Raw genomic sequence first — 576,716 nt, 5'->3', positions numbered from 1 at the left:
ATGGTTTTTTACAGACATATTTATTAAAATTATTTGCCTTATTTTTATTATTCCTTTTTTATTAATGTCTATATTTTGTTTACATACTTTGGTGTATAACACTTGACTACTGACTAGTACTACATAAATGTCTTTCTTTTGGACCCTAGCAAGCAGCCCTTGTTTGAAACAGCAAGCTATAAACAACCACAATACTCATTCCTGGGCTACCTGCCATGCCAGCCACCCAACCAATAGGGGTTGGGTGGACAAGTGTAACCGAGCAACCAATTGTCACCACCCCTGTGGGACCCATGCCTGACAAGTGCCTCATTACCTGTCAGCTACTTAACTGTATCAACACTGGCTATAGGCCCCCAAGTCAAGCATTTAGACAAATTTAGAACATGAGACTTGGAGACTTGGCCAGATCTCAGCTCAGAGTCAATTAACCTAGTGCAACCTATAGGCAGCCATACCCTGGCCAATAGGGGGAATTCTCTGACTGATCAGGCCACAGGAAAAAAATACAGAGAACTAACAAGGGGCAACACTATGGCAGCCTTTTAATTTCTCTAATCATTTGGGCAGACAGCTTGAACGACTGGAAGGCTACAAAGTACACAAGAGCCAACAGGGTGCATTTGCATATGAAAATAGAAAGCCAGTAATTAGTTATATTACCCAAATCCTCTGGAGCCTGAGTACAACCCATCTTCTCAGGGTTGTTGTTGTTCAGCAGGAACATCTTCCTCTTGTTCCTGCTCCTCCTGTTCCTGGTCCTGCTGTTGTTCCTGATCCTGCTGCTGTTCCTGCTCCTCCTGCTGTTTTTCCTGTTTCTCTTGCAATTCCAGGTCCTGCTGTTGTTCCTGCTCCTCCTGATGTTCCTGGTCCTACTGTTGTTCCACCTCATCCTGTTTTTGCTGTTCCTGATGGATCCCCTCTTCCAGTAGGTGGTCTTGCTTTTCTTCCTCTTGTTGACTGGCCCTAAATGGGAAAAAAAATCATTTAATGTTTGTTTTCAAAGTGTTGAGACTACAAATGCTGAACCTCAAAGAGTAGGGAGCATTTGGAAAACACCTACTGACTTGAAGTGGTGGGGCATTTAGTATATATATTTATATATAATATATATATAATTTAGTAGTTCTGGTACAAAAAACCTCCTAGCGGGTTGATCAAACCTCAGAGAGAATCCACAGAAGAAACACTGTAGTGTGATATCTGTATAGAGAGAGAAAACAATAAATAAAAACAAGTCAGCCTTAGGGATAATCCATTTTGAATTCATATTTCTTGCACCCGGTGCAGTTGACTCCATGTTAGCAAGAAAGGCTCAGTTATAACCTTTTGGTGTACCTACTGTATGTCCTTTTTGGACATGGATACAAAGTGGTTGATACAAAGATAGCTTGGTAAGCAAATCGCTGTCGAGAAATGATGGCACAGCCTGGAATGCTGCATTCTCTGTACATTTCTGTCTAACAAAAGCATAGTGTATGCCTTCTAATGCATCAATGCTTCCAAAAATATGATACCGCCATCATTTTTATATTCTTCTTTATTCTGTTTCCCCCCGCCTCTCACGTAACAAGGGACTGCACATGGTTAGAATATGATACATAGAACAGAACATGATTCACAGCTCTAATTGAATTAGTATGAAATATCTTGGCCTGCATTCTAATGCAAAACAGAACAGCTCCCTTGTATGTGGCTCTCTCCTTTGGGAAACCCTATAAATAATTTTAGTAGAATTCTTGTTATATATCCTGCCGCTAATGTTAATGCTGTGACAAAGGAAGAGGGGGCAACACTAAAAATAAAAATTACATAGAGATTCTACCAAATTTGAAAGAGGCCAATAATGCAAAATGTTATGGATTATTCTCTGTAAATCCCAAAATGGCTCCAGCCACCCTAATATAGCAATACTGGGGAGGATTATTTATAGTTTTTGTAATGAGGGTCACCTGCTAGAGCACTGGAGGATCAGCAGGTGGGTCATAGCCCTGGTTGGCCTCAGACCCTTTTCATCAGACCTTTCTAATTTCTACCAATCGGCTAATTATTACAAGAGTGGGCCCTCTCTAGTCATGTCTAGTCTAGTCATGTCTAGTCATGTTCTCTGATGGGTCCTAGGGGGCCTGGGCATGGACACACAAACTGCTTCTTGGGGGTAATGTAATAGTAAAGTAAACCTATAGCAGATATTTGCTTTTAATCAGCTATCCAGTAAATGCTACCTGCTGATCTGCTGATCTGGGTTACTAAGCCTGTTGTAACCTTTGCCTTTTTATAACACCACCCAGTGTGTATTTTGGCTCAATACAGTACAAGACATTTTGCTTATAGTGATTTTTATTATTTATGATTTTTAAATCAATATTTTTCTGCAGTTCTGGGATTGTAAAGGGCTAGTTCCACTTTTAAGTTAACTCTTATTAAGCAACTTTTCAACTGGTCTTCATTTTTAAAATTTTATAGTTTTTGAATTATTTGCCTTCTTCTTCCGACTCTTTCCAGCTTTCTTATGGGAGTCGCTGACCTCATCTAAAAAACAAATGCTCCGTAAGGCTACAAATGTATTGTTATTACTCATCTGTCTATGTAGGCCCTCTCCTATTCATATTCCAGTCTCTTATTCAAAGCAATGCATGCTGAGATTTGCAAACTGGAGAGATGCTGAATAAAATAATAAATAACTCAAAAACCAATTGCAATATCACTCTCTACATCATACCAAAAGTTAACTCAAATGTGAACAAGCCCTTTAACTATGTTGTGGCTAATCTTCAACATTTTTAGTAAAAATGTTAAAATAATAATAGTGTTTTCCATTCCTAGTTGTGTTTCAGTTTGCGGACAAACACTATATTTCTGCAGATTACCGACATAACAAAAGTACAATGGTGCCCTCTAGTGTTCACATTAAATAGCCTCTCCCCAACTATTTTTTTTTATAAAGCTCAGCGCCATTGTGAAATATAATCTAAACAAAAGTGTCACAGACTTGATCTGTATGGAATGTTGGCAGCCTGTATGAATACAATTACTGCCAGTCTGATTTATGTATTTTTGCTTTCTTTTGCTCCCCAGTCCGTCTCCTCTGCCACAAATTTAAATTGCACAAAAAACAGTTCCAGGGTAAAAATAGCAAAGAATTTAATATAAAAATACTTTTTTTGCCAATTTTCTCCATTCACATTTTGGAAATAAATACCAGGATGACAAAACAACCAAGGGAATTCCTCTCATTGGGGCAAATTTACTAAAGCGCGAAGTGACTAACGCTAGCACGAATTCGCCAGCATGACGTCATTTAGTTACTTTACCGCTTTACTAACGGGCGCTGGCGTAAATTCGCAGCGAAGTGGACTTACTCTAGCGCTACTTCACACCCTTACGCCAGGTGAAGTTGCGCTATGGCAAAGGGACGACGTATCTACGATAATTCACTAACTTGCGCATTTTACTGAACGTTACCTCTTGCGCCAGACTTTCCTTCGCCACCTCAGACCAGGCGAAGTGCAATAGAGTAGATAGGGATTGCTTCAAAAAAAAGTTGAAATGTTTCCACAAAACGCTGGCGTCTTTTCCTTTTTTAAGGGTGATAGGCTGAAAAAGATAGTAAATTTTTTGGGGGGCACCCTCCTTCCCCCCTATATTTCCTAACATATGGCACCTAAACTATACAGTGGGCACATGTGTAGGGCAAAATATCAACTCTATTTTATTTTATGAAGGTTTCCCAGGCTTGTGCAGTGTAATGTATTTGCTGCTACATATACGTCCATTGTACTTTAACTTGGCGCCGTATGCAAATTAGGCATCGCTAGCATAACTTCGCTTTGCTTGGCGAATTAACGCTAGCGCAACTTTGCTACCGTTCGCCTCCCTGAGCGCAACTTTGGATTTTAGTGAATTAGCGGCGCCCTGGCGAAGTTTGCGCTAGCGCAACTCCGCAGGTTAGTGAATTTTGCCCCATTGTTTGTTTTATTGCCTACACTGATGCAGTTAAAATATTAACCTGAGTAACCAAGTGTCCTGTGGCATTAGCAGGTTGTTTGAGAACATATGGATCAGCATGGTAGCTGGAGATACAAAACAGGGGATCCTGTCTAGTCCTGAGCTATTGAGAGGACCTTTACATATCATGGCACTGTATGAATACACAAGTAGTCAGGGAACATTTTGATCAACTTGTCTTATAACCTGTCCTACTTTACTTACCAAGGTAATATCAGGTCTGATTTGTAATAAAAGAAGATGTACATGCCCAGCGCCTCTCCACCATTGCGCCATAGGCAAGTGCCTATTCTGTGTACCCCTATTTTCAGCCCTGTTCCTCTGGACATAACCACCTTTGGTGGCAACAGAATAAATATCCAGGGGCTCCTGGGGCAGTGACAGCGAAGCTCATGTGGTGGCATGATCACTTTAAACATAAATCAAAGGGTTTAATTAAGTATGTATATAGTGTAATAAAAGCTCTACATGTTCCTTGTGTAGCAGAATGACCGCGCAATTGCGCGTGGACCCCCCAGACGGTGAAAAGTTGAGTGCCGTGTGGAGGCAAAACGATGGCTGCTTCGGGCTGCAAAATGGTCTAGATCGCCCTTGCATCCAACCCCTTCTTAAAGCTATCTAATGTATCAGCCAGTACAACTGATTTAGGGAGAGAATAACACATCTTCACAGCTCTCACTGTAAAGGACCCCTTCCGAATATTTAGGAGGAACCTCTTTTCTTCTAATCGGAATGGGTGACCTTGTGTCAGCTGGAAAGACCTACTGGTAAATAAAGCATTAGAGAGATTATTATATGATCCCCTTATATATTTATACACAGTTATCATATCTCCCCTTAAACGCCTCTTCTCCAGCGTGAACATCCCCAACTTACCCAGTCTTTCCTCATCGCTAAGATTTCCCATACCTTTTATCAGCTTAGTTGCCCTTCTCTGAACCCTCTCTAATACAACAATGTCCTGTTTGAGTGATGGAGACCAAAACTGTATGGCATATTCTAGATGGGACCTTACAAGTGCTCTATACAGTGGAAGAATGACCGCTTCCTGCCGTGACTCTATGCCCCTTTTAATACAGCTCAAGACCGTATTTGCCCTTGATGCTGCTGACTGACATTGCTTGCTACAGCCAAGTTTATCATCTACAAGGACTCCAAGGTCCTTTTTCATAATGGATTTGCCGAGTGCAGTCCCATTAAGGGTATAAGTGGCTTGGATATTTTTACATCCCAGGTGCATGACTTTACATTTATTAACATTCTGGGGCAGATTTATTAAAGTTCAAGTTATACGTCCACGAAAATTCGAGCTTTTGAGCTGTACTTTTTTTGGTCAAAGATTAAAAAAAAAAACTTGAATTATTCAAAATGTATTACACTCCGACCCTGGAAATAGCTTGAATCCGAAAATACACCATTTAAAACATGTCTAGGTCATGTAGGAGTCAATGGCTGAGGTTCCTCGAACCATTTGAAGATGTTAGCCTGTTTGATGTCTGAGTTATTTTCGGATGGTTTTTACCGAAAACTTGAATGATTCAAGCAATCCAAGTTTTTTTCGCCAAAAACTCGATTATTTTGAGTACATTCGGGGTAAAAAAAAAAATGTAACACTTGACCTTTGATAAATAACCTCAGTAGTCTATGCCCAACTCTTGCTATCTGACCCAGACTCATTATTAACCTGTAGAAGAATCACTCACTGAAGATAAGAGTTCCTCCATTGCTTGGGCATTTACTCTCTGCAATCCTAATTTTTATTCCAACCCAGCTCATATAGTAACACTGGAACATGTACTACGCCCAGTAGAAGACAGGAAGTCATCAGTAGGACCTATATATTATATATTGCACACATGAATAGTGCTACTCCTTGAAATGAGCAGATCTGCACCCCCACAGTCCTTGCCCTACACATGATGGGTTTCTTCTTTGATTTACTGTTGAACTGTTTCTTTTTTCAGAAGTTCAAGGATGCAGTGCAATGTCTGGATAAGGTGGTGCCTGAAGGTTTTAATGCTGATCCCCTGGGGAACCAAAAAAGGGCATTGCAGGAATTGGGTAACATTGATGCACAACATGCTTTTCAACTGACTTTATTTGGGGAAATTCATAAATGTGGGATGAGAAGTGGGCATGATAGTGCTCTTGCATTTCTGCCTGGAGTAAATGACTAAGAAATATGTGAGTGTCCCCAAAAATAACAAATTATATTTAAAAGTACATAAACATTTATTCTTATGTCCCAATAAATGTTTTTGTAATTTTAAATTTCATTTGATCTGTCACTCACATATTCCTTGGCAAGCATAATATGCACCCTTAGACTGGGGTGAGTTTTTTTCCTTTAATTTGATCTATTTTTGTTACTAATAATTGATATACATTCCCATAAATTGTTTGTGGCAATGTTGTACAACTTTTTCCTTTTTCTCTTCATAAAGGGCCCCTCATAACTCTCAAGAACCTAATTAATGAGGGACAGTTCACATATATCTGCCTAAAAGGGAAAAGGCTTGGTCATAAGCGGGCACGATTTGGGAAGGTATGGGGCACATGAGCCACGAATGTTGGAAGGGACAGAGATAAAATTAGAAAGTGCTCACCCAACCAAGCCCAAAGACTTATTACAAACCTTTGGGGTCATGTAATAAGGGGAGCTAAGTTCGCCCGAGTGCAACAACCTATATCAACCAATCATCAGGTAGCATTTACTGGTCACCTGTTTAAAACAAACTTAGTACTTTTATTACATACCAAGGCTTACCTCTAAAGTGACCTAATTTAAGAGGGGCAATTTACATGACTTGGCCAAAACGTAGCTCTGGGACATATGAGCTAAAAAATGTTGGAAGGCTCACAGTACAACTACAAAATTCCTTTATCCCAGTAAAAGAAAGGTAGGCCCAACAAGAGGTAGTCTCCATCACTGTATTGAGTTTACCTTGGTATGTTAGCAATTCTGTAAGAACAATAATGGTGGCCCTTTTACCCATATCATCATTCTGCTACATAAATAAATGTACACACCCACACAAATTCTTGATTGAAAAACATTTTTTTCTTATCATAAAGCAATAAACATATATCCTGCACAATATTTGCTATACAAAGACATTCTATGCACAAATAAAAAAAAAATATATATATATATTCCTAGCCTTTTAACATTAAATGCTACAGCTACTGGAAAATAACGATATTTGCTATTTATTCAATACCTCCTTTGCGCTGATACAGCACTGGCATTAGTTAAAGGGAAAGGACCTTACATTTGTTCTGTATGGGTGTGAATGATATAGATTTTATATATATATATATATATATATATATATATATATATATATATAAAAATATATATATATATAAAAATATATATATATATGTAAATATGTCAAAGCTGGCTGATCATTCCCAAAACCACAGTCAGGTTCTAGTTTCTGGCTAATTGCCCTTTATAAAGAACCCAGACAAAACACTACTGTATTCATTGTTTATCCATCTGGGTCTAAGGGAGTAGTTTGCAGCGCTGGAACCAACAAAGGCCTTAATATGTTTAAGTAACTGCTGCTTGACAAGTATATACAGGTCACCCTTATATAAACACAGCCTAAGTGAAATGACAAAAGTATGCTTTTCTGCTTAAAGGGTTCATGATACCTTTAAATATGTCCCTAGGGAAATATTAAGGGCTGAATGTATATTTATTTTTCCCTTTGTTTAAGCCTATGAATGTGTTACTGATGCAGATGGCCATTAAAGCCTTGCCTAGGTTGCCAGTGTATCTCAGGCTGCCTGGCCACATATTTCCCATGTATTTCATACAACCCTACTACAGGTATGGGATCCATTATGCAGAAAGCTCTGAATTATAGAAAGGCTCCCATAGACCCCATTCTATCCAAATAATCCAAGTGTTTTAAAATGATTTCCTTTTTCTCTGTAATAATAAAACAGTGACTTGTACTTGATCCAAAGATATAATTAATCCTTATTGGAAGCAAAACCAGCCTATTGGGTTTATTTAATGTTTACATTATTTTCTAGTAGACTTAAGGTCTGATGAGAAATTTCTAGCTGTTGCCACACCAATAAGAAAACTCAGATTCGACTTGCCCACTTGCTAAAAGCACTATTTAAAAAAAAAAAAGAAGTTCCTTTCTGGTTTGTGTTTCCCACAATAAGTTGATTCTAATACATTGACAAACCACTAAATAATAGCCTGGCTGATATGTATCAGGAAAAGAATTACTGGACCGGTTATCCAGAATGGGACCTGGGCTTTTTCCAGATAACAGATCTTTCCATTATTGGATCTTCATACCGTAAACAAAACAAAAAAAAACGAAACAAACCCTTAATAAAAAAAACCCTACCCTACATAGATCCCCCCCCCCAGGCGAAAGCTTGCCTACTTGGCAAGGAAAAGAAGAGGTAATATTGGGGACCTGGATGCTATATGTTACTCGTTAAATTCCACCCGGATTAAAATTTTGCTTTGGTTTTTCTTTCCACTTTTAATGGCTCAATAGACATCTAGTTTTTCCCCTCTGGAATATTAGTGCAAACACACAATAACAGGCCCAGCTTGTAGGAGGAGATAAAAAAAAAAAAAGAACAGCGGAAATCTCCCCAACTTCTTTGTTGGTTATCGGTATTACTGTATATATCTTGGGAAAAGTAATTATTTTCCTGATACAGATCAGCCAGGCTGTTATTTAGTGATTTGTCAATGTATTAGAATCAACTTATTGTGGGAAACACAAACAAGAAAGGAACATTTTTTTAAAAAAAAAAATTGTACCTTTAGCAAGTGGGCAAGTCGAATCTGAGTTTTCTTATAGGTGTGGCAACAGCTAGAAATTTCTTGTAACCTGCAATAACTTAGAACTGAAAGGAGAGCGCAAAAGACTGGATCTAAGCATGCTACACTTTATGTTTTTAGCTTCTGTACCAGCCCAAAGTCACTGCACCCCTTTAGCAGGGAAGATCTGTGCCTCTGAAGATGCCCCAGTAGCTCTCACCTTATTTTCTGCTGAATCCTTGCACAGAATTAATAATCAGCCCTATAGTGTCAGGTGTATAACTAATAAAGCTTAGCTTGTTGCTGAAAAGTGGAGTCTATAACAGGGCGCTGGGTGGAGGCTTTTTTTTTTTTTTTAAAGGGCTGGTTACACTTTAATTCTAAGCAGCTATTCAATTGCCCTTCATTTTTATAGTTTTTTCAAATTATTTGCTGCCTTCTTCTGACTCTTTCCAGGTTTCAAAAGGGGTTCTCTGTAAGACTACACACACACATATATATATATATATATATATATATATATATATATATATATATATATATATATATATATATATATATATATATATATATTGCAGTCTCTCATTCAAATCAATGCATGGTTGCTAGTGTCATTTCAGATTGCTGAAATTGCAAACTGGAGAGCTTTCAAACTAAATACTAGATAACTCAAAAACCATAAATAATAAAAAATTAAAACCAATCACAATTTGTTTCAGAATATCACTCTCTACATCCTACTAAAAGTTATGTTAAAGGTGAACAACCCTTTCCTCTTGATCATATTTGTTTCACACACCGCATATTAAATGGATAGAAACCTCCCAAACCAAAATAAACTCAAAAAATCCTTCTAGGTAATAAAAGTTCAATACACACACGACTTAGTCATAACATATATCCTAAAATGTATATGTATAAGCAGGTGCACACTTCCTAATCTACACTTTTGCTCTATAAACAAAATAATCCAAAATTATCTTTAAAGATTCATGGTTCCAACCAAAAACTCTTTCCTCTAGCACGGTCTGCAAGAAAACTCCAGGTCCCAAGCATTCTGGATAACAGGTCCCATACCTGTACTATAATAATAAAATTGAAACAACAGCACCATCTTTCGACCAGCCTAATAGTTGAGAGACATTTTCAGAAGAAGAGATAAGTCTTCCTATGTTGATCTGCTTAGAAAAGATTAATATTATTTTTTTTATTTTTATTATTATTATTAATAGAGAAATATCAGACGGCTCTCCTCTTAGGGCCTTCTACATTCCTGTCCCCTAGTAGTGGTGGGATCTGCTGCCAGTGAAACTATTCGTTGGGAGGCTGATAGTTACTAATGACATTTCAGGGGGCTCATATTTTGGAACACATTCTATCCTAACCTGCAACTCACTGTGGGTAACTGCATCAAATGGAACCTTTACAAGGGAGTGTATTGGTACCACCTATTTGACCTCAGCATTGGACTTTTAAGATTTTTGGAGTAATTTATTGAGCAAATAAATGTCAATATGGACCTGCAACCAACAATAAAAATAAGATTCTATTTACACTGTGTTATACAAACAAGAGACTGTAACAAAGCACCGCAGATTCTTGTCAAAAAGGGAAACACTTAGGGCATTTCCTTATTTATCATTAGGTTTCACTTTTCCTTGATCTTCCACTTTCTTTATAGCAGCTCGGATGGCCTCCTGGTCGCCCAAGAATTCGTGAGGCTTGATGGGATGTAGATTCTCATCGAGTTCAAGGAGCACAGGGACGCCGGTAGGAAGAGAAATGTTCACAATATCTGAGTCAGAGATTCCTGTAAAAAGCAGAACAGAGAAAGGAAACATGATTTTATTGGTCAAATAGAAACCCAAGAGGTTATGTCGTAACAATGGCAAAGCTTTGTCATGGTCTAGTTATCCATAGCCATTAATTCACACTGGTCTACTGAAAGTAAACATCTAAGGATGTGATGTGGCTGCTTGGGGGGACTTGGAGCCGTAGAAGGGGGGTTAAGTCTGAAGGTCATTTAGGGTGATATTTGGGGAGAATGCTTAATTGTTCTCCTAGATACAACTGAAAGTCCAGCTTGAAGGTTAAAAAGGGTGAGATTGTAATATTCTGGGGACAATAACTGTTTGACTGATACATCAATGTTTTTCTGTAACCTAGTTAATAACTAAAATACGCTCTGACCAAAGGCTGAATCTCCAAGAGGGACAACGGACTAGTTTAGAGAAGCAAAGAGCAAAAAAAAAAAAAAAGGCACAAACAACTATGCTCCTTACCCCTACCCTGTATTTGTCCCACTGCTATCAGACAGAAATCATTCCACCTTAAGTTAAGTACAGGTATGGGACTTTTTATCCAGAATGCTTGGGACCTGTGGTTTTTCTGGATAACGGATTTTTTCAAAATTTTAATCTTCATATCTTAAGTCTACTTGAAAATCATGTAAACATTAAATAAACCCAATCGGCGGGTTTTGCTTCCAATAAGGATTAATTAGATCTTAGTTGGGATCAAGTACAAGCTACTGTTTTATTATTACAAAGAAAAAGGTAATTTTTTTTAACATTTTGGATTATTTGGATAAAATTAAATCTATGGGAGAGGGCCTTCCCATAATTCGGATCTTAAATTGGTTTCAGGATAACGGGTCTCAAACCTGTTTTGTGATGTCCAGTATCAAAAAAAAGTTTATTAATATAAATATTGTATTATTTGCTTGTCAGCCTGAACAGTCTTTTTTTAATATGTGAAAGTTTTTACATTAATTGAGACATTGAAGAAGCTGGCAGACATAGGCAAGTGCTTATAGTAACCTGTCTTCACAAATGTCAGTGTATTAGATTACCAAGGATTGGGTTTCACCTTGACCTTTCCCTGTATGACCTTTTCCCCAGTGTGTGCACATGTGTATGTATGTGTATATATATATATATATATATATATATATATATATATATATATATATATATATATATATATATATATATATATATATATATATACTCATAAGGGAAAATACTCTTCGAGAACTGGGTTGGGGGAGTGGCGTCACAGTAAGAACCATAGTGCTATACATTGGGGAAATCATTTTTGCTGAGGGCCCAAGGAAGTTATGCTGAACCCCTGTACATTAATTGAGACATTGAAGAAGCTGGCAGACATAGGCAAGTGCTTATAGTAACCTGTCTTCACAAATGTCAGTGTATTAGATTACCAAGGATTGGGTTTCACCTTGACCTTTCCCTGTATGACCTTTTCCCCAGTGTGTGCACATGTGTATGTATGTGTATATATATATATATATATATATATATATATATATATATATATATATATATATATATATATATATATATATATATATATATATATATATATATATATATACTCATAAGGGAAAATACTCTTCGAGAACTGGGTTGGGGGAGTGGCGTCACAGTAAGAACCATAGTGCTATACATTGGGGAAATCATTTTTGCTGAGGGCCCAAGGAAGTTATGCTGAACCCCTGTAAAATTCTCAATTGGAAACATCAGAACATTTCAGACTACAAATTGTCCACATCATGTACAGCCAAACTGGTCAAACCCCATCAGCAAGTCTACCGGTATGTTAATGGACTGTTGGAGGTATCCCAAGCAGTAAAACTATCAATTGTTCTAAAGATTGCCATCCAACTGGTATTTTACTGTCCTAGCCAATAAAATACCAGCTAAAGCCAGTAGGCCTTATTTCGTCTTTGCTACTACAGGTATGGGATCCGTTATCTGGAAACCTGTTATTCAGAAAGCTGCAAATTATGGGAAGGGCATCTCCCATAAACTCCATTTTAATCAAATGATTCATAATTTTAGAATAATTCCCCTTTTCTCTGTAATAATAATAATACAACAGTAGCTTGTACTTGATCCAAGCAAAGATAGAATGAATCCTTATTGGAAGTGAAAACCAGCCTATTGGGCTTTAGTAATGTTTAAATTATTGTTAAGTAGACTTAACAAGTAGGCAATCCAAATTACATATCCAGAAAAGCCTAGGTCCCAAGCATTCCAGAGAACAGGCTACCATACCTACATACTGTATAACCCTTGATCTACCCTTATCCTATCACCTATAATACTGAATCAGCACCGCTAATCAAAAATTATGTTGAAGACAATTTAAGCATACACAGAACTAGGCCAGTTTAGGTTTCTGTCATGCATATCCCATGGCGTATAAGTGCTTGAGGCAGGGGGAAAATATTATTTAACTTTTTCTTTTTACATATTTTATGTAAAATATGAACCAACAAAGCATGCAGGAAAGACAAATTTACAAAAAAAAAAAAAAGCGACAGTATTACAAATAAAGTAAATATGACCCACCCACCCTGGAGCCTGGGAACTGCAAAGAACATCATCTTTATTGGCAGAATCCAGCCAGCCAATTGGATCAAGCCCTTACTAAAAGATGGCAGCCTCTCATTAAGGAAAGTAAATATTTGTTGTCTGGAATATTTTCACAAAGTGACATTTACTCTTTTTTGCTGTAGCCACAGACATAAGCGAGGTGGTTAAATATTTAAATATTTATTTTATATATATATATATATATATATATATATATATATATATATATATATATATATATATATATATATATATATATATATATATATATATATATATATATATATATATATATATATATGATATATTATCCAGAAACCCATTATCATAATCCAGATTTTTAAAATTGATTTGCTTTTTCTCTGTAATAATAAAACTGTACCTTGTACTTTATCCAAACTAAGATACAATCAATCCTTATCGGAAGCAAAATCAGCCTATTGGGTTTATTTAATTTTGATTAAATGATTTTCTAGTAGACTTAGGGTACAAAGATCCAAATTATGGAATATATATAATTTGAATATTCAAATTAAGAGGAGTATAATAGGACTGCTCCAATGAACTGGATAGGAGCCTCTGAGGAAGGGAGAATTCATAAAACGCATTAAGCCGGAAGTTTTAATATTGAATGTAAGTCTGGATACTCGTTTGTTGTAATAAAGTATTACACATAGGGGCAGATTTACTAAAGGGCAAAGTGACTAACATTAGCGAAAATTCGCCAGCGTGACGTAATTTCGTAACTTCGCTAGCCAAGGAGATAGACTCTAGCTGTAATTTGCTACCTTACGCCAGGCAAAGTTGTGCTCTGGCGAATGGATGTAAATACGCCAATTCACTAAGATGCGGATTTTACTGAACGTTACCTCTTGCGCCAGACTTGCCTTCGCCACCTCAGACCAGGCTGGATGCAATAGATAGGAGATAGAAAACTTTTCAACTATTTTTTGAGGAAGTCCTAAGACCCAAAAAAACACTAGCAACTTTTCATTTTTCCGGGTTATAGGCTGCAAAAGATCGTAAATTTTTTCTGCGGTACCTGGCTTCCCCCCTACATTTCCTAACATATGGCACATAAACTATACACTGGGCTCATGTGTAGGGCAATATAACAACTCTAGTTTATTTTATTTAGGTTTAGTATGTAGTGTAATGTATTGGCTGCAACACACAAACATAGAGTGTAGTGCTACACAATCAATCTCACCACTTTTTGTAGCGTCGGGTGCCAGCTGTGACTCTGTCTGCCCAGGTCTAGTGCAAATTCCGATACAAATTCCAGCAGCACTCCGGTATAGTGAAAGAAATGTATTTGTGCAAATGAAGCAACGTTTCGGGCATAACCAGCCCTTTATCAAGCTTGGTAAAGGGCTGGTTATGCCCGAAACGTTGCTTCATTTGCACAAATAAATTTCTTTCACTATACCGGAGTGCTGCTGGAATTTGTATCGGTATTGGCTGCAACATAAACGTCCATTTAACTTCCCATCGTATGCAAATTAAGCAACGCTAGTGCAATTTCGCTCTACTTGCCGCAGTAATGGTAGCGCTACTTCACCAGTGTTCAGCGCCCTAGGCGCAACTTCAGATTTTAGCGAATTAGAGTTGTCCTGGCGAATCTACGCCTGGCGAAGTGTTGCGATGTGAGCTGGCGAATTTTCGGAGGTTGCGTGAATTTGCCCCATAGTGTCTGTATTTTTGACCATGGCAGAGGAGAGGTGGATGTGACAAAGTGATCGCTGTACTGAGACACAACGTGAGCTTAAAAAGACTAACTTTTGTGGAACGGAACTGATCTGATAAACTTCTTAGGAGGCGCACACTCATTCTATTACTTATATTGTCTTTTGGGATTTGGAGTCCCGTTTGTGCTGCGCATCCAGTTATAGTTGCACAAGGTGTAAGCTCTGATTTCAAATATTTGAGTAGATGTCGCGTGTACAAGAGGGTTACACATGAAAAGGTCGTATTTCTGAACTGGGATCCCAAGTGGTCAGGGTGCATCTTGGCTCTGCCTGACCTGCTCCCCTTGCTCCTGTACTGCACTGCTTTTGGGGATTTTGGATGATGATTCTACTATTTTCAGTAGGGAAGGTAAGGACAGCAGGAGACTGGCATGTTACGGAGGGTAAACTGGTTACACATCAGGAGGATTTCCAAAAAACAATCCAAGAGGAAACAGTTAAACGTTTAAACATTTCTCAATTCCACTCACAATTAAAACAACCGGTCAGCACAGCTGGTCTAGTGCATGTCAGGAATGTGCCCACAGTTTTACTTTCAAATAGTCTCCCATTGCTTAGTCATCTGCCGTGGTTTTAGCAGCGATAGACAAATGAACCACCTACTAAAAGGACCAGCACAATGAAAAAAATAGTCACAATTAATTTTACAGATCTCTGTGTTTAACGGGTTTAAACGTAAAGGGGATCTATCGTGGAAATGAAAATTTAATATAAGCTTCATCTTGTAAAAAACTTTCTAACTATAGTAAATTAAAAATTCTGTACCATTTATGAAATAATCAAGTTACTTTTCATCTCTCCATCTGAACAACCTGTCTCCCTTCATTTTGTCTTCATGCAGTAGGTGGAGTCAATTTTTGATTGATTGTTAGGTCTAATACATCCTTTGGGGGGGGGGGGGGTTGCACCCTTAAAGGAAAACTATACCCCCAAAATGAATACTTAAGCAACAGATAGTTTATATCAAATTGAATGACATATTAAAGAATCTTACCAAACTGGAATATATATTTACATATATATTGCCCTTTTACATCTCTTGCCTTGAACCACCATTTCGTGACTCTATCTGTGCTGCCTGACCAGAAATACTACAACACTAACTGTAACAGGAAGAAGTGAGGAAGCAAAAGGCAGAACTCTGTCTGTTAATTGGCTCATGTGACCTTACATGTGGTTTGTATGTGTGCACAGTGAATCCTCCGATCTCAGCGGGCGGCCCTTATTTTTTAAAATGGCAATTTTCTATTTATGATTACCCAATGGCACATACTACTAAAAAAGTATATTATTATGATAATGGTTCATTTACATGAAGCAGGGTTTTACACATGAGCTGTTTTACTCAGTATCTTTTAATAGAGACCTACATTGTTTGGGGGGTATAGTTTTCCTTTAACCTAGGTGCTCACTCTCTAAAAATAACCGGCTCTGATGGAAACCCTGTTTCTCTACTTGCAGGGTGTTTGCCAACTTCTGTGTAAGGAGTTCTTACCCTAGTGGTATAGGTGGCCGGCAGGGACGCCAGCCGCATGGTGATTCCTCCTCAGGCGCCAACGTGTGTTAGGGCGCCCGCAGCGCGCACTTCCTGGATTTACATGCGTAACGTTGCCGGCGTCATGACGTCATCACGCCGTAGTGCAAAATTTAAAGGTACTTAAAGGGGCCTCGAGTTCTAGCTCATTGCCCGTTGTTAGGTCTAAACTTGTGTTAGTATCTGGGTGTGCTTAATATATCTGTTTAATTCCAGTTTTCATCCTGCCTGATTTTCCTGAGCTCTGATTATCCTGCCCCTTGCCTGCCTGACTATCCTTGAACACTGCCCGCACCGATCCCGGCCTATCTGACTTTGTCTGAACACTGCCTGCACCGATTCCGGCCTGTCTGACTGTCTGAATTCTGCCAGCACTGATCCCAGCCTGTCTGACTACGCTTTGTCTATTCCCAGTACTGTGCCTTCTGGCCAAAGACTTAACGACTGTGTCCCTTTGCTCATTCAGAACTCTTGCCTGGCTCCTCTCTTATTAAGACCTGGTGGCATCCAATTAGCGGAGGGCTGCTCCTGAAGTGAAAGGTGGCTGCTACAGGCAGAAGCAGAGCCGAGACCAGGGAGCCTAGCACCTGTCCTAGCTCCTGTTTAGGGAGCCGGTCATGACAGTCTGTTGTTTAGTTACCTTTTGTTTGTGCTGGAGTTGGTTATTTGAGTTATTCTGCTAAGAAAGGGAGCCCCCCTAAAAGACGTATTAGACCTACCTGTCAATCAAAATCGGACCCAGACCTCAGCATGAATGATTCACTGTAATCAGTGGAAACAAATGTTTCTACAACCAGGTCTAACTCTAAAGCTGCGTGTTTAAAAAAGGAAACAGATATTTGCATGGGGAAAATCAAACAAGCGTTGACATGGTATCAAGCAAAACAATTATTTGTGGTATTTGAGGTAGAACCTTGTTAGAGCAGGCTTTCTGTATCACTCTGGCAAAGATGTCTAGCCCCATCTCTAATTCCACGCTTCCTCTAGAGCAGTTCTTGTCACGTTTCTTAGGTTCAAGTTCTCCTTTGACACCTAACATTTGGCCAGGCCATAATGACAAGTACGTATGGGAGTCCAAACCCCACTTACCAACAAGATGGGTTTCTAAGAGTATTTCGGAGAGGAAATATGCATCCACCCTAAATCTGTCCCTAAGTGACATTAAAATTGGACACCCCCAAACAAGGATCTAAGCCACCATAGGACCAACAAAATGGGCTCTCCAAGAACATTAAGTAAGTATATAAGCATCCAACCTAAATCTGTCCCTAACGGACATTCAGGTTGGATCCCTCCAACCAAGTATCTGAGCCACCCTAGAAGGACCAACACGATGGGCTCTCCAAGTATATTAAGGATGGACATAGGCATCCACCTAAATCTGTCCGTAACTGACATTCAGGGTGAGCATCCAACCAAGGATCGAATCCACCCCATGGGACCATCCTCACAATTGCAGTAAAACAGCTGATATGCCAATCAAGATCCATTGATGAGATTTGGACCACTCACCTTGTAAACATTCCCCGTTGCCTTATATGACCTTGCATCGTGTCAGTAATGTTATAATGGGCCCAACGCCAACTGAATTATCCAGTCACATTGGGTTTATCACCAGGCACCCAAGCAGTTACATTCCATAATAAACAGCAGCCTTAGGGTCTGGAATACTGCCAGCTCATTCTGCGAGCAGCTGCAAGGCACACACATATTCCTTAGTTTGCTGTTATGTACCTTACAGGGAGTGACTTCAAGTATTAGCATTCCGCTTAACTTGTTTAGAAGATATGCCTGACATTGTGGAATGAGGTGGATATGTGGGGCCTGGTAGTCCTGCCCAGTACATCAGTAAATAAGATATGTAATAATAATCATCAGCCTATGGAACAATGCAACATGCAATATATGATGTTAAACTGCAGGAGGTGATAAAGGTTGAAAGCTTTGTTCTCACCAAGTGGTCTAATATTGCCCCACCTTGTACTAACTAATGGAGTTATATCACTTATACTGTAGGATACTCTACCTTCCAAGTGCTTAAGAAGTGCTCTTGTGCTGTTGCCATGTGCCGATATCAGAACACGTTTTCCGTTCCTAATTTCCGGTACGATCACTTCGTTCCAATATGGAAGAAGTCGTTCGAGTACTTGTTTTAAGCTTTCGGACTTTGGTAGTTTTTCGTTTGGAATATCGCAAGTTGTATACCTCCGGTCAGTGTGAATTTCTTGATAATAAGGGTGATTCACATTTATGGGTGGTGGGGAGACATCATAGCTTCTTCGCCAGATTTTCACTTGTTCTTCTCCATGATTCAGAGCAAGTTCTGCTCGATTAAGACCTATCAAAGCTCCGTAATGACGTTCGTTGAGTCGCCATGAACTCTGGACGGGGACCCATTCTTGGTCCAGCTCCCGCATTACCAGCCATGCTGTTTGTATGGATCGACTCAGGATGGAAGTGAAGACAAGGTCAAACTCAAACCCCAAAGATTTCAACTTCTTCCCACACTCCTCAGCTTCTCTGAGCCCATCGTGGCTCAACTTTTGGTCAACCCAACTGCAGAAGCGGTTTTCAATGTTCCAGGCACCTTCGCCGTGTCTCAGCATAACAAGTTTATATTTTGACATGTTGTTATCTGTCTCCCAGATCTTTAAGTAAGTAGAGTCTTGTTTGTTCAGGAGTCACCTGGTGGAATTAAAAGACGACAAGTGGATACATGTGGAGGCAGTCTAACAGACATCTCGAGTAGTTAAAAATGTGAAAGGATAGGTCATGAAAGTGGAAAGTTGTTCTGTTCAATAAAACATATATATCCCTTCTATAATACAGGTATGGGACCTGTTATCCAGAATGCTCAGGTCCTGGGGTTTTTCAGATAATGGACTTTTCTGTAATTTGGATCTTCATACCTTAAATCTACTAGAAAATCATTTAAGCATTAAATAAACCTAATAGGCTGGTTTTGCGTCCAATAAAGCTACTGTTTTATTATTACAGAGAAAAAGAAAATCATTTTTAAAAATGTGGATTATTTGGATAAAATGGATTCTATGGGAGACAACCTTTCCGCTATTTGGAGCTTTCTGGATAATGGGTATTCGGATAACCGATCCCATACCCTGTACATGGTTTAGCTTTAGTTACCTTTAAAGGGAAAGCATTCCACACCTAGAACTCACTCAAGTAATACAGGTATGGGACCTGTTATCCAGAATGCTTGGGCTTTTCCCGAATAAGGGGTCTCGCCGTAATTTGGATCGCAATAATTTATGTCTACGAAAAAATAATTTAAACATTAATAAACCCAATAGGCTGGTTTTTCCTCCAATTAGGATTAATTATATCTTAGTTGCGATCAAGTACAAACTACTGTTTTATTATTACAAAGAAAATCATATTCCAAATTTGAATTATTTAATTAAAATGGAGTCGATGGGAGATGGCCATTCTAAATAAAGGGATTCTGGATAACAGATCCTATATCCGTAGCTCAAAAGCATATGGTGCTATAGAATAATATATATATATATATATATATATATATATATATATATATATATATATATATCTCAATAAATGATATTGAAGTTTCTAATGCATGCTATTTATTGTAGGTAGTAATTCTCAGCCCTAGAAAGGATGTGTGGTCATGAAGAGGTCTCCTTGGTGCGCGTGCTATTGCACTCAGTGGTGAATGCTTTAGCCAAGACAAACAAAAAGGGCAAATGTTAGAGCAAATATACAGAGGAGACGGGATGTGCACATGCTGAGCTATGTATGTCCTCACCCTTTAGGGCTAGTCCACACGGGGAGATAGCGACGCGTTTGCGGTCGCGGCGACAAAGCGCCGCGACCGGCGCAGGCGACAGTTTTGTATGGGCGCCTATGTAAAAACGCCTGTGCTAACCACACGAGGCGATGCGCTTTTCAACAGTCGCCTGAAAAAGCCTGGCGAGGCATTTTCAGGCGACTGTTGAAAAGCGCATCGCCTCGTGTGGTTAGCACAGGCGTTTTTACATAGGCGCCCATACAAAACTGTCGCCTGCGCCGGTCGCGGCGACTGTCGCGGCGCTTTGTCGCCGCGACCGCAAACGCGTCGTTATCTCCCCGTGTGGACTAGCCCTTACTGTACAAGGAAGGCTTAAAGCAATAGACACAGGGCACACTAGGGTGAATTGCTGTACAACTGAGCAAGAGAATGACATATCCATAGAGGGAAAAGTCGCCATAAAAATTTTTTCACCGTTAAACAAATCAACCTCCACACAGTAGTTTTAAAGCACACTGAGCAAACTGGGATGCAATGGTACTAAGGGTCTTGTCTATGGTGAATGAGGCTACAGTTCAGGCTCCAGTGTAACCTCTCATTTCTAAGTGGACAGGAACACCAAAAAAATAAAGTGTTTTAAAGTAATTCATATATAATATACGGTTATCTTGCACTGGTAAAACTGGTGTGTTTGCTTTAATAAGCTGCTGTGTAGCCATGGGGGGAAAGGCACAGGTTACACAGCACATAACACAATGGTAGCTGTCTGTTGTGTAACTTGTGCCTTTTCTCCTTTTTTGCAGCCTAAATGGCTGCCCCCGTGGCTACACAACGGCTTATTATATAAACTATAGTCGTTTTTCTAAAGCTCTAGTTTTACGAGTGCAGAGCGACAGTACATTTTATTTTAATTAATTTGATACACTTTAATTTTTATGTGTTACTGTTCCTTTAATCACATATCCAGGCCTGTGAAGGCCAAGATAGTGCTAAAAATGAGCACAGAGTGACACTGGGCGGCCAGGAGACAGCTGTTTAAATCCCGCACCCACCCAGTCCACCTTGTAGCTCCATTCTCCCTTTCTAGTTGTGTGGAGGGTGACGGGGAAGATGTGTGTGTTAAAGGGGTTGTTCACCTTTAAATTAACCTTTAGTATGATGTAAAGAGTGATATTCTGAGACAATTTTCAGTTGATTTCCATTTTTTACTATTTGTCGATTTTGAGCTTTTTATTCAGCAGCTCTCCAGTTTGCAAATTTCAGCAGTCTGGTTGCTAGGATTCAAATTACCCTTGCAACTATGCATGAATAAGAGACTGCTTATGGAATATGAGTAGGAGAGGACCTAAGCAGAAAGACTAGTAATAAAGAGTAGCAATAACAATAAACATGTTTTTTTAGATGGTGTCGGTGACCCACATTTGAAAGCTTAAAAGAAATAGAAGATGTAGGCAAAAAAAAAAAACAACTATAAAAAAATAAATAATGAAGACCAATTGAAAAGTTGCTTAGCATTGGCCATTCTATAACATACTAAAATAAACTTAAAGGTGAACAACAACAAACAAAGTAGTAGAGGTATGGGACCTGTTATCTAGAATGCTCAGGACCTGGGGTTTTCCGGATAACGGATCTTTCCGTAATTTGGGTCTGCATACCTTAAGTCTACTAGAAATTCATTAAAACATTAAATAAACCCAGTAAGCTGGTTTTGCTTCCAATAAGGATTAATTATATCTTAGTTGGGATCAAGTACAAGCTACTGTTTTATTATTACAGAGAAAAAGGAAATCATTTTTAAAAATTTGGACTATTTGGATAAAATGGAGTCTATGGGAGCCCTTCCATAATTCTGAGCTTTCTGGATATCGAGTTTCCAGATAAAGGATCCTATACTTGTACCACAAATATGTTTGGGCTCTATGCCTTAAAGGGACTCTGGTTGTTAAGTGTCTTAAAGTGGACCCGTCACCCAAACAAAATTATTCCAAATCCTATTTTATCATGTTAGTCAAGCAAAATGAACTTTAATTACACTGTATAAATTATTTGAATATTGTTTCCATCAGTCTGGGAATTCAAAATTATAGCAACCAGGAAGGAGTCATTTTGTGGACACTGTTATTAAGGCAAGCCTTGCATCATCTCAGAATCTTGTTTGTGCACCAGGGGACAGGGACCCAATATCCATCCCCATGCACTGGTTACACAATTAAATGGTTAAGAGAGCTGGGGGAATGTGGGGAGAGCGGTGACATCTAGGAAGTGCTGAATGGAAAGTGAAAGTAATTGCTTGCCCCGCCTCTATGCCTAGGCATAGAGGCGGGGTAGGCAATATTTGATTGACAGCTGATCTTTTTAAATGAGTTTACAGCAGCTATGAATGCTTTAATAAAAAAAATAAATTAGATTTCATATTTAATTTAAAAAGGACTTTTATTATACAGATTTTCATGTCTGGGTGACAGGTCCACTTTAAACTGTAAGTATTTATTATGACTGACTTGTACTACAGGCTTCTTAGCTTCAGGGGACCAATCCCTTTAACAAAAGAAAGGAAAACAACCGGCACAGGTTAAAGTAAACATTTGGCAATGGCAGTGTATATTTATAATCTTCATAAAAAAGTGGCAAAGCCAGTGGCGTAACTATAGATGAAGGTCTGCTTCCTCTACAACGCTTGAATCCCCCTCCCTGCCGCTCGGTTTCTTCTTCCCATAACTTCTAACTGCCGCTTGTGCAGGCTTGCACAGGCGAAGGGGGGTTGCAAACAGGGGTGGGTTGCGAAAAAGGGGTGGGTTGCGGGCAGGGGTGGCTGTGCGAGCTTGGCCCTCTGAAACTTTTTCTGGCAGGGGGCCTGGCAAGTGCTTGTTACACCCCAGTAACATCCAGTAATTTTGGGTGCATCGGACTTAGCCTGTTCCTTTGCTATATATATATATATATATATATAGATAGATAGATAGATAGATAGATAGATAGATAGATAGATAGATAGATAGATAGATAGATAGATAGATAGATAGATAGATAGATAGATAGATAGATATGCTGTGAAAGGCTTTAGCACACACTTCAAAAGTTACATACCTGGGTGCAGTTCAGAAATCAAATATCCAAAGGCAGAAAAAGCTGATGCACACCAGGATTTTCTTCAAAAAGATAAAGCGTTTATTACATCAACGTTTCGGCCCTCGCATGGAGCCTTTATCTTGATAAAGGCTCCATGCGAGGGCCGAGGCAGCGCCGCGTGTGCTTTAACGGAGGTGACTTTTCATCATATCGGATGGGAAGACACGAGGAGGCAGTTCAGGGAGATTGTCGCCCAGAAGAAGAGGCGATTAGTCGCCAGGCGACAAAATCTCCCCTGAATCTCCTCATGTGAACTAACCCTAAAGGGTTTGTTCACCTTTGATGTTTTAAGCAATCTGGTAACTAGGGCCCAAATTAACCTAGCAACCATGCATTGATTTAAATAAGAGACTGGAATATGAATAGGAGAGAGAGTCTGGATAGAGGGATCAGTAATAAAAAGTAACAATAACAATACATTTGTAGCCTTACAGAACATTTGTTTTTTTTAGAAGGGGACAGCGATGCCCATTGGAAAGCTGCAAAGAATCAGAAGAAAAAGACAAATGACTATAAAACTATAAAAATAAATAATGAAAACCAATTGAAAAGTGGCTTAGAATTGGTCATTCTATAACACAATAAAAGTTACTTTAAAGGTGAACCACCCCTTTGAAAGTCCAACATTTGTCTCGCTTAGCCTGTAAGTAGTTTGCAGAAATACAAAGACGCTGTCCCTCCCCCTCTAGTCTAGCCATAGTTTTGATCACAGTGCACTTGCATGAGAACCACTACAGGTATGGGATCCGTTACCCGGTATCCAGAAAGCTCCAAACTGTACATTCTGCTTGATCCCAACTAAGATATAATTAATTCTTATTGGAGGCAACACCAGCTGTTTTGGTTTATTTAATGTTTACATGATTTTCTAGTAGACTTAAGGTATGACTATCCAAATTAGGGGAATATTTATTATCTGGAAACCCCCAGGTCCAGAGCATTCTGGATCACAGGTCCCATAACTGTAGTGTGAATAAAGACAAGTAACCTGATCTTGGTCATGAACAGTATTCATACATACAGGCCTCACACACGACATGCATGAATCCCATTTATCTCCCTCGCAAACCAACACACTTTCCCTTATCTGTATCTTACCAGCGCAGAAGTTCACATATACACAGCAATGTCATATCTGTCTGTCACACACTAGTCCTATCTCTCATAGACAGCCTGCCCTCCCTCTCTAACACACACATTTTCTTAAAGGAACATCACAAGCAAATTTAAAGTATTTATTTGCACCAAGGCTCGTACCCTTATTACCTAAACATAAAAAAACACACATATATTTTATCTAAGCACAATCAGTTCAAATGTCACATTGTTCTTCTGAGCCTTATGGTGGCCATAAACAGGCCGATAAAAGCTGCCGAGTCGGCAGCTTATTGGCCCGTGTATGGGGCCCTCCGACGGGCTTCCCTGATTGATATCTGCCCGAAAGTCGGGCAGATGTAGATTGGGCGGGACTAAAAATCCCGTCGGATCGCGCCCGCATCTGTTCATTAATGCGGTCCCGTGATCCGACCCCCGTTAGCCATCATTAGGATCCGATCGTTGGGCCCTAGGGCCCACGATTGGATCAGCCCGTTATTGCCCACCTCAAGGTGGGCATATCAGGGAGAGATCTGCTCGTTTGGCAGTGGATCACTCCGTGTATGGCCACCTTTATTCTAAACACCAGAAAATATTTTGTCTGTTACCACAGGTGTCTCTATACCATAGGTATTTGCATTTCCCAGACTTTTCAATGAAACATGGAATTAAAGGGCATCTCCGCCTGAAAATGTTATTTTGAGCATCTGTCCAATATACAACTGTACACTCATTAAACATCTTGAATGGATTTAATGTTTAATGTTACTGGATGAAGGTAAAAAATTTAATTTTTTTCTAATATAAGGAAATATAATTTTAAGCAACTTTGCAATATACATTGATTAACAATTTTCTATGGTTTCAAGTTATTTATATATATATATTTATATAAGAGAGAGAGCTATGGAAAGGTTTGTCCCTTTCTATTATCCTGGTGGCTCAGACTGTTGATACAATGTAAGACACGGCAGCTGATTAAGAGACCTGTCTTTGCTGGGGAACCAAGACTTTTGCAACATTGTTTAAAAAGTAATATCCCAACTAAGATATAATTAATTAGTCCTTATTGGAAGCAAAAACCAGCATATTGGGTTTATTTAACGTCTACATGATTTTCTATTAGGAGATCCAAATTACAGAAAGATCTGTTATCTGGAAAAACCCAGGTCCCGTCCAGAGCATTCTAGATAACAGATCCCATACCTGTATGATGATCACCCTAAACATATAGCACATAGATATACTGCATTCTCAGTCTCATCAGTTACAACATTATCCTTTTAAATCAAGACCCTATTATCTCAACATTCCGCATGGCTAATAACCCATATGCTACAGCCAGATGAATTCCAAGCAGCCGTACAGCATTATGCCCCAATGAAGCAAAATCTACCGATACAGAATTAATGAATCTGATTTTAAAAGTATGAGGTGCCGTCCCAACCTACAAAAGAGATTACAATCTAATTTTAAAGGGGTGGTTCACCTTTAAGTTAACTTTTAGGGTAGGGCCACACGGCGCGATTTCGCCGCGATTCTGCGCTGGGCGAGTTGCGAGTTGCGAGTCGCTGCGGTTTTTAAGCCGAAATAGCTTTGTTAACTTTGGCGCTGGCGTCAATGCAAATCGCGGCGAAATCGCTGCGCTAATTCACACGCGGCGATTCGTTTTCTATTGTCGCCCGAAGTTGCCTCGCTGGGCGTTTCCGGGCGACAGTAGAAAAAGAATCGCCGCGTGTGAATTAGCGCAGCGATTTCGCCGCGATTTGCATTGACGCCAGCGCCAAAGTTAGCAAAGCTATTTCGGCTTAAAAACCGCAGCGACTCGCAACTCGCAACTCGCCCAGCGCAGAATCGCGGCGAAATCGCGCCGTGTGGCCTTAGCCTTAGTATGTTATAGAATGGCCAATTCTAATCAACTTTACAATAGGTCTTCATTATTTATCTTTTACAGTTTTTTTTTTTTTTTAATTATTTGCCTTCTTCTTCTGACTCTTTCCAGCTATTAAAAATGAATGCTCTGTAATAAGGCTGCACATTTATGGTTATTGCTTCTGTTACTCATCACCTTATTCAAGCCCTCTCATATTCGTGTTCCAGTCTCTTATTCAAATCAATCCCTGGTTGCTAGGGTAATTTGGACCCTAGCAACCAGATTGCAAACTGGAGAGCTGCTGAATAAAAAATAACTAAAAAACCACAATAAATACATCATGAAAAATAAAAGCCAATTGGAAATTGTCTCAAACTATCACTCTCTACATCTTAATAAAAGTTAAACTCAAAGGTGAAAAACCCTCTTGCAGATGACACCAACACATACGCACATAGGGTAGGACTTCATGGTGCGCGAGGAGCCGACACGTCGCAATGCGACTAAACGCATGTGATGTGTCATATGTTTTAAAGAAAACAGAAGGGACGGAGAAATCGCAGGTAACAACTATATTGGTCCGACTGCAGCTGTGTTTTCATCCGACAGTCGGATCAATGTAGTGGTTACCTGCGATTTCTCCTCCACTTCCGATTTCTTTAAAACATCCGACACGTCGCATGCATTTAGTCGTATTGCGACGTGTCGGCTCCTCGTGCACCATGAAGTCCTACCCATACACACACACTAGTGTTGGTCATTACAAGCCAATTAACTACCATTGTTTTATAAAATAGCTTCATGCAAACATTGTGTGCACAGCACCCTGCACCAGACCCAAAACCCTTATTGCTGCACTGGCTAACCACTGTACCACATTGTTGCAACTATTAGAAGGGTACACCTTTAATAAACAGCTGCATTATTCTCACTGCTTATGATTTATGCACTTGATCTGGCGTAAAACCAATTCTGGCAGAGTGGCTACTGTAGGATGTTGTAACTATTTTTGGGCCTATGTCGAACCGTTTGGACTTGAAATGCCAAGGCCTAATTTGAATCTGAGCCCGGATGTTGGCCACACAGATGGGCTGGATCGAGGGGGTAGATGTCCAACTATTTGTGGAAAACAGGTGTGTGTGCGCATCACATACTCTTCCAGACAAGGGTGCTGCAGATAACCAACATTACCTTGTATGCCAAAACTTCTTGACCCAGGTCAGGAGGAGGACAGCGATTTCACATCAAGCTCCTTAATTTAAAGATGTACCATTTTAAAGAATGGTAAGTGTGCAGTTATTAAAGCTACATAGCACATACCAGTGAAACGACTGCAGCTCCACACTGGATGTGCAGTACAGATGAGTCCAATGTCACGTCTAAAGGACATTGTTTTTCAATGAAGGATGTATGTGTGGATCCTTTGGGCAGCTCATTAATGTGGTGGGGGGAATCTCTGCGTCGGGAACTGGCTGTGCTTAAATAAACAAGAAAAGCGCAGAGAGGCTTCCTGTGGCTTCTCACATAGTGGAAACGTGCCCAGATGACAGTGCTAGGAAGTGACTTGTGTCTTGCTCACTCGTCACACACTGGATGGGGTAACAGGTATCACATCACACAGCTGTCTACAACATGATAAACCTCTTAGGGCAGGCTGACTGGGGTCATCTCTTTCAGCACAATGGATGGGTAACAGGTAATAATCACACAGCAGTCTAGAACAGGGGTCCCCAGCTACCGGGCCGTGGACTGTGCCGAACTGGGCCACCTCTGGTCTTAGCTACAGTCTATAATAGTTGCAAAAACAATAAGGTCGCAGTTACCTGCAATCCCAGCTCCCTCATGCGCCATTACAAGCATCGGGGTCCCCCCACACTACCCTAGGCCCCACATCACAGCCGCAAAGCCTCCTCTGCTGCTGCCAGCTCAAGCCCCAACCCCCCACTGCCCGCGACAGCGTACCTTTTTTAGCCAGTAGGTAAATTGGAAACAGCAACTGTATGCAGGGAGCAGGTGTGCCAGGGCTAGCGAGGCCCACTGGGTTTTTTTACGGTGTCCAACCGGCAATGCCATAAAACAGCTGTGCGAAGCCCAGGAACCTTTCTACTGATCGTGACAAGGACCAAAATACTGTTTAGACAGTTTTTTTGGTAAGCTTAAAATGCACCCATGCATGCACAACCCCCCCCCCCAAGTGTTCGGAATTTTTTTTTGCTTGAGACTGGTCCGTGGTGCAAAAAAGGATGGGGACCGCTGGTCTAGAATATGATAAGCTCTAGAATATAAGCTCTATAACAGTGATCCCCAACCAGTGGCTTGTGAGCAATGTGTTGCTCTTGGATGTTGCTCACAGGTGCTTATTTTTGAATCCCAGGCTTGGAGGTAACTTTTAGTTGCATAAAAACCAGGCTTACTGCACAACAGAGCCTCCTGTAGGCTGCCAGTCCACATAGCCAATCACAGCCCTTATTTGGGGGACTTTTTTTTCATGTTTATGTTGCTCCCAAACTCTCTTTACATTTGAATGTGGCTCAGGAGTAAATATGGTTGGGGACCCCTGCTCTAAAATATGATAAGCACTAGACTATGAGAAGCTCTAGAATATGATAAACTCTAGAATATGATACGAGCAAGACTATGATAACCTCTAGAATATGATAAGAGCTAGACTATGATAAGCGCTAGAATATGATGAGAACTAGACTATGATAAGCGTTAGGCTATGATAAGAGCTAGACTATGATAAGCACTAGAATATGATAAGAGCTAGAATATGATAAGCTCTAGAATATGATAAGCTCTAGAATATGATAAACTCTAGAATATGATAAACTCTAGAATATGATAAACTCTAGAATATGATACAAGCAAGACTATGATAACCTCTAGAATATGATAAGAGCTAGACTATGATAAGCGCTAGACTATGATAAGCTCTAGAATATGATAAGCTCTAGAATATGATAAACTCTAGAATATGATACGAGCAAGACTATGATAACCTCTAGAATATGATAAGAGCTAGACTATGATAAGCGCTAGAATATGATGAGAACTAGACTATGATAAGCGCTAGACTATGATAAGCTCTAGAATATGATAAGAGCTAGACTATGATAAGCGCTAGAATATGATAAGAGCTAGACTATGATAAGCACTAGAATATGATAAGAGCTAGAATATGATAAGCTCTAGAATATGATAAGCTCTCTCAACACCCCACTAGTGACCTTACACAGCAGGGAGCCAATGGTTCTATTCGGTAGATATAAATATCTCAGGTCAGTTAGTGGGGAAGGTGCAAGGACTCACCTCTTGTGCTGCAGGGTGGGCAGTGCAGCAAGTTTGGTGCCAGGGCTGGATCAGGTTGTGCAGAGCAAGGCAGGTCCAGTCAAGTGTTTTCAGGTCTGTAGGTGGAGGGACATAGCAAAGCTGCCACTGTCTCTTCTTCTGCTGTTGTTGCTGCAGTTGCTGTGCCCAGAGTCTCTGTGCTTAAGCATTACAGGAGAAATGATCTGCACTGATCGCTGCCCTTTACAGCAGAGCAGCCTGCCCTTTCACACTGCCATAGATGCTCTGCAGAGCAGTCTGTCCTTTCAGCACAGCAGGTTTGGCATTGATGGTGTGCAGAGCAGCTGGACGATCTCCCCGGTCGCCTCTGTTTTCAGTAGAGCAGGTTTGTGTGCGGAGCTTTGGCTGATGTGCAGAGCAGACTCACGTTATGTTATGTTGCACTGGCTGTTCCGCCGAGCCGCCTCCACTCCCTCCGCCCACAGTCGCTTTTCCATCCTCCGGCTCTGGCTGTTTATTAAGTCCTGCCTCAGTGCAGCTTTGATTGTCAGTTTGTGCAGCCAATTGCAAGCGGCGTGCGTGGATCTTTAGCGTAAACAAGGCAGAAGTGCTATTTCCTCAGTGTTGCGCAGACAAATCATGGTGTTTCAGCCGTTGGATGGGACTCCAGTGCTGCTCTCTTTCACCTGCTGCTGTTTATGAGTTAATTAAAAAGATATTACTAACAGCATGTGTGGCCCTGTTATTCTCTCCACTGGTGGTTGCGACTTTTGACTTAATGTAGCTGATCAGCTTCTGCTGCCTTGTTTTATCATTCATGTATGTAAATTAAAATATATGAATTTTTGGACTGTGTAATTTGGGTTTTATGTAACAGTGATTCTGGGGTATTTAAGGCAGTAAATATTTATTTATCTAGTTACCATCTAATTGTCTATCAGGCTAAATGGGTCCTTAGCAGGACCTGCCTGTCTGTGCTGCTCCCCAGTGGTTGCTAGGCTTGATTTCCCCTGGTTACACCACTATGTTATGGCATTGGCTATTACATCATTTCAAGAATGTTTTCGTAAGAGAACCCCCCCCCCTCCAAAAAAGGTGCTGCAGTGATCAGTTTAGTTAAATTTTAGCATGTTATAGAATATACCCTTAGTTCCAGTGTCGGACTGGCCCACCGGGATACCAGGAAAACTCCCAGTGGGCCCAGGTATCTGTGGCCCCTCATGCTGATAAACATTTGGCCTATTTCATGGTCATTCCCTATTTCTATGAGAACAAAGAGGCTCAATAGATTAAAGTATGTAAAGAAAAGAGACTAGGAGAATAGAGCATCTGAGGAAGGGTCACCCGATCCGAAACATGTCGTGCATTTTCTAATAAAGTAACTATTAACTACAGAAACTGGTTCTCCACTCCAGTGCTGTCTACTATTTGTGAAAGTTTGGAAGGCCTGGCTGTGCCTTACTCTGAAGTTGAACCCACTGAATAACCCAGGATCAATTCATCCACAAAGTGTGCATATAGAAGAATTAGAGGTTGAGTGAGGAGAGGAAGAATAATAGTACTGAGAGTGGGCCTCTGGTCTAAGGGTTTTTTTGGTGGGCCCCTGGTGTCCTAATCCGACACTGCTTAGTACTGTACTTGCCCTTGCGCACAGTTACAATTACAAGGGGAGACGCTTACCCTGATGGCATTATCCAAACAAATACACATTCATACACAGTACATGAATAACCCTGGGTTACAGTGATGTGCGGGCCGGCCCGATACCTGCTCCTCTTGTGGGTCACCTGCCGGCTCTTCCCGCAGGCGACCTTAGACTGCCAACTTCCTATTTTATAGACTTGCGCCTGCCCCGCTCCTTTTGTGACGTTAAATACAGTACACAAACAAAAAAAACGTACACTCATGCTAGGGGAGAATCCCAACTAAAACTCACATTGCTGCCATGCCAAGGAATATTTCACGACATTCATTAATATTTAAAAGCTTCTGCTCCTTTGCAGAATAGAAAGGTCAACTGACACAGCTAAAGCCTGTAATGCTATTGGCACTATTATTCTAAGCAATTTTTCAATTGGTCTTCATCATTTATTTTTTTTATAGTTTTTGAATTATTTACCACCTTCTTCTGATTCTTTCAGCTTTCAAATGGGGATCACTGACCCCATCACACTCTACATCAGTGATCCCCAACCAGTAGCTCGTGAGCAACATGTTTCTCCCCAACCCCTTGGATGTTGCTCCCAGTGGCTTCAAAGCAGGTGTCAATTTTTGAATTCCAGACTTTAGGAAACTTTTGGTTACATAAAAAACAGTTGTATTGCCAAATAGAGCTTTCTGTAGGCTGCTAGTCCACATAGGGTCTACTAAATGGTCAATCATAGCCTTTCATTGGCATCCTCAGGAACTATTTTCATGTTGTGTTGCTCCCCAACCCTTCTTACATTTGAATGTGGCTCACGGGTGAAAAAGGTTGGGGATCCCTGCTCTACATCATACTAAAAGTTAACTTAAAGGTGAACAGTCTTTAAAGAACCAGATGGCAACTCCACTTGTAAATTTTAAAAAAAATAGCTTGTGGCTCCCCACCCAGTACCTGGGGCCCCGTACTGCCCTGCATTGTGTTTTGTGCAAATACCTTATACTGTAAATGACCTGCTGGTGTTTATTTGTTTCATAAACATGATGCAGCCTTACACAATCGGCCTGAAGGTGGAGTTCCAAATGTGGGACGGAAATTTAGAGGCATTTAAGAACCTGCTAGATCACCTGCCAAAATATATCTGCATCAGGTAGACAAAGCCCTAGCAATTAGACTAGAACAACACTTTCACCCCCAAGACCTTCCTGAGCGATCCCAAAATAACAGCAATAATCATGCAATATAGTGCAGTAACCCATAACAGCCAATCATACATTTGCATTTTATACACTACTAGACATTAAGCCCGTTAAATTAACGGGCGCTGAGACGGTCCGTGGGGCACATGCGCAGTAGCGCAATCCCACGGACACAGGGACTGGACGCAGAGACACTTCAACTTTATTATATAGGATAGACATTAAAGGAAAACTATACCCCCCAAACAATGTAGGTCTCTATTAAAATATACTGAGTAAAACAGCTCATGTGTAAAACCCTGGTTCATGTAAATGAACCATTATCATAATAATATACTTTTTTAGTAGTATGTGCCATTGGGTAATCATAAATAGAAAATTGCCATTTTAAAAAAAAAGGGCCGCCCCCTGAGATCGTAAGATTCACTGTGCACACATACAAACCACATGTAAGGTCACATGAGCCAATTAACAGACAGAGATCTGCCTTTTGCTTCCACACTTCTTCCTGTTACAGTTAGTGTTGTAGTATTTCTGGTCAGGTGATCTCTGAGGCAGCACAGATAGAGTCACAAAATGGTGGTTCAAGGCAAGAGATGTAAAAGGGCAATATTTATGTAAATATATATTCCAGTTTGGTAAGATTCTTTAATATGTCATTCAATTTGATATGAACTATCTGTTGCTTAAGTATTCATTTTGGGGGTATAGTTTTCCTTTAAGCCCGTTAAATTAACGGGCGCTGAGACGGTCCGTGGGGCACATGCGCAGTAGCGCAATCCCACGGACACAGGGACTGGACGCAGAGACACTTCAACTTTATTATATAGGACTAGACATTAAGCCCGTTAAATTAACGGGCGCTGAGACGGTCCGTGGGGCACATGCGCAGTAGCGCAATCCCACGGACACAGGGACTGGACGCAGAGACACTCCAACTTTATGATATAGGATGGTTGTGGGTAGTTCTCAGACCATGGTTGTCTATAAGACTGCTTAAATCTATATTTGGTCATGCATATATATAGTGCAGGTTTGATCATGTCCTTCTCAGTGACTTCTAATGTCCTTATAATTTACACTAGCAGGTATATATACCGTATAATATGTAAGCGATAGAGTTCCCTGTATAACTCAGGCTGCAGCCTTGTGCCTTTATATGGTCACAGATCCCCTCAGTGACTTCTAACAGCCTTATAATTTACAGTAGGGGGTACATTATCCCTTATACATGAGTTATACTCAGCGTTGTTCCTTTACATGGTCACAGAACCCCTCAGTGACTTCTAACAGCCTTATCATTTACAGAAGGGGCTACATTATCCCTTATAATACATGAGGCCTTTCTGTAATTCAGAGCTTTCTGGATAATGGGTTTCTGGAAACTGATCCATACCTGTAATAGCAATTGTGTTTACACAATAGGCATGACTTTCCAGTTCTTAGTGATGTCAATTGTGTCACATTGTAAGAACTAGCCATTTTGGGTACTCCATTATGTTATGTTACATACGAATCTGTTTATGGCCTTGTGCATAGTCTTGTGTTATACATTTGTCTGCAAAGTTAGTTTTCCGGGGAACTTACATTTCAAATGACACCCTGACTCAAATTTTCATGCCAGGGTTTCCATATCAAGGGTTTCCTTGGAATTGTAGTTGGTTTCTACAGGAACTGATTTTGTATGCAAAAAACTCGCTCAACTGGATGTGGGCAAGTTGGGGGGTTTATCTCGGCATCCTATCAGTTGGGAGGTGAGCTGAGGGGGCAGGTGTAGACTAGGGTTGCCACCTGTCCAGATTTCACCAGGATAACCTGGATTTTGGAAGGGCTGCCTGGATTTCTAAATTAGGAAATCCGGACAAGACATTGAAGTGAATGACATGGTGATCAGCCAATCGCTGATCCGTCATCACTCCCGCCTCTGACGTCACCCGCCTCACACGTGACCTGGCCAGCCTCCTACATCACCAGCCACCAACGTCACCCCCCGACATCACTGGCCCACCCTCTATCTCACCGGCCCGCCCCATTGCCCATTTTCACAAAAAAAAGATGCCAACCCTAATGTAGACTTGTATAATTTTGTAACTGTAAACACTGCAAATATTGTTTTAGTCTAAGTATAATAATTTATGTGTAACAATCTCTTGATTTATTATACAGTATAATCACTTTAGTATACACTTATTGGTATGGATTCTTTGTCTGCTTGGTCAAAAGAACAAAAACCCTAGTAAGAGGGGTGAGGTCTATATTTACATTATTATTAATATAATATATTAGGATCTTACATGGCGAGCCAATGAAAGGAGGTGGGGATTTGTAAGAAATAGCCATTTTGGGTATGCCATTATGTTATGTTACATATCAATTTGTTTATGGTGGTAACAACAATGTAGACTCATAGAACATTTGTAAATGTAAACACTGTAAATCTTGTTTTAGTCTAATTGTAATCATGTATGTGTAACAATCCCTTGATTTATTATACAATATAATCACTTTAGTATACACTAATTGGTGTGGATTCTTTGTCTGCTAGCTCAAAAGAACCGAAACCCTATATATAATACATTATTATTCATTTATTATCTTACAACATTACTGTAATTTTTGTTGTGAAATATAAGTATAGATAGTCCATGGTCACAGAACTCCTCATTGACTTCTAATATCCTTATAATTTACAGAAGGGGGTACATTATACCTAATAATACAAAAGTTATACTCGGAGATTCCTGTATAACTCAGCCTTGTGCCTTTATATGGTCACAGAACTCCTCACTGACTTTTAATATCCTTATAATTTACAGTAGGGAGTACATTATCCCTTATAACACATGAGTGATTGTTTTCAGCAATTCTGCATGCAATAGAAGAGTCCCAGTGGCATGACACACATCTTAATTATTATTATCATGAGTATACACACATAACCTGTAATGAAAAAATAATCAACTTGCTAATATTAAGTCTTCCAAGGGCAGAGGTGTTACTCACAGTGAAAGGCTACATATGGTGCCAGAGAATTGGGTGTGTAGGTTTTTAATGAATATCATGTCAAACCAGGACCTGTTCATTTATTTTTGCAGGGCTATTGGGGTAGGTTATGAATATTTAAATGATTATATAGTTGTATTATATATAATACGTGTTGCATAACATATGCATCATCTAAGGCTACATTGAGTAAGGTTTTGTTTAGTGCACAAGTAAAAGATGAGTAAACACAGCATAACTGATAGCAAACACATCACAATAAAAAAACGGCTTCTACTCCAAAGAAACTATTGTACATGTACAGAAGAGAAATAGCAGGTGTTCCCATTAAATTTTATATTATTGCCTGTAGGGTACATTCTAAGGGGCAGATTCACTAAAGAGTGAAGTGGCTAACTCTAGCGACTTTTCGGCAGAAATCCAATCTGCAGGGACATCACCAATTCACTAACAGGCGCAGACGAAAATTCGCTAGTGAACGGGACTGTAGCTAGCGTTCAATCGCACTCTATCGCCAGGCGACTTTTTGCTCAGGCAAATGGTCATTGATCCACAAATTCAGTAAAGTGCTGATTTTACTGAATGTTACCTCTTTCGCCAGAGTTGACTTTGCCACCTCAGACCAGGCTAACTGCTAAAATAAAGCTATATCTTCCTCAATCTTATATCAATTACATCATATACTTTTTGCCGAAAAAGCATTAAAGTTTAAAAAACGCTGACGGCCTTTCCTTTTTTAAGCGGGATTGCCTGCAAAAGTCCTAACTTGAAATCTTTTAGCTTTTTTAAAATTTCTTAACATTTTTCCCTAAACATTTGAGAACATACGGAACATCTATTTTACCCTTTTGTAATAAAAAGTGGTAAAACCAAGCATTTGCACCAACATCTCTAATAAAAACATCCACTTTAATGTACCCGCCCTATTCAAATTGACCTAAGCGTAAGATCACTAGCAAATTTTCAATAGGCACAAACGAACGGTTGCGCATCTTCGCTATTAAATGCTCGCACTCCCGAAGAAACTGTAGCGAAAAGTCGTCAGCGTTTGGCGCCCAGGATGCAACATCACATATTAGTGAATTAGCATAGCGGTAGCAAATTTGTGCCTGGCGAAGTGGTGCGAGGTGTGCGAAGTGGTCGCTGGCAACCAGATTGCTGATATTGCAACCTGGAGAACTGCTGCATAAAAAGCCATTTAAGTAAAAAAAAAATGCAAATAATAAAGAATTAAAACCAATTGCAAATTGTCTCATAACACCACCCTCTACACCATAGTAAATGTTAACTCAAACGCGAACTGCCCCTTTAATAGGGGATAAATATATAAATATAGGAAAGCCTGTGTATTTTCCCAAAAAACATGGCAACCCTAGTTCAGAGGTGGGGCACTTGTCCCACTCCCCAGAGTTTTCCCCTCAAACAGTGCAAGAAGGATTGCCCCAGATCTTGCCTCTGCATTTCAAGAATGCAGAGGCACAAACAGCCCCCATGGGCCCGATAAATAGTGACTATGGTATCATAGATATTTAATATATGTACCAATTGTGGACGGAAGGGGTATCCCTTTGTTAAAGAGTTTTCTTTTCCTGTATAGGCACAAATGAGTCGCCCGCCAAAAGATACTTAAGCATTGGTCCATGGCTGCCTTTTACCATTTAGAAAGAGGTGGCACCGCCCCAGTGTATGTATCTCTATGTTGGAGGCACAGATAAGCGAAGGCTATCTCTACACAGCGCCTTGGCTTTTATATGGCTAAAGGCCAACAAAGACTTTGTTTAGAGATAATCAAGAACTTTGGGACAGGCAGTGCAGACAGGTTTTGGGGTTAAAGAGTTTCTTTTTTTTTCTGTAGAATATTAATACAAAAAGTGAAAAAGGCAAAAGTGTGTGCCAACACAGCCACTATCTAGCCCTATTAGTAACTTGTGTTGAGGCTCTACTTTTATTGCCTGCATTGTGGGTACACAAATAATCAATTCCAACACAAAGCATCGCTATAGGCATTATGTGGGATTCACTAAATGCAAGTCAGTTGTTGGAGGTCATTGCAGCATTCCCCTGCATTTCTGAGCAATTGAGTAACTTGAATGAAAACTATTCTAACTCAAGGTGGACATATCGGGGAGAGATCCGCTCGTTTGGCGACATCGCTAAATGAGCAGGCCCTGGTGCGTGACGCACAGCCGGGCCCCGCCCCACTCTGTACGGCCGCATTTTCAGTGGCGCACGGGCTGCCAGGGGGGCCCTGAGGGGGTGCGGGCCCTGGCCCACTCGCACCCCCTGATCCCCCGGTAGTTCCACCACTGTCTGGAATTATTTAGTTTTTTTGTCCAGCAGCTCTCCAGTTTGGAATTTCAGCAGTTATCTCATTGCTATGGTCCAATATACATTAGCAAACAGGCAGTGGTTTAAATGTGAAAGTAACATATGAATAGGCAGTGGTGTAACCCGCCCCAAAAAACTTCGAAGTGGCCCAGCGCACTGCAGCTCCTGCATTCCCTCTACCTGCCCAGTCGCATCCCCCGATCACCTGGTTCCTAACATCAGAAAAGAGAGCAGGGGGGATTTTTTAAACTATAGGGGAAGCTGACCCGGGTCGGGGCCCCCACAGGGTCTGCTTCCTCTATAGTTATGCCAGTGTGAATAGGAGATGGCAGTGTCAGACTTGTATGCCAGGGGCCCACCAAAAAACTCTTCTCTGCTTCACTCATCTTTTTTTATTTGCATACCCTCCCCTCTTTACTCTCATCTGTCCTTTTCTCCAATTCTCTCCTTTGTTCTTCTACACAAATAAAGAATGGGCATGACATAGGCTTAAAAGATCAAATAGATAGGTGAGGTGGCAGGGTTAACGACACCTGGCTCCACTGGGAATTTTGCTGCTACCTCGCTGGCCTATTTTACACCAGGAGAGGCCCTGAATAGAAAGATTAAAATAAAATTATTAAACAATTAAAAAGCAATATTTTGGAGCAATAGGTTTTTGCCTACTGGGGTCAGTGGCCCCATTTGGAAGCTGGAGGAAAATAAAAGCATATAAATAAAAAAAAGTTCCTAAGAATAGGACATATAGCATGACATGCCTAATTAACTGAATGGTGAATCAACCCCGTTAAAAATAATAAAAATGGAAACTCTAGTCAATGCGCTTAAGAGTTTCTGGTGCCTGGGACCTGGCAACCAAATAGCATTTTTATTTACAGACAAAAAATAAGCAATATGGGAATGCAACTAATTTCTATTATAATCATCGCATATTTATAAACTGCCAACATACTCCGCAGTGCTATATAACAGAAAGGAATATCAAACAAATTGCATACAAATACTGACCAACAAGTGACCAATAGAATGGATCCATCTGGAACATGCTTAAAGTACTATCCATATAAAGGGAAACAATGCATTTAAGCCCGTGGGGGTTAATTATATTCACACTGATATTTTAAAGGTAAAGTGAAGAAACAAGGAGGCTTGAAGGCAAACTATTTCTAAGAAAGTTCGTGTTAGGACTTACATATCTATGTAAAAAGCCCCAGAACTTGTTCAAAGAGAAGTCTGAGAAAAACAGTTTTTTTTCTTTTTTCTTTTGCAAGGTCAACAGTAGAATCTTAAAAATGTTATGTAACACCGAAATGCCCCCCCCCCCGTTGAAAGGACTGACTTTATACAATGTGACAGTAATATCAGTGCACCTAGCAACAGGTTACAGGCAATGATACAGGGAGCAGCATGTCAATTTCTGAATTTTTATTTATATTTAAATAAAATAATAAAACTGATTGAATCAGGTGTCTGATTGCCATAACACTCTATGGGCAAGTTGTTTTGCTGTCTGCTCTTGGAATACAAATCTTGCAGGCGTGGGCCATAATAAATATTGATATTGCTCAATAATTATAATATAGATTATTCTGGCCAATCAAATCAAATGGAGAGTGGGATTGAATCTTTCAGTCTGAAGGCCTGTAAATCCTGCAGGAAACATGAATGATTCACAGATTTATATGTCCTTAAATCACCTAGGTAAGAGGGTATCACCAGAATCCTAATGCAGGTTTGAGACCTGTTATCCAGAACGTTTGGATAATCTAAGTCTACTAGAAATTCATGTAAACATTAAATAAACCCAAAAGGCTGTTTTGCCTCCAATACCGATTAATTATCTCTTCGTTTGGATCAAGTACAAGCTGCTGTTTTATTATTACAGAGAAAAAGGAAATCATTTTGAAAAAATGTGGATTATTTGGATAAGTTTAAGTCTATGGTAGATGGCCTTTCAGTAATTCTGAGCTTTCTGGATAATGGGTTTCCAGATAAGAGATCCCATGCCTAGATCCCATACCTGTACACTGGTGGAGCTTGCACAAGGTCTCCTGCCCATGCACTCTATACAATCTTGAAGTTAGTAGCACAAACTTTAAAAGGGTCATTTAAATAAACCCAGTGCAAGTTGCAGAGCAAAGTAGCTCGGGGTGCCACCCAGCCAGCAGCCCTGTCCTTACCATCTGTCCTATGGGGTTCCTTTGCAGCATGCAGTGCACTCTTTATTTCTGGTTTAATAATACAGGTATAGGATCTGTTATCCAGAAACCTGTTATCCAGAATGCTCCGAATTACAGAAAGGCCATCTCACATAGACTCCATTTTAATCAAATAATTTACTTTTTTTTTTTTAATTATTTCCTTTTTCTCTGTAAAAATTAAAACAGTGCCTTGTTCTTGATCCGAACTAAGATATGATAAATCCTTATTTGAAAAAAAACCAACCTATTGGGTTTATAAGATATTTGCATGATTTTATAGTAGACTTAAGATACGGAGATCCAAATTATCGAAAGATCCCTTATCTGGGAAACCCCAGGTTCTGAGCATTCTGGATAACAGGTCCCATGCCTGTAATTTTTGGAGCACAGAGACCTACAGCAATTTAGAGAAGGTTTTGTCCCATTTTTTGTGCCTTGCAGCTTGTCCTGCACTTAGTAACTGAACCTTTACATATTAAATGGATAAGAGGTTATGGTGTAAAAGTTACGAATGTTAAAATATTCTGTGAGTGATCTGCATACTTGTACTGTAGTAGTGTATACATGTTTTATCTTGTGGCCCCCTACTGGTTTGTAAGACTGTATAACCAGCCAGTCTTGGGATCATAACCTGCTTCAGATCACATGTCCAAATTATTATTAGTGGGATGTATGTTGCAGGTATAGTCCTCAAATAATATACATCAATGCTGTCCAACTGGCCGATGTGGCCTGCGACCTCCCCTTGTGTGGGTGACCTTTGTGTAAGATTTAAAAGGTATGAGTACTGAGATTAATTGGCCAGTGCATTGTTTAACCTCAAATTCAGACAGTAAAGTTCACACCTGTAATCCCCCTGCATTGTTCACACCTGTAACACCTCTATTGTTTACAACCTTAAAGCCCTGTACTGAAATGTTAGACCCAGACTAAAAGTGCCCACATGGTTCAAACCTCATACAAACTGCTGGAGGGTTAACAGCTTTGTGTCACTGTATTTAGCACATTATGAACATCTTAGAGAGTTCCTGACAGCTTTTTCTGACTCCTGTTGTGTGCCATACTCTGCCTGCCCTATGCTCCCTGGGTGTGCCATACTCTGCCTGCTCTATGCTCCCTGTGTGTGCCATACTTTGCCTGCCCTATGCTCCCTGTATGCCATACTTTACTACTTTACCTGCCCTATGCTCCCTGTGTGTGCCATACTGTGTCTGTCTTATGCTCCCTGTGTGTGCCATACTCTACCTGCCCTATGCTCCCTGTCTGTGCCATACACTGCCTGCCCTATATTCCTTGTGTGTGCCATATTCTGCCTGCCCTACTCTGCCTGTGTTTGCCATACTCTATCTGCCCTACTCTGCCTGTGTGTGCCTGCAGGATGTGAACCTGGTGGAGGTTTGTTAGAATTTGGAAATACAAATTACTGGTCACCAAGGTGTTTAATCATGTGCTGGGGGTCGCTGTGTTATCCACAGGGAAGGATGAGGCATATGGATTTAAGGGTATGTCTAAATATAACGGAATAAACTTGTTTTATATATGAGTGATATCCCTGCAGTGAGTACCAACCATTTGTTTTTTTTGGTGTACTACCATAATTAATGTGAACATGGTGTGGTTTAAAGTGCGTGTGGTTTAAAGTGGGTGTGGGTTAAAGTGGGTGTGGTTTATAAGACTTCCATTATCGGCCCTCCACCATGTAGAACACAAAAATTCCGACCCTCGGTACAACAGAAGTTGGACAGCACTGATATACATTTTCCCCGCCCCCTTTCAACCACTGTAGAGACAAACAAGGGTGGGTAATGGTCTGTGCCTAATAGTGGTCATGCTATTTACACCAGGTCAACTTATATGGGGTTATTTACTTAAACTCAAATTTATTTAATCATTTTATGAAACCAAGCTCAACCAAACTCACATCCACGATTTTATCTTATTTATCTATAAAATAACTCAAAAAAGTCAGGTGTGGAAAAGACTCATTTTTAAAACTTTGGATTATATGGATAAAACACAGTCTATAGGAGATGGCCTTTCCATAATTCTGAGCTTTCTGGATAACGGGTTTGGATTTTGCAACCATTAGTACTCTAGCTGTTGGATAAATGAGCCCTTATATTGCAGAATGTGTTGTTCTTTCTGGCTATTTTTTATATTGCAATCTGACTTCTCTTTCAGCAGGACGACAGTGAAGATGAAGTGGACAATTTCCTGCTTTTGAAACACAGGCAATGAATTTTACCACTGTCTGAAGTTATGGGAATGGGTCAGGGAGCGACATTCCTTCTTGGTGAGTAGGAGCTGTTAAAAAAAATGTGCTTTTAATTCAATGGAAAAAAACAGATTTAATTGCGCAGATGACCAGAAGGTAAGCCATTATTTTTCCCCTTAGTTAGCAGTCAGAGTCAGTTTGAAGCAGCCCCACTGAGCATCATTACCCTCAGGGAACTAGGAATGCAGATGAGGGGAGTTTTTTTTTGTTGCATATTTTTTTAAAGAAAAATAAAGCTTAAGCACAAACTGTTATTTATCACGCATGAAACTTATCTGCCTCTTATTAAAGGGATCTTGTCATGGGAAAACATGTTTTTTTCAAAACGCATCAGTTAATAATGCTACTCCAGCAGAATTCTGCACTGAAATCCATTTCTCAAAAGAGCAAACAGATTTTTTTATATTCAATTTTGAAATCTGACATGGGGCTAGACATTTTGTCAATTTCCCAGCTGCCCCAGGTCATGTGACTTGTGCCTGCACTTTAGGAGAGAAATGCTTTCTGGCAGGCTGCTGTTTTTCCTTCTCAATGTAACTGAATGTGTCTCAGTGGGAGTTGGGTTTTTACTATTGAGTGTTGTTCTTAGATCTACCAGGCATCTGTTATCTTGTGTTAGGGAGCTGTTATCTGGTTACCTTCCCATTGTTCTTTTGTTTGGCTGCTGGGGGGAAAAGGGAGGGGGGTGATATCACTCCAACTTGCAGTACAGCAGTAAAGAGTGATTGAAGTTTATCTAAGCACAAGTCACATGACTTGGGGCAGCTGGGAAATTCACAAAATGTCTAGCCCCATGCAGATTTCAAAACTGAATATAAAAAAATCTGTTTGCTCTTTTGAGAAATGGATTTCAGTGCAGAATTCTGCTGGAGCAGCACTATTAACTGAATCATTTTGATAAAAAAAATTTTTCCCATGACAGTATCCCTTTAACAGCAAAATGGTGCTTGCAAGAATTAACCGGTAGACAACACTGGGAGTTGGATGAGGAGTTTGTGCATCACGAAGACTGTACCGTCTGTGTAAATGAACCACAACATTTTAAGAATTAGGTCACCTGTAAACATAACTTAAGCTTTTTGAAAAGTAAACATAATTTCAAGCAACTTTGCAATATACATCAATTAAAATATATGCAGACTTTTCATGATTTTTAATGGTTTGGAACAGTTCCCTAAGCGTAGCCCCCTGCTCTTCTGCTGAGCTGGCTGACTACTTTACTGAGCTGGCTGACTACTGTTACTTTGTATCAACAGCCATCTGTCCTCAGCCTGCACAAGTGTGATTTCAATAAGGAATGGAACATCACAGTGCAATGCATTGTGGGTTATATAGTTCCTGCATGCTGTCTGTAAGCTGCGGATCAGTGTTTTTGTCCCTCCTTCCTTACCAGGATTTCAAATGATGCAGAAAGAGAAGAACTGTTAAACAGCTGGATTTCAGCATAGAAAATGGCATTTATTCATACTTTTTGAAGAAACAGGTAACTATGATGCTTATATTAGGGGTTTCTGTGTTTTGTGGGCCTCTTTATCAAATTTTGGTTTGGAAGCTGGAGTTCCCCTTTAACAAAGGAAATCTTTGCCAGTTTACTGTGGCTGCTAGGTCCGATCTGATCCGTTCTGGGCCAAATTTTGTTAGAACCTGGTCAAGCAAACAGTACCTACTGAGTGCTGCTGGTTGCCACATAGCAACTTACCCTTTTTTAGGAGTCACCCCACCCGCAGTAGCAGGTCCAACACTCGCTCCATGTCCGTCACCTAACTTAACTACTCCGTCGGAATACACAGAATCGTCAATCAAAATAAGTGATGGGAGCGAATTTCTCCCGTTTTGCCAAAAAAGTTGCGAATTTGCCCGTGAAATTTGCGAAACGGCAGAAAAATCTGCAAAACGCAAATTTTGATGGCTGCGCCAATTTGCTTAAATTTTGACACTTCGTCAAATCACGTCAATTTTGATGCTGGCAGTAAAGTCAAAAGGCGTCCGAATAGTGTTGACGCACGATCCACAGGAGAGCTAAGTAGTGCAATTCGTTTTTCATTTTATTGGAGATGCATAGCACAACATGTTTCAGACCACACCATCCTCTGGTGCAATTGCCACCCATGTGGTCTGAAACATGTTGTGCTATGCATCTCCAATAAAATGAAAAACGTATTGCACTATGTAGCTCTCCAGTGAATCTTTCATTATACAGGTATAGGATTCCTTATCCGGAAACCCGATATCCAGAAAGCTCCAAATTACGTCCCATAGACTCAAGTTTATCCAAATAACCCAAATTTTTAAAAATGATTTCCTTTCTGTAATAATAAAACAGTAGCTTGTACTTGATCCCAACTAAGATATAATTAATCCTTATTGGAAGCAAAACCAGCCTATTGGGTTTATTTAATGTTTAAATGAATTTCTAGTAGACTTAAGGCATGAAGACTCAAATTATGGAAAGATCCATTATCCGGAAAACCCCAGGTCCCGAGCATTCTGGATAACAGGTCCCATACCTGTACTATATACAGTAAATAGTACAGGTATGAGACCTGTTATCCAGAATGCTCGTGACCTGGGGGTTTCTGGTAATGGATCTTTCCATAATTTGGATCTTCATAACTTAAGTCTACTAGAAAAGCATGTAAACATGAAATAAACCCAATAGGCTGGTTTTGCTTCCAATAAAGATTCATTACATCTTAGTTGCAATCAAGTACAAGGTACTGTTTTATTATTACAGAGAAAAAGGAAATAATTGTAATAAATTTGGATTATTTTATTATAATGGAGTCTATGGGAAATGGCCGTTCTGGGTAATGGGTTTCCGGATAATGGATCCCATACCAGTTTAGATTTCCAATATCTGCATGTAAAAGGTTTTGTTTGCAAAGAAGTATCTTTCACTTCATAATTTCATTCCTAGCCAAATGTTTCAATTATCTACTGTATGCATTTCATTTGTGACCAAAAAGGGTGCCCTTTCATTCTTCAGACCAGTGATGGGCAACCTGCAGTACCTAATCTGGGGGACACAGGTAGAACATCCAAGCTATAGAGAACACCTAAGTTTAGGCAAACATTACAGCAGCTTCTGTTCCTGTGTATAAAAGTAAAGAGCAGGACTTTGCATACTAGAGGGGGACAGAGCTGGTGTCGAATTTGCCTGAAGGCCAGTGAGAGTGAGATTTGTGCAGAATGCCAGTGTGCTTTTCTAGTTACTCTCGCTGGACATGGCTATTGAAAAATGCGAAATGTCAGCATTTGCATATGATGGCCTGATTCAGCTACCGCGTTCCCCCTCGCAGCTCATACTCCTTCCACTCGAGCACCATTCAGCCTCTAACCTGACTGACATAATGTGGTCTGGGTGGGCATGAGATTTTGATGTAATTTGCTTAGTCCCCAGACATGTCAACTCACCCATATTTTTTAGGAGTCACTCTTATTTAAACCCCCACAATCATTCACCTGTAGTAACAAGCAGGGCTGTATTCTTGTCCAATGCTGCCCTAGCCACCGGACCTCTTGGCGACCATCAGCGCATGCACAAATGATGTAGGTGGTAGCAACGTCACAAAGTACTGTGCATGCTTGTGACGTCACCCTCTGTGTCCCACACACATTATACCACTACCCAACCCTTGCCGCCGGGTTTTGTAGGAGTATCCAAATATCTGACTGCAAAGGAAGAGGTTTTTTTTTTGTGCAAAAAATATATTTAATATATAGGTATCTGAGGGTTTTCTTCTCAATGCTGCTGCCCTAGGCACAGGCCTAGGGCAGCAGTCTATATGTAAATACGGCCCTGGAAACAGGTAATTTGGACCACAAACCTGTCTTACCACTTTATTGAAATGCATGAATTCATCACCCAAAGTACTCTGATATTTGTCTAGGCAGTGGAGCAGGAATCATGGTACTAGGGTGGGGCAGGTTGGTGGCAAGAAAGCATGGCCAAGATGCAACTGGATCTGTTTGTATCTTTACTTGTTGTCATCTCTCAGTCCCTAGACCTTGGTGCCTTTTCCACAAATCCTGGTCTGTAGCTCGGAATTGGAAATTAATAAACAGTTTGTACCCCAGCTCCACTTCCTGGGTGAGGGGGAGAGCAAGAAGTGGCAAAAATCAATACTGATCATCAGGGTTGGACTGGGCTGGTGGCACACCGGGTCGGACTGGTCTGGCACTTCCCGAAAAAAAGATATGTAGTCCGGCACACCATCGTTCGCACTTGCACGCCGCCCACCTGCTTTTTTGCATGTGCAGGGGGCCCCAGAAGTTTGGAACCCGGTAGGGTCCCTAATGCTTCACTGTGACCCTGCTGATCATTGAGGTTAATAATATTGGGAAGGGTCAGTTGAATGTGGCCAAACAGTTTTCCAGCTACCCCACTGATAACTCTGCATCTGACCTACTAGTCTCACCCAATTCAATGTTAGAACATGGAGGTTTTATGAAAGGCAAAGAGATTTTTGGATGGCATTTTAACATGCTTTCATCAGAATATATTTGTACTGTGCACACGCCTTGCATGTTCGGCAGTGTTTTTACAGGTGTGTGCATGTGTTTCATAATGGGGAAAGGTTTCTAGGTGCCAAAAGAGAGGCTCGTTTAACAGAAAGGATTAGCGAGAGTTCAGCAACTGCCAAGCAAACTACACACTTGCCGGGGGCATTTGGCTGCGCTACAGGATGGATGAGTCACCTCTGTGCCTCGCTGCCATGAGGAATAAATAACTTTACACAGACCATTTATAATTCGTCAGCAAGCCGATGAAAAATCTTATACTTTGTCTGTCCAGAACTGTAAATAAATTCTGGCAGGTTAGAGAATAAGGGACCATTCTGAATCTGGTACTCCTGTGAAGGGGTTGGTTTGAATAAGTTAATCAGTGCCTTAGATGAACCGTGGGTTTAAGGGAAAATATATCCTAGATAAAAGATAATGTCAATTTTATATCCCTTAAATAGACGATAAAGTAAAAGAGAGTAGCAGGGCTGCTTTATGGAAGTGGTAAGACAATATCCCCTGGCAGCACTTCATTAAGGGTGGCAAAAAAGACACCCTTGGTAACTTTAAGGTTAATGACACATACTGCATTTTCCTTACTGGTGTCTGTAACCACCTGTACTGATTCCCACTGACATGAATGGCGACCAGGTTTCAACTAGAAATGCCCAAATGTGCATTTTTGAGCCAGGATCCTCTTGTGGACAGGGATTGAGCATTGCACTCTTTATGCTTGCAATCCCACAACCCTTGCCTGTGGCTTTAGTAAGTAAAGGTAAGAACGGAGTTGTCCACTTTGGGTGGCAAAAAGGTCTAGATGTGTCTAGATACCTTTGGTGCCTCTCCTATGCTTTCCAGGGTAATCCCCTGTCTAGGGGTGTGACCTACCATCTGAAGAGATGGGTAACCTAATATCTTTGAGGGCATGTACTTATCTATCTATCTATCTATCTATCTATCTATCTATCTATCTATCAATAATGTATCTATCTAGCTATCATCTATCCATCTATGTATCTATCATCTATCTATCTATCTATCTATCTATCTATCTATCTATCTATCTATCAATTATCTATCTATCTATCTATCTATCAATCATCTATCTATCTATGTATCTATCTATCATTATCTATCTATCTATCTATCTATCTATCTATCTATCTATCTATCTATCTATTATCTATCTATCTATCTATCTATCTATCTATCTATATATCTATCTATTATCTATCTATCAATCAATCTATCTATCTATCTATCATCTATCTATCATTCGTCTATCTATCTATCTATCTATCTATCTATCTATCTATCTATCGATCAATCATCTATCTATGTTTCTATCTATCATCTATCTATCTATCTATCAATCGTCTATCTATCTATCTATCTATCTATCTATCTATCTATCTATCATCTATCTGTATCTGTCTGTATACCTTCAGTTACCTATGTCTTGCTTTTATCTATCTGTTGTTTGTCTATCTTTCTCTGTCTGTCTGTCTACCTAAGCAGGCTCCGTTACAAACTTGTACAAACATTACTAAACACACAGACGCTGTTGCAGTTACAGTGAGTTAACATAACCTGTCACTGACCGGGTTTAAATGGAATTAAGGCAGGGATTAATACATTTACAGAGTCAGCGCATAGTAACCTGTCTGGTGTAAGGAAAGAAAAATCACTACAGCTCTGGGATCACTCCAGCAGTAATTTAACCTCTGATCTACTTCATTATCTTTATTACTATTAAATCAGAGAAAGTATGGGCTATAGTGTGAGTGTGTATTATTGTGCAGTAAGGGGGGCTACTGCACTAAGGGACCCCATGAAATCAGAGATGTCAGGCAACAGAGATGTCTTATTCTGTGAGGAGAAGGTAAGTTTTATTACTGGTAGCCACTCCCTATATAGTTCTGAGTCTCCTCGATGATTGGCAGCTCCACATGTTTGCCAGCCCTGCTTCTAAACTATCTCACCCTCTTAATATAAATGATTTAGCAACTATATATATATATATATATATATATATATATATATATATATATATATATATATATATATATATATATATATATATATAGTAACTATAAATGTATGTATATCTCCCATGTAACCAGTATAGTGGACTCTTTGGACTTCATATCAGTCCCAGTGGTAGAGCCACTGAAATCCCCTCTGGGACTGATATAAAAATCCAAGTGTGTGTGTGTATGTGTGTGTGTGTGTGTATATATATATATATATATATATATATATATATATATATATATATATCTATATATATATATATATATATATATATTGTAGCATGGTTGGGAAAATCATAGATGGAAAGTATATCCCTCCCAGAATCCTCTATGAAGCAGTGCAGAGGGATGTGAAAATGAGGCTCTGAGCAGTAGTGAAGTAATTACCCTCACTTGGAGTAAAAAGGTGGGGGCTCAATTTAAGGCTGCTCTCTGCAATATCACGCAGGATATTTGTAGTGGCCTACATCAGTGCTGTCCAAGTTCTGTTGTACCGAGGGCCTGAATTTTTCTGGAGTACGTGGTGGAGGGCCAATAATGGAAGCCAGTGTTTAGCCACTCCCTGTTTTGAACCAAACCCATGTTACCACAAGAACATTTAAGACCATATTCACATTACAGGTGGTGGCAGACGGGGAAATTTGTTGCCTAATCTCCCCAAATGCCTTCCCCCGTAATGGTGGTAGCACACCAAAAACCAAATGGTTGGTACTCACAGTGGCATATCACTCATATGTGAAACAAGTTATTAAACCATATTAAAACATACATATGCCTCATCCTCCCCTGTGGATACAGCACCCCAGCACATGATTAAACACCTTGGGGACCCCCTAATAAGTATTTCCAAATGCTAACAAACCACCACCAGGTTCACCTCCCACAGGCAGAGCATGGCACACACAGACAGAGTATGACACACACAGGGAGCATAGGGCAGGCAGAGTATGACACACAGAGAGCAAAGGACAGGTAAAGTATGGCACACAGGGAGCATAGGGCAGGAGAGTATTGCACACACAGGGAGCATAGGGCAGGTAGAGTCAGGGGCGATCCAGGCCCCTCTGCCGCCTGAGGCAGCAGCAGTTGCTGCCGCCCCCCCTACCCCGGAAAATCGCTCTTAAAGTACCAGGAGCAGCATTTTTGCTGCCCCTGGTACCTAGTGGGGCGCTGCCGTCTGAGCCTCAACTCGCCTCATTGGCGAAGCACCCCATGGTAGAGTATGGCACACACAGACACCATAGGACAAGTAGAGTATGATACACATAGGCAGTATAGGCAGGTAGAGTATGGCACACACAGGGAGCATAGGGCAGGCAGAGTATGGCACATACAGGCAGCATAGGGCAGGTAGAGTTTGGCACACACAGGGAGCATAGGACACATCAGATTTTTGTGTCAGTCCCATAATATTTTAACCCATGTGACTGAAACCGACTTGCAGGATGCGTTTTGACGATCTTACACTATCAGACAAAGTCTCCTGTGGAGTTTAGCCCTAAGGGATAGGTGTGGGACCTTTCTTTGAAGCACAATGTATTTGCTGATTTGGGACCCCTTTGGCTGTAATGTATGTGTGCCTAGGTAGAACTGATGGGTATGGGCTGAATGTAATGTAATGTTGTTTATTCTGTGGATGCGGTAGTTCCACCTGTTTCCACATGGAATTCACTTGTTTCTGGAACTTATAACTGATAAGGGGAGCTTGGAGGCAGAAAATTAAGGCAAATTATTAAATGAACTAAAAAAAAAAATATTGAAAACTCATTGCATAGTTGCTAGGAATAGGGCCTTCTATAGGTAAAAGTTGAATTAAAGGAACAGTAACACCAACAAATTAAAGTGTTTTCAAGTAATTTTAATATAATGTAGTGTTATCCTGCACTGGTAAAACTGGTGTGTTTGCTTCAGAAAAACTACTATAGTTTATATAAACAAGCTGCGGTGTAGCCATAGGGGCAGCATTCAAGGCACAGGTTACATAGCAGATAACAGATACACTCTGCAGAATCCCATTGTACTCTATTACAGAGCTTATCTGTTATGTAATCTGTGCCTTGAATTGCTGCCCCATGGCTATACAGCAGCTTGTTTATATAAACTAAAGTAAAGTTTCTAACGCAAACACACCAGTTGTACCAGTGCAGGGCAACAGTACATTATATAGCGAATAAAGTACCCCCTCTTGTAAAATATAAGGATATTATAAGTTACCGAGGAGTTTCATGACCATATAAAAACACGAGGCCGAAGGCCGAGTGTTTTTATACAGGTCATGGAACTCCGAGGTAACTTCTAATATCCTCATATTTTACAACTGGGGGTACTTTATTTATTATAATACACAAATTTTAGTGAGTCATGTGACAGAAATTACATCACTACTCACCGTTTATAACTGATGACATCACTACTCACCGTTTATAAGGATATAATTTACAGGATATTCATGGCTTTTGTGTATTATATAGCGAATAAAGTACCCCTCTTGTAAAATAAAAAAATATATGTTACTGAGGAGTTCTATGACCATATAAAAGCACAAGGCTGAGGCTGTTTTTATACAGGTCTTGGAAATCCGAGGTAACTTCTAATATCCTCATATTTTGCAACTGGGGTACTTTATTTATTATAATACACAAGTTTCAGTGAGTCATGTGACATGACAGAAATTACATCACTAAGCCATGCTTATAATTGATGACATCACTAAGCACAGTTTATAATGATTTAATTTACAGGATAAACATGGCTCTTGTGTATTCAAATACATTAAAACACTTTTATTTTGTGGTGTTACTGTTCCTTTAAAGGTGAACCACCCTTTTAAGTAAGCTTTGGTATAGTGCTCTTCATGTTCTTATCAACTATCCGTTTCACAATTTAACCCGATTCTGCTGATTCACTGGCAAGCAAGGAGACGGGATCCAGTGATAAAGTACTATTACATATAATCGCTTTTTTAAGCCAGATAAACAGTAGGCAGACATAGAACATACTGTACTTTCCAATGCTATCATGGAATTCTGATAAAAAGCCCAGTATCAACTAGTGATGTACATCTTGTCCATCCCTGACTACAAACCAACCTAAAATATTATATAATAATATCTTATATATATTTATATATGTGTATATATATATATATATATATATATATATATATAAATAAATATATATATATATATATATATATATATATATATATATATATATATATATATATATATATATATATATATATATATATCTCAATTATCAGTAGACCAGCACTCCCTTTTAAAATGTAATACTTTTTATTGTCATGGTATCAAACCGACGTTTCGGTCCACATTTGGACCTTTTTCAAGGATGATATATATATATATATATTATTAGGATAATATACCCCTACTGTAATCTATAAGTTTTTTAGAAGTCCTTTAGATTTCCTTTAGTAGGGGGTATATTATTCTTTATAATCTACAGTAAAGTAACCCCTTGTTTCAGATTATTTGCTGGCTTTTAGAAGTCACAGAGGAGTTCCTTTAGTAAGGGTTACATTATCCTCAATAATCTACAGTAAAGTAACCCCATGTTTCTGTTTGTTTGTTTGTTTGTTTGTTTGTTTGTTTGTTTGTTGGGGAGAAGAATTCATACTTTGAAGTTGTATTTTTATTAGGCTGGGCATTTCTTTCAGAGGGTGCTGGAAAAAGTTGTTCAATAGGTTGGATGCCCATTTCAGAGAATTCCAGATATAATTGAGTATATTGTGTACTCCTTGTAGAGGGGCTATGGGAATTGTTGGTCAGCAGATTTGTATCTGCCTGGAATGAGGGATTCTGGGAGTTGTAGTTTGTTAGGCCATGAATACCTCATTACTTTATGGAGGGTATAGGGTATTAGAAGCCTATGACACATGGACCATGCACCCCACTGTGGCAGCCAGGCAGTGGTGTAACTATAGAAGAAGCAGACTCAGTGGGGGAGCTTCCTACAGGGTCTGCTTCCTCTATAGCAGCTCTCTTGCCTGGAAATTTGTGGGCCCCCTTGTGGATGTAGATGTGTGTCCACTTCAGAGCAAATAGGGGTGGGTAAATTGCTGCATGTGACGGGTCCCTCTGAAGTTTTTTGCAGGGTGGGGCCCGGTACCAGGTTGGTACACCACTGCAGCCAGGTACGATTGGATGGAGTTTGCAACAATTACAGTCCTACTGTTGCCTGCGTATATAATAATTCTGGTTTGAGTTTAGGGCAGTGCAAGACCAACTTCAGCATGATTTGTCATATACTATAGGTAAGCATTGGCATGACTATGGAAAACTTCCCCAAACCGATCTTGCTGCAGATTGGGTGAAAGTTGCACCTATCATTTTCAGAGTGGGGATTGACCCTCTCTCTATGTGGGACATTCACTAAGATGTGTAGTTGCGCCAGCGTCCGCATCGCCGCACTTCGCCAGGCATATTTTCGCCAGCGCTACGCAAATTCACTAAAATCCGAAGTTGCACTCAGGGGAAGCGTAAGGTTGCGAAGTTGCGCTGGCGTTAATTCGCCAAGCAAAGTGAAGTTACGCTAGCGATGCTTAATTTGCATACGGCGCCAAATTGAAGTCACAATGAAGGTATATGTAGCATCGCTACACAAGCCTGGGAAACCTTCAAAACAGCAAATAAAATTTTTATTTTGCCCTACACATGTGCCCACTGTATAGTTAAGGTGCCATGCGTTAGGAAATGTAGGGGGGAAGGAGGGTAGCCCCAAAAAAATGTCGATCTTTTTCAGCCTATCACCCATAAAAAAAGAAAATACGCCAGCGTTTTTTGGGACTTAGAATTTTTTTTAACTTTTTTGGAAGCAATCCCTATCTACTCTATTGCACTTCGCCTGGTCTTAGGTGGCGAAGGAAGTCTGGCGTAAAAGGTAGTGTTCATAAAAATGCACACTTTAGTGAATTTGCGTAGTTACGTCTGTTGTGCAAATTCGCCAGGCGTAAGGGTGAGAAGTAACACTAGTGAATTTACGCCAGCGTCCATTAGTGAATCGGCGAATTAACGAAAACGCGTTACGCTAGCGAATTAACGCTAGAGTTAGGCGCTTCGTCCTTTAGTGAATTTGCCCCTATGTAATACCTATTGTACCTAATCAAATGACATGGCATCTTCCCTCACCCCCATGTTCTAAATAAGTTGAATTCCTTGCAATGAAATTAATACAATATGCATTTTTAAAAAATAGGATTCATAGCGACTTATACATAACTTTTGCTTTCAGAGGGCATTGAGGACAGGGCTCCTTTGAGCATTACGTGAGTTCTATTAAGAGCAATTAAAGGGAAAGCCTTGCAGGCTCTAACCTAGGCACCTTCTGTACCTGATGCAGAAAAAAAAAATTCTGGAGGGGGTGCAAAATAATGCTGGAACGGTGGGAAAGAATGTTGAACTCTAGGTAAGAAACCTGGTGAATTTGCACTTTGTACTCATTTAGTAAATGTGCCTTCTAATCCACAGTGCACAGAGCTTGTGTTACATGGCAAAAAATTGCTTTACGTGCACCCTTTGTCATCCATATCTAGAGGCATACCTGCTGACTCTATCTTTGAGAACAATTTCTTAGCAGTTGTTTGGGGCCTCCTTAAGCTGCTTTTAGGATCCCGAAGGCATATACATGTCAGTAGGGTATTTAAAGAATGTTTTCTGTTACACAAATACTGTATATATGTACATCAGTAGGGCAAGTAAGACATGCTACTGACATGTACGTCAAGATGGGGGTAAAAAAACTACTACATGTAAAGGACCTGTTATGCAGAATGCTCGGGACCTGGGATTTGCAGATAACAGATCTTTTTTATACAGTAGAGTGAATCATTTGCAGTGTAAACAGTGTCATTTAGAAATAAAATCATGACAGAATCCCTTTAAATAAAATCCAATAGGCTGGTTTTGCCTCCAATAAGGAGTAATTATATCTTAGTTGGGATCAAGTACAAGGTACTGTTTTATTATTATTACAGCGAAAAAGAAAATCATTTTTAAAATTTGGATTATTTGGATAAATGGTGTCAATGGGAGATGGTCTTTCTGTAATTCAGATAGTTCTGTAATTCTGAATAAGGGGTTTCCACATAAGGGACCCCATACCTGTATAGTGTTCGAAATTGTCTGTCAGTGAAAGAGTTAAGGAGACAAATGCTGGCTTAGCAGAAAATGCAAGTGAAAGGTTTTTGAGGCTATAGGGAATCAGTAAAAGGTCTGCCCAATTTCAGGAAAGCCATGCACTAAGTTGGGCATATTTATAAGCACAAACTTGCATCTGGGCAGTAACCCATAGAAACCAATCAGTGATTAACTTTTTTCAGCCAGCTGCAGGTTGAATGGTGAAAGAAAATTTCTGATTAGTTGCCATGTGTAACTGCCCAGGTGCAAATTTGCCCAGTGTTTATAAATGACCCCATGTGACTGATACATGCAGGACCCCCTGTGGCTGATACATTAGATAAGGACAGCCACTGTACAAGGGGCTTATGTATATATGTTTGGTTGTTCCAAATAGACTTTGTTTGGTTGTTCCAAATATACTTTTCTTTTACACTGTATAATGTCATAGATTTTTTGTCCGAAATAAAGACGAGTAAATAAAACTCTCCCATAAAGATTTGTTTTTGGCTGATTAATATTCAGATACAGGTATGGGACCTGTTATCCAGAATGCTTGGTACCCAGAGTCCGTCTGGGAGGCCCAGGGCCCACCGGGCCTGCAGCCTCAGGGCCTCCGCACCAACCCCCGGGCCCCCCAGCCGCAAATACTTCTCTCCCCCCCCCACGTGTGCGTACCTTTATCCATCGCGTAAGGGACGTGACCCCGTTCAAGGAGGGATGTGAGAAGAAGGAGTCCAGGGAGCGGATCTGGGCCAGCCCAGTGTAACCCTGTTGTAACCTCATGTTGTTCTGAAATTTGGTTCTTTATACATTGTCTACTAACTTAAAGGGCATGTAAAGGCAAAAAAATAAAATCCCATTTTTACTTTATCTAATGAAAAAGAGATCTATCTCCAATATAATTTAATTAAAAAATGTGTACCGTTTTTATAAGAAACCTGACTGTATGCAGTGAAAACCTCCCTTTGTATACTGCTGTGGATAGGATTTGTCAGACGGTCCCTAACTGCTGGGCAGGGAAACAATCATACTTATGAACAGCAGAGGGAGCCCTCGCTTTACTTTCCAGTCTTTCAGAACTCCAGCAGCTTTGTTTCCCTGTAAAGCAGTGTTTTAATAATTTATGACGATCCCTAAGCAGCAGCCCAGGCCACACTGAGCATGTGCACAGTCTTGGTCTTGCAACAATGTTTAACAAAGTTACAAGATGACAGCACCCTGTGGCCAACTTTGAAAGCATAAATCATTTGTTTGATTAGGCTTGTGGTGCAGTAAGTTCATGTTTATGTTTAGTATACAAAATACAGTGGGGCTCATTTATAAACACTGGGCAAATTTGCACCTGGGCAGTAACCCATAGCAACCAATCAGTGATTAGCTTTTTTCAGTCAGCTGCAGGTTAAACACTGAAAGCAATTGTCTGATTGGTTGTCATGGGTTACTGCCCAGGAGCAAATTTGCCCAGTGTTTATAAATGAGCCCCAGTATTTCTAGCCTTATTCTATTTCAGACTTTCCTTGTCCTTTAAAAGTAACTTTTATTATGTTATAGAATGACCAATTCTAAGCAACTTTTCAATTGGTTTTCATTATTTATTTTTTATAGTTATTTGCCTTTTTCTTCTGAATCTTTGCAGCTTTCAAATGGGCGTCGCTGTCCCCTTCTAAAAATACAAATGCTCTGTAAGGCTACACATGTATTGTTATTGCTACTTTTTATTAATGATATTTCTATTCCGACTCTCTCCTATTCATATTCCAGTATCTTATTCAAATCAATGCATGGTTGCTAGGGTAATTTGGGCCCTAGTTACTAGATTGCTTAAAATGCAAATTGAAGAGCTGCTGAATGAAAAGCTAAATAACTCAAAAACCGTCAATAAAAAAAAAATGAAAACCAATTGCAAATTGTCTCAGAATATCACCCTCTACATCACTAAAAGTTATCTCAAAGGTGAACAACCCCTTTAAGCATAAAATGGAGTCTATGGGAAACAGCCTTCCTGTAATTCTGCGTTTTTTTGGGTAACGGGTTTCAGAATAATGGATCTTATTCTTGTGTTACATTTTCTGAAATCCAGCCATACACAAGCCTACTAGAAACGCTTCCTATAGTAACTTTTGAAGAAGAAAGAAAAAGGCACATTTTTCACTGTGATTTTAATTTTTTCAGAATAAAGAATATAAATCTCTGATGAGTCTCAGGCTTTCAATCTATTTATACTTCCAAGGCATCATCTCTTGGGATCATGGCACATAAGACATATTTTTTGTCGGTGGTGGTGTGAATTCATGCAAGTGACAGGCCGCCCAATCAGATTTGAGCTCTTCTCTACCGGCTGAGAATTGAGGTGCCCCTGTGCCATGAGCCTTTGACTTGGGATGTCCGGCTTGAGTTGCGTACAATATCCTATAACCCAGGTGGTTGCTCAGTTATAGGTGCTATAATTTTTGTTTGATAAAGAACATTATACATTTTTTACATATTAAAGGGACTTAAGGGCAAGGCTAGGCGTGGCATTTTTATGTTGTGTTTTTAAAAAAGCTCGGTCGGGCGCCACTGAAACAACACGCAACCATCAACCTTTTCATGCGTTTTCCAGCACATAGGTTTCTTTTCCCAACATACAATTCTCATCGTTCTCGTTCCCCATAATTCCGCTGGCTAGAAATTTGGCTAGAAATAGCTATTTAAAAATAGAAAAGCTATTGACATGCAAAATGGAGCAGTCAATACGCAACGTAATTACGTCACAGGCCTAATACGCTGTAAAAATGTATATGCGTCATTTTTCTCGTGAGAATTTGGAGGCCATATTTAAACTACGCTGCGTATTTACGGAAAGTGTGGGTTCAAACGTGCAGATCCCATAGAGTCTATCGATTTGGTAGTTTCTTGACGTAGTGTCGTTTCTGCTAAAAAACACCAATACTGGCGTCCCATGGCAGATTTCGGCTTGTAAGTGCCCTATGAGAATTGCCATAGTGTGTTTTCCATTAGTTTCAGTGGTAGTGCAGTTTATGGGTATTTATGCCCAATGGAGCTTTTTTAAAAATTGCAATGTAAAAACGCCACTTCTGGTCTTGCCAGCAATCAGATCAGTTATGGTGCTTATGTTCTCTTGTATCCATTTTTACATAACAGCCAGAATTTCTATAAAATGTTGCAACTCCTAAGGAACGCCGTCCGCATCTGTAAAATGACAAAGAAAACCCTGGTTTATCATACGAGCATATCATAAGATCATACGATCTTGTATATTACACATATAAATAGGGAAATATACATACAATTGCAATTATGCTATATTTAAAAAGTTCCCAAGGACAATCGCAGCGTGAATAAAAATTCGCAATTTATGCCTTTACATTAAATACACCAATTTATTGCCTCTCCTGTAATCAGAGCTAAGGTACATAAAAACATTTATAAATATAAACAAGCGCAGGGCAAAAATGTTCACTGTACGAAGTTTATAAATGAGCTACTGTGGTTTTCATTGTAAATGAGTATTATTTGGATTTTTTTTTTATACACTTAAAGGAACAGTAACACCAAAAGATAAAAGTATTTTAAAGTAATGTACTGTTGCTATGCATTGGTAAAAGTGCCGTAGAAAGTCAAAAGTAGTATATGTAAATAGGCTAATGTGTAGCCATGGGGGCAGCCATTCAAGCTAAAAAAGGAGAAAAGGTACAGGCTACTTAGCAGATAACAGATAAGCTCTGTAATAGAATGCAATGGGATTCTTCAGAGTGCATGTCTGATTGGCTGCCCCCATGGCTACACAGCAGCTTGTTTATATAAACTATAGCAGTGTTTCTAAAGCAAACACACCAGTTGTACCAGTAGGGTTGCCACCTTTTGCCCGAACTGATTCCGGGCAGGGGGTGGGGATGTGACATAACGTGGGCCGGGCCATAATGCGCCGGGGGCGATCATAGGGAATTCTGCCCGGTTTTCCTAATTTGGAAAACAAGGCAGGCAGTTTTGACCCGGATAGCCCTTCAAAAAACCTCGCTGTCCGGGTCAAAACCGGACAGGTGGCAATGCAATGTAGCAGTGCAGGCAAACAGTACATTACTTAAAACATTTTAATTGTTTGGTGTAACTGTTCCTTTAAAGGAAGTGATATCTATAGAATTTGTTTTATTGCAGTCCAATATGCAGGGCAAAAATGAATTGCACCCTACCATGCACCTAATATATTACCCCTCAAAACAGATCTGTACAATAATGGGCCTATTTATCATGCTGTGGAGAAAAACATTGCAAGTGATGTTGCCCATTTCAACCAATCTTTGCTCTTGTTTCCTAATAAAAGTGTTGAAATCTAATTGCTGATTTGTCATTATGGGCAACATCACCGGTAATGTTTTCCGCCAATGTTTTATACATAATGATAAATAAGCCCCTTATTCTCTTCTCTTCCAGGAAGAAACCATGTCGACTAGTCTGACTGCAAACATGAACAGATTAAATGCCAGTATGGTAGAAAAATAAATGACCAAACTGGCAGAAACATTAGCCTCTGGGTTAAAACCCTGGTATTTTGGTCAACATCTTTGGAACATCCAGACATTGTTTGTTCATTTCACTATAATGTATATTATATAGTGAATAAAGTACCCCCTCTTGTAAAATATAAGGATATTATTAGTTACCGAGGAGTTTCATGACCATATAAAAACACGAGGCCGAAGGCCGAGTGTTTTTATACAGGTCATGGAACTCCGAGGTAACTTCTAATATCCTCATATTTTACAACTGGGGGTACTTTATTTATTATAATACACACATTTTAGTGAGTCATGTGACAGAAATGGCATCACTACTCACCGTTTATAACTGATGACATCACTACTCACCGTTTATAAGGATATAATTTACAGGATATTCATGGCTTTTGTGTATTATATGTAATTATATTACAGTGTCAACCCCCAGTAGTGGCTTGTGAGTGAATACAATAATCCTTTCTTCAAACACCCTATTTCGAGTCACTCTCATAAATCGAGCTTGAAATATTCAGGCAGGCATTTTCATGACGATCATAATTTCAGTGCAGATTTGTATGTTTGTCAACACCCCAAGCATGTAACATGGCAAGTAATGAAGAAGTGCTGAAAAGCAATTATCATCTCGCCTGGAGGGCTGTTTACCTCACCCTTTAAATAAAGTCAACCTGTATTTAAGAGGCAGATGAAATAAGACATGTGGACACAGTTGTCATAAACCCTTTCATTTTTTGGATGTTGTGTAATCTAGTCAGCTTTAATGTGATGTGAAAAGTATAAAAGATGTAAGGAATAAATAAAATAAATATGTTGAGTCAGACAGTGTCGGACTGGCCCGACGGGACACCGGGAAAAAACCCGGTGGGCCCGACCCTCATGGGCCCCCTGCCGGCCCAGACCCCCTTGCCCCATATTTTGAACCCCCCCTAAAAAATTTGGGCACCGTTCACGTATGCACGCCGGGTGGCGCAGTTCGCGCATGTGCCGTTCGCGCCTTGATGCGTGTGTGCAGCGCCTCAGTAGGGGGTGGGCGGAGAGGCCGGAGGGGGGCCCTGGACAGTGGTCCCGGTGGGCCCCGGGCCCCCCAGTCCGACCTTGGAGTCAGACCTTGTAAAAAAAAGGCTTTATGGCCCTAGCCCAGTGGTGTTACTATAGAAGAAGCAGACCACGCGGTTGCAGGGGGTCCCAAACAACAGGGTCTGGTTCCTCTAGGACATCAAATAAGTATTTTATTAACTGACTCCAGGTGTATCTAGGAGAGTATTAGGCATTCTCCCTAAACTTCATCCTAAATGGCTTTCATAGTAAGCCCCCAGCCAGTGCTCCAAGCCCTCCCACTTTAAGAAACACTGTATTACATAATGTACTACAATGTGCAAAGCTGATTGTAAACTACTGGTTATTCTTTGGACAGTTCTGTTGCCTTGCATATTTACCTTAGTTTTAAGCATTGCTGGTGTCAAATTTCTTCTTTCTGCCCTCCATGCCAGACATGGCTTCAATGTTTTTACGCCAATCCGTAACTTCAACTGCCTTTTCCTGTATTGGCAAGGGAAATGAAAATACAAAAAAGTAAATTGTTATATAATGTTTTTACATGGTATTTATAGTAGGGAGAATTGTTTGCCTAAAAAACAATCCAGTTGCCTATTGTAATTGTTTTGCTCTGTCCCATGGCTCTAACTAGAGGTTGTTAAGTTAGGCAGGTACCTTGGGTGCAACAGGAGGGGGTAGCGAATATGTGGGAGGGAATACAGTTCCCATCCATTCCCGCCACACTGAGCCCTCGGCACATAGTAGTAGAGAGATGGGGAATTGCATTGATTGGTGGAAAACGAGAGGTGGGCTCATAACAGGCAGGTGGGTGGGATGCAGCAGGGGGAGGGGTTGGCTTCGGTCAGCCATGGGAGCCTGTACCCTTTGGCCTGGCTCTGCTGTGTCCATTTGTAAAGGTGGCCATACATGTAGTGATCCGCTCATTTGGCTACTTTGCCCAGTGAGTGGATTTCTTCCAGATATGTCCACCATGAGGTGGGTGATATCGGGCTGACATGATTGTGGGCCGCAGGGCTCAACAATCGGATCACAAAGAGGAGAATATGGGAGGACGGATCGAGGACCACATCAACAAGTCAATGCAGTCCTCGATCTGATGGGATTTTTAAACCTGTCTGATCAACATCTGGCGAAGCCCATCGAACTCTCCATACACTGCCTAATGAGTTTCTGGTTTAGTCTGTCAGCAACTAATATTATACCATGTATGGAGGAATATATACACTGGAATATCTGTCCTGCATCTATGACACACCCCTTCCAGTATTTCCTGCTTCACAACCGTTCATTATGTTCTAGATCTTTGCCCTCTCCTCCTTGTCTAATCTCTTATTATTACCCTCGTAGGTAATAATTTAAAATTCACTCACCTTCTCATCTTCCTTTCTTACAGATTTCAGGTTGGCTCTTAGATCTACGGAAACCTTGTGTGTTGTACCCAGGAGGGCTTTAAGCATGGCATCTGCCGATATACGCACTCTTTTCAAGTTAGGCCTCTTGAATTTGCCTTTCATGTCAAAAATCTTTTGAGTCAAACCATCAATCTAGGAAAACAGAAGAATGTTTACATTGGTGATTGATTGAATGGCTCAAACATCTGAGAATTTGCATACACAATAGTTCCTGTACAGTAGTGTTGTCCAAGTTGAGGTGCAGGACTTTTTTTTAGGCTGTAGGGCTCCACTGACATTTAATCATTACAGGGGTTGTTTACCTTCTAACACTTTTTTCAGCTCAGATTTATCTCAGCTACTCTTTATTTTCTATCTTTGAAGTGTAAATTTAAATTTTTTTGTAAATGTTCATTTTCACCTTCTTATGTCTTTCTAAAGTAGCTCTTGGAATGGGGTCACCATAAATTGATACATTAGTTGTTATATTTCAAAGATGCTACAGAGAAATGTATCAACTAATGTTGCAAGTTGAACCTGTAGCAGCTACTTTTTGTGGCTACAAAATACCCTGCCATAGACAGTACTGAGAATTGCCTCTGCTAAAACTCACATAGTGTCTTAGTAAAGCCAATTATCACTATTGTCTATTTTGTAGCCATGACTAGTTGCTGCTACTAGTAGCTCTGTGTGTCTTTGCCCTTAAACTTAGTAGGTTATAGAATGACCCATTCACTAAAAGGCAAATGCTCTATAAAAGCTACACATTTAATGTTATTGCAACTTTTTATTACTCATCTTTCTATCAAAGCCCTCTCCTATTCATTTTCCAGTCTCTTATTTGATTTAATGCATGGTTGCTAGATAAATAAACTATAAAAGAATAAAAAACCATATATTATAAAAAATGAAAACCACTTGCAAATTGTCTCAGAATATCACTCTCTACATCATACTAAAAGTTAGCTCAAAGGTGAACAACCTCTTTTTGGGAAAACTGTTGAAAGTAAAATATGGAAAGCAATTGAAAAAAGTCTTTCCGGTGAACAACATCTCTCCCTACTATACCCGATATCCCACAGCCCCAGTCTCTTCCCACAGGCTATTATCCCACTGCTACTATAGGCACCATCTCTCCCTACTATACCTGTTATCCCATAGCCACAATCCCTTCCCAGAGACTATTATCACCATTGTTACTATAGGCACCATCTCTCCCTACTATACCTGCTATCCCACAGCCACAGTCCCTTCCCAGAGACTTTTATCCCACTGCTACTTTAGGCACCATCTCTCCCTGCTATACCACAGCCACAATCTCTTCCCAGAGACTATGATCCCCGCTGTTATTATAGGCAATATCTCAATATTCTGCTCTGTATGAACCACAGTACTGAAACACCTTCAAGGCACAACAGGATCTTTTTAATTTATTGCCAGTTACTAAATGCTTCCAAATAAATGAGAATATAAAGAGGTACCTCTATGTCGTGCTTTTTTACTTTTAACTCAATGTCATAACGTTCCTCATCTACAGAATCAATTTGTTTGTGTAGTTTTGTGCACAGTTCCTAGAAGAAAATTGATATTGTCAGTAAAACAGATTCAAGGGAAGAAAATTATGAAAAACTATGAAAACAGCAATGGCTATGTGCGAGAAAAACTTGTTTCTTGTGAGAACTGTCTTGTTTTGCACAACCTCTCTTAGGGTAATGATCTGCTGGTTTTTTAGAGGCCTCTTTATAAGAGACCATGGGGAACTTCTGTACCGAAAACACTGCTTTCCCCTGACAAATGTAAGTTCAAACACCTTAAGGTGCCTGTACTTATGTATTTTAGTATAGTTGCAATTTAAGTGATTGTGCAATGGTTCAGGGCATGCAGCGGCACCACATGGACATAAGCAACAGAAATGGAAATGAAGAGGGGACAAATGGCATTTGATAAGGACTGTATCAAAATATGAGACACAGACACACAGGACACCAGAAGAAGCAATATAGAGATCTTTACTGCAAATCAAGTTGCAAGTTGCATCAAGTATCATATGAATAATGCAAATAAGTTACCTGCAGCTGCTGGAGGGAAAGCCCAGCAATTTGTAAAGATGGAACATTCGCTTCAAGAATCCTCGACTTCTCCTCATCTGCGTCTCTCTTCTCTTTTTCCAACTCTTCAGTAGCCTTTTGTAGCATAAGAGTCTACCAAAGAAAATAGTCACCAGCTTGGTTTAAATACTTATTCCTGCAATTTAGATAATTCAAGATCACCAAAACAAAAATCTGACCCCCCCCCCCCCAAATGTAATAGCTCTGGAAAAGGCAATAAACATTAGAAGAGATCCAAAACCTCAAGCCTATGAGTAAGTGCCCATTTGGCACGAAACGCGTCAGGCTACACATGTCCTAATAAAGATTTTTTACTTTTTATAATTATATTGGCTACTGCATTACTAGTATTGGATCTCTTCTAATGTATATTGTAATTCTTAAAAACGGATGGACCTTGAACTGGGGGTCTATTGAGGAGACCACAATGTGACTTTTTTTCTTTTTTGGACTTTCAAGAGCAGAGCTACACACCATTTTTATTTTTTATTTAATTTGTAACAGCTTTTAAAAAGGATCAAGTCAGTGGCTTTCAGTCTTTGTGGGTTCAAAGCTCTGCTTTGCTGTCCACCATTTTTGGCAGGGCTCCTGCAAACTCACAGCAAGTGCATTTAAATATGAAAACATTAAGGTGCATTTATAAATGTGTGCAAGCAGTCGGAGTGCAATGGCAGGATGTTTTTATCCACAATACAGCATGGGAAGTTGCCCCCAGTGTGTCAAAACAAATGCAGTTGTAACCGCAAATCAGATTCAATTTGTGACATTTTTAGGGTGGGAATTGCATCACTTCCATTGTTAAAACAGCAGTTGCATGTGTTTATTTTGGTGCAAGCCTCTTGCAGCTGTTGACACCACCCACCATGGGAACACAGCAAATTACCACCATGTTAAAAGGTGCATTGGGATATATTTTACCAGGAAAGACTGTATTGAGGCAGTGGCACTTTACATATTAGATAATTAGGGTGTGCGTGGTGACAGATACTGGCCTGCGTCCACCAACATCCTCTGTAACATTTCCCCCTGGGGAGGTCAGCAACACAAATTATGTACCTTTGTGCATTGTACAAGCTGGTGGTTTTTGTTCAGCAATATAAAATCCCATGAAATCTATTACAAAAGACTTTACAAAGGCTAAATCTTAATGGAAAAATAGTCGAATGTGTCCTTGGCTTTAGAAAGCATTAACTTTGTAACGTGGTGGTGGCATGACAATAACATGGCTTTGCTCAGCAATAGAAAACATGGCAGTTTCCCTCTCCTATGTATTAATGAATGAATACCTATGTGTCTCATATTTTATAGTTTAAAATGATGATGAAGCCCTGAGCAAATATCTGTACAGGGGGGTTGTCTCCTGTAATAAGTGCAGTAGCCAATTGATTGGTGGCTGGACTGACCACATGGACAACTATGTCAGTTGAGTATGAGCACAGCCACCCCCCTTAAACCCAGGTCAATAACAGGAGGAGAGGTTCCTGGGAAGGCAGGAGGGAAGCAGGTGGTGGTGGGGTGTCTGGGCTCTGACATATTGGTCCTGTGGACAAATGTCTTTCTCATTAACTTGTGAGTAACCTTGAAGGTCACAGAATACAAACATTCCACAGAGGAGCAACTTAAACATGTTCTCACTGATCTGTTTTTAGTCCTGGAGGTCATAGGAGGAGGTGATTCCAAGGTGGAGCAAGGGGAGGGGGACAAAGTAATTGTGGGCTTTAGGGGGTGGAAAATTACTCATTATAATATAAATCAGGGAAACCAACACCATAAAAATATTGTAGGCTTTCCTCATTCCTGTTAAGGCGAAATAAGTGTTATATTTCCCACACAATATCCTTAGAAAGGTGAGTGCCAGTATAAACAGGCCGGTGGCTCGCCATCAATAACACAGTTCCATAGCAGAAAGCAATGTGGCAAAAAGTTTATTCCTCCATATTCCACTCGAAACACGTAGATGAGAATGTATATATATATAGTTGCACAAAATTGTCTGCTGCGAGTGCTTTCTGCTTTGGAACTATATATATATATATATATATATATATATATATATATATATATATATATATATATATATATATATATATATATATATATATATATATATATATATATAAAAATGTCCAGATAGTACCTGCACTCTTTCCTTTGTTTTTCTCTGTGGGTGCTTTGGTCACAGTAATGTATGACCTTCAAAATGGACCAGCACACCAGGTTTTCAAGTGTTCGGTTTTCAAGTGTTCAAATTTCCTTTATTTCCATAACACTCGTGCATCAAGGAAATTTGAACACTTGAAAACCTGTTGTGCTGGTCCATTTTCGAAGCTTATATATATATATATAGTCAAATACAAGAGTCCTCTGCACTCAACCCATTATCAATATATTTAAGACAGCGACATTTTGTGCATACTGCTACTAAAAAATGCCTTACCCTTTAAACAAAACAGGGATTGTTTTGTTTTGTTTAAAGGGTAAGGCATTTTTTAGTAGCAGTATGCACAAAATGTCGCTGTCTTAAATATATTGATAATGGGTTGAGTGCAGAGGACTCTTGTATTTGACTATATGTATTTTGTGGTCACAGCCTCATTGCACCCCCGCCTAATGGTTTTAAAAAATAGTGGTGAGCAGTTTTTAATGACACTGCATTTAGAATAAATACAGTCGATTACTTGCGATAAAACAGCACATAGAATTTAGTGATTGGAACACAGGCTTCACAATAACCAGCAATATCTATTTACACCACTGCCTTGGGCCTATTTTGAATCCAGGCATGGATTTTACCATCATCCATTGACACTTGCCTCCCCCTGGAGTTTTCCCCTCAAGCAGTGCAAGAGCATGTCCCCATAATAGAGGTTAAGATCTGTTGATTCTGGCCATGGGGGGTAAGCCCCAAACAATTTTATCTGCATCCTGCTGAAAAGATATTTAAAACTGGGGAATGATTTGACCATAGTGTATAGGATCCGTTATCTGTAAACCGGTTATCCAGAAAGCTCTGAATTACGGAAGGCTGTCTCCCATAAACTTGATTTTATCCAAATAATACACATTTTTAAATAATTATATATTTTCTCTGTAATAATAAAACAGTAGCTTGTACTTGATCCAAACTAAGATATAATTAATCCTTATTGATGACAGAACAATCCTATTGGGATTATGGTTTTGTATGAAGATATAAGTGATTGAAAGACCCTTCATCCCTTTAACCCCAAGTCCCGAGCATTCTGGATAACAGGTCCCAGGTCCCATAACTGTATGTCTGGAACATATTGCACTTGCTCCCTAGGACTATTGAAGGTTAAAAAAACCTCCTCCCAACTGAATATAATAATTTGTGGGTGGTCATAATTTCTTTACTATATTGCATTATATATGGCTCCAAACGGGGCCAAGCATAAAGTATCCATCTTCATCTCTCTTTTATATAACAGTTTTAATAGGTCAGCTACTGGGCCTCAGTTAATGTAATATTAGAGGGGTCCACCTAGTGGTCAGTAGCTACACTTTGTTAGATACTAGTTAGGATACATATGTATATACAGAATACATGACAAGTATAGAATCCGTTATCCGGAGACCCATTATCCAGAAAGCTCCGAATTACGGAAAGTCGTCCCTCCCATAGACTCCATTTTATCTAAATAATCCAAATTTTTAAAAATGATTTCCTAACAGATAACGGATTATATACAAATGTAGCCTAACTAGAATCTAACAAAGTGTAGCTACTGACCACTAGGTGGACCTCTCTAATATTACATTAACTGAGGTTCAGTAGATGACCTATTTAAACCGTTTAAATTAGGGGCTTAAGGTAAGGAGCAGCATAAACTGTAGGTCCCCATCTGTTACTTTATTTTGCAATGTGTTGCAGCCCTCTGGCTGTTCTTCAGGAAAATCTGAAGCAATGCTGGTTGCCAGTGAGTTTCAATGAGTCACGTGAGTTCACTAAGCACCGATTTTAACCGATGACATCACTAAGCAGCATTTCTAAGGATATCTTTTACAGGTTATTCACACGTTTGGAGGCAAACTAAACATAGCATACCTTCAGAAGTAACTTTCTGGAAGCAGGGATTTTTGATTTTCTCTAGAAATAATAAAGTTAAAGTTAGATATTTGCAAATAAGTGTCTTGTTTTAGAATATGTTTGAAACGTAAAAAAAAAAGGGGGAGCTTACCTCTGAGCTTGATGTATGGATTTAAAGAAAAGGGATAAAAAAGTTAAAATCTGTATTTCTGATACTTTAAAAGATAGAACATATACTAGAAATAGTATATTAATCACTTTTAATTTACTATTAATCTGTGTATATGGTGCTGCTATGTAGTTCAGCTAATAACCTGGTTATGAGTAACTTATGCCCTACTGTATGACTACCACAGCCACGCTCCCTTCCCAGAGACTATTATCCCACTGTTACTATAGGCACCATCTCTCCCTACTATACCTGCTATCCCACAGCCACAGTCCCTTCCCAGAGACTATTATCCCATTGTTACTATAGGCACCATCTCTCCCTACTATACCAGCTATCCCACAGTCACACTACCTTCCCAGAGACTATTATCCCACTGTTACTATAGGCACCATCTCTCCCTACTATACCAGATATCCCACAGTCACAATCCCTTCCCAGAGGCTATTATCCCACTGTTACTATAGGCACCATCTCTCCGTACTATACCTGCTATCCCACAGCCACAGTCCCTTCCCAGAGACTAGTATCTCTTTACTACTATAGGCACCATCTCTCCCTACTATACCTGCTATCCTACAGTCACATTCTCTACCCAGAGATTATTATCCCACTGTTACTATAAGCACCATCTCTCCTACTATACCTGCTATCCCACAGTCACTTCCCATAGACTATTATCCCACTCCCACTGTTACTATAGGCACCATCTCTCCCTACTATACCTGCTATCCCACAGTCCCTTCCCAGAGACTATTATCCCACTGTTACTATAGGCAACATCTCTCCCTACTATACCTGCTATCCCACAGCCACACCCCCTTCCCAGAGGCCATTTTCTAATCACTACTGCTACTGTGAGGAGGTGTTTGGAGAGCTCTGTGGAGTTGTGGCTTTTTCCTAGGCCCGGCTGGGTCTGGGGGTTAGTATTGTAGACACTTCTGCTTTGTTTTTATTGCCTTTCCCCACTCCATGGGGAAGAAGGAGACTATGCCTGCAAGTTATTCAGTGAAGACCCGTTTAGGCAGTAGCAGGAGGGCTACTGATCCTAATATAGAGGTGACCGTGGAACGCACAACAAAGGGCAAGGTTTCCTGCTCCATTAAAGGAAAGAAAAAGAAAAGAAAAAGCTGTCCGAGAAGCGGCATGGAGAGTGACTCTGACTCTGTGGAACTGGAGGCTGGTGTTGGAGTGACTGCAGGGAGCTGCGGAGCTACAACAGAGGCAAGCCAGGAGGAGAGAGTGGAGTCTGATGGCTGCAAGATGGCTGCTGACAGTGAGGAGCCTAGGAGTAGTGTGGCCCTGGAGGTTGCAGAAAGTGCTCTGACCAACCAGGAGATGGCTATAGACAACATGGAGCCTGAGTGCAGTATGGCCCTGGAGGTTGCAGAAAGTGTTCTGGGTGACCTGGAAATGGCGGCTGCCAGTGAGGAACATGGAAACCGTGAGGCCCTGGACACTGAGCAGGTAATGACTGTGACCCCCCTGGGGAAAGCAGAAGTGAGTGAAGGGAATTTTCCCAAAGTGACTGAGACTGTGATACAGTATGACACTATTATTAAAGCATTGAAGGACCTGAGGAGTTTGGAAGATAAACAAAACTGTTTAAACAGAGACATTGATAATCTGATAGATGAACTGCAGTCGCTGAAAGGAGAGAGGAGAAACCAGGTTTTACGGGAGTTGACTTTCCTTGATAAGGATTTGAAGGAGACCGAGACTTACATTAAAGACATTCTGAATGTTATTGAGCCATGGAAGGAGCTTTATGGAAACCTGCAGAGGTTTAAGGAGATGCAGGAAGGCAAAGTGACTGCTGAGACTCTGCTTAAAGTTACTGAACTGCTTAATGAAACAGAGGGTTCAAAAACTGTTGCAGAATGTTGCAGTGCTACAGACATTACACAATATAATAGTGTTGAAAATAATCCTGATAACCATACTGATAATGTGTGTGCAGCTGCTGTGAGTGCTGGGGGCAGTGAGGTGCAGGTGAATGCAATAAATGCAATTAATACAATGCATGTGAGTGATGAGGCTGCTTTGGCTGAAGGGGGAGTGAGTGCAATGAATGCTGTGAGTGCTGGGGGCAGTGTGGAGCAAGTTGCAGAGAGAGGTGCAGCTGAGGTGCATGTGGTTGATGCAATGCAAGTGAGTGGGGGAGGGCAGGGAAAAAATGGTGTTTATTCTGCTGGGGAGAGCAATGTGCAAGGTGGGAGTGAGAGGGCTGCTGGAGGTAATGTTTGGGAAGGGAGGAGGTTCTTCGCACGTGAGAGGGAAGATGACTCTGATGATCAGATTGATAAGAGAATAAATGTAGTTAAAATTAAGTGGGAGAATGAGAGAGAGGATTTCCCGGGGCGCAGGTTTGTTGCCAGAAACATAATTAAACAGTTGTTGGATTTCACCCCACAAGATATTTATGCTCTAACAAGTGTCACAGATATTGAATTTGACGTCAGTTTTAAATTATCCCAAGGGTTAGAGGAATTCTGGAGGAGGTATCATCTGAAGAAAGAGGCCAAGGAGTGGGAGGGGTTTAGGGTAATACCTGTCTCCAAACCTGAAACTAAAGTAGTGACTATAATGATGAAGAATGAGACGGTACATGAGCAGGACGTCCTCATATGGCTCAGGCGCCAGTGCACTGTCTTATCCCCCCTGGTGCGACTGTTTGATGAGGAGGGTTTCTGGACGGGGGGATATAAAGTCCAAGTTAAACTGCATGTAGAGAAAAATGTTCAGAGTCATCTCCCAAATTCGTTTTTCATTGGGAAAACAAGGGGTGTCTGCTTCTATGTGGGTCAGCCCAGACTATGCTATAAATGTGGGTCCAACAGGCATTATGCCATGAAATGTAATGTACAGAAATGTGCTTTGTGTGGGGAGACTGGGCACCCGAGCAAAGAATGTGTCCAGGCAATAAAGTGTAACCTGTGCATGAAGTCAGGCCATGCTTATAGATCATGCCCCGAAGCCTGGCGCAACATTCAGCGAGCTTGTCCCAATTTGGCACAGGAGATGAGCACCCCAATGCCAGGGGAGAACCTGCCACAGACTGAGACAAGGAGGGAGGAGAGAGCAGAAGGGGTAAGAGAAACAGCTAGAGAGCCCCAAACAGAGGTGAGAGGGAAGGAGGCAGAGAAAGATGGAAGGAAGAGTGACACAGGGAAGAGTGAAAAGACAAAGGTACTGATGTCCCATGAGAAGGGGAGACGAAGGGATGAGTGGAAAGTGGTGGGCAGCAAATCAAAGAAGAAAGTTAAAGAGAATAAGTGCCCTGGTGTAATTCCCATTGAAACTGAAAATAGGTTTGTTTTGCCAGGGGGGAAATCATGGGGGGAATTGGCAGAGGAAGAAGAGGCGAGAATAGAGGAAACACCTGAGAAAAGGAAAAGTCTCCCTTCCGTTATTTCCAGTAGGAAAAAGAGTAAGAGGGAAGAGATTTCTGAATCCCAGGAGGCAGATTGGGAGTCCCTTGAGGAGGAGGAGGAGGAGGAAGGAGGGATTGTGAGCCATGAGACGGGTATAAGGATTCAGGTGAAAAGATCAGGAGGCAAAAGTTCTGACAAGTCTTTAAATAAGAAACATAAAGATGGCTCCTGATATGCATTATATGAACATAACCAGAATGTTAAATCTTGTTTATGGGCTGATGGCGGAAACATGATGCTTTGTAGGAATGTTTATTTTCCTTTTTGATGTATTATTGATTTATTGCTTACTTCTGATCTGATTGAAATGTAATTGTATTTCTTTTGTAATTGTTTAATATTTTAATAAAATTCTCTCCCTACTATACCTGCTATCCCACAGTCCCTTCCCAGAGACTATTATCCCACTGTTACTATAGGCACCATCTCTCCCTACAATACCTGTTATCCCACAGCCACACTTCCTTCCCAGAGACTATTATCCCACTGTTACTATAGGCACCATCTCTCCCTACTATATCTGCTATCCCACAGTCCCTTCCCAGAGACTATTATCCCACTGTTACTATAGGCACAATCCCTCCCTACAATACCTGCTATCCCACAGTCACACTCCCTTCCCAGAGACTATTATCCCACTGTTACTATAGACACCATCTCTCCCTACTATACCTGCTATCCCACAATCCCTTCCCAGAGACTATACATAAAATCTTTGTCTTTTTTATTTTTAACAAGCAAAGAAATAACATCCCACACATTTCAACAATAGTGCACAAAACCAACTGTACTTACTCGTCAGACATGGTTTATTCTTTAGTTTTTCTGTCAAACCTGAATGAAAAGCTACAGGTTAGCTATAGTGTTACTGAATCACCAATCTTTACTCATTACACTTATATGTATATAAATATTAGACTATTAATCCTGTATATTAAGAATCCTGATTTGCAGTTCCATTCATGTATACCAAGCACCAAACAAAATACTTATAGTGTGTATGCACATAAAGTACATTTGCTGTGTGGTGTGTGACATTGGTCACTTTTCAGAGGAATGTTCCTTGTGGCAGAACCATTGACCTCAATAAATGCTGCATATGTTCACAGCAAATGGGTGGAAACTCTGAGAGCAATGGGTTGGACATTCCTAATTGACAAACTGTCACTTAACTAAAGCCCCTAGGAACCTGTGCCATATTAATGCTGAAGCCCAGTATAAGAGCCAGAGTGGGAGACGAAGAGGACACTGGACATTCAGACAGACTAGGGCAAAAAATCTGAGTAGGAAATAAATTAGGGGGTCCAAACTACAGTGGGGTTACAGTACAACAACAATTAAAAGACTGCATGTGAGACATCGCCAATGTATAAACTATATACATCTATCTTTCATCTATCTATCTATGTACCTAGCTATGTATCTATCATCTATCTATCTATCTATCAATCTATCTATCTATCATCTATCTATCATCTATCTATTTATTATAACTCAAGGGGGGCTGTGATGCTGTTTCTTGTGTACCCTAAAATCAGTCCTGCCCAGCATTCCCTGAAAAGCACAGGGATCCTCTATCAGAGTGCTGCTGGAATAACTTACTGTAAAGGCCAATGTGGGTTTGCTTGGGCAATCCCGTGCCCAACCAGTTCTGCTGACCTCGCTATATGCCTGTCTTGTTCCCGCTACCCAATGCCACCTATACCTTAAACCCAACCTAGGGGACCCATGAAACCAGCAGTGATGTTACCATAGCCCAGAATTAACGTCACTCTATAGGTGGATCAACCAGGTCAGGATGAAGAAGTAACGTTCAACTCGGAGAGGTGGGGGAAATGACAGCCTGCAAAAACTGTCCAATGGGCATATAAATAATCTAATACATGTAGCCTAATTCATTAACAAGCACAAATAGGTGCATGAATAGTTCTTTGCACAGTGGAATATTCCATTCTGTTGGGAATTCTGTCATCTTACAAGTGACCAATAATTTTGCTCCAGATTTGCAGCAAATTTGCCCCAGGTCTATTAACCAATAGCAACCAATCAGAAAACAGTAGACCAGCAACTACCACCGACTGATAAACTGTTAATGGTTTCCAACACTGGAGCAAACTTTGCCCCGTGTTATTTAATTTCTACCACTAAAATATGCTGATACACCAGTCACAGAGCCTGTATATCTATTGTAAAAAGTCTATTAAGTTCCACAAAATAGATGTACTTGTACCTACACTGTACATGCCCCCCCCCCACCAAGAGTCTGCATGTGGCTAATCCTCAGGGAAATGTTGGTTGACCTGATTATCCAGAGCCAAGAGGATATGGAAGTACATTTATATGGCAAATGTGCTAACAGTAGAGCATGTCTGAAATACTCAACCATGTCTGGACACAAAATTCATCCCTTTTATATAAAATGATCAGATACATTTTAAGTCTCATAATAAGCCCTGAGTCCATTCATCCTTCTCAGGGTCTATACAGATACAGCTAGCGTCCATTGTTTTATCTCTCCATCATCTTTCTTTGACCCTTGTATCCCATTAATCTATTCTATAATTCTATAGTTACTAGCATCAATTCAATTTATACTTCCTTCTTTTTCATGTAACCAGACATAGAAGGAGATGACTTACCTGAAAGAGCTCTTGGTGGCTAGGAGTGCCGGCAGCTGGTGGCCAAGCTCTATTCACTTCTCCTTCCACCTCCTGACTTGTGAATGGCTCATTAAAATAGCCTTTTTCCTCGCCATTGCCTTGTTGGTTAGAAATATGACACCAGCTGCATTGTGAACTGCCCGACTTTTTTTTTTTGCATCTTCTGTCATACAAGCCCATCTTCTCCATGACTTTGATTACAAGGTGCCCTTTGTAATGGAAAGAGGCTGTTCACTTTACCACATTCATTGTACTGAAAATACCCACCATCAAGGCATGTGCTTGGAGTAAGGTTACATCTTCATTCCATAGACCCAATCGTGAAAGCATGCACAGTGCTTTCAATTCAAGGCTCACTGCCAACCAAATAGTCTTACATGACCATATTCCTCCCTAATCAGCAACTACAAATGGAATGATTCGCCCCTTTTCAGTTTATAAGAAGACCTGCCATATTCCCTCACCATAAAAGATAAGATCCTACACATATCAAAATCAATTTTAGAGAAAACATATAGCAATTCTTTATAATAAACAACCTCAGGATGCAAAATAAAAGATTTTAAACATGAGCAAAGGGTACTGCCCTTCAGTTTCACATAGGTGCTGCTTCTTTAAAATACCTTGTATGCATATCCCTCCTCCACCTTAATGTAATAGTAAAGGGTCGGTTAGGATCCATAGGGAAAAGCCTATCCCGACACAATTCGGGATAAAATAAAACATGTAAGCAAAGATAGCAGTCACAGAGGCGGCAGAATAGCGAGCAGTTAAAGGAGATGTTTTCCTTTGCGATTGGCTAATGAAATACAATTATACCAATGGATTATTTAATTTTTGATTGTGATAGACTTTGCTGTTTTCGGTTTGAGAGTGTCAGTATATAAAGTATTGAGGTCAATACTCATACCCAACCTTAGTAACATATACCTTTCCCTATACATTATAGTTTTATCCCCCCCCCCACTTGAAGAATGTCAAGGATGTTAAGGATATAATGGAATATGGTGACCTGGTCATCCTATGTGAAGCCAGCCTAATATTCAGTCACTATCAGTGGATACTTTGACCTTGAAGACTATATTATTAGGCCTTGATGAGTCCTCCCTCTCACACAAAGGGGAAATAAAGCACTGAAGAGCCTTAGTGCTGGAGTAGTGATTGTCACATACACTGTGTGGCTTGAGGATAATACAAATCAGAAAATATTTATTTAGGCCTTCTTTTTCCTGGAAACAGAGATAATTCTCCAGTACTTACCTGCTGTATATTCTAAAATTACTAGGATCAAGACAATTTTTATTTTGTATCAAAATATCAACATTTTTCCTTTTTCTCTGTAATAATAAAACAGTACCTTGTACTAGATCTAACCTAAGGTTGTGGTAAGATGTAAAATTATTTATTGGAAGCAAAGCCATTCTGTTGAGTTTATTTAATGTTTACATGATTTTCTAGTAGACTTAAGGCATGAAGATACAAATTACAGAAAAAGCCGTTACCCAGGAATCCCCAGGTCCTGAGCATTCTGGATAGCAGGTCCCATACCTGTACTATATAAACACTTACAATAAAAATGTTTCTCTGCCTCAAATAGAGGCAACCAGTGATTAGCTCAGGCTGCATTTTGCAAATCTAATAACTTAAAGCTGGTGAGCACTTGTGAGTGCATATAAAGCTAGGGCACACCGGTGTCTCAGAATTAGTGTTAAATTCGAAGCGATGTGAACAGACTTTGGCGGATTTGGTCAAAAAACCTTGAGTCTCTGCACTTTGATCCGAAATCCGCAGAAGTCTGTTCGCTATGCTTCTCATTCAACACTTCTAAATGCAGAAGAGAGAGGAGGCTATTGTCCTCAGTAGGGCTGAAATCAACCAGCGTATTTCATCTAGCTGATTTGGCCCCCCGTGTGGCCCAAACCGAAAACATTTGGATTATGCTGCTAGACAAATATCTGTCCAGATAACGAGAAGGTGGAATGCATCTACGTTTGTTAGCTATACTTCTGTCTGTATGCTTGAGCTACTTATGAAGGCAAACCATGTTAGAAAGCTAAAAATATATCTTGAGCCTCATTGATGGAAGCATGAAAATCATATTGCTGAAAGCTGGGCCGGGCTAGGCGCCAAAATAACAATTAGTTTTTTTCAAAATGGCCCAACTAAAATATATTCCAAGTATGGGGCCTGTTAATAAAGCTGTATGCTTCTCCTGAGGCATACTTTAACATTGCCATTTCTAAATTTAGCAGGCAGAACCTATTACAGAATAAAAATTATAGGTACCTATGGAGGTATGCAGTAGCGTAACTATAGAAGAAGCAGACCCTGTGGTAGTGGGGGGCTGGGACTGCTGGGGTCTGCTGTATAGAAACCCCCCCCAGGCTGTTCTCCTACCAAAAAATGTGCACACCTGCTGCATATTGGCATAAGTGGGTGGGTGCGAGCGAGCGGGGCCTGGGGACCGGATAAGGGTTGTTGTGCAAGTTGGGCCTCTCTATGTGTAGCTATGCCACGGGAAGCATATTTTGATTTACTCCAGAAATGTTCACAGTTATTATACAGGTATGGGATCTGTTATCTAGAAACCTAAATAACGGGAGATCACTTAATTTGGTCAAGCATTTAATGTTTCAGATTCCAAGAATCACTGGCGTCAAAGTTATTTAGAACTGTGAAGAGCCTATGTAAGAATATGCGAGGGGACCTTTCCTCCAATACCAGTGTAAAGAGCCAATCGAACAAGTGAGTTCAGCTCTTCCTAGGAGCTGCAAATGCCTTGCTGGTTGGTGTACTCCAAAGCAGGTACTACAGATTTAGATCATATGTTGTAACCATGGAAATTAACGGATGAATGCCATCCATCTTCACATTCTGTTGCATCTTGTATTACAAAGCACATTATTCTCTGACACCATAATGCCTAGCTATATGCACTATATTAGAGCTGCATCTTTTTGCCCTTCTGCACACACTAGAGTCCTGCACCAGGTCGGGTACTTGTGTAATACCTGCAGAATTGTTTTTTTTGGGCAGAATATCCTCAATTCCCCAGCGGTGTGGTCAGTTCATGGGTAATCCACCTTTGTACCCAATTGTACCCTCCTCCATGGTGCAGGCAAGTTTCTGTCTCTGCCCTGCTGAATCACCACCTTGGTTTCCTGGGTCGGAAGGTAAGTTACCTTTTATAGTGTCCAGGTTAGGTAATGGTTGTGGGTAGGGGGATGTGTTCGGTAGCGGGTTCAGGTCCGGTTAGGGGTCAGTGGGTCCGGGTTGGGCACGGGTCTTTCCGACTGGAACCCATGCAGTACTCTAATACAGACATCCTACAGTTACAGCCCAGTTCCATGACACAATGGTACTTTGAAAGGAGAACTAAACACTAAAAAGTTGTTTTTGTTAATTAATGAATTGGAGTTCCAGGATCTATATAAACATGGCCATGTGATTTTTCAGTGACTTCTAATATACTTATATTTTATAATACGGAGATAAATTACTCCCTTGAAGTGAATCAAGTGTATTGTGTCAGAAGATTGTGCCATTTAGTATCTTTGTACAAAGTGAGCCGTGTCATGTTTCCAAGGGACCTGCCCTGGCTTTTCTGTATTTAGACTTTATGGACTGTTATTTTAAACAGCAAATGTTCTAAGGAACAGATGGTGCAGGATTTACAAGGCAGGGTATATTGTTGTTTCAGTGCACAAGAAGATAAAAAGATTTATTCCTGAAGCACCAGCTATTCACGCTAAGATTTGCATTTGTCTGCCCGACACCTAAACCGACATAACAGCTAATCCTTAAAGCGAGAGGGAGAGAGCTTTATATTTTATAACATTTTGCTTCAGTAATTTCATTTGCCATGAGAGATTGGAGTATTAAAAAGGCGTGTGTTGTTTAAAAGGGATGTCCACCTAAAAACATTTTATAATACAAAAGAAAAACAAAACAGTATTTGGGTGAATATCCCCACAAGCTGAAGCTGGGCCAGAACCCACTATCACGCTGGCATTAGTATTCGGAGCAATCAGATTCTACAATCCACAGATTTGGTGCTCAGAAGAGGAAACCTGATTGATCACACTGGGATATTTATGGAGTTCTTGGCCAGGATGGTCCCACAAATCTTCAGTGTGGCGTTCGAACAGAAAATGGCACAGATCAAAATTTGTAGACAATACTAATCATATCTTAAATGTTCTGCCAGGTAGGGTTGCTATGGCACTAGTGTAATCTTGTCTGCTAGAGTACCTGCTACACATGGCCATTTACATAAATAAGGATTTTTGCAGATTAAAAACACACTAGGGTGCAGTAATGACCAGGGTGATCTACTAATTGATGTCAATGTTGGATAGATGGCATTCTGCACAACGGCCAGGACTTGTGCTATTGCCCATAATTACATTATTTCTAACAACTGCAACACAAAAAGGAGAGATATAGTGAATAAAGTACACCCTATTGAAAATTCATGTATATTATAAGTCACCAGGACCATATAAAAGCATGAGGCCGAAATGTTAGTGTAGACTATAAGTCTATATTAGGTTTATGTCACACAAGGATTAATGCAGTAGCTGTTATACTAGCAGGCTAGTAATGTTTTAATGTTCCCTGTGGGGCAGTTAGTCTGATATGCCCCCTTAGGAAACAATGACACATCAGCAGCTAGAAGTAGAAGCTATCTCCCCGTGTGATATATGCCTTAAATAAATACATGAAATCTGGCAATAATGTGACACAATAACTTAGCACTATTAAATCATGTAAATCAAAATAGTGCTGTTAAAAAAATATAAAGGGGATGACAGTATAGCTTTAACAAATGTTTTGAAGGGCAGCCATGCTGTCATGAACTTGGAATCTAAAAGCAGCCTTGATTTATGCAAGTTAAAGTGAGAACAATGAGTGTGCATATTCCCATGAATTAGATAAACTTCCCGGATAAATCCAAGGTGACAATCCCTGGGCAGTTTTCCCATCTGTACAGCCTGGCAGTGCCAGTGCCGAGGGTGATGACAATATTTACAGCAATATTTTGTCTGGCATGTCAGGCGGCACAGGATTTGTAAGGAAGAAGATGGACAGATGATGGAACCAATTACATCAATAAAATACAATCATACCATCTGCTGCGTTAAATATGTCAAGCTCCCTTGCAGCTTGTGAACTACAAAGCCCTGCAACCCTCAGGCAATGCAAGAAGCTGGAAATTATGGAGGATGTAGTTCACAAAAGCTGGATTGTTATGTGTTTTACCTTCTTCTGCTGCAACGTAAACAACCATATTCTTATAAAAGGCTCCCAAATTGTAGTGGATGTAGAGGTAGAATTTCTGGGGGTACCCTTTATTGGCCAAGGGTACTTTTTCTCTTAGTGCGCCCCACCATATTTTTCCTGTTTCCTAGCATTCCCTGTGCTTGCAAATATGCTGTACAGAATTCAGCTGATAAAAGAATTGGCAATGCTTAGCAGAAAGTGGATGAAGTTTGGAGCAGATTCAAGGCTAGTTGGACGATGCCCGTTTGTCTCTGGACTTGCTCTTAAAGAACCAGGCTCAGGCATTATATTAAACTGAAACACAATACAGAGTGGTATGAATTACACCAGTGACATGCTGAATGAGATGATTATTTCACTTTTACACTCTTGAGATCAGTAACTGCCCACCTGTGTTACAGTAGGGAAAAGTTAAAGGGATACTGTCATGGGAAAACATGTTTTTTTCAAAACACATCAGTTAATAGTGCTGCTCCAGCAGAATTCTGCACTGAAATCCATTTCTCAAAAGAGCAAACAGATTTTTTTATATTCAATTTTGAAATCTGACATGGGGCTAGACATATTGTCAGTTTCCCAGCTTCCCCCAGTCATGTGACTTGTGCTCTGGTAAACTTTAGTCACTCTTTACTGCTGTACTTCAAGTTGGAGTCATATCACCCCCCCCCCCAGCAGCCTAACAACAGAACAATGGGAAGGTAACCAGATAGCAGCTCCCTAACACAAGATAACAGCTCCCTTGTAGATCTAAAAACAACACTCAATAGTAAAAGCCAAGTCCCACTGAGACTGATTCAGTTACATTAAGTAGGAGAAATAACAGCCTACCAGAAAGCAGTTCCATCCTAAAGTGCAGACACAAGTCACATGATTGGGGCAGCTGGGAAACTGACAATATGTCTAGCCCCATGTCAGATTTCAAAATTGAATATAAAAAAATCTGTTTGCTCTTTTGAGAATTGGATTTCAGTGCAGAAGTCTACTGGAGTAGCACTATTAACTGATGCGTTTTGAAAAAAACATGTTTTCCCATGACAGCATCCCTTTAATACATTGTATAAGGCTATCATGGTATATTATTCCTCCAGCACCTTGGAAACAAATGGCAATGTTTCTTTTCTTTTTCAGGACCAGTGAACTTCAAGAAGAGACACCTGCTGCAGAGATTGAGGAAGATGAGATGCCTGCTGCAGGAACTGAGGAAAAGAAGACGCTGCAGAGATTAAGGAATAGTAGACACCTGCTGCAGAAGAAAAAGCAGAACAGACACCTGCAGAGAGATTGACCCTTAGAAGAAGATATCTCCTTTTGGAAATGGGAATTATTATATTAGGAAAATACAAGTATTTGTCTGTAATTTATTCTTATTTCAATAATTTCTAAGATTTTGCTTCAATTTTCAGCGCACCACCAGAAGATTCAGCAGGGAGATGTGCTGCCACCAACCTTCCACTGCTCCTTGATTCCCTGTACCTTCATGTGTGCACATTGTGTGTGAACCCACCTCTACACAAGTGTCCACATACCCCTCTATACAAGAGCTCCCCCACCTACCAACCCCTCTACACAAGCACCTCCTGATCAACCACTCCTGTACATAAGTTCCCACTTTAGCCACCGCCATATACACATGCACCCGCGCCCATCACCCCATCACCCCATCACACAAGCACCCACCCCTCTACACAAGTAATAGCACAGCAGCGCCCAGAGTCACAGCCACACAGATTAGTTCTGTAGCACTGTATGTCTGTATGTAGCACCCAAAACTGCAATGATGACAGACTGAGGTACAATCTGCAACAACAATTCACTCAATTATTGCATCTGTATATATTAGTCTCAGATCAGATGAGCTGCCATAATAGAGTGCCTCCCTTCCTGATTGCCCCCCACAGCCCCCATGTACATCCACAATCTACAATACCTGCTGTTTTCCTGTGCCAGCAGCAGCAGCCACTTAAAGCATTCAATCCAAGAAGACTCTCTGCACAAGCCACACCAGTGCCCAACAGCTCTATTACTTATCCCACTTCTCACAGATATATAACAGAGATAATAAAAGTACAGGCCAGAAGCAGGAGGGACTGGGAGCACAAACCATCATCCCAAAGAGGGCTGAGGAGGCCGGCTCTACCTTACATTATACTGGGAAGTGCACCCTCAAAAGACTGCGCCCTAGGTAGCTGCCTATTATTTCTACCCCTAGTTCTGGCCCTGTTGAATGTCATGGTGTCAGTCAGGAGTGTAACTTAAAGGGATACTGTCATTTTTCAAAATGAATCAGTTAATAGTGTTGCTCCAGCAGAATTCTGCACTGAAATCCATTTCTCAAAAGAGCAAACAGATACATGGGGCTAGACTTATTGTCAATTTCCCAGCTGCCCCAAGTCATGTGACTTGTGCTCTGATAAACTTCAATCATTCTTTACTGCTGTACTGCAAGTTGGAGTGATATCACCCCCCTCCCTTTTCCCCCCAGCAGCCAAACAAAAGAACAATGGGAAGGTAACCAGATAACAGCTCCCTAACACAAGATAACAGCTGCCTGGTAGATCTAAGAACAACACTCAATAGTAAAAAACCCATGTCTCACTGAGATCCATTCAGTTACATTGAGAAGGAAAAACAGCAGCCTGCCAGAAAGCATTTCTCTCCTAAAGTGCAGGCACAAGTCACATGACCAGGGGCAGCTGGGAAATTGACAAAATGTCTAGCCCCATGTCAGATTTCAAAATTGAATATAAAAAAATCTGTTTGCTCTTTTAAGAAATGGATTTCAGTGCAGAATTCTGCTGGAGTAGCACTATTAACTGATGCGTTTTGAAAAAAAAACATGTTTTCCAATGACAGGATCCCTTTAATAAAAAAAACTAAACAAAACAAGAAAATCCAGGAACCCCTCCTGAACAATATTGTGAGTCACCCCAGACCCCCCCCCCCCCCAGTTGGGCCCCCTGTCCCCTGCATCTGCTTCCCCCATAGTTATGCAACTTGTGTCAATGACCTTAACTGTCTATGCCCTACCTGGGGTTAACAGTTGAGCCAAAAGCCTGGAATTAGTGTAAATATATTAATATTCAAGAGACCAGCTCAAATCAGAATGTGAATACAAGACAAGCACTTTGAGTAAGTTTAAATCAATTGTTTTTTGGGTTTTACATGCAATTTGACAAAGAGAATTTTATGTGCTGTTTATTCCAGTGTTCTCAACTCCCTCTAGGTCTGTATCAGAAAAAAAAACCCCATTACTTTGCACTTAGGGAAGCAATGTCAATTTTATGGGGACATACAATACATGTCTGTTACTACACGTAACATACGGAATTTTGTGCAGTGGCATCTATCGATGCAGGGGAACCCTGAGGGTAGATTTTACCTGTGATACCTTCCGTTGCAACGCGATGAGACTAATCGCAGGCGTCACGTCGGATGCGCTGATTCTGATGCAAGTAATACAAATGTTGCACGTAGAAGCTGATTGCATCTGACACAACTGTCAGATGCGAATGCTGCATGTTGCGTCTTCATCTGACAGTCGTGTCGTGACTGATGCAATCAGCTTAATCACGTCAGAACGGAAGGTATCGCAAGTAAAATCGCCTGTGAAAGGATCGCAACTAGGCAACCAGACTGAGAAAAAAATTAAGAACCATTGTGTTTCGATTTGCATCAAAACACAAGGGCAAGTGCGTGAATTTTGACCCGTTGGGTGCTTATGCTTATCATAAGAGAGTGCCTGCACATGGGGCTGCTCTCTTTGACTTACATAAGCCTTTACAGCCTTCACTTGTCAGCCTCTGCAGGGCCATTGCTAATCGGCAAAGAACTCGGACGCTGTTTTTATCGGTGTATCAAGATGTATCAATAAAGTCAAATTTTTTTACCTAAAATCTGTAATTAAGCGATTCTTTTAAGAGGACCCTGGAGTGTGCCGCTACAATTGCTAATTGGATGCACACTGGCAAAGTACTGATGCTAACATGCCCTACTGTACCTGTTATTCCATGGTGCATTCTTCCAGGAGCTTAACTATAGAGGAAGCAGACCCTGTGGCTGCAGGGGGGCAGGAAGTATAGGGGCCCCATGAGGCACTAATTCATATACAATTTCAATAAATATTGGTATAGCAGGTCAGCCTCTAAACATTTTGGGGGCCTGAAAAATAACTTATGTGGGGTCCAGTAATATTTTTAGTATGATGCAATAAAATTTGCAATTGGTTTTCATTTTTTGTTATTTGTGGTTTTTGAGTTATTTGGCTTTTTATTCAGCAGCTCTCCAGATTGTATTTTCATCAGTCTGGCTGCTAGGGTCCAAATTACTCTAGCAACCATGCATTGATTTGAATAAAAGACTGTAACATAAATAGGAGAGGCCTGCATAGAAAGATGAGAAATAAAAGCAACATTAACAATAAATGTGTAGCCTTACAGAGCAATGGGTCAGTAACCCTCATTTGAAAGCTGGAAAGAGTGCAAATAAATAAATAAAACTGTAAAAAAATAATGAAGACCAATTGAAAAGTTGTTTAGAATCAGAGATGAAAATAGGTGGGGGTGGGCCCTGGTGCGGGCCGTGCAGCCAGGCCCCGCCCCCACCCTCTTCCGTGCGGCGCTGCAGCCACTGCAGTGGGCGCGTGACTGCTGGGGGGCCCTGCGGGGGTGCGGGCCCTGGCCCAATTGCACCCCCTGCTCCCCCCCCGGTAGTTACGCCACTGTTTAGAATAATAAAAGTTTACTTCAAGGTGAACTACCTCTTAAACTTAGCCTGCATGGAACATTTTTAGACCTTATTAGTGTTATTTTAAACTTCTAAATGTAGCCCAACTTGTAGACAGCTGCTTCTGATGCTGTGTGCAGACCCTACGCAAAACTGACCAAAGCCAACCCAGCATACATATCTGGCATACCCAAGCCTGAAAAATAGAAGGGAGGGGGGACATCATACCAGGAGCAGCGTTTCTAACGAAAAGGAACCCGCTGTGACTTTGAAGCTAATTAACAGCATTAATTGTGCCTGTAAGATTATATGCCGAGTGCTGCATTCCCACTACTAACGATTATTTAAGATTAATGTGCTAATACTACTCATCTTTTCCATAAGTACACAAGTGTTTGACCCCTTCTTACTCTCCCCATAGTTGCCAACATTAACAAAAATTTCTAGGAACACTTTCCCGAGGTGCAAATTGGTGTTCCTCACATTTCTTGATCTTTCTCTTAATAACTGCGGGCCTTCGGAGATTTAGGTTCGAAAGATACATCATGCTAAATCATGTCTTATGTTTAGTGAACAGCTCAATTTTAGTGATGAGCAAATTTATTTGCCAGCCATGGATTTGCGGTGAAATTACTCATTTTGCCATGTGCAGATTTTCTAGCGAAACTGTGGTGAAAATTCGTAGGGTAAAAATTCGCCAAGAAAAATGCCCATAAGAAAAAACACCCATTAACTTTAATGCATTTGGACAAAAAAGTCACAATAAGAAAAAACGCCCCTTGACTTTAATGCATTAGGACAAAAAAGTCGCCATAAGAAAAAGCACCCATTGACTTTAATGCATTAGGACAAAAAAGTCACCATAAGAAAAAACACCCATTGACTTTAATGCATTAGGACAAAAAATCGCCATAAGAAAAAACACCCATTGACTTTAATGCATTAGGACAAAAAAGTCGCCATTAGAAAAAACACCCTTTGACTTTAATGCATTAGGACAAAAAAGTCGCCATTAGAAAAAACGCCCATTGACTTTAATGCATTAGGACAAAAAAGTCACCATAAGAAAAAACACCCATTGACTTTAATGCATTTGGAGTGAGAAAAATTGTTACTCGTGTAAAAACTGCTGCGTGCAAAAACGCCTATTGACTTCAATGCGTTTCACAAATTTTTCCCCATTTCTTGAATTTTTTCACAGTTTCGCGATTTTTTCAGCTAAGCGAAATGGGACAGATTCGCTCAACACTACTCAATTTGGTCCATAATTCATGTGCACAAGCACACAGCAAAGAGGGAACACCGGACTTCCATTGCACAAATATTAAATGCCATAATGTGGCAGAATGTACCACACCGACCATAAGTGCTATGTTTCCTTCCCATGTGTATGTACCTATGAAAAACACACAAATGGTTTTTGAGTCTCAACTTTTCTATGATAGAAGCAAATCAGGAATTTGACCCTTAAGAACTAAATTTCTGGCAACCCTTAAAAATAAATTAAGCTTCATTCTGCCATTTTTGGGCAGTTTTAAATATCAAGGATATTTCCAAGGTTAAAATTTCCAGGGACGACTTCCGGGAGATTTTTAACTGAGCTCAGCGCAATCCTCCCAATATCTGCCTCATCCGAAGGCAGCTAAAGCGCAAAGAACAAACATCGGCACCGACACCTCAGCGTGGAAGATTCAGACCAGCTCTGACCAAGTTTTACTTCCCTGGAGTTCCCTCCTGGCTACGTGTCCGGACTGGCCCCAACCGGAGAACGGTGGCCATATTGGATCCAATAAGTCAAAGGCAAAAAGCCTGCCACGGAATTTTGACTGTGATACAACTAGGCTTCCTTAAAAGCCATACGTCAAATCCTAGCCTCCATATACATACATAACGCAGAAAAATGTACGCATGGAATCCTAGCGAACCTAGATGCAGAAAAGGCATTTGATAGAATATATCACATTCACCTCCTCAGACTACTCAAATGTCAACATTTTGGCCACCAACTATTAAAATTTGTCCATAACTTGTATATATCCCAACTGCCTTTCTCACAGTAAACAATATAAACTGAAAAAAGAATAAAAAGATTCCCAATAAGAAAAGGTACCCAACAAGGCTTTCCATTGCCCCCTCTTTTCTTTAATATCATTAGACATTAGACCCACTACTTAGGCACTTAGCTCAAAACCAAGCATTCCAAGGCTTCACCATAGGACACACACAACACAAACTAATAGCATTTGCAGACAATATCTTACTATTCATAAATAAACCTAACCATTTGCCTGTGATTATGGAAGCTATCAAAAGATATGCAACTTTTTTCAGCAATCTCAAAATTAACTATGACAAATCAGAAGCCATAAAATTAAAACACACAAAACATACAGACTGGTCAAAAGACATCCCTTTCAAAAAATCACAACCTCACATCACATACCTAGGCATTAAATGTGCAAATCGTCACAAAGACACATACAAGTTAAACATAAAACAAACCATATCCAACATCCAGCATGACAACTGGAAAGCAACAAATCTTACATTTCTGGGCAGAGCATAGCTGATTAAAATGATATACGTCCCTAAACTACTATACAAACTCCAGATGTTGCCCTACTACCTCAACATACAGATTATAACCTAATTAACAAAATATTTAGGAACTTAATTTGGAGAGCAAAACAACCTTGGTTTGCCTTGTACAAACTGCAACAATGCAGGGCAAATGGAGGTATTAACTTCCCAAATGTAATAGAATAAAACAAAGCTGCCCTGCTGAGACATGCTGGAGACTGGATCTACAACACAAACACCTATAGTAACCTAGGTATAGAACACAAGCTCATGGGGACCCCTTATTTAAATCCCTTGCTCCATCTCCCACCGAATGAGCCTTCACCCACACAAAAAATAAACCTCTTGTTTATAAATACCTATAGAGCCTGGAGAAACATATGCCACGATGGAAAACCACACAATGCCTATCTTAACACTTACCTTGGGTTGGTAATAAAACATTTCCAAATAGCCTATTAACAAATGTCTTCACCAAGTGGCAAAAAGAAGGCATTTACTGCATTAGAGACATACTCACCATTGAGATAGCCGTAATGACAGCTTCAGTTTTAGAAGCCTCTGCAAAACACCCCTTCCTCTGTGATCAACACTTTTAAGATTTACAAGCGGTCCACTATGCGAGAGATGTTCTACGTAGGATGAAAGAACAGGATACTTCTAACCCCTTAAATCATTTATGGAAAGGAGTCAACACCCCATGTCCCACCTCCTACATTCACAAACTCATTAGAGTGAACTCTACCCCCTTTGGGAAGTGGGCTAACATCATACTGACCATTACCACGCCTGATGTTGCCAAACTCCACTCAAGCCAATATCAGATTATGGCCTTACAACATCAATCCTACTTGACACCATTACTGTCAGGGGGCCTATCCGCTCCCAGCGGGAGTAGTCTGGACCAAAGCTTAGGGGTTAAAGTCAGAGTTTGTGGTACAAATAAGGATCAGGAGAAATCATAGTCAATATTCAGGCAGGAGGTCAATAGGCAGGCAGATGGTAGCAAGGTCAAGGTTCAGGCAGGGTCAGAAATTCAGGAATCAATAACAGACCAATGCACACCAAGGAATGCACAAACAAAATCCTATTATCGGGCATCGAACCCGTGACCTGGAAGTCCTTTTTTTTTTTTTAAAGTTTGAGCCGGGCGCGTGACATCATCGACGCTGGCGCCGGACCACGTGGGTCATGGGCGCCGCCATATTTGAACGGGCACTCCTGACAATTACGGAGGTTCAAAATGGACATACTGACCAACGCAATATGCCCAAGATGCTTAGAAACAGAAGCCTCTCTAGCTCACTGTATATGGCTTTGCCCAATTATCAGTAGGGATGTAGCGAACCGCCGATAATGTGTTCGCGAACGCCGTTCGCGAACACCGGCAAAAAATGCGAACAGTTCGCGAACAGTTCGCGAACTTCGAACATCCGAAAATCGTTCGATTCGAACGATCGAAGGATTTTAATCGTTCGATCGAACGATTTTCGTTCGAATCGAACGAAAATCGTTCGATTTTAGCGACCGAATGGTCGAATGGTCGAACGATTTTGACGCGAACGCCTATTGGCGAACGTCGCGCGACGTTCGCGAACTTGCGGCGGACGCGAACAGCCGATGTTCGCGCGAACAAGTTCGCCGCAGAACAGTCCGCGACATCCCTAATTATCAGTGCCTTTTGGCTGGATGTCTATGGCTATTGGCAATCACTGATCAAGCAAACATTCCCACCCAACATAGAATGGGCCATATTCAGCAAGCACAGAGGGGCACAACAAATATCAAAAGCCTCCAAAGCTTAAGCGGAAAGGTTAGCTGCAGCAGCCAGAAAAGCTATACTCCAAGAATGGCTTTCTCCCAACCCACCACCTATGACCCTTGTAAAAAATAAGCTGCACTTTTTATTCCACATGGACTGGCTAGAGGCATCCCTGAACAAAGCCGCCCAAACTAGCATTTTTTTTGACACATGGACCACCAAGTCTTCCCCTGACGTCAGACAACTTACAGTCTTCATACACTTCATCGTATGACTTGGAAAGCTTATGAGGCACCAACCCCTTGATCCTAACCACAATGATCACAACTTGATGACGTAATCGGCTGCCTTTTGAAAAAAAGGAAATTACCTCATTACTATCCTGCTTAGTAATAGCGCCAAACTTGAAAGTGTGAATGCCCATATGATTTCTTAAATGATTTCAGATTTCATTCAACCTGTACCATGTTAAATTCATTTACACATTAGACATGAAAAAACACACATTCAAGTTTTATTAAACAGAATGTCTTTATTCGATTTTGCACAAAACATTCAAGAAAAAATACATTTCCGCAAGAGAAATGTAAGAGAAAAAAGATTGCTTTGTTTGAATGGTTACACATAACCTACAGACACAATCCCTAGGGAAGCAGGGCCTCGCCCTAAAGCACTCACTTGTTCAACAGCTCTAACTCCAATGACCTTGAATAACAATAGATATAAATAGTTTATACACTACAGCTGGACCATGTGCAACCTCCATACTATGCATTACCAGGCGTCAGCACCACTCAAAAATAGCTGTGAAATGTTGATTTACTGTAGGGGAGAGGAGTAACTGGAAAAACAATGACTTTTCATTCCACAGAAACCACATAAGACAGTGTGGCAGTAGGGAATGTAATGGGTTCCTGAAATAAACCTTCAATAATTACTCCCACTTGATCAATTAGCCTTGAGGATATGGCTGACTAGCTCCCTCTGGAGGAAAATTCCTTTAAAGGAGAAGGAAAGCTACGGAGGCATTTTATTGCCAATAGATTAGCTGCAATAGTGCAAGCTAGAATGCTATATTTATTCTGTAGAATGTGTTACCATACCTGAGTAAAAAGCTCTAGAAACTCTCTCTTTGTTTAGGATAGGAGCTGCAGTATTAACATGGTGTGACATCACTTCCTGCCTGAGTCTCTCCCTGCTCTGGGCTCAGATTACAGTAGAGAAGGGAGGAGGGTGGGGAAGAGGAGCAAACTGAGCATGCTCTTGCCCAGGGCAATGAGGTTTAAGCTGAAGGCAGGAAGTCTGATACAGAAGCCCATGTGTACACAATAGAAGGAAAGAAATGCTGTGTTTCTTTTGACAGGGGACTCAGAGCAGCATTACTTTGGGGGTTTACTGGTATATTTAGATGGACCTTTCTGATAAGACTAACTTAGTTTTAACCTTTCCTTCTCCTTTAAGTCAAATATTTAAAGGGTTAGTTTATTGGTTGTGGATGGTCAATTTCTTAGCAAATTTCAGTTGGTCTTTTTATTCTGGTTCTTACTGGCCTTCAGCTGAAATGCTTGTTATTGTTACTGACCCTTGAAACTAAGAAAAATGACTGTAAAGCTTAAATGTTATTATTTGTATTCTTTATCGTTCTGCTCATCCTCGGTTAGTAAACTATACCGTTTTTTAAATGTTAATGCTAAGTTATATGTAAATATTCTTAATACAAGCATGGGATCTGTCTGGAAACCGTTATACAGAAAGCTCCAAAATATGTAATGGCATTTTCCACATAGTCCTATTTCAGCACACAATTCTTGTTTTCTTTTCTCTGTAATAAAACACCAGTACATTGTTCTTGATCCTAACTAAGTTCTGTGAAAGTGTGAATCCATATTGGTGGTATATTTATAAAATATATTAGGTATATTTTATATTAAAAATTGTATTTAGCAGAATTAATGTATGGTGATACCACTCTCAAAAAGATCCCTTATCCAGAAACCCTCAGGTTCAAGTATTTTTCTAGGGCAGAACTCCCAAGCTTTTAACTAAACCCATCTCATTATGCCCTCTGGGGGGGGGAAGGGGAGTTTCAACCTGAAACCCAGTTGGGAAAGAGTATCTATTTGATCTAATGAAAGTCAATTATAAGAGGCTGAGTGCAGTGACTACAAGCGAAGCCCAATAAGGGCTGTGTGTAGTAACATGCCAGACTACATTGTGGAAACAATGGACTGCTGGAAAAGGCAATGAAATCAGTCTGGGGGTTTCTTGCTTGTAAACAATGGGCTGGCTGCTGGGAGAGGTGGTGAAACCAGTCTGGGGGGTTTTCTGTTGGAAAACAATAGGCTGCTAGAGAGGTGGAAAAATCTGGGGGTGGGACTAGGATAACAAGGGTACTTAGAGTGGTTGTAAACAGAGAGGCATCATTACTAAAATGTGATTTTTATTCCACCCTCCCTACATTTTTTCTAGGAGTAACAAGCCAGTACAAATATTAAAACTGAGAATCTGCGGAGAGTGGCCGCAAAGCTGGTCCTATATGGTGATTGGCAGGCCCAGGAACTTTGTGGGGGCAACTATTGGGAATCCACCTGGCACTGATCCTGCTCTCCGGCCTTGTGGGTAAACCAGGCAAAGCCCATTCTAATGGCAACCACCAAGGTGCTCACTGGCACTGGTTTTGCTTTTGGGTCAAGGAATACACCTACAGGAGAAGCCCTTAAATATTTACTATGGTAACTGGTAGTTGGCCTGGCCATTTGCAACGGTGCAAAGTGTGTTATCCCATAGAGACCCCTCACCCCAAAAAATTATTCAAAATCCTATTTTTTTTTTTTAAAGCTTTTATTTTTGCATTAACAATAACAGAAATCATACAGTGGGGAGGAAAACAAAAAAGCGTGGGGGAGGGGAAGGGTGAATGGTTGAGGGGGGGTGGTGGTTGGGCCACCGATTGGACAGTCCAGGAATCATATTACGCTAGAAGAATTAGTCCATTTCTGTGTTGGTTTCTTGACACGAAGTCCATGCATCCCAAATTTTAACAAACTTCTCTGGACAACCTCTAGACATGTAGGTCAGCCGATACATGGGAAGTGCTTCGTTAACCAATTTTTTCCATAATGGTACCATAGGGGGGTCCTGGAGTTTCCACTTAAGTGCAATTATTTTCCTTGCATAAAAAAATAGTAGTCGGAACAGTTGCCGTTTAGCTTGTGGGTCTATATGACCTAGTAGAAAAATATCCGGTGACAGAACTGGAGGAAAGTCCAGGTAAGTTTGTAAATATAAGGCTAGATTCTTCCAATAAGTATTAATAACCGTACAGTACCAAAAAGCATGCATAAAGGTACCTGGCTCTAGGCCACATTTGTAACACAAATTATCTGGAATTAGTTTCATATGATACAAATGTACTGGGGTATAATACAACCTATGTATCATTTTATGTTGTATAAGCCTATCCCCCCACTAATTACCGTGGGAACAAAGGTCATTGTAATGTCATCCCAATCATCCTGTTCCAAACTAGGGATATCTTGGGCCCATTTACTATAACATTTTGCATAAGGGTTACCTCTTTGAGAATTTAACAGATTATACACATTGGACAGTCGTTTCTTCTTGTCAGGTACCTTAAGCAAAGTTTCCAAGGCTGGGGTCTCCAGTAGGGGTGCATTTGGAAATTGGGCATTCAAAGCATGTCGAACCTGAAGATACCGGTAGAACATGGTACGTGGTAACTGAAAGTCTTGGGACAATTCTGTAAATGACTTTAGTGTCTGGTTCTGATACAACTGGCCCAGATATTTGATGTTATAGGTCGCCCATAGTTGCGGATCTGGTATTGTTCGTAAGTGTGGCAGGGATGGATTCAACCACAGTGGCGTATTAGGTGATACCTGTGGGGTGGCATGTTTGTGTAAAGCCGAAGCTTTCTTCCAGGCAAGTATGCCTGTACGGAATGTAGAGCGTGGCCACCCATTCTGAGTGGTGTCACGAAATGGCAGATTGGCCAGCGACTCAAAGGAACCTGCCACAGCAGCAGCAGCAGTTATGCTGGCAGTGTCTTCAGCTAAAGGATTGAGCCACCCTGCCACATGAGTGAGTTGAGATGCTAAGTAGTATATAAAAAAGTGAGGCAGGGCTAGGCCCCAAAATCCTATTTTAGTCAAGCAAAATGAACTTTAATTACACTATATAAATTATGTGAATTTTGTTCCTTCAGTCTGGGAATTCATAATTATAGCAAGCAGGCAGGAGCCATTTTGTGCACACTGTTATTAAGACAAGCCTTGTATCATCTCAGAAACTTGTTTATGCACCAGAATGGGGGACCTGGTGTCCAACCCCATGCCCTGGCTACACAATTAAATGGAGAAGAGAACAGGGGAATGTGTGGAGAGCAGTGACATCTAGGAAGTGCTGAATGGAAAGTGAAAGTGATTGCTGGTCCCACCTCTATGCCTAAGGCATAGAGGAGGGGCAGACAATATTTGACAGCTGAGATTTTTAAAAGAGTTTACAAAGGCTATGAATGCTTTAATAAAAAATAGAAATTGGATTTCATGTTTAATTTGAAAAGGACTTTTATTGTACATAATGGGAATGCTGACCTATTTCACAATGGTGCAACGGCAATGCAGGCCTCATGTGGTGCTTGGCAGGCCCTGGAACTGTGTGCGGCAACCACTGGGAATCCACCTAGCACTGAATTTATTTATTCCTCTGTCCCTGCTGCACACTTCCTCTGTCCCTCCAGCTTTTAGACATCAGGCCGGACTGACAATCTGTGGGTTCTGGCAAATGCCAGAGGGGCTGCTGTAAGTTGCCATAGACAGGCACTATTTAGTGGGCTGGTGAGGTGCTGTTTGGGCCTCTGTGTAGCTGAAATGCCAGGGCCTATTTTGAATCTCAGTCCAGACCTGTCAGACATTATCACATTCATCCTCCTTTTCAGTTGTCACAATTCCCCCCACCATTCATGTCGCCTCATTGTGCCCTTCGAAATAAGCTTAGATGCCCTCCCAACATTTTGGAAATAAAAAGAGGAACAAAAAAAAAGCTTTTTGGCCACGCCCATTTTGAGGCCACACTCCTAATTACCATGTTCATTTTACAAAATTTGGCAGGTTATGAAAGTTTGAACATATTTCTGTGTTTTTTTCCGTTATTCAGTTATTACAGTGTTGCCAATGAAGGTGAATTGCCCTTTAAGCTGTGAGTCCAACTTCTCCCAAGGGACCTGTTATCTTGTTACAATTACTTATTTGCTTATCTAGAAATTGTTACAAAAGTTTCTTATCTTCTGCTGTGGCTGTTCTGGGCTCTCTGCCAAGAGCCAATTAATTTGTTTCTTTTTCTGGCTGTTCAGTGCAGAGAAAACGGGACTTTTCGGTACAAATGAGGGACTGTCCTTCTAAAAACGGGACAGTTGGAAGGTTATTGTACTCTGTCACTGTGGCCAGAGCATTACACACACAGGGCCCCCTCCATATAAAACACCCGAAAAAACGACAGAAACCTATAAAAAGTAATTAATACAATACAGGGTGACTTAGCACACACACACTAAAGGAAAACGTGTTGAAACTGCAGTTATTGTAGCCTATAAAGTATCTTTCAGACGTGATTGGATGAAACAGCATATGCAGCCCTCTATTTGCTGCAAGTGATTAGCCCGCCCCCTAGATAAACTCGATTGGCTGTTCTGGTTAGAACGATGCAGGGATTGGCTGGAATGACTGGTGGGCGCGATTAAATGAGGCAACGGGCTGAAACAACATTTGCAGCCCTCTATTGGCTGCCAATAAATAGCTCGCCCCTACAGAAACACGAATGGCTGTTCTAGTTGGAACTATGCAAGGATTGGCTGGTATGACTTTGTGAGCGCGATTGCATGAGGCAACGTTGAGCATAGCGAAAGGATTGTTAGCATGTGTATTGGAATGGGAAAGTAATCTGATGCTAGGTAGGGAGGGGTGGAGGCTGACCGACAGTGCAGGAAGGTACGTTATATATCCGTGTGTCGCTAAGAGGAGGGACTATGACATACGCAGCATATCCATTGTGGTCGTAGTTAAACCCAGGCCATAACTTTTGCACGACGGGTTTTTTATACCTCACAGCTTCCCCGTGCACCAGATGCATAGTGGCTCCTTCTACATTTATATAATCACGTGTCGTTTTGGTCGTGTGGCTTCCTGTCGGCGATTGCGTCTAGCCGGGCTCACTTCCTGCTGGCATAGTCACGTGGTACTGCGTTAATCCATATGCCGACGGAAGTAGAGTGATAAAAGATGCTGGAGTTGCGTGGTTCTGTTATCACGCGAGAATACCTTTCTCTAAGGGGGTGCAGCATTGGACGTAACTCTTCGAGCATCCATGAAAGGGCATCTAGCTGGTGGGTACATGCAAGGCCGCCTGTGCCCCACCCACCTTCGCGCCCAGACCCCGCCCACTCCACATCACAGTTAAAAGACCACACAGACGTCAGTGCTAAAAAAGTAACCCCCCCCCCACAAGTTATAAAAAGCTATTGATGGTAAGGGCTCCCTTGTTTAAGGTTTAAAAAAATATTGGTGCCAGGCCCCCCCCCTTATAAGTTAAAAAAAAATATTAAAAAAAACGTTGGTGGCAGGGGCCTATAGAATATTAAAATAATACATGGTGGCCAGGGGATATTGAATTGAACTCATGGCTTCAGGACTTCAACTTCGCCTCCTTTCGTGACTTTGGGTCTTTTTGCCACTTCAGGACTTCAATTTCGGCTGTTTTCGTGGCTTCGGGTCTTTTCGCCGCTTTGGGACTTCGGCTGTTCGGTATTTCTGCATTTTCCATTGTGGTCACCATTTAAGGTGTAATTTAACTCTTAAAGGGGAAGTGTACCTAAAACAGCTTTTTGCTCTAAGTAATTCTTTTCTATATGTACTTCCTATATACATAGTAAACCATAGCTATGGGTCCAATTCTTCCTAGCGACCAATCAGTGGTTTGAACGAGGGACCCAAAGAGGGATGAGGAAAAATTATACATATAAAGTAATAAAAAATGTAGCCTCATACACAGTAGCCATTGGGGGAGGAATTAATGACTCCCATTTGAAAGGTGAAAAGAGGCAGATGACAAATAACTAGAAATCAATATAACATACAGACCAATTGAAAAGATGCTAAGCTTGGTGTATAAACTCCTGAAAGTTAATATAAATGTGAACTAATCATTTAATCCAGTAATTTTTCTTTTTTGCTTCAGTACATTTATGGCTTCAGTATAGTACTGCTGAGTTTGATGGATCCAGAAGAACCTGTAAACAACCACTAGATGTCACTGAGTAACCTTACAGCAAATATGGAAAAAAAAAAACCGTGGAAGAGCATAGTCCAATGGAGGAGGTATGAAACCAGCTAATATGATGGTCTTATTGTGTTTTTTTTTTTATTGCATGCCATGAGACATCCTGTATAGCAGAGTAGGAATGTGTTCCAGATGCAGACTGAGCTTTTTATACTCTCTAGCTCTATTACAATGTACCAAATAACCAAGCAGGCTATATATCAGCTGGTTAGAGAGAGAGCACAGTGCTAAAGCATGTGGCAGATAACTTGTTGCTTAAAGGGGCAGTATCCCCCTTTTTAACATGTGTGCAAAGCTAGGACTTATGCTAAACCTACTTTTACCTATTGTTTTAAGCAGAAAAATTGATGGCTTTGTTTTTTGAGCCAAACTGGAATATTGGAGCTACTCTTTTTGGTCCTTGTCTGTTAGATAAGGCGTATACTGCCCCTCTAATGAAGTACAAAGCTGCACTGAGAGATTTTCCAGACCAAAGAGAAAATATTTGAGTAGGTGCCAAACTGAGCATGGCTTACAATACGAGCAATTGTTCTGGGTTACTCTAGTGCTTACTTGATTGTTTATTTGATCAGGTTCCTATATATATATATATATATATATATATATATATATATATATATATATATATATATATATATATATATATATATATATATATATATATATATATATATATATATATATATATATATATATATATATATACAAACATTCCAGTGCAACTTATTACATTAACACAATATATTAAAGGGATACTGTGTTATAAATCTAATTTTAACCTAGTCTTAAACTCACATTTTATATAAACTATTAGTATGTGTGTTACATCAGCCCATTCTTTCATTTTAAATTCTTATGGTTCATCAGTGTTGACCATCAGGGTAGTTGAGCTTAAAGTGTTTTATTTTGTTGATGGTTTTTGGATACTCTGTGATGAGGTAAAGGCCTGGATCATTCTTAACCTCTGGCCTAGTACACTATAGTCGAAATATGATAACAGCATTTCTAGCCATAATAATCTTTTGTTTTTAGATTTTAGTTCTCCGTGTAAGAGATGCTGTTTGGAAAATCAAAGCCGTTGACTATTTTCTTGGCCATCACCAGTCAGTGGATGATTTCACTTAAAACTTGGCAGAGGAAAGGGTAAGGCAGGATCCATGTATAAATAAACTAGTAAATAAGGCTTTCTGTGCTCATTATCACCTGCGATGAAAGTGATTATTTTACTATTGTGTGCAAGAAAGAGGAAATGGTGAGTTTATCTAACACTAACGTGATGGCATCTTCTATGGCTTCTCTGCCAAAACTGCAGATGAGCCAGATACCTCACGAAGAATAAAAGAGCGTTATGGTTTCCGAGAACTCTTTCCAGTCTCATGATTTCTTGGCCTTTTATTCCAGCGCTTACAGCTCATTACGTCTCATTAGTTTAAGTCTGTAAGGACAATTCTTTCTTGTCCGAATGATGATTTCCTTTTCTGAGGGATAAATAAGTCCCAGTGATGACCTTATTTCTCTAATAGAGTTTTCATTATAAGCTGATTGTTTCTGCGGGTGACTTTGTCATGTGACTAGAATACTCAATAGAAGCTGCTAAAAGTATGCTCTATGTAATATTTTTTTTTCCTTTACAGGGAGTTAAAAGAATGCCCCATGGCAGGCATTTGATTGTCGCTTCTTTCAGGTAAGCCATTTGTGCTTGCATCTTCTCATGGATGCTATTGCTAGAAGTCTGCATTTTGATTGGGGAAGGCTTAACCAAGGTCGGCTAAAAAAATTCGCTGAGACCCTTCAAAGGTTGATGAAACGGTAGTTGTAAATGGTAAATCTTTATTAGGACATGATAGCCTAAAGGTGGCCATACGCTGGCAGATTTTTTACTTACAACCGACCGATTCCAGAACGTTCCGATAATATCGATAACCTATCGAATGGTCGATGGTGTACAAACGATCGTCTCGACATTATCGTTCACAAAATTGATGGGATGAGTTTAAAAATTTTAGTTGTTTAGGGGTAAAATCCCTCTTTCCACATGTCTGGATTGTAGCACAAGCCAACGAACATATACGGAAGGACATGAAAAGGATTTAGGCTTTTTATCATGTAAAAGGTGTATACATTTTATTTTTATTTTTTTTTTATGTTTTCATTTACTCTTTACAATGTAGGCTAATTGGTGTAAATGCTTAATCAACATCAAAAAACTTCAAATGAATGTGTTTTTGGAACGTTATGTAGAATTGAGTGGTGGTGTGCATAATTTTGGTTTCAAAACAATGTAAATCTGTCATTTTGATCAGAGGGCACAGTTTCTTTAGAAATTTGGCCATCAGAGGGCACTGTTTATTTAGAAACTTTGAATGAAGTTAACCTTACAGTGCTGTCAGGTAGCCAAATATGTTTTGTTAATGAAGGCATCACTTCCTCATAACCTGGAATGTTTTCCCTGTAAAAACCCTGGTGACTTGGTTCCTGTGCTCCCTATCCGTTATGAGTACAGAAGGGGATCATTTTGGGGTCAGTAGGTTGACCAGCCAGGTTCTATATGTGAATGGGCACTTTAAGGGTCAGGCCACACAAGCAGATTCGGGGAGATTAGTCGCCCAGCGACAAATCTCGTCTTCTTCGGGGCGTCCATCTCCCCGAACTGCCTTCCCTCCAATGACTGAAAATCGCATTGCGGCAATTCACTGCAGAGCTTCGTTTTCCGAAGTTGCCCGAAGTTTCCTCGTGAGGCAACTTCAGGCGGCTTCGGAAAACGAAGTGCCGCGTGTGCATTTGCCACAGGCGATTTTCGTTTTTGCCGGTGGAAGGCAGTTTGGGGAGATTGACGTCCCGAAGAAGAGGAGATTTGTTGCTGGGCGACTAATCTCCCCGAATCTGCTCGTTTGGCCTGACCCTAAGGGGGACAGAGAAGCATGGAAAGGACACTTTAACTAGTGGCCAAGGAACATATTGCAGACCGTATAGGAAAAAAAAAAGAAGACTGCACCTATCTGTCTCCTTATGACATTAACTTTGTATTTACGGGTGTGATTGCTCTGTGCTGGTTTGTGGTTTACTTCCCCCTATTCATTGTTGTGTGTGTGTTTTTTTTTTTGTTTTTTCGCATCTCCTTTACCTGTATTTCAGGTTCTCTCCTTTCATCACAGCTGCTACAACAAAGAAGGCGGCATTTATTTTGCAGGAGATGACGCTGTTAGAAATCCAGGAGCATGTGACATAAGTATGGTGTCCCTCCCCAAATTGTACTGTTAATTGTGAAGCGTAATCTTTAAATGTCTATACCCTAGTTATCTATAATGGCTATGTTTTACAGTTTTTTTTTTTTTTTTTTTTTTTTTTTTTTTTTATATAAACGGTTGGCACATGGATAACCAAGGTTCCAGGGCCATGAGTATTGTGGGGGTTGTAGTGCAAAGTCTGAAATCTGTATGCGTAGCCGGCAATATTTATTTAGGTTTAACCCTAAGTGCGCTGGTCTGCTTTTTATTTTTGCTGTTTGGTGCCAACATAGATTGTTGTGAAACCTGTAAATTTAGAAATCCAGGTGCTGGTACTTTACATGACGAACAAAATAAAATTTACTGCACTGTTTAAGAGTTTTAAGTCTCTTTCTGTATGCCCCCCCTCCCCTTTACACCTGGAATGAATTTCTGACTTGCTTGTGTGTTTGGCAGCTTCACAACTGCACATCTGTTCCTGTGTTTACTTTTAGCCTGGTAAAGCCTTGCACAGAAACCCCCCACTCCAATATGTTCAATTCAGTGTCAGCACTTTCACTAGTGTGGAGTTATTTTACTTTGCATACCATAATATACAATTCTGTTATTTTCCCAATAATATTTACAATGACATTTTTATTCTCTTCCATGAATTGCTTTTCAAACATTATCAATAAAGATTTTTTTGAGTCGGTTTTAAAGAGGATATGTTGTGGCTTTTATTTTCATATAAGCTTTACATGTATCTCACATAGGGATCATTATTGTGCATGGTAATGTGCCCTAATCTATGGGTCATTATAGGGAGCCTTCTATAGATGATATATTACTCATTGCACACTGGCTCTTCATCACTTCACTCATCACATGATTGTTCGGTAGCTGCCAGTTTCATTCACTTAGCAGAAATCAAATTAGGAGACTTTACTAAATGCAGGGCTGGGTGTATTGTGCAAAAAAAAGTGTTTTGCACTTTGCGCCCTGCTCTGCATTTATGCAATTTTCTGCAGCAAAAAGTGACCCGAAACAAGGTGCAACACGCTAGCACTGCCTGTTTGATGCTTCCCTCACCCTCTTCAAGATGAGTTAGAATTAAGGCGAGTTACAGAAGAATCGGGGCAGCATCTTAAAACCACACCAGCCCTTTCTTATAAAATTGTATGTGAAAGTGTGTGTGCTCAACAGTTCTGGTGTCTACTGGCAGGTAATGGACAATTTCAACCATACTGCAGTGACTGCTGCTGGTACATGGATACAAAATCCGCTATAGCCGTACAGTTGTCATACTGACTGGCAATTGCTCCAGACCAAATATTGGGGGGTGAGGGGATGCAGAGTTCAGGTTAATCTGTAAACCAGCAGGAGCATCCTTCTCTGTGTTTGTGCATTTACACAAATGGAAACCACACTTATAGCATGCACAAGTACACAGAAAGAACATGGATTTGTTGGCTAAACCCTCCTAATGACTTATTGGTTTTTGCTTATTAAATACTTAGAACCCATGCATTAATCATTAGAGGTCCAGCCTGAGTGGGTTACACCAAATCTAGGATTAAGTTTGGCATTTGGCCAAAGTGTTCAGCTGAACTGAATCCATGTCCTTTACTTTAAAACCTGAAACCACAGGCACCCCTATAACTTCTATGGAAAGCAGTTGAGCATTACAACCTGGCCTATTTCTTCCACTATAGACTCTCAGCCTACATCTGTGGTTCCCAAATTGTGGGGCAGGGGGGATAGGAATGCCAGTTATGATTTGGGGAGAATGCCTAGTGCTCTCCTAACTGCACCTGAAAGACTAGAGGGCCAGTTTAGTAAAAACTTATTCACTGTCCTCCATATTTTTGGATCTATAGCTGAATGACAGACACTTGTATTTGAGAGGCCCTGAAGTTAGACCTCCAAGGGGGCTTGAATCAACAACCACTGGCCTACAGTCATATTGGTGGGCACTATTATGGCACTGTTGTGCTGCAGTCCTGATATTTGACATGATTAATATTGTTGCTCTAAAGCTGTCCATTCAGACGGTTACAAGCTGCCAATGAAAAATTTCCAGGTATGTATCGGGTTGGTTTAAACATACTATTGGTTTGAGGAACACAGTGGGGCGTTGATGCAGTCCTTTCCCAATGGGTCTCTATAGGCCCACTGTGTCATCCACTCTTTGGTTCCTGTCCCATGTGATCACACAGTAGGGTTAAGGTGGCCATTGACTCTTACTTTGGCCACCCACGCTTTGTGCATTGACCCACTCATTTACAGGCTTTGCCAATTTAGCAGGTCTCATTGTGTATGGCTGCTTAGTGCCAGATGCAAGAAAATTCACTGGCACACAGGTTATACTAGCAGGATAAACCTTGCTAACTTATTGCGTGTATGCATGCATGCTGCAATACACTAAATAAATTACCAAGGTTTATCCTGCTAATATCACCTGTGTGCTAGTGAATTTCTTTGGATCCGTTGGAAGTGGGTTAGCCGATTCCTCCATTGCTGTGCACCAGGGATGGATGCTTGAGAGGGCCAGGGTGTGTGAGTGCAATACTTTCCTGCATAGTGCCAGACCCACCAGAACCCCCATACAAAAAATCAGTAGTCTCCCTACAAGTATCTGATGTTGTGCATCTTGTACAGATCAATACAGCACATTTATACCCACTGTAGAGAGAGGCAACTAAAAAGTAAGCTTAAAAGAAAAGTTTCATCTGATTCAAAACAATAGTTCCAAATATCCCCTAGAGAATTTGCTCTACAGGAGCTAAAGGAACATTAGCTCGCTTCTAAGCACTAACGTTCAGACATTTAAAATCTATTCCATATGGCAGAGAGGAACTGGACATAAACTCACTTACAGATAATGGGAAGTCCTTAGGGTGGCCGTTTCCTGCATTATAAGGAGAATGAACCTTACAGCTAAGCGTTCTCAACTGCTGTAGTGTTTGTAACTACTTTCCCTCATCTGCTACTGTTTGGAAACTGCTTGAACCATAGTACAGGTATGGACCCTGTTATCCAGAATGCTTCGGATCTGGGGATTTCCGGGTAACGGCTCTTTCTGTAATTTGGATCTTCATACCTAAAGTCTACAAGAAAATCATGTAAACATTAAATAAACCTAATAGACTGGTTTTGTTTCAAATAATGATTAATTAAATCTTCGTTTAGATAAAAGTACAAGATAATGTTTTATTACTACAGAGAAAAGGGAAACATTTTTAAAAATTTGGATTATTTAGATAAAATGGAGTCTATGTGAGACCACATTTTTGTAATTCGGAAGCATTCTGGATAACAGGTTTCCGGATAACGGATCCGATACCTGTACAGCAATATAGCTCAAAAATTTTGCATAGGCCAACCACCCCAGCTGTTTTTTTGTGTGTGTGTGTGTAAAGTCAGGATTACTCTGTATTCTGCCATCAGTAAGCAAGCCAAGCAATATTTGGTGCACAAAACATGCAGATCATGGCCCAATCATGGCCCAATTTGGCCACCCGTGAGCTGGGCCAAATCAAGCCAATCAGATTGACCTCCAGGCCAACAATTGTATTATACTGCAACTATAACATAGTTTAACATAGTAAATTAGGCTGAAAAAAGACACGTCCATCAAGTTAAACCTTTTAACTCTATTATGACCTGCCTAACTGCCAGTTGATCCAGAGGAAGCAAAAAACCCCATCTGCAGCCTCTCCAATTTGCCTCAGAGACAGAAAAAATTCCTTCCTGGCTCCAAAATCGGATCAGTCCCGGGATCAACTTGTATTATGAGCTATCTTCCATAACTCTGTATTCCCTCACTTGCTACTGATTCAGGGAGAGAATTCCACATCTTCACAGCTCTCACTGAAATATTTATCCGGAACCTCCAGAACCTTTCTTCTAATTAGAATGGGTGACCTCGTGTCAGCTGGAAATACCTACTGGTAAATAAAGCATTAGAGAGATTATTATATTATCCCCTTATATATTTATATATAGTTATCATACCCCTTAAGCGCCTATTCTCCAGCGTGAATAATCCCAACTTGACCAGTCTTTCCTTATAGCTAAGATTTTCCATAACTTTTACCAGCTTAGTTGCCCTTCTCTGTACCCTCTCTAATTCAATAATATCCTTCGAGACCAAAACTGTACAGCATTTTCTAGATGGGGCCTTACCAGTGCTCTATAAAGTGGAAGAATGACCCCCTTCCTGCCTTGAATCAATGCCCCTTTTAATACAGCTCAAGACCTTATTTGCCCTTGATGCTGCTGAGTGGCATTATTTTCTATAGCCAAGTTTATTATCTACAAGGACTCCAAAGTCCTTTTTCATAATGGATTTGCCTAGTGCAGTCCCTTTAAGGGTATAAGTGGCTTGGATATTTTTACATCCCAGGTGCATGACTTTACATTTATCAATATTGAATCTCATTTGCCACTTAGCTGCCCAGATTGCCAGTTTGTCAAGATCATGTTGCAAGGATGCCACATCCTGGATGGAATTAATTGGGCTGGATAGTTTTGTGTCATCTGCAAACACTGATACATTACATACAATACCCTCCCCATAGTCATTATTAAACAAGTTAAATAAAAGTGGAGTGGACCCAATACTGAGCCCTGAGGGACCCCTCTAAGAACCTTACGCCAAGCAGAGAATGTACTAGTAACAACCACCCTCTGTACCCTATCTTGTAGCCAGTTTCCTATCCATGTGCAAACAATTTCATTAAGCCCATCAGACCCTTAGTTTAGAAAGCAGTCGTTTGAGGGGCACGGTATCAAACGCTTTGGCAAAATCCAAATAGATCACATCTACTGCCCCCCACTGTCCAGTATCTTACCTCATCATAAAAAGCAATCAAACTTTTCTGACATGATCTATCATAAGGCAAGCTGATTGCTGCTCATAATGCCATTCACCAAGGCAAAATTTTGAATGTGATTCCTTAACAAGCCTTCAAATAATTTGCCCATCACAGATGTCAAACTTACTGACCTATAATTGCCAGGCTGAGATCGTAATCCCTTTTTAAATATTGGAATGCCATCAGCTTTTCTCCAATCCATAGGTACAGGGTCGGACTGGGGGGTCCGGGGCCCACCGGGACTGGTGTCCAGGGCCCCCCTCTGGCCCCCGCTACCTACTTGTTAGGCGAATCCTTGCTTGGCGCCCAGGCGGCGCATCGCTCATGCGCAAACGGCGCGCATGCGCAAACGGAAACGGCGCGCATGCGCAAACGGCGCTGCTATGCGCCGAAATTTTTTTAATTATTTTTTTAAAAACTGTTTGGGAGAGGGGGACTGGCCCCGCGGGGCCGGGCCAGTCCGACACTGCATAGGTAACATACCAGATGAAAGTGAGAATCGCAGAAAATCAGAAATAGGGGCTGGTCTAAAACTGAACTAAGCTCTTTTAAAACCCGGGGGTGTATGCCATCAGGCCCTGGCGCCTTGTTTACATACATTTTTATTAAAGGAAAACTATACCCCCAAAATGAATACTTAAGCAACAGATAGTTTATATCAAATTGAATGACATATTAAAGAATCTTACCAAACTGGAATATATATTTACATAAATATTGCCCTTTTACATCTCTTGCCTTGAACCACCATTTCGTGACTCTATCTGTGCTGCCTCAGAGATCACCTGACCAGAAATACTACAACACTAACTGTAACGGGAAGAAGTGTGGAAGCAAAAGGCAGAACTCTGTCTGTTAATTGGCTCATGTGACCTTACATGTGGTTTGTATGTGTGCACAGTGAATCTTACGATCTCAGGGGGCGGCCCTTATTTTTTAAAATGGCAATTTTCTATTTATGATTACCCAATGGCACATACTACTAAAAAAGTATATTATTATGATAATGGTTCATTTACATGATCCAGGGTTTTACACATGAGCTGTTTTACTCAGTATATTTTAATAGAGACCTACATTGTTTGGGGGGTATAGTTTTCCTTTAAAGCTTTATGAACCATATCCGGAATCAGCCAGGGACTAGATTGAGCTGAGCCATCAGTGCAGCTATAAAGTGAGCCTGGTAACTCAGACTCCTCTATTGTATACACTGAAGAAAAGAACTGATTTAGCACGTTTGCCTTTTCTGTATCTGTTACAACCATACTGGTACCATTATTTAAAGGAGCGACACTCTCAACCCGCATCTTTTTACTATTAATATACTTAAAAAAGTTTTTTGGGTTAGTCTTAGCCTCCGCTAGTATGCACTCTTCATTTCCTTTCTTTGCCTTCCGGATTGCTGTTTTACAACATTTATTATAGTGTTTATATTCATTAAATGCAGCTTCTGTTCCAACAGAGCCTGTTCAAACAGAGACCTGTTTGGTTACAGCCACATTGGCGGCCCTCACCCAAGACCAGGAGTGCTCCTGCTATCAGGAAAGGTCAGAACCTTGTCTTAGGAGGCAGATTAAACTGAAAATAGTCTCTAATTGAAGAGATATCGGTCAGGCATTTATATCCATAACAGTAGACTCCTGATCACTTGGTTTCTGTCCAGTGATGTATGAAGAACCTGTGGACACATTCTGCCAGCCAGGGAGGGGGCTAGATTGTAAGATCCTTTCTTCCCATTAATAAGCCAGCTGCACCTCCCAGATGCTATAGACTTTGGAGAAGGGATGTTGTTTCTTTCTTGTTTTCCGATGTTACTGGGCTGGCACTTTTGTTGCTTTTATCTCCTTGATCTACACCATGTTACTGAGGGAGAGAGGAAGTTCTGCAGACAGGAGGCTCTGAGAAAACACAGAAAATCAACAACACTATAAAGGAAGATTATTTCATACTTACCGAGATCTTCCTTTCCTAGACGTACTCCATGTCATTACGTTACGGGATAGCCCCTCCTCCCTGCTCCAATTAGAAGGAACCTCCCCAAGCCTTTAAAAGGCCAACCACACCCACCTACCGGCGTCTTTGTAACAAGCTCTTAAATTACCGGAAAAGAAAGGGCGGGTGTAATGACATGGAGTACGTCTAGGAAAGGAAGATCTCGGTAAGTATGAAATAATCTTCCTTTTTCCCTAGACGTACTCCATGTCATTACGTTACGGGACATAGCAAGTTAACGTTATCCCATGGGAGGGAATATGCTTTAAGAAGAAACTGTAATAAGGAAAGGAGTATCTCTGACTAGATAGTCCACCATCATGCAAACTCCTTACTTTAACATAGAGAGTCTAGGTGAAAACCCCAGAATAAGTTCACCAGGCTAAGAATAGAGCTATAGTATAGCCTAAACTATAGAGAAAGAGAGAGAGCGCGAGAGAGAGAAGTTAGCCCACTGAGAGTGAGGAACAAGTTAGCTCACTAACCACCACTTCACCCTCCAGAAGAGAGAGAGAGAGGAAGACAGTCCTGTAAAAGGCGAATTCAGCAAGCTGAAATACTTACTCTCCTACTCACCAAAAAGCATTCATCACATGTATGCCTAATTTCAGTGCAAATTGCAAGGTACCTGTAAGAAACACTTGGTAGGAGTAAGAACCCAAAACAGACACAATATAGGAATGATCTGCTTAGGATATATCCATAAATGTATGATATCCAATGTACTCTGAGGTACCCAAGGCCAGTACCATAAATATCTTCATATCAGAATGCATGTTAGTCAGGACTGTTCTAACAGAAAACAGATCCTAAAGATCGTAGACAAGGGCACCTGAGAAAATAATTGGGATTAGAATTCCTTACCCTGTGTAAGGTCCTGTGATGAGGCAGACTCAATTAACTGTAAAGAGTTGAGCAACTACAGTACCTAAGAAAGAGCCCCTGTTGGTTGACCCAACCTAGTACTCTGAGAGGTATAACTGAATACCCCTAAGGTTACAGATCCCAATAACCACCGTGCAACTAAAGGACTAATTCCAAGATTTATGGAGGCAGATTATATGCCCTGGATAAATGTTTATAGTCACCCACAAACCTGTGTTCTCTACCCATAAGGGACCCATTTATATGTGGAATCAACTATACTACATATTTAATCGTTGAGGCTGACCCTGGAACTGGAGGGACCCTATGGATGTTCCAGTAAGTGTCAGAAGGGCCTCTGATCTACTAGAGTCATGCTGGGTAATATGTATCAGGAGTGGCACAGGAATGTGAATCCGAGAACAAACCAGTATAATAGGAGTGTTGTATCTGGAAGTTACCTGGACATTGAGCTCTGTGCGAATGTTTCAGACACAATTTTCAGCAGGTGTAAATGTAATACCCCTAGTATAGGGAACAATGTGACAGACATGGTCAAAACAGACAAAAAAATACTTCCAAACCTCCCCTTTGAAGCTAGACAAACCTGTAGGACAGATACATAAAATATCCTTAATTCATTCTCAATGAAATTAATGACTGGAAGTGGTAAGAGATTACACTCTACTGTAATGACTGCAACCGTCCCACTTAAGGGAAGACTCTGATCCTGCTCAGAAGAGCCAAGTACATTCTCGGCCGAAGCAATAGGAGAGGTAGCAACTATAGTATGTAACTGTGAGGAGGAAAGATCCAAAACTGCTGGTGTTCCAAGAGGGCACAGACATAGAGACGAAAAATAAATGAACGCTCCTAGGATGCCTCCATCTGCTGTCCAATCAGATACCTATCTGGTGTGGAAGAACAGCTGGCCCTGTATTCTAAAAAAAAAACACTAACTAGGGGATTGAGAAATTGAAGAAAAAATAAATAAATAAATAAATAAATAAATAAAATAAATGGGCCCAAAATAAGTGCCTTCTAGACACAGAGCCTTAAGTCACAAAGCCGTTTTGTTTTGTTGATAGTATAAGGTAGTATAAGCAGAATATCCCTATCCTGGGCCAGACTTGAACAGAGGTCATCCCTAAGGACTAACAAGACACTTTGAGGACTCCTATAGCCTGAAAACCCTTGGTTTGAAATATATACCTTATGCAAATTCCCAGTGGCCTGATATGTATGTGTACCCTGTCTCTATAGACACCCTGTAATGGCAGATAAAATGTCCCATCTATCCTGACATTAAGAATATCAGTAGAAATAGTATAGGAATAACACTGGGTAGTGGCTCCCCTCTCTAATTTGTAGGAGGCACCAAGGAGTCACCCTAGAAAACGGTAGAGATACATCTGGGGATCCTTCAGCCAAGCACTGTATACCTTGTTCTTCCTTAAACCTATGAATATGGAATTTCCACAGGTTGCACCCCTAGAAACTAGCCAGATGTCCTGGCTGCTATAGAGAAATTTATGGATGAAGAGTTCAAGTACTGATTGTTCCAGGAATCTGTTGCATAAAAATATAGGTTTATTGAGCCAACGTTTCTGGTTCCAAAAACCCATCCCAAGGACACAAATCATATATAGATATCTGTGCAAACATATATACACACTCATATACATGCCTTTGTATTAAAATATATGCACCTGCCTATGGCCCTCTTATAGATGCAAACATATATGTTGCTTGGTAGACCAGTTGTATTATGGAGCTTATCCATTAATTGAGCATTTGTTCTGAAGGCAGTAGAATCCCCCTGCCGGATGTGGGCCATGGTGCAAGCATATATTAAAATATGTGATAATAATATGTACCTCGGTCAGTGTCCTAAGCTCCTGGTAGAGCACCGTACCGACCCCAGAACTCGAGCTGCGTGGGTAGTAATAAACCGCACAATTGACTGGGCAAAACAATTATCTGGTCCTCCATTCGTTCAGGCAGTGATCAGTGATACAAGGCTGCTGAATCTGGAAAAATTTACATTAAATGGTCCCCAAAGGTAGTACATACCTGTGGTTATTGTTAACCCAGCAATCCTTATGACAGACAGGCTTCAGAACTCCTGTAGTGTTTATCAAGACAAAGTTAAGCTTACCTGCCATCAGAAAAAAATATTGCCTAGTGCTTAATTTATTAAGCCCTATCTTATCCCAGGAGCAATGCCCTGGAATGAAAAGACCTTCATATGTAGGTATTCCTATCGGTACTCATCTGGATTAAACCGGAATGTACCCCAGAAACAATTACAACCCCATGTAATGCATAGTTTAGGTTAGCTGCAGTCAGAGCAAACCTATATCAGACCCTCATAGCTACCCAGTCCAGTGATCTACATCTATTAGAGCTACTGGTTCAAGGTGAGCAATAATTAGAGCATATCATACTGCAGAGAATAGGAGCATACAGATATGATCACAGCAACATGTAATACATAAAATATTAGCTACTGCTTAGGGCAAGCGTAAATCTGGTCCTAGCCGTTCCCAGGCCTGTGCTTTACATACCTTAGGGCTACCTATTCCAGGTGAGCCATAGCCAGGGTATATACTGCGGAAGAAAATATAAGCACAGATTCAATCACAGTAACATGAATACATAGTTTATATTAGCTGCTGCTTAGGGCAAGCATATGTCAGGGCCTAGGAACTCAAAAGGCCTGTGCTCTACATCCATTAGGGCTACTTGTTCCATGAGAGAAATAGCCAAATCGTAAACTGCAGAAAACATGTAATACATAGTTAGGTTAGCTGCTGCTTATAGCAAGCATGTATCAGGGCCTAGCAGCAAGACAGATCTGTGCTCTACATCTCGCAGGGCTACGTGTTCTTTGTGAGCAATAGCCAGAGCATAAGCTGTATAACAAAATAGTAGCACAGGTACAATCACAGCAACCTGAAATACATAGTTAGGTTAGCTGCTGCTTCAAGCAAGCATGTCTCAGGGCCTAGCAGCCAGACCTGTGCTCTACATCCTGTAGGGCCACATTTTACATGTGAGCAATAGCCAGAGCTTAAGCTGTAGAACAAATAGGAGCAAAGGCACAATCACAAAAACATGAGGTCCATAGTTTAGATTAGCTGCTGCATAGAGCAAGCTTATATCGGGCCCTAGCATTCAGCCAGACCTTTGCTCGACCTCCATTATGGCTACCTGTTCTATGTGAGTAATAGCCAAAACATAGAATGCCGAACAAAAATAGCGCAATACATATTATGGATTATCTGATGTTTATAGCAAGTATATATCAGAGCCTAGCAGCCCCCCCAGCCCATATTATATTCAATAGGGCTACTGGTGTCCTATTTGTAAATGGCCTGCAATTATCTGGTCCTCCATTCGAATTCAGCACCCAGCCTGACAGTATACAATACTTGTCAGCATAAGAGAATGTTAGCCCAATTATCTATTTGTATAAGGGCTACTGGTTTCAGGCGGGCTACTGCTTTCAGGCAGGAAACAATCATAACCAGGCACAGTGCAGATAAGCATATGAATATATAGCATGCAAGCAGTTAGTTAGACTTTAGTACACTGCAGAACAGCATATGGACACACTCCTTACCTGCTGCTCATTATGCAAGGCTGGAAGCAGACCCCTTAATGCCACAAATTCCAGGACACTATTGTTAACAGGAAAATAGGCCTCAAAAGTTTACTGACAACAGCAGGACTTACCTGAGGGCTGCAGCTTCCTCGCTTGCTGAGTTAGAGAGTGGGCGGGGCCATCTCCACTTGCTTTAGCTGGACCTGATTATACTCAGCTGGTGTCTGCACTCAGTGGGGGGTTGATTATACTCAGCTGGTGTCTGCATAGGCAGGGAACCCAAAGCAACTGCGTAGGTTATACTGAGGCAAATTGGATAATTAGTGTTGGTGCTTCCTGCACAGGCCCAAGTTTGCTATAATATGAAGCCTATAGCGAAACTTTTTTACATTTTTTATTTTTTATTATTATTATTTTAACTACCTCCACCTTAGGAAAGTCTGTTGAGGGAGGCAGTTGGCCATGACCTGCCCCCATTAAAACAAAAATAAAACAAAGGTAACAGGGGGCAGTAAGGTTCAGGCCCCTAACTAATTCGCCTAAACTAACTGCCACCTCCCTCGCCCATCCGTAAAAATGGGGTGTAGGGGCCACATACACCACTGCCGCCGGACGCCCTCTGGGCAGGTCGGGAGGGCACACGAATGGGGGGACAAGCACCTGCCACCCAATGCTCTTGATAGCAATACGGGAAGGCAACTGAAATACAGGAAGACAAGGAGTAGCAAACATTGCACCTCAGTGCCTTACCTGATTCAAGAGCTGAAGTTCAGAAGACTCCAGGTCTGAGGTAGTGTGCTGGGGGGAAAAAAGGTCCCATGGACCAAAACCCCTGTCCCTAGGACGCCCTTGGGGCAGGCCTAATGCTTTCCTAGGCATAAAAAGAGAAAAAACAAAAATTTGCTTCTAATGATTGAGGCATTTGTTCAGAGAACAAAGCCAAGAGCATAAGAGAAGGAAAAAAAAGACGCCGGTAGGTGGGTGTGGTTGGCCTTTTAAAGGCTTGGGGAGGTTCCTTCTAATTGGAGCAGGGAGGAGGGGCTATCCCGTAACGTAATGACATGGAGTACGTCTAGGGAAAAACAGTTTACAGGCTTTTTACTTGTTTAGTTACTTGTTATTGTATTCAAGCCTTTATTCTTGTTCTTGAAGAACGTATTCAAGAGAATCGGGGAATTGAGGGAATCCGGAAGATACTTTTAACCAGCCTTGGAGAAGGAAATTGTATAATGATTGGAGGAAGTTCTGTTTATTGAAGTGGCTGGCCAAGAGGCGCAGGAACATAAACACTTTATAAAAGGTTAATGATTAGAGAAAAAAAAGCCCTAGGGTAAAGTTTGTGTCTCAAGGTGTCAACAGAAGCAGAACAATTTGTGTGCAAACTACAATTGTATGGATTGGGTGGCAAACAAATGTCTTGTTTAATATGAATGCCCCCCAAAGTAATTAGATGCTCAAAGCAACTGGTTCAACTGTTGGTTCTCTGTTCAAAAATCATGTTAATTTTTACCATTGGTTTCTAAACTATAGGGTGACCCTTGAAGGGGTCCCACCCTGAAAGCCATTTAGCAGGTGAGTGCTTATTTACTGTCTTGCAATGCTGAATTATAGCAAAGCGTCTGTTATAGTCATGTATTCATAGGGTTGGCAACCATATTTTTAATCAGAAAGTGGGGCTATAGCCAAAATTTATGTTCTCAAATTTGTTCTCAAGCTGTGCAAACCGTCTCCCACTGAAAGTTAGACTGTTTTCACTGAACTTGCCCCACTTCCTTTATAAACAGGGTAATCTGCCCAGATCTACCTTTGAACAAACAAACTCCTCACTTCTCTAAGCAGCAGCCTAAGGGAAGGTCAATATCAGGGGCTTCTTAAGGGCCTGGTAATTATTTTTATCAGCCCCTTTCATGTTCTGCAGGTCATGCTCAAGTGAAACTGGCTTCATATTCTTGTTTAGCGCCACAAATAACAGAAACTATAAATATATCTTAAATAAACAATAGGGAAACAGTATATTCAGCACTAGGACTATTCATTCAGCTCATGTGAAAAAGAGGTAAATATTATCCCTTTAACTACAGTTGCACAAATCCAAACTCAAACTGAAATCGTAGTGAAAATGTTGTTTATTCGCCTACATTCATACATACAAAATAATGTAGTATTTCGGTCCTCTCTGGCCCTTTCTTAAGCCTAATGTGCACAATTAGGTGATCAATTATAAAGAGTAAGTGGCCCTTCTGTGCATATATCTTCTGTATATAATCTCTTCTTTTTTGTGTATTTGTGGTGGGGCTAATGTTTACTTTTAGTGTAATATAGAATGGCTTCATTTATTCTTTTTTATAGTTTTTGAATTATTTGCCTTCTTCTGACACTGACCCCATATAAAACAAAAATGTGTTGTTACTGCTACTTTATTACTACTTACTACTTTATTACTTGTACCTTTTTTTCAGACCCTCTCCTTTTCATATTCCAGTTTCTTCTTCAAATCAGTGAATGGTTGCTAGGGTAATTCGGACACTAGAAACCAGATTGCTGAAATTGCAAACTGGAAAACTGCTAATAAAAAGCTAAATATCTCAAATAAAAAAACACACATAATAAAAAAAAAATTAAAACCAATTAACTTAGAATATCATACTAAAGGGCACACGGAAGGCCTACTGTGTAACCATGCCTCCCAAATAAAGGGCTCAAGTAAGGTCTACTGTGCAATCAAGCCTCCCAAATAAAGGGCACATCAAAGGCCTACAGTGCATCCAAGCCTCCCAAATAAAGGGCTCAAGTGAGGCCTACTGTGAATCCATCATACTAAAAGTTAATTTAAAGGTGCAAATCTCCTTTAATATTCCTTCCTCTATTATTTCTTCCTCTTTTGGAAGCATCCAGCATATTTAATGCAAAAAGATACTGGCTCCTCCAGAAAAGACATGCAACGTTTTCTACACAACACTCAATTTGGGACATATGCTTGCCTACATTGTACCCAGTGTAACTCATACATAAAGGCCTCATATGTGATATATCTGTTAAAATGTCTATATGGTTTGTTATTTGTGGGCGAGACCACACAACAGCTGAGACATCTCTAAGCAAAAAATCTACAAAACACTACCGCACTACCAGGGCCGCCATCAGGGGGGGACAGGGGGGACAAGCGTACCGGGCCCGGGCATGAAGGGGGGCCCGGCAGCGCTGCATTTTTTGAAGATCCGGGCCCCCCTTACGAGCGCCCGAGCCGTACGTCTTGCGTCTTGCGTGCCGAATGCGGAAGTGCCGAAAAGCCGAAGCCGATGCGCCGAAAAGACCCGAAGTCACGGAAAAACCCGAAGTCACAAAGCGCCGAAAAGACCCGAAGTCACGAAAACAGCCGAAGCCGAAGTCCTGAAGCAGCGCAAAGACCCGAAGTCACGAAAACAGCCGAAATTGAAGTCCTGAAGCGGTGAAAAGACCCGAAGTCACGAAAGGAGGCGAAGTTGAAGTACTGAAGCCATGAGTTCAATCCTACTGAACACCAGTTTGTGTTTTTTTTTTAATCCCCTGGCCACCAATGTATTATTTTAATATTCTATAGGCCCCTGCCACCAATCTTTTTTTTAAAACTTTTTTTTTGGGGCCCCAATTTTTTTTTTAACTCGTAAGGGGCCCCTTGCCACCATTGTTTTTTTTTTTTTTTTTTTTTAAAAATTAATTTTCTTTTTGGTGGCCCCAAATTTTTTTAACTTGTAAGGGGGCCCCTGCCACCAGTTTTTTTTCAAAAAAAATTTTTTTTTTCAAATTTTTTTTTGGGGCCCCAATTTGTTTTTAACTTATAAGGGGGCCCCTGCCACCAATGTTTTAAAAAAACAAAACAAAAAAAAATTAATTTTTTTTTTTGGGGCCCCAATTTTTTATAAGGGGGCCCTGACCATCAATAGCTTTTTACAACTTGTGTGTGGGGGGGTTACTTTTTTAGCGCTGATGTCTGTGTGGTCTTTTAACTGCGATGTGGAGTGGGCGGGATATGGGGTGGAGCTTGGTCGTCAGTGTGGGCGGGGCCCAGGGGGCCCCAAAAATTTTGTTGTACGGGGCCCCGTGATTTCTAATGGCGGCCCTGCGCACTACCTATTCCAGCACATTTCTCTTGGCCAAACACTTGTTAGTCAGCTTAAATTCCAAGTAATGTATACATATAACAAACAAGGAAAATTTGTGCTCACCACTAATTTTTAAAACCATATTAACAGGGGTGCAATGAGGCTGTGACCACAAAATACATATAGACAAATACAAGAGTCCTCTGCACTTAACCCATTATCAATATATTTAAGACAGAGACATTTTGTGCATACTGCTACTGAAAAATGCCTTACCCTTTAAACAACACAGGGGTTGTTTGTCCATATATTGCAATATATTTAAGCTGGCCAACTACGTCAAAGTCATCCCATATCTGGCCAGTCCTACGCTCAATTTTCATCTGATTCTATTGCTTCATTATACATTTTACAAAGGGACTAAGTTTTACCTGCAACTTACTTCAAAGTTTGCTGCTTTCAAAGTAAAACTCCCAAACTTGGCTGCGCTTTTATTAGACACCAGTGGGATCACCTGACTATAGCTGGGAAGGGTGGGAGCTCTGGGATGACTTTGACGTAGTTGGCCATCTTAAAGGGATCCTGTCATCAGAAAACATGTTTTTTTCAAAACGCATCAGTCAATAGTGCTACTCCAGCAGAATTCTGCACTGAAATCCATTTCTCAAAAGAGCAAACAGATTTTTTTATATTCAATTTTAAAATCTGACATGGGGCTAGACATTTTGTCAATTTCCCAGCTGCCCCTGGTCATGTGACATGTCAGATTTCAAAATTGAATATAAAAAAATCTGTTTGCTCTTTTGAGAAATGGATTTCAGAAAGGGCAGCCAAGTTTGGGAGTTTTACTTTGAAAGCAGGTAGAAAGTTGCAGGTAAAACTTTGTAAAAGTCCCTTTGTAAAATGTATAACGAAGCAATAGAATTCTTAATGAATCAGATTAAAATTGAGCGTAGGATTGGCCAGATATGGGATTACTTTGACGTAGTTGGCCATCTTAAATATATTGCAATATATGGACAAACAATCCCTGTTTTGTTTAAACGGTAAGGCATTATTCAGTAGCAGTATGCACAAAATGTCTCTGTCATAAATATATTGATAATGGGTTGAGTGCAGAGGAATCTTGTATTTGTCTATAAGTAATGCATACAGTTGAGGTCCCTCCCTAGAGGCCTAGAACAATGATCTCCAACCAGTGACTTGCAAACAACATGTTGCTCACCAACCCCTTGGATGTTGACAGTGTTGGACTGGCCCACAAGGATACCAGGAAAACTCCCGGTGGGCCTAGGTGTCAGTGGGCCCTCATGCTGCTAAACATTTGGCTTATTTCATTGCCATTCCCTATTTCTATAGGAACAAAGGAATAATAGATTATAGTATTTAAAGAAAAGATACTAGGAGAATAGAGGTTGGGTAAGGAAAGGGAGAATAATAGTACTGATAGTGGGCCCCTGGTCTAAGGTCTTTGAGTGGGCCCCTGGTGTCCCAGTCCGACATTGTATGTTGCTCCCAGTGGCCTCAAAGCAGGTGCTTATTTTTTAAGTCCAGGCTTGAAGGCAAGCTTTTGTTGCATAAACACCATGTGTACTGCCAAACAGTGCCTCATTTAAGCTGTCAGTCCAAACAGAGGATATCAGTAGCCAATCACAACCCATATCTGGCACCCCAGGAACTTTTTGCATGCTTATGTTGCTCTCCTTCCTTTCTACATCTGAATGTGGCTCATGGGTGAAAACGGTTGAGGACTCCTGCCATAGAAGATGCCTTTAATTGAAACATAACTACTTAGAAATCATAATATTTTCTGGTTTTATCAAATGTTTAATTATTACAGTATTCGACTGCTTTGTTATATCTCTGAGCAGCATAATTTTATTATATACATGTTTGTTTTATGGTGTCAAAGGAGGACAAGGTTGTCTGTGCTGGCTTACGTTCAACATAACTATACATTTTCCTTTGAGAAGGTCTCCAGAGTTTTATCATTTATTGTTTTGTACTTATTGTTTCCCGTATTGTGTTCAGGCTCGTAAAGCGAACTACTGAAAAACAATTCTGGATTCTTTAACATTAAACATGTAATCCTAAGAATATTCGGAAATGTCTTGTTATGCTTAAAGGCAGGCCAGCATTTATGGTCAGGCTACAAAACCCTGGACTTAGGGTCTGTGGGTTATGTCGATAGCATTCAATATCTATCTATACTATATATATATATATATAGTATATTGCTATCAATTCTCCTGATTGACCTGTCCCCAGTGAGGCTTCTTTTGGTACTAGAGTTGTGAGCAGGAACAGATGTGAGAAGACAGTGTAGGGGTAAAGAAAGATGCGGTCCTGGATTGTACAAAAAATCTAACTTGACAGATCGATATCTGGCCTGATATCGATCGGGAGGACCCGTCGGGAACCCCCACACATGGGCAGATAAGATGCCGAATCGGTCTAAAGGACCGATATCGGCAGCTTTAATCTGCCCATGTATGGCCACCTTAAGCGGCAGTGCAAATTGTGTGTGTGACAGGGTTTCCTCCCAAGACATATATCTTTACTGGTCACAATGTCCTTGGCTAATAATGGAAGAATAAAGATGATATACACATTCAAATTTAAGCTGCTGATTTTGCCCCTACAGGCCGAGTCGGCTTATAATCAAAGACTAATGGGGTCATGTAATAAAAGGCACTAAGTTTGCCCTGGGGCAGTAACCCATAGCTACCAATCAGCAGGTAGAATTTACTTGTCACCTGTTTAAATGCAAGCATCTTATTGGTTGCCATGGGTTACTGCTCCTGGGCAAACTTAGTGCCTTATATTACATGTGGGGGAAAGTATCTACTGTAGAGCAGGTCTGGACTGAGAATTAAAATAGGCCCTGGCATTTCAGGTAAACAGAGGCCCAATCAGCCCACACAGAGGCCCAAACAGCCCCCACCAGCCACCTAAATACTGACTTCCTATGGCACCTTATAGCAGCCCCTCTGGCATTTGCCAGAACCCACAGATTGCCAGTCCGGACCTGCTGTAGAGGCACCTTCAGTAGTGACATTGTCCCTGACTTATAATAGAAGACTAAAGGCCAACTGCAGGTTGTGCATACAGCTCCCTCATTTTTAAACTGCTCAAGCTGTACCTCTAAGGACACCCAGAGGTATCAAACAATCCATCTTTAGAATAATAACTTTGATTACACTTGAAAGGGTGAACCAACTAGGCACACATTCTGTACATAAAGCAGCTGGAAAAGCTATTTATCTGACAGTACAATTGCTCTCTTCATGGCCATTCGCCAAAGACTTTTCAAACATCTTAGTAGAAGCACTTATCTAATTTGGCATTAAATCAAACACTAATGTGACGCTTTAAGAGAACAGAAATCTGACTGCACCATAAAGAATGTTGGTTCAGGAAGGGGCAGAAGTGCAATGGGATTTCCCTGATTTAATATTTGTTTCTTGCTTTTTTTTATTTTATTTTTTTAAAGCCACGGTGAATAAAGTATTTAATATGTTTCTTCAAAGGATTTTCCCTTTATCTTGCACATTTTTCCATCTGCATATTTTTTTTCCTTTTTATGTTTGTGGTCTATGTTCCAAGGAGCGATAAGGACACACTGATCTTGTGATATGTGTATTTAATTGTTTCTAACGTGCTTCCAGGAGGGGGTTGCTTTAAAATTCCATCATTGATAATGCCAAATTTTTAGGTCTTAGCTTAATATCATACATTCTAAATACAAGGTTTATTATCCCGTTTTGAGAGCCATTTGAGCATAGAATAGCTGTGGTGTTTATACAAATGGCCTGTAGATGTCACTGTGCTCAAGACTTATACTGTGCATACTTTCTATGCAGCTTGTGGTGTTAGAGTAAAGCTATTGCATGAACCTGCTAATAATAGCTCACTCGCATCACTAGCAAAATTATTAGGCTTACAGATATCTGCAAAGATTATTGTCATGATCGCTTAAACCCAGAGAGGCAGTTTTTAACAAGACAGCCCATATAACTAGATGGTCTGGTTCAGAACTACATGGTAGGCCTCCCAAGTGCCCTTTATTTCGGAGGCATGGTATAAGTAGGCCTCACTTGAGCCCTTTATTTTGGAGGCTTGGATGCTCTGTAAACCTCACTTGTGCTCTTTATTTGGGAAGATTGGTTGCACAGTAGGCCTCACTGGAGCCCTTTTTTTTGGAGGGATGGTTGCACAGTAGGCCTTCAATATGCCCTGTATTTGGCAGACATGGTTGCATAATAGGCCCCACTTGAGCCCTTTATTTGGGAGGCTTGGGTGTACTGTAGGCATCACTTTTGCCCTTTGTTTGGAGGCTAGACCCCGTTTGAAGTGGCCTCATGTGTCCTTTATTTGGGAGGCTTGGATGCACTGTAGGCCTAACTTGAGTCCTTTATTTGGGAGGCATGGTTGTACAGTAGGTCTCACGTGAGCTCTTTATTTGATAGGCATGGTTGCACGGTAGGCCTTCAATGTGCCCAGTATTGGCAGGCATCGTTGCATTTCTAGGACCCTCTTGAGCCCTTTATTTGGGAGACATGGCTACACAGTAGGCCTTCCCTGTGCCCTTTGTTTTGAGGCTAGACCCCGTTTGAAGTGGCCTCATGTGTCCTTTATTTGGGAGGCTTGGATTCACAGTAGGCCTCACTTGAGCCCTTTATTTGGGAGACATGGTTACACAGTAGGCCTTCCGAGTGCCCTTTATTTGGGATGCATGGTTGCACACTTGGCTTCACTTGGGATGCTTGGGTGTACTGTAAGCATCACTTGTGCCCTTTATTTGGAGGTTAGACACAGTTTGAAGTGGCCTTGTGTGCCAGTAGCCGTTCATTTATTGGATCCCTTTATTTGGGAGGCATAGTAGGTCTGCATTTCTAGTCCAGACAAACGAATTGCTGCTGCTGCTCCTGCTACTAACCTATCTTTATAGCTCTGTGCACTTACTATTTAGACTGTGCTACAATATACGGTATCTCTGCCTACAGCGAAATGTGGGAAACTATAAATGACTTCTTATCAGCATTTTATCGTATTCCTTTTCAATGTGAGTCAGAAGGAGGGAGCTGGGGAGCCATTTCCTTTTGGCATTGAATATTCTGCCCCTCCTAGTTTATCACACAGAGCAGCTTAGCTACTTATTATATAAATAATAATGTATGATTAATTGCATGAGGTGGGCTATATAGACCAGAGGGGAATTCCTACTAAGGGAGGAATATCCATTTAACTTTCAAGCTGAATCAACTATTTAGTATACGGAGTATATATGCTAGAAGCTAGAATTATAGAGAAAATAAGCTGTATTAGCAGTGTAGTGTCTCAGAAAACTTTTCTTGAACTTTTCATAACCAATAGCAGAATGAATGCAAGCGGATCCTCCAGTGGGACCTGGCTCCCAGCTCTCCTATAATTGCATATTGATGCATTAAACACATTTCTTTCTATCACCGGACTCTTTATCCACCCTTTTGATTTGATTATAATGTGATATCGGGAAGCTAGAACTGCATTATATTTTCTAACAGCAAAATAACTGATGTGGGCCTTGCTAGACAACTTTCTCATTGGTGGTATTTGTTTGTGCCTGTAATTCACTTAAAAGGGTTGATCACCTTTAAATAAATTTGTAGTATAATAAGAGTGAAATTCCGAGATAATTTATTGTCATTTTTATTACTTGTGGTTTTTGAGTTATTTAGCTTTTTATTCAGCAGCACTCCAGATGAGTAATACTGAGTAGCAATAACAATACATTTTGTAGCCTTACTAAAAAAAAATTGAGATGGGGATCAGTGAACCCCCATTTGAAGACTGGAAAGAGTTAGAAGAGAAGGCAAATAATTTAAAAAAATGTAAATAAATAATGAAGATTATTTGAAAAGCTGCTTAGAATTGGCCATTCTATAACATACTAAAAGTTTACTTAAAGGAGAAGAAAAGTCTGTTTGCACTTGGGGGTGCCAAATGTTAGACACCCCCAAGTGAGTGTATTGACTTGCCTGAAACCCAGGGCTGGTGCTCCTATCAGCAGAAAACTGCACCGGCCCCGGGTTATACCAGTGAGCACCACGGAGCGATCCTCTTCCGTCTCCCGGGGAATTTTGAAGCCAGAAGAAGATCTCTCAGTGGTGCTCGCTAGAAAAACCCGGGCCGGTGCAGTTTTCTGTCGATAGGAGCACCAGCCCGGGGTTTCAGATAAGTCAATACAATCACTTGGGGGTGCCTAACATTTGGCAAACCCAAGTGAAAACAGACTTTCCATCTCCTTTAAAATTCCATACTTACCCCTCGGCGCAGATTATTCCAGCAGAGTTCCACGCATCCATCTTCTGCGTCCTCTGTAAGCTGACTGGGAGATCGGTATATCTGTAGTTGGAGCAGTTTGCTGGTTTGCGACAACTGCGAATGCGCGGAATTACACGGAAATTGTCGATCTCCCAGTGAGTTTACCGAGGACACAGAAGATGGTTGTGAAAAACTCCACTGGAAGAATCTGCACCAAGGGGTAAGTATGGAGTAGGGGGGGTAGTTAGCCTGGAGGGAGGGGGGTCTACCTGGGGTGGGGGGTACGGGGTTTTTTGCAAAAGGGTTTCCTTCTCCTTTAAAGGTGAATAATCATAGACAGGTCATATAGGCATTGCAGCTCTACAGGGAAGAGGTTAAATGTTGGACACAGAAGGTTATTCCAGTTAGCCTTTGGGTAGAAGGTATATTCAGCTTAGCTTTTCAACAGCAGCCCAGGGCACATTGAGCATGCACAGTTCCAATGACAATTAAAAGATGGCCTAACAAGATCCAAGATGGTGCTCTCCTGTGCACAATTTGAAGACCTGGATCATTACTATTACAGGGCTGCTGAACCTGTAGGCTGGTACACTAACTTCAGTATACAAAATACATTTCCAGCCATGTTAATTTTTAGACTTTAGTTCTACTTTAACTTGAGCAATGGTCTGGTATTAACATTGGCAGCTGAGAGTGGGGGAGGAGCAGATAATATTTAATGCATGAGAGCTGAAAGCAAGTGAAGTTTTGAAGAACGAATATATTAAGGTTTTGTAGTATCACTGTTCCGTTCAACAGGTACAAATGGAGAGGGATAAGGAAAGTGATTAGCTTGCAATTCTATGATTCTCATATGGAAACTGGAGTCAGCCATCTTGGCTTCTGTCCCAGCCCAAAGAGTTCTGAGCAATCCCATCATGCCACAATGTTATGTAATTTCTATATACAGATACAGTTGCCTGTGCAACCTGCCATGTGGTTTCTAAAGCCCCTTTTCCCAGCAATTCAGTTGCAAAATAAGAGCACATTTCTCATGTGGCATGAAATAAAAATTTCCTTAGACACAGGCTGATTTTTGTGATAATTTTAGTGATTTTTTTTTTCATTTCGTAGATGGTTCCAGATGTGTATAACTAGTTTTGAATGCCATCTTTACCCAATGTGTTTAAACCAAACACAGTGCTTGAATATTGATCAGGCAACACCAAAAAAAGGGCACATCTGACATTTTTTTTAAAGTGTGGAAAAAATTAAACACCGGAAATAACATGTTTTCTTCTGGTCATTTTTCCATATTTTGGTTCAAAAAGGGGGGGGACTTGTTTTCTTTTCAACACTGTTACTTTTTATATCAGCCACTGGCAAAAGGAACCAAGGGTTTTATAGGGTTTGCTCAGGAAATATTATGATTACATATGTAAATACACAGAAATATATTTGGAGTGATGTTTACATTTCATGCATATAAACTTTAGAGCCTCCTTGTAAAAAAAAAAAAGATTTAAAGGAGGTCTAAAGCTTAACTAAAGAAGTAGCTAGTAATGTTGTACATTATGTTTTGGGCTTCTGTACAAACCCTCCAAAGATGCCCCAGTAGCTCCTCATCTTCTTTTCTGCTGATTCACTGCATATGCTCTGTGCTGCTGTCACTAACTGAGCATAGAATATAAATGTCACAATATAAGGCTGATTAGTAATTAATTACTACATGGCAGCACAGAAACCAGTGCAATTAGCATCAGAATTTAATAATCAGCCTTGTAGCATCAGCTTATATTACACACAAACCTCATTTTGTGCAATGACCCCTAAGCAGCGCCGTTTCTGGGGAAGGAGCCACCTGAGGCGACTCCTGCAATGCCGCCCCCCGCACCGACTTACCTGTCGGCATGGGGAGGCAGGAACACGATTGTGGAGAGTGCAATTGCGCTCTCTCGCAATAGCGCAGCCGAATTTCCGGTTTAAAAACCGGAAATTCGGCTCTTAAAGGTGCAGGAGCGGCTTTTTGCCGCCCCTGGAATCCTGTCTGGCGCTGCCGCCTGAGGCGAGCGGCTCAGAGCCCACTGAGCATGTGAGTGTCGCAGACACTTTCCAAGATGGTGATCCCCTGTGACAGGTTTGAAATCCTAGATCATTGCTGCTATTGACAAGCTGAAACTTTAGGCTGTTGCAATAAGTTAATTATATAAAATATGACATTTTTAGCCATATTCATTGTTCGGTTTAGTTCTCCTTTAAATAGCTATTTGTAGCCAAGTCCAATTTTTCACATTTAAGGGGTTTGTGTAATAAAAACAATAAGTTTGCCCAGATGCAGTTACCTATAGCAACTAGCCAACAGGGAGCATTTACTGGTCCTCTTATTAATAGCAAACATCTTATTGGGTTACTGCACCTGGGAAAATGTAATGCCTTTTCTTACATACGGGGGTTAGAATGTTACAGTTCTACTGCTTGTTCTAACCCTGGAAAATATATTAAAAGATTTGAGTCCAGCAACATTTGTGTAAAGTGTCAATGAGCATGTTTAGACCCCCTTTAAGTTACTGTTGGCCTCTTTAGAGAGCATGGGGTACAAATGGGAAAGATTTAGGTCTGTGGGATAGGGGCATATATAGTTATTATTTTGGAACTGAAGCACACTGAAAAATGCAATCGTCCAGATGAACCTATCCGTAAAGCTGTCCCACCGTGCCCCCTAGTTTTCTATAGAAGCTGACGAAACATAATGACATATGGAAGAAAATCCACCAATGAGAATTCTAACGAACAAAAATGTATTTATAGATGCAATAGTATTGACCAATGAGAATGCTGTACTAAAGCTCCCAGCATGTCTTAAACTTGATAATATATTAAAATATGCTGGGATTACCCACTTTAGGGTGCCTGGGGTACAAATGGGATAGTTTAGGCCTATGGCATGTGGGGTAGATTTTGGCCATTTGACACAAAGGGGCAAATTTACTTATGGTGGAATATCGAGGGTTAATTAACCCTCGATATTCGACTGCCGAATGGAAATCCTTTGAATATCGAAGTCGAAGGATTTACCGAAAATCGAAGGATTTTAATCCATTGATCAAATGATTTTTCTTCGACCAAAAAAAGATAGTAAAGCCTATGGGGACCTACTTTGGTAGGTTTTAGGTGACGAACTAGGGGGTCGAAGTTTTTTTTTTAAAGAGACTGTACTTCGACTATCGAATGGTCGAATAGTCGAACGATTTTAGTTCGAATCTTTCGATTCGAAGGTCGAAGTAGCCCATTCGATGGTCAAAGTAGCCAAAAAAACAATCAAAATGTTTTTTTATTCTATTCCTTCACTCATGCTAAGTAAATGGGCCCCAAAGTGTATTTCAATAAGTTGCCTAAATATTTAAAATCCCTCCATGTTCCTCAAAGTTAAACGTAAAAATGTCTGCAAAATGAATAAAAAAACAGCTGCCTAAACACTCAAAACACCTGGCCTCTGTGCCATTAGCTTTAGAAGAGGTTTACAAACCCCTATAGGGGCCCCCACGTCCGCACATAAGGAAACTGTTATACTAACAATCATCATAACATATGAGATCTCGTTTGTGAAGTCGGCTGCAGCATGCAAAAAAAGTTCATTATTAGGCATTTTTTTGCACTTTGCATGCTGTGTTTGTACAACTTGCTGTCAACTTGCTGCAGCTGCAGACGTCTGCGCTCTGTTTCAGCACAGAATTAAAGAGAGATGAGTGGGGGGAAGCACAAAGGCGGCCTTCACCGACACTCTACCCGCCCCTATCTTGTGTGCCATTCTGACATGGAAGGTAGGGAGCAAAAGGATGTGCAGACCGTATTGGGGCCCAGGGCTGTGCTGTACATCCAGACACTGCTCTCTGTACAGAGCAGGGGCGTTTCTGCCATGAGGTAGAGTCCTGCGTGGAACCAATTAATAAGACCTGACCCGCAACCCGTAGCCCCCAATCACCTGGTACAGATGATTCTCCCATTAGTGCTTTTGCACTTGTGCCCCCCAGGGCACATATGGAGATATGTTACTCTATAAATGAAAAAAAAACCCCAAAAAGAACAAAGGTGAGGCCACTCTTTCATAGCAATTCCCTGTCTGATTCCATTTTTAGTGGCTTTCCAATATTAAATTGTGATATAGGGGTAAAGGGGAACTATTGCTATCATCATGTTTCTCAAGTACTTTTGATTTTACAGTGTTTAAATATTTATAAGAGATTAGCTCAGCCTAACTTTTTTTGTTTCTGGCTGCAACCAACATGGTGTGAGCCACCGACATTTTTTTCGAACTGCCTGATTCCACAAAGAGTGAGCAATTGCACTACTGATTCACAGCACAGGTTGTGTTGTTTGCAGTAGAAAAACAGTGTTAGGGCTCTTACTGACGAGTGGTTGAAGCTGCGCTCTCGCGTGTAGGCGCGGAATGCAGGTTGAGATGCAACATGCTGCATTTTTCCTGCGTTCGGCGCCTACTCGTGCCTGTGTGAGTACAGCCCCATTGGAAAAAACTTAATGCGTCTAATCCTGTGCTCCCCTGCTGCTGAACGCAGAAAAACGGAACGCAGGGGAGCGCAGCTTCAACCGCTCATCAGTAAGAGCCCTTAGGTTGAGGAAGCACAGTAATAAACCATATATATATGTCATACACATGTACAGAAGTATTAAGCAGCCACTGTTTAAATCAGTAATAGCCCCCTTGTATCTGTTAATTTTGTTTTGATGGAGTTGAGAGGGGGGCATTGTGATCTGACCTGTATAAAATGTTGCTTCAGAACCTGAAAGTCTGGGGAAAGGAGAAGGCCATAGTGTTGGCTCTAATGTTTTTTATATACTATATACAAATATGTGATATTGAAACAGGTATGTGACAGGAATGTTATCCAGAATGCTCGGGACCTGGATAACAGATCTTTCAGTATTTGGATCTTCATTTTAAATAAATAAACCCAATAGGCTGATTTTGCTTCCAATAAGGATTAATTATATCTTAGTTTGGATCAAGTACAAGGTACTGTTTTATTATTACAGAGAAAAAGGAAATCGTTATTACAAATTTGGATTATTTGGATAAAATGGCAGACGGCCTTTCTGTAATTCAGAGCTTTCTGGATAACATATCCCATACCTGTAGGTAGTTTATATACCTGCTTTTACAAGATGAAAGGCAAATAATCAATGTTTGACACTATACCCAGAAGCAATGTCTGTCTCTTCTCGGCAAACTTAATGGGGGGATTGAAAAACATCTACTTCCTGTGCAGGTCTCTGTCTCGTTATCTTTATAGACGTGTGCACTTCCTCGGCCACTGGCAGGAATTAATGTTCTTACTGATTAACATTTCCTGCTTGAAGGATGTAAATCATGTTAGTGCTTGAGGGTCGTCGCTTACGCATGTCTGACAATATGATTCATGCTGCGAACTTTTATTCTCCAGATGAAAAGCTGTGATTAGGCCTCCATTGCCTGAAGGAAGGAGATTCTACTTTATTGACTTGTTAACACAGGGATCCCCAACCTTTTGAACCCATGAGCAACATTCAGAAGTAAAAGGAGTTGGGGAGCAACACTAGCATGAAAAATGTTCCTGGAGTGCTGTGATTGCCCATTTGGTAGCCCCCATGAGGATTGTCAACCTACACTGAGACTCTGTTTGGCAGTACACATGGGTTTTATGAAACAAAAACTTGCCTCCAAGCCTGGAATTCAAAAATAAGCACCTGCTTTCAGGCCACTGGGAGCAACAACCAAGGTGTTGGAGAGCAACGTGTTGCTCACGAGCTACTGGTTGGGGATCACTGTGTTAACACTTGCTTCTTACATAAAGGGCTCTTACGGACGAGCGTTTTTACCTGCGCTCCCCTGCGTTCTGTTTTTCTGCGTTCAGCCGCAGGGGAGCCCAGGAATAGACGCATTACATTTTTTTCCAATGGTGCTGTACACACACACAGGCACGTGTAGGCGCAGAACACAGGAAAAATGCAGCATGTTGCGTCTCAACCTGCGTTCGGTGCCTACACGCGCCTGTGTGAGTACAGCCCCATTGGAAAAAATGTAATGCATCTATTCCTGCGCTCCCCTGCGGCTGAAAACAGAAAAACGGAACGCAGGGGAGCGCAGGTAAAAACGCTCATCAGTAAGAGCCCTTAAGCAGTTTCTAGCACTTTCATAGGACACTATGTCCAAGAGGTTTTGTATGACCCAACCCCCAAGATTGGCTAAGTGACCCATGTTGTGCCAATAAGGCAGAGTGAGACTCTACATTACTAGGGGTGACAAAATGCCTCAAGTGGCAACAGACCTGAAAGCACTCTTGGAACAAAAATAGCAATCTCCACTGGGGCAGGGACTGATATCAACAATGTCTTAGTATTGAATTAGTACTATGGCCAGGCCTGAAACCTATAAGACATGTGGGATTACCTACAGGGTTGCTAGGTTCAGGCCTACCATCGTCTTAAGGTGACCATACACGGGCAGATCTGCTCATTTGGAGAGGTTGCCAAACAAGTGGATCTTGCCCATATGCCCATCTTGATATGCCCATCTTGAATGGGCGTTATTGGGCTTATCAAATGGTGGGCCCTAGGGCCCAATTATTAGATCACAAGGCCAGGAATGCAGGCAGTAGGGTTGAGGACTGCATCAATAAACCAATGAGATCCTCGATCTGACAGGAATTTTAAGCCTGTCCAATCGGCACCTGTCCTATTTTTGGCCAGATAACAAACTCGGAAGCCCATTGGAGGGCCCCTTATACTGGCCAATTTTCTCGCCCTCTGTATGGCCACCTTTACCCAGCAGGCCACAGGAGGTATTAGGCCTAATATGGTACGGCATACATCCCAACTTTTGACAGCTCAACCCGCAGTCCCTCGCCCCACTGAACAGCCAGAAATTTAAGTTTCTAACTTAATTGGCTTTTGGCAGAGAGCCCAGAACAGCCACAGCTGCAGATAAGACACTTTTGTAACAATTTCAAGATAAGGAAATAAGTAATTGTAACAATATAAGATAACAGGTCCCTTTGGAGAGGTTAGTCTCACAGCTTAAGGGTAAGGCCACACTGGGAGTTTTGGGCAGATTTGGTCGCCTGGCGACTAATTGCCTCTTCTTTGTGGCAATCAATCTCCCCAAAGACCTTCCCTCACTCTGCGGCGGCTAAAATGAAAAAACGCTGGTGCTAATCACACGTGGCAGTTCGTTTTCCGAAGTCACCCGATGTTTCTTCGTGAGGCTTTTAATAAAAAGCTAAATAACTCAGAAACCAGTCAAGCAAAATTTGGGTAAAGTTCAGTTGAACAAACTTGTATAGTTGAACAGCAGCAGATGGAATTCTGGATTGTGCAATATATTTATTTCTAAATGCCTCTTTAATACAACCTGGCAGAAATGATACATGCCACAACTGTTTAGTTTTCTGGTCGTAATCCTTATAGGGATTTCACATGCCAGACATGTCAGGGTCATTTATTTTTCAGAATATAAATGAATTAAAATCAAATTGACATCAGTGACATCAGACCAAAAGTGTAGTGTAGCAATGTAGCAATTACAGTGCAAGCCATTTTCTTGTACAGATAAAGCACCTGTTATCCAGAATGCTCGGAACTTGAGGTTTTCAGGATAATGGATGTTTCCATAATTTGGATCGTCATACCTTAAGTTTACTAGAAAATCGTGCAAACATTAAATAAACCCAATAGTCTGGTTTTGCTTCCAATAAGGATTAATTATATCTTAGTTTGGATCAAGTACAAGCTACTGTTTAATTATTACATTTTTGAATTATTTGGATAAAATGGAGTCTTATGGGAGAAAGTCTTTAGGTAATTCAGAACTTTCTGGATGATGGGATTCCAGATAATGGATCCCAAACCTGTAGTAGAAAGATAAAAAGTGATAGGGCAGATAACAGGCATACCATAAAAGGGAAAATAATCCTTCTCTAAAATTCTCACAACTGCCCTCCCCAGCTCTCCATGATAGATGCCATGAATTTAATTGCAGATGAAAAAACACTCGAGAATAATCACCAGTGGGACTTCAGCCATCCTGTCATTATCCAACATTAAACATTTTTGGGCTTTTTAATATTAACTTGTAATCCAATTACTTGCATTATCCACCATATCATTAGAGGCTAAATGTGGAAGTTGTAGATCAGGGAACATCAGCTGCCTGATTAATGCAAAGTGGATCTGCCAATAAAATTGTGCATACCCAATACCTGTTATATGTTCATGTGATTGTCACCCTCCTAATGTTTGATTACTGTGTAATACTGAAAAGCAAAAACTGCCCAATAATCTCCTTGCGTTTGATAAGAGCAAATTGGCACAGATGACACTGAATAATTTACTTTCAATCATTTCCCCCCTACTTTAAAGGGGAAATATCATGAAAATTAAAATTTATTATAAAGCTTCATCATACTGAAATAAGAAACTTTCTAAATACAATCAATTAAAAAATCTGTACCGTTCATGAAATAATTAAATTTATCTTCACTGCCCCCCTCTCAGCATCTGTCTCTTATAATTCTCTTCTTAAGTCTTCATGCAGGAGTTGGTTGTCAGATTTTCAGTTAGATCCAATATATCTTATAGGGGCTCCCTTTCCGAGCAGATGAATTAGAGCTCACTCAAATAACTAACTACAGTACAAACAAAATCTAACAAAATAACTGCCTTTTGCACAAATCCTGCATGTAGAGAGACATGATGTCTAGGGATTTTAATAGAGTGAGCTGCAAAAAGGAGCCCCCCCCCTATAAGATATATTGGATTCAACTGTCATTCAAAATCAGACTCTCAACTCCTCCTGCATGAAGAGAGACTAAAGAGAGACAGATGCTGAGAGAGGGACAGTGAAGAGTAACTTGAATATTTCAGAAACAGTTCTGACTTTTTAATTGATTATATTTAGAAAAGTTCTTATTTCAGTATGCTGAATCTTATATTCAATTTTCATTTTCGTGATAGTTTCCCTTTCATCAAAATTCCCCCTTGGGAATCCTCTTGGTTCTTCTGGCTGCTTTCCCAGACTGCACAGCCCTCAGTACCTTACAATGTAGGATGCCAGCCAATCAGTATTTCAGGGAGGTGTGTAACCTTATCCCTGATCCAGGTGCAAATGGAGATGCATTGCATTGTCAAGGCAGGTGCACTGCACTATCATTGTTTAGCACTAGTAGGTGCAAGTGCATTTGGTAAGGCATTCTGAACCCATTTCTGTGCCTAGAGAAGTAGAGGAGGGCTCATATGATTTCTGGGCTGAGCAGGACAACTCATTTAATTCAGGCAGGATTCGGCTTAGATGGATGAAAAATTCAGCACACGCAGCTCTGGTAATGAGTTTCCCAGCAGCTGATTCATTGTAACTCACAGCCAATTAAATCAAGGGAGGCAACACAGATACAGGGCTGAACTTGTTATATGTTTATGTGTCTGCTCAAATAACTAATTGGTTTTGGTACAGATGCAAGTAACAGATTTGATTAAGTTGTAGGAGGTAAGTCATGGGGTAGAGTTAAAGGGGGCAAAAACATTCCACAGCAGTGTAAGCACCACCAAAATGTTTCTAAACTACAACTCCCAGAATGCTGGAACTTATTATTAAAACATAAAGCATACTGGGAACTGTCTAGCAACATCAGGAATGGATCCTCAAAGCAACACAGGCCAGATTCAATTCCATGAGACAGATGTCTCCTAATTTAATACTATTTTTTTTTCATTGGAGAAATCACCATGAAATAAGTTTTCTTATTGAAATTAATCTGGTCATTGATCTTGAACTAAGATTTCCAGGGATAGTGGACTCTGAATGCAATGGAAGAAAATCCCTCAAGACTGTATACATAATTCTTCTAGCACCAAACACCTACACAGCACTAGATTCACCCATAGCACCAAACACCTACACAGGGTTCCAAACACAAGCACAGCTCTACGTCTGCCCTACTCTGTCTGCCCTATACTCCCTGTGTGTGCCATACTCTGCCTGCCCTATGCTCTCTGTTTGTTTCATACTCTGCCTGCCCTATGCTTCTTGGGTGTGCCACACTCTGCCTTCCCTATGTTATCTGTGTGTGTCATAATCTGTCTGCCCTATGCTCCCTGTGTGTGCCATACTCTGCCTGCCCTATGCTCCCTGTGTGTGCCATACTCTGCCTGCCCTATGCTCCCTGCGTGGGTCATACTCTGCCTACCCTATACTCCCTGTGTGTGTCATACTCTGCCTGTCCTATGCTCCCTGTGTGTGTCATACTCTGCCTACCCTATACTCCCTGTGTGTGTCATACTCTGCCTGCCCAATACTCCCTGTGTGTGCCATACTCTGCCTGCCCTATGCTCCCTGTGTGTTCCATACTCTGCCTTCCCTATGTTATCTGTGTGTGCCATACTCTGCCTGCCCTATGCTCACTGTGTGTGCCATACTCTGCCTGCCCTATGCTCCCTGTGTGTGTCATATTCTACCTGCTCTATAGTCCCTGTGTATGTCATACTCTGCCTGCCCTATACTTCTTGTGTGTGTCATACTCTGCCTGCCCTATAGTCCCTGTGTGTGTCATACTCTGCCTGCCCTATGCTCAGTGTGTGTGTGCCATACTCTGCTTGCCCTATGCTCCCTGTGTGTGTCATACTCTGCCTGCCCTATGCTTCCTGTGTGTGCCATACTCTGCCTGCCCTATGCTCTCTGTGTGTGCAATACTTTGCTTGCCCTATGCTCCCTGGTAGGGGTTTGTTAGCATTTGGAAGTTGTTAGAAGTGACGAGTGATATCCCTGCAGTGATCACCAATCATTTGGTTTTTTGGCGTGCTACCACCATTAATGTGAACCTGCTCTTTAAAGTTTTAGTGGTAACATGGGTGTTAGTGTGGCAGCAAAACAGGGTGGGGTCAACCCTGGCTTCTATTATCGGCCCTCCGCCATGTAGGCCAGAAAAGTTCCAGCCCTTGGTATCACAGAAGTTGGACAGCACTGTCTTAAAGCAATAGTGCATAATTAAACAGCTCCCCCATCTGACTGTGCTGGAAATCAGCATTAATAGTGGTGAATTCTCTTGCACCTATAGTTAAGTTTTTGGTTAATAGAATTCTCATTGGATAATTTAATTGCAGCGGTTTTTGATCACCGTCTACAGAGAACCAGAGGGCGCAGTTTTGATCCCTTTTAATGTGTTGGAGAATGCTTGGAGCTGTAGTCTAGCAAAATTTAGGAGGAATATCTAAATGCCATTGAATGACTTTAACAACAGAGTGAATCATTCTGTTTTCCCAAAGAAATATCCGCTTACACTCCTCTTAATATCAAAGTACATGTATGTTATTCATAAAGTAGTCCCTGCCTTAAATCCTTCCTTTCACAGTAAGGACTAATAAAAACTAGACTTGTGCAAGCAGAAAACTGAGAAAAATCCAGAATAATAAACCCATCCCAGCTGTCCAGGCAGCCAACGTGCAGCAGAAAGTCATCTGATTTCCTTGCCTTAGATTGTAAATCTGATTCACATTTTCCTTTTCTTCTTCTTCTAATAAAGTTACTTAGCACAGGAACAAAGAGCTTGGCCGCCTCTCACTTGCAATTAGTCTCAGTGTTTTGCTTAGAAACAGGGATTCCCAGTCATAGTGATTGGCTGCATTCCAGGAAAGAATTCCTTCGAGGCATCCTCAGTGTTATACTTGGGATGGGCTTTAAAGCTACAGTGACCCTACTTGTGTTTAACCCTTTTTGTGTCAGAGCAACTGACATGTAATGCTTTGATGTGATATTGTCAAGTGCTTTGTTTTTTTTCTTATAGTAATGAAGGGGGAGGGGATAGGGTGCAAAGGGCAAAAAAAATCTGCAGCTCTGTATTCATTAGGGGCAGGTGGAGGCACATAAGCACCCTTATCCATATATATATATATATATATATATATATACAGGGCCGCCATCAGGTCCCGAAGCTGCGAAAAGACCCCAAGTCACAAAAACAGCCGAAATTGAAGTCCTGAAGCGGCGAAAAGACCCGAAGTCACGAAAACAGCCGAAATTGAAGTCCTGAAGCCACAAGTTTAATTCCTCTGAACACCAATGTTTGTTTTTTTATTTTTTTAATTCCCTGGCCACCAATGTATTATTTTAATACTCTATAGGCCCCTGCCACCAATTTTTATTAAAAAATATTCTTTGGGCCCCAGTTTTTTTTTTAACTTGTAAGGGGGGCCCTGGCACCAATGCTTATTTTTTTTTAAATATAAACTTTTATGGGGGCGCCAATATGGCGCCAATGTTTTTTTTAACTTATAGGGGGGGCTCTGGTCCCCAATAGCTTTTTATAACTTGTGTGTGGGGGGTTACCTTTTTTAGCGTCTGTGTGGTATTTGGGGGCCGGGGTGGGCGGGTCCAAGGGGACCCAACATTTTGTTGTACAGGGCCCCATGATTTCTAACGGTGGCCCTGTATATATATATACCCTTACCCACCCAGTAACTTTCCCCAATCCATCCCTTACCCATCTCCTACCCATGCCCTACTTGCCCCCTAACTGTCCCCTACCCATCCAGGGACCTTGTACTCATTACATTACAATGTCAGATTTCTAGTGAAATGTTTAAATCCCAGAAGGAGACCTGGATGTTTTCAGGAAGGCTGTGGCAGCCAGCCTGAGAATAAGAGAGTCTTACTAGCCTTAAACTGCAAGCTGAGCCAGTAAAATAGAGGACATATAGAATATAAAAAAAACAGGAAGTATATGCAGATACAATAACAGTAGAGCTGGTGCTATATAATTAAATACATGATGATGATATATTGTAGCACATTATCCACAAAAAAAAGAATTTTCCTTAAAGGGCTGCTGTGCACTAGATTTTTTCTATGCTGAACTTTGCCAGTACATCTATGCTGCCAGCGTTATGGTATATTTCAGTGCAGGCTTTAACCTAATTCTATTCCTGTAGAATTCCATTCATGTCTGGTCTTGGCCATCCCTCTCCCCCCACCCTCCAGAGAGTTCAGTACATGCCGTCAAGACCACTAGGCCCCACCACTGCTGTTGTGCTGTAAGGGGAACACTACAGAAGATTGATTGGTAAGTAATCTTTTGGCCAAGCTGAGAGCTTGAAGTGAGTAGATCAGGGATCCCCAACCTTTTGAACCCGTGAGCAACATTCAGAAGTAAAAGGAGTTTGGGAGCAACACTAGCATAAAAAATGTTCTTGTGCTGCCAAATAAGTGCAGTGATTGGCCATTTGGTTTCCCCTATGCAGATTGTCTGCAATGAGGCTCTGCTTGGCAGTGCACCTGGTTTTTATACAACCAAAACTTGCCCCCAAGCCTGGAATTTAAAAATAAGCATCTGTTTTAAGGCCACTGGGAGCAACATCCAAGGGGTTGGAGAGCAACATGTTGCTCACAAGCTACTGGTTGGGGATCACTGGAGTAGATGATCAAGCAAGACTTGAACTTCTAGCTGAGTCAGTGACACCTTTATAGAAGCTAGAGGAAACCAAATCACAAGCTAAATAGGCAAAAATAGTTACAATAGATGCAGCAGGTCCAGTGAATTCTATGGTCCCTGGTGTAAAAATGGCATTATATATGTGCATAGCATGTGATCTTTCCCTAGGTTTGGAGGCATCTAAAGTTTCTCTGTAGGTCCCACCAACTTCCAGCTACTGTACTGTCTAACCTGAGATAAAACTGAACAAATATCCAGCAAATCTAACAGCACTATCTCTTTATGATTGCTGGGGGTGGGGATCTGGAGTGGGTCAAAGCATGACCATAGGTCCTCGTCCAATAGAATTTTCTCACCTGCATAGAAATATCTGGCTGAATAGGTGGACCCCATACACACAGTTTATCTTACACCAAAGGTTCCTGATTTCCCCAGCCTCTCCAATTTCTCTGCTCGGTGTTTGGAAGAGAGGTTGGCAACTCTCCAATATACATGAGAACAAAAAATCACCAAATACTCGACAGCAGGTGAAGCGGGCGAACCCCTGCGTGTTTAATTTAAGTCTTTTGATGTAACGTTTCGGGAACGGACCCCTTCGTCAGACAACATGTCTGATGAAGGGGTCCGCCCCCAAAACGTTACATCATATCAACATATTATTAAGTATTTAAGCATACTTGGGTTCCAGAAACATCAAGGTTGGATTTCACTTTGAAGAGCTAGGGGTACAAAAGAGTACATTACGGAGAAGATTACAGCCCCTAATATCCCACTCTACGGCTTCTATTGAGGCTGGCAACTTGTGGGTTCTGGCAAATGTCATTGGGGCTGATGTAAGAAGCCATAGAGAGGGAGGCTGTTTGGGCCTCTGTTTACTGGAATCAGGGTTGGACTTGGCCGGCGGGACACCGGGAATAAACCTGGTGGGCCCGACTCTTTTGGGCCTCCCAGGCCAGACCCACTCCCTGGACTCCTTCTCCTCACCTCCCTCCCTGAACCCGGTTGCATCCCTAACGCGATTAAGGTACATACGCACGGGGGGAGGGGGGCTAGGGGTGAGAAGACTTTGCAGCTGGGGGATGGTGCAGGCCCGGTGGGCCCTAGGCCCCCCAGTCTGACTTAAAATGCCAGGGCCTATTTTGAAACACAGTCCATACTTGCTTCTATTCTTTAGCTCCCATGATGCTTTAGCCCTCACTATTACAATAAAGTATTCTGGGAGCTATAGTACATGAACAGTGGGGTGGAGCAACACTGTTAAGGAAGGTTTACATCCCCTTTAAGCCTTAAAGGAAAACTATACCCCCCAAACAATGTAGGTCTCTATTAAAAGATACTGAGTAAAACAGCTCATGTGTAAAACCCTGCTTCATGTAAATGAACCATTATCATAATAATATAATTTTTTAGTAGTATGTCCCATTGGGTAATCATAAATAGAAAATTGCCATTTTAAAAAATAAGGGCCGCCCCCTGAGATCGTAAGATTCACTGTACTCACATACAAACCACAAGTAAGGTCACATGAGCCAATTAACAGACAGAGTTCAGCCTTTTGCTTCCTCACTTCTTCCTGTTACAGTTAGTGTTGTAGTATTTCTGGTCAGGTGATCTCTGAGGCAGCACAGATAGAGTCACGAAATGGTGGTTCAAGGCAAGAGATGTAAAAGGGCAATATTTATGTAAATATATATTCTAGTTTGGTAAGATTCTTTAATATGTCATTCAATTTGATATAAACTATCTGTTGCTTAAGTATTCATTTTGGGGGTATAGTTTTCCTTTAAGTATGTAATGAGTTTTTAGTTGGTTTACCCAATACTTAAATGGGGATTGCACAACACCTTTAATTAGAATTTTGAGTGTTTGATAAAAGGAACGGTTTCTTGGGGCAAAACTAATTGCACTCTGTACAGTTGAAAATATCTGCCTGAAACGGTGTCAGAGCTATTCGTATGAAACCCAGGGTGACGTCCAAGCACAGTCAAGCACAGATAAATGTTTGGATAAAAAGGCTCTCTGTATTAATTCAGCAGTAAAACAAAAGGCACACTAGCAGCCAATCAAAGGCGTGGACTGCAGAAAAACCAGTTGTACTCGATTGTGGAAAGAGACTGTATTACTGTATTTTAGTTTCCGATACTGATGTGACTTACATAATCCCTAAGCAAACACTCTTAATATGAGTTCTACAGTTGGGTAATGTACATATACATTCTTTTCTAGCAATGCAACAGCAAAGTTTCCCTTAAAGGCAAGAATGGAGGTTGGGGTAAGGGTCACTTTTGGATTGGGACTCCACGGGCCCACCAGAGAACCTGACATTGAGGTCATTGTTTTAGTGGTCCTTCAAGGCCCCCCTAAAGAACAGGTTCATTAAGGTCACTGTTGGAGTTGGCCTCCTAAGTCCCACCAAATAACCTGACATTGAGGTCACTGTTTAATTGGTCCTTCTAGGGCTCACCAGAGAACCGTTGGACTTGGCCTCCCAAGGCACACCCTGACATTGAGGTCAATAAGGGACCTAGCCTCCTAGGGCCCACCAGAGGACCTGACATTGAGGGCTCACTCTCACAACAATTAGATTTGCTGTACTGGTACATATTGTAGGTAGACCTATGGTGGAAGTTTACAAATTACATTGGGATATCTCCCGGAGGGTAAAAATAACAGTTTTGGCAGGTTATGCCCCTAGTCTGCCTAGTTATACCACTGTTCCAACCTAGCTCTCACCATTTCACATTCAGCTTCTACAATCCATCAGATCATGCTCTGATCTTCTGTGTGTAGATGAACCGCACCTCTCACCCTTCCTATGATGTTTCCTGCCCTGGTGGTGCAGATCTCTTTCTAGACGGTCAGCACTCGTCAGTACAATGTAGAATATTTAAGAGAATTGCACAACCCATGTATGTTGCAGGTGGGCAGCTTACCCCTTTTATTTAAAGTGACCACCTGTGCATCAATTCTTGGGGGGGGGGATTACCCTCCCGATTACCCTCCCTTCGTCAGGATCTTCTCCATTCCCTGCCCCATTTTAAGAGAAAGACTTTGTTGACTTATTTGCTCCATGAAAGTCACTGAATGATGAGTTCCACAAAGCACACACTCGTGGTTGCTGTTAAAGGACAAGCTGCATATCAGCTTTTTGTTCTCCATTGGCGCCCCATTCTGCTTGCTGGCAGTGCCCACTCCCAAGGGCTTAGGTTACCAATGGAGAAGGAGGTCCCTGCTAAATTAGTAGCATGTGATTCCATAATTCCTTATGACGTCTTTGCTTTGAAGAACTGGGTGGGGGTGCTTAGAGACTGCTTACATCCCATTTTTAACATTTAGTGTATCTACATCACTGAATCATCAATGCATTTATTATTCTCAATACATTATATGTATCCATATGTGAGATATCACTTTTAACACACCGAGGAGGTGTGCCGAGCACAACACAATGCCCTGGAAGAGACAATCTGCCCATTGGGGGATGTATGTAATGTAACACCTGTGAGAACATTCATGATTCAGACTAAAGCGGAAGAATGCCATGCCTGTAAACAGCTCAATCATTTGTTTTGACTACAACGGAATTTCACACAAGCACAGGGGGAGTCCAGCAGAAAAAAAAAGACCTATTTTGTCACAGATGCTCGACACTTATTTCTCATTTCCGTTAGGTTTCCCCTATTAAAATTAACATACAGCAAGGCTGCAGAGAACCCATGGGAGGGGGTCACATGTATAATAATGAATTGCAAAATAACCACACTGCATATACATTTATTATGTGTCCGGTTTAAGGGGTGTGTTGGCACCTAAATAGTGTGATGTACAGTATAAGAGCTGAATTACCAATAGCCTCTTCTATTAGTGCATATAACATTGCTCACTATGTTCCGCTGTTAGCGAGTTTCACATAACCCATACAGTTCCCCCATTAGTTCCTCATTAGTAAACAGGACTTTGCCTACACAGTCCCTTAATTACTATGCATAACTCAGACCATACTGTTTTCCCAGTACTGGACCTGAGATACCACAGGACAAACCATTACTCCATTAGCATACCTCCCAACTGTCCTGTTTTCTGCGGCACCTTCCAGATTTTGACAGCTCAGCCCGCAGTCCCTGGTTTCTCACTGAAATTTTGTGACATTCTCTTTGATCTTCTGATACAAAGTTTCTGAAACTTCATTAAAATAAGAGGCTTTATAGCCTAGAGCACTCAGCAGAAGTGATGGGCGAACCTGTCGAAAAATTAGCACACGTCAAGGGGGCATCAAAATTATCTTGACGTGTGCTAATTTTGACACGAGTGAATTTTTTTTTATGTGCGACTCTTTTGTCCAAATGCATTAAAGTCAACGGGCGACCAAAAATTTTTGACGCGCAACAATTTTTATGCATGTGTCAATTTTGACGCGCACCAATTTTTCTTGTCACTGCAAACTTTAGTCGGCCGGCGAAATGCGAAAATTTGACGCAAATCCATGCCTTGCGAATAAATTCGTCCACCACTACTCAGCAGCTGCACTTGGATACTTGTGTAGCAAGTCTCTTGGGAGAACTGAGACTAGCAGCTGGAAGGGCGCTTCACTTTCATTTGTAAAACTGTTATAACACATAAAACATTGCACTAAATCTCCCAGAAATGTGTTCAAACTTTTATAACCTGCCAAATTTTGTAAAATGGACATGGTAATTAGGGGGCGTGGTCATACATTTTCAACAACTTTTTGTCCCTCTTTCCATTAGTTGAATGTTGAGAGTTATGCATTTGCGTGCATTACATAGGCCACACCATTACTGAGCATTACAAGGGCCACACCATTCCACCATTAGTGTGCATTACATAGGCCACACAGTTACCAATAAGTGTGCTTTACAGTACGCCACACAATTTCACCATTTGTTTGAATTACATAGCCCACAAATTGCCCAATTAATGGCTCCACGAAGTGCAGCACTAAAGACCATCCATATGCCTCCCCTCTTCACACACTGGTCATTTCTCACATAATGCCCCCCAGTAGCACCAATTAAGTACTTTGCCCCATTAGGGGTTATTATGACCAGTACCTCAAATAAGTAAATAGATGATATGATAATATACCTGTAAGAGTCAAAGGGAAGAGTCATATCCATAACCAATTGCACCCCTCCCCCCTGAAATTAAGGGTTTCCTTGTCCTATAAATTAATTCAACCCCCCGAACTAATAAAAACCCATACCCCCACCCTACATAGTCCCCCCTCCCTGCACCCCCCGCACAAGTGCCCCTAATCCTGTAATTACCCCTTGTTGCAGAGTCAGCCCAGCGGAGCTCATAGACGCCATCTTCTTCTTTTCAGTCTTCTTCACAGTTGGAGGGAGGGTGGACTATGTAGGTTAGGGGGTAGGTTTCCGGGGGGGGGTTGAATTCTCCTTTAACAAGCAGAGTATGTGAATTTGTTCTCAGATGGCCCTATTGGGGTAAAGGGGTACATTTTAAAGGGGACCCGTCACCCAAAAAAATTATTCAAAATCCTATTTTAAAAGTTCAGTCAAGCAAAATGAACTTTAATTACACTGTATAAATTATTTGAATCTTGTTTCCTTCAGTCTGGGAATTCATAATTATAGCAAGCAGGCAGGAGCCATTTTGTGGACACTGTTTTTAAGGAAAGCCTTGCATCATCTCAGATTCTTGTTTGTGCACCAGAATGGGGGACCCAATGTCCATTCCCATGCCCTGGCTACACAATTAAATGGTAAAGAGAACGGGGGAATGTGTGGAGAGCAGTGACATCTAGGAAGTGCTGAATGGAAAGTGAAAGTAATTGTCTGCCCTGCCTCTATGCCCATGGCCATCTTAGATTTTTAAATGAGCTTACAACAGCTATGAATGGTTTAATAAAAAATAGAAATTGGATTTTATGTTTAATTTGAAAAGGACTTTTATTATACAGATTTTTGTGTCTGGGTGACAGGTCCACTTTAAGATACTTTCATCTGTTACCATCACTACAGTATATCTATCTGGTATTCCCTTGCCATCATTTATTATATAGTGTCAGCAAGTCACGCAGCTCTCTTAAAGGAAAACTATACCACCAAAATTAATACTTAAGCAACGTATAGTTTATATCAAATTAAGAGGCATATTAAATGATCTTATCAAACTGGAATACATATTTTAAGTAAATATTGCCCTTTTACATCTCTTGCCTTGAACCACCATTTGGTGATGGTCTGTGTGCAGCCTCAGAGATCACCTGACCAGAAATACTACAGCTCTAACTGTAACAGGAAGAAGTGTGGAAGGAAAAGACACAACTCTGTCTGTTAATTGGCTCATGTGACATAACAACTATAGTTTGTTTGTTTGTATTGGTTTTCATTTTTTATTTGTGGTTTTTGGGTTATTTAGGTTTTTATTTGTTTCTCCAGTTTGCAATTCCAATTGACCCTAGCAACCATGCACTGATTTGAATAATAGACTGGAATATGAATAGGAGAGGCCTGAACAGAAAGATGAGAAATAAAAAGTAACAATAACAATACATTTGTAGCCTTACAGAGCATTTGTTTTTTCTGACCTTAGCTCTGCTTCTCCTCTCATCACTTTAGCCCATTCTCGTCTACAAGACTTGTCTCGGGCTTCTGCTTTTCTCTGGAACTCTCTGCTTCGATCTGTCAGACTCTCCTTCCTTCCAAACTTTCAAATGCTCCTTAAAGACCCACTTGTTCAGGGAAGCTTAATCCCTGTGTCTCAATTGTACCCTAACCCTTTAGTTTGTGAACTCTTGCGAGTAGGGCCCTCTAATCCTATTGTACTCTGTAAATCCTTGTTTGTTATTTACTGTTTGCTCCCTGTTTGTTATCTAATGTGAAGCACTGTGTTTTTGTTGGCACTAAATAAATAAATGATGATGATGAGATGGGGTCAGCACCCCCCATTTGAAAGCTGGAAAGTGTCAGAAGGCAAATAGTTTTAAATAAATAAATAAATAACAGAGACCAATTGCAAAGTTGCTTAGAATTGCCCATTCTATAAACTACTAAAATTTAACTTAACTTGAACCACCCCTTTACTAATTAAGGGTCATAGCAGTAGGGATTTGAAGGGTCTGCCCTCATGAATTTACATTTGCTATCTTAATACAGGTTCATGGTAAAAGCATCTCATTATCTTAATGATGAGTTCAAGCTGCTTTCATTGTAGCTTGGAGACAAGTCCCTGTGGAATAATTAAAACAGATCCCATTATGTTGCCTGCAGTCCGAGAATCTGCATTGAAACAATAACTGGGAAAACAATGGGATTCCTGATCTGCAGTCACATGTACTGTACATTCTCCAGTCTTAAATGAGGTTCTGAGCATCCGCTCACCTCCCTAGTATACATACAATATCACGATTTAAGGCTGATAAGAAATAAATTCCGATTTATATTACATAGAAACTATACATTTTTCATCTCAATTGATTCATATTCACATTATCAGCTTCTCTGACAAATGTGACCTCACTTTCTGCTAGGGTTGCCACCTGGCCAGTAAAAATTATGGTTGACCTCAATGTTATTAATGGGGGAAAAAGGTAAATATATAGGAAGGCCGGTATTTTTTTCCAGAAAAGGTAGCAACCCTACTTTCTGCTAATGTTCTGCTAATTTCCCACCACCTTCTCAACAGCAGTCCAGAGTGCCCAGAGTACACTGAGCATGTGTAGTGTCACTAAAACACAAAAGCTGCCTTACAGGATACAAGATGGGTAGCTCCTGTGGACAACTTTAAGCACATTGATCATTGCTGTTATCGGGCTGCTAAACCTCTGGGCTGGTACAGTACAGTATGAGATCCATTATGCGGAATCCCGTTATCCAGAAAGCTCTGAATTATGGGAAGGCCATCTCCCATAGACTCCATTTTAATCAAATCATTTACATTTTTAAAAATGATTTCCTTTTTCTCTGTAATAATAAAACAGTACCTTGTACTTGATCCAAACCAAGATATTATTAATCCTTATTGGAAGCAAAACCAGCCTATTGGGTCTATTTAAAGTTTACATGGTTTTCATATATACTTAAGGCATGGAGATCGGAAATATGGAAAGATCCCTTATCTGGAAAACCCCAGGTCCGAGCATTTTGTATAACAGGTCCCATAGAAAATGAAGCATTTTCAGCAATATTAATTATGTTCTTAGCTTGTAATAGTGGGCTGTATGAGTCAATTGGATGGAGAGGTTGTTGGGGCAAGTAAGCTGAATGATCACTGATTTACTCCTATAGGGCAGCGGCCCACAACCTTTTTTGGACTGGGGACCGGTTCAAAAAAAAAAATCTTTTTTGCAAGGACCGGGGATGGGGTCGGCGGGGTCGGGGTCGACAGGTCGGGGTCTGAGGGTCGGGGGTGGGGTCGGCAGCAAGTTTGGACGTGCCGTGTCAAATTCGGCATGTCTCGTTTTTGCGGGCTGGGTTCGGAGGCTCAGTGCAGGAGTATCCGTGGCCCGGTTCTGGGCAGCGGCCCGGTGGTTGGGGACCCCTGCTATAGGGTACCCCAACAGTATAACAATCAGTTAAAGGTTCCAGTTAGTATACAGTATTACAGGCTCGCACACTGTTAATGTAAAAATGAGCCATTATACCAGTTAAATACTGTAATCATCTATTCTGCTGTAACAGTCTCTGCTCACTGTCTTCCCTTTCAGGTATATTAGATTTCTGTCTTAATGGAGAAAATCACATTACTAGATAGGAATTAAAGATTCATCAGATGGTATCTTTCCCTCTGTCTTCCTCTGTCTCGGCCAACTGAGGATTTCGCACAGCTTTTCTTGGAGCAAGAGATGGCACCAAGTTATTGTTATACAACATTTGAGACCCCAAGCTGTTTAGAGGGGAAATTACAAAGTTCCCTTGTATATAGGATCAGACTGGGCCAGCGGGACACAGGGGAAAAAACCCGGTGGGCCCCAGCTCTCATGGCCCAGACCTGCCCCTGCCCTTGCTGTCGCCAACCAACCTCTCTGGCCCTGCCACGGCAACAGAAGGTACCCACATGTGCAAGCTAAAGGGGAGCTGGGGCTGCAGCGGGGGGTGCGGAGCGGGCTTTCCAGCAGAGGAGGGGGGGCAGTGAGACAGCAGCCTCAGTGGGTGCGGAGCGGGCTTTCCAGCAGAGATGAGGGGGCCGTGAGACAGCAGTAGGGATGTAGCGAACGTCGGAAAAAAAGTTTGCGAACATATTCGCGAACTTGCGTCAAAAATGCGAACGGTTCGCGAACGTCGCGAACCCCATAGACTTCAATGGGAAGGCGAATTTTAAAATCTAGAAAAGACATTTCTGGCCAGAAAAATGATTTTAAAGTTGTTTAAAGGGTGCAACGACCTGGACAGTGCCATGCCAGAGGGGGATCAAGGGCAAAAATGTTTCTAAAAAATCCATTGTTGACACAGCGCTGCGTTTTGTGCTGTAAAGGGCAGAAATCACACTACATTTCTAAACCTGTGTAATAAAATGCTTTAAAACGTCCGGCGTCTACATGCCAATCAAGTCGTGTAAAGGTTACAGCCTGTTCACACGCAAAGACGAAACGCGGTGCTTACTGCAACGCAAAAAGACGCAAAGAGCTTTAATGAATGATACCGTCAAGTGAGCAAATAATAGTTTTTAATTACTAGTTGCTTCTCACCTCCAGGATGTTCGTCCTGTTGGTGGCAATATTTCTGTAGTGGTGTGTTTAGCAGTCACCGTGCTTGTGCGCACGTGCACGGTCAGGCAGAGGTAATTCAATGTACAGTGAAGTGAACCAAAAAACACTGATTCTGCAGTGTGGGCCCAGTTTTGGTCTACTTTATTGATCACCTGCGGTGACCATAAAAGATGCGATTTTGCCACTGTTGCAGAACCCTGAAAAATTAGGCATGTGTACTTTCCTGAAAAATTATGGTTTTTTTGTCGCAGCCACTGAACCAGAAGTCCAGAAACAATATGCCATATAAATGCTGAAAATATTAATTTTTTTTTGTGGCAGCCACTGCAGCACAGAGGCCAGAAAAAATATGCCATGTAAATGCAAACAATATTAATTTTTTTTTGTCGCAGCCACTGCAGCACAGAGGCCAGAAAAAATATGCCATATAAATGCAAACAATATTAATTTTTTTTTGTCGCAGCCACTGCAGCACAGAGGCCAGAAAAAATATGCCATATAAATGCAAACAATATTAATTTTTTTTTGTCGCAGCCACTGCAGCACAGAGGCCAGGAAAAATATGCCATATAAATGCTAACAATATAATTTTTTTTTGTCGCAGACACTGAAGCACAGAGGCCAGAAAAAATATGCCATATAAATGCTGAAAATATTCCATTTTTTTGGTCGCAGCCACTGAAGCACAGAGGCCAGAAAAAATATGCCATATAAATGCTGAAAATATTCTGTTTTTTTTAGTCGCAGCCACTGAAGCACAGAGGCCAGAAAAAATATGCCATATAAATGCTGAAAATATTCAGTTTTTATGGTCGCAGCCACTGAAGCACAGAGGCCAGAAAAAATATGCCATATAAATGCTGAAAATATTCTGTTTTTTTTGGTCGCAGCCACTGAAGCACAGAGGCCAGAAAAAATATGCCATATAAATGCTGGAAATATTCATTTATTTTTGTCGCAGCCACTGAAGCACAGAGGCCGAAACAATATGCCATATGAATGCTGAAAATATTCATTTTTTTGTCACAGCCACTGAAGCACAGAGGCCAGAAAAAATATGCCATATAAATGCTGAAAATATTCTGTTTTTTTTGGTCGCAGCCACTGAAGCACAGAGGCCAGAAAAAATATGCCATATAAATGCTGAAAATATTCATTTATTTTTGTCGCAGCCACTGAAGCACAGAGGCCGAAACAATATGCCATATAAATGCTGAAAATATTCATTTTTTTGTCACAGCCACTGAAGCACAGAGGCCAGAAAAAATATGCCATATAAATGCTGAAAATATTCTGTTTTTTTTGGTCGCAGCCACTGAAGCACAGAGGACAGAAAAACTCAGGATTTACCTGGATTCAAATTAAACCAGTAGGGTTTGCACCCTAGTTTGTAACGGTGGTGGAGGGAGGAGGACGCTAAAGGACAGCTGTATGTGGAGTCATGAGGCGTGCAGAGAAGGACAGCTGCATGGGGAGTCAGAATCAGAAACTCAGAACAAGTCTTCCGGCGTGCAGTAACCCTCCGAGATCCACCCCTCATTCATTTTAATAAAGGTCAGGTAATCCACACTTTTGTGACCTAGGCGAGTTCTCTTCTCAGTTACAATCCCTCCTGCTGCACTGAAGGTCCTTTCTGAGAGGACACTTGAGGCGGGGCAAGACAAGAGGTTCATGGCAAATTGTGACAGCTCTGGCCACAGATCAAGCCTGCGCACCCAGTAGTCCAGGGGTTCATCGCTCCTCAGAGTGTCGATATCTGCAGTTAATGCCAGGTAGTCCGCTACCTGCAGGTCGAGGCGTTCTTTGAGGGTGGATCCAGAAGGGTTCTGCCGCTGCCTTGGACAAAAAAACATTTGCATGTCTGACGTTACAGAGTGGCCAAAGTGCTTTGTCCTTGCAGGTGCACTCGTGGCAGGATTACTGGCACCTCTGCCCCTGGAATGTTGATGAGTTCCTGAAGTGACATCACCCTTAAAAGCATTGTACAACATGTTTTGCAGGCTGGTTTGTAAATGCAGCATCCTTTCAGACTTGTGGTATGTTGGTAACATTTCTGCCACTTTATGCTTGTACCGAGGGTCTAGTAGAGTCGCGACCCAGTACAGGTCCTTCTCCTTAAGCCTCTTGATACGGGGGTCCTTCAACAGGCATGACAGCATGAAAGACCCCATTCTCACAAGGTTGGATGCAGAGGTATCCATCTCTGCTTCCTCGTTATCAAGGACTGCATCATCCACGGTCTCCTCCCCCCAGCCACGTACAAGACCAGGGGTCCCCAAAAGGTCACCACTAGCCCCCTGGGAAGCCTGCTCCTGTTGGTCCTCCTCCTCCACAAAGCCACCTTCCTCCTCTGACTCTACTTCTGACACCTCTCCCTGCGTTGCAGCAGGTGCCTGGGTTCGTTCTGGTGATTCCGACCAGAAATCGTGCGCTTCCTGCTCCTCGTCACGCTGGTCTACAGCCTCATCTGTCACTCGTCGCACGGCACGCTCCAGGAAGAAAGCAAAGGGTATTAGGTCGCTGATGGTGCCTTCGGTGCGACTGACCATATTTGTAACCTCTTCAAAAGGGCGCATGAGCCTGCAGGCATCGTGCATAAGCACCCAGTAACGGGGGAAAAAAATCCCCAGCTCTGCAGATCCAGTCCTACCACCCAGTTCAAACAGGTATTCGTTGACGGCTCTTTGTTGTTGCAGCAGACGTTCCAACATGAGGAGCGTTGAATTCCAGGGAGTCTGGCTGTCGCAAATCAAACGCCTGACTGGCATGTTGTACCGCTGCTGAATGTCAGCAAGGCGTGCCATGGCTGTATAGGAACGTCTGAAATGGGCCGACACCTTCCTGGACTGCCTGAGAACGTCCTGGAATCCTGGGTACTTTGAGACAAAACGTTGTACTATTAAATTCAGAACATGTGCCATGCAGGGCACATGTGTTAAATTGCCCAGTCTCAGTGCTGCCAACAGATTGCTTCCATTGTCACACACCACTTTTCCGATCTTCAGTTGGTGTGGGGTCAGCCACCGATCGGCCTGTGACTGCAGAGATGACAGGAGTACAGATCCGGTATGGTTTTTGCTTTCCAGGCACGTCATCCCCAAGACAGCATGACAACGGCGTACCTGGCACGTCGAATAGCCTAGGGGGAGCTGGGGGTGCACAGGTGTGGAGGAGGAGGACCCAGCAGCAGAGGACGAAGAAGAGGAAGAAGACGAGGTAGAGAGCGAAGGAGGAGTAGAGGTGGTGGCAGAACCGCGTGCAATCCGTGGCGGTGACACCAACTCCACTGTCGTTGTTGAGCCACACATTTCCTGCTTCCCAGCCATGACCAAGTTCACCCAGTGGGCAGTGTAGGTGACATACCTGCCCTGACCATGCTTGGAGGACCATGCGTCAGTAGTCATATGGACCTTTGGCCCAACACTAAGTGACAGAGATGCGGTGACTTGGCTCTGCACATGGTGGTACAGGTGTGGTATTCCCTTTTTTGAAAAAAAATTGCGGCTGGGTACCTTCCACTGCGGTGTCCCAATTGCTACAAATTTGCGGAAGGCCTCAGAGTCCACCAGCTGGTATGGTAAAAGCTGGCGGGCTAAGAGTGCAGACAAGCCAGCTGTCAGACGCCGGGCAAGGGGGTGACTCGCAGACATTGGCTTCTTACGCTCAAACATGGCCCTCACAGAAACTTGGCTGGGGGCAGATGACTGGGAATGGGAACTGGTGGTCAAGGTGGAAGGCGGAGTGGAGGGTGGTTCAGACGGGTCAAGGACAGCAGAGGTAGAGCAGTAAGATGCTGGACCAGAAGGAGGGTGGCTTTTAGTTTGCCTGTTGCCTTTGAGGTGTTGCTCCCAAAGTGCTTTGTGCTTGCCGTTCATGTGCCTTCGCATAGAAGTTGTACCTATGTGGCTGTTGGGCTTCCCAAGACTCAGTTTCTGACTGCACTCATTGCAAATTACAACGCTTTTGTCAGAGGCACACACATTAAAAAAATCCCACACTGCTGACCTTTTTGAAGCTGGCAATCTGGCGGTAACAGTAGAAGTTGGCGGCGTTGGCGGCAATGGCGGGTGCGTTGGCCGGCTGACCACAGGTGCCGATACATGTTGTTGCCCTACTGTTCCCTGCGAGCTGTCCTCCCTGCTTCTTCTAAGTCTTATTCTCCTCCTGCCTCTCTGACTCTCCGTCCCTCCATCTGAACTATCCTCCTCTTGCTCTCTTCTACTGGGCACCCACAAAACATCAATCTCCTCATCATCATTCTCCTCAGATGCATCAATTTCTTCTAACAGCTCACAGAAGGAAGCAGCAGCGGGGACCTCCTCGTCATCACTCATTATGTCCATCTCTGTTGTGTTCTCTGCCAGAATTAAATCTGGTGTAACGTCCTCATCTCCTTCATCTTCTTCTGCCAATAATGGTTGCGCATCACTCAGTTCAAGAAACTCATGTGAAAATAACTCCTCTGACTCCAGTGAAGAAGGGGCGCCGGTGGTGGAGGAAGTGTTACGTGGGGTGGCCATAGCAGTGGAGGATGAGGATGTTGTGGTAAAGTTAGAAACGGTAGAGGATGGGGTGTGCTGTGTAAGCCAGTCAACTACCTCTTCAGCATTTTGGGAGTTCAGGGTCATTGCCTTTTTAAAACTGGGCAATTTCCTAGGGCCACAGGATAGCATAGCAGCACGGCCCCTAGTGCCTCTGCGTGGCGGCCTGCCTTTGCCTGGCATTATTTTTAAAACAAAAACAACAACAACTCAGGTGGTGTTTCTGGAGACGGTATTATTATTGATATTTAGACAGAATGTGAACAAGCTCACACAGCTAAGTGGCAGTGGTTTGAAAATGAAGAACACACTGGGCAAATAATGCCTACAAGGTCAACGTATACACTACAGCAGTGGTGGATACGGAATATATTATTGCTGCTTGAAAAACGTCACTCAGGTGGTGTTTCTGGAGACGGTATTATTATTGATATTTAGACAGAATGTGAAAAAGCTCACACAGCTAAGTGGCAGTGGTTTGAAAATGAAGAACACACTGGGCAAATAATGCCTGCAAGGTCAACGTATACACTACAGCAGTGGTGTATACGGAATATATTATTGCTGCTTGAAAAACGTCACTCAGGTGGTGTTTCTGGAGACGGTATTATTATTGATATTTAGACAGAATGTGAAAAAGCTCACACAGCTAGATGGCAGTGGTTTGAAAATGAAGAACACACTGGGCAAATAATGCCTACAAGGTCAACGTATACACTACAGCAGTGGTGGATACGGAATATATTATTGCTGCTTGAAAAACGTCACTCAGGTGGTGTTTCTGGAGACGGTATTATTATTGATATTTAGACAGAATGTGAAAAAGCTCACACAGCTAAGTGGCAGTGGTTTGAAAATGAAGAACACACTGGGCAAATAATGCCTGCAAGGTCAACGTATACACTACAGCAGTGGTGGATACGGAATATATTATTGCTGCTTGAAAAACGTCACTCAGGTGGTGTTTCTGGAGACGGTATTATTATTGATATTTAGACAGAATGTGATCAAGCTCACACAGCTAGATGGCAGTGGTTTGAAAATGAAGAACACACTGGGCAAATAATGCCTACAAGGTCAACGTATACACTACAGCAGTGGTGGATATGGAATATATTATTGCTGCTTGAAAAAACGTCACTCAGGTGGTGTTTCTGGAGACGGTATTATTATTGATATTTAGACAGAATGTGAAAAAGCTCACACAGCTAAGTGGCAGTGGTTTGAAAATGAAGAACACACTGGGCAAATAATGCCTGCAAGGTCAACGTATACACTACAGCAGTGGTGGATACGGAATATATTATTGCTGCTTGAAAAACGTCACTCAGGTGGTGTTTCTGGAGACGGTATTATTATTGATATTTAGACAGAATGTGAACAAGCTCACACAGCTAGATGGCCACTGGGCAAATAATGCCTGCAAGTGCACTACTATTGGTGCACTACTATGAAGAACAGCAAACAGCACTGGACACCTTAAAGAACAGTAAGATAAGTAAAATAAAAAAAAAATTATATGTATATTAAAAAAATTTTCTCGGGTTGGTGCTGCTGAACTACTAGGAGCAGCACAGTAGCACACCAGTCCCACTCCCCAACACTGCTAGACTAATAGCACTTGGCTGTTAAAGTAGCAAAGTAAAACAACAAAAAAGAAAATAAAAGCAGTCCTTACAAGGACTATTGGATTATTACAGCAGTCAGCAGATGAGATCAGAAGAGATCAGTGCCCACAGCAGGCAGCTACATACAGAGCACTGCAGTAGAAGGTAGATTACTAGCCAGCAAAGCTACCCTAAAATGTCCCTCAAATCCCTGCAGACTTCTGTCCCTCCAATACAGAGCAGTATCAAGTAGATTACTAGCCAGCAAACTTACTATCAACTGTCCCTCAAAGAAATCAGTGAAATCAGTAACAGCTCTCTCCCTACACTAGCTCTTGCAAGCACACACAGGCAGAATGAAAAAACGCTGCAGGGCTTCAGTTTATATATGGAAGGGGAGTGGTCCAGGGGGTGTGGGGGTGGTCCAGGAGGGAGAGCTTCCTGATTGGCTGCCATGTATCTGCTGGTCTGGGGTGAGAGGTCAAAAAAAAGCGCCAGGTAAGGCGAACCCAAAATGGAGAACGTCGCGCGACGTTCGCGAACTTGCGGCGGACGCGAACAGCCGATGTTCGCGCGAACAAGTTCGCCGGCGAACAGTCCGCGACATCCCTAGACAGCAGCCTCGGTGGGCCCTGGGCCCCACCAATCCAACCCTGCTGTTATATAAGAATCCTGCCTGCTCTGTATATATCTACAGTTCATACCATTTCTTTGCATATGGGATGAAGGGTGGAAGATATGTTTCTTTACTGTAAGAGCAATGTTATGTGTTTACCGGCATTAGTTATGAGGGGGTCGGCAATGTGTTGTCCATTGCCATCCATAACCCACCCTCTGCCCATCTCAAATTCAACCTGACCCACTGTGTTGCTATCAATTATATATCCAAGTTAGGGTTGCCACCTGGCTGGTATTTTACCGGCCTGGCCGGTAAATATATTGCTTGATGCCAATGTTATTTATAGGGAAAAACCATAAATATATAGGAAAGCATGTAATTTTTGTCCAGAAAAGGTGGCAAGGTGGAAAAAGTCCAACCTGTCCATCTCTGATATCACAGGAGGGGACAGAGCCAAGGAATTTCAGTCGAAAGCTGAGATAGGGGAAGCAGTTCTGAGTACAGTTAGACTCAAGAACTGCTATGATAAATGGTTAAATTGCCTCCTGATACTGCCCAACCTGAAAGTCTTGTCGGTTTCAGGCAACACTAATACCCCCCCCCCCCGTGATTCTCTGTTCCGAATTGAATTTCCAAACAATAGTTGCCCAAGTGTGCTAGCAGGATCTAGATGATTATCTTTAAAGGCAATGGATGGGAAATTCTGAAGTCTAGCTGCCAAAAAACGGTGTGGTGGGACAAAGCTGCTCATTACCATGAAATGCCTTTGCCTTTAACAGCGTTATGTCCTCTTGCTTAGGTTTGATTACAGATTAATAATAACGGCAACATAGCATTTGTAGCGTTGGTAGGTAGGAATATTCAACTATAATATTATATCCTGATCCTTTGCCGTCCTGTTGTATCTGGTACCCAACCACTGCTCCATTCCAGGACAGACTAGTCATAGATAGATAGAATAAGGGAACGAGTGCTAAACATTGCCAACAATAATTGCCAAACATCAGTCGCCAAACATTTTGCTGAGTGTAATAATAGAAACCTAAAAGCAGCTGACATAGATAAAGTCATCCAGAATATAATAGAAGGAAACATCTGAGCATCTAAGAAAGGAAGGTAGATGGATCTTTGACTTGGGCACTAGGCAGCCATACGGATTCAATTTTGAATTTGATATCTCTTGCTATGTATTGGGACCATCTCTGTATTGGTGTTGACATATTTGATTGTACTTCTTCACTTTATGTCTTGAATTATTGATAATTGTTACAATATTCTGTAGGTTGAGCCTACATATGGGACTGAGCACTGAAGCGTGAACGTTTTGGAAACTCCTGATTGGCTCTTTTTCCTTTAAATAGGGTATGTTTGTTTAGTGTAAGTTAGCCTATGACTAAGTGTCCCCCAGTGACATGAAACGGGTAAGGCTGTTGCTTTTTTTCTCATAATGAAAAATAAAATTCACATTTTTTAAACTACAATTTTGGCTCCTGGACTTCACATTAAGGTTTGGATGGGTGCCTGCCTGTCATTAAGTTTTCGCATGGTCTACTCGCGTATGCTGAAGGTCTGGGGCATGAGCACCTGAACCCACCGTTTTACACTGTAAATTTATATTTCAGTCCAGTGAACTGAGTTTTGTACAGGTATGGGACCTATTATCCAGAATGCTCGGGACCTGGAGTTTTCCGGATAATGTATCTTTCTGTAGTTGGGATCTTCATGCCTGAAGTCTACTAGAAAATAATGTTAACATTAAATAACCCCAATAGGCTGGTTTTGCTTCCTATAAGGATTAATTATATCTTAGTTTGGATCAAGTTACTGTTTTATTATTACAGAGAAAAAGGAAATCGTTTTTCAAAATTTGATTTATTTGGATAAAATGGAGTCTATGGGGTATATTTATCAAAGAGTGAAGTTAATAGTGAAGTTCCGCCACTAGAGTGAAATGCTGCCACTCCCCATTCATTTCTATGGGATTTTTAAAGGCGTATTCATCAAAGGGTGAACTTTCACCCATTGATAAATCCGCCTTTCAAAATCCCATAGAAATGAATTGAGAGCTGCGGAATTTCACTCTAGTGGCGGAACTTCACTCTTTGATAAATTTACCCCTATGGGAGACAGCCTTTCTGTAATTTGGAGCTTTCTGGATAATGGGTTTCCAGGTAACATGTCCCATACATATACTTTGTTTGATATATACTGCTCCATGCTATGTAATGTTGAAACTTGCTGTGCTAAAACACAAGAACGTGTATTACAGATCCAGGTCCGTGGGGTGCTAGGGCACATGCTTTACCCAATAGACTACATAATAGTGATGGGCAAATAAATTCGGCTGGCGTGAACTTGCAAAAACTTTTGGACGCACGCCCGAAAAGTCGATCGCGTCAAAATCACCGCACGTCAACACTATTGGGACGCCAATTAATTTTAACGTTGGCGTCAAAATTGACGCAAGCGACCTTTCGGAAGTATGTCCAAAATTGACATGGGCGTCGATTTAGTTTCACAATTTTTTTTGAGAATTTTTTGCCGGAAATTCACAAACGGGAGAGATTCGCCCATCACTACTCCGTAATGTACATGTGCCTAGTCAGAGCTGGATTTAGGTCCAGTGCTGCCTTAGGCACCAGACCTCAGCCTGTCCCCTTCCTATTGGCAATCATCAATAGGCAGGACAGTCTGCACATGCACTGATTGCTAAAAGGGGGGTACCCCCTCCACTCAGCTTATGGATCTAGCCAAGAGAGCAGCCAGAAGGAGTTTTTTTTGGAGAGTAATTTCTGTTAGTATAGGCACACCAGGGCCACCCTTTATATACTATTTAGGCACCCAAGCAACCATAGGCACAGGACCTGGGGTGCTTATTAGTGATGTGCCGAAAATTTCGCCATGTGCAGATTCTCAGCCAACTTCTGGGTTTTGCAGCCACCGCAGAAAATTTCCGTGAAATGGTGTAAAAAATTTGCCACGTGACTCGTTTCGCTTTGCTCAACAACAACAAAAAACATGCTGTTTACTAGCACGCTGGTACGGATTTGTTACTACAGAGAAAAAAGAAAATAATTTTTAAAAAAGTGGATTATTTGGATAAAATAGAGTCTATGGGAGATGGCCTTCCAGTTATTTGGAGCTTTCCGGATAACGGATCCCATACCTGTAGAACTTTCTTTAGATTGCCAACCTTACCTCAGCCAGATACAAATAAAATTGAAATGCTCAGTGGATACTGAGCAGAGGATTTAGAACAGACAGTATTACACAGGCACAGGAATAATCTACACCCAAAATGCTGTATTCTATTAAAAAAAACACATGTGCTTGCAATCATGTTGAGTTATTTTTCAATTACTCATCCTTTCCACACACCAATGCTGTCTGAGGCTTTTCCATGTATCTGCAGCCTTTTATTATCCTTTCTGCTTTACAAAAAAAGAGAAAATATTAAACCTACTGTAAAGGCAAACTGAGCTAATGAATGTGCTGCCCAATTGAATGTTTTCCATGTATTTAGGTCAAAAGAAATGGATATGATGCATCTTTCCCCACTGATTACTCAAGAGACACTGCCTACCCGTACCCATAGTTCTGACCCTGAGTAGGAGACATCATTGCTAACACATATATCCTTGATTTTTGTAGCGTCTCCCATTTGGGTTTGGAGCTATTAGAATAATCCTTAACTGATGTACCGAGGGAACATGTTTCACCCTAATCATACCACCCATGATATATAGTGCTATATTTAGATTTGGGTTCCCCACATTACAAATGCACCTTAACTTTTATTCCCCAGGAGCACAGTAGGATACAGCTGACCAATTACAGCTTTTCCCTTACACAGCAAAAGATATACAGCAGTTTCCTGTCAGGTCCACCAAACTACTGGCCACCTCCCACAAGATGGGTATTGGCAAGTGTGCTTGGTGCCAACAGCTGCTACTGAACACTGGAACTGAAATGATGGGCTACTGATGGTAAGATTTTTGGGAAATTTTCATTAAAGCAACACCAAGAGGGCTATTTATAGCCCGAATAGTCCGAATGCCAAAAACTTGAGGTCCCTATCCTATTTGGATGTTTCTGTGGTCTGCGCTGGAATTATTCCAAAAATACAACTATTTCTGACTTTTTGGACAAAAATTTGAAAAATTCCAGTTCTGGGAGAAAGCCAGAAAAAAATCGAGAGATTTGGGAAAAATATCCAACAAAACTGTACGATTCGGATAAGTGCTTGTCCCGATCCGAATAAATCACACTTTTTTTAAAAATAATAAATACTGTACAATCGTGGATTCTAGTTTATCATAATTCAATTTTGATAAATACGGCCCCCCATGTAACTTTTCCTGTTTATAGAGGCAGGTAATGCAGTGGTAAATACAGGTAGGGGATACATTATCCAGAAACCTGTTATTCAGAAAGCTCCACATACGGGAAGGCTGTCTCCCATAAACTCCATTTTATCTAAATAATCCAAAATTCCCTTTTCTCTGTAATAATAAAACTGTAGCGTGTACTAACTAAGATTTAATTAAGCCTTATTGGGAGCAAAACCAGCCTATTGGGTTTATTTAATGTTTACATGATTTTCTAGTAGACTTAAGGTATGAAGATCTGAAAAGATCTGTTGTCCGAAAAACCTCAGGTTCCAGGCATTCTGAATAACAGATCTCATACCCGTACTGACACAAAAATATCCACCTTATTACTAGATAGTAAACAACTTGCTTTGGTGGCTGACACACAAATAAGTAGCAATCAAGCTCCTGAATCTAGAGAACACCATTTGCCCAACAACAAATGCCCGCGGTTTGTATTTTCCTGGGTGAGCTTACACTTCTACCATGTCTTGGTTCAGAATTGCCATTTCTTTTTGGGTTTCCTTTTTATATATGTTCAGTGTCTGCTGTCTCTTGCTCCCTGGCTTCTTGTTACATGTTCCTTCTGCCTTCTGATTTCTGGCTTGCCTAAAATTCCTCCTGGCTCTTGCTCCCTGGCTTGTCTAACATCCCTTCTGGATTTTATACTAGAGCTTGGCTTGCACACTTCTCTGGCTTGTATTGGTACAGTGTGTTTCTTTTCGTCTCCATTTATCTTTCCTGTAATCAGTGGCAGGGCAGACATTTCAGGGGACTTTCTTCAAATATTCTGAGTTGGCAGCACTGATTCTCAGTGTCAGTTACAAAACTCAATGACCTCCTCCATCCTTGAGCTTGTGCCCAACTACAGTTTATTTGCATTGATAGTGATGGAACCATAATAGAACTACACTGCATATGATCTGTCACCATAAGGGTAGATTATATAAACATGGATGGGTTTGAAACAGGACAGGAATATGATTGGGCATGGTTTGAACATATCAGAAACTAGCCTTAAATCTCGGTGAAACTGGTTCATGCTGTTTTAAAACTTCACCTTCCATTATTTCCAAGATTGTGCCTACCTACCCTCCCTTATGCTATATCCACCCCAGTCTTCAGCAAGCTCTACCATCCACATTTTTCAGTCCATTCTAGTTCCAAAGATGCTGGAGCTTTACATATGTACACAAGTACAGTTGGATTTTGTATATCAGTCCTAATATCTGTTGTATTACAAATTGTTCCCTTCTGGACCCTGCACATTGCAATAGTGAAAAAAGACAACACGATTCAAGTATAGCAAATCTGTAAAAGATACAAAATGGAAATGATATATAAAACTGCTATTAAAAATTTAATTGTTTATCTAAAAATTGGTTTCAGGCTGTAAACCAATTTTTAGATAAACAATTACATTTTTAAAGTCACATGACTGGGGCAGCTGGGAAACTGACAATATGTCTAGTCCCATGTCAGATTTCAAAATTGAATATAAAAAAAATCTGTTTGCTCTTTTTAGGAATGGATTTCAGTGCAGAAGTCTGCTGGAGCAGCACTATTAACTGATACAGTTTGGAAAAAACATGTTTTCCCATGACAGTATCCCTTTACGGTTTATATGATTGTCTACTAGACTTGAGTTATGAATTACGGAAAAATCTCTTATCCAGAAAAGCCCAGGTCCTGAGCATAACAGGTCCCATGTCTGTATATACCCAAGTGTGGGTAACAAGGCTGCAGTTTTAATGCCAAAGTAAAGAGCTGCACAACAGAAGCAAATACAACATACTAACAATTAGAGAAGGTATTGGATATGTGTAAGTTAGAAAAGAAAGAAAGCAAACTGTATATAACTTTATTGTGTTAATATGTACCAAATTATGTTCAACATAAGTTATATCTTGATTACCACTATAAAGAAAAGGGAGACAAAAATCTGAGTACACTCCTGTAGTTATACAATATATATATATGCTTTGAACCTATCAACAAATTGTGTACCATTGTATCATTGGTTTATATATCTGACATACTGACAAAAGCTTTAAAAAAAAAAAAAAAAAAGTCTTCATTAAAATGAATAAAATACACAGCACGGCAACTTTATTTTTTAGTTTTTGTTTTTTAGAAAAAATGTCTTCAGAACACTAAAATTCTTGGTACAATCCCTCCTCTGGAAGGACCTTTCCGCTTGTGTTTCTATTATACCATCTCTCTGTTGTTCCGGATGGCACAGCACAGCACCATACTGAAGATCATTCCAAAGATCTGCAAACACAAATGAAGTCCATCAATTATGGTCATTAAATGGACACAGTACCGAATTTGTTCACCTATATGGCACAGATCATGTTCTACGGTTCCGGGTTTGATTTGATCTGTGCCACCTAGCAGGAAAGAAACTCTGCGAGCAGTTTAAGGTTTAGGGTGCTGTGTAATACAAAAATACAGCTTAAGGGTCTGGCCACACGAGCAGATTCAGGGAGATTAGTCACCCCAGCGACAAATCTCCTCTTCTCCGGGCGACAATCTCACCAAACTGCCTTCCCCCTGCCCTCCGTCGGCTAAAATGAAAATCGCAGCCCTTCATTTTCCAAAGTTGCCCGAAGTTTCCTTGTGAGGCAACTTCGGAAAATAAAGCTCCACGTGTGCCTTCCCCCAGGCGATTTTCATTTTAGCTGGCGGAGGGCAGGGAGAAGGCAGTTCGGGGCGACTAATCTCCCCAAATCTACTCGTGTGGCCTGCCCCTTACAGGTAAACACTCTATGAAGGTTTACGGGCAGGTGATAAAATGCTCATAATGGATTCTGTATAAACTTTCGTTATAATCACGATCAGAGCAGCACCAATGCGGATTGCTCACAAGACCCCCTTGCCCCATGCAGTGCCACCACTGATCTCTAGCGACCCACCCCCTGTACTGGTGACTAACTTGAAGTTGTGCCCCATGCAGTTGTGTGCCCATGCTGTTGTGCCCCAGGCAGCAGCCTACCCCTAATTTTGGCACTGGGCTCACACTATCACATTGTGTACCATAGCCCTTAAAAACTAAATTTTTAAAATCACCCCCAATGCACCCCCAATGCAGATTTTTCATGTGCCAGAGGGGTTCCAATCGCTCCATCGCAATTGCGCTCTCAGCGCTAGAAGTGCCAAATTTCTGGTTTAATAACTGGAAATTCTGCTCTTTAAGTTGAGGGGAGGAGCACCCGTTCGCCGGATATACCTTTATAATACACAAAAGCCATGAGTATCTTGTAAATTATATCCTTATAAATGGTGAGTACTTATGTCATCAGTTATAAACGGTGAGTAGTGATGTCATGTCGGTCCCATGACTCACTGAAACTTGTGTATTATAATAAATAAAGTATCCCTTGTTGTAAAATATGAGGATATTAGAGGTTCCCTCGGAGTTCCATGACCTGAATCGGTCAGATTTACCCATCACTAATTCTCATATTTCAAAGGATAGAGAAACAGAATCCTTTATATGTCTTCATAGATTGCATTTACATTAAAGTAATAAAGAAATACAAACCATGATCACAGCAATTCCAATCCCTACTGCGCCGATGATATGGAACTTGGAGGTGAAAACTTCATCTATTACATCTGGACAGCTCTGAAAGGCACAAATAAAATAAACAATTATACACGAGATTGGCACAATATTCATGATTAGAGTCATGACCTAGAGTCCTGCACGGGTCCAGTTGGACAGACCTGTGCCTGAACTGAACCTACTGTCCCCCAACCTGACCTGGACCCGCTAACCTACTATGCTCCTTCCCCGACACTGCTGTCCAACTCTACCCGCAACCTGACCTGCAAAACCAGAAGTGGAGTCACAGTTATCTGAAAGTAACATCAATCCGGAGGCGGATCTACCAGGTCAGAAAAAAAAAATGATCTTTTAACTGGGTGGGATGAGAGCTTGCAATCAAACCAGGTACCCAAGGAGTCTTGGACTCTCTGCCTGAAACCTGAGCGATTTGCAGGTATACTATGGGTATGATGCAGAATGACAGCCAGATAGACAGGTATGTTATCTATCATTTGGAATACTTAGGTCTTGGGGTTGGTAGGCTGCACTGATTGTAGGTAAATTAAAATTAAATGAAATAAGTGCAGCCCTTCTTTTGCATTTACTAAAAGTAGACTCCATTTTTCATGCGCCTTATCCTACATGAACTTAGTATTTACTGGATAAGCAATAAAGGTAATAAACCTGATAGAGATCAAAATCATGGCGCAGAACTTGGGTCATGGTATTATATCGTAATGAACCTGCCCAATTTTCAAAGAATACGGAATGGGCCGAGACGGTTACCACCCAGGGCAAGATGGCTGTCTTTCTAAATGGTCATGGAAATAACATCAGTGATACAAAAGCGTAACCTGGAGGAGGTTCTGACTCCTCCTAAGACATTCACTTCTAATGTGAAAATTAAACTTCCAGGCCTAACAGTATGAACTTAAAAAGCGACAATGTCAGACTGGGCCTACCAGAGAAGCCGACTGATACAGCCGTATTACTGTATATATAGTTCTATCGCTGAAGCCCACTGGGAGATGCTCAGGCAGACCAGTCCAACACTGATGACAATGATGTCAGTTGCAATGAATGCTGTTACTGTTTCTTTAATAGTAACATTGTTCTAAGTGGGTGACTGTATCCTTTAAGGGGCACAAAAGGGTTAAAGAAGCGGATATCAATAGCCATACCCGCGCAGCGAGGATATTGAGTATTCCTTGTTTATTGGGGCAGATGTCCGTTAGGGTCGCATCAATTGTGCCTGTCAATCCACAGCAATTCATCTGAAAGAGGGAAAATAAGAAATTATTAATACACATGTATGCCAAATAATCATTATTTATGTATGTGCCAGAATATGAAAAACACATGATCATCTTTATTAAAACTCGCTTGCGATTTTTTTTAGTAGAGGTATGGGACAGTGGCGGTGGAAGTACCATAATATCATGAGTACAGGGGCATGGACTGGTCAAGGTGCCTGAGTGGTCCCAACCCATTTTGTCACTACAGGTATGGGACACATTATCCAGAAAGCTCCAAATTATGGATCGTCCATCTCCCATATAGACTCCATTTTATCCAAATAATCCAGATTTCTAAAAATGTTTCCTATTTCTCTGTAATAATAAAACAGTACCTGGTACTTGGTCCAAACTAAGATATAATTAATCCTTATTGGAAGCAAAATCACATGTTATTTAAACATAACATGACTTTATAGTAGCCTTAAAGGAGAAATGAACCCTAAAAATTAATATGGCTAAAAATGCCATATTTTATATAATTAACTTGTTCCACCAGCATGACGTTTCAACATCTCAATAGCAGCAATGATCCAGGACTTCAAACTTGTCACAGGGGGTCACCATCTTGGAAAGTGTCTGTGACACTCACATGCTGGGTGGGCTCTGAGCAGCTGTTGAGAAGCTAAGCTTAGGGGTTGTCGCAAAATATCCAGCAGAAAATGAGGTTAGACTGTAATATAAGATGATGCTACAGGGCTGATTATTAAATTCTGATGCTAATTGCACTGGTTTCTGTGCTGTCATGTAGTAATTATCTGTATTAATTACTAATCAGCCTTATATTGTGACATTTATATTCTATTGAGAGTCCCTAAGCTCAGTAAGTGACAGCAGCACAGAGCATGTGCAGTGAATCAGCAGAAAAGATGATGGGGAGCTACTGGGGCATCTTTGGAGAGACAGATCTTTACTGCTAAAGGGCTGTGGTTGCCTTGAGCTGGCATAGAAACTGAAAACATAATGTACAACATTTCTAACCTACTTCTTTAGTTAGACTTTAGTTCTCCTTTAAGGTAAGTTACATTATCCCGAAATACCCTGGTCCCGAGCATTCTGGATAACAGGTCCCTGTATAACCTTCCCTGACCGCCACAAATGACTGATCGCAGTTGCCACTACCAAATCATTTGTTTGGGCTACTGGTATATCGTTTTGTAGCATTTTATATCCATGTTTAGTTGTGTTTGTGATTTAAGGGAAAAAAAGAAAAAGCACACTTACAGCAAAATGGATCCCTTTCAAGGTTTCCTTTAAGGGACCATCTCTGTTTAGCATGTACTTCGCATACGTGTCCTTGTAAAATGTCTTTAGTTCATCAACGACCTACAGAGAGACAAAACACACAGTTATTGGCCTTTGTTATTTGCCTTTGCTATTTGATCTTGTTGCAACTATATCTCATGGACAGTTGGTACCACCAGAGTTCTTGTTACATCTATTCTACTTCATGAGGTCACGTGACATTGGAGGATAGAAGACAAGAATCCCATTAAGATTTTATTGGATGTTCCCTTGAGCTGAAGAGGACATAAATGGCAGAAGTCATGGAACATCAAGTGCCAATTGCTGCAGTAGGGGCAGCAAAGTTAGGCCCTGGTAGGGTACATGTGCTACTCATTTTTTAAAACACCATGATTATTGAGTGCAACCGATTGTTGTAAGCCTTTACCAGATGCCATTGCTAACTCTACACTGCCCACTAGTGATGAGTAGGTCAGAACATTTTCAACCTGAATCCGACCCTTACCCACTACTTCCCAACTTCCATCTCATGACTTAGTATGGAGGGAGGGGGAAAATAAGCCACCATGGGGGGGGGGAATAAGCCACCATGGGGGGGGGGAGCCGGCCATGATTAAAGTCTGACCTGCCACTTGTCGAAATTGACACCTAGAGTTCACTTTGTATGCCAAACCCCTTGGGTCCATTAATGAATCCGCTGCCTACCCTCCCTACCAGAATATAATGCACAATTACCTAATGCCTATTTAAGATTAGGTGGGAGATGACACTCACACCTAACGCTCCCCTACTGGGCTTTGGGCTGGGTGCAGTTTGGTAATGGAGCTAGCACACAAGCAGATTCGGGGAGATTTAGTCACCTGGCGAATAATCGCCTCTTCTGTGGGGCGACAATCTCCCCGAACTGCCTTCCCCCTGCTATAATGATAAAACGCCAGCGCCAATGCACTCTTGGTGCTTCGATTTCCGAAGTCGTCCAAAGTTGACTCACAAGTAAACTTTGGGCGACTTCGGAAATCTAAGCGGCGCGAGTGCATTGGCGCTGGCGTTTTATCATTATAGCAGCCGGAGGCAGTTCGGGGAGATTGTTGCCCCGCACATTTTGACTAAATCTACCCGAATCTGCACGTGTGCTAAAGCCCTTACACTGTCCTCTACTACTTGCAGATCTCAGAGGTGATAGAGCCCTGGTTCTAACTTACTAACTAGACAAGGCAAATATGAAAGATTTTATGCATCATGGGCCAATCATAGTGCACTTTACACCTAATTTGCTTCTAGTTCTGGTCTTCTGGAATTTTGCTGGGTGCCGCAAACAGGAATCGCTGCATGTGAAGTTGTATAGATCGACTGGTGAATCCTTAGCAGTCGGAATTATGATGGATAAAGAACAATTCATCTGGAAAGGAGGGAAAAAATAAGCAATTCTATCTTAGACTGGATCTTACCTTGTCCTTATTTGTGAATCCCCAGATGCCTGCTGCAATTTCAATAGCAAAGATAACCAGGAGGAATACAAAAAACTAGAAAAAAGAATACAGTATTACTTTCAAAGCACATTTCATTTTTTTTTAATTTAAATAATTTAGGTTTTTACTGGACCTAGCTACCCATAGCAACCAACTAGCAAGAGGCATTTACTGGTCTCCTGTTTGAAAGGAATATGGTTGCTCCAGACTTTAGCCAATGAAAAAGGAATGCGGCAAGCACTTGGGTAGTGAGAAAAGATGTGCTGTCTCAATAACTCACTCAACTCAACTCACTCAACTGCAAAAACAAACTTTTTTTTATGAGCATTGCATCTGCTGTATAATTATTATTATGATTATTATGAACAAATTACCAGTCCCAACATGCATTCTGATTCCTGAATTGCACCGCAGCATCCCAGAAAGCCAACCAACATCATGAGAGCACCGGCACCAATCAAAATGTAGACACCTACAACAGAAAGAACAACATGTAGACCTTTTAGGTTTGGGAATGATGTTCAGGTTAAAACGTTTTGTACTTACATAAATAAATCTGTCATTAACAAACTTGAACATTTAAGATTTTGCCAGCAAAAGTTTAACCCTTTGTACCTTTGGGTATTTTTTGGTTATAAACTCTACAAACAAACCAGCATACAACTTTTACTGAGCACAATGAGACTTTTGTTGAAAAAGTTATACTTCCCCCTGTAAATCATTGATCTGTTCAAAAGGAGATGAGCTTTGTATAGACAACCCCTCCCTTATTTTTTAGTTTTTCTAAAATGTACCTTTTTGAAAATCAGCTAACTGCCCTCTCATACATCAGAGTAGTAGCAGACTCTTTAAATTACTGCAACTTGATGTCATAGTTGATCTCTTAGCTCTTACTGCTCAGTGGTTGTAACTACTTGGGGAGCAAAGGGTGCAGCAGCACCCGGGCCTGTTCCCCTGGCAGGGCCCATTGTGAAGCAACCTGTGAGTTTGGCAGCTCTGTTGGGCTCTCTGTGCCAAGGTAATAACATGGGAGCCAGGTGAAATGGTTAATTTGGCTGTAAACACAGTGGCAGCAAGACTGCTCAGTACAAACCTTGACCTTATCCTAGACCAGTGATCCCCAACCAGTAGCTCATGAGCATGTGCTCTACAACCCCTTGGATGTTGCTCCCAGTGGCCTCAAAAGCAGGAGCTTCTTTTTGAATTCCAGGCTTGGAGGCAAGTTGTAGTTGCATAAAAACCAGGTGTACTGCCAAACAGAGCCTCAATATAGGTTGAAAATCCACATAGGGGCTACCAAATGGCCAATCACAGCACTTATTGGCACCCCTAGAACATTTTTCATGCTGGTTTTGCTCCCTAAACTCCTTTTACTTCTGAATGTTGCTCACAGGTTCAAAAGGTTGGGGATCCCTGTCCTAGACAGCTGCTTTAGTAGGGTCACCACACGAGCTGTCCAGTCAAAAACTACTTGTCAGGTTTTCAGCGTTCTGAAAAGCCTTCCACGTTATTGCCCTGCCCACTGATGTCACTACTGTGCCCCTAAACGTTATCCCCCTTGCTCCCTATGGTCATATTCCCCACACCACTTCTCCACTGTCTGGAGGAAAGGTGGCAACCCTATCCCTCAGTAATAATTTTTAAAGGGGATATGATATTTTGCACTTAAAAGTAGATGCAGCTGTGAATGCATTTATCACACAAAGTTGGCATTTTGTTCGAATTTAAATTACTTACCAATATAGAATTTCTCGGGATTTTGGTCAGATTCAAACAGAGCTTTGGTCTGGCTGTCGAATCGAAGCCATAATCCGATTGCCAGGACCGCTGTTCCAGCGAGCTGAGAATAAAAATAGTAAATTTAGTACACATTCATTTTACGTAGTGGCAGGCATGCTTTTGTATAGATTTGTACATTTGATGCAGTCAATAGGGAATCAAGAATGTGCACTACTGTCAATCCAACATGCCCAAAAGCTTATCCAAAGAGTACTAATCTTCCCATTGGGCCACGGGCCTTGGCATATCTAAAATGAGTTGAAGAAAGGTGGGTCCCCTCTCGCATTAAGGCTAAGGGCACACTAGGCGATAGCGCCGCGATTTGACTCGCGGCGAGTTTTCGCGGCGACTTTTAATCCGCAATCGCTGTGGAAACTTTGGCGCTGGCGTCTATGGGGAATCGCGAGCGTAAAAACACACGCGGCAATCTTTTTTCTATTGTCGCTCGAAATCGCCTCGCTAGGCGATTTCGAGCGACAATAGAAAAAAGATCGCCGCGTGTGTTTTTACGCTGGCGATTTGTCGCGATTCCCCATAGACGCCAGCGCCAAAGTTTCCACAGCGATTGCGGATTAAAAGTCACGGCGAAAAGTCGCCGCGAGTCAAATCGCGGCGCTATCGCCTAGTGTGCCCTTAGCTTAAGATTTGCCAGTGCTCCGAGAATAACCATCAACGGCTCCAATCTTCTGTCTTGAGAGACATGCTATTATTACCATTAACATGTATTTATGCAGTGCTAACTTATTACAGCGAGTGATAAAAGAGGCCAAATTGCGTCCTGTGTACCCACAACCGCACACGATCATGAAGGATCAGCCAGACTGTTAGAACACATTGGTGCATGAATGAAGAACTTATCTAGCCAGAAGCAAGGTACAATTGTCAAATAGGCTAAGATTATGCCAGCCATGCACAAAAAGATCCACTGCTTTCGGGAGGTTCCTTTGCTCAATGTAGCAGCCCATGTAGAGGGACAAATTAGGCTGATCTGATTTACTAGGACCTCCAGCAGCAACTGTATCATAACAGAGACCTAACCAGACTCAATGGGACATGATTGGCTGATTTTTTTTTTTTTTTTTTTTTTAGACTTGCTTGATACCTAGATGATCACATGTTGGAAGCAATTACTGGCCCATGTATGAAATTAGTAAACAACATACAAATATATAAAAATATGTTATCCCGTAACTTTTACTAGTCTATCTTTAATTGTACACAACAGACAGTATTGTATTGCTTTGTGCTCTTTGAGCCAACACACAAAGAGCACAAAGCAATACAATACTGTCTGTTATTGGTAACACTGAAGTCCTGAGAATGCGACAACCCCACCCTTCACATCTTGTCTATGCAAAGTGACAGAATTCCTCAGCTCAAAGAGCTTTGCACACACACTTACCCTTTAAATTCCTCAGGCTCATAAGAGTATTTATTTCAACAGTCTGTGAGCTATCAAGACACTTACAACCATTAATGGGCCTGATGTTATCTATAAGAGGTCATAGCCATTACATTAATCCATTCCCTGCGCCAGCGCCTACATAGGGAGATGCCCATTTCCATTGGTTGTCCTTTGTGCTATTTTTTTCTAAAAACACTTTCTCTGATGAATAATGAATAATATGTTTGTAATTAAAGTACAAATATTTCAGCTTCATAGAACAATAAAGGAAAAGATGATTATTTTATTACTGGAATACGAGTGAATATTTAGCTTGTAAGGCAGCAGCGTTTGGCACTTTTAGTACCATTACGACTTTTTTCACGCTGGCTGATGGGAACACAATGATAGATCCAGACATCTTGACTAGAGCATGCAAGCCGACTGGCCCTTTTATAAAAAAGGGAGGTTGTGGCGTAGTACTGAAATCAGAGTAGTCTTGCAATATCAGCTTTCTCTAAGCTACGAGGCACTGGCTTGTGAAGAAAGGGGAATATTACCATGGCTTTTTATTCTTAGGGTATTTAGCCATACATTTTGCAGCTTTTCTTCATTCCTCTTGTTCCAATCATTTGAGGCCTAAACAAATGAATAATGGAAGGTGGTCCATTTATTTATATGGCCTCTCATATGGTATCCCTTATACCTGCAGGTTGGATACCATGGAGGACTGGCTGCCTTTAAGTGGTGTTAGGGTAGACTTCAGTGCACAAGTCTTAAAACTGCGCTTCAAAAGCAATTACCCAACCTCTATTGACAGCAAACATTCTAGTCTTGTGCTTAGGTGAGGAGTGACGAGATGATTGAGAAAGGAGGGTTTGAGATATTTGGCCAGTATAGTTCAACCCTTGTCCTATCATGGGAAGATGCTGGCCGTGTGCGTATGTGTCAAATGCAGTGGAAAGTGGAAATGTGAAACCTTTCAGGACCTGTGTTCAGGAAGGTTACCGTTAGAAGGCTTTCCATTGGAGGACCTACGAATATATATACGTGATCCCCAACCAGTAGCTCATGAGCAACATGTTGCTCCCAATGCCCTTCAAGCAGGTGCTTCGTTTTGAATTCTAGGCTTAGAGACAACACTTGGTTGCATAAAAACCAGGTGTAATGCAAAAAAGAGCTTTCTGTAGGCTGCTAGTCCACATAGGGGCTACCAAATGACCAATTGTAGCCCTTATTTGGCATCCCCAGGAACTTTTTTTATGATATGTTGCTCCTCAACTCTTTTTACATTTGACTGTGGCTCATTAGTGAAAAAAGATGGGTACCCCACCATATATTGACAAACAATCCCTGTTTTGTTTAAAGGGTAAGGCATTTTTCAGTAGCAGTATGCACAAAATGTCTCTGTCTTAAATATATTGATAATGGGTTGAGTGCAGAGGAATCTTGTATTTGTCTATATGTTTTTTGTGGTCACACCCTCATTGCACCCCCGCCTAATGATTTTAAAAACTAGTGGTGAGCACAACTTTCCCCTGTTTGTTATAGTTATACAGGAGCAGTGACCAGCTCCATGTTGTAGCTCCCACCCCCTCCAACTATAGTCAGGTGATCCCACTGGTGTCTAATAAAAGGGCAGCCAAGTTTGGGAGTTTTACTTTGAAAGCAGCTAGTAAGTTGCAGGTAAAACGTATTCGTCCCTTTTATAAAATGTATAATTAAACCATAGAATTCTTAATGAATCAGATGAAAATTGAGCATAGGACTGGCCAGATATGGGATGACTTTGACGTAGTTGGCCAGCTTAAATATATTGCAATATATGGACAAACAATCCCTGTTTTGTTTAAAGGGTAAGGCATTTTTCAGTAGCAGTATGCACAAAATGTCGCTGTCTTAAATATATTGATAATGGGTTGAGTGCAGAGGAATCTTGTATTTGTCTATATGTTTTTTGTGGTCACACCCTCATTGCACCCCTGCCTAATGATTTTAAAAACTAGTGGTGAGCACAACTTTCCCCTGTTTATATATATATATATATATATATATATATATATATATATATATATATATATATATATATATATATATATATATATATATATATATATATATATATATATATATATATATATATCTGAATAGAGAGTAGTCTGTCTATTTTTGAAGAGGCTAAACCGCCCTAAATCCATGTTATTCATTGTCTATGGTAGAAAAGGAAGGACTGATAATATGATGGTCTTTCAAGGACCTTCTTCCAGCTGAATGGAAAAGTTCATATTTAACAACCAGGATATTTGCTACTGTTGCATCTCTTCATCTGGATAGATCAGGGTATGGTATAAGTACTTTATAAATACAGCATGATTTCATATTGGGAAACAGTGCTCTGCTATTTTGTTTCTTATTTTTTGCCAGATTTCAGGCATAAAAACGCCCATAGACTCCAATGTAGTGTGCGCCGAAAAAGCTGCCACAAAAATAACAGATTCACTCATCACTACTGCACAACATCTCTAGTCATACAATCCCAACAGGAGCAATATAAAAATTATTTAAATATTTGTATGTGGTTTTACAACAAAACTTGCCTATATTACAGGACTTTTTTTTTTTTTTTAAATGCCAATTTTAGGCTGAAGATGGAAGGAAGAAGTAATTTTTTTGTGGAGATCACTATTAAGGGAAGTAACTCTAAGGCCGCAGTGTTCATGTTGGTGAGATCATGCTGCTCTCGGCCAGATTTTCCATTCAGATGACTCACTGTTTTCCTGTTTGACAAACAAAGCTGTGTTTTAAAGCAGGGTCCATATTAGCAAGGGGCAGTGCAATGGCAGGGAAATCACTGCACTAACTGGTTTTATTCAAGGCAGTCAAGTTTTGTGCTACGGAATTCAGTTTCCATTGCTTTTGTCCTGGATACCTGACCTGAAGTCTTCCAGAATCTGCAGGAACACAGCACTGTAAGTGGAAACAGAACAAAACAAGTATCCCCAGAGCATTGTGTTTGGATTAGTCACAGCACAGTGAAATAACTTTTCCACAATAACTTATATTTGGCTAGGCTCTCATTCTGCACATTCAGGGGATTCACACCGGGAGTTTACAGCAGGGAGGCCCTTCAGCTGTTGTCTAAAACTACACTATTAAAGTTTGTCCCAAAAAATAAGTGGTATTAAGCCTATGACCCACATTTCCTCCATCGTGGTTGAACATTTTTTAGTAGTAGATCAATCTGGTTATGTGGGGATTTACACTGAATATTAGAAGCAGGGCCATATTTTCTATATAGGCTCCAGCCTATGATGACAGTTCAGGGGCTGGTCCACGTGTAAAGTGCCTACCCTGGGCTGGCAGACACCTACTGTTGTTAACTGCAGGGCCTTTGCTTTAAGCATTAGGCATTTTCACACAATGAACTCAAACACACTAATAAACAGCCTGTTGCAAGACCGGGCTCTGGCTACCGACAAAGGATGATAATTGTACAATACGGTAATTATTTATTTTGCAAATTCTCTCCTTCTCACACTGCTAGTGTATTATACCAAAGCCTTCAGGGCCCCCCTCCTTTGCTGTGACCACACGTACAGTGCCCAAGCTTCAACCGTAGGTCCCCTCTATCTAAACCTACATGCTCGGATCCCTTACAATGGCGCACTATCGCCTGAAGGGGCTCTATTCCACACCTAGTAAATCCTCCTTGGGACAACAGGCTATCTGTGCTTGCTAGCCCTCTCTACCTTTCACTTCTAAAGTGAACTCACTTACCATGGATATTCTCTAGCAGAAGAGGCTGGGGAGGGGAGACTGTGGTACAGCAGTACCACTCTATGGTTGTTACACAACTGGTGGTAACAGGAGGAATGGGCATTTTGAAATAAGTTTTCTCAAAGATAACAGTGGTGGTTGAAACACCCTTTAGCCTTTAAGAAAACAGGAAATTGTTTCATTACTTACCGTAATTTCTGTTTCCTGGTCACCTTCCATGGCAGCATTCACCAATGGGTTAACTCCTCCCTTCGGGCCAATGGACAGGAACCTCCCCTAGCAAGATAAAAGAGCCCGCCCCTCTCATACTCACTGTCTTAGTTGAAAAGCTTGTCCAGCAGGGTGGGACATTCCTTGGTGAATGCTGCCATGGAAGGGGACCAGGAAACAGAAATTACGGTAAGTAATGAAACAATTTCCTGTTTTCCTTGTCACCCATGGCAGCGATTCACCAATGGGAACTACCAAAGCTAACAGGGAGGGACTTCACACAAAAAATGCAGTAAACATAACACTTTTATTCAGTAACATTTACAACTGCTTGAAGAACTTTTCTCCCAAATTTTGCTTCCTGGGAGGAAAGGATATCTAATTTATAGTGCTTGATGAACGTATTAACTGACGACCATCTTGCAGCTCTGCAGATTGCTTCTGGCTATGCCCTGGCTTCCATCGCCCAGGAACTTGCTAATGCCCGAGTTGAATGGGCTTTTAACCCCAGAGGAACCTTCTTGCCTGCTGAATTGTACGCCTTCGCAATTGCTGCCACAATCCAGGAACTTATTGTCTTCTTAGACGGGGCTTTGCCCTTTCTGAATCCGCCTGGAATGACGAACAAATGTTCAGATTTCCTCCATGACTTTGTCCTCTCCAAATATATTGTGAGAGCTCTGACCAAGTCTAGCTTATGCCACTGTTTTTCCTTCTCTGTCTTTGGAGATGGACAAAAGGAAGGAAGGGATACCTCCAAATCCATGTGGAACTTCGAGATGACTTTCGGCAAAAACTTAAAGGCAGGCCTAAGCACAACTTTATCTTTAAATATAATTGTGAATGGTTCCACAGCCGATAGTGCAGCTAGCTCACCCACTCTACATGCTGATGTTATGGCCACTAACAAGATAACTTTAAGAGTAAGATTCCAATTTGAAACATCCTCCAGAGGTTCAAAAGGTGGTTTTGTCAGTATGTCTAAGACAAACGGCAAATCCCAAGGTGGTGAATATCTTCGTATGTGAGGTTTTACCCTCTTCAAGGCATTGAAGAATCTTTTTACTAGAGGATCATCTGCCCAAACTTTTCCTGTTAGTGCTGAGATGGCTGACACTTGCACTCTAAGGGTATTTATGTGCAGACCCTTCTCATATCCAGAAAAAAGAAAATCCACCACCATCGATGCTGTAGTAGAACAGGGATCCTGGCCCTCTAAAAGGAAAAATTGTACAAACTTGTCCCAAACTTTGTAGTATTGTGACGATGTAGAAGTTTTTCTTGATTTTAGTAAAAAATCGATCACCTTCTCTTTACAATTCAATCTTTTCAGCTCCTTCCTCTCAACCTCCATGCCTTCAAGGCTAGATGGTCTTCCACGTGGAACTGAAACATTCCCTGGGATAGCCAACCTTGAAACCTTGGGATTTCTTTGGGTTCTCCCAGAGCCAATCTGTGAAGCAACGGAAACCATGGTCTTCTTGGCCAATATGGTATCACTACTATCGCATTGGCTGATTCCCGGTCTATCTTTTTTAGAACCTTCCAGATGAGGGGAATTGGTGGGAATACATAAATCAACCCTCTTGACCAGTCTTGTCTCAGACCATCCACAGCCACTGCCTCCTTGCATGGGTACCTGGAAAAAAACTTCTGACATTTTCTGTTTTGAATAGTTGCCATGGCGTCCACCTCTGGAACTCCCCACGTATCTATCAAGTCTTGAAAGATGTCCTTGTGAAGACTCCACTCTCCTGGATCTACTATACTGCGACTTAAGAAGTCTGCCTTCAGATTTTCGATCCCAGGAAGATGTACTGCTGTCAGATTCTCCAACCATATTTCTGCCCACTGGAAAATAGCTTCTGCCTCCTGCAGTAACACCAAGCTTCTTGTGCCTCCTTGCTTTTGTATATAGGATACTGCTGTGGTGTTGTCTGAAAAGACTTTCACATCTTTTCCTCTTAGCTGATCTGCGAAGGCTAACAGGGCTTTTCCTACTGCCCTTAATTCTAGGATATTTGAGGATACTTGTCTCAAATCCCAAGAACCTTGCACAAACAAATCTCCCATGTGTGCCCCCCAGCCGATGCCTGACGCGTCTGTTGTAACGGCTGTCCATTCTGGTTCTCTTAGCTGGGTACCTCTTTGCAGATTGTTTGCCACACACCACCAGCTTAGGTCTTCTCTTAGATCTTCTGTTATCTCTAAGCATCTTCTTAAGTTTTCTTGAGGACATCTCACTCGTCTCAGCAAGAAGTTTTGTAGTGGTCTGGAATGCCATCTCGCCCACTTTACAACTTGGATTGTTGATGACATTAAGCCTAGAATCCTTAGACAATGTCTCACCGATACTACCTCCTGACTTCTGAAATTTTCCACTGCCAAAATTATCTTTTCTTGCTTCATGATCGGCAAGCTCACCAAATTTTCCTGTGTCTGAAATAAAGCCCCTAAAAAGATAAGGGATCTTGTAGGTATCAGATTGCTTTTTTCCATGTTCACAATCCATCCATGTTCTTGAAGAAACTCCAGGACTTTCTTTGTGTGCGATTCTGCTTCTCTCTGTGTTCTCGCTGTTACCAGGATGTCGTCTAAATAATGAAACACAGAGATTCCTATCTTCCTTAACTCGGCTATCAAGGTTACTAGAATCTTGGTGAAGACTCTTGGAGACTGTGACAGGCCAAAAGGGAGACATTTGAACTGAACGTGAACCTGCTCCACTGCAAACCTTAGATATTTTCTGTGGCCTTGGTAAATTGGAACGTGAAAATAGGCGTCCTTCAAATCTATGTTTGTGAGCCAATCCCCAATCGAAATTGCCTGGATGACTGACGCTAAAGATTCCATCTTGAAACTTCGTTTTTGTAGAAATTTGTTTAGCTCCCTCATGTCCAATACTGGCCTCATAGCTCCTGAGGCTTTCTTTACTAGAAACAGTCTTGAATAAAAACCTCTTCTCTTCTCGTGCAGAGGGACTGTTTCTATTGCGTCTGATGCCCATAGCTAATCCATGTATTCCTGGACCAGACTTTGAACTTCCTTGGATTTTCTGAAAACTGAAATTAGAAAATGATCCTTCTTCGGATTTTTTGCAAACTCTAACGAAAAACCTCTTTCTAGAGTGTCGCATACCCAGCGATCTTGAACATTTCTGACCCAGACTTGAGCAAATTGTGCCAACCTGCCACCTACTCTTATCTGAGCCAGGGTACCCTCATTGCTGCTGTGCTGAGGAGGTGGAAGAAGAGAAACCTCTGGATCTCTTAGAACTTCCTCTCGTGTTCTGACGTCCTGATCTCCATGACGACTGTCTATAGAACTCCCTTCCAGGTTTGTACTGTCTGGAAGATCTGAAAGATCTTTCTTTATCTCTGTGAAAAGGTGTTTCATATCTCACTCTCTTGTTTCTATTCTCTTGAGGTAAAAACACACTCTTCCCTCCAGAGACCTTTTTGATGATCGTATCCAACTTTTCACCAAACAGCATCTCCCCTTCAAACGGAAGCTGGCATAAATTGGTTTTTGAGGCTGCATCTGCCGACCAAGGTTTAAGCCAGAGCGCTCTCCTTGCTGCTACCGACAATGCCATGGATCTTGCCAAGAGATGAACCAGATCAACTGATGCCTCTGACATGAAGTCTACCGCTAGTTTGCAGTCAGCTAGCATCTCCAATAGTTTAGGCCTCTTCACTTTGGAAGATATTGCTTCCTCTACTTCTGCCAGCCATACCTTCAAAGCCCGGGAGACTGAAGTCAAAGCTACTGCTGGTCTGCAGGCTGCACCTGCCGCCACAAAAGATTTTTTAAGATTAAATTCAATCCTTTTTTCCATTGGTTCACGAAACACTGCAGCATCATCTACTGGCAAAGTGGTTTTCTTAGCTAATCTTACGACTGCTGCGTCCACCTTAGGTGGTGTATCCCAACACCTTGCATCTTTTTCTTCAAAAGGATACTTCTTCAGAAATTTCCCCCCTGTTTGGGGTCTTTTCTCAGTTTTCTTCCATTCTGCTGAAATGATGTCTTCTATTGAAGCATGAACTGGGAAGAATATTGACCTCTTCCTAAGAGAAGGAAATAATTTGTCAGCAGAGGATAACTTGGCTGGCTCCAAAGGAAATGTGAGTGTCTGCCGAACTGCCTTTATCAGCGGCTCTATGACTGCCAAATCAAAATTAGACTCTTCATCCATCTCGATTTCGCCTTCCTCTGAACCCAAAGGAGAATCTATCTCGGAATCTGAAAGTTCTCCCTTTGAAACCTCTGACAATGATTCTGTTTGTCTTGCATAAGCATGTCTTGCTCTTTTTTTAGATGTAGCAACTTCCTGGAAACCTTGTACTACTGCCTGTTTTATAACTGCAGCCAAAGAATCTACAAGTGCTTGATTCCCTTGGGAAGATGAGGCTCCTACATCCTCTTGAACTTGAGTTGGAGCTGTTTTTTCTGGCGTTTTATCTTTTTTCTCAGCGGCAGGAAGGCTGTTCAATGACAAAATAATATATGCATTAGCCTCCTGCAATCTCTCTCTCTCTCTTTTATTGGAGTTTTTTTTTTTTTTTTTTTTACCTTTTCCCTTTGGGGTGAGGCGGCTTGCCCGGCATTCCTGAATCCATTAACGTGCTGCTAGAAACAAAAAAGGTAGGCACCCTTAGATTGCATCTAAATGCCAGATAAATCACTTCCTTTCCTGCACATACCTGTATCTGAAGAATCAGGTTTCTGTGAAGTTCTTTGCAAATGGCTGCCAACAGGAAGCTTACTCCCTTATAAACTCAGTCAGGAGATATGTAGAAAACACTAACCACCAGGTTTCCTTGGTTATATGCCTTGAAATATACATGGCCCAGTGAATTTCGCCATCCCTGGCGTTTTCGGCGCCAAAATTAGCCAGCTTGAACTTTTTCCCCAAAAGTAAAATGGCGTCCAAAGCTTCCGCCATACAGTTAGCGCGCCATTCTGCTGCCCGACCGGAACTCCAACCGGCTCGTCACTGCGTCTCATACGCGCTGACGTCACTTCCGGGTACACGCGCGCATGGCGCTGACGTCACTTCCGGGTACACGCGCGCATGGCGCTTCCTTGTGTACTCGCGCTACCTAACCCGCACAAGCGGGAGGTAAGCCCAGGCCCTCGGTCACTCCTGCAACCTCTCAGCCTTCCCTCGCCAACCCCAGCTAAGGGGGCGCAGCGGGACTTCCAACACAGTAGGGGGAAAAAGAGAGAGAGAGAGACCCCCTGCTGCTGGGAATACTGCGTCTGCACGCTCCTTGACTCCATCAGCCCAGGACAGGATAAAAAAAGACAGTGAGTATGAGAGGGGCGGGCTCTTTTATCTTGCTAGGGGAGGTTCCTGTCCATTGGCCCGAAGGGAGGAGTTAACCCATTGGTGAATCGCTGCCATGGGTGACAAGGAAATAGGAGCTAAGGTTAATTTAATCAGAGCCAATTAAACAGCTTGTTTTCGGAATGTCGATGAGAACTGACACAAGCAGAAGTAGAATAGAACTGTGCAGAGGTGCGGTGGTTCACACTAGTGCCCAGATTTAGAGCAGCATCCCTAGAAATGGCACTAAAACAGCAAGATCCCCACACAGGGGTGCCAAACCCAACTGGAGGACCTTGTGTGGCTTTGCACAATTTGCATGGATCTGACTTATTGCAATGTGACGACTATTGAAGTACAGATCCAGGATGGCCGATGTCCCATACAAATATTCTTTTTAAATCTCAGAGAACTTTATTGTGTTAACACTGATGTACACCAAGAAGGTGGTGTATCAAGAGGTTTTGCTATTCCAAGTAAACCAAAGAGGTAAGCATAACTTTGCCTTGTGACCTTTACAACATTAAGATAGACCAGCAGCAACAAGCCCTAACCTCTATGAACAGACAGATTGCTGCACGTTCTCAATCATTCCATAGTTGATTGTATTTACATTTGGCACCATTACAAAGAAATCAGATTTTCTAGATATTAGAGTCAGACATAGCATTAAGTCACCTTTCCTGCATGGAGGGGGGGGGGACACAAACTTTTACATTTGCGTGTTAATAGTCTATGGGCTTGGAACAGTGTCCTAGACATTAGCATTTGATAGGGACATTCCCATCAGCTGACCCCCCCCCCTTTAAGGGCTAGTCCACACGGGGAGATAGCGACGCGTTTGCGGCGACAAAGCGCTGCGACAGTCGCCGCGACCGGCGCAGGCGACAGTTTTGTATGGGCGCCTATGTAAAAACGCCTGTGCTAACCACACGAGGCGATGCGCTTTTCAACAGTCGCCTGAAAATGCCTCGCCAGGCTTTTTCAGGCGACTGTTGAAAAGCGCATCGCCTCGTGTGGTTAGCACAGGCGTTTTTACATAGGCGCCCATACAAAACTGTCGCCTGCGCCGGTCGCGGCGACTGTCGCGGCGCTTTGTCGCCGCGACCGCAAACGCGTCGCTATCTCCCCGTGTGGAATAGCCCTAACAATTAACAGGTGAAATTTGAGGTCAGTTTCCAAATCTAGGCTGAGCAAGCTATTTAACACTGGGAAAACACTGTCCAGTAGTGCTGGATAATTGTCAGGACCATAGCACATGCAAGAGCATCAATTTATGCTAGTATAGCAAGGTCTGTGTATCAGATGAGAGCTGAAAGAGCCTGTGCCTATTGGTGGAGACAATGTTTCAGGGGTGAGACATTGATCAGGATAGCAGCAACTGAAAAGCGGATGATCGGCTTGTGTTTCTCCCAGGCTGAGGTCTGCTTGGTCTGGGCCTAGCCTCAGGCTTTTTGGGCGATGCCATTAGAATGTTTCACCATTGGGAAAGTGATTCAGCTGGCTGTGGGGAGACTGTTGGTTGACAACCCTGGAGGAGACCATTTTGACCACCCAATGTATAGGCTTGATAGTACCTCTATACATAGATAATCCCTGGCAGAGTTTGTGGATTATTGTAGCTGCTATAACTAAGTTTATTGCTAGTCACTCACAGACCTTGAACAGAAAAAAAGCTCAAACAGGGAAGAACCCACACACTGCATCTGACGCAGGTTGCAATGGTACAACTCATCATAAATCTAAACAATGAGTCACTGACATTTCAACATTTTTTTTAACCATACTCCATCAAAGAAAAGCCAACCAAAGTGCATATTTCTGGCTCTCACGAATACCAAGTATCTTCAGAAATAGATCTTCTGGAATGTCAGTAAGTTTCGGAAGCAGGACTGATAAGAACTAAACATATGGAGCCATTTCACAACATCACAACCAATATGTGAAATGCTACGTATGTTCATGCAAAAAAAACAAATGGAATGTATAACGGAGTGAACTGGCTACATTTAGTAATGCGGACCTGGATCCATCAAATTAAGATTTATTGGTCGATACTCCAGGGCAATTTCAATCATTGCACATATTATAACATCTGAAAACAATAATGTCACGTTCAACTTCCAAGTTCTAACGATCACAAACAAAACAAATCTGTAGTCTGCTGAGAATGGGGTTGCCACTTGTCTTGGGTTTTGACCCGGACAGCCTGTTTTTTTTGAAGGGCTGTCCAGATCAAAACTGCCTGGCAGGTTTTCCAAATTAGAAAAACTGGGCAGGATTTCCTATGATTGACGAGGCAATCAGGCATTCGCCATATTATAGACCAGCCCCGGAAGTCACGGACACGCCCTGCGGAACTTCCTTCCCCTGCATTTCCACCGGCTAGAATGAAAGTTGCCAGCGGGATGGCACTCTGAGCGCTTTGTTTTCTGAAGTCGCTTAAGTTTCCTTCTGAGGCAACTTTGGAAAATGAAGCGCTCAGAGTTCTATCCCGTTGGTGATTTGCATTCTAGCCAGCGGGAAGGCAGTTCGGGAAGATTAGTCGCCCGAAGAAGAGGACATTTGTCACTGGGCGACTAATCTCCCCCCGAATCTGAGTGTATGTCTCTGCCCTAAGACACCCCTACTTCCAAACCTTCAACCATTAACTTCATTATAACCTCTTATACGGTAAATCTTATTTAGTACAAGCTACTTTTTTTATTATTACAAAGAAAAAAGGAAATCATTTTCAAAAATGTGGAATATTTGGATAACATGGAATTTCCGTAATTCTGAGCTTTCTGGATAACGGGTTTCCAGAATGGATACCATACCTGGACTAAAACCCAGTCAGTCATCAGAAGGATCAACCTGTACAAATAGATTGCATGCAAGTATGTTGATATTGCAGAGGTTGGATGGCTTTGGCAACAAACTGACTTTTAGCCAAGTAGTCATTTCAGCTGAAATTTAGAGGGATTGCCATTTTCCTATTAATATACCAGAAACTCCACTCTGAATGATACATAAGGTGACTTTTTATATTTTTCAGGGCCCTCTATGTCACAGGGCCCCTGATTCTTCCCGGCCAGGATACTGAGAGCAGCTCGAAGGGCTGCAAGATATACATTACTGAATTAGGGAGACTACTCTTAACTAAACAGCCACAGGCCGGGGCTACACATTGCATAAGGAAGGAAGAATCAAAATGACCTTGTGAAATGCCTTTTGGGAATATAAATCAAATTATATCACACTTGGGTCAGAGGTGAATCTGTGCTGGAACTGCAGACATGTCACACCATCAGGAAACAATCTGCTGAATGCACAGATTCTCCCTGCTTATTTGGAAATCTGCCCTGAACCTTCCCCATTTGGAAAAAAACAAACATCATAATAACAGCTTATGCTTGTCATTGTAAGACACAAATACAAAGGATATATAAATATGTTGAACGAACGCAAGAGGGAATAATATCTCTGTAGTATAGACCTACAGTTTACTGTATCTGTAAACAGAGATCTCAACTCTCTGGATTTCATCGCTCTTAATTCGAACATGAAATTTGGTCTCAAAACTTCCTGGAATGAATCGTTATTTCCCTAATGACTTGGGGCAGTCAATGTCTTTCATATGTTACAGATATTTTTGATTTTTTTCTGAACTATCCCATCTGCAAGATATCCCAGATTCCTGATGCGGGGATGGGTGTGCCATATGAAAGGGGTGGGGTACAGGGGACTGGGGAACGTATACGTGTTTACACCTTTACATAGGTTTTTTTTTTTAGTTAGAGAGCAACACAAGCATGCAATAAATTCCTGGGGGTGCGAAATAAGGGCTGTGATTGGCTATTGGTAGCCTCTATGTGGACCTGCAGCCTACAGGAGACTCTGTTTGGTAGTATGCATGGTTTGCATGCAACTAAACTGTGCCTTTAACAGTGTCGGACTGGGCCGGCGGGAACTCAGGAAAGAACCAGGTGGGCCCCGGCCCAGACCCTGTCCTAGATTGGCTCCCCAAACGGAAAAAAAAGTTATGCCGCAGTATGGTTGCAGTTAGCGCATGCGCACGGTGGGCTTGACGTTTGCGCATGTGCGCGGTGGCCTGTCATGCGTGCTGTGCATCAGGCATTTGCACACGCGCACTGGATTTTGAGCATGGTGCCCCCGAGGTTCAGAACCTGGTAAACCCTGACTGCGCCAGTCCGACCCTGGCCTTTAAGCCAGGAATTCATAAAGAAAAACCTGCTTTGAGGCCACTGGGAGCAACATTTCATGAGGGCGGAGGGCAAAACGTTGCTCACAAGTGACTGGCTGGGGATCACTGCATTAATAGGTGCTGGTATGGAATATATAATACACAAGATAACACCTATGCCAATTTTGAAAATGCCCCATTGAAACAATTCTTCACTGTTGACAAATTTGCCCGGGAAACGAATCTGAGTGATTTTTGTGTTGTACATGGCATTTTCCTAGACTTACACTAAGTTGTGTGGCCTACCTTTAGGATTGCAACCTGGCCGGAATTTTACTGAATTTTACTTTTTTTTTTTTTTACTAAAAATGGTACTTGCTCCAAATGAAAGAAAAGTGAACATATTTTTTTCTAGAAAAGGCGGCAACCCTACCTAAAACCTCCTATAAATCTACATGCATATGGTCACCTTTAGCATAACTCCAATATTTGAAAAACAGAGGAAAGAAAAAAATTTTTTTTGACCACACCCATTTTATGGGCATACCACCACAATACCACATCCATTTGACAAAATTTGACAGGTTATGGAAAGTTTGAAAACATTTCCGGGGGTTTCAGGGTCAGGTTTAAATGTGTTATTACTGTTTTGCTAATGAAAGTGAATTTGCCCTTTAAATCACAGTTTCCCCAAGAGACCTGCTTACAATTGTATCTTTGCTTAATTGTAAAATGTTACAACTGAATACAAGTGCAGGCTCTCTGCCAAAAGCCAATTAAGTATTGTATCTTTTTCTGGCTTTTCGTTCAGGAGATTAAAGACAAACTTGAGACTTTTCACTAACAATCGGAGACTGCTGGTTGAGATTTTAAAATCGGGACTGTCCCGCGAAAAAACTGGACAGTTGGGAGGTATGTTTTAGGCCCTACAGCCAGGGCAGAGCAGCTGCTGGAGAACACTATTCGTAAAAAAAATTACTCTATTACTCCTGCTGATCAGGGAGCAGGAATCCGGGAATTTGTGGCTGTTGCAAGGATGTTTCTTCCACCGCCTCATGCAAGGAAAGTGGGGTGTGATGTGAGTCAGAACAACAGTAATTGCCGTCGGTGCAAGTATCTCTTGGCCGAGCACTGCCTACAACACATCCACCCTCTCTTTTAAATGGAGTCCAAAAAAAAAAAAAAAAGAGGCTGAACCTAGGGATTGCTCTTTTCCGATACATTAGAGATCTCCCACAATACTCCTGTGCCAATAGGAACACATCCATTCCACTGGATTGAACTATATCTTAGTTGGGATCAAGTACAAGCTACTGTTTTATTATACCTAAGAAAAAGGAAATCACATTTTTAAAAATGTGATTTGGATAAAATGGATTCTATGGGAGACGGCCTTCACGTAATTCAGGGCTCTGGACAACGGATTCCATACCTGTATATTATTATGTGACAGGGGTCATATGGAGATGTTGAACTTAAAGGACTGTTGTCTCATTTCAACCCAAATTAGCTATGCAACATGGAGTGAGCTGAACAGACCCTGGAGAAGGTATATTTAGCATTAGAGGCATAAAAGTACACTTTTATCCTGAAGAGGGGCTCTATATTTGTGTTTTGCCCCTAACATATTTATCTGCTTCAAGCAGTTTCCAGCCATCAAGTAACAAACATAAAAGCACTATGAGCAGGTGTTATTCCTGCGTTGTCCCTAACCACTTATGTTGTAATCTGATAGCTGGAAGGTGAAACTAAGGTAGCGATTACTGGTTAATGGCTGCGTCCTGGCTAAACCTCTCCAGCTCTAAATGAAACCAAAAGCAGATTTTTTTGTCTTTAGTTAAAGATTTACAATATGCAATAACGTGAGGCTGTCATGTGAAATGAACACAAACACTTTGTGTCAATGTAATCCATCTACACATCAACAATTCCATATCGTAAAACAAAAAAAAAAGAAAAGAATTAAGAAGCCCACAATTACCCACCCCATGTTTATCCATAACCCCAACTCACTGTTCGAAGCAAGTGATATGCCATTGAGATTGTAATGGAGAACTGGGATAGAGTCCTGCGCGGGTCCATTTTTTGGAACCCGTACCAGAAACCCGCAACTGGACCCGCAACCCACATTCTTACCCACTTGGACCCGCTACCAGACCCGACCTGCAAGTACCTTATCCGCAACCCAGACCCGCGACCCAATGACCATCAAGAACCAGGAAGTGCTGTCATTGTAAACCAGAAGTGACATCATCGGAAGTAGGCCTGATCAGAAAAAAAAGGAGTAAAACAGGAAGTGCTGCCGTTGTAAACCTGGAAGTGACATCATCGAAAGTAGACGTGATCAGAAAAAAGAAGACCCGCGGCCCAACCCGCAAACCCGCAGAATCGCGCCTATACACACAACCCGCAGGGTACTGCAGGTTTTTGCGGGTAACCCATGGGTACCTGACCCGCTTCAGGACTCTAAACTGGGACATTTGGCAAAATACACGTATTCATTGCATGGGATAGATCTGCTCATTTGATGAGGTTGCCAAATGGAATCTTTCCCTTGATATCCCCACTTAAATTAGGTGGGTTTATCGGGGCGTAATCCGATCACCCTACGACTAAATGATGGGATTATAACAGTGGGAATAGGAGCCATCAGAGCAAGAACTGCATAAACTAGCTGATGCAGTCCCTGATCCGACAGGAACATTTTTGTCCATATATCGGTCGTAGACAATTGTCTACTGAAACTCTATTGGCTGTTTCTTTGAAATGAGTAATGGGATTGTATAAATGGAAATGTGAACACATGCACTTTATCCTTGATAGGTCCCAAGTTTGGCCTGAAATGTAAATTTCCCAACCACAAAGCAAGCATTAAATTGTTTCCTAAAATAATTTTTCCAGGCCAAACCACCTCTAAGTTTTTGGAGACAAAGTGCCAGAAGCAGTGGCGGAACAAAATGTAATCGTGCCCAAGGCAATTATCTACCCCTGAGCCTCCGTCTTGGTCACCCTCACAACAACCCACTGGCAGCTCACAAAAAGACCCCGACCCTGGTCATCTGCTAGTTGATACACCACCCCGATCTCCTGAATTACAGAAAGCTGGAAAAAGAGTTTGGCAGGCAGAAGAGGCATGCGTTTAGTGCCCCATCCAAAAGAAGCATGATGCACCGCAATAGCCAGAACAGGTGAAACTTTCAACAATCAGCATCAACTTCGCCCAAACTGCTGAAATTGCCATAATTATCTTGTAAAAACCAGAGAGGAGCTGCGTTTATACAGATTTTGGATGATGAGTTTTACAATGACCGTACCCATTTGTTTTTATTAAGTGGCTCCTGTCTCTCTCGGTTGCTAATGAACAGTAGGCACACAAACAACGTAGAGGCCCCACATGGACCTTCTCTCTGAATCATGGAAAAGATTCACCACCACAGTCTCCACCCTGACAAAACCTTCAGAAAAAAAAAATATCCATACAGAAGAATATTTGCGGGATGTTGTAATGCTCCCACCTGTACACATTCCCGGCTCTTTTAATGACATTGTCCCCCTTAAGTGCTCTTAGCAGCTCTTTAGATTAATTATTACATTGGCTGTGTGTGTGAGCATATATATATATATATATATATATATATACATATATATATATATATATATATATATATATATATATATATATATATATATATATATATATATATATATATACTGCCCCTTTAACAAATATCTAAGTACATCAGCACAGTAAAAACCATGGGTATTGTGGAGAATGCCAACCCACTCACCCACCCCCCTCCAAAACCTAGAAAATCCAGTTTTGTAAGTTTCCCTTCAAGCACTGCAAGGGAGTTTTATTTTCCAGGCAAAGAGCTGATGTACATTCTGTCAAAGAACTAAAAAGGTAACAAAATCAAGATGCAGTTATGGGATCTACTATGTGAAGCGCCCTTAACCCATTCAGTACCTTTATCAGATGTTCTATGCCACTTCACAATGCAAGCAAGCGGAACTTTATATACTAAACTTTACATACTACATGCAAAAGGGGCACTATCATTTTATTACTCCATTTTTTAATTTTTTTTCAATTTCTATTTCTTAAGCCAAACAAACAGCTCGACTCCCTGGTTCTTCAGTGCAACTGTGAGGGGGACAGAAGACAATTCAATAATTTGTCCTTCCCAGGTAGGTCCTCTAAATAATGAGCTCTTCCTTAAAAACGAGACATCAGCTGTAGCTGGGTAAGAGAGGGGCTGGTGTTTATAGAACTCATTTTCTCTAGTTAATTATGGACTTAAGTCACACTGTGCTGCCATTAAATATGCCTAGAACAAAAGGCAACCCCAAACTATAGGATCTACTGCATGGTACTTTTAGGGTTAGGGCACACAGGCAGATTCAGGGAGATTAGTCGCCTGGCGACAAATCTCTTCTTCGGGCGACTAATCTCCCCAAACTACCTTCCCGCCGGCTAAAACGTAAATCACCATCGGGATGGCACTCGGCCCAATTCGTCTTCTGAAATCGCCCGAAGTTGCCTCACGAGGAAGGCACGGGAGGCAGTTCGGGGAGATTAGCCGCTTTGAAGAAGAGGAGATTTGTCGTCGGGCGATTAATCTCCCTGAATCTGCCTTTGTGCCCTGACCCTTATACTGACACTGTAGATTTGATGGAAGTTGACAAAGGATTATACAAATTCATCTGAGGTGGGCATATTATTAGTGCAGTATTATAAAATACAGAGAAAGATAAGGCTTTAATTTGGCAGAGTCCAGTATATTTTGCTTATGGGTGTGTGTATAAGCGTTTACTTCCCCTTTTAACAGCAAAAAGGAAAGGTTGTGGGAGCACTCCGTGACTAAATACTAAAATACAATGGAAGTGCTACTGATCTGGCACTTTAACAGCCCTACTGTTTACAAACAGAAAATATAATTTCTAGAAATGTTCCTGATTGTGTGCTGACCAATTGGACAGAATGTGTGTATATATATATATATATATATATATATATATATATATATATATATATATATATATATAGGCCACATATCCTGTTTAAAGGAAAACTACACCCGATTAGATAACACAAACTCATTTGCACAGGGTGCTAAAGCAAATAGCTGAGCTTTGGGCCATGCTGCGCTTCTGTATGTTTGCCGTCTTGTTGGCCAAACAATGTACAGACATTTGAGAGAGGCAGAAAAGCAGCCACACCCTGTCTGTTTACTGCCAAGTGCCAGCGCTCTCAGCTCTGTAATTATATGAGCCAAGAATAGGCAGTTTTCTGCATTTTGCCCACTCACTAACCTGAGGAATTCAGACAAAACTGAATATTTTAATAACATGCTGAACAAAAGTATTTATATTGTGTGCATTTTGGGGGGGTCCTCTCCTGTGGGCTTCACAAAATTACAACCCTTAGGCTAGGGCCACACAGGAAGATTCAGGGAGATTGGTCGCCTGGCAACAAATTGCCACGTCTTTGAGGCGACTAATCTCCCCGAATGGCTTGCTGGTATCTCGCACCCGCTAGCGCTAAAGTCGCCTGCACCCATTCACACGCGGCGATACGTTTTTCAAAATCGCTCTAAATTGCCTCGTGAGGCGACTTTAGCGCTAGCGGGTGCAAGATACCAGCAAGCCATTCGGGGAGATTAGACGCAGCGATTAGTCGCCAGGTGACTAATCTCCCTGAAATCTTCCTGTGTGGCCTAGCCCTTAGGACCCACCCGCACAGGAAGTTAATTGAAATTAAAGGAACAGTAACACCAAAAAATTAAAGTGCTTTAAAGTAATGAAAATATCATGTAGTGTTACCTTGCACTGGTATAACTGATGGTTTGCTTCAGAAACACTACTATAGTTTATATAAACAAGCGGCTGTGTAGCAATGGCGGAAATTGAAAAAAAGGCTATATGGCACAGGTTAAATAGTGGATAACAGATAACATTATGTTCTACAGAGCTTATCTGCTATCTTCTGTGTAACCTGAGCCTTCTCTCCTTTGAATAGCTGCCCCATGGCTACACATCAGCTTATTTATATCATACCTCCCAACTGTCCCTTTTTCGGAGGGACAGTCCCTCTTTTGACAGCTCAACCCACAGTCCCTCATTTGTACTGGAAAGTCCCTCTTTTCTATGCACTGAACAGCCAGTAAAAGAAACAAAGTTTCTCACTTAATTGGCTTTTAGCAGAGAGCCCAGGTAACAGGTGCAAATAAGATACTTTGTAACAATTTTGAGACACAAAAACACAGTTTAGATAAGGAGAAATACTTTCAAACTTTCATAACCTGCCAAATTTTGTAAAACAAACATGGTAATTAGGGGGTGTGGCCACAGAAAGGGGTGTGGTCAAACAATTTGCTGTGCTACGTGCGGAAAAAACATTTTTGTCCCTCTTTTTACTTCCAAAATGTTGGGAGGTATGTTTATATGAGCAATATCATTTTTGAAGAAAACACAGCTGTTTTACCAGTGCAGGGCAACACTGCATTATATTTTTATTACTTTATAACAATTAAATGTTTTGATGTTACTGTTCCTTTAATGACTTGCGGCATGGGTGGTATCAGGTGCTTTTTTTTTACTTTTTAGTGCATGACAGGTAATAGATTCTCATGTTTGCCTTATAACCCCCCCTCCAGTTGCTCGGGGTGCCAATTTGAGTTACGTAGCCCCCCCCCAGCCTTCCTACTAGATGTTGAATAAGCATGGAACCCATTTTGTTCATCTCCATTTTTCTTTTCTGTTGTGTAACCATCCTGAGCTGGTTTTCCCGTGAATAAACATATCTTCAATCAAACTGGCCTATCCAACAGTTTATGTTCAACAGGAGAGACAGCTTAATCCCAGCTTTGTGCTTCTGCAGATATCTCCAGGCAGCAGCGATAGTACGGGGTTAACTTTCCACCACTTTTCTATCACAGAGGCCTCATTATGCTTCTTTTTGCATCAAACAAACAATTGTAAATTAATCCACGGATGAAGTGGCCATTGCACCAGTTAGCGACTCTGCACAAGGAAAGCCATAAAAAGATTCCACCTTTAACCTCCCAAAGGAAGCTGTATGTACACAATCTTTAGCTCGCCACACACACAGCACTTTTGACTGCGGCTGAGCTCAGGCGGAAAATATCGGTTCTGTCAATACCCAAAGTCACCTGTAGCCTAGCACAAATGGGGAATAATGCTCTGCTTATGGCACACCCCATATTTTTTATTATAGAGCCGCACTGCTTTCATGCTTAGATACTGATCTCTGTATAAGCAACTGCCTCCCTTCATCCTTTGCACTGGGAAGCTAATTACCAACTTACTACGGGTATGGCAACCATTATATGGAAACCCATTATCCAGAAAGCTCCGAATTACGGAATGGGCGTCTCCCATAGATTCCATTTTATCCAAATAATCCAAATTTTAAAAAAATGATTTCCTTTTTTCTCTGTAATAATAAAGCAGTAGCTTGTACTTGATCCCAAACGAAGATATAATTAATTCTTATTGGAAGCAAAACCAAACTATTGGGCTTATTTAATCTTTAAAGGGTTTTCTAGTAGACTTAAGGTATGAAGATCCAAACCATGGAAAGATCTGTTATCCAGGAAAACTCCAGGTCCCAAGCATTCTGGATAACAGGACACATACCTGTATAACCAAACACAGAGGAGATTCAATATTAAGCTCCGAATTACGGAACGGGTGTCTCCCAGAGATTCCATTTTATCCAAATAATCCAAATTTAAAAAAATTATTTCCTTTTTTCTCTGTAATAATAAAGCAGTAGCTTGTACTTGATCCCAAATGAAGATATAATTAATTAGCTTAGTTTAGGAAATAGCAAAAAAATAAAAACATCGTTTTTTTTCATTATTTAAACAAACAGTAATTTCAGCACAAGCCTATTTATTCATTGTACAGGGACCGGTTATCCAGAATGCTTAGGACCTGGGGTTTTCCGGATAAGAGATCTTTTTGTAATGTGGATCTTCATACTTAAGTCTATTATAATAAATCCAATAGGCTGGTTTTGCTTCCAATAAGGATTAATTATATCTTAGTTGGTATGAAGTACAAAGCACGGTTTTATTATTACAGAGAAGAAGGAAATAATTTCTAAAAATTTGGATTATTTGGATAAAATGGAGTCTATGGGAGTCCACCTTTTTATGTAATTCAGAGCTTTCTGGATAACTGAATCCCATACCTATAAACATGTTTAACAAGGGGTATACTATCCCTTTAATGGTCTCTGTGTATGATTAAATTGGTATGTTTATTGGCAGCCTCAGCAATAATAGGGGTCAGGGTCATGTTCTGCAGATCAAACACTACTACTATTAAAGTGCAACAGAAGATTAGTAGCATGAGCAGGAACAAAAAGAAAAAAACAACCCAAATTGCTGTGTGTGTGTCAAAGTCTGTATGCAATATATACGGTATGCACTTCTGCACTAGTTGTTATACCAGTTAGAAATCAAGACCTGAACAATGGAGAACCAAGATAGATTGGGGGTTGGTATATTTTAGGGACACACCGAATCCAGAATTCGGTTCGGGATTCGGCCAGATCCTTCCGCCCGGCCGAATCCTAATGTGCATATGCAAATTCGGGACGGGGAGGGAAACCGAGTGACTTTTTGTCACAAAGCAAGGAAGTAAAGAATGTTTTTCCCTTCCCTTTGCATATGCAAATTAGGGTTCAGATTCGGTTCGGTATTCGGCCAAATCTTTTGTGAAGGATTCTGGGGTTCGGACGAATCCAAAATAGTGCATACCTAGTATATTTATGGTCATAGGTCTGCAAAGTTATCCGAACTGATACAGCAGTTTAAAGAGACCCAAATCAAACACGGCACATCATTTAGGGAGGATCTCCACAATGCGGCTGGAGCCGTCACGTCGCCATGCGACAAACGCATGCAACGTGTCGGATGTTCTAAAGATAACAGGAAGTGAAGGAGAAAATCACAGGTAAGAACTACATGACGTGTCGGATGTTCTGAAGATAACAGGAAGTGAAGGAGAAATCGCAGGTAAGGATTTCTCCATCACTTCCTGTTATCTTTTGCGTTTCGTCGCATGGCGACGTGACGGCTCCAGCAGCATCGCGGAGTTCCTCCCTACAGGGCATTCTCCAGTTGCCATTTAACAAGCAAAGATAATTTTTGGGAAGAGTGTTTCAGAGTTAGGGATAGTCAGAAGATGTTTGACACTATGCACAGCAGCAGCTAGGGTTGCCACCTTTTCTGGAAAAAAACACCGACCTTACTATACATTTATCTTTTTCCCCTACTAATAACATTGGGATCAACCATCATTTATACCGGCCAGGTGGCAACCGTAGCAGCAGCACATTACAGCCCAGCTCCTTGTCCCCCCTCATCCTTCCCATGTCACCTGCTCAGCATCTTCCACATGGGGTAATGATAATGGGACACGGGTACATGAGGCACAGAACTAGGGTCATCAGGGAAACAAAGAAGCAAGTAAATAAGCAAAGCCAACAATACATGTAGTGGTGTATCAGGCAATTATGCTGTAAAGGTTCCAGCACAGTCTCACTTGTTGACAGATTCTAAGCAACCTGGGAGCCAGCAACCAGGGATCAGAACATCAGGCTTCCATTATAGTTTAACCTATTCACTGCCACTAATTAGTTTGAGGCCCCATACACAGGCACATATAGATTAGATTAAGTTTATTGGACCATGTATGGGGACCCTCCGACAGGCTTCCCCAATTGATATCTGGCAGAGAGTCGGCCAGTTGTCGATTGGGCGGGTCTAATAATACCGTTGGATCAAGGACTGCATCTGTTTGTTGATGCGATCCTCGATCTGCCCGACTGTATTCTCCTTATTGTGATCCAATCCATGGGCCCTCTATCTGATCAGCCCGATATCGCCCTCAAGGTGGGCATATCTGGGAGAGATTGGTGACATTAAAAGGTGGCAATTGTCTTGTATGGTGGGTGGGGAGGTATAACAAAAAAAAACCTCACTAAAACAGTGATTTGCATTAAAGTTTAACCCTATCCTTGCTGTTCTTCTCATGCTATCATAGCTTGCTGTAGCAGAAGTGAAGCAAAAAAATAAATTACTTTCAATACTGGCTGATCTGGGGCGAGTGAAACAGGGCCTGTAAGCCAAATATTTACACAGGTGTTGCATGGTTTGTCTGCAAAGGGGTAACTTCAGCAGGATCATTACTCCCTGAAACCTTGCATCTGAATGGCTCAATATTCTGTTGACCTCCCCTTGAAAAAAAAAAAGCAAAAGTGCACCCATCTTGCCATACATACATGTGATTTCAGTGCATTCCAGTGGGTTATTATAAACCACTATTTATATAATGCTGGCTTATTCTGCAGCCCTACACCTATGTTTTTTTTCATGTAGGATGCCATTTAACGATGCCAGCAGACATATTATAAACACATGCAGGTCTGGGATCCGTTATCCAGAAAGCTCTGAATTACGGAAAGGCCGTCTCCCATAGACTCCATTTTATCCAAATAATTTTTCTAGTTTTTAAAAATGATTCCCTTTTTCTCTGTAATAATAAAACAGTACCTTGTATTTCATCCAAACAAAGATATAATTAATCCTTAGTGGAGACAAAATCCTATTGGGTTTAAATAGACTTAAAGAGAGATACTGACACCAGTAATTGAACTTTTTTACATCTATCATAATATTGCCTTTGAAAGCTACTTATAACTTTGGCATACAGTATTTGCATAATGCTTTTATATTACCTGTCTGATGCCCTATGTTCCTCTATGAGGGGGCTGCCATATTCGTGCAACAGGAGTCCGTTAGCATTAGAAACTCTAACTGACAGGCTGAGATGGGACAGTCAGGTTGGCAAAACAGTCAGGTTTAGCAACTTCAACTAGAGTCCTGCAGCGGGCTTTTTTGTTTTTTTTTAATTTGTACACATGACCACGTCACATAGGGGTATCTTGTGTTGTGTCCTTAACCTTAATGTAACAATAAGACTTAAGATACCTCAGTTTTTGCAGAACTGAAACTCTCAGATGGGCTACATTATGAGCTGCTGCGGTTTCTCAACACTGGAGCCCCGAACCTTGCCCTGCCCTGAAGAATTTGCTCCGGCACTAAAGGAGTTAATCACACACACAGTGTAAATACTCCCTACTCCAGTTTAACCCTCCACAAGCAGCCACCAGGCAGAGTATTCAGACAGAGAAGAGTCATATTACGGTTATGTACACACTTCTCATTTTAGCCGGTTACCTCTGATTGTTGTATGATGTATCCACTATCCTACTGTACAGCCCTAGGGAATCTGATTAGACTTTATAAATATGCATTAACAAAAATAATGGGTGGATACTAATTAAGTCAAACCAACAACAATGACTATCATACAAAACACAGGATGGATATGTAATACATGAAGGAGGCAACACATTTATTCTGCCATGCGGTCTGGGATTATTACACATTTGACACTGTATATATACTACCTTGTGTTCTGGGGGTATTATCCGTGAAACTGGCACTGTATTTATCTTGCTGCGTGTTCTAGGGGCTCTACCCATAGTAATGATACTGTATTTATACTTCATTGTGTTCTGAGGGTATTATACATGGAACTGACACTGTATTTATCCTGCTGCGTGTTCTGGAGGCATTACACATAGTACTGGAACTGTATATATACTACCTTGTGTTCTGGGGTATAATACATGGAACTGGCACTGTATCTATACTACCTTGTGTTCCGGGGGCTTTACCCATGGAACGGGAACTGTATGTAAACTACCTTGTATTATGGGGGCATTACCCACAGAACTGGCACTGTTTTTATACTGTGAAAAAGTGTTTTAATGTAATGAAAATATCATGTAGTGTTGCCCTGCACTTTGCTTCAGAAACACTACTATAGTTTATATAAACAAGCTGCTGTGTAGCAATGGCGGAAATTGAAAAAGGCTATATGGCACAGGTTAAATAGTGGATAAGAGATAACATTATGTTCTACAGAGCTTATCTGCTGTGTAACCTGAGCCTTTTCTCCTTTGAATGGCTGCCCCCATTGCAAAACAGCAGCTTATTTATATAAACAATAGTAGGGTTTCTGAAGCAAACACAGCAGTTTTACCAGTGCAGGGCAACACCGAATTATATTTTTATTACTTTAAAAAAAATACATTTGTTGATGTTACTGGTCCTTTAACCAACCATGTTTTGGCCTGATTTCCTTGATAGTACAACCTTGCACCTATACTTCTATAGAAAACTTGGGGCACAGCACCGATTTTTGTTTAAAATAAAAAAGCCTTTATATGTACTAAATAAAGGCTTTTTATTTTAATCAAAAATCGGTGCTGTGCCTTCTACAGTATATGCATGGATGGTGGCCATTGACTGCACCTGCACTGGAAAAAGTTTGTCTTTGAATGAAAAGGTGAAAACGGAGCTGACTGAATCAAGTTCACAAGTCCTATACTTCTATATACAGGTATGGGATCCATTAACCCGGAAACAAGTTATCCCTCCATCTCCCATAGACTCCATTTTAATCAAATAATTAAAAATGGTATAAAGGATTTCCTTTTTTTCTGTAGTAATAAAACAGTACCTTGTCCTTGATCCAAACGAAGATACAATTATTCACCTTTAAACTAACTTTAACTAGTATGAGACAGTGATATTCTAAGAACATTTGCAATTGGTTTTCATTTTTTATCATTTCTGTCTTTTGAGTTATTTAACTTTTTTTTATCCAGCAGCTTTCGACTTTACAATTTCAGCAATGTGGTTGCTAGGGTCCACGTTACCCTAGCAACCAGGCAGAAATCTGTAGCCTTACAGAGCATTTTTTTTTTAGATGGGTTCAGTGACTCCCATTTGAAGTCTGGAAAATCAAACACTAAAAATAAATAATGAAGACCAATTGAAAAGTTGCTTAGAATTAGCCATTCTAGGACTTAAAAGTGAACCTCCCCTTTAATACATATTGGAAGCAAAATCTAGTAGACTGAATGTATGAAGATCCAAAATACAGAAATATCCCTTACCCAGAAAACCCCCAAGTCCCGATAAACAGGTCCCATACCCGTCCCTGTACTTATAATATAATACAGAGAATATCAAGCGTTACAATGTATCACAGACAGTAGGGTTCAGGGCACAGATGTTACAATATTGTATCCCTTTCCCGAGCTCCGAACACGCCCTCAGCCCAGGCTTCTCTCTCCTCTGGCTACACCCGAGTTCCCGCAAGCACAAAAACTCACCCAGAAGATGAAGTTGAAGGCAAACAGCAGGTATTTGATGCACTTGACCCCCCCTTTGACCGGCATGGTGGTACTTTCTTGCTGGGAAGGCGAACTTTGACGAAGTTGGTGGATCGGTGGAACGGAGAGAGCTGCGCAGGGTATGTATTCTGATTTACTCCGCGAGTCCTTTACACCCACGCCCACACCTCTCGGCTAATAACGTTACACTGTGCGCCCCCTACTGGAGACTGCTGGCATCGCTTCTACCCCACCTTCTGTTTCGCTCTGGTTTATTTACCCGCTCTTTTACCTACTATTCTTTTTCTGACTCTAAAACTCCAATTACAGTGTTAAACCAATAGTTCGAAATGTAATTTATTATAACGCACTTTTTATGGTTACTTATTTAAAGGGGAACTATAACTTTCAGGGCTATGCTTGTGATGAAGAAATACAACTGTATTGTGACACTTGTGAGCAGTCAGTGCTCCTCTAGGATTACTATTAATGTAAGATCCCTTAGCAGTTGCAGTGCCTGTTTACTCTATAGTTAAAGCCACCCCATATTCAGAGCTTTCAACCCCCCTATTTTTTCAGGATTACCCTATTTTCAACAGTTTTCCCCAGTCTATTTCTGGTGATTTTCCACAATTTTGGTTGATAATTGGGCATAAATTCAATGCACACTAGCGCAGTGATGTCACGTCCTAGGGATCCCACTGCAAATAGGGTTACCACCTGGCCGTTTAAGATGATGGTTGATGCCAATGTTATTAATAGGGGGAAAAAGATAAATATATAGGAAGGCCGGTATTTTTTTCCAGGAAAGGTGGCAACCCTACCTGCAAACAATCTTTAAAGGTTTACAACGCTGACGTATTAAATTTTTTATCATTTTCAGTTCTTATTATTGTATGGTATAACTATAAAGGCCTGCCCTAGGGTCAGGGGTGCTGCGCCAAAGGAGAACTAAACCCCAAAACTAATGAAAACCCCCTACCCTCCATAATCCCCCTCCCTGTTCCCCCCTACACAGGTGTTGTAAATGCACCTAAGTCTTTAATTACCCCTCGATGCAGAGTCAGCACAGCAGAGCTCACGGGCGCAATCTTCACGCTTCAGGAGACTTCAGTAAGTAAGCAGCGTATCAGCGCAGGTGTAGGAATTATACGGTTCCGAACAACTGCGCATGCGCCGACCGCCACAGAAATTGCCGAAGGGACCCCGAAGATTTCCGAAGCGGTGAAGATGGCGCCCGTCAGCTCCACTGGGCTGAGTCTGCATCGAGGGGTAATTAAAGACTTAGGGGCATTTACAGGTATTAACACCTGTGTGGGGGAGGGGGGACTACGGAGGGTAGGGTTTTTTATTAGTTTGAGGACAGGGCCCTGTTTGGGGGTTTAGTTTTCCTTAGGCCTCTGGCATCCCAGGCCGACACTGCCTACTACCCTAGATAGTCCTCCCCCCCGCATAGTTAATTATCCCTGAATGTCCCGAATACATTGCTGACGTATCGTTGCAGAGTAAGCGCAGCCGCACTCATGGGCGCCATCTTCCAGATATTCGGTCTTCTCCGGGTCCTCTTACATCCTTTCGGCAATTCACAGCACTTTTGGTGCATGTGCAGTTACTACAAACTGCTTCAACTGCACATGCGCCAGTACCTTGCCTCCTGAAAGATGAAGACTGAAGATCTGGAATGGAATTACGCCTCTCACTAGGGGGGGGGAGGGTGTGAGCAGCACGGTGGCAAAGGGCAACAAGATGTTTGGGGCAACAGGCACCATGACCCGAATACACTAAAGATGGCCATACACATAGAGATCCGCTTGTTTGACGATTTCGCCAAACAAGTGGATCTCTCCCCGATATGCCCACCTTGGGCAATATCGGGCTGATCCAATTGTGGACCCTAGGGCCCAACGATCGGGACCGTATCAACGAACAGATGCAGTCCGGGATCCGACAGGATTTTTACCCCTGCCTGATCGACATCGACTCTCGGCCAGATACCAATGAGGGAAGCCAGCGGAGGGCCCCATACACTGGGAAATAAGCTGCCAACTTGGTCTGTCGGCTGTTTTATTGGCCTGTGTATGGCCAACTTTAGGGTTCTTACATACAAGGGTTTTCAATTGTGTTTCCAAGTGGTGTAATTTTTTTGTGCATTCCATTACATGGGAATGCAGTGGTTAAATGACGAGACTTCTCTGTGGGGAGTTAAGTAATGAGAGTGCACTGAAACACTAAACACAGATACTGTAATGCACATAGAAACCACTGTATGACCGCAATTAGAATGCTGCACTTCCCTCTTCCCGGAGCAAGGGGCTTTTGGGGTTTGTCAACCTGTTGTCATCACATGATGCTAATAACTAGTCTGTCACATGAATGGGGAACATATGATGTGCGCTGGGCCTCCATCATTTCTCTTGTTCTAGGGATCCCTTGCGGGTGACATGGCCTGTGTGCATCTTATAGGCCCTGGCGTCTATAGGGTTTTTTTGTTCTCTATCCAACATGAGACTGCCCTGCTGTGAGGTGCCGAAAAACCCCATTGTTACAGGTTTTTCAGCATTCTATCAGTATATATTGTTTCGAACAGACACTACAGTTTCGATAACCACTAGCTGTAGGGGAAGTCCAAATACCGTATATACTCGAGTATAATCTGAGTTTTTCAGCATACAAAATGTGCTGAAAAAGTCTACCTCGGCTTATACTCGGGTCAGCGGGCGGTAGCTGAGATTGCAGTCACTTGTAATCATTCCTATACCAACAGTTCACTTGGGGAGAGACTGCAAAGTTGGCCATACACAGGCCAATAAAACAGCCGACAGACCAAGTTATATGAAAGAATAACAGTGCGCCCTCTGTTGGTTATATGAAAGAATAAAAGTGACTGCAATATCACACAGCGCCATCTATTGGTTATATGAAAGAATAACAGTGCGCCCTCTGTTGGTTATATGAAAGATTAACAGTGACTGCAATATCACACAGCGCCCTCTGTTGGTTATATGAAAGAATAACAGTGCGCCCTCTGTTGGTTATATGAAAGAATAACAGTGACTGCAATATCACACAGTGCCATCTGTTGGTTATATGACTGCAATATCACACAGTGCCCTCTGTTGGTTATATGAAAGATTAACAGTGACTGCAATATCACACAGCGCCCTCTGTTGGTTATACGAAAGATTAACAGTGACTGCAATATCACACAGCGCCATCTGTTGGTTATATGAAAGAATAACAGTGACTGCAAAATCACACAGTGCCATCTGTTGGTTATATGAAAGAATAACAGTGCGCCCTCTGTTGGTTTTATGAAAGAATAACAGTGAATCCAATATCACACAGCGCCCTCTGTTGGTTATATCAAAGAATAACAGTGACTGCAATATCACACAGCGCCCTCTGTTGGTTATATGAAAGAATAACAGTGACTGCAATATCACACAGCGCCCTCTGTTGGTTATATGAAGGATTAACAGTGATGGCAATATCACACAGCGCCCTCTGTTGGTTATACAAAAGATTAACAGTGATGGCAATATCACACAGCACCCTCTGCACATGGTAGTGAGACAGTGGGACAATGCACACAGTAATCTGGCAATTCTCTGTCACCATCAACTTTGTAAAGAAGTCCGGTTGATCGCTGGGGGGGTCGCTTTGGTGGAATGTGCGCTGCTGGGAGACAGGGCTGTAGTTGTGTCTAGGCTTATACTAGAGTCAATAAGTTTTCCCAGTTTTCGTAGGTAAAATTAGGTACCTCGGCTTATACTTGGGTCGGCTTATACTCGCGTATATATGGTACCCAGTCAGGCTAATGGCAACAGGCTGGTTTTTGTGACTTGGCATAACTGCTATTCTTGTGGTTAACAGGTATCGGTTATCAGGAAACCCATTATACAGAAAGATCTGAATTACGGGAAGGCTATCTCCCATTTTAATCAAATTAAATTAAAATTTTTAAAAATTATTTCCTTTTTCTCAATAATAATAAAACAGTAGCTTGTATTTGATCCCAAATAAGATATAATTAATTCTTATTGGAGGCAACACTTTTAGGTTTAATTAATGTTAAATTTATTTTTTAGTAGACTTAAAGGAGAATTCAACCATTTAGCAAAAAAAAACCCCTACATCCCACCCCACGTAGACCCCCCTCCCTCCTCCCTAACTGCCGCCTGGGGAAATGCCCCTAACATTTTACTTACCCCTCGGCGCAGATTCAGGCATCAGAGTTCCACGCAGCAATCTAAGCTGAGGCGGAGATCGGTGAAGTGGCGCATGCACAGTTGGAGCAATTTACCGGTTTGCAACAACTGCGCCGCATGCACCAAAATGGACGGAAATTGCAGAAGCGCTGGAAGAAGAAAGGAAGACCCGGAAGATGGCTGCGGTGAACTTCGATGCCCGAATCTGCGCCGAGGGGCAAGTAAAAAGTAAGGGGCATTTTCCCGGGCAGTTAGGCTGGGAGGGAAGAGGGAAGGGCGTCTACTTGGGGTGGGGGTATGGATTTTTTTTCTAAAGGGTTGAATTCTCCTTTAAGGTATGGAGGTGCAAATTATGGAAATACCTGTTATCCCTGAAAACCTCCACATGTATGGTTTCTCTTTTGCAACAAAAGTTTTCTGTTATTATAGTATGGCGCAATCGGTTGGGAGCCGTGTGATTTTTGGGGTGAATGGATGGTCCAGCACCCCTGAAATCCTCTAGGTGAATGTCTACTCCACTGGCATCACATGCTAATCACTAGTTCTCCAATAATTTGTAATGGTGGGATCTGATTAGTCAGGTAAGTGGCATGCGGGTAAACAGATTGCAGATTGGAGCTCTGCACCTTTGAAAACCACGTGGTATGTTTAATTGTTTACCGCAATGCATTGTTGATTAGTGCTACTATACTATATGTATGGGATCCGTTAGCTGGTAACCCGTTATCCAGAAAGCTCAGAATTAGGGAAAGGCCATTTTATCCAAATAATCCAAATTTTTCTCTGTAATAATAAACATTAGCTTGTACTTGATCCCAACTAAGTTATACTTAATCCTTATTGGAAGCAAAACCCACCTATTGGGTTTATTTAATGTTTGCCGAGGTCCTGAGCATTCTGGATAACAGGTCCCATACCTGTACCAACAGTTTATTTTAAGGGAAATACCTTTAAATATAATTCCATAATTTCTCTGTTTGTATCTCCGAAGCTCTGACATATTAGTTGCTACTTTCCTGACCTCACGTCAGTAAAGAGTTCCGACCTGGCCCAAACACCTGGTTGGTGTTAAGAAGCACATTGATGGCCTTATGTCCTGTCTTGGCAATATCATCTCAAAGTGCAGCCAAATGCCAGACCTTTTGTTACTCTTTATTCAGTTACTGACAAGTTAAAAAAAATCGAGGCATGTGTGGAACATGCACAGTTGTAGTGTCTGAATGCTGGAATTTCCAAAAATTAAAAAGTAGAGCATCCTCTTATTTCGGGGGGGGGGGGGAAATAAGATATATATATATATATATATATATATATATATATATATTCTCTATATATATTCTGTGGAGCACTGGTTAACAGTGAGATGTAGAGGGTTCTAGAACCCATGTGTTGTTATTGCCTTTAGCCACATTGCCGGTAAAATCCAGGAAGGGCCTCTGTGTTGCAAGTTTTTTATTTTGGATACAAACCAGAGTGTTATTTTTTCCTAGGACCACTTATGTTGTCACTCATTGCAAAACTCAGGTTGGTGGTTACAATAAGACTTAATGAATTACATCTACAAAATAATGCAGTTAGCATAGATTTGTGTTTTTTCCCTCCATAGTTAGCTAAAGATTTATTTAACTTTCCAGGTCCCTCCATAACACATGATGAATAATCCCTACACTCTTCCTCCCTCTGCCCCACATATACATTAAGAGAAAAGCTGGTGCAGTCAGGAAGTTGGAAGCACAAAGGGAATTTTGGTTCTTCCTAGGCCCCACACTAACATTTGACCAGTGATCCCCTTATATGTCCCACCTTTGACCAGGGATCACCTTATAGGTCCAACCTTTAACCAGGGCTCCCCTTATAGGTCCAACCTTTGACCAGGGCTCCCTGTATAGGTCCGGTCCAACATTTGACCAGGGCTCCCCGAATAGGTCCAACATTTGACTAGGGCTCACCTTATAGGTCCAACCTTTGACCAGGTCTCCCCTTATAGGTCCAACCTTTGACCAGGGCTCCCCTTATAGGTCCAACCTTTGACCAGGGCTCACCTTATAGGTCCAACCTTGACCAGGGCTCCCCTTATAGGTCCAACCTTTGACCAGGGCTCCCCTTATAGGTCCAACCTTTGACTAGGGCTCCCCTTATAGGTCCAATCTTTGATCAGGGCTCACCTTATAGGTCCAACATTTGACCAGGGCTCACCTTATATGTCCAAACTTTGACCAGGACTCCCCTTATAGGTCCAACCTTTGACTAGGGCTGCACTTATAGGTCCAATCTTTGATCAGGGCTCACCTTATAGGTCCAACCTTTGACCAGGGCTCACCTTATAGGTCCAAACTTTGACCAGGGCTCACCTTATAGGACCAACCTTTGACCAGGGCTCACCTTATAGGTCCAACCTTTATTCAGGTTGACCTTTAGCTCATGAAATTGGTATACATGTTGAAAAATATTGGTGTATCAGGCAATTAGTCATAGTTTCAAGAATATCTAAGATAGCAAGTACACATTCACAACAAATCTCACCCTAAATAGCCTTTGACCTGCTCTTTCAGGTATATCTTTGAAAGAATGTCAATTTCCTAATGCACATTGTATTTGGACCCACTGCCATAGTCAATGTTCTCCCCAGCGGTCCATTTACTAAAGCACGGTAAAAATATGCACACTAAATATAGACAAATTTATTGGCGAATATGTTTTCGCCAGTTTACTAAGCTGCGGTAAATATAAATTTGTGAATTTTCTTGCGCAAGAGTACGTGTTCGCCAGTTATCGCATTTGCTGAAAATAATGCTACGTACACAGTAACCTCCGGTTTACTAAACAGCGAAATGTGTGAAAGACAACATTTACTACAGAATTTTGGCAAAATTTTACCGCCATCTATATAGTGGCGGCAAATTATTTTTTCGACAGAAAATGCTCAAGAGGACAGGAAATATCCCATAGCACCTTGTTTTACCCATCATTCTGTTCCTGTTGCCATTCCTGACAGGAGAAGAGAGAAGTGACAGGATAATCCAAGATGTTTTGGATTATTCTTTTGTCTGCTGCTTCAGCATTTTTTTCAGATGAAAGACAAATTATGGCTAGGAGGGACCAAAGGCTTTGTCAGCCTAGATTAAACTACATTTATATGATGCACACAGATTGATTGGTAAAACTTGTTTATGTTTTTTTTTATATGATTCTATTGGCAGGGGGTAAGTCTTGTGACTGGATGTATTGAAATGTGGATTTATATGATGCATACATATTTGATTGGGTGAAATCTGTTTACTGTGTCTTGATAATATCTATAAAGTTTAGCAGTTTTGACGATACATATCTGGCCATAAATCATGCCATAAAACAAGACTATTTTATATTTTATAGCCTAAATATTCCCAAACTTAATTTGTTAATTTGCAACTCACAGAAATTACCACTAACGTAAAATGAGTGCATCGCAGTTTAGTAAACTTAGTCGCTGTGAAGAATTTGGTGGAAACATATTCGCAGCTATAACTTGCGGAAACATATAGTCGAATTTACCGCGCTTTAGTAAACGGACGCCTCTGATTGAAATGAGAGGGAAGGTGGTAGAATCATTAGTGCAGAGAACACAGCAAAAACTTTATTAATAAACTGCATTATTTAATTCAGTTCAATTGGACTTTAACATGCCTTTATTGTTAGTATTTTTTCTTTATAAAAAATCCACTTCTTTTCCAATTAAAACGTGCATTTTAGTAGAAATCATATTGTTTTACAGACACCATGGCTTTACAATACAACAGCTGGAAAGGAATCTCTGTTTTCCTTTGCATTTTAAAATAACTGAAATCCAAGCAATATTACTGGCAATAAAAGTTCAGGCATCTTAGGAACTGTCTGGTACATCCATACAGTTAACGTCTGTCCCTTGTTCAAGTGCATTGTTATTGAGTTGCAGCCAGTTGGCAGATTGTGTGAGACAGTAAAAATCTATTATATCTCTCTTACAATTCCAAGAGAACTTGGGCTAAGGGAAATGCTTTTAATATGGAAAAGGAGAAGACATGAATTTGCCTTCCACTTTAACCCTACTGCTTAAAGGGGTTGTAATATTCTGAGACAATTTCCAAATAGTTTTCATTTTTTATTATTTGTGGTTTTTGAGTTATTTTGCTTTTTACTCAGCAGTTCTCCAGTTTGCAGTTTCAGCAATCTGGTTGCTAGGGTCCAAATGACCCTAACAACAAGGCATTGATTTGAATAAGAGACTGGAATATGAATAGGAGAGGAATAGAAAAATGAATTATAAAAAGTAACAATAACAATACATTTGCAGCCTTGAAGAACATTTTTGTTTATAACAATGGCATCAATGACCCCCATTTGAAAAGTTGCAAAGAGTCAGAAAATATTATAATTCAAAAACCTTAAAAAAAGAATAAATAGACCAATTGACAAGTTGCTTAGAGTTAGCATGTGCACATATAGAATTAGGACATGAACTATATTCTTTCACTCAAAACTTTGTGCATGCAGTGGATTTGTGTTGGGAACAACAGAATGGAATGCTCCATGTTTATGATACATGGATTAAACCAAGATGTTAGTAGAACCGGTTCAGGACACCTATTACCTGTTATAGCCATGAGCGGGCTTTAAAATATATTCACAGCACCTGTATTCAGCAGAGAAAACCGGTATTTCAATTTAGATAAAGATAAGAGTTAATATCACAGAGGCTGAATAATTAAACCAGTTCTTTAATTAAGTCTGGCAGAAGACTAAAGTCTGACAGTTTACTTCATATACAGATTAAATTAATGGTTCCTGACATTGTAGATGAATCCCTAAGGGGGCAGTTGCTGGAGGGGTCCTAGCCTGTAGATCAGGGTGAGATTTGGGGCAAACACGTATATTTTTACTACACTCTACTACTGAATCCTGACAATGATGTCTGGAACTTTGTTATGAGCTGAGGGGTTGGAGTTGGAGGTTGCAGGACCCCCATTATCCCATACCAAGGTTATAGATATGATAAAATTGCTGTATCATCCATTCAGCCATTGTTCCAACAAATGTAGGACAACATCCCCAAATTGCACTCTGTTTGACCTTCAAGCTAAGTTTCAGAAGTATCAAGAAGAATCAATCATCATTCCTCCCAAATCTTATCCCAATTGGGCTTTAAGATGAGGCACTTCTACTTATGCTGTAGCCCCACAGTTTGAGAACCACTTCTGAAATGAGTTTTTATTCAGTGACTAGAAGAATGTGCATTGGCTGCCCTACTCAGTGGCGTAACTATAGAGGAAGCAGGCCTCATGGTTGCATGCATGGTTGGGTAACAGGGGGGCACAGACCGTGACGGCTTCCTCTATAGCATTTAAATCTTCCCGGGGGTAGTGCTGTGGGCTGGAGCAGCTATTTATGCTTGGGGGGGGCACGATGGGACCCAAGAAGATTTTTTTGGCAAGGGGGTCTGGCATGCTCTTGGTACTCCATTGGCCCTAGTACTAGGAAAAGCTGTGCATTTTTTCTCTATAGGCCCCCATGAAGCTACCATCCTAGGCACGACTCCTCGGGCGCCTATAGAGAAAATTTAGAAAAAAATCCACTTCTCTTCCAGTTAAAAATGTGCATTTTAAAAGAAAGACGCATATTGTTTTACACCATGGCTTTACAACAGGACAGCTGGAAAGGAATCACTGTTTTCCTTTGCGTGTTAAAATAACTGAAAACCAAGCAATGTTACTGCCAATAAAAGTTCAGGTTTTTCGGATATCTTAGCAACCGTCTGGTACATCCATACAGTTAAGATCTGTCCCTTGTTCCAGTACATTGTTATTAAGTGGCAGCCAGTTGGCAGATTGTGGGAGATAGTAAAAAATCTTCCCAAATCGTATACTTACTTCTACTTTTGTAACTCCACAGTTTGAAAACCACTGGTGGAATGTGACTAGGAGCATGTGCAATGGCTCTATTACTAGGAAAATGGAGAATGGGCCCTCAGGTGACTATATAGAAAATAGAGCCCTGATTATGAGCATGCCTGTGCTCATCACGATCATGCAAGCTGGGAATGAAAGTGACACAGCAAAAGATGGTTTTCAACAACATTGGAGTACAATGCAGTTCACAGCAACTTAGTATTATTTAATGCACCTGTTTTTGAGCTTTGCAAGGGAAATAGTAATTATTTACATGTTTAACCTGCATTTCCAGTTCAGATGGTTAGATTCAATCGGTAATTGCACTGAGCCCCTTTTAATCTCTAGGTGGAAAATTACACGGTCGGTTAAATAATGATAATAACAGCTGTCTGGCAAAGGGTTGTACAAGTTTTAGTTTGCTCTGACCACCCATCTTGTAGCAAGAACAAATACAACCTATATTTTATATCATGCAGTGTTGTTTGTTACTGTTTGTATACATACTCAGTGTCATACTCATATCAGGGGCATTATATTGACTCACTGTGGGCTCTACAAAAAAAGAGATATTCATTAATTAAAACAAGAACAACAATAATGCATAAAACAAAATACATAACAATTCATGAATAAATATTCATCTGTATAGGTGTCCGTTAACCTGGAAACCCGTTATCCAGAAAGTTCCTAATTAAGGAAAGGCCGTGTCCCATAGACTCCATTATAATGAAACAATCCAAATTTTTAAAAATGTTCCTTTTTCTCTTTAATAATAAATCAGTAACTTGTACTTGGTCCCAACTAAGATATAATTAATCCTTATTGTAAGCAAAATAAGGTTGATTTAATGTTTACATGATTTTCTAGTAGACTTAATGGAGGTCATTTATCAACACTGGGCAAATTTGCCCATGGGCAGTAACCCATGGCAACCAATCAGATTGCTGAATTTATTGTTCTACTTGCAGCTGGCTTCAAAAAGCTAAGCACTGATTGGTTGCTATAGGTAACTGCCCAAGGGCAAATTTGCCCAGTGTTGATAAATGAGCCCCAATGTATGAAGATCCAAATTACAGAAAGACCCATGTCCCAAGCATTCTGGATAATAGGTCCCATACCTGTACAAATAAACAGGTATATAGCTGAATAGCCTTTGTCCCTATAATAACTACTAATCAAAACATAAAGAGCAAGTTAACAGATGTCTCCATGTCTCCTTGTTTTTAAAGGGACAATGCTGAAATGCAAACCTGAAAAAGCAGATTTGCTGCCATCTGAAAAAGGGTTAAGAAGATCAAGGATAAGGCTTCAATTGAGCGGTCTTGTTTTGTCACCTGGGCTATGCTATGGGCATTGGACAAAAAACTCAAATTTGACCCCAATTTATTGTGCCCTAGTCAGTAAGGATGAGTGCACTTCCTGGCTGCTGACGTAAAGAGTGGCAAAATGTTGTTAAATGTAGGGCAACTTTTGTGGAGAGCTTGGGGCTTGGGGAAGTCCAGTCAGGGGAACCATGGCAATTGTTGGTCCAGAAAAGAAGAAATATTCACTTTGGGGCAAAGGGCTTGCAGAAGAAAGCAGCTCAAGTTGTTACCACTCATGCTATTTAATTTAGGGACCCATTTGACTTGCTTTGGTCCCACCACCCAGGGACCATGCAAAAAGTGGACTTATATCCATGGAGCTCTCTGGGGGAAGGCCCAAGTAGAATGCGGCTTTGATTTGTGATGGCAGCCCTGGTACAAAATAGTTTTAGTTGTATTTTATAAGCCAGAGTTTATGTTTTGTTTAGCATTGTTTGGGTTTAAGGGAAATGTCATGTGGGGCTATTCTTTGTGCTTTTAGAAACCAAAACATTAGGGGTTATTTATGTCCACAGACGCAATGTGCAACTTTCACTTTTCCCAGCAATGAGTTACCTCTAAAACCTTATCTTACCCTGTGGTGCTGCAGCCCTTGCAGAACCTTGGCCTTCTTCACAACACATCCCCATTTTTCTCTATCCAACACACACCACCGCCAATTACTTACTCCCATGGTTCTCAAATCATCCTCCACCTTCTTCAACCATCGCTTTCTTGGGCGTCCCGTGAGTTGCCGTCCCTCAGGCCTTTGATGTAAACTTTCCTCCGGGCTCGCTCCTCTCCCATACGTACCAGATGGCCTGGCCAGCTGAGCCTTCTGCTCTTGATGATGGAGAATATGCAGGAGTCCCCATAGAGGTCATACAGCTCTATGTTGATGTGGACTTACCACTCTCCGTGAACTTGGATTTGACCATATATCCTCCTCAACACCTTATGCTTCCAGGTGTTTCATTAAAGCTACTTGTGTCCAAATGCGATCTTCACACTGTATATTTATGCTTTACGCTCTGAATCAAGTGCTGCCGCACCTATTGACGCAAGGGAACCCTGGAGCTACTGCCACCTCCTGACCAGGTAATAACTCCAGGGTTCCCTCAGCACCCTGTGTCAATAGACAGTGCACTTGCACCTTGGACGCAGACATCACTCACTCGCCGAACACTAGAAATGACGCCAGGCAGACTTGGAATATATTCAGTGCGCCAGATATGTGATGAAGTACATGTGGAGTTGTGTCCAGTTTGACAAATCAGGCTCAACGCAATTGCATCCAATTCAACTAATCCATTCTGTAACAGAACTACTGGGGACTGGGCCCGGGTACAGGCTATGCATCCCCCTCCAAAAGCCAAGATTGTGGTGATTCGCAAGAGTGCAAACCGCTGGCGGCCCCCGAGAGTCCTGGTGCAGTCGCATCCCCGGTAGTTCCACCACTGCCTCCATCACGCCCATAAAATTATACATTGTGGGAAAGAAACATGCTGCTTGAAATTGCACTTTGCTCACTGCATTAGGTAAGTAATTGTGCCCTTTGATGTTACAAAAACAAATGTTCTAGCCAGCCGTTACCTGCAAAAAAGGATGCAGAGCCCCATATATACATTGCCCTAAGGGGAAGATGATATGTAACTATAGTTTTTTGCACATCATTTTGTAAAGTTTACCATGTATGAGACAGTACTATGTTTGACATTAGAATGGAATGCATTTAAACACTTGTGGAATCTGAAAATTCTTCTCCTTCATTCCACACAATTAACACATGATACTGGTCTATTGTATTCGGAAGGCAGAAAGCTCCACTACTGGGTTGGATTGAAAGGGTTGATTATAGAGCAATTACAGCTCCCGTAGATGTTCCTTTTTATCAATAAATCAATCTGGCTTTTGGTTTCCTAACTTGGACGAAGTGTTTTCTTTTATTATATTTGTCCCTCTGAAATAATTAAAGTTCCCCATTTAAGGGCATCTAAAAGTACTCTTGAGCAATTTTATAGTTTACTTTCATTCTTTTCCTGTGATGACTCATCAACCAGCTGTATGTTGTTGTTTACATAAGCCGAAGACTTCTCCGATCAGAATTGTCTTGCCATTTATTTTAAAAAATGCAAGCTTGTTACAGGGTCTCAGTATGAGCACCTGTAGGGCCTTTTAGGACAATGGTCCACAAGGATGATAAATCTTCTGTTCTGCGCATCTTGTTTTAGGGTAGTGGCCGACGGGGAGATTTGTCGCCTGCAATTATTTATGCGTGGCTGCAGGTGGCAAATCTTCCAAAAATGCATCTCCATTGAGAATAACTGAAATCACCAGCGGTAAAACCAACATATCGCAAAGTTGCCTGACGATTCCTTCAGAGGGAACTTCAGGCAACTTTGTGATATGTTGGTTTTACAGCCAGTGATTTGAGTTATTTCCAATGGAGATGCATTTTCAGGATATTTGTCGCTCACAAATCTCCTTGCCGACTACTGCCCTAAAACATCAGGCACGTAGTTGTGATGAACCAAGGCAAACATTTATTTAGCAGGTTCACAGGGGCAGACTGGAGTCACCAATTAACAAGGAACAAATTATTCACATACACGTCCTAAAAAATCCCCTCGCGATTCCCCTCACAAACTCACACAGCGTGTCTCCCTGAAGTCTCCAGGGCCCCTGTCATACAGAAGTGCACAGGCAGAGTGCTGTTAGCTGTTCGAAGGGGTCCTCCTACCCAATGTGTTTTTCAATTCTGCTCTGCGGTGCCTGCATACAGTGCCCAAGCTTCAGAAGCTAGTGGGGCCGCCAGCCACAACGGTCCACTAGGCCACCATTAACCTAATCCCTACACGCTCTCTTTCCTGTCTGGTAACCTAATCCCTACACGCTCTCTTTCCTGTCTGGTACCCCAAATCTAATCTCCTCGTTGGGACACAGGCTGTCCTTGCTAGTTAGCCCTATCTAACTCTCCCTCCTCTCTTACAATCACTACCTCACTGTCTATTCATAGCAAAGGTCTGGCACCTATCTGGTCTGACAGTATTGGCTGTCTCTACTGTGGATGGTGTTAGGCCAACGTGGAAGTGCCTCAGCATGGCACCACCTTAGAGAGGCTCCTGCAGGGGAATTCACCTCCAGGCCAGCCTTATGAGTTGGTGCCCTCTGCTGGCTGCTCTGCTTATTGCCATAATAATTTACAATAATAAAACATATTTTCTCTCCTTACTAGTAGTGTTGCCACCTGTCCTGTTTTCAAACGGACAGCCCGGTTTTTTGGAGGTGTGTTCGTGAAAAGTGTCTCTCCAGATTTCCAGATTTGGAATTCCCGACAGATCTTTTAAATTAATGGATCTTTTAAATTAATGGTGTGGCAATCAACCAATCAGCAATGACCACATCAAAACCCCGCCCCCTGCATCAAAGGCATGCCCTTGGATGGTCAACCAAGCTGCCCCCTGATGTCACCAATTCCTCCTCTGATGTCACCGGGCCCACCCCTGATGTCACCAAGCCCTTCCGCTGCCCAGTCTTTTTGCTGGCAACTACTTACAAACTTATTCCCTGGTTGTGTTGTGCTCTGTATAGACAGAGTTGCAAATTCAAAGAACACTTGCATCCAGTAGCTGGCTGATAGGGCAACTCCAGCATATGGTGCAGGCAGCTCTGACAGAGCAGTCTAATCCTTCTATAGCACAGGTGTTAAGTACAGGATGAATGATGCTCAAGATAGGGAACAGGTACTCTGCACTTGTTTTGGAGCATGGAGACTTGTCAGTTCAGGGCATAGATTGTCTAAAGATTGTCTAGAGATTGTGTCTAGTTCTTGCACTTTGCACACTGCTCTGATAAATCACCCCTCCTGTGTCTATTCATCTTTGGATTGGCATGCGAAAGCTTAGCAAGAAACATGATAGTTTTATCGCATCATTTTCTGTAAACTAGATTTTGAATTACAGAAAACTTCCCTAGCAATACATGCAACACAGTATAAAAAAACATAAAAAAGGTAAAACTGGGGATGATAGAATCCTCTCAGAGTAGAACTAAACTTCCAAAATGTATATGTCTAGAAACGTCATATTTTATATACTGAACTAACTGCTATTGCACCAGCCTAAAGATTGAGCATCTATATATTAAAGATTCACAGGAGCTTGCCATCTTGGATTTTGTTAGAAGCGTCAGTGACACGCATATGCTCAGTGTGCTCTGAGCAGCTGTTGAGGACCAAAGCTTGGGGTTGTCGCAAATCATTAATCAGAAAATAATGTCTGTCATATAAGCTGATGTTTTGGGGCTGATTATTAAATTCTGATGCTAATTGCTGGTTTCTAAACTGCCATGTAGTGCGAATCTGAATTAATTACTGCCTTGTATATCTGATTTGCTTCCATTTTGGTTACCTAAATCTCCATCCTGAGCCCTTCTGCTGAAACATACATATATTTATTTTATTTAATGGGAAAATATTTTAGTTAGCTTAGCCGTCTCACACACATATAGACTTGTATAATGAATGGTGGTGCATTGTTTTGTAAGGTCACACAGAAGACACGCACAATTTGACTCTTTCACTGTTTGTTTAAAATGAGAACATATCTGATATTATATTGTTCCCCAACAGTAAACGTTTCATATTCAACTATATCCTGCATCACATCATCCTGCATGGGTTTGCCCAGAGTTCAGATATCTTGTGTTTGCCTAGAGTTCAGTCATTTCTGCTGCCAAATGTTTTACGGTATCTTCTGCTTTTATTTGTATACTGTAAGGCTCAATTAAAAATGCAAGTGCAATATTGCATCCATCCAAATTTTATTTATTCACAAAGGAACTTGCAACTAGACACACTTCTTTATATTTGTACTTGTGCCAATACTCTTGTTGTTTTTCCTTTTCTGAAAAGGTGCAAGGTACATGGCTCACAGACATAATAAGAAGAGGTGAGCAGAAATCTAGAAATTGGGATGGCAGTGGATGTGACTTATCAATTTTGCCAAAGCATTAGTTACAGTACCACACTGAAGGTTTCTGGTTATATTAGGGATAATTGACCTTGATTATGGTTGTACACAGAGAATGATAGATAAACATTTCCAGTTGCATCAGTGTTGTTAGTGAGTACCTGAAAGGGCCTGTCCTTGGTCATTTGCAGCTGCAGAAATCGAAAGTACTGTTACCCACATCAAAACCATTTTAGCCCCCATAAACATAAGGGAATAAAACATTATTCATAAACATATATTGAACTGCTTATTAGTCACTAAGTATCCAATACCTCCTGGACCAGCAGGCAGTTGTAGAGTCTGCTATTTCTATAGTTAAGCCTACGGTCCTTTGCTTTTTAATCTGTTGATAAAAGACCTTCAGGTTGACATTGTAAGTTTATATTTTTACTGATGACAATATATTGCACATAGAATTTTATAGACTAGAGGACAGGGTTACAAAACAGTAAAGTGGCCAGTTCTAATCCATGAGGCCTGTTGAGGCCATTTCTTGATAGAGTTATGTTTGTACACTTGATTCGATTTTGTTTCTGGATGACAGACAGTAGCTACTGAAGCAAATAAAATGCTGTCTTAATTAAGGCCTTTCGAAAGATGCTTTAAAATACCTACAATTGGGCTTGTATTTTGACTTGAACCCAATACAAACCCAAAAAGTCAGAATAGCATCACTTCTGGCCTGGTGTTAAAAATTACATATGGATCCCATTGTTTAGGTGCCAGCTACTGCTTTTGGTGATGCAGGCTGAATCCTGGAGCTACCACCACCTTTAAAGTGGTTGTAGAACCTGGGTTCCACCGCATGAATAGACACACTCGTGCTCAATTTGAAGTGGCTTTGAATTAATGTACTTCTAATGAATGGGACCAATTTACGGAAAGATTGCAGACATTATTAAGTGGCCCCATCTGTGATCGTACTTAATAAATCAGCCCTTATATGTGTATGTTTGTGTATGCAATTACATAGAGAGGTGCGCAGTCTACATTTGCATTTTAATGGCAAATTCCCCTTTCATTTTAATTCACTAGTGCAAGTATTATGGCTGTTTCAACCATAGTAAATATACACTTACAAGACTGAACTGCCTTCTAGGCTGTTCCTCTTAAGGGCAAATCTGAACTCTGGTCAGCTTTTCTAAAAACATATTCAGCAAAAATATAATATATGAATCCTCATTCTGCAAAGTGCCCTTTCCACTTACTAGTGAAAGGAACATACTTAATTTTAATAATTGTTAAAAATGCTCAGAGAGAATAGGAAACAAGGTTTTTTTTTCCAATAATAATAATTCCATTTACATGCCACAAGATAGCTCTAAAAGTCCATTAGAACTTCATTCCTGATGCACTGTAATACTCAGCAGGGTGCTAATTGCTCTGCATTAGCAACTTCCCTCGTCACTTAAATTAATTATGAATCTCAACCAATTCAGCTGTTCTGGGACTTTGTCGACTTACACAAACACAAAGTGAGAATAGTAGCAAGTGACGTAACTTGTGATTCAACAGGATTATAGGACAGTCAGTCGCAACTGACCCAGAGCTGACATACATGCCCAGATGGTTGAGCAGCATAGTCAAAATTGGTCAACCTGCCCTACCAAATCTAGGCATATATGGGCAGCTTAAGGCTAAATTGCTCCAAGTTGAATGTATGTATGCTGTATGGAAATAAAAGCAAATACATAAATATTCATAAAGAAGCCAGTAATTTTAGATTGAGGTAGGGCTTAATTAAAACCAAAGTGAATTAAATACATGAAGAAAAGGAATTGTATATGTCTTATTTTAAAAAGTGCATTGTGCAAAGTGCAATTTTGGACAGAATTTGTCTAGTTTTTAGTGAGGTTTCTCATTGTTTTTGCAGTTTTTTATGAGGGAAAAGCCTCTCCTGCACCAGCCACAATGGAAAAGCACTTGACCATAGTACTGGCCACGTGAAGGAGAGCAGGTAAGACACAATTCTGCTAGAGATTTTTCTAACCCCATGTGCCATCAAAATAATGTCTGTGTGTGATCCTTTAGGTGCAATTCTGCTCCACCAATGTCAATGCACTTACACACAACTTATATGGAGTCATATATAATAGGAGATTTTATGGAGGCATCAACACCAATTACAACTATATGGAAGTGCAAGAAGCGTGTCTTAACACAGGTACCATTAATGAATGCAATGACTGCAGTTGTGGTCATAAATGACATTTATAGCCTTGTGCAAAGTCAAAATAAAAGATTATCATTCACTTGGGAACTGAAATTGGGAGTTGAGACAATTCTATCCTTTTATGTCCCTTTGGCTAACTAATATATATGCAACCATGACTACCGGTTTAAATACCACGGATATGGTCATTTGTTGAGAACTGTATTCACTAGGAATTCCCTGAATCCAGCATTTGATATAGTAGTCAGCCAAATGGTAGACCTTTTTGCAGGGCTTCAGTATCAAACCCTACATGACTTTAAATCTTTGGACAACTTTGGACAATTTTTTGTTTACCACAGATGCAATGTTTTTAATTTTTAATTTGGTGAATCCCTACTATTTATATCTCATAGACAGTCTATCTTGATCTTGTTTTATCTCATCAGTGCATTCTTTTGTAACACATATATAATTACATAGTAGTTTAGGTTAATACATTATCATCAGGTTCAAACCCATCTACCGTAGATAGGCTACCGCTTCTTTCCATTGTTGTCTCCTTGTTTTCCCAGCCCTTTGGCAGGACAATAAATTGAAAGGGGGATCCTCTTGGTACATCTGGCTCTCTGTTTAATTCATGCCATTATTGCTTTAGCACTCATAGTAACATAGTAATCCAGAAGAAGACAAAAACCCCATTTTAAGACTCTCCTTTTTGCCTCAGAGGGGGAAAAAACTTCTTCCTGACTCCAAGATGGCAACTGGATCAGTCCTTGAATCAACTTGTTCTATGAGTTATCTTTCATAACCCTGTATTACCTTACTTGCTGAAAAGCCATCCAACCATTTCTTAAAATTGTCTAATGTATCAGCCAGTAGGACCAGTAAGATCCTGCTGCAAGGATGCCACATCCTGGATGGAATTAATTGGGGAGGATAGATTTGTGTCATCTGCAAACACTGAAACATTACTTACAATACGCTCCCCTAAGTCATTAATGAAAAAGATAAATAAAAGTGGACCCAATACCCAGCCCTGAGGGACCCCACTAAGAATCTTACTCCAAGTAGAGAATGTACCATTAACAACCACCCTCTGTACCCAAACCCATAGCCAGTTTCCTATTCCTGTGCAAACAACTTCATTAAACCCAACAGACCTTCTTTTAGAAAGCAGTCGTTTGTGGTGCACTGTATCAAAAGCTTTGGCAAAATCCAAATAGATCACATCTGCTGCTCCCCCTCTGTCCAGCATTTTACTTACCTTATCATAAAAAGCAATCAAATTTGTCTGACATGACCTATCCTTCATAAAGCCATGCTGATTGCTGCTCATTATGCTTTTCACTAGGACAAACCTTTGAATGTGATCCCTTAACAAGCCTTCAAATAATTTGGCCACCACAGATGTCAATCCCTTTTTAAATATTTAAATGACATCAGCTTTCCCCCAATCCATAGGTACCATTCCAGATGAAAGTGAGTCTGAGAAAATCAGAAATAGAGGCCAGTCTAAAACTGAACTAAGCTCTCTTAAAACCCAAAGGGGTATTCCCTCCATTGTCCATTCTTCTGATGTTTGATACAGTGTAATATTAGCAAGCCAAATCAGCTAAGTAATTTTTGGAGGCCATTGCTGACATAATGGGGAGGGTCTAGCTCATACAGAATATGGAAAAAAAAACAGCCTTTCTCAGTAATCTATTCAAAAAGCAAGAATATGAATATATAACAACTTTGGAGATCTCATAGTTATTTTAGGTCCTCATATGAACAGATATTAGGGATATTATACCATATACACTTTTGTCTATGAAGACTCTCATTTATCCAGGTTATGATATACAGTATCTAGTAGAATTAAATCAAAGGTAACTGGACATCCGAGTTTTACTGAAGCGGTAGGGAATTCTCCGGCATTTAGTTGACTTAATTCTACTAAATACTGCATATACACTTTTGGCAACATGCTATAACATGTAAGCTATTTAATTTGCTCATCTTACTTCTTTCTTCAAATTGTAAATTTGAGGAGCATTTCCAAAGAACTTCATTTTCCTTTTGATGGCAAAATTTCAATTATTTTAACAAGACCCAAACAATAACATGCTCTTTTGAATGCCCTCTCTGACGTCTGTGCTGGCTCTTCGGTGTTAACGTGAATATTTCATATAAAACATGTTCAAAGTCCAATCACTCATGACCCTGTTTCTAATGGAACTTCCTTAAATTGTTCCAACCAAGTAATTTAGCCAGCTGATTCTGCTGATAGCAGTTTTACACCATTGTGTATGGATTAAGAGGATGTAACACTCACCATTTATCTTTCCTACTAATGAACAAAAGTTCCTGTTCTAAGTATTCATAAGAAACTAGGACTGTAGAGTTGGTTATTCTGCTCCAGCAGTTGAAGATGACAAGAGAAATGGGTTGCTAAAGTTTGGGCCCACCAAAGGATAAATCAAGAAGATCCAGTTATATTTTCTCATCCCAGCTTCATAAAGGTACCTTTTTCTTACAGATATACATAAAAATTTTTTGCTTTCTTGGAGCACTCAAATCCCTGAAGACCAACAAGGTGCACTTATCCCCATAAATCCCTGAAAATCTTTTAGCACTTTACTTATGGACATATGTCTGTGCAAAATATATTAGGAATTTACACTACAACATTTTTTTAGCATTTCATTGATAGATATATGCTCCTATTTTTACAATTTGTTATTATAGTGTATTTAGAAACATTTTCTTAATGCTATTTGACTTTTTAAAACAGTTTTTGAAATTTTGTTTTTTGGGCAGTCAAATGCAGTGAATATATTCATTGCATAATAATTCAAATGTATTTAAGTTTATAGTGTGGGGGCATTTTAGTTTCATAGGAGTTACTACATTTTCCATTGTTTTTTAGCTGGCATTAAAATCACTTAAGAGGCTGCCTCTGTTTTCTATTTTGTGTCAATATAAAAAAAATTAAGAATGGAGCTAAACAATTTTAAAAATGGTTTAAAATTCTAATGAGGTATAACATATGTGTTAATCAATGAGAAATAGTAGAATTTTTAATTAAAAAATGAAAAGATGTTTGATGCTGTTAAAATATTTCATCTGCATACATTGGTATGATCTCCAAATAGCAAACCTTTAAAAATATTGTTACACATCTTACCTATCATGAAATGAAGTTGAATTATTAAAATAAAATCAGTTTATTTATATTTTTTATGCTACAAAAAATGTAAAATAATAAAAGTTGGCAATATTTGTGTTAATATATTTAATGAGTTATTGTTGAAATTATTGTTGTTGAATTATGCCAAATATGTGTTTTAAAATGCAGAATAATACAATTTCTGCTACAATTTTTTATAATAATATATTTAAAGTGGTTATTGTTGAAATTATTATTGTTGAAATGATGCCAAATATTTGTCATACCTTTCCTTTCAGATTTATTGTTCATTCTAGAATGCATGTTGCTTTTTTTTACAAAAGTGTGGTATTTGTGTGCTTAAAAAACATCTTGAATGTACTATTTACAGTGCAAACAAACGAGTTCATTTATTATGTGAAGAAGGATTTGTAATTTGTAGACAATAATTTGTATATCCCTAAAAGATATTTGTTTTATGCAGATGAAGCCCCTACTGTTCTTGGCTCTGGGGTTGATCAACACACTTGCTACAGGTAATAGGACATTTTTTTTAAAAAAACAATGTGAATGTTTCTTGTGTTCATTGATTCTACATTTCTGAATTTTGGGAAACTTACTTGGGCACTTCTGGCAATAATATATTATGGAATGTCTTTGATTAACTTAATCTGTATATTCAGTGTAGCCCTGTGGTTTACACAGTAAATCTGCATTTTTATTGTTGTGTATTGCCATTATAGTCAGGGAAAATCACTGCAAACTTTTTTTTAGGAGATAATGTGTAGATTTCCCATTGATGTTTATATTTATTGATCCTTGTGAATGTTCATTCCATGTCTCCATTTTTTAAAATGATTTATCTTTTTAAATTGCTTCTTCTTAATTCAGGATCCTTTCCCATTTCTCTGCAAGTATTACAAACATGTCACTTCCTTTTTGCCTGTGAGCCAAGTAGTCTGAATAACCCTTTACATGCCCTAGATTATATATACAGTGCTGGCCCTCAGGTTACACATACCAGCACTGTCCAAGATCCTGTGTGATGTTAATGCAACAGCTGCACAAAAAATTAATTTTAATTTTATTAGCCTTCTACTAAACTTTACATTTAAAATACACACAAGATTGTTAATAGATATAAAGTAAGATGGGGAAAGTTTCCCACTGCCTAATAACCCACATAAACTAATAAATGGTATGCTTTCATTATTTTAACTGTCCAAAATCTGTAAAAACTGCCATTTCTGATTAGTTGCTACGTTAGCCATAGTACTCATAAATGTCTCATACTTGTATTTTAAACTATAGTGGTCATCTCAGTGACACATAAGTGCCAGATTTCAATACTGCCCAGATGCGGATCCTTTTAGCTAACACGCGGAGCACTGGGGAAAGGGCACATAAAAACTTAAGCATGCCTAGCCCAAAATTCAGGTGCACTCACTCAGGTGCACTCACAGTGTTGGACTGGCCCATTTGGATACCAGGAAAACTCCTGTTGGGCCCAGGTGTTAGTGGGCCCTCTTGCTTCTAACCATGTGATTTATTTCATGGTCATTCCCTATTTCTTTAAAGGCCGTAATAAATGAAGAATAGAGTTTAGTATGTACAGATAAAAGACTAGGAGAATAAAGAGGTTAAGTGAGGAGAGGAGGAATAATAGTTTGGAAAGTGGGCCCCATGGACTAAGGTTTTCTGGTGGGCCCCTGACATCCCAGTCCTACACTGTGCACTCGTCACCACCACCCTTTACAGCTTTTGCAATCCCTCCACCTACTCCTTTGCACACATGACTTTCTCAACAAAATATGGGACTTAATGAGAAAGCTTGGAGCCCCAAACAATTTACTGTGGATCGCAGTGATAACTGCAGAAATGAATGAACTTTCCATTAACATCAGACATGCCAGTCATATCATTGCAAAAGATAGACAATGAGCACAATAACCCTAGACATACCAGCCTTTTTGCGGAAAATCACATTCAAACTTTTGAAGGAACATTTTATGATATTTATGGAGACTGCATAAGAAATGGCTGTTGTGGGTGATCAGGGGGACCCAGTATGATGGCAGGCCGGCAGTATGTTAGTGGGGCCCAGCATGGAGGCACTGGTAGGCAGGGCCCAGCACAGCAGGGGGACTGGGGTCCACCCACCAGGACTTTCCCAGTGTATCCATGGGGCAGTCTAACCCTGCATAGCAACTAGCTAGAAGTTAGCTTTTAACTACTTTTAGCATCTGCTCGTGCAGTTACAATACAATATAAAATATTTAATAACCTCTATAAGTAACTCAAGTGGACAAATTCTCACACCCCTGTAAAAAATCTTATACCAAACTTCCTTGGTTTCTAACCTATATATATATATATTTTAAAGCATATTTTAAAGCATGCTGTACCTTTTCTTGTGGGAGAATTGATCTTTTAATGAATAATAATATTAGCAAGCTGTAATAACATGTTAAAAAGTTCTAATCATTTCAAACATTATTTTGTAGGCCCCCTGGTGACAGAGGGAAAATTAGATTGGTTAGTGCTATCACGCTGTAGTCTTTTTGGGGAGAATCACATTCAAACATTCGATGGGACATTTTATGATTTTTATGGAGATTGCAGTTACATGCTGGCCGGAGACTGCCACAAACATTCCTTCTCACTTCTAGGTAAGAATTTTTAGTGTATTTTTTATAAAATAGTACAAGAAAAATTATTTATTTATCTATCATCTATCTGTCTGTCTGTCTGTCTGTCTGTCTGTCTGTCTGTCTCTCTCTATCTATCTATCTATCTATCTATCTATCTATCTATCTATCTATCTATCTATCTATCTATTATCTATCTATCTATCTATCTATCTATCTATCATCTATCTATTTATCTATCTATTTATTTATCATCTATCTATCAATCATCTATCTATCTATCTATCTATCTATCTATCTATCTATCTATCTATCTATCTATCTATTTATCTATCATCTATCTATCTATCTATCTATTTATTTATCATCTATCTATCTATCTATCTATCTATCTATCTATCTATCTATCTATCTTATCTCTTCTCTTTTCAGCCATCAATATGTTCCATTCTACTGAGAAAACACAGTCAATGTAATACTCTTTTGGCATTAGACCATAATATATTTATTTTCTATCACTATAGCTGATTACAGAAATGGCAAGAAGAAAAGTGTTTCTATGTATCTTGGAGAATACTTTGATATTCATTTGTTTTTGGATGGAACAGCAACACAAGGCGAAAAACGGTAATCTATTCTTTTTTTTAGTTGAAAATAACAACTAATGCAGTGTTAATGTGCCTCTCCAGGGATTCATTATTCCATGCTTTGTTCACTTTCCCTTTATTTCAAGCTTGCATTCATTACATGCCAAATTATTACATAGAATTTCAGATATTTTACACATTAACTTTTAATATAATTTCAGGGCATCTTATATATAAATATACAGTATATGATTATAGTGAAATAACTATCCCTGTATAAACTTTGCCCTTATGTTTATTTATCATAGAGTATGAATATTTCTAGATCTAGAGCAGAGGTACCCAGCCTTTTTTTACCGATGCGTTACATTCAAATGCAAAAAGGGTGGGGGAGCAACACCTGCATGAAAAAAATCCCTTGGGTTCCAAATAAGGGCTTTGATTGGCTATTTGGTAGCCCTATGTGGACTGGCAGCCTACAGGAGACTGTATTTGGCAGTACACGTGATTTTATGGAACCAAAACTTTCCTCCAAGCCTGGAATTCAAAAGAAGGACATACTTTGAAGACACCAACAGCCAAGGGGTTGGTGAGCAACATGTTGGGGTCACTAAGCCTTGAAAACAGGGCATCTAATGTGTTTCCACAAAAAGAAAGGTTAACTCACCAGTATCCTTGTAGGATCTGGGTGCACATGTCCCAGTCCTACAGCTTGAGGAGAAGAATTACTTCATAGATAAATAGCAGGAACTCACAGATTCCATGGACAGTCACAGGCAGAGTAAAGGAAACAGCAAACTTTATTTTCAGCAAATATAAAACAGGGTTCCAGGAGAGTCTGCAAATGTGGCTTTGCCAATGTACAAACTAAATCCCATAGTGAGGTGCTCAAGAAGTACAACAAGGTTTTCTGAAGTAATTGAATAGGGGGCTGTGCATGAGGTTGGTACTTTGGTGGTAACCATCATCTTGCATACATAATTCAAGCACATTATAATCTAGTTTACATTTTGTCAGGAGATCTTCCAGTATGGCAATAGATTATAAAGATGCTAAGGTTAAGTATTTATTTGTTATCATTTCTAACTTACTAAGCAGAAGTGGTCAGTGGAAACTCCAGTTACAGGTATGTTGTTTTGTTACGCAACTCTTTATCTCTTCCTGACAGCATTTCTATGCCGTATGCCTCAAATGGGATATTCCTGGAATCTGAAGCCGGATATTATAAACTTTCCAGTCAGGAACATGGGTTTATGGTGAAGATTGATGCAAGTGGAAATGTGCAAGTTGTTCTTCCCAGCAAGCAATTTAACAAAACATGTGGCCTGTGCGGCAATTACAATCAGTTTGCAGAAGACGATTTCATGATGCAAGAAGGTAAGAATCCAAAATGATCTGTAGTTGATACACAGGGATAAGAACCATGGAGAAAGTAGACCCACAGTAAAACAACTTTAGTGGGGCTGAGACGGAGCAGTATTGAATTTGTGGGGGTAGGGGGAGATGCTGCCCACTCTGAGCTTAAAACTTTAGCGCTGGAGCAGGTCAAGGGGGACCGATAATGCACTCTTTGCACTAGGGAAGCCAAATTTCCCTTTTAAGAACAACGGAAATTCGGCTCTTAAAGTTACCAGAGGCAGATTTTTGCCATCCCTTGTAACTGCTCATTCACTGCCACCCGAGGCAATGTGCAATGAGCAGTGTTTATTTTTAATATTTATATTTATGTAACAGGTCATTTTTGGAAAGTTTTGTGGATAGGGACAAAAATAAATATTGTGAAGTCTAATAAAACCGATCAATCTTACATCTGTGACAAAGCAAATAAAATAATTATAACAATACTGATATAATCTGAGACCTCATTTAGGTATAATGAGGAGTAGTGTTCAACCAACAAAAAGTTTCAAGGAAATGTGGAGTAACTCAAAGTAACCTCAGAGTATAAAGTAATTGGACAACAAGTGTAAACATTATTTCATCACTAAAGCATTTAATGTTATTGATAGATGAGCAACAGTGAGTGATCATTAAACCACTAACCTTTTAAATATTTTTTTTCTGTTAATTGTGTTCATGTAAATTAAAGGGGAATGGCATTGTGCTCTTTATATATATTTTAGGGGTGTCCAAAATTTGTTCCTTTTACTGCTGAATGGTAAATTGCAGCTTCCATTACATTACAACCAAAATCTGACTCTCACTTCATTTTTTTCTTTGTTAGCAACATCTGGTTTCTAGGCTGATTGACCATAGCAACCTAAAGACAGTTTAGAGAGAAAAATTGTCTTAGTTCACCACTACCTTTAATTTTCTTTCATTCAAATACAGCACTGGGATCAGCAATACTCCTTACAGCAAAAAGAACAGTGACCAGGGCAATAGCAACATTTCAGATCTTCTCAGCCTTTTCTTCTCAACCAAGAAGTTCTGAAGTGTTGCTATTGCCCTGGTCATGGCTCTTTTTGCTGTAATAAAGGTTCTTTAAAGAGTATTCCTGTCACAGTGCTGCTTATAAGTAAAAGGATTTGCAATCCCCGGTGAACATGGCCATAGGGGCCCGTGTACCTAACTAAAATTGTTCAGGTGAGGGCTGGAATCTAGAAAGAAACACTACCTACAAGTGCCTTAGGGTCTTATTGATCAAATTACATTCTTCAGACATTTATTTCACTAATATTTATTGATCAGAAATGGTTATACATGGTATGACATCACTCTTAGAACCATGCATACTGGTTTCTGATTGGATGCAGCTTCCAAATAAAGATAGAATGGCTGGTGACCATTTCCATTTCAGCAACATCAGAGCAGTGGAGCAAATAATTAAAAAGATTAAAAAGTATATTACAGAGTAGGTTATTTTAAGGGATTCTGTCGGAATTCCTAAACGTATTAATCTTTTCATCCTCAACTTACACCAACACATGCACACAAAATACTAAATAATACATATATTTTTTATTTTCCAAAGGAATATTGGCAGAAAATAGTTATGACTTTGCTAATTCCTGGGCCTTGCATGGAGGGGCGAGAAGATGCAGGAGAATGTATCCACCAAGTAACACCTGCAACATCTCATCTGAAACTGCAGAGAAGGTTTGTGATATAATTTATTTGAATTATTTTTTCATCTGTTGATGTGTTTTAAAATGAGTGGTTGTTATGCCTGCAATAAAGCATTTATCTCTTCAAAACTAAAATATAAATAAGGAAAATCCCACCCACAGATGACTTTATCCTTTTTGTCAATGGAGGAACCATAGATTGAATTAGGCTGTCTGCATGATTGGAGTTATGAAAGGAAACTGGAATATCCAGAGGAAACTCACAGAGACAAAGGGAGAACATACACACTCTTTAAAAGTGGTACCTTGGCTGGCATCAAACCCACTTATATGTGTATAGCTCAAGGTGTGTTTTACATGGCTTTCACATTCACATTCACAACAATTTAGTGTTGAATTTAGTGTTGCCAAGTGGCCAGGATTTTTTTGAGTCTTGAGTTTAAATTACACAAAACTGCAATGTTATTAATAAGACTGAAGCAAAAAGTAAAAGGGTTGCTTCTAATTATGAATACAGTCCTTGGTAGGTCACTATTGCCTTAGAAAAGTTTCTAAAGCTGAAGGCTTGTGCCACCGTAACCAGCATAGGGAAATAAAAAATAAAAAAAAAACAGTGGAAAGGTTAAATGACTCATGCTGATGTCCACACCTCATAAAAAGTAAGCTTTTTTCCTTAAGAGGAAAACCCTTCATCCTAGTCTGTGCCACAAACAAAATTTAATGGAGAGTGGAGAAGGGATGTTTAAGTGCAGGTGAGATTTTGCAGGCAGCCTCGGTAAGGATGTAGAATGAAGATGAGATTCTGGGAGTCTAAAGAGTACTATTGCTTTCATTTTAATTAAATCATGTGATCAACTATACTGGTCTATTATAATCAAGAGTTAAGGGGGTAAAATAGGCACATATGTTCAACATAAGTACAAAGAATAGGACTTCTGCATACTTTCTGCTTGTTGTTTTATTAAGGGAGAATACAAAACTATCTCTCTCACCCCAGGGCCATCACATATTTATGTAACATTCCCGTGCCACTGGTTAATCTCAAAAGTGTTGCTCAACCTACATCTGCTTTAAAAAATGCAGAGTTGCACAGCAGGGTTGGTAGGCACCATATTGTGCCACTTCTTTTGTTTGTGATAACTGCATGTGCTGTTGAATTCAAATGGCACTGTGCCTGCTCATGCAGCTATCTTCAACAGGAGAGGGCCCAAAGTGGAGTGAGAGGGCTCCTACCAACCCCACTGCACAACAGAGAGGCACTGTTGAGTCTAACTAGTAGTGCAGAAAGGGGGGTCTGGGTTGGTAGGTTTTCTCTATGAATGTTGTTGTAACTAAGCAGTACAGAACAGTGAAATTAAAAGACTCTTCCAAGTTAAACCCGCTGTATTATCAACTCCTTATCTGTAAACCAAAAACACAGCCAACAATCAAGAAAAAAGAATGTCTCAATTACATGGAACTTTTTATTTTTATTGAATGTAAAGATCTCCTTTACAAACACTAGGCATTGGATGTGTCTCCATAATGGACACAGAATTCCGCCGACCAAACTTTCATACACAGTACACATGCACCATGGGGCTATTTGCTGGTTGTGCAAGCTGCAGGATTCCCTTTACATGTTGTTCTTCCAGTTGTCCATGCTCCTAAATACCCAAATTCATGGCAAAACAACTTTCACCAAATAAAAAAAAAACAGATGCATTTTTTTGCACTAGAATTGGCACCTCAGGAGAGGAGGGTGCAGATTTTTAAGTGGATACAATTATGCAGAGTTAGAATGTTGCATTGTGGAAAGCGTGTGTAGTCCTAGTCTAATATGGTTAATTTATAATGTAAAATATATTAGAATATACTGTATAAAATATAGTATATTTAATTTCACTTTTACAGAAGTGATAATGCCTCTGGAACATTTTCACACTGTACATGCCCATACAGACAGTCAGTATTGTCTTTCTATAAATAGTTTTCTTTGTTTATTACCATTACATCTAGGAATGTAGATTCCTAGCCCCAACACTTAGCCTTCCAGTGGAGCCACAGTCAGCTGCCAAGGACTATACACAATAAGGTCTCTTGATTTTCTGCTGAACAAATTTGCTGTTCTTCGTGGTGTCCTTACCCACACAGCTGAAATATTGCTTGGGAATTACTTTGTTAACAATGGGTTTCTATGGAGCAGAGTTTGAGGAGAACCATTTATTTATTATGTTTCTACTGTCATTTAATTTCATTTTACCCTTAATTATATTGGTAGTTGCAATGATTGGGAAAGTATTGCATAAATCTACCCTATGAGTTATTGAGAGTTAATGGTAAGTTACCTTTAATATTCATGGTAGAACAAGACATTAGATGGCTAAATAATTGTATTATTATATAGTGGCCAAGAGATTGATTTAGATCAATAACCAGTAGTATTTGTAAAAGCTAACTACATAATGGTTAGTATAGGTAGTTTGTCAGTCTTATCAATATAAGGCGTATGTAGCAATATCAGATATTCTGTATATTGCAAAATGGTATAAACAAATGTAAATGAAGAAAAATATTTAAGAGACTCATCTTGCTGCCCAGATATGTTATAAATGTGATCTCTGTTTCCATCACAGGACTTCATGCAAAGATGTCAGATGCTTAAGACGTCTTCAGCCTTCATGCAGTGTCATCATTTAGTTGACCCAGATCCGTACATAGCCATATGTGAAGATGATATGTGTGAGTGTGCCGAGGAGTTAAACTGTCCTTGTCAGACCTTCCTAGAGTATGCAAGAACATGTGCTCAACATGGAGTCATTACCAGTAACTGGCCAACACATACTATATGCAGTAAGTTGACTTTTTTGGTAGAAATATATATGTGGTTGCAGGAAATTTGTATCTTTTAAATGTCAGGTTGTTTTCAGCTGCTCCTATTACAGCATAAATGCTGCTGGGCCTGTAAGGGCCTATTTTGACTCCCAGTCCAGACCTGCCACCCACCATGTTGGACTGATCCACCAGGTTACCAGATAACCCCCCGGTGGTTCCTGGTTCTCATAGGCCCCTCTGGCCCAAAATGCCCTAACTCAACACCCATCCTACCCCTGGAAACATCAGACAAAGGAAGGTGGTTGCTGCTATAGGAGAGATTGAAACATGCCAATTGGAGCTGGGTGAGTGTCAGAGGTGTAGGTGTGTTCATATACATGCAAGCTTGTGCAGGTGGTTGGTTCATCTTAGGCAGTCCCAGTTGTCCCCAGATATTATTATTAATTATATGTATTTTTAAAGCACCAACATATTGCTCAGATAGCCCAGTTAGACTATGCCCACAGTGTAATGACCAATGTAGGTATGAAAGAAAGAATACTCTAAAAGCATGGTGGCTTGAACTGACAAATAAAGCTAACTCTGAGCTTTAATCTGCTGGTTGGGGATCATTTGCCCAAATCATCAAGACTAGGATAAACCAAATACAGGTATAAGAACTGTTATTCAGAAGTCTTGGGACCTGGGGTTTTCTGGATAATGAATCTTTCTGTAATTTGGATCTTCATACCTTAATTCTGCTAGAAAATCCTGTAAACATTAAATAAACCCAATAGGCTGGTTTTGCCTACAATAAGGATCAATTATATCTAAGTTTGGATCAATTACACGCTACTTTTTTTATTATTACAGAGAAAAGGAAATTGTTTTAAAAAATTTGGATTATTTGGTTAAAATGGAGACAGCCTTTCTGTAATTCTGAGCTTTCTTGATAATGGGTTTCTGGATAATGGATCCCATACCTGTACCTTTATGTTTTCCCATTATATAATACTTAAGTAGTTTCAGCTTTGGAACTGTAGAAATGTTAATCATATTCTGATGTTTTTGACAGAACCACAGTGTCCTTTTGGAATGGAATACAATGAATGTGTATCCCCTTGTGTCAAGACTTGCCAAAGTCTAAACATCAATGAAGTTTGCCAAGAGCAATGTATTGATGGGTGCAGTTGCCCAGGTATGCCCACTTGATAGATTAATAATGCAAATTTTCACGACAGAGTTTATCCACTTAATGGCCTCTTTGTTCATGTGCAGATGGAAAGGTTCTTGATGGTGACAGATGTATACCAGTTTCTGAGTGCTCCTGTATCCATTCTGGCAAACGATATCCTCCAGGATCAACTATTCGACGGGATTGCAATTCATGGTGAGTTGTAAAATCTCTAAATAAATGTATAGTAAAGCCATTGGTTGAGCTTCGATGATGGGACACTAATGAGGGCTAGTGATGTATATGATTAAACAGTTTTTTTATTGGATATCTGAATATATTACTGAAGTTTTGTGTATGGTACATATACTGTATTCGGTCTGCAGAGCAGGATTAAGACTAAATAGGACCTTACAAAGTGTTATAGAACCTACTAGGGATGCCTTCCAGCTGGTATTTTACCAGTATCACTGGTGACCAATGATGGATATTAAATATTTAATTATATCAATTAAGGCCCCCCTCTTGTTACACATAAGTGTGTCCAGTTACATTCGTGATATGCCCCTAGGGATGATCTCTTGTGGTGCCACCGGCAACCCTACAATAGTGATGAGCGAATGTATTCGACAGGCGCTAATTTGCGGCGAATTTGCACGAAACGGGCGTGAAAATTCGCTGCCGAAAGTTCACCGGCGTCAAAAAAATTGTCGTTGGCATCCTAAAAAAAACGGACGCCGGCGGTAAAATCGGGCGTCGGCATCAAAACCGGCCGTCGGCGTAAAAAAAAATGGGCGTTGGCGCCAAAAAAACGGATGCCAGCGTCAAAAACGAGATGCTGGCGCAGTTTTGCGAATTCGCCCATCACTACCCTACAACTCTACTTTCAGCAAATGGCAATAAACCAAAAAAAGGGAATCCTCCCTGTTGCTGTGAATGGCTTCCCCCTTAAGATCTCAGGGCCCTTGAAGGAAGCTTAGGGAGCTTAGATCGTAATCTGACAGTAAAAAGTAACCACAGCTAGAAAATTAAATGATACTACAGCCATAGATATTTTATTTGAAATACTGTGTTAATGGAAGGTTTCACATACAGCGAAAATGCACTTAGTGTAAAATAGATTTCCACATTAACCATATTAGATCAGGGCATCGAGCCAATGGACTGCGGCAACAGAATGCAGGGTGGTTTGGCATGCATTAGAGTTACAGCTCATCGAGGAGCAGCCAGGTCCTCTCATATATAGGATTCTGAACATTTAATAATGCATAAGTATATACTATTCCTCAGTACCTGTACATTTCATGCTTGGTGGACATGTTGTTGAAAGTTCCTATGCATATTTCCTTTCTGCTATTATTTTATTTGTTTGTCTTTCTTCTGCTATGTTTTTTAAACATTGAACAATAATAAAAAATAGAATACTTTCTAAAATAGAATAATGAAATGGTAATTACAGCTGGAGTGGAATGATAAACCAAGATTGCTTGCACATTGTAAAGGTACATTAGCTTACTGACTGAGGTTTGTAATGTTCAAGTCATTTATTGACTGGGATGTCAATGGCCCATTGGAAAGTCTTGGACCATAGGCCCAATATCCTAAAAGCTTTTACTCATCATTACCGTATATACTCGAGTATAAGCCGAGTTTTTCGGCCCCCAAAATATGCTGAAAAACGCTACCTCGGCTTATACTCGGGTCAAGCACAAAAACGGTCGCTGGCGTCTAAGAATAGTCTCCAAGAATATTCGCCGGCGTCCAAGAATGGTCGCCGGCATCCAAAAACGAGACGCCGGCACCTCCAATGGGAACAGAAACCCTCAATTTTTTGATTGAAACTTACCAGAAGCTTCTGCATTTCTCACCCTCGGCTTATACTCGAGTCAATAAGCTTTCCCAGTTTTTGGAGGTAAAATTAGGTACCTCGGCTTATACTAGGGATGGCTTATACTCGAGTATATACGGAACTTCTTTATCTTCTAGTCTGTTTTTACATACTATAAGCTATTTGTCCATGTATTTTGCCTGTTTATTACTGTAAAGAAACAGGCAGTGACCATGAAATGAGTCAAATGGTTTGGAGCAGGAGGGTCCAGTGATCCCTGGGCCCACAAACTGGACACAGCCAGAACCTCCAGGAGCATGCCCCTTTTACTTCTACAGGCAGCTCTACTCTCAGCTCCCACCTAATTATATACCTACGGCCTATATCAGGCACCTTAAATAATGCATTCTTCTCTGTACATGTTTATGCTAAACACACTCTTACAAGAGGAACTAAGAGACTGCTCATAAGTGTGCAGCTCACCATTGCCCTAGCATTTCAGGTCCTCATTCTATCTTGCTATATATAGAATGAGGCCTAAAGGGGCTTCTTATCTCCTCAAATCTTGTTTGAATTATCTTTTTTAGTCACACAGAATGCCAATTCCTATGTTAAACTGATCATACAAGTTAAGATGGTGATGTTATGAAACAAGCAGCTCTTTGCCACCTACATTGGACTGAACCAATTGTTAGGTTCCTGGTTCAATCAGTGATCCCCAAACTTTTTTTTACCTGTGAGCCACTTTCAAATGTAAAAAAAAGTTGGGGAGAAACACATGCATGAAAAAAGTGTCATTTATAGGCTACAATTGTTTATTGGTAGCCCATATGTGAACTGACAGCCTACAAGAGGTTCTGTTTGGCAGTACACCTCATTTTTATGCAACTAAAATTTGCCTATAAGCCAGGAATTCAAAAATAAGCAGCTGTTTTGAAGCCAGTGGGAACAACATCCAAGAGGCTGGTAAACAACACGTTGCTCACTAGCCTCTGGTTGGGTAACACTGACTAGACCATAATGCAGTCCTGTTGGAAGAGTAATGAATCTTCCTCATCCTAGTGAATTTTTCAACCTGTTCAGCAAATATCTGCCCATTATCTGCCTGTTTTTGTTCAAATATCAGACAGGCAGGCAGACCCAAACCTGGGTCAATAAGCTATCTTGAGGGGCTGAGTGAGCATCTTATGTTGGCCTGAGTATGACCAGCTTAGATCATACGGTAATAAGATTTAAAAACAGGGTTTTTATTTTAACCATTGCAGAGGGTGTTTTCAAGAATTACAGAGGGACTTCCTGGCCCCAAAACTTGTGATATTCGGTTCTCTCAGAGTGAGAACCGACAGCATTTCTATCTGCTTGAATGTCACACTAATTGTATGAGGCTGTTAATCTAGAATTTCTAACCCTGTTTTGTAAACTTTACATACTATAAATCCAGTTTAACAGAATCGTTGAAATGTAATTTATTTTCCCCTTAAAATAATGTAATAAAATCTTGTGGAACCCTGTTCCTCTTGTAATTGCTAAAACATGGGCATCTTATGAAATGAAGAACGTTTTTTAACATTCATGAATGGTGGGAAGTGAATCAACTGCAGTGTGTTAGCGAGGACTAATATTGCTTTTGCTCAAGGTGAGAGGACATGTTCTCACATTAAAATATTCCCTAAAGCCTCTTAATAAACTGTAAAGCATTGTAATTAAACATAGCAGCCAACTACATGGACTAACTTGACCTGTTATGTTTTTAAGTTGGTGTCTTGAAACTCTTTATTTACTGAATTTAACCTAAGATCTTTATTTTTTAATGCTCAATTATGTGGCATGATAATAAAGTATTTATTTATATTTTCAGTACATGCCAAAATGGAGCTTGGGAATGCAGCAATGAAGATTGCCCAGGTATTGGAAAAATCAAACTTGAGACAAGACCCAATACACTCTATGGGGAAGATTTATTCACTTCTGGATTTCAACTAAAAAAAACATTTATCAAATTTTTCTGATATTTACTTCCTCACTTTTTTTCTGATGGTGTTATCTCCGGAGCTCAACTGTGCTGAGAAACAATCTATACAATGGGCACAGCAGTTATTTCTGACCTAAAAGGATTCTATGAGTGAGAATACTCACAATAGGACAGTAAATCCATTTAATAGAATTGGAAGTTTCATCTTGAGATTTTAACACTCAAATATGAAACTATTTGTGATTTCTCATTGGGGAGATCAAGGGACATATTTACTAGTGTGAATGTTGGTGTCAGTAAATCAGGCATATTTTCTCATCAACATTGAATATTTACTTTAATTTGTAATTATGCCTTTTGCTGGTGTAAATAATTTGTGTATGTATACCAGTGTATTTTCCTTATATAAATGTAGGGGGAAAATATACACCATAAAGCAATGTGTGTGATATTAGCATAGAGGATATTGTGTATATACCGAAATGCTAAAGTGGGTGCTGTATATTTATATGGATCTGGCAAAAACACATTTTTGGGGGAAAAAAGTGCTAACACATAAATATGTTCGCACTGGTGTAATTACTCAGAGCAAAAATATCAAATGTTTACTAATGGAAAGTTGATATATGACAACATATCATATTCACATTTTAGTATTTATTCTTGCTTATAATATATTAAATTTGCCATTTCACTTGTAATTGTCATATACCCCCAAGTGAGAAAACACTACATTCTGATACTCGGATCCGCCTTTAGTGGGTCTATAATGACCATACCCATGAAATATGTTACTAAAGGGCAATAATAGCTGAGATTTTTGGCACTAAAACTATAATTAACTTCCTGATCATAGATGTAGATAACCAAGGGTTGTTCTAAATCCTTAGCAAGAGCCAATAGATGTGTCACATGCTTGTAACAAAGAACACATTCTTGTATGTGTAAACATTCTGCTACTTCCATATAGACACCCAAGACTTTATAGTAGGGATGCACCGAATCCAGGATTCGGTTCGGTATTCAGCCAGGATTCGGCCATTTTCAGCAGGATTCAGCCAAATCCTTGTGCCTGGCCGAACCGAATCTGCGCGGATCTCTTTTTCCCTCCCCCTCACTGATTTGCATATGAAAATTAGGCTTCGAATTCGGTTCGGTATTCCGGCGAACCTTTCACAAAGGATTCGGGCATTAGGCCGAATTCAAAAAAGTGGATTCGGTGCATCGCTACTTTATAGACACCCAAAGGCTGAAGACTGTAGCTATCCCACACCACAATCATTATTCATATTGCAGATAAATACTTATTTGTTCTGATGATCTAATGTCATCACAGCTAGTGTTGCCAAAAATGGCAATATGCATCTTATACACTGCAAGAAGAAGTCGGTTAGAAAATAAATCTATGGTTGACTAAATCCTTCCTTAGTCAACAGAGGCACACTTTACTGAGTGGACCCATTGACACCACAAACTTGAGTCTAACAGGTCAGAGAAACTGTTCAATTCCTCCCAGATCCTTTTATGTCCATAACGGGTTACTTTAGTACGTAGAAGCAGAAATCATGGGTAAGAGTGAACAAGCATTCCAGGCCTGGAACATCTTAAGAAAGAAAGAATCATTAAGTTGAAGCCTCTTTGAATGTCTAATATATATCTTTCTGTTTTTTTTCTGCTTTAGGGGAGTGCTTTGTCACTGGACAATCTCATTTTAAGAGCTTTGATAACAAACATTTTACGTTTAGTGGAATCTGCCAATACTTGCTTGCCACAGATGCAATGGACAGTACATTTTCTATTACTATAGAAACTGTGCAGGTAATTAGTTAATCTATCTATGCATTAAAACTGTGTAGGTAATTAGTTTATTTCTGTGTTAAAATAATTAAAATGTACAAATTTAATGTGATCACTAATACTAGTCCCAGGTTAACCTCTACTCATATCTTTCTAGTAGTGATTGTGGGTTCACCTAAAATTCACGGGTTTATCCACAGGTCAGGAGGGTTTAGGTTGAAATTTGGGTGACTATTGCGGGTTTGGGTCAGACTGGGGTAGATGCAGATGTGAGTCCTATAATAGCAACATTATGCAGCTAAGTGTCCAGTGGGTTAACCTAAAATCCATGGGTTTCTACACAGGTCAGGAGGGTTTGGGCTGAAAATTTGGGAGACAATTGTAGGATCAGTTTGGGTTAGACTGGAGAAGATGCAGGTGCGAGTCCTATAATGACAACATTATGTGGCTTAGGGTTCAGTGCAGCTTAAGGCTTTGTGGGGTTTTCCTAACACCACTCACTAGCATAATGAATTGTTAGCATTTTAGCTTACACTTGGCTTAATAGGCATATTCCTAAAATTCTTGTAATGCCATTGCCCTTGGAAATCATTGATATATGTTACAATGTTCTTGAGATTTCACTAAGCATATTATCATATCTTATATATTACCTTTAAAGGAGAACTAAAGTCTAAAATAGAATAATGCTAGAAATGCTGTATTTTGTATACAAAACATAAACTTATTGCACCACAAGCCTAATAAAACAAATAATTTATGCTTTATGCTTTCAAAATCTTGTAACTTTTGTAAACATCTTTGCAAGACCATGCACATGCTCAGTGAGGTCTGGGCTGCTGTTGGGAGGGGTCGTCATAAATTATCAAAACAGTTTAATACAAATGTTCTCCAATGCTCCAGAACCAGTGGCTGCAGCAAAATAATCCTTCAATTAGAATCACAGTTTATCTGTTTAAATCTGGCTCCATGATCTTTGTCCCTGTCATTGGAATTGGAAACATTAGGGGATGTAAAGGAAAAATAAAATCCAATACTAATATCTACACAGTCGCCGACTGCTCTACAGGGAAACAAACAAATCTGCTTGAGCTCTGCACAGGTGGGAATTAAGGCCCCCGCCTTAATTCCCAGCCGTGCAGAGCTCAAGCAGATTTGGTTGACCCCTGCTGTTCGTAATTATGATTGTTTCTGTGCAAGCAGCTAGGGACCATCTGAAGTTTCCTATCCACAGCAGTCAGAGCAAGTAAAATGAAGGAGGTATTTCACTGCATACAGTTAGGTTTCTTTTTTTAATTAAAGTATATTGGAGATAGGTTTCTTCTTCATTAAAGAAAGTAAAAATGGGATTTAATTTTTTTGCCTTTACATCCCCTTTAAGGCAGCTTGGAAAAATATGTACCCCCTAATATAAGTGGTTTGAATATGTTAGTTAATGAAAGTTGCATTAAGTGTCAATTGATTAATAGTTTTCCATGGTCCTGTATTAGTGTATTTCCCAAAGACATTACTAACATAGCCTAATTCATTCTACCTTCAGTGTGCCGATGATATTGATGCAGTGTGTACTCGCTCTGCTTCTTTGCGCCTACTGGACATGCACAATATTACAATTAAACTGAAGCACGGTGGTGGAGTCTCGTTGGATGGACAAGATATTCTCCTCCCTTTGGTTCAAGGTAACTATACATAGAATAATGTGATACTGTGTTTTAAGAGAGTCTTTTTGAATTTGTTGGGAGGGAACTATCATAAAAAAGAGGGTTTTATTTGAGTTTTAGTTTTTATGCTACAAAAATAAGTAAAAGAGTGTCCTGCATTATGGATTTGTTCCCAGATATCTAAATAACCTTTATTTTTGTACTTTGGATTTGGATCACTTACCTTTGAATTAAACTATGACTGTCTTACCTACAGGCTCTCTGCGCATCCAGGGCACTGTCATGTCAGCAGTTCGCCTTACTTACAAAGAAGATCTGCAGGTGGACTGGGATGGTCATGGAAAACTTTTGATCAAGGTGAATACTTTGCTACTATTGTATTGTTACTTTTTATGGTTGCCTAAATATGTTATCTTGCCTTGTTTCATCTTTCCGGGTATTTCTTTTTCCAGCTCTCGCCAATATACTCAGGTCTGATCGGTGGTCTTTGTGGGAACTACAATGGCAATCAAGGAGATGACTTCCTTACGCCTTCTGGACTTATAGAGACTAGCGTGGAAGACTTTGGAAATTCCTGGAAGCTAAATGGTGACTGCACAGATCTAATGAAACAAGACACGGATCCTTGTAATCTCAATCCCAAGAGAGGTAATATTCAGACTTCTTTACAACTGTCTTTGTGTCAAGTAAGAGCTTTATTCAGAAGTTGGGGCTGGGATTTTCTCTTAGGAATTGTCCATGCATACTAAGGGCCACCATCAGAAACCCACCTTTCCTCTGGAGTCCCATAAAGGTGGACTCTGGGGACCAAAAATTCTTTACAACTGTCTTTGTGTCAAGAAAGAGCTTTATTCGGGGCTCTGGCAGAAGTTTAGGCTGGGATTGTCCATGCATACTTCGGGCCACCATCAGAAACCCACTTTTTCATCTGGATCTCCATAGAGGGGGAATTTGTGGGGCAGATGCAAAATATTGAAAACACAATGATATTGATTTTCAGTACCTTGGGTATAAAGGTGCTCCATAGTTGACCACCTGTACCTCTTGAAGGCAGACATATGGCCATTTTACCTCTATCAACTTGGTAGCCTAGCGGATGAAGACAGCAATCTGATCATTGATGAATTAAAAAATAGATCACTGACAAACTGCTGATATGGTGCAAGGGTCAGGGTTTCAATATATAATGTGTCCATTATAACGCTTACTTTTTATCTTTGTCTTATTAATATTATTATGACTTAATATGCTGATAATGTATGCTAATACAGGTATGATATCCGTTATCTGGGAACCCATTATCCATAAAGCTCAGAATTATGGAAAGGTCATCGCCCATAGACTGTATTTTATCCAATTAATCCAAATTTTTTAAAATGTATTTCCTTTTTCTCTGTAATAATAGAACAGTAGCTTTTACTTGATCCAAACTAAGATATAATTAATCCTTATTGGAAGCAAAAACAGCCTATTAGGTTTATTTAATGTTTACATGATTTTCTAGTAGACTTAAGGTATGGAAAACTCCAGGTCCCAATCATTCTGATCCCATACCTTTAATGCATCAACATGTGCAATGTTGCTGGAAATGGGTAGCAGAATATGGGGAATTCTAGCAGACACACTTGAATATAAGGTCAAACAGAATAAGTGTACAATAACTCTGTGTACTTGGAATTAATGGCATTATCCCGTATTAATGTGATATCATACTATTTACACTAGTTTGCTTACTCCAGCCAGGTTCTCTGAAGAAGTATGCTTTGCTCTTATGGATGCCGCATTCCAATCATGCCACAATGAAGTCAACCCTGCCCCATATCTGAAGAACTGCCGTTATGATGTCTGCTCATGCTCAAATGGGAATGAATGTATGTGTTCTGCACTGTCAACCTATGCAGCGGCCTGTTCTCGAAAGGGTGTTTTAATTGATTGGAGAACACCAGAATTCTGCCGTAAGTCATCTTTTTCGTATTTTCAAGGGAGATAGTATTATCATACCTCATAAATTGATGAAAGTCAAAAACGCATTGTGTAAACAGTCGATACACTAAGATCAAGGGGTAAAAGGATATGTCTGTATATTTGGAAAAACTGAAATGAATGCCTTACACTACGGGGCACATTTATCTAATCCTCGAGTGAAGGATTAGAATGAAAAATACTTTCATTCATTTGGCTACTTCGTCCATCGAATTGGCTACTTCGACCTTCGACTACGACTTCGAATCGAACGATTCGATATAAAAATCGTTCGACTATTCGACCATTTGATAGTCGAAGTACTGTCTCTTTAAAAAAAACTTCGACCACCTACTTTGCCACCTTAAACCTACCGAGGTACAATGTTAGCCTATGGGGAAGGTCCCCATAAGCTTTCCCAGCAATTTTAGATCAAAGGAAAATCGATGTTTCCTTCGATCAAGCGAATTGCAGTAAATCCTTTGACTTCGATATTCGAAGTCGAAGGATTTAACTTCGAGGTTCAAATATCGAGGGTTGATTAACCCTCGATATTCGACCAATAGTAAATGTGCCGCTAAGATCAAGGGGTATAAGGATATGTCTGTATTCTAAGTATATTTGAAAAAACTGAAATGAATGCTCAATAATGTAGAATTGCAGTACATTTAAACTCACAAAAAGGTTTCAAATAAAGCTTAAAACATACATAAAAAAGAGGTGAGTGTCGCCATAGTGCAAAACCAACAGTCAATTCTTTATTATGGGCTAAAATAAAAATACACTCAATCATAACAATATAATAATTAAACTTGTAAATATGTTGTTACTATACAGCAGGGATCCCCAACCTTTAGAACCCGTGAGCAACATTCAGAAGTAAAAGGAGTTGGGGAGCAACACTAGTATGAAAAATGTTCCTGGGTGCAAAATAAGGGCTGTGATTGGCCATTAAGTAGCTCCTATGTGGATTGTCAGCTAACACCAAGGCTCTGTTTGGCAGTGCACCTGGTTTTTATACAACCAAAACTTGCCTCAAAGTCTGTAATTCAAAAATAATCACCTGCTTTGAGGCCACTGGGAGCAACATCCAAGGGGTTGGAGAGCAACATGTTGCTCACGAGCTACTGGTTGGGGATCACTGCTATACAGTATGAAGCATATCTATGAAGATGTGAAACAGGTAAAGTTGAGATTCTTCAAATATACAAAATCTGTTGTATTTGGAAGTGTATAATTCAGAAATTTTGGTGTAAACGTTTTCAGCTTGAGCACCAGCTTTGAGTACTCTCTTTCTGGGAATTCTCTATTTACCTATAATAAATATGACTCATACAGACAGAATTATTAATTTTTGAATTAGAAAAAGTATTAACGTATTAAGTTCTTTTCACAATTTGCGATTTATTTTCTCAATCACTAGCATATTAACAGACAAACGTGAAAAAATCTGATTCGGATAAAATATAAAATCGCTTGAATGTTGACAATATACCCCCCCGACTTCTATACAAGTTTAGCAGAATATTTTCTTCTTGTTGTTTTCATTTCATTTCCACTGCTATTTTCTCTGAAAACAAGATCTCAAATTTTAATAATGTCAGTTAGGAGCAGATTTATCAAAAATCAAGTTAAGAAAAAAATGAGACAATGCTGACAAAACATACATGACTTTTGCTTGAATATTTAAAAACAAAACTCAAACTGTATATTCGAGTTCCTGGTTTTTTTTTGCAGAAAAAAATTTGCACACCAGAATCATATTGCTCCTCTCCAGTTTAGCTGAAAAACTGGAATGTTTTTATGACCTCGGAAAATAAACAAAGTTGTTACAGAATATTCCTATAGAAGAAAGTCTTCAACAAGTTTTTTTTCTGGCGATTTTTCTAATTTTTTTCTTTAATAATTCCGTACTATTAAAGTTGAGTGTTTGCATTGGAATTTTTTGCCTCATTTTCATAAATCTTCCCCTTAGCGTTAATCTAGTTAAAAAAAAGGCACATTTTAATATGTAAACTGTTTGGATTATTTTGATTCATTCTGAGATTTTGAAGCATGGCAAAAATTTAAGCAAAATTTTAAAGTTTAAAGGAACCTCATGCTATTAACTTTACACCACTTTGTACACATTTGTTTTGCATAATACCATAACAAATGCAAAAATGTTTTTAGCCCATAATAACAATTGACTATTTTTTGGGGAAAATGGATCACTAGCACCATCTTTTGTCGTTATTTAGGAACTGCCTGTGATTTCTTTCTAAATTCTGTCCCTGAGCCTTGTAGAAATATTGCATAAAGAAATATTGCATAAAGAGGGCGCAAGGTGCTACATAATCTATGCATTGTATCTAATTTTGATTTTCTTTATCCTTGATTGTGGAAAAAAAGATGCTGTTGAGAAAAAAAATCCAAATGCAAGTTTTTCACCACAATTTACAACTCTCTATAACGAATATATCAGCCCTCTAAGGAAATATTTCTGACCATAACATACGAATTGAATCCAGCAACTGCTCCTTGAAATTAGGGACAGAACATATGAAAATCTTGGTACTTTAAAACAGATCAATCATTTTCCGTGAAATTGTTGTTTTGTGCATGCACTCCAGAATATGGTGAGAGGCAGATTCCTGAGCAAATGATTTGCCTACTTTTTTTTTTTGCCTAATTTTTTGTTTACGCTGCATTGTATTTTGTGATTTTTATTGCCTTGTGAGACTTTATGTGAAAAAGAAAAACAGAAATTGTATAGCAAAAGAGGTGTTTAGTCAGTTTTTTCAAAAAGAAGCAGTGAAAATTAGTGAGCGCACTGGGAAAGAGATTCCTGATATTACTTAATTGGCCATAAGTATATTTTATAATATATTCATAAATTGGTAATAAATATTATTTTATATAAACTCATTCATATATATATTCATTAGTGTGGCCATTGGCAGTGGTGCCAAAAAAAATCTGCAAGATTTATAGCAGATTATGCTGAACATATTCTCAGTATTTATGGTTAGTAAACAGACCCCTTTTTCTGAAGGGTAGTAAAATGGCCTTATTTACTAACAGAGGCTCAACCTCTATGTACTATGTACACAAGTTTTAAGTCACTCACTATACACTAAATGATTGTAGCTGATTTCATGCACCTTGCATCATGTTGTAGTGCATTTGGTAAACAAAGAGCCCAAATAGTTTGGTGACTGGGCCAGCAATAGAACTCTTGCAGCTGTCTTTCTAGTCTCCTGCCAATTTAACACTAGTAGTGAGTCGGCCACAATTTCTAGCTACAGCTGTAACTATCTGTGAATGATATTAGTCACGGTCTACACAGTAGCGTAACTAAGCAGCGTCGGGCCCTGGTGCAGGCCAGCTGCCCCCCGGAAGCGATTTTCTTGGCAGCTACGCGGGCGCGTGAATCGCCGGCACCCGGGGGTGTGGACCCTGCTACAATGGCACCCACTGCTCCCCCAGTAGTTCCGCCACTGTTTCTACGAGTTCTTTATTTCAGTGCAGAGAACGCTGCAAATACTGTAGAACTGTAGGGATCACTTTGCAACCCTAGCTGGTACTCTTGATTAAGATGAACAGCAAGTTCTATGACAGTACAGGTATGGAGTCTGTTATCCAAAAAGCTCCAAATTACAGAAACGCTGTATCCTATAGACTACATTTTATCCGAATTTTTTAAAATGATTACTTTTTCAATGTAATAATAAAACAGTACCTTGTACTTGATCCCATCTAAGATATGATTAATCCCTGTTGGAAGCAAAACCAATTTATTGGGTATATTTAGGGGATTATTTATTAAAATCCGAATGATAAAATCTCAAAATATACTAGTTTTTTTTCACTAGAAAACTCAAATTTTTCAAGATTTATTAAATCCCAATGCTGCAAAAAACCTAGAATCCAAAAATCAGCCATCTGATCAATGGGAGAGGCACCTACAGTATCTGAATTCAAAGTTTTTGTGGTCTGCGCTAGGTTTAGCCAGATAATTCTACTTTTTTTTTCAAGTTTTCTGGCATAAACTTGAAAAATTCAAGCGAATCTGGTAAAAAGCCTGAAAAATTCAAGCATTTTGGAAAATAGCCCAAAAAAATTAGAGCAATTTGTGGTTTTGTTCGATTTTATCTAGTTTTACCACGATCCGATTAAATCACGTTTTTTAAATTAATAAATAAGCTAAAATTGGGCATGGGAGTTTTGTTGTAGTTTTTTTTAATTAACTATGAGATAAATTTTTAGATTTTAGTAAATAAACCCCACAGGGGCAAATTTACTAAAGGGTGAAAATTCACTAGCGAAGGAGACTCTAGCGCTACTTCGCACTCTAACGCCAGGCGAATTTTTGCTCTGGCGTATGGACGTAACTACGCAAATTCACTAAGATGCGAATTTTACTGAACGTTACCTCTTACGCCAGACTTGCCTTCGCCACCTCAGACCAAGGGAAGTGCAATAGAGTAGATAGGACTTCCTCAAAAAAATTGGAAAAAACGCTGGCGACTTTTCAGTTTTTCAGGGTGATATGCTGCAAAAGATCGTCATTTTTTTTAGGGTACCCGGCTCCCCCCCTACAATTCCTAACATATGGCTCATAAACTATACACTGGGCTCATGTGTAGGGCAATATAACAACTCTACTTTCTTTTATTAAGGTTCCCTGGGCTTGTGTAGTGTAATGTATTTGCTGCAACATATACGTCCATTGAAATTTAACTTCCCGCCGTATGCAAATTAGCCAACGCTAGTGCAACTTCGCTTTGCTTTCCGAATTAACGCTAGCGAAACTTCGCCATCGTCCGGCGCCCTGGACGCAACTTTGCATTTTAGTGAAGTTGTCCTGGCGAATTTTTGCCTGGCGAAGTGTAGCGATGTTAGCAAATTTCCGGAGGTTAGTGAACTTGCCCCTTAGTGTTTTCATGAAGATCCAAATTACGGAAAGATCCGTTATTCACGTCCCGAGCATTCTGTATAACTGGTGCCATACCTCCTTTAACTTAGAACTTTATATCAGATATATAACAAATTTATGCCAATCAAGGGCCCCCAACTGCATGTTTAAAGTGAAATATTTCAGGGTAAATCTGAGTATGTAGCTAAAGTATATAAATGGGGTCATGCATCTATGTGCAATTTCTTTCAGTTCAGTGAGTCTTTACATATAATTTCTTGTAGCTCAGAGAGCTGTTGCACTTATTCCCTGATAGAGCAGTGATCTTTACAAATCCATCTGTGTAGCACAGCGATCAATAACCTAAATTATGTACATTTTTTTACAGCAATACAGTGTTCGGAAAGGAAGATTTATCAGCAGTGTGGCAGCCCGTGTAATCAAACCTGCAGATCTTTGTCCCACCCTGATGTGGACTGCAGGGAATTCTGTATGGAAGGCTGCTACTGTCCCCCTGGCCTGTACACCAATGAATATGGAGAATGTGTGCCCAAATCTGAGTGTTCATGTTATTATGATGGGGAACTTTTCCAGCCTGATGATGTATTTTCCAATCATCATACCATGTGGTAAGTCGAGAGAATGGCTGCATAGAAATAATGACCCTGATATTTCATCCGTGTTATCTAACTGCAAAGTAATAGGTGAATTCATCAAACCCAACTAAGGTTGGAAAATATTTAGTCACATTCTTCTCATGCATTTTTCCCATATGACTAATAGGGGGAAATTATATGTTGCTCAGTTTCTGTAAAAGCAGATCTTGTTGTATGCTGTGAGGATCACTGTGAGTTCCCCCAAACTACAACTAGAATAATAGTGAAACCTCACTTTTACATCACCTGATATTAAGGGGCACATTTACTTAGCTTGAGTGAAGGATTAGAATAAAAAATACTTCGAATTTTGAAGTATTTTTTTGGCTATTTCGACCATCGAATTGGCTACTTAGACCTTCAACTACGACTTTGAATCGAACGATTCGAACTAAAAATTGGCTACTTCGACCTTCAACTACGACTTTGAATCGAACTATTCGAACTAAAAATCGTTTGACTAGTCTCTTTAAAAAAAACTTTGACCACCTACTTCACCACCTAAAACCTACCGAGCACCAATGTTAGCCTATGGAGAAGGTCCCCATAGGCTTTCCTATCTGTTTTTGATCAAAGGAAAATCTTCGATCGATGGATTATAATCCTTCAAATCGTTCGGTCGAAGGAAATACGGTAAATCCTTCGACTTCGATATTCAAAGTCAAAGGATTTTACTTAGACGGTCGAATATCGAGGGTTAATTAACCCTCGATTTTCAACCCATAGTAAATTTGCCCCTAAGTGTTCCCTCATTTTACATGATTTTATTTGTTATTCCACCAATATATAATGAATAATACATTTCCCTGATTTTTTATTTTCCTAGTTTGTACCTACTTCTTTATTGGACCCCTGAAAAAGTAAAATGAGGGTGTTACTGTAAACCAACAAATCTGTACAGCTTGCAATACTAAAGGCTGCCACTAGAGGGTGGGAAGCATACATTGATGCTTCTGCTTAAAAAACATTTGTTAAGTTATTATTTCTTATGATCAGTCCATTGTCTTTGCCTTTAAATCAGCGGCTGCAAAGGTAGTGATATTTGAAGATAAATGTGCCAAAGCTACACCCATTTTCCATTAAGCTTTAAAATAATGGGTTAGGTTCAGCTCAATTGCACAATCGTTAGCAATCAGTTCCATTAAGAGCATTAGATGGATGACTTTTGTAAACTCTTTCCTTGTTTTTTTTTATGTTGATTCCCGCTGGATACAAGCAGATTAGCTGGTTCATAATTCATTTATTTCATTCTGTTACAATGTCTATACATGGAGAGATATTTTTGGTGAGTTAATCAATATGAGTCTTACTGCCTAAGCATTATGGTTACCATTGTAGCTCCTTGTCACTTCTCTTTTGATATTAGTCTTTTTGTCTAAACATTGGTACACATATGCCCTCATAGTAGCTCCTTATCTCTTTTATTTTGATATTAGTCTTGCTGCTTAAGCATTGGTGCATATATGGCCCACATAGTAGTCCTTGACACATCTCTATTGATATCAATCTTGCTGCCTAAGTTTTGGTGCATGTATGGTCCCCATAATAGCTCCTTGTCACTTCTCTTTTGATATCCGTCTTGCTTCCTAAGCATTTTTACACGTATGGCCCCCATAGTAGCTTAAGCATTGGTGCATGTATAGCCCCATAATTATCTCTTCTCGTTTGATATCAGTATTTCTGCCTAAGCACTGGTGCAAGTGGCCCTCAAAGTATCTCCTCTTCTCTATTGATATCAGTATTGCTACCTAAGCAATGGATTCAATATGGCCCCTATATTAGCATTTTTACAAATAACTGTAAAAGCACCGAAAATGTTTAATTAACATATATTAAAAAGTTGCTTAGAATTATGTTTTCATTTATGAGGCACATTTTCATTTTGGGTTTGACTTGCCAGTTAAGCATTGGTGCATATATGGCCCCATAATAGCTCCTTGTCACTTCTCTATTGATATCAGTCTTCCCATCTAAGCATTGGTGCAAGAAGCACTCATAGTTACTCCTTGTCACTGCTCTTTCAATATCAGTCTATGTATCCTAACCTTTGGGATGTCCCCATAATAGCTCCATGTCTCTTCTCATGTGATATTAGTCTTTCTGCATAAGCATTGGTGCAAATGTCCCCCATAGATTCTCATTGTCACTTCTCTTTGATATCATTCTTGTATATTAAGTATTGGTGCAAGTATGGCCCCCATAGTAGCTCCTTATATTATCTCGTATGATATTAGTCTTTCCGCATAAGCACTGGTGAAAATGGCCTCCATAGAATCTCTTTGTCACTTGTCTTTGATATAAGTCTTGTATATTAAGTATTGGTGCAAGTATGGCCCCATAGTAGCTTAAGCATTGGTGAATGTATGGCCCCATTGTCTCTTCTCATATATTAGTCTTTCCGCATAAGAATTGGTGCAAATGGCCCCCATAGAATCTCCTTGTCACTTCTCTTTTGAAGTCTTGTACCTATCACTATCACTTGTCACATAGTTACATAGTTACATAGTTATCTTTTCATATCAGCCTTGCTGCCTGACCACTGGGGCAAGTGGCTTCTTGTAACAGATTTTTGACTGATGAACATTGTCGGCATGTGCCTCTAGTCATGAATTAAGGTGGTGCTCTTTCACAGGCTAATTCATTTTTTGGGTGAATATTGGCTATCTATATTGGTGTGACCAGACCAAATCACTTGACTTTTGACAGACATCCGAATGCATACCAGACATTTATATAAATATATGATTAACTGATGTGTGTGTTTATTCTTTATTATAAGAACTCTCACAAGGTATTATGTGTATTCTTTAGTTACTGTGAAAATGGGCTGATGCATTGCAGTACAAGCGAATTGCCAGGTGGCTATTTTCCTGAATCGTTCTTCAACCAACCACCAGCCAGAGGTTAGTACCTTTCTTCAGAAGCTGTTCATATTATTTCAACCAAAGATGGCTGCCTTCTTGAAATATTGATCTGCCTAAAAATGAGTCTGCAAGTGCATATTGTCACTTTGGCAGCCAATGTTAGCACTAATGTTCTTTCCAGATTTCCTTCTTAATTGTGACAATAAAATAATATGAATGCCCTCTAAATTATCAAGTGTAGTTTTAAGGAGCCCTCAAAGAGGACACCGAGAAAAAACTTAGTGGGCCCCCGGCTCTTCTGGGCTCTGCTGGCCCAGCCCTGCTCCCTGCACTAACCTTCCTGCCATGACCTCCCTTCTTTGGCCAGGTCACGGCAAAAAAACAGCATGGGGTGGGCGGTGGAACTAGAGTATTGGCAGGAGGCCTGTAGGGGGCCCTGAAACAGCAGCTCCGGTGGGCCCCCCAGTCGAGCCCTAGTTATTTTAGACATCCAGTCACTCCAGCCTTTATAAATTACAGATAAAGTTCTGGCTAACTAACTATATTAGACATATTTTTTATTTTGCACAACCTATCTATTTACCCAGTTTTTATTTTTACACGGAATTGTTCCTTTAAAGTTAACTCAAGGGTGAACAACCCCTTAAATGATTTTCTTACTGGGAGCATTGCTTTGTCCAGTTGCCTAGGTAAATAGGTGAAATCTGATTTTACCCTTGCAGTGAAAAAATGATGGAATTTCCCACTCATATACATTAAAATATATGGATAAAATGTCCATATGAACATACTTTTGTCCATAATCTCCAGCTTGAGATTTCAACTGTGATCCCATGTAACCAGGCAGTGGCTTGTGGTTTAAATGAGGGGCTGAAAAATGAATAAGAATAGGAGGCAACAGTTTTTGGTTGCCATAAGCAAGATTGCTTATGTTTTGCTTGTCTGTTTTGCTTGTCTGTATTGCAGCTAATGATTTGTTCTTGATAAAGTAATACATACTATATTAGATTAATGTAACAATGATCCATTTAAGCCAGGAATTCTTCTCATATGAGTCATGGCCAAAAAAGCAGGTTCCCATACCATTAAGGTGGGTCTCCACAGGAAACTGTCCTCCTACAATAGGAAATAGTCACAAAAGACAGGTGCATACCTAGTACTAAACCAATATTCGGGTCTTGAAGCCAATTCTCCCAAATAATTTGGGTTCCTTGAGAATCACTGAAATAGTCCATTGTTATTACATGTATTCTGAGCCCCTCTGATAACTGGAGGAAAATTGTAGAATATACTCATTATCTTACAGATATTACACTATTGTGTCCACAATATCGTGTGCACTGGCGTAATATAAATAATACTTTATTAGCCAGCTATTTAGTTGTTGGCCAGACAGATTTATAGTATTTGGCTTTTGCTGCCAAGTAGCACTTTCCAGTTTATTATTGGCAATCCAAGTGCCAAGATGAATAAAATGAAACCATGAAGTATTTGTAAACAAACAATAAATCAGTCCCTTGCATGTGTTTAGACCCATATGGAGCGCACACACGTATCTTTGTTTTTCAGCTGTCGCATTTCAGTCATTCATGGATCTTTGGTGAAAGTTTGGAACTGATTAAAGCAACTGGGTTTGTGCATCAGAGCCATGTAAACAAACTTACTAAATTATTGGCCAATAGGGGTAGCAAGGAAATAGCTGCCAGTAAGGGTAGAAAATAAACTTGAGAAGAATAAACTAAGAAGAAGAAAATAATTTTAATTAAGAGGAATGTGTTTTCTTCTTTTTCATTGTGCTGGACATGGATTAATAGATTTGTATTCTTGACGTACATTCTTGAAGTTAAGACAGTTATAATGAACATTCCTAAAGCATTAGGTAGGCCTTTGATTCACCTCTTGGCTCACAGAAAGAGTATGAGATGTAAAAGCCTCCCAAAAATTGCCAAAGGGGGGTTAAAATTGCATGCCATGCCTGGTTGATGTGATGTTGCTTCTTTAATGAGTCCTTGCTGCTTTCTCTGCTTCATTGTGTTCTTTACATCCACAAAGTTCTTTAGATACAGTGAAGTTCTTCAGTGTCCCTTTTAGGTTGAACCTTTATTAGGGGTCCTCTTCAGCCCTCTTACAGATATATAAAACCTTTGCCGTTTTTAGCCAAATAGAAGTTGTTCCAACAAATTTAAGGGCAGAAAATAAGTCTTTGTTATAGATCTCATTCAATTCAACTTTTGAACCGAGATCTCAGGAGTATCTAGAGAAGCACATAGGCATACTCTGCAAATGTTCAACTGGCCTTCTGATTAGGTATGACCTGGGGGGGGGGCTGTGCTCTAAAACAACACATACTGGTGGAATCAATTTGTTGAGAAGCTTACTGTTGCTACTCCTGCACTTTTATAAATAATGGATAAATGGAATGGAAAATAACCTTCACCAATTAGAAGTGTATACATATGTGACATAAGTATAAATAAATTATAAGCTCTATTTGGCAGTACGCCTGGTTATTATGCTTCCGAATCTTGTCTCCAAACCTGGAATTCAAAAATAAGCCACTTCTTTGGGGCCACTGGGAGCAACATGTTCCTCACGAGCAACTTGTTGGGGATCACTGATCTATAGGGTCATATACACAACAAAACAAAACTCTTCCTAATGTGCATTCAGGATGGGTCCCACCATCTGAACATTGGACCCCCTAGTAGGGCCAGTCCCATGGTTTAGGAACCACTGGTATAGATTTTCCACTATTATCATTATAAACATCACCATATCAAGCATTAACCTCTTATCTCTCGCTTTTTTTCTTTGCACAAAACTGAAGAAGAACTTAGTACTTCTGGGTGCTTAGAAAAATGCAGACACCGCTACCTCTAATGTGGCAGATCTCCTCTGCCTATGGGTACCAAAATGCACACAGCAGGAGGTAGGACAGCAGTATCCAAATGTTCTCACTTGTTGCACCCAGTGAAATATTAGATATGGCTGTCCTTTCTAGCATGGTATTCTTTTAAAGAAGGAAGACCTGCACAGTGTTCTAATGCCTCTGTCTCTCCTTAAATACACTGCCCCATATTTAGTCCATCTTTCTGCAATATCCAGAGCACCTTTTATAGCAAATAACAATACACATCCCTAGTCTTACCCATTAAGCCAAGTTTTAAATCTGGGGATGCTTTTTGTGGCCCCCAGGAGTTTTCTACATAAATGCCAACTAACACATTTCTAGATTTAGGGCAAAACTGAACAATATATTTGTAATGTTTAAAGGTTAATGTAAGCATGTGGTTTTTCCTTAAGAGAAAAGTATACTACTTCATCAGTCTTCTTTTTTAGCTTTACTTTAGGTTGCTCTGAAATTGGGCAAAGGTTGAACTTGATAGAATTCTATATCCTTTCAGCCATCTTCACTTTGTTATTTTAACCCACCAAGGGGAAACTGTGTAGTATGCCACCCTGGTAACCTTAGTTCCATCTCTTGACCCGAATATGCCCATATCAATTAATAAAATATAGGATGCTAATAATCAGTTAATTTTCTGTTTTGTTCTAATAATTAAGCTATGAGCTATCATATATAGTCATGTGTGCTAAACATTGTATTAACTTATATGTATATTTTGGTTTTCAATGCAGTAAAAAGAAGTCTAGAGTGCACGCCTCCGTTAAATAAGATTATATGTCCTGCCGACAATCCAAAGGCAACTGGAATAGAATGTGCCAAAACTTGCCAAAATTATGAACTGGAATGTGTAAGCCATGGCTGTATATCTGGTTGCACCTGCCCAGGGGGAATGGTAAGTTAAAACTTTCAACAACTGAAACACCATTACTGACTACATGTTGGTTGTAGGAGGACTGTTTATACAACTATGGGCAGGCACTCAATAACTTGCTGGTTGGAATGACAAGGCATGTTAGGGGATAGGTAGGGTGTGAGAATGGGCACACTATTGTGCCTCCCCCCACCCACCTGATGTTCATGAATACAGAATGCAGAAAGTTATATTCATGTGGCAATTCTGATACATTGGCACCCATTACTTCTATTACTTTTACATACTGCCCACTTTACCCAGTTATACTCTCTCTTTGTTGTATAATTATGGGAACAAAAAAAAGTGAAAGAAGTGATGTTTCATTCTTCCTTTGGCGTGATCTCACAATTCCTTCTAATTAACTCCATATACAGTGAGACATTTTAATAACCCACAGCGGGGGGTTCCGACACCGTTAGATGTTACTCTCTATAGCGTTAGAGCTATATAACGTTTTTTTATTTTTTTTGCCAACAATAAATCACAGGATTTTCAAAACGATTGGGATTATTTTGGGACACGAATTACCGAAATGAACAAAATGATAAATGTCCAAGAAGTATTTGACCCGACTTCTGAAGTTGAGAGATTCACTAGAGGTCAATGGGAAACTGTAAAAATGCCAAGATTATCCACTTGCTAGTGTAAAACAGCTGTCCGATTCTCAGCCGCTTCCTTGTTTGTACTTGTGGGAATCTTTGATAGAAAAGCATGAGGGAATTCTACTTGTTTGATAATAGACTCCAGGCTCCATATTTAGATGAATTAGATATTAGAAATGTAATATCTAAGAATTGTCAGGAGAGACTTGGGAAGCAGTGATAATAATACCTTAATATGAACCATGTTTGCCTGGTATTTAACTAAACAGCCTTGGACCATGATGCTATTGGGATAATGTCTGTTGGGAACAGGTGTCAGTGATCCCTTCTCCTCACTTAGCTATATAACCTTGTATGACTGTATCATGGCCATTTCCCCATTTATGTTTGAGAACAAAAAGGAGGAAAAAAGTGAAGGACAGATGTAAAGTGAAGAGGAGTCATTTATGTAGAATGGGTGAAAAGCATGCCCCTCATTTCTCACTCACAGTGCACTTCTGCCCCAGAACTCACTGCACTTTTAATCTTGCGCTTGATAGAAAATCCCACACAATGTGCTGAGCACATGGTGACAAGCCCAGGGCAGCCCTATATTAGGCTGTAAGGACAGGGCCCCTGTTATGGTCCTTTTACCTCCCACCCAAAGAAGGCAGCTCTGTATTCATGTGGTTAGCCACTGGCTTCCTGTTCAAAAATGACCCCTTAGGAGACAAGGCCTTTCATTCTATACTTCACTTTTATATGTAAATACAAGCAGGTATTCTTATTTCATGTCTGCTAATATAAGTAAAGGTCTTAAGGCTGATGGTATATTTCCCTCAGGCTTCCATGCCAATTTCATCTTAAAAACTCATCAACAAACTGGGACACTTCTTTAAACCACTGTGTGATTTATTGCTTAATTATGCTTGGCATCTTTATTTTATTTTGATTGGTACCTATAGGTAGATGCCAGGTACCACCTTGTACCTGGCCAGTTACTCATTGACAATGTAATTAATATGGAAGAAAAATGACAGAGATAGGGAGGCTGCTATATTCTTTCCAGTGAAGTTGACAACCCCAAGTGTCCTGAGTGGATAATATAGGAATATTATGATCTTTACACAAGCTCTGAAAGAACAGCTTCCAATTAGAAAAGAGTGCAAAGAAGACATGATTTTCTTATGTATTTTTGATATATACTGTATATACATAAGAGCCGTGAATATCCTGTAAAGATAGCCTTAAAAATGGTGCTTAGTGATGTCATTGGTTATAATCAGAAGTTTAGTGATGTCATTTTGGTCACATGACTTGTGTTTTATAATAAAGTAAAGTAGTCCGTGTTGCAAAATATGAGGATATTAGAAGTCACCTCGGAATTCCATGACCTGTGTGGCCTCGTGTTTGTATATGGTCATGGAACTCCTCCGTCACTTATAATATCCTTACATTTTATAAGAGGGGGTACTTTATTCACTTTATTTACTATATATATATATATATATATATATATATATATATATATATATATATAGGAATAAGAGATCTATCAGTAATTTGGGTCTCCATACCTAAAGGAAAAAAATAATTTATTTAAACCCAATAAAATAGGTTTGACTTAAATTATCATTAATTATATCTTAGGGTTTCTGAATAACGGATCAATTACCTGTATTATATATACATATATTGTGATATATAATAGCTCAGTTTTAGGAAATAGAGGTACATGAATGACATATGCATGAAAAGTGTTTGCATTCTATCCGCTAGATGGCACCACATGATCAAATACATCTCTTAAAGCACCATCCAGTGGTAGTCATTGATTTTATCCCTTGAAAAATGTGGGCTTACTTGTTTGGCATGTGAAAATGATAAATATTCAAATTCCTTAGCTTTAAATTAAACATGAGTGAAATGAATGGCAGGAGGTGGCCGGCATATTAGTCAGTAATACAGACACTGCAGTTAAAGGGGTGGTTCACCTTCAAGTTAACCTTTTAGTATGTTTTAGCCAATTCTAAGTAACTTTTCAATTGGTCTTCATTAATTATTTTTTTATAGTTTTTGAATGAATTGCCTTTTTCTTCTGACTCTTTTCAGCTTTCAAATGGAGGGGGGCGGTCACTGACCCCATTTAAATAACAAATGCTCTGAAAGGCTACAAGTATATTGTTACTGCTACTTTTTATTACTCATCTTTGCATTCAGTCCCTCCCCTATTCATATTTCAGACTCTCATTTAAACCAATGCATGGTTGTTAGGATTATTGTGGTCCCTAGCAACCAGATAGCTTGAATTTCAAACTGGAGAACTGCTGAATAAAAAGCTAAACATCTTTAAAGCCACAAATAATAAAAAATGAAAACTCTACATCATACTAAAAGTTAATTTAAAGGTGAACAACTCCATTGATGTGCCTATAATACAACAAAGTCGTCCCTTTTTGCAACAGACCAACAACCTGCACCTCCAACAACTTAACAACTTTACTAAGTGGGCTACAGTGGGCAGAGTCTTTTAAATACCTGTGGGTGGTGGTACATGCAGATATACACATATTTGTGAATGAAATCAGGATCATCTTATATGACTCTTAGGGGGTTATATAATAAAAGGCACTAAGTTTGCCCAGAAGCAAACTAATCAGCAGGCAGCATTTACTGGTCACCTGTTTAAAAGCAAACATCTTATTGGTTGCTATGGTTTACTGCACCTGGGCAAACTTAGTGCCTTTTATTACATATGGAGATGAGAGCCAAAAACTAAAGCATGAGCAAGACCCCATATAACTAATGGCATGCATATGTTTATTTAAAATGATCATCATACCTGAATTCAGGAAAGGGCCTTCGCCAAACTGTTACTGTGGAATTGTCAAGATTTTTATTGTATGCCATAGCCTTAAGCTCTGGTTTAAAGGCCAGGACCCATACTAAGAAAAACAGCCGAATTTGGTCATGTAATGTCTGCCATATCAAGGAAGAAATCTCTTGCTTTTCCTAATATTTTCAGTATATAACAATAACTGATCAGAATGTACTTGCAATAGCTACACAGTGCATGCTCAGGCTGTTTAATGTTATATAGTGAATTAATATATTTTTCATTAAAGGTCCGGCACAAATCCAAATGCGTGGTTCCCCAAAGATGCCCTTGTTTTCATGCCGGGAAGGAATATGCTCCTGGCTCCTCAGTGGAGATAGATTGCAACACTTGGTAAGGCATGACACACTCAATAATACTATTTCTTTAGACTGCCCTACAGTACATCAGGGTGTTAACCTTTGTAAACTGTCACACTGTAATATTTTCATTTTTTTGCATTATTATTTCAGTGTACTAAGAATATTTTGAATATTTTGACTGTTTGATTTACCAACACCAATTCTATTTTAATATGTACTTAAAGTGCAACTTACCTATACTAACCATGTAAGCATCTGGAGACCACTCATTCAAGACTTGAATGATGATCCTGGACATAATCAGATCCTCGGGTGGAACTATCTACAGTGCGTTGACTCTAGGGCAGTGGTCCCCTACCAATGGCTTGCGAGCAACATGTTGCTCATAAACCCCTTGGATGCTGCTCCCAGTGGCTTCAAAGCAGGTGACATTTTTTTAATTGTCTTGGAGGCAAGTTTTGGAGTGCAACAAACAGAGCCTCCTATAGGCTGCCAGTCCATATAGAGTCTACCAAACAGCCAACCACAGCACTTATTTGCCACTCACAGGAACTATTTTTATGCTTGTGTTGCACTCCAACTCTTTTTACATTTGAAAGTGGCTCACGGGTAAAAAAGGTTGGGGACCCCTGCTCTAGGTTTGCAAGCTTTTAAGGGTCTGCCTGTGCCCAAAGGTATTGAAAACCATAGTTTTTTCATTATTGACTAAGGAAATAGGGATCAACATTATTGTCTTTCAAGGGGTCTTCAAAGGTCTTGATCTGTTGCTGTGAGACATAAATGTTGAACACACAAATACTGGAGTATGGCTCTATCCAAAGACAAAGTCAATAAATCGATGGTATAGAGATAAGGAGGCCAAAAAAGTAAAAAAAGGAATAATAAAGTTGATGAAAAGGTTTCTCACCAATGTAACCCCCAGTCCAAAGGTTGCCAATCAATTTTTCAAATGTGCGAAAATCCAAATGGAGTGAGGCCCATTTCCAAGTAAAGCAGTAGCCCAAGTCTTGATAAGTTAAAAAGGCTTTATTAGGATATGCATAGGTCTAACACGATTCTTGGCTATGCGGGCACTTACTCATAGACTATAGGTCTCCCCCAGGTACAATCCTTTTAAAGGGGTGTCAACCAATTAAAATACATTACACCACAAAAAGTTTTGACCAATAATTGCTTATTAGTCAAAACTTTTTGTGATGTAATGTATTTTAATTGGTCGACACCCCTTTAAAAGGATGGTCTTTACTTGGAAATGGGCCTCACTCCATTTGGACTTTTGCACATTGGAAACATAAATGTTCCTTTGTTGTGCAAGCGATAGAATACTATTACTGTGCTAAAATATGTTGTTCACATCTTGACTATTCTATTTTTCAGTGTTTGTCAAAACAGAAAATGGCAATGCACGGAAAATATATGTGATGCAACATGTTCAGTTATTGGAGTGTCGCACTATCTGACTTTTGATGGGTTTAGGTACAAGTTTCCTGGTGACTGCCAATATGTACTCGCTCAGGTAAAGCTATCTGATGTCCTAATGATTCTCAAAGGTTTTATGGGATAGTGTCATGAAAGCATTGCCTATCATAGCCCTACTGTGGTGTCATAATTAGCTGACAAGTAGTCAGCAGGGGACATGTCCTAGCAACAAGGGGATATAGTATAATGTAATTAAACAAGCAGTGATACGCATCCAGTAATATCATTATATCGCCATGGACTTGCACACTTGGGGGATAAAAGGCTTTTTAATGTCCCAAAAATGATAAAGCATATTTTCATTTTGATGCTATTTCATTGCAGGATTATTGTGGTGGAGCAACAGGGACATTTCGAATACTTGTTGGAAATGAAGGTTGTGGATTCTCTGGTGAAAAATGTACTAAAAGAATTACAATTCTATTTAGAAATGGAGAAATTGAGCTGATTAATGAACAGGTAAGTATTTGGGATACCATAAACACTGGCAGGCTGATGCCAAAAGTGTGTAAGTAATTAAGCTGCACATATTCATCAGCCATGTTCACTAGATTTGCTACGAGATAATTCCTTGAAAGAACAAGTCCACAACATAAATATGATAGAGTGACATTTGGGGGTAATGTAATACCCCCAGCAGCTCATAACAACCAAGCAGCTGGTAGCATTAACTGGTCATCATTTTGAAACCAGTCTGATTAATTGCAGAGGATTGCTAGAGGTGCTAGAATGACTTTACCACTTAATACAGTTGTGTCAGGCATTTCAAGCTCCCCTTTGTGGTCTAAAATCTGGTAAATATAGAAAAATTTATATCAAAAAGTGATATAAGTCCCAAAGCTTTCTTCAAGTAAAAAATATTAATTTATTGAAGTACATTTTAAAAGAATTATAGCTGGTACTTACTACCCCCCATATCCCACCTTATGCGTTTCGCACCCTCCGGCGCTGTATGTACCAGCTATAAGTCTTTTAAAATGTACTTCAATAAATTAATATTTTTTACTTGAAGAAAGCTTTGGGACTTATATAATTTTTTGATATAAATTTTTCTATAGTTGATGGCCCTTTTGAACTGGGGCGAGTCCCGTGGGCTTGGTTTGATAATAATATGGACTCCCGACTTTGTATAGAATTGCCAAAATCTGGTAAATGCCACCCTTATCTACAACAAGGGATCAGCCATACAGCCAATATTCTAACAATATCTAGGGCAGCAAATAAGTTTTCATACCTAACATAACCCTAATTATTTGGGGCTGGGCATTCAGCACTATCCTAGATAGCAAATAGGTATTCTGTTTAAATCTTACTCTAACTTTCTACACATACTCCACCGTTTGGGAATGTAATGCCCATTTTATTGTTCAGCCCCTGCTTGAAAATAGTGTTAGTAATAACATGATTAAACTGACAGGAACCACTTACTATATAAGTATAAATGGGGACAGACAGTAAAACGAATCCTTGAAACAGGGCAAGGGTCAGGGCTGGCAGAAAGAATCAAGTCTGAAAACAGTCCAATGTCAAAAGTAGGAAATCAGATCAGTGGGAACAAGGACAGAAACAGGACTTACTGGGCAGATGCAGGATCAGGATCAAGAACAAGGTTTCAGAATCAAGTACACAATCTCAGGAATTCAGGGCTTGGGGTCATTACAATGGCCAATGATCCAGGATCAGGGGATCAGGGAAGCAGGCATAAAAAGCCCTTTAAAGGTCAAGGAAAGTTAAACTAAGTAAGTAGGCTAGAAATATTGTACATTAAGTTTTGGACTCCAGCCAACCACAGCCCTTTAGCAGCAAAGATCTGTGCCTCCAAAGATGCCCCAGTAGCTCCCCATCTTCTTTTTTGCTGATTCACTGCACATGCTCTGTGCTGCTGTCACTTACTGAGCTTAGGGACTGACTTAAAATATACATTACACATAGAATCTAAATGTGACAATATAAGGCTGATTAATAATTAATATGGATAATTACTACATGGCAGCACCGAAAATAGTGCAACTAGCATCAGAATTTTATAATCAGCCCTGTAGGATCATCTTATATGACAGGCCAACCTAATTCTCTGCTTGATAATTTGAGACAACCCCTAAGCTTAGCTTCTCAACAGCTTCTCAGAGCCCACTGAGCATGTGAGTGTCACAGACACATTTCAAGAGGGTGACTCCCTGTGGCAAGTGAAACCTAAAGTGAACCTGTAACAACTAACAAGTAATTTTGCTTTGAATGGTCTTCAACCTGTTTGATAATGAAAGCAAACTGGATCCTAGGGACGGCATTCCAATTATGTCTAAAATATGTGTTTTGTGCTTGAAGTTTGGGCCTATAGACCACCAATATGGTGTACATCATTCTATAGAGCAGAAATGTAAAATAAGCCTGAAACTGAGGGAGGGCAGGATTTAGATCATGAAATAAGACCTCCTTGACATTTTTGGTCTAAAATTACTTGTATTCCATACAAGTGGCTTTATATCAGTGGTTCCCAAGATATATTTTTATAGTGGTTTTATAAGCTATACCAGGCTGTTTATGGTGGGTATTAGTGATGTGCAGGTCGACAAGAATTGGACCAGCACCAGATCCTAACCTGCCTTCTCCCAAGCCGCACCTGACCCAAACCCGGCCAGCACATAATCCTTGGGTCAAAAATCTTATTCCTAGATTAAATTTGAGTACCCAAGAAAAAGTTAGTAAACCCTCCATTAAATAGATGTTGATGGCCAGATACTGGAGGCCAGTCAAGATGGCTAAACCATTCCTGGTCCACACAAAATTAATTGCTACAAGACGGAATAGAGGAACCCTCATTTGTTTATGAAGGTATATATTGACTCTATTGCATTTTACAATATCATTACCTTGAAAACAAGAGTAATTTGTCCATTTTGCTTTTACACCAGATTAATATTAAAAAGCCTCTCTCAGATGAGACCGGATTTGATGTCTTGAAGTCTGGTAACTACTTCATTTTGCTCCTTGGAAATCAAATGTCTGTTACCTGGGACAAAGGAATGAGAGTTTATGTGACTTTGAAAGAAACCTACAGGGTAAGTCTACAATACAATTTTTGTAACTGAAGTTCTGAATTCCAGTTCTGTTTCGGGGATTACATGAGATGCTGGTCACAGCCGTGTATTGCAGGGGAACAGGACATTTAAATAAAACAAAGAGCACTTCACAGTAGCAGACCAATAAAGTCCTTCCAGACACGGCTTTACAAGCAGTGATATTTCCATCACATGAAAGGCGTTTTGGGAGTAGGTCAAAGGGCCAGTTCACATATAACTTTTCATTTGTTTTTTTTTTTTGCTATTTTCTAAAATGTATTTTTTTAAAGAAATTAGTTTAATCCCCTCCCCCCTTTTTATAAGATGGTCGCCATCTTTCTTAAGAAGTTCCGATGATGTGAACCAGTGCTCCAAGGAGCTCGGAAATAAACAGTGCAAAAAAGATATAAAATTAAAATATAGCGCAGTATTGTTTCAACTCACACCCCTTTTGTGATGACGTTTTATTAATAGAAAACGTCAGCACAAAAGGGGAAATGGAAGCCATTTAAAAGAATGCCCAGAACATGTTGACATGATTACATTTCTGACATTGTTCACTGCCCTAAGAGGAACATTTTGTGGTGATTCTGGAAAAAACTGCGCTGATGCAATATGAACAATAACAAAGTTGTGAATTGTCCTCTGTAAACATGTTTTCTTTCCTGCCAGGATAAAGTCTGTGGTTTGTGTGGAAACTTTGACGGAATTGAAAACAATGATCTGATCAGTAGCAATAATCAAATAGAAATCGATCCCATCAATTTCGGAAATTCTTGGAAAGTAAATCCTCTTTGTGCCGATGCTGCCAAGGTGAACAGAATTTCTGTATTGGGAATGCTGTATGTTGATTTTACAGAAGTTGTATGGGAAGTGGAAGGGATCTGTGGGTAGGATCCTTTTTAATTAGAATGAGGTCCTTGTATTGTATTCACAGTATAGTGTGTAAGTATAAACATGTAACTTATTTTTAACATTTTCCATATCTCTATTGATTTGCCCAATGTAGTTTGGTGCCGTTTCCCCACTGTCAATCTGTAAAGACAATTTGATGAAGCAGATGGCAGCAGAAAATGCCTGCAATATTCTTATGGGCGATCTCTTTGCAGAATGTTCAAAAGTAGTAAGTGTGGCTTTATTTGATATTTTCTAGAGTTGTATTTAATTTACAAAGCCTGGATGCGCTGCAGGATTGTGGTTAATATTTTCACATGATTGATTTTAATATGGATTCATTTACACATGCAAGATCTTACAATAACATTTATCATGACAGGCAGGCTGCCCTGTGGGTTAGCACCTACAGACACAGGTCTTTTTCTCCAAAATGCAACACAAGATAAATGCGTTCCCCAGTGCATACAGTGCCTTCTTCGGCAGGGATGTATTCATGACTGGTAGGCTGGGAGAGGCCATAAATAGTCTTCTCTGTAAAAGAGACCATTTAATACATGCCAATGAGCCTGATTCAACCCAAAACTTACTTTTTGGCCAACTTACTTTTTTAATGAGCCTTCCCATTTTGATCCATGATCCAGAATTTTCCCACCTAGTTAGGGCCATTTGAGAAGTGTGTGCAATCTGGTTTACATTTTGATTTGCATGACAATTACTGGATCCATTCAAAATAATGACAATCTCCAGTATTGCTTGGCCAAGCCAGACAGACATATTACTCAACCCTTCTCCCGGCCACATGATGACAACTTGCAGGCATGGAGCATTAATGAGTGGGTTGGTGGAGGGACATTGTGCACAGGGCAGAAGGCAGAAGAGCTATGTACCTAGATTCCCCCAAGCATTGCACCCTAGACATGTCCACTACCTACCCCTTGTCCCACTCCTGATCTTGAGAAAATAACTCTTCATATCCAATCTGTACTTCAACATCATGCTCCTGCTTTATACCTGTCAGGTCCACATGGCCTGTTGAGTAGAAGTTGGAGGATACCTAACACTACAGAACAGGTCAAAAATAATCTTTTTGGTCAGAATTCAGGCCAAGGTCTGGGCTGGCAATGATCAGAATAGTTGCTGGTAAAACAGGAACCAGAAAATGACCAATATTAGTGCACCCATGAATTTAGTCAAACTAATCAAGGTTCTTCGGTGTCCTTCTATTTTGAAAGCAACGTCATGTTCCAATACATCAGTATAATGGTTCTGGTGACAATATATCATTTTATAGTATCCAGGTGAAACACCTTAATATGTTTGCATTATTCAAAAGATGAGCATCATTACTAGACTTTTCTTTGACATTTATATTATGCTCTGATTTTTGCATAGGTAAACCCAGAGCCGTACTGGGAGATTTGCACATATGATACCTGTACATGTGAATCAGTCGGGGACTGCGCTTGTTTCTGTGACTCTCTAGCTGCCTATGCCCATGTCTGCGCTCAGAAAGGAATCAATGTACACTGGCGATCATCCCATCTATGCCGTAAGTACAAAAACAAATTGTTTTGACTCCAGATTGAATACAGCAATACATACATAGATGGGCAAAACTTGTTCTCAGTATGCAGAAAGCAGAAAGTAAAAAATAGTGTTGCATCCATTTCAGCAGATTGTACTAACATGTAAATGTATTCACCTCCAGAATCTTTTTCTTGGGTGGTAGGCCTGTAATCCTTATAATCAATTTTAATGCCAGGTGCAATTCAGCTAGGGGATATCTGTCTACCTCCTCCAATGTATTACAATAAAGAGGCAGACCTCTGATATACTCTGGACAGAAAAATAAAAAAATATAAAACCATTTATTATGTCAATGTTTCAAAATCGCATACAGATGTCTTCATCAGGACAATTACATTATGCAAATGTACAATTAAACATTTTCTGGGTTACAAAATCCAATTTTTTAAAATCGTCCCGACTAAACTAGAATCCGCGATGTGACCTTATTTATTACTTAAAAGGCACTATGTAATCGAATCGGGGGCAAACTCGTCGAGTGAAAACCCAAATTCTCTCGAAAAGCTAGAATTTTTTTGATTTTTGCCGAAAAGTCCGAAATAGTCAGAATTTTGACTGATTCCAGAGCAGATCACAGAAACCTCCAAATCGGATAGGGACCTCTCCCATTGATTTATATACAACCTTGGCAGATCTGAGATGCTGGATTTTCAGATTCTGACTTTTTGCAGCATCGGACGTTTAATAAATAACCCCCTTATACTGCACATGCTCCAACAGTATCCTTGAGACAGCTGGCCCTTTGCTCTCTCAAACAGACTCCCTTCCCTCAATATTCATTAAAACAGACAAAAATCATGAACTAAATACAAATCCATAATCTCGCTTTCAAAATATCGACTGTATTCAATAAAGAAATTGGACAGTTATTATGTGCAAAGTGCAGGGCTACTGAGAATTAAGCCTCCAAAAGTACAATCTCTCAATTCAACGCCAGAATGTAGCAAAATAAATTTCAATGCAATTTTCAAATGCAAGTGCAGAGTAAAATGTGCAGCTATATATACAAATCAAAACATTTTTTAAATCTGTATTACAACACCCATAATTCCAGCATAATTGTTGCCATATTTTGAGTTGTTTCCAGTGCATTATATCAGATGCAATTGCACTGGGGTTTTTAATGCAAATTGGATGAAAGTTACATCTATTAGAGTGGAGAATGTGTCACCTCTGGAGTGAATGCCCAAAAATGTGTTTGCATCCTATTTATTGGCCTAAAATTGACACAACCCACTTTGGAATCCCTGAAGCTATCGCCAGGTCTGGGGTGGTGGTAGCTCCAGGCTTCCCTCAATAGGCACAGTCCTCTCATTAGGAGAGGCAGAATAAAGGCATTTGCAAACATGTGGGAGTGCAGTAGTGTGCTTTGCAATTAGTTAGTAAATGAGCCCTCTAATGTTTCAATAATCTGATTCCTGCACATCATTTGTAGGATACTGTCAACTGTAAAATAATTTTCATTCCTTGAACTATGATAGACTGGATGTAACTAAGATCATAGAAAATTCCTATAGGCAAATCCATAAAAAGATTAATCTGAATCTTTATTTTCTTTTTAAAATGTTTTGTTTATGTCTTGTAGTGATTTTTTATTTGAGTGTATGGGGGTTATTTAATGTGTGGGGGTTATTTAGTGTGTTACTCGACTTTTTCTCACATTTTTCAAGATTTATTAAAACCTGATGCTGCAAAAATCCAGAATTCTGCCAAGGTTATACACTATATAAGTTAATGGGAGACATCCCTATCCTGTTTAGAAGTTTCTGTAGCCTGTACTGGAATTAGCTCAAAAATCTGACTATTTTGGGCTCTTTGGGCAAAAATCCTAAAACTTTTGGCTTTTCAGGAAGAAGTCAGAAAAAACGGAGTGATTCGGGAAAAAATAGTACGATTCGTGCTTTCGCCCGGTTTTATAGAGTTTTTTCCCGAATCGATAGAATCAAGCTTTTTTAATAATAAATAAGGTAAAATCGTTGTGTTTGGTCGTGGTTTATTTTATTTAAAAAATTAGATACGTTCGTATTTTAGTAAATAACCCTCTATGAATACTGCATATGTATATATAAATATATATTTATATACACGGCTTGATGGGGCACACGATTAACTCTGTTACCGTCTGGGTGCTCATAAGGAAATATGTTAAATATGCAGGCAATTACGGCACTCACAGGGTCTTTTTCAAGTGAAGCAAAAAAGTATTTATTAGCTCTAATATGAGCTAATAAATACTTTTTTGCTTCACTTTAAAAAGACCATGTGAGTGCCGTAAATGCATGTTACATCCCCAGGGCAGGGAAAACAGATCAGCTGTAGTTGATGTACTAATACAGTAATGATTTGAATATAGTTTTTAAATCAGAATTCTGAAGCAAAGGCACTTTTTCTGTTCTCAATGAAGCCCAAAGTTGTGAGGAGAAGAATCAGAAGGATCTTGACTACGTGTGTGAATGGAGGTACAACAGCTGTACCACTGCCTGTCCTATCACATGTCAGCACCCGGAGTCAGTGGACTGTCCACTTAAATGTGTAGAAGGCTGCCAAGCCTATTGCCCTCCTGGTAAGTGATGTCTGTTAAGTGTAGATTTCAATGTGCATGTGCTGATTTATATTATTATCTCTCAACAGCCCTTGTGATAATTTCAGGGCTGCAAGATATTTGGAGATACAATGGGGAGTCTGTGATACTATAAATGTTTTTGTGCATTGTTTATAATCCTTTGTCTGTCCCTCAGGGAAAATACTAGATGAAGTGTCTGAATCTTGCATTGACCCTAAGGACTGTCCAGTGTGCACAGTAGAAGGTCGTACAGTTCCACATGGGAAAAAAATTATTTTAAACCGTGATGACCCTCAGCGATGTCAGTTATGGTAATGTTTTCTTTGGACTGCCTGTTATTTACATAACTTTTAGAAAACAGGACAATACTACAGAAACTTTAGCTGCAAACTAAAATGCTCACTAAAGCAGTGTGTTTTTCTGCAAGTAGTCTTAAAGCAGTTATGATCTGCTTTGTTAGTAAGGTACAAGCTTACCAAGCTTTATGTCTGGCGTGGTCACTGAATTGGTGGCTTAAAACCTGGTAGAACATGTCATTTGACAGCTAGGGGGCCCGTGACTTGTCCTGCCAGGAGAGGACTACACCATGGTCTAATTTGGTGCCTAACAGATGGGACTTTCCAGCAACTTCAATTGATATCTAGCCAAGCCTATACCTTTGTTTTGTTTGGGCTCCTTGTTTTTGGCAGATATATCCTAGAGTGATTCTGCAGCTAATTGGTCGCTGTCACTCAAGAGTCCACAGAAAATGTTGGTCCTTGCATGTCCAACACAGTGTATTGTTCTAACCAATTCTCAAGATACATTGATTTCAGTATCTGTATGTAGTGAAGGGCGAATCTGTACTGTTTTGCTTCACCGAAAAATTTGTGAATTTGCCAAAAAATTGACAAAGCGGCGAAAAATTAGCGAAACACATTGAAGTCATTGGGCATCCAAATTATTTTGATGCGCAACAATTTTGACATGTGACATTTTCTATAGGCGCGGCTATTTTGTCCAAATGCAAACTCAATTTTGCCGCACATCAATTTTATGCGTGCGACTATTCTGGTGCACGTCAATTTCTTTTTACCGACAAATTTTCACCGCTGTTTCCAGAGTTTATCCGAAACTCAACAAATTAATGCTCCCATCACTATTTGTCTGTAAATAATCAATAAACAAATTAAATGAAAGTTGCTCTGCCATAAAACTGTATTATAGATTAATAGACCTATCACAGTAAAAGGATGCATCACTGACAAACATTGACCATATACAATTCATTAGCCAGTGCCATGTAAAGATGTAGTTCCCAAGAACTTATGTTTTAATATCCAAAGTAGTCCTAAGTAGACTACATCTACTGTAAATCTATAAACTTGCTGTAGAAGGTCTATCCATCATAATGGAACTTTTTTCAAAAGTAGAGAGAACTCTTGCCCTGGGCCCCTTTCAGGAACAGATGTAGTTAAAAGGACATATTATAATGTGTAACTCTAAGATGTCGAACAACATCGGTAGAAGGAACACCAGTTTTGAACATTCCAAGCATGTGTTATTTATTTGCCTTGCTCTGGGACCCTAGCTAACAATGCTGTTGAGTTTATAAGAATAAATATTCCGTTTATAATAGTACCAATTCTGACCAATACTGTTTTTATTATATTTTTCCAGCCATTGTGAAGGAAAACATTTACAGTGTAATGTGTGTGAGATAAGTGGAATTACAACTGCTGCCCCAACAACTTTACCTGTGGATATAATGCCTACCACTGAGGTAGTAGACACCAGTATATATGAATGCAATAAAATGATGGACCTGGTTTTCCTAGTCGATGGAGCCTCGAAACTCTCTGCAGAAGAGTTTGAAGTTGTAAAGGACTTTATTGTGGGAATTATGGAAAAAATTCACATCTCACAAAAGAAAATACGTGTTTCTGTTGTCCATTATTATTCTGCTACAACAGACAGATCATTTGGTCTTAAGGATAACAAGAGGCTCTCAGAGCTAGTTAAAAAGGTCAAGAGTATGAAATATGTTGGAAGTTTGACATCTTCTGCCCCTGAAGCACTTAAATATGCTTCCCACTATGTGTTTGGGGAAGCTCCAAGGGACAATGCACCCAAGTTTGCCATGCTGTTAACAGCTAGCAAATCCAGCAAAAGTGTGGGAAGTATAATGAAAGCAATCAATAAAAGAAAGATCACTGTGATTCCAGTTGGATTGGGACCAGATATCAGTATGGAAGAAATAAATATTATACAAAAGATGTCGCCCAAGAATAAACCATATATTTTTGGAAGTGTGTATGAATTGCTCCATCACAGAGATGAAATAATTCATTATTTGTGTGACCTTGTGCCAGAGCCACCTAAACCAACAATTCCTTCTACCAAGAAGCATGCTGCTACTGAAAAACCAGTACAGAAAGTAACAATAGTCCCTGTTGAGAAAGTACCAACAACACAAGTTCCTGTGGTTGAACACACAACACAGTCTTCTTGGGACAAAACTGTAGACCTTGTTTTCATCATTGAAGGTTCTGATAAAGTAGGGGAGCTTAACTTTAACAAGAGCAAGATCTTCCTTGAGAAGATGATTCAGAAAATGCATATAAGCGAAGAAACAATACATATAACCATTATCCAGTTTTCTTTTACTGTGACTATAGAGTATAGTTTCTCAGCGAAACAGACAAAGCAAGACATCATCCAAAGAATAAGGGAGATTGAGTATCGGGGTGGCAATGCTACCAACACAGGGAAAGCCATCAACTATGTCTCTGAGCACACGTTCACAACTAACACTGGAAGCAGAGACGAAGTGCCACACCTTGTCTACATGGTGACAAGTAACCCTGCCACTGACATCATCACTAAGGGACCTAATGACATAAACATAATACCTATAGCTGTGGGTCCTAATATAGATATACATGAACTTGAGCTCATTACTAACTCAATGGATGAAATCATATTAATTGAAGATTATGATGTGCTTATATCAGATGCCCCAATACTGGTGTTAGACAAATGCTGCTCACGAAAAGTTTTATCAACAACACTGTTACCACCAACTACGACTCCAGCAACTCAACCAATAGCAGGTACATTTAATTCTGTCTTTCCATTGAATGTTGTACTTTAGTCTCTGATTATTTATCCTTACCTGTTAATACTTTCATGGGCATAAGGCTCTCATCCAAATATTTTCACTGGTGGAAAAATACCAGCCGAGAAAACACCAACGTGCTTTAAAGTAACCCTTGGAAGTAAGCATTGACAACATCAAATACAATAGCATACACCTGTCACTGTGACCATAGGGCCTATTTCTGCCAAAAAAATATTAAAATAAAAATGCTATACAAAAGTATAATCAAGCCCTCTAAAAATATCAAAGTAGTAATTCAAATATTTTTGATCTAGGGGTTTATTTACTAAACCTCAAATTTATCTGGTCGGGCTCTTTGGGGCAAAAACTCGATTTTTTTTTCAAGATTTATTATACCTTGATGCTACAAAATGCCAGAATATGAAAATCCGCTATCTCAGACCTGTCAAGGTCCTGTATAAGTCAATGGGAGAGGCACCTATATCAATTTGAAGATTGTGGTTTGCCCTGGGTTTAGCCCGATAATCCATTTAAATTCAGGATTTCAGGCAAAAATCCGAAGAAATCAAGCAATTCAGGGGGAAAAAACGGAAAAAAGTCAGAAAAAAACAGACGATTCGGGTTTCTGCAAGATTTTATCGGGTTTTTTCCTGATTCAATTAATTCGAGTTTTTAAATTTATAAATAAGGTATACCATGGGAGTTTGGTCATGGTTTTTTTAATAAAAGAATGAAATAAATTCAGAGTTTTGTAAATAACCCCCTATTTGTATGTGATTGAAATAACACATTTTTACAAAATAATTGTAATTGTATTTTTAGATTTGTATATACCATTGCAAAAAATACATGTTTTATTTCTTACAGATAAGTGTAGAAAACCTATGGATGTGATCTTTATCTTGGATGGAAGTTCTAATGTCAGAGCATCACAATTTGAAGAGATGAAAACATTTGTTAAGGCTTTTATTAATAAAGTTAACATTGGTAAATAATATGAATTACAATTGATATGTTAGAAATGATTTACTGACTCCAGATGATTTTTATTTAAATTCTCTTTTCTGCTGGGTATTATCATATTAGAGGTATGGGACCTAATATTCTGGATAATGAATCTTTCTGTAATTTGGGTCTTCATGCCTGAGGTTTACTAGAAAATCATGTAAACATTAAATAAATCCAATAGTCTGGTTCTGCTTCCAATAACGATTAATTATATCTTAGTTTGGATCAAGGACAATGTACTGTTTTATTATGACTGGGAATAATATAATGGAGTCTATGGGAGACCGCCAGCCTGTAATTTGGAGCTTTCTTGATAATGGCTTATAACCGATCCCATATCTGTATTAAAAAAAACAAAAGAAATAATGTGGATTTTGCCAGCCTCAGTCACGAGATAAGCACTATATACAAAGGAATATAAGTATGAGATCTGTTATCCAGGTTTTCCGGATAATTAATTTTTCCATAATTTAGATCTCCATGCCTTAAGTCTATTAAAAATAATTTTAATGTGAAATAAACCCAACAGGGTTGCTTTGCCTCTAATAAGTATACATTATATCCTAGTTTGGATCAGACATACAAGGTACTGTTTTATTATTACAGAGAAAAAGGAAATTATTTTAAAAAATTTGAATTATTTTAGTCTATGAGAAATTGCTTCCTGTAATTTGGAGCTTTCTGGATAACAGATCCCATACCTGTAGTATAAACATTTATACAATTAATGAAGAAACTAGGAAACAGTGTAAGGCTGCAGATGGAGCAGGCTTTAGTTAGCGCTTGACTCAACATACTAATTCAGCCTTCGAGGTCTACTTCAGTCATTTTTTTGTTATCTAATATAGGGAAATCACTGGGGTTTATTTGCCTGCATATGTTGCTCTGTAATCAAACATCATAGGATACAGTCCTGTATAGGTATTTACTGCTGGAGAAGGTGATGATGCTTCAGTAATGATTCCACATGGCCAAAAAATTTAGAACCGGCCCAGCTCCTTGGGGCAGGAACTAGGGGTAGGCAGAAGAGGAATGTGCCTAGAGCACAACAATGGGGGGGGGGGGACTAGGCACTACTAGTCAACCCCTAGTTCAGGGTCTTGAAAATCCTAGAGGAAGGTGTGAGGAGTTTGGGCTTCTTGTCACTTGGGAACATTAGCTAATTGGCCCTGCATTCAGTTCCTATCTATTCAGTTATCTTGTTAACCAGTTGTTAGTGTTGTTTCCATCACCTAGAGAGCAAGCTGTGTTGGCCTGAAGCTCTGACTGGGGAAAATGGCCCAAAAACTGGAGAAATATTTTATCAAGATGAATTGTTCATAAACCCCTAATTCTTGATGTTGCTGGATGCTCCCAGCATACCCTAATCATTGAAAATATTTTGTAGTATGCTGAGAGTTGTAGCCAGCAACAACTGGGAATGTGCTGGTTGAGCAACAGTGTCTTAAGTTCCATTAAAACGCATCTGGCACATATGTCAGCTCCAGTTTGTGGTTTAATTTGTGCATTATGTGGGCCAGATTCACCTGATGCATCAATAAGCTCAGCTCCATATGATAGGGTCAACACAAATTTGAGGGATTGTTAGTTGCTTTGACATGATGCTAAACAAGCTGTTTATCTTGTATGTGCATGCTGCAGGAGTCGAGGCAACAAAGATATCTGTCCTTCAGTATGGATGGACAAACATTCTGGACATTGCATGGACAGATCCCCAGGCGAAGGAATATCTTCTGAAAGCAGTAGATAACATTCAAAAAATAGAGGACGGACCAGCAAAAATTGGTAAGTATGATATCGAAATAGAATCATATTATTTGCATTATATTTTGGTATCCATCCTGCTATCGCTGTTAAAGTTAAAGAAGAATTATCTGTTAAATACATGTGAAAGCCTGACCCCTACAGTTTAAAACTAACCCAGTCACATTGATTCCTTGTAGCAGCCCCTGAAAGTGTCAGCTCTGACTGCCATAAGGAGATGGGACTGAGCACTTTACAACTGGCTAACTATATAAGACTTTTTGTCATAATCAATGTCCCTGTATGCATTGTGTATGCACTCTAACTCCTTATGTACCACCTGATGCCCTCTTTCTGCTTGTATTCACAAGGGCTTTTTAGCTATTGCTGGTTGCTCCTAATATCAGCAAACATTGATGAATGCAACACATTGCAGTGGATATCACTTTGCACAGCAAAATTGGATCTTGTTACTGGTTGCCCTTTTCCTCTTTAACCATTCCGAATGTAAATGTCCTTTCCAATTGGCTCTTATCATGATATGGCCAAAATAAAATATCTTAACAATTAATTTTGAGCACAGCGAAGAGAGTAATATAGTAACACTATACAATCAGCAATGTTTTAAATTGAATTGGTTATTGAAACCTTTAATTTTTCACTAAAGTGCTATCTGCTTAGTAAACTGTCATCTAGCTGTTAGGGCCCCACTTGCCTTAGCAGTCAGGCAGTGGTTTAAATCACAAACTGGAAGGATTAATATAAAAGCGCCTGAATATAAAGATAAGAAAGATATTATCCTTCAATATTTATCCTAATTGCCTTTATGGTTTGCAGGTGTCCCTAATTCCTTGTTTACTGTGCCTTGCTCTGAAAAGTAGAGTAGAGCAGTGGAGTTGATAGGTGCCATCTCATGCTGCTTTAGGTCCTCTTCTTTGCAATCACACCCTGCATTCACAGTTGAAGCCAGGTCCAGATCACCTTCAACTGTGCATGCTCCTGATTGCAGTTAAGAAGTCCTGAAGCAGCGCAAGATGGTGCCCATCAACTATGTTTCTCTACACTGATTTAAAAGAATAAGGTACAGCAAACAGAGAAGTTTAGGGAAGTTAAATGTGCATGTGTTGCATTAAATAGAATGACAAAGAGCAAGGACGTAACTACAGAGGTAGCAGACCCTACAGCTACAGGGGGATCCAGCTGTGTAGAAGGCAGGGGTGTAACTTCAAAGGAAGCAGACCCTGCAGTGTAGAGGGCCCAATGAGGCCCTTATTAATGAGCCAATGACTAAGCACCCTGAAGGGTGTGAAACGCGTAGGGTGGATGGAGATGAAGCTATATTTTTAATTTTTCTACCAATAAATGTATCTTTTAACTGAATATCTCTGGTCTTGTGGATCCGTTTGAGTGCTGGTCAGCCCTGCTTCTTTATCTTCTGCCCTTATTAATGAGCAGTTTCAATATATCTTGGTAGAATAGGTCAACTTGCCAATATTCTCTGGCCTTAAAATTAATTTGATGTCTGGCCCTGTTACATATAGTTATGTCACTGCCAAAGAGCCAATATAATAATATTATATATATTGTTATATTATTTCCTTGTTGGTGAATAGAAGTAGAACAAATCCAAACAAATATCTTTGACAACAATTTAAGGGTTGGCTGATATTATCACACCATATTAAAATGATATTCAATATTAATCTTAGTTCAGCATACACTACTTATACATTGCAGTACGATATCTTCAACCTCTTTGCATGGGGAGAGAAAACAGATTTAGAGGGCTGGGACTGTAATGGAGACAATGCAATTTGTTCCCTTACAGTTGTGCATGACATCAGTCTACAAGGCATGCCTGAGCAACAACATAAAGTAAGGAGAGGGTCGCCAATAAATACAAACAGCACATGCTCCTATCATAAAATAAATTGATTTCAAATATTTCTGAGTAATCAGTACAGAATGTGTGAATTCTATCTAGAGAACTGGGGGTGGGGGAGATTTATTAAAATGTTAAAAATAAGTCAAGCACAGTTTATACATTAAGGACTTTAAGGAACAATAAAAATATTATGCAAGTTTCTCTATTTAGTGAACTTACTGCTATGTAATTTTTGTCTGTTTATATTTTCCACCAGACCATACGTTATTACATAATGCACATTAATGCACTGTAAATTATAATGTCAGCACCCATATCTAAATGACCTTTATTGCAAATAAGCATGCATTTTTAAGACGTCATCATAATGTCCTCCCCTTTATTTATAATTTTCTTGTCTGATTCTGTTTATCTTCCTTTAAGGTGAGGCATTGCTCTTTGGTGTTCGAACTGCCACATCAGAGGTGCACGGAGCGAGACCTGGTTCCACCAAAATTGTAGTCATCGTTATTACAGACGTATCCCTGGATCAAGTGACTGAGGCTGCCAACAGTGCAGTGATTAACAGTAAGCTTCCATTTATTCTTGATGCAATTAAATCATATTTGTATTAATAAATATTTATAAAACTGTTTGACATTTTCTGCTAAAATTTGATTTTGCATGGTTGTGCACATTTTTCATAGTACAAGATATTGTCATTAATGAATCTTGAAAACAATCTTATTCTTAAGACTTTGATTAAAGCTAAAATCAGTGCCAAACTGATATCCGTTAGGAGAACTGTAGTTATGATATGAATGAAGAGATTCTTATGAAAGGAATTATATGAAAGGAATGCTGTATAAATTACATTTTTTTGTCTGGTACTGGGTAATATTTTTTTTCTTTGGCTTTAATTTTATTTTAATTAAATTTAACAAAGACAGTTTTATATTTTGGTCACTAAAAACCATAGATTTGAATATTGATTTTAAAATCCAGTAAGCCTGCTTTTCTTGAAGACATTGGGCAAAACTTTGGTTTCCTAAGGATATAAATTTAAATTCAACCCTTGCAGAAATGTGGTAATATAAAGCAATGAGCTGAGATATCTTTATCAAGAATAAATAATTTTAAAAGACATTTTCTCCTTCAAATTAACATTTTTTATAAAGACATTGCCATTGAAAGACAATTTGGCATTCGGTAATTACTTTTTATGGAATTTAATTTTGCAGTTTTCTGGGTTGGAATCTAAAACTGTTATCTGGCCACTAGGGTCCCATTTGCCTTTGCAGCCAGCTAGTAGTTTGAATTACAGACTGAACGATAAATAGGAGACATTCAGAACACAAAGATAAGCAATGAAAAAGTCAAAATCTTACCTAAGAATTAATGTATTTATTGGTTACTGGGTAGTACTGAACCAGAGCATTTTCAGAGTAGTAAGATGCAACACAAAAGGCAAATAAAAAAACAGAAAGGAAGGTCTACAAGACCATCATCTATTATAAGTTAAAGGAGAAGAAAATGCCTCTACAGTCTTTTTTAGAAAATGTGATGCCTTATGGTGCCTTCACCACCACCACCACGTATCAGGCCTGATCAGAATAAGGCAGCGGGGAGAGAATCTGTCATGTCTGGCCACATCACATCTGCATCCAGGCTGTCCAGCACTGATTATGTTTCTATGTTACTATGATTGCCAAGGAGAAGCATAAGTTCTAGAATCAATATTTTTATTGTGAATAAATCTGGTTGGTGACAAACACTGAGGAGCCTGCACATGGCAGCACTACTCTGCTTTATCAGGCCAGGTACAGACAAGGGTAAGGATCATGTTTAGGTGCAAGTACCTGTGTTAAGTATCTATTTAAGCATGGCTGTGCTTTTTGCACTTGTTTTCATAAATGAGCCCTATGTTTGGAATCTAGCTAAACACTTTATAGTAGTTTCTTAATTATCTTCTCATTTAATTATCAAGGGGTATCAGTGTTTCCCATTGGTATTGGAACCAGATATGATGATCAGCAGCTGAAGGTGCTAGCTGGTCCGTCTGCTAATAAGAAGATTACAAAGCTGCAAATTATTGAAAATCTGCCAACTATGGTCACCTTGAGCAGTGAATTTATCAACAAAGTTTGCACTGGTAATATATGAATATATATATATATATATGATATGTATGCACTAACAAAGTTAAATTGAACCCCTAATTTGATATATGTTTTCTTTTAAAATGTTTGCTTTTCAGAGTTTGTCACAGTTTGCATTGATGAAGAGGGCACTCAAAGAAAGGTATGATACTCTATTTAATAGATACTGCATACTTCCTAAGGTATGGTCTTGTGTCACCAACACCGCATGAATCATTAGGTCTAATCAACATCTTTAATTATTAATGATGGGAAAATTGGACCCATTTCGATTTGCCGAAGATCTGTAAAACAGTGGAAATTCACCGAAATGCATTGAAGTGTATGGGCGACAATTTTTTTTGACACGTAACATTTTTTGGGCGTCATTTTCACTGCAAAGTCACAACTTATCACTATTAATAATCAATGTGCATTGTATATCTCATATACTACCTATTCTCTCTATAGCCTGGAGACAAGTGGATGTTGACTGATAAATGCCACAGTGTGACTTGCCTGCCAGATGGTAAAACCCTTCTGGAGAGCCACAAGGTTAATTGTGAGAAGATACCCAAACCTATGTGCCATAACAACCTGCCAGCAATGAAAATAGAGGAGACATGCGGATGCCGGTGGACTTGCCCATGTAAGTCTTGACCTTAAAGAGGCATTTCGTATACATTTTTAGGACTCTAATATTCTAAGAATATATTTCTAACAGCTGGGTTTGCATAAAACAATATCCTACAAAATAAAAGAACGAACACAGTACAAATTACTCCGAGCTCCAGTTGTATACACATAGCGGTACCAAGAGTATACGTGGAGGCCTGTTTATCAAAGGTCGGATTTTAGTGGTTTTAGAGGTTTTTGCAACCACGACTGAACTCACTTTCTCTAAAAACCACAAATGTTATGACATTTATTAAAAGATCCAAATAAAAAAAGTACGAATGGAAAATAACACTGAACGACACACTACAAAATACGAATGCCTCTTGAACTTTTACAATTTTAGCTTTTTGGACAATTCCTAGAGAAAAAAAAATCAAAATCCTTTAAAAGTCTGAATTGATTTTAAACAGACCAATGGGATCAGTGCAGCTCCCATTGACTTCTACAGGACCTCAACCATATTTCTACCTGGCAAAGTTTTGTATTAGTGGTTTTTGTGGTTCTCAAATTTTTAGAGCTTTTAAAAAATAGGAAAACCACAAATTTTTTGAGATTTGTGGAAAAAACTAAATTCGATTGTTAGTATCTAGTGCTGCTCCCAATGCAGACATGCTCTTAATACAATATGGTAGTATCACCACTAACATGAACAGAATGACTAAAGAGGTTAAGGTGAGATGAAGCCTTCAGAAGATATTTACTTGATACATGCAGAGCATCTTTAAGCCTCACTCTAGGAATTATTGGTGGAGATATTCATATTGCTTCTTTATGTCACAATTCATCCAGATCTACGGCCATAAATCTACACTTGCAGAAAGCCTGTTTAAATTTTCAATCTCTTCAGTGCAAAATATTGGACCATGGCTTCTACTACTTTTAGGTTTTTCTCTTTGGATGCATTTCAAGTCTTACCCTTAGAAGCCATGCTCTACATGTGAAACCAGAACTACAGTTTTCTGACCAAGGAACCTGATCATCCAAATGATGTATATCCACTTGTTTACAATACACTAGATTGACATCTATATATAAATCTCAAACTAGAGAACCTGATTGTATTTCCAATGGAAACTTTTTGTCACCCTCAACTGCCTGTGTTCCCATCCCACAATATTAGAGCACCAGTGATAGTTGCCTTATGGATGTGTTATATAAGATGTTTTAGGTCCCATAGAAGACATCTGTTTTACCCTATTTGCTTTTTAACATTCACTTTTAATATTAGTAATGTTGCTTTGTTTTATTGCTACTTATTAATGTGGCCTGTTCTTCTATTTTATTCAAAAAGAGTGATTTACTCTTAAAGATGACAACATAAAGTATCTCTTAAACTGTCCCATTTGTGCCCCTTACTTCTGCCAAAGCAGGCACCACAAATGGATCATCATTCCTAATAGCACTACATCGGGTCATCTTATTGTTATACAACATAGGGTGATTCCTGAGCAATTCTGGCTTGCTGATATAACTGTGCAATTAAACATCAGAAGGTTGGGTATAGTGCTCTGTGGGTGTTTCATGCTAGAAGATACTGTATGTTAAAAGCCTTTTCCCCAGGACATCATGAACGTATGAAAACAAGGAGAGATTGGGTCTCACTGAAGACCTAATGGCTGATGGAGAAAAATATTTCATTAACATTTATTCCTGGACTATAGCTCCCAGCATGCTTTACCTCTGATAATGAGATGGAAGAAGGACTCTTTAATAAAGCTGTAATAGCTCTTGTTCAGTGGAGATAACAATTCTATTCTGTTCTTATATCTGACACATTACAGCATTCAGCCAAATATATTTTTGCTCTTAAAATGAATACAGATGACAATTTGGCTATCAAGTGCACTGTAAATGATGGTGATGAATTCACAGCACAATGCATACACTACATTTCAACTCCTGTTAGGTATTTAAAACTCTCATAGCCTCCTTAAATAAATCATTCTTATGAGGGAATCCGAAGCTTCCAGTGCTCTCAAATATTCCAAGCTTTGTTTAGACAAAGAGTTATTCAGGATTTTTGGCATCATCCACAATGCTGCACTTGATGCATCGCTTCATACTTTCTATCAGTGATGTCAACGAATCACCCATTCTGAGATATGTTCTACTGGTTTTTCTTAGCCATAATCACAACACACTGAGTTATGTCAGCAAGTCCGCATAGATTCCAGTTAAATCCACTCTTTATTAATGCAGGCCATGCACCGTGCATTGTATATACAGCAAACAATGGGGTTTATTCATCAATATAGTGGTAGCAATCAGATGTTAATGGACCTCAAATAGGGTTTAAAGATGTTCTTAAAGTTACTTTTACATGGTTATAACTGTCTTAAATCTCCTTAAGCCCCCCCCCCCAAAACTTTGGGAAGATGACTTATTTTCTGTGTACTTTTCACCCCTGCAAGTGCAGAGTCTGCTAACACTATTTTGATGGTACAGGTACTTCTTTTCAGTTGTAAGAAATATGAACACTGTTAAATTAAAAGAGTAAATTACTTTATGCAGGGCAGGGTCCATTGTGCAAAAAATGGCACAACATTGAACATAGATGAATAGCTGCAGGCCTCTGCACTCCAAGCGGAGGCCTACGTACCCTCAGTGAATAAATCACAGCCTATGTTTGGCAGTTCTATTTTCATGAGGGGCGAGCAGGGGAGGCATCTATATATCCTCCCTCCTGCACCCTAACTCAGGGATCTTGTGCCAACACTGATTGTCAAGAAACAGCTAAGTATCATGGGTGCACAGCAGTAAAAGATGTTGCTAAACCCTGTCACTGATTGACTGCAAAATAGTAAAAATGTATTAATTGGATGGGTAGAAAGAGACACATGCCATGTAGTCAAACAACTGATAAATGCTATATGAGTAATTAATGCATGATTGAAAAGAATATTTAATTACAGTTTTTGTATATTTAGTTAATATTTTCTTTCCTTAACAGGCATGTGTATGGGAAGTTCCACTAGACATATTGTGACGTTTGATGGCTTGGATTTTAAACTCATGGGTGCCTGTTCATACGTGCTCTTCCATGATAATGTACATGATGTAAAAGTTATCCTTCACAATGGGGAATGCAACTCAACAAATCATCAAACATGCATGAAGTCAGTTGAAGTGAAACACAATAAATATTCTATACTACTTTCATCTAACATGCAGGTAAGTAATGGCTGTCCAGAAACGTGTTTCCCCACTTGGGTCAAACCAACAACAGTGCAGAGATTTTGTTGCCTTCCTAAATAGGGCCAATATTACTAATGAACAGGTTGTCGATTTGGTGTCTATTACTTGAATTCATAAAGAAATATATTTTTGTTGTAGAAAAGACCAGATTTCTTGCGTGCATTATTTATTATTATTTTTATGCATTATTTACTCACACATGTACGTTCTGTAATATGCACTACATTTCTCAACATAAAATCTCATGGACCTGTTTTCAAAGAGATTTTTTTTACAAGAGCTTTTAACTTTGGAAGAAGATAGATAAATGAACTGTGAGTGCAATAAGACATCCACGGGGTTGAAATAGAAGCCAAGCAGGATTGTAGTGAAAGGTGGGAGTATATGTATACAGAACTAGTAAAATGTAGAACCTTCAAGAAGAAGAGCAGTGGAAAATTTGGAAAAGAGCAGGGTCACATAGATATGTAATGTTTAACATTAAGTGGCAGACTGGAATTTTGATGATACCTACTAAAATGTAATGCTTGTTGACTTCTAAACGACCCTTGGCTTGCTTCCTACAATCTGTGTGTAATATTCGATGAATGATGATGCACTGCTGAAAATATCTCACACAGCCAGAAAATAACGCCTATTTAAGTGCTAAAAAATCACTGTACAGTGGTTACATAGATTTAATGGATTATGGCCAAATTTTACACGCAAATATACAATTTTACATTTTTTCTATGGGACTACTTTGTGCGTTGCTTTCCTAAGATTTAAGCCCCTAATGGAAAGTTATTAAACAACCGGTGAGAGAACCTGGCCTACCAATCATAATAATATAAAAATGTTTTTGTTAACTCTTTATAGATCCATCATATTGCAGTTTTTGGTCCTACCAACTACACTGTAATAGATATGAACATGAACAACTAAACTATGAGTTTTACTATGAGATAACTATGAAAGACTGTCAAAGGTTGGGGTTGCGTTCGCTGCAAAAAAAAAAACGTGCTTGCGAGGGGTCATGATTGCTCTTTCCATGTACATTAGACATTATAGACAAACTGAACTTTTACTTGGGTGGAAATAGTTCATGGTGAGGGCAGCGAGATCTGGAATACCCTGCCAGTTGTGATGGAAGAGCCTATTACTGCCTCTAAAATGACTTCTTAGCTGCCTTTTTGGGCAAGAATAATATTCAAGGCTTTGGTGATCTCAAGTGCTACAGTTAGTTTAATAAAATAAGTACTGTATGTGTATACTATGTTTTGATAGGTCTGTATATGCATGTGTGTATGTGATAGGGGCATTTGGAGGAGTTGGACTTGTATTTAACTATGTAACCATGTAACCCAGTACCATGATTTGAAATTACTGTAAAAAGATTTAACCTCTTTATTCACCATAGTAAGAAATGTAACTTACAAATAACTGCACTGTAGAATAAAAGATCTTTACACTTTCATAGGTTTCTGTCAATGGAGAATATGTTCAACTTCCTTATGCAAATGATAACTTCAAAGTCACACTGTATGGAGAAATTGTGCATGAGATAACAATTCCTCAATTAGGATTTGTATTTACATTTACACCAGCAAACAATGAGTTTATGCTTCAGCTCAACCCAACTGCATTCTCTTTAAAAACCTCCGGCCTTTGTGGTGAGTAATTCATTTATAAATGGGGAATATACTGTATAGAACTTCATTCTGAAGGAGTAAAAATTTAAATTTTGGTAGTAAAACAAGAGATGGATTGAGGCCTTTCTCAATAGTAAATCTAGGTAGCAGAAAAGATAATGTGTTTTGGTATAAATGACTCAAAAGAAAACTGAAGGTGTTGAAGGTTTAAAGGATTCTGTCATGATTATTATGGTGTTGTTTTTATTACTAAATTACACTGCGTACTTAAAATGTTATTCTTGAACCGATAAATGGTTTTTTCTTTAGTTGTAATATTAGTGTCTAGGTAGCCATCTCTGGTCATTTTGCTTGGTCATGTGCTTTCAGAAAGAGCCAGCACTTCACAATGGAACTGGTATCATTTTTGCAATGAAGGTATCGGGGAGCTGTTATGCTGTTACATTCCCACTGTTCTGTTGATTGGCTGCTGGGGGGGGGGAGGTAGGGGGGTGACACCTGTAACTTGCAGTACAGCATTAAAGATTCATGAAGTTATCAGAACACAAGTCACATGACTGAGGGCACCTGGGAAACTGACAGCATTTCTAGCCCCATGTCAGATTTTATAATTTAATATAAAAAATCCCATGATAGAATCCCTTTAAGATCTATCTATAACAACATACTGTACAGATACTTTTGATTTAACTCAAGCTAAAGCTGCGACTGTACAAATATGGCCTTTTTGGTGGCACTCCTATCACAATAAATAGGGTAGCCTCCATCTACCACCTGATAAGCAAATTGTTTTCTTCCTGTTGTTACTTTAACAGTAAACAGTAGGCCCTTGATGAACGTTTGATTTTGTTTTCCTTTATGCAGGCATCTGTGACCAGAATACAGTGAACGACTTCACTTTGACTGATGGGTCAGTGACTACAGAAAGCAGTAAATTCATAAAGGACTGGACCGTTGTCGACAGTCTGGGCAGAACATGCGAAACCAAACTGGACGAAGCGTGTACACAACCCATCAGTTCCAAATGTAAAATTATGTTTTCCAAAACATTTGAGGAATGCCATGCAGTATTTCCACCCAAACCGTACTTTACAGTATGTGAAGAAGCGAGCTGTCATGCTCAAGATATCTGTGAGGTCATTGCTGCATATACGCACGTGTGTAGAATTAATGGAGTCTGCATCAACTGGAGGACCCCAGATTTCTGCCGTACGTATAAAATGCTACTTTGTCTGTTATTCTTCCATTAAGCTCATTTTTATAGGTGGTGAGATACCAAACCTGTTCCTGTCTTAAAGTGGCCATACACAATAAGATCCGTTCGTTTGGCGACCTTCACCCGATATGCCCATTAATGGCACGGTGATATCAGGTTAATCTGAACATTAGGCCCTAGTGTGGAACGATCAGATTACATCAAAGAGGATGGGCGCAGATGGGTCATAGGACCGCATCAACTAGCCGATGCTGTCCTCGATCGCAGGAAAAATCAAACCTGATCGATAGGCCGATTTTTGGTCTGATGTCAAGCGGGGGGATCTGTAGGAAGCCCCCACACATGGGCAGATAAGCTGCTGAATCGGTCTAAAGAACCAATATTGGCAGCTTTAATATCCCTGTATATGTCCACCTTTAACCTGCACATAAAACAGAAATGATTGGTGGAAGGGATTGGTAGGAAAGCATACTTTTAGAATTTTTTTAGATTTTTTTGCTAGTAATTGCCAGGAAAGCTTGAATAATTAGAGGCTTTCAAGGTTTTTTTATTTTTATTGGCATAAGTATTTTTTTTGTTTATACTTTTTATATTCACATCTTTTAGATCGCATTCATGTTTTTAGAGTAAATTTATTTTTTCATGATTTCAAAAACCACTGAAATGAGAATGTGGATAAATGAGCATCACAGTATAACATATCAAACATATTTAAATATTTAAAAATATGGAGGGATTGTATTTATGGTTTGTTATTAATGCTTCCCTTATATTTAATTCAAACATATCATTATTTGTACTAGTTGAATGCAGACCCACCATGGGTTTAGAATGACCAACTTGAAAGGTTTATTTTAAACCATTTGAGTCATAGTTAGAAACCTGATTACTAGAATTAGAAAATGGAGGTATGATCCAATAATTAAGAAGAGTGTATGTGCACGCAGGACCTCTTTGAGTACAGACAAGTGTCATTTGGCTGATGTGTATTACCTTCTTTGATTAAGCTTAATTGCATTTAATTACATAAGAGGACACATTCAGGAAGAGGAAGGCGGCATTTCTGCAAGATGGCAACTCTAGCTCTTGGCTAAAATTTATTCAGTAGAATTTCAGAAAGAAAAAAGGGAATAGAACTGTGTATTGTGCATTTGACTAGTGCTAGGGGGGTACAATTAAATATAATTAGTACCAGCAGGTTAGGTTTGGAAGTGGGAAGCATTTAAAGGTATAACAATTTCCAAAATGTAATCATGACATGATACTATTCTTTTGAAGTTGTTCCAAGTCTAGCAAATTGACATGTTTCAAACAGCATTCATTCTACATAAACAGCTTTTGTAACAAAATATCAGTCAGTTTTATGCTTGGCATATCAGGAAAGAAGGTCAGTGGTCCACTAACTAACCTGTTCAAGTCCTCAGTTATTACATAGGGAGAGAGTATACCATTTAGAGGTCTGGATCCCCACCAGTGGAAGCCTTAGGGAATAGATACTAGACTGAGTCCCTTTCCAGCATCCCTTCACTTCTGGAGAGTATGGCCTGTAACAGTTACTTCTAGTCTATCTTGCTAATTGTAGCTCACAACCAACAGAGTATGCTAAACAAAATTCTATGGTCCACATTCTATGGCTCATTCATGGCGTCCATGAAGCTAAAATAACCCAAGCCAACGTATCCAAGGCTTGGGTTAATTTATGCTCAACTGAGCTCCTTTACTGAGGCCTTCATCCACCTTAGACTGTCTGGCATATTCACCTTCTGCTAGAATGGTGTCCAAGAAGAGAAAAATGGTTGTGTGCTCCTTCTGCTTATATCAACTAACCGAATGATAAGTTCACCATATTCCTGGGCTAATAGAAGAACAGAAGACTCCCACCCTGAGGGAAAGGTGGCGGTACTTGGGGCTTCCTGAGCCAGTAGTTGAATTTAAACTTGTGAGTTCCTAAATTATCTTTCAACAAATCAATATAACAAATATAGTTAGAGGTTCAACATATCCTATCAAAAACAGATATCCTTTGTATAATCTATAACAGGATTTCAATTAGCAGTGCATGTCCTCACATTAAGATTTTGGATGAAATCCTTAAAGGGCAATTATCATGAAATAAAAAAGAAAAGTCTAAAAAGTTTTTCTTAAATATAAGTTATTACTGTACATTTACATTCTGCTCATATGTGAAGTGCGCTGCATGCAGAGAGCAACAGCCCCAGGTGAAGTAAATGACCCTTAACATATCCCTTTAATATAATTTTTGGTTATCTAGTGAAATGAAATGTAATATTTGTTTTTACTAAAAGGCAACATTTCAAAATGAAAAGGTAAATAAGAAGCTTGTTTAATTGTTGGTTGAAAGAAAACAAAAAAAAATTGTATAATATGTCTGAAAATTCCATGAGTTAATTAACTCATTTTCTATAATATAGCGTAGTGCCCAAGGGAAAATGCTTTAGTTTTGCTTTAATTTCCCAGATTCAAAATGTATAACTGGAATTTTCACATGGGCAGTAACCCATAGCAACCAATCAGATATTAGATATCAGCCAGTTGCATGTTGAGCACTGAAGCAATCATCTGATTCTTTGCCATGGGTTACAAATCAGGAGCAAATTTGCCCACCTCCTAATTGTATTCATCCAACAAATTTCATGATTTTCCACCTAAATACATTTCATCCTTAACAAAAATGAGTTGTTCAACAAATTATGTGCTCACACAAATTTAATAATGCAGACTGATGATTTAGCAAAATATACTGTATATATGGGGTCACTGACCACAGCAGCAAAAACTATTGATCCGTATATCTCATAGCTGGTTAAAGGAGTCACTTGAGCATCAAGGTCAAATAATATTATACATTTAAACGAGACTTCTCACCCGAAAAAATGATTCCAAATCCTATTTTATCTCGTTAGTCAAGCAAAATTAACTTTATTTAAACTATATAAATTATTTGTATCTTGTTTCCTTCGGTCTGGGAACTCTTAATTATATGTGCACCAGAATGGGGACCCCATACACTGGTTACACAATTGAATGAATAAAAAGAGGGGGAATGTGGGAAGAGCAATGACATCTAGTAAGTGCTGAATGGAAAGTGAAAGTAATTGCCTGCCCCGCCTCTATGTCTTAGGCGGGGCAGGCAATATTTGATTGACAGCTGAGATTTTTTTTAAGGAGTTTACAACAACTATGAATGCGTTAATAAAATAATTAGGATTTCATGTTTAATTTGAAAAGGACTTTTACTATACAGCTTATTATGTCTGGATGACAGCTTATTATGTCTGGATGACAGGTCCCCTTTAAGTATAAAAAGACGAAATTCTCACCTATAGTTTATAGTTTGAGTCCTTTGCAATTGAGCATGTTGCTGTTTGTGGTGCCCTTAGAATATTACACATATATTCCTTAAAGAATAATATTGTTGTTTTAACACAACAGCGATGGAATGCCCAAGATCTATGGTATATCATCACTGCCACGTGGGGTGCAATAAGGAATGTGGAAAAACACCCAATGGAACGCTCTGCTCGGATTCCCAATCAGAAGGCTGTTTTTGCCCTGAGGGAGATGTAATGTTTAATGGGAAATGTGTCAATAAAAAAGTCTGCTCCCAGTGCACAGACAGTTATGGAGAGGAACACCAGGTAGGTAACACATATCAATCCAGGAAACAGGGGTTGGGGAAAGTGCTCAAATTAGTTAAAAGGTTGAAAGAAATGTAGCAGGCAAAAACTCAAAACTTCAAAAAGCCTGAATCTGAAAATCCGCCATCTCAGACCTGTCGAAGGCCTGTATAAATCAATGGAAGAGGCTCCAATTTCAATGAATTTTCTGAATCTGATTGTCATGTGCTTTTTTCTTTTTTCAAAGCTTTTAGAGACCTGGGTCCCTACAAATGATCCCTGCTCCATTTGTATGTGTCTTGAAGACCGGATGATTAATTGCAAAGCAATGCCATGCCCAACAGTCAAACGTAACCGCACTAATTAATTTAATATATATCTGCTCATTTCCCTTTGCTCTGTCTGTACTCACTGCCTGATTTTTGCTTCACTCAGCTCTCACTTGCGGCCCCTGTGAAATTCCGAGACTGAAAAAGACTTCTGACCAATGCTGTCCTGATTATGAGTGTGGTAAGTACCAACTAGATGATTTCATTTTATTTGCCTCTTAAAAAAGCAGTTTGATTGAATGTTTAACTCAGAGGCTTTCCTCCAAGGTGTAATTAATTACAACATCATTAAGATCCAGTTTGGGAATTTACTGATGATGATGGAGACTGCTGACATTGTTCCACGTGGTCAGTTTGTTTAGTGAGCCCAAGTCAATAACCATTATTTCAAATTGACAATAGACCGGTATGGGATCTGTTAACTGAAAACCTGTTATCCAGAATGGTCTGAATTAAGGGAAGGCCATCTCCCCATGGACTCCATATTAATAAAATAATTCAAAATGTTAAAAATGTATTTAATCCCAACGAAACTATAATTTAGCTTTATTAGAGGCAAAATGACCCTATTGAGTTTTTTTAATTCACATTTTTTTTTTTAGTAGACTTACAGTAAGGAGATCCAAATTATGGAAATACCCCTTATCTGGAAACCCCAAGTCCTGAGCATTCTGGATAGTAGGTCCTATACCTGTACCAATAAATTAGAAAGTTAGAAAATAGTAGTTTTTTTTGACTGACATCTTTTTGTATAATTGTGTTGCTGCAAACTCAGTTACAAGCAACCAGTCATTAGCACGTACCTGACTTAATACATAAAGGTGATGGGAACTTTAGGAATCCACAAACGCTAGTAAAAATGTAGAGTGCTCATCAACTATTTGTTGCTATATGCATTTCCACTACCCTGGCTGAGGGTCTTGCTGTGCATGGACCACCTTTATCATTTGGTGAGTTTCTGCTTTGAGATGTTTACTGTGTTTACTCATTTGGTATCATTTATCTGGCATTTAACCCTAAGACCACAAGCAGGATAATATAGGCATGGCATCCGTTATCCGGAAACCCATTATCCAGAAAGCTCCAAATTACGGAGGGGCCATCTCCCATAGACGCCATTTTATCTAAATTATCCGAAATCCTTTTTTTCTGTAATAATAAAACAGTACCTTGTACTTGATCCAAACTAAGATATAATTATTGGAAGCAAAACCAGCCCATTGGGTTTATTTAATGTTTACATTATATTCTAGTAGACTTATGGTATGATGATCCCACTTACCGATGTGCAAGTGGCTGGGGAGCAGGCGGCTGTGGTGCATTTTAGTTAAGCCACTGTCTAAAAGGTTAGGTATTTGAGGGAGTTGTAACTGGGACATGATGACCCCATAGTTAAGTTGTGAGGATCATAAAAATAGCCAAGGGCATTTCTGGGGCTGCTGCTGATCAAGTGAGCCCCAATGCTGACCCCCTCAAAGAGAGTGTTTGGGTGTCATAAATCTTACTTAATTTATCGTTGGTCATCATCAGTCTACTTTATTTTTGATAAAGTTGCTTTTTTTTTTTTGATTACCTGTGCCTCAAGTGTGAGTAATTGTTTGCTTTGCTGATAAAGTGAAAAAAAAAAGTTGACCAGTTGACGTTGGTATTTGTCAGTTCTGCTTAAAAGCAGAAATAAAGGTTCAGGTTGCTCTGTAAGGTGCCATCCATATTCAGTATGTGATTAACAACATATACATACAAAGAGCAGGCATCACAACAGCAGATCAACTGTTTGGGATTCAGGGGATTCACAAGAGGCTCTGGCAATCCTGCCAAAATACCATTGATGGTCAAGCATTAATGCAAATATCAACCAAAGGGCTTGACCATAGGTAAATCCACATTGATGTTGCCTTGTTAGCAAAGTTAAGTGCAGCAGGGAGCCATTTAAACCTTTAACCAAGAAGCAACCAAGAAGAATATTGAAGACAGATGCAGGTGTATTCATAACAGCTAGACATAACATATGACCAGAAAATATTTGAAATATATGTTTCCAAACACTTAACTTCTCCTCTAACTTACACATCGAATGAGTAGCTTTGTTGTGGTTCCAGCTAATGCTTTTAGCCTTCTGTTATTGCCATTGCCAAGAGTATACAGTCTATTAACATTGCGGTGCATGTAATAAACAAGAATGATTTGACTTTGCAGACAAATAGTGGAACTATATATGAATGGGCATTAATTCCTTCAGTATCTTGTGCTCATGGTTTGTGGCTTTGAAATGAATCATGTGTATGAAAGATACATCAAACCTGCCAGACTCAAATCTCTCCCCTATGTGCAATCTTATTAAATGTGCGTAACCAAGACTAATGTTTTATATTGAAAAAAAAAAGCTGAAAATTGCAAGTTATTCATCTGAGTGTCATCAGCCTCTGTAGGACTTCTGATACCAGACCGGTACATTTGACAGACATTTGACCAGGGTAACTGAGAAAATGGAATATTGGAAGTAATGGTTTAGGTTCTTTTGTGTCCAACTTTCTCAATATAAAGTATTTTTTAACATATGCCATTCATCTATTCTTCTGTTAACATTTATAATTAGTGATGGACTAATCTGTGGCTTTTCATGGAAAATTTTCGAATTTACAGATATATTCTCGAAAATTAGCGAAATGCATGGAAGTCAATAGGCGTCAAAATAATTTTGATGAGAGCGACAATTTTCATACGCGTGAAAAATGCATTAATGTCAATGGGCATCCGAATAATTTTGATGCACCAATTTTTTTTGTCGCTCCAGATTTTTTCCACATTTTTGGGAATTTATTTGCAGGCGGCGAAATGTGGAAATTCACGCGAATCAATGCCTGGCGAACTTATTCACCTATCACTATTTATAATATATGTTACACATGGGCATGAGAGATTTCACTGCTGAAACATAATTTACTATAACACACAAGCTTTAGACTTTTTATAATTTATTTCACCCAAACATGCCCACTGCCTGCCCAAACTCTGCCCATTCCAGCCACAATTCCTGACACATTCCAGGTGCAAAGACCCGACATGTATATACCTAAGCCCTTGTAATTCTTACTTGCTGTCATATTGCTGAGCTCTCTGTTAACTGGTTTTAATCTTTTCTTTGGGTTGCCTGTGTTAGTGAGAAACAAACAATAGATCAGGGGTCCCCAACCTTTTTTTTACCCGTGAGCCACATTCAAATGTAAAAAGAGCTGGGGAGCAACACAAGCATAAAAAAGTCCCTTGGGGTGCCAAATAAGGGCTGTGATTGGCTATTTGGTAGTCGTATGTGGACTGGCAGCCTACAGGAGGCTCTACTTGGCACTATACTTAGTACACTTAGTACACTTAGTACTTTTATGCAATTAAACTTGATTCCAAGCCTGGAATTTAAAAATAAGCACCTGCTTTGAGGACACTAAGAGCAACATCCAAGGGGTTGAGAGCAACATGTTGCTCACAAGCTACTGGTTGGGGATCACTGCTATTGATCATTTATAGATAGGAAGAAGCAGTTAATGTAAAATTTGACAATTAAAAATGTTAAAGCAAGAAGGCAGGACAATAAAAAAGATATTTAATCCTAGTTCAGGAGGGAGGAATTCTTGGAAGGGCCCACTGGTAGATCAAAGGGGCAGGATTTGGTAGTGATTACAGAGAAGGTGGAGGTAAGAACCAAAAAAAGTGAGCAGCCTGGTGATCAGCAGCCATTTTAGTTAGACTTGGTATCAGAATATCTCCCTTCCTCCCTATTATGAGTTGCAGGGATGGGGTCAAGGAAAGTGGGTGGAGGGGTGGTGGTGGAGGACTGGAGTCACTGCAGGCTCAAGTGGTGATGGCCATCAGTAAAAGCTAGGAAAATGGGGAGTTCGCAAAGCCTGGGAACTCTGTTTTGTATTGGGGTGTCCTTCCCGGGCAGTAGTCTTTGGTGGGATGTGACGAGAGAGATTTGTGGTGGTGCTTGCTGATCCGATGTTGAGATGGCTGGCGTGTGGCCTCTGGAATAGTGGTGTTAAAAGGCAGAGACTGAAAACAGACAAGAACTTGTGTTGCTTTACATGGGCCATCCGCCAAGTGAGGGATAAGGACTTAGTGTTAGATAGAAGTCTTTTGTTAGCAAATCTAAAATTTTGTACATGTTAAAGTTAATACTGTGCAAATTGACACCGTTGCCTCTTATGATCCATTGTCATGTGTGATATGTCTTCTGTTAAAGGGATACTGTCATGGGAAAAAAAAACATTTTTCAAAATGAATCAGTTAATAGTGCTGCTCCAGCAGAATTCTGCACTGAAATCCATTTCTCAAAAGAGCAAACAGATTTTTTTTATATTCAATTTTGAAATCTGACATGGGGCTAGACATAGTCAATAGTAAAAACCCATGTCTCACTGAGACACATTCAGTTACATTGAGAAGGAAAAACATGACCAGGGGCTGCTGGGAAATTGACAAAATGTCTAGCACCATGTCAGATTTCAAAATTGAATAAAAAAAAATCTGTTTGCTCTTTTGAGAAATGGATTTCAGTGCAGAATTCTGCTGGAGTAGCACCATTAACTGATGCGTTTTGAAAAAAACATGTTTTCTGATGACAGTATCCCTTTAAATGGTTTTGGTGTTGGAACAGGGTAAGTACATGAAAAAAGGGGGTAAGCATTGACGCTCTTGATGCCAGGAGATATGAAGTGGGATGGGCAGATGCAGGGACAGATAGATAAATGGATGGTACCTGGTTGACAGTAGGCATGGATATCAACTGTAACTTTGTATTAGGGATGGTTATTTATAACATTTTTACATTGCTATCAATGTTCCCCCGGCACCCTAGCACTCTTTACTGTTTGATGAATAAACCCTTCTATTATCCAGCCCTGCAGGTGTTGCTTTAAAATTGTGTGTGTTGATAATAACATATTGAAATCCTGACATAAAAATATGCCTTTTATTTTCCAGTTTGTGATCTTACAACATGTGAAGTGAATCCTGTGCCACATTGCGAGAACGGCCTTTTACCTGTCCTTACAAACCCAGGGAACTGCAGACCCAAGTATGAGTGTGGTAAGTTTTCTATACACACAGCCCGACAATTCCTACAATCCAGACTGAGCATAGGATATTGCTACTAAACCTGCGCCAGAGGTCAATGGCCGCACTAAACTACCACATTCGTTTGCAATTGCATTGATATTTCATTCTTCTGAATGCCACTCTCTGTGAAAGTGTTTCATTATTTACTGTTTTGGGCCTACCAACCAAGCCACCAAAACAAAGTAAACTGTGCCCTATATATGTAATATGCAAAGATGGGGCATCCCTTATTTATTAGAAAACTGGAACATACTGAAGAATATGTGTCTTTGCATCTTGTACTTTAATATAAGGTACCCTGTGGTATTCTTTTTAAAAGGGATGTTAATGTTTGAGTTAACTTTTAGGGGCAAATGTATTAAGGGTCGAATTTTCATTTTCATTTTGTTTATGATCAAAACTGTCAAATTTGACTAGGGAATTATCCAAACTCAATTTGAGTTTTTTTAAAAAAAATTGAATTCGTTTTTTTGAGATTTATCATACTATGGCCCTTTAAGAATTTGATTTTGAATATTCGCCACCTGAAACCTGCAAATTACTGTTTAATTTAATGGGAGAGGTCCAGGGATCAGTTTGGAGATGTTCCTGACATCCTGAGTAAAAACTCAAATCGAGTTTGATCAAATTCAAATCAAATTCTATTTGAGTTTTGGGCAGTTTAAATTTTTCCAAGTTTTAATAATTTGATTTTATTAACAAATTTTGCCAGGTCGAATTTTGAATTCATTCGAATTTGAGGGAGTTAAAAAAAACTCACATGAATTCAAAATTCAACCCTTGATAAATGTGCCTCTCCGTATGATGTAGAGAAAGATATTCTGAGACAATTTGCAATTGGTTTTCATTTTTTATTATTTGTGGTTTTTGAGTTACTTAGCTTTTTATTCAGCAGCTCTGCAATTTCAGCAGTCTGGTCCAAAGGTCCAAATTACCCTAGCAACCATGAATTGATTTAAATAAGACACTGGAATATTTGGGTATCCCAAACCCAGAACAAACCTCAAGGTCCCGGTCATTGCCTTTTACAACCACCTTTCACTTCGGGAGAAGCCCTCCACTACTGGGATGCTGCCAGGTCTTATTATGAGAGGCCAGGGAGAGAGTTCTGGGCAGTCAAGGGAACCGCACGATATACAGAAATGGAGAACAAGGAGCGTAGTCGAAAAACAGACTGGGTCAATAACAGTAAGCAGCGTAAATACATAATCCAGAAGAATAGTCTAATACAGGCAGAGGTCAGGACAGGCAGCAAGACAGGACTTGGTCAGGATCAGGCAGAGTCAAAACAATTTATAAACAGACAGAAATCACAACCAGGAACTGCGAATAGACGTTTACATTGGGCAACTTGCAATTGGCGCATGCGCCTTTAAATATTAGAATCTCGCATCAAACTGGGATGACGTCATCCGCCCGCCGTCCCCCTCCCTGCTTCCTCCCTGCAAAGCACATTATTCCAAAAAGTTTACTTGAATATTATGCTCACAAATCCATGCAGAGTAGTGTAGCTGAGCTCATGGGCAACATCTTTTGCATCTTCGGTCTTCTTCGAATCCTCTTTTTTCCCTTCAGCAATTTCCAGAACCTGTATGTGCAGTTTAGTGTGGCTCCAACTGTGCATGCGTCATATAGCTCAGTTTTGGCAGGTCCCTTACAGATGTAAACTGAAAATGCAGAAGATGGCATCCATGAGCTCCACTATGCTACTCTGCATGTAAATTATTACACCTTTTGTAATAATTTGTTGTGCGGGGAGGAAGCAGGTGGGGTGGGACTACCTAGGTTAGTGGATGGGGCTTTTCTTATTGGGGGTTAGTTCTCCTTTAAAGTATGAAGATCCAAATTACGGAAACATACATTAATGGGAAAACCCCAGATCCCAAGCATTCTGGATAACAGGTCCCGTACCTGTACTGCACTCTTCTCCTTGTTCTGACAAAATAGGGTTTTCCCAATTTTTGCCCTTCCGGGAAGCAGTTCTGCAGAAAGCAGGCAACACCACTTAAACACAAGGGCAAATTCAATTGGGCAAGGTGCAAAGTGCAATGCCTTTCAAGATTGGGATTGGGAATCAACCTCTAAGGGTTTTGCTGTCTGCAAAAATGAGCTCATAATTCAAATCACAGAATGATTGAATGAAGTCTCACTAGTTAACAAAAATGATCAGCAATTTGGATTGCCCAAGTTTCCTAGCTACAGTGTCATACTGAATAACCCAACCTCTAGGGCCCCTCTACTGACCACTGCAGATATTCTCCACACCCTAAAATGATCAGCAATTTGGATTGCCCAAGTTTCCTAGCTACAGTGTCATACTGAATAACCCAACCTCTAGGGCCCCTCTACTGACCACTGCAGATATTCTCCACACCCTACCAGCCCATACTACAAACACTTTAGCCAAGACCTATGGGATTCGTGCCATTTAGCAGGTTGGCTGCAGGACAATTGGGGTGGGGGGCACAGCCCACCATAGTTTTCCAGATCTTCTTGTGGGCCAGTCTGACCCTGCCAAATAAAATTTAGTTGCAGCAAGTTGAGGGAGGTCTCTAATAAACCATTTATATCTCAAAAACTATAAACACTGACATGGATTTAGGAAAGCTTTATTAAACCTCAGCTACAGGCAATGAATATTTTTTTCTGCTTGTCACGGGGCTCAGTGGCCACATTAATTTATGAAGGGCTTCCTTTTCCATCTTTCAGCAGATGACCTTTGGTTTGAATTTGATTCATTTTATATTCTCCAGAGAAAAATTCATTCCCTTTATCCCTCGGCATTATTAACCAAACTCCAAATCCATACCACCAGCTTGGCTAAGGATTTCCTATGCGCATTCCAATGCAGTGAGCTTCCAGAGAGGCAATAACGGAGAGAATAATGCTTTTCACACGGGAAAGATGTTTGAAAAAAAGTGAGAGAGACAGAGTTATTTTTCACTACTTCTTCAGCATATGTTTCTGACTGTGCACCAGACTATCCTGTCCTGTCCTACAGCTGCTCCGCTTCTAGTTAAAAAATATACTTACAGTTATTTAACATTTGGAACTTTGGGACTAAAGCAAACATTCCAGTTATTTTTCCCTGTCACAAATAATTAAATTGTCTCTGGTGGAGAGTAAGCAACGCACTAGTGAATCTACTGCACACCAACTGCAAGACAAAATTAGTTAGAATTCTGAATTATGCTGAGCAAGGGGAATACATAACAAAAAATTAGATCCTAGGCTGAGTACTTTTAAAATTGTTTCACTGCTAAAATAAATTTACATTGCAGTTAAAAATTACTGCATGGGCTCAGAGAGGTATCCCTGCTGTAGTAAACTTAGCTCAGACCCCAGTTAAAGTAATTTCTTCATAGGTGAGTATAACCCACAAGAAGATGTTCCTTGTTAACCTAAGGCATTGGTAACACAGAGGAGAATAAAACTGCCAGCTGAGGCTTTAACTAGAATAATGAAATATTTGTCTGTAACACATCTGTAGTGTAGGACCAAATGAATGGTAAACTCCCTGAACTATTTATGGGCCAATAGGGTCCAATATTGTGTGAAATGGGGCGGGGCTTGACAGCCATGGGATGGAGCCAGGTAGGCGAGACCATGGAGCAATACTGGGGGCCCTATCACCGATTAATCTGCCTCTTGTTGTTACCCAAAGTAGGTCATCGTATACCTAACAATGTGGCCTGTGGTTTCATAGGCTGTAATGTCATATTACACTGAATAAATATTTTTGGGTATTCATGAGTTGGCAAATGCACATAGGGCACTAAGTAAAAAACCAATAGACTTTTCCATTGGGTCAGTGCAAAGAAAACGCTACAATTTCACCTGTATTTTGGCTAGCTTAAAGGGGTGGTTCACCTTGAAGTTAACTTTTAATATGTTACAGAATGGCCGATTCCAAGCAACTTTTCAATTGGCTTTCATTTTTTTTTGTATAGTTTTTAAATTATTGGCCTTCTTCTTCTTTCCAGGTTTCCAATGGGGGTCAATGACCCCATCTAAAAACAAATGCTCTGTATGGCTACAAATATATTGTTATTGCTGCTTTTTTTTAATTATATTTCTATGCAGGCCATTTCTATTCATATTACAGTCTTTTATTAAAATCAATGCATGCTTGCTAGGGTAATTTGGACCCTATCAACCAGACTAATGCCCCTTCTGTCTTCTTGTTAAGGACAGTAATAAAAACATTGTTTCATGGCAGCTCAGCTTTGCCAGCAGCATAATGAAGCAAGACTGAATCTGCAAGCTGAGCCTGAAACAACTTTTTAGAGGCTTGCAGGGTAATATCAATAAATGTAATCATATGTTCCCTGTTAAAAACCAGAACATGTAGAGAACATAACAGTATATAGTGGGAGGCACCAGGAAGCAGTAAAGCCTACTCCATTTTGTAATTACACAGCAGCACCACATACTCATTTGTGAGTAGACCATTACTAGACCATTACATTGATGTATCATTTATATAGTAATTGTGACAAACTGTCAGAAAGCAAAACAGTGAAGATGTTTTATCATATTTATGTGCGAATAGCTTGCAGAATAGAAGAATGTCCGAACTACAAGAACCTGATCTGCCCAGCTCACAAAAAGCTTTCGCTGCAGAAGACCGAATGCTGTGACAAGTACGAATGTGTTTGCAGCTGTATAAACTCTACGGTCCTTTGTCCAACCGGATATAGTTCATCAATCTCAACCAACGACTGTGGCTGTACAAGTGTTACTTGCATCCCAGACAAGGTGAAGAGAACTGCATTTTGTAATCATCCTTTAATCTGGCAGCTATATTATCTGTCTGCATTTTTTAGCAGCTTTTTCAGTTCAAGCCTTCTTCCTGGATAGTTTTTTAGGAAATTCTTTGAGATGTTGATAGATAGATAGATAGATAGATAGATAGATAGATAGATAGATAGATAGATAGATAGATAATGATTGATAAATAAATAAATGGATAAATAATGATTGGTAGATAGATAATGATGATGGTAGATATATAGTGTAGATAGATAGATAGATAGATAGATAGATAGATAGATAGATAGATAGATAGATAGATAGATAGATAGATAGATAGATAGATAGATAGATGATAGATATATGATGGATAGATAGGTAGATGATAGACAATAATGATAGATAGCTATATAATGTAGATAGATGTTAGATGATAGATAGATAGATAGATAGATAGATAGATAGATAGATAGATAGATAGATAGTGTAGATAGATGATAGATAGATAGATATATAGATAGATAACGATAGATAGATAGATAGATAGATGATAGACAATAATGATAGATAGATGATAGACAGATAGATAGATGATAAATACATGCTAGATGATAGATAGATAGATAGATAGATAGATAGATAGATAGATAGATAGATAGATAGATAGATAGATAGATAGATAGATAGATAGATGATAGATATATGATGGATAGATAGATAGATGATAGACAATAATGATAGATAGATAGATAGATATATTATGTAGATAGATTATAGATGATAGATTGATAGATAGATAGATAGTGTAGATAGATGATAGATAGATATATAGATAGATAACAATTGATAGATAAATAAATGATAGATAGATGGCTAGATAGATAGATGATAGACAATAATGATAGATAGATAGATAGATAGATAGATAGATGATAGATAGATGATAGACAGATAGATAGATGATAAATACATGATAGATGATAGATAGATAGATTGATGATAGGTAGATAGATAGATAATAATTGATATTTAGCTAAATAGATGATAGATATATGATGGATAGTTAGATAGATGATAGATAGATAGTGTAGATAGATAGATGATAGGTAGATAGATAGATAACAATTGATAGATAGATAAATAGATGATAGATATATGATGGATAGATAGCTAGATAGATGATAGACGATAATGATAGATGATAGATAGATAGATAGATGATAGATAGATGATAGATGATAAATACATGATAGATGATAGATAGACGATAGATGATGATGATGATGATGATAGATAAATGATAGATAGATAGATAATAATAGGTAGATAGATGGATAGATAGATAGATAACAATTGATAAATAGATAAATAGATGATAGATATATGATCAATAGATGGCTAGATAGATAGATGATAATGATAGATAGATGATAGACAGATAGATAGATGATAGATAGATGGATAGATCGATAGATAATAGATAGATAGATGCTGATGATAGATAAATGATAGATAGATAGATAGATAGACAGATAGATAGACAGATAGATTGATAGATAGATTGATAGATAGATGATAGGTAGATAGATAGATAGATACCAATTGATAGATAGATAAATAGATGATAGATATATGATGGATAGATAGCAAGATAGATAGATAGATAGATAGATAGATAGATAGATAGATAGATAGATAGATAGATAGATAGATGATAGATAGAAGATAATGATAGATAGATAATAGATGATATACAGATAGATAGATGATAAATACATGATAGATAGGTAGATAATAATTGATAGCTAAATAGATGATAGATATATGATGGATAGATAGCTAGATGATAATGATAGATTGATAGAGAGATAGATAATAGATAGATAGATAGAAGATGATGATGATGATATATAAATGATAGATAGATAACAATCGATAGATAGATAAATAGATGATAGATATATGATGGATAAATAGATAGATAGATGGATAAATAATGATTGATAGATAATGATGATGATATATATAGTGAATAGATGATAGATAGATAAATAGATTGATAGATAGTGTAGACAGATAGATAGATGATAGCTAGATAGATAGATAACAATTGATATATAAATAGATGATAGATATATGATGGATAGATAGCTAGATAGATGATAGATGATAATTATGGATAGGTAGATAGATAGATGATAAATACATGATAGATGATGATGATGATGATGATGATGATAGGTAAATGATAAATAGATAATGGGTAGATGATAGATAACAATTGATAGATATATAAATAGATGATAGACCGATAGATAGATAGATAGATAGATAATAGATAGATAGATAATAGATAAATGATGATGATGATAGATAAATGATAGATATATGATAGATAGATAAATAAATAGATAGATAGATAGATGATAGATAGATAGATAGATAGATAGATAGATAGATAGATAGATAGATAGATTTGTATGAAACCAGCAGTTGAAGACCATAGAGGTAATTTATGAATGCAAGTGCATTGTGCAAAGTATAATTACAACCATGTTTTTTTATCCATAATGCAGTGTAATTGCTACTAAACTCTGAGTTATGTCTTCTGCATTTGTGCCTGATGCATCTGGTGCAAATTGCGTCTAGCATTTTCAAAACGGAGGTTATGTCACTTCAAGAGCACACCTTCAAAATGGTCTTGACATTCGATTCATTGGGCACAAGTTTTGTGCACCTATTGATGCAGACCACTGTGTGAACTCTGAAGCTATTGGAAGATCCAGGGTGGCAGTAGTTTCCAGTGTGCTTGGACACAAGCACCTTAATGAAGTACAGGTATGGGATCCGTTATCCAAAAACATATAATCCAGAAAGCTCAGAATTTCAATAACCATTTTCCATAGACTCCAAAATATCCAAAATATATCCAAATAATCCATATTTTAAACCATATTGGGTTTATTTAAAGTTTACACAATTTTCTTGCAGGCATAGGGTATGAAGATCCAAATTACAGAAAAGTTATCTGGAAAATCCCAGATCCCAGGCATTCTGGATAACTGGTCCAATACCTGTATGTCAATATGTGCTCTCCATACCTAATTTATATACATTTCTAAAGGCTTCTGGCATGAAATCCTTTCTCAGAGCCCACTTAATGGAAATATGTTGTTATCTCTAGGTCTGTTTATATAAGAATGATATTCACCCAGTTGGAAGTGTGTGGGAAGATGGGTGCAGATCCTGCACATGCACTGATAAGAAAGATTCCATAACAGGGCTTCACATGGCAGAGTGTCTCCGACTAAGATGTAATACCAACTGCGGTCCAGTAAGTATCACAAGGAAGATTCCTCAACTTAGTTCTGATGCATCTATACTGCTAGATGGGAAGTGTGTCTAATATTTCATTGTTTTTTTTATATTGAAGCCCAAGTGTACTCCATTCACACTAAGTGCAAGACGTGCAAATACAAAAATTACGAACACAAGTGCAAATAAGGGTGCATGACTTAGATTTAAGAAAGGCTAAATCTCCTGGATAGTGATGGGTGAATCTGACCCGTTTTGCTTTGCCGAAATACAATCATGTCTATGACGCACAACAATTTTTTCACCCATGGGAGTAATTTTCGTGGCGAAACTTGGAGACAAATTTCCATTATCACTACTGATTTGGGAATCTTCGGCGAAGCCAAAATACACTGCAGAGGGCAAGGGTCTTCATACCCCGCTTTGTTACAAGACTAGAAGGGTTCATTTGTTCCTCCCCATCCAGCCTAAAAGCCTTTAGGGTTGGGATAACTGATGAAGACAACCCAGCAACAAAATGTGGCCTTTTCTAGTGGTTGCCCTATTTCATAATCTTTGTCAGCCCAGGCTTGCTGCAAAGCATTGAATTGAATACACAATGCCATTCATAGTAATAATACTCTATGCTGCAAAACAACTAATATTGACTTAGGAAGAGGAGACCTAAAAGTTTGTTTAGGATGTCTGAATATCAAAAGGGATTCTGTCAGGGAGAAAACATTTTTCCAAAATACCTCAGTTAATAGTGCTGCCCCAGCAGAATTCTGCCCTGAAATCCATGTTTCAAAAGAGCAAACATTATATATTTAATTTTGAAATCTGACATGGGGCTAGACATGTTGCTAGTTTCCCAGGTGTCCTCAGACATGTGACTTGTTCTCTGATGAACTTCAGTCTCTCTTGCTGTGCTGCAAGTTGAAGTGATATTACCCCTCCCTTTCCCCCCAGCAGCGCTACAGCAGAACAATGGGAAGGTGACCAGATCACATGTCCCTGACACAAGGTAGCAGCTCCCTGGTAGACAATAGCACTCAATAGTAAAAATCCAAGTCCCACTGCTACTCCTTTAGTTACATTGAGTGGGAGAAACAATAGCTGAACAGAAAGTAGTTCCATCTTGAAATGCTGTCTCTTTCTGAAAACACAGGATTGGGCAAAATAACTTGAGATGGCTGCCTACACACCTGTAGTCTGTGGAAACTGTGTCCATTCAGAAGCCTGCAGATTAACAGACCTGCAATGCTGACTTCTGCTTCATTGTTTTGAGAGACAAAAACTGGCACTGCAGAGATATATTGCTTTTAATAGCAAATATTTTATTTTTATCAATGAGTACTGGAAACTTGCTTAGAATTACATTTTACTTTATTAAGAAAGTATTATTTTTTGGCTTCATATCACTTTTAAAGGGTCACTATAAACTCAAATTTGTTGTTGCTAAATTGGACTTGCGTAGCTTTCTTTTTTTTTAATAAAATTCTTTATTTTTTAGCTCAACATCAAGCAAATCAGTATGTACTTTTGCACTCCACATGTCGTGCGTAATATTGCACATTCTTACATATCATTACGCTTTGTTCTTAGTCTTGTTCAATTCACAAGATGAATATGAAAAGCGGTGATAATTGAATTTAAGATAAGAGAGAGAGAACAAATAAAGAAAATTTTAAACAAAAAAAACAGTATATAATATCAATCAAATAATTTGTACCTTGAAGTGTTATGAAGTCATAAGCATTTACACTACATGGGGGGGGGATCACTGGGTACGCAAGAGCCCGATAATGTTTTTTTTTTTTCCCTTTAACTATGGCTTGAGCAGACCAATTCATTTGTTTTGATTCCCTTAGCTTTTAAGCGCTACATAGTCTTGTGACATGGTGAACAGAAGCCAATGACTCCATTTTTGTTTGAACCTGTCTTCCTGGTGTTGTTTGCCTTTAGGGGTTTTGAGTCTCTCAAATTGATATATTTCCTGGATTTGAATGGCCCATTCTTTCAATGATTGAATCCTCTCAGACCTCCAGTATCTGGGAATCAAAGCCTTAGCCACATTTATCAAAGTTGAAATAATAGAGCTTTTGTATTGAACAGTAGGCATTGGGTTATTGTGCAACAAGAAAAACGTGGCTGAATCAGGAATTGTCAGGTCTGTAAATTTAGGAAGTAGCTGTTTAATTGCTGCCCAGTAGGGTTTTATCTACGGACATTCCCACATAATATGTGTCAATGTCCCTTTCGGCTGTCCACGTCTCCAACAACTGTCTGATAGATCTAGAAATATCTTAGCCAACTTTGTGGGGACTCTGTACCATTGGCTCAGAACTTTATAATTGTGTTCCTGTAGTTTTATGCATTTTGCTGTTTGGAATGTTTTTTCTACAATGGATACCCATTCCTCTTCTGTGAAAGTGGTCTTAAGTTCCGCTTCCCATTTTCGCTTAAAAGTATTCATAGGAGGGGTCTGAGTCTCCAAAAGTATTTTATATAGGATCGAAATTTCATGTGGGTAACGAGTTGATCCTATGAACATTTGTTCAAAAGGTGTATCCGGTGTTCCGTTATCGGAAATCATTCCCTCTGTAGTTAAAAAATGTTGGATCTGGTAGTATCGCAATCGGTCTAATGATGAGATTCTGTCTGGTTGTAGTATATCAATTTTTTTAATTGCCTGCCTTTCATTAGTTGAAATGGCCAAATTGTCTCTGTTTGCAGCCAATGCCTGAAATGAACTGGTCTTTGACCTGGGGGAAATTTTCTGTTGAAAAGTAAAGGGGTCATCGTTAACTTTGAGTTCAACAACCTTGATCTGCCTTCTAGAGTGTCCCAAGTGTTCAATACTGTGGATATGATAGGATTCTGCGTGCTTTGTGGTGGGCGGTTTTATTTTTCAATCCAGGGGAGAATTTCCAACGGAATGGGTATCCCGGCTTGTACTGCTAGAATCCACAATTTATTCTTTGAGTACCACGAATCTAACATTCTTTGCAATATGGCTGCTCTGTAGTATATGAGAAAATCAGGGAGCCCTACTCCTCCTGCTATTTTTGATTGGGTAAGTGATGTAAATCTCTGTCCAGGTCTCTTTTTTTGCCAGATAAATTGTGAAGTCATTGTGTTCAGCGTTTGGAAGATTTTCTTGGGAATGCTAAACGGAATGGTTTGAAATAAGTAAAGTAGTCGCGGTAAAATGTCCATCTTAACTATATTAATACGCCCAAACCATGAAAAACCTGGCTTGTCCCATCTGAGGAGGTCTTTCTGTATTTGCTTTATTAACGGTAAAATATTGTCTGTTATGCAATCATTCATTTCAGCTGATATGTGGAGCCCCAAATATGTGAAGGATTTATCCTCTACCTTAAAAGTAAAAGAGTGCCTTATTTGTTGTACTTGATGCGCTGCTAATGATATGTTCAATAAACTGGATTTTTGGAAATTGATCTTAAGGTTGCTTACCAAGCCATACTGTTGAAACTCTTTCATTAAGTTTGGTAGATTAACACAGGGGTTGGGGATGAAGAACAGCATATTGTCGGCATATGCCGCTGTTTTATGTTGTATGTCAGATATACTCACTCCGGTAATGTCTGGATTTGATCTCACTCTCTGCAGAAACGGTCTTGCGTAGCTTTCTGCCATTATTTTGCTTGTCTGAATTATACTGTAAGGAGCCATTTGTCCAATTTTGCTTCGAACAAAGATATCTGTCATGAGCTTTCCCACTCCGCATGTAAAGAGATTCCAGGCAGACCCAGGGAACATTAATACCAATTTACAGTAGACGTTTAAAAGGAACTTTCTGCAGGTTAACCAGAGCTAAGTGTGATTACAATCCTTCTAGAAAGATGTGGCTCTTTTGTGAGTGGAAAAATGACTGGCTTTCATTAAGGACAAAGGGATTCGTCAGTGCAGTGGCTCAGTGTAACGCAGGCAGCGGTGGTTAAATTAACCACACAGTGGTAATTAGGGACTGCATAATTAATTGTGCAGCAATTTTAAGAAACCACTACTTAGTTTTTATGACTAGAGTCTGTTCCAGCAGCTCAGCTAAGGCACCAGTTAAGATTCTACTACACATTCAATGGCAATTCTACAAATCTGAAGTAAGTTTTTGTTTTTTAAAGGGAATATCTCTGGAGAACAATGAGGATACTGTGAAATAATGTCTCTCCATACACTGTGCTTCATAGCCCCCTCCCTCTGGAAACCTTGCAGACTATAAATGAGAATGCAGGACAGGGCAATCGTTTGAAATGTCTGTAATGCATTGAATGTGTATATGGAACACCTCCCTGGGTGGTCAGATACAGCCATTGCACATGATACTGTTCTTGGGGGCAGCAGTTACCCTAGGCTCCTGGGTTACTGTATATAATTTATTGTCTTCTCTAAGCCCTTTTTTAATGGTGAAATAAATTAAAAAGGTTTTGCTGTAAAGTTAAACCATGGCCCTTGGAATACATAAGTACTTTAGAACAAATGCAGTAGTGAAGATTTGTCAGCATTACAATTTATAGTGTCGTAGACAAACTCAGGGGTGGAGAGGGTTGTTCCTGCTCAATAGCAAACACAAAAGGAGTAATTAACTAAGTTCAAGACTGGCTGCAAAGTAAAGGGTTGAACTTCATAGATTATTTGCAACCAATCTGTGTAGCCCAGAAACTTGTATTTAAAGGGATTCTGTCATGCTTTTTATGGTGTAGTTTTTGTTTCCAAAATACATTACATTGCAAATAATTCATTCTACTATGTTAATTTGTATTTCTGAACAAGGGTAAATTTATTTTAAGTTTTAATATTGGTGTGTAGGCAGCCATCTAAGGTCATTTTGCCTGGTCATGTGCTTTCAGAAAGAGCTGGGGCAATTGACTATGGAACTGCTTTCTGTTAAGCTGGTGGGGGGGTTATTTTACTTATACTTGCAGTGCAGCAGTAAAGGGTGACTGAAGTTTTTCAGAGCACAAGTCAAATGACTGAGGACATCTGGGAAACTAGCGACATGTCAGATTTCAAAATTACATATTAAAAAATCTGTTTGCTGTTTTGAAAAACTGATTTCAGTGCAGAAGTCTGCTGGACCAGCACTATTAATTGAGGTGACAGAATCCCTTTAATATTCAGAATCCTGAACAAACTTTTAGGTCTCCTCTCCCAAAGTCAACATTTTAATTGTTTTGCAGCACAGAGTAGCATTACTATGAATGGCATTGTGTATTCAATTCAAAGCTTTGCATCAAGCCTGTGCTGAAAAAGATCTAAAATAGGGCAACCACTAGAAGAGGGCATACGGCTCACTGGGAGCTCTTCAGAGATCCATCGTTAATCCTGAACCCTGAAGGCTGGATGGGGAAGGAACAAAGGGAACCACCTAGCTTTGTGACAAAGGAGGTCTGAAGACCCTTGCCCCCTGCAGTCCCTTTTGGCTGGAGGGGGGGCTAAAGGGACTCCCCTTGCTTACAACAAATGTCTAGCCCCATGTCAGATTTAATGTAAAAATATTACATATAAATTCAATATAAATAAAATCTGTTTGCTCTTTTGAAAAAAACAGATTTCAGGGCAGAATTCTGTTGGAGCAGCACTATTAACTGATTAACATTTTTTTTCGTGACAAAATCCCTTTAAAGTTCCCTAGTTCCTCAAGTGATCTGGTAACCCCAACATGAAAACACGTATACTGAAATTACAGCACTTGGGACATCTGAGTAACTGAATACTTTGTAACGTTAATTGATTCTTTTCAACAGCTTTCTTTTTTTTACCCAAAAGGGCTTTACATACATGAAGAAAGCAGAGGAATGCTGTGGAAAGTGCAAAAAAACAGTGTGCGAGCAGAAAATCAGTCCAAGAGGGCAAGGAGACATTGATTTCTCTGGAGAAACAACCCGCTGGTATAATGTATGTGTACGGGAAGGAAAGGAAAACTGCATCAAACTGATAACTTTGAGTAGCAATTAGACAATAGCGTTCTAAAACACATTGCCATTAGTCTTTGTTTTTATTCTTTTTATTTGAATCTAGCAACCACTAGACTCCAGTGTTTTAGAGAGGTGTCGAATGAACAGGCCTTGGACACCAATACAACTTGGTGATCATGTTTGTTTTTATCAAGGGTGTTATTTCTAGCATGGCCTCACTTGCAATACTGAAAATGGCATTAGTGTGCTGTTCATTAAGTGCAAGTCGGTTGCATGTACAAACACTAATGGCACACATCTTCTCAAAACAGGGGGTTCATTCTCTCTCATTCATGCTCCGATTACTTTGTCCCATTTAATTAATTTGGCCAAAATGACACAACCAGCATTTAGAGGAGCATGCATTGACCAGAAATGAATAAACTGGATAATGAGATATCAATTTAACATTTTTTTTACTCATTCTAGGTTGGTGCCATGTGGAATTCTCCTACAGAACCATGCATTGTAAACGAGTGTGTCAAAGTGAATGATGAGGTTTTCATTCTTCAAAAGAATGTAAGCTGCTCTGAAATCAGTACTTCCAAGTGCCCGACTGGATATGAGCTGATCTGCATGCAAGGAACAGAATGCTGCCCTATATGCCAGTGCGGTAAGCATCCAAAGAGTGTTTCAGCTGGAATCCAAAGCCCCTCAGATTATAACTGTCTGTATTGCAAATATGGGTGACTGCTCAGTGCCACCACATATAGTAGAGTATTGCAGAGCTGCAGCTGGAGATAGGAAACATGGGTGAATTGTAGTTATAGGAAGGAGACAATCATCCAAGATGGATATGACAGGGTAAGATAGTTACAGTAAAGCAAGACTGAAACAATAGTGCAGGATCCAGGCAAGTGTAATAGGATCACTCATTGTTACTGCAGTCATTCAGTTGTTGTTCTGCTGGGATAGTTATTTAAATCACAGCTAAAAAAAGCCATAGGTGATGTCAATCTTTATATAAATAATTTTGCTTTGTGTCTCACAAAGTTATCAAGGACCAAGGACATGCTCTTCACCAATAGATACAATGCTGCCTGAGTTTGGCAGCACTGTATTTATACAGTGGGTGTGGGGAAACACCTATCCTGCAGCCTACCCATCCCCAACTGCTGGTGGTGCTTTAGGCCAGGTGATAATGAAAGGACTGCATTGTACCCACCAGAACTTCCTCTGCACCTTGCTCTAGACTTGGCATAAAATGGCACACGGGGCTGAGTGCAGCAAAGATCCAGAAGCAAGGGCTTGGAAAATGAGCACTAAGGAACGTGAGTTAGCACCCATTAATGTTCTAACACTTGCATCTTGTTTATTGGTAAATGACCCCTTAGAGGCTATCCAAAACTCAAAAATGAATGAGTGGCTGCTCCCCAACACCAAAGTTGCAAGTCATCACTGCTCATGTAAAAGATTATCCCAAGCAGCCTCATAACATACACAACATTATAAACAGATAAAGGTAAAAGAGTTTGCAAGTGTATACATAATTCAGCTCCATCATAAAATAAATGAAAATTGTTAGTCTTGAATGTTTATAGGTCCCTGTGTATGCATACACCAGGTATAGTGTATAGGTATATCAGGAAAACTCTTCTAGGTCCCAAAACTTTAGCAAGAAGGGTGCACAGAATTGTTTGCTGCTGCCTGAGACTATCTCTCCTGCTCTCAGTTAGGGATGTAGCGAACGTCGGAAAAAAAGTTCGCGAACATATTCGCGAACTTGCGCAAAAACGCGAGCGGTTCGCGAACGGTTCGCGAACCCCATAGACTTCAATGGGAAGGCGAACTTTAACATCTAGAAAAGACATTTCTGGCCAGAAAAATGATTTTAAAGTTGTTTAAAGGGTGCAACGACCTGGACAGTGGCATGCCAGAGGGGGATCAAGGGCAAAAATGTATCTGAAAAATCTGCCTGTGTGTGCTTGGAAGAGATAGTGTAGGGGGAGAGCTGTTAGTGATTTCAGGGACAGATGATAGTAAGTTTGCTGGCTAGTAATCTGCTTGATACTGCTCTGTATTGGAGGGACAGAAGTCTGCAGGGATTTGAGGGACATTTTAGCTTAGGTAGCTTTGCTGGCTAGTAATCTACTGTTCTCTTTAAACAACTGCCATACGTTGACCTTGTAGGCATTGTTTGCCCAGTTTTTTTGGACGCAGCCACTGAAGCACAGTTGCCATAAAAAATATGCCATATAAATGCTGAAAATAGTAATTTTTCGCCATACGTTGACCTTGTAGACATTGTTTGCCCAGTTTTTTTGGTTGCAGCCACTGAAGCACAGTTGCCAGAAAAAATATGCCATATAAATGCTGAAAATAGTCATTTTTTGCCATACGTTGACCTTGTAGGCATTGTTTGCCCAGTTTTTTTGGTCGCAGCCACTGAAGCACAGTTGCCAGAAAAAATATGCCATATAAATGCTGAAAATAGTAATTTTTTGCCATATACGTTGAGTCAACGTATGGCAAAAAATGACTATTTTCAGCATTTATATGGCATATTTTTTCTGGCCTCTGTGCTTCAGTGGCTGCGGCCAAAAAAACTGGGCAAACAATGCCTACAAGGTCAACGTATACACTACTACAGCGGTGGATACGGATTACGTAAAATATATGAATGCTGCTTGAAAAAAAGTAACTCAAGTGGTTTTTCTAGAGACGATAATATTATCAATATTTAGACAAAATGTGAACAAGGTCACACAGCTAGATGGCGGGTTGAAGAAAACAGTGTGCAAATAATGCCTACAAGGTCAACGTATACACTACTACAGCGGTGGATACGGATTACGTAAAATATATGAATGCTGCTTGAAAAAAAGTAACTCAAGTGGTTTTTCTAGAGACGATAATATTATCAATATTTAGACAAAATGTGAACAAGGTCACACAGCTAGATGGCGGGTTGAAGAAAACAGTGTGCAAATAATGCCTACAAGGTCAACGTATACACTACTACAGCGGTGGATACGGATTACGTAAAATATATGAATGCTGCTTGAAAAAAAGTAACTCAAGTGGTTTTTCTAGAGACGATAATATTATCAATATTTAGACAAAATGTGAACAAGGTCACACAGCTAGATGGCGGGTTGAAGAAAACACTGTGCAAATAATGCCTACAAGGTCAACGTATACACTACTACAGCGGTGGATACGGATTACGTAAAATATATTATGGCTGCTTGAAAAAAGTCACTCCGGTGTTTTTTCTGGAGACGGTAATATTATGGATATTTAGACAGAATGTGAACAAGGTCACACAGCTAGATGGCGGGTTGAAGAAAACAGTGTGCAAATAATGCCTACAGGGCAAATAATGCCTAAAAGGTCAACTTATACACTACTACAGCGGTAGTAAAATAAAAAAAAGTAAAATAAAAAAAAATGAATATTAAAAAAAAAAAATTAAAGTTGGTGCTGCTGAACTACTAGGAGCAGCAGATTAGCACACCAGTCCCACTCCCCAACACTGCTAGACTAATAGCACTGGGCTCTTATAGTAGTAGTAGTAGTAGTAGTAAAACAACAAAAAAATAAATAAAAGCAGTCCTTACAAGGACTACTGTTATTGCAGCAGTCAGCAGATGAGATCAGAAGCAGGACAGCTGCCCACTGCAGCTACATACAGAGCACTGCAGTAGAAGGTAGATTACTAGCCAGCAAAGCTACCTAAGCTTAAATGTCCCTCAAAACCCCTGCAGACTTCTGTCCCTCCAATAACAGAGCAGTATCAAACGATTACTAGCCAGCAAACTTTCAACTGTCCCTGAAATCACTAACAGGCAGCAGCTCTCTCCCTACACTATCTCTTCAGCACACACAGGCAGAGTGAAAAAACGCTGCAGGGCTTCGGTTTTTATAGGGAAGGGGAGTGGTCCAGGGGAGAGCTTCCTGATTGGCTGCCATGTACCTGCTGGTGTGGGGTGAGAGGGCAAAAAAAAGCGCCAACAATGGCGAACCCAAAATGGCGAACGTCGCGCGACGTTCGCGAACTTCCGGCGAGCGCGAACACCCGATGTTCGCGCGAACAAGTTCGCCGGCGAACAGTTCGCGACATCTCTACTCTCAGTTTCCCAGAAGAATGTATTATGAAGCACCCACATTCCTTTCTGAATTATCCAGGGCATAGCAAAGGTTTAAAAGAAACCAAGGGATGTTTCCATTGCCAAGCCAACCAGGAGCCATATACAATGGAAATTGTAGCATTCTGTATGGTTTGCCATGTATAACACATTAATAATAGCATGCATTTTACCACCCAAAATGTTATGTATTTGTTTGTTTCATTACAGAGCCTATTCCCGGCTGTCCTTACAATGGAAGTATTATTGCGGTAAGAAGAAATTGAATCTGAATGTATTGGTACAGAATCTAGGTACCATAGATCATAGCATCTACAGTATAGGCAACATAGATTCTACATACTTGAGTTAATATGTGCGAATCTTACATTGCCAAGCTATTTTGGGCTCACATAGAGGTTGCCCCAGTTGGTAGCAAAAAGCTTACATGAAGGGATGCTATTATCTAAATTTAATGTAATTGTTTTTGCCTAAAAAAATCAATATGCATTGGGCAGCATTGAATACAAAAAATAATAGTTTTGCTTGTATATTCCCTGGTGTGTCCCTATCTGCAATTGAATGTGATTTTAGCATGGTATGACCTAAAAAAAGAGTCAGAGTCAGTGGCCCTAGCATATCATAGCATATTAATTTGCTGACTTGGGTCAAGTACTGTAGGAAGATAAAATATATTATATAATTTAGCTAATTATTGATTATTTTGTTAATTTTCTGCTTTACAGATGGCTAGTATCTAATCGAAAGTATGTATTAATTTTAGGGATACACCGAATCCAGGATTCGGTTCAAGATTTGGCCTTTTTTAGCAGGATTCGGCCAAAGCCAAGTGCCTGGCTGACTGAATCCCATCCAAAAAAATCACATGGCTTTTTATCACACAAACAAGAAAATTAAATTTTTCTTTTGCTTCATGCTGCAAACCAAATTAGGGTTTGGATTCGGATTTGCCCAAATATTTCACAAAAGATTAGGCAGACTGCTAAAATAGTGGATTTGATGCATTCCTAATTAATTTCAGCACTAACCCCAAGTAACTAAATATTACAATTTCTTTCTTTGTATGATAGTATCTCTTTAAGATATATAAAATGCAAACTATACAATATATATAGACTGAAGAATGCTCAAGTCAAGTTAATTAGAAGTCTCCATAGGATGAACAGTTGTCAACAGAGAAAAAGAAGGATCCTTTCTGTATTTGCATTGAGTTCAGTGATTGGATGGCTATAAAGATATAAAGATCATATAAATAGATGGCTGCATGATGTCCTATTTATAAAAATAACCTATGCAAAAATGGACAACCCTTTTAGACAATTATCCACCAAACATCAATTCCGAGGGTAAAAAGTTTTTTCTATAAGCTTTATCCTCTTAGTTTATATAGGTATTCCATATGCTTTTAGTTCGCTCACCGTTCAGATGTGGTGGTTCGGGTGCGATATGCCCCGAACCCTGCTCTTATAAATATCCCACGAGGGGGAATACACTCATGTCCAAGAAAGCATTGGTTTTCCTCGTTTATATATATAAATAGGATAGGCTTACCCTTTCGGTAGTGTGACCCGGGTGCTGCCACCCCGAGTCCGTCGCTAAGGAAACAATCCACTGCATACAATCCAAAGGTGTGGGAGCGCACTTCCAAGGTCACAAATAGGTCGCTTCAGTTTTCTTAAAAAATTACTTTTATTTAGACATTGTTAAAAAGAATTACATCAGACCAAATGCTGATGTAATTCTTTTTAACAATGTCTAAATAAAAGTAATTTTTTAAGAAAACTGAAGCGACCTATTTGTGACCTTGGAAGTGCGCTCCCACACCTTTGGATTGTATGCAAAAATGGAGCCCCCAAAACCTTTTTGTCTCTGCTGCTAAGCATAATCCTTAAGAAAATAATTTTCAGAATGTAAATAAGGTGCTGGCCTTAATGACACCGGCCAAGGGAGTAATTAAGATTGGCAGCAGATGTTGGGTTGCTAGGAAAAGGCAGGTTTCTCTGGAGACCTTCTGACTCAAGTGGTTTCGGCTGTGCAGGTTAATATTCTGAGAACATTGTGTCCCTCTGATTCTGCCTGCTGATTCCAGATTCCAGTGCTTTTCTATACTGAGAACAGCTCAAAAGAGAAACAAAGGGGGCCGATTTACTTAACGTTCAGATTTCTATTGTTTTCACTGAATGTATTTTTTAACTAAAAATTTGCATTGCAACTCTAAAAGAGTCAGTAAGTGTAAAAACTACGAAAAACGCTAATACAAAACTTCACCGAATAAAACAGTCGCGGTCCTGTAGAATTGAATGGGAGCCACGCTGGACATTTGTTTTAGAGGTTTCAGATTTTTTGGGTTTTTTTGCTAGTAATTGTCTGAAGTTTTAGAGATTTTTGGATTTTTTAGAGCATCATTCAGCATTTTTCTCCATTCCTATATTCGGATCTTGTAAGAACTTTCATAGCATTCGTGGTTTTAGAGAAAATGAGTTTAATCGTGGATTCAGAAAGCTCTAATATCACCAAGATTCAACCTTCAATTAATGATCCTCCCGAAAACAAAAAATAAGGATCTGATGTCTAATATTTTAACAAAATGGAGACTATTCTATAAATTGGTCACTCTTTTTTTTCCAAAACACTGCTAGATAGACAAAGAGATAGTTATACAGACAGACAGCTCTATAGATAGATAGATAAATAAATGTACAGATAGATAGATAGATAGATAGATAGATAGATAGATAGATAGATGATAGATAGATAGATGATAGATCGATATATAGTTAGATAGATTGTACATTATTGATATACAGATAAATATAAAGGCAGACAGATAAATCTACAGACAGGCAGACAGATACATAATATAGATAGGCAGACAGATAGATAGATAGATATACATATATATATATATACAGTATATATATATATATATATATATATATATATATATATATATATATATATATATATATATATATACATACAGCTAAATGTACAGATAGATAGACAGATAGGTAGTTAGCTAGATAGATAATTTCACTTTAATTTCACTGCAAAAGCTTCATTAGAGGGTAATTTAATTGTTGAGGTCCCTAGAGGGGTGGGTCCATTTGGAGGGGATGGTATTCTCATTTACTGTTGTACTATTCAGTGAGTGCAATAGATTCTTTAATCTACAGGCATTTGTTGACACCAAACCTCTGTTTTAAAAAGTGATCCATTTTAATAAATGCTGGTATCTATGTTGTCCAATAAAAAAGGTTATTTCATAAGGCAAATTATGGAATATGGAAATAATAATCAGCATAAATAAATATGCTAGAAGTGATGTCTGTATGTTTTGTTCCTATGTACCATAGTTGTGTTGAGAACCCTTTATAAAATTAAACACATCAAGGAAGGAATGAATAGTAGTTAAAACCAGAGGAAGTTTTTATTCTTTATTTGTATAGCAAATCAGTCCATGCGTCAGTGGAGCTTGCAGTCTAAATAAGCAGGCACTAGCACCCATACCCTAGGGTCAGTTTCATCATGAGTATGTTTTTAGACTGTGGGAGGAAACCAGAGCACCCAGAGGAAATCTACGCAGACATGGAGAGAACATACACTCACTGCTATGAAAACCATATTTTATAATAGAAAAATATCATCTTTAAAGAGCATAAAGTATACAAAGTCAATGGAATTCTAAAAAAAAATGAGAAATGTATGATGGTAGCATGACATTAGCAGCAGAGCCTCTAAGTCCTGTAATATGTAATAAATACATTCAGCTGATATTATCCAGTAATATTCAATGGAATTTATAAAATGAGAAACAGCACCTAACCATAAAAGGCTTTAATATGGCAATGATTAACAGTCTCTTTGGAGGAAAAACATCCTTAAAATTCCCTCTGATTTTTTTGTAGACTTTGTGAGCTAATGTAATATTATGAGCAATTTTTAAAAAAGAAAACTTTGCTTATAGTTCAAGCACATATAGAATTCTATGTCAAATTTTGTAAGTACCTTTTCGCTTGTGGTTTGGTATTATAAGACTCTATTATAAGACTCCGAATTCAAAGTCCATTCAATATTTTCTGCTACAAACTCCAATCAAATCCGCTCGGGTTTTTTACGCTTATTTATTATTAAATTTTCCAGGAAAATTAGCTTTGCGTGAAAAAAATCTTATTTTCACAAATTTTTCTGACTTTTTCATCCGATTTTCAAATTTTTTTCGTTATTTTCCCCCGAAAACTTTGGGGTATTGCCCAAAACAAAGAGCACATCAAAAAATCATTGGGACTTCTCCCATTGACTTATATTCAACCACATCAGGTATAAGATGCTGGATTTTCAGACTTTTCCATTCTCAGGGTTTAATAAATTCCGAAAAATTTGTGATTTTTTAAAAGTCTGATTTTATATTAAAAAAAAAATCAAAATTTTTTTGTGATTTTTGCATTTGGAGTTTAGTAAATAACCCCCTAAAGGAGTCATTTATTTACTGCACTGCAGTGTACAAGGTGCAATTTTAGACACAATCACTTTGATAGTTTGTAAAGATGAAGCTGCGTTAAAAACAGCTTGAGGATAGACAACACAAAACAAATTGCCTAATAAAGTGTAGTAATTTCAAGGCTCTATGACAAACCTTTATGTGAATTCACAGTTATCAGCTTTTTGTTTTATGTGCTCTTTAACCAGTCTTTTTGAACAGTAAAAACCTTCTAGGTAGGAATGAGTGAATTTTTTTTCAGAAATGCACCCATAGACTTCAATGGGAGAAAAAAAAATTGTCGTCCATAGACTTTAATGCATTTTGGTGAACTTTCTCAGCCAGCAAATTTTTCACAAAGCGAAACGGGTTAAATTCATCCATCCCTACTTCTCAGGTTTTAGATTGGATACTTACTAAGGCTGGAACTACACAATGCATCTTCTTGAGATCCATCGCAATGAGAGGAAGTGGATGTGAGGAGACCGATGCGACGAAAATAAGGTAAGTAATACAAATGTTGGACCTTGTTGCTGCATGCATCCAACAAGACACAACAGTCGGATGAAGACGAAACATTCGCATCCGACAGTCGCAGACTGAGCGACAAGGTCCATCATTTCTATTACTTACATTATTTTTGTCGCATCCGTCTTGTCGCTTCCATTTACTCTCATCGCGACAGAAATCAAGAAGACGCATTGTGTAGTTCCAGCCTAATGTTTAAAAAATATGCAAGTCTTGATATATTTTTCCTTTCTCCAATGTTCAGCCTCCAGTAGCTCTAAAAGATGTACTCAAAATAATGTAAAATCCTTTTAATTACTCAATATTTGTTAAACATTACACTCGCGTTTAACATCTTAAAAATCGCATATATAAAAGTCTCCGCTGTGCCAATATTCCATACTTGCCAATGTCAATTCCATTTACCCTCGGATATAGCGTGATCTGCAGAATTCCTAGATATTTTACTATACTTTGAACAATCACTATGATACTTAGTTAGATACTTAAGTTTGGTTGAAATAAGACCAAAGTCCATCAATTTCAACCCCTCCAAATGAAACCCAGTGCACATACACTGATACTGAACTATCTATAGACCCACATAAACTATATATACCAATATCTATATAAATTGTAGCTTTTAGTATCACAATAGCCTTTGATATTATGCTTGTCCAAGAAATCATCCAAGTCCCTATTAAAAGCATTAACAGAATCAGCCATCACATCATCAACTGGCAGTGCATTCCACAACCTCGGTGTCCTCACTGTGAATAACCCCCTACACTGCTCCAAATTAAAGCTTTGTTCCTCTAGTCTAAAGGGATGGCCTCTGGTGTGTTTATGGAAAAAAAACGATTTCCCGTTATCTGTCTATAAAGCCCTCTAATGTTCTTGTAAAGTGTAATCATGTCCCCTCGCAAGTGTCTTTTTTTCCAGAGAAAACAAACCCAACCTTGGAATTTTACCCTTATAATTTAAAGGAACAGTAACACCAAAAACTGAAAGTGTATCAAAGTAATGTAATATGTAAAATATAATGTACTGTAGCTGTACAATGGTAAAACTGGCATGTTTGCTTCAGAAATGCTACTATAGTTTATATAAACAAGCTGCTGGGTAGCCATGGGGGCAGCCATTCAAGCTGGAAAAAAGGAGAAAAGGCACAGGTTACATAGTGGATAACAGATAAAACACCATTGTATTCCACAGATATTATCTGTAATGTGCTATGTAACCTGTGACTTCTGAGCTGAAATAAAAAGTTGTCATTTAGCATATTTACAAACCTGCTAACTTTTTCTGACTTGACTTGACCCCATTTCACCAGTCAATGTCTGGATAACTGAAGTAACCCATAATAACAACTTGATCTAGCTTATAATAGAATTCTCAGGTCTCAGAATGTGAAACTCACCAAATGAAGGAAGAGGTCCAGGTGCACCACCCTGAACCATCATCTAAGGGAGCGGATAATCATATTGTAGTGGAGCAGGCACTTCAAAGACCATTCTTCCAGACAGACTTGTTTATTTGGTACAAAAGGATACAGCCTTACTCGTTTCGTATCTTACAGACACTTAGTCATAGGCTAGTTGTGAAGCTGCCTCCATTTGTTATAGTAGCTGGGCCTCTTCTCATACACCAATGAGAATTTTCTTTATAACCTTTTGGCCAGCTGTAATCTCTATCCAAAGGGATTCCACACCCTCTCCAGTGTCATCCATAGTTATTCCTTTAGAGCATGGCTTTAATTCAAGCTTTACATAAAAGCAAACTCCTCCACCTTTTTAACCCCTCTGTCCCTCCTAAAATGGATGTAACCATCTAAATTCACAGCCCAGTCACATGTTTCATCCCACCAGGTCTCAGTGATACCAATTACAGTATATCATACATTTCAGCACATGCAATTGACTCCAGTTCTCCCATTTTTCCTGACAAACTCCATGCATTTTCCCTAGCACAGCAGAATGCCTTCCATTGAAGTGCACTTCATTACCACTATATAGATTGTACCCCAAGGAAAAATCAGGCAGTGCTCTAGGAACCCAAACTCTTCATTCCTAAATCAAGACTTTAGAAATTCATTTAGCTTCCTAAGCTCCCGCTCTCTGCCTAAACTTGCACGTGGCACAGGCACTTTCCAAAAAAATAACATTTCCCTTAATCTTAGAGCCTAGATCCCTTGAACTCACTCTTTAATGTTCTCCATCTACCATTAATTTTGTCGTTAGTACCAAGATAGTTGGGTCATGCCCAGCCCCACCCAATAATTTGTTTACGTGATCAACTCCATGCCAAACATTGGCACTATAAAGATGTTTGCTTTTAGGTGATCGCCAGTAAATGCTTCATGTTGATTCTTTTTTATTTCAGACAGTTGTAATTAGAACAATGAATGCATAAATATGATTGGTTGCCATGGGTTAATGCCCCAAGTGAGTGTTAGTGTTTGATGTCTCTGGTATTGGTAGAATCAACAAATCATTGGAGGATCCTCCCATTAGACTTTAACTTTTGTATGCTGTGTTGTTCTCAGAATACACTTTGATGAAATACTACTAAAGAAGATGTTTACTCTCTTTAATAATCAGTAGGGATACAGATCATGGTTTGATTGCTCATCTAAATCGAAGTCGGGAAGTTATGCAGCTTTTCTTCATAGCGTAACAATTTTGATCCATGTTAGCCTGGGCTTAAAAGCATAGGGATATATATATATATAATTCTAATTATTTTATTTTCCCTTTTCTGTTTTGCTGTGCAGCCAAACACAGGAATAATGATAGATGAATGTTCAAGCTGTGAATGTACCACGCCAAAAGGGTTAATTATGAGTTACAAACTGACATGCAAGAAAAGGACTTGCCCGGCATGCCCTAAGGTAAATAATTATGATTATTTTATAGACATGCTCTTATTAACTAGACAGTAGATGTAATTGGGTAATGCCACTTGGTGGTGGTGGTGGGTTTTGCCATTGTTGCATGTTGTAGCTCCATTGACAAAATGTTCCAAATCCAGTTTTTTGCTGACTACATAGGGTGCTTACAGTTCTGGATGGGTGATTTAATGCCACCCCTCATCAATGGAGATATAAGGACAAAACACTTCAAGTGCCACTAATTTTATACAGGTATGGGATCTGTATCCAGAAACTCGTTTATCCAGAAAGATCTAAATTATGAAAAGGCCGACCTCCATAGACTCCACTTTATCCAAACATTCCAAATTTTTAAAAATTATTTCCCTTTTCTCTGTAATAATAAAACAGTACCTTGTACTTGATCCCAACTAAAATATAATAACTCCTTATTGGAAGCAAAACCAGCCTATTGGGTTTATTTAATGTTTATGTGATATTCTAGTAGACATAAGGTATAAAGATCCAAATTACAAAAAGATCCCTTATCCTGAAAACCCCAGGTCCCGAGCATTCTGGATAACAGGTCCCATACCTGTACTCAGTAAGCATTCATATTGCAAATTCATGTTTATTTGCTTACTAGCTTTGAAAAGGTAGTTTACTTTAAAATTCCGGTGAATGTTTGTTTATGGGAGTAGTGAAGGAGCAGAGATTGGGATATATACCAAAGACATATTTGGTAGCTTCATTAGTTCCTGAGTGTGTGTCGACTTTATAATACCTGCATTCCCCCACATTGTCTAACTCTATGTCCTTTACAGAATTACATTTTGAAAAAAGAAGAGGGATCGTGCTGTGGAAAGTGTATCCAAACTTCTTGTTCTGTGAAACTGAAAAATGGAACCATAATTTATGTTAAGGTTGGTCTTTTTCTTTTTTTAATAATATTTCCATGACAGGTATGAATTTAATATGGATTGTAAATGTTGGCATATGGTGTCCACATGGCTTTCCCTGTTCAACTCGAATCAGATGTTAAATAACCTCATTGTGTTGGTCATAAAGCTTTTGAGAAGCCAGGCTGCTTTGAGTACTTGCCCTTTACTACCGAAAGGCTAATGACTTGGTTTATCAATATATTTTATTATAAGAAAACCAACAAAATGCCTAAAAGCACAGAAAAAGAAATGTAAGACACGTCTATTAGTGATGGGCAAATCTGCCCCCCCCTTTGCTTCTGCAAAAAGTCCTGAAATGTTGAAAATTTGCCAAAATGCATTACAGTCTATTGGTGAAAAAAAAATTGATGCGCCAAAATTAGTTTTTGACACGCTGCAATTTTTTTCAACCATTTGTGTGTATGGGCAACCTTTTTAATGGTGAAAAAAGTGCAGAATCCAGTATTTCAGTATCTTATAATTGTTTACATTTTTAGACAATATGCACCCCATAACCCCTTTAAGACAGTGAACTGAAGTTAATTCTAAATAGTGGCCTTACAATTGCCAGTAGTCTTTTCTTAAAGATAAAGCTGTCCTCCATTAGCTACATTATAGTACAGCTGGAGGACCTGTTATCCAGAATGCGGGGACCTGTGGATTCTGGATAACAGATAACGGCTCTTTCCTTAATTTAGATCTACATGCCTTAAATCTATTAAAAATCATTTAAACATTATGTAAACCCAATAGGCTTGTTTTGCCTCCAATAAGGATTAATTATATCATAGTTGGAATCAAGTACAAGGAACTGTTTTATAAATACAGAGAAAAAGGGAATCATTTTTAAAAAATGTAATTATTTGGATAAAATGGAGTCAATGGGAGTCAGCATTCAGAGCTCTCTGGATAACAGGTTTCCGGATAACGTATCCTGTACCCAATCTGGGAGACTGTCAATCTGTAGACAAAATACATCTCTCCGCTTCAGCATCCAAGCATAGCAAAGCATCCAAGAGAGGCCGTGGTTTGGATAGATCTTTTTATTATTTTTTAATAGATTATGCCTTGTTCTCCTGGAGAAATTACAGTATTTCTTCTTTTGCAAATACTGCAGTAAGATTGCCCACTTTCTATAGTCCATGCTTCTTTTATTCTCACAATGGATTATTTTAAGGGTCTCTCCTGAGTTCTCTAGTAATTATTCTCTTCTGAAGTTTGTAAACAAAAATCGGTTCACAACTACAGAGCATATCTATTCACATAACTGTCTACATATTATCCACCTTTCTCCTCTATCCACTAAGGAGAAAATGTTAGATAAATCCGCCCTCATTTTTAGTTGCAATTGTATGGTATCTATTGGGTTCTTCAAGATGTTAGAACATGAAGTACAGCATGAGACTGGAAAATGCATGTAAATGTTGATTGTATGAATATATCCTGTTTCTTTAGCCAAATGAAACTGTGAGAGATGGATGTGACAGTCATTCCTGTAAAATAAATAATCTCGGTGAGTTCACCAGAGAGAAGAGAATAACCAGCTGCCCACCCTTGAACCGAGAAAAATGTCTGGCTGATGGGGTAAGTATTCTAAATAAATAAACAAGTCCAGGATGTGTACATTTGTTTTGTCATTAAGTTGATGTTATGTTCTCTAGCTTTTCTAATGACCATGTTCATAGTTTTACAGTGGAGCTTTATAATTTATACTGTTCCACTTCTGACAAAACACCTTCATGACTGCAACTTCTGGATGTCTAGTAAGACTGATAATAATTGCACCGAATAATAGCCTACAGGGTATATGAGCCTTAAAGGATAAAAAAAAACTTCTAAAGCAGCTTTGCTCCATCAGTATATTGCTTGGATATACTACCACCATATTCAATATACTGTTATAACATGATGTTAAATCATGTTGGATGCTGTGGTCCAGGGATGGATTATTAAAGCAATATATTTCTCCCACTCTCTATGGAACAGAGGCCAAATAAATGCACCTGCATGATCCTGCAATAAGAATACTGCATGCTTTGTATACACCCAGATTTTTTTTCAATCCACAGTTCCTTGTATGCTTAATGCCAAATAAGTTATATGTACTTCCTTCTGATGTTTGATTACAGTGTGATTTTAAAGTTGTATATGTTGTTTGAACTGGTTGTTTTGTATACCTTGTCTCTTGTCTGCATCCCCTGGATAGTTTATGTAGTGCCTTCTAGTGCCACCAACAATTTCATTTGAAACTGCTTTACCATTTCTTAAGGTGCCAAACTCAAATAATTTTTTTTTGTTATCATATTTGGTCATTTGCATTTATGTGTGAATTGATCAACAGGGTAAAATTAAAGAACTGGATGATTCTTGCTGTGAAACTTGTAAGTAACACTTTTTTACCTTCTCATTACTGCCACTATACGTTTTCTACTGCATACTGTTCACTGCCCCTTCAACATGTCATGTCTCTAATCAGCCCCTTACTGTACCAATAATAATCATGGGCCTCCTCTATCCCTCTCAGGGCTCTGTCTACTCTCTCATCTGGAAAGTCTTTAGTGTAAAGATTCCTGGGTTACTTCTTCAGGCTTAAATATCTTCCAGGTGCCTAAGAGCTGAAATCTCCAAAACTTTCATAACCCATGAGCCACACACAAATGTAATACATGCATGACAATATTTGATCGTATTTTCCTAATTAGTTATAGTATTTATATCTAGCTAGTTTATATCAAACTGTGATGGGATGTGCACTTGCAGATTTGAGTAGACTGTTACTAAATATGTAAATGTTTACTTGTGTATACACTTTATTATATAGAACTGTAGTCCTATTTTGCTACTCCAGGAAATCTATCACTGATTTTCTTTCTTGTGGCGCTACAGGAGTCCTGAGTCTCCGCTACAGGAGAGAGCAGTTACACTATAATTTGGCACCCAGGGTCAGGACAGACTGGGCTGTAATACTTTCATGTGGGGGGCCACACAAGGGGGGTTGTGGGTCAATTGTGGCCCATGGGCCATCAATTGGACTGCACTGCTCTACATCATACTAAAAAGGATGTGATTGCTGATTGTTTGGGCAACATGCATCTATTCTATACAGTATGTCCCACTGTATTAATTAGTGTGTTACCTTGATGTTATACCTGAGACTATGCAGTGATTGTTAAACTATACAGGTGCCTTTTATATGCAAGAACTACGGTTAAACCCTTTCTTTGTGTGCAACTGCAGGTGTGGAGCCAGAGTGCAAGCAAGTAACTGCAATGATAACTTATGTTCAGGTTAATGACTGTACATCTGACAGACAACTTAACCTTCACTATTGCGAGGTGAGCTAAAGAGCTGCATAATTTTATTGTGTCTGTCAGTATTATGTTATTCATTGGAACGCAATCCAATTTCCAGCCCAGAAAGGGAACCGTCTGGAATAAAAATGCACCAAAACTATCTAATACGAAGTCTTATAACTGAGCTTTGTTTTTAAGTTTCATTGTTTTTACCTGAATGATTTCCAAATAATGAATGTTTTTTTTAGGTTGGCTTTACATGTAAAGATAAAATTCATTATGTTTATGTTAGTTGGACAGTCCTGACCAGTATCTATGTACCATGGATTTTAGGCAGGTCAGTAGGGTTGACTTAAAGGAGAGGTGATATATGTGTATTTGTATTTGAATCTGACTATAACAATACAGCAAATCTTTTGTTTCTACTGCAATGCTATAGATACATGGGAGATATTTATTCAGCTTTTCTTAAGGGTTGAGCACTGCTATATGTAACTCTCCCCTTAGCTGGACTCACGAGGAAGGATCTGAAGCTCATTTATCAGCACAGGGCACAATTGCTTCTGTTCTGTAAACCATAGCAACCATGAGCAATCAGCTTTGTTTAAGACAGCTGCTGGTAGAATAATAACAGCAACACTAACATGGGTTACTATTGGGTTATGGCTACTTCGATAAGTGGTTATAAAGAAAGCTCATTCACTTTCACAAAGTAACCTGGGTGCCTGTGGTTCTTAATCAGGAACAGTGGATTTATTGAAGAAACCCAGAAACGAAGGTACTTCCTTTTGAGCAAATGGTTCATGGCATAATCTCACATTGTTCACAGGGGTATGACTCACACCAGTTGTCTACCCCCAATAAACCAGATTCTATCAGTGTGCTCCAAGGAATCCTTATAAGATGTCCCTGAGTCTTACCACTTAAATCCCTACAGCCTGGATAATGTCACCTGGGGAGCAAACTCACACTAAATCTCCTCAGTGGAGCTCAAAACTGCTCTTACTAGCTCACACTGGAGCTACCTGCCACAAACTTCATCACAACACAATCAACCTCTTCTCCAGGTCCTCAGGTCTCCTCAACCTTCCTACCAAATGATATTTTCCTTAACTGGTCATCATTATAAATTATGACCACCTTTAGTGTTCAGTACGGTTTCTCAACTTCATTTTATTCCATGCTTCAACTTAACATGCTATTGGACTGTTTAATTCTTCAAATATTCTTTTACCATACAAGCCCATAAAGCTTGTGTGCTTAATAGTATGATTTGTCTACTAGGCTTGTAAGGAAGCCTGTTAGCTCTAATGCATTCTGGGAGTGAGTTAGGTACCCTGAAGCTTCTCACCCCATATACCCCCTATTATCTCTGTGGACTAAGAATGTTTAAAGGGCATCAGTTAATAGTGCTGCTCCTGCAGACTTCTGCACTGAAATCAGTTTTTCAAAAGAGCAAACAGATTTTTTATATTTAATTTTAAAATCTGATATGGGGCTAGACATGTTGTCAGTTTCCCAGGTGCCCCCAGTCATGTGATAAACTTCAGTCACTCTATACTGCTGCACTACAAGTTGGAGTGATATCACCCCCCCTTCCTCCCCCCCTCCAAGCAGCCTATCAGCAGAACAATAGGAAGGTAACCAGATAACGGCTCCCTGGTAAATATAAGAACAACACTCAATAGTAAAAGCCCATGTAAAAGCAGTTCCATAGTGCAGCACTGGCTCTTTCTGATGCGCATGACCAGGCAAAATGGCTGAGGTGTCTACACACCAATATTACAACTAAAAGAAATACACTTGTTCGTTCAGGAATAACATTTCATATGTTAGAGTGAATTATTCGAGGTATAAACAGTGTATTTTAGAAATAAAAACGACACCATAAATTCACAACAGAATCCATTTAATGTAAATTGTCTTCCTCAAAAGAAATATTTCAAAATGATTTTCTACTGTATTTGTCAAGGAAAATAAACTTCACTTAAACAACATCTATTAAATAAATTGTATTTTCTACATTCTTTTGGAATCCACAATTATAGCACATAGGTGATCACCATTTTCTGAACATTAAGGCAAGCATCACCACAAAATCTTGTTTATGCACCAGAATAGGGGCTTGAGTCGCGTTCCCATGACATGGCTACACAATTTAAGTGAGGAGAGAGAGGGTATTTGAGGAGTGCAGTGACATCTAGGAAATACAGAATGGAAAGTGGAAGTACTTCCCTGCCCCCCCCCTCCATGCCTGAGATATAGAGGCAGCCAGGCAGGGCTCTTAGCTATGAGGAAAGATTGGCCAAATTGGGGATGTTCATGCTGGAGAAGAGCTGCTAAAGGGTTGATATGATAACTGTGTATAAATATATAAGGGGATCATATAATAATCTCTCTAATGATTTATTTACCAGTAGGTCTTTCCAGCTGACACAAGGTCACCCATTCCGATTAGAAGAAAAGAGGTTCCAGCTAAATATTTGGAAATGGTTTTATACAATGAGAGCTGTGAAGATGTGGAATTCTCTCCCTGAATCAGTCGTACAGGCTGATACATTAGATAGCTTTAAGAAGGGGTTGGATGACTTTGTAGCAAGTGAGAGAATAGAGGGTTATGGAAGATAGCTCATAGTATAAGTTGATCCAGGGACTAGTCCGATTGCCATTTTGGAGTCAGGAAGGATTTTTTCCCCTGTGACCCAAATTGGAGGGGCTTCAGATAAGATGAACCTTCTAGGTAGATTTATTACTTTTAGCATAATGTATAAAAGGGCACCCTGATTCATATTGATACTGTAGGTGAACCTGTATCTTGTGCCTAAAATGCTACAGAATACAAATTTCTGTGTTTTGGTTAAATTTTTTGGTGAAAAAAAAGTGGAGTGGTGGGGATAGAGTAAGTTCGATCAACCAAAGCTGAGCAGGATATGTAAGACAATCTTGTTTTATATTACTGTTGCTGGACATAACATCACATTCGACTGTCACTTCAAGTTCCAACCCTTGCTTCAATATGAAACAGAAGCTTTTTTTTATTTTAGAACTGCATCCAAAAGCCTAGTCAAACAATATTGTTCAACTGTGGATTACCTACATTACCTACATGTTAGACTAGACTTTAGCTTGCAACATGCTTCATTAGATAAAATCAAATGGACGTGCTATGTTTTTCTTGAAGACATTCCACCAGTCATTCAACCGGCTTTCTCAATTCAGAATGCCAGTTTTTATGACTGGTGAAACGTCTTCAAAAAAAGCAAGTCCAGTTGATTTTACTTATTTCAACAGCTATAATATGACCTGGATGAATGAGAATCTTCAAAAAACATACTTCATTAAATTGTTTGTATAGGTTTCCACCCAGAATTGAGGTTTCCTTCCACCCTCCAGGCATTGGCTCCTGATAAACTGGCAGTAGTAGAGGATATGTTGACCCTATATAAATAAATAATAATAATTTGATTGCAAAAGCCTTCTATGGCCCTTAGCCCAGCAACACCAGGGAAGAATTCCTACAGTAAGACTTTTTCCAGTGGTCCAGTAATAAATGAAGATCATCTAATGAGATCCTCTTGCCCACGCTGTGTAACCAAACATAATAATGAACATAGCTGATGTGCTGATGGACAGGAACCTCATTGGAGAATACTTGTAAGAAATAAAGTGATGGATGACTTTTATGATGTCATATTAGGTTCTAATGTGAACATTGTTGTTTCAGGGCAAGTGCACCAGCAAGTCAAGCTATGACATTGAAACACACAGCATGAAGGACCAGTGTATCTGCTGTACTGCTACCCAGACAGAAGCCATGAAAGTGCCACTCCGCTGTGCCAATGGCACTGTGATTGAACATGAAGTTCTGCAAGCAAGAAGCTGTGAATGTATGTCCCATAAATGTACTCAATAAAACAAGGGAGTTCATGATGGAAGTCTGAGCCTGCTCTATGCACTCCTACTGGGCACCGTGAAATGCAATATAATGTACATACACGCCCAGAAAGGATTTCATGCTCAGCTGTGTTTATATATATCATTTCATGTGAAATACTCTCGCATGAGTTCATTTAACAACTGCTGTGCTGATAACCCTCTGGATAATATGGCAGTCATATACAAGAAATAAAGAGAATTTATTGTTGTAGTCTAAATTACTTTTAAAGTTAGGAAAAGGAAATATATATATATATATAAAAATATTTTTTCAATTGGTACATATACCTTTTAAAATAAAGAATATGGCATATGAAGTATATATTTGCCTTATAGTGCAATAATACGGGTCTTTAAGGAATATCACTTGTGTTATGTGCAAAAAATAAAAAAAATATTTTACATTAGAGTAAGCTTGTTTCATTTCTCCTTTTTTATACAGTAACAACTCATTTAAAGAAATGGTTCCTGTATATTTAAAGGGACACAAAACACGTCTGCACTCCTTTGTATAACTACACTTGCTAGACTACATACCTCCACATACTGTACATATTATCAAGGTTAAGGCATGCTGGGAACTGTAGTCCAGCAACAACAGGATTGTATTCAATATTGCTCAATTAAACTTTACCCTTACTCTCCAGGGCAAATAATCCTCCTGTAAGAATCCCAGATTATCTTCGTAAATCTAGCTCTTGCATTAGGCCCGATTTCATAGCACTGAGCATGTCTGTCCATTATCCTCATGTTTGCTTCCAGTGTAATATCATTACACCAAAATAACACAACAATTTCTGAAGCTGACATAGTGTTAGGAATCCACATTCTCATTGGTCAATTTTCTTGCATCTATAATTAAGTTTGTGATCATAATATCATAATATTGGAGAATTGTTTTTCATGTGTGATTACATTTTTGTAAACTTCTATAGAGAACTAGGCGCACAGTGGGACAGCTTGATGAATGGATTTAGCATTCTTTTAAATATCATAGTTACATAGATCGGGTTGAAAAAAGACCAAAGTACATCAAGTTCAACCCCTTCAAATAAAACTCACATCCATACATACACACACACACACACATCGACCCCTCCATGCAATCACAAACTATATATAACAATATATATACTAATTGTAGATTTTAGTATCACAATAGCCTTAAATATTATGCTTTATGTATTGTAGACAAAGAATAACAGTTCAGAATCTCTGCTTTTTCTCTGTTCTCATCAGCCAGCTGACCCCCTTCTGATATTAAGGGGGTTATTTACTAAAATCCAAATTTATTTCATAATTTAAATAAAAAAAGCTTGACCAAACTCACAACCCCGATTTTGGTAAAAAAAAAAACCTATAAAATTAAATAAAAAACCTGAATCATACGATTTTTCAGACTTTCCCCCCCAAATCACTCAATATTTTGGGGTTTTTGTCCGAAAACCCTGAATTTATCGGACTAAACCCAGAGCAGACCAGGATATCTTCCAATTGGGATAAGGACATCTCCCATTGACTTATACATCAACTCGACAGGTTTGACATTTTTCAGATTCAGGCTTTTTACAGCATTGGGGTAGAACAAATCTTGAAAAATCCAAGGTTTTTTTCCACAAAAAATAAGTTTTTGCCCCAGAAAGCCCAACCAGATAAATTCAGGTTTAGTAAATAACCTCTTAAGGGTCCGACCCCTTCCTGTTAAAAAATACTTTTGGATTCTTTTTACTTCTTGCTGCAATATATTGTCTATTGAAACCTGCACGACCCATGGCCCATGAAACACTCATTTTAAGTAAAGCCCAATACACCAATTTGTAGGTTAATTCTAGGCTTAATCATGGAAAGAAAATATCTTTAGATAGACTTACTAATTGTCCTGAATATTCTTGGAATGATTGATAAAACACTTTTTGCTAATCTATAACCTTGCTTTGATTAAAGATGACCATATATATAATTTAGAACCTTGGGTCTAGATCCCTGAAAGGTTTAAAAACATGTCTAGTGTAATAACTAACAAATGCGCACATTAGCCATTAAACAGGTGGTTCTCCTTTAAGTTAACTTTTAGTATTATATATATTTTTTTTCTTTTTTATTATCTGCCTTCTTCGTACTCTTTCCAGCTTTCTAATGGGGGTCACTGACCCCATCTAAAAAAACTTCTCTTTAAGGGCCCTTACTCACTGGCGTTCTGACCTGCGCTCCCCTGCGTTCGGTTTTTTGGCGTTCAGCCGCAGGGGAGCGCAGGAATAGACGCATGTCATTATTTCAAATGGGGCTGTACTCACTCAGGCGCGTGTAGGCGCCGAACGCAGGTTGAGACGCAACATGCTGCATTTTTCCTGCGTTCGGCACCTACACGCGCCTGAGTGAGTACAGCCCCATTTGAAATAATGACATGCGTCTATTCCTGCGCTCCCCTGCGGCTGAGCGCCAAAAAACGGAACGCAGGGGAGCGCAGGTCAGAACGCCAGTGAGTAAGGGCCCTAAGGCTACAAATGTATCAGTATTTGTACTTTTCATTACTTATCCTTCTATTCAGTGCCTCCCCTGTTCCCGTTCCAGTCTCTTATTCAAATCAATGCATGGTTGCTAGGGTATTTTGGATACTAGCAACCATATTGCTGAATTTGCAAACAGATTTCTGAAATTGCAAACTGGAGAGCAGCTGAATAAAAAGCCAAATAACTCAAAAACCACAAATAATAAAAAATGAAAGCCATCATACTGCACTAATTTAAAGGTGAACAACCCCTTTAAACCAAAGAATGGGTTGATATTTAAACAAAAAACAATTTGCAAAATCAGATTGTTTCCCAGAAATAAAGACTTTTTTCAATGACTTTCCATTATTTTATTTTTTTTACTGTTTTTCCAAAATCTAAGTTTAATGTTGAATGTTCATGTCTCTGGTGTTTGAGTCTGGCAGCTCAGTAATTCAGGTGTTGATTCTGAACTGTTACAATTTTGCAACATTTAGTTGATACATTTCTCAGCAGCATCTCTGGAGTATTAGCAACTATTGTATCAATTCTAACAGCTGCCTGTAATGAAACCCAGGGATTCTGCTCAGCAGGGACAAAGATAAGAAATGTATCAACTAAATGTATCAATTTAGAACAGTTTACAGGGTCGGTGACCCCCCCCCTCCCAGAGCTGCTTTACAAGGTGAAAAATGACCGTTACACTTCAAAATTAGAAAAATGGTGACACAAAAAATAGAAATTAATTGGAAAAAGTCGTTAATTCTGGTGATCTATCTGAAAACTAGTTGTTTGAAGGTGAACAACCCCTTTAAAGGGGATGTTCACCTTTGAGTTCACTTTCAGTTTGATGTAGAGAGTGATATTCCAATTTGCAATTGGATTTCATTTTTTATTATTTATGGTTTTTGAGTTATTTGACATTTTATTCAGCAGCTCTCCAGTTAGCAATTTCAGCCATTTGGTTGCTATGGTCCAAATTACCCTAGCAACCATGCACTGATTTGAATAAGAGCCTGGAATATGAATAGGAGAGGCCTGAACAGAAAGACGAGTAATAAAAAGTAGCAATAACAGTACATTTGTAGCCTTACAGAGAATTTCTTTTTCATAGGGGTCAGGGACCTCCATTTGAAAGCTGGAAAGAGTCAGAAGAAAAAGTCAAATCATTAAAAATGATAAAAATAAATAAATAAAGGTGGCCAATTGAAAAGTTGCTGATAATTGGCCATACTACAAGTTGATTAAAGGTGAACCACCTCTTTAATCGCCCTACGTGCCATTGCCCTAAGCTTCTGGCGGAGACTATTTAAACTATTTCAGAGACCAGATGCTTACAAGGAACACCTCTGAATATTTAATGCAGGGATACGTCTTCATATACTGTGTGTAACTTGAGATTAAAAAAAAAAAATGAGCGACCTATAAAAGGCTCAACTCCCTATACTCTAGTGCAGAGTTATTATGTCGAGGAACATTGCTCCCCGTGCAACCGTATCAGGACACTTCAGCAACTCATGCTGATTGGATGATTGCCTTGGCTTCTCTCTGGGATCTACATTGTTCTCTTCCTTTGTATCAATATTCATGCAGCTGTAACTACATCTATCTAAATAACCAACGTGCCATAAGTCCTTTTTTTTTTTTTAATTGACATACTTTATTTTTTTTATTTTATCCTTCTTTTTTAATTATCAATACGTGTTGCTGATGACAATAACAGAAGGTCTGGCTGATTAGCAGCAGTTGCATTTTGCCTAAAGGAGATTCCAACTGAAAAAGAATTAGCTTCCAGCCCCTTTCACAGACTAAGACAGGTTAGAAACAAAAGCAGATTGCACACAGTAGCAGCAACCCAGTCTTATCCTATTAGCACATTAGTCTCAACTCCCAGCAGCCAAATCTCTCTCTGCAAGATGGAAGCTCCATTAACCGGTGAGTGTTATTCTCTCTCTCTCTCGTTCTCTCTCTCTGTATATACAGACCCCAAACACTAGCAGTATGCTATTTTTATTACATGTTTGAAGCGTCTGCTGCCTAGTTTTTCTTATTCATGGATCCCAACAGGTGTGCTGAATACTGTTGCTGATACAGGATTCATTTGTGGCTACCTTTGTATTAAGATGCAATTATCCCCATTCCAATGCTCGCATTGAAATATATATATAGTGTGTGTGTGTGTGTGTATATATATATATATATATATATATATATATATATATATGTATATATATATATATATATATATATATTAAAAAAGCATATTATACAGAGTCAAGAGGCTTACTATGATTGCTGCCAAGGTCAATGCCTGTCTAAAATCAGATTAAACAGATTACAGTCTTGGTCGTACTCTAAATAATTGTGTATAAAGGATCTTGAAACTTAGGTTTTACTGGGCATTGCATAGTAGCAGATATATTCCTGAAGGTGCCTAATACAGGTATGGGATCCGGAAAACCCGTTATCCAGAAAGCTCAGAATTACAAAAAGGCCATCCCCCGTAGACTCCATTTTATCCAAATAATCCAAATATTAAAAAATGATTTCCCTTTTCTCTGTAATAATAAAACAGTAGCTTGTGCTTGATCCAAACTAAGATATAATTAATCCTTATTGGAAGCAAAACCACCCTTTTGGGCTTATTTAATGTTTACATTATTTTGTAGTAGACTTAAGGATGAATAGCCAAATTACAGAAAGATCTGTTATCCGGAAAACCCCAGGTCCTGGGAATTTTGGATAACAGGTCTCATACCTCTACCTGTTTGTGTATGGATTTATTTACAAACACCCACAATGAAAATGTAAGAAAAACTGTGCTCTGTACACTAGAGCAAAACTAATGATAGAATGGGATCTGACAGGTATGAGACCTTTTATCCAGAATGCCCGGAACCTGGGGTTTTCCAGATAATGGATCTTTCTGTAATTTGGAACTTCATACCTTAAGTCTACTAGAAAACCATGTAAACATTAATTAAACCCAATAGGCTTGTTTTGCTTCCAATAAGGATTAATTATATCTCATTTGGAATCAAGTACAGGGTACTGTTTTATTATTACAGAGAAAAAGGAATGCATTTTTAAAATTCTGGATTATTTGGATAAAATGGAGTCTATGGGAGATGAATTTTCCATAATTCGGAGCTTTCTGGATAACGGATTTCAGATAACGGATCACATACCTGTATCACTGTGTGACTGCCTTAATCATATAACAAACACAAATATAAACATATGCTGAACACACAAACATAACACAGCACTCTGCTTTGCATATAACAATTTGGATAGAGGTCACAGTGTTTTCAGCAGGTGGTTAATAAAAGGCTTTCTTTATAATTCATGTGCTTGTATAACTGTGCATAGTAAGGTGCTGGATAAGGTTTGTGCTGGAGTTTATGAATAAAAGAGATAGTTGCGTCCACGATAACACTGACGTGAATTTGATATTTTGAGATGCCGTTGAAGAGGCGATTTTTATAAGCTGTGAACTGGCATGTAAAACTAATTTTGGGTAACTACAAGGGAAAAAAGGAGTAGGATAAGAGTAACAATCATCAACTGACAAATACACACGGTTTCTGTTTGTGGGTGACATTCTTAGAAAATGTTTCATGTTTATGTAAACACTATAAATTATACAAGACATATGACAAGAAATACTGATCTATATATTTACAGTATCTATCTGTCTGTCTGTCTGTCTGTCTATCTATCTATATCTGTCTATCTATCTATCTATCTATCTATCTATCTATCTATCTATCTATCTATCTATCTATTTGTCTATCATCTATATATCTATCATCTATCTATCAATTATCTATCATCTATCTATCAATTATCTATCTATCTATCTGTCTGTCTAATTGTCTGTCTATCTATCTATCTATCTATCTATCTATCTATCATCTATCGTCTATCTATCAATCATCTATCTATCAATTATGTATCTATTATCTATCTATCTATCTATCTATCTATCTATCTATCTATCTATCTATCTATCTATCATCGATCTATCAATCATCTATCTATCAATTATCTATCTATCAATTATCTATCTATCTATCTATCTATCTATCTATCTATCAATCATCTATCTATCAATTATCTATCTGTCTATCTATCTGTCTGTCCGTCCGTCTGTCTGTCTGTCTGTCTGTCTGTCTGTCTGTCTGTCTATCTATCTATCTATCTTTCATCTATCAATCATCTATCTATCAATTATCTATCTGTCTGTCTATCTATCTATCTATCAATTACTTATCTATCTATCTATCTATCTATCTATCTGTCTGTCTGTCTGTCTGTCTGTCTGTCTGTCTGTTATCTATCTATCTATCTATCTATCTATCTATCTATCTATCTATCAATCAATCATCTATTATCTATCTATCTATCTATCATCTATCTATCTATCTATCTATCTATCTATGTCTATCTATCTGTCTGTCTGTCTATCATCTACCATCTATCTATCAATCATCTATCAATCAATCAATGAATCAATCAATTATCTATCTATCTATCTATCTATCTGTCTGTCTGTCTGTCTATCTATCATCTATTATCTATCTATCATTTACCATCTATCTATCTATCTATCTATCTATCTATCTATCATCTATCTATCATCTATCTAAAGGTAGCTCATTCTGTAGAGGAACATACCTAAGTAACTCTTTTTTGTATATTCTTATACCAGAAATTCTATTTTTTTTTTTGCCTTTCTATTTGTCACTCTCCAAACTGGTATTTAAAAGGTTATTTGGTTCCAGGGTCAGCAACCTCAGGAACCAAAAAGTAGGTTGTTAAGCTAGAATGTTAGTTCTAATCTTTCCACTTCTACAGCCATCCTTGGACCTATTGGTAGAGCCAATGTTCCCATAGGGGGTTACATCAATAGGTGCACCAGACTTGTGGCCAGCAAATCAGAAACAAAGGATGTTTTGAACTTGGGATCTGGAAGAGACACCACCCTACTCTGAAAAGGCCCCACACATTGTAAACCTGATATGCATCAAAGTGCCGCAGACAAAATGCAGATCACAGCCATAATTATACTTGAATAATGGGGAAATGTTCCATTATGGTTAAACAACATGGCAATTCCTAAATAAACCCTAGAGTGTGTCTGCTGAAGGTTGTTTGTGCATGAAACCCAGCAGAGGTCTATAGAAGGATTTCAACCTGGACAACATAGGGGCAATTTAACAATGTCTCTGGCACAAGTACAACTAAGGGGCACAAAATCTATTTGCACTCTGCACCTCGAATCAGAGGTGCTCTCTGACTTGCATATCTAAATAATAGCTAAGTTAGTGGATAATCAGGGGCCTCTACGTGCCCCCCCCCCCACCTGAACGCAAGCAGTGCTGTATTTATGCGGGAAGCATAGGTCTTTGCACTCCAGCTAGTGCAGGGTACAAAAGTGCAAAAAACATAGCATTTAAGTCCTGCTTTTAGCACTTTCCACTGTGTCCTGTGCTTTATATATATATATTCATATGAAAAAGTTTGGGAACCCCGCTTAATTCTCTGGAGTTTTGTTTATCATTGGCTGAGATTTCAAAGTAGCAACTTCCTTTTAATACATAACATGCCTTATAGAAACAGTAGTATTTCAGCAGTGACATAAAGTTTATAGGATTAACAGAAAATATGCAATATGCATCATAACAAAATTAGACAGGTGTATAAATTTGGGCACCCCAACAGAGATATTACATCAATTTTAATTTGAGCCTCATTTTGCAAAAGCAAGTGTCTTGTATTCTTGGAATGCGGTGTTCTTCTTATGCCATGCAAATAACTAAATTTTTGTCTCATCAGTCCAAAGCACTTTGTTCCAAAATGACTGTGGCTTGTCTAAATGAGCTTTTGCATACAACAAGCGACTCTGTTTGTGACGTGAGGGCTTCTTTCTCATCACCCTGCCATACAGATGTTCTTTGTGCAAATCGCGCTGAATTGTAGAACGATGTACAAATACACCATCTGCAGCAAAATGTTCTTGCAGGTCTTTGGAGGTGATCTTTGGGTTGTCTGTAACCTCACAATTCTCTGCGTTTGCCACTCCAGTATTTTTCTTGGCCTGCCAGACCTGGGTTTTACAACAACTGTGCCAGTGGCCTTCCATTTCCTGATTACATTCCTTACAGTTGAAACTGACAGTTTAAACCTCTGAGATAGCTTTTTGTAGCCTTCCCCTAAACCATGATACTGAACAATCTTTGTTTTCAGATCTTTTGAGAGTTGCTTTGAGGATCCCATGCTGCCACTCTTCATTGGAGAGTCAAACAGAATCACAACTTGCTACTGGCCGCCTTAAATATCTTTTTTCATGATTGGACACACCTGTCTATGAAATGCAAGGCTTAACGAGCTTATCAGACTTTTGGAGCTACAAATCTGCCCAGCGCTCCTATAACACCAGCCTCTTCCAAGCCAAACAAACATACTTTAATTCACTCATTAACTCCCTTTCTAAAAAACCAGCAAAACTTTTCTCCACCTTTAACACTCTCCTTTCCCCTTCTCCACCCCCTCCATGCACATCTGTCTCTGCTCAAGATATTGCTGAGCACTTCAAAAACAAAATTGACACTATCAGAAGGGACATTACACTACTCAACCCCCCTAGACTTGCACCACCCTCCCTCCACACTACCCAGTCTCTCCTGTGCTCCTTCACCCCTGTCACTGATGAGGAAGTCTCAAAGCTTTTGGCCTCTTCTCACCTTACCACCTGCCCGCTTGATCCAATTCCGTCAAAACTTCTCCACAATACCAATCCTTGTCTAATCAAAGCCTTAACTCACCTATTTAATCTTTTGCTCTCAACTGGACTGTTTCCTTCTCAACTGAAAACATGCTCTTGTCACCCCCTCTTGATCCCTCCAATCTTGACAACCTCCAACCTATTTCTCTGCTACCTTTCATCTCTAAACTACTTGAGTGCCTAGTCTACAACCGACTAACCTCATTCCTCTCTGAAATAACCTGCTGGACCCCCTACAATCTGGTTTTAAGCCACAACACTCCACGGAAACTGCCCTGACTCGACTAACTAATGACCTTTTAACCACTAAAGCCAACAATCATTTCTCACTACTAATACTGCTTGATCTCTCAGCCGCATTTGACACTGTAGATCACCCTCTCCTCCTCCAGTCCCTCCAGTCGCTTGGCCTTCGTGACACAGCCCTGTCCTGGTTCTCTTCTTACATCACCAATCGTTCCTTCAGTGCCTCCTACAATGGAGTATCATCTTCTCCCCTACCTCAAATTAATAAACTCGTATGGTTTCCACTACCACCTCTATGCTGACGATACTCAGATCTATCTCTCATCTCCTGATCTCAACCCAGAACTCCTAACTCATGTCTCCTTCTGCCTGTCCACTATCTCTACCTGGATGTTGCAACGCTACCTCTCTTAAACTGAAATGGTTCTCTTTCCTCCAACTAACACCAGTAGCATCCCCGAAGTATCCATCATAGTTAACAATTCCACTATCACCCCCTCTCCCCAGGCCTGGTGCCTTGGGGTTATCCTAGATTCTGCCCTGTCATTCACTCCTCATATCCAGTCACTTATTAAATCATGTCACTTCCACCTAAGGAACATTTATCACCCAAGATGCTGCCAAAATTCTTATTCACTTTCTCATCATATCGCGTCTAGACTACTGTAACTCTCTTTTAATTGGCCTTCCCCTCCAGAGACTGTCACCTCTCCAGTCCATAATGAACACTGCTGCGAGGCTCATACACCTCAGCAACTGCTCCTCCTCTGCCTCGCCATTCTGTTAATCCCTGCACTGGCTTCCATTACCTTTCAGAATCAAATTCAAATTAATGACACTGAGTTTCAAAGCACTTCATAACTCTGCCCCACCCTACATCTCTGAACTCATCTCTATATACTCACCCAATCGCTTACTACGCTTCTCTACTGACCTGCTACTCAACTCTTCTCTCATTACCTCCTCACATGCTTGCATTCAAGACTTTGCAAGGGCTGCACCCCTCCTCTGGAACTCTCTCCCACGGTCTGTCCGACTTTCTCCCAACCTTTCTGCTTTCAAGAAATCTCTGAAAACGCACTTCTTTCGAGAAGCCTACCCTCACTCTGCTTAACTACCAAACGCACACCACATACAGTACCACATTACTCACCCACTTAATTCGATCTTGCCCACTCCCACACCTTGTGTATTACTCCCTTCCCTTTAGACTGTATGCCTATGCATAGGGCCTTCCTCACCTTTTTGTACCTGTATTGATTGTGATGTTTGTTACTCCATATGTTCTATGTATGTAATTCATGTGATTTAGTTGTATAATCACATTTACTTTACAGTGCTACGCAATATGTTGGCGCTATATAAATACATGTTAATAATAATAATAAAAATCCAACCAATATGGTGTTGCCAGTAATCAGTATTGAGCAGTCACATGCAGTCAAATTAGCACAATTGCATAGGTACCCAAATTTTTGCACAGCCAGTTTTTCACATTTGATTTAATTTGTATATACAGTATATCTTGATAAAGGTCCTAGAAGGGGACTGAAACGTTGGCCTGTTCTTTTTTTAACTTGATATAAGAAAAGTGAAGTTTTTATAAGCCCCAGTGTGCAGCTATAGTCTATATGGATTTCTACAAAAGAGTGCACCTGGGCTATTTGTTGATTACAGCGTGGGAGTGCTTGGCCTATTCCAATTTTTTTTATATATATATGAAACACAACAACCCTTGTAAATCAGAAAAAATGAATGCAATGTAGGGGTTCCAAATCTCTGCCCCAAATATAAACATATCAATGAACAATGTATTTCATTCTACTTAAGCTTGTATTGTTTTATTTTAGACATACCTTTGACAGTAAATGCAGCTCAGAATGGACACATACAAAGGACCACAGGTGAATCCTGCCCCCCACCTAAAACAAAATACCTGACAGTTACTCAGTACCTGCCTGAAGCTTATACTCACCAAGGAAACGTCAATGGAGCATTTGATGCATCTAACTCCCCTGATGCACACATCTATTCAGTAAGTAGACTTCAAACAAAACAAAACACATTATTTGCTATGTATGTATTTGGGCTTTTGTGGCTAATGCTGACTTTTACCCCTGGACAATAGCTGATTAGGAAAAGCCCTCTTTATTTCATTTATTTTAGCATTAGTGTTGTCAAATATCTGAGTCTTCTTTCTGTCTCACACAAAGCAACAGTTCTGTCCTACTTTATGGTTGATATTTTAGCTACCTTCCGCCGGAAGCAATGTAAAATAAGAGTCGCAAATCTGCCATTGGCATGGTGTAAAATTACACACACCTTGATACATTTGCCATTCATTTTACACAGCTTTTTACATTGTTTTTTCAGCGAATTTAATTTTACACAGCATAAAAAATATGTCCCAAGTTGTAGGGATACCTCTGCACACCCTGTTACATAGGCTTCATGCTCAAGGCATAATCAGAAATGTCTGTGTACTGAAGGTGCCCCTGGAGCCTTCCCTTGTACCAGTTGTGTTAACAAAATCATAATGGGTGCACAGTGCATGCACAGGGGACAGATACAAGTGATGTGTTTGCACTGTAACAGGCACATTAACTGAGAAATTATATCTTAAATAAACCCCTAATATCAGAAAGGAGAATGGTTTGTTTATGCACTTCATGCTCATGGTCTGTCCCTTAATATATTTGGACCAGTCACAGCATAATAATATTCACAATTGAATAGTGCAGCCTCTGACTGCAAACCTGAGTCAAATACACTAAATCAAGTGCATAAATGTGTACCTTTAGATGCTATTAACAAACAAATTGCACTTTTCCATGCTCCATAAAACCTTGCATGATAAACACCTGCCACAAACAGGAACAAGAAGGAGCCCTGAATCTTGAGGAAGTGTTGCTTCCAGGGTTCCCTTAGTGGCTTGAACCAACACACACACACAACTGACTTCCATCCACTGATTCACACCAATTGCCACATAGCAGAAATCACACCATGCGAGAAAACCTTGCACCTCAGACACCTGCACTAGAATTTTGAGAAAAAATGCAGCACTGTGGGTAAAAAATATGACGATTTGCATCTAAAATCTTTTGCATGCCCAGTTATTTTTTTAAATTAGGTTTTGATGTTTAAAACTCTTTCTCTCTAAAAATTAAAAAGGAATATATTGTTAGTATGCTGCTAGAACATCAAGTGACATAGACCTTACAGAACAAGGTTAAACAACTCTAATGCCTTGTGTTTATAGAAACTTTTCCCAGCCTTAAAAATAACTTGGTTTTTACATTTCCAGCCCCAATTTCATAGGAGACTTTAAGGAGAAATTAAAATGGCACGGTTATTCAATGCCATCTCAGAGGAAAATGAGATGTTGCTTACAGATATTGTGCAATCAATGGTGCCTTAAAAGGGTTACCTACTGACAATAATATCAAAATATAGTCCTTACACTGACTTCTTCATTCACATAGTGGTTGTACAGACAATACAGAATCAGTAGCCAATGTTCAGCTTAATGATAAATGTTACTTTTACAGAGAAAACACTATGGCAATGCCATACCATAAAAAAAAAAAATATATATATATATATATTTTTTTATTCTCTTGTTTGCATGTATGAAACAAGGTAAACTATGAGGTGTGCACATAATAATTACTTCCAAGGTAAGAGGCTTCTTGCTCCCGCCCCTTGATCTCTTGGGATGACAGCTGCTTCTCTTGCTCAGGGTTTCTATGGAGACCTCTTTTAGTGGGTAGATTAGACGCCAAGGCAATGACAGAACAGAACCCAGATTTATCCTGTAGTGCTAAACTCGAAAACATCTACCACTGATCAGTTTCGTAATACACCCTGCCTTCAAACCCATCATTTAATGTCAACAACTTCCATAGAAAACAGAAACTCAGGGGATCTGGTTTCACCGCACAATGGATTCTATTTCAATGGTTCCCTTTCTTTCCAAACCAAGAGGATGACATTTGCTCCAGTGAACTCATTTCGCTGATACATAGTTTTCTACAGGGAGGGTGGGAGGGAGGCTTTACGTGTTGAATTTCAAATATGGACCTGGTGAACATGCAAGGACTTCCAGTAAGTAGCATTTAAATTTTTTGGAAAGGTGAAAAAACCTTGGTTAGTTAGGTGGCATTAGGAGATATGAATGTGTTCAGCAGCTGATAGTAACTGGGGAACATTTAATAACAAAAAAAAGAGGTAAAAAAGAAAAAGACATTTTTTTACATGCAGTTTTACCCAACTTTATGGATTAAGGATTAGAATTTAGATATCTATGAATGCTTAAATCATGAATATGTTATATTAATAAAATAAGCCTTGACATTCAATTTTCAATACTGTAATACTGAAATATAAACATGGTATAACCTGTTGCGTCTGTACTTTGGGTTTTATTGGGAATATTGTTATGTTATTCAGTAGACATCTACTGTAATCGTCAATCACCAGCCTTCTCTGTTCCATGTCTCCATCTACCTCCATTTTATTCCTTCTTTTACTCTCTCTTTCCTCATCTGCCTTCCATTTTAGGTTACATTGACTTTGTTTTGGAACTCATCAGCATATTCTTACACAATGTATTAAGATTGTAAGGTTTGTTTATCAACTTCTACAGTGTTACCCAGGTAATATTCTGGATGAATTTTCTGTTTGTGTTTCCTTGTCCCTTGGGATTCATTCATGACTTTTTATCTTTTGCAGGTTGTTAATAATTATGTCGATGGAAACCAGCCAATAAAACAAAGTGGCATGCATTTTGGTGATGGCAAAAGAAAGGTGGACTATGTTCTTGCTTATCATTATAGACACCGCTCTTCCCATCAAAATGGTTCCCCTGGGAGTCACAGACCTCCAGCTGTCATTGTGTCTAATGGGAATTCAATAACTCCAGAAGAAGTTGGGAAAACACCCCAACAGTCTCTGCCAGGGGATTTGCACCATCAAAGCAATCAGAAGGAGAACATTCATAATCATCAGAAACACAAAAACAGTGATCACCCTCACTCTGAAAATGGAAATCAGCCACATCATCCTGACGGTGTTGTTGTAGTGGAAATAAATCACCATGATGCTCTTGAAGAAGAGAAGAAAATTCAAAGAGGGGAGTTTGAGCAGAACCTTATGGAAGCTGGCCTGGAGTTGGAAAAAGACCCTGAGGTATGTAGAGAATTAAATTTACTTACTGTAAGCAAAGTTGCTGTCCTTTTGTTGGACATAATTAACAAATGGCACTTACAGTAGATGTTGAAGGGACTATGGATATGAGTCAACAGTAAAAAAACTTCTATAGTTTGTTTTGTGAGTTCACATGTATCGTGCTATTATTTTATAAAAATGTAAGGTCATGAGGAACATCACAACAGAAGGGTTGTGATGTAATACTTCTGACATCTAGAAAAAAACATGAGCCTGATGGTTTGGGCTGTTCATTTGCAAACCTCAAATGAGTCAAGAAACTATTTTACTAGGTTTGATAACTTCTAGTGGACCTGGTAAAGGGGAACTGTGATTTATGGCAAACAATAAGGACACAGCTGCTTTGGATTTGCTGGTGCTGCACTCTGCACAAGATCTCCAGGTAAAGAGCACAGTCAGGTCCCAGATGCAAGTGCTTTTTGAATAGGCAGCAAGAGGCCAGCTTTTGGGCCCTTTAGTGCAATTGTGTCTGGGATTACAGTGTCTTGATTTACATACTGAATTGTTTGTGATTTACAATATGTGCATAGTGGACAGTTTGTTGTTGAATTAGGAAGCCTATATTAATAATTGATTTGTTTTAAATATTTAGAGCAGTGAAACTTGATTTTGGAGTTGACCAGCTCTTCAGAGATATTGACGTACTTGTGTAAAATATACATTGCAGCTAAAGAACATGTTAGTTATTATTTTAACAACACCAAGGTGTGACTGACCACTAATGAAACAAGTCCTCTTAATGTAGATCTGACTTTGTTTATACAGGCACTTTTCTTTATTCCATCCCTCCCTTATAGCTAAACCTTTTTCTTCTGGGAGTTACTTTAATGACTCATGCTAATCTTAAAGGAAAGCATCATTGGAAAACAAGTGTCTCGCAAAACACTTATTAAATCCACATGTGCCTAGGAAACCACTGAAAAAAAATTTCCACTGCTGGCCAAGGGACCAACTGAGTAAATTACTCTCTGAATAAGAAGCCACCCCCCATCCTTTTAGTTAAGAGTATACCAATTGGAATAAGGCCATGGTCACTGAGTCCTTTGTCAGCAGAATTAAACATTATATGTTTATGAACTATCCTCAAGCAGAAGCTACTGTATATCTAATGTGTTAATTGGGATGATAGACCTTAAATCGGTCCCACTGGTTATATAACCTTTGGTGAAAAGGACCATTATGCTTTCAGCTTTTAGTCCACTACTGTCTTGCCAAATGGCCACCATGATGCTTATATTTATTATTTAGAATTATCTTTTGATTGCAGTTGCTATAACTAGAGACTACAATTAAACATATTGTTTTATTTACAATGCAAAGGAAACAGCATTACTTTTACTTGGTGTACTCATGGCATGGGCATATAATGTAACTTTACAAGTGCAGCGGAAGATCATTTTGGGAGGGGTGGGGCTTGGGATAGGTTTCACAGCTGTGCTAAACGTTTGGTTTCTGACATGCAATTTTATGATACACAATAAATCCAGTGGCATAACTAACTGGTCCCCACAGTAAAATAATCTGAGGGGCTCCCAAACGTGATAGCAAAATCACAGCACCATAATCTTGTTGATTAATAAAAGCCTTTATTGGATTCCTGGCTCAAATCTCGAACAAACAAGTTGAAAAAAGGCCATGCAGGCCTGAAACGTCGTGTTTTTCGAGATTTGAGCCAGGAATCCAATAAAGGCTTTTATCAATCAGCAAGATTATGGTGCTGTGATTTTGCTATTCATATATTCAGCCAGTTGGAGTGGACAACTCTGCACATGCACCTCTTTATCTAAATACGGTTGGGTGAGTGCTGACCTATTGTTCTAGGGCCCCTAAACTTTCTAGAGGTTGTCCTTTTTTTACCAATATATATTAAAATTACTCATTAAATAAGGGCCTCATGGGGCCCCTACAGCCGCAGTGCCTGCTTCCACTGTAATTACACCCCTGAATAAATCATTATCATGCAATACTAGCAAAGATAAGCGAGTCATGCTAGCAGACATCTTAAATGTCATTGAATATCGACTTATTTATGAAACACATTGATTTATTTTACAGCCAATAAAATCTCAGAATCTCTTTGAAACAAAGGATATGTTATGGTTCTAATTTCTATAACCTAACAAAACAAATTGCCTCTAAATTTGGTAAATAAGAATTTGATTGTAGACAGTCATTATACAATTTTACTATGTGCAAATGACCAACAGCTTGACTTGAAAACACCAAACTTTCATGTAAACTTCATGCACTTTTAGTTATGGCTGAGCAATTTTCTGTAACTAAATATTTCTTGTTTTCATACAGTGACCTTTGTGGAATTGCTGTGGAATTATTTCTTTCCACTGACTAGGCCTTGTACTCCAGCCTCTCTGTTAATCCTGTTAAGGGCTCAAAATCTTGCAGTGATCATACAGTACACACTGTTATGTATAAACACAACAATATGTAGAGGATATCTGACTACTGAGGCCTCTGTTGTCTAGAATCATAAAGCATGGTAGAAAAGTATTTTTCCCCAGTTAATTTAATTTTAAATAATTCTGGAACAAATACAATTTTTTTTATTTTTATCCTTTTAACAAAAGTGGCTGAAATGTAGAAGGAAGGGAATATCAGTACAATAGTTATCAAGTGTCATATGCAGCAGCATATGAATATTCCAATAGTATCACAGATGGATCAATTCAATTGAATGATTATTAATATTATGACACCTCTGCTATTGACTGATCCACCTGTGCTGTCATGGGACACAAAGATGTTCATAAGATCTGATAATGGCCTAATAAATTGGCTTAATGCCTTTCCAACCAGTGTTTTTTTATTCTCGCTGCACCCAATGTTGGCAGTGAACATGCGGCTATGAGGCATGGATCGAAGAACAACCCAGAAATGTAAATTCTAGGGCAGTGATCCCCAACCAGTGGCTCGTGAGTAACATTTGGCTCACCAACTCCTTAGATGTTTCTCCCAGTGGCCTTAAAGCAGGTGCTTATTTTTCAATTCCTTGCTTGAAGTTGTGGTTGCATAAAAACCAGATGTACTGCCAAACAGAACCTTCTGTAGGCTGCCAATCCACATAGGGGCTATCAAATAGCCAATCACAGCCCAGTAACATTTTGTTAGGCATGTGTTGCTCCTCGACTCCTTTTACATTTAAATGTGGCTCACTGGCAAAAAAAAGGTTGGGGACTCCTATTGTAGGGCAATGGTATGTGGGTCCCTGGCAGAAAAATAGAAAGAATAAAACTGGCCATACACTGCAAGATCCATTTGTTTGGCAAGGCAGCTATGGGCCTGATTTGGCCTCACACACTATAGGTCTAGAGATCCGTCAGATGAGGACTGCATCAACATGCTGATATAATCCTCATTGCACAATAAAATCAAATCTGCACGATAGATACCTGGCTGATTTTTTTCCAGATATCAATAGGACAGGCTTCTCTGTTGGCCTCATACATAGACCAATAAGCTTCCAACTTGGTCTGCAAGAACAGAGTCAGCAGCTGTTGCAATTATGAACCATGTGAGATTTCTCACTTCCACTTGCATTTCTCACTATTTCTTCTTCACATATGAATACTAATGGCTTTAAGAACCTGCATCCCTTCTCTTGAATTACCATTCAAGCTCCTTCAGGCTTTCTCACAAACTTTCAGCCTTCAGTCAATCATATATCAAACACATTTCTTTAGAGGTTGACCTGCTTGTCTTAGTTCTCTGGGTCTATGGTAGTTGAGTCACTGGGACTAATTTATAAAGTGATGTTGTGGTGAAAGTGAAATTACGGCCTATGGCAAGGACTACTTTAGTGCCCATGCAGTTTTCACTCAGTTGGAATATGCACTAGAGTCCGTGGTGTAACTATAATTAATTGTAGCCGGCGACAATTAAATGGATGCCCATTGACTTTAATGCCATCAAATTTCGTCGGCGTCACAAATTTTTCCACCGTTTCATGAATTTCACTGGAAATTCGTGCATTTTGTGGCAAAGCAAAACAGGACAAATTCCCCCATCACTACTCAATACCCATCTCTCAAGTTTCTAATGCCTGATATTGCTCAACTTAACACCATGCATCTCATAACCATCTTTTTAATTTTGATATTTTTTGTGAAACCCAGTTGAATATGTGGATCTTTATAAATACTTGCCTATTATAATAATACAGACATGGTCTATCTAATCCTCAATGCATTCAGAAAACTTGTATATCTCGCCCACCCATCTTTTTAAGAGCAGCCTTACCAACACCCTTTCCCCTTTCCGCCTCCCGCCTTCAGATGCACAAGTAAAGTCTTATCTTGTTGGATCCAGAGCATAGGTATTGGTGCACATGAGATTTGAACAGCTATGTCCACATGTCCCCAGTGCTTCTGAACCCATTGTGATGTGGCTGGGTAACATGTCGTCCCTAAAATTCTGCCACCCTAGGCCAGGGCCTTTGTGGCCTTTCCACAAATCCAGGCCTGCTTACCATCCTGCCTTCAATGATACAAACAAACACCCAGGATGTCAGAATCAGGTTTATTATTATTTCCAGGGGCCCCAACCTTTTTTACTCATGAGCCACATTCAAATGTAAAAAAAAGTAAAAACTATAAAAAAAAAAAGGGGGGGCAACACAAGCATGAAAAAAGTCCCAGAGGATGCCAAATAAGTGCTTTGATTTGGTAGCCCCTATGTGGACTGGCAGCCTACAGGAGACACTGTTTGGCAGTACACCTGCAACCTGTGCCAGTGCATTGCAAACTGCTGACTCATTCAGTAATCATCCAAATAGACTATGTTACTCATAGCACAGATGAGCTATTTACAACAGGATGTTAAAGAACTCAACATTAATTGTTAACTATATACTAAAGTATAAGAAAACAAGTATGGTCTGTTAGTGAAACAGTATTGTTGAGCAACACTCTTACTGTTTGCAGGATTGAAAGTGGGGTGAGGTCCATTTGTTAGTAAATCAGTAGCGCAAGTTTTAATAAAAGGACATACAAGAGGCCCAATGCGTTTCATGCCTGAATGGGCATTTACTCATAGGCTGTAGGTCGCCCCTTGGTACAACCCTTTTAAATGGGTTCATACCAATTAAAATACAATACATCACACTTAGGGGTATATTTATCAAAGAGTGAAGTTAGAGATGGCCACAGTCCACTAGTGTGAAATTCCGCCTCTCTCCATTCATTTCTATAGGATTTTTAAAGCCATATTTATCAAAGGATGAACTTTCACTTTCACCCATTGATAAATACTCTTTTAAAAATCCCATAGAAATGAATGGAGAGTGACAAAACTTTTTACGTCTTAACCAATGAGTGAAAAGCTCAGTACAGAAAAATGAGAAGAAAAAAAAAACAATGGAAATACATTGTATACTGTGTTATCCTATAGAGAGAGGAAAAAGTACCAATAGAAAATATAATATACTAAACCTATAGAAAACATATAAGAAGAAAAAAATATATATAAAAGAGATATATAAGAGAAGATTGGGAAAATGCATATTATACCTAAAGTAAAACAGTGGAAGGAATATGAACTTTTTGTCATAAATATGCACCATAATGACTATACATATAAACTTTCAGTGTGCTGAGATGTACCCAACCTCCAAAACGCAGGGCCAAATATTTCTGACCCTTGCAAAAAAAGTATTGGAGGTGCTACATCAAGGGGCACATTTACTTAGGGTCGAATATTGGGGGTTAATTAACCCTCAATATTTGACCGTCTAAGTAAAATCCTTCGACTTCGAATATCGAAGTTGAAGGACTTACCGCATTTCCTTTGTTCGTACGATCGAAGGAAAAATCGTTTGATCGAACGATTAAATCCTTCGAATCGAACGATTCAAAGAATTTTAATCCAACGATCGAACGATTTTCCTTTGATAAAAAAAAGCTAGAAATGCCTATGGGGACTTTCCCCATAGGCTAACATTGATGCTAGGTAGGTTTTAGGTGGCAAAGTAGGTGGTCGAAGTTTTTTTTAAAGAGTCGGTACTTCGACTAGCGAATGGTCGAATAATCAAATGATTTTTAGTTGAACCGTTCGATTCGAAGTCGTAGTCGAAGGTCGAAGTAGCCAAAAAAATACTTTGAAATTCGAAGTTTTTTTTATTCTATTCCTTCACTCGAGCTAAGTAAATGTGCACCTTGTTTATTAATTCTAACTTAGGCTCCTATAGTTATTAGATAGGTTAGTTGATCAAATAAACATATATAAATTGGAAATATGTAAAGATGTTAATATTTTGCATTTCAAATTCTGGAGAGACTAAAAAGAGAGAGGGGTTGGTAGCTGGACAGTGTTCTGATGCACCAGATCTAAGAAATGGTAGGTTGTAATCATCCAAATAGACTATGTTACTCATAGCACAGATCAGCTATTTGCAACAGGATGTTAAAGAACTCAAAAACAATTGTTAACTATATACTTAAGTATAAGAAAGTATGGTCTGTTAGTGAAACAGTATTGTTGTCTTACAGCCCCTTTAGTTACTAAGGTTGATAAAAGTCTCTGTCATTTTCAAACCTTTGGCAACAAATTGACTTCTCTTGGGAAACGACTGTAGAAATACCGCTATTTGTGCACACTGCCGGGTAAATGCTTGCACACTAAATTGATATAGCATTGTTATCCTTATGAACAAAACTCCTTTGCCAAAGTATTAAGTTCACACAGGCAAGGTCAAGTTTGAGATCACTTACTATTCTGGATGAAATGATTGTGAGTTAATAATGAATGAAGACAATTACACTTGTACATAAGCCTCTATAGCTGAATGGCACATCAATGAAAGACATGACACATGTACACAAAATCCGACTGAGGTTTTACATGATCAGTAACAGGAGAGTTTTTCTTCCATGGAAGAGCTGAATCCTTCTGACCCTACACAGCAGAGCCAGTTGTATCAAACCTAACCCTGTTCAACAATATAAAGCTAAGGTAAGGTAATGCAACAGAAGCCCAGTAAGTCTGACCATCCATTCATCAATCAGGCCACCCTTAGTGACCTTGACCAGACATGCATAACTAAGATTCAGGTGTACAGTGACTTGCGGAGCCATACTAGTAATTTATGTACGGCAAACAAAAACTGCAACAGATACGTACATAGAGGAACTTGAAGATACACTATCATGATAGTTATTTATATTGAAAACAATGTCTTATGTTCGTTATCAAACATATTATTGATGGCCGTGTTTTCTAGTTGCATAGGGGAGTGTATTCCAGTCTACCAACAACTGGTTATAAGATTCTAGCTGACTGTATAATTAGTTGTCATCCTATGAATTAATTATGATGGCTTTAAAACATGGGAAGATTAAAAAAATAAAAAGGTACTTAGCATTCTTTTGTTTATTCTCTTATCGCTTCCGCTTGTCTGTGTGAATAAATCATCAAGTTGCTTTGATAAAGACAAAGGGATTTCAGTCTACATTAGGTGAGACTGAAATGGTAGAACATGACTGGAAGAAAGCGGATGGGTCCCTGTGTATTAGGAAGTATGTTAGCAAAAGAGTGGCTATAGCATTTTAAACATTAGGGGGCAGATTTATCAAAGGTCAAGGTGAATTCTTGAATGAAAAAAAAAAATCTAATTTTGAGCTATTTTTTTGTACTTCGACTAGGGAATAGTCCAAATTCGATTTGAATTTGATAAGAATTAAAAAAATTCAAATATTGAAATTTATCATGTATTGTCATGTACTGTCTCTTTAAAAATTCAACCATTCGCCATCTAAAACCTGCCGAATTGGTGTTTTAGACTATGGGGAACCTCCTAGAACCTATTTTGAGTCAATTGGTGGACTTTGAAAAGTTGTTTTGGGAAAAACTTTGAATCGAATTCGATCGAATGCACTATTCCTTCGAATCTGATTCCTTCGAATTGATAAATATGTACCTACTGTATGTGAACAATATTACAGCTGATAATCTTATTTCTTTACAAAAATACTTTTTTTTAATCACTGTCCTTTAAATTGAAGAATTTAGCACTGGACGCCTTCTGCTTTCCATCATTGATATGAATGGGCACCACAAGATGTCTGTTTCATCTGTAACTTCTAGTTGGGTGAGCAGAGTCCCAATGACGCATGAACTGTCATACAAACTTACAGCTACTAGCATTTACTTTCAGTTAGAGCTACTGAAATAGTGAAATAATTACCCAATCCAAGTCCTAAATCCTGGTGAGCTGACTGGGCCTAGAGTTTTAGGCTGATTTCTCTTGTTGGTTAACTGTGGTAGATATATATATATTCACCTGTAGCTTCTAGTTGGGTGAGCAGAGTCCCAACTACACATGCACTGTAAGACAAACCTATGGCTACTAGCATTTACTTTATCAGTTATCAGTTAGAGCTACTAAAATAGTGAAATATTTACCCAATCCAAGTTCTAAATCCTGTTGAGGTGACGGAACCTAAAGTTCAAGACTTTTCTACATTTTTCTTGTTGGTTAACTTTGGTAGATATAGATATTTTCACCTGGTAGTAGTTGCAGGTGGTGGTGGTGTGATGAAGATGCTGGCTTTATAAATTCATACAGAACATATCTGAGTGCCAAAATAAGCATTTAGACAAGTCCATCATCTTGTTTGACCAGTCACCACTGAGAGTGTGTTATGGACAGGACAATCATCAGAGGATAAGACGTATTTCCAAAACACATGCTCCAAGCTGCTTTGGAGCCTAAAATTCATGTAACTGTCTGCCATTCTTGCAGTGCTGGTATATTGCCCACTCTGCAAATTTGGTGCAGTTTTCACAATACCATCCGTGTACGTGTGCAATACAACTTCACGGCATGTTAACTCTAAAGCTGGTTATCACAATAAAGCGTAGATGATATTTAAAGAAGACAACTACATACCCTTCGGGTACATAAAGCAGGCACCCCTTGCTTGAGGCCACGTACATTATAATGCAAATAATTGTAGCATGTAGCTAATTAGTAGAAAGACACAAGGATAAACTATTAAACCAAAGAATTATGTGAACGCCTCTGAGATACAGTTTCAGATTTTATAGCAATAGTTTTTTTTTTCCTTTTTATGGGCTTAGAAATCTGTTTTCATTGTGTTCAATTTGATGAGCCCCCCTTTTATCCAATATATTTCTTCCATAAGATTTTCACCCTTCTGGATCCAAGGGACATTTTGGTCCAACATTTCTCAAGGCTTCTTTTAGCTCATATCAAGTTTACAGATCTACACAAACATTTTTGAAGGAATAGTTTGAAAAATATGTAGAGCAACAAGTATGGCTTCATGCTTGATGCTGCCTACCAAACAGTGTTTTAATTTCTCCGACATGGTTGAATCCCATAATTTTGGAAGCTCTTCGATAAGATACAGCTATGGAATCCGTTATTCGAAAACCCATTATCCAGAAAGCTCCACATTAGGGAAAGGCCATCTTTTCCATATAATACAAATTTTTAAAAATGATTTCCTTTTTCTTTGTAATAATAAAACAGTAGCTTGTACTTGATCCAAACTAAGATATAGTCAAACCTTATTGGAAGCAAAACCAGCCTTTTGGGTTTATTCAATGTTTACATGATTTTCTAGTAGACTTAAGGTATAAAAATCCAAATTTCGGAAAGATTTCTTATCCGGAGACCCCAGGTCCCGAGCATTCTGGATAACAGGTCCCATACTTACAGTACATTTCTTCACAGTATTATATGTGTGAAGTTGTTATGTTCCCTATATGAAACATCTGACAAACAGTAAGAGAAAAATTTTCCACTTTGAGAATCAATTGATGCTATCACCCAACTCCCATGTGTATTTTCATTGGCAGATCTAGCATGTGAGAATACACAATCATGTGACCGGATCACTGTATTCTTGTAAGTGTAAAGATCATATTTCTGCTTAGAACTAATACACATGTGGTGAATGGAAATATAGACAGCGGGCGACTGAATTATACAAAGAATTAATTTTTAATTACAATATTTTAGCTAAACATTGCATGAAATGTTAACAGGCTTTAGAGGTTTATTTCTACTTTGAATAAACTAACAATTTAAGAAAACCACCGTTTGCTAATTTATTAAAAAATCGGAATGTAAGAAACTCAGTTGAACCCAATTGTGGAAAAAAAACTCGAATACCTCAAATTTGTGAGTTTACAAGCTCAAAATTACTCGAAAATCTTGAATTAAAAAAATGGCTTGAATTTTGCCTAGGACAGCTCCCACTGACTTCTAGTTTTACATTCGAGTTTTGTGCCAAAGTTTTGCATTACATTTTTTTTTTGCTAAATAAATTCCAAACATTCAAGTTTTTGAAACATATGTAATTCAAATTTGTGAGTCTTTGTGCCAAAAAACCTTGAATTCGAACCTTAAAAAATCACCCCCTTATTATATTTCAATCTATTCCCAGTTTTTACCATTTTTATTGTTTCTGTGAATAATGGCACCTCATTTTCACACATTTATTCTGGGGAACCTATAAGTTTATGAACTATGAGACCTTGGCTGACTCTTGTGAAAGTTCCATGTGCAATCTTCAAAATTCAGACCTATGAACTGTTTCCATGGCTTGTGCTTGCTGTCTTAACATCAGTGCTGAAATACATGTTGTGTCTGGAAATAATATAATTTTATTAGGGCAAAGAATATGAACACAGCTAATAAATGATGTTTTACTCAAATTTGGAGCTGAGAGAAATATCCAAGTTCCCGGATGTGTGACAGGTTCACTCATGTTTTTAATATATCCTTTTTTTTCTTCTCTTAATGTTTCTAGTTACATGTAATGAACTGTTATACTGGAAAATATATGCAAAACATTTAAAACTGATACAGTGATCTTTCCATAATTCCGATCTCCATACCTTGGAACACCAAAAAATGTATGACTATGAAGATTTTTTTTCATCCAGGTCATGGTATATCTAGTATAGGTCAATCTAAAAACAACTGTGTTTTTCAAACATAGCAACACACTGAGAAAAAAACTGGTACACCCAAAGGATCCAACACCAAAAGAAAAACAAAACAATGTGGTATACGGAGTCCAGTGTAGCGAGGAGTGCACAGATCTAAACATTGGGGAGACAAAACAACTGCTCACCAAGCGAATGGCTCAGCAAATTTAAATATAGAAGGAATGTGCTTTAAAAAGTGGTGTTTCGGGTTGATTTATTGAAAATGTCTGCAAAAATCCCAACTAGTCCTGCCCATCTGTTCCACTTTCTGCTGCCTCCTTTCCCAGGCTCTGCAGGGGAGCCGGTGGCACTTGGCACACTGCACTGTAGGATAGGAACCAATCAGTACCTAGGCTGACCTGATAGGGAGCTGAAGCCTGTCTTTGCTTCTGTCCCACACAATATTAGAGTGCTCAACCTAGTGCAAAATCCTTAAGGACCAGGTGCTCAGCAGCAATTAACCCAACCCGCCACGGCTCAGGAAAATATGATACAAAGTCCAATGACTGCAGCACACTGTTAGTTGTAGTTTTTTTTCAACGTTGTGGTTTTATTAGCTCAATTGTGCAGGTAGACAAAAAAAAAGAGGCAACGTTTCGGTCCTCGCAGGGCCCTTTTCTCAAGGCTTGAGAAAGGGCCCTGTCGTTGCTTCTGTGACTGCCGGGTTATGATTGGCTACCTCCTCTCCTACTTTTCTTCTGGCAGGGACTATTAGAACATGTATACCCCTCATTTGAAACATGGACAGGGACCATAGCAGATCTATAGGGAGCTCCAATAAAGGCACAATTTTTAAAGATAATGATCATTTTTAACCCTAAGTAAAACCAGCACCACATACAGTATTATTCTTTAGGGCCTATAATATAAGGGTTTTTTTTGTTTATCCTATTTGTCTCCTTTAATACTTGGATCCATGATCATAACAAATGATCCCTTTATTATCATTAAAGGTATGATATAGTTTGTAGGTAAGTATTGGGGAGGTAGAGTATTAAAATAATTTAAAAAAATCTACTAAAAACCATGCTTTCACAGCTTTACTTGCCAGTGTGATGCTACTGTATATGCAACAAATGATACCTAACATATACTGGTACACCCTGGGGCCCTGGACAATTCCTTCTTTGCACTACCCTTACAGTAGTACCCACTTGATTCTATTATTTTACTTTTGCTATTGAAGCGTTCATGTGGGCCATACTACTGTAACTCAATGTAGATTTGATTGCCTACTTTCACCTAAAACACTAAAGTCTGTTCCTGCCCTTAGCTTACCTTTAAAAGACTTCCTCTGGTTGCATCCCAATCTCCATTTATTCCAGTACATTAACTACTCTTAGAAATGTCTCTCTTTGTATGCCATCTACGTGTACTGCATTCCTTGCGGTCAGGCTAGAATATTAATGGTGTTAGAGAGCTGAAGAAAGTGTCCTAAAATTACTTTTGTTTCAAAATTCAGTAGGGGGCTGATCTACTTATCTCAAAAAATTGTGGTTTTCCTATTTTTTTTAAAATGCTCTAAAAATTCGAAATTTATTAATGAAGACATTTTTGAGATTTATTATTCTCCAAAGTTTCTAAAAATCAGAATCTGCAAAGAATCCAGCTAAAACCTGTTGAATGTCAGATAAAAGTCAATGGCAAATGTTCATTTTACAATTTGAAGATGTTTCTTCATGATCTTCGAGGGTTTCAGGCTGTTTTTTTTTTGTTCGATAATCTGAAAAAGTGTAAAAACCATGGAAAACTCTAATACAAAAATTCACCAGGGAAAAGTTGTTGAGGTCATATAGAAGTCAATGGGAGTTGCGCTGATTATATTATTAGACCGTTTTTAATCAATTTCGAATTGTAGAGTTTTTTGATTTCATTTTTGCTAAGAATTGTCCAAATAACAAGAAATTTTAGATGTTTTAGAGGTATTCATTTTTTTAATTGTTCAGCTCTTTTTTTCATTAGTGCTTTTTAAATTCGGATCTTTAATACATTTCATGACATACATGGTTTTAGAGAAATTGAGCTTAGTTGCCGTTTTGAAAAATGCTAAAACCACTAAAATTAGATGGTTGAGAAATAGGCCTCCAGGTAATACCACTTTTCCAAACTGCCCACCCTTTGCGACTTCAGCGTTGAATTCAATCAATGAATATAGCCCGAAGTGGTGATGCCAACACATGTTTTATTAATGACACCTATGGACACTTCTAAAACTAAGGGCAGAAATAAATTGCTGACATTATAACATTATAACAGCCATTTGTTGTCTGGCATCCTCCAGTACTTTGCCATGTAGTGGAATGCACCAGCCATGAAAAAACTAAAAATGATCATCAAAAATACACATTTTAAGGGGGGGCGGAGCTTGACAGCTCACAAGATGGACGCAGATTAAGTGCGCTCCGACTAACCGAGACCATCTCCTGCTAGTTACGACAGGCACATTAGCACAGGGGTGAATAAAACCCATGGGGTTGCGACGCTGAGGCATGGGACTGAAGAAGAACCCGAAAAAGGAGACCAAAAAGGTTACTGCATACTTTGCACAGCGCTCCCGCTCTCCTCCCCGGGACTCACCCCCCGCCATTTTGGAACAGCAGTCGCGAGAGCCTTCGCCTACGCAGCCGGCCATGTCGTCCTCGGGGATTGATGCGGCTCCCGCTTCAGCGCAGCAAATAAAAGAAATGCTGACAGACCTGAGAACGACTCTCCAGGGGGACCTAAAACAACTGGCGACTGATCTCAGGCGTGAAATCCACGATATCGGCGAACGCACGGCCCACATTGAAGAAAAGTTGGGTGAGTTTGCGGAGGCCCATAACGACCTCGCGGAATCCTGCACGAAAGTACAAACTGAAGCAGACGCACTTCGCGAAAAGGTAAATGACCTCGAAGACAGATCGCGTAGAAATAATTTGCGATTGAGAGGGGTACCGGAGGCAGTCCAGGCCCCTGACCTAGAGACTTACCTTTCCGGCCTACTCAAGGCGATATTGCCTGATGCGCACGCTCTGGAGCTATCTATAGACCGCATTCATAGAATCCCTAAGCCCAGGGCGGCACCAGAGAAGGCTCCCAGAGATGTAATTGTGCAGCTCCTGTTCTTCCAAACCAAGGACAAATTATTGGCCTCTGCCAGACAAAAAGAGAATTGGCCGCCAATTTATCAACAGCTTGAAATCTACTCTGATCTTTCCAGAGCCACGCTTATGAAACGCAAAGCTTTCCAGGAGATTACGCTTTTACTCCGCCAGCATAATATTCCGTACTGCTGGGGTTACCCGGTGAAACTTGTCATTCTCCGCAATGGGACACCAACTACACTTTCATCTCTCGATGAAGCAAAGAAGGCGCTGGCTAGATGGAACATCCCTATCCCACCTGCGGAACAACGCCGCACCAGAAAAGTCTCTAAAATGTGTAACACCGTTCCTAATGGCTGATACAAGTTTGCAACGCAGTCCTGTCAAGTCGTCGACGTTATTTGGTACAGCGACCCTGATATGGGTTCTTCATGGGAGAACTCTTGGTTACAGTACCCTGTTCTTCATTTTCCGTTAGCCACCCCCAAGACTCCAACGGCGAAGATCGAGGAGTCATTTTCTGTGGTCCCTCCTATGGATACCACCTACAACCAACAACAGTTCGACAAAGGTTTTTTCTATTGTCATTGTTCTTTGATGTTTCAGTCTAGTTTAGTTTGTTTTTTTCAGCTATCACTCATGTCTTATCACAATGTGTTTGTAAACTGTACTTATTCCTTGGGTCATAGGCGGCTACCTCGACACTCACAATGGTACGCTTTTACTCTATAAATGCCAGAGGATTGAACTCCCCTCACAAACGTAATCAGGCACTACACGATGCCTTCCGTGTGAAAGCTGATGTATTGTTTTACCAAGAAATGCATTTTTGCAAACTCAAACCACCATCTTTTCTTAATAAGAAATTCCCCCATAGCTTTCATGCTTATTCACCTACTAAAACCAAGGGAGTTTCTATCCTCATAAGCGCTAAAGTGCCATCACAGGTGTCTAAGGTGGTCACCGACCCCTCGGGCCGTTACCTGCTATTACAATGTACACTGGGTAACACGGATTTCACCTTAATTAACATTTATGCCCCAAACGACCACCAGAACCAATTCTTATCCGCTACTCTAACGAAATTGGCACGCCACAAAAAGGGCAGGTGTATAGTAGCTGGAGATTTCAATGCAACCCCAGACCCTACTATGGATGTTCTTAGACCAGCCACACTCTCGACTCCCCTGTCTTCTGATGCCCAGGCGAGGAGGTTTAGGGAAACCCTGCATTATCACGCCCTTATTGATGTTTGGAGAGCAAAGCATCAAGGAGATAGGGAATTTACCTACTTTTCCCCTAGACATACCACCCATACCCGAATAGATCTTATACTAGCAGATCCCCAAACCACAGCACAAATTTCCAAATCATGGATAGGCCTCAGAACCTGGTCCGATCATGCCCCCGTCTGTGTGGAGCTCTGGCCATCCTGTAATAAACAAGGCATGAGTTCCTGGAGGCTTAACGAGTCCCTACTGCATAAGGCGGAATTTAAACAAAAAATAGAGGATAAAATTAAACAATACTTCCAGGACAACACACGCCCCGATATGGACCCCCAAAACCTCTGGCTGGCACATAAACGTCATTCGAGGTGAATTGATCTCCTTAGCCAAAGCCTATAAATCCCAGGGAACCAACCAACAACTCCACTTAGAGCAGCAGCTCAGGCAGTTGGAACGTCAATTTCTGGCTCAGCCTACCCCTGACATCCAACAACGCCTGTCCGAGACCAGAACTAAGCTTAATGATCTTTCTTTCGCCAAAACACAACATAGATTGAAGTTACTGAAACGGTACTACTACACTACAGGAAATAAGGCCAATAAACTTCTAGTCTCACAATTAAAACATAGACAAGCAAAGACACGGATAGCTTCTATTATGACCTCCCAGGCCAAATTAACTGACCCTAAGAATATAGCAGACCAATTTGCCTCATATTATTCCAAACTATATAATTTGCAACAAGACCCCTCCGACTCCCGGCCCACACAAGAGACTATCCGCCAGTTTCTCGCAGACATCCGACTTCCACGTCCCACTCCCCTGCAATTGGAATCCCTGAACCAAGCTATTACCCAAGAGGAGGTTGAACAGACCATTCTAGATCTTAAGGCTGCTAAGTCCCCGGGGGAGGATGGCTACTCCAACATATATTATAAGCAATTCAGGCAGGTTTTGATACCCCACTTAGCCAAGCTGTTCAATAATATCAAAGACACTGGCTATATTAAACCCGAATTTCTTTTGGCACACATAGTGACGATCCCGAAGCCAGGCAAGTCTCCTGATTTCTGCCAAAACTATCGCCCTATTGCACTATTGAACACCGACTTGAAACTCTATGCCAAGATTCTAGCGTCCCGACTCGCTAATGTCCTTCCAACCCTAATAGATAACGATCAGGTGGGTTTTATTCTGGGGAGGCAGGGCTCAGACAGCACGAGACGTTTTCACAATTTGTTGCACATAATTAGACAAACCAAACAACCCACAGTCCTTCTTTCTTTGGATGCCGAGAAGGCGTTCGACCGGGTCCACTGGTTGTATATGAGGGAGACTCTGAACCACTTTGCTTTAAGTCCAGAATTCATCCAGGCAATACAACCCCTCTATTCTACTCCATCTGCCAAAGTTAACATTTCAGGGACCCTCTCGGACGCCTTTCATATCACTAATGGCACCCGCCAGGGGTGTCCGCTTTCACCTCTTATATTTGCCCTTATGGTTGAACCACTGGCACATATGATTAGGTCTAACCCAAATATCAATGGTCTAGCCACCCAGGCAGGAGTTCAGAAGATCGGACTCTTTGCTGATGATATTTTATTGGCATTAACCAACCCTACAGTTACCATACCAAATGTCTTGCACTGCCTTCAACGATTCCAACAGGTCTCCTGGTACAAAATAAATACCTCTAAGACACAGGCACTACCCATAAACATACCGCAACCAGCCCTGGATGCTCTCACACACTCCTTTAACTTTGAATGGCGTGATTCATATGTTACCTATCTGGGGGTTAAGTTGCCAAAAAACCCTGATGCTATTTATAGATTGAACTACCAGCCTTTGCTGCATAAGGTGATCCATGACTGTGCCAAGTGGCGAAATGAACATATTTCATGGTTGGGCCGCATAGTGGCAACCAAAATGGATATTCTTCCCCAAGTTTTATATCTGTTCAGAACTTTACAAATCTCTCTGCCCCCCACTTACCTCCAAGCCTTGCAACGCTCAATTAATAAGTTTATTTGGCAGGGTAAGCAGCCCAGGATCAAATTCCAAATCACCCAATATTCTAGGACCTCCGGAGGTCTTGGTGTTCCTAATATTAAGGCTTACCACACCGCTACGATACTGGAATCGGCCATCCGAATGCACGCCCCTCTCGGGCACAGAAAATGGGTAGATCTCGAACTTGGTTATGCCGCCAACCGTCAACTTACGCAGTACTTCTGGCTAAACAAACCTTCCCGGCCCTCCACTACCCTACTCCTGCCTACTACCAGGTTCACTTTGCAAACATGGCACCGTCTGGCTAACAAACTTAATTTTGGGTCTTTTCCCTCTCCACTGTTCCCAATTTCAGCTCTCTCTGCAGTTATTCCGCAGATCCGGATTACGTCTTGGGTTGAAGCAGGCATCGTACAACTTCAGGACCTTTATTTTGTGAACTCCTTGGAAACGTTTCAGAGACTTTCTGAGAGATATTCTCTGCGCCCTGGAGACAACTACACTTACCTCCAGATTACTCACTGGCTCCTTTCCCTATCCAGGGATTATAAAAAAAGTCGACTCAAAACTAGTATGGAATATCTATGCCAGAAAGCATGGAATGGGAGACGACTTATCTCAATGTGTTATAAACAAGTGTTGGCCCAAGACCTGGACAGTAAGTTGCCATATATGGTTAAATGGGAGCAGGATCTTCAGAAAACTTATACTATACAGCAATGGTGGAAAGTACTCGCTGCCCCCCAAGGAGCAACTAAATGTACCAATCATAGAGAGACCCACATCAAGCTGATTTATAGGTGGCATCTATCCCCGGTTAAGCTGGCTAGAATTGTACCAACTTACCCCAAGCATTGCTGGAGAGGGTGCGGTCAGGAGGGAACTTTGCTCCACATGTGGTGGGACTGCCGCATAATCTCCACCTTTTGGCAACATATCTTTCAGGTGATTTCTCAACTACTCACGCAACAACTCCCTATGGCTCCCGAAGTGGCCCTGCTACAAATTTATCCTATACGCATTGCCAAAACCACTAAGAAAGTGCTGTTTCATGTCTTCAATTCCGCTACCACCCTCATAGCTAAATACTGGAAGACTGCTACAACACCAACTCTGCAAGAATTCTTGAATCAAATCAATATTAGGGGTAACATGGAAAGGGGGGCGGCAGAGAGAAATAATTCTTTGGAGTCACATTATGATATTTGGGGTCAATGGTACACATTCATGGACACCTATAACCAACCTTGATAGCATCTCGAGTTTTTTGCTGACACATTGTGTACTTTTTCTTTTCCTTTCTCATTTATTTTCTGTACTTGAACTGATAGCTGACTTGTTTATCTGTTTGAGGTTGATTTTATCTGCAATTGTATTATTCATATTGGGATGTCACCTGCGTGTGAGAAATCATATCCCTATGTTGTCATAAATGTCATTGCACGACCATTTCTCTTTTCAAATATTGCAAATAAAACTGAAGTTTTAAAAAAAAAATACACATTTTAAAAGGCATTAAAACATGGGTTAAATTGTCTGATTTTTTTTCCAGTTTTCCCCGAGGCACACAATATTGAACCCCACTAGGGCCCATATTTGTATCAGGATTAATAGTTTTTAGAAGATGTTCAATGTGTAGAGCACAAGTGACAATAATAAAGCAACAAATAATGAAATTTAAATCAAATCGGAAGTCGGATGAAATATATAAATTGTATTAACTAAACAATGTATATGTCCAGTGTTTCTTTGGAAAATAAGACATTTTTAGTTTTTTTCCCCCTGTAATACAGAGGTCAGGTTTTCATAGCCCCGACAAGTGCACGGTATCTTATTAATAAATGCCCAAATTCAAGCTGGGTTCATTATACTAAAGAGTTGTCTAACACTACACTGTTCAGGCCATGGTTTACAAAGCCGTCTAAATATTTAATAGTAAGGTTTGCGAACGCATACAAATTCACACTAACCAGTAAATGTTCTACCTGGCATTTCTTTCTAATGCCATTGAAGTTTTTAAAAAGTTCAAGAGTTTAGGAACATTTGAGTTATTATTTTGAACGCAAGGACAGGATAATTCTGGTCAATGTAGAGGAGTAGGTATTGCTCTAGTTGTGGGCAGTGCTTGCTAGAGGTAGGGGTGAAAAAAGATGTTTATTATCTTGTCGCTAGTGATGGGTGAAACGGTGAAAAAATTTCACAAGGTTGTGAAAACTCTTGAAACGCATTGAAGTCAATGGGTGTCAAAATAATATTGACGTGCAACAATTTTTATGTGTGGACCAATTTTGATGCGTGGCAATTTTCTTTGTCATGGCAGATTTTTTCCGATGTTTTTAGCTCATTAATTAATAAAAAACAAACCCGTTTTGGGCTTTTTCCACAAATTTTTCGAGTATTTACCCTACAACCAAGAAAAAGTCGGATTTTCGGGCTAAAACTTGAAAACTTCGAATTGAGAAAGGTGCCTCATTCACTTATACAGGATTTCGTCAGGTCTGAGATACTGGATTTTTGCATTCGGGCTTCTTGCAGCATCGGGGTATATAATAAATCTCTAAAAATACAGTAATAAAGTAATAACGTTTTTTTCCTCTAAAAATTAGAGTTTTCTAGTGGAAAGAACTTGAATTTATCAAGATGTTAACATTTGGATTTTAATAAATAACCCCCTCAATGTTCAATGGAGGAAAGTGAACTTGTTGGGAGAAAAGGAAGAGCTGTCATTTTTACTGTGGCGGAAGCCAGAATGAATGAGATCTAGCTAGTATGAGAGCTAAGTCCTATGAGTGACAGTTGGTATAGCCCATGGCCAGTGTCTGCCCGAGGTATGGGTGGAGAGATCCTGTTGCAAGCAAACCTTGTGGGAGGTGGGAATTCTCTATTGGTCCAAAAATATCAGGTGGGTTTCTCTAGATTATCATTGGTAGGGTTGCAACCAACTAAAACTAAAAGGCCTTTTTAGTCTTGCTCAGTGGAAGAAAGTCAATATGTTGGGAGAAAAGAAAAGACGTACTCACTCACTCTAATGGCGGAATGTAATATTGTTTACTAACGCAAAAATTGTTCCCAATTCGTTCTCAATTCAATTAAATGTTCTCAAAGAGTTTGCTTTTGTGAACACTTTGCGACAGTTTGCGATAGTGTGCAGTGTATGCAATAACATTTCTTAATAAAAAAATGTTGTTACTTTTGCTCCAAAAGTTTACGGTACCTTCAAGGAGGTCTTAAAGGTTCACAATCTCCAATCAATATTCACAAAGCAAAAAAAACCTAATGAAGAATATTATATTGCAGCAGTAATATTCTGATTAACCAGTATCTTATTATAATGGTATGCATAGATACAAACATTTCTATTTCTCTATAGTTTCTAAAGAACACCAAATAAGTGCTCATTCCCAATAACAAGGGCCATATGACGCAACTGTCATTACTGCAGTGGCATAACTAGGTCATTTTCTAATTAGGGATGGACACATTTTTTTGCCTTGTTTCGCCGCAGAAATGACGCCCATAGACTTGTATGGTGTCGAGCGACAGAAAAAAAAAACGTGCGTCAAAAACAATTTGCCGCGCGACAAAAATCTTTTGACTCCCATAGACTTTAATGGGCGTCAGCGACATTTCACTGGCGGCGAATTTTTGGCGAAATGGGTCAAATTCGCCCATCCCTATTTCTAATTTAATTTTAGGCAGTTCCTTGCTCCATGTCAAGAAACACGTCAAGTCCTGACTGAATATTATTATTATTAACATGTATTTATATAGCGCCAACATATTGCGTAGCACTGTATATACAGCCCTTTTTAAAACATCTTCATCGCTATGAATAACATTGAGTTGTCATTTTTAGAAAAACTTTCTAGTTTTAAATACTTTGAAACAAGCATTTGTGGCACATTCCCCAAGCTGAGATACCAAGGTGAAGCCTCTGTTTACTGTAATGTCTCAGCCTACATGCTTTTGCTTACTTTGCAATTAATTATTTAAACTACTGTTGACCTTTGCCATAACAAGGTAGTGCTTGACAACAAACACTTAAGCATAATGAATAAAGCTCAAATTTAGATGCTCATTAAGTGGAAATGAAGCTTTTCTGCCGCTCCCTAGTGTTTTAATGGGGTGCCATGCTGTAATGAATGATCACTATCTGATATATCAATGATGGCATATGTATGGGCTGTATAATTTGGGGTGGCCAAGGGTATCCATTCAGTAGCTTGAAAAGTATACTATGGAGCCGATTAATTAAGCCGCAACATTTTTGCATCTGACTTGTTGACACCAAAAATTGGAAAAAGTAAAAAAAAAAAAAGTGCAACCTTCTCAGGATGTATTATGCAACAAAACTGATACAATTCCTAATACAAAAATACTCCTAAATCGGAGGCCAATTTATTAAACTGGGACTTTTTTCTGGTCGGGGTTTTTGATGCCAAAAATCTGTTAAATTCAAAAGGAAAAAAGTGAAAATACTCCTGTCGAAAACATGTAGAAGTCAATGGCAGATGTCCCTTACAACAACTGGAAGATCTTTCTTTAATTTGTGGTTTTAGCAGTTTTTACCTCTTTTGTGCTACAATATGAAAAAGTCACGGTTTTCACAACTTCTCTGTGACTTTTTCCGTTCTAATTTTTTAATAAATGTCTTGACATTTATGGTTTTAGAGAAAGTGAGTTTAGTGGTGGTTTCAAAAAACTCTATAACTCAAATTCAACCTTTAATATATAGGCCTCCTCGAAATCAGCAAATTGGAACTCAACGGTACAAAATGTATGCCGTGCATTTTAAGTTCATTTTACAAAATGCATGAATACAGGTATGGGATCCATTATTCGGAAACCCATTGTCCAGAAAGCTCCGAATTACAGGAAGGCCATATATCATAGACTCTATTTTATCCAAATAATTGAAATTTTTTAAAAAATGATTTCCTTTTTCCCTGTAATAATAAAACAGTACTTTGTCCTTGATTAAACTAAGATATAATTAATCTTTATTGGAAGAAAAACCAGCCTCTTCAGTTTTTAATGTTTACATGATTTTCTAGTAGAATTAAGGAATGAAGATCCAAATTTTGGAAAGATTCATTATATGGAAAACCCCAAGTACAGAGAGTTCTGGATAACAGATCCCATACCTGTAGTATTATTTAATTTAGGTGAAAAAAAATTAGTTTTTTAACTTGAAATTAGTATTTTCATGAATTGAACCAGTGCAGGTATGGGATCCCTTATGCAGAAACCAACTTTTCAGAAAGCTCAGAATTATGGGATGACCATCTACCATAGAATCCATTTTAAGCAAATAATTCTAACTTTTGAAAACAAATATAAGGATGGAATATACAAGAGCCATGTATATCCTGTAAATCATATAGAAAATAAAGTACCCCCTCTTGTAAAATTTAAGGATATTATAAGTTACTGAGGAGTTCCGTAACCATATAAAAACACAAGATGAAGGCCGAGTGTTTTTATATAGGTCATGGAACTCCGAGGTGACTTCTAATATCCTCATAATTTGCAACAGTGGATACTGTATTTATTATTATACACAAGTTTTAGTGAGTTATGTGACAGAAATGACATCACTAAGCTCCAATTCTAACCAATGACATCACTAAGCACCGTTTATAAGGATATCATTTACAGGATATTCATGGTTCTTGTGTATTTTATCCTTATAAACTGTGCTTCCAAGTAAATGTGATTATACAACTAAATCACATGAATTATGTACATAGAACATATGAAGTTACATACATTACAATCAATACCGGTACAAAAGGTGAGGAAGGCCCTATGCAAAAAGAGCTTGCACTCTAAAGGGATGGGAGTAATACACAAGGTGTGGGAGTGGGCAAGATCGAATTAAGTGGGTGAGAAATGTAATACTAAAGCAGAGTGAGGGTAGGCTTCTCGAAAGAAGTGCGTTTTAAGAGATTTCTTGAAAGCAGAAAGATTGGGAGAAAGTCGGATAGACTGTGGGAGAGAGTTCCAGAGTAGAGGTGCAGCCCTTGCAAAGTCTTGAATGCGAGCATGTGAGGAGGTAATAAGAGACGAGTAGCAGGTCAGTAGAGGAGCGTAGTAAGAGGTTGGGTGAGTGTATAGAGATGAGTTCAGAGATGTAGGGAGGGGCAGAGTTATGAAGTGCTTTGAATGTCAGGGTCATTAATTTGAATTTAAAGGAACAGTTCAGTGTGAAAATAAAAACGGTGTAAATAGATAGGCTGTGCAAAATAAATAATGTTTCTAATATAGTTATTTAACCAAAAATGTAATGTATAAAGGCTGGAGTGACTGGATGTCTAACATAATAGCCAGAACACTACTTCCTGCTTTTCAGCTCTGTAACTCTGAGCTAGTCAGCGACTTGAAGGGGGACCACAAGGTACATAACTGTTCAGTGAGTTTGCAATTGATCCTCAGCATTCAGCTCAGATTCAAAAGCAACAGATATGACCCATGTGCCCCCCCTTCAAGTCTCTGATTGGTTACTGCCTGGTAACCAGGATAACCAGTCAGTGTAAACCAAGAGAGCTGAAAAGCAGAAAGTAGTGTTCAGTTATGTTATGTTACACATCCAGTCACTCCAGCCTTTATACATAACATTTTTGGCTAACTAACTATATTAAAAACATTTTTTATTTTGTACAGTCTATTTACCCAGTTTTTGTTTTTACACTGAACAATTCCTTCAATTCTGAGAGGTAGTGGAAGCCAGTGCAGGGATTAAAGAATGGTGTGGCAGAGGAGGAGCAGTTGCTGAGGTGTATGAGCCTCGAAGCAGTGTTCATTATGGATTGGAGAGGTGACAGCCTATAGATTGAAGGCCAATTAAAAGAGAGTTACAGTAGTCTAGACGTGATATGACGAGAGAGTGGATAAGAATTTTGGCAGGATCTTGGGTGATACATGATCGTATTTTGGATATGTTCCTTAGGTGGAAGTGACATGATTTAATAAGTGACTGGATATGAGGAGGGAATGACAGGGCAGAATCTAGGATAACCCCAAGGCACTGGGCCTGGGGAGAGGGGGTGATAGTGGAATTGTTAGCTATTATGGATACTTCCGGGATGTTACTGGTGTTAGTTGGTTAGTTGCCTATGATTACGTGATTATCACACGAAACGCGTTAGGACGATTTATGTTTGTGTAATAAAGTGAAGTGACTTTTACCGCTGCCTGTAGTCTGCGTGCCAATCTGCCGGTTTCAAGTCTTGATGTCTCCCCTATGCTGAGGGTTCGGGGCGCAGCACCCGGGCCATTGAACAGGAGGGTGAGTGACCCATACTTTCTGTTTTGGGGCAAGTGCACCAAATTGCGGTGAGCGAGTTTTCAGTTAAGAACACTGCCCGCCAAAAGAAAAATTGTCCATTAAATTAAATATACGGCAGGAGGTTAAAGCACTCCTGCTCCTTTCTTCTACTAGTTGGAGGAAAGAGAACCATTTCAGTTTTACAGAGGTTTAATTTAAGGTAGCGTTGCGACATCCAGGTAGAGACAGCGGACAGGCAGGAGGAGACACGAGTTAGGAGTTCTGAGTTGAGATCAGGAGATGAGAGATAGATCTGAGTATTGTCAGCATAGAGGTGGTAGTGGAAACCATACAAGCTGATTCATTTGCCAAGGGAGGAAGTACAGAGGGAGAATAATAAGGGTCCCAGGACAGAGCCTTGAGGAACCCCAACAGAAAGAGGTAGGAGAGAAGATGCTACTCCATTGTAGGAGACATTGAAGGAACGATTGGTGATATAAGAAGAGAAACAGGACAGGGCTGTGTCATGAAGGCCAAGCGAATGGAGGGACTGGAGGTGGAGAGGGTGATCTACAGTGTCAAATGCAGCTGAGAGATCAAGCAGTATTAGTAGTGAGAAGTGATTGTTGGCTTTAGCGGTTAAAAGGTCATTAGTTAGTCGGGTCAGGGCAGTTTCAGTGGAGTGTTGTGGCTTAAAACCAGATTGTAGGGGGTCCAACAGGTTATTTTCAGAGAGGAATGAGGTTAGTAGGTTGTAGACTAGGCGCTCAAGTAGTTTAGAGATGAAAGAGGTTGTCAAGATTGGAGGGATCAAGAGAGGGTTTTTTCAGAATGTGGGTGACAAGTGCATGTTTTCAGTTGAGAAGTAAACAGTCCAGTTAAAAGAGCGAGAGCTTAAATAGGTGAGTTAAGGCTTTGATTAGACAAGGATTGGTATTGCGGAGAAGTTTTGAGGGAATTGGATAAAGCGGCCAGGTGGTAAGGTGGGAAGAGGCCAAGAGCTTTGAGACTTCCTCATCAGTGACAGGGGTGAAGGAGCACAGGAGAGACTGGGGAGTGTGGAAGGAGGGTGGTGGAAGTCTAGGTGGGTTGAGTAGTGTAATGTCCCTTCTGTTAGTGTCAATTTTGTTTTTGAAGTGCTCAGCAATATCTTGAGCAGAGACAGATGTGCACGGAGGGGGTGGAGAAGGGGAAAGGAGTGTGTTAAAGGTGGAGAAAAGTTGTGCTGGTTTTTTTAGAAAGGGAGTTAATGAGTTAAGTAAAGTATGTTTGTTTGGCTTGGAAGAGGCTGGTGTTATAGGAGCGCAGGACAGATTTGGAGCTCCAAAAGTCTGATTCTGAGCGGGATTTGCGCCAACGACGCTCAAGTGCACGTGAGAGTCTTTGGAGCGCTTTTGTAAGAGCAGTATGCCAAGGTTGAGATGGTTTGGGTCTAGCACGTTTAGTATTTGTTGGAGCAAGCTCATTAAGGGCAGTGGTGAGAGTACTATAGTAGACAGAGGTAGCCACATTAGGACAAGAGATGGCTGAGATATTAGAGTGAAGAGAGTCAAAGGAAGAAGAGAGATGCGACACATCTAGCGCTTGCAAGTCACGGTAAGTACGTGTTTGGGGAATAGCAGGGGATGAGGAGGGAGTTAGTGAGAGTTGAAATGTGAGCATATTGTGATCAGAGAGGGGAAATGGTGAGTTAGTAAAATTGGTGGTTGAACAGAGTCTGGTAAAAATGACATCCAGAGCATTACCATTGGAGTGAGAGGGGGAGTCTGAACACAGAGATAAGCCTAGGGAGGATGTTAGCGAAAGAAATTTAGAGACAGGCGGGTTGTTAATGTTGTTAACGGGTATATTAAAGTCACCTAATATGATGGATGGGATGTTAGATGAAAGAAAGTTAGGAAGCCAGGCAGCAAAGTTGTCCGGAAATTGTGCAGTTTGTCCTGGTGGTTGATATATGACAGCAATGCAGAGTGAAACAGGAGAAAAGAGCCTAATGCAATGAGCCTCAAATGAGGAAAATGATAGGGAAGGAACAGGTGGAAGAACCTTAAAAGTAAAGCGGGGAGAGAGAAGCGAACCTACCCCACCTCCAGGTCTGTTACCAGGCCTGGGAGTATGAGTAAAGTGTAGGCCCCCATAGGACAGGGCAACAGGTGAGGCAGTGTCAGTAGGAGAAAGCCAGATTTCAGTAAGTGCGAGTAGGTTAAAGGAATTTGCAATGAAATGGTCGTGTTTAGCGGTGAGTTTGTTGCAAACAGATCTGGCATTCCAGAGAGCACAGGAAAGATGGGTTTTTGGGTATAGGAATAAGAGTTCTGTACTGTTGGAATTTGCACCGAAGAAAAGGAGCTTGTGGCCGTGATATAACTGGGATGGGGTAAGGGCCAGGTTTTGGGGAAATGTCCCCAGTTGCCAGCAATCGAAAGGAAAGATAAACTAAGTGAGCGGGATTTGTTAGTTCTTAGTTTGTATGAAAAAGAGGAGTTTCCTGCAATAGCTAAACAGAGTACTTTATACACTTCATGTGTGGGGAGGGAAGGAGAGGAAAGTAGAGAGGCTGAGATTTGTATAGAACTGGGACTTGATGGGGGAGGTAGTGAAAAATTTTTATGTGATGCCACCAGTTATAATCACTGAGCTTAATGTAGTGTTTAGAAACAGCCCTTCTAAGGACATGTTTCTTACTGTATGCCTTGTTTATATTTATTGCTATGCAGCACTGCTGACGCTAGAGGGCACTCTCTATAGCAATCCAGAAAGTATCCTAGGATTCTACAGCCTGTTGAAAAAAGTCTTCTGTGTGTGTGTGTGTGTGTGTGGGTTGGGGGGGGGGTTCCGCTTGTGTGTCATAGATATTCTAAACCTTTTCTCCAGCTAAATGCAGTAGTAAAACTTTCTTTCTATTAGCATTCGTGACCTCCCATAGCAATCAGATAATTTTCAAATCTTTGTATCCATTTCATCCACCTTTGAACCTTTGAACCATGTGAACCATGCATCATTAGTCGTATTGCTAGAATTGGAACTATTAATAAGGAAACCTTCATTAGCTGGTTCCTCATTTGTGTAGACGAAAAGTATGAGTTCCGAATCTGCACTTTTTTTTTGTTCTCATCAGCTGACCCCCCTCTGATATTAAAGGTCCCACCCCTTCCTGCTTAATTTTTTTACTATTAACATATTTAAAAAATAATTCTGGATCCTTTTTACTGCTTGCTGCAATATCCGTTTCCATATCCATATTTTTTGCATGATTTATTGGCCTCCTTGTACCTTATAAATGATTCGGCTGTCCCAGCTAACTTGAAAGCCTTAAAAGCACATCTTTTCTTATCAACACCAACACTTCTATTGAACCAAAAAGGTTTTGCTTTGCAACGACGTTCCTTGCTTACAAGTGGAATATACTGAAAAGTATATTTATTAAGCAGCATATTAAAGACTTCCCATTTTTGTCCTGTGTGTAACCCTGTGAAAAGCATTTCCCACTTAATATTTGCAGAGATGCCCTTATACTGTCAAAGTTTGCACGTCTGAAATTTTGTGTTTTAGTTACTCCCTTATAGAATTGCTTCTGCAACAGAATCTCAAATTACACCATGTTATGATCACTATTCCCTAAATGTTCACCCACACAAATGCTAGAGATGAATTCAGTATTATTAGTTATTACAAGATCCAAAAGATCTTAGTGATGTCATTTGTATCACATGATTTACTGAAACCTGTATTATACAAGATGCTGTACTATGTGTTATGAAGCTGTACAGTATATGGCTATTAGAAGTCACTTTGGAGTTCCATGACCTTTATAAAAGAAATTGACCTTTGGCCTTGTACCTTCTATATGGTCATGGAACTCATCGGTGACTTATAATATCCTTATTTTTTACAATAATATGCAATTTCCACCTTCCCTTTATATTCCACTATTTAAATAATATTAAAAACTCACAAACATATTTATATTGAAGCAGCATTCTATAATTCTATAATGTATAAAGTATAAAAAGGTTCCTGACCATACCGCATATTGTAGCTTTTATATGTGCCTTGATATAACAGCTATTGAATGAACCCTTACACCACTGCCTCACACTAGGTACAGTAGTTAACTGAATTAAAACAGGTGGCTTTTCACTTAAATATAGGTCTATAATTTTAGAAATTACATTTTAAGCAATAACATATGCTTTGGGGTACTAATGATCTTGATCTTCAGAGAAGGTGGAAAAAAACTTTGCTGCAACAATAAAAAATACCGGATTTGTTTGTGTTTTGGGGGACTTTTATAAAACATAAGGATTGAATTTGCAGCTGTTGACAACAATACAGTCTAGCCTGTACCATGTCATTAGAGGAATTTTCATTGCTCCATTAAATGAATCAGAAAAATCCAAATCCATGAAAAGTACAGTATTTTCTGCTTCTGGGAATGCAAGGCAGTTTGCAAAAGTAAAAAAAAAACACATTTATTCAAAGGGCAATGCTTATGTTACCATTGATGCCCCCCCCCTATCCTTTAAGCCATTATTGAAGCAGAACTCCCATCAACCCCTGAGAGCCCCACTCTTGATTGTTTTGGCTATGCCATCTGATCTGGGAGTCACAAGGTCTCTCAGTGATATCCTCAACATTGGGCGATAAAAAAGACATGGGTGGACCTCCAAAGAAACCCGAGCCCCCTATATTGAATGACAAGAACTTACTTCCAAAAATGTCCATGCATGTGGAGAACATTCTAGCATGTGATCTTCATATTTGCTGCCAATCTATTTGCTTTGAGTGACATATTGTCATATATAACATACTGTATATGAGTATTATTGACATTTTTGATTTTTCAATCCCATATTAGAGCCAAATGATTCCGGGAATGCTAAGAAATTCAACCATAATTACTTGGCTAGCATTGTTCGTATACACACATACCACAAATATTGGTCTTACTACCAGATCATTAAAACAGACATTTTGTCAGGTGGGGGTTCAGCATCAGATCACAGTTGGTCTGTCCGGGTACATAATCACACCTACCAATGTATCTTTTCTGCATCAGGCATTGGCAGATGTTTGTTGTCAGAGCACAGTACTACTTCCATTAGAACCCAAATTTGGTGGACCAAATTAGACTATAGTCAGCCAGATTGGCAATAAGTTGATTGGTTCAATTTGCCGAAAGCGTTTTCTAATGTTCTTTGTGCTCCTTTTTGCCCTTTTAATACGAAAACATGTATCTTTTGAATTTCTATAATATCTGAATAACAGAATGGGATTAGCACCGATCATATGGCTCATTCAGGTATTAAGGAAGGTCATAAGGTCTATGGGAAAGCTGATATACTCATCTTGTAGGCCACAGTGTACCGGAACTGTTTACAACTTCAACAATGACTTTGTTCTTTGGAAATTTATACTTATTTTAGGCTTTTTTATTCTGGGTAATAGATGACTGTTCATCTTATTGGCCTAGCATAAGTGTTTATGCATGAACCGTGGTAAACCAGACTACGCACTATGGTAATCATGCATAGCGTATCCTGTTGACTCTAATACAGATTGTGGTACTGTCAGGCGTTATTAATTATATTGTAATACCAAGAGGTTGATCAAATGTAGGTGTAAGAAGATTTGGGTGTGAAAATTCTTGTTCGTCAAATAATGGATTCTCTGTTTCACCGTTTGCAAGCAAATTCATTTTACCTAAACTATTCCTTTCATTATAACTGTATGATATCTGCAGTCAGCATCTAGCAGCGTGGACATACCTGTTCCTGTTTAGAGCTAAGAAACATTAATGCTTCCAATAGAACATGCTGATGATAGTTGGGATTTGCCGATTTCATTAAACTGCAACTTTTTCAGGTTGGGCTTTTGACGGCAAGGGAAAAAAATTCGTCTTTTTCTGGGATTTATTATGCAACAATTCTGAATCTGAATACTCCAGCTAAAACCTGTCAAAATCATGTAGAAGTCAATGGCCTTTTACAACTGGAAGATCTTTCTTGGATTTGTGGTTTTAGAAGTTTCCAGGTGTTTTTGATGCTGGCGTTTGTTCGAAAACACAAAAAAGTTGTAGTTATTTTGTAACTAGTCAAAAGTTGCGTTTTTCGTGCCTTTTCTGTGACTTTTTCCATCCGAATACTTTAATAAATTTCATGACATTTGTTGTTTTAGAAAAAGCGAGTTTAGTCACGTTTTCGAAAATCTCTAAAACCACTAAGGGCAGGAGTACACGGCCGATTCCACTGCGATCTGACGAGCTGTGCAAAATCGCAGGCGGCACGTCGGATGCAACGGAAATAAGGGAAGTAATTCAATTGTCGGACCGTGTCCCAGCATTGATGCGATCCGACAGTCGTGTCGCGTCGCATCAACAAATGCGACACAATTCAACGCTGGCATTAATTACCTTATTTACGTTGCATCTGACGTGACGCCTGCAATTTTGTGCAGCATGTCCTATAGATAAATAGGCTTCTACATTGCACATAAATATAAGTTCCATGTAAGATACTGGGTGTTCAATGCTGATATAAATGCAAGGTTATGCACTTTGGCAGAAATAACATGCAATAAAATGTGAGTTATACACTAATGGGCAGATTTATTAAGGGTCAAATAGTAAATTAGAATTTTTGAATTCTTTTTTTTGGTGTCAAAATTCACATATTCAAAATTCAATCCCCCAATTCGAATGTAAATTCAAATGTGAGATTTATGGCAACTCAACCATGGAAACAGATGTAATTCGAATATTCGCCACCTAAAACCTGCCAACCAGTCAATGGAAGAGGTCCTTTGAACCATTTGAATATGTTAATTGCCTTCCTGACATTCGATGGAAATCTCGATTCGAATTCAATTAGAATTTGATTAGAATTTTCTGGTCAGGACTATTCGATCGAATATTAGACGTTCTAATTTTTTCTTAAATAACCTCCCATTTGAGTTGTAAATATATTAGAATTCATTAGAGTAAAAAAATCACATAAATTCGACCTTTGATAAATCTGACCATCCGGCACTTAACTGCCAGACCTGCTATTGGAGCTGCCCCCGACCCCCCTCCTGGACCCTTGTCTTGGCCGTGAGCAGGAAAAAAGGTAAGCACGGGGGACCCTGTTATTGTTGTGGCTGGGACGGGGAGGGGGGCCTGAGGTTTCATTTCGACCCAGTATAACTATCAGGGGTGCTGCTGCCATGAGGTGCATTAAATCGGAATTTTGGCTCTTCTATTGCAGATTAGTGATTCTGTCCCCCCTCAACCCATGGCAACACTTCTGTAAGGAAAGGATAGGCCGCATTAGGGCCACAAGGGGTATAGAAACACCCCTGATACTTGTACATTTATAATAATGGTCTGTACTGAATAATCCAGACTATTTACAATGCCCTGAGCATGTGTTTTTGCACACAAATATTTTTTGCTTTTGTAAACACTCAATTCAATTGAATGTAAAATTTCTTAGAGCTTTGAGGGGTTACATGCCCTTTAATTATTAAATAGTATAAAAATTATTTTTCACAAACCATTTTTTTTGTCAAGGGCTTTCTAAACTCTGGAATTTTGTTCTTGAGCATAGTGGAATATCAATTTCACTGTAATTCAGGACACACAGCACGTTCTTTTGAAACTGTTTTTATTCCATTCTCAGGATTAGGCATAGCCTTGATTGTGCATAATGCAGCTATAAGAGCAGGATAAAAGCCATAAAACCATATATGTTTGTCTATGTGTTTGGGCCAAGTAAATGATAGCTATCACCATTACAAGACAGGAAAGAATTAGTTCCCTTCTCTTATTACTCGTCATGCAGTGACTTCTCTACAGTACTATTGTAATTCAGAATATGAGCGGCAGCTTATTTACTACATTTTTGCCAAATATAATTTAAAGAAATGTATGTACTGTATGTGTGAACACTGCAAGAATATGTTGTATATGCTTTGTTATTTATGAGTGGGGCACAAACACGTTTTATCCAGCAGTGTTTGTCTTTGTACCGCCCGCCATCAAATGTGGCAGTCAGTTGTGTATGGCCTACTGCCAACCAGGGCTGTTAGTTATGAAGAGGAATTCTGTGGGTAGCGGTAGGCATGATAGGCATCTGCTTAGGGTGCATTGCTTGAGCTACTAGTGAGCAGGGAGTGCTAGCAGTAGGGTTGTAGTATAATCAACTAGTTAGGGAGGTATATAATGGTGGAGGTGTGTGTGTATGAAAGGAGTGTGGGCAAGCTGGAGGGGCGCCAGGCCAAATACTACTGTCATGGGTACAAATACCAGTTGACACAACTCTGGCAGTGATACTTAAGTTACTACTGCTTAAAGCAGCTGGTAATTACAGTGCTCCCCTGTGGCTCTCCTTCCTTATTGCATACGAAAAACAAACTATTGCAGTTCCAGTAGGGCTGTAGGGCCCAAATTTGCATGCTCCAGTGGCATCAAAACAGATGCTTAGGGGCAGATGTATCAAAATGTGAGTTTAGAGCTTGATAAATAAAAACTCACCCACGTTTTATTCATTCTTGTGGAATTTGTAAATGCATATTTATCAATGTGTGAAAGTTAGAACTGTCATCCCATAGGACCAAGCTCTAGACTCACATGGTTGATAAATATGCCCCTTATTGTTAAATTCCTTGGTTTAAGAACCTATATATGGCTTGGAGGCCAATCATACCACTTATTTGCCAATCACCAGGAGCGTTTTCATGCTTTCATGCTTGTGTGGCTCCCCAACACTTTTTACATTTGAGTGTGGTTCATGGGTAAAGGAGGGAGTGTCTGGGCAAAAGTGGATGTGATTGGCAGATAAGGGTGTAGCCAACAATGCCATGATTTTTATTATCTGTCATTGGAAGGTGTTTTTTTTTTCTTGCTGATTAAAAAAAATGGTTTTACATGATTTCTTATACTAGGACTTCCCTTCTGAATGGCCATATGGTATTTCTAGAACATTCTGTAAGCTGTACTCATCAGATCTGGTTATTCCTTTTACATTCAGCAGTGTCTTGTGAGGTTATTAAGGTGCTGTTGGTCAGTGTGATGGAGAAGAGGTCAGGCCATGCAGAAGGTTAAACCCTTAGGCAGTCATGTTATTAGTTTATACTGTTTATGCTGGAGGAGCATTGCTATGAAACTTTCAGAGCTTATGAAACCTCTTTATCAGCTCTATAACTGCCTTTCCAGACTATTACTAGTAGAACATGGACTAGGCCAGAATGGGCGTTTGCTAAGTGGAAGAGGAAGGTTAAAGTGTTCTGCAATTATACCTCTCTTGCTGCTATGGAGAAAAATAAAGACAGTGGGGGCCGGAGGTTATTGCAAACAAAACCAAAATGGTTTATTTAATGTCCACAGGGTTTACTCAGAGAACAGATTCACCGAGGCAAGTGGTAGAGGCAACATAAAATGTAGAGCATTCTACAAGCTGACACTCCACTTCATATTTGGCAGGAATATCCCTTCACCTCTGTAACACCCCATATGGGCTTAGATTCACTATTCCAAATCCAATCAAAACAGCAGCACTCAGCAGATGGCTTGACAAAGGGCCTGCATAGCCTGAAACGTTGCCTACGGCATTTTAAGTAAAGTTTTTCACTTTTGCCAATAATACCGGAGTGCTGCTGTTTTCATTGGATTTATGCAGAGTTTGCCCTGGCAGGGGGTACAGATTGCACCCGGGGTTGCAAGGAGCCTGGTCCACTTTTGAAGCGCACTTGAACCAAATTTGTAGATTCACTATCCTGATCCATATCCACTGTAGGTTTGACACCTTCTGCAGCCAGGAAGACCGGGTAGGGGACAGGCCTTGGGACATCAGGGTTGGGAGGATGATTTCAAGGAGTGGGTGATGGTCTGGGTGGTGTTTGTGACATCAGGGGTGGGCTTATGACGTGGCAATCGCTGTGACATTCATTTAAAATACCTGTTCAGAATTTCTAATTTGGAAATCCAGACAGGCAATTTTTACCCAGACAGCCCTCCCAGTCTGGTTGAAAACCGGACTGGTGGCAATCATAATCCATTGGGATCCCTACTCTGCAGGCAATATCACTAGGTAGATATACCATCAATCTGCCACTTCATAAAGTTCTCCTACTCTACCCCCTAGTTCTCTATAGAAGTATAAGTAAAATGTAATTACACATGTGATTACCAGAGAGAATTCTACTGGCCAAAATTATTATAACTAAATATAGATGCAAGTTAATTCACTAGTGAATTATTGAATATTGATTCTCAGCAGCATGTCAGCCATTTGGTCTCATCTTACATATAGAGATTATTGTGCCATTTTGGTGTCATTATATTACAATGGAATCATGTGGAGGAAGGACAGACTTGTTCAGTGCTAGGAAACTGTGCTTAATGCTTCCAACTTTAAATACAGGAGCAAAGAAAATGGAACCAGATTTACACAGATCAGTTGGGATTCTCATTGGAGAATTATTTTACATATTAATGCAAGTTTTATTTTGCAATATTGATTTATTATATAACCCTGGTGTTGGTTGACTAAAGCTCCCAGCATGCCTTAACCCTGTTAAATATGTTAAAGTATGTTGGGATTTGTAGTCCAGCAACAACAAAGTCAAGTGTGGTTGAGCAGTTCAGTAGGGTTTACAGTAACTTTAAACTTCAAAACAGGGTATAGTGCATTAACATTTGTGTGTTTAACTGCAAATTTACAGAATTTCTGTTGTTGTTGCCTAGTGGAAAGGCTTGCATATCCCTGGGTCTATACACTCAATGTAATATGTACACTTTGAGTATGAGTTATCTCCTGGGTATTTTATAGCATGGTGCTTACAACCCTCCTGAGGTTTAATCACATTATTAAACGTTGTTCCTTTTTTTTTCCAGGCAAAAAGCCAAGGATTGAGTTTTGTCCGGATTCATGCACCTTGGCTTGTACTAAGTCGGGAGGCAGAATTTCTTAAAATAAAGGTGCCCACCAAAAAGGTATTGTATTCTACTTATATTCATTTAAGGGTGGGGCCTCGATAAAGCAAGTCTGGAGTCTTCCTCAAGAACTTGATACCACACAAATACAAATGGGCAACAATACGCTTGCATCATGCTTGAGGCACGATGTAGGGAGAATATATTGTAAACCTTCCTTTAAGTGCCCTCACTTGTGATCCCATAGGTAGTCCACACTTAACCTAGTTATACCTATAAAGCACCTATATCTTTGATATGTTGTGATTTTCAGAACTTCTTTGGTTCTCCTTTTACCAATACATAATATCAGCCAGTGCATGGTGAATCAGATGAGGAGGAAGTGAAGAGGTGGCCTCAGTTTTTAGGATTCTCTTGCATGTTACTTTAAGAACCTATTCTTGATGTTGCTGGGTTACCACTCCCAGTATGCTTTTGCCCTTGATTATATGTTCAAGACAACAATGTGTGATTTCTGTAATTAAAAAAATCAGGGGCACTTTTTTAATAAATGTGTGTTGCTGGACTGCACTGATTGCAAACTAATTACAACCTTAAATGAAACTAAATCAGTCTAGCCTTTCTAAGCCGGGTTTTTAGAAGTGTCCCTAATTTCTCATGTGATCTGGTAACATTGGTCTACTTTGGAGAGCCAGAAATGGCAACAGCAGATTTGTTTATTTAGGAGACCCCCTTATGTTAACTTTTACATACTGCTCAGGAAGTAACATACAGTATGTCCAGAGGGAGGGAAGTATTCCCCATTGAGGGAATATGTGCTCAGACTCTTTCTGGTCTCCACCATAGTAGGATATACTATGGTGGAGCAGGATATACTATACTGTGGGGCTATTAGATATATAAGGACCCAGTGAATGAGGTCAGCAAATTACAAAATTAAACCCCTGGATCCTAAAGCACTCCGCTATCCATCCTGTCTCCAAATTGCCTGGGTGTTTAGGTACTTTATACTAGTGTATACACCCAGGGCTGCAACTAGGGGTAGGCAGAGTAGGCACATGCCAAGGGCGCAAAGCTGGGGAGGGTGCCAGGCATGTACCTTCTCTACCTCCTAGTCTGGTCCCCTCTCTGCCTGACTGTCCGCTTGCGCACGTGCGTCTATTTGCGCCCAGTTGTTGCTGCGACCAGGCAGGTTGCATAGGGTGCCTGGCCAGCCTGTCCCACCTCTGAATACACCAAATCCTGAATTTGAGCCTTTTTCAGCAGGATTCAGTTTTGGACGAATCCAAGAGCCAGGCCGAACCAAATCCTTATCAGGATTCACCCAAATTCGACATGCAACCGTGTCAACCATTGACATGCAACCATTGATTTGTATGAGAGACTGGAATATGAATAGGAGAGTATGAATGAAATAGAAAAACAAGTAATAAGAAGATGCAATAATTACAAATGTGTAGCCTTACAGAGCATATGTTTTTAGATGGGGTCAGTGACCCCCATTTGAAAGCTGGAAAGAGTCAGGAAAAGAAGTTAAATAAATAAAAACTAGAAAAAGAAAAAAAGAAGGGCAATTGAAAAGTTGCATTCAATTAGCTATAAATTACTAAAAGTTAACTTAAAGGAACAGTAACACCAAAAAATTTAAGTGTTTTAAAGTAATGAAAATATCATGTAGTGTTGCCCTGTGCTGGTAAAACTGATCTGTTTGCTTCAGAAACTCTACTATAGTTCATATAAACAAGCTGCTATGTAGCAATGGCGGAAATTGAAAAACGGCTATATGGCACAGGTTAACGAATGGATAATAGATAACACCATTAGACAGACAGAGCTTATCTGCTATCTGCTGTGTAACTTGAGCTTTTTCTCCTTTGAATGGCTGCCCCCATTGATACACAGCAGCTTATTTATATAAACAATAGTAGTGTTTCTGAAGCAAACACACCAGTTTTACCAGTACAGGGCAACACTTCATTATATTTTCATTACTTTAAAACACTTTAATTTTTTGATGTTACTGTTCCTTTAAAGGTGACCACCAGTGATACTGACCCTAAAAATTTTCTTTTCAAAATATTATTCTGCATTAAAAGTTACCTATAGGTCATGTTTATCGTTTTTCGCTGATAGTTCTGCTTTTGTAAGTAATTGCCACTTGAAGTTCCTAAACCTGACTGTTTTGCCAACCTGACTGTCCCTTCTCAACCTGTCAGTTAAAGTTTCTAATGCTAACGGACTACTGCTGCACATATATGGCAGCCCCCTCATAGAGAAACAGGGTAGTAAGAAAGGTAATATAAAAGCATCAGGAAAGCACTTTTATGGCAAAATTATAAATACATTCAAAGACAATGTTATGATAGATATTAAAAAGTAATTTTCTGATGTCAGTATCTCTTTAATTAAAGTTATCACTTTTACAAAATAACTGTAGTGCTGTTGTTTCACTGATTTATACCTTATACTTTACCTGAGCAGAGGGTTCAGCGTGCACCTGGGGCTACAAAGTGATTTCTTCTGTTGTGTAGCACACTTCAACAGACTCTGCATTATGCACAGTAAATACTGTCCTTTAGATGATAAAATCGCAGCCAATATATAAATAACATGCAGAAGAACGCAAGAGTAGTGATGGGTGAATACATTTACCAGGCATGGATTTCCGCGTTTCACTGCCCCCGCAAATGTTTCCGCGAAACTGTGTCGAACATTCGCCGGTGAAAAATCTAGTGCTACAAAAAAATTGTCACTCGCATAAAAATCATTGTGCTTCAAAGTTATTTGGACGCCCATTGACTTTAATGTATTTGGACAAAATAGTCGCACGTATAAAAATTGGTGCTCACGTCAAAAATTGTTGCGCCTCAAAATTATTTTGACGCCTATTGATTTTAATTTGTTTCTCAAATTTTCACCTTTCCGCAAAACAGATTCGCCCATTACTACTCAAGAGTTGTAGAAAAATGTACTTGTCAGCAGTGTGTTCCTTCCTTTGTTTTTCTTTGAAACCCTCAACCATTGTTAATCTGAGCTGACTCTTCATTTAAAGGCAGATTTATCAAAGGTCGAGGTGAATTTTCGAATGAAAAAAATTCATGCTATTTTTTTGTGTACTTTGACTAGAGAATAGTCCAAATTCGAATCGAATTTGAAAAAAATTTGAAATTCGAATATCAAAATTTATCATGGACTGTCTCTTTAAAAATTCAACTTCGACCATTCACCATCTAAAACCTGCCGAATTCCTGTTTTAGCCTATGGGGGACCTCCTAGAACCTATTTGGAGTCAATTGGTGGGCTTTGAAAATTCAAAGGTTTTTTTTGGAAAAACTTCTAACGAATTCGACCGAATGCGATATTCCTTTGATTCGTATTTGATCGAATTTGATTGAAAATGGACCTATTTGACCGAAAATTTACCTATTTGACCAAAAAAAACTTTGAATTAATTTCGTTTTTTCAATTTGAATTTCGATGTTTTTTCAATTGAAACTCGACCCTTGATAAATATGCCCCTTAATCATGTATAAGCACGAGGCAAGGGTAATAAAGGGAAATAGAGGCAAAAATAAACTGTTACTCTTTGGGGATATCAAATTCCGAATTTATCTCAATATTTTCAATACAAACTCCGATCAAATCCGCTCAAGTGTTTTATGCTTATTTATTATTACATTTTACCAAAAATTTGCTTTGCAGGAAAAAAATCTGATTTTCACAATTTTTTTGGATTCTTCCATCGGATTTTCATGTTTTTTTCTAAATTTTCACCCTAAAAAACTCGGGTATTGCACAAAACCCTTTGCACAACAAAAAATCATTGGGACTTCTCCCATTGACTTATATGCAACCTCGACATGTCTGAGATGCCGGATTTTCAGATTCAGACTTTTCCATCCTTGGGGTTTAATAAATTCTGAAAAATTCGTGATTTTTTAAAAGTTCAGATTTTAGAAAAAAAATCATGAATTTTTCGTGATTTTTGTATTCGGGGTTTAGTAAATAACTCCCTTAGACCACTGTCAGAAAAATGCTAAGAATCCTCCTTGATGAGGGAAATGCAAACAGTAACGAAGTTCCAGCTTCTCTGTATTTAAAATAGCACCAATACTTGGACATGGGCAACACCAGTCTATAGTTGGGACATATCCAGAGGAAATAAATATCATTGGAACCTGTACAGTCATAGGGTATGGATGTATGGATAAATACAAGACAAATAATTTTCCCTTGTTTGTTATGGATGTATGGAGCCACAGCTAAGGATATAGGCAGGTATCCATGATAAAGTGTTGAATAGCACTCAAAACATTAAGGGGATTATGTTTGTCCTTCTTGGTGACTTCTCTAAGAAAAGGTCAATGGACCAGCTATTTCACTGTCATTCTAGTTTGCAAAATTGTGGATTACTCTGGCAACCACTAGTTTGCCCTTTATAACCCTACACAGAGAACATTGAAGTTCAATATTGTTCATGGAAATTGGTGAAGATTAAATTTAGGATTTAATCAGCTTTCATAATTCCATCAATTATATTGTATACAGCGACTTTAATTGTATTATTTTTCTTGCCTTTGTTTGCTGTCTCTTAGATGTATGAAGTAAAGCAAGACACCGGCATCCTCAGAAAGTTATATGCTTTATGGAACAAATGTACAAAGATTTTACAGCCCAAAGTGCCACAACTAAGTGAAAACACAAAGATGAAACACTTATCCTATCCCTTTTCCAGAGACAAACTGCATTTGTGAGTATGGGTTGTTTTTGTCAATGCACGGTGGTAAAATCCAGCTGAAGGGAAAAGACCACAGTGGTTTGAATTAATTTAATTCAAAAAGCCTGCAAAAATGAAATGAGTTATATAAGGAACCAAACCGAGTACCAGATTCTGTTTAACCTCTGCATAGCTCCAGCAGTGTGGTTAAAATAGTAGAGATTTTTGATACCAGTTTGTAGGGTTAAAACGATGTACTGTGCAATTCACACTCATATGTTACAGTGTGATAGCAGTTTTTGTCCAGCAACATTTAGGCAAGCCTAAGGGCAGAGCCAGAGACCCATGCTCAGATTCGGGGAGATCAGTCGCCCAGCGGCAAATCTCCTCTTCGCCGATGATTTAGATTCTTGCCGGTGGGAGGCAGTTCGGGGAGATTAGCCCCGAATAAGTGGCGTTTTATGGCCGGGCGACTAAATCTCCCCGAATCAGAGCATGTGTCTCTGCCATTAGTTGAGTAAAACTGTGCCTCACCCATTGCCTAAAACAGTTGTAAACCCACATACTGTAACTCTCCATGTTTTACTTGGCCAACTTACGTAGTAATGCCTTATCCATTTTCTAGGTACAACATTAAAGACAAGGACACATTTTTTGATAACGCAACACGGAGTCGAATAGTAAGTACGCACGCTGTTCTGAATGGAACTGGTTGAGGCAACTTACTTATCTGCATTTGTAGATGCCTGGAGAACTTTTCCGCTTTGAACATTCATATTGATCTTGTTTAGATGCTAATAATGGAGTTTTATGTTAACTGTTCATAAAGGCTTTAGAACTCTGCAGCCTTTATTGTTCTTATTCTACTGTTAAGTTCTCTGTGCTGAACGTTCCTCCACTGCTCAATCATCAATAGAATGGGGCTCATTTATTAATTCAACACAGTGTGGCAAGTGTCCATGACTAGAGCAGAGTCAGTGTTCAGGCTTTATTATAACAGCACAACCTCTGCAAAGTTGTCCCCAATTCCCAATAGTTAAAGAAACAAAAAGGCCACCAGGTTAGAATGTTAAGGACCACATGTTTATTGTTTACATATAAAGAATGAATGAAAGAGAAGGTCGTACTCCCTGATCTAGTATGCTTAAATCATTTATTGTGTAAATAAAATTTAAACTTACAAGATAGGAATGCTCAACTCACTCATCACATTATACAGTATATATGCCCAATGTGTTTCATCAAATAGTGACTTCAACAGGGGCTTGTGTTCAGACCAAGACATAATTTTATATATATTTATACTATCCTTGAAAAAAGTTCCCAGGTCGGACTGAAATATCCGATTAAAATGTTGTATCACCATGTGAAATAAAAGGAACACATATAGTTCACCATAAAGAGAGTGCTGATCCTCCATATACACTATTATTGATCTTGCACCTCTGGCTGTTTGTGGTTTGAGTGCTGGCACATTTGGCTGAGGCCACAGAACAAGATCAAAATCTTGTGCTTTTTAGCTGGGGTATATATCACCAACCTCTAGGCAAGAATTCTTACTGCCACACTGTGACCTGGGTTACAGGGAAATCATGGAGGGTTGGTGGAAACATCTCTAACTGCTGTCCTGCCCAGCAAACTTTCCCCTTCCTGAAACTCCCCTTGACCCACAATACTTCTACCCCAACTTCCTTTTCCTGCTCCACCCCTTCCACTTCCTAGATCTACCAATTCTATCATCCTGCCATAAACCTCCTTACATCCTGCCCTTACTAACTTTGGGGCTCAGTGCACACAGGTACTGTTTCTCGCACCAAAGTGTGGCTCCCATGCATGTATTGTACCCCCAAAAATACAAGAATGTGTGAACGTAGAATCTGTAAAGTACATTGGTCAGGACAGACCTCCTTCTTAAAGGGAAAGCAAAGTCTAAAATAGAATAAGGCTAGAAATGCTGTATTTTGCATACTAAAGATAAACATGAACTTACTGCACCACAAGCCTAATCAAACAAATGATTTATGCTTTCAAAGTTGGCCACAGGGGGTCACCATTTTGTAACTTTGTTAAACATCTTTTGCAAGACCAAGACTGTGCACATGCTCATTGTGCTCTGGGCTGCTTAGGGATCGTCATAAATGATCAAAACAGGGAAACAAACAAAGCTGCTTGAGTTCTGCATGGCTGGGAAGTAAGGCGAGGGCTCCCCCTGCTGTTCATAAGTATGATTGTTTCCCTGCAGAGCAGTTAGGGACTGTCTGGCAATTCCTATCTACAGCAGTAAATGAAGGAAGAATTTCACTGCATAAAAGTCAGGTTTCTTATAAAAACGGTGCACATTTTTTAATTAAAGTATATTGGAGATAGTTTTCTTTTTCATTAAAGAAAGTAAAAATGGGATTTTATTTTTTTGCCTTTACATGCCCTTTAACAAAGCAAAAGCACAAAAACAAAGATAATTTTTACAAGTGAATAAGTTTGCAAAGCATGCATTTTGTGAGATTATTGTGATCAAGCTCCATTAAGGCTTTCGTTATTTTTTTTTTTTTTACCAGGTATATGAGATATTAAAGAGGACTTCTTCTGTAAAGGCCAAATACAGTATGGGTGAGTGTAAATATTATATAAAGTATATTTAGCCCTTTTCTATAATGTTTTACTAGGAAAAACTTTTTGATCTTTCATTAAACTCCCTCTTTTGTAGATATTTGTGCCTAGGGTTTTATGGTTGAAATATTGCTTTTTCTGGAATTTAATGGCACTTGGATGAGTAGCACAAATTTTGCTGACACACCATTTTATGTGCGGGTGTATTTATTCATTCAGTATGTTCATTTATTCAATAAAAATATCTGTTCTAATGTCAAAATATGTTTACACTGGCAACATATATAATCATTTTGAGCTGTACTCCCCAGATACAGTAAAGTAGCTGGCATGACATTTGGAACTAGATATTGAAAGTACCCATAAAATGTAATGGGCACTGGCAGAGAATTTGCCTGACAATTTTATCTTTCTATATCCTGGTAACATTAATGTACTGCATTTATTTCCAGTTTGCAAAATTAAAACATTATACTTTAAAACTGAGGTGTCCAGGTGCCACCTTCCAAGATAAATACCCATTTGGCATTTTATAGATTTTTATGGTTTCAGGTATATCAGGATTTACAATGATTCTGGCAAGAGTTTTATGAGAAGAACCCCTTAAATCTAGATTTGATTAAGTTATGTGACATATTTAAAAAGAATGAAGCCCAGGAACTGGTTGCAGTTAGTTTATTGAAAACATAAGTTTGGACTGAAATTTCAAAGGGTTGAAACAACTCACGTTTAAGTTTTTCACTCTTCAAATGTCTGCATTTTTGTTATTCCCTAATTCTTATGTAGAGCCCAATCAGTATCGAACATGGTGTGCAACAGAAAAAGACATTATAGCTACCAGATGTGATAAATAATTGCCCATTAAAGAAGCAATGTTGTAGAATGATAATTTTGTCTATAAAACAGTGGTGAAGCAAAACAAAATTGCAGGTCTACAGTCCTGGGATCTGAAACGGGTAAACCTCTAGGGTGGAAAACAATGAATATAAAAGCAAATAAAACCATTCACTGTTGGCTTTGAGAGATAAAAACTCTGATTTCTGGTTTTAAGCATGAAGTCAGTTTGTGAACTTGAATACTGACAGTGCCATCTTCTTGATGTGCTTCTGTTCTTCATTTGAAATCTTATACACCTATTATGAATAAAATGTTGTTTATCTTCGCTATAAAGCAGATTCCAGGCAAAAAGGAGACATATTTATCAAAGGTTGAATTGTTTTTTCTTTCTGCAAAAAGGAGCACCAGACATTTATCAAAATTCAACAAATTGCTTTTTTAAATGATCTTATGGAGTAACTAAGGCCAAAAGTTGGGGAGTTCTATGGGAAAGAATTGCAACTCAGGAAAATTATTTTTAGGTATTTTCGGGGGCGGGGCGGATCACACATATTGGAAAAATCCTTGACAACTTAGATTTTTCACTAATGATAAAATGTGATAAGAAAAGAATTATCATTAATGGAATTGGTTCCATGTTTTGCACTGCATATGTTTTTTTTACACTTGTGAAAGCTTTTCCTGATTTTCCTAAAACTTTTCCAGAAATATTAAAAATCCAGAAAAAAAAAATGAAATGGCCTGGCTAATTTATCAACTCAATTTCATACTTTCCCCCAGAAAGTGTTTTCAAGCTTTGAGCACTCCACAACCATTCAATCCTAGGTGCCAAAACTTTCCAAGTCTGCGCCAAATTTTTTCAGTTGAGATGAAAAGTCATAGTCGCGTTTTTCATTTCAAATTGTTTTATGACAAAATGCTGGGGGGGGAAGGATGATAAAAAAGGAAAGTTTACTGGTGATCACATGTGTAAAGATGGAATCTCATGAATTTGTTGTTGCTTAATGTTACATAAATATGGATATTTCTATTCTATTAAATACTTGGAAATACCCCCTTCTTTTCCCAAATGTTAAATAAAGGTGTGCTTCGTTTTTCTGCTTAATTTCTATTTAATATAGCTAAAGCAATGTAATTATGACTACAATATTTTTCCTGTATCCATCATGGGCCATCTCAACTGCCAATATCTGATGGCTATTATATGTAGTTGCACCAGCATGTTCCTTGTATATGCAAACCTCCCAAACAAGACCTCTGGGGCTTGTGTACTCAATCAAAACCCATGTGTTATGCCCCCATTTATCTAGTTTGGCTGGAAGAAGGTATGGAAACCTGTCTATTTAAGATACACAAACATATCTTTATAAGTGAAGTAATTTAGTGTTCGCTGTGGTTTTAGTTACAGCAACAGTTGCTTCATGTACTGTATTAAGAAAACATTATAGTAAAAGATAACTTTAATAATATATATGTTGTTTTTAAGGTATTACCACATTGATAGCAAACAATGTCTATGACTCCGCATACCCGCTTCATGATGTAAGTTGATTGATTTGAATATTGTATGAAAAAACCAAAAGTGTATAGTTTTTATATTTATATCAGTTCGTCATTTCTAAAGGATACAAACAATACAGAACTGTTTTAAAAATGACAATTGTTTATCCTAAATTCACAAAATGAAGCTCATGTTTATCTTCCAGCTGAGACTGTTGAGTAATTCATCTCAGGGCCAGAATTAGGGGTAGGCAGAAGAGGCCCGTGCCTAGGGCGCAAAGTTGGAGGGGTCCCAGTTATGGTACCTCTTCTGTCACTTTCCCCTAGTTAGGAACCTTGCGCCCCCACCTGAGGCAGCAATGCCGGTATTCTGGCTGCATTGCGCTCCTCAGCGTTTGTGCACGTAAGCATCTACACATACTTGTTTGTGCACATGCATGAGGAGGGGGTGACATAATCGGCCGGGTTGCCCAGGGTGCCACAGCCAACTCGGCCCAGCACTGCTTCTTCTACTCAAACAGGGACCCACTAGAAAACCATATACTGTGAGCCCATTCTCTAAGTTATTTCTTCATACTCTTTCTCCTATCCTCTTTATCATATCTTACATTTTCCATTGCTCATTGTCTCTTTTCTCCTCTATATTTTTATTTGTTTATATCTTTTTGGCTTTACCTTCTCCTTTTCCTATCTTTTTTTTCGACTTTATTCTTTCTTCCCAAATCTTGTCTCTTTTTTTATATATTAGAGAAAGAAGAATGAACATGGTCTAAGCATGGAAAGACAAATGAATAAGTGAACAGAAGGGCTTACTGGCATCTTCCCTTGGACTTTTTTTAGGGCTTTGTTTGTCAGTTTGACCCTGCATCAGTTTAACATCAGCAACTTTCTTGCCCTTTATTTAGAATACTCCATAGATAACATATATGATAAATGTACCATCTACGTTTGTCTCTAGATGCTGCTTTTCTAATGCTGTCTATAAATTGTGCCTCAACAAGGCAAGACATCTCCAACTGTTTCTATGTTCTATGAAATGTTTGAGAGAAAATTTAACTTGGACACATATATAATGCCCTGCCTATGTAGCCCTCTTCTGAAATGACTTTAGGTTATGGATGGGTTATTATTTTTATTTTTAAGGTCAAAAAATGAATTAGCACTACCAAAAACACAAATGCCACAATAGTGGCACTAATAAATATTTCCCTATGAGCAATGGTATTAATAAGCACAAAGCCATATTATATCTGTGCTGTGCCATGGAGTACCAGATTATTGCTGGGGATCCTTATATGTATATCCCCAGATATTTGACAAATCTGCCCCTTAGATTTTAAAGAAGGAAAGAAATAATAAAATCAACCAGTCCAAGTCTCCAGTCTTTGCAGATTCTACCAGGTGTTTTAAAGAATAAAGGAAACTTAGCACATAAAGAAATTGTATTTTACTGAAATCTAGCATGTTGCTGGGAGATTTTATTAGCATCTTGGATGAAAATAACTGGGTCCAAACGATACTGGCAGATGGCAGTTTCTTGAATTTTTGTTGTCAGCTGCTGTTGAATTGACAGATTATTGTGTATTATTGTGTAATCTTTAAAACATTTTTCTTTTAAATTTCAGGGTGACTATGACCACAATAAAAATGAAACAAATGAGCGAATGGTAAGTATTGTAGATTTCTGTATCTGTTTTGAGTTTAAAGCCTCTCCTTTTAGAAGAGCATGTATGTACCAAATGCTCAATGAATTAATTCTAGAGAGTGCTCTCAGAGTTCTATATTTATTCAAAGGCTTGAGACCAGAGCTAATTTATATGTACAGGTTGGAGAATCCTTACAGTACTTCTAACAACCTAATACAGTTTTGTAGGAAGTTGATATAGTTTATAGTTAGTATAGTTTGTATTTTTTTGCACCGTGTCAAATCAAATTCTATATCATAGGAGCAAGCAATTGTACTAACTTGTGATGGGCAAATTTGGGCCGTTTCACTTCGCCGAAAAATGTGTGAATTTCCAGCGAAATTCGCAAAATGGCAAAATATTCCCGATTTGACGCCGGCGTCTAATTTTTGATGCCGCGTCCATTTTTGGACACCGGTTTTGGCGAAATTGCGCCGGTGTCCAAAAAAATGGACGCCTGCATAAATTTTTTTTAACGCCGGCAAATTTTAGCTGTGGTTTCGCAAATTTATTCTCCGGCGGTGAATCGAGGGAATTAGTCTCGAATTTTCGCCCATCACTACTACTAACTTTTACTTTTTGTAGAATCTACTGACTTAGTTATGTTATCCAAACAAATCAGAGTGGTAATGGTCAGGGCCGGAACTAGGGGTAGGAAGAGTAGGCACGTGCCTAGGGCGCAAAGCTGGGGGGGCGCCAGGCACGCACCTCCTCTGTCGCCTACCCCCAGTCCAGTGCCCGACTCTTTGCGGTTCTTACGTATTCTTGTGCTCCTGCGCATGCGCGCGAATACATTTCTCTCCGCATGCGCACATTCGCACCAATGCGCAGAAGAGCAAAAGAAGTAAATACCACCGCATGCGCACGCGAGCGCCACCTTGCGCATGCACACTTGTGCTAAACCGGCGCCACGTCCGCCGGATTGCCTTGGGCGCCTGTGCGGCGTGGCCCTGCCCTGGTAATGGTATCTAAGCTTATGACAGGCTTAGCCTGGAAATACAACTATTCATAACCATAAGCAAGAAATCCAAATTTAACTGAACCCTAATCATACGATTTTTTTGAGTTTTTTCCTGAAAAGCCCAACTTTTTCTGATGTTTGCCTGAAAAGTCTGAAATATTCAGATTTTCAGGCTTATTCCAGCACAGACCACAGAAACTTCCAAATAGGATAGGGACCTCTCCCATTGACTTATATACAACCTCGGCAAGTCCTAGATGTCGGATTTTTGAATTCTGGCTTTTTGCAGCATCGGCTTAGTATTTTTATACTTAAAATTCGGATTTTATAGTAAAAAAAACACTCAAGTTTTTTGAGTGTTTACTATTCAGACTTTAATAAATAACACCCTGAGACTCCCACTTGTTCCATGAAGGAAGCTCCCAAAATGTGAGACTTTTTGTTTTAACCATCTACCAGAGATCTGAATATACTGTACATCTGCAAATAAAAGAACCCTGCAAATTCTTCATCCATTGTAAGTTTGCTAGTAGCATTTTGTTAACCTTACAGAAATATCTTATGGAAATCAGAGCAGAGTCTATGTTATTTTTGGGAATAATCCTAGGCAGAATGATTTTTTACAATCTCCAACTTAATTTAGTGTAGGTTTTATTGCTCTGTATAATAATTATGTGCTATCTACATGAAAGTGTAATTGATTAGAAAATGATTTGCCATTCGCTCCACTTTGGTACTGGATGCTGGGTTTCCTAACAGCTGTTATTAAATATAGAATAGGTTCATTTGAATGCTTTACATATTTGTAATTGAACTGTTCTAGCTTAGGTAGCTTGCTAAAATAATTGTTAATCCAAAAGAAATGATACAATATTATAGGAATAGTGCATCTAAAATATTAGTGTCTGGAAAAATATTCCCAACACGAGATACTGTTTTTTTTCAGCCCCTTTTATCCTGCCTATTAGATTCTTTTATGAAGTGTTAAGTGTTAAAAACATTAAAGGTTCTTTCCAAAAATACAGTACTGATTATTCACACATGTATGTCTGGTCCTAGAACCTACAATACCGTTCCTAAGGAATTCATCTGTTTTCTATCTAAATAGTTTCTACAATAGTTTCAGGGTTTAATTTCCTGAAAAGCACTAATCAGGTACAATGGGGTAGAGGACATTTATTTATCTAGACTTATCATCTATTTATTTGTACAATATTTAATTTGCCACTGATTTTTATACAAGCTTGATTTTTTTCTTGATAAATATGGAAAATTTAAGTTCAGAAAACCCAAATTTAAAAATATCAGATCAGTTATTGACTATGATTTTTTTGAACCACTGAAAAAAATGGATTTTCTTCTGAAAAAGATAGATACAAAAAAGAGTGAACTGTAAATAGAAGGAGCAGGATTCTTACTGGAGGATCCACTTGCCTCAATTGGTCCTTGGGCCCTTGAGGACTTGGCAGAATTCAGTTGTATAGGGTGAACCCATCCCTAATGTTGCTTTTTGTGAAGACTACATCATGTATTTGACCATTGGTGTTATTGTGATGGAGAATGCTGGGTGTTATAATCCAGTACCATTTGGGTACAGCAAACTGCTGTAGAAATGTTAAGTCCTCTGATCGAATAAATAGTAAATTTCAATATACATTTATAATACACAAAAGCCATGAATATCCTGTAAATTATATCCTTATAAACGGTGAGTAGTGATGTCATCAGTTATAAACGGTGAGTAGTGATGTAATTTCTGTCACATGACTCACTAAAATTTGTGTATTATAATAAATAAAGTACCCCCAGTTGTAAAATATGAGGATATTATAAGTTACCTCGGAGTTCCATGACCTGTATAAAAACACTCAGCCTTCGGCTTCGTGTTTTTATATGGTCATGAAACTCCTCGGTATCTTATAATATCCTTATATTTTACAAGAGGGGGTACTTTATTCACTATATAATGTACTTTCCCTTACATAAATAGGAATATTTATATTATGTTGTGATATAAATGATTTTGTTGTTGTTTCATATGATTAACTATCATTTCCACCCCCCTTTTTTTCATTTAGCTGTTACATCGAGAATGGGCAAGATATGGAGCCTTTTACAAATATCAGCCTATTGATCTTATTAGGTAATAAACACAAAAGAAATAAGCAATGAAAGACTTAACCAAAAAATCTTTTTAATTTAACAAGTATCATTTCCTATGACCTGCATACTGTATTTTGTACTGTGTGTGACCATTATCAAAAGTAACATAGCAGTAGAATTTGCACAGTGGTTCCCAACTTCCCACTTATGACTTTAGATTTCATTTTGAAGTTATATTGGTTAACTTTGGTTAAACCTTTCCAAAATCCTTTTGGATATCCCACTTTTTCATATATTTGGCCCCCTAGTCAAAAGTTTTAATCACATAAAATATGATTCATTATCCTGATAAAGCTGGGGTTACTCTCTTGTTTGTAGCAGTACTTGGTGACTCTGTCTAAACAAGTATACTGTATGTATATGTATATGTTCATACTAAACACTATCAGTGGGTTATTTACTAAAACTAGAATTTATAACATCTTTGTAATAAACCAAGCTCCCATCCATGATTTTAACTAAAAATTCTGTACTGGAAAAGACTTTATAAAATCGAGCAAATTATTTAGTTTTGCATCCCGAATCGCCCGAAAACCCCAATTTTTCACATTATCTGATGAAATCCAGTGCAGATCACAATATCTTAACATTTTTAATGGGACATCTGCCATTGACTTCTATATGACCTTGGCAGGTATAAAATGGGTTGATGTGGACTTTTAGCAGCTTCGGGGCTTTCTCCTCTGAAAATTGGTATTTTTCCCCAAAAAATATTGAGGTTTAGTAAATAACCTCTTAAATGTCTATAACAGATTTTCAAACACTTGTGTTCTGATGTATAAAACAGATTGAGACTGTGTTCAGGCAAAGAAGAATGTGCATATACAGGTGATATGATTCTTTGTACTAATTCCAGATGGGTCTAAAGAATAGTTTTTTGACCACAGGGCGTGCGGATGCACCTGTTAAACTAACAACTGGATTTGTAACCAGATATGATTTTAACAGCTTTAGACTTTACTACAGAAACAAATGTGTGCAATAACTTACAAGTAACTTCCTTAGTATTTAATGAAGACACAAAAGACTTTAGTCCCACAGATGCAAAACTCAGCCTGTCCATCAATTTCATATTTTAAACAGCTGCACCAAAGGTATCAAAGGAAACACGCAAGGAAATTCCAAGAAGGGCTTCCAATTCATCCATATAGTGTTGTTTTATTGACCTAGAACTGCTCTTTAGTGTTGCTCCATTGCAAAACACAGTTGTGTGGTGCTTATACAACAAAGCTGAAGTCTGGACATTGGTGTTATGTTTGAAAGATGTAATGCTGAGATTTTTGAGAAGTTGCCCAAATGCAAAAAACATTGGGTTAGGTTAAAACCAATCACATTAATTTTGGTCTTAAGCCTCCACCAAGTAATAACACAACCTTATCTACAGCTATTTTTGAACAATGCCGCTCTAGAACAGTGATTCCCAACCAGTGGCTCATGAGCAACATGTTGCTCACCACCTCCCTAAATGTTACTTTCAGTGGCCTCAAAACAGATGCTTATTTTTGAACTCCAGCCTTGGTGGCAAGTTTTGGTTAGATAAAATCCAGATGTACAGTGAAACAGATCCTCCTTTAGGCTGCCAGTATAGGGCCAATCACAGTCCATATTTGGCACCCCCAGGGACTTTTTTTCATGCTTGTGCTGCTCCCCAACTCTTTAAAAAAGTTGGTGACCACTGCTCTAGAATAAGTCGAATGACTCTCGAATAAGTGAAATTGGGGTAAAAATAGGGTTTAAATCAATATCTGTATAGTGTGCAGGAGAAACAATGCAACATAATGACAGGTTTTGGATTTGTTTCTATTGAGGTTAAAGGATTAAGTGTAAGAGTAAGTTTCTGTATGTCAAGTCAGTCAGGTAGAAGATATCTGCAGATGTACTCCATAGATGGAAGCATATAGCTGATTAATGGCATTTACATTAACATATATCACAGTTCCCTGATCTGTTATTATATTTCTACTGACTGGGACTCATTTACTGGGTTCATTTATCTACCACAGTCACTGTATTGTAAAGCAAATATGGTCCTGGAGAGCTGGAGAAAGGGTTATTATGTAGTGTTTAGATATCCAACCCTGATGCCTGACTACAGCACCCAGTATTCTTTAACTGTAGTGAGTATATTGACGATGCTTGCAGTTGTTATTCAACATCATTTGGGTATGGAAGGCTTATGTCCCCGTTTAAACTGCCTTAGTTCCACAGATTTTTCATCTTTTGTGACATTTTTAGTAAGTACTGTAGTGCAGTGAAGATGTGATAACTAATAAGAATTTTCACAGGGCATCTCCAATGTGAAGTAATATGTGTTATAGCCCTTATTTTGCTTTGATAAAGCAAAACTCACACAAAAGTATTATTTGATCATACAGTGAGTTTAGTTTTAGACAATGTACGTATGAAAAGTGCACTACAAATTATTACCTCCTAAATATATGGATACTGCAATAAAAAGAAAATTCATAGATAAATATAAGGTTTTTTTCCACTCACAGTCTGAATGGCCTTTTTAGCAGATGCAAACATTGCAAACCTAGCTGGGAAAGTCACCAATGTGATTTGCATGGTTAATCATTTGGGAAGCTGGCAAGGAAACAATAACATCTGTCTGGGAAATTGTATCCAATGTTTCAAGCCTGAGAGATAAGATCTGAAGTGGAAAGAGGCACTAGAACATTTCTGATGACAGACAAGTTGAGATCTATAACCACCACTCTTGATCATGTATCATGATACACAACTATTGAAAGATAGGACGTTTAAGAAGTTATGGCTCTCCCAGAACTTGTCATTCTATACTTTGTGTGTATCATCTCATTTAATGGACATTTGGCTGTCCTCTTTTTCACTGAACCACTATAATCCATTTGTGTATTATTCAAGAAATTGATAGATGTAACACATAAGTAGAATCAAAAAGGGGTGCTCACTTAAAAAAAGTTTTTTGTAAAATGAAAAACTTTCACATTAGCATTTCAATGATATTTAAGTTATTTTTAACTTGAATTGGGGTAGGAAAGGTGATATCAATTGTTTCTTTGCATATTAAGTACTATTTATTAACCTTTATTCACTTCTTCATCTCTTGGTCCTCAATACTGAAGCTCTTTTTTTGTGCCCTTTTTCCAACAGAAAGTATTTTGGAGAAAAAATTGGACTGTATTTTGCTTGGCTGGGTCTGTATACATGGCTATTGATTCCTGCCTCCCTAGTTGGGATTATAGTTTTTCTCTACGGTTGTGCAACTATTGATGATGACATTCCTAGGTAAGTCTTTATTATTATTATTTCTAAACTGAAATATATAAAGCACTGAATTACCCATTTGAAAATGATTTCCAATTTTGTTTCACAAGAATTTTATTTCTATGTAACATATTACTAAAATCTTAAAGATATACAAAAAAGTGATATCTATAGTATGTGGGTAATATATTTAAGAGAGTCTTAAAAGCTAGGACCATGCAGAGCACTATAGCTTGGGCAAATTTTATATCTAGATGTGTGTCTCACATGGCTCACCATTTTACACTATATTGCCCTTAAATAGATTACTATCAAAATGATTCTGTTGTATTGGATATTATGCCATGTTGTCGAATCCTGCACTACGGGTACCAGCAGAATACCTGCAAAGTAGTGGGGTTTTGGGTGCAACAGCCCCAGTTCCCTGTGCAGTTCTTGCGTATTTGGTAAGGTGAGGAATTCTATAGCTGGTTGATCTGCCTACTATAGTAACATCACTTTTGGTTCATAGTGACATCACTTCTAGGATAGACAGCAAGCGGGAACACAATTTAGCTTTTCTCAAAACCATCTGTGGGTTCGGTAGTGGGTCCAAAGAGGATCTGATTCTGGTACGGGAATTGTGTCATGTTGCAAGTCAGCTGGTTTGAGTTGGTGCGGGCCTTTCTGACCAGATCTGTGCATCAAGTGTTCAGTGAATTGAAACAATGGCCTGCTTGATGTTAAAGGGATACTGTCATGGGAATTTTTTTTTTTTCAAAATGAATCAGTTAATAGTGCTGCTCCAGCAGAATTCTGCACTGAAATCCATTTCTCAAAAGAGCAAAAGTAATCACTCTTTACTGCTGTACTGCAAGTTGGAGTGATTTTATCACCCCCTCCCTTTTCCCCCCCATCAGCCAAATAAAAGAACAATGGGAAGGTAACCAGATAGCAGCTCCCTAACACAAGATAAGAGCTGCCTGGTAGATCTAAGAACAACACTCAATAGTAAAAACCCATGTCTCACTGAGACACATTCAGTTACATTGAGAAGGAAAAACAGCAGCCTGCCAGAAAGCATTTCTCTCCTGAAGTGCAGGCAAAAGTCACATGACATGGGGCAGCTGGGAAATTGACAAAATGTCTAGCCCTATGTCAGATTTCAAAATTGAATATAAAAAAATCTGTTTGCTCTTTTGAGAAATGGATTTCAGTGCAGAATTCTGCTGGAGCAGCACTATTAACTGATTCATTCCCATGACAGTATTCCTTTAAGCATAGCAGAACTGAAATTGTTATAAAGAAATGACACAAGACACAGTTACTTTACTGAACTAGGGATACCTGTGCTGACATAGTTTTACAATTTTTCTTTATTATAAAAAATGTAGGACGTGATGCTGCTAGGGAGAGTCTCTTTCATTTGGCTCCCTGTTAGGCGCACCATTGTGCATGTCACTAATTTAAGTCTATGCCACTTAACCAGGCCCCTTCTGTCCTCTGGTTACAGAGAAAGGAAAACAACCTTAGAGAAGGCTAAAACAGTAATCTGAGCCAGTGTTCAAGCCAACTTCTTCAAAGTGACTAAAGAAAAAAGCCATAAAATAAAACAAAATATTAAACAGCTTTGCTTTTATTTCTGTGTATTTTAGTCAGGAAATGTGTGACCAGCAAGAAGGCTTCATAATGTGTCCACTGTGTGATAAGGCATGTGACTACTGGAAACTGAGCAGTGCTTGTAGTACAGCACGTGCGAGTCACCTCTTCGATAACCCTGCAACAGTCTTCTTCTCCGTGTTCATGGCTCTCTGGGGTAAGACACATTGAAGAAACAGTACAAAGCACACTGTACCCTTAGCTTAAAAAGGAATATTAACACCTTTGCTCAACACAATTGAGTGGTGCTGTGTTGCTTCCTCCATTTCTTGGATTTTGAAAACAATTCTGGTATTTACAGTATGACTTTATGGAGGTTGTGATTCTTTGGAGTCTGTTGAAAAGCATTTTTGTTTCTTATGATTTACATTACTGCCAGGTGTCAGCTCAACAAATGCTGGCTCTTTATCCACCTATAGAATCCATGATAAGCTACCATTTAAGCCATTGGTAGGTGACACATGTGGTTTAAGGTATTTTTTCAACCACTCTACTGATGTTTTTTACAGTTCTCACCATAGTAATCTCTCTATGTTAGCTAAGAGCAAGAATGCAAGAAGATGGCTAATATGGCACCATTACGTTGTGTCTACAATAAAGAATAGTCTGCCTACTGAGAGTCGGGAATGTAGTGGGGGAAGCTTTATGTCACCTTCAATTACTCCATGTCAGAATAAATCAAATTACAACAGCCCATGTTTTTATAAATATTGGTTTGTTCTGCATATTTAGGACAATATACCATCTTTCCTTTCCTGAAGCAGAATACTCTTCTTATGTTTAACATTCTGTATTGACAGCTCCACTGACTAACTGACAGCTCCATTGTCCTTTGAAAACTTGGTAGCAGCTTGTCTTACCTTTACATAGTAAACAGTAGATTGCCTTTTGAAAAATAAGGTAGTGTTGGGAGAATGGCATGCATTATTAATTACTTTTATGTTTCAATAGAAAAACAGTGTAAGGTGCATGCTTAGTTGATCCGGCTTCATTTAATGGTGCTGGTTTTGCATGAGAATGTTTTTTTGGCAACAGTGAGTTTTCTTGTTCTTTGAAGGAGCAGACGGCTTATTAAGGAAACATTGATAATAGCTCCATGCTCATATTACCCACAGTGATATCTCTATGTAGATATCATCTCCTTTTCTCAAAGACACAGTGAAACATAGAAAGACAACTGTGCCGCCCCTAGAGTGTTGTCATTTCATGGCAACATTGTTGATCAATTGTAGGTAATGCAAATGTTGCTGGAACACAATGTAGAGCCTACTATGAACACATTATCAAGGTTTAAAGCAGGGGTCCCCAACCTTTTTTACCCATGAGTCCCATTAAGATATAAAAAGAGTTGGGTAGCAACACAAGCATGAAGAACGTCCCAGGGGATGCTACATAGGGGCTACCCTCTGCACTTCTCCAGATCAGGTAGCAACTTAAAGCAGAAAGATCCACTAAAGAGAATCTTCTATGTCCTGTGTAATCCCAACTCACTCTAATTATTTTATATGGTCAGTACTGGAGACATTGAAGTTAACATTAACCCTCCAGGAGCTAGGAGCTGCAGCAACATCATGGTTGTATTCAATGTCCATGTTCGTGATACTTGAAGCTTTAAACACAGTTTTTGCATATGTATTCAAGTTTGGCCTGCCTACATTGGAGGCTTGGTGGAGGACTTTTTTTTATCAATGGTAAAACCTTGACTGCATCTTACCTCTTACCACAAGCATATGACTGTTCAATAAACTAGCAAACCAGGACTAGATCTTTAAGTCACTGATGACAGCTGTTAGTGTCAATGCATTAAGAGTCTATGCTGCTCTAGCCAGTTAAGGAAACTCCTGCATTCACATAATTTATTACAACAAAAGCCTCATATAGTAGCTCTCAGGGAAGTCTTCTGTAGTTGAAAAAATTCTTAACTGCAGCATACAAAATCTATTAAGAAAATAAAATAATCCAAATTACAGTTTTGCAAGGAAAACCGAGAGAACCCTTTGCAAAAGGAACATCTGAAATTGTGTTTTTAGTTGTGAATAATCAGGCGTGATGACAAAGCTCTTGCCATGTGTAAACTCTCCTGGATATATGTTCTTTTAATTATTGTTAGGTTTTATGATTGTGTTATATATTATAATATATATTATAAATATATTTTGCTGCAATGGAATTATAAAAGCAGCATGTGAATCGAACAAGTGCAATATATATTATTAATATGAAAAATGAAAGCACAGAGAACACAAGCCCTTCATAACTCTCCTATTGCAATCTCTATATCTTAACTGCAGTTAAAAAATCATTCTCCACTATAGACATCCTGCTGTTATCTAATGTCAGGGTTAGAAACCATTTTTGCCAGCTCTCCAACAGCTGCATTAACATGCAAAATAATCCTCCAATGAGAATACTAGCTGATCTGTGTCTTCCATGTTCTTTTCTCCAGCAAATGGAATTGAAAGCATTAAGCACAGCACTGAACAAGTCTGTCCTCCCTCTCCATGTTTGATTCCACTGTAATATGATACCAGAATAACACTGTAATCTCTTTATGTAACATATGACCAAGATGGCTGACATAGTGCTGGGGATCAGCTTCATACAATTATGTTTTGGTCAGTATAATTCTCACCCGGTTTTTAACTTCCATGTGTAATTACATTTGTTGTTAATAAAGAACTAGGGGGTGCAGTGGGACAGTTTAGTGCCCGTTAACCAATGGTTGAGGAAGTGATATAAAAGGTTTACATGTTCATTAACACCAGTAAATCACAAACTGACGCTTGCAACATGAATAAAAATCTGTTTATATATTCAATTCCCATATAAGACCTTGCCTTGGCACTTCTGTACAACATTAAAAATTTATAAACGTGTAAAAGGTCTACTTCTTTTGACTATTTTAATTATTTGAAGCTTAGCTTAAAAGGTGTTATTTCTTCTTAATTGCAGCAACATTGTTCCTTGAATACTGGAAACGTCTACAGATGAGACTGAGTTACTTCTGGGATCTTACAGGATTGGAAGAAGAAGAGGTAAGTATTTACTACAAATGTCCAACTGAAAGTCATACATAGCAAAAATTTGCTAATTTGTACAAATATGTATTAACTTGCAATGCCATTAAATCTCAAATATGTTCAGGATTTGAAAACACCGGAAAACCGATTTTTCAGAATCATACGTTTTCCAGTAAAAAAAACTCAAAGCGTTTCCAATGTGCACTTATTTATCCAGAAACTTGAAAATTTGATCACTTAAAAACATGAAAAAACCGACCCAACTCGAAATCAGTGAAATCAAAAAGAATAGAAAAATAGCTTGAATTCTGAAAATACAACCCCAATTCACTTCTGCATTATTTGAGTTTTCAAGTTTTTTTGCACTTCATTAATCTTAAATATTCAGTTTTTTAGAAACTTTAATTCAGCGTTTTTCAGGGTTTTTCTTGCTATTTCTAGTTTTATAGCTGCTAATTATGTAGATATCTTTAAAATTTAAATTTTTAGGTAGGTGAATCAACGTACCCTGACCAGTTATAGATAAAGAGAACATATGTTTTGCATTAAAAAAGCGATAAAAATATTATACTGTACTCCACTATGCAGTATTACAAAGATGAAAACACAGGTGGCGGCAAACTCTAGCCTGAAACTAGTGCGCTAATTTAGAACAGTGACTCCAAGTGCAAACAATGACATTGTGGTGTAGAAATGAGATTTAACATTGATGCCCAAAGGGAACATTGTCAAAGACTTACTGTAAATGGAAAATTTCTTTCATGCTCCCTCATGAAATTTGTTACCATAACAAAATAAAAACTGCCTTTGTTGCTTCTGAACATCAACATTTTTTTTTTTGTCTGGAGACCAAAGATTTGCTCAAAAGATGCTAAAAATACAAACAGAAGGTCCTTATAAAGAGTGATATTCAGTCTGTATTATGTGTGTGTGTATGTTGGAAGAATTCCTGTATTGTTTCATCTCTAAAAGTACCAAAAGTCGTCATGATGGGCCAGGCTTCAAGATTATGTCATTCTGGATCAAAATAAAAACTAGACTGAGATGACAAACCCATAAAAGGTTACTTCGGCAGATATCTATATTGACTGATTTCTACTAAAAGAACCTTTTCCTAGTGTATCACAACTTGATTCAGAACAATCATCAGAACAAAATTTGAATGATTGCCCCACTTGAGGATTAGCTGGGTATGAAGGTGGCCATACACTGACATATCCTCTACACCAAGGGTCCCCAACCTTTTTTACCCGTGAGCCACATTCAAAATAAAAAGAGTTGGGGAACAACACAGGCATGCAAAAAGTTCCTTGGGTGCCAAATAAGGGCTGTGATTGGCCATTTGGTAGCCCCTATGTGGACTGGCAGCCTACATGAGACTCTATTTGACAGTACACCTGTTTTTTTTTGCAACCAAAACTTGCCTCCAAGCCTGGAATTCAAAAATAAGCACCTGCTTTGATGCTACTGAGAGCAACATCCAAGGGGTTGGAGGGCAACATGTTGCTTGCGAGCTACTGGTTGGGGATCACTGAGTCTATACTATTCCTGTAAGCTTAGCAGACAGATACCATAAGAATGACCATACACATGCATGACCACAGTCTATTGAACTGTATGTTCAGGTCAACAGCCCAAACAGTTATAACAGCAGAACATATTGCAGGGAGCTTGCGGAAAGAGAGGGCCGTGCCCCTAGGCAACATACTTCCTGCAATATTTTGTTTACACCCCCCTGCTCTGTGTGGGTAATGGGGGTCCTGGTCATATACAGTATAGTATATATAGTCCCACTGCGACTCCTTTAGTCACATTGAGTAGGAGGAGCAATAACTTAACGGAAAGCAGTTCCATAGTGAACTGCTGGCTCTTTCTGAAAGCACATGACCGGGGCGAAATCACTTGATATGGCTGCCTACACACCAATATTACAACTAGAAAAAATGCACTTGTTAGTTCAGGAATAAAATTTCAAATGGTAGAGTGAATTATTTGCAGTGTAATAGTGTAATTTAATTTAAAGATAAAAACTACAGCATAAAAATCACGACAGAATCCCTACACAACCTGTATAAGTTTACAGATGTGAATTCTGCAGAATTATGGCAAATGGAGTTTGTTGTTGTGTGGGTCACTTTGTGAAACTGACTGTATTGTTTGGAGGGTTTAATAAAGATTAGCTAAACTGTGCATATTCATAATTCAAAGGATTATGTAGATTTCTAGGTTGAGTAAAAAATTTCATTTTATTTGAGCCCAACAAAGAAGTGGCGAAAGCAAAGGTATGTTGTATAATAACTTGCTGACGCATTTTGGGCCACACGGGACACTTCATTATAGAACAGTGTCTCAACTCTGGGAAATAAGTATTTGCCAAGATGCATTGTATCTTATTATTGTATTTTAATTTATATTGACTTAGCCCAGAATAATGTATGATGGCATTATGAGGCAAATTTATCAAAGTGCAAAATTAGAGCTCACGACAAAAAAAACTCACCCACTTTCAAATCACTCCTATGGGATTTTTAGAAGCGTTTTATCAAATGGGGAACTTTAACTTTCATCTATTGATAATGTGAAAGTGTAAAGATCCTATTGGAATGAACAGAAAGTGAGTTTTTCAGCAGTGAGCTTTAATTTCACACTTTGATAAATCTACCCCTGTTTGTTCATGTCCTTCTCTGCATATTTATGATTTTTAAGCAGATGTTACCACTGCTGCTTGGATTACCTAGATGTTGGTGGAGTATACAGTAACTGCTGTGGACATTCAATTTGATGGTCATCTTTCACACAAATGTTGTTAGGCTACTGATTGTCACTCTCCACATTTTAAGTTGCTTCCTACTACCCTCATTGGATCAGACCATAATTCCATTTCTTGAATGAGTCACGGGTTTGCCATCTTTGGAAATCATTTTAAATAACAAATTGTTAAATTATTTCAGGATTTCATTTTGGTTCAGATATAAACAAACTGATTTGAATAAGAATGTCTAACGTTCCAATTATCCAAATAGTTTTTCATTTGGAATTAGTACAAATGTTGATCTCTTATAAAGAGGAGCAAAACAGTTTATCAGGCTGCAACATTTGTTGGAATTTCACGGAGGTAGTGATCATTATTAGGAATGTGTATTAGATGAATCTTTGGAGCAGGATGTAACTGGAAGTATCATTGTGTCAACCCCCCACACAATGTCTATTTCCCAAGCAAAACAAGCAAGCTTGACACATCTGTTTCCCAAGCACAGCCTGGGGGTGCCTACTGCATTGGGTTGTGGTTTTGATGAAAACAAAGCATTTTACCAGACCAAGGAGGTTCTCTGTTATTCGACTTATAAGCACCTTCATGGGCAGCTTGTAAATAAAGATTGATTTGTGCCTTCTAGCTGTAGGTAGGTTGAATTTCATTGTAGGTTTATATTGTTGTGTCCATTCAGGTTTTGCTTTATACATTATCTAAAGTTAATTTCCAGAAACAAATAAATGGTTCTTTTACCCCTTCCCCAACCCCCTTCCCTTTTGCTTCTGAAGTGTTCTTACACAAAATGGTACAGTTGAGGCCTAGGGTAAACAAGCCCAAACCGTAACTAAAAAAAACCTTTTGTTACTTCAAACGCTTTATATAGAATACATCTGCAAGAACTTGTTGCTATTAACTCCTGTTTTTTTTATTTAGTCTGTGCCTTAATATGTATGGCTATTAAGTGTGTAGTGCCGCCTTATACAAGTGGTAAATTATTTGAAGTAAGTCTGTGCTTTGGAGTGACAATTGAAAGATATTCTATTTCAATGTGTGAAAATATATGATCTAAAATAAGAATGCCATGTCTTATGAAACTGATTTATTGACAGATGGGTAATGTAACACAGGGAGCAACTGTTTCTATTGGTCTAATGACCTATAGCAAACAATCAGCAGGTTGCATTTACAGATCATTTCAGTATCTTTTATTGCAATTCCCCATTACATACCAAATGATGTTCACAAAAATACTTGTATCAGTCTACACTCAAATATTCCTGCTTCAAAGTCAGGCCAAAAGCTAAGGGTGCCTAAGGCATGCCCACGGCCATCATTGCTTCCCTTCAGCTCACAACCTCTTCACCCTCAAACACCACTTGCCAGCTCACCACCAACCCCTAGTGCCTGCCTGCCTATTATCCTGCTTCAGGGCTTGAATTATAAAAGGCAGCAGAGGTATGTGCCTAGGGTCCTAGCACCCTCCCCACCATTGCGCAATAGGCAAATGCCCATACCTACCCATAGTTTTAACCCTATTTAAAATTGCCACTTACATCTGCTTATCTGAATACAATGCCACATTCAAAGGGAGCACTAGAATTTTAACCTGCTATGAGGAGCTGCTACCTCACATTGTGTGTTACACCTATACATCAATGACTTGCAAGGGTGCTCAAGGCAAGTCCCAGGCCATAATCGATTATAGCCAGTTCACCACCTCGCCACAAATTACCTGCCTGCTTGTTGTACTGCTTCAGGGCTGTAGTCAGAATAGGCAGCAGGTATGTACCTAAGTTCCCAGCACCGCCAGTGTTGGACTGGCCCACCGGGATACCAGGAAAACTCCCGGTGGGCCCTCTTGCTTCTAACCATTTGGCCTATTTCATGGTCATTCCCTATTCCTTTAAGGGGCTTAATAATGGAATAATAGAGTATAGTATGTAGAGATAAAAGACTAGGAGAATAAAGGGGATGAGTGAGGAGAGGAGGAATAATAGTTTAGAGTGGGCCCATGGTCTAAGCTTTTCTGGTGGGCCCTTGACATCCCAATCCGACACTGAGCACCACCCACTTACATTGACACAATAGGCACATGCCTCTCCTACCTACCCATAATTCTGTCCCTGCTGCTCCAAATTGCCACTTACATCTGCTTAGTTGAATACAGTGCAAGATTAAAAGTATAGGGAGCACAGACACAAGACACAAGGGAGCACTAGAATTAGCACCTGCCTTAAGGAGTTGTATAAAACATGGCAGATAAAGTACCTTGCATTTTGTTATTGCTTAATAAGTACGCCATATGATGTAAATTTGGTCCAGGACAGTGGAGAGAAATGCACAATTATATCTAGGCCCAGTATTCAGAATGCAACAAAGCAGTAAATATAAACTACCGATTGGTTGCTAGGGATTACTAGACTGGGAGCAAACAAAAGCAAGTGTCAGATTGCTGTAGGTCACTGCTCAATTCCCTTGTGTATTTCAGAACAATAATTATCTCCTGTAGCTGGAAAACAAACTACAGCAGATGCAAAAATAGAGTGTCTTGGACACCCACAAATAATCTTAACATAACATTTCCTATGACAACTCCAATCAATGGACAGTTTACATAGCTGCAAATCTGGCTTGTGTAAATTGTGATTCAGTGCTTGGTAGGAAATGTCAACAAACACTGAGGATAACAGGAAAGAGATTTTTGGCTAAAAAGTTTCATTTGCAGGCAGAGAAGGAAAGCTCCCCCACCATCTCTAGGGATCAGGAGGCTGCAGCTTGCAGTCTCTTAATCCAGACAGTGGCTGAATGAGCCTTGGTGAAGACACACTTCAGAACAGACACTTAAAGGCCTACTGAGCAATTAAAATGCAAATATTTAACTATTTTGCAATACTTTTCTGTTAAAGGAGAAGCAAAGCATGTTATACTTAAGGGTGCCAAATGTTAGGCACCCCCAAGTGATTGTATATACTTACCTGAAACCTGGGATTCTTCCAGTGAGCACTATGGATCGATCCTCTTCCGGCATCTTCTTTCTACTCTTGGCTGCTCTTGCCCAGTAGACCAAAAAGCTGAACTATTTTGTTCTACTGTGCATGCATCTGCCCGGGAAATTTGAATAAAGAAGAAGCAGGAAGACTATCTATCCGTGGTTCTCTACGGAATAACCCCTGGCTCATACAGTTTTCTACAGATAGGAGCACCAGCCCAGGTTGTCAGGTAAGTACATACAATCACATGGGGGTGCCTAACATTCTCCATTAAATAGGGTCCACAAAAATTTTTGCTCTGGGGTCCTGGGGCCTTCCTTCCACTGTCTTTCACTCTAGATTGAGATTTAAAAATACTGCACAATCATCAGGATCTGGTCCTTTTGAACTGGTCTGGATATAAAAACTGTTTATGGCTTGTAGGTTACCCAGATCTTGCTGGTCAAACTGCATTAGCATGTTGTTAAGGGTTTACGCATATTGCAAGGTGTAGTTTGGTAAAATGATGAATACTTTGATAAAAGAGAGAAAAAAATTGCTCAGCCTAACCCATGCTCCACAGTCCACACTGTAGTTTTAACCAGCTGCTACTTTGTATTAATTTGAATCTAAATTCTGGAGTTGACCAACTGCTACCAATGATATACAGCCGTTATTTGCACAAGTGTGTAGGACTCATGTTAAATGATAAGCCTTGATTTGGCATGTGAGCTTACATATTCACTACAGAACAGTGTGTTCAGAATATATATGATTTATTCATCGTGAACCACTGGCACTGGTACTGTGGGACTATATATATATATATATATATATATATATATATATACACACAAATACATATATACAGGTATGGGATCCGTTATCCAGAAACCCATTATCCAGAAAGCTCAGAATTACGGAACGTCTGTCTTCCATAGACTCCAATTTATCCAGATAAATCCAGTAATAATGTAAAAAGGGATTGCCATGGTTTACAATATAGATAATGAATCCATGTTCATGTAAAGAGAAACCAGATAACATCTTAAGACACCTTGTCTTAATTAATTGAATTCAGTTTGTAAGAGGATTTGTCCTCCCCAGGCATTTTCTTGTTTATCATGTTGCCTTGGAGAGCTACCAAACAGAAACCTCTAAAGCTTAAATCGAGAATCTGATACACAAATGATTTTTGTATAGTAAATACACAAGGATTAGAAGAAATAATCACATGGGCGTTGGGTTTAAAAGTTTGGTCCCAGTTGTTTAATCTTAAGTTTTTTCTTCTATAGCTAGGTATTTGTTTGGGACTTTATGGAAAAAATGATTGTGTTTTAATGCAAATCTTAGAATAGATGCATAATTTCATGCAGTTTGTGCAAATTATCGAGGATGGTTCAGGGCCAAATTTACTGTAGACCATATCATATTTCCTTAGTTTAAAGAACAAAATTTGCTCCAGATTCATGAATTGTATAATACAAGTGTGTCACTTTTTTAGACTTCTAGCTACTGGGGTAACTGATATGACATTCTGTGTCTTTTCTTTACCTTTCTTATTCTTTCCTTTTTCCTGTCTTTCGTTTTATTTTACCGTACACAATTTCATCTTACTGTACAAAGCTTATGGCGTCTGTTTTCTTTTTTCTTTGCACACATTTATAATATGTTTTCTTTCCTTTTTACCAACAAATATGCACCAAGGAGCGTATAAAGGTTTGACTTGCCGTTCCCTTTAGTTATCCCTTTGATTGTCCTCAAGTGTTTGATCCCTTGAACTTTAGTGGTTGTGTCTAACTGTGTCCTATGGTTAAGTGACACATATTGAACTGTGCCTTGATGTATTTGTCCTCTATCAGTGGTGTTTGACGTTTGCCAGAGACTTAAGAACTGATTCTAACTTAAAATCCCTGGTTTTATTATCTTGCCTAGGAGCATCCAAGACCTGAATATGAGACAAAATTGCTATTAATGAGAGAAAAATCAAAAGGCAATGGGAAGAATGAGGTAAGCAAATATTTTTTTATTATGTTATAAGACCGATGAGAAATGATCAACCCTATGATACCATCAATCTATCAATTTGTTTTCACAATTTTATTTATAGTTAGATAATTGGTACTGTTCATTAAAGGTAATGATAAATTAAAGGGGTTGTTCGCTTCACAATTAGCTTTTAGTATAGAGAGTAATATTCTGAAACAATTTGCAATTGGTTTTCTTTTTTTATTATTTGTGTTTTTCAAATTATTTAGATTTATTCAGCAGCTCTTCAGTTTGCAATTTTAGCAATTTTAGTTGCTAGGATCGAAATTACCCAAGTAACCATTGTGACAAAGAGCTATGTCCCAATAGGCTGCCTGTATATGATGGGAGGTATATAGCACCCAGCCTGAGGTATTGGCTCCTTTAAATCTCCAGGGTAAGACAGGTTAGGACCCTGGAGCAAGGATAGTTCAGTATGCTGCCCAATTAGTCCGCAGGTGGGGCTGTTTAAGGGAGCCTGGCGGGGAGTGGGGGTGTGTTGTACTGGGAGTCAGAGAGAACCTCTGAACACACGCTGTGAAGTGTTTTGTGAACAAACTGTGTGTTTGACTGCAACTCCAGATGGCAAATGTTTGTTACCACCGCAAGGAACTTTCCTATGGACTGTAACACTGCAAACCGGTGAGGTTTACATTATTGTTTGACTGTTTAGCACGGAAATTGTGCCTGTTTAAGTTGTCTGGTTTGAACAATAAAACCCCAGGCAGGAGCCTGTTTCACTTTTGTTGCAAACCCAAGCCTCCTGTCTCCTCTGTAAGAACTGTTTTACCTGAGCCCTACCGGCTGCTTTGAGCTATTCCCCACAAATGGTGTTTCGGATGCGGGCAACAGAGAGACAGTGAGCATAATAGGACAACCATTGTTAAAAGGGCAGTGCTATCTGCTGCAGACTGTGGGAGTTGTAGTTCAACAACATGGAGGAACTTGTGTTGCAGCTGGCCAAAGTCAATGCTAGTCAGCAGGAGGCAAATGCTGCCCAGCAAGAGACCAATACCATCCAGAGGCAGAGTATGGCCACCCAGCAAGAGACTAATTGTTTGCTTGCAGCTCAACTGACAGCATTAGCAAAGGCAGTTGAGGCTGATCGACAACTCTTGACGGATGTGGTACAGCAGATGATTGCACTGGGTCCAATGTGTCGAGTGGGGCCCCTAACACAGATAGCTCCATTAAGGCCAGTCGTTTTCTGCAAAAGATGACGCCACATGATGATGTTGAGGCATATCTGCATACTTTTGAAAGGACTGCCGAGAGGGAGTCTTGGCCCAAGTCCCAGTGGGCAGGTCTGGTAGCGCCTTTTCTGACTGGGGATTCGCAAAAGGCATACTTTGATTTGACCATAGCCGATGCCAAAGACTATGACAAGTTAAAAACGGAGATACTCCACCGCTTGGGTGTCACCTCAGCCGTGCGAGCTCCACGGGTGCACAAGTGGTCATACCAGCAAGAGAGGTCTCCCCGTGCCCAGATGTATGACTTAATTCATCTTGTGAAAAAGTGGCTGCAGCCAGAATCTCTGTCAGCTCCTCAAGTCGTCGAAAGGGTCACTATGGATCGCTTTCTGAGAGCTCTTCCGCCATCCTTGAGGAGATGGGTGAGTCATGCAGATCCCCAGACAGCCGATCACCTGGTGGAAATGGTGGAACGTTATATTGCCGCTGAGGACAACTTAGGATCGTTTCCACAACACCGCAAGCCAGCCACAAAACATCCATCTGCAAGGTCCCCAGGAAAAGCCAGTGATTCGTTGCCTCAGGATACTGGGGCTGACCAAAAGGCTATAGAATGGTCTAAAGGAGCTGACAAAACTCAGCTGTCCCCTCCAACCAAGGGTCAAGGCCAAGTGCAATGCTGGCGATGTAATGAGTGGGGTCATGTTGCTGCCAGGTGCCCACTACCTGCAGAGCCCATGGATTGTCACTCGGCTCAACAGGTGTCGTTGTTTTGCTCACCCTGCGTGCACCGCAGACCCTGACTTGCATATGGCGGTGGTAAAGGTGGGTGGAAAGTCTGTTCAAGCTCTGTTGGATTCCGGGAGCTTAGTCACAATGGTACACGCCAGTTTGGTAAGCCCAGACCAAGTTAATGAACGTAATCTTGGGGTGCTCTGTATTCATGGAGACTGTAAAAGTTATCCCACTGCTATAGTGACATTTGAAACTGTTACTGGTACTGCATGTCATGAAGTGGGTGTTTCCTCTGTTTTGATGCATAGTGTAATTTTGGGACGAGACTTTCCCCTCTTTTGGAAGCTCTGGCGAAAGGAGGGTTCTCCACAGGGGTCTGAGAAAGGGATTCCTAAGGATGCACCAGGGGTTTGTAAACCTAACTCAGAGGTAGTAACTGAAGGGGAGACCATGCTTGAAGCAGATAATTTTCCCCTAGAGGTACTAGCAGGTGAAACAGAGTTGCCCTTGGAGCCCTCCGAAGCATCCGATATGCCAGACTTGGAGGTCTCTCGGGTTAACTTTGGAACAGCCCAAATGAGGGACCCTACCCTGAATAGGGCCTGGGAAAATGTTAAGGTAATTAATGGTGAACCTCAGGAACCTGGGGCTGAGAGTGTATTCCCTCATTTTTCTGTCAGTCAAGATTTACTGTATCGGGTTGACAAAGTCCAAGGGGGGGTGGTAGAGCAGTTGTTAGTGCCCCAGCCCTATAGGCGAATGGTCTTGGACCTGGCCCACACTCACCCCCTGGGTGGTCACCTACGTCAGGAGAAAACCCAACAGCGAATTTTACAAAGGTTTTATTGGCCCGGTATATTTGCGGAGGTGAAGGGGTATTGTGACTCTTGCCCAGAATGCCAACTGTCTGCCCCGGTACCTCACTTCCGTAGCCCTCTAGTGCCATTGCCTATCATTGAGGTCCCATTTGAAAGAATTGCAATGGACTTGGTAGGGCCACTGGTTTAAGTCAGCTCGGGGGCATCAGTATATTCTCGTAATTATGGATTATGCTACGCGGTATCCTGAGGCAGTCCCTTTAAGAAACACAGCCTCCAAAAATATTGCTAAAGAGCTGTTCTATATGTTTACCCGCACTGGCATTCCTAAAGAAGTCCTCACAGACCAGGGTACACCCTTTATGTCTCGGGTTATGAAGGAACTATGTAAGCTCTTGAAAATTAAACAGTTAAGAACTTCTGTTTATCACCCCCAGACTGATGGGTTGGTAGAGCGCTTTAACAAAACCCTGAAAAACATGTTAAAGAAGGTGGTAGATAAGGATGGGAGGGATTGGGACTGTCTCCTGCCATACCTTATGTTCGCCATTAGAGAGGTGCCCCAGTCATCCACAGGTTTTTCGCCCTTTGAGTTATTGTATGGTCGTCATCCCAGGGGTCTCTTGGATGTAGCAAAAGAGACCTGGGAGCAAGAGGTAACACCCCATAAGAGTGTGGTGGAACATGTTACCCTCATGCAGGATAGAATTGCTGCAGTCATGCCCATAGTCAGGGAACACATGCAGCAAGCACAGAAGGCCCAGAGTCGGGTTTACAACCGTTCAGCTAAGGTTCGAACTTTCAACCCTGGGGACCGAGTATTGGTTCTTGTCCCAACAGTTGAGAGCAAGTTCCTGGCTAAGTGGCAGGGCCCGTATGAAATAATCGAGAAAATAGGTGAGGTGAACTATAAAGTTTACCAACCAAATAAAAGGAAGAAAGAACAGCTTTACCACGTAAACTTAATAAAACCCTGGAAGGACAGAGAAGTCCTCACGGCTATAATTCAACCCCTTCCTCCTACCCAGGACGGTATACAAAAGGTGAAAATAGCTGAAACCTTGTCAGAGCCACAAAAGCAAGAAGTCAGGGAGTTTCTGCAAAGAAACACTGAGGTGTTTTCTGACATACCAGGTTGTACAAATTTGATAAAACATGATGTCATTACTGATCCTCAGGTTCGGGTCCGCCTTAAGCCCTATCGGATCCCAGAGGCCCGTAGACAGGCAGTCGACGAGGAAGTGCAGAGGATGCTGGATTTGGGGGTAATTGAGAAGTCTGTAAGTGAGTGGAATAGTCCCATTGTGCTTGTTCCTAAACCAGATGGGTCTATACGATTTTGCAATGACTTCAGGAAGGTAAATGAAGTCTCAAAGTTTGATGCTTACCCTATGCCAAGGGTTGACGAGTTGATTGAACGACTAGGTCCTGCTAGGTACATAACAACTCTTGACCTAACTAGAGGGTATTGGCAGGTACCAATGTCAGAAACAGCTAGGGAGAAAACAGCCTTTTCTACCCCACAAGGGCTCTTCCAGTATGTTCGTATGCCATTTGGCCTCCAGGGGGCCCCAGCCACGTTTCAAAGAATGATGGACCAAATTCTTAGACCTCATCAACATTTTGCCTCTGCTTATTTGGATGACGTGGTCATTTTTAGCAGGGATTGGCAAAGTCACCTCCCCAGAGTACAGGCCGTCCTAAATTCCATTAGAGAAGCAGGCCTGACGGCAAATCCCAAGAAATGTGCCCTAGGTTTGGAAGAAGCCCGTTATCTGGGGTACACTATAGGGAGAGGTGTTATCAAGCCTCAAGTGAACAAGGTGGAGGCAATTAAAGACTGGCCCCAGCCACTCACTAAAAAGCAGGTTCGTACTTTTCTTGGTATGGTGGGCTATTATCGTAGGTTCATTCCAAATTTTGCAAGCAGGGCTGCTCCTTTGACCGACCTGACCAAAGGGAAAGGGTCCACAATGATTAAGTGGGGACCAGAGGCAGAGGAGGCATTCCATGATTTGAAAGTGGTTTTATGCCAAGATCCAGTGTTGGTCGCACCAGACTTCAAAGAGAAATTTGTTGTGCAAACTGATGCCTCTGGTGTTGGATTAGGTGCGGTATTGTCACAGTTAGTTGGGGAAGAAGAGCATCCAGTGGTCTACTTGAGCAGGAAGTTGACCCCTGCAGAAAAAAATTATAGTATTGTTGAGCGGAGTGCTTAGCAATTAAATGGGCACTGGAAGCTTTGCGGGTACTACCTTCTGGGCCGCCAGTTTGTGCTCATTACGGACCACTCTCCCTTAACCTGGATGTCACAGGCAAAAGAAAGAAATGCAAGGGTCACACGTTGGTTCCTTTCCTTGCAGAATTTCAATTTTACAGTGGAACACCGAGCAGGCAAACTGCAAGGTAATGCAGATGCCTTGTCAAGGGTCCACTGTATGGTGGCTAATGGTGTCCGAAACCCCGGGTTCGAACAGAGGGGGGAGGTATGTGACAAAGAGCTATGTCCCAATAGGCTGCCTGTATATGATGGGAGGTATATAGCACCCAGCCTGAGGTATTGGCTCCTTTAAATCTCCAGGGTAAGACAGGTTAGGACCCTGGAGCAAGGATAGTTCAGTATGCTGCCCAATTAGTCCGCAGGTGGGGCTGTTTAAGGGAGCCTGGCGGGGAGTGGGGGTGTGTTGTACTGGGAGTCAGAGAGAACCTCTGAACACACGCTGTGAAGTGTTTTGTGAACAAACTGTGTGTTTGACTGCAACTCCAGATGGCAAATGTTTGTTACCACCGCAAGGAACTTTCCTATGGACTGTAACACTGCAAACCGGTGAGGTTTACATTATTGTTTGACTGTTTAGCACGGAAATTGTGCCTGTTTAAGTTGTCTGGTTTGAACAATAAAACCCCAGGCAGGAGCCTGTTTCACTTTTGTTGCAAACCCAAGCCTCCTGTCTCCTCTGTAAGAACTGTTTTACCTGAGCCCTACCGGCTGCTTTGAGCTATTCCCCACACCATGTATTGATTTAAATAAGAGACTGGAATATAAATAGGAGAGGGCTTGAATAGAAAGATAATTAATAAAAAGTAGCAATAAAAATAAATCTGTAGCATTTGTTTTTATATGCACCCCCACTGGAAAGAGTCAGAAGAAGGCAAATACAAAAAAAATATCAAAAATTGAATAATGTAAGACTAATTGAAAATTTGCCATTCTATAGCATACTAAATGTTACCTTGGAGGTGAACCACCCCTTTAATCAGCATTTTAGCTTCAGTACCCAAGGCTAATGGGAGAACCACCATCAAGTATTAAGAACAGAAGCAAATTTCCTTTAACAGGAGAAAAGTAGACAGGGTAAAGTATGGTGGATTTTCACTAGCAGTTACATGTTAAAGGACTAGCATACATGTTAAAGGATTTTAAACACAGACAATGGAACAGGGCTATAATAGTTAAAACAAGTAAATGAATACAGCAGACCAAAAGAACAAAACAAGTGCATTTACAAAATATTTTTTAAAAACTCTGCTTGATATTGTGAGATGGAGTCAGATCATAGTTCCACTGTATACCAATTTTTTTTATTACAGAAGAATTAAATAATAGTTTTGTGTATGTTCTTTGTAACCAAGAGACATCTTGTAACATATTATCATCATTGCAATGCAAACAGTGTGATGTCATCATAGTGGGACATTATCTATTCTCAGAATTGGGTTGGCTGCAACATTTACCCAAGAGATATATACAGAAAGGTTGGATTATTATCAGATTTTACATAACAAACAGAGCCAAGTGACATTTCACACAAACACAGTGATTAGCCTCTAAAGGGTCACGGAGATTTTGTCCACAATGTCTCAGGAATGTCTGTGTCCGGCACTGAATATGTTTCCAAAACTGTGTAAAGCTTTAAGGATGAGGATGTATCAATTTACATGGCACAGCTTTATTCTTCCCTGACATCATTCTACATTGCAGAAGTGGATAGCAATGGTAATATTGTTAAAATAATCAGCTATGCAAGACACAGGCCTTCTATTCAAAATACTGTACTGTATTTAAGGATCAAATGAGTCCATTACATTACATAAAACTCTCACACCTTTCCTGCTCCTTCCACTGCCAACTTCCCCCCTGCCAGCCACTTGCCTATAGATCCTCATTCGCAGGACCAGAGTCAGAAACGTAACTAGAGGGGGGCGGGCCCTGGCACGGGACATGCAGCTGGGCCGGGCCCCCTTCCGTACGCCCCAAACTCCGTCGAAGTCAGTGGCGCGCAAGCTGCCAGTGGCACGATGCTGCTTCCTCTAACTCCGGCCAGTGGCGTAAACACCGTGGGAAACGAAGAAATTGAGGAAACGGCACACAGAATTGAATGCAAAAGGGGATATACCCCTATAGATTTATTGTGTCAAACAGCACAACGTTTCGGGGGCAGGTCCCTTCGTCAGGTGATATATATATAAACGTTGTGCTGTTTGACACAATAAATCTATAGGGGTATATCCCCTTCTGCATTCAATTCTGTGTGCCGTTTCCTCAATTTCTTCGTTTCCTGTGAACCCAGGGGAGTGCCGTCTCCCTAGAGGACTGAGCACCAGATTATTGCATACGAGAAGGCCTGGGAGTGCATACAAATTCTACTTTGTCCTGTAAACACCGGGGGAGCAGGGGGTGCGATTGGGCCAGGGCCCACACCCCTCTAGTTACGTTTCTGACTCTGGCCCTGAGGGGGTTCGGGCCCTGGCCCAATCGCACCCCCTGCTCCCCCGGTCGTTACGCCACTGGCCAGAGTTAGACGAAGCAGCATATGTACGTGCTTAGGGGCCTAGCGTCCCCCCACCTTATGCCCTTATGCCACCTTATGCCTCTTCAACATACCCCTAGTTTTGTCCCTGTAGGCATCAGGACATTTTCTTTCACAGGTGGTGAGTACAAAGACTTGCAGATAGCAATGGAGCTACAGGGTCTAAACAGTAATGCAAATTGGCTTAATCATCACCCCCAGGCATCTTAAACTTTTTCTAAAATATTTTTTTTGATATCTTAATATCTTTCTTAATCTTTTGCATGCAAACGGAGCTCACAATGTAATTTGAAGGAGAACTAAAGCTCAACTAAACAAGTTGGGTAGACATTTTTAATCAGACCAAAGCAACTGCAGCCGTTTAGCAGGGAAGATCTGTGTCTCCAACGATACTCCAGTTGCTCCCTATATTCTGATTTGGTTGCAGAAAGAAAAACTTGATCACAAAGAAAACCACATTACTTTAGATGGAGAAACCAGATTATACAGATGAAGCCAATATTGACTGGAGCCTCGCATAAAGTTCTATAAAATCTTGGCAGGTTTTAGTTGGCACATTTTTATTTATTCAAATTTTAATAAATAGGCCCTTAACAGTTTATGTTCTCTTTGCATCTTCTCTGCGGAGTTGTCCGGGTAAATAATTATTATAAAGGTTTTGGGCTTTCCGCCAAAGTTCCCATTATAAATACCATGTCAGTCATCTGTGGTAAAATGCTTTCAAGGGAATCTTATCAGCTAAATCAATCAGGACTAAAACAAACTCATCTATCTAACCCCTGACAACATCCTTGTTACAATCACTTTTTGTGCTGAATAGGTTTTTGCGTTTTCTAGGCAATTTATTTTCTAGGTCTAGTTGATGAAACATTGTATTAGATTGTATTAGATTGATCTATTTTTTTTTCAATCTGACTTTTGATAAATGCTATTTTAGAGAGATTTTATTCTTTTTTTCCCTTTTTATTCTTTTTTTTCTAATTGTTTTTTATTAACCATAAAATATGAATTCTTCTCAACCTATGTGTGATTAACACATTCTCAAAGAATTTGATAAAAGAGGTCAATCATTGGGTCAGATTCAATTCAGTGAGAAAAGTTAAGTTTTTCACGTGAAAACTCATGGGGGTTTATTTATCAAAGAGTGAAGTTAGAGATGGATACAGTTTGCTAGAGTGAAATTCCGCCACTCTCCATTCATTTCTATGGGATTTTGAAAGGCATATTTATTAAAGGATGAACTTTCACTTTCACAATTGATAAATACTCTTTAAAAATCTAGAATTTCACTCTAGAGGCCTGTGGCGATCTCCAACTTCACTCTTTAATAAATGTACCCCATGGACAGGATTCAATTAGAGGAGAAAAAGCCTTTTTACAAACTCAGTTTCGGGATTTTTCACATGATAAACTGTGAGATAAGTTTTTCTGAATTGAGTTGCATCTCAAATTGAATCTCGTCCATGAGTTTTCACATGATAAACCTTTTTCGTACTGAATTGAATCGGCCCATTGTCTCTGAATTAAGGGAGAAAAGTATTTCAGATTTAACAGTAAGGGGCACATTCAGGAGCAGATTTATCAAGGGTCGAATAGTAAAAAATACTTTCCACCATCAAATTGAAATACTTCGACTATCGAAGTCGAATTATTTTTCACCCAATTTGGCCATCGAACGATCAAAGTAAAATCGTTTGATCGAACGATTAAATCGATTTTAGGGTACGATCGAACGACTTTACTTCGATTTAATTTGGCGAAGTATTGAAGTCGAAGTTTTTTTAAAGAGACAGTACTTTGATTATCGAATGGTCGAATATTCAAACTATTTTTACTTCGAATCGAATTCAAAGTAAATTCGAAGTCGTAGTATCCTATTCGATGGCCGAAGTATCCAAAAAATTACTTTGAATTTTGAATTTTTTTACCTTGAAAATTCCATCAAATTCCCTTTGACCCTCGACCCTTAATAAATCTGCCCCTTACTAGGGATCGAAGTTCGAAGTTAAAAAACTTCAAATTTTGACCATCGAATTTGATACTTCGATAGTCGAAGTATTTTTCCATTTGAAAACGGGCGTTTGATTGATTATTTAAATCGTTCGAATCGAACGATTCAAATGATTTTACAAACAAATATTTCGACTACTCAAAACTTAGCCAAACATTCAGAAAGTTTATAGGGGGTCCCCCATAGGCTAAACAGCAATTCGGCAGGTTTAAGGTGGCGAAGTGTCAAATTCAAAGTTTTATAAAGAGACAGTACTTCGATTTTCGAATGGTCGAATTTGTGAAGTATTTTCAATTCAAATTGAATTTTGGCCTATTCGATGGTCAAAGTACCCAAAAATTACTTTGAAATTCAAAGTTTTTGAATTCGAAAATTCACTTCGACCCTTAGTAAATGGGCCCCTTCGTTTTTCTGTTCTGTAACCAGTAACTTAGGGGGTTATTTACAAAAACTCAAATTTATCTAATCTTTTTATTAAACCAATCTCAACTAAACTCCTATCCACAATTTAATTTTACGAATTTTTCGGATTTGACACAAGAAATGCTTGATGTTTTTCTGGTTATTGCCCAAAAACCCAGATTTTTTTGAATTATCAGACACAACCCAGCGCAGATCACAATATCTTCAAATTGTAAAAGGGACAGCTGCCATTGACTTCTACAGTACCTCGGCAGGTTTGAGATGGTGGATTTTCGGATTCTCATTTTTTGCAGCTTCAGGGTATAATAAAACAAAAAATCTGAGTTCTTTTTTTCCTAATAAAACTCAATAAATGTGAGTTTTTGCCCAAAAAACCCTTTGACCAGAAAAAAGTTTAGTAAATAACCCCCCCCATGCCTTCAGGGCTAGAAAAAAACTTTAATGCCCCCATTGGCAGCCACATCATAAAAAAGAGAGAAATATACACAGAACATGTAGTAGTCTTATTTGAGGATGCTCTAGTATTAATTGTGTCTCCGGGAGAGCTGAAGAAAGACGTTTGCATATAAACCTTCCATAAAACTTTCTTACAGCACTGTGCAAGTCTCAAAAATAGGCAACCCAACCTTAACTGGAAGGAGACACTCCAATGATTATGCTACCACATATTAGGATTACCAATATTACCATAAGTAGGGAGAACATAGCACTGTGAAATGTTCCACATGATCTCACAAACAATGAAATGGGGCCAGAGCTGGAACTTCAAGCCTGCCATGACCCTTCATAATATGTTTGAATATTGTGTAAGTAGTAGTCAGAAAATACTTGGGTAACCTAAGCTTAAAGTAATGCTGACAAATTCCAAGTATTGAAGTCCTCTATTTTTATCTATTTTTAAACCTGCACCAAACCCTTATCCAAAGTAAAATAGATAGGTTTGTCATGGGGTCATCACTGAAGCTTGCTGCATATATGCAACTGTGGAGAAGTCCTGCTTGAAGTTTTGCCAACCCCCCTGTCCAAAACTGCACTTGGGTACCAAGTTTGTAGGTCTGAACCTACCTAGTGCTTCAGATGTTAAGCCCACCCCACCCACCACTTGTTCCACTTGTTCTACTTGTTCTAACAGAAAAGTAAATGTGCAAAAATTAAAAACTTGCCTCCCCAGCAACTTCCAATCTCTCTTCATCCAACAACATCAGTGGTCCAGCTTGTTGGGTCTATGTACAACTCCTCCAAGCCCAATTTAATAACCATGACTAAAGAGGTTTTGGCGGCTGACACAGGAAATATGTGGGAAATGCCAAGATTTTAGTTGTAGCATTTTAAATTGCTGTTCCTGTTGAACATCAGCATGACTTTAAGCAACACTATTATTGGTGTTTAGACCCCAACATTCCTAATTACATTATATGATCTTTGCTACATTAATTACTCAACATGGATTTCTTTTCTTTTTTGTTCTCATAATGTAATTATTTAAATGTGTAATACTGATTTAGCTCTTTAAAGCTACTTCTAGTTAATGCACATCTCAGCAAACATGCGAAGATGTTTTTTTTTTTTTTTATCAATTTCTGGAATTTCACATGAGGTATAAAATGAATGCTGTAATGTTGCAGCTGCTGTCCCTAGTCCTCCATGACTGTCATATTTAAAAAATGCCAAGATTTCTTTTAGGGCAGATTGGTTTGTTGTTGATGTCATTGGACACAAATGTAAAATTACTTGCCATAACCTAGCAACAGATTCACAGCACATTTACTTTATATTTATTAACATCTTTCGATTTACATTTGTTTAAGAAAACTCTAGAGACTGTGAAATCAATTCACACTCGGCTCTGGATATCTCCAAGGGTTTTTATTGCAATGAGTGAATTTCCTTTATTGTGCTTGTTTACCAGAATATAGTCATGTAAAACGTTGCTCCATGTTATACAAAGGAAGTTACTATTCAGGGAAGGCTAATAATAATAAAAACACAGCTTATGTTACTATGAAAGGAAAGGGAAGGAGTAACAAAAACACAATATAAGTTCATAATTTAAAACTACTTTCATACATAAAATTAGGGGTCATTTACGAACAGGAAGGCATTGTGTTATGGTCAAAAAAGGGGTATGACTATGTACTCTGCCTTCCTCCTTTAGGGAATTGCCACAGGTGCCTGCTCTGTTTACGATATCATGTCATTACCCCAACCTGGTATAGTCCCTTTGTCACCTCTTAAAATGGGATTATACTAAAATAGGTGGGTTATGGAAAGTGATAAGCATGGCTGTGGTCAGTCATCTTAATAGACAATGGCATTTTAGTCAAAGATAAAATTGTAAGAGAAGCCTCAAACATCTACAGAGGAGCTAGTGTAAAATAGATAAGGATAATATACAGTATATACTTTCAGCTCAAAATGGACTGGTCTACAGTCTGAAACCTGTTTGTGAAGATTCTCATTCATCCAGGTCATGGTATATCTGTAGAAATAAGTCAAATCAACTGGACTTGCTGTGTTTTTTTCCTTGAAGAAGTTTCACCAGTCATTCAGAATGAATTGAGAAAGCCAATTGGGTGACTGGTGAAAGTCTTCAAGGAAAAAAAACCGCAGCAAGTCCAGTTGATTTGACTTATTTCTACAGATATACCTTCTGAAACCTGTTTGTAACAGTGCCTTAACTACAATTAAGGAAACGTAATCCAGAAAATAATCCCAATTATTATATTATTCTTACAGTGTGGTGTCAAAACTACACAAGCTCAACCCCTACTTTCCTAGCTACATCATTTTATCACAGATGAGGATACAGCACCTGTAGGTGTGGTTATATGCATATATTTTGGCACAGATTTATCAAAGGTCAATTTTAAAATTGATGTGAATTTTTTTTACTCTCATAAATTCGAATCTACTTACAACTCGAATGGGAGGTTATTTATGAAAAAATGTGAACTTCTAAGATACATATGAATGGCAACAAACGAAAATTCAATTTGTATTTGAATTAAATACGAACAAAACTCGGATCTAATTTTCCACCAAAAAAAAACTTGAATGTTAGGAAGGCTGTTAACATCTTCAAATGAGTCAATGGACCTCAGCAGGTTTTAGGTGGCAAATATTCGAATTAGAACTGTTTCCATTGTCGAGTGGTGATAAATCTCTCATTCTAATTAACATTTGAGTTGGTGATTTTAAATCCAAATTTGTGAGTTTTGACACACACAAAATTTTGAAAATTCTAATTTGAATTTACCATTCGGGCCTTAATAAATCTGCCCCTTTGTGTTTAGATGGGCAAAAGCAGTTCAAACCCCTAGGTAGAACATATGTTTATCTTATATTGTGAACCTAAATAATCTGTAAAGTCAGAAAATCAATATCTTTATCTTTGACAGTTCCCAGGGTAATGTTGACTAACCTTGGCTTTCAGGTTCACATGTCAGAGTGATCAGCCTGTGGCTGCTGCGTCCAAGTAGATTTTGTAGAGTGTTATAAATTCCCAGTCTTCCAAGGTCAAATTGGTCTGAAGCCCATTATCAGATAAATTGGGTACTTGCAACAATGATTAACCTAACTATGAAAGCTTTGCATTAAAAGGAGGCGAAAAACCTTCTCTTCCAAGTTAAAAAAAAAAACAGCCTTTTCCTTCATAAATAGAGCAATCCTTTCCTTTACTTGGAAATGAAATCACTGTTCAGTATAAGGGAAACAAATCCGACTTTCAGAGTTTTGTGCACCAGGCAAACCATTTATAGAGGCTGACATTATACATCATATTTTTCCACCCTCCGCTAAACATGTCAGATTTTGTACTGTGTATTATATCTTCCTGTCCATGTATAGTTATGTGAAATACTTAACAAAATATGTAATCCTTGGTTATTTTAAGTTCTAGAGTATATAATAGTGTCATACATGACAAATAAATATTTAAATACCATAAAAAAATAATTTTTCCTTTTATCCACAAAAAGCATTATGGTTGAGATACCCTCTTCATTCAGTAGGAATTCTTCCTTGGATTGCTTCTAAAATTTAAATTTCAATGGAATACCCTTAAGGCTGAGGCTCACCCAGTTAGGGCAAAAGCCAGCCTGTAATTGGGAATCTGATCAGTATACTGGGGAAAATTGCACCTGGGCAGTAACCCATGCCAATCAGATGATTGCTTTCAGTGCGCAAACTGCAGCTGGCTGAAAAAAAAACTAATCATTGATTGGTTGCTATGGAGTACTGCCCATATGCAAATTTGCCCCCTGTTTATAAATGAAACCCATGATGCTTCAGCCTCTCGGGTATTGCATGGAAGTGGAAATTTTAGGAGCAATCCTGGCAGTAGGTGTGGCATTTATAAGGGTAAAATTTGAAGAAAAAAAAACGAATTTGTATTCTTTTGAAACACTACTGTTATGACTATATTTTATGTATTTATAACTTTGTCAAAATCAAGCAGGGTCCTAAACTGGGCAGTGAAAAATGGCTTGAACCCAAAAAGTCTGGAAAGCTCTTCCCTGGGGGAACTTGAGTAATTTCCACTAGAAAACAAAGAATTCAAAGCCACTCATTATCTGGCTGGGAATTGCTAGAAAACTGATATAAGGCGGCAGGCTGGCTACTAGTGTTCCAGTCTATAATGATATTTTCCTTGTATTTATAAATGAGTTCTTTCCATCCTTTAATTCTGATGTACTTTATCTTGGAAAGGTTAATTTCATAGGAAACATTGTAAAGAGATTTTAATCATCTCTAACCCTTTTGTGTAAAAAAGTTGATGACATTTACTTGTGTCTTTGAGTATTATGTATGCAATTAATGCTCGTTCTTTTCCTTTGTTTTACCTTGTAATTATCCAAAATAGCATTTTTTGGGCTTATCCATAATAGATATACAGACATGGAAACTATTCTGGCAAATGGATTTCTGGCTTAGAAGAGTTCATCAGTTAATATATTACCTACAAGCCCTTTGAACAATGTACATGCTGGTCACGGTCCCTTGGATCACCACTGAGGTCAAAATGTCTATTGTTTATAGACCTAAGTCATAAAAGTTATTCCAACTGTCAAGAGAGTGGGCGTGATTTGAAAAAAGTGAACCTTTTATAATCAGTGGGGTGCTATACCTTTGTCTTTCCGCTTGCTGGTTAATGGTGGGTAATGGATAATGAATGCATTTAGGGAAGTGGTTATGCCATTGAAACCCCTTGCACTACTAAGATTCTATAATCACTTCTTCAACTCTTCAAGATGGTGAAAGGATAGGAAATGGTCAGTCTAGTCCTGAATAAAAGAATTAGTGATTAAAATGACAATGAGAGAATTACAGCATAATAAGAATGAGGACAATAATAACACAAATCTACCCCAGAACCAATCTGCTTTTTGGTTGCTTGGTGTTGTAGAGCATGTGGTTATAAATTATGATAATATTTTGGAGAACACTGCGAGAGTTGAAGTCCAGCAACATTTGAGTGTAGCAAAACTTCTCTTGAAGGTTTGTTTCCCCTTTAATGGGCAGTTACTCTGCAGCTGACTAAGGTTTTTAAGACCCCTGCATATCCCAAACAGATTTCCTCTTCCACTCTGCAAAAAAGAATCTCACTTTCCCACCTACTGTTCCAAAATCAATAATCACATTTTTATGTTTTGGTTCCACAAGGAAAAGTACAAATGCTTCATTCTTATGCCCCTGTCGACCATAGAATATTATTGCAATGGAGTGTGAGGATAATTTTACTTAAAATTCAACTGCTTAAGTACTTCAATGAATATATGAAACACATATTATTGTAGGCGCTCCAGAATACTGTGCAATGAGTCACCCTGGTGCTTGGACATATTACAATTTCATTATTTTTGAAGTATTGGTTCATTTACAATAGTACATTAACGATGCAAAGATCCTACATGCAGATGCTTAGGTTTTTATTGTTGTGTCCACATTACAATTGACACACTCTGACTATGCTGGGCATTCTCTAATAGTTAAAGTTCCTTGATACAATGCAGAGGAAATTTGTTTCCAGGACATCGTAATAAAGCAGTACACTCATTCTTTATTTGACCTCATTTAGAATTCCGTTCTTCCCCTCCTGCGATTTAACAAGCTTTCAGTATGTCTGTAATAAATATAATGTAATAAAACATAAGTACAAGATGAAATAATTTACTGCAGCCAAAAGATTGTAGCCTAAGAAACAAGGTGGCATTAGATGGACTACAGGACCTTTGTTTTATGCTAGTTAGAAATGCTGATGATGACTCCAAATATTATCGGTGGGAAATTTTTTCAAAGCTCTACAGAAACAGTTGAGCTAAACAGCGAAACAGAGTTCGACCAGACCTTATTTTAGCATTTGGAATCATTACATATAGGTATTTGAGGACCTGTGTCTAGGGTGGCAGTTTCAGGGAGCAGCCCAGAGATGCATATTGGCTAGATCCCACCCTGCCACTGGACACTTAGGGGACAATTTATTTATTTGGTCTTTGATACCAACAATCCAAAAAAGTAATATTAGTAAAAAAAAAAAGTGTGACTTTTTCAAGAATCTGAAACCCCAGGATCTAAAAGCTCTAAAGGTCTTATATAAGTCAAAGGGGAAGGTCACAGTGTCTGTGATGATGTCCGTACTAATATCCGATGATTTCGGGAATCCAGAGCAAAAAACTCTGAAAATTTTTTTAGTTTTCATTGTTTTGCCCGACCCTATTTTTTCGGGCTTTCTTCTTCATAAATAGGTCCTCCTAATTCAGGAATTAGGAGTTGCTGGGAGTTGGATATTAGAAATACTGAAATAAATTCAGGCCTTGATAAACAACCTCCTAAAAGTTACCTTTAGGTCATGTTGATTGTTTTACACTGATAGTTCTGCTTTTATAAGTAATTGTTACTTGGAGTTCCTAAGCCTGACTGTTTTGTCAACCTGACTGACCCTTCTTAATCTGTCTTAATGCTAACGGACTACAGCTGCACAAATATGGCAGCCCCCTTATAGAGAAACAGGGAAGTAAGATAGGTAATGTAAAAGCATCAGGCAAATACTTTCATGGCAAAATTATAAATACAATTCAAAGACAATATTATGATAGATAATAAAAAAAAGTTTATTTTCTGTTGTCAGTATCTCTTTAAGTACACTTCAACAACAATAATAACAACAAGGGCCAAAAGTTGTACAACAGAGATGTTGCCCTACTCTCACCCTCTGGAATTAAGCCAAATGTATGTGCTTCTGGGAAATAAACTACTTTGGCTGGGGGGCAGTGAAGCACCAGCTTGTTGCCATGCCTTGGGCTCAATTTTTTCTTAAAGGAGAAGTAAACCCTAAAAATTATTATGGATAAAAATGCCATATTTTATATACTGCACTTATTGCACCAGCCTAAAGATTCAGCTTCTCAATAGCAGCAATGATCCAGGATTTAAAACTTGTTTTGTAATTTGCTTGCAACACTCATATGCTCAGTGTGCTCTGAGCAGCTGTTGAGAATCTGAGGGGCCCAATCACTAAGCTCGAGTGAAGGAATAGAGGAAAATAGAGGAAAAAACATAGTTTTTCGAATGTTTTTTTTGGCTACTTCGGCCATCGAATTGGCTACTTCGACTACGACCTTCGACGTCGAATCGAACGTTACGAACTTAAAATCGTTCGAATATTCGACTATTCGATAATCGAAGTACTGTCTCTTTAAAAAAAACTTCAACCCCCTAGTTCGCCACCTAAAACCTACCGAGGCCAATGTTAGCATATGGGGAAGGTCCCCATAGGCTTTCCAAGGTTTTTCTGCTCGAAGGATAATCCTTCGATCGATGGATTAAAATCCTTCGAATCGTTCGATTCAAAGGATTTAATCGGTTTTCAGCATTGGACCTGGGTCTGCGGGGGCCCACTGGGTTTTCTCCTGGTGTCCGCCAGCCCAGTCTGATGCTGAGCACAGAGCATGTGCATCGAATCAGCAGAAAATAAGATGGGAAGCTACTGGGACATCTTCAGAAACAGATCTTCCCTGCTAATGGGCTGTGGTTGCCTTGGGCTGGTACAGAAGCTAAAAACATAATGTACAACATTTCTAGCCTTCTTCTATAGTTAGGATTTAGTTCTCCTCTAATTCATCTCTTAGAATATCCAAACTATAATGTCTCAGCTCTTGGAGAATGCTAGGAGTCAGAGACTTGTCACAGTTTTGTTCCCAAGCTGTAGTGTTGCCCCCTTAGAGATGCTTGGAGCAGTAATTGGGGATCAGGGGGTGGCTTATCAATTTTTATTTAAATTTTACCTCCTGTCCTGTGTCTTTATAAATTATCAATTCCTATGATTGGTGCTGTATGGCTTTAAATGTTACTCCACTTGTAACCTTATATGAAGCTTATAATTAAGTGCACTGTAGCTTGAAATTAAAGACTCTACCTATGCACCTGCTTGTGGGATCCACAAGTGTCTACCATATATAATTTGATGTGTGGATTACCTCCTCAAGCTGTAGGTCTGGAGCATGTGTATCTGGACCCATGTTTTTTTAACTTTAAAATAGGGTTGCCACCATTTGTAGAAGAAATGCTGACTTTACCATAGCATTTCCATCTTATTTCCTTATTTATTACATTGGCACCAGGCATCACTTTTACCAGCCTACAATATTTTCAGGTTCAACATGGAGGTCAGTTATGGGTAAGATATGCCAATAATACCTACACCTGAAAGCTCAGATTGAAGATCAGTTAGGATGATATTTAGGTTGACAACTAATTTGCTGTCCTTGATGTTTTGGAACTATGGCTGATAAATCAATGTTTTGTAGGAAAAGAGTAGTCAGCACATCGATTCTCAATACTCTATGGAGATGGTGCACGTTCTACAATGGCCACTTCCCATTGGCAAACTGTGTAGTGAAAGATTGAACAGCACCAACAACTCTTCAAATAGTTAAAAAGCCTTTGTTTGTGCTTTTGTGGGCATCACCGCAACTTTCAGGCATGCAGCGTTTTATCAAGCATTGATAAATCAATGTTTTCCTATGTCTGTAACCTTGTTGTGAACTAAGCGTTGGGCTGAGGGTTTGAACTGAACACCTGTTGCATAATTATTGCTGTTATTATCCTATGTCTGACTTCATGGAAACATACCCTCATAAAAGAAACCATAGCACTGTAGACTGTGGGGGTAACATAGATTATTACCTAGAACAACCCAAATAGATAAATATCTCTGCTAGTATCTCTGCATGTAGTTGTTTTGCCTTGTGGTTTAATTTTTCTACCATTAGTTGTGCTCCAATAAAACTTTATTAGTATGCATTTCTTTGTGAGTGCTGGGGATTTTTTTGGACTGCTTGACATCCAGAGCTGAGAAGCCTCACACATGTTTTTGTTTTGAAGCCAGACACAGTTTGGGGTTTTCCTTTCAAAAATGATAACTTTTCTTTCTTTTTTTTTAGATTAAGTGTGATATACAGTACCTTTCTCTGAGTTTTATCACCCAACAGCTGTTCAACATCGTTCTAGAGAAAAATGTTATCACCTGTCATTTGACAGCAACATACTGTATATAAAATTATTTCAATATTTTGTTTCTCACATTTTTAAATGTATTTTTTGTAAAAAATCAACTGAAGATAACACTTGCACTGGGATCATGTTGACATTAACCAGGGAGAAACACTGTTGGACTGTGATTTTCGGGGCCCACTGTGGCTGCCACATGGGGCCCCCCAGTCCTGAGCTCTACACCCCCTACCACACGATACTTACCTCATTCCTTGTTAGTGTGATCACTGGGGGGGTGCCCACAGTTGGAAGTAGACATGGATTGAGGGCTGGGGCCCAGCATTTTTTTCCTGGTACCTTGCCAGGAAGGTCATATAAATAAATGCTTTTTTTTATAAATAAATACATTTTTAAAGGGGTGCATGAAAATATGGCAAGCACTATTTTCTGTAAAAACAAAAAAAAATCTGCTTGAATAATTCATGTTTCCTTTACAGAGGTCTCTCTGGCTATCACTACATGGTTTATCATTGAAAATCTTAATATTATAATTTATCTGCTGATTGAGTTTTTTTTTAACGTTAAAAAAAAATGCTGGAAAGATTATACTTGGATTTTAAGGCAGAACTTGAAATGTACAAATTGTGAAATGACTTTGCCAGCTGGCTGAAATCCATTATGTTTAGTCAGATATTAGGAACGTGACATTAGTTTGATCTAATTTAATTGGTATGTCAATTTTAACCATTATCTCAAAGATATTATTCAGGATTGTAATTGCACTAAAGTCTGATTTATGTAGCTTTTTATAAAATCATCACTGGGTCCCAGGAATACCAATTTTCTTGAATAATGATGTCTCGTGAATATTTTAAAGGTGCCTTGCATGATCAATGGGTCATTGTGATTGCTGGTTTTTCCTTCTAATATTTGAGGAGAAGATAAGAAGAAATGACATATTGCACATTAGCAAAAATCATAAAAACGTAAATGTTACTTTACAGATGTTGGGGGCCTCCTTACTTGAGATTTTTGTGGATAATATCTATCTATCTCATCTATTATCTATCTCTCTATTTATATAGTGAATAATGTACCCTTATTTTAAAATATAAAGACATTATAGGTCACCAAGGAGTTTGATGATCTTTTATACAAGTGATTTCTAATATCCCTGTACTTTACAACATGGAGTACAGTATTAATTATAATACACACATTTCACGAGTCATGTAACACAAATATATATATATATAATACACAAAAGCTATGAATATCTTGTAAATTATATCCTTATAAATGGTGAGTTCTGATGTCATATCTGTCACATGACTCACTGAATTTTTATGTATTATGTATTTATGTATTATAATAAATAAAGTACCCCAGTTGCAAAATGTGAGGATATTAGAAGTTACCTTGGAGTTCCATGACCTGTTTAAAAACACTCGGCCTTCGGCCTCGTGTTTCTATATGTTCATGAAACTCCTCGGTAACTTATAATATCCTTATATTTTACAAGAGGGGGTACTTTATTCACTATATATATATATATATATATATATATATATATATATATATATATATATATATATATATATATATATATATATATATATATCTCACAGTCCAATGAGTATCCACACTCCAAGGCACACTGTTGAGGCTTGTTTAGCCGGGGTGCAAGGTTTAAGATATATATAACTTAATATTCAAGAGAACCAGCACTCCCATATATAAAAAAATGTCTCTTTTATTTTCGTTGCATCAGTATCCAACGTTTCGGTCCCTGCTGGGACCTTTCTCAAGGATGACACAATAACATTCCGGCCAATCATAAATAGCCTTACATATTCAAATTCACCAATCAGTGCTTGTTGTCCAAAACTTATTAGTTAAGTAAGTGATTTAACTCTTTGTGACCTTCTTTGCTCTAGTGTCTTAAAAATTTCTTTTATCGTGATAGTGTCACTTTTATAAAACACTCATCTCCTGTACATCATAAATATATATATATATACTGTATGCATGCTGGGGATTGTTTAGTAGGAGTTGAACTTGGTAGACTACCATCTTTTTTTTTAACCCATATTAACTACAGTTAAGGGAAGGAGTCTCTGTATGTTTTTATTTCTTATGTCAGGACCTTCCATACTCTTTGTTCTCCTGAATACATACATTACATCCCAAAGAGAACCTGTGAAAAGTAACCTATGAAACTACCACAAATTTTTAAATCTAAAAGGAAGTAACCAAGTGCCAAATGTTGTGCATCCCAAGGACCAAAACAGGGTATTTTGTTTTGATAAACTATAAAGACTGGATGAGGAGATGTTCAGATGTACAGACGTTATGATAGTGGAACACCTAGTGGCTGAACATCAAAAGGCAAATAATTCAAAAACTGTAAAAAAAGATTAAATTAAGGTTTTTTTAATATTCTTTAAAGGGGTCGTTCTCCATTAGGTTTACTTTGGATTCAAATTTTTCCAATATTTATTATAACTCGATGCTGCAAAAGAGTCTGAATCCTAAAATCCACCATCTCAGACATGTCGAGGCCCTGTATAAGCCAATTTAAAGATATCGTGGTTTGCGCTGAGTTTAGCCCGATCATCCAAAAAATCTGTGGTTTTCGGGCAAAACCCCAAATAAATTGAGAAAAAAATTCCAAAAAAATTGAGTGATTCTGGTTTTCGCTCAATTTTATTGAGTTTTTCGCAATACGATTAATTATTTTATTAATAAATAAATTCAAATCGAGCATGGGAGTTTAGTCATGTTTTTTTAATAAAATATGAGATAAATTCGGATTTTAGTAAATAATCCCCTCAGTATGTTAGAGAATGGATAATTCTAAGCAACCTTTCAACTGATCTTCATTTTATCTGTTTTATAGTATTTTAAATATTTGCCAATGACTCTATCTAAAAACAAATGCTCTGTAAGGCTACACATTTATTGCTATTGCTATTCTTATTACTATTAGTCCCTCTCCTATTCATATTCCAGTCTCTTATTCATATCAATGCATGGTTGCTAGGGTAATATGGACCACAGCTACCATATGGCTGAAATTGCAATGTATCAAAAATATGTTAGAGGTCATTTACTATTGCCACAGACACCAGGGCCAAAGTTCTAAGAGAAGTACAGTTGTGCATGCATGGAGCATTTGTACCCTGTTTAGTGCACGTGCCAAGCCCTAAACTTAACACCAAACGGTAACATACCTCCCAACATTTTGGAAGTAAAAAGAGGGACAAAAATTTTTTTTCCGCACGTAGCGCAGCAATTTTTTGCCCACATCCCTTTCTGTGGCCACACCTCCTAATTACCATGTTTGGTTTACAAAATTTGGCAGGTTATGAAAGTTTGAAAATATTTCTCCTTATCTAAACTGTGTTTTTGTGTCTCAAAATTGTTACAAAGTATCTTATTTGCACCTGTTAGCTGTTCTGGGCTCTCTGCTAAAAGCCAATTAAGTGAGAAACTTTGTTTCTTTTTCTGGCTGTTCAGTGCGTAGAAAAGAGGGACTTTCCAGTACAAATGAGGGACTGCGGGTTGAGCTGTCAAAAGAGGGACTGTCCCTCCGAAAAAGGGACAGTTGGGAGGTATGCGTTAATTACAAATCTACCAAGGCCCCTGTGGCCCCCAGAGCTCTCTAACCTGCAGTAATGCAATTAAAGAAGGGGGTGCCCACAGAGGGCTGACCTTTGGCCAATTGAATTTACTGGGCATTATTGGTATAACTGCTGACTTCTCCTCGCTGAAGTGCTGTGACAAGTAACATGCACTTTCATTTTACTTTAAGGAGACCCTCTTGGTCATAATAAAATCAATATATGAAAAATGTATTCTTTTAGCATTTTAATGCTGCTGTAACATCTTAACAGCACCACATTCACCTGTAGCCTGCTAGCTACTTTATGTGTTCCCATTAGTGTTTTATAGGTGTATAATTTCCATCTATAATCCATCAGGGGGCGCCACACCCCACATAGCTAAAATCCATATCATACTTTATTTGACATTTTATTTGCCAGATCCAGTCACTTAAGAGAATGTTATGACCTGTTTCAGAACTCTGGCTTCTGCACTAATAGGTTGGAGGGGGTTTAAAACGCACATTCACAAGTGCATTTAATCTAAATGCTATTTATTGCCTTGACAGCAACAGAGTTCACTGTGCATTAATGAAAATAAGAAATCCTTGTCACTTAACAGATTTATTTTTTTCAGTCCAGATTATGTCTTGCTTACATTACCCACTAAAAATACATAAAAGGGGTGGTTTACTTAAAAGTTAACATTTGGTATGTTTTAGAATGGCCAGTTCTAAGCAACTTTTCAATTGGTCTTGATTATTTATTGTTTACAGTTTTTGAGTAATTTTCCTCCTTCTTCTGACTCTTTCCACCTTTCAAATGGGGGTCAATGACCCCATCTAAAAAAACAAATGCTCTGTAAGACTTCAAGTGTATTGTTATTGCTACTTTTTATTACTCATATTTCTATTCAGACCCTTTCCCATCCATATTCCAGCCTCAAATCACTGCATGGTTGCTGGGGTAATTTGGATCCTAGCAACCAGATAGCTAAAATTGCATACTGCAGAGCTGCTGAATAAAAAGCTAAATAACGCAAAAAACACAAATAATAAAAAATGAAAAGCAATTGCAAATTGCAAAAAAGTTAACTCAAAGGTGAACAACCCCTTTAAGCAAATGACAGCAAATTTCATAAATGATTACATTTATTTATACAAGAATGTAAGTATCTGGAGCTACAGATGAAGACCTGAGTTGGTTTATCTGCAAAGCAGTGTAAGACCTGATATACTAGAGGTGCTTCTGTGGTTGCAGAAACTGGAGCAATTTCTAGAATTATACATTTGCTACAAAATGTTAGATATTCTATCTCTTGCATAATAAGGATGTAACATAGATAGTTTAACCCTTATTTTCTATCCAGGACTTGCTTTCACTCAAATAATGTAGAGCATTGGTTACATCTAAACCCTAAGTCTCAGCTGGGACCTTGCATGTAGGTGTGGGGGAAGGGAGAAGTGTTGCAGAACTGTACTTCAGCTGCTCAAAATGTTTTAACCAAAATAACAATTTATTAACAATGACAGGGTACTCACAAAGCACACTATTTCTCTGAAGCAAAGTGGAAATTCGCGGATTTCCATCGAAATTGGTGAAACGGGCAAAAAATTCATGAAACGCAGATTTTGATGCAGGCGACAATTCGCCGGAGTCAAAATGTGCACCGGCATCAAAGTTGACACCGACACCCATTAAAGTCAATGGGCGTCTGTTAATCGCCAGTGAATTTTCACGGCAAATTCGTGAATTTATTCGCCTGCGGTGAAACGCAGAGATTCGCCACAAATTTGCGCCTGCCGAATAAATTCATCCATCGCTACACTTTACCTTTGTGACACCCTTACCATTATCTCATACCTCATTTATGGAGCCATGTTTCCAGACTCCGAGGCTCTCCTTACTGGGGCCTAAGTCCCAGGCACTCCAGCAGACATTCACCTTCCTCAGCATGTGGCAGCCAAAGAGAAAAAACACATGGTGCCTCTCCTTTCTAAAGATTTAAGTAATAATGAAACCTTTTGCTAAATCTGGAACTGCCAGGGGCACATGTTAACCTAGAAAAGGAAACAGTCCTCTTCCCATTTCTAAATTAGGTCCAACTCTTGGTGATGTGCGGGCTGACCAACAGCCCGTGGGTCAGGCGGGTTCGGATTGACTGCCGCACATATTTTGTGCAACCTCTTAGTGCCCCACTTCTGCCAGAAGCACTCCTTGCACCGGTGTGCCCTGCCTACTTTTGTGACAGCGGGGTGGGGCAAGCACAGGTATATAGGTATCTACTCACGGCGGGCTAGGGTCAGGTGTGGGTTGTCGGGGGTCGACTTAGGGTTGGTGCATGTTGAGGTTTTCTTGACCTGTACATCACTACAAGGGTAATATAGTAAATTCCTATATCCTATAATTCCTAAAATCCTATAGACCCCTACAATAGATTGATAAACAGAAAGATAGATATGATGTTCTTTATTTCAAGTGTAAATATAGACTTGGACAGAAAGTACGGAAAAAAGTGGGAAGTGTTACCGTCTGCTTAACATCTACCTAAAATATTGGGGCAGAGATACAGTTAAAAGAGTTAAAAGGTTTATGTCTCAGTCTGAGAATAAGTATCACTAGATACGTGCTTAATGTATCAGGACAAGGAAAGGGTTTGGAAAGGTTATTACTTGCTTTGATTTTCATTAAGATAACAGATAAAATCAAAGAGTCTGATGTAGATCCCATAGCGAAAAGAGAATTTGTATCTCTAGTAAAGTGCCTAATATATCAGACTAGAAACAAAGGAATGTTTCGGAAAGGAATCCTGCTTTTCTTTTCATTTGCCCTACAGAAATAGGAACGGTAATACTATATATACCTATATATATATATATATATATATATATATATATATATATATATATATATATATATATATATATATATATATATATATATATAATGAGAGATGTAGAGAGAGAGAGTTTTAATGGTTACTATGTCTGCCCTAATTTAATTTCTCATGCAATGGGCTGCAATACATGAACGTTTTGATTTAACGCTACACCATAGGATTGGTAGAAAGATGCCTATTATATTTACTCTCATTTTATCATATACCGCTGGGCTTTATTAAGTTTTTATTTAACAAAAACAAAAGTGTCTGTTGCCTTAATTGTACTCCATAGCTACTGAATCTAACAAGAATTACTGGCATGACAGTTTTCACTCCTGAAACAATGTCAAAACAATTATGATGAAAGGTTCAAATAATGAAACAACAAAGAATCAAGCATTTCAACAAGTTAAGGTTTAAAAATTCATCAAAACAATAGGCAGGATGATTTACTGGAGAGCATTCTGAATCTTTTGATCTACTAACAGTAGCTTTTCATCCATAATCTGACTTTGTACATTAAAGGAATTTGACTCAAATTACAATGGGATAATGTGGAGTAAACTTATAATGGGATAATGTGGAGTAAACTTCATCTTCTTTGTCTTCATCTTCTTGGCTCTGATGTCTCTTTATTCCTCTTATGGTTTCCATTTAGATAGATCATAGAAAGAAAGAAAATATACAATATGTGATCGAATGTAAATTATTTCAATGAGATTTAGTGAAGGGCGAATTTTGCCGAAAAATGTGAGAATTTCCAGCGAAATTTGCTAAACGGTGAAAAATTTGTGAAACGGTGACGTCTTGTTTTTGATGCCGGTGTCCATTTTTGGACGCCGGCGCACATTCACTGGTGAAAATGCGCTGGCGTCCAAAAAAACGGATTCGCCCATCACTAATGAGATTCCATATACCTTGGTTTATATGTCTTTACTTACCCAGCCCTGGTCAATATATGTGGCCAGGCTACAGATATGGGATCAGTTATCCGGAAACCTGTTATCCAGGTGCTGAGCATTCTGGATAACAGGTCCCATACCTGTACTACCATTAGGGGTTTGCACAGCTTTATTAAATAGATTGATGTGTCATATACTGCAAGAGATCTTGGCTTTCTCAATTGGAGAAGATGTCTCCAGTAGACCTTTGTGATTCTGGTCTCATTTTCTAACGTGGCATAGAGAAATGTGAACCCAAACAAAGGTGCATGCACGTGCAATAAACAAAGAGTATGTAGTAGTAGTAATACTTTATGTAGGCAATGGTCATCTAAGACAATAGGTTTTTATTTGTAGTGTTTGACTTGGAGATTTCATACAGTACTTGCAGCATGTGCTACTGTAATCTTTTATCTACTCCAAGAACCCACTTCGTTAACCATAAGGAATAATAATTGACGTCATTATTCTATTCTATGAAGGACAAACAATACATATTGGCATTATGGATGTCATATAGTGTATATATTTTAATTACTGTAAACATCCCCATCATTTTGTCATCACTTATCAGTGTCATATTATTATAACAACCAGGATTTATCAATTTCATTTATTTTAATAATGACGGTCCTTGTAGACATAGACAATTGTGTGCATCTCTCTTCTTTTATCTAGCTTTAGTAATTCTGTGTGTAATTGTCTCTTCTTTGTTCCTCTCCTACATTTGCCATTTGCCCTTTTGTTGCGTGTTTTTTAATGTTCAATTTAATTATGTGTTTTGACTGTGTAAAACACGATTATTCTGTGGGCCTTACAATAAGCGATTTACATTTCATACCCCTGTTCCAGGAAATGTAGATGAGGTGCAGCAAAAGCTGTAGAACTAAAGGTTTCCTATACTGAATGAATATAACCCGGTGTGTTTGTGTGAACATGCACGTGTCCTGAGGTGACAATGCAGGGGAGGTGGAGAAGTGCACCCAGAGGTGGTGGGCGAACATGACTCCGGACCAGGTGTAGGTGAAAGAAGAAGTGCTTGGTGCCTCCACTTTGTAGTGCCCTAGGCACGTGCCTCTTCTGCCTACCCCTAGTTCCGGCCCTGTTTCTGTGGCGGAACTAACAGGGAACCTGTATACTTCAATGAGAAATGTAGTACAGACAAGGAAGAAACAATTCTTATTCAGGATTAGGCAAAGGTTAGGTTCAGTTCCAGATTTTTTACCATAGACTTCAATAGAGTTTTCATGTGATAAACAATGAGATGAATTTGTCTGCATTGAATTATATCTCAAATTGAATCTTGTCCATGAGTTTTCAAGTGATAAACCCTTTTTTCATTGAATTTAATCTGGCCCTATGTTTTTGGGCTTCGATACCAGCCCTATCTTCTTTTCTGCTGATTCCCTGCACATGATCTATTCTACTGTCACTTACTGAGCTTAGGCACCAACGTGCAATATCCTGAATATCTATATAAAAATATATATTTGTTTCAATATGGGGCAAATTCATCAAGGGTCGAATATCGAGGATTAATTAACCCTCGGTATTCAACTGGGGAATGAAAATCCTTCGACTTCGAATATCGAAGTCGATGGATTTGGCGCAAATACTTCGATCGAACGATCAAAGGAATAATCGTTCGATCGAAGGAATAATCGTTCGATCGAAGGAATAATCGTTCAATCGAAGGAATAATTGTTCGATCGAACGAATAATTGTTCGATCGAACGAATAATCATTCAATCGAACGATTAAATCCTTTGAATCGAACGATTAAATCCTTTGAATCGAACGATTCAAAGGATTTTAGTCCAACGATCGAAGGATTATCCTTCGACCAAAAAAAGTTAGCCAAGCCTATGGGGACCTTCCTCATAGGCTACAATTGAGTTTGGTAGCTTTTAGGTGGCGAACTAGGGGGTTGAAGTTTTTTCTTAAAGAGACAGTACTTTCGTTCAATTCGAAGTCGAAGTCGAAGTCGATGGTCGAAGTAGCCAAAAAAACATTCGAAGCATTTTTTCTTCTATTCCTTAACTCGAACTTAATGAATGGGCCCCTTTAAGTAGTGATGGGTGAATTTATTCGCCAGCCGTGGATTTGCTTTGAAATTCCACATTTCTAATGTTTTCGTACATTTCACAGCCAAAATTCTCAGTGGAAAATTCGCAGCAACAAAAAAATTGTTGCAAAAAATTTCAAGCGCCAAATTATTTGGATGCCCGTTGACTTCAATGCATTTGAACAAAAGAGTCGCACATATAAAAATTATCGCTCGTGTCAAAATTGTTGCGTATCGACATTATTTTGACACCCATTGACTTTAATGCGCTTCACAAATTTTTCGCCGTTTCGCTAAATATGCCTTATTAGTAATAATACAAATCATTGGTGCATGATAGCTCAGAAACCAACACAATTAGCATCAGAGTTTAAAATCAGCCCTATAGCATCAGTTTTTATGACAGCAAAACTCATCTTCTTCTTTATGATTTGTGACAACCCCTAAGCTTAGCATCTCAACAGCTGCTCAAAGCTCATGTGTGTATCACAGACACTCCTATCAAAATCCAAAATGGTAATTTGATGGCCTGGATCATTACTACTATAGAGATACTGATCCTTTAGGCTGATTCAATATCTTCAGTATATAAAATATGGCATTTCTAGCCATATTTATGTTTAGGGTTCAGTTCTCCTTTAAGCTAGCCTTTGTGATATAGAGAGGGAATAAAAGCAAGATAAAAAGCCCTTCTGACTTTTCCCCTTATCTCTATCCATATATATTGGCACCTAAAGTATTTGGTGCTACCCATGACTATTTTGTAGGTGAATCAGTAATTCTTCCAATTTCTTCTTTTCTCATTCCAATGAGCAAAAAGGAAAAGGCTGTGTGAACTGAATGCCCCAATTAAGACTGCTTTGTCTGTATATTTATTGTTTAAAAATCATAGCTTGACATGCCATGCTGTGATTATGTTGTGAGAATTCAAGCAATTTTGAGAGATGATATTAGTGGTTAAAATGAAAGTATTACTGCCTACTAATCCAGCGATGAGTTAATATTACAATTATGGTCATTTTAGCAACATTCCTATAGTCACATCTTTTTGATGATGATAATGATGTGGATTAGGAGAATATTTGATGGTGATGATGACTAGGACAAGCATGATGATCAGGTTTACAATAACAGTAACTCTTTAGAACTAGAAAGAATTTATAGATTTCAACAAAAAGGGGCACATTGGTGACATGGAACAGCAATGTCATAATGAAATAACAAATACCTTCAAATTATCTGAAACTGTGATTGATGGTGTTGACTTTAACTTTCAAAACTGTATAAGAACAATAAAAACATGTACAGTACATGAATCTTAGAATCAGAAGTTTAGCCACTGTGGATCTATTGGGGCGATGAAATTGTCTATAGAGAGCATCCTGAGCAAAATTCTAATATAGTATAAGTAGGTAGGACCACAAAATACAAATACATTAATGAGTCCATTAATTACATTTATTAGTGATAATCATCACAAACTGAAAAAAAACATTTTACTGATGAGAATGGAAATAAAGCCCAGAATTCAATAATTATTATCAAAACTTATGGATGATATTATTTTGTTAGTAGTGATGAGTGAATCTTTGCAAAACACATTAAAGTCAAAGGGCATTTTTTTTCTCCATGACCGCACAAGTTTTTTTCTGCTGCTACATTTTATTTTGCACAATACATTGGAAACTTGACGAAAATTTTTGCTCATACTACTCCATAGATAGTGTAAATAGAATTAAGAATTACAGTATTGCAATTAATTATATAATTGATATATTCTGCTTCCTTTCAGAATAAAAAGGAAAAATTAACCTGGAGAGACCGCATTCCAGCGTATCTAGTTAACTTTTCAGCCATTTTATTTATGGTAAGTGTTTTCACTTCTTGAAATAAGAATGCTCTTCAGCCTGTTGTGTTCCTACCTTTTGAACAATTTCCCATCTCTGGCAAAATAGCACATTGCAGTTCAATGACCTGTATAAAAGTACTTGGCTTGGGGCTTTGTGGCTTATGACTATATAGTCATTAAACTTCTCTGTATATCCCCATTAATTCACAATTGTGGATTCATTCTTTTCTATATGAAGGCTAGTTAGGGTGGAATTAGACAAGGAAGTGTGTTTATTCTCCTGATACACCTGAAAGCCCAGCTTGAAGGCCAGTTAAAGTGAGATTTGGATTGAAAATATATTTGCTCTTTGAAATTTTTGGAACTATGGTTGAATGAGAGATACAGTGAGACCTTAATTTAACATTCCCTGATTTAAAGTTTTCCTTCATTTCACATAGTTTTTTTGTGGTCCCACATATATATTGTGCATAATATATTTCCCTTATTTGACATTTTCACATTTTTTTGAAACTTTTTTTTCCTGTCCCCTGAAAACCATAAATGTTTCCCAATATCTGTAACCTTGGTGTCAAACATGGAGGGTTTGAACTGAAAAATTCTGATAACCACTGCTTTAAATTACACATCTATATGTTTTCCATTATTATTTTCCACAGATAGCATTAACATTTTCAGCAGTGTTTGGAGTGATCATATATCGAATCACGACTGCCGCTGCCTTGGCAGTTAGTACAAGTGAAGTAACAAGGTCAAATGTCCGTGTGACTGTAACGGCCACCGCTGTTATCATTAATCTGGTTGTCATACTCATACTGGATGAGATTTATGGATCTGTTGCTAAATGGCTTACAGAAATAGGTGAGTATGTTTAAATAACATTAATTAAATGGTTTTCCCTTTCGTTTAATAATAATAATGTTTCAAAGACAAAAATCTGTAGTAGAGTATTTAAATGAAATGAACAAAGCTGAATATACAGTATAGGTTGTAACATATCATGGGTAATATGGGCCAGATTCAATTCAATATAAAAATCTCAAGGTCTGTCAAGTGAAAACTCCATTCAAGTCTATGGGAAAATCTGAAATTGAATTAGGAGAAAAATTTTCCTCCTAAAATTGTATATGGCCTTTAGGATCAAATAAAATTTCATGAGAAAAACATAAAGTGGTCCAGATTCAATTCTGTAAGAAAAGGGTTTAAAGTCATGAACGAGATTTAATTTGTGATGCAATTAAATTAAAAAAACATATTTCCTGGTTTATCACTAGTGATGGGAGAATTTATTCAGCAGGCGCGAATTCATGGCGAATTAGCTAGATTCAAAAAAACTTTTTGTTCTTATGTTTTACCATCTGAAAACTCAACTGAAGTCAATGGGAAATAAAACTGGAACTGAATTTAAAGAAAAGCGTTTTCTTCTTGAAGTGAATCTTGTACATGAGTTTTCACATGATAAACCATGGGAAAACTTTTTCTCACTCAATTGAATCTGGCCCTATATCTATGGGGAAAAAATTGGACCTCAATAGGAGAAAAGTTTTTCTCCTCAAATTGAATCTCGCTTATAAGTTTCCACGTGATAAATCATAAAATAAATTTTTTCACCGAATCTGGCTCTACTGTATGTATTCAAGAGTTTCCAGACACGGAAAGGCAGTGCCCCAAAGAGACTGCAACACCATCTTCTCTTGCTTTAATACTTTAATCCAAGTAGATAAATGCATCCCACACAGCAAGATGAACACTCCAGGATCTTAAATTATTTGCTAATTAATCTACCACTCAGACATTTACATTTAAGCCAATTAACATAGCAGTGTGTTTTTGTAATGGGCAAATACATTTGCTAGACACAAATTTGCAGTGAATTTCAGTGTTTCACCTTCTTGTACTCATTCAGTGAAACTGTGCTGCCAAATCAAAATGCAGGCGTAAAGAACATGGAGCCAGATAGGATTATTTTACATTTTAATGCAGCCACAGGCCCTTGAAAGCTAGGGAAAGGTTTTATTGAGTGATATTGTAAGATTATAGACCTGGTATTGCTGGACTACATCTCCCATCATGCCTCAACCTAGTTAGTATGTTGGGATTTGTAGTCCAACAAATTTGGGTAAAGTTTAGTTAAGCAGTAGTGAGTTGAGTAGTGCAGAGCAGCAATGAGATCAAATCTCTTCTCCTAAGGATGCAGATTTAAAACAACAACATCATTCACCAAAACCATTACACTTCCAAAACCATGAGGGCATTGCAATGCCTCCAGATGGAAGATTTTTAAATACATTCTGTTTAAATATATAGAAACACAGTTTAGGATCTATAATACAGTATGTCTAATACTTTCATGCAAAATTACCCATATTAAAGCACAAAGCACTACGATTTAGCTCCTATAGGAAACTCTGTTCTATGGAGTAGGGTTTATGTTTCATTTTATTTATTTTAAGCAATTTGAGGGTATAACTTATTAGGTGCGTATATATCCTTCTCTTTATATATACAGCATGAGTGAGAGGTGTCTTATTGAACATCTAAGCAAAGGTGTTATTTGCAGAACATGAATCTGTTTCATTCAGTGTACTTCACATATTTTAGACCTTTCCAAGGGAATGATCATGAATATAGGATCACTAGCTTCATTAATTGTAAAACTACAGCAGTAATTTATGTCCTTGAGTGTGATTGCCCTTGTAGATATGTTGGGAAAACAACACTGTCAGTAGGTACCAGACTTTTAGAACATATTGGAGATATTAGGATGGGGTATGAAAAAAGTTCTGTGGCATAGCCTTTTAATTCAGTCCATAGAGGTAAAATTAGTGGCCTTTAAAAGTTTGGTGTTGAGCATATATCCTTAGGTATTCTTAGAGGAGATATTAATAAAGTGCTTTTGCAAAGGGCCTTTTTGAAGAGCAAAAATTGACCTTTCAAAGGGCTATTCACTCACTGGTACAAAACAACACCCACTGGCATTCTCCAGGATTCCGTTTACACTAAGTGCAGATTGCACCCCCTGTGCCCTGCATGGTGTACTTGTGCCCATACCACTGGCAAGTGGAACATGTGTTTATTCTGCATCTTGCTCCAGATTAAAAATATAATGCAAGATGTAGAAACAGGCCCAGATTTGTGGCAAGGCCACAAAGACTAGAGGCTAGGGTGGTGCAAATTTAGGGTCTGCATGTGAAGTTCTATTACATCCAGAGCACTGGGGATTTGACATGTTTGTTTTTTCAATCTCCTGCTTGCCCTGTCCCTTTTGTTTTGGGTGTAGCAACAAAAGATACACATATTTGGAGGAGGATGGGGTGGTAAAAGCTGTCAGCCTCTGAATATTAGAGACTTTCCAGAGGTTTCCCATGTACCAACCATTCCCACCACCCAGCAAGTGAGTTGCACCACTCTGTACAACCAGAGAATATCAATGGGGCAAATTGTGTAATGCACAGAAAGATCCCACTGTGCTTTGCTCCTGTACTTTGCAGTTGTTCTGGGTGTTATAAATGAGCTCTTTCAGCATTAAACCTTGACAGACCTTGATATAGCATTTTCATTACTGTAATACAGACAAACTAGGGTACAGTGATATTGCTATGAAAGTTTATGTCCTCCATATACACATCCTGATCATTTTCTATTTAGTAAGTATTCACAGTATTCTGAAAAGTACGAACTTAAGACACGTGCATGCCCATCCAGCACAAATGTAATACTAAATTCTATCAGCCTTAACATATTTTGATGTGTGCATTAATCATAGTATAAAATATAGAAACAATCCCAGGCAGATAGGGAAATGGTAATAAAATAGTGGTTTACTGAGAACATCCCAGGTTACTGTATATAATTCCAGCCATCTGCTGTATAACAGCACCTTGTATAACAGCTCCAATAATGAAAATATTTTTGTTTATTTTTCAACAGAGGTCCCAAAAACAGAAAAGACTTTTGAAGAAAGACTCATTTTAAAGGCTTTCCTTTTGAAGTTTGTGAACTCATATGCTTCAATATTTTATGTTGCCTTTTTTAAAGGACGGTAGGTGCCAATATTCCTATTTGCATTGCATAATAATTAAGGACAAGTTAAATGTATATGTGCAGAGATGCTTTTTATAGTATCCCCTGTGGCCTCAGTCTGAAAGTCAGTTAGCTAAAGAATTGGAGAGAATGACCATTTGCTTCATAGAAACACCTACAAGTCAATCTTGAAGGTCAGATAGGTTGAGATGTGGGGTGAATATATATTTTCCGTCCTGGAGATTTTGGAACAATGAGTGTTCAACTTATAATATGTAGGGATGGGCGAATTTATTCGCCAGGTGCGAATTCGCGGCGAAAATTCGTGGTACAAATTCGCCGGCGGCAAAAACGGGCGCCGCCGTCGAAAAAACGGGCGCCGGCGTCAAAAACGAGACGCCGGCGCCGTTTCGCAAATTTTTCGCCGTTTCGCGAAATTCGCGAATTTTTCCTATATCTTTACTCATCTCATGCGCTAGAGGGGGCACTGGCTATAGATTGAACCTTCGAGTTGAGCTTGATTTAACCACAAAGCTTAAAAAATTGCCTAATCTCATGCATACTCATAATGGAAGCATAATTATGTCGTTTTTTGCCCCTTATTTTGTTTTAATTCCTTTTTAGGTTTGTTGGACGACCTGGAAGCTATGCATATATTTTCCATGATTACCGAATGGAAGAGGTAAGTTTAGGAGAAATTTATCTTTTATGTTTCATATACTATTGTTATTTTGTTTACTTTGTGTATACAGATATGGCACCTGTTATCTAGAATACTCAGGACCTGGATTGTCTTGAAAAATAGCGCCTTTATTAAAGCGCCCTATAGATGTTCACTGGTCCCTGTTTCAAATGAAGAGTGAGCGTGTCCTAATGGTCCCTGCCAGAAGCACATTTGGAGGGGGACAGGCAATCACAGCCCTGCAGTCACATAAGCAAAGACAGCCATCAGTTCCCTATGAGGTCCTGCTGCCACTGATTGGTTCCTGTCCTACAGTGCAGTGAGCTGAGTGCTGCCTGGCACAGCCTGGGAATTCAGGGAGCAAGAAGTGGAAGAGAAGGGAGGGATTATTAGGGTTTCTGAGAAATATTCAATAAATCAGCCTGAAACAATTCTGAGTATAATGAGTATAATGCACTGGTACGTTGTTATTTTTTACACAAAATGGCCATACATATGGAGATCAGCTTGTTTGGCAATGTCACCAAACAAAAAGATCTTTCCATGATGTGAGGTGGGCGATATTGGGCTAAAATATTTGCAAAATGTGAATTTAAATGATCATCAATGCAATATTTGTGCACAGCGACCTCACCAGGGGCGTAATTATAGAAAAAGCAGACCTTGCTATTATGAGGTCCCCTGAGGTCCTAATTCATATAAAGTTTCAATAAATATTGGTAAAACAGCTCAACCTCTAAACATTTTGGAGGTCTGAAAAAATAAATAGCTGTGGGGCCCAGTTATATCTAACACCAAGCTCATTTGTGAATATAACTGTGCAATATGAATTTGCAGAAAAAGGGAATGACAGGACCAGCACTGCAATATTTAAGTGTTTTATTAGAAAACAGGGGCAATTCAACCATTTGCAAATAAATGTAAATGTGCTGCACAAACTTTATAATTGGCTGTTACTGTGTCTCTTGCAAAGGCTAGAATGGTTTATTAAACTTCTGTTCTGTTATTTCATTTAACTTGTAGTGCGCACCAGGAGGCTGTCTAATAGAACTATGCATTCAGCTTAGTATTATTATGCTGGGGAAGCAACTTATACAGAACAACTTATTTGAGATTGGAATACCGTAAGTAATACATTCCTTTATTTCCTTTTAAAATTATTATTCATAACTAAACATTCCTAAGTCAGTGCACATTTTTAGTTTTAAGGGACCTAAACTGTACCGCTGTACCTCCTAGTTCTCTAATTTAGTAGATCAAAACTTAATTAAATATTCAAGAGAATTCACCAATGAGAATGCAGGTTTCAAGCACTATTATCACCACCTTGCTCTTATCTTACTTATGGAGATGATTGGGCCATTTTGACATCATTATATTACACTGGAATCAAACATGGGGAGGAAGGACAGGCTTGTTCAATGTTGGGAAACTGTGCTTAATGTTTCCAACTCCAAGAGCACGTTTATCAAGGGTCAAATTGAAAATTCATAATTGAAATTCAAATTTTATATTTTTAAGTTTTATAGATTGGACTAGGGAATTATTCAAATTCTATTCGAGTTTTTAAAAAAATTCAAATTTGTTTTTCGAGATTTATCACACTCTGGCCCTTTAAGAATTCGACTATTCACCACCTAAAACCTGCGGAATTGCTGCTTGAGTCAATGGGAAAAGGTCCAGAGATCAATTTGGAGCTGTTTAATTAGAATCGGATTCAATTTGTGTTTTTAGGTTGATTTAATTCATCCGAGTTTTAAAAATTCTATTTTTTTAGTATATTTTGATTGGTTGTATATCGAATTAATGAGAGTTAAGGGGAGTTTTTAAAAACTCAAATGAATTTGATATTTGACATTTGATAAATGTGCCTCCCCATGTAAGAACAAAAAACATGGTGATAATGTAGGATTCCCATTGGATGAATCTTTTGCATTTTAATTTTGTCTCTGACTTTGGAGAACAGGTGAAAGGTTTATTGAACAATGTTGCTTTAGGAATACAATCCTTCTGTTGCTTTAACTTTAATAATATACATTATTACTATGGGATTTGCTCTGTACCAAAAAAAAATACTAAGCAACAGTTTTAAAGAATTAAAGACCATAAATAAATATTTGTTTTTTTAATGTTTAAAAAAACAAAAACGAATACTTATTGTACAAAAGTAGCATGCACATATTAGACAATACTAATAAAGCACTGTTGCAAGAGTTGAGCTATCACAGTATAATGTTACCAATAAAATGGGTGTTGGCTTTCAAAGTCCCAACATGTGGTTGTTCCATGTTGCTGTTTCTTGATGTAACTGCTATATTACACTGTTATTTTTAGTGGCATAACTATAGAGGAAGCAGACCCTGCGGATGCAGGGGGGCCCAGGAGGTATAAGGGCCCCATGAGGCCCTAATTCATATACAATTTCAATAAATATTGGTAAAACAGTTCAACTTCTAAGCATTTTGGGGGCCTGAAAAATAATTAGCTGTGGGCTCCAGTAATGTCTAGTTACGCTGGTTATTTTCCTTAAACAAAGCCATGGACCATTTAAAAAGTGATGAGAATCAGAGCTGGGGATGAGTGGGACTGAGCCAAGTGTACCTAACCCAGAAACTTCTCCTACTTGATTTGTTTACTAGCAATGATTCATTTACTAGACATAAAATATAGAGATGAAATCTCAGACAGTTCTGTTAGGAGCTGATATCATTACACAATGACAATTCTGTCTTGTATGATGTCAGCTTCTGAAACGGGCTCCTGAGCAACAAATTCTGTTGCGGTTAGAAGAACAACAATAGTATCATATGATACATTTGCCACCAAAAAACAAATTGCTCATCATAAACAAAGAGAAATTGTCTAACCCCTATTTGGACATAAAATATGTGACTGGGACAAAACTCTGGTTTTGTGGTTTTTATTCTATTTATTTCTTTTTTAGTGAAATACCGACAATGGTCCAGATTCAATTCAGTGAGAAAAATGTTTATTGCATGGACTAAACACAATTTGAAATGTAATTCAATACAGAAAAACGTACCTCACTGTTTATCAAGTGAAAATTCTATTGAAGTTTATGGGAAAAAAACTGTACACAATTAGGAGAAAAGTGTTTCCTCCTTGAATTGAATCTCTTCCACTAGTTTTCACATGATAAACCATGAATCTCACTGAATTGAATTTGGCCCAATGTTGTTTATCATGTATTTTATGCAGTAGACTTAGGGACATGGTAAAATAGGTAGTTTCTTTGTGTTTTATATATGCATTTTCTATAAAATGATTCCATTAAACCCACAGCCCCTCCCAATGAGTAGCTCATAATAACAGATGCATGAGTATTATCCAGTTAGTATCCTACCGTCTGTCCCTACATCAGCCATCTTGTTGTTATCTAATATATTACCTTGCTGATATGTTATTTAATATCAGAAGAAAGGACACTGAATAACTTTTAGGGGGGTATAGATAAGGCTGTAGCTGCACTGTTCATTCTATTTGATCCATAAAACCTTTATGGTGGTAAACTGTAGGTATACAGTAGAAAGTCCCTATGGCTGCCTTATGAACATTTCCTGCCACACGATAACATAGTGTTTGCTTAGAGTGGATCTTTCTCTTTGGCCTTCAGTTGCTGATCGGGCTGGGTGTGTTTTAGGGAGCCTGGGATCAACAAGGCCTCAGTAAAGCTGTGCTGCCCTAGAGGGACCTTTATCTCTAGTATAAGTCGGGGAGCAGAGACCCAGTGAATGAGGCTTAGCCAGTGACAGTTAAGATGTTATAATAGCACTTTCTATGAAAGTGGGATAGAGAGATCGAGATAGAAAGAGCAGCCTGTGCTCCAATTAGGATTGATAGTAGGGAGTAGCTCTCCCCTAGGCTCTGTTTTGCCTATAGTGTAGGGACCGTAGTTTTAAAGAGGGATTCAGACACAGTCTACTCACTGATCTATTTTGCTGTATGGGATTCGGGCCACGAAGGGGCATTGCTAACTTTATCTTCCCTAGCTGCTTCCACATGGTGTCACAGTGTGCTGCCTTTGCTTGACTGTCATGGCCTTGTAACATCTTTCCATACATTGCCTCTATGGATTTGTGAGTATTTAGCCAGTGGATTAATGTCTTTGACAGTAAAATTTTGCTGTTTATTTGCTACAAGAACCTCCTGGCATCCTTATTTTATTTTTAAGCACCATAGTCAATTGTAACCCATGTTGTTTTGTTTTATATAGACATAACGTAATATAGCCCAAAATAGCATTACATGGGTTACAACCACAGCTTCATTATACAGTTGGTCGGCACAGTCACCCTTTGAATTGGTGAAAAAGCAGTTATAGTGATTCACTGGACAATAGAAGTTACAGAGGCACACAGCTGCACTGTAGATGCCATTCAAACACTAAACACAGTTATAGCTAGTGGCTATGACCAGCAGTGGCTGATTCAGACTAGATTTGTAAGATTTTTTTCAACAAAACCAAGAATGCTATTGCTTTAGTTCTAACAACTGCAAAATTCTCATGACTTGAGCCTTAGCCATCTCCTTTTCACACGCACAGAAGTTAGTTGACAGCATGTTTAAAAGTGAAGAAAGCTTAGCATTTTTCTGGTCTTTCATTGCCATGTTTACAGAATAAAGTGGAGGAGGATAAATGATTCATTGAGTTCCATTTGCCCAGGCATTTCTTTATCAAAACAGAATGTATATCTTATTATTTAGCAAACCACACGAAGCCATGAATTTTTGTTCCTGTGTGACTTAGATGTCCCAATTATGCAGCGAGTCCTGTATTAATGTGGTGCTTTATTTTTTATATTATATGAAAATAATGAAAGGGTACAGGGATTATCATCTTTTACCTGCCTTTGAAGTCAGATGTTTGTATTAAAAGGTGTAAATATCCCAGAAGATCAAAGAAATCATCCAAAATGTATAGATATTAAATAAATTGTTTAATTGAGGCAGGTAGTTGTTTCTACGCTTTGTAAAATCAAAATAGAGTTGTAATATCCGCCTGAGCTGTGCTTCATACTTGACTTTGGCTTTCATTAGATGAAATAGACGTCATATAGAAAAACTGACATACATGATTGTTGTATGTCTTTATATTAAACAAATATGGCACTTTGTACTAAAAGGCCTGCAAATGCAGATGATATGTGTCTCCTTAACTCCTTTGCCCACTGCAATACAGCATACAGTGAAGCTGTGCCACTTTATAGCAGTTAGTACATGTGGCCAGATTCACAACAGAGTGAGTTCCACTGTGAATAGGTTCAAAGTCAATAATTCCATTGCAATTCTTCTGAATGTTCCAGCTAGATGTGGGGGCAGAAAAGCACTTGGCATATTGAACATATGCTACTGCTGGGGAAAATATTTATTATTACTTAGGACTAAATTCACTAACCAATGACAGTCTAATAAGCTACTCATATGGGATCTGTTATCCAGAAACATGTTATCCAGGAAAGGCCCCAAGCATTCAAGGTTAATTCATCTTACACCTGGACTAAAGTTAAGCATCGGCCACAAGCAGTGCACCGAAAACAGCTCCACTGTGAAAAACACAAACAGACAATACAACTAAAAATGTTACACCTGTGAAAATCTAAATATTTACTTGCACTTCATAAAAAGCTGCCACAAGTTTTGAAGCAGCTGCATCACTTTAACTTAAGGGCAGATTTATAAACGTTGAAAAAAATGAAGTAGTTAGTAACATGGGGAGGCTTATTTATTAAAGGTCAAATTTTATTGATGTTTTTGAAACCAGAGGGGAAAAATTCCTTCCTGACTCAAAGATGGCAATACAGCTCTCACTGTAAAAAACCCTTCTGAATATTTAGACAGAACTTCTTTTCATCTAATCGGAATGGGTGCCTTTGCATAAGCTGGAAGGACCTACTGGTAAATAAAGCATTAGAGAGATTATTATATGATCCCCTTATATATTTATAGATAGCTATCATATGTATAACCTCTTCTCTAACAAGAACAAACCCAACTTGGCCATTCTTTCCTTGTAACTGAGATTTTTCATACCTTTTTTTTTTTTAAAAGTTTTTATTTTGGATTTTTCAACAACACAGACACATAGACAAAAATATAAACAAGACAAATCATAAATAGTGGATGTGGAACCAGCAAACAGCGTATCATCACACATAAACCCCAATCTTAAGGAGCGGCTTCATAGTTTAGCCACTCTCCCCAGACGCCCTCAAACTTCTTGGGGCACCCTCTCGTGATATATACCAATTTTTGGTACGGAAGGACGGCGTTAACCTGGCTTTTCCAGAAGGCAACAGTCGGGGGTTCAGTCGATTTCCAATGCAAAAGGATAGATTTTTTAGCATAATATAACAGTTGTAGGTAGCAAAGCTTAACCGCAGGCTTCAGTCCTAAATTATCCATAATACCCAACAGACAAACTAACGGAGTTCTAAAGCTAGGGACATCCAAGACTAGGGAGATATGGCGCAGGACCTCCCCCCAGAACTCCTGGATTCTCGGGCAGTTCCAGAATACATGCATAACCGTGCCTACCTCCTGATTACATTTGGTGCATTGGTCCGAAACCGTAGAATATATTTTTGCAAGTCTAGAAGGCGTAAGGTATACCCTGTTCAAAAACTTAATTTGGATATACCTGTCTCTCACCGACATGGTAATGAGTGGGACCTGTTTCAGTGCGTCCGTCCACATCTCCTCATCCAGACCTGGAATATCCCCAGCCCATTTATGTTGTACCCTGGCCAGTGGATCGGGACAAGCCCTTTCCAGGATGGCGTAGAACCAGGAGGTGGGTTTTTTTATGTCCTCCTTCCTCAAATAGACTTACAGGGTAGACTCCACTATTTCAACGGGTCGAGTGGGAAATTGGGTTTGGAAGGCATGCCTGAGCTGGAGGAAGCGGAAAAACATGGAGTGGGGCAATCGGAAAGCACGCTGTAGGCTCTGGAATTGTTTCAGATCCCTCTGCTCACTAACATAGGCCAAGGTCTTGACACCCCGGCTAGCCCAACAATTCACATCCGGCATATCCCTGAGATGCGGGAGATTACTATTCCCCCAAAGAGGCGTCCAGCAGGACCACACAGGTCTAGCCTTATGGACCATCTTTAGTGCTCTCTGGAACACCCCCACCACTGTGGCCATTGGTACAGTAATCGTACACTGCAAGGAGGTACCTCTATAGATTAACTTAGCCAGAGCCTCTAAGGAGCCCATGTGCACAGCTTCAAGCATAGTAGAAGGGTTGTCAGACTGTGGAACAACCCACCAATGCGCATAGACAAGTTGACTTGCAAAAAAAATATGACCTGAGATTGGGCAAAGCAAAGCCCCCCCCGGTTGTGGGAGCCTGTAGGGTTCTAAGGTTCATCCGAGGGTGTTCCCCAGCCCAAAGGAAGGTACGCAAAATGGAATCGACATACTTAAACCACTGGTTCCGGGGTACTATGGGCGAGTTGTGAAATAAATACAAAAATTTGGGGAGGAAAACCATTTTGAATAAGTTAACTCTCCCTGGGAGAGAAAGAGGTAGATCCCGCCAGACCTCCGTTTTTGCACTAAGAGCTTTGACAACTGGGGTTAAGTTATACTCCTCAAACTTTTTGAAATCTGCCTGAATTATAACCCCAAGATATTTAAAGGATTGTACCACCTTCAATTGCCCCAGTCGCTCTGGAGTCCCCGGGGGTAGAGGGTCGAGCGGAAAAACAACTGATTTTGATTGATTAATGCACAATCCAGAAAATTCCCCAAATTCCGCAATACATTCCAAAGCCTTAGTTAAGGCCCTGTGGGGGTTGGCTAAATATAGAAGCATGTCATCGGCATACAATGAAATTTTCTCCACAATTCTGCCAACGTTCAGACCCTCTATCTCCGGGGAGTCCCTAATCAGTGTCGCCAACGGTTCTATGGCTAGGGCGAACAGCAGCGGGGAGAGCGGGCAACCCTGGCGGGTCCCCCTTCCCAGCTGCACTACGTCTGACAGCAAACCATTCACCAAGATCCTAGCTTTGGGTTTAAAATACAGGGCCCGAACCCACACCAGAAATCGCTGCCCAAATCCAAATTTAGTCAAGACCTCCATCAAATAAGCCCACGAGACGGTGTCAAACGCCTTGGCCGTGTCGATAGACACCACTATTCTGCTGCCTTTATTACTGTGGTCAAGAGCCAGGTTGTTATACAGTCTCCGAATGTTAATGTCAATGGCTTTGCTTGGCATGAAGCCAGTTTGGTCCGGATGCACTAAGTCTGCAATCACTGACTTAACCCTATTAGCCAGGACCTTAGCAAAAATCTTGGCGTCACAGTTCAGCAACGAGATAGGACGGTACGAGTCACAAAACTCTGGCGGTTTCCCCTCTTTTGGAATTAGGACAATGTGGGCCATATAACAGGACTCCGGGAGGGACTTACTGTGCAACACATTATTAAACAGTGTAGTTAGTCTAGGAGTAAGAATTTTAGCATGGGCTTTGTACCACTCAGCCGGAAGGCCATCTGGGCCCGGGGAGCGTCCAGCAGGCATATCGGCAATGGCTCGCTCTATCTCATCAGGAGTTATGTCCCCATCTAGTGCATCCCTCAGAGGACCCGAGAGGAAGGGAAGGTCAATGCGGGCTAGATAAGCAACTAAATGGTCTGTGGGAGTCGGGGGGAGAGCAGCGTAAGTGTCTTGAAAGTATTGCCTAAACCGATCAACCAGCTGCTGTTTATCCACCAATAGATCCCCTCTTACATCAGTTATTCCGTGTATCACTGTATGTGGGACATCCCCCTTAGCTAGAAGGGCCAACAGCTTCCCGTTTTTATCCCCCTTATCGTACCACGCAGCTTTCCTATATAATTCACTTTGGGAGAATTTATCAATCAGCAGCAGGTCAATACGCCTCTGCGCCGCTGCCAATTTTTGTTTAGCCTCGTCCGTAGGAGAGATGATTAGCTCTCGCTCCCGAGAGGTCAATTCCACTCTGGCATCCTCAATAGCAGCATCAGTCTCTTTACGTTTAGCAGAGATCAGTGATACATACTCCCCTCTAGTGTGAGCCTTCCCCGCATCCCATACCACACTTTCCTGCGCAGTCCCTGGATTTTCCTGCCAATAATGTTCTAGGGAGGGGGCAGTGCCGATTCATACCTTAGTGCCGCCTGAGGCGGCTCCTGCGATGCCGCCCCCCCTCGCCGACTTACCTGTCGGGAGGGGAGGCAGGAACACTAATGCGGAGAGCGCAATTGCGCTCTCTCGCATTCGAAAAACCGGAAATTCGGCTCTTAAAGGTGCAGGAGCGGCTTTTTGCCGCTCCTGGAAACCGCTCCGGCGTTGCCGCCTGAGGCGAGCGTCTCAGCTCGCCTCATTGGCGGCGCGCCCCTGGGAGGGGGCCTACTTTTCTGCCACAGTAGGATTGCAAATCCACTTGGAGGAAAGCCTCCAGAGTGATGCATTTGCTATGGTATTCCCTTCTAAAGATAGCACCACAGGGGCATGGTCGGAGCATAGTCGAGTGGAAAAGTAAATAGTATCTACTTTCCTAAGCAAATCACTGGTAACCAATATAAGATCAATTCTGGATAAAGCTGAAGAGGAAGTGGTGTAGCAAGTGTACTGTTGCCGTCGGGGATTTTTCAATCTCCATACATCTGCAAGGCCAGTAGCATCTAACCAATGCGCAAGAGCTTTGGAGTCTCCCACTATGGGGCGGAGTCTGTCTAAGGTGGGGTCAGGAACCATGTTAAAATCCCCCGCCCAGATTGTGGGAAAACTGCCCAGTGTCGCTACTTTCTGAAGGATCTCATTAAGAGTTTGAACATCAGCTGGGGGTGGGAGATACACATTAATAAAAAGATACGTGCTGCCGTTTACCTGAGCTTTGAGTATCAAATATTTCCCCATCCTATCTGTCATCAACTGTTCCAATTTGAAACTGAGGGACTTCCGCACTATAACGGCCACTCCCCTAGAGTATGTGGAGTACTCTGCATGGTACACGTGGGATACCCAGTGTCGTTTTAGGGCCCTCACCCTCTGACCCACCAAGTGTGTCTCCTGCAACAGGAAAAGATCCGCCCCCGACTTCCTCAATTGGCTTAGTATCACTGACCTCTTAACCTTGTCATTAATACCCCGAACGTTCCAGGACAAAAGCGTAAATTTAAATTGTACCGCCATCGCAACACATATGAAAAGGAATACACGTGGGATTGGGGGTAGCCCCCAAGTCACCCTTCACCTTGACATGATACTGTAGCAGGTTCCACTGAAGCGAAAAAAAAAGGTTATTACAAACAGACTCAACATACACAACCCCAAACCCCCAACCTTTCCCCCCTCCCGGTATCCTCCCCAAACAGTATAGGAGATACATCATTCCCAGAATAACTTTATAGAGTGAGAGCTGACAACTGTAACCAGTAACTAGTCCATCAGTATTCACCCAGTCCTGTGAAACTGTAGTGGCACTTCCCGTTATGGAACCCAAAGGGCTTCGTAAAACTTGTAGAGTAATCAACCCCAACAGTCAGAGAGTTGCTCCTCAATGGACATTATACTGACCCTCAAAGTAATATACCACCAGAAAAGTGGCCGACTGCGGCAGGACACAATGGGGTGCAAGCGACCCGGATACTGCCCCGAGGGGCCCACCCGCCCCAAATAGAAGAAACAGGGGGACTGCCTCACAAGGGAAGCAGGAGGAAATATGTCCAGACGCTCCTTATGACCTGGGGGTACCCCAAAACAAAGTACTTACGGTACCCTCCGGGCCAAATAGATCCATACTTCATCAGGGCTGACGTGGAGGACTTCCTTGCGGCCCGGGCGGGCTCCGCTGCTGGGCTCGAGGACGGTTGTCCAACCAGTGTTGGACATTACCTGGCTGCTCAAAAAGCTGCACTTTGCCCCCATCTGTAATCCGCAGCTTGGCCGGGAAGATCATGCTGTAGGGAATCCCCAGGTCTCGCAGGCGTCTCTTTACTCCAAAAAAGGTGTTACGCTGGCGTTGCAGGGCAGCAGAGTAGTCAGGATAGAAGGACACTCGAGCACCCTGGTAGTAAAGATCACCTTTGGCTCTTGCAGCTTTTAATGCCGTATCCCTGTCGCGATAGTTCAGCAGCTTTATGAGGAAAGGTCGCGGAGGGGCTCCAGGGGGTAGGGCCCTTGTGGGAACCCTATGGGCTCTCTCTGCCACAAATTGCTGTGAAAATATCTCAGTTCCAAGCATCTCTTTGAGCCAGTGCTCAGCAAAGAGTTCAGGAGTCTGACCCTCACTTTTTTCAGGCAGACCAACCACCCTGATGTTAGAGCGCCTTTGACGATTCTCCATGTCCTCCATGCGGTCAGAAGCTTGTTTCAGCAGTTTATGCATCTGAGTAATCTCATTAGGCAAAGGAGCAGTGCGATCTTCCAAGGCCCCCACACGTTCCTCCACCTCTCTTGTTCGCTCCCTGATATTTTGCACATCATGTTTAAGCAGCGAGATTTCAATCTTCACTTCCTCTATTTTAGTAGTAAGGGCTGCTGTCAGAGAGGATTGGCATGTGGAAATGGCGGCTAGGACATCCTGCATGGTGGGTTCTGTGCTGCTCTGCTCCCCTTCCTCCATGCTGCGTGACTGCTGGTGTCTAGAGGGGGAGGTGCGTGCACCACTGTGAAGGGCGCCATTATCCCGCTCCTCCTGCCCCAGCTCGGCTTCTACAAGCTCCCGTGCCTTAACTTTGTGGACGGCAGGTTTGTGCGTTGCTTTTTTAGCTACAGGGGAGCCTGCGCCGTCAGTCGAGTTGTGCCCCTGAGAGACTGACTGCTCCGGAGAGGCAGGGGAAGAGATGCGGACGCCATCTTGCTTGGCGCTGCGGGCGTACTGCTCAAGCTTAGCAGCCGTGTCCGAGCGCACCCGCTGGGCATTATGAGCGCTCCGCTTCATACCTGGGGCAGTGCGGAGTCTAGAGAGCCGATCGTGACGGCTGTATCCGGCGTTCGGGTCAGTATATGGGCTGCACAGGGTTATCGCTCGACGGAGCTCCTCAGTAATGCGTCCTACCGGCTCGGCATGCTGCTCCGCCCCCCATTTTTCATACCTTTAATCCGAAAACCACAATTCTTTTACGAACAATTGACACATTCGTATGAAAATGAAGAAAGAGAACTTCCATTGACTTCTACATGACCTTGACAGCTTTTACTTGCCGTTCTTTTGTATTCATAGATTTTATGGTTTTTACCATCACGGATTAAGTAACTATACAAAAAAAATTGTTAATTTGTGCTAAAAAGTAGTATGGTTTTTACCATCACGGATTAAGTAACTATACAAAAAAAATTGTTAATTAGTAACATTTTTTTGAGAAATGAGCGTTTTATGAACTTTCATAAATTGGCCACTTAGATTTCCTGCCTTTTATTATGGATGTTAATTTAGCAAAAATACGCAAACATTTTTTGTTGAGTCTAAGGGGCCCATTTACTTAGCTCGAGCGAAGGAATAGAGGAAAAAATACTTCGAATTTCGAATGTTTTTTTTTTGCTACTTTGACCATCGAATGGGCTACTTCGACCTTCGACTACGACTTTGAATCGAACGATTCGAACTAAAAACCGTTCGACTATTCGACCATTCGATAGTCGAATTACTGTCTCTTTACAAAAAACTTTGACCCCCTAGTTCGCCACCTAAAACCTACCGAAGTCATTGTTAGCCTATGGGGAAGGTCCCCATAGTCTTTGCTATCTTTTTTTGGTCGAAGAAAAATCGTTTGATCGATGGATTAAAATCCTTCGAATCGAATGTTTCGAAGGATTTAATCGTTTGATCAAATGATTTTTCGATATTCGAAGTCGAAGGATTTCAATTCGGCAGTCGAATATCGAGGGTTAATTAACCCTCGATATTCGACCTTAAGTAAATTTGCCCCTAAGTTGTGCAAATTTCCCAATTATTTAATGCTTTTGTATAATTTTTTTGCCGTAATTTTTGGCAGGTTTTTGGCCTTTATCATATTTTGATTTCCACTGGCTCAAAGGTGGAAAATAAAATGGGTTAAGCAGGGTAATGTATTACACACTGGATAATAGATTCTAACAAAATATTTTGGCACCCAGTATAAAATGCATTAATGCTATGATCTGTTACGAATGTGAAAAAAGAATTGAACCCAGGGGCGTAATTACAGAAGAAGCAGACCCTGCAGTTGCAGGGGGCCCAGGAGGTATAGGGGGCCCTATGAGGCCCAAATAATGAGCAATTTCAGTATATATTGGTAAAACAGGACAACCTTTGGATATGTTGGGGGTCCTAAAATTAATTTGCTGCAGGGCCAGTAATATCTAGTTACGCCACTGATTGAACCACAAAATAAATGCCAATTAGAGGTGAATTCAATTATTCTAATGTAAATCTAATTCTGATTTTAGACATATTTTATCCTAAAACAATATGCTTCTGAAAAATCCTGTTAGGATCTGAAATTTAGCCAGATATCAGTTATCTGATAACAAGGACTTTCAGGTAATTTTACTCGGTTTACTTGAATGGTGAAAAAATCTCATTTTTCAGCTGAAGATAATGAATTATAATACACAAAAGCCATGAATATCTTGTAAATTATATCCTTATAAACGTAAGTTCTGATGTCATCAGTTATAAACGGTGAGTTCTGATGTCATTTCTGTCACATGACTCACCTCCGGCCTCGTGTTTTTATATGGTCATGAAACTCCTCGATAACTTATAATATCCTTATGTTTTACAAGAGGGGGTACTTTATTCACTATATATTTACAGTTTAGCATTAAAGAGGAAGTCTTGAGTTATGCTCGAAAACAATTATTTTTTTTTAAAAAATGTTTACCTTAATTTTATAAAGACATGGAGGACTATTTATCAAAAGTAGGATTTTAGTGGTTTTAGAGATTTTTGAAACCACGGCTAAACTCACAAACTCTAAAACTATTCGATTGTTAGTAAATGGGCCCCTAATCTCATACATTTTCTCTTAAACATCAAATATGATTGTGCAATTTTTGCAATTCTAAATTCATAAATATTTCTACAGTCAGGAAACAAACAAAAATTATATCATTATGTATTAAGAAATTAAATTCATGAGATTGGACACCAAAGTAATCATTCAATCTGGGTACTCAAGACCCAAACCAATCACTGATTAGTGGATTGCACCTTTTGACGTGGGTCATTTGTGAAATTCTTCATACGAAACCTAATCTGAATCTTTATTTTCATATTAAATACATTTAACTAAAAGGCATTATCTGTGAGCAAATATTAAGCACCAATAGTAGTTGTCCAGAGCATAAGGGGTTCCGATTCAGATCCAATTTAGCTGAAACAAAGAATACACATTTTGCAAAAATTGCCTTGGATTGGCAAAACGCTGAACCAGATCTTGTATTCAGCGAATCCATAGTTGTAACAGAAAAAAATGCTAGTGAGTGATACATAAAACAATTTAAAGTTTGCATATTGGTCTGAGATCATAGTCAGATGGTCCTAGTGGTTGGAATTCAAAACAGATCATTTGAATTCCAGGATAACGTGATTATTTTTTCATACAATTCAGACTGTCTCTAATTACACAGCAGTTCAACCAAAGGATCTCCTTTTATCTACATAGCATAACCATCTGAGTTTGTTCTCCTGTAAACTGTACAGGGAATAATGCCTCTAAATATTTCATAATTCTCAAAGAAATATTCTGGACATTTTCACGCTTTAGAAAATTCAAGCACCAAGTAAAATAAACACCCAGATTGAATCACTCTGTGCTTTTTTCACATTAAAATTCATCAAGAAAATTTTCAGAAGCAGTTTCAGATTCTAATAAATCTGTCCCGTATTGTCTTTTGTTACTGTACCAACATAATTAACGATTATGAGAAGATCAAGGGGCACGTTTATCTAGAAAAATAATTTAACACTGCTTGCCACAATGGGGAAATCCATCGCTCTCAGTGAACATACCTAGAGCCATATGCACTTATTTATGGAAAAACCCAAAAATATAAAAAAAGACAAAAATCTTGAAAAACAGGAATGCAGCAAATTCACATTCTGTCCTTCATTCTATCCTTCATTTTCAATTAACCTGTTAAATATCAAATTTATCTTAAAAACATGATTTGAAACATAGCTAACATTTTGAAAAGTCAACTCCCATTAGCTTCTACATGAGCTGGCCAGCTATGAAATGTCAATTTTTTGCTTAATAAATCTCAGAATTTCGCCTTTTGGAAACTTGAAGTCGAATTTGCAATTTTCACTATAGAAAAATGTAATCATGGTAAATCTTTCCAGCCCTAAAGCTCACTCAGTGCTACACAACAAAGCCCTGTTACATTTCAACATTATTATCTTCTTTCTAAGGGGATATACGTATAAAAATAACTGTTTTTTGGCAGTCGTTTTATAGGTTAAAAATCTAAAATCTAAATGTTTTAACTCCTCCCAGTTCATGCAAAGGATATCTGGCCAGTGAGCTCATTATCTTTGTATCAGGGAGCTGTAAACTTGGCAAATTTCAGTCAACATTTGCAAATGCTAGTATATACACCCCATAAATAATTCATAAGCAAACAAGCAGTTATGGTTGGCATTTGTATATTTGTGTGGTGGGTCTGTTACCCTTGGGATAGAAGGCATTTGCCTCTACCAGATTTATTTTTATCAAACTAAAAAAAAGGAAAGATCCCGAATTTTCCCAGAAAGCCACTTATTTTGATCAAGGGAACTAAGTGCTATAATACAAGCAAGTCTATCAACAGTCATAAGTGAACACGGGGATTTATTTATATTTGAAAGTTAAAGACTGAAATTCTGCAGCCTCCCCGGAGCCCATGTGGTGTTCTTATGTAAGTATAGCATTGATTATATTTTTTTTATGTGTCAGCATGTTTGACAGCGCAAAGGCTGGAATATATTAAAATATCTGTGCAAAGCAGGTGAGGAGTGTCACACAGTCTGAAAAGCTAAAGCTCTGAGAAAAAAAGTGGGTTGCTGGCATAGGAAGTTTATTTAAAGGACCCAAAAACATGTTGATTTAGAATAAATTCTCTAATTTGGAATTTAAACTGTAATGTGCTTGTTAGGACTCCACTTACCTTTGCAAGGGGTTTCAATGACAGGTCCCCATGCCTGGCAAAAATTCCCCCCATGAAGTAGGTAAATAAACCACTAACTGAGTTTTCCAGCCAAAAAACGCAAAAAGGAAGTTGCTTGTCCCCTGCTCACCATCAAAAAAGACTACTACAGGTATGGGAGCTGTTATGCAGAATGCTCAGTAACGTAGCTAGAGGGGGTGGGCCTTGGTGCGGGACATGCAGCCGGGCCCACCGCCCCCCTCCATACGCCCGGAATTCCGCCAGAGTCAGTGGCGTGCGAGCTGCCGGGGGGCCATGAGCGGGTGCTGGCCCTGGCCCAATCGCACCCCCTGCTCCCCTGGTAGTTACACCACTGAGACTGCTCAGGACCTGGGTATTCCTGGATAATGGATGTTTCTGTAATTTGGATTTTCATGCCTTAAGTCTTTAAATGCCTTAAATCATTTATACATTAAATAAACCCAACAGGCTAGTTTTGCCTCCAAAAAGGACTAATTATATCTTGGTTTGGATTAAGTACAAGGTACCGTTTTATTATTACAGAGAAAATGCAATCATTTTCAAAAACTTGGATTATTTGCATAAAATGGAGTCTGTGGATGGCGATCCTGTAATTCAGAGCTTTCTGATAATGGATCCCATACCTGTATTTCATTTTCCCATTCTTCATATACCTTAATGTCCCCTTCTCCTGACCTTCCATATCCTTTCCCCTCCTACTGTGCACCCTGAACACAGAATTTATTGCCCAGCCTATACTTCATTCAAGGCACGGGCACAGCTTACACCAACTATTAGTACAGACACTAGTGCTCTGTGTATGTTTCTAAGTGTTGCAGTTTTGCATCAATTATTGCTCCAACACTTGCACCATCCTCCTATATATACATGTTATATATATATATATATATATATATAGATAGATAGATTGCTGTTGTTTTCAAATATACTTTTGTACAACCCATTGATTCATGTAAAACAACAGATTGGAATCTCACAGGAGATGCGATTGATCAAGACAATTGTTACCCTACAACAGTTGTTGAAATGTTCTCCATACCTGGTCTAAAATAGAACATCTAGCAATCTGATATTGTCAATGCATTAATATACTGACTGGCTCTTTCACTTTGGCACAGTTGGACTAAAGGTGCTCGTATTAGATTGAAATGCAGGTTTAAATGGGTTAATGATCTGTATCTATGTATGCATTGGGCTACATACTCCATGCAAGATTTGGCTTAATACCAACCCCCTTTTTAAAAAACATAATCGGGGGCAGATTTTGCTGTAAAATGTCTACATGCAATCTGTTTTACCAGACAAAAAGCTCCCTGCAGACATCTTGAATCCACACCACAACTTCCATATCAACCAATATGGTTTAGAATCAGTGATTAACCATATTTAAAATACTACATACTGTATTTAGGAGAATCAAGGAGGCCCACCGATAAACAGCATGTGGACCCGTGTTTAGGTCCAATCCTTAGGTTAAAATATCTGCTCTATATACTGCCAGTATAAACTTCCCCTTTAATAAAGTGACTCTCTCTCTCTCTCTCTCTCTCTCTCTCTCTCTCTCTCTCTCTCTCTCTCTATATATATATATATATATATATATTTAAATATATATATATTTTTTTGTTGTTTTTGATTAGGTCTATATGAATATTTGATTAGGTCTAATTCTGCATTTCAAATTTTTAATTTTGCAATCTGCAATCTTGGAGATTAAGGATTGATCAAACTAGTAGGTATCTCTATGGATTTGTTGACATCAATGGAAGCTTTCATCATTTCCTATTACTCATTTGGCAATCTCTACTACTAGTGTTATTGAGAACACTCTACTACCAGACTAACTCTAGTATTCTCTATATAAATCTGGTCTTATAGTGGAAAATGAACCACCTGAAACCTCATGTTTGTAAATTGCCTGACCCTAGGACTATAAAAAACTAAGACACACACACACATACACACAAGCTCATTTAGTCTGAAAAATAGCTTATCTCATGTCTGAAACATATTGGAAGGTGTGGATTTTTTGCTTAATTCTAAGCATAGGTTGTAGTTAACCTGAGTACATTCCAGGAATCTCATAGAGATCACTCAGAGACTTCCACTGACGTCAGTGAGCTCATCATGAACATGTGTTATAGTGACAAACAAGGAATGTTATCTTCATGTATAAAAAATGAGCTTTTAAAGGGAAACCCTAGAAACTTAACTGAGTCATTTATGAACAAATGTCAGTATTCCAGTGAAGATGAAAAGCCTTTAATGACACCTGATGATCAACTGTAGCAACAATTTTCACTTGGTTTTTTATCAAGCTCAGGAACCTAAACCCTAAATAAGAGGTCTAAAACGTAAAGCTTGTAACAAAGTCTCAAGTGATAAAAATGCCCAAATGCATCAACAGTTGGCCACAAATATGTTCTGTTTTATTTTAACATTATTATTTTGTTGACAGGAAGTTAAAGAAGTTGTACAGGAAATTCAAAGATGAAAGGCCAGAACCTGATGAAAGCAATTTAAACAACTCTAAGGAACCTCAACAATGGGTCCGTGACTATGCACTTGAACCATTTACTGGGTTGACACCAGAATATATGGAAATGAGTGAGTACAGATTATATTTTTAAATCTTATATTTGTAAACAAAGAAAAAATTCTGCCAACTGTGTAAAGTCATATATATTTAATAGAATAAATTATAATAAATGAATAGTTAGAAAAGGCCATGAAAAATGAGTAATATCCTGTACATTGTCTGTATTTAATTTTTTTTATCAAAAAGCATAAACCCCTTTCACTGCGGTACCTTTAAAATGATCTTTTACTTAAGTGTTGCCCAGTTTTGTCAAATGTAACATGCCAGGTATTTGTTTGGTGTGTTCTGCTGTACCTGATGTACATATACAGATTCACCAATTTGTGTTAAAATAGTTAAATCATTCAAAGTAGTTAGTAGATTATTGAGAAGGCTGGGGACCAGAAAAAGATAGGAAAGGACACATCAGTGTCATGGCTTCTAGTTAGACAGCCCCATCAAACATAAGCTCATTAATGCAAGATGTATGATCTTAAAGGGTACACACACCTGCAAGTAAAATTCCAAGCTATCGATAGGAGTAATGTGGTACCAGTCAGAAGAAAGTGGTTACAGGTCAGCTGTTTGAAAGCAAATGTTTGGTTGGATACATACATAGCTAAGTTGTTGAAAAGCCCAAAGTCCATTAAGTTCAACCCCTCCAAGGGAACTTCAATGCATACTGCATACACACACACTCATACCGATCTATCTAGCCTTGGATATTATGCTTGTCCAAGACATCATCCAAGCCTCTCTTAAAGGCAGTAAAAGAATCTGCCAACACAACATCCCCGGCAGTGCATTTCACAACCTCACGGTCCTCACTTTGAAGATACACCTACACTGCTTCAAATTAAAGTGCAGTTCCTCAAGTCTAAAGGAGTGACTTCTGGCACTTTGATCTTTTCTACAGTATGTGGAAAAAAGATCCCCCTCTATATGAATGTACATGTAAAGAGTAATCATGTCCCCTTGCTAGCTCCTTTCTTCAGAGAAATCAACCTCAACCTTGACCATGACTCATTTGTGCCCAAGGGAATGCTGTGCTGCAGATAAAAAATCTGGCACAAGGTGCACAACTCAGCTGCCCTCTTTCTACCTTGTGAGTCTGAATGAATTAAGGGGATACAAAAGTGGTAATAGAGAGTACGCCTATGTCCAACCCCCTGCCTACTCTCTTGAACAGAGTGTTGTTGAATGCAAACAAGCAGGTAGTGACTGCTCTTTGCAAAGGAGGTACAATACTTATTAGAGAATCCTGTTGCATTAAAATGGGCCACTGACCATAAAGACTAATGGTAAACATTTTATGAAGCAGTGTAGATAAGAGTCCATCCATGAACTTAATGAACTACAGCTCCCAAAATACATTAACCATTAATAAAATTATGCTGGGAGTTGTATATTTGGGAACCCAACAGTGACCAGCAGTATTTTCATCTCTCAGTGAGTCCTGTAGACCTAATTTAAAAAATAAGTTATCAAAATGTTACTGGACAACAATGTCTAAGAGTTTAAGGCACCCCTATATATTGTGCATCTAAATGATGAACCATTGTGACCTCATATGTATTTCTGTTTTATAAAAAATGCTTTTATCTGTGGTTATATGGCTTGGTAGCTCTAAATGTGTTAAACATTATAAGCAACTGTATAACTTCAAGATGAAATATTGCTTTAATTAATTCCTATAAATGTAGCATCAATCTTCTGTTATTTGATTCTGAGGATCAGACAAAACCAGAATGAAAATAATAGTTCAACATTAAAGCACTAAATAACAGAAGCATATTTATTGTCAGTGGACACATTATTACCTCTTCTTTTTCACCCACATAAACCACATCTAATAAAGTGTTTTTATTGGTACATGGACATATTATACTTGATATAGTTGACAATGTGATTCATTGTGTTGACATTTTACTATGATTATAGTGAATTCGTTTTTTCTTTCTTTCTTAATTTGAGAGAACAAAGTTGCCATTGTCGCGATGTGTAAATAAAAATAAATATATATATATATATATATTTATATATATATATATATATATATATATATATATATATATATATATATATGTTTTATATGATTGTTTTCTTCATTCTGATGCAACCCTACATTAGATGACCTATGAGTAACCCATGCTGTGAAAAGGTTATATTAAGGGGTGAAGCTATTAAAGTATTAGCTAACTTGATCTCAAATTATTATCCTGTATATCTCAAAGTAGTTCTCTGCATACAGTACAGTACATGTATTATGCATTGCATTGTTATTAACATCATTACACAATAAATGTAGATGAAACAAGCCATGAATCCATCAAGTATAACCTTTTTCTCAAATAATTCTAAGGTTCTAAATCAGTAATCCCCAACCAGTAGCTCATGTGCAACATGTTGCTCACAACCCTTGAATGTTGCTCTCAGTGGCTTTAAAGCAGGTGCTTATTTTTGAATTTTAGGCTTGGAAGCAAGTTTTAATTGCATAAAAACTAAGTATACTGCCAAGTAGAGTCATCTATAGGCTGCCAGTCCACATAGGGGCTACCAAATGGCCAATTACAGCCCTTATTTAGCATCACAAGAGACTTTTTCATGCTTGTGTTGCTCACCAATTCTTTTTACATTTGATTGTCACTCATGGGTATAAAAGGTTTGGGACTCCTGTTCTAGATAATACAGAGAAAGCAAAAATAAAAATCTTATCTGAGACTACTATTTGACACAGAATATTTGTCTAATAAAGTCACCGAATTATAATTTTAGATTATTAATACCCGTATGCATAAGATTAATCGATCAACGAATGACCTTTGTTGTCTGATAAAAACATACTTTGCTTGGTACATTATAAAGGAAGATTTCTATCAGCTGGTAACTGTGCTGGTACTTCCATTTTATTGTTGCCTACATTTATTACGTATATCATGATCTTTTGGGATTTTCTGGCAAGCCCAATAAGCCCAGTAATGCTCAGTAAGTCAGTAAGTCAATAAAAAATATATATACATAAATATATACAGTAAATAAATTCAGTATAAGTATATATTTTCTTTTTTAGTTTCAAAGCAACTTCTTTGCAATTACACCAATTATGTCTTTCATCAACAATCTATTGTAAGATCTTAAAAGAAAAGGGTATTTGAGGTTGTCACCTTGTAGGATCTTGTTGAAAAGGGGACTTTTTTTCTATTTGGAGTGTACCACTTAACAAAAAAAGAGAATTATAATTTCTAGATTAGTTTTGAAATTGACGGTTATTGGCTTTGATCGTTCCAAATGCTACTTGAAGGGACACAATTTTGGGAAGTGAGAAAAATAATTTTTTCCCACAGCATGACACACTTTAAAAGAAGAAAGTAGGAATATCTATCGCAAATACACTGTTTTTAGGAAGATAACAAACAAGGGAAAGTTGTGCTCACCACTATTTTTTAAAACCATTAGGCGGGGGTGCAATGAGGGTGTGACCACAAAATACATATAGTCAACTACAAGAGGTCCTCTGCACTCAACCCATTATCAATATATTTAAGACAGCGACATTTTGTGCATACTGCTACTAAAAAATGCCTTACCCTTTAAACAACACAGGGATTGTTTGTCCATATATTGCAATATATTTAAGCTGGCCAACTACGTCAAAGTCATCCCATATCTGGCCAGTCCTATGCTTAATTTTCATCTGATTCATTAAGAATTCTATTGCTTAATTATACATTTTACAAAGGGACTAAGTTTTACCTGCAACTTACTAGCTGTTAGTGACCAGCTCCATGTTGTAGCTCCCACCCTTCCCAGCTATAGTCAGGTGATCCCACTGGTGTCTAGTAAAAGGGCAGCCAAGTTTGGGAGTTTTACTTTGAAAGCAGCTAGTAAGTTGCAGGTAAAACGTAGTCCCTTTGTAAAATGTATAATTAAGCAATTGAATTCTTAATGAATCAGATGAAAATTAAGCATAGGACTGGCCAGATATGGGATGACTTTGACGTAGTTGGCCAGCTTAAATATATTGCAATATATGGACAAACAATCCCCGTGTTGTTTAAAGGGTAAGGCATTTTTTAGTAGCAGTATGCACAAAATGTCGCTGTCTTAAATATATTGATAATGGGTTGAGTGCAGAGGACCTCTTGTAGTTGACTATATGTTTTTAGGAAGATAATTATTAGAGATCTGCCTGTTTACTGTGAAAGTCAAAACTATAACCACAGGTAAGATGATCTGTTTCATGGTGCATTATGGATTTAACACCCATAAACTGGACCTAGGCCTAGAAGTTTAAGTAGTAAAAAGTAGCCACAACCACTCACCCCTACCTATTGAAAGCCTCACTCACTAATAATCTACCCAGCACACAGATATATAGCTTGCTCCCCTCAATTATTGATTATATCAGTTCACCCATTAGGACTCCAGTATACTATCATTTTGGCCTCCCAGTAGCATTCGAATGATCAAACCCAATAACTGCACTATATGGGAGTCCCAATGGGTAACCTGATATAATCAATAATGGAGAGGAGCAAGCTATATATCTGTGCACTCGGTATACTATTAGTGAGTGAAGCTTTTAATAGGTAGGGGTATAATAATTGTCAAAATGCCAGAATGACAATCCAGATGTTCCCACAGGTTAATAATGCCATTTTGGCAACTTTTAAAACAATATTGATTTATATGGCAGCTGCAACCAGGCTGCACATTAAACACTTCCCTCTAAATAACTACAGTGCAAGTTTCACAATTTCTTATATGCAATTAAAGTTACCTCTCCATACCATAATTTAGTACAACATACATTTTATTTAGTCCTTAATAAAAGGGGGGGTCCACCTTTCTGTTTACTTTTAGTATGTTATAAAATGGCTAATTCTAAGTAACTTTTCAATTGGTCTTCATTTTCTATTACTTATTGTCTTTGAATTATTTGCCCTCTTCCGACTCTTTCCAGGTGTCAAATGGGGGTCACTGACCCCATCTAAAAAACATATTCTCGTTAAGGCTACAAATGTATTATTATTGCTACTTATTATTACTCATCTTTCTATTCAGGCCCTCTGCTATTCATATTCCAGTCTCTTATTCAAATCAAAGCATGGTTGCTAGGGTTACTTGGACCCTAGCAACCCTTGCTAACAATGGCAAACTGGAGAGCTGCTGAATAAAAAAGCTAAATCATTCTAAAACCACAAATAATAACAATGAAACCAATTGCAAATTGTCTCATAATAAAACGCTCTACATCATACTAAAATTTAATTGAAAGGTGAACAATCTCTTTAAAGGGCATGTAAAGGCAAAAAATAAAATCCCATTTTTACTTTCTTTAATGAAAAAGAAACCTATCTCCAATATACTTTAATTAAAAAATGTGTACCGTTTTTATAAAAAACCTGACTGTATGCAGTGAAATTCTCCCTTCATTTACTGCTGTGGTTAGGAATTGTCAGATGGTCCCTAACGGCTGAGCAGGTAAACAATCATACTTATGAACAGCAGGGGGAGCCCCTGCCTTACTTCCCAGCCATGCAGAACTCAAGCAGCTTTGTTTATGACGATCCCTAAGCAGCCCAGACCACACTGAGCAAGTGCACAGTCTTAGTCTTGCAAAGATGTATAACAAAGTTACAAGATGGTGAGCCCCTGTAGCCAACTTTGAAAGCATACATTATTTGTTTGATTAGGCTTGTGGTGCAGTAAGTTCATGTTTAAATTTAGTAAACAAAATACAACATTTCTAGCCTTATTCTATTTTAGACTTTACATGCCCTTTAAGATCACAGCAAAGCATAGGACAACTACTCCAGCCAGTGCTAAGCTGGTAATGCATGTTATAAGAGATGCAGTTAAATATATTTAAGCAAACAGAATTGATTTCTTGGTTTAGAATTCAAATTCTTAGAAAACCTTAAACAAACAGAAGATAACCCAAATGTTCCCAGGAAAATTAGCATAAAACAAATGAGGGGAAAAAAAAGAACAAATTATTAACTGCACTCATTTGTGTCTAAGATCACTGAATAAATACTCACAATAATGTGACTTCTGTAACGAATGGACTGGCATGGGACCGTTCCATTGAAGGTATAATTTTAACAGAAGCTTTCATCTTCCTGAGTATGAAAGTATGAGTCCATTTAGTCTTTGCTTGATTAGGTTTATTTTTGGTAAAAGAAAATCATTACTGGTGTCTTGTTTTAATCTATTTAGGAATAATGAATGATGTTTGTATAAGTTGTAGAGGCCTCACACTGAGCACTTTGGCCTCACACACAAGCCTTTCCTTTACAATGACTCTATTAAGGTTTTCGGCTTTGATAAGTGACAGAACAGTGCTTTTACATATATAAACACACGATTCTAGACTAAGCTAGTTTTTTTGTTTGTTAAAGAGGACCTGTCACCCTAAGAAACAATTCCAAATCCTTTTATATCATGTTAGTTGAACAAAATAAACATTACTTACACTATATAAATTATTTAAATTGTGTTCCATTAAGTCTTGGAATTCATGATCACAGTATACAGGAGCGGCCATTTTGTTGACACTGTTATTAAAGGAGAACTAAAGCCTAATTAAAGAAGTAGGCTAGAAATGCTGTACATTATGTTTTGGGCTTCCGTACCAGCCCAAGGCAGTAAAAGCTGTGTCTCCAAAGATGCCCCAGTAGCTCATCTTCTGCGGATTCACTGCACATGCTCTGTGCTGCTGTCACTTGCTGTTACATGCAGATAATTACTACATGGCAGTAGGGATGGACAAATTTTTTCGCCTTGTTTCGCTGAAAAAATGACGCCCATAGACTTGTATGGCGTCGTGTGTCAAAATAAAAAGACGCGCGTCAAAAAAAATTTCACCACAAGTCAAAATTATTTTGGCGCCCATAGACTAATGGGCGTGGGCGACATTTCGACGGCGGCAAATTTTTGGCGAAAACGGGTCAAATTCGCCCATCCCTACATGGCAGCACATAAACCAGTGCAAGTAGCCTTAAAGGAACAGCCTTAAAGGAACAGTTCAGCGTGAAAACTGTTCTCTCCACTTTGTAACAAATGCAATTAAAACAATGATAAAGCCAACCCACTTAATCAAATCTGGAAAAACAAACAAACAACATCATAAATCTATCAAACAATCAGAGTACTAATTGACACAGAAAATGACCAAAGGCTGGGCTTTGCATGGACCACAGACATTCCAAACACCACAACCTCCGAGATTTTAAAACAACACACGAATGTGATGAGGCTACTTCCGGTCAGTAGATATCAGGAAATGGCTCTACAAATACTTCACAATTCTTACTTAACCCCGGTTAGGAGATACAAAATCGTAAATCTGCCCTCTGATAACTGCCAATCCCCGAAAGCAGATTTGATAAAAAACCTATGGTCATGCCACTCCTTAAACATTTTCGGGAAGGACGTTGCAGAATATGGTGCTCAGATGACTGGAAAACCCCTTCAGGTACAATTAGAATGGGCAATGTTTAGCAATGACATAACCTTTACGCAGTTAACAAGAACAGACAAGAATCTGATTGGAAGACTGGCAGCAGCTGCCCGAAAAGCATTACTACAACACTGGCTAAATAAAGATACTCCCACCATAACAATAGCAAAACAAAAATGACATTACCTCTTCCATATGGACTGGCTGGAAGCCACAATTAGAAAGGAAAAAACAATACAATTTTTTAAAGAACTGGACAACATACATAGAATCCTTACCACAACAAATTAGACACCTCACTGTACACACATTTAGATGCACAACATGGTATGATACAGCACTACTGACGGAACAACCGTTGGTCATGGAATCGTCCCAGTACCTCAGAGACCAACTACAAGACCAACGACAACCAAGCCATGCACCCCCCAGGAGTCACCTAACTAACAGGTTATTAGCCTCTTACCCACAGAACCCATAACAGGGTCTAATGGTTGTTTGTCACTTGAGCTGCAAGTTTATATTGTTATTATTGTTATGATAATGTTACAAGAGTGGAATTACATAATGTTAGTGGAACAGCACAGAAATGTACCGTATAGCCGTGACTGCATAACTATTATGTAACGATCTTTAAAAAAACTAAAAACAAAAACTAGATAGATAGGATGTGCAAAATAAAAAATGTTTCTACTATAGTTAGATAGGCAAACATGTTATGTATAAAGGCTGGAGTGACTGGATGTGTAACATAATAGCCAGAACATTACTTCCTGCTTTTCAGCTCTATAACTCTGAGTTAGTCAGCGACTGGAAGGGGGGCCACATGGTACATTTCTGTTCAGTGAGTTTGTAATTGATCCTCAGCATTCAGCTCAGATTCAAAAGCAACAGATATGACCCATGTGGCCCATCCTCAAGTCTCTGATTGGTTACTGCCTGGTAACTAGGGTAACCAGTCAGTGTTAACCAAGAGAGCCGAAAAGCAGGAAGTAGTGTTCTGGCTATTATGTTACACACCCAGTCACTCCAGCCTTTTTACATTACATTTTTGGCTAGCTAACTATTTTAGAAACATTGTTTATTTTGCACAGCCTATCTGTTTACCCAGTTTTTATTTTTACACTGAACAATTCCTTTAAGTAATCTGCCCTGTAGCATCAGCTTATATTACAGACAAACCTCATTTTCTGCTTGATAATTGCTAATACCCCTACGTTTAGCTTCTCAGCAGCTGCCCAAATCCCACTGAGCATTTGAATGTCACAGACAATTTCCATGATTGTGACCCCTTGTGACAAGTTTGAAGTCCTGGATCATTGCTGCTATTGAGATGCTGAAACTTTAGGCCGGTGCAAAAAGTTTAGTATATAAAATATGGCATTTTTAACCATATTCATTTTAGAGTTTAGTTCTCCTTTAAGGCAAGTTTTGTTTGACCCCAAAATCTTGTTTATGTGCCAGAATGGAGGACCTAATGCCCATACACTGGCCACACAATTTAAGAACTTGAACGGGGAGGCAGAATGTTAGGAGTGCAGAGGAGGTGTGAGATTTTATAGAGGGACTGTGTCAGGGTACCTGTGCGGCAGGGTCGTCCACCGGCGAGGACGCCCGCCACACGTCCTCCTCTCTAGCCGCGCCAGCGTGTCTTCACTGGCGCCGGCTCCTCTCTAGGGCGCGCACAGCGCGCCTCCTGGAGATTTAAAGGGCGCGAAATTCAAATTGTATTTAAAGCCCAGGGTGGCTTGTAATTTGCCCGTGATAGGATTGTATTCCTGGTGCTCCTGAGCCTTGTGCTATTATCTGATTCTGTCTGAACCTGTCTGATTCCTGTTTTGACCCCTGCCTGGCTATTTTGACTATTCTGAATTCTGGATCCTGACCTTGCCTGCTTACGACTACTCTACAGTTTAACCCTTTGATTGATCACCCGGTTTTGACCCTTTTGCCTGTCGATTCTTGTTATCTGCCTGCCTCGACCCAGCCTGTCTGACGTTTCTGTTGCCTGTTCCATTTGTACCGTGACCTTCGGCCCAAAAGACTCTGCTACCTGCCGTGCCCCTCTGCTAGCCAGAACATCTTGCCTTGTACCCCTCGTTAAGTCCAGGTGGCACCCAAGTAAGCTGAGGGCTCCTCCCGAAGCCCAACGGTGGTCACACTACTGGTGAAGCCGAGCCGAGACCAGGGTACTTGGCACCTGTTCTGGTATTGGGTGCCGGCCGTGACAGACTGTCTGTTCGATTTTTAAGTCTTCTAAGTCTTTTGCTTGGGAGAATGTTATATTCTGGACAACAGCCATATGGTGCTCCACCTGTTGACTAACAGCTGAGTTGAAATTTTTGGAATGACTTGGAACTGAATAAATGTTTTTGGTTACTGGGACTTTGTTCAATTTGAAAACATCATAAAGGACCCAAGGGTTTATGTAGGAATAAGCGGTGGTGGTAAAACTGGAGTTGATGTGAGTAGAACAGACGGACCCATTGATACATTGCTATATAATGTAACGTAGAGTTCCAACCCACTATAGTGATTTAATAAGCAAAACAGGGCCAGCGCAATGTGGAAAGAAAACAGAGATACCTATCCCATTGGGTAGCATGTTTCCCCATAAGGCTGAGCTTATTTCAATTTTAAAATGTCACATTTTATACTAAGTTCCATTTTTCATTCCTATTTTTTTTGTGTGTTTTTCACAGTACAGGTATGGGATCCGTTTTCCGGAAAATCATTATCAAGGAAGTCCCGAATTACGGAAAGTGCATCTCCCATAGACTGCATTTTATCTAAATAATCCAAATTTTTAGAAATTATTTTGTTTTTGTCTGTAATAACAGAACAATATGATCCAAACTAAGATGTAATTAATTCTTTTTAGAACAAAACCAGACTATTGGGTTTATTTAATGTTTAGAGGATTTTCTAGTAGACTTATTCTATTCGCATTCTGGATAGTGGGTCCCATACCTGTATTCCTTGCGGATTCCTAATTCCTAGTTGTCCCACTTTGATCGGCACACAGAAGAAAATTATCATGAATTATCATGAAATTATCATGAAATGTTGTGGCAGAACATCCATGTTTAAAGGGCATGTAAAGGCAAAAAAAATAAAATCCCATTTTTACTTTCTTTAATGAAAAAGAAACCTATCTCCAATATCCTTTAATTAAAAAATGTGTACCGTTTTTATAAGAAACCTGACTGTATGCAGTGAAATTCTCCCTTCATGTACTGCTGTGGATAGGAATTGTCAGATGGTCCCTAACTGCCGAGCAGGGAAACAATCATACTTATGAACAGCAGGGGGAGCCCCCGCCTTACTTCCCAGCCATGCAGAACTCAAGCAGCTTTGTTTATGACGATCCCTAAGCAGCCCAGACCACACTGAGCAAGTGCACAGTCATAGTCTTGCAAAGATGTATAACAAAGTTACAAGACGGTGAGCCCCTATAGCCAACTTTGAAAGCATAAATTATTTGTTTGATTAGGCTTGTGGTGCAGTAAGTTCATGTTTATATTTAGTATACAAAATACAGCATTTCTGGCCTTATTCTATTTTAGACTTTACATGCCCTTTAAATAACAAGGTCTTGAATTATTTGCATTGTTCTCCTGCTTGGAATTGAACAAGGCTAGATGAGCACAAGGATGCTTAACAATAATATGTGGAAGTACAGGAAGCCTGTTTAGACACAAATACCTTCAATGAATAGCATCCATAAATGCAATAAGTGCATCCATTTTTGCACTTGTGTCTGTGATTTTAAATGAGCCCTAATGTAGAGGTAAACTTTCCATTCATCTATAGTAAAGGGATAGATGCATATATAATTCAATTCCTATCTAAAGATAAAGATATATATATATATATATATATATATATATATATATATATATATATATATATATATATATATATATATAATGCTCACTATTGATAGGGATGTTCAATGCAAGTCTACTGAGAATATTTACAAATCCAAATGTAGCATGTACATGAACATGTATGCATACATTGACATAAGCTGTGCTAGCATCACTGTCTATTTAAAATGAATGAAATCAGACTCTGTTTTTATATATGCCACATTTTTTGCATTGCTGAAGACAGCTGTTTCAGAGCTTTTGGCGTTGCATTCTGATGGGACACAAAATAAGAGACGCCATGCTTTAACCTCATTCATTATTTATGTGCTGGCTGGAGGGGAATACAGATATATGAGTTTTATACCATGAATACCCTCATTTAAGCATCCACTGTTCCTTTATTTAGAGGTGTTACAATTTTAGGCCTCCTTATCACCTCCTTCTGAATTTATAATACCACTACAAGCAGTCAAAAAGGGGTGCACACAAATAATTGGAGCACATGGCATGATGTCACAAATGGTATACTTGATAGCAGGGAAAGCTCCTTGGACTGAGAGAGACAATAAATCTATTTATTTCCCTGTATGCAATTCTACAGGAAAAATGTAAGGGTATAATGGCTGTGAACGTCTATAGCACCAATACATTTTTCGGTGTCCCCGCTTAACTCCAGAATGGTTTGCCAAGAAGGCTGCCTCAGACAATGATAAGGAAAATAATGACTGCCAAGACAAACAGCACAGACACATCTGTGCCTATCACTATCAGATAAGCACTGAGAAAAGTTTCACATTGTGAAAGATGTCACATATTATGGGACAAATCTGAAAAGGAAAAGAACATTCACTCAAGCTGAATAATTTAAGGGATTCTGTGGTTACTACAAGTATGCGACCTGTTATCCCGAATGCTCAGGTCCTGGGATTTTCCGGATAACGTACCTTTCTGTAATTTAGTTCTTCATACCTTAAGTCTACTAGAAAATCATGTAAACATTAAATGAACCCAATAGTCTGGTTTTGCTTCCAATAAGGATTAATTATATCTTAGTTTGGATCAAGTACAAGGTACTGTGTTATTATTACAGAGAAAATAGGAATCATTTTTAAAAAATAGAGAGTATGAGAGGCAGCCTTTCCTTAATTTGGAACTTTCTGAATAACAGGTTTCTATTTATTTATCGCTGGCAGCGAAACTCTGAAATTCGATGCAAGTCCATGCCTGGCAAATTTATTCCCCCATCACTAAACGGATCCCATACCATGTATGCATGTCTTTAATATCTGTCACTTGAGAAATAATGACTGCCTTTTGCAGTAGATCCATCATCCTGACACGGTTTGGCTTTTGTCCCCTGCCTTTGCATCTAGGGCACAGAACTTGTGCTGTAGAATGCTGTTTACAGCAGTAATACCCACCATTCATGAAGTAGGGTAGGTAGGGGGACTTATGTAGGCATTCCCTCTTCACATCCTACTTTGTACATCATTCCAGTATACTCTGCAGATTGCACAGGATTTTAAATCCGGCTTGTGGTGCAGAGCACAGCTATAACCCAGACTCAGCTGGGTTTGAAAATAAGATGGGAGCAAAGGAACTTGATTGGACAGAGCCCTGACCTCAACCTAAGTGATTCCCAACATCAGTGCTATCTGTGAGATCAGCAAAGGGAGGACAATTTATTATTATTATTATTATTATTTATTATTATTATTATGAATACCCTTAGTTTTGAATTGAGATGTTGGAAAGGCAGATGCCCACATACTTTTTGATTGTAGAGTTCCAGAGAAACAGATAAAGGGGGGCAATTAACTATAAGTGCAATACTTTAATTTGAAGGACTGCTTATAGATGAAATCCAACAAACAACTGTAGATGTAGCCACGATTATCCCAAAGTGTCCTTGTCCTTCCTCCCCATGTTCAAATCCAGCGTAATATAATGACACCAAAATGGCACAATAATCTCTGTTTGTAAGATGAGAGCAAGATGGCTGACATAGTACTGGGAATTCTCACTGTTTTCTTGTTTTCCTTGTGCGAGTTCATCTTTCAGCAGTTATTTAAAGAACTAGCAGTCTCAATGGAACAGCTTTACGGTTGGGTTTAATGTCCCTTTAACTTTTTTTAGCAGCCTTAAGTCATATTGCACATTATAGAAAGACACTATTCGAGTCCAACATTCCAAATTATATATCCCATACCAAAATTGGGAACTATAAAGAATATAACCTTCAAGTCCTTCATCAGTTCCCATGTGGACTGAGACCATGCATTTTTTAATTGACTTATTAATTTACTTTGTAAATGTAAATAAGTGAGGTCAAATATTTTCTTATTTATTGTAGGTTCAATTATTTTATTATTCTAAGTACTACAGTCATAAGGCTTTACCCTAGCTCTCAAAGGTCTAGCAGAACAGAATGTTATTTTTCTCTACTGAATGATATTGACATTGATGGATTGAGGGTTCTCTTTAGCAATTTTGGGTAAACAATGCAAAAAGAAAATGTTGTCAACAAATCTGGTGTGTTTTACACAATTTTGAAGAGTAACAAAGTCAGATGATAAAGACTCAAACCATCTCTGATGATCACACATCTAAATGACATCTGTTATTCCCAGAGGAATAGAAGGCCCTGCATTATAAGTGTTTTACTGTATATATACTTTTAATATAGAAATGAAATAATTAAACTTATATTATAATTAAACTTCCTGGTATGAATGTAACATTCTTATAGAATCACTTAGCATACTAAGGGCACATGGATCTAAAACTCAAAACTACATTAGAAAATTCCTTGAATAACAGGGGCATTGTATAAGCTAATAAAAGGATGCAGTTTGACTTTGAAAACTAATAAAGGTATGGGATTCATTATCCAGAAACCTATTATCCATAAAGCTGTGAATTATGGAAAGGCAATCTCCCATAGACTCCATTATAATAAAATAACTAAAATTTTTAAAAATGCCCTTTTCTCTGTAATTATAAAATTAAGATATAATTTATCCTTATCCAGAAAACCCCAGGTTCCAAGCATTCTGGATAACATGTCCCATGACTGTAATTGCTAATAAACATGTTAAAATCAGTATAGGGGACTCATCACACTGTAATTTTAAGGGTTGAAGCAATTGCACATTAAACCCTCCTTTTGAAATACAGGTATGGGACCCGGTATCCGGAAACTTGTTATCCAGAAAGCTCCAAATTACTGAATGGTTGTCTCCCATAGACTCCATTTTATCCAAATAATCCACATTTTTAAAAAATTTTTTTTTCCCCTGTAATAATAAAACAGTACCTTGTACTTGATGCAAACTAAGATAAAATTAGTTCTTATGAGAAAATAGACACCCCTATTGGATTTATTTAATGTTTCAATTATTTTTAAGGTACACTATGGAGGCCAAAATTATGGAAAGATCCCTTATCCAGAAAACGCCAGGCCCCAAGCATTCTGGATAAGAGGCCCTAAAACCTGTAATTGCTAATAAACATTAAAACCAGTATATGGACTCCATACACTGTAGATATAACAGTAATAGCGATTGCACATTAAACCCTCCTTTTGAAATACAGGTATGGGACGTGGTATCTGGAAACCCGCTATCCAGGAAGCTCCAAATTATGGAAAGGTTGTTTCCCATAGACTAAATATTATCAAAAAATCCAGATTTTAAAAAATTATTTCCTTTTTTCTTTAATAATAAAACAGTACCTTATACTTAATCCAAACTAAGATATGAATCCTTATCGGAAGAAAACCCAGCCTATTGGGTGTATTTAAGTTTTTTCTAGTAGACTTAAGGTATGAAGATATAAATTACGGAAAGAACTGTTAAATGGAAAACCCCAGGTCCATTTTGGGTAACAGGTCTCATACCTTTAACATTTCATTTTGAAGGGATGTATTGTTTTGAATCACTTGAATTATTATAATGTTAGTAATGGAAAAAATCTGTCCTGTTTTGCTTCGCCGAGAAATTTGTGAAACTCCCAAAAAATATGCGAAGCTCTGAAAAATTAGCATTGAAGTCAATATTATTTTAATGTGCGGCCATCTTGACGAGCGACAATTTTTTTGTCACAGCAAATTTTCCCATGACAAATTTTCCCACGCCAAATTTTCACGCCAGTTTTGCAAAAACCGTCTGCGATATCTGGAAATTTGCCACAAATCCATGCCTGCCAAATAAATTTGTCATCACTAATAATGGTGCATAGCCTTTCAGAAGATCAGTAATTTGCTTGCCCTGCATCAGCTACAATTCTAATGTTTTTTCCTTTCATAGGCAAATCAGTCCACTCTCATTTAGATAAACCAGTCCACTCTCATATATAGGAATCAACCCACTCTTGTACATAAATTAGTCCACTGCCACAGATTAATCAAGCCACTCTCATCTCGATAAATCAGTTCAGTCTCACAGATACATCAGTCCACTCTCATATAGTTAAATCAGTCTACTGTCATATATAAATTAATTCATTCTCATAGGTAAATCAGTCCACTCTCATTTAGATAAACCAGTCCACTCTCATATATATGAATCAACCCACTCTTATACATAAATTAGTCCACTGCCACAGATTAATCAAGCCACTCTCATGTCAATAAATCAGTTCAGTCTCACAGATAAATCTGTCCACTCTCATATCAGTCTACTGCCATAGATAAATCAATCCACGTACATATAGATTAGATAAATCAGTCCACTCTTAATTAAATATGTCTACTGCCATGGATGAATCAATCCACTTTTTTAGATAAATCTGTCCACTCTGATATTTATTAGTATATACAGTATGTATAATTTTCCATTTTATCACAAAACTAAGCTACAGTAGAAGTTTCTCAGAATTAAAGAAGGTTTGTTATTAGACATCGTAAACAGTTTCTTACTTTCCGATATACTAATGAAAAAGCAATAAGGGAAAACAGATTGAGATGGAAGATCAATGTTTAAGGGCATCAACCACCTGTTATTAAGATGATTGTAGAAGGTTTGGGCTACATGCATATATCATTTGCATTCCTTACCTGGTATTTGATCCAAAGGCTAAACCTCTGTCCAAGAAGACACATCTCAAATTCCTTTTGTGTGACTGATTTGGCCCTCAGAGGCAAATCACTTTACACCTGACATGGTCAAGTAAAAACACCCCTGGCATTTTGCTATGACCCTGATTACAAACAGGAACACATCTGACTACTCCTACAAGTCTGGTATTTTTAAAATATATTTTACGTGTATCTTTAAGTACAGTTAGGGGGTTATTTATCAAAGGTCGAATGTTAAAAATTTTTTTGTACCTCAAATTAACTCGAATGACCTTGAATTAACTCGAATGAACATATACTCATAGAAAATCAGATGGCACACACAGAAGCATTCATGCAAAATGGTTGAAGTTTTATTGAGATCCCCACAACGTTTCGGAGGCACAGGCTACTTTCTCAAATGCTCTCTGAAACGTTATGGATTACGGATACCAAGGATTGCAGCAAGGTTCCCAGATAGAGCACCACCCATAAATGTGAGCAGATTCTGCAATACTATATGCATTATATGAACTCGAATGAACTCATAACTTGAATGGTTTTGTATTTCATAAAAACTCGAATGGAAAAAACTTGATTCTGCGAGTTCAAGTTTCACAGGAAAAACTTGAATTGTTGAAATGATTTGAGTTTTTGGGCAAACCCCTCTTTTAAATCATCTTCAAATAGTTTAAAGGAGAAGGAAAGAAACACTGCATTTCTTTCCTTCTATTGTGTACACATGGGCTTCTGTATCAGACTTCCTGCCTTCAGCTTAAACCTCATTGCCCTGGGCAAGAGCATGCTCAGTTTGCTCCTCTCCCCCCACCCCTCCCTTCTCTACTGTAATCTGAGCTCAGAGCAGGGAGAGACTCAGGCAGGAAGTGATGTCACACCACATTAATACTGCAGCTCCTATTCTAAACAAACAGAGAGTTTCTAGAGCTTTTTACTCAGATATGGTAAAATATTCTACAGAATAAATATAGCATTCTAGCTTGCACTATTGCAGCTAATCTATTGGCAATAAAATGCCTCCATAGCTTTCCTTCTCCTTTAAGGGACCTCTGCCATTGACTTCCACATGACCTCGAAAGCTTTTAGCTGGTGTATTTTCAGATTCAAGCTATTTCCAGGGTCAGGGTATAATACATCTCACAAAATGCTAGTTTCTTTTTAAAAAAATTAATTATTTTTAACGCAAAAATTTGAGTTTTGGACAAAAAAAAATCAACTAGAAAACCCAAATTTTCATTGAGAACACAACTCGAACCTTGATAAATAACCCCCTTAATATAGTTTTGAAAAAAAACACAATACTTCCAAAGGCTGACTGAGGATTCTGGGAATGATAGTATACAACAGGCCTGGAGTTTGACATTCTTATATTATGCTACCTTTTCAATAAAATAGCCCTTTACGACTTGGCATCATAAAGTCTCCCAAGCACCTTTCAGCTCAAGCAAATGGAATCCCTGCTGTAGGCTTGTATTACACAGAGCAGCGATGGTGATGCATGAAAAGAATTCACCCCAGGGACCAGTACAGTTCACATGTCTTTAATGGGATTTCCTTTCAAGGCCTTTCACTTTTAGCCCGCCCCAAGGGCGCCTACTTGTTACTTGCAATTCCATTTGTCGTCTTGCTAGTGGTGCCCTGACAATCCAGTTAATCCTGTAGTTGTACAGAACTTTGGGAAGGTAATAACTTGTGTGTGGGGGAGTTAGTTTGACGTGTCAGTCTGTCCTTTCAGCACACCAGACCAGTTTAAGCTCTGATTCATAAACCTAAGAATGTCTTCCACTACAGGCTACAGGGGAGAGATCCTATGGAGTTTGTCATGCATGCTTGTCTCTTCACTGTTTTGGACAAAATAGAAAGTTGCCTAAAATGATGGCATTTCAGTTTGGGAAGCTGTTAAAAAGGACAACTTCCTTGCCCGCTACATTTTCAACCACCCTTTTGCTGTTAAACATGCCCTTTAATCTTCTAAGGCTCTTTTCCAAAGGGTAAAGTGCAACACTGCATCCACTCAAACACTGTTCACTGCTTGAATCTATGCACACTACTACATGTGTGCCCTTGTAACAAAAGCTGGTAGGTTCTATTTGCTGAATGAGGTGCAGCATACAAAGTACAGGGCACACAGACGTAAGGGAGCCCTGGAGATGTTACTTACAGGACTTCACTTGTGTGCTGCACCTAGGGTGCAAATACACATGATGTAGTGAATCTTATGCTAATGCTGTGGTCATCAAAAAAATGTGTTCTATTATAATTTGTGCCCAAAAATATTTGGATGCCAACCCCCTTCTCCAAACTAGCACAGTGACACATGGACCCAAGTCCTGCCTCATCAGTAGGGTAGCCACCTGTCCAACACTCCGGTTTTTATAGGAACTGTCAGGGGCACAACTACCTGTTTGGGGTTCCAGAAAAAACTTTTGCACTGACTGAAAATTGCTTTCATGCCATGTCATAACTCCGGTCCCACATATATTGGCCATATGTCATTGGCCCACCCCCAATATCAGCAGCTCAACCTCCAGTGTCATCAACTCCAGGTATAAGACAGAAATCCTACTCATTGATCCAAACACACTTCTCAACCAATACAAAAAAAAAACAATTTGTTTCCAATACGGGGTATCTGCCCTACATCTGCCCCCAAATCTCTGCTTTCTATAAATGTAGGCAAAAATATTTTCAGTTGCAAGGATTTTCAGATTAGCCTCTAATGTCCACCAATGCTATTTCCAAATAAACCAAAAAGCAATTTGTTCTGACTAGTCTGTAGCAAGTTATTAAATGAAACCAAATATCAGATTAGTTGCTATTTGTAACTTCAGTGGTGCAGTTGACCAACTAATATAGTAAACTGGTTTATGGATTTTTAGTCCAAACATTCAATCTCAATTCACTTTTATCTGCTAATGTTGCTGCTATGACCCATTTGCTAAGATAATACCTTTAATGCCCCCAAAAAAATTCTCTGACTCACTGCTATCTTAATTCTTTCCAAAAACACATATTAAACCCATAACTCAACGTTGGCAGTTAGAGAATACTTGAGGCATATACTTTTCATTCTTAAAAACCAATCTGTTTGTGTTCTTCTGACAAAGATCCAACTGTTAACTTGTCGAGTGTAGCCCCTGGCATGAGAATTAATTTGAGAAAGGCATGCCAACATTGTGAGCTCTAAAACATAACCTTAATGAGTGCATTAAATAATCACATAAATGCCATGTGTCTATGCACATGTGTCAGGGCAGCAACATCCCAGATTAGGAGAAAACAGTTTTAGCTCAAGAAAGTGACGATAAGTGGTTGGCGTAACGTTTACAAAGTGCACTGGCTTATGCAGAGAATTCCTTTGTGTCTGCCAGCACCAGCCTTTTTGGTGCCACGTTACATTTGATCTCTCATGCCATAGCTTGTGTGCCAGAATGATTTAGTGTATCTTAATGGGAGAGCATGCCAAATATTATTTTTCATGCTGAAGGTTTGCTATATTTTCTGTCAATGTCCAACTCCTTTGAGGCACTAGTGGTATGTTTACATTTTTTCTGTTTGTTAAGACCATTCCAGCACCTTAGATATTTTCCCTTGAGTCTGAATACCATAAAGGGTGAACCAGTCTATGCTAGTCAGGAGTAAGTCACAATTAGCTGTTTGTGGATTTCCTGTTGCTACCGAATTGTTGTGAGGCATCCAGGTATATTGGTTTACACAGACTGATTCATGTATTCATCTCTGAGTACAATGCAATTGGAATTGAAAGAAAAGAACAGCATACAGAGTACAAGAGAGGCCAATACGGTTGTATCATACACCAAGTGCATCTTAGCCTCAACTTGTTCCACCCAAGCTAAGCCCATTCCCATTCTGCCCACGTCATGTCTCCGACCACACTCCCTGCTCTTCTGATTATGGAGGATTTCAGTTATGCTCAATGCATGTAAGTAACAATGTGGGTGCAACTCCAACGTGTGTAAATACATAGTAAAGATTTGCCTAATATTTCACTTCCAGGGTGTGGTTTAGCTGAACTGAATCCAAATCCTTAAAATCACTCATCTCGAATGCAACAATTTTTTGTTTGTTTGCTCAAGATTGATGGAATTTTTTTTATTTATCTCAAGTTGGAATAACAAATTTAAAGTTAGAATTATATCTGTAGAAATGATGATCTTATGAAAGCCAAAATGTTCAAACTAATGTTCAAGATAACTGTACTTTTGAGAATCCTCTATAAATGCAGCAGTGGAAGGGCATTTGCAGATATATACATGTAGATCTGTAGATCCTGCATATCCTCAGCGATTCCAGGTCACAACAAAATGTATTTCCTGGTATACTCTTAGTGCTTTGTATCTAAGTGGGAAATAATACATTTTGTGGTGCCATAAACATGGCAGACACTCCCATCAGCACTGACAATAAGATGGTAGACACTAGTGATGGGCGAATCTGTGCCATTTTAGAAATTCTGAAACTGTGAAAAATTCGTGAAATGCATTGAAGTTATGTGAGCTTCAAAATAATGTTTGGTAACTATTTAGCCATCCAAATAATTATGACGAGCATAAATTTTCATGCGCTCGTCAATTTTGATGCGTGCCAATTTTTTTGACGCAGCGAATTGCAAATTTAATTTGCTTGTGGTGAAACGTGGAAATTCGCTGCATTTTCATGTCTGGCAAATTTATTCTCCCATCAGTAGAAGACACTCATGGTAGAGGCCACCATAGTAATGAAATGCCATCAAATTAGTGGCATATATAAAACCATTCCTGCTAAAATGAGGGAATCCAGATTAAATGATACGGATATTGGATCTATTATCCAGAATGCTCTGGACCTGGGGTATTCTGGATAAAGGATCTTTCCGTAATTTGGATCTCGATACTTTACTACAAAAAAAAGTATTTAAACATTAACTAAACCCACTAGGCTTGTTTTGTCTCCAATAAAGATTCTTTACAACTTTGTAAGACTAAAGTACAAGCTGCTTGTATTACAGAGCGGAAAAGGTAATATATTATTGAAATTAGAATTATTTGATTAAAATGAAGTCTATGGGAGATGGCCTTGTCATAATTTGGATAAAACTCTACAACACCTTGGATTCCAACATTTACTGGAAATCAGCCATTTAGCCATAATTCCAAAAAATATCTTTCCCATCTCGAAGTGTTTATGTAGGAAAGCAAAGAATCCCTAAATCTTGCCCTAATTAGGATTCAAGCTAATCACCCGCAGCCACTGCTCCATGGGGCAGTCCATCATTTTTGGGAACACTGCAATATACAGTAAATAAGCTAGACAATCAGTGCAGATATCACAAGTAAATAATAAACCCTGAAGTCCAGAGGTTCTCAACCTTTTAAATAATGTATAATGGGCTGCCAATCAATTTTATAAATATTCAGTGCTCATATGATATTAGTATGTGTTCTGTTAAGTAATATTTTTCCCCAAATTGAAAAACACTTCTATAAGGATAGTAGTTTACTGATTGGGAGTCTCTGTGTTCTTCTCAATCTAAAAAGTATGCTGTCCATGGTGCTGTCACAGAACTTTTTGGGTTCACCCATTAAGGGGCCCATTTACTTAGCTCGAGTGAAGGAATAGAATAAAAAAAACTTTGAATTTCGAATGATTTTTTTGGCTACTTCAACCATCGAATTGGCTACTTCGACTAAAAATCGTTCGACTATTCGACCATTCGATAGTCTAAGTACTGTCTCTTTAAAAAATAACTTCGACCCCCTACTTCGCCACCTAAAACCTACCGAGGTGCCATGTTAGCCTATGGGGAAGGTCCCCATAGGCTTTCTATCAATTTTTAGGTCGAAGAAAAATCGTTTGATCGATGGATATTCGAAGTCAAAGGATTTACATTCGGCAGTCGAATATCGAAGGTTAATTAACCCTCGATATTCCCTATGTAAATCTGCCCCTAAAAGTTCAATTTCAAACCAAAATTAAGAGCTTTTGACTGCTTTAGAGGCAAGTGGCATATTAGAAAGTAAATTAGATGTATTTAGCCTTTATTTTCTGCACCATTAATTCTGGCTTGAGTGAAGGGTATTACATCAGTAAAGCCTACATCTTTGTAATAAAGAAAGGGGATATACTGTATTCACTCTCTTTTATAATATCATTTAGTATATATTATATATTAGTACATAATATTTAGATACATAATATCATTCTATTTTCCTTAAAGGAGAAACAAACCCCTTATTTAAAAAAAACCCTACCCCCTACCCTACATAGACCCCCCCCCCCCAGCCTAGCTGCTACCCTGGCAAATGCCCCTAACTTTTTACGTACCCCTCAGTGCAGATTCAGGGATTGGAGTTCATGGCAGCCATCTACTTGTGGCTCCCCCACAGAGACTTTCCCTTTTCTTTAAATAGCTGATTTCAAACCATTTTTTGAGGGATGGCTGCAAAACTGATTTCCTGACTTAATTCCAGTACCCTGAAAAAAATGGTATATGAAATATATACAGTATATATATCTTTTATAAGAGTCTTTTTTTTTTTTTTTTAAGTGTTTATGTAGGAAAGCAAAGAATCCCTAAATCTTGCCCTAATTAGGATTCAAGCTAATCACCCGCAGCCACTGCTCCATGGGGCAGTCCATCATTTTTGGGAACACTGCAATATACAGTAAATAAGCTAGACAATCAGTGCAGATATCACAAGTAAATAATAAACCCTGAAGTCCAGAGGTTCTCAACCTTTTAAATAATGTATAATGGGCTGCCAATCAATTTTATAAATATTCAGTGCTCATATGATATTAGTATGTGTTCTGTTAAGTAATATTTTTCCCCAAATTGAAAAACACTTCTATAAGGATAGTAGTTTACTGATTGGGAGTCTCTGTGTTCTTCTCAATCTAAAAAGTATGCTGTCCATGGTGCTGTCACAGAACTTTTTGGGTTCACCCATTAAGGGGCCCATTTACTTAGCTCGAGTGAAGGAATAGAATAAAAAAAACTTTGAATTTCGAATGATTTTTTTGGCTACTTCAACCATCGAATTGGCTACTTCGACTAAAAATCGTTCGACTATTCGACCATTCGATAGTCTAAGTACTGTCTCTTTAAAAAATAACTTCGACCCCCTACTTCGCCACCTAAAACCTACCGAGGTGCCATGTTAGCCTATGGGGAAGGTCCCCATAGGCTTTCTATCAATTTTTAGGTCGAAGAAAAATCGTTTGATCGATGGATATTCGAAGTCAAAGGATTTACATTCGGCAGTCGAATATCGAAGGTTAATTAACCCTCGATATTCCCTATGTAAATCTGCCCCTAAAAGTTCAATTTCAAACCAAAATTAAGAGCTTTTGACTGCTTTAGAGGCAAGTGGCATATTAGAAAGTAAATTAGATGTATTTAGCCTTTATTTTCTGCACCATTAATTCTGGCTTGAGTGAAGGGTATTACATCAGTAAAGCCTACATCTTTGTAATAAAGAAAGGGGATATACTGTATTCACTCTCTTTTATAATATCATTTAGTATATATTATATATTAGTACATAATATTTAGATACATAATATCATTCTATTTTCCTTAAAGGAGAAACAAACCCCTTATTTAAAAAAAACCCTACCCCCTACCCTACATAGACCCCCCCCCCCAGCCTAGCTGCTACCCTGGCAAATGCCCCTAACTTTTTACGTACCCCTCAGTGCAGATTCAGGGATTGGAGTTCATGGCAGCCATCTACTTGTGGCTCCCCCACAGAGACTTTCCCTTTTCTTTAAATAGCTGATTTCAAACCATTTTTTGAGGGATGGCTGCAAAACTGATTTCCTGACTTAATTCCAGTACCCTGAAAAAAATGGTATATGAAATATATACAGTATATATATCTTTTATAAGAGTCTTTTTTTTTTTTATAAGAGAATAATATCTTGGTATATTACAGCCTCTTGACAAAGAAGATCTAATAGGTAATATGCATTTAGCTTGTATTTTAGTTTTTCTGTACACAGATTTCTAAGGGCAGTTAACATACTTGCCTGTATTTCCGTTTAGATAATGTAAAATCCGTGGGTTATCTTATAATATTTAGCATGTTTATATTAATATATAATTAAAGTAAGAACTTTCAAGTTAACAAGTTAATCTGTTTGACATGTTAAGATCCATACTGTTTGTAGATCTCTAAGGCCCTTGGCTACACACAGTCTGCAAACCTACACATGATTGGCTTGTGACCTCTTTAGCTCTTAGCAGACATATGAATTACTAATTGTTAACCCAACAGGTCACCAACACTGCAGCCTTTCAAGAGATACTGAAGTTGATGCACAATGTGACTTAGAATGAATGAACAATTTGAAATGTAAATATCTCTGCGCACTAAAATTAAAATATTGGATACTGAATGCCGGAGGAAGCATTCAGTATTTTTTATTTAATTTAAAAATTGGAAATTTATAATGAATGTACAGGTATGGGACCTGTTATCCAGAATGCTGGGGACCTGGGGTTTTCCGGATAAGGGATCTTTCCGTAATTTTGGTCTTCATGCCTTAAGTCTACTAGAAATTCATGTAAACATTAATTAACCCAATAGGCTGGTTAAGCTTCCAATAAGGATTAATTATATCTTAGTTGGGATCAAGTACAAACTACTGTTTTATTATTATAGAGAAAAAGGAAATCATTTTTAAAAATTTGGATTATTTGTATAAAATGGAGTCTATGGGAGCTTTCTGGATATCGGGTTTCCGGATAAGGGATCCTATACCTGTATATTGTAAAGTTGTTTAGAATTACATTTTCTTTACTTAGGCCATTTGTTGGGTTAAGTGACATAATTAGATGTCATTTTTCATATTTTAAATTGTATATGAATACAATATACCTCCTGCAGCAACAGGGTCTGTTTCCTCTTTAGTTACGCCCCTGGTTGGGTTTACAAAAGGAGTGGGCCTCGTCCAATTTGGTACTTTATTCTTTCTTGTTCACAAACACATATAATTATCTTTTTTTCTTTTTTTCCAGTTATCCAGTTTGGTTTTGTAACTCTTTTTGTGGCATCTTTTCCATTGGCCCCAGTCTTTGCTCTCCTCAACAACATAATAGAAGTTAGACTGGATGCAAAGAAATTTGTGACAGAACTTCGGAGACCTGACGCTGTGCGATCAAAGGATATAGGTAGGGCCAGCAATTTCTATATCAAAGGATTGTCAAATGATCAAATTTATTGTGAATTCCAGAAACTTTAACAAAACACATTCTTTTCTTTTCAGGAATTTGGTACAATATTTTAAGTGGAATTGGCAAATTTTCAGTGATTATAAATGTAAGTATCTTGTAAACCGTGTTATTCTTTACTTTTTACATTTATTTATTCCGTATCCTTTTATTTGTAAACTTTCACATGATAAATCTTGGATTGTACTGCTTTGAGTTCAATGCTCCTTTTACATGATGCAACTATAGGCACTCAATTTTCAGGTTAATCACAAAAGAATTTTCCTAGACCAGTATCTGACTCTGAATTGGAGAAAGAATGTGTGAATTGTGCCACTTTACTCCTTTAGCAAATAAGCAAATTGCAAGTCACTCTGTAGATATGCAGATAAAATGTTGGAAATTTCCAGGAGTCAGTAGGGGTCAGTAACCAAAGCCCTTTAGAACACTAACCCCTATATGTAATAAAAGGCACTCATTTTTGCCTGGGAGCAGTAACCCATAGCAATCAATAAGATGTTTGCTTTTAAATAGGTGACCGGTACATTCTACCTGCTAATTGGTTGCTATTAATTACTGCTCCTGGGCAAACGTAGTGCCTTTTATTACATAACCCCACAGAACACTTGTGGCAAGGGTTTTAAGTGCAGCATTCCAGTGCCCCCAAACTTGAGTATCTGAATGATGCACACATTAGTGGACAATATAGGGAATGTATATATACCAGCTACAGCCTGCTCATCATGAATACAAGTGAAGGGGCAATATAGGGAACTTCTACACGTTGCCTTTAGCTACCCATAATGAATACAGTGCTTCTGAACCAATGCAGTGCTGTATTCATTAGGGAGGGGCAGGTGCATTCTGGTGCAAAGTGCTTAAAACATGGTGGTTTGCACCTTTATTTTACACTTTCCCCCACCCCATGTGTTGCAAATGACCCATAGTGCTGAGTAGGGATATTCAGATAAATAGGGACATATGATATTTACTACAGAGTAGATTATTAACTCTGTTTTAAAATATAAACAAATTATTTTCTTTGCCTTCGAACCATCATAGCTAGAGAACAACTTACACATATATGATGTTGCTTTTGCAGCGTGTTAAAGAAGTGGGCCCACAATCTGCACAAAAAGGTTAAGTGCTTGGTTCAGTAGAGTGTTTGTAATGAATAAAATGTGAGTTCCAATTAGCTGATTCATCGGCAGTTTGATCAACTAGATATAAAACCTCATGCCAACTATGTAATGGGAATTAAACATAATTAACGTACATTTATTTTCTCTAATGAACAGGACATTACTTATAAAACATGTTAGCTGAGATTGATGGCGCATTAAAATGTGTAAACGACTTTATGTGAATATGTAATTTGTAAGCTTTTTGATCTGACACGCCAACTTATTCTCCACAGGAAAGCATTGAAGATCTTTATGATTTTGCCTTGTAGAATACTAATAACTTTCACATTGCTAAATGGGTACCAAATAATAATAAGTTGTAAAACTGAAGTTTATAACATTTCAGTAACATACTAGAATATTTTTCAGGAGTCAAATGACTCCTACAGAGGTTTTATTTGAAGCTAATGGCTAATACTTCTGTCCAGGGAAGCTTACACTTGTACCTATGCTAATTGTCAGAGAATTGGCATATGTGCATATATTTATATTTTATTATTTAACAGGGTATATTTTGTTTATCATGTAATTTTTCTTGGATAAAAGAGTATTTTGCATAGCACTGCAATAGAAGAATATATTTGATGCAAGCAAATAACTCTTCTGCAATAGTGTTAGTGTAGAGTTCTAGAAAATCCAAAGCCCTGCCTTCGATGGAGATCTTAGGGTCCTGTTTATGTGGCTATGTTCTAAGAACATAATAGATATCCCCTGGATCCATAGGGAATTATGCATGGAATCCGGGATTCAGTTCGGGATACAGACAGGTTTAAGCCTTTTTCAGCAGGATTTGGATTCAGCCTAATCCTTGTGTTTGGCCAAACCAAAACTAATCATAATTTGCATATGCAAATTAAGGACAAGAAGGGAAATCACTTGACTTTTCATCATAAAACAAGGAAATAAAAAAAAATCCACTTTTTCCCCTTCCTGACCCTAATTTGCAAATGCAAATTAGGATTCGGATTTGGTTCGGTATTCGGCCAAATCGGATTTGGGGATTTACCCGAATCCCAAATAGTGGATTCGGTGCATTCCTAGTGGCAATAAGGAAGTTTATGATCAGTCAACCTCAGGGACAATGGTACCTTAGGCAAGGTACTGCTAAAAAAAACTAATGATGGAAAGGGGAGTGATAACCTAAAGGCAAATAATAAATGATATTCTATTACAAAAACACAAAAATCCAAACAAATAAAAGAAATACTTCATGTTTAACTGATGTTTCAAATCTGTTTTGATAATGGAACCAAAAGAGTATACTGTTCGGAAGAAGAGACTATTTATCCCATTGAAAGTAAAATTATTAGTGTTAGAAAAGTATATAATCCGAATTTTGTGTTTTTTACTTTCTTTGTAGTGTATGCTGTGTACTGTTAATGAGCCGCCCCATGAGAGCATAAATGTATATTAACTGTAGCCATGTGCTTTTCATTGGCTTATCTTTCTGTCTCTCAGGCATTTGTAATATCTGTGACATCCGACTTCATTCCACGTCTTGTGTATCAATACATGTACAGTGAAAACGGCACCATGCATGGTTTCATCAATCACACCCTTTCATATTTCAATGTCAGCCATCTAAAGCCTGGAACCCTACCAGAAAACACCCAATTTCTGCAGAATATTGAAATTTGCAGGTAATATAACCAATTAACCAATACTCATGGTCTTATTAGTACAATTTATCTCTAATTATGAGCAAATGTGGAAGGTTATAAACAGATTTACTGAGATTGGATTACATTTGATATTAACTAATTATTGGTTTTGAGACAGAATCACACATGTCCCAAATTGTTGACCTTTTGGGTATTTTTGGTATTTTTGAAGTAGAAGGGCTTGAAGGAATGGTTGGGTCTCAAATTAAATTGTCCTAGATGTTTTGAAATAAATTAAAATAACATGGTTTTGTATTTATTTTCAATATAAATAATAATAGCATATAATGGCATAAAATTCTTATATCTAGTAAAACTTATATCTAGAAAAATGCTCTTTTGAAAGAGATTGAATATTGCTATTAAATGAAAACAGAGCATTTCCTTTTACACGGATTGTAAGGGTGGCTGCAAATACAGGTATGCAATCCGTTATCCAGAAACCCATTATCGAGAAAGCTCCAAATTAGGGAAGGGGCATCTCATACACTACATTCATTATACACTAAGGTGCTTCAGTCAAATGACTATATTTGCCTCTTCAAACTGATACTTTTTAAAGTTTTTTTGCCTTCTTGGTAATGAAAGACTAACACCTTCCATTAGCTGTCGGCCAGGCTGTTAAAGTATTCCCGTCTTTAGCAAGCCTGCAGGATGATTGTAAAAGAGTTGCTGCCCATAATTTGAAAATAATTTAGCCCCAGTTGTTTAACATAATAAGTAAGATGTAACTTCCTTCCTGGAGTTGAACCAGTGAGCTGGTGTTTTCGTGCTGTCTGCATTGCCTCGGCTCTATGTGAGAAGACAGCTAAGTTCCTGGTTCACTGCTATTGCTCTCTTTGTATTTGCAAGTAGGCATGGCTTGTATCATCTGATCAGTGTAAGCCATTAGGCTGCCTAAATAATCCCCTGCTCTGCACTGACTCATTGCTCAATGTAGGTCTATTCTGAGATAGTTCTTGGGTGTGCTCCTGATCTGATTTACTGTTCCTGATCTTTGCCTGTCCTTGATCTTTGCTGATACGCTGCCTGACTGACCTTGCCTGATACTTCTGGATCCTGATTATGTACCGCGCTGTCTGTTTGGTTATTGATCCCAGCCTGTTCTAACACTATGCCTAATCTTTCCCAGTTCCTCCTGTCACACGTTCTGGTTCTCTTGCCTGCACAGAACCCTCACCTTGCTTCTCTCACTTTAAGACCTGGTGGCATCTGAGTAGCATAGAGCTTTTCCTGAAATAAAAGGTGGCTGTTATAGGCAGAAGTAGGAGCTGTGACTGGAACCATGTCATTTGTTCTGGGTTTGGGGCTACCGAACGTGACATAAGAGAGGTAAAAATGTTAGGAGGGACAGTAAACCTTTATTGGAATTAAAAAACCTAAACATGATGGAAAAGTTTAAAAATATGGTAAGATATGATAAAAAAGCAAGAGGTAAAACCGTCCATCATCATCTACAATAAAATTCTACACCATAACATCTTGTCGTTCTTATTAGGGATGGGCGAATTTGTCCCGTTTAGTTTAACCAAAAATTAGCCGCCGACGCCCATTAAAGTCTATGGGCGTCAAAAAAATGTTGTTTTGCGGTGAATTTATTTTGACGCACAACGCCATACAAGCCTATGAGCGTCATTTTTTTCAGCGAAACAGGGCGATATATTCGCCCATCCCTAGTTCTAATATGTGGACGCCTATTTATCAACATTCTCATTTTAGTGGTTTTAGAGGTTTTTGAACCAAGAATGCCATGAAATTTATTATAAGATCGGAATATAAAAAGCACAAATAAAAAAAAAGCTGAAAGATCCAAATAAATAAATATGAAAACCTCTTAAACCTCTGAAAAATCAAGTTGTCGGATAATTGCTAGTAGGAAAAAAATGCGAAAACCTCTAAAAGTCTGAATTGAATAAAAATAGTCCAATAGGATCTTCAAAAATTTGAATGTTATTAAGTAGGTCCCTTATTCATAATTCAAATTTGTATAGCCTCCCATCTACCCAACCATAAAGCAGCAATAACACACATTTTTATTTTGTTGATCTCAGTGACACCACATATTTGTTTTTAAATTCCTTGAGGTTTAATGGAGCAGCCCAGTTGTTTTTGCATAAATAATATACAAGTATATTTGAAATGTGGGGAATGTGGAGATACAATGCCTGAGGTGTCCTTGCTTGAAAGATCTATTCTTTCAGGGACTTATTATCAAAATTCCACATGTCAACTTGCCTTTGATTTACCCTTTTTGTTGGTGTCACACAAAGTTTGAAAGGAACTCACGCAACATGATATCTAAAACCACCAAAAAAACATTTTAACCATTGATGGATCAGGACGGAATCTCTTGTTATAAATATTTATCAGACTGACACTGAGATGGGTCAATTCTTAATTATATATTTAAGATCAACCAATGTCTACCCATGAAGTCATTACTTGGTCTGTTGTTTTGAGGGACAAAGCTTTAATTGTAATTGTACTGCTTGAATAACAGGTAAAAAAAACCCCATAAAACTTTTTTACTTTCACATATGCTTTAATATGAGAACTTTAAATCACAATACAGTAGTGCTATTCAACAATGCAAAATACAATAGAAAATACTTTTTTGTACTTCCTGGTGTAATGTAATAAACTGTACAGTGTTTGCCACTAGTGATGAGCGAATCACCGAAAACTTTTTGATAATTTTTTTCTCTGAGGAAACTTCCGTTTCACAAAACTTTTGCTTGCGGTGAAACCACAGATGCCAAAAAAAAAAAAAATGGCTCATCGCTAATATCAACCAATCATATTGTCATTTTCAAACAAATGATCAGAAAAGTCTAACCTGCTAATTTGTTGATGTGCGTTACGAGACCTGTAGAAATTGTTGCACTTTTGTTACATTACCTGGTTAGTGCCTATTTTCTCTGATATTGACTGGCAGTTCATGTACTGATATCTGTCCAAACATCTGCCAAAATAATTTTGGTTGGACCTAGATAGTATTCTTAAGTGCAATTCGGTCAATTGTGAACTGCCATATCATAAACCCACCACCTGTCATCCCCTCTAAACACCATTGTCCTGTCCCAGACATCACCCACTCCAGCGCCTGTCCAGATGATTTGTTGATTAAAGATGGCAACCCTAGCCAGGTATTGGTTCACTTGCATTGCTAATATAAGTGTTTAAGTGAAACAGGAAAAAAGTCATGTATTTAGCTCTTTCCTCTGCTTCCTCTCCATGTGCTGATTAATCCTTTTACACATTTTAGCGAAAAAAATTAATATTCTGACCAGGGGCGATCCTGGCCCCTCTGCTGCCTGAGGCAGCAGTTGCTGCTGCCCCCCCTCCCCCGGAAATTTGCTCTTAAAGTACCAGGAGCAGCATTTTTGCTGCCCCTGGTACCTAGTGGGGCACTGCCGCCTGAGGTGACAGCCTCAACTCGCCTCATTGGCGAAGCACCCCTGATTCTGACCATAAGACCACCACAGGTAGTGTGGACACCAGGTAAAAACCCAGTGGGCCCTGCCGACCCAGACCCACACCCTACTGACACCCCGCACTGCCCTCCTGTTCTCCCCCCGGGCTGGAGAACAAGTATGCATAGGGTGGGGTGTCAGGTTGTGGCCGGGGTGGGCGGTTGCGACTGGGGTGGACCCATGGGGGGCCCTGTGGCAGAAGCCTGTGTGGGCCTCAGACTCTCCAGTTCCGATGCTGACCACAGGTGGCAAATCAGTACATGCAATCAATAACAAAACTGCTAAAATGAATTGAAAAATGTAAATATGAGGAAAGACTGTCAAATTTGGAGAAAAGGTGCTTTCAAGGGAACATGATTACTCTTTAAAAGTACATTAGAGGACATTATAGACAGATAGGCTACCCCTTTAAATTAATTTTCATTTAAAGAAGCATAGGTGAGGGCAGTGAGCGTGTGTGACCTGCCCAGTAATGTGATGGCAGATTCTATTAATGCCTTTCGTGTATAGCCGGGTCTGTTTGGAAAGGTTGCACTTGATGACCTTTTTATAACCTAAATTCACTATGTCACGATGCAATAGTTCTAGTTCAGAATTTAGTGGCTCTTTAATGGCTTAAGAGAACAACAGCATGCCTTCCAGTATAAGAAGTAGGAGAGGCACATAAACCAGCCTTTGGGGCACATTTACTAAAGGGCAAAGTGACTAACGCTGGCATGATTCACCACCGTGACATCATTTCGTTACTTCTCTGATTTACTTACAGGCGCAGGCGCCACTTCGCTAGAGAAGGAGATAGGCGCTAGCATTGCTTCACACTCACAATTTTCACTCTGGCGAAGGACGTAACTCTGCAAATTCAGTAAGATGCGGATTTTACTGAATGTTACCTCTTTCGCCAGACTTGCCTTCGCCAGCTCAGACCAGGCGAAGTGCACTGAAGTGCATAGGACTTCCTGAATTTTTGTTGGAAAAAGTTTCCAAGTCCCAAAAAAAAAAACCCTGGCTTCCTTTCCTTTTTTCAGAGTGATAGCCTGCAAAAGTCCTTAAAAATGTTTTTTGGTTAACCAGGTTCCCTCATACATTTTCTAACATATGGAATACAAACTATACAGTGGGCTCATGTTTAGGGCATTATAACAACTATATTTTCTTTATTAAGGTTCCCTGGACTTGTCTAATGTATTTGCTGCAACATATACGTCCATTAAACGTTATAGTTTCCCGCTGAATGCAAATTAGCCTGAGCGAAGACATCTAACGAAGATGTGCTAGGCATAATTGAACGCTAGCACATCTTCTGTTTGATTTCTAACATAACTCTAGCGAAAATTCGCCAGTGTTCGGCTTCCTGGACGCAACTTCGCATTTTAGTAAATTAGCCAATTTTCACCTGGCAAAGTGTAGGAATGGGTGCAGAGCAGTCGCTGGCAAATTTTAGTAAATTTCCCCCTTTGTGTTGTAAGGTAAACAACTGCACTGCACATATATGTACTATATGTATATTTTTATTTACTTTTTATATGCAGCACGTTACATTAAAATATCATTACTATATATAAAGGTTCATTCCAGTAACTATCTTCATACCATGGAAAGCCAAATTCACTCAGTATAAGTAAATAAAACAAAGTGAAGAACAACATTATGCCAATTGTTATTCTTAGTAAGGAAAGCACTAGAATTGCAAATGCAATTAGCAGTATTGTACCTCTAACAGCGAGGCCTTTAGATCCTTCGCTAATGACAGTAATTTACAAAATGTAACTTTGGAATTTTATGGTGACATATGCCTTAATGCAGTCCACATTTGATGGGTTTCTAAGTGCTTTATTAATCTGCATCGTCATAAGACCTAAATTACACATCTGCTAAGGTTGTTCTAAAAAAGAATTAAGCATTAATGAAATCAAGACAAAAATCTGGTGTCTTTTTCATTTTGGTGGTAAAACGTGACATGTTCTGGGGAATTAGAGAAAAGAGGGAAATCTTTATTAATGGGAACTTCAGTTCTTTAGTAACATCCAAGGAAAGTCATTTTTCAGCAAAGCCTGTATGTTTAATTTTACACCCTGAAATGACATTACAATAATAATAAAAAGTGTCCAACCAACATCTTTATACGACAATGACATAATGTCATGCTAAAGTTCAACATTAACTTACATTTCTTGTGTGGGAGGCAGATAGCTATTCCTGTTATAACATGACCTATAGCTTTTGTGTTATTTAGGGACTAAACATTAGTCCTTTACTGCACCCTACTTCACTTGGACTTAGGAGCCAATAATAGAATTGAGAAAAAAATCCAATAAACGGTAATGGCCGTTTAATATATCTGTTTTCCAAATACTACTGATTAGAGGTATGGGATCAATTATCCAGAAACCTGTTATGCAGAAAGCTAATTTTATCCAAATAATCCAAATCTTTACAAATTATTTCCTTTTTCTCTGTAATAATAAAACAGTACCTTGTAATTGTTCCGAACTAAGATATAATTAACCATTATTGGAATCAAAACTAGCCTGCTGGGTTTATTTTAGTTTTAAATGATTTTATAATAGACTTAAATGGCACCTATCACAGCCAAAATCAAACACATATTAGCAATCTGACCAGTACAAGCTAAACACGTTTAATCAAACTACATATATAGTTTTTTGAAAAAACTGCAGGTTTTAAAAAAATCCCTGACTTTGTCAAATGGGTTCTTTCACTGAGGGAGGCCATACTGTGACTATAACAGAGACTCTAATATGCAAATTTCAGGAGCATGCTCAGATTGTAACACTGCTTTGAGTATTCTACCCAGAATGCCTTGAAGTATCAGGATATTTCCCTATCTAGAAGGGTTGATAAGCAAGCAAGGAATTTCAACTGAGCATTTGCGAGATTTCAGAGCTGCAGTTGGCTGTGAAGATACATGTAGGAGGAGCCAGTGAAATCCAAGATGCCTGCCTCAGCTAGAACTGCAGGGGAGATAGGGGAGATCTTGCAGAAGGTATAGTGAGCTGATGATTTGCATTATACAAACAATTCTAACTGTTTTAAAAATTGGATTTCTTGAACTTTCACATAGTGTATTTACTTAGTAAATTATTTTGGTCATGATTGGTGCCCTTTAAGACACGAAGAACCAAACTACAGGTCCCATACCTGTATATATTTAATGATTTATGTTTAAATTCCTCAACTTAACAATTTTCAGCTGTAACCAACATGCAAACCAACACATGCTATGAATCTCTGACAGATTCCACCAATTTTAACTGGTGGATTCCAGCATGAATCAGCAGTTTGCAATGCATTATTGACAAACAAAACAATTGGGTGGTAGGCAAACAAACACACAATTGGGTAGTAGGCACACAAACCATTTACATCTCAAAACTATAAGAAGAAAATAAAGCAATTTGTGAACTAAAAGAAAATAAAAGTAATTTATAATTCTATTAGTAGACGATTGAGACACATAGGAATTACAATACTATCAGGTATACAAAATAGCAATGTGATTTAAACTTTAACTTAGTGGGCCAGATGGCAGGATATTATCTCCACAACATAAAATTCCTATCATTGGCAGCACCCACTTCTGGCGAATTTGAAGCATCACAATTACAAATACAATCTATATGTACTAGAAAAACTTCCAATTCAAAGTTTCATCTTGGAAATGTAAAATGGACTCTGACCCATTTGTCACTATCGTGTAACCTTGTAATCTTATAAATTCATGGTTCTCCAATTCATCTAGCATGTTTCACATCAGTGCATATAATATTAATTTCATAATTAAGTTCTGCAAATATCATCAGAATATCCTGTGAAATATGTTCTTATGTTTGACATCTTTTGGCCTCAGGAAGTAGTCAGTCTATAGGAATAATGTACCTCCAGTAATATATGTTGTTATTAAACATCAAGTATACAGTTTATAGAACTCTAAAGGTATATTTTACATAAGATGGTAATTTTTTTATAATACACAGTACATGTGTGATATTTTGTGTATTATAAGTGTACCAGTGGCTCTAAAAAAATATAGTTATTTGCTGGATCACATACAGTCTTTTTGGGATATCTTCACCAATGGTACAATATAGTTACTTCCCTAGATGGTCCTGTCACAGACAAAGTATTAGTTGCAATTCCGAGATAGCACTTGATTATAGGTGAACTAGTCACCAGTAGTAAAAGGATGCTCACAGTGGTGCATCACTCCAGGAATCTCTCTGTCGCTGAGCCTAAATGCTTGAGTTAATATGCTGACTGTAACTCCTAGAGTGAACTGTTGCAGGATATTACAGGATAGCTACTTCTACTGACACGTCCTACTTCAGACTTTACAGCAGTGATCCAGAGGAAGGCAAAAAATAATATTTGCCTCAGAGTGGGAAAAAATTCCTTCCTGACTTCAAGATGGCAAACAGACCAGTCCCTGAATCAACTTGTACTATGAGCTATCTTCCATAACCCTGTATTCCCTCACTTGCTAAAAAGCCATCCAACCCCTTCTTAAAGCTATCTAATGTATCAGCCTGTACCACTGATTCAGGGAGAGAATTCCACATCTTCACAGCTGTCACTGTAAAAAAAACCCTTCCAAATATTAAGGCAGAACCTCTTTTCTTCTAATCGGAATGGGTGACTTTGTTTGGTGACATATGGCAACTGCCCCTTATAAAGGCTAGGGACACCTGACAGTAATAGGTGATTGGTTCAGAGTGCAGTGGGAACCATGGAGCTACCATCTGGTCAGGATGTGGCAGTAGCTTCAGGTTTCCCCTGTGTCGAAAGGTGCAGCAGTGCCTCATTCGGAATGAAAGGCAAGAAAGACTGGGCATCCCTGAGTGCAACCATATGGAAGTCGATTGAGACGATTTTACATGCAACTGACTGCAGGAAAAAGTTGCCTACTGCACTTATGGACATAAATTAACTCCACCCTGCCCTATACTGATCATGTGGACAAAGACTAACATCTTCCTTCTCACTATAATTATTGAGTTGGTACTAAGCCATATACTGTAATGCGGAAGCTTAACAGTAGATCCTGTGTGAAATCTTTTTTATTAGGACACTGAGACAAATGTGTCCATAATTTGTGCCTCAAACATATAAACAAGACATTGTAAGACTTTGTGGGGCATTTGGACTTTGTTCAGCATAGATGTTTGCTTTAATTAAAATATTTCCAATCAAAAGTCTTTCCTTGGTGTATTCCTCCTCTTTGTCGATATGATGGATTCATGGTTCCATTGAGCCTTTTTTTTTTAATTCTGTTGATCACTCCTGCCTGCACATTACAGTATCAGAACATGGATTATCTCTTGGAAAAATTCATGAAATAAATGCATTACAAGGTATACCATGAATTACCAATGAGAGGCTCGTGACTAATTTATAAAGAATGAGCTTTTATTGTAGTTTTCAAGTTCCAGAGAATTAGCTTTGAGCAAAACAAACAACTTTGCAATATGTAGTGGATTTGAGCTTAACAAAAGCAGGTCTTAGCCTAAAGCTAAAGAGTATTGAGGCAGAGTAGATATATCATCACACCACTTCTTTCCTTTTCATGAGTTGTTACGGTAACTGAGTTTGCAAATACAATGAAGCAATGTTATATTTTTGTAAGGGCACTTTATGGAGTTATTTCAGAAGTGTGGAGTTAGAGAAGGGAACATAATGAACACAAATAGTTCAGTGACATGCATTGCTGGAAAATGGAGAGGAACATTGGCTAGGTTTATTATTTTCAAAAAGTATGATTCCTGCAACAGTCAGATTCCAACTTGAATTGTTGTTCATCTATGAAAATTGAGCCTGCCATCAGACAGGATATAATTAAAATAAGTTGTGGTTGGTTTTTAGAAGAAAGTATTGTGAGTTGAGTTCAAGCATAAGGAATGAGCTGAAATAATGATCTTTTTTTACCTTGGAATATGTAATAGATGAAGAAATGGTAGCTGTTTAAAAATGCAATGGCGGATGGTGCCTGTCTTAAACCTACTGTATACAAGAATAGTTTTTTTTTATGCAGAATGCTTGGGACCTGGGGTTTTATTCTATTGTTTCTACCTATTGTGATGTACTGTATGAACATGGTTCATCTTGCACTATATCTTCTCTGCTGCTATACATTTTTAAAAAAATTCTTAGAATTCTTATTTTTATGGTAATTCTTTTGTACTAGTTGAGCCTGCCATCAGACAGGATATAATTAAAATAAGTTGTGGTCGGTTTTTAGAAGAAAGTATTGTAAGTTGAGTTCAAGCATAAGGAATGAGCTGAAATAATGATCTTTTTTTACCTTGGAATATGTAATAGATGAAGAAATGGTAGCTGTTTAAAATTGCAATGGCGGATGGTGCCTGTCTTAAACCTACTGTATACAAGAATAGGTTTTTTTATGCAGAATGCTTGGGACCTGGGGTTTTATTCTATTGTTTCTACCTATTGTGATGTACTGTATGAACATGGTTCATCTTGCACTATATCTTCTCTGCTGCTATACATTTTTAAAAAACTTTCTTAGAATTCTTATTTTTATGGTAATTCTTTTGTACTAGTTGTAGTATTTAACTAGTATGTTTTAAATTTTGCACATGCTAAAAAAAAGTGGATCAGGATGCATTTCACCTGCATAACTATGTATGTGACAAATAAAGAATTAACTAACTGTTTATCTGACAATTCAGCTCCAAATGTTTGTAATGAATATGAACGATAAGAAGAAATTGACTGGCACACAGGAATTGCGATAGCAGTAGTGCATTAATAAAATTGCAAGGGCTTGCCCTGGTATCGCAATTCCTGTGTGCCAGTCAATTTCTTCTTACCTTGGATGTGAGGTGGCCGATTCACTGGGCACCAGGACAAGTTCCTTAGGGTTTTGTGAGATGTGCGGCTTCTCCAACCTTGCATGAAAACGAACAAACCAATAGTGGCAGGAAAGATCATAAGTGTGACGTGTATGTCCACCTTTAGTCTTCTTTTTCAGGTTATTTCAGTTCCAGTAAAGAATTTTCAATGCTCCTTAAAAATACTAATGATTGATAAAGCAGCTCCATTGTCTTCATCAACCAGGTCACAACCTATTAAAATGAAAATATTCTTTTTCTCTTTCTACAGATATAAAGACTATAGAGAACCCCCTTCTTCCCCAAATCAGTATGATTTTTCCAAGCAATACTGGACAATTTTAGCTGTACGTCTGGCCTTTGTCATTCTTTTTCAGGTAAGCCTGATTAAAAATTCAGAGCCTTGCCTGAGGCTGCCCTTCTTTAGGACTGGCAAAGTACTACCTGCAGGTAAAGCTCCACAGTATTTGGATGGGATGCCAAGGAACCTGCAGAACACCTTTAGAACACATGCCCACTCTCCAAACTATTTTCCCTACTCTCCTCACTTAACCTTTTTATTATTAGTCTCTTTTTGTTATATACCATTACCTGTTCTTACATTTACTCAGCCTCTTTGTTTCCATATAGTAAAAGAAACTGTCCATTAAATAGGCCAAATGGTTAGAAACAGACTACTAACACCTAGGCCCACTGGGAGTTTACCTTTTATCCCGGTGGGCCAGTTCAACACTGAAGCTATCCCACAGATGTAATTTCAAGAGCTGAAGTACCTCATTAAAGGAGAAGGAAAGCCCCAGGGCGCAAAACCCCTCCCCCCTCCCCTGTGTTGCCCCCCCTCCCTCCTCCCCCCTGGCCTACCTGTCCCCCTGGGCAAATGCCCCTAACTTGTTACTCACCCCTCTGCGCAGGTTCTGTCCACGGAGTTCACAGTCGCCATCTTCTCCCACGCGCGTCTTCTTCCTGCTCTGACCGGCGTCTTCTGGCGCATGCGCAGTAGGAACAGGTACCGGTACAGCTCTACTGCGCATGCGCCGAATGTCACGAAGTTTTCCGATTTCACTTCGTGACATTCGGCGCATGCGCAATAGAGCTGTACCGGTACCTGTTCCTACTGCGCATGCGCCAGAAGACGCCGGTCAGAGCAGGAAGAAGACGCGCGTGGGAGAAGATGGCGACTGTGAACTCCGTGGACAGGACCTGCGCAGAGGGTGAGTAACAAGTTAGGGGCATTTGCCCAGGGGGACAGGTAGGCCAGGGGGGAGGAGGGAGGGGGGGCAACACAGGGGAGGGGGGAGGGGTTTTGCGCCCTGGGGCTTTCCTTCTCCTTTAAGATAGAACATTTTTTCTGTAAGAGAAGTAGAACACAGTTCTGTCTATAATGACTACAGAGAAATTGGAAAGATAAGTGACTGGGTGCCAACACAGGTTATATAATAACTTTGATGGCTAAAAATAAAATAATTTTGATCAATAATGAATTGTCCACTCACCCTTCAATAAATAAGCCTTATAAACATTAGTCTAGTCAATATATCAAGATGCTAGAGAACTCATTTAATGTTCAGCAATTATGACTTAGAAGACCGATGGCTAACCTTTGAATTTTCGAACATTCTGAATTGGTCACACCCCCCATGTACAAGAAAATATTATTATCAGTAGTGCTATATAAAGCTATACATACATACATACATACATACATACATCGTAATCTAGCCATCACTGTCATACAATTTTCATGTTTTGTTCAATGGGATAAAACTTTGACCTATTTTGGATGCATCGGGGAATCGATTGTACTATGGAAGGTGGTAAATTACCCGTTTCTATTATTTAGTACTTATATAGTATAGTAGTTATTTTAGAGTTGACCATCAAACTAACCATGTAATTATTTATGGGTAAATAAGATTAGCCCTGATGATGTCATTGGCAGTAGCATAAAATATGACTTCTGTCTCAATATGACATTATGCAAATATTGATTTTCATATTGAAAGCCAGCAATTGTAGAAATTGTGATGCATGATGGGTAAAGCAGTTAATTATTGATCATTCATTTGTTACCTAGCACCATACACCATGGTTGCTGTGAATCCCCAATGAAACTATTAGCTAAACTGCAGTCAGTCACGGTGTTTGCACTTTATCCAGTAAATATATGTGTTTAATTGCAGAACCTGGTAATGTTTTTAAGTGCCGTAGTGGACTGGCTGATACCCGATATTCCAAAGGATATAAGCGAGCAAATAAAAAAGGAGAAAACCATGCTGGTCAACGTGTTTCTAAAAGAAGAACATAAAAAGCTTCAGCTCATAGAAAACTTCTTGATGCATGACAAACAACGTAGTAAAAGCGAAAATAGAGGACGTCGAAATCGAGCAGCAAGCTTCTGCCAGTTTAATCGCAGTCACCGTGGGAGTTTCACGTCATTCAGCTCACACCACACCGATGTGTGATTTTCATTTTCATTGCATAATAGATATGCAAGTAATATTTACAGTTGAGGAACTGGAAAAGGGCAGACCTACGAAGAGAAGGAATGGAGCGAAGAAGGGGAAGCCCCTCAATTTTCCATGTACACGTCTCCAAACCATTTAAGCAGGTTTTTGTAATATTTAAAGAGCCGTCTGGTGCAAGCAATAGCTCAGACATATTTACATACAACTATGACCAGCTTCTGCTATGCATTTAATTGTTTAACTAACAGAAGCTTGCGTCCAGTACACGCAATAGGAAGCAGAGTAAGGCCGCAGTTCGATAGTTCTAGCCAAGCAAATTGTTCTTATTGAGCAAACTTCTTTAACGTGGGTCACCCCCATTTCAATACTGTGCATATAAAAAAAGACTTCTGCTGCTGTGCTTTAAAAATGAATTGATATCAACAATTATTTTATTTTTCTGAAATATATGAAAAGGGTGGAGAACTTGGAGCATATTTTTTTGTGAACATGAATTCACAACTTAATTACATTCAATACTATATATTAAGGAACAACTGTATTCATTAAAACAAAGGGAATGCAAAGTGTGTGTATATAAATATAACTATCATTCTGCAGATGGTGTGCTCCCAAATTGTTATGTTCACTTGGGTGCTCTTGAGATTTTTTTTTGTGAATGTATGTAGGATAAGCAAAAAAAAATGAAATTCCTCAGGGCTAATTTTATACAACCCATTCTAAGAAATATACGTATATACAGTATATCAAAAGTACTTTTGATATTGTGGCGGAAACATACCAACCCATATCCAACTGAAAAATTGTAATTAATGTTTCTGGACTGGAATTTTTGAGAGAATGTATGGAGAGATCTTAAAATAAACTATTTTTTTTTCTTGAATTCATATTCATCATAGTATTCATTTGAGAAATGAAGAGTTGCGAGTGGGCTGCTAAGTTAATATAATAAATCAATAATTAGCCAAGTAATAAAATGAATGTAAGGTCTTCCAGCAGGAACAGATGTATAGAACTGGATTTGATTCCAGAGCTGTATTTGGGGACGGTAGGGATGACCAAGGCATTGCAGCAGTTACTGTATATATGTTGTATAAAGAGTGAGAGATAGCAGGTATGGATATGCAAGAGGGAGACAGGTAAAAATGGATGAACTGCCGTTGCATTTAGGGATGTCGCGGACTGTTCGCCCGCGAACTAATTCGCGCGAACATCGACTGTTCGCGTCCGCCGAATGTTCGCGAACGTCGCGCGACGTTTGCCAATTTGGGTTCGCCTTAGCTGGCGCTTATTTTTGACCTCTCACCCCAGACCAGCAGATACATGGCAGCCAATCAGGAAGCTCTCCCTCCTGGACCACCCCCACACCCCCTGGACCACTCCCCTTCCATATATAAACTGAAGCCCTGCAGCGTTTTTTCATTCTGCCTGTGTGTGCTTGGAAGAGCTAGTGTAGGGAGAGAGCTGTTGAGTGATTTGAGGGACAGTTGATAGTAACTTTGCTGGCTAGTAATCTACTTGATACTGCTCTGTATTGTAGGGACAGAACTCTGCAGGGATTTGAGGGACATTTTAGGTTAGGTAGCTTTGCTGGCTAGTAATCTACCTTCTACTACAGTGCTCTGTATGTAGCTGCTGTGGGCAGCTGTCCTGCTGCTGATCTCTCATCTGCTGACTGCTGCCTGTAACCCAATAGTCCTTGTAAGGACTGCTTTTATTTTCTTTTTTGTTTTTTTACTTTGCTACTATAAGAGCCCAGTGCTATTAGTCTAGCTGTGTTGGGGAGTGGGACTGGTGTGCTGCTCCTAGTAGTTCAGCACCAACCAGAGTAATTTTTTTTTTTTAATATACATATATATATTATTTTATTTTACTTATCTTACTGTTCTTTAACGTGTCCAGTGCTGTTTGCTGTTCTTCATAGTAGTGCACCAATAGTAGTGCACTTGCAGGCATTGTTTGCCCAGTGTGTTCTTCAAACAACTGCCACCTAGCTGTGTGAGCTTGTTCACATTCTGTCTAAATATCAATAATAATACCGTCTCCAGAAACACCACCTGAGTGACGTTTTCCAAGCAGCAATAATATATTCCGTATCCACTGCTGTAGTGTATACGTTGACCTTGCAAACATTGTTTGCCCAGTGTGTTCTTCAAACAACTGCCGCCTAGCTGTGTGAGCTTTTTCACATTGTGTCTAAATATCAATAATAATACCGTCTCCAGAAACACCACCTGAGTGACGTTTTTCAAGCAGCAATAATATATTCCGTATCCACTGCTGTAGTGTATACGTTGACCTTGCAGACATTGTTTGCCCAGTGTGTTCTTCAAACAACTGCCACCTAGCTGTAGTGCACCAATAGTAGTGCACTTGCAGGCATTGTTTGCCCAGTGTGTTCTTCAAACAACTGCCACCTAGCTGTGTGAGCTTGTTCACATTCTGTCTAAATATCAATAATAATACCGTCTCCAGAAACACCACCTGAGTGACGTTTTCCAAGCAGCAATAATATATTCCGTATCCACTGCTGTAGTGTATACGTTGACCTTGCAGACATTGTTTGCCCAGTGTGTTCTTCAAACAACTGCCACCTAGCTGTGTGAGCTTGTTCACATTCTGTCTAAATATCAATAATAATACTGTCTCCAGAAACACCACCTGAGTGACGTTTTCCAAGCAGCAATAATATATTCCGTATCCACTGCTGTAGTGTATACGTTGACCTTGCAGACATTGTTTGCCCAGTGTGTTCTTCAAACAACTGCCGTCTAGCTGTGTGAGCTTTTTCACATTCTGTCTAAATATCAATAATAATACCGTCTCCAGAAACACCACCTGAGTGACGTTTTCCAAGCAGCAATAATATATTCCGTATCCACTGCTGTAGTGTATACGTTGACCTTGCAGACATTGTTTGCCCAGTGTGTTCTTCAAACAACTGCCGCCTAGCTGTGTGAGCTTTTTCACATTCTGTCTAAATATCAATAATAATACCGTCTCCAGAAACACCACCTGAGTGACGTTTTTCAAGCAGCAATAATATATTCCGTATCCACTGCTGTAGTGTATACGTTGACCTTGCAGACATTGTTTGCCCAGTGTGTTCTTCAAGCAACTGCCGCCTAGCTGTGTGAGCTTTTTCACATTCTGTCTAAATATCAATAATAATACCGTCTCCAGAAACACCACCTGAGTGACGTTTTTCAAGCAGCAATAATATATTCCGTATCCACTGCTGTAGTGTATACGTTGACCTTGCAGACATTGTTTGCCCAGTGTGTTCTTCAAACAACTGCCGCCTAGCTGTGTGAGATTTTTCACACTCTGTCTAAATATCAATAATAATACCGTCTCCAGAAACACCACCTGAGTGACGTTTTCCAAGCAGCAATAATATATTCCATATCCACTGCTGTAGTGTATATGTTGACCTTGCAGGCATTGTTTGCCCAGTGTGTTCTTCAAACAACTGCCGCCTAGCTGTGTGAGCTTTTTCACATTCTGTCTAAATATCAATAATAATACCGTCTCCAGAAACACCACCTGAGTGACGTTTTCCAAGCAGCAATAATATATTCCGTATCCACTGCTGTAGTGTATACGTTGACCTTGCAGGCATTGTTTGCCCAGTGTGTTCTTCAAACAACTGCCGCCTAGCTGTGTGAGCTTTTTCACATTCTGTCTAAATATCAATAATAATACCGTCTCCAGAAACACCACCTGAGTGACGTTTTCCAAGCAGCAATAATATATTCCGTATCCACTGCTGTAGTGTATACGTTGACCTTGCAGGCATTGTTTGCCCAGTGTGTTCTTCAAACAACTGCCGCCTAGCTGTGTGAGCTTTTTCACATTCTGTCTAAATATCAATAATAATACCGTCTCCAGAAACACCACCTGAGTTGTTGTTGTTGTTTTAAAAAAAATGCCAGGCAAAGGCAGGCCGCCACGCAGAGGCACTAGGGGCCGTGCTGCTATGCTATCCTGTGGCCCTAGGAAATTGCCCAGTTTTACAAAGGCAATTACCCTGAACTCCCAAAATGCTGAAGAGGTAGTTGACTGGCTTACACAGCACACCCCATCCTCTACCGTTTCTAACTTTGCCACAACATCCTCATCCTCCTCTGCTATGGGCACCCCACGTAACACTTCCTCCACCACCCTTCTTCACTGGAGTCAGAGGAGTTATTTACACATGAGTTTCTTGAACTGAGTGATGCGCAACCATTATTGGCAGAAGAAGATGAAGGAGATGAGGACGTTACACCAGATATAATTCTGGCAGACAACACAACAGAGATGGACATAATGAGTGATGAGGAGGTCCCCGCTGCTGCTTCCTTCTGTGAGCTGTTAGAAGAAATTGATGCATCTGAGGAGAATGATGATGAGGAGATTGATGTTTTGTGGGTGCCCAGTAGAAGAGAGCAAGAGGAGGATAGTTCAGATGGAGAGACAGAGAGTCAGAGAGGCAGGAGGAGAATAAGACTTAGAAGAAGCAGGGAGGACAGCTCGCAGGGAACAGTAGGGCAACAACATGTATCGGCACCTGTGGTCAGCCGGCCAACGCACCCGCCATTGCCGCCAACTTCTACTGTTACCGCCAGATTGCCAGCTTCAAAAAGCTCAGCAGTGTGGGATTTTTTTAATGTGTGTGCATAGGTACAACTTCTATGCGAAGGCACATGAACGGCAAGCACAAAGCACTATGGGAGCAACACCTCAAAGGCAGCAGACAAACTAAAAGCCACCCTCCTTCTGGTCCCGCATCTTACTGCTCTACCTCTGCTGTCCTTGACCCGTCTGAACCACCCTCCACTCCGCCTTCCACCTTGACCACCAGTTCCCAGTCATCTGCCCCAGCCAAGTTTCTGTGAGGGCCATGTTTGAGCGTAAGAAGCTAATGTCTGTGAGTCACCCCCTTGCCCGGCGTCTGACAGCTGGCTTGTCTGCACTCTTAGCCCGCCAGCTTTTACCATACCAGCTGGTGGACTCTGAGGCCTTCCGCAAATTTGTAGCAATTGGGACACCGCAGTGGAAGGTACCCAGCCGCAATTTTTTCTCCAAGAAGGGAATACCACACCTGTACCACCATGTGCAGAGCCAAGTCACCGCATCTCTGTCACTTAGTGTTGGGGCAAAGGTCCATATGACTACTGACGCATGGTCCTCCAAGCATGGTCAGGGCAGGTATGTCACCTACACTGCCCACTGGGTGAACTTGCTTATGGCTGGGAAGCAGGGAATGCGTGGCTCAACAACAACAGTGGAGTTGGTGTCACCGCCACGGATTGCACGCGGTTCTGCCACCACCTCTACTCCTCCTTCGCTCTCTACCTCGTCTTCTTCCTCTGCTTCCTCCTCCTCTGCTGCTGGGTCCTCCTCCTCCACACCTGTGCACCCCCAGCTCCCCCTAGGCTATTCGACGTGCCAGGTACGCCGTTGTCATGCTGTCTTGGGGATGACGTGCCTGGAAAGCAGAAACCATACCGGATCTGTACTCCTGTCATCTCTGCAGTCACAGGCCAATAGGTGGCTGACCCCACACCAACTGAAGATCGGAAAAGTGGTGTGTGACAACGGAAGCAATCTGTTGGCAGCACTGAGACTGGGCAATTTAACACATGTGCCCTGCATGGCACATGTTCTGAATTTAATAGTCCAACGTTTTGTCTCGAAGTACCCAGGATTCCAGGACATTCTCAGGCAGTCCAGGAAGGTGTCGGCCCATTTCAGACGTTCCTACACAGCCATGGCACGCCTTGCTGACATTCAGCAGCGGTACAACATGCCAGTCAGGCGTTTAATTTGCGACAGCCAGACTCGCTGGAATTCAACGCTCCTCATGTTTGAACGTCTGCTGCAACAACAAAGAGCTGTCAATGAATACCTGTTTGAACTGGGTGGTAGGACTGGATCTGCAGAGCTGGGGATTTTTTTCCCCCGTTACTGGGTGCTTATGCGCGATGCCTGCAGGCTCATGCGCCCTTTTGAAGAGGTTACAAACATGGTCAGTCGCACCGAAGGCACCATCAGCGACCTAATACCCTTTGCTTTCTTCCTGGAGCGTGCCGTGCGACGAGTGACAGATGAGGCTGTAGACCAGCGTGACGAGGAGCAGGAAGCGCACGATTTCTGTCGGGATCACCAGAACGAGCCCAGGCACCTGCTGCAACGCAGGGAGAGGTGTCAGAAGTGGAGTCAGAGGAGGAAGGTGGCTTTGTGGAGGAGGAGGACCAACAGGAGCAGGCTTCCCAGGGGGCTTGTGGTGACCTTTTGGGGACCCCTGGTCTTGTACGTGGCTGGGGGGAGGAGACCGTGGATGGTATAGTCCTTGATAACGAGGAAGCGGAGATGGATACCTCTGCATCCAACCTTGTGAGAATGGGGTCTTTCATGCTGTCATGCCTGTTGAAGGACCCCCGTATCAAGAGGCTTAAGGAGAAGGACCTGTACTGGGTCGCAACGCTACTAGACCCTCGGTACAAGCATAAAGTGGCAGAAATGTTACCAACGTACCACAAGTCCGAAAGGATGCTGCATTTACAAACCAGCCTGCAAAACATGTTGTACAATGCTTTTAAGGGTGATGTCACTTCAGGAACTCATCAACATTCCAGGGGCAGAGGTGTCAGTAATCCTGCCACGAGCGCACCTGCAAGGACAATGCACTTTGGCCACTCTGTAACGTCAGACATGCAAAGGTTTTTCAGTCCAAGGCAGCGCCAGAACCCTTCTGGATCCACCCTCAAAGAACGCCTCGACCGGCAGGTAGCGGACTACCTGGCATTAACTGCAGATATCGACACTCTGAGGAGCGATGAACCCCTGGACTACTGGGTGCGCAGGCTTGATCTGTGGCCAGAGCTGTCACAATTTGCCATGAACCTCTTGTCTTGCCCCGCCTCAAGTGTCCTCTCAGAAAGGACCTTCAGTGCAGCAGGAGGGATTGTAACTGAGAAGAGAACTTGCCTAGGTCACAAAAGTGTGGATTACCTGACCTTTATTAAAATGAACGAGGCATGGATCTCGGAGGGTTACTGCACGCCGGAAGACTTGTTCTGACTCCCCATGCAGCTGTCCTTCTCTGCACGCCGCATGACTCCACACACAGCTGTCCTTTAGCGTCCTCCTCCCTCCGCCACCGTTACAAACTAGGGTGCAAACCCTACTGGTTTCATTTTAATCAAAACTTTTTGGACAGGTAAATCCTGAGTTTTTCTGGCCTCTGTGCTTCAGTGGCTGCAACCAAAAAAATTCATATTTTCAGCATTTATATGGCATATTTTTTCTGACCTCTGTGCTTCAGTGGCTGCGACAAAAAAAAATTCATATTTTCAGCATTTATATGGCATATTTTTTCTGGCCTCTGTGCTTCAGTGGCTGCGACAAAAAAAATTCATATTTTCAGCATTTATATGGCATATTTTTCTGGCCTCTGTGCTTCAGTGGCTGCGACAAAAAAAAATTCATATTTTCAGCATTTATATGGCATATTTTTTCTTGCCTCTGTGCTTCAGTGGCTGCGACAATTTTTTTTTATATTTTTAGCATTCATATGGCATATTTTTTCTGGCCTCTGTGCTTCAGTGGCTGCGACAAAAATTTTTTTATATTTTTAGCATTCATATGGCATATTTTTTCTGGCCTCTGTGCTTCAGTGGCTGCGACAAAAAAAAATTCATATTTTCAGCATTTATATGGCATATTTTTTCTGGCCTCTGTGCTTCAGTGGCTGCGACAAAATTTTTTTATATTTTTAGCATTCATATGGCATATTTTTTCTGGCCTCTGTGCTTCAGTGGCTGCGACAAAAAAAAATTATATTTTTAGCATTCATATGGCATATTTTTTCTGGCCTCTGTGCTTCAATGGCTGCGACAAAAAAAAATTATATTTTTAGCATTCATATGGCATATTTTTTCTGGCCTCTGTGCTTCAGTGGCTGCGACAAATTTTTTTTTATATTTTTAGCATTCATATGGCATATTTTTTCTGGCCTCTGTGCTTCAGTGGCTGAGACAAAAAAAACATAATTTTTCAGGAAAGTACACATGCCTAATTTTTCAAGGTTCTGCAACAGTGGCAAAATCGCATCTTTTATGGTCACCGCAGGTGATCAATAAAGTAGACCAAAACTGGGCCCACACTGCAGAATCAGTGTTTTTTGGTTCACTTCACTGTACATTGAATTACCTCTGCCTGACCGTGCACGTGCGCACAAGCACGGTGACTGCTAAACACACCACTACAGAAATATTGCCACCAACAGGACGAACATCCTGGAGGTGACAAGCAACTAGTAATTAAAAACTATTATTTGCTCACTTGACGGTATCATTCATGAAAGCTCTTTGCGTTTTTTTGCGTTGCAGTAAGCGCCGCGTTTTGTCTTTGCGTGTGAACATGCTGTAACCTTTGCACGACTTGATTGGCATGTAGACGCCGGACGTTTTAAAGCAGTTTATTACACAAGTTTAGAAATGTAGTGTGATTTCTGCCCTTTACAGCACAAAACGCAGCGCTGTGTCAACAATGTATTTTTCAGATACATTTTTGCCCTTGATCCCCCTCTGGCATGCCACTGTCCAGGTCGTTGCACCCTTTAAACAACTTTAAAATCATTTTTCTGGCCAGAAATGTCTTTTCTAGCTTTTAAATTCGCCTTCCCTTTGAAGTCTATGGGGTTTGCGACGTTCGCGAACCGTTCGCATTTTTTGACGCAAGTTCGCGAATATGTTCGCGAACATTTTTTCCGCCGTTCGCTACATCCCTAGTTGCATTTTAACAGCCACAAATCAATTATGAATCAGCACAGGAAAAATGTAAAGCAACTCATGACTAAACTATTGTTCTTCAGGTGCTAAAGAACTAAAATACAAATTTCGGAGAAACAGAAACATTTTCTCATTTTTCTTTTAAGATCTAAGGTATTCCATTCAGTCTTAAAGTCTAAAATAAGCCTCTATCCACATACCTTAGAGCATAATACCCACTGCGGAATATTTTTTTTTTGGGGGGGGGGGGACTTGAAAGCTAAGGGATGGCTAAATGAAATGGTTACTCTCAGGTTCACATACCATCTCTTGCTAAGGAGAATATAAAGAACGATTTTATTGACCATTGACTCCACCTCATTGTTGAATGTGGGAGAATGGATAGCATGGCATAAGCACAGACTTTATCCCCTTTCTTATTGTTAAAGGTGGGGGAATGTAATTGCCTAGAATGGTAGACATTAATGACTTCATTTCCCCTCCTCATAGTTAGGGAGGAGAATGGATAGCATAGACATTACAGACCTTGTCCCCTACCACATTATTAAAGGTGGAGAAATGAATAGCCTAGAATCCAAGACATTAATGACCCCTTTCTCGAAGGGTAGAATTGATAGCACAGACATTATAGACCTTAACCCTACCATATTGTTAAAGGTGGAGCAATACCAAGATAGCATAGACATTACAGACCTAATCCTATTTTATTGTTGGAAATATAAAGTCTAGAACTCTAGACATTAATGGTAGACAACTATATCACCTTTAACGCTAATCTTTGGGGTGTCTTAATTTACCTCAAAGTAAATTCTCATCTAACTCCTTCAAAGGCTTGCTAAAGATATAGGCAACAGAAGTATGTTGATAAATTCACAAATAAGAAAAAGATAGAAAGAATCATTTGAATGCTTAAAGGCAAAAATTAATATTGTAAATATTGTGATATATTGGGTTCAAAAATTAAGAGACACATCATGGGGGGTTATTTATCAAAGGTCGGTTGTGTTTGTCCCAAAATTTATTTTTCGAGGGTACTTTCAGGGGCCGATTCACTAAGGGTCGAATATTGAGGGTTAATTAACCCTCGATATTCGACTGGGAATTGAAATCCTTCTACTTCGAATATCGAAGTCGAAGGATTTAGCGCAGATAGTTTGATCGAATGATCGAAGGATTATTCCTTCGATCGAACGATTTAAATCCAACGATCGAAGGAATATCCTTCGATCAAAAAAAGTTAGGCAAGCCTATGGGGACCTTCCCGATTCACTAAGGGTCGAATATCAAGGGTTAATTAACCCTCGATATTCGACTGGGAATTGAAATCCTTCGACTTCGAATATCGAAGTTGAAGGATTTAGCGCAGATAGTTCGATCGAACGATCAAAGGATTATTCCTTCGATCGAACGATAAAATCCTTCGAACGATTCGAAGGATTTAAATCCAACGATCGAAGGAATATCCTTCGATCAAAAAAAGTTAGGCAAGCCTATGGGGACCTTCCCCATAGGCTAACATTGACTTCGGTAGCTTTTAGATGGCGAACTAAGGGGTCGAAGTTTTTTTTAAAGAGACAGTACTTTGACTATTGAATGGTGGAATAGTCGAACGATTTTTACTTCGAATCCTTCGATTCAAAGTCGTAGTCATAGTCGAAGGTTGAAGTAGCCCATTCGATGGTCGAAATTCGAAGTTTTTTTACTTTGAATCCTTCACTCGAAGTTAGTGAATCGGCCCCTTAGTATTGATTACATTTTTTGGATGAAAAAAAACTAAAATTTTTAGAGATTTATTATGCCCAAAAGCTGCATACTCCAGTTAAAACCTGTCAACGTTATGTAGAAGTTAATGGCAGAGGCCCCTTGAACCATTTGAAGATGTTAGTAGACTTCATGACGTTCAGATTTTTTCCCTAGTTTTTGCAAGAAGACTCGATAAATTCAAGCGATTTAAGATTTTTTTTCACAGATAACTCGAGTATAATTAATTTGAGTATTCCCCCAGATTGGACTAAGTTTTTTCATAAATAAGCAAACATTCGAGTTGTGAGTTTATATAAGAGATATAAAAAAGCTCACAAACCTCACAAACCTTTGATAAATAACCCCCTAGATGTCACAAATATAAAAGATTAATTTATCAATTCAATGTTTTATCCTAAATTACAGTACATTGTTTGCATGCAGAATATTTTTATATGGGTTATCAGTAAGTCTGGGAGTTCTGTATGAAGGCAATCAAATTGTAGTAATACAGTACAAGTACAGAGGGAAATCTATTTGAGATGCAGTCCATGTACTCAGCTAGTTTTTCAAATGAATGTTTATTTTATTATACTCAAATAATAGACTTAGAAAATTTATCTTTTGTGTTCATTGATTGCTAGATATGGGTAAATATGACATGCCAATATAATTTGTAGATGGGAAAGAGCACTTCACTTTTATGCTTGATGTTAGCCAGAATTCAATTTGTACAAAAGATAAAGGAATTAACTATGAGAACGTTTTGCAGTTACTCGTACATTTATCTTTCGGGTTTTAATATCTTGGGCAATAGTAATATAGTCACATAGTAAGTTAGGTTGGAAAAAGACACACATTCATCAAGTTCAACCTTTGAAGCCTCTCCAATATGCCTCAGAGGGAAAAAAAAATTTCTGACTCTGAGATCAGAGTCCAGTCCCTGGATCAACTTGTACTATGAGCTTTCTTCCATAACCCTGTATTCCCTCCCTGCTAAAATGCCATCCAACGCTATCTAATGTATCAGCCTGTACGATTCAGGGAGAGAATTCCACATCTTCACAATTCTCACAAAAAAAACCCCTTCCCTTTAGATGGAACCTCCTTTCTTCTAATCGGAATGGGTGCCCTCTTGTCAGCTGGAAGGACATAGTGAAATAGTAAGTGAGGTTGAAAAAAGACACATGTCCATCAAGTTCAACCTATAACTTTTGTTAACCTGCCTTACTGCTAGTTGATTCAGAGGAAGGCAAAAAACCCCATCTGAAGCCTCTCCAATTTGCCTCCGAGGGGGGAAAAATTCCTTCCTGACTCCAAAATGGCAATCGGACTAGTCCTTAATCAACTTGTACTATGAGCTATCTTCCATAACCCTGTATTCCCTCACTTGCTAAAAAGCCATCCAACCCCTTCTTAAAGCTATCTAATGTATCAGCCTGTACAACTAATTCAGGGAGAGAATTCCACATCTTCACAGCTCTCACTGCAAAAAAAACCCTTCCGAATATGTAGGCGGAATGGGTGACCTAATGTCAGCTGGAAAATAAAGCCTTGGAGAGATTATTATATGATCCCCTTATATATGTATACATACAGTAATCATATCACCCCTTAAACGCCTCTTCTCCAGCGTGAACATCACCAATTTGGCCAGTCTTTCTTCATAGCTAAGATTTCCCATACCTTTTACCTGCTTAGTTGCCCCTCTCTGTACCCTCTCTGTACCCTCTCTAATACAATAACGTCCTGTTTGAGTGATGGAGACCAAAACTGTATGGCATATTCTAGATGGGGCCTTACCAGTGCTCTATACAGTGGAAGAATGACTGCTTCCTGCCATGAAATCAATGCCCCTTTTAATACAGCTCAAGACCTTATTTGCCCTTGATGCTGCTGACTGGCATTGCTTGCTACAGCCAAGTTTATGTCACGGCGGGCACCCTATACCAGAACAGGTGCCAAGTACCCTGGTCTCGGCTCGGCTTCACCAGTAGTGTGACCACCGTTGGGCTTCGGGAGGAGCCCTCAGCTTACTTGGGTGCCACCTGAACTTAGCGAGGGGTACAAGGCGAGATGTTCTGGCTAGCAGAGGGGCACGGCAGGTAGAAAGTCTTTTGGGCCGAAGGTCACGGTACAAATGGAGCAGGCAAGAGAATCGTCAGACAGGCAGGGTCGAGGCAGGCAGATATCAAGAATCGTCAGGCAGGCAAGGGTCAAACCGGGTAATCAAACAGATGGGGTCAGGCAGAAAGAGTAGTCGAGATGCAGGCAAAGGTCAGGATTCGGATATCAGAATAGTCAGGAACAGGCAGGGATCAAAACCGGAATAGCAGATACAAATTTCACAGCACAAGGCTTCAGGAACCACCAGAATCAAGATTCTATCACGGGCACTGGCTGGGAGTATGAATGGGCCTTAAATACTTTAAAATTTCGCGCCAAAACGTGCGCCAATGCGCGGTGGCGTTATCACGCCAGCGCGCCTGTACCTTTAAGAGGCGCGCCGCGCGTGCCCTAAGAAACCAAGATGGAGGCAGGAGAAGGAGCTCGGCCGTCCACGCCGCCGCACCACTAGACCACCAGGTATTTTTTATTACAGTTTATCATCTACAAAGACTCCAAGGTCCTTTTCCATAATGGATTTGCCTAGTGCAGTCCCATTAAGGGTATAAGTGGTTTGGATATTTTTACATCCCAGGTGCATGACTTTACATTTATCAACATTGAATCTCATTTGCCACTTACCTGCCCAGATTGCCAGTTTGTCAAGATTGTGTTGCAAGGATGCCACATCCTGGATGGAATTAATTGGGCTGGAGAGTTTTGTGTCATCTGCAAACACTGATACATTATTTACAATACCCTCCCCTAAGTCATTAATGAACAAGTTAAAAAAAGTGGACTCAATATGTTCGCAGTTACAGCAGGAACATTTGCGAAATTGGTAGTTTTCTCTGCAACTTTTTTGTGGGAACCTTTTTTGTGGCACCTTTTCCCATGCAAGATATACTGTGGTGCCTGTAGTCTAAGCTTTGGGAAACATAAATAATGGATATGTGGGAAGATAAGCGGAGCTCACCCTTCCATGCTGTGCAGCATCTCCTTGCCTGTCGCTGCTTTCGCGGAAATCCGACAACTTCAATCTGGAACTCTCTCACTCTCAGAATTACCTGCAGTCCGGCACTGGCAAAAGGTATCCAGAGTCGCTGCTGTATTGATTTGATGGTTTTTATTAACCAACACTTTGTGACATTAACAGTGGGTGAGATTAATAGAACTAACGCATTTCGTGCCTTCCAAACTGGCAGCAGCGACTCTGGATACCTTTTGTCAGCGCCGGACTGCGGGTAATTCTGAGAGTGCCTGTAGTCTAGGCCATTTTTTCACTGCAACTTTTTTTTCATGCAAAATACATTGGGGGCTATGGGAGTTTTCTTGCCACATTTTTTTGTAACAACAATTTCTTTGCCGAAAAGTTTCACTCATCATTAGTGCAAACAGTGATGCAGTATCCATTAACAACACTGTATTCTGTTACTGGAAATCTTTTCTGGCTTACAGCCTTTCATCAGATACTAAACTAGTACTAGTGGAGAAGATGAATGCATGGTAAAAGGGAATTATACATATATAAGTAGATTGAAAAAATATAGACAAAAAAAGTTCACGAAAATCACACAATTGAACTAATATACAGTATAGAAAGCCCGCTAGCTTTGGTATATATCTTATTTCCCATGCCATTGCAACCATGCTTGTAACTTGAACCCCTGATTTAGTCATTCCTATGTTGTTCTTTTACAACATATTATCACAGCTATACCACATACTGTATCCTACCTGCCATTGGCATGCCGGTCCCCACCAACATCTTCGGAGGAGTCCAGCACACATATCTGCTCCAGCCAGCACTCCCACCGAAACACACCTTCCCCATCACATGCTTGCGCTGGGAAAGCACACAAGAATAGGGATGTAGCGAACAGTTCGCCTGCGAACTTGTTTGCGCGAACTTCGACCGTTCGCGTCCGCCTAATGTTCGCGAACGTTTGGGAACGTTCGCAATTTGAGTTCGCGACCATTCGACCGCTAAAATCGAACGATTTCCATTCGTTCGAACGATTTCCATTCGTTCGAACGATTTCCATTCGTTCGAACGATTTCCATTCGTTCGAACGATTTCCATTCGTTCGAACGATTAAAATCCCTCGACCGTTCGATTCGAATGAAAATCCTTCGATCGAACGATGAAAATCCTTCAAACGTTCGAATTGAACGAAAAATCCTTCGAACGTTCCAATCGAACGATTTTGCGGGTGTTCGAAGCTCGCGAACGGTTCGCGAACTGTTCGCATTTTTTGCCGGTGTTCGCGAACGGCGTTCGCGAACACCAAAACGGCGGTTCGCTACATCCCTACACAAGAATATAAAGAAGAAGAGCAGTGGAGAGGGGGGATTTTAATGTTATAGTCCAGCCCCCCCTGCAACATTGGGGTCTGCTTCCTCTTTAGTTGAGCCACTGTCACCTGCCTTCAACCTCAGATATTATTTTATAAAAACCAACACATAAGAAGGAACTTATGTTGCCCATTCACTGGTGTAAGTGATTGTAATACAAATGCTGAAATTCAATTGAGAAGTGTTTAGATTGTGGATGGCCTGTAATAAAATTCAATGAACGCAGTAGATATAAACTGGCAGCAGCAGTAAATGTACAAGCAGCAATAATATTCCATAGGTCATAACATTTATATAGGCAAAGGGTATTGAAAAATGTTTCTCTTGTGCAAATAGCTTTTCTGACACATCACAGGGAAATGTTGTCAGAAATAGTTTACATAGTTCTTGTCCCTCTTAGCATGAACCCCAGGACAGGGTGGGTATGGGGAAGCATTTCTTTCATTCTACAGATACATTTTTAGTACAAACAAGCAGCACACATACTAGTACTTGCTTAATATTTTGACAGTGATTTATTGGTTCATCAACATTTCTGTTTCTGTTTGGATCTTCAGCAAAAACAGTGCACACAACTAAAAATGTAAAGTTGAATTGAGCCAAAAAGCAGGTTTCTATGGCAGAATTGACAAGTAATCTGCCCGTCCTATTTAGTGTAAACATCATGCACTGAAGGCCACTTGGAGTGTAGAGTACGGTTTTAGATGCAATTAGCCATTTCGTAGTCAGGAAGGTTTCTCTTCTGGCAATGATTTTTAAAAATGCATTCTCGTGTGAAATTTTTGGCACAAGTATGTTGCACCTATTGATACAGCCCACTGTGGGAACCCTAGAGTTGCCAAAGTATTCAGGCTGATGGTAGCTCCAGGGTTCCTTTGGGGCAACAGATTCACACATAGGAGCGTCTATTGACCCAATTGATAAATATGACTCCTAAAATCCCATAGAACTTAATAGAGAGTGGTGGAATTTTACTGCATGTAGCTCAGGAGAACAACAGGTTCTCAGGAAATTGCAGAAGCCTAAGGTGCGTGTTTGAATGCAAAGAACTTGAATGAATAGTGTCAATTGAACACTGGTGCACTTGCAGTTGTAGATGAACCCTAATGTATTTCACAATAAGCATTACTCTGAATTAAAGTTTTTTTGTCCAGTGTCTAGCATTAGCAGCCAGTAAATAACCCTCAGATGGGTGTCAATGAGCTCACATTTTTGAGGACTTGAAGTAAGTTTTACAGTCACCCTTTAAGTAAATGTAATAACAGGGGATTACAGTTTTTTCCTCTAGGCTTGCGATACCTGTTGCATCCTGTGCCTGTTGCCTTACTTGCACATGTGGATGACACCCCAGTTATGGGAAAGGTAGGTCTCCCTCCCTCTCCCCAACCTCCCCTTTTGGATAGATTGTGACCTGACACAGGTCTAGCCATGGGTCTCTTTACTCCACAAATGCAGTGCAGAGGCCCGTGGCCATTCTGCAAGAGCAGAAAGCTTTGTGCAATGTGCATAAAAAAACATTTATTAGCTGCCATTTTTTTTTTGCACGTTTTAAGCAGCATTCTGCGTCGTAAATTACCCATTTTGTCTTTTATTTGTCTTCCAATTATTTTATTTGTATTTTTATGGTTTTATTTCCCCAAATACTACAGCTCTACTGAGGAAGCCATGTAACTTGATTGAACGCAGATCAATCAGTTATGCTCAATGAGTACACAAATTGGAAGAGATACTATTCAAACACTCTTCTATATTGACAGAGAATGCTATGTGTGTGTAGTTAAACTCAGTGGAAAATTGTAGGCTTTGAAGTTTATTTGTGAAAGGCATTTAGCACCAATCCGTAAAGCAACACAAACATGTCAGCTGGAAATCCCCCTAAGAAGCCAGAGCTTGATATGGCCCTGAAGGCTTAGGCATGTCTTGTAAGAAAGCCAGGTCAGAGGATAACATATACTGGCAAAGCCTGTGGGAGGCTGGTCTCCAAGGTCAAATGTTATATCCTCCAGGAGTTCCAGGGATAATAATCATTTCACTAAGCTTGTAAGCTTGTATATAATGTGGTTAGAAATACAGGAATCTGTGTAGGTGTTCCGCTGATTGCTTAAAGATAGAGTGACCGCAAGAAGCTAGGGCAATGCTTGAATATCAGTGAATATATATAACACTATTGCTTATTAGGAATAAGCACATATTTGTGGCTGACAGTTATGAGGTGACTATTTGTCAGTGGATAAATGTTTAGAGAGTCTGTGCTAGAATTTTGATTTGCATTTTGTTCTGCCAAAGTTTTCTCTCAGAAAAAAAAAACACCAACAGTTTTGGTAGAATTTCCATATATATTTTTTTCTCGAAAAAACAGACAAACGTTTTTTTTTTTTGCACTGGAAAACAACACCTGTTGTTCTGTGTGAGGAGACAGGAAGGAAGTGCTGCACGGGAAGTGTTTCAGTGAGGGAGAAGCAGCAGAGTGAAAGCAAGGTGCTGCAAGGTCCCATATATTACTGTGTGAGTGAAAAGTCAGAAGGGAACCCCAGTGGCTGAAAAGCACACTCTATTTAGGGTGCGGAAGCAAAGGGGATCCTTGTCGTGGCTCTGAAGAGCAAAGTGTGCTCTTCTCAGGACACGGAAAGCCAAAGGAAGTCCTTCTCAGGACTCTGAAGAAACTGCCACATAAATGGGAATCCCCCTCAGCAGCTCAGAGATAAAACCATCTGAAATATTATGTAAAGTTGCTTCTGGCTGACAGGCTGTATGCATCATGGTTATTTAAAGCTACAGTATCCTGCATATAAGCCCATCAACATTTCCTCTGTGTGTGTGATATTGGATCAGGGAAAATCCCAGGGAGGGTATTACAGTCCAGTCTTTCCTGACCCTGGGTGGAGGCACTAGGGTTGACACCTGTCTGGATTTGACCTGGACAGAAGGGCTGCCTGGGTCAAGACAGTCTGTCGGGTTTTCCAAAAAAGGAAAAAGGACAGGATCTCACTGATCTCCATGTCATAACCCTGCCCATGTGATATAGCACGCCCCACCTACAAATTCACTGGCCCACCCTGGTGATGTCATCGCCCCACCCCCCTGCACGGATCGTGACCCACACAAAAGTGGCAACCCTATGAGGCACGCCAAATCATAATGTACCTGCTCTCTCCTGTAGCGGAGACACGGGACTCCTGTAGCCTCACAAGGAACTAAATCAGTTCTAGATCTCCTGAAGTAGCATAATAGGGCTACACACCCACTGACTCCAATGCATTTGACACAAGAAAAAATGTGCTTTGACTCCTCATTTGAGTCTCAAACTGCCTGCTAAATATCCATTGCTATTGCATGTTCCTGGGGCAATCTACTCGTTCTCTGGCTAATCTTTATTTACAGGACCCTCTCTTTTACCTGGTCTCTTACTAAGGCCACATATCTTCCTTGGACCTATTCCTATCCAAGGCTCTAAACACACATACAGCCTCCTCCATAAGAGATGTCTAAGAAATTAAACATTGCTACTCCATTTCCTTTAATATGCAAAGGGAAAATCATCTGACTGCCTTGTACCAATGGGAATTTAGACCAACAGCCTCAATGACATCAGCTGGTGGAGCTACACCATACAATATATAAATACTTACCTAGTACCAGCCCTGAGACATTCTAATCCACTGGGACTGAGAAGTAGCTTCACACTAACCACTTACATTATTATGAAGCTGCTGGTGGAGCTACACCATACAATATATAAATACTTACCTAGTACCAGCCCTGGGACATTCTTATCCACTGGGACTGAGAAGTAGCTTCACACTAACCACCTACATTATTATGAAGCTGTATTTTTTCTAAGTATCTTTATGAAAGATTTTAAACAGAGTCCAATTCTCCTTACCACAGTATTATCCCATAGACCAATGCAGGAAACCCATGATCCCTAGGATCAGTTCATTTGTTATATAATTGGAATGTGGAATAATCTGTCACTGAATTTTAGAAAAGTTGGACAGGGTAAGCTGTCAATGAATGGGTTAACATATAGCAGAAATACACTGATAACACAATTCAGTTTGTTTATGTGTATTACATAGAGCAGAAACATTGCCAAAACAATGTGTGTGGAACGGAACCCCTCCTAGTTCTAACCAAGGTGGAACTAATGTAGAATTAATTTTAATATTTTGGATGTTCGCCTTTGGGGGGGGAGGGGAAACCTGATATTAAATCAAATCAAACCAAACCACATTATTGTTTTTTACTCTTGGGACTGTACACACATGTAAAGATTTCTTTCCTCCAAAAAGGATGAGGAAAATAAACACTGTTTTCTCATTTGTCTGGTAGGAAAAGACCACAAAAAAAGAAATCTATGTCTTAATTTTTCTTATAATTAACCAGCCTTTTTAGTTATAAGCCCATAATTGTGCATTTAGTGTATCAGATGCATTTATTTTAATTTGTTATTTAAGTAATATTAAAAGTTTTAATTTCATATAATTATGTATTGTAACAGGTGAGTAAATTTGTTTGTTAGGTCTCAGATTATTTTTATTATAATTCCAGAGAATTCCTTCAATTAACCGTTGTCAGTCTCAAATTGCCTAGAAATCAGCCTTTTAAACAAATTATTTTGTACCAATGGATTTCTAAAATTCTTTGTTGGCTAGCAGGGTTAATAAATGGCATCTGAATATGAAGGTGGCTCTGCAGTTCCAAAAACTGGGATGGATGTTAGCATGGCTGTAATAGCTGATTTCCTGTAAAATATCATTGTGAGATTAGCAGCAAAAAGCTGTGATTGCCAATAGGGTTAAGCAAATAGAAAAATGAACAGAATTCGGAAGAAGATGAATACTCAACGGCCTCCTCCCACTCCAGGGAGCAATGCACAAAACAAAAAAAGTGCAAAATATTCACTTTATGAGAGCATAGTAAGACTTTGATCCATATCACCTGTATGTGTCTAAAACACCTCAAAAAACTTCAGCATTTAAGGAAATTTTTTTTGCATAATTTTGTTTTCTGAGCTAAAGTTACTAGTATTTTCAAAGGTTAAAACATTATGAGACCTGTAATCCAACTAGTCAAATCCAAGAGTCCTCTGCACTCAACCCATTATCAATATATTTAAGACAGAGACATTTTGTGCATACTGCTACTAAAAAATGCCTTACCCTTTAAACAAAACAGGGATTGTTTGTCCATATATTGCAATATATTTAAGATGGCCAACTACGTCAAAGTCATCCCATATCTGGCCAGTCCTATGCTCAATTTTATCTGATTCATTAAGAATTCTATTGCTTCATTATACATTTTACAAAGGGACTAGGTATTACCTGCAACTTAACTTGCTGCTTTCAAAGTAAACCTCCATACTTGGCTGCCCTTTTATTAGACACCAGTGGGATCACCTGGCTTTGACGTAGTTGGCCAGCTTAAATATATTGCAATATATGGACAAACAATCCCTGTTTTGTTTAAAGGGTAAGGCATTTTTTAGTAGCAGTATGCACAAAATGTCGCTGTCTTAAATATATTGATAATGGGTTGAGTGCAGAGGACTCTTGGATTTGACTATATGTATTTTGTGGTCACAGCCTCATTGCACCCCCGCCTAATGGTTTTAAAAAATAGTGGTGAGCACAACTTTCCCTTGTTTGTTATAGTTTATACAGGAGCAGTGACCAGCTCCATGTTGTAGCTCCCACCCTTCCCAGCTATAGTCAGGTGATCCCACTGGTGTCTAATAAAAGGGCAGCCAAGTATGGAGGTTTACTTTGAAAGCAGCAAGTTAAGTTGCAGGTAATACCTAGTCCCTTTGTAAAATGTATAATGAAGCAATAGAATTCTTAATGAATCAGATAAAATTGAGCATAGGACTGGCCAGATATGGGATGACTTTGACGTAGTTGGCCAGCTTAAATATATTGCAATATATGGACAAACAATCCCTGTTTTGTTTAAAGGGTAAGGCATTTTTTAGTAGCAGTATGCACAAAATGTCGCTGTCTTAAATATATTGATAATGGGTTGAGTGCAGAGGACTCTTGGATTTGACTATATGTATTTTGTGGTCACAGCCTCATTGCACCCCCGCCTAATGGTTTTAAAAAATAGTGGTGAGCACAACTTTCCCTTGTTTGTTATAGTTTATACAGGAGCAGTGACCAGCTCCATGTTGTAGCTCCCACCCTTCCCAGCTATAGTCAGGTGATCCCACTGGTGTCTAATAAAAGGGCAGCCAAGTATGGAGGTTTACTTTGAAAGCAGCAAGTTAAGTTGCAGGTAATACCTAGTCCCTTTGTAAAATGTATAATGAAGCAATAGAATTCTTAATGAATCAGATAAAATTGAGCATAGGACTGGCCAGATATGGGATGACTTTGACGTAGTTGGCCAGCTTAAATATATTGCAATATATGGACAAACAATCCCTGTTTTGTTTAAAGGGTAAGGCATTTTTTAGTAGCAGTATGCACAAAATGTCGCTGTCTTAAATATATTGATAATGGGTTGAGTGCAGAGGACTCTTGGATTTGACTATATGTATTTTGTGGTCACAGCCTCATTGCACCCCCGCCTAATGGTTTTAAAAAATAGTGGTGAGCACAACTTTCCCTTGTTTGTTATACCTGTAATCCAACAACATTAATGAATACCTGGCTCCTGAAATCTACAGTAAGCTTGAGCACTAAGCAACACTACATTTACACACTATGTTACAGTGTGCACTGTATGAACTAACATCTCCCTGCAGGGCCAAGCCAAGTCAGCTCGGTGCCCTAGGCCCGCCACCATGCTCCCCCCTCCTGCGGACGTGTGTGCATGCAACTAATTGGCAGAACAGGGGACAGAGGTGGGAGAGCAACTGAGGGGAGGGGGGAGAGTAGGCGGAGGCAAAAACCAAAGAGGGCTGCAAAAACGAAATAGGGGTAGGCAGAAGACAATTTAAGAAGTACCTACCTAGCTCCCATCATCGTTGCTCCCTAGGCAGGTGCCTCTTCTGCCTACCCCTAGTTCTGGGCCTGTCTCCCTATAGCATATGATGGTATAAAAAATTAGTTTAAAATAGACCTTTCCCACATTTTTTGGGAGACACCTGTATCTAAACCAGGGGTGTCCAAACTTTTTGCAATGAGGGCCAGATTTGGTGAGGTGAAAATGTGTGGGGGCCGACCATTAAGCCTGACATCCTTTGAACCATTAACATAATTTAACTCATATAAATAAGGAATTGCCTAGCCGTAGCAGTAATATTTGGGCACATTAGTGAAATGACCTGCCACTTGGTCTATACTGGTGCCTGTGTGCTGAAGGTGTTTGCAATAGACACTTACTGACATGCAGTTTACTGTACTGGCACATCAGTACGTCTATTGCACCTTCAGCCCTAAAGAAGTATGTGAAGCGGAGCATCACTATGTGCCAGTACTATTGCTAACACCTTCAGGCAGCAGTATCGACCAAATATTACGGCTAGGCGATTCCTGATTGCACTGTGCTGGCAGACCGCATTATTATTAATTTCATGATGAAGGCTGAGGGCCGTTGTAAACTTGAAGATGGGCTGCATTTGGCCCACGGACCGCACTTTGGACATGCCTGATATAAACTCCTTATTTTTGGCAGAGCAGGAATCACTGCTGGGTCATAAAGGGCATGGCTACATTATGAGGTGCACATGGAAGTTCCTGTCTCTATTACTCTATTCAGTGCCTGTTGATATTTTACATACATGCACCTTGGATGCCAAGAACATTTTCAACATTTTGTGCCCTTTCTCGTTTGTTTATGCCTTATGTTGAAACACTAAACAACTGAAGGTGTCCATGTCCAGACCATGTGTATGTTGTAAATATGGAATTATATATAAGACCATTGTGGGTCTGGCCACCCTAGGGGGACTGGAACAGTGGCAGGGGAAATTAAAATTCAATTTTAAGGTGATCTTTGATGATGAGATTTGAGGTGAAAATGTTTTTACTGTTCTAGACATTCTTCGAACAATAACTTAATTTTCTGTAATGAATTTCCTGTATCTTGTTATGAACTAGGGTAGTCCCTACTAAAGTTAGCCCACCAAGGGGGCCTTCAACCAAAAAAGTCCAACAACTACTGCATACGACCTATGCAATGGATACATTTAATAGGGATGAATAATGCTGTCCTTATATTGTTATACTCTCTCTTTTGAGATTCACATTCTTATAAATTTATGTGAGTCTGCATCAAGTGTGGTAAGGCTTTCCCCATATGTTACATCCCCAGCAAAACACAGTGTTCTGGAAAACATAAAGTTTAAGAGTCTTCTTCTAATTTTGCATCTTAATTAGTCAAGAACAATCTCGGCTACAGCCAATCCTTTAAATAAAAACAATGTCATCTGGGGTGCATTTATCTGGTACAAAAATAACGTTTTCCAGAAGCCTTTAAACAATTTTACCATTTGGAATTTAAAAAGCAAGGAGAAAAAAAATGTACTTTCATCATAGCTAATAGATCAATAAAGTTGAGACAATCGCTAAATATGTTTTGGTTTTTGAATTAAAGAATTTGCCATATATCAAGGTCCTTCTACAGACTGGCATAATGGTGATCACTTAAAATAAATCAAACCATCCTGTCAAACAGACAAGGTTCTCTAAATAGTGTTTCATTTTAGTTTGTGTGCCAGTGTATGCACACATGCACTTCTATGGGAAGTAAACTGGTATAAGCATTTCTGTATAATATAAAGGTAGCATATGTTAGGAAATGAGAAACATCTGTAACACCTGGTTAAACAACCCACAGTATGTCATTCTCAAAAGTTTTGCTGCACCCCTAACATCTGCTTTCAGGGCAACAAAAAATCAGGGCTCCTAAACTTCTTGCTCTCTGCTGTGAATAGAGGGACATGCCACTACCCCTTAAATTAAACCCCCAAACTGTAATTGGCCATATTATTGTGTTTTGGTATTCTTATAATCTGGAAAACAATATTTTTTAGTACAATACACCTTTCATATTCATTTAAATGCAAGCTATAAATCAAACAAGCAAATAATTATAATTATGGCGGCCCTCCAATCCCTACCAATATCCATGTGCTATGGATAGGTTTGATAATTTCATGAATGGTTGTAACAACAATAAGGAGGCCATACCCACCGTCCAACTGGTCGGAGAGAATACTGATTGGCTCGTGAGATTCTGCTTTATATGAATGCTGCTAAAAGTGAAGTCCTACCAATACTATTTATCTTTGTATGACTAATCTTAAATGGCCACCCATCTTTTATGTTTTTTTTTGTATAATGGAATATTTATGTCACATTACTTTATTGCCCAAGATTCTATGAAAGTATTACTGGGCCAGCATGCAGCTTCAACTGTCTCACCGACATGCTGGCCACTGACATCTTATTAAGGCCAAAAGGACTGTTGTGTTTGCAATCACATTAAAAGAGGCCCAAAAACGTATAGGGGTGTTATATTCTCTCATTGGGTGTGATTGGGTGAATGGGTATAATGTAATGGCATTTTTCATAGCAGAGACAGAAGCCTCACTTTTCTGATTACTTTTAGTGAAAGATACAGTATCGTAAAACCATGCCTTACCAAGCACAATTCAAATAGAAAAGGGGCACTTTTATTAAAATTAGTCCATATTATACATATTGAAAGGTTTATTTAATACTCATAGCAAGTATAATGAATAGGTAGGAATATTTCAGGAAAGTAAGGACATTTTTTTTACATTTGTATTTCATATAAATTGTTTGCTTGTAATCTAAAAACATTTGAAATGCTCCTGATTGTTTTATAGATGACTACATTTCTTTTTGTAGTTTGTTTTAAAACAAATCAATGCCTCCTGTTGTTAATAGTGGACTAGGAGACTGTATTTTCTCAGCCAAGACATTCGGCAGTCTAGTGCTGACATCTCTTGTCTGCAAATCCCACCATTTGCTACCGAGTGTAAAGATTCCAATCAGATATAATATGACCTCACTATTTGTATTCAATCTGAGCAAGCTAAGCAGCTGTGCAATTACCCACTTCGTTTCATGAGACCAGGCTGTTGAGAGAGGGAGGGGGTAATGCAGAGAATTCCTGAAGGAGATAGATCTCTATATTTAAATATAAATATATGTATATATTTTTTTAATATCAGAGTTATTTTACTAAAAAAAATGTTCCAGTACCATTCAACTATCTCCCCCCACTTCAATATTTACAAACAATAATACATTCCTTATTAAAGTTTATTATTATTGTTGTTATTGTTATTATTAGTAGTAGTAAAAGTTGTTTGTTGTATAGTAACCATTATTATAGTAACCTGTATCAGAATGAGATGGAGGAAAATGTAGAGAAAAAATGAGTAGAAGAAATAATAGTGGAAACCTAAAGTAAAAGAGCAGTAGTTGAAAAGGGGCAGGCAAGCACTTAATAGGAGGAGAAGTGAGATAGAGAGAGTAGTCAGGAATGGATGATTACCCTAAGACAAAGTAAAACAATTATATGTACACAGAGAAAATACAAAAGAATAAACCAGAAGAGGAACCAGTAGTAGAAGAAGCATAGTGACTTCTAAATTGAAGCAGGGGTAGCGTCAGTAGGTAAAGAGGGGAAGAAGGATTGACAGTAAAATCAATAATATAGGAATGAGGAGGAGTAGATGAGATAGTAGAAGTGGATTGGTAGAAACCCACAGAGAAAGATGAAAATACTTAGTAGAGATAGAAAGAGAAGCAATAGCACAACTTAGTACCACAATATAGTATTATGAGGAGGAGTAGTAGAAATGGAAGTAGTATACATATTTAGAAATATCATTAGGTATCATAGAATAAGTAGGAGTAGAATGATTACAATTTACTGTAAGTGTAGTAAGTAAATAAATAACTGTAGTGTTGTAAGTAACTGTAACTGATATATGGTTGCCATTAAATAAGCAGAGATTAAACATATTCTAGCCAATTAAGTCCTTCAGAAATGGTTTATGCTTAAAAAATACTATACATGTTAAAGGGGTAATTCACCTTTAAATCAACGTTTAGCAAGATATAGACAATGAGACATATTGCAATTAGTATGTATTTTTCTTTTTTATGGTTTGTCTGTCATTTGGCTTTTTGTTCAGCTGCTCTCCAGTTTGGTATTTGTCTAAAATTCTCTAGCAACTGGGTTCTGGTTTGAATGAGAGAATTTGGCATACATATACAGTAAGAGGGGAAATGTATAGGAAGTCGTAGTAAAAAGTAACAATAACAAGACAATTGTAGCCTCACAGAGCAATAGTTTCTTGCCTACTAGAGTCAGTGACCCCTATTTGAGAGCTGGAGGTAGAAGAGGAAGGCAAATAACTCAAACTCTATAAAGAATAAATAATGAAGACCAATTGCAAAGTTTCTAGAAATAGGACATTCTATAACAGGGGATGAACCACCCCATTAAACATGTTATTGAACTGACAAGTTCTAAATGCTCCCAATATTAAAAAAAATAATTCACTTTTTTGTGCTATCACTATGATTCATCATCCAATAAATAAGTATTGAGAGGTACAATATCAACTTGCAGTTTTAAATAATTAACCCCCTACTTAGTTAAGAAATTCCACTCCAAAGAACCACCCTTCGTCTGCTTGATACTCTTCCCCTTCATAAAGCCTTCATCTTCTCAAATCTCCCACAGCTAGCAGAGCACACTCCCCCTCTCCCTGAGACATTTTAACACGTCCCACTTGCTTGTTTGATGTTACTAAAGCTGTCAGAAAGTCTAGATCAGTGAAATACCACTGTAGGTGTCTGTATTAGCAGAACATGTTTAGTCGATGATAGACTTGAAGTAGACATTGACTCACAGGGAAAGTACTGATAAACACATTATACAGATCAGCGCTCACCCTTATGGTATAGCATTTGTGTTAGAACTTCACATGTTCAAAATTCAATGTGCTATATTTAACAAGAGCAGTAACCCTGCCTGGGTGAGCTCATCGCCCCCCCTATCCACAGTGGCACATTAACTGGTTCTAAACTTGCTCCTGAGCTCCCATTTCTGTTCCCTGTGGGGGGTTAATAGAAATAGCTGGTTGAGATCTAAACACTTAGGGGGTTACTTATGAAAATCCAATTTTTTCTGAGGAAAAGCCTGAAATGTTTGGATTATCGTATGAAACATAGTGCAGACTATAACATCTTCAAATTGCAAATAGGACCTCTATCATTGACTTCTACAGGACCTCGACAAGTTGAAGATGGAGTATTTTCGTATTGTGACTTTTTGCGTCCTTGGGGTATAAAAAATCTCGAAAAATTCAAGGTTTTTTCCCACTAAAAATTTGGATTTTATACCAAAAAAATTTACATTTTTAGAGTTCTTAAGATTCAGACTTTTATAAATAACCCCCTTAACATTTCCTTCAATGCATAAGGCAGCAGCTAACTGATTAGGTACCGTAGCATGACCGCAAAGAAAGTTTGTTTATACCTTACCATCTCCCTAAATTCTCCCCCACTCAAATAGTCTACTTCCTGTCTTGAAAGATACTATTGACAGCAACAGATGACACTAAGGGGGTTATTTACTAAAACTCAAGTTTATCTCAGTATTTTATTAAAACAAAGTCGATCAAACTCCCATCCACGAATTGCACTCATTTCTCTCTGAAAAAAACCGAACAAAAAAATCGAGCATCAACACGAATCGTATGATTGAAGCTCGGAAAACTCTTTAGAGAATTGTTGCTGCAAAAACTCAACTTTATCGGATGAAAACCTAGACTTTATCGCATTACTGTATCCAGCGCAGATCACAATATCAAGAAACAACTTCAGGTACATCTGCCATTGACTTCTACATGAACTCGACAGGGATGGAGATGAAGGATTTTAGGATTTTTAGCAGCTTTAGGGTATAATTAATCTCTAAAAATGTGAGTTTTTTTCCTGAAGTTTGAGTTTTTTTTTTGAAGTTTTCCCCTTTAAAAACTCTATCAGATAAATTTGAGGTTTAATAAATGGGCCCATAATTCTTCTTCTTGTCATAATACCCTATAGCTAGACTGCAATAAGCTAAAGGTTGTAAGAGGCTGAAAGTCCAAAAGGTACAATACTAGTAATCTTCTTCAAGTTTTAGAGAGGCCTTAGAATTTTTTTGTAAAACCCAGCAGTTTGACAAACAGTTATCAATTTGTTCTCAGGTTTGCTCAGTGTGTTCTGTCATGTTAATAGCTTTGTTCAAATACATTAAGACAAATGGTCTCTGATGGCTTTACTGATTTTACTGAAGGGTCCAAACTCCTCTTCCTGCTTCTTCACAAAAGTGGTTTCTAGGAGACAACAGGAACCCCATTGACCCTATACAACACATAAAACACACATTTATATTTCATTCCATGTTGTCCCTGTGCTCACTATTTTTCTGTGTATGCCTTTGAACAGTGTACAGTATATACCTAGGTCACCAATGCCCATAATGATCGTGGGACTAGCCTACCAGAGGATCTCCTGGTGGGCCTCAAAGTAGTCTAGTGTTCCCAGTCTGGTACAATTCCCTTCAGCCCTTTCTTATTTATTCCATGTCACTTATTACATTTAACCCTCTCTACCTCTACTACCCACAATGACATGGGTGTAACTATCCTAAATTTATAAAAATGTCATAGCTTGTTCATAGTTATGTGAGTAAGATTTTGCAGCACTGAAATTTTGGTTCTTGATCTCCTTTTGCCTTTAAAAAAATGTGTGTTTCCTGACCCTCATTTTGCTCTTCCTGTTAAAAGACCAATGATCCTTCAAGCAGGCTTAGGCCATCCAAGGAGAAAGGCACATTTAGTCCAAAAAAACATTGGGAAAAGCACCTCCTCTGGTGCACGTGGAGTGGTTATAGATGATTGCTTAAACTATTTGGCACCAAACTCATCAATGGGCACCCAATACAGTGCTTAGTTTTCAATACTATTAGACAAGTGGACAGGGACATTTTGCTGCTCTTATCCCAAGCTTTTTCATAGACAGCAATGGTCTAATAATTACCCTGTGAAATCTAAGTGGCACATCTGGGCAGCTATGTGGCAAATGAGATTCAATGTTGATAAATATAAAGTCATGCACCTGGGATGTAAAAATATCCAAGCCACATATACCCTTAATAGGACTGCACTAGGGAAATTCATAATGGAAAATGACCTTGGAGTCCTTGTAGATAATAAACTTGGCTGTAGCAAGCAATGCCATTCAGCAGCATTAAGGGCAAATGAGGTATTGAGCTGTATTAAAAGGGGCATCAATTCACGGAAGGAGGGGGTCATTCTTCCACTTTATAGAGCACTGGTAAGGCCCCATCTAGAATATGCTGTACAGTTTTGGTCTCCATCACTCAAACAGGACATTATTGTATTAGAGAGGGTACAGAGAAAATCAACTATGTTGGTAAAAGGTATTGAAAATCTAAGCTATGATGGAAAGACTGACCAAATTGGGGATGTTCACGTTGGAGAAGAGGCGCTTAAGGGGTGACATGATAACTATGTATAAATATATAAGGGAATCATATAATAATATCTCTAATGGTTTATTTACCAGTAGGTCTTTCCAGCTGACGTGAGGTTACTCATTCCAATTAGAAGAAAGCAGGTTCCTGCTATTCGGAAGGGGTTTTTTACAGTGAAAGCTGTGAAAATGTGGAATTCTCTCCTTAAATCAGTTGTACAGGCTGATACATTTAAGAAGGGGTTTGGATGGCTTTTTAGCAAGTGAGGGAATACAGGGTTATAGAAGATAGCTCATAATACAAGTTGATCCAGGGACTGGTCCGACTGGCCATTTTGGAGTCAGGAAGGAATTTTTTCCCCCTTTGAGGCCAATTGGAGAGGCTTCAAATGTTTTTTTTTTTTGCCTTCCTCTGGATCAACTAGCAGTTATGCAGGTTAAAAATGGTTGGACTTGATGGACATCTGTCTTTTTTTCAACCTAACTTATTATGTTAATTGTTAAAGATGAAAAACAGAAAATTGAATGATTTAAAAACATTTTTCCTGTATGAAGAAAAAATGGTATTCCTATTAGTCTACACAATGTTGGCCTTGTGATATTCTAGTATTTTGAGAGATTCCCAAAGTTTTGTAATATTCAGTGACATCTTGTTACCCATGAAGTCATTGTTTCATTACTGTCTATTGCAGAGTTAATTAGGATTTGTGGAATGTTTCTCTCCCCGGAGACTTTGCATGGCTCGTGCACTTAGTGCACCACTATATCATGCGCATCAGTTGAATTGTTTTTATGAAATCCTAACACATATTATATTACTTTGTAAATCCCGTTTTATGTCTGTAAACAATAATTTAAAATGAGTTTAATGCAGAATGACACAGAATGTGGACAGCAAGTGCAGATATCTCAGCCAAAACCGTAGAACCATCGCCAAGAAGGCAAATTAAATGTAAAAAAGTAATACTGGAGCTACATCAGGAGCCAAACACAGGAAGAGAAACCCAAAACTTTAGATTCAGCTGTAACCTATAAGAGTAAAGATCAAGGACAGACAAGACATAATGGTGATGTCAATGCTCAATAAAATGCTCACATTGTACTCCAACTTGGGTGGTCCAACGTTAATAATAAATGCAATTTGACTAATAAGAATCCTGCCTACCAGGACAATGTCAGCCATGTTACTGTCGTCTAACATAGGGAAGGATAACATGTGCATAGGGATAACATAGGGATCACATGTGCATTTTGGCTTGTGCATATTAATCTGTAGTATCTACGCTAAACATACATTTTTCCATTTTGTAAGCTCACAGGATCCACAACAGACACTTACTTCTCTTTAAAGGCAATTTATTCAAACACAGGGGTAACCATTTCAGCATACATAACATAAATCATAAAAATAAATCCTGCCCACTGGGTGCCACCTTCACTTATTTGATGAGTTTCCTATACTAAACCCTTTATACTCCCTTGCAGGGCAGGCATTACCCCAGCCCCTCTGGGAGTTTTACAACACAGATATAGTGGACTGGTGAGAGGATACTACCTAGAAATACCCCGCATGCTGCTTTTACTTAATTTTTCCACATTCAGGATAGGGAGGGCAGTGGGGTAATGACAGTGGAAGGCAGGTAGGGATAGGGTCTGGGTTGGAGGTGCCCGCTATGGACCGCGGGTTTTTTCCTGGTGTCTCATTGGCCAAGTCCTACTCAGCATGTAGAGGGTAAAACTGCCCAAACACACAATTATAAGTTAATTTTAGAACTTAGCACTTGCACTTCTAGTTGTAAATGAGCATTGAATTTATTTTGGCCCCACATGAAGGTATTATTTTAATGAAAGCTAGATTAGGACTTGCAAATATATTTTGTTGATCTATGGCATTTTACAGGTGCATAACAATGTCCATTCATTTTAGGACCTCCTATATCCTATATTAGTACTCCTATTTACAACGATAAAGAGATAACCCAAGAATATATCATGTTGTTGGGTTTTTGTTGGTGGATTCTTCAATGCAGCTTTTTCAAGGTGTAATAAGGGAAGAAATACTTTCAAGAGTCTTTAGAGGAAAATATGATGGAAATCAGATTAGGAAAAGAAAAATTTTATTCTTTAAGGAACAAGATTATCATACCAAAAATCAATGATGTACGAGGCTGCAGTGAAAAGACACTAGGAATGGTCACGAAGAGGATGTCGGAGTCAGCATGTTCTGACATATTGGTCGATTGCCCAGCATGGCAAGGGTTTCAGTCTACTAATATTAGGTACAAAATGTGTGGGGTCTAGTAACCTATAGCAACAGATTAGATGTTTATTTTCAAAGAGTTGATAGTAAATGCTATCTGCTGTTTGGCTGCTATCAGTTAATAATATATAGGTAGGTATGCACACTCAAAAGAAGGCAAGTATGGTATATTTAAAATAAAGTTTTACTTGTTTATGCAAATAATACACACAAAGCCACAATAGTAGGCCTGTATAATACAATACATAAGCTTACATGGTATATACCTAACGTTTAAACATAGCCACAATTACATAACAGTAAACAGTAAGTATTACAATTATACAGCAAGGAGCAGATACACCTACCACCAGTATGAGAATGGCCCCAACGTTTCGGCGTAAGCCTTTGTCAAGGGGATTCGGCTTACGCCGAAACGTTGGGGCCATTCTCATACTGGTGGTAGGTGTATCTGCTCCTTGCTGTATAATTGTAATACTTACTGTTTACTGTTATGTAATTGTGGCTATGTTTAAACGTTAGGTATATACCATGTAAGCTTATGTATTGTATTATACAGGCCTACTATTGTGGCTTTGTGTGTATTATTTGCATAAACAAGTAAAACTTTATTTTAAATATACCATACTTGCCTTCTTTTGAGTGTGCATACCTACCTATATATTGTTACGTTGTGGGGTACCCATTGTAGGGGTACCCTTTTGATGTTTGCACCTCTTGCACTGTTTACCTACAGCATTTGCTGAATTGGTGTGCCCTCCACCCATTACTAAATTCTGTATGCTATCAGTTAATAACCCAGTATAAAATTTTGCACCGTTTATTACCTTACCCCCTTAAAACCTTGATGATGATGACATCATAAGTCAGTGACATCATACAGACATTTATACATGACCAACACTCTATAGAATCATTCCCGTCCAGGCATGTTTTAAATTCTTGGACAGATCGAGCAAAGGAGACTTTGAACCTAGCATTTCCTGATATTTTATTTAATTATTATTTTTCTGTATGATAATTTATATGCACTGTACATTAAACTTTGAAGTCTGGGTAAGCTGTGTTGTTAGACTGAACAGCCTGGGGTATCAAGCTTGCAGAGGCAGATCAGGAATGCTTCAGGATGTTAAACTTAACATTATTTTAATGCTTAATGAACACCAAATTATATACATGACATGTCCTAGAATTATTTGATTGGAAATGTGAATTAGGCAATGTCTTTTAAATATCTTAAAATATGATTTACTGTATATGTGTGTAAAAAAACTCCACTGAACATGATTAAACAACTTTTTGGCATAATGTTAAGAATCTGTAAGTCTGCTGGATATAGGACACAGACAAGCTAATATGTTTGCTGAAGGACAGATAAAAAAGGGTATTGATAATAAGGGCAGCACCAGATTTATACCTGGAACTGCTTTACGCTTTTGACTTTGCCTTCTCCTCGCCTTTGTGATTGGTGCATGTGTTGTACAGTTGGCCAGCATGTTATGATTGTGTAGACGACCCCTTACACACTCATCTCTGTGGCCTAATTCAGCTTCAGATGTCCGACAGCTGGGTGGATTGGGTGATTCATGGGTAGATTTTGATTAAATCGGGTGTGGGCTTGATCATATGTGGGGATTTTTTTACATTGGGGCTCCATTTTTTTTATTGGCAAGGCTCACTGCCAGTTGACAGGTAGACTAATAATCGGAGGATTCTAGAGGGAGTGTCAGTCTAACTTTGTAGTATAGGGTTCCATGATTACTTATGGAGGCCCTGGGCTGTAGGATCAGAGGATCTGAGGATCAGAATTTGGAAAAGCTTTCAGAAAAATTTACACATTGAGCTATGTGTGATACAACAAAAATAGAGATGTGATGTGAAATTCTTCCCTGAGGCCTGACTTGGACCCTATTTAGCTTGATTACATTATGTAGGACTGCAAAGAAATGTTGCTGTGGGGTGCTGTAATATTAAGCTCAACTTCATCATATTTCTGAACTAAAATATGTACATTTGTGTAATATGCAGATGACCAGCATTCCAAGAATAACTTAACCGTTCCAGTGATGTTTCTGCCACGAGGCAAGATGAGAACCTTTCATCAGGCACCACGTAACCAGCAGCAGCAGAAACCAGTGAGCAGTGGATATTCTATCCACTGGCACCTTTAAAATACATGGCTAATTAAGGTGTATTATGCCAATTAACCATGCTGGCTATTTTCTATTGACTGTTAGCGCATGGTTGGCTCTTTGGCATTCATCTTTTGTAGCATGTGAAAGAACTGCTGTCCTGGAACAGAGACAAATACTTGTGAAAGTATCTCTGTTACTCTGTATCTCTGTTACTTCTTTCAATGCTCTCTTCCTGTGGATCTTGTATTAGGAATATGCATGATGCATGTCTAAAACTAAAACAACCCCGAAGGGCAGTGACTTTGTAAGTCAACAAGCAGCTTATGGGTGGGGGTGGGGGTTAGCAATAGGGATTTGATAATTTAAGAAAAAAGGTGGCATAGAGAACTCTGGTGGAAACTTTCATTGGTGCTCTTACAGAGGACTAAAACCTTCCGTAACACTAGTCCTCGTTTACTACGTGTGTTGCTGTAGGCAATAACATGGGATTGTTTTGAAGGACTCCAAGGGCAAATATGATGCTGGTGGGGTTTAGTAAATGACCAACAACATGGATGTCCATGTCATCCACAGCATTGTCAATAGTAAGACGGTACACTGTCAACAATTGATATTTTACTTTATTTACAGTGCATTTTTAATGAGAGAATACATGTTAGATATTTGCATATAACAGTTTATCAGGTCATTTTAACCTTGCATAGTCCTTGAAATTACTGATATAATAATAAATGATAGTATATATGATTGTAAGACCTTTAAATTTGTTCTTTATAAACATAACATCTTGAAGCCTAAAAAGTACTGATGCCATAATAAAAAAACAAAGGAATACAACAATGCTTTTGAATATTTAACAAAGTGATCATTTATGTCTCTTCCCCTAAGCACAGAGTATATACATGAAGGCATTCTTAACAGAACATTCTTTTTTTCATACCTCCAGTTGCACATATGAATATGAGCCACCATAAACTTCCATAAGATGCCATTTTATGTTGCTTGTTGCTGAAAGAGAAGCAATACGAATAATGGTCATAAAATGTTTAAAATGTTCCATTTCAGTAATGAACAGAACATAATGTACCAGGAATAGTAAATAAAAGAAAGGTTCATAACACACGTTGATGAAGAGTTAAGTAGAGGTACAAGATGTTATGGGCAGTGGTAGGAGCAGACGCACACCCACAACAACCCTGAAAGTGTGCAGCCTGGTGCTAAGTAATGGAAGATTCGGCAGCCTCCCATGTAACATAGAAAGAAAAAGTACAAAAGGCAAGGGTTTCCCTGCAAACAAGTGCCTTGAGTGCCAGTAAATTTTCTTTCTACAGTGGGGGGGACAAGAGCATGGACTAGGGGTAGGCAACAGGCAATGTAGATGTCTAGTGCCCCTTCTGTGTGCACTAGTCCTAGTTCTGGTCCTGATTATAATAATGAACAACCTTTGGTCAGGATCCTCCTTAGCTCATAAGAAGGTTTCAGGTATAGGAAAGACCACTGGGGTATCAGCTATTCAACTACAGTTTCAAGAATATATAGAGTAGAGAATACGTTTTCACCCAGATCTAATCCTAAATGACTTACAAGTTGGATTGCTGGTGTATCTAATAAAGCAAATATATTCCCTGATTCTTACCACGACTGGCCTTTGGGCTGAGAAACCAAAGCATAGATTGCTGAAATCATTTTTAATCAGTCAGGTGACTTGTTCCTTTTCTAGCTGATGTGAAAAACTATTTGCAAGGTTTTGTCCCAAAGTAACAATATACAAAATGTCTCTAACTGTGTCCGTCCATCCCTTTTTGAGACTTTCCAGTTTGGAAAGCAAGTTATCTCCTGTGATAGATATACAACAAAACATCAGAATTACTAATGAATCAGAGGAGAGAGAGTGTAGGACTGGCCAGAACAGGGATGCCTTTGACGGACAAACAATCCTTGTTTTGTTGAGGCGAATGGCATTTGTAGAAGATTAAGGGTGTTATTTATTAAAGGGTGTTAATTATTAAAGTCCCACTGCAAAAAACTTGAAAAAGTCTAGTTTTTTTTACAAAATCTGAATTTTTAGTAGAAAAGAAACTCCATCTCAGACCTGCTGAAGTTGTATATAAGTCAATGGGAGAGGTAACGGAAACGGAAACGGGAAAAGGCCCAAAAAATAGTACAATACTGTTTTTGGGTTTTTTTCCCCAAACTGATTAATTTATGTTTTTTAAATAATAAATAAGGTCAAATCATGGAATCTAGTTCGGTCTTTTTCTATTTAAAAAATCAGAAAATTTCGAATTTTTATCAGTGGTGGGCAAACGTCTCCCGTCAATGGGCATCCGAATAGTGTTGACGCGTAACCGTTTTGACATGATCAACTTTTCCAATGCGTGTCCAAATTTTTTTGACGCAGGTGAATTTTATCGAATTTATTCACTGGTGGCGGAATTTGCAACAAAATTGCACCTGGTGAATTTACTTTCCTATCACTAATTTTGATAAATACCCCAGATACAGCAAGTCTTAATGCCCTTAATATTTTGATATTGGTGAATGCAGATTCACCCCCTATGAGAGACGGCCTTGTCTTGTTTTTGTTTTACATATTTAAGGCATTGCTGAATATTTGCTAGAGATACTCATACATAAAATAGCAAAAACCAGGGCTGGTGAGTGTGCTGTATGGCTACATTTATAATGCTCATGCTTTCTTATTTTACAAGACTAGGAAAGAAAAATGTTTGTAAATTTTGTTATTGTAAATTTTTTGAAGTGGTGCCTAGCGTGTCTTTATCCATGTGAGTACCATATGTGCCCAGCCCTATTCTCCTCAATGCAGGTGTGGATACACAAATACTTAATCTGTTCCTTTAGATCACAAAATATGTTGGGATTTAAGAAAAGTTGGATCACTATACAAGGGAAAATGAATACAGATGCTTTGAATATTCCAATAAAACATTACCTCCGATCAGCCATTATTCTATGCCTCATTGTTCTGTGATGGACTCACATCTGCATGGCTGCTGCATAAGAAGGAGCTCCGGTAAAGCACAAAGAAAAGGAGAGAAACATATCCAAATTAAAAGAATTTATTATTTTCTATGTAACTGACAATAAAGAGCAATTGCAAGAGTTGATCATCAGGTCATCAGTTCACCTAATCAGACTTTGACCGATTCCTCACATTCTGCCTCCTGCAGTGAGCCTTACAGGAGGTCTCTTGCTTTTATCTTCATAGGTTATAGTACAAGATGACCCCCATCAACATAAAGCACAACAGGCAGCATATATGTAACATGGCTTCAACATGGCTTCTACTGTTTTATTGGGACTTCCAGGGGTGCTTCGCCAATGAGGCGAGTTGAGGCTGTCGCCTCAGGCGGCAGCGCCCCACTAGGTACCAGGGACAGCAAAAATGCTGCTCCTGGTACTTTAAGAGCGAATTACCGGGGGAGGGGGGCAGCAGCAGCTGCTGCTGCCTCAGGCGGCGGAGGGGCCAGGATCGCCCCTAGGGACTTCTACCATTGACTTATATGCAACCTCGACAGGTCTGAGACGCCGTATTTTCAGACTTTTCCATCCTCGGGGTTTAATACATTCTGCAAAAATTTGTGATTTTTTAAAAGTCCGATTTTATAAAAAAATCATGAATTTTTCGAGATATATGCATTCAGAGTTTAGTAAATAACCCCCTATGAGAGACGGCCTTTCTGTATATCAGAGCTTTCTGGATAATGGTTTTCCAGATAACAGATCAAATACCTGTACCTTGATGCAACAATTGTGATGGAAACAAGTCATACATACAAGTCAATCACCTTTTCCATAACATAAAGCACAATATTTTTGGAAGCATTTTGCATTGACATGAGGATGAACATTAAGGCCAGGTTATTATACAACTATACTTGGAATCCTATAGGTGCTACATTGCTCCATGCTTGGATACTTGGATAGCATTGTATCCAAAACTGGGAGACTAGGATAGCGGCATCCACAAAACTGCAAATTTACGGAGAATCGTTACATAATATTATTGTAAAATAGGCCTTCCATATGTTTGTCTGGTTTTATAGGGCAGGAGTAAAATGTAAGCTTTGCTTAAAGAAAACTCAGGAAATTTGATGGAAAAAGTTAATTGAAAACACAGTGAAGGTTGCATTTCAAAGGCAAAGGGATTGGGGATGTAGAGTTGCTGTGACTATAGGCTCAAAGAAACCCAGTGCTATACATAACTATACATACATAAATCTTTTAAATAGCCCAGAATTATGGACATCAAGTCAAATACATTTTACTTTGATTGTAATCTTGGAAATTATATTGTAATCAATACAAAATGTTAATATCATTTTACACATTTTATTTAGTGTTTTATTTGGTATCACTCAATTATAGGCTATTTTGCGGTATTAAAACCAACACTTAAAGGTAATAAAAACTGTTTCTATAACTCTCCCATTTTTACTCTTATCTTCTTAGACATCATGCCTAAAAGCTCAGTCTTCGTGCAACATCACAGTCACGATTGAAAATCGTCACATATGAACATCAACAGTAACTCTTTGTCGAAGTGAATTTTGCCAAACTTTCTATTATAGCACAATTTTGGATTGCTGGTATTAAAGCATATTTACTAATGGTACTGCTGGGTACAAAGTGCAAAATATAATTGCATTATAGGGATGCACTGGATTAATTTGAAGATTCAGCTAAAGGGGACCCGTCACCCTAAAAATTATTCCAAATCCTATTTTATCATGTTAGACAAGCAAAATGAACGTTAATTACGCTATATAAATTATTTGAATCTTGTTTGCTTCAGTCTGGGATTTCAAAATTATAGCAAGCAGGCAGGAGCCATTTTATTGTTATTAAGACAAGCCTTGCAACATCTCAACATCTTGTTTGTGCACCAGAATGGGGGACCTGATGTCCATCTCTATGCCCTCGTTACACAATTAAATGGTTAAGAGAACTGGGGGAATGTGGGAAGAGCAGTGACATCTAGGAAGTGCTGAATGGAAAGTGAAAGTAATTGCTTGCCCCGCCTCTAGAGGAGGGGCAGGCAATATTTGATTGACAGCTGAGATTTTTACAACAGCTATGAACACTTAAATAAAAAAAAGAATTTGGTTTTCATGTTTAATCTGAAAAGGACTTTTATTACACAGCTTTTTATGTCTGGGTGATAGGTCCACTTTAAATAAAGCCAAATATTTTTTGGGAAATTATTATCTGACAAAACCGTAACAATTCTCAATATGAAAATACTCCAGCCAAAACCTGTCGAAGAAATGTGGAAGTCAATGGCTGATGTCCCTTTTACAACTGGAAGATCTTTCTTTGATTTGTGGTTTTAAAGGTTTTTGGATATTTTTGATGCTGACTTTTGTGCGACAATATGAAAAAGTCGCTGTTTTTGTGCAAGTCGAAAAAGTGCCATTTAAACCATTTTTATTCAGATTTTTTAATAAATGTCATCACATCCGTAGTTTTACATAAAGCCCCTTTTGTAATGTCATTGGCGTGGCAGTGCGAGTCTATAAAGCAACCTGGAAGCGCGGATGCGGGCGGGCACGGGCTATGGGAGGGTGGGTTAGGGTCGGTGTGGGTAGGGGAAATCCCGACCCACACATCACTAATGTAAACATTTAATAAACCCAATAGGCTGGTTCTGCTTCCAATAAATATTAATTATATCTTAGTTGGGAGACAGCCTTTCCATATTTCAGAGCTTACATATTTTGGAACAGGATACCAGATAACGTATCCCATACCGGTAGAATGTTTACTTCTCCTTTATAATGACAGCTAGAGAATGAGATGCACAACAGAGGAATGAAACGAGGCTGTGGTTGGGGTCTTAAGAACCCACACTGTGCTTCTAATAGTCAGTGGGAGAGAACCAGCAGAAACGGTTTAGATGAAACAGAAACATTCATATTGAAATAGTTCTTCTTTGCATGCATGGACAGCTGTTTCTCATATACAAAGATGGTCAACAATGCTGTAATGGTTTTTGCTCTCCCTGTGAAAGATTTGCTTTCTGTCAGTGCAGATGCAAAAATTACCCTCTTTCTTCAATGTAATCAGTAAAATTTCTAATTTTATTTCTAAAGTTCATTGCATTTATATTACTTACTTATTACTATCTACTGTATCTATCAATCATATAGCAATCATCTCTCTCTACATGTCTATCTATCTATCTATCTATCGTTTATCTATCTATCTATCTATCTATCATCTATCTATCTATCTATCATCTATCATATCTATCTATCATCTATCTATCTATCTATCATCTATCTATCTATCTATCTATCTATTATCTATCTATCATTTATCTATCTATCATATCTATCTATCTATCATCTATCTATCTATCTATCTATCTATCATCTATCAATCAATCAATCTATCTATCTATCTATCATATATGTCTGTCTGTCATATATCTATCTATCTGTCTGTATTGATGAGATCTAACAAGATCGAAACAGGCTGTCTGCAAGTTTGGATATATGGCTCTGGACCATTAGGCTGTATCTGTGCTATAAACCAGCAGTTCTGGATGCATAGTTGGCCACAGGGACATAAAGGAGTGATTTGCTTGTCTCCACCCATGATGCCTTGCTTCAAGAAAACAAAACTTTATTAACACTTCTGCATTAGCAGACAAAGATCATGTTACTTGACACTGAGTCAGTATCAGATTACTATGGGAGCTGTATGAGAGCACACACATTAATACATATCTTAACGCTATCTATCTATCTATCTATCTATCTATCTATCTATCTGTCTGTCTATCTATCTGTCTATCCTGTGGGAATTCATTCAAATTGCAGAAGTAACACTCAAACATGTTGTTGACTGTGTTAATGTGACAACTCACCTCCCTGGTGGCCTAGTGGTTCCTCTCTAATGGCTTCTTAGGGCACCCACGGCGCGCATTCCTTCTATTTATAGGCACAAAATTTTAAATATTTAAAGAGACATTTTGGATTTTTGCATTGCCCGTTATAGGTTCATTCCTAGAGAATTCCTGGTGCCTTCTGAGTTCGTTCTTGTCTTATTCTGATACCAGTTGTGATCCCTGCCTGGTTTTTGATGATTCTGATTCTGTATCCTGACCCCTGCCTGGTAACCGATTCTGCTTATTCCATATCCCTTCTGATTGATCTCCTGGTTTGACCCTTGCATGCCTGACTCCATTTGTACTCTGCCTGCCCCGACCCGGCCTGATCTGAATACGCTTTCTGTCTACGCCTTGTACTGTGACCGTCTGCCCAAAGACTTTGCATTACCATTGTGCCCCTTGCCTTTTGCTTGGCACCTCTCTTAATAAGACATGTTGGCATCCGATTAGCCGAGGGCTCCTCCCAAGGTGAAAGGCGGCTGTTAAAGGCAGTAGCAAGAGTCGAGAACAGGGTGCTTAGCATTGGTTCTGGATTTAGGGTGCCGACCGTGAAAGTTTTAATCACAGCACCCTGTTCTTTGCTGCAATGGTTACCAGAATCCTCAGGCATTTGGCTCTCTTTCGAGTGTACTGCAATCCACAAATTTGGTAGTCAGACCATGGGTTATTATTATGTGTAATGAAGTGGTGGGATCCATATCTAGACACCCACACTACACTTGGCACTGTTACAGAACCCTTAAAACCCTTCTACTACTTCTACTCTACACAGTAACATGTTTGCTCTTCTTGTGTTTAATTACAGTGTTATAATGACAAGCCAAATATGTCACACTAATCTCCCTGTATTGGATAACAGCAAGATGACTGACATAGCACTGGTAGACAGACTTCTCATTAAAAAATTGTTTTGCATCATTAATAAGGTATGGCTCGTCTAGTTCAGAGAGCTCTGAGTGGATGGACAGTATTTTCTGGAAATGCTCTTCTTAAAGGGGTAGTTCAATTTTAAATTTATTTTTAGTATGTTATAGAAGGACCAATTCTAAGAAACTTTCAATTGGTCTTCATTATGTATTTTTTTTTATAGTTTTGCCTTCTTCTTCTTCTGACTCCCATCTTTCAAATGGGAGTCAATGAACCCATCTAAAAATGATCTTTAAGGCTACAAATGTATTGTCATTTCTACTTTTCATTACTCCTCTTTCTATTCGGACCCTCTCCTATTCTCCTGTTCCAGTCTCTCATTCAAATCAATGTATTACTAGGGTAATTGAGACCCTAGCAAACAGATTGCCGGTATTGCAAACTGGAGATGTGCTGAATAAAAAGCTAAATAACTCAAAAACCACAAATAATTAAAAACAAAAACCAATTACAAATTGTCTCAGAATATCACTCCCTACATCATACTAAAAGTTAATTCAAAGGTGAACAACCCCTTTAAGCTATCTGTGCTTGCACATAGCTAATCTTTTTAACCTGCCCCATTGACTACTGATATTTGGTCTGACCACCCACATTAACAACACTCCAAAAAAAAAATTAATGACTGTGAAAATCTGTGGAATTCATACACAGTGTGAGTTCTGTCTGGAGGGCTAAACAATCAACCACTAATGGATCTTTCTTGCTCTTTGTCATTTTCTTATCAACACTTAACCAATTGCACTGAATTTAGGAGAAAACCTTTAAAATAGGCAATGGTATCTCTGTGTGCGTAGCTTGATAGCTTTAGGCATCAGCTGACTGTTTCAAATAGAAAGCTCTCGTTGTCCCTGGCTTTTTTATTTGTTGATGCAGTTTAGCAAGAGAACACATCAGTCAACTGGATTTGACTTGTTCATCTCTCCATAGGAAACTGAATAGTCAAACAACGCAATTACAATGCCCACGGTGTTTTTTTTTATTTCTGCTTCTGCAATTAAGCATGCTTTTATTACTTTTAAGGATTTTAAAGAGACTTTGGAGTTCACATATGTTTTCCTTTTATAACAATACAGATATGGGATCCTTTATCCAGAAAACCCATTAATCAAGGTCGTCTCCCATAGAGAATAATAATCCAAATTTTTTATAATGATTTCCTTTTTCTCTGTAATAAAAAAACACTACTTTTTGCTTGATCCAATACAATTAATCCCTATTAAAGGCAAAACAATCCTGCTGGGATGAATTCATGTTTATCTTAATTTAGTAGTAAAATGAAGATGAAGTTAAATGTGTCCATCCTGGATGTTAAAATTGATATGATTAGTACAGGTATGGGACCTGATATTCCAGAATGCTCATGTCCTGGGGTTTTCTGGATCCGTAATTTAGATCTTCATACCTTAAGTCTACTAAATTAAGTCTATTAAAAAATCAAGCCCAATAGGCTGTTTTTTCTTACAATAAGGATTCATTGTATCTTAGTTGGGATCAAGTACAAGGTACTCTTTTATTATTAAAAAGGAAATAATTTTAAAAAATTTGGATTATTTGGATAAAATTTTCTGGATAACGGGCTTCTATATAACGGCCCCCATACCTATATTTGTTTTTGTCATTATATCATTTCCATTGGTTGTTTTACCTCTTCATAGACTGTAAGTTCTCAGACCACTTGTGTCATTAAGTTTTATCACTTGGATATTATAATGGATTAAAACAATGTTCAACAACATCAGGGATTGATTTTAGTCCCAGTATCACCAGTAAGTGAAAATACAAATTTTCTGTGTTACACCTCTAAGAAGAAGATCTAAACCTTCCCTAAAACTTAACAAATGGGCACCCAAAACTAAAGGCATTCAAGAGTATGAGCCAATGAGAATTTAGTGTACTTCAGCAATATAATTACATGCTATTATCAACCCAGTATACAAACATCAGGCAATGGGTATTGTGCTGTTGATGTGTTCAAAGTTAGAAAAAAAATGTATGCATCCATCAACAATTTAACGAGCCATAAAGAAACAGGCAACTGTAAACCTAGCAGGCTGATCTCAATGCAGATCATTTCCAGGACAAATGGCTCAACAAGTACAAGATCATCTTCTAGTCTTTTGTACACTCCTCTACCTATTTTGTCTTTTCTTGTCCAATAATTGGTAAAGATATAAACATATTACTTCTAGCACCAAACAGCACTCTGTACCACTTATGTCATTTGATTACAGCATACTATCAGCAAGCCAAAATTGCAGGGTACTCTCTCAATGTTAGAAAACACCAACATGGCAGCCATTGCTAATTCTTTATTGCTAATTGTTACTATAGCCTGATTCTTTTTGAAGAATAGCACCAGTAATTGGGTTTGTGAAAAGCATTTAAAGGGCATGTAAAGGCAAAAAAATAAAATCCCATTTTTACTTTCTTTAATGAAAAAGAAACCTATCTCCAATATACTCTAATTAAAAAATGCAGTGAAATTCTCCCTTCATTTACTGCTGTGGATAGGAATTGTCAGACGGTTCCTAACTGTTCTGCAGGGAAACAATCATACTTATGAACAGCAGGGGGAGCCCCCACCTTATTCCCAGCCATGTAGAACTCAATCAGCTTTGTTTGTTTCCCTGTTTTGATAATTTATGACGATCCCTAAGCAGCCCAGACCACACTGAGCATGTGCACAGTCTTGGTCTTGCAAAGATGTTTAATAAAGTTACAAAATGGTGAACCCCTGTGGCCAACTTTGAAAGCATAAATCATTTGTTTGATTAGGCTAGTGGTGCAGTAAGTTCATGTTTATATTTAGTATACAAAATACAGCATTTCTAGCCTTATTCTATTTTAGACTTTACTTTCCCTTTAAGAAAGACAGGGGGTGCAAATGGAAAGGTTTCAGTAAATAGTTTATTTACCACTTATGAATAAAACATACTTGTTATTTTAGGTTTTCTTCTAGCTTCTGTAAAGGGCACAATTTGGCACATGGCCGCAATTGCACTGGAATTATGGTAAAATGCATTATGGGTAGACTATAGGGGAGATTTACTAAAGGGCAAAGTGCACGTCACTAGCAAAAATTCACCAGAAATCCAACTCGCAGGGACATTGCCAATTTACTAATAGGCAAAGATGACAATTCGCTAGCGAAAGAGACCATCGCTAGCGCAGTTTCACGCCCTATCGCCAGGCAAATTTTGCTCAAATTCACTAAAGTGCGAATTTTACAGAACATTACCTCTTTCGCCAGAGTTTGCTTCAACAGCTTAGGCACGTCGAACTGATAAGATGAAGCTTCATCCTCCTCCTCAATTTTATGTCAGTGACATCATATCCTGTATGCCGAAAAGTCTTAAAAGTTCTAAAAAAACACTGGTGTTTTTTCATATTTTAAAGTGGGAATTGCATTCAAAAATTGTAGCTTTTAAAGATTTTTGTGTCAACAGTTTATTCCCAACCATTTGAGGGGCATGCGACATTTGTTTCAGGGTGGGCTCATGTCTAAGTCATTAAAGGATCTCCTTTGTCTTTCTTTTGATCACTTCAAGCATTTGCACCAACCTCTCTAATAAAGACATATACTGCATATGACCTATATATACCCGCCCTATTCAAATTGACCTAAGCGTAAGAGTACTAACAAAGTGTCGCTAGGCAGCTTGCACTGACGAATTAACGCTAGTGAAACTTCGCCAGCGTTCGGCTGCAGAGATGCAACTTCGTATTTTAGTAAATTAGCTTAGTGGTAGAGAATTTGTGCCTGGCAAAGTGGTGTGAAGTGTGGCGGATCCTTCGCTGGCGAAAATTTGCCCTTTAGTGAATGTGACCCTTTGTGTCCAAAATTCATAAACGACACCTCTAGTGTTTTCCCATATTTAATTATATTTTACAGTGACCTAAAATGCCCTGATCAAGCAAGGGATTTAACATGCTGGTTATTAAGCATATGTTAAAACCAGAGCTGTTAGGGCTGTAAGCTGAGTGGCAGCAACTGATAGGCTTCAAAGTGTTAATCAAAGAGGTTGGACTGGCAAAAATATTCTGTTACGTATGTGCATAACACTTGGCTTAATAGTTCATGGGGAAGGGGCTAAACTCCATGGCCTAGATGTTTTACATATCAGTAGGCATTTGCTGGCACGATATTCAGAGGAGAGTGGGAATACCCAAACAAAGTTACTATAGATGTGCAGGCCAGTAGTCTTGTTAGGGCAGAACTGAGAAATAAAAACATAAACATGAGCTGCAACAACTGAGATGCTGAAACACAAATATAGTGTTTATTTCCTCAATATTTTACACATTTAAAATAAGTTTTCAAGAAATGCTGAGAGATATTTAAGAAGACAGTAACTATATGTTTCATCTTCCATATAACTCTTCCATTTGCACCACCTATCTCTGCAAAGTCGGTATGTCAAACTTAATTACTGACAATGTATGACTGACTCCAGTTGAAACCAATCATCTTGCTATTTTAGTGAAGAAATATCTTTAATGCCTTTTTATAAATTAGAAAAAAAAGCAAGGAGACACCTTTAACCAGGTAGAGTTGTCATTGAAGTTGCATTTAGTGGCCTCTTTGATATGAATGTACAGTTATATTCTTTATAACAGTAAAACTGACTGATCTTAAAATCTTCTGTACAATATGCACAGTATAGCAACATCCATCAAGTTCAACCTTAAGTGTATATATATCCTGCGTAACTGCTAGTTGATCCAGAGGAAGGCAAAAACCCATTTGAAGCCTCTCCAATTTGCCTCAGAGATGGAAAAATTCCTTTCTGACTCCAAGATGAAAATCAGACCAGTCCCTGGATCAACTTGTACTATGAGCTATCTTCCATAACCCTGTATTCCCTCACTTGCTAAAAAGCCATCCAACCCCTTCTTAAAGCTATCTAGTGCAAGCGTACGTGCTTGCACTATTCCCTCCACACAGAAAAGGCTTACCCAGCCTGCAGTTCCGGGAGTTCCGAAGGCATCTTCACCCCCTACTCTTTCGGGGCACAACGGTTCCCGTGCAATGCTCCGGCTGCAGTTGTGGTCACACACTGGAGCAGCATCAGCTCCAACTGGTATGGGAGATGATCTGCTGGAACAAGTACGAGCCTGGATGGCAGCTGATGGTGCGGACTGGCTAGATAGATCCAGTGGCTATTGACCGAGCTTGCAGGCTGCTTAATGTCAGGATTTCCCATTTTGCTAGAAGCAAGGGCTGGGTTGCTTGGCGATACACGCTTCAGGAAGGCAAAATCCATAGGTTCATGACACAGGATGGCATACACCTCAACAATTTCGGGCACAATATCTTCCTCTCTGGCCTTCAGGATAGGATGGCCTGCGACCCCCCCTTGTGTGGCCCTCTACCTACCTGCTGTGTTTGCTTACCATGTGTCAGCTTTAAATAGTATCACTACAGAGATTAACTGGCATTATTTAAACCTCAAATTCAGACTAACTCCCTGTACTGTTCACACCTGAGACACAGACTGAAACTGCCCAAATTGTTCACCTGTTCACACTTTATACAAAATCATAATGGGGCACCAGCACTGTGTCAGTGTATGTAGTACATCTTAAATTGGTCCTGATAGGTCTTCTGCTCTGTTCTGCCTGCCCTATGCTCCCTGTGTGTGCCTTGCTCTGCCTGTGTGTGCCCTACTCTGCCTGTGTGTGATACAGGGGCGTAACTATAGAGAAAGCAGACCCTGCGGCTGCAGGGGGCCCAGGAGGTATAGGGGGCCCCATGAGGCTCAAATTCATATACAATTTCAATACATTTTGGTAAAACAGGACAACCTCTGGATATGTTTGGGGCCCTAAAATTAATTTGCTGTGGGGCCCAGTAACTTCTAGTTATGCCACTGGTGTGATATACTCTGCCTGTGTGTGCCCCGCTCTGCCTGTGTGTGATATACTCTGCCTGTGTGCCCTGCTTTGCCTGTGTGCCCTACTTTGCCTGTGTGTGCCCTGCTCTGCCTGCGTGGCCATACTCTGCATGTGTGTGAAATACTCTGCCTGTGTGTGCCCCGCTCTGCCTGTGTGTGATATACTTTGCCTGTGTGTGCCCTGCTCTGCCTGCGTGTGCCCTGCTCTGCCTGCATGTGCCCTACTTTGGCTGCATGTGTCCTACTCTGCCTGAGTGTGCCCTACTCTGCCTGTGTGTGTCCTGCTCTGCCTGTGCATGCCCTGCTCTGCCTGTGTGTGCCCTGCTCTGCCTGTGGAACATAAGCCTGGTATTTGTTCTGGGGGTTTGTTAGCATCTGAAAATAAATTATTGTTACGGGCCCCTAATGTGTTTAATCATGTGCTGGGGATGCTGTGTTATCCAAGGGGAGGAGGATGTATATGAATTTAAGGGTCTTAACATATGACATCTTTTTTCACATATGAGTGATATCCATGCAGCACCAACCATTTGATTTTTTGGTGCGCTACCACAATTAATATGGACATGATCTTGTGCTAACATGGGTGTGGTTTAAAGTGGGTGTGGTTTAAAAACAGGGAATGGTCAACACTGGCTTCTATTATCGGCCCTCCACTATGTAGGTCGGAAAAATTTCTGCCCTCCGTACCTCAGAAGTTGGACAGCACTGATCTAGAGTATTGTGTAAATGTGATATTAAACTTTGTAAGCCCTACTGGGACAAGGACTGATGCAAATAATTAACAATCTTTGTGCACCAGTGCATATATGTGTCCGTCCGTTATATAAATAAAGGATAAAATATTTTATTATTATAAAAATTGGCCAAGATGTGTATTTGATATACATAAAACAAATTATTCAAGGTGGTTGAATAAATCTTCGATGCATGGCTAATGAATTTTTACTAGTAATAAGCACCATTTTTTGCATAGCATTTGTATTAGCCGGTGCCTATAATTTTAGGTCTTGAGGTTTAGAAATATTTTTTGACATGTTGTAACAACAACAGCTAAAAAACCCAACACATTTGTACATTTGTTATGACCCACTCAAACTGTGTGTCATGTGTCAAGCCTAAGGGTGTCACAGTAGTATTTAATTACATGCTTTTTTAAGAGGGTAACAACTCTAAAGGTTTAGGTTTAAGCTCCTCTTTTTACAAGGTTATAATATATACAAGCGATATATTATAACCTCTCTCTATTAATATTCAAGACAACAATAAATATTGACCTGTCCATCGCTTATAGCTCCATGGGGGACAGACTATAGTTTAGGAACCTTCGGTATAGATGCATAAGCATGTTCTACACATGGTCTGCCAACACTATTACATTCAATGTTGGTAATAAACCTAAAATACATAAATGAGTAGAAACGCTGATAAAATGAGAGGTTAGTACAAGTGTTTTGGCAAGTTTTGGATTCATTGTTTCAGACTTTGGCTCTTCTGAATTGAAAATGGTTTTGAATCAATCTTCAAAACCTGTGAAAAAAAGAGAGAGTGTAACTGGAAGTGATGACAGGTATACGCACATGATCTATTGCCAAAGAGCACATAACATGTTCCCTTCATAAACTATTCTGGAAGCCGCCAGCTTGTAAATATTCTGTGGTTGTGTGTGTAAATTATATATCTATATGTACTATATAAATACTCATGAATTACAAAAGAAGACCCATGAATAACCTGTGAAATATATCCCATATATAGTGACGTCGCTTGTGTCATAATACTCACGCGAACTTGTGAATTATGAAATGAATAGTGTCAGGAAATAGCACAGGTGTGAGAATGTTAGGAATAGGCCTATGAGCTTGCTAACTTGGTATGCACATTAAGGGGTTATCAAAATTTAAATTTTTCACATTTTTTTTAAACAAAAAAGTCTGACCAAACTAGAATTCACAATTTGACTATTTATTATTTAAAAAAGCACAATTTAGTCGGTTTGGGTAAAAACTCGATTAAATCGAGCATAAACCCGAATAGTTGAAATTTTTTCCCAAATCTCTTTATTTATTTATTTTTTCCCCCGAAAAGCCCAAATCTTATGGGTTTTTTTTCAAAAAGGTTGGATTTTTGGCCTAATATCAGTGCAGACTGCAGAAATGTCAAAATAGGATTACTTCGGCAGGTCTGAGATGCCAGATTTTCGTATTCTGGCTTTTTGCTGCATAGGGCTTTAATAAATCTCGAAAAATTTGAGTTTTAAAAAAAAATAACATTTGAGATTTACCTCAAAAAGCCAGACCGGAGTTTAGTAATAAACCCCCTAGATGTTTAACAAAACCATAACAAAGGTATAAAATAACTAAATAATTTAAAGGGATTCTGTCCTGATTTTTATGGTGTAATTTTTATATCTAATTTACACTGTTTACATTATAAATGATGCAGTCCACCATATACAATTTTATTCCTGAACAAGTGTATTTTTTAGCTGTAATATGGGTGTGTAGGCAGCCAGTCATTTTGCCTGATCCTGTGCTTTGACAAAAAGCCAGTACTGGAACTGCTTTCAGATAAGCTATTGTTTCTCCTACTCAATGTAACTGAAGAGAGCTGTTATCTTGTTAACTTCCAATTGTTCTGCTGATAGGCTGCTGGGGGAGAGGGAGGATGGGAACATCACTCCAAATAGCAGTAAAGAGTGACTTAAAGGAATAGTTCAGTGTGAAAATAAAAACTGGGTAAATAGATAGGCTATGCAAAATAAAAAATGTTTCTAATATAGTTTGTTAGCCAAATATGTAATATATAAAGGCTGGAGTGAACAGATGTCTAATAAAACAGCCAGAATCCAACTTCCTGCTTTTCAGCTCTATAACTCTGAGTTAGTCAGCGACTTGAAGGGGGGCCACATAGTACATTTCTGTTCAGTGAGTTTGTAATTGATCCTCAGCATTCAGCTCAGATTCAAAAGCAACAGAAATGACCCATGTGGCCCCCCCCTCTAGTCTCTGATTGGTTACTGCCTGGTAGCCAGGGTAACCAGTCAGTGTAAATCAAGAGAGCTGAAAAGCAGGAAGTAGTGTCTGACTGACATGTTATACATCAAATCACTCCAGCCTTTATACATTACATTTTTGGCTAACTAACTATATTAGAAACATTTTTTTATTTTGCACAGCCTATCTATTTACCCAGTTTTTATTTTCACACTGAACAATTCCTTTAAATTTATCAGCACAAGTCACATGACTGAGGGCACCTAAAAAAGGGGCAACATGTCAGATTTCAAAATGAAATATAAGAAAATATGTTTGCTCTTTTTAAAAACAGATTTCAATGCAGAAGTCTGCTGAAGCAGCCCTATTAACTGATGTGTTTTGAAAAAGAAAAACATGTTTTCCCATGACACACTCCTAAGTGATTCAAATAGCAAGGCCTTGTAACAGATCAGGGGGTCAGGGCTGGCAGCAGGCTGCAACACAGATCCATTAATAGGCCGAAGAGAAGAGCAGGCTGAAGGCAACACAAGTTCGTCAATCAGATCGGGGAGTTCATGCGGCAGGTGGAAAACAACAGCAAGTAAAGCAGGCTAAGGGTTAAATCAAGTGTAAGGAATGCAGGAACTCAGGAACCAAGGAAGCTAGATCACAGAAGGAAGCTCAATAATCCAGAAATGAGAAGGAGGAAACTGGCTTAGATTGCCCCTTAATTGGGCAGTTCCATGCAGTTGCAACAAATCTGCTTGCAACTCAGAGCAATAACAGACTCTGGCAGACTGGAAAAAATACATTAAAACAAGTTACAAGGCAGAACCCACAAGCCTCCTTTGGCTCAGCAAGAAAGAGCATAGATCTGTCAGTATAAGGTCCTCGGTTACATGTAAGTTACTAAATGAATGCGGAGTCATAGTATTATTACATTTTGTATCATATAAATTATATTAATGGACTAGCCTGATATCCATATTAAACACCAGATTTTTTTTTATTTTTGGGGCAAACTGGTCATGGCTTTATTTCTTTTTTTTTTTGTATACATTCTATTGAATACTAATGTCTGCTGCATTCCATTTCCTTGGAATACTTATAATATATTGGGCTTGCAAGTGGTTCAGGACATGGTGGTTATGAAATTGAAAAATTGCAATCTACGCTTCATTCTACACCAATAAGCAAACGTTATTTACTGAACACCTGCCGGAAAGCAAATACAGTATTTGATTGCTATTGGTTAATAGAGTTAGTAGCATTATAAAGTATACAGGAAAAAGGTGTTTATTGGTCAACATGATAGATTGACAGACATTTAGGGGGTTATTTATTAAAGTCTGAATGGTAAAAACTAGAAAAATTAGAGGTTTTTTTACTATAAAATCCGAATCTTTAGTGGGAAAAAAAACTTGATTATATCTCGAGATTTATTATACCCTGAGGCTGCAAAAAGTCAGAATCTGAAAATACTCCATCTTCAACCTGTAGAGGTTCTGTAGAAGTCAGTGGTAGAGGTGCTATTTCCAAAATTGAAGGTATTATTGTCTGTGCTGAGTTTCATTCCATAATCGGAACATTTTGGGCCTTTCCGTCAATTTCACGAAAGATTCTGACTTTTTGGGGGTCAAATCCGAAAAATTAGGATTTTTCGACAATCAGAAAAAGTCGTGCTTTTTTTGTCGATCCGGTTTTTTTCATAATTATAAAAAAGGGTAAATCGTGAATTCTAGTTTGGTCGGATTTTTTTTTATTAATTAATCAGAAAATTGTGGATTTTAGTAAATAACCCCCATAAAGATAAAATAGATTTATAGATATAGAAGATTATAGATAGACAGATTAGACAGATAGATAGATCGATAAATCGATAGATCGATAGATCGATAGATCGATAGATCGATAGATAGATAGATAGATAGATAGATAGATAGATAGATGATAGATAAATAGATAGATAGATAGATAGATAGATAGATAGATAGATAATAGGGTAGATAGATAGGACAACAAAAAAGATAGATAGATAGATAGATAGATAGATAGATAGATAGATAGATAGATAGATAGATAGATAGATAGATAGATAGATAGATAGATGTGAAGTTTAACATTTAACACATTTTAACAAAAATCATGCTTACAGCCATTGTTAAAATCACAGACAGATGGAGAAAAGGCATTCTGCAAAGCCATTAAGAAGATCTGGATAACATAAATGATCCAGATTGTGATGGGATGCAAGGAAATACTTGTTGGAAAAAGCTTCAGTAAATTGGAACAAAAACTCTTGCAATCTGATCATGATTCTGTCCCTATTCATCTGCAGATCAGGAAACCTGGAATGCACTTAGTAATTCTGTCCCTATTCTTTCTCACATGATACCAGTGGACAATCTTTATCCTTATCACCCCTGATACCATTGTGTAAGTCAAAAGACAGACTCACTTAAGAAACAGACTAGAAGCATCATCAGTCTTCAATGGATGTATTATCTGTGGTATCTGGCTGCATTCAGAATCTCAGGGTAATTAAAGAGAATACAAAGAGTAACAGAAAATTAGACCGATATCCTGTTTTTTTAGAAAATATCTTGATACCACAGAATGCAGAGAAGGTTGATGAATTGTTTAAGTTTACAATAAAGGTGAATTGACAGATTCAAACTGGTTTTGACTAAAACTCATACTCTGGCAAGGAGTTAACAGTATTTCACACCACCTTCACTTCAAACTAATATTTCAGTAGAGCATGTAGTTTGAGCTGGTTTGCCAAAATGGGTTCAATGGATTGGATCATACATTATCAGCCATACTGATGTCATACAGAATCTGTCCATTTTCAATGTACAGTACTTACACCAACCAAGTGCAATGGAGTGGCTACACTTTTATTATACACCACTATTTACCATGACAGATGCTTGGTTTCCAGTGTAATATATTGGGGCTTTTTAAAGGAATTGTTCAGTATAAAAATAACCCCCCCCCCATGAAGTCACTGATTGGTTACTGCCTGGTAGCCAATCAGTGGAAACCAAGAGGGCTGCAAAGCAGGAAGTAGTGTTCTGGCTATTATGTTAGACATCCAGTCACTCTAGTCTTTATACATTACATTTTTTGCTAACTAACTATATTGAAAACATTTTTAATTTTGTTTATTCAGTTTTTATTTTTACACTGAAGTTTTATTAGCCAATGACCAATACACTTGAGCAGGGGGAATATTTCATGACTCACATTTGGGGGCACATTTACTAAGGGTCGAATTTCGAAGTGCTAAAACTTCGAAATTCGAGCATCGAATTGAAAAAATTCGATAGTCAAAGTTTTTTTTTAAATTAAATTTAGCAGTTTTTGATCCAATTCAAATCGCTTGAATGGAACGATTTAATCGATCGAACGAACGATTTTCAAAAAAAAAAACTTTGATTTCTAAAAACGTGGCCAAATATTGGCTATAGGTTCTTGGAGGTCCCCATAGGGTAACATAGCAATTCGGCAGGTTTAAGGTGGCGAAGTGTCGAATTCGAAGTTTTTTAAAGAGACAGTACTTCGATTTTCGAGTTTTCGAATATTTAAAGTTTTTTCAATTCGAATTGAATTTTGGCCTATTCGATGGTTGAAGTACCCAAAAATTAATTCAAAGTTTTAGAATTCGAAAATTCACTTTGAATTCACTTCAACCCTTAGTAAATGTGCCCCATAGCATTTGTTTTAATTCTGTAATCCATAATGTCATTTTTACTTTCAGGATATATTCTTTGTGTCAGGCTTACCGGATAGTTTATCAAGTGATGGACCTCTTCTAGATGATAAGGACCAACAAGCGGCTCACACAACACAGAACCCACCCGGGGATGAGACAGGAGGAAGCCGTGAGTGGAGAGAAGCCAGTGAGGCTAGGCCGAAGTGAGGCACCAGGGAATTCAGAGAAGAGAATAGTCAAGCCGGATCCAAAGTCAAATGGCAGGCAGCAATTCAGCAGGAACGAAAGATAAGCAGAAGTCTGGGCAGGCAGCAAGTCTCAGAAGTCAAAAACACATCAAGGTCATAAACAGGAGTCAATCAGAAGTAGTTTAAATCTGTAAGCTAGGTCTCAGGACAAACCACGATAACCAGGCACAGTTAAAATACAAAAGTCAGTTTAAATACCTTTAAACTTGGCGCCAATTCTGCAGCGTCAGAATGCCTGCGACGAGGAGCCAGCATGAACACGCTCTGCGCCGCAACGAGCCTGCGCCTGGATGCGCGCTGACGTGCACGCTTCTGCGCGCACACGTGACCCGACGCCCGTGACGTCAGGAACGCTGGACGGAGGCGCATCGATGGATCCGCTCGGTAAGTATTTCTTACATTGCCCCCTACCGAGATGCGACCTCTGGACGCAGACAGTTGAAGGCTTGCCAGGATGAGTCTTATGAAACTGAGTCAAGAGTCTAGGAGCATGTATATTTGAAGAAGGTTCCCAAGAATTTTCCTCTGGACCATAGCCCTTCCACTTAATTAAATATTGTAGTCGTTTCCCTCTCCTACGAACATCCAGGATCTGTTCAACCACAAATTCTTCTTGATTGTCGATAATAACTGGAGGAGGCGGAGGAAAACTTTGTCCCGGAAAATGGTGATGTACCACAGGTTTAAGCAATGCTGCATGAAATACCGGATGGATGTGATAGGACTTAGGTAACTTCAACTGGAAAGAGACAGAATTGATTTGACGACAGATAGTAAAGGGCCCCAAAAACCGCTGACCCAACTTCTTACTGGGACAAGATAATTTGAGGTTAGCCGTGGATAGCCAGACTTGGTCCCCAACCTTGAATTCAGGATCTTTCCTTCGTTTGCGATCCGCATAAACCTTGAAGTTTTGTTGAGCTCTAGCCATTGTCTGTTGCAACAATTTGAAATTTTTTGTTAGAAAGGTGAGTCGGTCTTGGACTGCTGGAACAGGGATCCCAAAAAAAGCTGGAGCTGAAAAAATTGCCGGATTCAACCCATAATTAGCAAAAAACGGAGATTGTTTGGTCGAGGAGTGGCAAGAATTATTGTAAGCAAATTCTGCTAGAGGAAGTAAGCTTACCCAGTCATCCTGAAGATGAGAAGAGTAACATCTTAAGTATTGCTCAAGAGTTTGGTTTGTTCTTTCTGTTTGACCATTAGATTGGGGTGGAATGCAGAAGAGAGAGATACTTTAATCTGTAATGCTGCACAAAGAGTTTTCCAGAATTGTGAGATAAATTGAGGCCCGCGATCAGAAACCACTTCATCAGGTACTCCATGAAGTCTCACTACTTCTCGAATAAACACCTCGGCAGTCTCAGAGGCAGAAGGTAATTTTGGTAATGAAACAAAGTGAGCCATCTTAGTAAGACGATCCACAAATACCATGATAACGGTGTGCTCTTGAGAAGGTGGAAGTTCAGAAATAAAGTCCATAGATACGGATCCCCAAGGACGAGAGGGTATGGGAAGTGGTTGAAGAAGCCCAAGTGGTTTACTATGAGAGGCTTTTGATCGAGCACAAGTCTCGCAGGAGACCACATAATTAGTACAATCCTTGATCAACCCGGGCCACCAAAACAATCTTTTTGCAAGCAAAGAGGTTTTCCGGATTCCAGGGTGACCTGCTAGTTTAGCATCATGAATAATTTTGAGTGCTTCAAGGCGGAGATCTTTAGGAACAAAAAGCTTATCATTAAGAAAATAAATCCCATTTTTGCAGTTTATTTCTTGAGGAAGAGAAGAGCGAGGAATATTTTCAGAAATACTTTTAATCTGATCCAAGAAAGAGGTTTGGAGGAGAAGAAAATGGTTGGGTCCAAGAATGGTTTGAAAGGATTCTTGTAAGTCTGGCTGCGGTGAAAACATTCTCGATAAAGCATCGGCTTTAGTGTTCTTGGTACCAGGACGATAGGTAAGATGAAAATTGAAACGCATAAAAAATAATGCCCATCTGGTTTGTCTGGGCCTAAGTCTTTTAGCTGAACGGAGATATTCCAGATTACGGTGATCTGTAAAGATAAGAATAGGGTGTCTGGCGCCTTCAAGAAGATACCTCCATTCCTCCAACGCAAGTTTAATCGCCAATAACTCCCTGTCAGCAACGTCGTAGTTACACTCGGATCTTGACATTTTACGTGAAAAAAAAGCGACTGGGTGAAGTTCTTCTTTAACAGCTGACCTTTGGGAAAGTATGGCTCCTACTGCGGTTTCCGATGCATCAACTTCTAGGACAAAAGGCAGTGAAGGTTCTGGGTGATGAAGAATGGGAGCAGAGACGAAGAGACTCTTAAGATAATCAAAAGCTTCTTGAGCTTCAGATGTCCAGATGAATTTTACATTGGCACGGGTGAGACTGGTGATAGGCGTAATTATATGAGAGAAATTTTTAACAAATTTCCTATAGAAGTTAGCAAAGCCAATGAATCGCTGAACGGCCTTTCTAGATGTGGGTATAGGCCAATCTAGGATCGCTGAAACCATCCGAGAATCCATCTGGATGCCTAGAGGAGAAATAAAGAACCCTAGGAACTCCACAGAATCTTGTTCAAAAATGCATTTTTCTAGCTTAGCATACAGTTGATGGGTACGAAGACGAGAGAGGACTTTTTTCATGTGAATTCTTTGATCTTCAAGGGAATTGGAAAAAACAAGGATATCATCCAAGTAAATAATGACAAACACGTCTAGAAAATCACGAAACACATCATTTACAAAGTGTTGGAACGTTGCTGGAGCGTTGCATAGACCAAATGGCATAACGAGATATTCAAAGTGTCCATATCTTGTGCGAAAACGGTCTTCCATTCATCCCCCTCACGAATCCTGACCAGATTATATGCTCCTCGGAGATCTAGTTTGGAGAAAACTCTAGCTTCACGTAGCCGCTGGAACAGCTCAGGAATAAGCGGGAGTGGGTATCGGTTCTTAATAGTAATTTTATTAAGTTCACGGTAGTCAATGCAAGGCCTCAATGAATGGTCTTTTTTTTCAACAAAGAAAATTCCAGCCCCGGCAGGAGACGTGGAATTGAGAATGAAGCCTTTAGCTAAATTCTCATCTAAATAGTTGCGCAATTCCAATAACTCAGGCTCAGATAAAGGATAAATTCGCCCAAAAGGTATTTGTGCACCGGGCAACAGGTCAATGGGACAATCATAAATACGATGGGGAGGAAGTATGTCCGTTCCCTTCTTGCAGAAGACATCTTGAAACTCCTGATAGGCCATCGGAAGTTTATTAAGAACTTCTTGTGGAGGTGCAAGCGAACAGAGTTTAGCAGGTCCAAAAGGTAAAATTGGTCGACAATTAGAGAGGCAGAAATTAGAAGAAAAGACAATCTCCCCAGAATCCCAATTAATGGACGGATTGTGCTTCCGGAGCCATGGCATCCCCAAAATAACTGGAAATAAAGGTGACGCCACAATATCAAAGTTCAAGATTTCAGCGTGAACTTTATTAAGTGACATAAACAGAGGACAAGTCTTTTGGGTAACTGGTCCGGATAATATGGGCGAGCCATCTGCAACTTGAAGTAGTATGGGATTCTTCTTCTGGTGCAGGGGAAAACAATGAGCTTCAGCGGTTACAGAGTCCAGGAAACACCCACTAGCCCCAGAGTCAATGATTGCTTGTAGACTCACTGTCTTGCCTTCCCACTGTAAAGAAAGCGGAACAGTAAGTAGGGGAGTAAAAGGAGACGTAAATACCGATGACTTGTTAAGAAGAGTTTTACCCCGAGGAGAAGGTCGTGTGGGACAGTCACGGAGCAGATGGCCAGCTTGTCCACAGTACAGGCATAAATTGAGCCTTCGACGTCTCAGGCGTTGCTCTGGGGTTAGAGCTGATCTAATGGCGCCGATCTGCATAGGTTCAGGGTCCACAGTAGCAGATGGAGCAACAGGCAACCGGACTGGTGGAGGAGCATGAGGAAGAACCTTGAGAGCCTTGGCCCGACCTCTCAGCTCTTCGTTCACGGAGTCTCCGATCAATCTGTATAGTAAGTAAGATGAGGTCGTCCAGGGTCTCTGGAATTCCTGTACGTGCTAGTTCATCCTTCAAGGGTTCAGACAACCCCAAACGATACTGATGTTTAAGTGCAGATTGATTCCAATCCACATCTGCTGCAAGTCTGCGGAATTCAACAGTATAGTCTTCAGCTGGACCTCGCCCTTGACTCAAAGCCCGTAGCGAAGCTTCTGCCGCAGAAGATCTGTGTGGATCTTCGTATAATACAGCCATTGCTTTAAAGAAGGACTCCACTGTGGCCAGTTCCGGACTTTGCATATCCATCAAACGGAAGGCCCAAGCCTGAGGGTCCCCCACCAAGAAGGAAATAATAGTGCCTACACGGGCCTGTTCAGTAGGATAAGTGCGTGGTTTTAACGTAAACAGGAGTTTGCAGTTATTTTTGAATAGACGAAAAGTCTTTCGATCTCCCGAGAATCGCTCAGGAAGGTGAACCTTGGGCTCTGGTTGGTCAGAAGGAGGTGCAGAGCTGCTAGAGGAAGATTGTTCGGCCAATGGAACTGTAGCTGAACCACCAGGAGGTGGCTGCAGGGTCCTCATCTGATCCTGCATTTGAGCGTAGCCCCCTTGAAGCTCACGGACTGCTTGCGTAAGCGTAGATAACTGTTGTGTGAGGACTGAAAACGGAGATGGCCCTTCAGCTTGATCCATCTTTAGGCCTGGTTATACTGTCAGGCTTACCGGATAGTTTATGAAGTGATGGACCTCTTCTAGATGATAAGGACCCACAAGCGGCTCACACAACACAGAACCCACCCAGGGATGAGACAGGAGGAAGCCGTGAGTGGAGAGAAGCTAGTGAGGCTAGGCCGAAGCGAGGCACCAGGGAATTCAGAGAAGAGAATAGTCAAGCCGGATCCGAAGTCAAATGGCAGGCAGCAATTCAGCAGGAACGAAAGATAAGCAGAAGTCTGGGCAGGCAGCAAGTCTCAGAAGTCAAAAACACATCAAGGTCATACACAGGAGTCAATCAGAAGTAGTTTAAATCTGTAAGCTAGGTCTCAGGACAAACCACGATAACCAGGCACAGTTAAAATTCTGCAGCGTCAGAATGCCTGCGAAGAGGAGCCAGCGTGAACACGCTCTGCGCCGCAACGAGCCTGCGCCTGGATGCGCGCTGACGTGCACGCTTCTGCGCGCACACGTGACCCGACGCCCGTGACGTCAGGAACGCTGGACGGAGGCGCATCGATGGATCCGCTCGGTAAGTATTTCTTACACTTTGTGCTTTAAAAGTACATTTCTAGGATAATTTTCACTCAAATAATGTTATTATGACCTATGAGTGCCCTTGGAATTTTGTTTTGAAATTACTTTCATTCTTAAGGATTTTTAATAAACTGTTAAAATTGGCTATTTTCGCATTCTATATGTATTTAAGAAATGTGGGAAAATATGAAGTTATCCTAGAAGAAGTCCAGCTTTATACATTTCCAAATTTGTCTACGTCAGAATTTCAATCAAATATCTGAGACCCAAAGAGAAAGAGGCATGATATAGATAGATAGAAATAAATGTCATAAAGACAAGTAAACCGACACAAAGAAAGATAGATAGATAGATAGATAGATAGATGATAGATAGATAGATAGAGTCGCAGTGCTGTCAACTAGACACATAGTATGGAAGCTAATGTAATTGAATCCAATTAGGGGTGTAACTATAGAGGAAGCAGATCCTGTGGTTGTAGGGGGGCCCAAGAGGTATAGGGGCCACACAAGGCCTTAATTCATATACAATTTCAATAAATATTGGTAAAATAAGTCCACCTCTAGACATTTTGGGGGCCTAAAAAATAATTTGCTGTGGAGCCCAGTTCTATGTTACATCACTGATTCCAATAGCAAAATAGAACTATGTGCTCTTCAAATTGAAATATAAAGGTTGCAGTAGATGTGGATGACTTAGATTTTGAAGACTTTTGGAACAGTTCCAGATATGCATTTACTTTATAAACTGCAGTCTTTTGGTCATGGTGGTACAATTGGTACATGGATAGAGAAATGGCCGAAGGCCTTTGGTGTTCATCTACACTTTGTGCCCACTCTCTAGCTACCATGTATACTCAAGCCACTTGGCTTGAGCTTAATACAAGGAGCTTACTGTATGACAAACATTGTCAAACAATTTCCCTACACTCTATCTGAACTATTTTTCTGGTGGTTGTTTACCAATACTTTCATAAAAAACCACCTTTAAGTATCAAGAAGAGAACCAACTTGGTTAGGGTGAGACAGGCTAAAATAAGCCAAAAAGCCCTGAACCAAGACCTTATTGTTTCATTTATTTTGCCCTTTTTAATACCTAATGGGAAAAAAACCTAATTAAAAATATCTAGTGGAAATAAGTCTAAAGAAACTGGACTTGAAGCTGTTTCACCACTCATCCAAGCAGCTTCTTTATCTGAAATGCGGACCCACACTGTTTTCTTAATACGGGTGACCAGTACTTACTACCTGCTTATTGGTTGCTATAGGTTACTATAACTTGAGCAAAATCTTTATTATAGGAACCCCTTAATGGGTTGGCTCCTGAGATTAGATTGTGGGTTCCTTGGCTGCGTATCTCAGTAATGAAGAGAATCATAGTTTAAAAAGTACTGCAGGGTTTTGTCCATTATTTGATTTATACCATATTACTCTTGTTTTATGATCCATACCTCTCCTTTTCCAAAAAAATCCTAATCAAAATAAGCATGACAATAAACTGTTCATTTACAGGCAGTCCCCAGGTTACGTACGAGATAGGGCCTGTAGGTTTGTTCTTAAGTTGAATTTATATGTAAGTTTAAACATACCTTTACTTATTAAATGCAACAAGACAGATGTTTGTCTTAACATAGTATTTATTTGTACCTTTCTGTGCTCCGCAGTAGACAACACACACCAGAGGGGATTGGGGCAGGTGGTTTATTAAAGCTAAATGCTAATAAAGGCCAAGCAAACCACAGTACATTACTGTAATTGCCTATTATTGTAAGTATGAGTTGTATGTAAGTTGGGTATATGGAACTCAAGGACTCCCTGTACTTGCATAATCTCCAGAAGATTATTAAATGTGTAGAGCAATAAATTAGTCATTAGCCAAATTGATATTTGCTTGAATGCTAAATATACAAATGTACCATACAAAGCAAGAATGGAAAAGTAATGGTAAACACTCTGGGGCATATACATTATTTATACTGCAAAGTCAACACCTGTTGTGATGAGTGTCATGTTTTACCTACTGAGTCACCACATGAAGACCCTACAGTGACATTTGCAATTTGCTACAAATAGCCTTCAGCATGCATGTTCTTCCCATGTCCCTTTTATTTTCTATCACTCTTTTGTTACAGTTTATTTGCAGTCATTGTCGTGCTGACATCCAACAATGGTACCAGTATCCAGAATGGGTCGGAAACAGAGTTTCCAAAACAAATGACATGAGGAAGGGGACATTTTGCATTATTTAAAGAGGACACAAGCTGTTATAACAATAGCTACACTACCCAGTTCTCAAACATGCCAGATAAATACATGATAATATACAGAGATATGCAGAGAATACTACCAGCCATTTTGGATAACATCCCCAAAGCTGATTTCACTTTATAATTGGGCTTTCTTGCACAACGCAAAGGGGATTTTGCTGCGTTGAAGGTGAACTGCACAAAGTTCATATCACTATTGGCCTGTATGGGATAATGTTATTGCATTACTGCCTTGTCTGGGTTGGATAACATGCAGAAAGTTTATTGCACTTCATTAAAGGAGTTGTTTATCTTTGAATTAACTTTTAATATTTGATCTGATATTCTGAGACAATTTGCAAAAGGCTTTATTTTATTTGTGGTTTTTGAATTATTTTGCTTTGTATTCATCAGCTCTCGAGGTTGCCATTTCAGCAAACTGGGTTAAAGGGTGAACATTATTCTATCAACCATGCATTGATTTAAATAAGAGAATGTAATATGAATAGGAGAGGCCTGAATAGAAAGATGAGTAATAAAAAGTAGCAACAACAATAAATATGTAGCCTTATAGAGCATTTATTTATGACATGGGGTCAACGACCCCGATTTGAAAGCTGGAAGAGTCAGAAGAAGAAGGCAAATAATTCAAAAACTATATCAAAGAAAAAATGAAGGCCGACTAAAAAGCTGCTTAGAATTAGCCATTCTATAACATACTAAAAGTTACCTTAAAGGTGAACCACCCCTTTCCTCTTCGGTCCACGGTAGGAAACGGTAGGTCCAGTACCCTATTCTTTTGGGCCTTCCAAAATCCAGTTGGTAAGTCCAGAGGAGGAAAAGACATTCTGATTGAAAAGCAACTACAGCATAAAACTCAATCAGGCAAACATGGGTTTATTGTATCCGACGTTTCAGTTCCAATGTGGAACTTTCATCAGGGATCTTCCCTGAAGAAAGAAAAATAACTTCAAACTCATTTTATAGACTTAAATATATACACAGATGAATCAAGAATGGCTTTGGTGATCCCTAACCTGGCAACGTTTAATAATACTATTGTTTGCAAGCTCTGTCCTGGACTTTACGAGACTTTACGAGCCAGAAGTTTGCTAGCGCTAGTTGAAAATGCTGAGCCAATATGCTCAAGTCTGACAGCATTTGAGTAGTGAAGCCAAAGGGGACTGCTATAGGTGAAAGGGTACCTTAAATGAAATCCAGCCTGCCTTTGTACTCCCATCTTAGCATCAGTCTCCCAAAAGAAATATTTTATCATATGTTTACTTTTGTTTTTAAACATCAAAAAGTAACAAGTAAGAGGCTATGAAATGACTATGTAGAAATCTTACACATGACTTTGTGACATGGATGTTTCCAACATCTGTATTTGACTAATGCAGTCATTTTAATAAGTCCCAAATGCCAGATGAACAAAGACAATGTAAAAATCGGACTCTGTTTGGAGAGATTTTAGCAGTGTAAGCCAATTCTTCATCTGCTTTCCAAGACCCATTAAAAGAGTCTGAAAGGGAAACACTGAGCGTTCATTGACAACCAATAGGCATCACCTTATTTTTATTGTAGATTCTAATTTTAAAGATTCTGTGAACTTCTCCCCCTTCCTACTACCAAGTACATTAAGGAAATTAAAAAAAGAAACTTGAAGGTCTATTTTTTTCTGATGTGGCATAAAATCGATTCTCACACTAATCCGTAATGATATACACTCCTAAATATGAATATAATGTATAAATCTGGAAGGTATTTTTTATTTTTTATTTAATTCGCCAAAAAATTAACACATTTCTCGTAAAATTCTTGATACCGCGAAAAATTTGTGCAAATTGAAATTGACATTAATTGGCCTTAAAGTTAATGGGCGTCCGAATAGTGTTGACGTGCGGCGATTTTCCCGCAAACAACGCACGGCCAAATTTTTTTGATGCAGGCAAATTTTTGCCAGCAAATTTTCATGGGAGATTCGCAAATTTATTCGTCAGCGGCGAAATGTGGAAATTCACCGCCAATTCGTGAAAGTTGAATTTATTCGCCCAACACTAGTGAGCAATGTTTTCCATGCATGTGTGTCCCTATAACCCCAATTATATGTTTGTATTCTAACAATTTTATGATACAAGCTGCAGTCAAAAGTTTCTTTTAGACAAATGAGATGAAAATAAGGTCAATGAACACTGATGTCATTGTAGGAGCATATGACCCCCTCAAGCAGATCAAGTTACGGGGTGTCGGGATTTCTATGTTTTATAATATCATCATGTCATCTCTACATATATTATCTTTATATTGCCAACTATTTGAGAAAGAGGTACCCTCTTGTAGGGCCTGGAAACATTTCATTCAAATAGTCTCAGGGGCCATGAATATCGGAATCCAGGTGGGCTTTATACTTTCACAGTTTTTAATTAAAGGGAAATAAAAAATGTTTTATTAACCTATGCCACACCATGTTAAAATTCCATTTACATTATAACTTCCTTTTATTTCCAACTAGTATAAACAGCCTAATGTAATGCTGAACTTTTTATAAAAGGCTCCAATAAAAAAATGGGAAACTGTCAAGCAAATATGCTTGGATGGATTATTAGCTCTTTCTGGATATATTCCAACTCAACTGATTCCAGCTGGGATAAGAGTAGCCTTCAGGTCATGTTAGTTCTCCTGTTCACAATGGACTTTAAAGAAGCCAAATAAGTCAACTTTGGGGGCTAATGAAAACGGAGAAATCCCAATTATTGTGTGTGCTGTAGCATCTAGCAAGAGGATTCACCTGCCATCTGCATCTTATGTGCACAGTCCAATTTCAAGCACTTTGGCTGGTACTTCAATGGATGTTGAATGTATACACATGGAGCAAACAATTGGTGCCCTGGGACCAAAAATAATTATATCTTCGACTCAAACTTGATTGTATATACCTTTGTAAAGGAAAAAATTGAGAATATGATTTACATTTCATTTTATTCACTCACATTTTCACACCACAGGTTTGTATGTGGGAACCCCAGTGAAATATACATTAAGCTATTAAAATCAAAATTACTGTATATACTGGTGATGACCTGGTCCTTTCCCAAGGGATTAAGCACTTCAGTTCAGACACAAATTATATGACATCATGATTATGATACACAATGAAATCTTGTTACTGTTAGCTCTGGTGTTTTAAACAAAGTAAATCTCCATATGGGATAGAAATCCTTTAGAACTCTAGAATCGGCAGCACTATATTTCCACAAATTCCACATGACCAGCAGTACACTCACTCTGTGAAGATTACCTTCATTTTTAGGTACATCCATTAATCATCACAGTATTATATCATCTGAAAGAGAAAACATTGGAATTAGGGAGAAATAGCCCAAAAAATTCAAAAAGCTATTCTTAAAGGGATACTGTCATGGGAAAACATGTTTTTTTCGGAATGCATCAGTTAATAGTGCTACTCCAGCAGACTTCTGCACAAATTCATTTTTCAAAAGGGCAAACGGATTTTTTTTATATTCAATTATGAAATCTGACATTGGGCTAGGCATATTGTCAGTTTCCCAGCTGCCCCCAGTCATGTGACTTGCGCTCTGATAAACTTCAGTCACTCTTTACTGCTGTACTGCAAATTGGAGTGATATCACCCCCCCCCAGCAGCCTAACAAAAGAACAATGGATAGCAGATAGCAGCTCCCTAAGGGTAAGGCCACACTGGGCGTTTTGGAGAGATTTTTTCGCCTCAGTGAGGCAACTTCGGGCGACTATAGAAAACGCATTGCCGCGTGTGCTTTAGAACAGGCGACTTTTCATTATAGCCTATGGGAAAACACGCTGAAGCAGTTCAGGGATGTAATCACTCAGAAGACGAGGCGATTAGTCACTAGGCGACAAAATCTCCCCCGATCTCCATGTGTTAACTAACCCTAACACTATCTCCCTGGTAGATCTAAAAACAACACTCAATAGTAAAATCCAAGTCCCACTGAGACTTATTCAGTTACATTAAGTAGGAGAAATAACAGCCTGCCAAAAAGTAGTTCCATCCTAAAGTGCAGGCACAAGTCACATGACTGGGGCAGCTGGGAAACTAACAATATGTCTAGTTTTCCATGATAGTATCCCTTTAATGCAAGAAATAGCCTTCTGAATATAGTAGGTATTCACATGCCTTATTTTATATATTGCACTGCATTTATACTTAAAATAAGACATTTTCCTCCACATTATTTCATAAACAGAGGGGTCTGTCTTTAGGGGGATGTTTAATTTAAAAGTTATGCAAAGTTTTGCAAATGAAATATTTGATGGTGTCCTTCTGTGACAAACTGTGTGGACCATCATTGTCTTGTTGTAACTTGACCTTTGTGAACTGTTGGGTTGAATGATTGGGTGTAAATAGTAACATAGTAACATAGTAAGTAAGGTTGAAAAAAGACACACGTCCATCAAGTTCAACTGCCAGTTAAATAGTAATAGAAAAAGTGTGTTCTCTTCTTTTTCAATGGCAAAACATAAGATATTCAATAAGATTAAACCAATATATTGCAGAGAATTCTGTTGACATATTCTTTAAAGAGGCCATACACGTACTGATGGTTATAAATGTGGATTTACTGTATATTCAGTCTACTTAAAAATTAGAAGATACAGTAGCAAATGGAAAGACATGCACAATAATTACATGAACAGAAAGTTGAGAAGCACAAGATTCATCTGTAGATGGAAGTTTAGATCTGCCGAGAATTTGATGTTTCTGAGAATCGAAGATTAAGGGCCAGCTGACAACATAAGGTTAGCAGCTTCTAGTTATCCTAGGCAGGTAAAACAGGTGTAAAATGAAGATTTCATGCAAATGTTGGGCAGCAATCTACATCTAAGGACAGCAGGGAATGGTCAGTAGACAGAAATTAGCAACAGGTTAACAAGGTAGAAGAGGAGTTGAAGATAAGATGTATGAACAATGTTTACACCATTTGGGATAACGAACAAGAGATAATTAAGGTGCTCCTACATGCATAGAGATAGTGCCCATCTAACAAAATGAAATAAAATATGAAAACAATTATGAATAAGCTATATTGCTGAATCATACAACATGATGGTTTACATAATAATAACACAGTTAGTTTTTCTTTATCCTTGAGTTCGATATTCAATATCTGGATATCCCTGATTATTATATTGATATATTAAAAAGCATGTGATCCATGGAAAGTCAACAAAATTCTTGACAAAATCTTAAATAACATTAAAGCTGGATGTTATTTGATACATTGCTTGTCTATGAAATCTAATAGTGAGTACAAAGTTTGCTTTGCCAGGTGGATTGTTTAGTAAACCCTCGTACCAGTCACTCATTTGAGTCTTATTAACAAGTCTTCTTGGATTTCATAAAGAACAGATGTTTGATTGTTCCCAACAAGCCAACATCATAAAGGAATCAGGCCATTACATATTTTAACAGCTACATAATCGCAAAATGATAAAATTGGCCCATTGCTTTGCACTTGCTCTGTCACTGTCTTTGATAAACAGCAAAACATCTTTAGTCACAGGCTCTGGACATCAACAGCTAGGAATGATCATTGGAATTATACCGCTTTCTCATGTTACCGACTTGCACTGATTGTTACTGTTTGATTCCAAGACTCGTGTAGAAAATGTACAGATTAGTTATGGCAGGTAGAGTGCTCAGTACAATTCCTTCACAAACAGATGAAGAAAGAAGAAGTGAGAGAAAAAGATCTTAAACTGCCGTATTTAAAGAACTCATGCCCACTTAAGAAAAGCCCCTACTTACTAAACTAGGGGAAGCAGGGAGGGAGACTATCTATCTTAGTAGTTCGGGGCTTTTCTTAATTGGGGGTTGAGCTCTCCTTTAACTTAACTCACACTTTACTCAGTTGTTGCTATAATAAAATCAAACTATACTGTGCCATGTTATCAGGGTTAACACATGCTGGGAGCTGTAGCCCACAAAACTCAAGATTGAATTCAATTCATTGCTTAATGAAAGTTTTCCGCAGCGCTCCAGAGCCCCGCCTGCAGTAAAATGCAAAATAATCCCCCAATGAGATACCTGGCTGATCTGCGTAAATCTGGCCCCATGTTCTTTATTCCTGGCACTGAACAATCCTCCCCATGTTTGATTCCAGTGTAATATAATGATGTCAAAATGGCACAATACTCTCTGTATGTAAAGGTGGCCATACATGGGCAGCTTAATTGGTCCTTTAGACCAATTCAGCAGTTTATCTGCCCATGTGTGCTAAAAATTGGCCTGATATTGATCAGTACAGGTTTGATTTCTCCTGCGATCTAGGACCACATTCAGTCCTACAACCCATCTGCGCCCATTACCTTTGTATAATCTGATGGTTTGGCCCTAGGGCCAAACATTTGGATTAACCCAATATCACCCTTCTGTTGGTGGGCATATCAGGGAAAGATCCGCTCGTTTGGCAACCTCACCAAATGAGCGGATCTTATCGTGTATTGCCACCTTACGATAAGAGCAAGATGGCTGACATAGTGCTGACAATCAGTATTTTTATTGGTAAATTCTCTTGCATCTATAATTAAGTCATTTATAATTAAGTTTTATGTCAACTTCTATATAGAGAATAAGAGGCACAGTGGGACAGCTAAGTGTCCCTTTCATGGAACTCATTTTTTAAAAAAAATAATTATTTATTAGAAGTAAAATACAATCTATGCTTGAGTTAAACAGAATGTACAGCCCCTTCATCTTTTGCAAAATGTATGCTCTGCACAAACCCTATTCATTGTACTCATGTTGAACAAAGGGGTATATTGCCCCTTTACTGTTTTAAATGTTTCAGCTTATGTAGGTAACATAATGGAGAAGTTGTATCATATTCAATCCAACAAGATGATCAACTGGCTAGTCGTGCAAGAAATCTGCCCAGAACTTATTGTTATTCTGTAGGGGAACTGTGTATACTTGTGTCTCCTCTGTGCTGTTCTGTGTAAGGAGGGGGAGGAGTCCCCACCCTTGTGAGTTGAGCTGACAGGAAGGAAGTGCTGCTGTGATGGAGAAGCAGCAGAGTGAAAGCAAGGTGCTGCAAGCTCCCACATATTACTGTGTGTAAAAAGTCAGTAGGGAACCCCAGTGGCAGAAAAGCGCACTCTATTTAAACTGTGGAAGGAAAGGGGGTCCTTATCAGGGCTCTGGAGAGCAAAGTGTGCTCTTCTTAGGGCATGGAAAACCAAAGGGAGTCCTTCTCATGACTCTGAAGAAACTGCCACATAAGTGGGAACCCCCCCCGCCCAGCAGCTCAGAGTAGTGATGGGCTAATAAATTCGCCTGGCATGAATTTGTGTTGAATTTCCGCATTTCACCACTGGCGAATAAATTACCAGTGAAAATTCGCTGGCGTCAATTTCCGATTTTCACTATTTTTTCGTGAAGATGTCGAATGTCACGATTTTTTTGTGAAACGGTAAGAATTTCAAAAAATTTCTGTGAAATTGCTTGAATTTCACGGTTTTTTAGTGAAAAAATTCGTGAACTTTCTGATTTCATGATTTTTCGTGAATTTTTTGGCGAATCGAAACGGGAGAAATTCGCCCATCACTAGCTCAGAGATAAAACCATCTGAAATATTATATAAAGGTGCTCCTGGCTAGCAGGCCGTATGTATATATCATGGTTATTTAAAACTGCAATGTGCGGCAAATAAACCCATCAACCATACCTGTGTGTGTGTAATTGCGAATCAGAGAAGTTCCCAGGGAGGGTATTACAGCCCAGTCTGTCCTGACCCTGGTGCCAAATCATAGTGTACTGTAACTTCTCTCCCCTGTAGCCAAACCACAGGACTCCTGTAGCACCACAAGTAAGAAAATCAGTGCTGGATTTTCTGCAGTAGCAGAATATCACCCATCACTATTAGGGGCAGATTAATGAGGCAGTCGAGACTTAGGCTTGATATGGATTAAAAAATCATGTATGTTTTGGAATTCATCTGGACACCTATAAGGAGAACCATTTTTTCCAAAGGGTACACCAGACATTTCGTTTATGAAATTATTTTTGGACTTAATTCTTATCATTGGACTTAATATAACATTTGGTTAACAAACACATTCAAAGAACCTATGGGAAGAATTTGTGACCAAGAAAATTGACAGAATAAATACAAAACACGCAAGATCGAAATGGTCAAGGTTCTACAATTTTGATAAATCTTCCCATTAAATAGATGGTGATGTCAACCATTTTGCTGGGAGAGCCACTGGAATACACACCACCCAGCACGTTCTCCTGGCAGCCGCAATATGAAACCCCATATTACAACAGCTCCAATCTGATTTCATCTTTTAACAAACACTACATTACTCCCTTTAGCCGCAAGTAAAATTATACCTTTCCATATGCGGACCCCTGACATTTTAACAGGCACCTGTTCTGTATTATAAAAAACAGATGTATCAGTTTTTCCTAAAAAGAAAAAAAGCAAATGAAATAAAAGATGCCCTACCATTTTCCTTCAAAGGTTGCCACAGTGTTGCACACTGTTCCTTAGAAATACTTTCAAAATGAAATTGATACCAAACTAGTCATAATAGTTATAAATTACACGCGGAGTCATATAAACATGCCCGAAACGCGGGATGGTTTATTGACTATTAACTGCTGATCTCACTCGTACTTTTCAAACTTTTATTTGCACGTGTTTAAAAACTGCACTTGATGATATGAGTGCAATAGATGACAAAAAGGGGATTACATTTAAATTTAGACTACATCATAGTAATTTTGGCAGCGGTACAACACAAACTCTGAATTATAAACCTGCATAGAAGCACGGAGAGTGCAGAATAATCTGAACTATGTGGAAACAGTTCAGTACATGCATATTCCCCTTTATATGGATATTTTCCCCTACTTAATATCCAGCTACTTCAATTTTGTTGCCTGAAAAGGGATGCAAGTCTTCCATAAAAAGACATAACAAGTCTTCAAGCATGGACTATCCAGATATTTCTGAACTACAGTGTGAAACATACAACATTGAAACCAATAAAATGAAAAACACCAGACTCAGTTTTCCTTTTCTTAATGGGTAAAGGTCAAACACAGCTTTACATGTTTAATCAAACAGATAACCCGTCGTAGCCATATTATACCAAAACATTGATTATCCCAGATGCCAGCCACCTCAGACGCAGTGGGCATGTAAAGAGAAAAACCTTTATTAACCAAACCCAAATGGCAAGGACCAAAATCAATTACACGCCAGCAGCTGTGACATAACACATCAAAACAGTGGTGCAAGTAACACCATATTGACAAATGTAAGCATGTTTTTTTTTTCAAAATAAAAACCTTTAAATTCAAATATAACAATGCAATAGGGCGGGGTGGGATGATTGGGTGCCATTATAGGAGACCAGACACACGGCCAAGCTTGCACAACGCTCCAGGTGACTGGGCCGGCGGGACACAGGGAAAAAACCCAGGCTCTTTTGAGCCCCGCTAGCCCAGACCCGCTCCTGCACTCCCGCTCTCTTCTGCACGAAAAACTTGAAAACTTGCATGCGCACGTATGTGAAGGGAGTACAGGAGGCGGCACTCAATAGTTTGCATCTGGAGGCCCCGGACCCGCTCCTGCACTTCATCTTCTGCAGACTGCAGAAATAACTCACCAGAATGAATGCACGCCGCTCTAGCTGGCACGGGGTATAGAGGTATAGGCTGCGCTCAATAATTTGCGGCTGGGGGCCCCAGACCCGCTCCTGTACTCCCACTTCTGCTTACCAGCACGCAGGAGGAGATACTGGTGGCACAGAATAGTTTGGGGTTGGGGGCTGGGGGGGGCCTGGGGGCAACATGGGGGGCCCCTGAGGCTGCAGGCCCAGTGGGCCCTGGGCCCCCCAGTCCGACACTGGAGGAGGGTATGCGATCTCCCTTTTTTATATCAGCCCTCCTATTGGTGTCCATCACCAATCACTCACATACATGTAGTTTTGCTAAGAGATCCCAATGCTTCCCAGCACCTCCCCACAGTCCCTGGCCCCCTTTGTTGAGCACTTTGGTGCCATATACTATATCAACATATTTTAAGGTTTACATAATGTTTGGAAGATTAGACCATCAGTATAAGGTTTGTTTTCTTAAAGGACAAGGAAAGGTAGATAACAATATGTTAGGTACCACCCCCCCCCCTTTAAATCCAATAGTAATGTTTTTAATCTGAGCTTTTTAGCAGCAAACTGTACTGGCTTGAGGCGATAACAGAATACCACACTGGCATTTTACCTTATTTCCAGATGTCCCTGGCTTGGGCAGTAAAGTAAAGTTATTTTATTAATTGTAAGACTCCCAGTGTAATATCAAGGGAAAAAGCATTCTGGGTGCTGTAGTCCATCAGCATTAGGTTTGGATTTTTATACCCTTACAAAATAAAGCTTCTCCCTTGCTTTCCAGGGCTAGCAGCCAAATTATTGCAAGTTTACAGTATCTTCCAATTAGAATCCTCTGCAATTTGTACATCCTGTTTTCTGTATTATTTATATGATCATCACTAAAGGCATTAAACATGTTTTTTCTAGCACCAAATATCAAAAAAAAAAAAAAGCCCTTGTATCAGCAAGCCAAAATTGAGAGAGAGAGAGAGAGAGAGAGAGAGAGAGAGAGAGAGAGAGAGAGAGATGGAGAGAGATCTCTAGGTATACAACAGTGAGATAACTAATAGTTCTGGTAGTTCTCGCTTGTGATTTCTCTTGCATCACTAATTAAGTTTGTGATGCCTGTTTTGAAGAGCAAAGGGGCACACATGTAAACTGCTATAAAACTCAGCACTCCTCCAAATGGCCTAAATATAATTAAAAAAAACAAGAAAGAGGATTCTTCAAAGAAAATCCAGTCCAGAACTATGACATTAGTCATTTTGCTGTTATCTAACAAGAGGGGATTAGTGTGCATTTGGACTTCCCGTTATTATATTATAATCAAACATCAGAAGGGTAATTACTGCGCAAATTTTGGCTTACTGATATTACAATGTAATCCAACATCAGAAGGGCAGCTATAGTGCTGTTTAAAGTTTGGTACAAGAAAAAAGTGTTTAATGCCCCCAGCAATGATCACATTAACACTCAACAGAGAGCTGAGTTTAGAAAGAACAAGCACGAGTCTCCCTGGAGGGCATGACACGGGTTGCTAGTTCATCTGAGGGAAGTAGCCTTTTTAACACTTTTGCATTAAAAATATCTTTTGATGGATTTCATACTTAGGGGCACATTTACTTAGCTCGAGTTTCGAAGTGTTTTTTTGGCTACTTCGACCACGAATTGGCTACTTCGACTACGACTTTGAATCGAACGATTCGAACTAAAAATGGTTCGACTATTCGACAATTCGATAGTCAAAGTACTGTCTCTTTAAAAAAATCTTCGACCCCCTACTTCGCCACCTAAAACCTACCGAGCATCAATGTTAGCCTATAATGAAGGTCCCCATAGGCTTTCCAAGGTTTTTTTGATCGAAGGAATTTCGTTCAATCGATGGATTAAAATCATTCGAATCGTTCGATTAGAAGGATTTAATCGTTCGATCAAACAATTATTCCTTTGATCGCTCGCTCGAACAAATAGCGATAAATCCTTCGACTTCGATATTCGAAGTCGAAGGATTTAACTTCGATAGTCGAATATCGAGGTTTAATTAACCCTCGATATTCGACCCTTAGTAAATGTGCCCCCTAGTGGCTCTATGTATCAATTTACATTTGATAATGTGATCAGGTGTTGCAGTCTGGCAATATTTGTGTTACATATGTTTCAGCTACATTGTTGTAGAAGGTTTGTATTGTCCTGTTTAGGGATGGGCGAATTTTTTTCGCCTTGGTTTGACACACACCGACTTGTATGGCGGCGTGTGTCGAAAAAAATTTTGCCGCGCAATAAAATTTTAATTAGACTTTAATGGGTATCAGCGACAATTCGGCGGCGGCGAATTTTTGCTGAAACAAAATGGGTCAAATTCACCCATCCCTATCCTGTTCAGGGGATCTAAACCATAAATCACTTGGGGTTCCAAACTGTTAGGTACCCCGCAATGATTAAAGACACTAACCTTCTGCGGGTGCATGTTCATTTTAGCAGTTCTGTGAGTCATATGGGTCTATTTAAGGTTGCTCAAGCTTTTTCAGCTCAAGCAATCTTTAAGGAAAAGCTGTTTTTCTTCATTTCAAAAGCCGGTTTGGGTAAAATTATAGAATTTTTTTACGGCCAAAAACCCAGTGTGTGTTAGGAAACTCCTTCCTTAAAGGGGTTGAACTTTTAGTATGATGTAAAAATGCAATTGGTTTTCATTTTTATTCAGCAGTTCTCCTGGTTGCTAGGGTGCAAATTACTCTAGCAACCATGCATTGATTGAAGGGACTGAAATATGAATTGGAGAGGGTCTAATTAGGAAGCTAAGTACTAAAAAGTAGCAATAACAAAACCTTTGTAGCCGTATAGAGCATTTATTTGTAGATGGGATCAGTGACCACCCATTTGAAAGCTGAAAGGAATCAGGAGAAGAAGACAATTAAACCAGTTGAAAAATTACTTAGACTTGGCCATTCTATAACACAATAAAAGTTAACTTGAAGGTGTCACCCCATAGGCCCCAAAGTGCACTGCATGTGTCTACCCCAAACCCATGCAAGGATTAACTAGAAAAACACCCAATAGCTGGTGCTATTTTTTTCAGAATGAAAAATCCTGCTTGGAGCAGAAAGTAGGAGAGAAGCCCATTAAAATTATTTTAATTCCCCCAAAATTATTTTCTAATATTTGAAAAAAAGATTTTTGGGCATGTGTGTCACATGAAACAAAATAAGTCAAAGCAAAGCTTTCTCCATTTATATAGCATGGCAGTCCCAGTAAGTTGTAAATGGGAGCACCTACCATCAAAAAGAGAAGCACAAGGTGCTGTGCAGGGTCAAGTAATTTAGCATGTATAGATAGAGTAGACTAGAGAAAAAAGAATGACCCATAATAATTGTACCTTCCCAAGCTCGGCATACCGAGCGAAACGTGCGCCAGGCAGAGCATCGGAACTTGTTGAACTGGGGAAATGAATGGCCGGGAGGGCATTATGATAGTGGTGGGAGGCAGCTGTGTATCTAACCTAAGTGGATAGACAATCAAGAGACTTCTTAGATGCAGTCGGTCAGACTCAACCCTGATACCTACAACAGCAGTACTTTACTGAGATGGGAGAATGATTGGTTGGGAGGATAATATGCTGGTGGTGGGAGGCAACAATGTGTCTAACCTGAGTGGGTATATAATCAGTAAACTTCCTAATGGCACTGACTCTTACCTATGAAATACTATAGTGGTTTACACAATGGTTGGACTAAATTCTGACATCTATGACCTGGGATAACAGATCCCATATCTGTATTTGCATGATGAAATCAATGCTGGGCTAAGTAGCTGTGACATCCAAAGCAAGGGTGGCATCTTGTACCCCCTCCCACTGACACTACCACACCATTACCTGCTATTTGGCAGAGCTTTTGGGATATACAGACCAACCAACACAGGACAGGTGAGGAAAGACAACAACTGTTTTGTTTACAGAAAAATAGTCACCTAAACAAAAACTTTGTTGCTCTCCTCCTATCCCCTTTGTGCAAAGATCTGAGAATTAGGCATGGTTCCTGGTAATAGATGGGCATATTTAAGGGTTTTATACATCCATAGGGATACAACTCTTGGAATATAGCGTGAACAGCTAAAGTCGTATGGATTTTATACTTCCTTATTTTACTGATCACAACAACTTTTCCCCATATGAACAAAAAAAAAAATACTTGCTCAGTTTTAAAATAAACAAAAGAATGTCGAGGATGCTGTAGATCCTGTTTCACAGCAATAATTTTTATGTGCAAAATGGAGTTAGAGTTTTCCCAGTAACTTTATTTTCTGAAAAAATGTGCAAATATTTCCCATGGTACCACTAGAGTCTTAACAGAAAAGGTGCAAATGAAGCCAAATACAATATAAGTACATAACATAAGTTCAAAGTGCATAAGCATTGAAATAGTGCCCAGCCTTCAAATCAGACTCGTCCTGAACCTATGAAAGAACAAATAAGAAACACGAATAACACTTTCCAAGAAAACTGTGGGGAAATTGCTGCTTGTTCCATAATTCATGGAAAAAATTAATGTGATGAATCAAGCATTAAATTTAGGCAGTGTGCAATATCGGGCACAAATCACCATGTTTTTTTATCCATCAGAAGAGCCAAGGTGGACATATAGTATTAAAAACAATGTGAAAAAGCAGGAGCACATATAGACCAAGTACCTTCATGAATTGCATCAATATGTGCTCTTTATAGGGATCATTTAAAGCAACCGCAATCATTTGTAAATAAGCCCTATTGTTTTCAGTTATAATTTTTTTTAACTAATGATAACGTCCCCTTAACTTCCAATTCAGACCCTGCTCATGGTTCCAAAATATTGGAACTGAATTGTTACAATGTGCCATTGTGATTGGGTTTGAATTTATATGCCGAGGACTTCCCACACCAGTCAGTTGAACTGAAGAAGCTGCACGGATAAGAAAATTCAGGGGACCTTCCCCATAGGCTAACATTGATGCTCGTTAGGTTTTAGGTGGCGAAGTAGGGGGTCGAAGATTTTCAATGATTACTCAACAAGTCCAGTTGTTTAGAATGACTTATATTAGATATACTATGACCTGGATGAATGAAGATCTTCATATTAGAATTGAAGTTGCACTAGAAGTTTTGTTAGGAACCGCAACAAACAATTGTAGATGCTCAATATATTAAACTACAGAAACAACAATTATTTCTAATAAAATGATAAGTCAAAGTCATAAGCATGAGATGCAGAATTTCAGTAAGGTGACAGAAGGTAGAAGTTCCAGTATAGTTCACTTTTACTCCATTGCACATTAGCATGCCTACAGTATATTAGATAACAGCAAGATGTCCAGAGTAGTATCAGTAGGCAAGACTTCAAAGCTGGAAAGTGCAATGGCAGACTTTTTAGTCCCCTTTAAAGGGGTAAATTTATCAAAGAGTGAAGTTCCGCCACTAGAGTGAAATTCCGCAGCTCTCCATTCATTTCTATGGGATTTTGAAAGGCGTATTTATCAATGGGTGAAAGTGAAATTTCACCCTTTGATAAATACGCCTTAAAAACCCCATAGAAATGAATGGGAAGTGGCGGAATTTCACTCTAGTGGCGGAACTTCACTATCAGCTTCACTCTTTGATAAATATACCCCAAAGTGTTTTCAGGGTACTTGTCAAGGAGACTAAACTCTTAAAAAAATTAATATGGCTAAAAATGCTGTATTTAATATACTAAACTGTGCCAGTCTAAAGGTTCAGAATCTGTAATAACACTAAATTAGGCTCAAAGTTGTGCACAGGAGTTTCCCATCTTGGATTTTGTTGGGAGTGTCAGTGGGTCAGTGGGCTCTGGGCGGCTATTGAGAAGCTAAGCTTAGGGGTCATTGCAAGTCATCAAACATAAAATGAGGTTCATCTGTAATAGCTGATGCTAAAAGGCTTATTATTACATTTTAATGCAAATTTCACTTGTTTGGAGTGCCATGTAACAAGCAGGGCCGGAACTAGGGGTAGGCAGAAGAGGCACTTGCCTAAGGCGCAAAGGCACAGGGGCGCCAGGCACGTACCTCTTCTGACGCCTTCCCCTAGCTCTGACCGCTCTGTTCTGAAGCTATGGCTGAAGTTCTACGTCGTGTATGGTCTTCTGCGCATGCGCACGCTTGCATTTTCTGCGCACGCTTGCATTTTCTGCGCACTCGCGCGGATTCTGCGCAAGCGGCGGGGGCAAAGGACTTGGCCTGGTTGCCTAGGGCGCCCGACCGAGTAGGCCCGGCACTGGTAACAAGAATCTGAATTAATTACTATTAAGCCTTGTATCATGACATTTATATTAAGTAATTATTAAGTATACTTTGTATTGTTAGTCTATCCCTAATCTCAGGAAACTGACAGCAGCACAGAGCATTTCCATTGAATCATGAGGAAAGAAGGCTGGGAACTACTGGTGGCATATTTGGAGGCATCCCTGCTAAAAGGGCTGCTTGCCTTGGGCTGGTATAAAACCCAAACATATAGGGGCAGATTCACTAAGGGTCGAATTTCGAAGTTAAAAATACTTCGAAATTCGACCCTCGAATTGAAATCCTTCGACTTCGAATATCGAAGTCGAAGGATTTAGCGCTAAACGTTCGTTCGATCGATCGAAGGATTTTTCGTTCGATCGAACGATTAAATCCTTCGAATCGAACGATTCGAAGGATTTTAATCCAACGATCGAAGGAAAATCCTTCGATCAAAAAAAGGTTAGCAAACCTATGGGGACCTTCCCCATAGGCTAACATTGACTTCGGTACATTTTATCTGCCGAAGTAGGGGGTCGAAGTTTTTTTTAAAGGGAAAGTACTTCGACTATCGAATGGTCGAATAGTCGAACGATTTTTCGTTCGAAACATTCGAATCGAAGGTCGTAGTCGAAGGTCGAAGTACCCAAAAAATACTTCGAAATTCGAAGTATTTTTCATTCGAATCCTTCACTCGAGCTTAGTGAATGGGCCCCATAATGTACAGTACAGTATTCCTAGCTGTCTTTCTTTTTAAGGTTTACTTATCGTTTAAAGGGGAAAATGCAGTGTACATATATTATGATATAAGAGAACAGATCACACTGCCTGATTGTATTGTGATGTGGGTCAAAGTGTCACATATTCTTCTTATGTCCACTGTAAGCATGGGCATGAACTTGACAAATATGGCTGATGTTCTACTGGCCTATAGAGAGTAAAACAAGTAAAGGCTTATACAAACTGAAATGTTAGAGGAGATTTTTAGCTTAGTCAATACTAACTTCCAAGAGTAAGGGTAAAACAAAGCAAGAAGATATCTATATACTGTATAAAACTACTGTGGCTTTAACTCAAAGTTTTGTACTTGTAAATGAATATGACATGATGAATTATCCCAATCGATGTCATTATATCAAGTTTTTCAATATTCAAGGCATTGTTAATAGGGAAATTAAGATGTTATATCAGAGTATCATTGGTTATTTATTTTAGGCATAGCCTCAAGAGCAGGGGATAACTTGATTTTATTATTAGTTTTATTGGATAGTCTCAGATATTCTGCTCTTTCATCCATGTTGCCGTTTTAATTGGAATGCTACTAACTATGTACCTATTAGTGTATACCTTTCAGAATATTTGGGGGCAGATTTAATAATGGTCAAATAGGAAAATCGAATTCAAATTTTCACATTTGTTTTGGTGTCAAAATTCACAAATTCACACATTTAACTATGTTTAAACGATTTGCCTTTTTTTCTCTCTCTACACATATCCTCTGCACTCCAACATCTATCAATCTATCCTGATATTGTAATTTCATCTTTACTGCTCCCATCACCCTCTCTCAATCTAAGCACCCTTTCTTACATTGTTAAATCTCTTATCCCCTCTCAACCCATCAAACAATTCAATGCTTGTACTGTCAAATCTAGGTCAAACCTTGTGTCGCTTTCCTTATTACTGTTATTTGCAGGCGGGGACATCTCCCCAAATCCTTGGTCCCACCCTGGTCCTTCCAATCACCTATTCCCACTCTCAGGTGTTTAACAATGTCTTTTCCAGTCTCTAAAACGTTACGTACTTCTAATCCTGCAAACCTTATTCACATAAAGCTAGCACCCTCTCTGCCTTTTTCATGTGCCCTCTGGAATGCATGATCAATCTGCAATGAACTCACAGGAGTCCATGATCTCTTTATATCCAAATGGCTATCGCTGAAACATGGTTCTCTCCCACCAACACTGTTTCACCGGCTGCCCTATACTATGGAAGCTTCTCATTTAGCCACACCACTAGACCGAGAGGTCTTCATGGCGGTGGGGTTGGATTTCTTCTCTCCCCCAAATTTTCAAAATGTAACCACACCAACTTCTCTCTCCTTCACGTATCCTCCTTCACAGCATATGTTTGTTTTCTCCAATCTCTCTGCATTTCGCTGTCATATATCACCCCCTGGTCCCTACTCTACTTTCTTGGATCACTTCATTGGTCTCTCTCAGTGGACTGACTCACCTACCCACATCAAAGGTCATGCTCTTGATCTTATATTCTGCCACTCGTGTCACCCATCCAACCTTACTAAATTTCCCTACTCCCTATCTTACCATTATCTACTCTCAGATAACACTTTCACCTGCACTATCACAACCATCTCTCTCCACCCACACGTACAGAAACCTTAACACATTTGATGCACAACAATTATCAACAGTAGCAGCACAACCCATCTCTCTTTCCTGTCCAAATAGGGCAGCTTCTCTCTACAACAATACTCTCAACTACCAATAGCTAAAGAACAATACTTCTCTTCTTTAATCTCGACACTGTCCTCTAAACCGCAGAGACTGTTTGCCAGTTCCTCCACCCCTTCCACCCATTAATATAACTGCCCAAGATCTTGCTCATTTCTTTAATGAAAAAAATGATCTCATTAGACTGAGCATACCGTCTGACAACAATCTCAGACTAACCTGCAGTCCACTCACATCCACTTTGCACTTCACCTTCTGCAACACTAGATGAAGTTAACAAACTTCTAGTCTGCTCAAAACCCACAACCTGCTCACTTGACCCCATACCCACTCGCCTCCTTTATCCAATCTCTGATACACTCTCTCCTGCACTTACCCACCTATTTAACCTTTTCACTTTTCCATCCTTATTCAAACAAGCACTAATCACTCCCACTAACTATCGTCTGGTTTCCCTTCTTCCATTCACATTCAAATTACTGGAAAGACTTGTTTACAAACGCCTAATCCAGCTTCTCACTCACAACTCCCTTCTCCACCCCCTGCAATCTGGCTTCTGCCCAACACACTCAATTTAGCTAGAAAAACGTATTCAGTCATTTGGACTTCAGTTTCACCTTTATGCTGATGACACCCAACTCTACTTCTATACTCCTGACCTCTCTTCTTCTGTCCTTTAGCAAGTTACAAACTGCCTATCTCCTGTACAGTATGTCACAGCACCACCTGAAAGTGAATCTTTCAAAAACAGAACTCATTATATTTCCTCCAAGATCTTCCCCTGTCCCTCAGATATCACTCACAGTAAACAACACCACATTTCATTCAACCACACAGGCAAGCTGCACCACACATCCAAACACTTGCAAAATCTTGTTGTATTCAACTATGCTACAGTGCCCAAATACAACCATATC

The 576,716-nt window shown here is 39.3% G+C and overlaps 5 protein-coding genes and 1 long non-coding RNA gene across 16 annotated transcripts; 3 read left to right on the top strand and 3 right to left on the bottom strand.

Moving 5' to 3' along the window:
- Window positions 1-10,130: 10,130 nt before the first annotated feature.
- On the bottom strand, window positions 10,131-29,887 carry bpgm.L (bisphosphoglycerate mutase L homeolog). Its single transcript, NM_001092207.1, is given in 3 exon segments — window positions 10,131-10,622; window positions 18,518-19,176; window positions 29,673-29,887. Coding segments are annotated over 2 exon segments (780 nt in total). The 5' UTR covers window positions 19,119-19,176; window positions 29,673-29,887; the 3' UTR covers window positions 10,131-10,443.
- A 27,230-nt stretch (window positions 29,888-57,117) lies between these two features.
- On the bottom strand, window positions 57,118-87,577 carry tnni1.2.L (troponin I type 1 (skeletal, slow), gene 2 L homeolog). Of its 3 annotated transcripts, none has more exons than XM_018250651.2 (9): window positions 87,464-87,577; window positions 72,494-72,532; window positions 68,247-68,253; window positions 68,114-68,155; window positions 64,009-64,140; window positions 63,421-63,510; window positions 61,919-62,092; window positions 60,929-61,031; window positions 57,118-58,167 (listed from the first exon to the last, which is right to left on the bottom strand). In XM_018250651.2, the coding sequence occupies exons 2-8, from the start codon at window positions 72,502-72,504 to the stop codon at window positions 60,936-60,938; spliced, it is 552 nt and encodes a 183-aa protein (XP_018106140.1). In that variant the 5' UTR covers window positions 72,505-72,532; window positions 87,464-87,577; the 3' UTR covers window positions 57,118-58,167; window positions 60,929-60,935.
- A 4,022-nt stretch (window positions 87,578-91,599) lies between these two features.
- Window positions 91,600-99,392, top strand: LOC108710814. Of its 9 annotated transcripts, none has more exons than XR_005966226.1 (6): window positions 94,093-94,577; window positions 95,459-95,559; window positions 95,957-96,096; window positions 97,091-97,201; window positions 97,693-97,742; window positions 99,194-99,392. It is a non-coding gene; the product is annotated as an uncharacterized LOC108710814 (long non-coding RNA). The 9 variants fall into 9 exon arrangements; XR_005966225.1 differs by having other exon boundaries at window positions 94,093-94,710; XR_001934802.2 differs by having other exon boundaries at window positions 94,093-95,105.
- Window positions 99,393-157,121: 57,729 nt separating this feature from the next.
- cd9.S (CD9 protein S homeolog) lies at window positions 157,122-192,949 on the bottom strand. The gene is given in 8 exon segments (NM_001091992.1): window positions 157,122-157,548; window positions 158,822-158,905; window positions 160,009-160,101; window positions 161,347-161,448; window positions 162,816-162,890; window positions 163,211-163,308; window positions 164,574-164,676; window positions 192,787-192,949. Coding segments are annotated over 8 exon segments (687 nt in total). The 5' UTR covers window positions 192,853-192,949; the 3' UTR covers window positions 157,122-157,482.
- Window positions 192,950-213,749: 20,800 nt separating this feature from the next.
- Window positions 213,750-319,855, top strand: vwf.L (von Willebrand factor L homeolog). Its single transcript, XM_018251980.2, has 52 exons — window positions 213,750-213,914; window positions 215,046-215,097; window positions 217,066-217,230; window positions 217,734-217,836; window positions 218,965-219,173; window positions 220,771-220,895; window positions 223,480-223,696; window positions 224,733-224,855; window positions 224,936-225,047; window positions 228,518-228,564; window positions 230,313-230,449; window positions 231,969-232,107; window positions 232,346-232,446; window positions 232,542-232,737; window positions 233,829-234,044; window positions 239,337-239,577; window positions 242,416-242,507; window positions 246,108-246,268; window positions 249,996-250,099; window positions 251,446-251,584; window positions 251,872-252,006; window positions 254,460-254,606; window positions 255,279-255,419; window positions 255,616-255,729; window positions 256,896-257,052; window positions 259,495-259,653; window positions 259,829-259,964; window positions 261,313-262,745; window positions 263,621-263,740; window positions 265,403-265,546; window positions 267,813-267,956; window positions 269,356-269,520; window positions 269,626-269,669; window positions 269,978-270,155; window positions 273,135-273,355; window positions 274,839-275,031; window positions 275,875-276,219; window positions 279,680-279,885; window positions 280,112-280,214; window positions 280,300-280,374; window positions 285,171-285,275; window positions 289,858-290,063; window positions 293,242-293,391; window positions 299,145-299,273; window positions 299,762-299,945; window positions 303,631-303,671; window positions 311,181-311,297; window positions 312,101-312,199; window positions 313,673-313,801; window positions 314,559-314,598; window positions 315,455-315,552; window positions 319,235-319,855. The coding sequence occupies exons 2-52, from the start codon at window positions 215,046-215,048 to the stop codon at window positions 319,421-319,423; spliced, it is 8,526 nt and encodes a 2,841-aa protein (XP_018107469.1). The 5' UTR covers window positions 213,750-213,914; the 3' UTR covers window positions 319,424-319,855.
- Window positions 319,856-323,671: 3,816 nt separating this feature from the next.
- Window positions 323,672-496,219, top strand: ano2.L (anoctamin 2, calcium activated chloride channel L homeolog; the record flags this gene model as incomplete). Its single annotated transcript, XM_018251979.2, has 26 exons — window positions 323,672-323,870; window positions 330,822-331,006; window positions 333,706-334,161; window positions 369,641-369,739; window positions 374,275-374,429; window positions 375,022-375,076; window positions 376,952-377,003; window positions 379,327-379,382; window positions 380,966-381,007; window positions 384,065-384,129; window positions 387,285-387,419; window positions 389,033-389,193; window positions 391,989-392,071; window positions 399,485-399,496; window positions 399,713-399,787; window positions 430,570-430,644; window positions 431,286-431,487; window positions 434,557-434,668; window positions 435,274-435,331; window positions 436,355-436,455; window positions 453,943-454,091; window positions 479,496-479,648; window positions 479,744-479,796; window positions 482,330-482,511; window positions 493,143-493,248; window positions 495,052-496,219. Coding segments are annotated over 26 exons (3,303 nt in total), but the record flags the coding sequence as incomplete, so codon positions are not given.
- Window positions 496,220-576,716: the final 80,497 nt, after the last annotated feature.

This window comes from Xenopus laevis, chromosome 3L (assembly GCF_017654675.1).
Source record: "Xenopus laevis strain J_2021 chromosome 3L, Xenopus_laevis_v10.1, whole genome shotgun sequence".
Lineage (NCBI taxonomy): Eukaryota > Metazoa > Chordata > Amphibia > Anura > Pipidae > Xenopus > Xenopus laevis.
Note: the sequence above shows the minus strand (reverse complement) of the source record. Positions and strands in the feature narration are given on the sequence as shown.

Coding starts and splice junctions, on each gene's coding strand:
- tnni1.2.L (XM_018250651.2), bottom strand. Junction 64,141..68,113: donor CCAGAAAGTTACTTCTGAAG/GTATGCTATGTT, acceptor TTTCTTTGGTAG/ACTCTTATGCTACAAAAGGC. Junction 62,093..63,420: donor TAAAAAAGCACGACATAGAG/GTACCTCTTTAT, acceptor CTGTTTTCCTAG/ATTGATGGTTTGACTCAAAA.
- vwf.L (XM_018251980.2), top strand. CDS start 215,046: ATGAAGCCCCTACTGTTCTTGGCTCTGGGGTTGATCAACACACTTGCT. Junction 239,578..242,415: donor TCCAATCATCATACCATGTG/GTAAGTCGAGAG, acceptor TGTATTCTTTAG/TTACTGTGAAAATGGGCTGA. Junction 269,521..269,625: donor TATCAACAAAGTTTGCACTG/GTAATATATGAA, acceptor TTTGCTTTTCAG/AGTTTGTCACAGTTTGCATT.